The sequence below is a fragment of the Camelina sativa genome, chromosome 16 (genome assembly GCF_030686135.1).
Source record: "Camelina sativa cultivar CO46 ecotype springtype chromosome 16, ASM3068613v1".
NCBI lineage: Eukaryota > Viridiplantae > Streptophyta > Magnoliopsida > Brassicales > Brassicaceae > Camelina > Camelina sativa.
Genome location: NC_141895.1, coordinates 2,064,467 through 2,510,000, shown reverse-complemented (window position 1 = coordinate 2,510,000; position 445,534 = coordinate 2,064,467). Strand labels below are relative to the sequence as shown.

Sequence of the window (445,534 nt, the reverse complement as noted above, 5' to 3'; positions counted from 1 at the left end):
AATGGTTGTGATATGCACAAAAACGATCGTCTTGATGATAGTACGTATAAATAACGGAGGCAGTATGCTGCAGGAAAGGAAAACAAGTAAGCGACGGAAGAATATACACCCCCACACACCCACACAAAAGGTAACTGAATTTCCAGAACAGATGTTTCGAACCAAAGTTCAGTGGTAGTGAACACGAGATTTTAGGTCCAGTTCTTGCAAGATATTCCCTTTAATTATGTTTTACAACCCAGCAATGATTACTACTAGGAAACAAAACGTCAATCATGTGCTCTAGTGAGATCCTATGAAATATGAATACAAAAAATCAACAAACATACAATTGGCTTGAATTCTTTTTTTTTTTAAATGCAAAATTATGACCAAAATATGATTCTTATTCCACACATCAAAAGGCCATAATTTATTCATTTACACCAACTTACAGAAATTAGATGATAATTATTCAATCAAAGTCAACAAGATCCAAAAGGTATCCTTGTCTTTAGATTATTAGATACATTGATTTTCCATAAGGAAATCAACCAGAAATTTATTGTAGGCCAGGCATATATATGGGTAACCCAGATCAAAAAAATTACGCAAATCTTCATAGAAACCAGATCAAAAATGAATTAAACTAATGGAATGTTTCACATGATGAGTGCAAACGGCCAACTAAAAAAATGATACAAGAGCTTCCACAAGTGGACCAAATATATTTCCGGAGTATTTCTGGCCACAGAATTGCGAACAAGTAATTCACTTTCCAATGAAAATGGAAACAGTCATTGCCTTAGATTCACTCTCAGTTGTGAAACAGATCCTGCAGATCAGATTTGTTAAGACTAAAATATTACATCACTATAAGTCAACTAAGGGAACTAGACCCTACATTGACTTAATCGGTTTTTCTTTTGCATTAGCTAAATTGCTCAACAGCAGGTATTTGATATAGTGGTATGATTATAACTTCAGTGACAACTTACAAAAGTCTGTGCTCTAAGTGACGGTGAAAGATTGGATTCTAGATCTAGAAGTTTATGCTTGATTTTCACATATGAGCTTCATAAAGAACACCTATCCAAGAATAATAAACAAGATAAGTGTTCTTCTACATTTGAATATAATTTCTCAACCGAGAGGTCACAGGTCCAAAGGGAAACAAAACGTAGCACAAGTTCCTACATTATAAATGAACAATCCACCATTTCTACAAATGAAACTGATATTTGTTGTAGGATGTACTGATAACATGGAAATACCTCACTGCTCACAATTGAACATACTGCAGAAATGACTTTGGAAACAAAGAGCAGACAAAAGGTAACTTTACAAATATCAGTAATACAGACTGACCTGGACATGACCAAACAGATACACCTCTAGCAATCGTCCTTTTTCACAAGATTCATGTAAATTTGCTACAAGATCTCCAAGGAAGGCGGATGCAAGAATTCAGCGCCTTCAACTTTCCATATAAACTAGTAGCCTGGTTCTGCATTCACTGGTACAGGGAATCAGTTATATGGGTATCATTCCCTTATTGTCTTTTTGTTGGACTTATAGTAAATGTGAACGTCTAGGATAACACTATTGAGCAAAATATGTCTGCCTACCATTTTGGAGTACTTCAAGTTAGGTTTCTGTTCAATGAAAGCCGGTGGTCGTTGATAAACCACTGTTGCAGCTCTTATCAAGATTCTGGAAGTTAAACCCCATATAACATAATCGTTATCTCCTGTTTTGTAATCAAAGAAGTGGAACAAAAGTTTTTCCCCCATCCACTCAATCTCCTCGGATCTCCGGTTCTCATCCTGTGTAAGATATATTTCAACCAAAAATGCTTCAGAGTAAAATAAAAACTGCAACTATAAAGCCTCCTTGATAAAAAGAAACAAGAATAACCTTCAGAAACATTTCAAAGGGTGCATCAAACACGGCTTCCACTTCTGTAGGACTTGGCCTTGGATTGAACGCTTTTTTGTCCCATAATATTCCTACCACAGGAGTTACTCTAAGCAGATGCTGCATAGGAAAATGAAGCACAGATAAGCAAAACACTTCATAAGCTTAAATTATGTTTGGTATATGGCAGTAACAATATGGAATAGAGCCTAAACCAACAATCAAACATAACTCTGTGTCCGCAGAAAACACAGCTCCCAGATCTTAAAATGAGACAAAGGAGGATAGTGAGCGCTTTTTTATACCTGAGACAGAAATGGTTCGAGGAAGGCAACAACATCAACAAGAGAAGGGTCTAATCCAATCTCTTCCTCTGCTTCTCTGGTTGCAGTGACCCCATCATCCTTATCATGCTCTTCTGCTTTACCACCTGGTAAAGAAACTTCTCCTACAACAAATAAAAAAAAACACCATTCATCAACAATAGTATCATTATCATTATCCCATATTTATTCCGTTCCTATACTTAATGATAGTAGAATTATCATTAAGCACTTCTGGCTTTTCAAACCATTAACCCTGTAGGTCTGAACAATTAGATAAAATGGCTTCAAAGACGACAACTTTAAATGATCCCCTCATAATAAAAGAAGATCCCAATCAACTTGATTTTGAGACTCAGAAAACCAAATTCGAAAAGCAAAGTACAAACCCGAGTGAGTAGACAATGTGGAAGACCTCTTAGTGAGGATCACACGCAAATCACCGTCGTCTCCTTCAAAGAGACAAATCAAGACAGCCGCTTTCTTCAGGGTGAGCCTCACCGGAGCCATAAGTTCCTGAAACCCAACGTGGGATACCAATTTCCTGGTGCTCTCCTCGTCGAACGGTGAAGAAAGCGGCGGTTTGTATAGACGCAGCTGCTGCGCCAAGGCTAAGAGTCTGGGAGATCCGAGTTTAAAGCTTGTCGCCGTTAGCGACGTGGCCGATGTTGCCGACTTCATGATATTGCAGAGAATTCCAGCTGTCGCAGAAGCCAAAGGCAGACCAGACCACCAATGGAACTTCAAAATTGAACCTTTTTTACCCTAATGACTTCAAAATTGAACCTTTTTACCCTAATGACTTCAAAATTGAACCTTTGAATTAACCCTAAAATTAGATTTAAGGTTGGTTTAGATTAGTAACTTTTTGCCCTTGCCCCTGATTACTGGTTTTATGTATTTATTCGGTTAGACGGTAACAAAATGGTAGTGCCAAGAAATATGTTTCGAGTTGTGGCACCAACCGGATTCAAGGTGGTTCAAAATTTGAGTTGCATAACCTAGAAAAAGTTACAAACTTACAATGGAACTAGTGTACACTAAAATTTAAGATTGATTGAAAAATGAAAAGGAAATAAATTCAAGACTTAGCCTAGGCATGTCAATCCAATCATGGTTGGAACGCGCAGATCCGCGCATATTTTGTTACTCCAGTCTGGTTGATCGGCTTTTCTTATGGCATAGTATAATAAATTGTTTTGGGACTTTTTATAGAACAAACAGATGCATGTATTAAACAAACAAGAACCACCATTGTAGTCTACATTAACAAATATACATATATTTACATCACACCACAGACAAAACATAAGACCCAATAAATATACCCTCAATCTTCAAGTGTACGAGTATACTTTTTTAGACGCAGACAAAGTTAACTTCGCTTCACGCACCGGGAAATGACAATCTCCGTGGTTTCACTGTGTTTTTAGCTCCCAAGGATGAAGCTTTGGCTGGAACTGATGATAATGACATTACTCTCTTTGCCGGTGAATTTGAGTTAGTCTCACTTTTGCAAAATGTCTTTGAGCTCTTCGGTTTCTTAGGAGTCACTGTATATCTTACTTCCCAAGGCCGAGCTGATATCCAACGCTCTTTCCAGCTCCAACCCCAATTAGTGGTTCCCAGTTCATAACTCCCCAGCCACTGAGTCTTACCATCGGCTTTCCACTGTTATAAAGGCCATAGATTAAAAAGTTTTCTTCTCACATCCAAAGCAGCAAACAAGAAAGAACCTGTTTTTAAAATATACCTGATGAGAGAAGGCATATGCTAAAGCCCTTTCCCGCTTGATCGTTGCTTCTTCCCTTTGAAGTATCCTCTCCAAGATTTCATCTTTTGTCTCTGACCCACCATTCCACTCAACCTGCATCATTTGTATCACTTCTAAGTTCATTTGTTTACAGATGATAAAAACTCAGCCTGAGCTTTAAACAGCTCAAGAAGAGTTTGAGGGGAAACAAGATGTGTCTCTGGAACTAAGATAGAAAAGCTTACTTCAACATCATGAAGCTTTGCCTCAAGCTTTTGCTGATGCTCTAATCTCTTATTCTTAAGTCGCCATTCGGTAACCATGCAAACTCGGCGAGCCTTTATCTCTGACTGTATTTTACTCCATGAGTGAAGATACCTCAATGTGACCACCGCTTGGTTCTTCACAGAGTGCTTCTCAGTAGATAACTTTGCTCTTGCAATTCCCTTTAGACGCCGTAAGCTTTTTCTAGCCTGTGCAAAGCAAAAGACCACAGCACAAGATCCCTTAAAATTTCCAATGTAAAATGTAAAAATCATGAAAATAAATTTGGAAACCAAACAACTCAATGAACCTTATAGGCTTTAAAAGCAGTCTGAATCCGAGTTGCAGCCCAATCCTCAGTACGAGTAACTAGTGATGAAGAAAGAGTACCCTTCTTCTTGGACGCTTTAGGTTTAACAAACCCCTGTGTCACAGAGTACATCTTTAATAGAAACACAACTTAGTATTTTGTTTCATGCCAATGTGAAGAAGAAATAAAACATACCTTCTCGTTCTTGATGCTCCTTTGTTTACCCCTCTTCAATCTAATTATAGCCTTAATCAAATTCCCAGAAGCCATCTCAGAGTCTGTTTCGTTTATCACCAAAACAGCTTTGTATGTATAAAGCAAATGCCTGCTCTAAACCTGAGATGGATGAGAAAATATTCTGGTTAACAAAATAGCTAAATAGTAAAGGATCAACTACTCCAACTAAACTCTTGACTACAAGTCTACTCATAACACAACCAAAATCATATGTACCCAATAGAAAAGTATATTCAATTAGAGAGGAGGGAGGATTAAATGAAGTAAGTTGTTGATAGCTAACCTTAAATCTTTAGGTGAATTGAAAAAACCAACGCTATATAAAAAATCGAAAAAGGTTCAAACTTTACAAAACCCAATACTAGAAGTGAGCAAGAATAAACATTAAACTGAACAAGATTAGTAGTAACCCTACAAAATTAATCGGCAAATACAAACCACAAAAATTGTTCTATTGTTCAGATCCAATCTACAACCATTGAAATCAACAAAACAAAACAAAAGAGTTCCATTTTTTCAACTAAGGAAGGAACTAAAGATAGAGACAAAAACCTGAGTTCGGGACCACAGGTTCTTGAAAGAAAAGCTATGTGAAGGAAACTGGCTTTGGCGACGACACAAAGATGAACAAAGAACAAACGCAGAAGACTAAAAAGCAGAGAGACAGGAAAACAGAACGGAGATTTGTTCTCTGTGTGTGTGTGTGCCTGTAGTGAGGAAGAAGTAAAGACTATAAAAGAGACATCATTACTGCGTCGTGACTCGTGGAGGAGACTGGAAAATAAATATTAGGCTGTAATCACATTTTTAAAATTTTATCTGTAAATCATAATCAGTCATTGTTTAATCAAATTGTCACAGTGTTACACACCAAACAGTTTAATGTAAAATAAAAAAAAATTAAAAAAAAAAACATATCTAAGATTTGTCAGATTCGACTCCTTTTTTCTTTTTATATCACGTTGGTCTACCGTCTGTTTAAAGATACGAAGAGTTAGTAATTATCACGAACTAGTTATTTACTTTTCTTATAAGAAAGATGTATGTCATAATTATATACCACCCATCAGAATTTTTCGGGACTCATTTATACTCCTCTAAATTTAGAAGTTGAAAAGTAGTTTGAGGCTTTGAGCAACAACAAGAAAAAAAAAAGTTGAAAAATAGTGAAATATTAATTACGAGATTGGAAAATTTAAACCACTTTCGTTTATTTTTATTTTTATTTTCCTTTAAATGATTCTCCATAATGTATAATTAAATATCAACTATGACAGTTTAACCAATCTGATTATGTTTAAAGTTTTGATTTGAGGTTTGAGGCCACACGACCGATGGCTAATGTGTTTAAGAATTATAATTGTTTTGATGACTATCTATGCATGGATTACTAATTGCGATTGGATAATTTAACCAACCTTGTTAAAAAATATTACCAATTAAAATATTTTTATCTCTTAAACTGATAATGTTTTGAATTAAGCGGTCGAGAACATCAAACCAAATTTCAAATGTTTCTTCTAATCTTTATCTACTGTGTGTCAAATGTATATTCGAACATAGCGACAGAATAACAATGTACATTGTGTATGGTTGTTTATGTGGTGGCTATATAACTAGCTTTAAATAAACATTTGAAAAAAAAAACTCCATATACACAAATCCAAACGAAATAATTAAGATTTTATTAAAACTGTATAGCAAATATTTTTGGCTTTTTCATAAGAATTATTATTTCGATTTAAGTTTGTTGAGGTGGTATTTGGATATTAGTGGATATTATATCTGTTATCAAATGGTTTCTCGAAGTGGTTGGTCTATAATGATGAGCAAAAAAAGCAATGGCTTAAGCAGAATCATTTGACTTCGGCAGAGGGCCTGAGGGGTCCGAAGTTTCCCAAATCGATATTGCACCTACCTTTCACTCATTTTTGATCCATCTACCACAGACAAGAATCAAAATTAATGAATCTTTTAAGAGGAAAATTTTTCCCAATAGTTAAGCTAAAATTTATGTGGATTCAGCAGCTGAGCCACCTCATCTGTGGTTTGTACCTAATTTCTAGTGAATGAAATAATCAGACAGTAAACGGGAAGATCTCGAAAAGTAGTTGACGCTAGGATACATGTTTTGAGGTTAGGTCATTGTATACGCCTATACGGAGTACTATACTTAATTCATGAGTAGTATATGGAGTAAAAAGAAATCTCAAAACAATTAAGTATTATTTATGAATGGAAAGAATAGTATATATTGCTATTTACTACTTCCTCCGGTTTTTTTACTTGTCGTTCTAGAGCTTTGCACACAAATTAAGAAAATAGATCAATGTTCTATTATACATCTTTTTTATTACATTTTCTAATTTTTTTATCGGTCAAAGCATTAAAATAGTTGAGATAAAATTGATATTTTTACCAAACATATGCATTGGAAACTTAAAATGACAAGTATTGGAAAACAAAATTTTTACTCTAGAATAACAAAAAAAAACGAGAGAGAGTAATTTTTAACCAATTTATTTAAGGCCTATGTAATATACTAATCTAGTCCAGGCAACACTTAGACTATTGAATACTTGTTTCAGTTTTGGATCATTCGGTCAAGATCTAGGGGTGTTTTGGTCCGACTACGACTCAATGTGTCAAGATCTAGTCATCTAGGGATGTAGCATAATTACTAATCCCGCTGACTATGTGATCAAGACTAGGATCAAGTATACATCTTTAACTTTGGAGGTTTTTGAATACCTTTTAAAGGAAACAAAAAAAAAAAGATAATTATGAGTTTTAACGGTGTTTTACATGGATTGGTAGTCACGGCTGCAGTTTTGTTCTTTTTCGTCATGTCATTTGAGATTTTAAAGGGTATACAAAAAACAAAAATATTACAAAAAGAACAAAACTTACAAGTTTCCCAACTTAAGCTCTTTAAAAACTATAATCAATTACTCCCTCCCGTTTAAATTTAATTGTCGTTCTAGGATTTAATTTTTGTTTCATAATAATTATCGTTTTAGTTTTTCAATGCAGATGTTTGATGAATATTCCTGCTGTTTTAAAGTTTTAACCAATCAAAAAATTATGAAATATATTAATAAAGTGCAAAAACATTTTTTTAATACATTTCTTAATTTCTGTGCAAAAATCTTAAACGACAAATTAAAAAGAATAAGAGGGAGTAAATATATAAACGAAAATCTATATAGCCAGCAGTATGGTAAATAAATTATGTTGCCAAAGATAATTAATTAAGTAACAGAGTGTTGTTTTAGGCTTCAGATCTTACATTCTTATCATCAACTTTTAAAAATATATGAAGCAAAAAACTCCATACAAAACAAAACGCAAAACATCTTTGAGAATGAAAAAAAAAAAGTCCAAGAGCTTTACAATTACTGTTAATTCGACTTTACTACTCTCATTCATGATTTTTTTTAATCAATACAAAAGTTTCTCAAATCAAATATGAGGCAGAAACTTCATTTACAACAAATTAACCCGAAAGAAAGTTCCACACGTACAATATAGGGTCCATATAAATAGTTTTGCAGCTATTATAGATTTTGTATAATCTTTATGTCTTTTCAGACATATAGACAGTTAATTCAATCGACAATGACCCCGTTCGTATCCTTATCCATTTAGCAAATTTTTCTTCGACTTCTATGCTTGATTATTGATTTAGTATACAAAAAAAATTCATATAACCCCACAAGCAGCAAACATAAATTTATAAACTAATCCCATTTGTGGTGTACCGATTCAAATCAAGCCTGTTCTTTAATTCAACTGATATAATGATAATGTTTCTCTATTCTCCAAGTTCATTAGTGGTGAACGTATTTCAACTCTTAATCCAAATATATTCAAACGGAATGTCAACTCTCGATGATCTATATATAAAACTGCAGATATAAATGTATAATCCTATATTAACTCTTGAGAACCATTTTGGTAGGCTTTATACATAGAGATCAAAGAGATGGGTTTCAACGATCCTTCACTAAACGCAATCATCCTTTGGTTTGCTGCCGTAACGTCTCTCGTAACTATCTCCGTTATCTTCGCCCTTCTCGTTCTTTGTTTACTCAAACGCCGTAGGTTTGATGTATCACCGGAAGAAGAGAACGAGTACCACGGAAGAAGAGAGCCACCGTGCCAAGGTCTTAGTGCTTCCGTGATTGCCGCCTTTCCCACCTTTTCTTACAAACCGGATAATAGTGATCCCGAGAGCAACAATCAGGAGATCGAATGTCCGGTTTGCTTAGGATTAATTCCCAAGAATGTTGTGATTAAGGTTTTACCAAATTGTATGCACATGTTTGATGAGGAATGTATAGGTAAGTGGCTTGAATCACACGCAACTTGTCCTGTGTGTCGTAGACTGGCTCAGCCGACGGCTAGCTCTGGTGATAAGGTCTTAGAAAGTATAGTATAGTTGATGGGTATATATGCCAATGTATATTTTTTAATTGTTTTTTTTGCTAATTGTAATATTATTTCAGATTGATGTGAAATGTACAAATGATATAACTTAACATGCGGCTTTGGGTCATATACTCATACTACATAGATTTGAGATGCTCGATCAAATGAGAAGTCAAACTTTATATATTTTAGATTCAAGTATGGTTCATTGTCCATAATATTTATTTTGGTTGATTTTCTGGTGTAAGTATACATATATAATAGTTCCACTTTCTTGTAGAGACGCTAGAGTATAGAACGGGTTTTGAGAATTATAGAAAAGTTGCAGAAGTTGCACGTTTTTTATATGAACAAAAAGCTCTCTTATTAAACAACTTTAGAAAATCTATCAAAACTAAAGTTCTCACACAATTGCTCTCACAAAGCTAACTCTCAAATTCTCTTATGTTTGCCATAACTCGGCAAGCATATATATAAGACAAAAACCAAACCAATTCCTAATAGGATAACAACAAAGTCTAGATAATTCCTAGAAGCCTTATCTTCTTCCTAATCATAACTCGATTAGAACTAGGATTCCTTTCTTCTTTAAGCATTTCTCAAGCTTAAACCAACAATCTCCCATTTAAGCTTGACTTCACTCTTCACATCACTCAAACCAATAAGTTCCCTCATCTCTTTGAATTTGATCCTTCCAAGGGCCTTTGTCAAAATATCTGCCTTCTGCTCACTTCCAGGAACATGCTCTACTTCTATTCTTCCATTCTCGACACACTTCCTTATGAAGTGAAAACGCCTGTGTATGTGCTTGCTTCGCCCGTGAAACACTGGATTTTTCATCAATGCAATCACAGATTGATTATCTAGCCTTATCAAAACCTTTTGGCAAGGATCACCAGTGATCTCACACAGCAACTCTTGCAGCCAAATAGCCTGTTTTGCTGCTTCTGTTCTGGCCATGAACTCGGCTTCACAGGAGGACAGAGCTACGACGTCTTGCTTCTGTGAACACCAAGTTATTGGACTTTCCCCTAAATAGAAGATGTGACCAGAGGTACTTTTACCATCGTTTGGATCAACATTGTGACTACAATCACTGGATCCTATCAATCTTGGTATCTCTGTTCTGCCGAATGTTAAAACCAAGATTTATTTTTCCCTTCAAATAACGTAAACAATGCTTCATAGCAGCTCCATGTGATTCTCTAGGACTCTGCATGTAACGACTCAGAACTCCCACTGCAAAAGATAAATCAGGTCGAGTATGAAGCAAATAACGAAGACATCCTACATTTCTCCTATACCCGGTTGCATCAATCTCCTTCTCATTCTCAGCTTTGGACAGTTTTAGACCAATTTCCATCGGTGTATGCACTAGATTGCAATCTCTCATCCCTGCTTCTTCAAGTATTCTCTGCGCATAACGGGCATGATTCAATGTTATTCCATGTTGATGATGTGTCACCTCAATTCCCAAATAATATGTTAGTTTGCCTAGATCACTCATCTCGAAATTTGATGACACCAATGTTCATTGATCGCCGTCAAACTTGTTCCTGTCACAAAGAGATCATCGACGTACACACCAATAATCAAAAGATGCTCTCCAAGTTTTTTCCGATACACTGAAGGCTCCTTTGTGCACTTAACAAACCGTAGACCCAACAAGATCGTGTTTAACTTGTTGTTCCAAGCTCTAGGTGCTTGTGGCAGTCCATACAATGCTTTGTTTAATTTGTAAACCTTTTCTTCACTTCCAATCTTTTGAAAACCTTTTGGCTGTGAGACATAGATTGTTTCCTTAAGTTCACCATGTAAAAAGGCTGTTTTAACATCAAGGTGATGTATCCCCCAACCATGTGCTGCTGCAAGATCAACAAGTAGTCTAATTGTCTCAATCCTAGCTACTGGAGCAAAAACCTCCTCAAAGTCAACTCCATATTGTTGCACATATCCCTTAGCAACAATTCTTGCCTTGTGTTTGTTAATACTACCATCTGAGTTCCTCTTTAGCTTAAAGACCCACTTAAGTCCTATAGGTTTAGCTCCAACAGGTAAGTCAACAAGATCCCATGTCTGCAATCTTTCAATAGAACCAACCTCTTCTTCACAAGCTTGTGTCCACTCTTTAGAATCTTTTGCTTCTAGGAAATTTCTTGGTTCATTGTTTAAACTCAACAGCAGCATCTCTCCTTCCTCTTCTGCTAACAACACATAATCCTCAAGATACTTAGGAGTATGCTTCTCTCTCTGAGATCTTCTCAACATGACCGGTGACATATTTGCAGGTAAACATTCTTGGTCTTGGTCTTTTATTTCTTCATTGTCTTTTATGTTCTCACCATCTTCTAACATTCTGTCGTATACATCATTCTGCTCTGTCTCAGTTCCCCTGTTGTCTTCGTGTAAGCCATGGTTTCCAAAACCATCATCCATGATTTTAAAACTATCACTGCTGTTTGACATCGTATCATCAATCCTCCAGTCCCAACCTTTGGTTTCGTCGAAAATAACATCTCTACTAACAATAACCTTTTTCGTGTGAGGATCAAACATCTTGTAAGCCTTCGAGCTAGGCTCTGTTCCTAGATGAACGAGTATGCGAGTCCTGTCATCCAGATTTCTCAAACACGAAGAATCCACCTTTGCGTATCTGATGCTACCAAAAACTCGAATGTGATCAACATTAGGTATCTTGTCTCTGAAAAGTTCATATGGTGTTCTGTCTTTAAGTGACTGTGTTGTTACTCTGTTCAGAAGGTAAGTTGAATGTCTCAAAGCTTCACCCCACATGTAGTTTGGCATACCCATGTGCTTCAAAATACTTCTTGACATCTCCATTAAAGTTCTATTCCTCCTCTCCACTACACCGTTCTGTTGTGGTGTATATGGTGTTGTATGGTGCCTTTGAATGCCATTCTCTTCACAAAAAGAACTAAATTCGAAGGATACAAACTCTCCTCCTCTGTCTGTTCTTAGAGTTTGTATCTTGCTCTCAGTTTCCTTCTCTATCATCATCTTGAAGTTTTTAAACTTCTGAAACGCATCTCCCTTCTCCTTTAACAGGACTGTCCACATGTAGTGTGAGTAATCATCTATGAGAACAAAGATGTATCGATTTTTAGCACTTGTACTTGGTGAAATTGGACCGCAGAGATCACCGTGTATAAGCCCAAGCTTTTTTGTTGCCCGATAAGTGGTTGCCTGTGGAAAAACTCGCCGTGTTTGTTTGCCCAATAAACACGAACTGCAAAGCTTTTTCTCAAGTGTAGTGCTTGGAGCTCCATGAACTAACCTTTTCGCGTTCATAGAGTTCAAAGTGTCGAAATTCACATGACCCATCCTTGCATGCCACTTACTTGCCTCGCTTACATCAGTTATATATAGACATATGTTATCTTTCAGACCCATTCTAATCTTCTATAGTCTGTTTGGTGACCTCACTGCTTTGACAAGTAATTTTCCTCCACGATATCTCATTGTTAGAAGTCCTTCTCGTAGTCTAATATCACATCCAGCCTTTGTAGCTTGACCAAGACTAACTATGTTACTCTTCAATCCAGGTATGTAGTAAACGTCAGTCATCTTTCTTTCATCTCCATTAAGGTCAACAAACGCTATAGTCCCTTTGCCTTTGATATCAATGCGAGAGTCGTCTCCAAATCTGACCTTTCCTGTGACAGTTAAATCCAATGAATCAAAATATCGTCTATCTCTGGTCATGTGGTTGCTAGCCCCATTATCGAGATACCAAACATTATCTCTATCTGTGTTTGTCTCAAATTTGCTTGGAATACAACGTTTTTCATTCATGAAAACGACTTCATGCATCAAGAGTTCATCTGCGTTTTCTGTATCTTTTTCAACTTCTTGTGCTTCCTGCAATTTGAGTAATCGGTTTGGACAACTTCTTGCATAGTGACCCATCTTTTCACATCTAAAGCATGTAATCTGTGAAGCATATCGTCCTCCATTGCGTCCTCTTCCTCTTCCTCGGTAAGAAAATCTTCCTCCTCTGCCTCTTCCTCTGTAGCTCCCATTGTATTCATATTGATTCTGGTTAGAGTAACTAGTTTGGTTGGTATCAGCATTAGCGCTTGCATACATTAACTTGTTTGCATTAGTTTGGTTGGTAGCAGCAGTGCTTGTATACATTAACTTGCTTTGTTCTTCCTGTGGTTCTTCATCATCAAAAATCCTCTCCTCATAAGCCTTAAGCCGTCCAACAATATCCACAAAGCTTGTTGTATTCAAATCAAGTACTTGTTCCAAAGAGGCAACAATATGAATATATTTTCTTCGAGGAAGAGTCTTAAGAAACTTCTTAACCAATTTAGATTCTTCAATTACTGCTCCTAGTGCAGCTGATTTGGAAGAGATCTCAGATATCCTTCCAGAAAATTCATCAACAGTTTATGTATCCTTCATCTTTAATCTGTCAAACTCAGTCATCAAAGTTTGCAACCTAGCTTCTCGAACCCACTCAACTCCAACATGTCTGTTCTTGATTGCTAGCCATATTTTCTTAGTTGTATCAAGCTCCTCTACTTGTAGAATGAGTGCCTCAGGGATTGATTGAAACAATAACGCAATGGCCATGTCATTCTTTTCTTCATCTATGGTCTCTGCGTCAATTGCTTCCCAAGCCTTATTAACCCTAAGAACAAACTACATTCTCATTGTCCAAACTGTGTAGTTTGTGGCAGTTAGCATCGGACATGAGATCGAGGAAGATCCTCCTCCCTCTGTTGGTTTTGCTACCACGATTGCACTCTCGATTTCTGCCATTAGTTTTCTTTATGAGGCTCTGATACCAAATATAGAAAAGTTGCAGAAGTTGCAGGTTTTTTATATGAACAAAAGATCAAAATAAGAATAACTCTCTTATTAAACAACTTTAGAAAATCTCTCAAAACTAAAGTTCTCACACAATTGCTCTCACAAAGCTCAAGTCGAATTCTCAAACTCTCTTATGTTTGCCATAACTCGGCAAGCATATATATAAGAAAAAAACCAAACATATTCCTAATAGGATAACAACAAAGTCTAACTAACTCCTAGACAGACCTTATCTTCTTCCTAATCATAACTTGATTAGGACTAGGATTCCTTTCTTCTTTAAACCTTTCTCAAGCTTAAACAACAAGAGTATATCAATCAAATTTGTTATTAGACAGTCTTTGGTCTTCAAAAACCTATGCAAATAAATACTATTGTTGATCCTAGGTGGCTTAATTAAAAGACTAATTTCGTGGGAATTGTTATCTCTTTAGTCTTTAAAATCAACACAAAAGTTTATACTCTTTATGAATCAGAAGGTCTCGAAGTAGAAGGAAAGTTAGGTGGCTTAATTAAAAGACTAATTTCGTGGGAATTGTTATCTCTTTAGTCTTTAAAATCAAGACAAAAGTTTATACTCCTTAAGTTAATGAAGCCCTTGGTGCTTTACGGTTTGAAGCTCGAGATCCAAACTTAACGGAACAGTACGTTGGAAGCTTATGTACGACTCATTAACTAGCAAGTAGCAACTACTCGCACTATGTCAGGCGTGTGGAGTCTTGTAGACTTGAAGTTTAGGTTCTTGTACTTGTATAAAAGAGAGATCACACATTTGGGAAACATGAAAAATAGAAAGTTTTGTATTTTTCGGAGAGATGTAGAACCTGAAAAGATGTGATTGGATTTGTATCTACACTGTAATGAGTTATTAATAAATAAGTGTTGAAAAAAAAGCCATTAACAGGTCTTATATATGTATTGTCGAATCCCTATAACGGTTGAACCTGCATGCATGCCAACACCAAAATTTCAGATGATTTGTTACTAAAGTTAATAATTTATTTATTTTGGGCTTATTAACATCAATCACAGCGGTCGAACGCTGTCATCGAAAAGATAAGGATAGACCAATGTAATGTTCTCTAAAATCGAAATGATACACAAAATCACTGTCGATAATAATATAGTATCATATAAGTATAGATTTCCGAAAATGTCGAGCACGTGATTTACGTTGGATCGTAGGGTACAGGCCATTACAGGTAGGAGCCTAATTTGATACAGATGACGCAAAGATATACATGATGCAACATCATTATTGTGATGTACTGGTTTTTACATATTCAAAACCAAACTAAAAAGTGAAAATTAACACACACACATTCGGATAGTTAAATTAATTGTTTTTCCTTATACTGTTACGAAGGATTTGTAATGGGCCTGGTACAACTAGGGGATATGCGGGATGTAACTGGTATAACTAAGAGATATCTGGTATAATTAAGAGGGCGGTAGGTACAACTAGGATGTTTAATTTTTTAAAAAAAAATTGTTAGAGGGGTAGTTTTGTCCTTTCATTAAAGAAGGGGTAGTGAGAATAAGTGGGGTAGTGCAGAAAATAATTTCTCATATAGGAGTATAGGGGCACAAGAGAATTATGTCAATATAAATATGAAAAGACAATCACATTATCAAATAGAGAAAACTAACTCTATGCTACAAATCTACTATCTATATATGATGCAACACTTAACACTAAACCCAAGAAAAAAAGCTATATATGAGTGAACATATTGCATAAAGGTTATTTGAAAACATAGAAATCACCCAAATTAAACATTCTAACAGAAATAAAGAGTAAAAGACAAGAAACCTATTGACTAATAATATTTCACAAGTGGGTTTTACATTGTGGACAGCTTTTGTTTATGGGACCATTATATAATCTTCAATTTGATCAAAAATAAATGAATATCCCCCAAATTTCCTATTAATCATTAATGTTCTCTGATCCTCGCCAGCTTCTTGAATTAGAAAATAAAATTTCCACTTATAAAATTTTCATATAGGCCCTTCTTCTTATTATAAATTAACAATACATATATATGATTCACTTTTTCCTAAAAGAAAACTTTCATTGAGTAAAATTGTTGAACTAAGAAATAAAGAGATCGATATGTGAATCTTCAGTAACTATTAGGGTTATCAAACAATTATGCACATTTCTTCATGAAAGCGAAACTTCAAAAAAAATGGTTATAAAGTTACAATATTAAAGTAATTTCTAGGTGGAAGAGAATCACAATATTTTTTCCAGAGAGAAAATCACGGAAACCAATGTAGATTCTCTATCTCCTCTCCTCCAGGTAGTTCATTTCACAGAAAGATCTAAAGAAAGCTAATAACATGGAGATTTTTTTTAGTTTTCTTTAAAATTTTCCCACGACTTTTCTCACTGCGCAAGAAGAGCCTATTTCTTCTCTCCTGATCTTACTTTTTCTATCTATCACTCCCATTTCATTTCTGAAAAAAAAAAATGTGTAGTAACAACAACGCAAGAGGTGGAAGCTATGGAGAGTTACAATTACATGAAGATGATGATGAGTACTCTGGTTCTTGTCGGAAGAAACAGAAGAAAAATGTAAAAGTACGGCGAAGAGGACCTGGTGTAGCCGAACTAGAGAAGATCCGTCTTCAAGAAGAGCATAAATCTCCACTTTCTTCTTCTCCTTCTTTATTACTACAAAACATGGATCATCATCATCACACTCTCTTTGCTCCGTCTTCCTATGATTTAGTGATGAGTCCTCCAAAGTTTGCTTTGCCGGAGAAACTGCCGTCTTTACCGGTTTTTCCTTTATCGTACGGGTCTTTGGTTCCTCCGGCGCCGGTTTTTCAGAGGAAGCAGCAACATTCTCTAACGGTATGAAGAGAGAATGATTAATTATGAATTTTATGACTAATCTTTTTCTTTAATTATAACATTTTTTATTATTAAATTTAAATGTAATGATTTTTGCAGATGAATCTCCCGAATCCACCTCTAGGACAAGGGAGTTTTTATCAATTCATAGAGCCCCCTTCAAACCAAATCAACTCTGTCTCTCAGTTTCTTGAGGAACAAAATAAAAAGGTACTATGTTTTATTATTTCCATAAACTATATAATAAAACGTAACGTTTTCTAATGTGTTTTTGATTTGTTTCTTTGATATTTTTCTATAGATGGTCAATGCGAAGAAGAAGAGGCCATGGCATTTTCTTTCTGACATCACGGAACCTAGCGTTGGACCAACCACAACAACAATTTTAAGGTTTCTTTGTTTGTTTTTTTTTTTTTTTTTGTTTTTTTGGCTCGGCTCATTTTCTTGATGTATCAAAAACCTAATCTTGAATGTGTAACGTATGTTTAAGGGACGCGATACAAAACCGGTCGCTGGGTATAAGTCCGGTTCAAGACTCCGGTACAACAATTAGCAATCCCATCGCCATTGATTCACCTAATTCTTCCATTCCAAGCTTTCCACGTCATTACCCGAGGTTTATCCCACTTGGCTTACAGGTAACTAAAATAGAGATTTTTCCTATTATAATTTTTGTTATAATCTCTTAATTTGAATGAAGTTGCTTACACCGGTTCATCAAATCATCTTGGTTTTAGTACGAACAACAACAACAACAACAAAAAGACTTTGATGATAAGGATATGCAATGGAGAAGTAATAAGCTCTATAGCTTCATACCCTCTGGAGATCGGAGCAATGCTGACCGAAAACGACAACCCTGTGACCAGTATGATGAATCAGCCGCTGATCATGGAATCGATCTCAGCCTTAAGTTATAGTGACTTTAGAAACAACTTTAGTCTTATGTATCTTTGGATATATCAGTTAACTTCCCCGCAACTCTATTAGTTTGTGATTCATGGACGAACCAAGACTTGTTGACAAGAAGGTTTGGTTGTAACACTGAAAAGTCTTAGTAAAATCTTTCACTTGAGTTCCTAATAAAAACTACTATTGTCGCTAACAGAACATGATTTACAATACAGAAACAGAACAAAACCAATTGTTTCTTGAAATCTTGGTTTAGCTGTCTATGCAAGTGGATATGAAGCTCAGACATCACCATGATCTAAGATCTAATTATGGCTTAAGAAAAAACAGGAATCCAAACCTAAATAGCGGTTCATATAATGTCAAAAACAGAGTTTAATCAAAGGAACATGGCCTTTATTAAGCTCTCATCCACAATAAGATAACGGAAAAACACTAATGAAATTGATAAGACTTTTAAGTCTGATTATAGCTAAAAGGTGAAAGCTTAGCTTTGACCCCTAAGGTGAAAATGGATATAGATAAGGACAAGAGAAAAGATATACATGGCAAAGGCCAATACACAGATCCAGAATGGATAAGTAGATCTCACATAAGCCGGTAAGCCAATCGCCATTCCAATTACCACAACAAGAAGAGCTTCTATTGAGTAGTCCCATTTCAGTCCTTTCGTGTATACAATCGCTAATGTTATCGACATTCCCATCAGATTGTTCATTGTAACATCTCTGTAGATCTGCATACAGAACCCCACAAACAAAAAGCGCTTAAAGATATAGTTTTAAATCAATGTAATGTGGTAATGAAAATGTAGTATAAAGTAAACTAACCTCAGAGAACTTTTCAGATGCGATTCTTGCTTTGTCTTTCTTTCGACAGAAGTGTGCAGATAAAGTGTTCTTTAAGTTTCTAACCAAAGGGATTACTGCAAATACGGAGTAGAAAGAAGGAACTCCAGCTGAATACGATAAGAGTCCAATGTTTACCATAAATGGTTTAGCAAGAAAGACGACAATTAGCATCCCACCGATGACTTTAATCACAGCTCTTAAGGTTCTCAGGGAGAGGAACTTAGCAACAAGACTTTTCTTTGGCATTTCCAGCTTTAAAACTCCAGCTTCCTCGCCCTGCGACAGATTCGCGACATGCACGGAATCGGAGGCTGTTCTGTAAATGCATGTATTGTTCCCTCTTGGAGTGTCTTGGTTATCAAATTTGTATTGATTCAGTAGTTTCATTACCCCCTCTTCGAATTCGTTCTCGTCTAATTCGCCGTTTTTGTCCTTGTCGAACTCCGCAAGTAAAGTGCTTGCAAATTCATTGATGTCACATTTCATCTTTCCAAAAACTCCAAACTCTACGGTCAAGTCTTTAAGCTCCGAGATTTGAATCTTTCATCTTTGTTCCTATCGATTTTATCGAACAGACTAGAGAAAAAACAGTAAACTTGCAATGTAAGAAAGCAGAAAACAGAGCAAACTGAAATAGTTCTTGATTAAGACAAAAACAGAATTGAACCTTTTCAAGCTTTCTTTACTTAGTTGTCCATCTCTAATAAGTGTTCGAGGAGAAAAGCTCTGCAAATGCTTATGAACTTCAGACATGAGCTCAAACTTGGCGTGATCTAAACTCTTCTTTTGGTCTGCCGTATCAAAATACTGCAAGTTTCCCACAAAAGGTTATGAGTGTGACAACAAAGCAAACCAGTTGCAAGCGTTATAGGCATTACTTCTTGTTTCAGAGAGCTCATACCGAGTAAACAAAGTAGATAATGGTTGAAGAACATGAGATTATGAGTGTGATAAACATAATGATGTCACTCCAAGGTTGTGCATCAAATAAATCAGGCAATGTCACCAAGAGAAATGGAATTAGAGTCAGTAGCATAATCCCTGCAGGTTTCTTGTTCTTAGGATCCGCCTCTACGCTTGCTTCTGCAGAGAGCAAGAAACCGCAAAATCAAACAGACTTCACACATAATAAAGAAAAGAGAATGAATCTGCAAGTCTTTTAAACATACCAACAACACTTTTCAATATCTTCATCCTGTAAAATCCTCTTCTTGGATTCTTTGTGTCCTGTATATATATATTAAAAGATCATATTTATTAAAATAAGAACTTGTTATTAAACTCTTATACTAAACAGATTTGAACAAATGAATCTTTTCTTACCGAGGTTGTTCTTTTGATGGATGATTCTCTTCTGATTGACGGATCTGGATTAGGACTGGTCAAACCAAAGACAACACAAGCTCCCCATTGCATTGTCAGAGCAAAAATTGTGTGTCCTATTGTAACTCCTACGTTGTTTCCCACAATCATGAGAGCACCTTCGTGTGTCGCTGCTAGTCCTGGTGCTGAGATAAAAAAAATCAAGAAGTAAGTTAAGATTGTCAAAGTTTATATTTTCAACTCATTTCTTATTGGGAAGGATCCTTACATATCATAAGGGCAATTCTTGGGAACATTGTAAGGAGAGGGAAGACAATACCGCCATAGAACCCGACCTCAAAGATTACAAAGAGTTTTGATCTTCCTTCAGACAAGAAATAGTCACCAATAATCAAGAGACACCCAAAGGAGAAAACTTGGAAGATATAACCTCCAATATTGTCTGCACATGGAAGGAACCCGTAGACATGAGTGCAAGCTGCCTTGGGGACGTTTTTTGGAGGATCGAGCGTTAGAAACTTGTGATCCGAGGTGTCATGGATGCCATCAGAGATCAAAATCGAGTTATTCGGAGGGACAGGACTTAAGACACGAGAGCTCACACCAGATATGATTAGAGCTAAAGAGGAAATGAAAAAGAAGAAGGTTAATGGGCAATGTGGGTGGATAGGCCTCCTCTTGAATGAGAATGTTTGCATGTGAGCTGTTTCACTGTGAAAACGAAAAAAGAACTAAAATCTTTGTGGAAGTTTTCTACTCAAAGAGTGTTGTTATGTGACTGAGGTTGAAGAGAGAAGAGAAAAGAAGAAGAGTATCAATTTCAGAAATGTCTTACAATTTTTTTTTGCTGCTTATATATATATAATCGAGATCTACAAAACCATTTTAATATTTTATACTTGACCCAATATGGGTAATTAAAAATCATTATTTACGTATGAATTTAATACTTTTAATTGATCAGGAAAAGGTTAGTTTATTATAATATTTTAAAAAATCTCAATTACAAAAAAAAAAAAAACTACTTCAAAAGCATTTGATGGTTCATGGACTATTCGAATGCAAAAATCTACAATATTTGACAAAAAATTGAAGAACAACGTGCAATCACATTTCTCCATGCACCAATGGCCACGATCACGTGAGTTTGAGTATATCACTATTTAAAAGCTATAAAAACAGGTTTTATTTGTTTTACATATGTAATCAATGGTATAATACTTAGCAATATGTCAATATACTATAATATATTACATTTTTGACCAAGTGGATGTAATCGCCAGATCCACCGTATTCGACAATAATCAAAAATTCAAAATCTTACTACAAATTAAGAACCAAATGTCCTCTCTTTTTTTTTATTGCAATTTTTTGATAGATGTTATATATTTCTATAATATTTTTACACAGAAAATCCTATATTCAGCCGAATAGCCAACCTAAACTTAACAACAAATTTCCAATTGATTACAAACGAATATAGATCAAAAAGTTAGTATCCTAGATTCCAAATTGAATAGAGTAGTCAAGTAGAGTACATATACCACAAAAAATTTATACTCCCTCTGTTTAAATTTAATTGTTGTTTTAGGATTTAATTTTTATTTTATAATAATTGTCGTTTTAGATTTTCGCAGATGTTTGATGAATATTCCTGCTATTTTAAAATTTTAACCAATTAAAAAAATTATGAAATATATTACTAAAGTGCAAAAAAGGAAAACTTAATACTTTTCTTGATTTCTGTGCAAAAATCTTAATCCACAATTAAAAAGAATCAGAGGGAATAATATCTTATCAGCCTTTCACTTTAAAACACCCAAAGAGCTTTGTCTTCATAATTATTTTATCTCTTATGATCTATCCATTTTTTTTTTCTCATCAGTCATCACAATACTTTCATAAAGACATCAAATTTGGTAGTTCCAACATTAGGTTAATTAAATTCAAAATTGTGGAATTTCTGACATTATTGATGGGCTTTTTTTTGGGTTCAACTATGGGTTAATTTAATATATATGGATAAGTTTTACGTGAACATGAACAGCTGTTGTTATACAGTTGTCCTCTGCTCTATTATATGTGTTGGGAAACACAATGTGACTTATTTATTCATCAAAACTTTCATATTTGGAGAAGAACCAATTTGACGCCTAAATTTAAATACACTTCTTTAAATTTAAATACTCGAAGGAAGTGTAAATTTCGAGTACATATTATTATTATGAAAGAATACTAGTACATAAATAGTATTCTCTTTGTCTTTTAAAGATTAATGTTTAGAATTTTTTACACATTTTAATAAAACAATGATTATTGAGTTTAAATATATATTTTTTTTTAACTAAAGATATATTATTTAATTTTAAACTAATAACAATTCAAAATTTTGAATATTTTCAATGATTATTCTTGAAGTTTACAAAACATCAATCTTTGTGGGATAAAAGAATATTCCAAAACATCAATCTTTATGAGACGGAAAGAGTAATTTATTACTACGAGTAGGTCCTTGTTCGTTTCAATTACTAGAATAGTACATAATTGTTAGGAAAAGTCATATAACCACCTTTATAATCTTCGAATTACATAAGTGCCATTGTGAATTATTTTTTGGTTTAAAGAAACTTAAATATATATAAAACCAAAAAACAAATATAAACCTAATTCTTTTTTCTCTCGAGCTCTAGCCGCCGGAAAAAAATGTAGATTTGAGGCCGGATCGCGGTGGCTGACCTAACACCGATTCCGACCTTCCCTTCTCAGGCCAGAAGCTTTTGCTTCTCTTTTTTCTTGTTTGTTGCGGCTTTGATTGGAGATTTGAGAATGAGACATGGGGTTGCGGTGGTTCGATTCCGACATGAGGAAGGTTTGAGTGGTGTTTTGGACTGGTGGATTTTTCTCTCGCCGAGGCATGGCTTTTGATGAGAAGCAGGGTTCTCGAATTAGGTAGTGGTGGTGGTATCTGCTTTAAGAGTTGGCGGTGGAGGTCTCTTTCTGTTGCGTTTCTTTTCAAACGGATTTCACCAATACCCTCAAAACGACAACAGAGATCAGCCTTTCCGTCAGCCGCATTTTGATAATTATTTTGGCCAACAACAACAGAACATGATCGTTGATCAGAATAATAACGCTCCTCCGCCGTTTCCATCTAGTCCTTGCGGTGGCAGCTTAAGGAAGAGACGGTCTCAATCAGCTACAGGTTATCTCCAATTTAATTTTTTTTTCTCCTTCATATCGAACAAAAGGTGTAAACTTTGGTGATTCATCGTTAAACTTGCTTTTGGTACTTTTCTTGGTTTGTTCGAGGTTTTGATTGTTTGAATCCTTGTTTGTATACATGAAGATACTGCTGATGGTAGTATTGCCAAGTTATATGTTGCGCCGGTCTCAAAGACAACAACTGAATATGATGTGAGTGTCTTGGCTTACTCTTTTATGGTTTTATGAAATGTCTCCTTTGAGATTGTGATTCTGTGTGCAAGTAAATTGACGTGTGACAATCTGTGTGTCTTAATTGTTTTATATTCTTTGACATCTGAACTCGTTAATTGTTTTCAGGAAGAGGCTCTTCCAGATGATAAATGATCTCCCAACCATTTTTGAGGTTGACAACCACAACAGTAGCAGAAGCAAATCTAGCGGTGCCAAGGTAGAAGCTTCTGTTTACTTCATTCTTTTTTTTTCTCTCTCTCTCACAGTCTAGCTAATAATCTATGTTGGGTTGGGTTCTTATCTTTATTTACTCCTTTTGTTATCTCATGCAGCCTCGCCACTCTGAATCTCACACTAAGGCTTCAAAGATGTCCCCACCACCAAAAGAAGAAGATGAGAGTGGAGATGAGGAGGAAGATGACGAACAAGATGCGGTTTGGCCTATTGGGAATTAGAGTTTACAAACAAAAATAAAATCCTAGACAAAACTCTAATTCCCTTCTCTTTAGCCTATTGGGAAATCCACTTAAAAACTTCAAGGTTCACATTATTTCTCAATTTATACTTAGTACAAATTCCCCTGACTCTTCGTTAAGGTTATTTTTGTCTTTTCACCATTTAGAGTACTTCATTTAACCTACAAAATACTTGTAAAACGATGACCTAAATCTACGTTTAATCAATAACTCTACCACCACACGAAACAATGAGTCTACGAATCTTATTCTATTTTAGTAACTCTAATAGTCTACGAATGAGGCTAACATAATTTAAAAACTCTATTGTCAGCAATAACTCTATCAAAAATACTAACTCTACGGTCACTATTTATTAGTCTGCCATATAACTCAATTCTACCTCTTATTCTACCACCATTACAATTAAGTCTATCGACTATCTCTATTTCACCCATAACTCTAAGAATCTTTTTTTATTTACTCTACCACCACTAAATTTAAGTCTATGACTGCGACTTACTCTACCGTATAACTCTAAGGGTTTTACTAACTCTACCATAACTATTTATATCTATGTCGCTTAAATCTACTAGATTTTGACTCTATCATTTAATTATATCTCTACCGCCACTATACTTCAATCTACCGCATAACTCTCAGAAATTCCATAAATCTATTCATTAACTCTACCAAACTCAGCTAACTCTACCGTCACTATAATGGTAGACTTATGGATTGATGGGACATTTTTCCTCCAAACACAGCTCCTTTTTAATACTCTCTTTCCTATGTGGCTTTTAATTACGATAACATGTTTTGTAATTCTTTACGATAACATGTTTTGTAATTCTTTTTTTCTTAACATATTTTTCTAAAGGCGATTTTGCCATTTAGAACCAAACCTTCTTACCCCATTCTAGTAATAAACTACTATTTATGACCTACTCTAGTAAAGCTCCCTATTACTATTGGACTGATGTTAGAATGCAAGTTGTTATATTATTACATTAGTAAAAAGGAAATAATATCATCACGATACTAAGATACTGCTGCCGGATCACGTCAAAAATATAATAAAGATAGTGCTGCCGGATCAAACTTACACACTAGAATATGATATTATCAGTGAAATTTGCAAGGGACGGTCAGTTTATTGGCCCAATAAGATTGAATCTTCCGAGTGAAATTTGCCAATACCACTTGCTCTCAAAACAACCAATATTATACTTTGTGTTCTTCTAAATCAGCGAAGAACATATGATAAGTTTCTTCTATATAATATATAACAATGATAACATTCGTGAAAGAAAATACACCGACTAATTTAGTTAAGTTGTTTCTACAAAAACATACGAATTTTCGACACACTTTCAAAAAGTAATATAAAATTCTAAAATTGTGTTCATAATTAATAAATAAAGAAAATAGATTCATATGGGAATTCACACTTGAAGGAAACAAAGTTGTTTTCATAGGTTTTATTGGAGAAGAAGAATCAACAACAATGTCTCCAAAGACGAGCTTTCACACATACAACACATAGAGCACATACATCACAACCAAACAGAACAACTGAAATGTGCAAGAACTACGAAAGACACCGATGATCTATACGTTCGTATGGTATTATATTGTGTGGTTTATATGGTTTGAATTTGTATGGTTTATATGTATTAATCTTATTCTATACGTTTAAATAACCTTATAGACAACAGTATTAGTCATATAATATAAACTGATAGGATCATGTTTAAACCGTCCTTAAACAACAGTATTAGTCATATAATATAAATTTTGTAATGACTTTTGAATCTTTGATAAAGCAAATTAACCAAATTATTAAGATGATGAATGGTAAGTTTTTAAAACATGTTCTTTTGTAATAAATCTAATGTAAGTAAACTAAGTAAGAGCGTTGATGAGCCTTTAACCATTCACTTGGACAAGAAACAGTGCGCTTACCGGAGAAGACTTGGAACATGAGACATTGCCAACTCCAAAAACGTGCTACAAGAAGTAATCCCTCTCCTATGTATGTGAGGGCTAAAATATTATATTTATATACTTAATTAATTAAGGTCTTAAGGTCATCATTAATGCTCGAATTTTGTTCTGACACAATGAAATTAAATTACTAAAAGAGATTCTAATTCAAATTTCTCCATCCATAATGAACAGAGAAAAACACACAAAGGGTCTATTCTGATATGAGAAGTCTACCATGTATCGAAACCAAAACTTGTCCTGACAAAGACAAATACAAATAAACGGAAGGAGAAACACAGTTACGGAATCCTCTCACGGAAGCTTATTATTACCAGTGACCTCTTCCTTGTCCTCTTCCTCGACCACCTCCACGTCTTCCCCAATTTCGGTTCCCGCCTCTACCAGCACCATACGATGATATTCCCTCAAAGGCCTTGTTCACAAGCTGGCTCTGCATAGCACCACCTGAACCACGTCCCTTCTTTGCTGAGACATTGTTACCACTTCCATTGTTGCTATTAGCAGGCCGCTTTCCTCTGTATATTATTGCAAAGGTAAAACAAATTACAAACAGATATACAAGACAACAGAAAGTTGGGGAAAGAGTAGACGTAGCAACAAACCCGATTGTTGTTTTTGTTGTTGTTGAGGCTAACGGCTTTGTTGCTTCTTTCCAAGAAAGGTTGAGATTAGTGTCTCCGATAAAAGGAGGCACTTTTGCATGCAATGGCTGTTTCATACCAAAAATTTCTCCAAGTTTAAGTTATGCTATCAAATCACATACTTCCAAACAAAAGAAAAAACAAGGGGAAAGACAAGATGTTGTGATATTCACCTTTGTCATCGCCAATATGTTATTACAGGTCCTAAGTCCAGTTGTAGTATTCTGCTTCTTTGTTTTCTGAAAAAAAAAAAATACAAAGGTGCATTAGTCCTGAAAGCAAATAACACTGGTTAAAAAGAAGGGAGTTCCAGGTTAATGTACTTACAATGCTCGCCTTCTCTTCATCTGTCTTAGCAGCCGACATGGCTTTGTTGTGCTCAGTCATTCCCTGAGTCAATTTCTTCATTGTTGCCTTGGTCAGATCCTCAACAACGGTCAATCTGCACCAATGGTTGGCAAATCACAAAAACAAAAACTTTAGGATATCATCAAAAACTACCAGGAACTCTTCTACCTCTTCTTAAGCCTAGACTACCAAAACAAATTTCTCTAAATAACGACGGTATACTGAAGTTTCAACGTGCAAATTTTGGATGTCATATCAAAGAATTAATAGTACCTCTCAGTGAAGTCTTTGTTCAACTCTGAGAAGTCCTCCCCCAATCTGTCTGACGGTTGGCCAGTCACAATCTTGTACCCGCACAAGCTGTTTGTAGCATTTGGAACCTATATATTTTCAACATAATTAAATAAGTAAAGCAAGGAAGAAAGAAAAAGAACGGGATAAAATCACAAATAAGGTTATTGGTTACCTTGTGGGCAAGGTGATGAAACGCATACAACAAACACTCCACGTATGTGAAGTTCATTTCCTCTCCAGTCTTTCTGGCAGGCATGTATATCTGAAAACAAAGAGTGTGACAATCTTCATAATATTGCATGTAAAGCATTTACATTCAAACGTGCACTTATACAATATAAGCAAGAATGACCACAAACTAATTCTCAAAGGAATCATGACACACTGGCACTTAAAAGAAGTACCTTTAAAAGCTGAACGATGGAAGGAAGCAGTTGTCTTGCTTCCTGAGCAGTTGTGTATGGAGAAATATCAGCAAGAGCTTTGAGCAAATCAAGTTTCCTCTCTTCCGGGAGCTAGTTAAGAAAAAAGAACTTGGAGTTAATATGGTGGCCACGAAGGCTCCTTTTTTGGAGTGATACAGATATTGACATGAAAAGGCAAAAGAGAAACAAGCACAAATACCTACAGATATGGATTAACTAAACGTTACAAGAAACTAGCCTTCATACCATTAGTGCCACAAACTATTCTTAACTATGTCTAAGAGAGTAGATAACACATGCCTAAAAGAGCACACAGGGATCATATGCTGATATAAACACAAGTATGAAATAAGAAAGCAAAGAAATACACGATACCTTGTCAAAAACAGGCATGATATGTTGGTTCAAATAGCTAAGAAACCTGCTGCTGGGAGCACCTCTCTGTTCAGAGGAGAACGAAGTTAGTAAGATAACCATTCAAGTTTATAGAATAGGACTCTATCCAGCTACTAGCAATACTTATTCCAAGTCCGTACCGCAAAAAAGGGAAGAGCCAGTTGCAGGCATGATATCAACCTGTCAATATGGTCTGTGTCTGAAACCTGCGAAAACCAATATTTATAATCAGGAATAATACCATAGTGCAAGGATATTCTCATATAAATTTGGATGTCCAACTTATACTTCGAACTATTATACTCACCAAATGGGATACTGGAAAATCTAATATAGAGTGTTTTCATGGTAATCAGAGCAGACACAATCAACTTTCTATAACTCACTATGGTCATACTATCATTTTAGCAATTTTGTGTGTTTCGTTGCATTCAAAGCAGGACCAAAGAATATACTGAAGTTCAAGGGAAAATAACATCACTCAAGAGAAACAATGCAGCCAGTGGTATATCTTTCTAAGTTTTTAGTCAACAAGATGGAGTACGTACAAAGGATGAATATATACTACTGCCACAGAACATTTCAAACTGAATAGTGATATGCAACTAAAAAGACCATCGATACACAGCGGGATAAATAGTAGTATCATTTTAAACAATCAAGAAATGTAGGTTCATCTTCAGGATGATGCAAGTTGCAACACAACCAACTAACACCAGATTGAACGATGCAATACAACACACTTACTTCAAATTGTGCATTTAAATCCGCCTGTCCTTCGATAATTTCCACAAGTTCTTGCATTCTTTCTTGAGGAGCTTTGCCACCAAATATACTCAAAGTTGTCAGGAAATCCATAAACATTTTAAACTCTCCTCCAGTTACATCTTCTAGGCTCTGCGAAATCCATATAAAGTCAAGAATAAATGACAAAGAAGAAGAGGCAGATGAAAAAAAAAACAAAAGGAACTGCATACACACAAGATAACGGTCTTACCTGTTTGATCAAATCTGTTATATGTCTTTCCATCTCCTCTTGAGGTTTCAAGAGCTCCCCTTTAATAGGAAACACCTACATAATAAATTAAGATAAAAAGATATACAATGAAAATAGGCTCTTATGGTATTACAAACCTCTAAAATGATTGATACCTCTAGTATAATAGATATCCATACCATTATCACATTTTCATATCACTTCCTCTGTTATTGTTACGGGAACTTCTTTCAAATCATAAACAGTGTCAAGGGGGAGACATGACTAAACATGTACACCTTGAAAGTTGAAACTGAACCAAGATATATCTACTTTACTGGTCTAAATCATGTCTACTTGACTGGTCTAAGCAGAGTTTGTACACCATATCTACTTTACTGGTCTAAATCTACAAGAGAAAAATCCCACTAGGTCTAACTTGGTGGAAACAATGAGATATAAATATCAAAAGAATAAGTCATGCAATGCTATCCTGGGAACCTTGCATATAGGAAAAGCCATTGATATATTGTTACCTTTTCTCTGATGAAACTCAAGACCTTTTCACGGATTTGATCATCAGTAGTTGGAGTAACCCCAGCATGCGTAAATAACGCAGTCGAAGATGCTGTAACAAAAGAGACAAAAAAATTAGCAAAACACAAGAGAATTGCAGAGTCAATAGCAAACTACAACCTATAGCAAGTAATTTATTCACTCAAACCTACGCCTGATCATGATCAACTGAGTAAATTTTTTTAAACAGAACCAGTGCTTTCATACAGAACAACAATAACACTACCTTTTGGATCTTGTCGTATCAATGACATCAGAGCCTTATGCACAGCATCACGCTCCACAGGTTCCTCTTCAAAATCATAAAACCTCCCAAGTCAGATGAGAAAAAGAAAAAACAACGCAAATAGGTATATACACCAGTAACAAAAATCTCAAGAGTTACCAGTATTCAAAAGTTGCACAAGAACATCAACAATCTTAGATATAATATCTGGTGTATCCTTACAGAACAGCGGGAGCCCGCGGATAGCTTGAACACGCACCTACACACAAAAAAAGAAACACATGTTTAACTCAAACCAAAAGGACAGTTTCCACAAGAAAGCAAAACTAAAAAAAATCGTGCATAGACAAGTAAAACATTCTCTTGGATAGCCACAGAAGTACTAAGCATGTGTTGTTTCAGGATAAATCCCATCTGTAAGGAGACAAGGGTACATACCCCAAGATCTCCATCATCGATGCAGTCCATATGCGCATCGAAAGCCTCAGTAGAGAGACTAGGGAAGAACTTGAAATAGCGTGGAATTAGCTGCGAGGCAAGCTGCTTCGCCTTCATACTAGTCTTGGACATCTTGATAATCCCTTCATAATCCTCAACGTTCTGCTAAAACGAGAAACGAAATCAAGCAAAGCAATTAAATAAATTAAACCTAGAGAAGCCTAAATTCGAATCAATCTTCCAGACTAACCTAATTTCATAATCCGGGGAAGAAACAGGGGGAATACTCAATTTCAATTAAATTCAAACCCTAGATGGAAAAATTGAGACGAACCTGAGACTTGTCCTTGGAGGCATTGAGGCGCTCACTGAACTCATAGAGCTTCTCGATTTGCTGAACTTCTTCCGACTGGTTCTCTGACATTACGGAGGAAGCTGAAGAGCGAGAATAAAAAAAAACTGAAGCAGATGAGTATATAATAAACACATAGTTGAAAAAGCAATACAGATGTAACCAAGTCTCTGTAAACAGGGGAAAAGGCGGGAGAAAGATGAAGATGAAGAGCGTACATGGTGTGGGGTTTTGGAAGAAGACTGTAGAAAGGTTTGAGATAGTTCCCGAGTGTTGTTTGTTTCACGAGGCCGATGACCTTCCCCTTTCTTTAGCTTGAAGAAGACGAGCGAGAGCTTAATTAATTAATTATATGTGTCGTCGATGTTGGGCCTAATACCTAAAACGCTGTCGTTTCATATTTATAAAACTTGAGAAATGCAACACGAATTTATCGATTCTTTCAAATTCACCCCCGATGTTTTTTATTTGTTGATATAATCCACCTGAAGAATAAACATCATCACTTTTGCGATTTGAAAAAGGAATCCTTTTACTCAAAATTTGTTTATTCAAGAACAAAATCTCTAAAACCTGATATTTGCCATCATCACAAGAGAAGTATCTCAAGCCAAACTAGTTTTGTTATGAGTAATAATAGTCTTATTACCTTACAAAAGCATACAAGGAGTGTTTCAAGAACTCAACAAATCAGAGAAGTTTTATTTCTCCTGATTTAGGCAAAAAAATCACAGAACAGGCATATCTAGAGCTTGTAGCACATCTTTGAACTCGAAGTCATGAGTATGCTTATTGAAACGTTCGAGCAGCTTGTAGCGAGAGTCGTTCAAGTAAAAAGACTGAGCTGTCTCCATGATCCATTTCGCCTCTTCGTCAGTGAGTTTGCTTGTGAAGACAACATCTCCTCGGATAAACACCAAGTCCTTTGTCTCTGAAAGCTCGGTGTAGAAGGTGGTAGTCAGGTAAGGAGCCGCTTGAGTTCCTCTTGCTTTGTAGTCTTCGAGACCAGTGAAAATCATGTGAGGTGCTTGAACTGCCACAATAAAATCGACCGTTTATATAATAAGATCACAAACCAAAGAGCTCTTCGTTTTCCTAGGAAATTAACCCACTCACATCATGGTACGTCTAGCAAAAATCAGCCTCACATACCCTCAGTAAAAAGCTGTTCTTGAGATCAGTAGGTTACTAACTTTTGTCCTGAATAAGTAAAAGAATGTTCATTGCTAATCATACTACTTCAAGCGAACTCCCTGATAAAAGCTACCACAAACCTTGAGCTAACAATGTCATGTAAAGTATGTAACCAAATTCATATTAATTTCTCATTATGACACCAAAAGGAGGACTAAATGTTACATCTAGCAAGATTCAGCCTCACATACCGAAACAATAAACAGTTCTTGAGATCAGGGGGTTTGCTAATTTCTAAATGCTAATCTCACTAACTTAACTGAACTCCCTGATAAAAGCGGATATCACAAACCTTGAGCAAACAATGTTTTATGTAACCATTTTTTTCAAATAATTTTCACAACAAGAAATGATAAAATAAGATAATGGAGGATTAGAGTTTGAACCTTGAGCAAACATAGTAATGTAACCATTGCCTCTCCACACTGGAATAACAAAGTATCGGCTGCAATTGCAACATCAAATAGAAGAAGATCAAAATCAAGATTTTATGTTAACAAGAACAAGGACAATCATATTGTTATTACCATTCGGATGCTCGTTGCTCCAACAATCGATAAAGTTGAGCTTTCATCGTTATCCCAATATGACCTCGTCCCAAGTGATACTGACAAAAAAAAATAAAACTGTAGTAAGATCCAACGAAATGCAATTCAAAGATACAAAACACACATCAAAGGACCAATTTTAGATTACATCGTCCCAGATGGAAGTGAGTTCTTCGGGAGATTTAGTCTTGGCTCTCGCCAAATCCATGATTGAATCCAAAGGTTTCGGCTGCAAAGGAGTAAACCCAGATGCGAATTGCGAATTTCTGACTGAACCAAGCGAAGCCCATTTTATGTGATTTCCAGGTAAAGCTTCTGCGACCCTACTTCCTCCGGCATCTCGTTGCCATGAAGATGAACGCGAAGTGAAAATTTGTCTATACGAAGAAGATGAAGAGAGCTTAGTATCTTTAGCCAGACTCGAAATAGAACCAAGGATTCTTCTCAATTTCATGGTGTATGATTACGGTGAGATTCAAAGAAATGATGAAGATGAGTTTTCTCAGAGGAATATTGTCGAACACGTTGTATGCAAAATAGATCTAATCCACAAAAACTTACAGAAGTCCACTGTTTGGGAATCTCAATTTCATTGTTTTAGAACCCTAAACGGGAAACGTCGTCGGTTCGTGAATTCCGTGGGTTAACTTCAGTTCGACCGGAAAAACTGGTTTAAGTAGTTTCGCTTTTTTTCTGAACCGAAAATAATGCGCTGGTTTTTTAGACTCCCGAGTAAGACCAATTAAAGACCTAAAACCGAAGTAGTACAAACTCAACTTGAGTTCCAAAACAAAATCAATGGATTAGCCCTTCAACTTGATAAACACTTGAGTCAGGTGCGTACTAACATAATGGCTTGTCAGATGATTCACATAGCAATTGATGCAGTATTGTCAGTATAATCTTATGTAGTAAAAAATAATAAGTACGATGTTGCACGATTTTAAAAATCTACTAGCTAGCTAGCTTCAGTGTACAAAAACAAAAAATGATCCAATCACAATGTTGTTTAGTCAAAGCAAAGCAAGAATCTTTGCCACATTGTATTTGCTATAATTTCGTTCGCCCGTGACTGATTGGAATCTTCTCTCTTAACATGGTCATGTGTATATATCAATCTCTACTCGCACAATAGTTTTAACTTTTAAATGGATATATGCCAGTCTTATTTTTCAGTCTTATTAATTTAGTTTTATTTAAGCACTAGTTGATATTGATTCAGAAAATTTATAATAGATAGAGCGAACATCTTCTTCTTTTCTTTGTTTTTTTGTTGAAAATCGAAAATCGAACGATCATCTTGAATGCAAACATGCATCGATACAAACACTAAAATTTTGATAGTGAGTTCACTTCTGTTATCCTTACCAAATACAGGTATTATATACAACACATAAATTAAAACAATACAAAAACAATTTAATTAAGAGATGTTAATTAGTTAGATCAGAGCCTACGAGGTAATCACGGGACAACACCTAATATTTAAAATACTACTATTTACATATTTATGTTTTTTCCATCTCATTTAACAAATTACAGGATCGCATTCAGTGGAACACATTATCACGCGTTCAACTCAAAAGATATATCGAGAAGGTTATTTTCTTTTTGTCGGCAAAGATCTATAATGGTAAATATGCCATGATTGCTTCCACATTTTTGAGTGAATTACACAGAGAAAAAAAAAAAAAAAATCAACTTGTTTGTCACTTATAAGAGATTTGACTTAGGTTGTTTCTGTTGTGACTATGTAAACACTACAAAAAACTGTAAACTATTTATTAGTTTGTCCAGACTCACAGTATCTCACAACCCCACCATGCATGTCCTATCTCTTTTTTTATCCGCAATATTCTTTTTTCTCTTCCTCACATCAACCATTTCGATTGCCCCCACAACCTCTCAACCTCCGGCATTGCGGCAAATCCACCACAGAGACCTCTCCGTCGATTACTACTCCAAGAAATGTCCTCAGCTCGAAAATCTCGTCGGTTCCATCACTTCTCAGCGGTTCAAAGAAGTTCCCATATCAGCTCCGGCCACCATTCGCCTCTTCTTCCACGACTGCTTCGTTGAGGTCAATTTTTTTAACCAAAAATCTTGCATTCGTTTTCTTAGGCACGATAGCAGAACTTGCATTTTTAGCATTACTAAACTGGCACGTTCAAATTTCAATGCATCATCTCACTGTACCGCAGTAGTTAATTGGAAAGTCAAACCACTAATACGGAACATAATCCCGACAATATGTTTCACGGGTTCGGTATCAACCGTAGCGCAGATTAGCAAACAGCAGTCAGGATTCGGCGCATTGTAAGTAATAAACTCAACAGTTTTTTTTGGTCAACTAAAAAACTCAACAGTATTTTTTGGTTACACCATGTGCTATTAGGTTAACAAATAACAATACACATCTCTCATGCATGCAAATTAAACTAGTAACTGATTATGAACTACGACGACTGATGATCAAGAGATAAATTGAAATTGAATTTTTGAAGGGCTGTGATGGGTCAATATTGATAGAAACAAAGAAAGGAAGCAAGAAATTGGCAGAAAGAGACGCTTATGAGAATAAGGAATTGAGAGAAGAAGGATTTGAGAGTATCAACAAGGCAAAGGCATTAGTTGAGTATCATTGCCCTTCTCTCGTCTCTTGTTCTGATATCCTCGCCATCGCCGCTCGAGATTTCATCCACCTGGTATAAATCCCAACTTTAATCCTACTATAATAATATTATTTTGTGTTCATATACTTCGGTACTTAACAGATTTTTGTTGTCCTAGAATCGGTTCAAATGTATCTCAAATTTCAACCAAACCGGAAGGCTATAACAATGCTGTATTTGTCCACTGTTCAAATCGGTTTTGACAAAATTATCAAAAACCGAGTTTAAAAACATAATTAAGTGGAATAAACCAACTCGTATTGTGTCCACTCGGATGGTTAATGTATAGGAATCTCTAACGTATATCGACGTGTTATTTGACTAATGTTTTGTTTTGGTTCCAAATAGGCAGGTGGGCCTTACTATCAAGTGAAAAAAGGAAGATGGGACGGCAAAAGATCAACGGCCACGAACGTCCCTCCAAACATACCTCGATCAAACTCAACCGTTGATCAACTCATCAAGCTCTTCGCGTTCAAAGGACTAACTGTAGAGGAACTTGTTGTCCTTTCCGGGTCTCACACCATCGGCTTTGCCCATTGTAAAAATTTCGTTGGTCGTCTCTACAACTTCAAAGGCACAAAACGACCCGACCCCACTCTCGACCCGAGATTACTCAAGGAGCTCCGTATGTCGTGTCCTTTTTATGGCGGAAGCACCGGCGTCGTCCTCCCGCTCGACGCTACAACTCCGTTTGTGTTTGTCAATGGATATTTCACAGGACTAGGAAGTAAGATGGCCCTTCTCGAGTCCGATCAAGCCATTTTCCTTGACCCTAGGACGAAGCCCATTGCACTTGAGATGGCTAGAGATAAGCAGAGGTTTCTCAAGGCGTATGGAGAGGCTATGGATAAAATGGGTTCCATTGGTGTCAAGAGAGGGAAGAAACATGGGGAAATACGAACAGATTGTCGAGTCTTTTTATAGATTTTATAGTATTTAACTTTATTGTTTTGTGTGACAGTGTGAGGGTTTTTGTCTTGATCTTGATGTGTTTTGTCCTGTGTATTTTCTTGATTGTTTTGTTCATAGAATAAGGTTTTTTTTCTAGAAAGCATCACTGAACTCATTGAGGGTTGCCTTATTTTTATAAAATTTGATTTAGGCTCTTACTGCATATATACGTTACTGGTGGTTGATATTACATGAGAAGGGTCATAATCACTTACAAGATTTGCTTAGAAACCATTTATAAGCCAGAATTGTTGTTTATGAATCTGTCAAATGGTGCTACCTAGTTGATCCAATCATTTTCAGTATAATCAACAAATAAACAAGCAATGATATAAATGTGTTACTCTAATATCAAATTTTTGTTGCAAATTTGCAATCACAATAGAAGACGATTAGATTAAAATTTCAAAACCCCTCAAAAGAAAACAATATAAAACACTTTACAACTTTATCGTCATATATCCTGTTTGTAATTTTGACATCTCTCCAAGTGTCAGTCGTTTCTTTTTTATTTCTTCTGGACTTCCAAGAATGTAATATACATTGCAAGTGTGTATCAAGTCAAGTTCTTCACATCGAAAGAGCCGCATATAGAAGCTGGTTCCAAGTATCCGGTAAGCCAGGAAGGCACCAGTGACTGCAATCCGTTCCTCCATCACCTCCATATGTAGACGGATGAGCATCTTTTCTCAGTTGAGACAGAGTTGTAATGTCTAGTAAGTAAACGGGCGTTCTCATCGAGCTCAACACTCGAGACACAATGCTTGCGGCAGGAAGTGAACCACCTGGGTATGTTGATCCGGTCAGCGGTTGCATTTGCCCGTTGCAAGTCTTCCTTGGCTCGTTCCATTCCCTTCCCCTATTAATTACTCAAAGAAATATCTTACCTTCAAAAACCGCAGTTTAAAACCTCATATATATGTATACTCGTGTGATGAACTTACATGTAGTGAGTGGGAGAAATGCCTTGAAAGAAAACTCGGGTTTGCGAAATATCAACATTTTGATCAACCCATTGGCCCCAAGTTGTGAGTCCTTTGTTGAAAGCATCAAGACGGTCCATGTCTCTCGTCAATGAAGACCCATCTCTTATAAAATCCCACCTGTAAAAACAAAACCAATAGAAGAATAAAAAAATGAGTTTGGTTAACTAAGCCATGTCTTCATCACAAATTAGACTATACTGTATATAAAATGATTGATTTAAGTGTAAGAATATGGTACGGACCCTTGGGACTGTACTCCTTTATGAGTCCACCAGTGCCAAGAATTGAAGACGAGAAGGTCCATGTTTTTCCAAGCATCAGCCCCATCGTCGATGGTTCCAAGGTTTAACACACGCCCGACAGTTTCTTTGGAGATGTCCACTAGGTATGGTGTTCGGTATAGGTATAATGTGACGTCGTATTCCTGTTTTTAGTATCCAAATAAAAAGGATTGAGAAAATTCTTAGTCTTTAAATAAATAGTACAGTATTTTATTAGGGAAAAATGCTACAAAAATTTGAGCAACAGTTTGTTTCAAAATCTTATTTGATTATGAAGAAATTACTTGTTTAGACGATTATTATTTTCTCAGTAAAACCTGAATAACAGAGGTATCTTTTAAAAGAAAGTTACGAAATAATGGGTCTTTCAAGATAACATGTTCTGTAGACGAGACGACGACGCCAAAGAAAAAAAGAATACAGAAAACAAGTTGGAATGGTTTATTGGTTGTCATCAGCTGTCAGGTCTCCTACTTCCATTTCCTGCAATGTTCTCTTCTTTTTGTTTCTTCCCTATGTATTTTATTGTTATATTTCCATTGATTTTATGATAGTTAATTTATTTATTAAGTAAGAAATAAACAATGAGAAGAGAGAAATTGCCAAAAACCCAAGTCAAAGTCTGAAACAAAGGCAAAATGATGTACGGTGGAGAAAAAAAAATATTGGAGGTCACATCTTTTCCATATCGGCTGATATTGACACTTTGGTTTCATGGTTTGATATACCTGTTTTTCGTCCATGGTTATATTCTATTATATTGAAATTAAAGAGATTTTTCTTTCCTCAAAGAAACTTTTTCTAAAGATGATTGATAATTAGCACTTTAACAACAAGAAAAAATTTGGTGGATAATAAGTTTTAGTAGGAAAAAAAAGTTTTAGTAGAAAAAGAGAGTTGTGAAATTAACAATGTATATGAAAAATTTGCCAAAAAAGCAAAGTTTTATATTATATGTCGGCACCTATTTACCAATGGAAGTTAATCAGAACTGCTTGATACTATATAATATCATTGTCGTGCTTCTAAAGATATCTATATAGGTTGATAAAGAAAAGATAAATATATGAAGAACTCCAAAATATTTTTTTAGGAAATATTGAATATATAGAAATCTCTTAATATCTTTTTTGATAAATATTGTAAGAAAAAAAATCAAAAAACAAAAACTTTTTATATCTCTTTTTGTATAAGAAAAAAAATAAACAATTGTTTGTTTATGAAACTTTTACTTTTTGAAATCCATAATTTTGAGTGGCGTATCAATTCTTTTTCCACTTAAATAAGTAAAGAAAAAGAAAGGCTATGATCAGGCAGACAAAATCATAATACCTTGGATGTCAAGCATTTTCACAAAACGACTTTACATTGAAAATCAAAAGCAAAGTTCAACAAAGCTTCCTTTTAGAATAGCCCGTGACCAACTCGATTTCCACAAAATGACAAGTCTCCTCGTGATGGTGAATTATTAGATTTTGTTGTTATCTAAAGACGCATGTTAAATTATAATAAGGAAAAAAATGAAAGAGGAGGGAGAAGAGAGAGACACAGACCTGGAAAGTGAGAGACGAGAGTGGGGCACGCTTGAGAAATGTGGACTTCGTGTCTGGAACCGACGAATGTATCATACATGCCAACGATTCCCACATGTTTAGACTCAGTGAGTCACCCACGAACATCACTCGCTTCCCTCTCCATCTCCTTAGAAACGCTGTCCCATCAAACCTTCATTTTATACATTTTACATACATACATACATAACCATCATTAAAATCATCTTCATGTTAAAATGTACGTATGCTAGACGTTCATGTTACATACCTTGGGACGGTGCATGAATCAGGCTGCCAAGAGTACTTGAGGAACTGTTTGTCTGGTCGATCAAACTTGAGACAGTCGAACTCGCCGTCGATGAAAGGACACGTGGAAGAATTGTAGAAAGGGTAAGAAGGATCGAAAACCCATTTTCCTTGGAACAAGTTACAACCACTTGTCTGCTTCCTTCCTTTCATCACCTCTTTTCCTCCGCCTCCCACGGCAGCGGCGGCCAAGGCCGTTCTGCTGCGTTGGCTCACATTCGGTTTCTTGTTGGAAGCCATGGCCTGGTCGGCTTCCGAGAAGATTGTGAGTATGAGAAGTGGAAGAAGAAGGAAAAGAGAGATGAGTTTGAAACCCATCTTGCAAAGAGGAAAATGTGGGTTCTTTTTTTTTTTTTTTTTTTTTTTTTGAATAGGCTATGTGATGGATTCGAGTTTATATATACACACGTACATACGTATACGTGTATGTATTTGTAGTTTTGTACATTGATAAAGTAGTGTGAAGAGATTCTTGGGTGGAGATACTCTTGGCCTTATATGGATTTTTTTTTAAACTAATAATAACCAATCAATATTAATTAAGTAAGGAATTTTACGAATATTTAGGCTGTCCATCCGTTAATTTAGCTACTCATTGGTTCACTTATGTTACTGGTCGTTAAATGAGTTGTGTACTTGTGTCTGCTAGAATTTTTCCACAAATGATTTTCTTACCACATATCCATATATTCAGTCAATATTACGATTTATAGCCTATATATATAGTTGTTCTTTACATGGTTCTTGTAATACTGATTGGTTTGTGGCTTTTATGGTACTATTAGATCGGGCATTTTGTGCGTTGACAATGGGCAACAAGACGGTATTTTTTTGGTTTACGCACCCTTGCGATTGTTTTCCATTGTTTCCCCCAAAAAAAAAAAAAAATGTCGAAAATATTTGGGTCAAAGATTCATAAAAAATGTTTTATATCCTCAATCTTTATACGCTATATATATCATATATGTGTACATGCATGGCGTTTAAATTCCTAAACGGAATTGTGAGAGAAAACGCTCTGTTGAGAGGTGTTCCACTAAACTGGTTTTGGTCAAAATGGAGGGGTTTCTTATCACTAAAAGATAACAAAAATGCAGGACTGTTAGCAGTAAACAAACACATGTAATGATGAAACGTAGTGAGAAAAAACTCGTCGCTAAAACAGTTTGTGACATAATTATTCCATGTATGACTGGAGTTGATCATGAACCAAATGAGTGTCCAACGTATGAAAAGTCAAGAAGATGTAAACGTCAAGGTGTTATTTCAGCTTGAAGTGTTCGAATGGCGTAAGTAATCAAATTTCCCATACATAGCAATAGCATGCCTTGTGGTTGTGGATCTTTTCTGCTTGTGATGGTTTTGAACATGAACATTTTTAACTAGAAACAACAACTATATTTAATTCTATAACAAAAATAGTATTTCGAAAATACATTATTTCTTATATTTTAAAAAATGAAAATGCAAAGAAAATAAAATTGGAGTTTCTTGGGAATATGCAGCTTATGTGACCTGTAACGTGCGTTAAGAATCGAACCGCCAACCAAAGGATAAAGAATTGAAGGAAAATAAGAACTTTTTTTTTTTTTGAAACTAGAAAATAAGAACTTAATTAGTTGGGTATATATTAGTATTGATTATTGCCACACTTTAATTTGATGTCACACTAATTCTGGTAATGACTATATTGAAAGCAAAAAAAAGTATCCTTCAAGTCATCCACATTATCATTTTAGGTGTGTTTTCGTGGGGCTCCCGTGAATGAATCAATGGTGTTAGTGGGACATTCTGTTGCTATACTTGTCACAAGGGACATCTTAAATCATTTCCAATCAATTTTTCACATGCTTCTACGCCATTTGTTCATTTCGATTTTTTAAACCAAGTGTGTATATAATTTTCAAGAAAAAAAAAATTGTTTATAATATATGATCACAGACAGCACTATAGACAGGTAACCTTGGCTATATAAGCCAATTCATCTTGTTTTGTTGATTAGTGTTTTTAAAATAGTGAGGAATTTAGGAATATTTTTACAGGAGTATACTCACATGTAAGGATGGAGAAATATGTCACATGTAAGGATTGAGTATTATGTCACATTTCTTTTGATTTTTACATTAAAAATTATTCGTATGTATATCAGACGAAAATAAATATAATGATTTTCTTATTTTTTTGGACCAAAAATAAATATAATGATTAGATTATGAAACTTTAACGACTTAAAGCAATAAAACACACATGATCAAAAATGTAACTAAATGTTGATTTATAATAGTGAAAATATGACTCATATGGTATATATATGATTTTCCAGAAAAAGGTGTATATATATATATATTTAATTTAGACGAATTATAATATTTGGACTGGTTTTATACTAAATATGGTGGTTTGTAATTTTTTGTGTAACTTTTCTGCATGTGAAATCGATCAAAATTAATTTGTAGCTGATTTTAATCCAATTAAATTATGTTGGTCATTGTTATTGTTATATAGTATTACGAGATGAGGACCCGCCCGATGTGCGGGTTTAAAGTTTTATAAATTAAATTAAATTTAATAAAAATATATTAAAATTTGCTGTACGTTATTTCTAAATTTTATTTTTATTATAATACACTGATTTATATCCATTTACAAATCTTTTATTTGTGTTACTATTAAAAGTGTATTTTTTACACCTAAATATATTTTATATTACAAATATATTCTTTATCATCAGTTAGAAAATGTCTGTATGAACACATTAAGCCTACTATTTTACTTTCACTTTTGCGTAGTTTTTTAATTACTAAAATTGTTGGCTCAAAAAACATTTTGAATAAAAATATATTACATAATATACTAATCAATGATGTATCATCATAATAATGTATGACCACCGTGGAGAAAACCTCGGCTCCACCCTCATCTTTTATGGAGAGAACCTTGCGTCCAACCTCCTCTACCGTGGAGAGAACCTTGGCTCCGCCTTCCTCTCTTAGGGAGATAACATTGCGTCCAACCTCTTCCACCTTCCTCCTTTGGGGAGATAATCTTGCGTCCAACCTTCTCCACTATAGAGAGAACTTCGGCTCTACCCTTCTTATGTGTGGAGAGAACATGTTCACGTCTTTTTGCTATCTCAAAATGGCTTGCTCCGACAACCAATGAAAGTAAAAACATTTTTCTAACGTCACAAAATCTTTTGATAGTAACTAATGTTAAATTTCCCAATGTATTCTTAGAAGTATCTTTCACACACCATGATATAGGCTCTGTCTCTGTAACGCCTCAACCTCCACCTTGCTTAGTGAGCCCATGTCCACTCTCAGTCCATGGGCCCACCTTTCTAAGTGGGTCCTACATCTATTTCCGGTCCGTGGACCCATCCATATTCGATGGCCGGTTTGTTACGTCTGGGAGGCTTTAAAAACTTATTTACCGATCCTACAAATCAACAAATGATATTTTCCTGTGTTTTGTTCTCACTTGCACAATTTTGAAAATCACTTCCAGGAAGGTCACCATCATGAAGTTCTCTCAGGACCTTTGACCAGAAAAATAAGTGTATTTTGGTGACATATGTGGCCAAAATTAATTCTTTTAAACCTTTCCGCAAACCAAGGGGTCACAGTCTTTGAGCTCCTATGGATCTATCAACAACGATTTATGTTTTTCTAATCTATCGATCTATGTTTGTTGTAAGCTTATGTTTGATTAGCCTATTTTATCAATCCATTAGGTTGATGAGCTTCTAATTGTTATCTCCCTTTGAGACTGAATGAATAATGGTAACAATTATGTTTGCAAAAAAAAGAAGGGTTTATGACCAACCATTGAAAAATTAGAAGAAAATTAATTTGACGTACATAATTAAAGAAACAATAGAAAATTATAAGCACAGTAATATATGAATCGCAAATAATTCAAAGATAAAATATAAATTAAATAAAACAATCTAAAATATAGTATTAGGAAAAGAAGACGCATATATTTTTTTTTTTTGATCAACATATTAATCTTACCTGTTGTCTACTGAAAAAGTAAAAAGTTGGAGAAAAATTTTGGTTTAAAAAATAAGAAAAAATTATCTTCCCATTAAAAAAGATTTTCCAATTAAACAAAGTTGAAAGCAGTGTTTTTGAATAAATTATTTATGTATGAAACGATCTATGTTTATATATACAAAATTTAAAATTAATAATTAACTCTATATTTTCTTTAATCCATTTTTATATTTTTTGTAGAATTAATAACTTAAAATTAAAAATAAGTAAATTATATTATAATTTTGAATTTTATGATATATATATATATAATTTATTTATAATTATTTAAAAAAAATTGTATTTATAATAAATTCTGTATTTTTTGATAATTATCTTTTTACATTATTAATATTTTTTGAAACAAAATATTTTATTTTTGTTGTAATTAAATTTCTTCTTTAAAATATTAACTTTTACACTTGTCAAAATCTGAGATTGATAACTTCACAAATGTCAAAATCTTGTTAATGACTAACTTTCAAAACCCAACTTTATATAATAAGATATTGATAAAATTATTATTTCTTTTTTATTGATTATTAACATTCCCATCCAAGAATGATAGGAAGATAAAATTCTAATATATATATATATATATATATATATATATTGTCCTCTTTCCTTCAAATAAAATACATGTCTTACAAGTTACATTAACGCCATGCAAGAAGACGTAAGCAGAACAATACAAATTTTAACATTTAACAAACAATAGAAAAATACAAATATGTGGCACAAAAGATGCGATGTGGACTCAAACCGCACCTCAACCAAAATTTAATAATCAGGGAACTATATAATATACCCATTTCTTATACTTTCCATTTGAATTGTGCCAATGTATAAAATAAAATATGTAAAACAAAATTCACTTACGCAACCGGATAAAAAGCATACTGTGCTACACCACACATGCCTTGAGGCCAAGCAACGCCTCTTCGGATTCTTATGTAACCTTCTTCTCCCCAAGTTTCACCCCAAGAGTTCTTAGCCAGCCAGTACTTGGTTCCGTCCTCGCTTGTTCCATACCCAACAAATGTAACCGCGTGATTCGAGTTAGTTCCACAAGGCCCGTCGTATACTCCTCCGGAGTAATGCATGAACCCATCCCCATTAGCGTCCATCGACACAGAGACTGGTTGCCTCGATACGGCCTCGAGCAAGGCCTGCTCGTTGTTGCTAGGAACGGATTGGAATCCGCTGATGCTTGCAGCGGGTCTTGCATTGGACTGACAACTCCCATCTGATCCTTGATAAGAGTAGTCGTTCTCCGCCGCGATGCCTCGGTTTTGGATTATATAGTTGAAAGCGTCCGACATTATCCCACCGTCGCAGCCTCGGTCAAACTCTCTGTCGCAGTCTAGAAGCTGTTGTTCGGACAGAGATACAAGGTTTCCGCCGGCGATCTTAGTCACACCTTCCACTGCTGCTACAGCCGAAAACGCCCAGCAACATCCTGTACATATGTACAGTTGATAAGTTGGATGCTTTCATAATATTAATTATACAAGACAACATATAGTGAAAAATTCATCAATAAACCCTAGTTACTATAATCCTACAACTAACTTGGAAATCAAGTTTTCGTCTTTGGATTGCACTTGTTTCTAGATATTATACATGTTAAATTGTTATGCTTACTCAAAAGAAACAAAAACAAACATTTTAACCATATATATTTTGAAAATTCTTAAATTAAAAATGTAAATTAACTTGACAAGATGAAAAAATTTTACGTTTGCATTTTGCACTTTATGTTTAAAATTTCCAAATGATGTTTGATAAAGTATAAAGTTTTAAAAAACTCAACAGAAAATATCTGATTACTTAAATATGCAAATGCAAATATTTCGTTCGAAACATTCAGACGTAAGTAGAAACGTTAGTATAGTGTGATAGATAACCGTTGGTAGTGTATTATTCTGAAAAAATGCATTACCGCATTGGCCTTGGTATTTGACAGGAGTGACAGCTCCTTCAGCTCTCCAGTCCTTGCTCTCGACTACCATGTCACTGACGTTCCAAGACCTAGACGACATGGTTTTGTCGACCACCCTGGATGGGGACACTTCAGTTAGGTCATTTAGTCCGGTATGTATAGCTAGGAACTCTTCGTTGGTCCAATCCGCGAATTCATTGACACCAAGCTTGTAGCTTTTGTTCCCTTTTTTGTTGAAGTCCTCAATGAACTTCACGTTCTTCTTAAATACATCGCGTCTCATCTGTTTCTCGAGCTCATCACGGTATACACGAGCAAATCGAGCCATCCATCGCTCATGTTTATCAACCAACGACGTAGCTTGAAAGGTGACAGTACGAGACGTAGCTTGAGAGATTCTGAAACTCGTGATAAGAATGGTCAAAGCAGTGACCAAGAACATGATCATTGATGCCATTTTGGTTTTGGGGAATAGAGGAAAAGAATTGTTTTTTTTTTCGGGCTTATGATTATGGTGTTGTAGTGTAGTGATGAAGTGAGGATAGAAGGAAACGTATTTATAGAGTTAGGATTGAACAATGAGATCCAATCGCAGAAAAGCAAATGCAAGTTGACTTGAATCCATTTGGGGTGATGTTGATATTTTGCATTACTTGCGCCGTGATATTTGGAAGAAAAAGCTTCCCTATTTGTATGTAATATTTTAACTTCCGTATTTGTATTTTGGGTTCATTTAAGGTTTTGGTTTCTTTGGTTCTATATATGCGAAACGGAAACCTCTTGCTCAAGTGGTTAAACAAAGAACTTATAATGACGACGTAAACCTTTCCCTCCGCTCTTTTTAGTTTCTAAATGAAGACGGAATCTTCTTTCACCCACTTGGAGTCCTCCCTTTTGCTTGTGCTCTGAGCAAGTTCCACAATATAATGTATTTTGTTTTCCAATTTAAAATAGATAAGATACTTTCCATTATAGATATATAGTATTTCTTCTTTAATATATTACAAAACTATAGATTTCTTCCATGCATGGCTCTTCCGAACCAAAGCCAAAAGAGCTATATAAAGAACGATTTCGTTCTACTATCGGAACACGAATTAATGATCTTTTAAAAGAAATTTCAACAAATAAGCTATTTACCCCATGCATTTTATAGTATACTTCTGTTTTGTTATCATTCCATGCGATATTACGTACGTACACCTTATATGAATTCCCTTTTTGTTTTTTTAGGATCGTCGTAGTCTATAACTATAATTTCGTGTCTAAAAATAGAATCGTTTATGTTAAAGGATAAGAGTAGTACACTTTTTTTTTTCTTTTTTTTCTAGCGTGTACTTTACATATTTTTGTAATAAATTCTGTTAGGAAGTTGTTTTGTTTGTCATATCCGCAACGAAGGAGCAATGGAGCATGGGCTCAAATGGATGTCTCTCTACTTGACTTATACGAGTGACGTATGACCAAAAATATATATTACATAAATATTGAATACAAGAATAAAATAAGGCCACTTAAGAAGTTTTTAATAATCATAATATTGTAAGTAACTGCCATTATCTTTTTCAACTAGATTTTTTTTTATATTGAATTATAAAGAGTTCAATACATATACATTATCTAAGAGGATCAAAAGGCTTACAATTTTATCTAATACAATAGCCAACTTATAAACTCAAGGAATACCTTCTAAGTGAACATTACCATTGTGTCATTTTATCTAATAGAACAGCCAACTTACATTGGTGTTGAATTAAAATTATCACCAAGATCTAGACGAAATATTTGTGCAGGACTTTTCAATGGATCTATTTTTTTTGGGTGAAATACTATCTATATAGGTACGTCTAAAGGATCTTTTTTTCAATGGATTTCTCCTCTCTATTGCATTGTGTGTTTTAAGACCAACATTCCAATTATCGGATTCTATTCTAAGAAATCAGATCAGGGGAACATAACATCAATCCACATCAAAGAAAGGATCATAGTTTCACGAAGTAAAATGCAAACGTTACAAAATACATTAAAGAGTAAAGCCAAACCAAAACTATATCTCAAATTGTCAGCAACTCTGAGGATGCATTCTCTTTAAATCACATTAGCTACGTCGGCCACAAGTTCGATCCTTTGCAAACAAAGCTCCATTTCAATTGCCTTGATCTTCTTCCACTTTTCCTCGAGCCCTCTCTTCTTTGGTCCATCGTCAACTTTATCCCAAGCCGCAATCACAGTGGATTCATCTAACCCCAAAGATGCCTTGTAAAAAGATGCTATCTCTCTACCGGAGGATTCACATGTGCTTACAACATTTACGTCGCAATGCAAATTGATCTCCTTGAGCTTTCCTCCAAGCTTCTTCCTTGGTTTGCAAGCAAGAACACTTTTTCCCTCTCCAAGGCACTTTATCAGATTCTTTCTAGACGTTTTCTTCAATCTTCGTAGATGCAAATTCAAGAATGGCTTGAAGCAAATCTAGTTGATCCCTTTAGCTAAATAACCACGGAAACATTTTCTGCTTACGCTTTTCACATTCACATGATCAGTCATCATCTCTTCTGAAACATTGTACAAGTACTGTTAGTCTCGGCAACAGTATCAAACTCAACAATATGCAGTGTTAGTCTCATATAATTAAATTACACACACATAAACAAAGGATACACGGAAGAGCTCTACAAACCTGGTTTCTTATCTGAGGCTTAATACCAATACTCAGTTGTTGTGACTTGTGGAATGCTTTTTCTGTGGGTGGTTATGAGTTTAACTCCAGATGTATCAGATATATATATATGATGTAGTCGAAAGGTTATGTTAAAGACTTCTCCATCGATTCATATTCCTACTAGTGTAATTAATTTGAGGTAATTCAATGTACCAAGAGTCCAAGATGCTCTCGTAAATTACAAAAGAAGTTATTGCGATTAATACATTCGAACGTGAGCTGTTTTAATAATTAGTACAGTACTTATGTCAGTTATAAGTAAAACATGTTAAAAAACCATTCTTTAGGGAAGAAATCTTGTTCTTCTAACAACACTCTGTTTACGGTACTTGTTCCATCACACAACATATGATCCAACTCCGAGAGAACGAGAGGCCTTTGTCTTTACTAAGCTAAGAATATGATCATTGACCATTCATAACCTTTTATATCAAGTCATAAAAGGATCAAAAAAATAAACAATACCAACAACTTCTTAGTTTCAATTCCGTAGATGAAGAAACTAGCTCTGGCCTAAAGAATCACTATTTACACCACCAAACTGGCTAGTGTGTTTGTCAGAGTGCTCGGGCTAAACAAGATACCGTGCTTCGGGTCAACAACACTCTCCACAACTCTCTGCAACAGAGAAGAAGCAACACTGAGTGTTTGTTTGTTGTGCACATAAACTTGGAAAGAAGTTAAGGAGAGAGATACTAACAACATCGTTGATCCCTTGTTCAGACAATTGTTTGAGATCCACCACTATTTCTTTATCTTTCGGGACCAAGAGTGTGTTGATGTAATATGCAGGCTGCACAAACAAATAATGTTTTGGATCTCTGTGTACGTCTAATAAAGAAGAAATCAAGAATGTGTGAAATGAGAGAAAACACTCACGAGATTCTTGAGCCGGATCTTAGGATCTCCAGGAGTCCTATTGAGAGCGTCAGCAATAGCAGTCACAAAGCAGGAAGCAGTGAAGCCGCTTGTTTCTCGGTCTTGACTACCGTTCAACAGAAGTACCTGTGACCAAGAGAAAACATCAGATTGAAGTTTCCACCAGTAGTCTTCTTGATTAGCTTTGGCGTACCTTACGACATGACCTGGAAGAGATAATCTCTCCACACCAAGCAGAACCTGCAGAATAGAAGAAGACATGTCTATAACAGTAATCACTAATTTATAATTCCGCCATCTTTACAGGTTCTTACCAGTGATGGACAAATGGAAGTGAATAAGGATCCCATAGCGTAAACGATACAGTCCACGCTTCTCAACTGCTCCAAGAAAGTTGGGTTAACTGGTGGGAAGACCTATTTAATGGAAATAACACCATATATTTGCAATGTCAAATCTACCAGAGAAAACAATGAAATGAAATAGAGAACTTATAAGATAGAGCTTCTTTCAGGGAACCAGAATCAGTAGAGATAACATTTTTTTCTAGAGTAGTTAACCTCATGAAGCAGATTATTGCCTTCACTTGACATGTAAAACACTCTCTTTATCTTCGATGGAAGAGCTGAAGTAGAACAATGCCTCTACTAGAAATATAGAAAGACAATGTAAGAAACAAAATAACACCTTGTCAACAGTTTTAGTGATCATCATACAAGTTTAATGTAATATATAAAAAGAACACCTTGTCAACAGTCTGCGGAGTCCCATTGGTCGGGTGAGAGATTTCATTCTGTCCGCGTATAATAGTCCCATCCTACAATTAATGTCAAAACAGTAAGCTTGCAATCAAATTAGCCACCTGACTTTTGCAAAGTGATGCTTTAGTTGCGATACTGACACTCAATATACCATTATTTGTCATGTTTGGGATTCTAGAAACTAACTGCTGGAATTCAAACAGAGATCAAGCTTCATACCTGTAGTTCACATCCTAGTGTAAGCCTATCATTGGTTGATATCACTGGGAGGACCAAACTGTTACAAGGGATCTCTGAAACGCGTGAAAACAGAAAAATCGCAGCATCTAAAGACTGGAAAAATATCCTTGCTCCAGCAAAGAAGAAGTTCCCAATGCTATAACAAGGATACAATTGAAAGTAAGTTACTAAACAGGAGAACAAAATTATAAACATTTAAAGCTGAAGAAAAGATCTTCGATACCTTCCATTGCTGAAGCAAAATCTCTCATTAGGTCGTCTAAGTATCTGTGTCATAATCAACATGTCAAGTAAGAAAATGACCGAATATAAAGGTGAAGAAAGAATTAAGAAGTTGGAAATGATCAAACATGAAACCAAGAAAGTATCAGTTAACATTACCTCATTCTGAAAGTATATCAAGAAAGCGCGGATTGTTTCACTATAGGGTCTTGATACACCATCCCATAGTGGATGATCACCTTCCACAATATCGTACCTGTCAAGGTTCCAACTCAGCCAACTGTATATTACACAATACCCTCCACCATTGCATTGACTAAGAGCCTAGCCAATTAAATGAGAAAACAAGGAAGATGAAGACTAACTACAAAGGAAATAGGCCTGAACAATGAAAACATCATTCACAAGACACTTTTGGAGTCTGCAGGACTTCTCACTGTTTATCAATTCCCAAATTTATACGTTCTTTCTTAACTAACTTCTGTGTGTACTATTTTATAAAACGTAATGGAAAGAGATTCTCGATTGTAACACGAGCTTAGAGCCAAGACCTGAAAAGTGTAGTTGAAAGAGTAGGGCTACACCTATGTGGATAAAGAAAGCAGAGTGGTTGGCTAAATTACCAATCTTTCTTGGCCTTATGTGCATCAATAGGTAAACGATGGCCGAGCAACCGCCTAACAGCAAGTGCTTCTGAAGTACTTTCATCAGACAGCCTCAAACACCTCGAACGTATGTCACCAACCGCTGGTCCACCTATAACAATGCACATAATAACATCCTTAAACGATTGTAAATCTTAAGCTAAAACATATAATACCATAAAACTTACCGAGAACACAAACAATCTCAGCTGTACTTCCTCCATCATCAGAGACAGGAAGAACATGAGCGACTCGGGTTGTTATCTTCTTCAACTCTTCCACCACACCGTTAAATCCAGTTCCACCTTCATCCCAACAACACACAAAAAAAAGTAACTAAAACAATTTAAATGTATTGCCAAATGTAAGACAATGATAAAGCTTTGCACTTTACAGCAAACAGAATTAAAAACAAATGTCTCACCTCAAGAACGTTACTTGGCATCAGATAACCAAATTCACAGTAATTGGTCAAAATCTAAACCCATATTGACGATCTTTACACTAAAAAAATTCGCAACTTTAAGGAGACCCACAAAGCTAGGAAGGTAAAGAAAGTGGAACCTGAGAAGACGAGGAGAGAAGGCGACTCCACGGTGGAGGAGGAGCAGCATTCAGCCGGAACAGAGGCAGCCATGAGAGAAGTTGAATTGAAGTAATGGGGTTTGCTGCGGAAGAGAGAAAGAGATGGAACCTTGTAATGGACGAGACCCCCAAAATAGCAAATCTCCGCCATTACCGAACTACTGAAACAGAATCACACATCTCTCCACCTTTTTGTCGATTTTTCAAAGCGTATGATTTGTTGTTTCTCAATTTGGCAGTAACCCAAATCTTAAAGTACTACAAAACAAAATATTAATATTTACGGCAGTGGTTTTTTTTTTTTTTTTTCCTTTTTTTTAGTTTGGTTTTCTTCCTGGTTCGGTCCAATAAATCAAAACTAGTGTTAAATTTGTTATAACGAGAGGTTTAGGGATGAGATAAACCATTATAAAAATGTAATCCCAAATGCACATATGAGATGTTGTCTCGTTAAAACTCTTACGAGGAAAAATGTAGTTTCTCTACATCCATACAATAATATAATCATTTATAACACTCTCTCTTGGATGATCATTATAAAAATGTAGTCCCAAATGCGCATATGAGATGTTGCCTCGTTAAAAACTTTATCAGGAAAATCCAGTGGAAAAAACCATGGTTAACGGAAAAAGAGTGCAGTGCGCTTTTACTCCCCCTCTTGAACACATCACTTGAAATCTTCAAAATGTCGCAATCCAATATGAAGTAACTTCTTGAAGTAGTGGTTGAAAACGCCTTGGTAAATGATTCGCCAATTCTTCACTTGAAAAAATGTATAGGACATGTATATCACCGTACATCACTATTCTTCTGTAGGCTATTGGTCTCTGAAATGACTCATCTTGATCATTATCTTCGTCTCTCACGATCTAATCAATGTATGTCCGAGACTTTGAAGATGATAGTCTTTCACCATTGGAATCATAATATTCCTCTCAAGACGTTTCTCTTTTGTGTGTTCTTTGTTGTCTCGTTAAAAACCTTTCATTCAAAAACCCAATGGGATAAAAACCATGAGAAGGGAAAAAGAGTACAACTACGCACATAACCATATTGCTCCCCCTGAAAGCATCCTGAAATCTTCAAGTTATGCATTGTGATCATATATATAAGCTTTTCTAAACTGTAATAAACAAAGCTTTATTTTACAAACTCATATGATCATCATATATTCTCTCATGTCATTGAACTTCAAATCATTGCACCCATTTCAGATAGAAGATTCTTTTTCATTTATTTGAACTTCAAACTCAAATCTTCTTTTACATGCAATCTTCCAACAATCATCTTATACATAAGAGTTATTCATACTTCCTCTGTAAAGTTGTCTCTTTCAACTCTTCTTCTTAGTATGGTACTACAAGAACCACTTGTTAGTGCAGAAGAGACAAGAGACATATAATTTTTCTTTTAATGAGGTTCAGCAAAAGGCTTACTTCCTCAAACTTTGTTGAAAATACTTCTTGAACACAATTACAATTAGTGTTCAATCTCGGATTTACACAACCCTAAGATATTCACTTAGCTTGTTCCCGATTTATTTTCAACCCACTATGAGATCCCTAAGATCAACAACAATGATCTACAAACAGGATTCTCTCATAGAGATAAACTCTCACCCTTTTCTCTCCAAAGGTGTCAAAAGGCATCAAGACTTTTTCTTGCTTTTACAATATTCTTGAGAACTACAAAGTATTGCTTCTAGCAATATATTTATTTTAAGAGATATCTCTTATAGTTTGAAAACCATCTAAATAGACTAAACCAAGTCTTGCCTTATTTTCAAACTCATAAGAGATCTACATAGTTGCTTCCACCATATGAAAGTACATTTCTCATAATAAATATCAAGTATTTATGAGAATCATTGTACTACTTCATGTACTTTATTTCTCATAAAGATCCCCTTATGTCCCACTCATTTTACACTTTCAAGTGTAAAGACTACAAATCCAAATATTACTCTTTAAGAGACTTCAACTATTTCATAGTTACTTCTTCAATGATTAACCAATCATTCTTTGTGTACACTTTTCAATAAAACTTTCTATTAGCCGCGGTTTATGATCCTCGATTTTCATCCATAACATAATCAACTGCAACACTGCATGCAAACATATTTACGACGTTGATTTGCCTTTTGGTTCCTTTTCATTCAAGATATGACTCAACTTGTTGAGATTTCCATTCATTATGATTCTCAGGTACCTGAATCTCTCTCTTACTCATGTCTACATCTCTTCTAGAGATTTTTCATAACTCGTTGCTTCCTCGGTGCCATATTAAATTATGCTCCTTTTCTTTTCCGAGGATGCTTATATTTGGAACCATAAGTCTATCACACTTCATGAGATCTTTAGACTTACTAGCAGTTGATCTTATCCTTCTAAGACATTAATTGGAGCACAGCTGGTATATGAGAATTTTCACTGAAGGTCAGAAAATGGCTCTTGCATGCCTTTAGCATATTTGCAAACTTTGCCAATAAATGATCTTTTCAATTTCTAGCGCACATTTCTTAGTACGAGGATCAAGATAATTTCTTCCAATATATTTCTTTACCAGCTGTTTATTCTCTCCCCCTCATGTTGGAAAGACTGACTCACTGAAACAACAGTCTCTGCATCTCAAGATATTCAACATATTTCCAACATCTTTCAAATCTCATTTTAGTCACTGTGGTGGAGCAACTCAATATGTATAACAAATTTAGATGGGATATATATGGTTTCTGACCTAAACCAATTGTAATGGGGAGTACTCATGATAATTAATTGGCCCGATGCAAATTTATTGACATATAGAGTCATTTTTGTCAATCACATAGTCTGGTTTCACCATCATTGTCAATTAACCAAATACTTTTGCAAACTCAAATATATGGTGGATGATCAGTTCACAATATCTCTTTGTATACGTACCAGAAAATTGACATATAATCGGCTTGCTTTGTAAAGCAGCACACATTAACACTAGGAAAACTCTTAGGTTCTCTAATGAATCTTTTCAGAAATTTCTGATTATTCTTTCGCATCACTACTGAACCGGAATGGCTTAACTGGTCATGCCAAACAATGAGAATTTCATAAAGCATTTTATCTCTAGATAATGCATGTAATCTCAAAAAGACTTATGTTGTCTTGGGTAATAATACTTATGATTTCAAAGTATTTTTCCTTCCTTATTGTCTCAACATGATTATTTTTCAAATCCTCAAGATTTGCTTTTCCATATGAGTGATTAAACTCATTTTGGGTGTGAACATAATCTTATATATGTTTCATCACCTCTGTATGTGGGATTCATTAATTCTTCCCCTCGAGATGATGACACTTCATGTCTATCAATCTCGATTTGAATCCCACTCTGTAATCAATAATATTCTCAATTTGGGTCATGTATTATATCTTACACCCTTTTGACTTGGAGACTAATTGGGAGACTATAACACATTAATAATAAATTGTGTTCCCATAGACAATATTATATATACTCTTCAAGAGTTTTCAATACATTTTCTACTACTTTTTATAATATTGTAGTAGAATAGTGGAAATTATCTCACAATAGCTTATTGCATCTTCATATATAAATATTTATGAGATAAGTACCTTATGTACTTATTATTCACTTCTAGTGGAGAAACTAGTTGACCACGACTTTCTATATCATTTCCACATCATGACTACTTTGATAGCAAATTTCTTATCATTAGTGTGATCTTTTTCCTTTTTACTTTATAGTATAAAAAAAAATATTCACTTCAAAGAATAAACCAAGTCAATAGGATGTGATTCATGATTATTCATCAACCTTTCATAATTTTACTCAGTCACAAATAACAAAATTTTATATTTAAAAAAATATAATTTCACTATATTGTGTCTACATGACAACAATATTTTGTGACAAGTAATTTATGTATTTTCTAATACCTTCCCCTCAAAAATATTGTTTTCAATTATATGAATTTAATAATAATTGAAATCAAGGTAGTTTGTATATATTATCTTATAGATTTTTAGTCATTTACTTTCATAGATTATTCTAAAGAACTAGTGAATTTTTATGGTCATATAGCATGGCTTGCTGTCTCTTTTTGTTTCGTTACTGGAGGGTTCGTTTGTGGACTTAAACCTCTCCATATAAATGATGCCAAAAAAACATGATCAATAATCATTATTTAGTAATTTGTTACTAAATTTTCAATGTATTCACCAAAGAAGATTGGACTAATTGTAGTTAGATTTAAATTTGTGATTAAACAAATAGAGTAAATCACAAACATTATAAACAACAACATAAATGAATGCTAAATCAATATTAAGCATCATATTCTTTATATATATATATATATATCTATTTGCTTTAAAAAAATAATAATATTTTTTTTTCTTTTTTTCTTTTTACTAAAGATTTTATAAAATCTAAAGAGTTTTATCAAAGAATATAATTAAATTATTATAATTATTTAATAATAATAAATTATATTTTTATAAATTATTGTCATAAATAAATACTTATCTCGATGGAAAAATTGAAACCATATGCTCCAGTGGTTTCAAAGGCGGAGACTAAGGCATCGAAGATGACATCGTCAAGGGATCTAAAACGGAGATCATGCCTCCAAGCAACAAACCAGCGCTTCATAAAATCAAACATTAAAGCATTAAGCAATATAATTATATTGGGCATCAATCGGTAATCAAACATGACTATATCAAAAATTCGATCAGTGAAGATATACAAGTCAACACTGAAACTATACACAGTATTATATGAGGTGGCCGTGATTGAACAATAATCAATAAACATGTTTGAGACTCAATAAATATGAGATGGGTTTCTATGACTATCACCAAAACAATTCACGATCATTATAACACTCAGAAATCAACCAATGATTCTCCCATCAATCTCTAACTAATAAATAAATCAATATTCTATACAAGAAATATGTGTTGATCTATTATATAACGAGACAAAAGATAATTAAGCATGTTCGAAATTTTGAAACACGAGTATATCTATTGGTGTATATATCGATTGACTACTAGATATAACCCAAGGCAATGACTTAAAACCAATGATGGACAAAAACGTATTACCAAGCTAAATAATAGAATAATCATGCGTTTAGTTTGAGAATTAAACTCATGAAACCAAACGATAAAGCAACAAGTGATAATAATCAACAATAATATACCCTAACAAACAGATCCCTCTTCACAATAACGACTAATTAAAGCATGATCCACATAACAGTATTAGAGCATGAATCGATCACACGTTTAAGTAAATATAATAAAATTATTAATATGTGATAGAATCTATGAATCAACCGATAGTGGGTATATCAAAAGTATAAGGTTGAATTCTATATACATAAATTATTCATCCCACTTTATAACGAAACATGCAGTCATAAGTGTAAATAATCCATATGTACTTATCTTGTTAGGGGTGGAGGATCGTAGACGTTGTTGGTTAAGGTTTCGACACAAATTTTAAAACTCAGACGGCTAGGGTGACGACGGCTTCTAGGTTCTTTGTTTTAGGTAGCGAGGGTGAGAGCGTGCTGATAATGTGTTATAACAAGAGGTTTAAGGAACTGTTCTCTTGTATTATTACTTTATTACATAGAATATAACATATAGGGATACAATATTAGGTGTAGGGTATACACTAATGAGCCGATAATAGTCCATACAATAATATAATCATTTTTAACAAAATTAGATTTTAGTTGGATTGTGTGGTTTACATGTTTGTTAACTGTATGAACTATATTGAACTTTTGACATTGTTTCAACTTTAAGAGCTAATGAAGTGACATAGTCCATCTGAAAAACGAATGAATACTCCAAAAACTTTATAGAAATATAGTTTTCTACATACACAAAGAGAGATATCATTGAAGCATATAAAATAGAAAACTCAAAATTAAATCACACAAAAATTGCCAAAAAAAAAGAAGAAGATCAGAGCCCTAGTAGTCCCTCGTCACGTAAACCCAATCACTTTCTGCCAAAAGGGTCTCGACCTCACTAAATTCCGTATTATTCCCAATCTCCTCTTCTTGCCTAACATCCACGAATCCTTGTAGTAGTAAAACGTCTGATACGTCATCTTCATAGTCCTGAACCCCTAATGATTCGTTACTTGAATTGCTCATCATTATATGCTTCCACGATATCTCCATCACTTCTTCGACGTCTTCAGAGTGACACTCCCCAACCTCATCATCATCGGATGATTCATCTTCTTCTTCTTCGGAAGACGTGTCAACATTCTTTAAGAGCTGATAATCACCTTTCCACTTCAAACTCGAATCCTAATCACAAAGACAATAACCAAATCAGCTATATATTGGTGAAAATAACTAGATTCCATAATACGAGTATGATAATGTGAAAAAACTGTAGCACAATTAAAATACTTACATTATCTTCTTCATTATGATGATGGTAGCAATCAGGGATATAGTTCGTCGCGGAGGCCCCCAAATTAAGCTCCGACATGTTTTCGGAAGATTTAGAAGTTGTAGTATCATCTTCATCATCCCATAATTCACCATCTTCTTCGGAAAACGTGTCAAAATCTTCTTTATCTCCATCATCATTATCTGCTTCTGCTGAGGAGTACATGTGACGAATCATCTTTAACATCTTATCGTAGTCATGGTTCCTCGTCAAACTCGATTCCTTATCATAAAGATTCAGTCAGATAGAGACAATAAACACACTAGCAAATGATTAAAAAATACTAAATTCCGTTCTGCAAAACGGTGATTTACTATTTTAATGAGCGTGGATATGAATATGTGAAAAAACTGCTTTAAACTTACATTATCTTCTTCTGAAATCTGCTTTAAACCGTAGACTCATCTTCTTCTTCTTCTTCTTCTTTTTCACCATCACCATCACCGTTTTGTACTTGAATGAAGCTCTCTGAAATTTTCAAAGCTGCCAATGAAATCAATATGATACTTGTCAGTCAAGAAACCATAAAAGTACTCATGTTGTAGCTCTACTTTAATTGGAACGTCCAATAAAAGTATGTAATATTTATACAATATAATACATACCACGCATAGCCCAATGTTGGCTTGGCTTCTCTTCGACCTCAGCAAAGCACATAGACCAGCAGTCTTGAACCGGTACACTTTCTTTGACCTCAGCGACAGGATCTTGAGAGGAGTTTTCTACACCAGATTCACCACTTTTTGGCTGTCCGGTCAAGTCTTGGATAGGCTGGTCGTCAACTCTGGTCAACTCTGTCCAGAGTTCAATACCCTGCAAATATATAGAAAGCAAAACCGAATCGAATTAAAGTTTTGACAATCTCTCAAACTATTTTTGGAGAGATCTAAGTATCCAACCATCATCAATTATGAATAGTACTTCTGGTTTCTTTAATGGATTAGACCGTGCTTATGTTTCATACAATATACGATGGGACTAATAAGCTAGATAACTCGGACTATGTTGATTCCATGTAAACGAATATGAAAAGGCAAGAAAAAACTATAAATAACTCTTCTCTTGACTATTTAGGTTTAGCTAATGTATAGCTCACAATGTGTAGACAGAACCATATATAAACTCATTAATGTTTAGGGCATTAATTAAACATCGTATAAAGACCAAATTAACTAGGAGAAGAACAATACTGACCTTCTGTATCGTTTCGTCAATCTTGGTAAACGCCAATCCGATTCCATCCATAAACTTATCAACCCATTGGCTATCTTCAACGCCTCCCATCTTCTTCCGTCTAAACTGATTGGGTACCGAATGAACCCTGTGTGAGAGAGAGTTTCAAAAATTCAGTCCCCTATAATTCTTAAATATTAGTTAGCAAAAACAAAGTTTCTCCTTGATTTTATATTGTAAGCGACGAAAAAAGAGGAGTGGATCGTGGAAACCCTAATAAGAACGAGAACTACGATCGAATGTGTCTGAATTTTTTTTGTAAGATCACTAAGAGAAAACTTACGATTGAAAAACGAAACCACAAACGCGAGGAAGTTCTTCTAATTAAGGAAGATTTGATTTGGAGAAACTGGAGTCGGGAGAGACAGGCCCGGCTCATACCTAGGGCGAGAGGGGCGGTGGCCAGGGGACCAATTTGTTTTAAAAAAAAAAACTTGCAATGGGGTCCAAAAAAAAAAAGGGAAAAACAAAATTTATGTTGAAAAGGGTCCGAAAAAAACTATAAGCGTAGAGACAAAAAAAAATTACTGAGACGGGATGGGGAGAGATAGAGAAGAGGTTAAACAAGAGTTGGGTTTATTATAACTTGTTTTCTTTTCCTTTTTTTTTTAGAGATCACGATTTCTATAACACATAGGATTTGGACGTTTTTTTTTTCTTTTTTTTTTTTCCTTTTTTCGGTTGCACACATTGGAATAGGATTTGTCAATATAACATTAAGTATATTTTAATAACAATGAAAAAATAATAAATTTGTATGATAAAATTAAACAAAGAATAAATAAATTTAACCCAAAAAAATTAAGCGAATAGTAAAATTGGTTATTTCTCTTACACTGAGTAATTTGTGACAAAATATAATATATATATATATATATATATGTATGATGTATATAGAGAGAATAATACAAATCAGAAGCGCAAAGATTCTCCAAAGTCCAAACCAAGTTCAAGTTAAAAATAAAATTCGCATTAAGGAAAATTCTAAAGGAAATTTCACATTTCAACCATTATTAATGATGTGAAAGAGAGACTGAGCTCAAATATGAACCATGTGCGGATGTGCCCATAACCGTTTGATGTTAAAGTGAAGCGGTGAATACCATCAGCTCAACTTTAACCAAAAACAAGGATGTGTTACTGTATGTATTTGACAAGCGAGCAATTATTGTATGAATGATACTCTGAAACTAAACTCGACTACTAGGCTACTAGCAATCCTCTTAACTCATATAGTCACAATATTTTTGTGCTTCCTAATACTCTCTACCCTCCAAATAATAGGATCAAAAGTGAAAATTGAAGGCCATATTATGAATGAGAGAGGTTAATTTGCGACGATATTCAAAGCTCCAGTTACTAAACTAGTGGAGAAAGCTATATATAACTAAGAATCCAAACGATTTGAACACAGACAAGATGAGGGTGTGAGTACTATAAAGGAGAAACAAAACTCTCCTTCTGAAACAGAGACTTTCAGAACCAATAGAGTGGATCAAACAAAGCTCAAGCCCAATAACATTAAATCAGTCAAGCCCAACAACATCAGTATGTTACAACGGTCATCTACAGACAATGAGAAGGACGTCGCTGAGCAATCTGACATTGCAGAGTAATCTTCGTACCTCCAACCGGTTGCAAGAGCAGAGGATATAAGCGGTCCCAAGGCTCTGCAGATAGAGACAAAGAACGCATTCAATGCTCTCAGTCTCCTCTCTGGAGACGAGATGTGTCAATGAGAACTAGGTTTAGCAATGTCTTAATCCTTGTATAAATAGATGATATGAAACATTGTAAAACATTAAGAGAGAACAAATAGAAATAAGAATTATCTTTCTTCAAATCTCTATATGATATCAGAGCCATGGCTTTGTCCACTGAGATCTATTCCCAACTTTTTTTAAACATTACAAATTGTGTGACTGTAAAACTCACCGAAAGAACCTATTTACTTTGGAAGGCTCAGTTCGAGTCATTCCTTTGTGGTCAGGGGCTCATGAGGTTCATCAATGGTTCCACTCCGAGACCGGCTGCTAATAGCACTCCGAACCAGGCCTATCAAGCGTGGGTTCGGTCAGATCAAGTCGTCAGAGCTTAGCTTCTAGGGTCGTTGTCAGAAGATATCCTGTCCAAAGTTATCTCTGCATTGACATCCCAAGAGGTATGGAACTTTCTCGCTGCTCACTTTAATAAGGTCTCCTCGGCTAGACTGTTTGGTTTACAACGAAAGCTGCAAAACACTGCAAAGAAAGATATGCCTATGGTCGACTACTTAAAATAACTTAAGAGTGTTTGTGATCAGCTAGCTTCTGTTGGTAGTCCAATTAGTGAGAGAATGAAAATTTTTGCTGCTTTAAATGGATTGAGTAGAGAGTACGAACCTATCAAAACATCCATTGAAGGAATGCTAAACGGTACTCCAACACCAATTCTAGATGATGTGATACCACGTCTCACTGCCTATAATGATCGTTTGCTGAGCTACACTGAAGAAACAAGCATCTCAACCCACCTGGCGTTTAACGCTCAACACTTTGGCGGCTCTCACTACAACAACAGGGGTAGAGGAAACAGATCCAGAGGCAGAGGAGGATACTCCACTAGGGGTAGAGGATTTCACCAGCAGATATCAGCTTCCTCTGGATCTTCGTGTCATTCTGGAGACAACATACCAGTTTGTCAAATATGTAGCAAAACATGGCATGTAGCATCCAAGTGCTGCCACCGGTTTGATAACACTTACCAACCTGATATTCCTGCAACCTTAGTTGCCTTACGCATCACTGACGTGACAGATCAGGCAGGTCATGAATGGGTTGTGGACAGTGGAGCTACGACTCATGTAGCCGGGTCACAAGGTCATCTGCAGAACTCTCGTCAATATGAAGGTAATGACACCATTATGCTTGGGGATGGGAACTTCTTGCCTATCACTCATACTGGCTCAGCTTCTTTGGCGACAACATCATGTAACTTGCCTCTTAAAGATGTTTTAGTGGTACCTGGTATTGCCAAATCTTTGCTATCTGTTTCTAAGCTTATAAAAGATTATCCTTGCTCCATTGAATTTGATGATGTTGAGGTTCTTGTTAAGGACAAGGCTACGAAGAAGCTCCTCACAACCGGTCCTGAACGCAAGGGGTTATACACGCTCAAGAATAAACTTGTTCAAGCTTTCTACTCATCTAGGCAGCAGGCAGCTTCATATGAGGTGTGGCATAGACGTCTTGTACTTGCTAATAACAAAATTTTGGAGCAGTTAGTTAAAAGTAAAGCTATTGTCATCAATAAGAGTACCAAGGAGATATGTGAGGGATGTAACATTGGGAAAAGTAGTCATCTTCCTTTTTCAGATTCTCAGTTTGTTGCAACTAGGCCATTAGAAAGGATACATTTTGATCTTTGGGGTCCCTCTCCAGTCACTTCCGGTCAGGGTTTCAAATACTATGTAATATTCATAGACAATTGGTCTAGGTTTTGTTGGTTCAACCCTTTGAAAAATAAATCAGACTTTTATTCCACCTTCTGCAATTTTCAGAATCTTGTTGAAAACCAGTTTGCCTGCAAAATATCAAAGTTCAGTGTGATGGTGGTGGAGAATTCACCTGTAAAATGTTCCTCACTCATCTAAGTAAATGTGGGATACAACAACTTATCTCATGTCCTTATACTCCTCAGCAAAATGGTTTTGCTGAGAGAAAACATAGGCATATCACTGAGCTTGGTTTAGCAATGATGTTCTGCAGCAAAATCCCTCAAAAATTCTGGGTAGAAGCCTTCTTTACCTCAAACTTCCTGAGCAACATCCTCCTAACCACTGCTATGTCTGGAAATCAAAGTCCACATGAAAAACTTCACAAAACTCCACCAGCATACACAGCACTGAGGACATTTGGCTGCTCTTGCTTTCCTACACTCTGTGACTATGTTGCACATGAGTTTGATCCGCGATCCCTTTGGTGTGTATTCTTGTGATATAACATCAGATACAAAGGTTATCGATGCTTGTATCCACCAACAGAAAGGATTTATATAAGCAGACATGTTTTCTTTGATGAAAGCTCGTTTCCATTCTCCGATGTGTATCAACACCTTCACACTGCTGGTAAGACGACTCTGTTGCAGGCTTGGCAACAAAGCTTTCAGTATTCTCCATCTTCACCAGATTCATCGACACCTCCGGCTCAACCTGAAAAAACACAAAACCTATTCACTGAAGATGATTTCCCACCTATGCAATCCGTTTCTTAGTCTGTTGGTCAATTGAGTCTGCCAGCTTGTTCTACCAGCTCTAGGGAAGTCTCTACAGTTGCACAAGAGTGTATTGATCCTATCTCTATTGGTGATAACACCCATGCTTCCCATAATTCTCCTCAACAAAATGCAGAAACCGAGCTTTCAAACACTATAGATCATACAATGTCCCAAACTGGTAAAACAATATATGAATGTCTTTGGCTGCAAATAGGTGTTCAGAACGAAACTTCATGCTGATGGCTCGCTAGACAGACTAAGAGCCAGACTAGTGGTTTGAGGATTTTACCAAGAAGAAGGAGTGGACTACTTTGAAACCTATTGCCCTGTTGTCTGAACTGCTACAATATGTCTGGTCCTTCACGCTACTACGATGTTGCAGTGGAATTTGAAGCAGTTAGATGTTAGAAACGCTTTCCTACATGGTGATCTAACCGAAGATGTATATGCTACAACCAACAGGTTTTATAGACAAGACTAAGCCGGATCATGTTTGGAAACTTCACAAATCGCTCTATGGACTAAAACAGTCACCAAGAGCTTGGCATGATAAGTTTAGTACTTTCCTATTGGAGTTTTGTTTCTATTGCAGCATACCAGATCCATCTCTGTTTGTCTATGAGATAGGTTCAGATATGATCCTATTGCTGCTCTATGTGGATGAGATGGTGATCACTGGGAACAATTCTATACTCCTCACCAACCGACTGGACAACATGAACAGAGAATTCAGAATGAAGGATCTAGGCAAACTTCACTATTTTCTGGGCATACAGGCTACCTTCCATGACAAAGGACTGTTCCTCTCTCAACAAAAAAATGCAGAGGATCTTCTCCAAGTTGCTGGAATGTTTGATTGTGCCCCAATGCCTACTCCACTGCCAGAACAGCTTAACCAGGTGCCTCACCAGAAGAGACCTTTCTCCAATCCTACATACTTCAGAAGCTTGGCTGGTAAGTTACAGTACCTCACCTTGAAGAGACCTGACATTCAGTTCACTGTGAACTTTGTCTGCCAAAAGATGTATGCTCCTACAATGTCCGATTTTCAATTACTCAAACAGATCCTTCGCTATGTAAAAGGGACTGCTTCTATAGGACTAAATTTCAACAAAGACACTGACTTCACGCTGCGGGCTTATAGTGATAACAGTCATGTTAATTGCCAAGATACCAGATGCTCCATTGTCGGTTTCTGCACCTTCCTTGGCAAAAACATTATCTTGTGGTCTTCAAAACGACAGCAGACTATTTCCAAAACCTCGACTAAAGCCAAATACCGAGCTCTGTCTGATACAACTTCTGAACTGGTCTGGATAAATAACATGCTCAAAGACTTACGCATTTCCCAGCCTGATCCTCCTGAACTCTATGGCGACAATCTTTCCTCCATCTATCTTGCGGCTAATCCAGTTTTTCACAGTCGAACAAAGAATTTTGAGACGCACTACCATTATGTCCGCGAACGAGTTGCTTTAGGAGCTTTGGTTGTCAAACACGTTCCTGCCAATCAACAACTGGCTGACATTTTCACAAAGTCGCTTCCAACTGCTCCGTTTACCTCGTTACAGTACAAACTTGGTGTGGATACACAACCCACACTAAGTTTTCGGGGCAGTATAAAGGAGAAACAAAACTCTCCTTCTGAAACAGAGACTTCCATAACCAAGAGAGGGGATCAAACAAAGCTCAAGCCCAATAACATTCAATCGGTCAAGCCCAACAAAATCAATATGTTACAATGGCCATCTACAGACAATGAGAAGGACTTCGCTGAGCAATCTAACATTGCCGAGGAATCTCCGTACCTCCAACTTGTTGCAAGAGCAGAGGATATAAGCGGTCCCAAAGCTCTGCAGATAGAGACAATGAACACATTCAATGCTCTCAGTCTCCTCTCTGGAGACGACATGTGTCAATGAGAACTAGGTTTAGCAATGTCTCAATCCTTGTATAAATAGATGATATGAAACATTGTAAAACCTTAAGAGAGAACAAATAGAAATAAGAATTATCTTTCTTCAAATCTCTATAAGTACTTTTTCTAAACTCATCTCCACTTTTTCTTAGACAAGAACAAATGCATTGAGGAGGAGAACAAGTGTTTATCACTTTTGGAAGTCCCCACTTTTTATGACATTGAAACAAAAAAAATATGTATCATGTTTGCATTGCTCAATTAGTTGAATTTTAACTGAAATTTTTTTTACTTGGTAAAAAAAATCATATTTGTTAGTTGCTAACCTACTAGGATACTCAAATTTACCATAAGAAAGCCACCCATTCATAATATAAAAAATCTTCTTATAACCAAGACTTATCAATATATACATTTTTGAAAACATTTATGAAATAAATCCTGAAGTTCATACCTAATTACAAGGAATACCATTGGCATTAAATTTTACAATTATTTTTTATTTTAAATAATATTAAATTTGGAATCTAATTGAAGAAGATTTTCTTCTGTTCAAATTTCCAAAAGTATTGGACCAACTCCCATTAGCATTAAATATTTTATATTTAAGTAATCCATTTTCTAAAAAAACTGTACTAAACATTAAACACAATTGATTTACCGTAGACAATAATAACAGCCGAGATTTCCGATTAAACTTCATGTAGACAATAAAAATTATACACTACATATAAACGACTACATGTAAACAATAAAAATTATACACTACATAATATATTGATGTAAAACTATAGTAGATTTAAAAAATACAAAAGATATCATTTACATATATAGTTAATATAATAAATAAATTTTATTTTAACTTTCTAAACAAAAAAAGTATAACACCACGGGTGAATATCTAGTTATAGCATATAGCCGACGAAAAAATAATGGATGTTGAACCGTATGGCGAGGGAACGACACCTGAATGCGTACGACTAAACCCTGGCCCCCAGAGAAGAAATGAGTATTCCATTATTCACATTGTAATATTCAGAATTGATTGTTTGTATCTACATACTACAATCTCAGTTGCAGAAATAGTATTCCTTGGGCAGGTGGCTGGATCTCATATGTGCGAATTTACAATTTTACCACCCCATTATATTGTACGATGCTCGTATGGTCAGTCAATGTCGTAAAAATCTCTGCTGGCCAGTATCCCACCAGTATGTTGTTGGACCCTAAACTTAGCCACCAGTTTCCATATTTCTGATCCTGTAATTATTTATCAATTCGTTAAAAAATCAAGTGAGAAACTAACCTTCCATACGTGGATAGTAATCTCAAACTGGTTTCCCCAAAAGGAAAAATAGGAGTAATGGATCCTCCCATACAGTACTACTAGTCGTTTGGATAAAATCCAGGCATCAGAAGTTATAGCATCCAGTTTGTATGCATTACTCTATAAAATTAACATTTTTGCTACTGTCATGCAAAAACTATTTCAAACTATTATAAAATTAACATTTTTGCTATTATCATGCAAAAACATTTTTGCCATTTTGAAACAGCCAATTTTTATCTAATAAAAAGAGCAGCTACATTTCAAATTCTCCAAAAAAAAAAGTCAAAGTTTTTTATTTGGTTAAATGTCAAAATTTATATTGATTTAAAACATAAGTGTGATAAGAGTAGAAGATAATATCAAAGTTATTTTGCAATTTGGATCCTAAGATTATAGTTCAAATTCAAGTATACTGAAATTAGAAACGGCTTGGTTTCAGTAAAAATTAAGCAAAACTTAAATAAAAATTAAGCAAAACATAAGTAAAAGTTAAGCAAAACAAATGACTGAATAAAGGAAATTAGAAATTGAAACGTTCAAATCTGAAAAATTAAAAGCAAATTTGTAACGACGAAAAAAACTGAGTGGGTTTTCTAGAGAGTCCACTATACAGTTATGTTTTAAGTAGTCTCTTTTGTTCAAAAAAAAAAACTAGTCTTTTATTTAAAGTTCTTTATAGTATTACTCATTATAAAGTAGGTATAATATTAATAACTGCCAAAAATAAAAATAAAATAATAGGTTTAGTAATAGTATTAAAGTGAGTCTAAAGTATTGAACTTAAAATTCAGATTAATAATGATAAATGAATATAATTTCAGATTATTAATAATTATTATTTATGATTTGCGTAAAACACACAACTCATATTATATGAGTTAAAGTTGATGGTGAATTAAAAAAAAAAAAAAAGTCAAACTCACCGTCTAAAACAGGAATAATCTAGGCTTGTTGTCTTTATACAACTTCCGCAGACCTACATATTTGAATAATTATTTGTATTACTCGTTTATAATGACATAAAATATATTTATTGCTTAAATTAAAATTTAGAAAACTAATATGAAACGATAATATCAGATGTATATATATACCCCTTTTAAAATTATCTGCCAACCCATTTCAACAGTATTAAGATCACCACTTTTGTATTGTCCGGACTCAATCCAAATCTGCCATGTAGACATTTCTTCTGCTCTTTTTTCTATTGTCGGATCCCAAACATTCACTACCGCTTTTCTTCCGTATAACTTAAGTGTGGTGTGCGAAGTACTCATGATCGCATACTGTAATAATCAAACATATATACAGAGTAATCAATAAGAATGGTACATCTTTTTCAAAAAAAAGAAAGAAGGGTACATTAGAGATGCTTTCTGATCAGTCTAGGTATATAACTTATATTAGTTAGAAGATAAAAATAATCTAGTCTCTTGTAAAACTATCTCACTTTCTGTGTTATAAGAAACACAGAGATAGAAAGACATACCAATCAAGTTAGTAAAATATTAAATGATTAGTAAATACACGTAGATAGAGTAGTATAATCAGTTTAAAATGTCGTTTTGTTTGGTTTGGTCGACTCATTTTTTTGTCACAAGTCAGAACATCAGTTTAGTTACTTACATGGCCATTGATGGGTTACTGGGCTAGTAAACCAAAGAGATCGGCGTTAAATAGATACATTAATGGTGATCGGTGAATATATATTGCAAGCGATCTTAAGAATCAAAAAGAATAGTTAAGATGATATTATTTGTTTAGATAGTTAATAAGTTATTAAGGAGGTTTATGATAGGAATAAAATCGATTTTTGGAATTGAATATATTGGCGAAAATGTAAATGTCAGCCAATCAAATGTGTTTCAAAATTATTACCTCATGTCCGGTGTGGTAACTACTTGTGTCGGCGAGTTGCATCCCTTCCGGACGTTTGGCGATGCAGATGCTGTTATAAGCTTCCCATGTTTGTCTTTTGCCTTTTTGAGTCGTTTCGATCGCTTTATGAATTTCTGATGGCACTTCAGTATTTTTTAAAATAAATAATGTTAGCTCTGATAAATAAAAAATGTATAAACGTGGAAATATAAATTATATTGATTATCGATGATAAATTAAAGTATTTTTAAAAACAAGAAAATTATAATACCTGAAACTTATGATTTTCAAACGCTGGTTGCTTCATTTTGTCGAAGCAATTGACATACTCGCCATCTGAACTCTGATATATAGAAAGATTGATAAAATCAGTAAGTTGGACAAATAAAATTAAAAAGAACAAGTAAAAAAAAATGACAAACATATATTTGTTTTTTTTTTTGACAATCAAACATATATTTGTTTTTTTTTTTGGACAAAATGACAACATATATCCCTTCGGTTTTACTAAGTTTAAATATTCAGAATGGGCTTGCCGAACTAGTCATTTTCTTACGGGCTCGTTTTACACCGGGCCTAAGCTGGTGTTTTTAGCCTGATTGCTGTACTTAGTCTACCTCACATATTTTATTTTTATTTTAATCTTGCATCGGAAAACAAAACCGTAATAATAATTATAATTCCATCAAATGTGTGTTTACTGTATTAAGATAAGAAAACCATTCGAAGAAAATTATAATAATTCAAAATTAAACAAGATTGATTTTGACAATTGGGTTTCGAAAAAAACTATCATAGTCTTTAAAGAAAAATAAAATAAAAAAAGGCTAGTAAAGTGATGTGACCATGGTTAGAGCTAACTAAGAGAAGTTTGTAGCTAAGTTTAACCTCGATAACTTGTAGCTGAATTTGAATTCGAGAAGTTTGTAGCTGAAAAACTATTGCTTGTATTTGAAGGACCAATGACTTGAACAAAGACTAAGCAGCTAAGAAATGCACTTAATAGGCTAATTCAAAATCTTATCGCTAAAAAGAGCATGAAACATTATATTGGAAATAATGTCTATCAACCTAGCCCACTTTGAGCCTAATTCAAGTCCAAGAAATTCCAAAATAATCACTTTATTTTATGGTCAAATAGGAGTAACGAAAATAGAGTTCAATAGTCACTTTGGAGCAAGGGAGAACACCAAAACTTGTATTCTCATTCAACTATCTATCTTTATTGTTTGTAGTCTTCAAGAATAATTAATATCTAGCTTTGTTTTCAAGTTTTTTTTCCTTTATAAACTCATGTAAGAGCAATGAAATAAACAACCAACTTTTTATCAAAACATTTTCTTTTGTGAGAGTGATTCTCTTCTCTTATTTGTGAATAAAATTGATTGCTTGGTGTGATACCAACAATCAAAACCGACTGCTTTGTGCGATTCCAACAGTCAACAAACCGATCTTCTTGGTGCGAGGCTGAGAGATCCGATCTTCTTGATGCGAGACTGAGAGATCCGATCTTCTTGGTGCGAGACTGAGAGGATCAAAACCGGTATATCAAGAGTATTTCCTCAACTCTTGTGTGACCATTCGTTCCACCATCCTTATTCTTGAGGCTTCATCGTTATTAGAATCAAAGTGTCTCTATCAACTAACTCGAAGGTGTCGATTCCTTGGAAAAATCATATCGAGTGGTATCAGAGTACACCCTTGAGTTTGGCATTCTATCATTATATCATTTTATCATCCTCTTTCCATCATTTTCTATCTTTTCATCTTCTTTCTATCTTTCATCTTCTATCTTTCCATCTTCATCTATTTAATTTTGCATTCATCTCTATTCATAAAAAACATGTTCTATTCAAAAAAAAAGAGAAGAATCTATTCTAGTTTATTCTATTTCGGTCTATCTATTTCTATAGTATATTTTTTTCATTCTATTTCTTGTCCATTTTGGTATCCTATTGAGTTTGAATCGATTGAGGTTGCTTTGGAGAAAACACATTGGGTTTGATTAGTTTCCGTTCTTTTAGAACCTTTAAGAATCACTATAACACACTTTAAGGGTTGAGAGTAAACACTTGTGAGTGAAACACTTGAGAGTAAACACTTGTGAGGATTTTTTTTTTGTGAGTTTGACCATCTTGCAGGGTTTAAATATGGCTGACGGAGAAATGACGACCGTGAAGTAGAACAACATGAGAGAATTCTAAATATCCAAATGGAGGCATTGTTGGGAGAAATGCGGAGGATAATGAGGGTTGAGATGGATGTGATAAATGAGAGGATGGAACGAGTGCAAGAAGAGGTGCAACAAAGGAACCACAAAATTGTTTAATCAACCGAGAGGAGTAGGAGAGCAGTTAAGAACGCCAAGAGATGAAGGAGCTGAAGAATACTACTATCATAGTGGAAACTCATCTCAAGGAGGCCAAAGGAGACGCGGGAAGCCAGAGAAAGAAACAATAGAGAAGAATGATTCAGATGTCTACTTGGAGTGGGAGAAGAAGGTAGAACAATTTTTAAATTTTTAGCACTATTCTGAGATCAATAAGGTGCAAATGGTGGCTGTTGATTTTACTGAGTATGCGCTCAGCTGGTGGGATCAGTTGGTGACTTCACGAAGACGTAATGGTGAATATCCGATGGAGACTTGGGCCGAGATGAAGGCTATAATGAGGAGAAGGTTCATTCTTGGTCATTACCATTGCGATCAGCATCAAAATGTAAGGAGACTGATTCAGGAAAGTCGAAGTGTGGAGGATTATTATCAAGAGATGCAGATTCTTTTGATAAGAGCTGATGTGGTTGAGGACCGAGAAGCGAATATGGTTAGATTCATGAGTGGGTTGAACCGAGATGTCTAGGATAGGCTTGAGATGGAGCATTATGTGGAGATTGAAGATATGTTACATAAAGCAATCTTGGTGGAGAAACAAATTAAGAGGAGAAGTACTACACGGATAACTTATGAGGCTGGTTCATCTAATCCAAAACCAAGTTACCAGAAGGGAGAAAAGTCAGTTGCTCTCCCAAAGGTTGAAGCTTGGATGATGGAAAGGTCGAATAAAAAAATGAAGAGACGGTTTCTGACTCACTAAAATAACTTGAAAAAATTCCAACAAAAAGCGAGATATTGGTGGCAAGGAGATCACTTAGTGTTCAGACTGTGATTGAGGAGCATGAGCAAAGAGAAAATCTGTTTCATAAAAGGTGTCATGTTTGAGATAAGGTGTGTTGTATCATAATTGATGGTGGGAATTGTACTAAACTGGCGAGTGAGACAATGGTTAAGAAATTTGGGCTAACTATGAAGAAACATCCAAGGCCATATAAGCTACAATGGCTTAATGATGATGATGGTGAGATGAAGGTTGTGCGATGTTCTACCTATGGAAGCTAGTCATATTCTTCTGGGAAGACCATGACAATTTGACCGAAGAATAAGCCACGATGGTTTCACCAACCGTTATTCTTTTGAGTTCACAAGCAAAAAGATCATCTTAGTTCCGTTGACTTCTCATGAAGTTTATCAAGATCAATTGATATTCAAACAAAAGAAGGAAACAAACACCATGAGCGACCCCATAAACACAATTCACCAAAAAGAAAGCAAGAGTTTGAGAAAAACCAATCAAAGACTTGTGAGAGAAAACTTGTGAAGTATTCAAATTTATTTGTGAGAAAATGAGAAGTTAAGAAAACTTTATTTTCAAAACAACCTTTGATTATGTTTGTTATTTTTCATGAGTTATTCTGACCTTACATCGGTATTACCGAGTGAAATAACTTTTTTTTTGGAGGATTTTGAAAACGTGATCCCGAAAGATAACCCAAAAAAGTTTACCACATATTCAAAGTACTGAACACTAAATATATTTTGTTACTGCATCACTTCCAAACCGATCAGCTTATAAAATTAATTAATTCGGTGGAGATATTGGAATTTCGAAAGCCATATAATTAAGAATATCATGAAAGAAAACGTTTATGTTTCTTTTAAACTGATTTTCTGATCAAATTAAATGTAGAACAAAAAAAGCATCTTTATCTCTCATTAGTGAACAAGACTCTTTGGGAGAGGTCTATATTTAATATTTTATGTTATAGCATAAAATCTTGTTACACATGGGATTCTAACCCAAATATTATAAGCCCCGCTAGTAAATATTAATATTAATTAGCTAATTAAGAGTGAAGAGATGAGTTGTTTAATAAGAATTCTCATCAGCTTGTATGGAGAGAGTAGTAAAATAGAGTAAGTACTAATTTAGATTCCACTGATTGACAAATGGCAAATTAATTAACGTGACAGCCTGTATGTACCCAATAGCAACCAAATTCACCACGTTCTTTCTACGGGTTTATAGGAAAACCACTCAACCCCAAAACCAAAACAAACCAACAAAAAAAAAACTAATAATCATCAGCACGATTGACCGTCGGAGTAGCACCGGAGCCTTTTCATAGGAAAATCATGCCGGAAACCACCGTGAGCTGCGGCTGCGGCATGCTGCCATTCCTCAACGAGCAGTCCATTAATAAGCTCGACCTGGTGGACACCATTACTATCCCCAAGCATACCGACCATGACACGGCCTGGTGGTTTGGACTTCCGACGACCGGCACCGACAGGAACATTCCGGAGTGCACCACCGGCGGTCCAGTAACGGTGGCAGCCTTTACAAAAGTGTCGAGGCTGGTTAACGTTATAGTTGTTGAAGTAACAGAACTTTGTCTCCATGCTCTTGCATCTTGGACACGGTATGATCTTGTCCGGACGCTTCTCCGCCGTCAGATCCGATGACGTTGATGATGATCTAACGGCTGTTGTAGCCTCCGACTCTGGAGGTTGTTTGATCTCTTGTTCCTTTTTCAACGTCTGAGTGTTGTTGAATGCAATGGTTTTGCCAAAGAGTTTAATCCCCTGAGAATCTTGAGTGGCCATGAAGAGAGTGGAAAGATTAGCTTATCAAAAGTATGTTGCAGGTAAGAAATAGGAGAAGACGTCTTTTTATAGGAAGATGATAGTATAACTTTTTAGCAAATATGGAGAAAGAAAAGGAGATGAAAAGCGACTGAAGTAGTGGGAGATTAAATAAAATATTTTGCTGGATAAAGTTGAAAAGCATATAGTATTAGGCGCATTCATCGCTTTATTTTATTTTACTTTTGGGTCTAGAATTCACATCTACACGTAAAACACGAATACCAGTGCAGATCAAGCTACAAAACTTTCTTTAAAAAGCTAGTATTTATTTGGAAAAAAAAAATAGAGGGATTGGTAAGTAAAGTAGTTTACTGTAAAACCATCATCGAGTCCGTAAAGTAGTATAGAGCGCAGAAGTCTTATCAACACGTTTTCCCTTTTTTGTCCACTTTGCTCCTATTAAAACGAATATAAAATTACAATTATTACGTAACAATGTTTAGACTAGTGGATGCTTGAACGTGATCCAACTTAAAGTAATCTCAGTTTATTTGAAAGAGATTCTATATCCATGATCCATCTATTCACATCCCTTATATATTAATATTATATATTAATAAAAAAGCATTTTGTGAAAATACTGATTTGAAGGAAAGCATTTTGTAAAAATCGTCGATTTGAAGATTTAATTACCATTAACCATTTCAAGATAAATATATTTACAAAAATATTTGATTTATGAAATGTATCATTAAAATATATAAGGAAATCTTTATTTTCTTATTATTTACATAAATGTATTATTAGAATATATAAGGTAATGTTTCTTTATATTAGTTTTTTAAAATAAAAGACTTCGTCAACTATTAAAAAGTATATATATAGTTAAAAATTTAATTATCATTTTCATAACATATTTAATAATTTAAAGTAAATTATATTTCATAAATTATTAAAAAACTTATTCATCTATTTAACTTTTTGAAATACAAAACTTATTCTCCGATTTTTAAAAATTTGATGACTATTCAAGTACTCTATCTGTTTCACAATAAGTGTCATTTTGACACATTTCATACAAATTAAAAAAATATTAAAATATACATATATGCCCTTATTTAATAAATGTTTAATGGGTTAATTTAGTCATAGATTAAGGATAAAACTAGAAAATCTAATGAAAAATATGCATTGAAAATATAAAATAGTACATTGAAAATGTAAAATGACACTTTTGTGAAACAAAAATAAAATTCTAAAATGACACTCTTTATGAAACAAAATGAGTATATATTAAAAATTAATTATTACAATAATCTTAAAAATAAATAACATTATCACAATTATCACAATAATTAACATTATATTCCACATTTCACGGGTGAAATATATTTTTACACAAAATAATTAAATGTAAATTTGAATAAAAAAAATTATGTGTAAAATTATTATTATGGCACCTTAAATTCCAAATAATAATTTTAATTGTAATAATTTTATTGAGTCTATTTATCCCGTATGTAGTGTGGGTTATTACCTAGTTTTCATAGATTATCAACTAAGTTAGAATTTCTGCCTTAACGAAAATATAGTTGATCCTAGTTTTTGTTAGCTACATGTATTTTTTCCTTCAATATACAAGCTTTCATCAGAAACAAAAAAGGCAGTAAATAACAAAAGTGTTATAAAGCGAAGCAAATATATGTGTTGGTAAGACTTTTGCATTAATAATTTACGGATTTGATAATGAATTCACAGTGCACGAGTTACGAGTTCCACTTTACTAACACTTTAACAATAATCTATTATTATTAGGTTTGAAGATGAAATTAAATGTGCAACTCTCTAGACACCTAGGAGTCTTGCCCCATATATATTTTCTTTTCAAAAACTGGATGAACTTGTGTGTATGTAGTAGTATACTTTGTCTCATACTGTATATACTAATATTTTAATTATTTTTATAATTTTGAGACCGTTGGATTGAATTATCCTCCTATCTTTACAGTTGATGAACTTTTTTATTTACTTGAATTAATTCTGTTTGTTGAACAGAAAGAAAAAAACAAAAGTATTAGTTCTGTTTAAGATGTGATCTTAAAAGACAAAGCCGTCAAAAAAGAAAAAGCTTGGTAATAAGTCAGTGTTGCGTAGGAAAAAGAGAAGAAAAGAAGAGTGTGAGCTTTTGAGACTCAGACATCGTTTATTCATAAAACATCTTTTCACCCTTTTTCTTGTGGATCCCATTCAAGGTATAGCCTCCTCATAAGTCATAATTCATAACTACTCTCTTTGGTTTTAAATTTATACACCATTGTAGTGGCCAGATTGAAAAACTATGGTACATGTTTAGATGAACCGGTTTATAACGAATCAGATTGTCAATAACTGGATCAATACAGATTTGGTCATGAACCTAGCTAGTATGATCCGGTCCGTTAGTCAAGTCAAGTTGATTCATATATATACTTTAATGCGTTAATATTTGATTGAAAGAGGGAGTGTCTTGAATGGAAATTGCTTTGAGAACAAAAAAAAAAAAGATAGAGTTAAGCAAAAACACTTTTTCTGAAAATATGCCACTTTCAATTAACCTAATTCCATTATTCGGTTTGACGTATATGCATAAAATTTAAAACTAAAGAAAGTAGAAAAAGAAAAAGGAAAAAAGAGAACATTGATCGACATTCATCTTTTTCTTTCTTTGAGTTTGATTTCATATTCATCTTCCCTTTAAAAACTGTGGTATGATTTTTCATTGGTATCTTTTTAGTCATAAAAGAACAAACTTTTACATACAGTATGGAAAGGAAAAGAAAAGATAGGCTTATTAAAAAAAAAAAAAAAAAGAGAGATATCCTTTTGGTTTTGAGCTTTAAGGAAATTGATGTTTTTTTCTTTTCAATTTACCAAATATCTTATAGTACTAAATAACATTCACTAAATGAAGGAATAAGAACAACATCAGTGTTCTGCTAATCAAAGCCAATTCACACTGTCCATCACGGTTCACTCTAATTTTCATTTTCTCTATGATTCAGTCAAATATATACCTTTAGTCTTTGCTATTCTCTTTCGTTTAAAAAATTAGTTTTTAGCATAAAGTTATGAAAATTAACTTTTATAAAAAAATGAATATATATGTATTGAAATAATTCTAGGTTATAAAGAAAAGAAAAAAAAATTATGGTATTTTCTTTGATAAAGGAATTCTTTAGTCACAAGACTCACAACTCACAAGGAAAAATAAAAGTGGCAAGAAGAAATAAAAGAAAAAGATACCAACTACTTTTTGTGCCTTCTCTTGTTTACTGATTAGGGTCTATAATTTAGAGATCGGACACATACATTTTATGATTTTGGTCTTGGAAGTGGCTAGTTCAGATACTAGTTATCGGTTTTGTTGAGCTGCCTTTATCAATTCCCGAGCTGCTTTGGTTTATAATCTTTAGATACTCTTATCTCATGGCCGATTGAATTGGTTCAAATTGGTTTATGTTTTTCCACATGGCTTTGTGCTTAATATATTCTCATCCCGACTGAATTGGTTCAAATCGGTTTATTTTTAAAACGGGATTTTTTTTTTGGACAGAATATTTCTTTCTTCTCTAGAGAGTGTCGAATCAAGTTTACAACAACTTAAAAACTCAAATTAAAGAACACAAAGCGAGCTTCACGGCTTAGGGTTTCGAGTACACTTACTTGTATAATGATTCCAAGATCCTATATTACGTATGACAACTAACGCTTTTTTACGTATAATAAAATACTCTCGTTAAAGAAAAGAAGAATTAATTAAAGTCCTTTTGATTCCGATTTACTTCAACAAACAATAACATAAGTCACCAACTGATTCCATCTTATATAGTTATAAAATTATATTTATTCAGAACCTATATATCTCTCTTTGTTGAAGATAAAAATACAAACGCACGACAAAATCGACCTAGATATCTACTACACATTAAACATATAAGAAGGAATGAATATGGTGAAACGCAACTAGTATATCACGTGTCGCTATCGCTCCATGAATCGCTTTCGTCATCTCCATCATCACTTGCTACAGCCTGAGACAACAGCTAGATATGTTAATGCCTTTTAACGACAGGAATGGATTGTACTTGGAAACTGAAACAGAGGATCATAATTTCAACCTGTCTGATAGAGTTTGCCTTCTCTAGAATCACGCTAATATTGGTGTTCATCGTAGCTTCCGATGATGCTGTCTTTGTCGTGACCACGCGTCTCAGGTTAAATTGCTGTTATGATTCAAAAAAAGATGTTGTTGTTGGTTACAAAAAAAAAATACAATTTATTTGAAGTGCTAAAGTTCTTGTTACGAAAAAGACTCACTTTTGTTCGGATTTGATGCAAGAAGTCTCCAGCTTCTGTCTCTTTTGCGTTGCCATGGCTTTGCTTATGGTCTCTCACTTTGTTCTTAAGATGTACCTATCATTCACCACATAAAACTTCTTATGTCGAGAAAAGACAAAAAAAACATGGAAAAAAAGAGTAGAGAAGTTGATTCTTTATACCTTGATTTCTGGTTTAGGATTAGAAACAGTGACAATGTTAGGTTCCTCTTTCTTGACTGCATGTAAAGACTTGTTGTTCTGTTCGAACGCGCGCATAAGAGCGTCCTTTAGAGACGGCTTGTTGTTATCCTCGAATCTCTCTGAGGATGGTATCTTTGAAACCATCCATTGTAAAGGTGGGAGAGGCGGTGGTAATGGCTCAGCTGGATTTTGGAGGTACGAGACATTTCCAACTAAACAACCATTTGCTGTTTCAATCTTTGTAGATGGTGCTGAGAGAGAAGAATCTTCAGGATTGGTTCTGTGAAAAGAATCATAGAGCTCTTGTTGGTTCTTGCTTTCACGGATTTCTTCTGATTCTTCTTCCCACTGCTGCTCAGACAACGACACAGAGCGATTGTCATTGTCGCTATTATCTGAAATGTAAGAAGATGATCTACAAAAAGTGTCCTTGTCTGAATCAGAATCAGGAAGTGAAGTAGCAGTAGTCTCTGGCACTAACTGAAACGAAGAAAATGTGTAATCATCTGGAAATTTCAGCTCCAGTTCGGAACTAGGTAAGGTTTCTGAGGATTTGAAAGATATCTTCATGTGATCAAGTGGAGGAGATGAAGTAAACCAATCAAAATGAGCCTTGTAATCTTCTCTCAAGGGTTCTTGGAAGTTTTCAGTATCAGTCTCTTCAACAATTTCTGGAATAGCTTCGGCTACAATCTTCGGTTTAGATGGTTGCAGTCCCAGTAGATTTCCATTAGTCCATGTTTTAATGGATTCTGTGTCACAAGAACTCTCAGCTTCTTCTGATTCTTGATGTTCTTGGATACCACTAATATCATACAAGGGATTTGAGAAGCCATTGGAATAACTATGAGTGCCACTGCTTATTTCCGAAGCCGCCCATGGATCTTGATGAATCAGTTCTTGAGATTTACTTACCGGTGATGATAAATGTAGCTCTGTTGCAGCAGCACATATGGACTCATCATCACTAAAGATGTTAGTAATCTTCTCTGTTTCTTGCTCACACACAATTTTATCTAATCTTTCTTCTGTAATCTCATTGGAAATGTTCTTCTGCACCTTTTCAGTGGTTTGATACGCTTGATCATTGTCAGATTCCGAATCAATGGTGTAAAGTGCATCAACAAAATCATCCCCTTCACTTTCAGTTTCATCTTCACTGTCCATTTCCATTCCCCTATCTTGGACTGCTTCAAACTCTGTATGGTCTTGTAGTCTTGATATCAGTTCAGCATCTACCGTTGTATGTTCTTTCAGTCTTGATACCGGCTCAGCATCAAAGACAGAGTTGGTCTCCATTAGTTCAGGAGCTTCATCTGTTGCACATTGCAGAACATTGCATTCCTCCACTATCTCAGCTTTCTCATGCCAACTAACGGTAGACGAACCACGAGCTGCTAAATCTTGAGAAGGACTATCATTTGTATCTTCACTTTCACTTTCAGAAAGAAGTACTGAAGCAATGGTCCGGGAACCAGGTGTAAACCTTGAAGAAGAAGAAGATACACCCTTCAATTTATCTCCACCGCTTCTGTTATCGAAAGATAAAGAACGATGATCTTGCAAGTCGGATTTTGATTCTATTTCCATCGTTGAGACTGTTTTAGAGCAAGAGGTTCGTCCACTGAAGCTTAAAGAAGTAATTGTCGTCCTGAAAATCATATGAAAATTTCATGTTTTTGAGTCATATATGAAACATATCTCAATAATGTCAAACCAAAATGTATTACCTGTCACTCTGGTTAGCTATAGAGGCAAGACTTGAAATATCTCGATTCCGTTGTAATGATTTTTTCTTCTGTTGTTTCATGTAGATAAGTTAAAGACACAGAATAATAACCATAAAGAAGAAGAGACTATGGTTGAACTTTATATAAAACAGACCTTAATTTCTGGAAGTTTAGAAACTCTTGATGCTCTTTTGAAATGAGTAGGATCAGAGTATCGCTTCAAACAAGACCCTGGTCCATTTATATCAAACCTGACGAAAACCGCAAAGAATCAGGATCACATTTTCAACCAGTCTAAAACGTAACCAGAGAAAAAAAAAAGAGTGAAGTGTACATACTTGTCTAACAAGTGCAACCGAGGAGGCTCCCGGCAATCTTCATATGGAGCCATTATAAACGGTGGCAAGTCGTCATATATAAAGTGATTTTGCACATTTGGTATACGAGGATGCCACTCTAGGCCTGAAACAGCATGTGAAAACTCAATTGATTAACTGTACTTAGACTGATTCACTATATCAAATAGTATCTTACTTCTTTTCTTATTAATAACTTAAATGGTTACTACTAAAATATCACTTTTTATTTAATACAGATCCAAAAGAAAGAGAGTTCATAGCTTTCTTCACCATGTGATGATCCAAGCTACTATCATATCCTCATCAAATTTTCTAAACCCACTAAAGAGTATTTTAGGCTTAGAAGTAAGTGCAAAAAGGCATGTGAGCTAGGGCCTACACTAAACTCAGAGGATATAATTTAGTTTAAAGAACCCAAAAGATGTGAATCTAGACAATAAAAAAGGTTGACAAGAGAAACAAGACAAAAGAAAACCTCCAGTATATGCAAAATGAATGTGGTTCGTTTGTGCAAGCACTTTCTTGTGGATAGAAGGAACTGTAGCTTCTATTTGCTTTAGTCTCATCTTCAATTTATTGCTTCTTGATGCTGTAATCATAACCTCCTCTTGTATTCCATGAAATATCTCAGCTGCAAACCTGAAACTCATGACAAGTAAGAACCATAAACTAAGCAAATGAATAAGACTAGACATAGCAAAACTGAGGATTTTACAGAGGATCTAAGAAACATAATAAGATCCCTAACCCCATAATATTACACATTTTCACTTAGCTCAAATTATCACTATAACAATTAAACAAAAGACAAAACATTTATAAGTAACACAGTTATCAAAGAAATTGAAAAAAAAAAAAAAAAGAGTTGGGGTTGACTTAAAAGTACTTACTCGGTGAGATCACCAAGTTGACGCAAGATCCCAACAAGTCCAGAAACGGAGACGCCATCAAGAACTGCTTTAGGGTCTTCAGGGTCGACGTTTCTGTGAAGCTCCGGTTGACCTAAACCGTGGACGTTCCTAACTTGGAGCCTAACAAGCGGCATTTTAGTTTGCTCTGTTCTTGAGAAACATTCAGGAGAAAAAAATGATCAAAATGGGTTTGAAGGATAAGAGACAAAGATTGAGTTGTTTATTTTTGTGTGGGTGTCTGGTGAGAGATTGTGGCAGCTTAACCGCCGAAAAGAGAGAGAGAGAGAGAGGGAAAAATTTGGAGGTTACAAAAAGGAATTTGGGGTGTAAAGTGAAAGAGAGACTAGGAGGAAGTCGGAAGACATTGCCAACACCGCAAGCTATTCCCTTTACAATATCATTATAACAGAGAATATAAAAACAGAAAGTGCAAAGACAAAAGGACGAAAAGGGGGCTTGCAGCAAAAAGAAAGGTACCCATAACCTACTGTGTCATATGGAAAAGATATTTTATTTCAAATTATGATTCATATTGGTTTTGAACCCAAAAAAAAAAATGATCCAAATTTGGTCATCCCGGAACTAAAATTTTCTTACTATAATTCATTTTTGTAAATTGTGACAAAAAATAGTTAATATTTATGTTGGATATGGTTTTTTGATAACCAATAAACTAGTGAATAAGGTTATGTTAAAATCGTTTTGATGACATTAGTACTTGATACAGTTTAAAGATGTTCAGAAAATTATAATAGATCTATGCTCCTTCTTCACAAAAATTGGACTCACCTTACCAGTATTTTACCAATTGTGAAAATATAGACTCGGTTTTCTATTCTGGAATGAGCGACTATCATTTTTTTCGTGGTAAAAAAATCAAAATGGTAGTCTTCCAGTAGCACAATTCTCAAACAAACAAAAAAAAAAATCTAGTAGACAACCTCATCAACTCGTTCTTACGAGCATATATTTGAAGAAGTAATTATATACACAATTGGAGTAAAGTTTAGATCAATGAATGAGAATTTGAAAAGTTCTACAATATAGAAATGAAGTTACAGTTTAGATAGCTTTAAAGTTTGGATCATTGAATGGGAATTTGAAAACTTCTATCATATAGAAATGGGGTTACTGTTTAGATAGCTTTAAAGTTTGGATCATTGAATGAGAATTTGGTCGTTTGTTAGGAAATAGACTTGTTGAGTTGGCTCCATATTTATTAGAAGAACAAAACTCCCATAAATGGGGCACCAATGCAGACACTCGTACACATCTATGACTATATCTTTGTTTTTTTTTTTTTTTTTTTTTTTGGGTTAATAAACTATACTAATATAGTATGTGACACGATTCAAAGCTTCTAATACTGATTTTTTTGTTTTCCTTTTAACAATGAATCTAGTCAAGTGCAATTAATTTTTTGTTTCTTATTTTAGACGATAAACTTCTTCTAAAATGTAGAGGTAGACCGTAGACACATGACAAAAAACAATTGTAGAGCTAGCCTTTTGCATCCTCAATTGATACCTTGTTAGTGCGGGATTTAGCACCCCCGACATATCGAACTAAACCAGAAAGACAATTTGGTTATTTAACTGGGAATCCGGTTAAAAACTCAGTTAGGTCATTTAAGCCCACTTCGGGTAGAAGAAGCCCAACCTCGAGGGTGAAGAACCGACTTCCACTTCGTCCGGCGACCGATCTAAGAGATAGAGTAACTTTCCTTATTTTAGTTCGTCTGATAAGGAAAGTTAATATATTATGCGATCTATAAATATGTATAAAGAGGGAAAGACTTCTCCATTGTAAATCATCCATTATTGAATACAGTTATTGAGTTCTCTTCTTGTTCTTAGCAATAGAAACCCTAATTCTTCAAAGATCAATTCCCTTTCTTCTAATATCAAAGCTTAGATTGGTTTTCTAGAGAGTTTACTTTACTGAATTTGTTTTCCCCTATAAACAAATTCATTGTGGAAATCCAGTTTCTACAATTGGCGCCGTCTGTGGGGACCGCAAATCGTCTCTAAAAGTTACTCTCTAAGAAAAAAATCTCATCCGAAAAAGTTCTCTGAAAAGTCCACGATAATGTCTTCACCCATCACCGAAGTCACCAGCGCGAACCGTACCACCTCCAACACGCCCGAGGTCACGGGCATCGCACCTGCTCAAGACAACGTTGCAACACAGAGCGGTGTATCAACCAGGCCGGCTACCGCCGTGTATGTTCGCCGCCCCGTCAACGAATCGAGGAACCTGACCGATGTCTCCTCCAAACTCCCAGTTGAGGCCAGATCTGAAGGGGAGACCAGCCAGGAAGCAGGACGAACAACCCCCGGACGAGGAAGATGCACGCGCCACGGAGCAGTGGCTCCGCGCACAAAACGGGAACCCCCCTGTTCGCACCACGACAGCGATCCAAAATCCGCAAGTCGTCTCCATGGAAGATTTCAAGATCCTGTTCGGCACCATGACGAAAGAGATCTAGATGATCTCCGAAACTAACCGCAGGGTCGACGCCGTCATAACTCAGACAACCCCATCACAAATCTCTGCTGGACAATCACCCATACTCGGCACTGACGGTCTCACTCGTCGTCTCGATTTCTCGGACGTACAATACGAGCGGAGGAATCCTCCCCCTGAGACGACATCGAGTATTCGACCAACAAACCCAGACTCACGTATGCACGAGAGTTCGGCCGCCCCGGTCGCCCGCTTCACGAACGCGGGGTCTTGCCTCGAAATCGAAGAAATCAAGACGCAGATCAGCGGTATGAACACGCTTCTTCATCGGGCTATTAGCACAGCTCCAGAAATCGACAGGATTGTCGAAGTGACCCGACAATCCCCTTTTACTCAACGGATCTTGCGGGCCGCCATCCCAAACGTCAAGCTGAAACTCCCAACCTACCTGGGCGACAAAGACCCCGTCTAATTCATGACGTCCTTCATGGCAACCATGACAAAGGCACGATTCACCGAAGAATAGAGGGATGTTGGTTGTTGTCAGCTATTCGTCGATAGCCTCTCCGGCCCTGCCTTGGTGTGGTTCACAAGGCTCGAACCGAGTTCAATCGATAACTTCGACCAGTTATCTACGACTTTTCTTAAGTATTATCGAATTCTCATTGAACGAGGCGTGACAAGCTCAGACCTTTGGGAGATGACCCAGGAATCCGGCGAATCCATCGGCAGTTTCCTGAGCAGATTCAAGGAAAAGCTAATGCGCGTCACCGTCCCAGAGGATGCCGCAATGGCAGCCTTCAGAAAGGGGTTGATTCCCGGGTCGCCATTATGAAAGGATCTTAACATACGGGAGCCCAAGGACCTCGATGACGCGCTACATCGAGCCTCCAGATTCGCACTCGACGAAGACAAAGACGCCCAGTTAGCCGCAAAGATAATCGGACAACCGTCGCACCCCCTAAGGCTAAAAGCCGGGACGAGCACCGCGAACCTCGCAAGCATCACGACCCCCAAGACCGAAAAAGGTGTCGTTCACGCGGTCTCCGAAGTGGAGGACCAAAACAAACAGCCATCCAACCCAAAGGAGCTGTACTGCGATTTCCACATGATCGCCGGCCACTCCACACACGAATGCGTCCATCTGAATAATTTCCTGTACGGAAAGTATATTTCCGGCGAAGTCGAAGCCACCTTTCAGCCAAAAAGCATTCGTGGAGGCAGAGGTCGCCGAGGGGTTGGCGTGGTGGACGATCTAATGGCGGTTGTGGCGCAGGAGGAGGATGAGGCTACAACGGTCCAACCAACGGAGTTCAACAGCCGGCTAACCAAGTGCTGGCAAACCATCAAGAGGAGATGCCCCAGGCGGACGAGCTGCCTGGCCCACCCAAGCGGAAGAGAGGGCAAAATCCCGAGCGGGCCAATTCTCCTATCCGAGGACGAATAACCATGATACTTAGCCCACCAGAGGACTGCGCCGACTCTATCCGCGCACTAAAGAAGAGGGCGCGTCAAGTTTGCAGCCTTCAAGCAGCCCCGAGCGAACCTCCACTCTGCTCGGACCCCATATCGTTTATTTCGGAACACGCCAAGGGAATCCAACACCCCCATTCGGACCCTTTAGTCATCGAAATCTCTATGAGCGATTTCGATGTCGAACGAGTTTTGGTCAACACGGGAAGTACCATCAATGTAATATGCTGGCAAACGCTAGAAAAAATGGGTGTCACGCCGGAACAACTGAAACCCGAGTCTCGAACATTGACGGGCTATGATGGGGTCGCCAAACTTTCAATGGGCGATGTAAAGCTGCAAGTGCGAGCCGGCGGATTGTCCCGGAAGACCAAGTTCGCAGTCATCGATGCGCCTCCAGTCTACAACGCCATTTTGGGGGTACCGTGGATATACGCGATGCAGGCCGTACCATCGACCTACACCTCTGCCTCAAATTCCCAACCACCACAGGAATTTGCACACTTTATGGTGACCAGAGGGTAGCCCGAACTTGCTCTGTTATCAAGAAGAAGCAGAGAAAGACTGAGGACGCGTAACAACTACAGAGCGGAGACCATCTTACCGGTCCCCATAAGCTGGAGAGAGATCGCCTCAAGTCTCCGGAGTGTCGAATCTTACAGGTGAATATTGATCCCTCCGATCCCTCACGAACTGTTGGCATCGGTGCCGAACTGGAAGAGCACATAAAGTCAAAGCTGATCGCTTTTCTGCAATCTCGGTCTTCCACATTCGCCTGGTCGACAATGGACATGATCGGAATAGACCCCGATGTTATCTGCCACAAGCTCAACGTCGATCCTACATTCAAACCAGTAAGGCAGAAATGACGACGCCTGGGTCCAGATCGGGCCAAAGCAGTGCAGGATGAGGTCGAGCGGCTGCTCACAGCTGACCAAATAATGGAGGTCCAGTACCCTGACTGGCTGGCCAATCCAGTCGTGGTCACAAACAAGAACGGTAAATGGAGGGTATGCGTGGATTTCACCGATGTCAACAAAGCATGCCCCAAGGATAGCTTTCTTTTGCCACATATAGACCGTCTCGTCGAAGCCACAGCCGGAAACCAACTGCTCTCGTTCATGGATGCTTTCTCAGGTTACAACCAGATCGCCATGAGTTCGACTGACCGCGAAAAAACGGCATTCATTACAGATAGGGGGACCTATTGTTATAAGGTCATGCCGTTCGGACTAAAGAACGCTGGAGCAACCTACCAACGGCTGGTAAACATGATGTTCACTAGTTTGCTTGGAAAAACCATGGAAGTCTACATCAACGATATGCTGGTCAAATCTTTGATTGCAGAGCAGCACATCGAGCATCTCGCCGAGTGTTTCGATATCTTGGATCATTTCCAGATGAAACTGAATCCAACGAAGTGTACATTCGGAGTTACTTCAGCCGAATTCTTGGGGTATATCGTCACTGAGCGGGGGATAGAAGCAAACCCTAAACAAATCGAAGCCATATTGGGACTACCGTCGCCGACCAACAAGGGAGAAGTGCAACGTCTGACCGGCTGCATCGCAGCTTTAAATCGCTTCATCGCTCGATCAACAGACAAATGCTTCCCTTTCTACCAAGTCCTCCGCGGAAATAAGGATTTTCACTGGGACGAGGAATGCGAGGTCGCCTTCCGGCAATTAAAGGAGTACTTGACTTGCCACCCAGTATTAGTCAAAGCAGAAGACGTCGAAATACTGTACCTCTACGTCTCGGTCTCCAGTTCGGCTGTCAGCGGCGTGTTGGTTCGAGACGACCGCGGGGATCAAAAACCTATCTTCTATACGAGTAAAGCACTCAACGACGCGGAGTCACGATACCCCACGCTGGAGAAGCTCGCACTCGCAGTGATCATTGCCGCACGGAAGCTCCGATCCTATTTCCAGTCACATTCCGTCGTCGTGTTAACCGATCAGCCACTCCGAACTGTCCTCCATAGCCCCCTCCAATCTGGACGCATGGCGAAATGGGCAGTCGACTTCATCACCGAGCTATCTCCTGACCTCGACGACCCCACTCCTAGGGAAGAGCATTGGACAATGTTCGTCGATGGTTCGTCGACGAATGAAGGATTCAGAGTGGGACTCATTCTCCGGTCCCCCACCGATGAAGTTCTCGAGCAAGCATTAAAACTCAACTTCAGAGCGTCAAATAACGAAACGGATTACGAGGCCGTCCTTGCGGGGCTTCGGTTAGCACGAGGACTCAGAGTGACACATTTGCAAGTCTTCTGTGACTCCCAGCTCGTAGTCAGCCAATTCAGTGGAGAGTTCGACGCCAAAAATAAGCGAATGGGGGCGTATCGGCAGTTGGTCCAAACACTGTCCGGGGAATTCACATCTTTTTCTCTGACAAAGGTCCCATGGAACGAAAATGCGTCAGCCGACGCCCTCGCAGCCCTGGCAAACAGCTCCGACCCTGATTTACGGTGCACCATCCCGATCGAATGCATCTACGCTCCCAGCATCGACCCCGACAATCAGATAGCAGTAATCAACGACGACTCAGTTCCGATGGAGGTCAACGAGCCAGTAGAGGATCTGACGGACGTCACAAAGCCTCCGGACGACTGGTAAATTGAGATCAAACTCTATATCTCCGAAGGCGTCGTCCCACCAGACCGATGGGCAGCCCGACGCTTAAAGGCTCAAAGTGCCAGATACATCCTCTTGGACGGGGAATTATTCCGCCGAAGCGCGTCAGTAGTGTTCCTTACCTGCGTCATTCGGGACGAGGCCGAGCGAATCATGATGGTGGTGCACGAAGACGAGGGTGGCAACCATTCTGGCGGACGCGCACTCGCCCTCAAAATAAAAAAAGATGGACACTATTGGCCAACCATGATGGCCGACCATGATGGCCGACTGCGAAGCCTTCGCGGCAAAGTGCGAAGCCTGTCAGCGCCATGGACCAATGCGGCACATCCCGCCCGAACTGCTGAACACCGTGACAGATCCATATCCTTTCATGCGCTGGGCCATGGACGCTATAGGTCCTCTGCCGGCGTCAAAATCCAAGAAATACGTTTTGGTGTTGACCGATTTTTTCACCAAATAGGTCGAAGCAGAGTCCTTCACAAGGATCCAATCCTTGGACGTAACCAATTTCATATGGAAGAACATCATATGTCGGCACGGACTTCCATACGAGATTGTCACCGATAACGGCACACAATTCACCTCGATGATCACCAGGCGTTTCCTGACGAAGTGGCAAATCCACCTCAGCACTTCGACTCCCCGATATCCGCAAGGAAATGGACAAGCTGAGGCCACTAATAAGTCGATCGTCGACGGACTAAAAAAAAGACTTGGTCGAAGGAAGGGGGCGTGGGCAGACCACCTTGATGGCGTATTGTGGTCCTATAGAACAACCCCGCAGCGGAGTACGGGACAATCCCCTTTTTTCCTTGCACATGGTCTCGAGGCACTCGCCCCTGCCGAAGCAGGAGTCCCGACACTCCGACGTACCATGATGGTCGGCAATCCCGAACTTAACAACAGGATGCTGATTGACCACAACGATCTTGCCGAAGAGCTGCGCGATCAAGCCATAGTCCGAGTGCAGCACTACCAAGATGCAGTGGCTCGGTATTATAACAAGACTGTTCGTCAGCGGCGTTTCAACGAAGGTGATCTGGTTCTACGGGAAGTTTTTCAGAACACCAAGGAAGTCAACGCCGGTAAACTCGGCGCTCGATGGGGGGGTCCATACCTCGTATCCAGGGCAGTTCGCCCAAGCGTCTACGAACTTGTAACCATGGCCGGAGAACGGATCGAACTAAACCAGAAAGACAATTTGGTTATTTAACTGGGAATCCGGTTAAGAACTCAGTTAGGTCATTTAAGCCCACTTCGGGTAGAAGAAGCTCAGCCTCGAGGGTGAAGAATCGACTTCCACTTCGCCCGGCGGCCGATCTAAGAGATAGAGTAACTTTCCTTATTTCAGTTCGTCTGATAAGGAAAGTTAATATATTATGCGATCTATGAATATGTATAAAGAGGGAAAGACTTCTCCATTGTAAATCATCCATTATTGAATACAGTTATTGAGTTCTCTTCTTGTTCTTAGCAATAGAAACCCTAATCTTCAAAGATCAATTCTCTTTCTTCTAATATCAAAGCTTAAATTGGTTTTCTAGAGAGTTTATTTTACTGATTTTTTTTTCTCCTATAAACAAATTCATTGTGGAAATCCAGTTTCTACATACCTCGACTATAGTGTGGGTGTGCGCGCGTGTGAGTACAGTATAGATATGTATTCATATATCTTACACGTTGAGACTTATACACATACATGTGGATGTGTGACCTACTCCCACGTTTTGAGATATACACACAATAAATCATGCACAAGCATATTTAGATCTGTGCTTCTAGAGTAGTTAAGGATCTAAAACTCTCATTAACCAAAGCAACTTATTAACTCGATCTCTTTTGTCGTTTTAAAATTTTAATACTATATTATTAGTGATACTAATAAATGGAAATACATTTATAACTACTCAATTCACACTATTAGAAGTAATCAATTCTATGGTCCTTGGTAGGTATAGTATTAATGAATAAGTAATGCGATTAGATCCATGCACGACTTTTTGCTAGTCGTCTATTTATGGAGATGCTACCTAATCATAAAACTAATCACATCTCATTTGTCATTTAATATTACTTCTGTCCTTTAATATTTGTTTAACCAAATTGGGATTGTGCGGTTGTAATCTTTTTTTTTTTTTGGGGTCAAAATGCGGTTGTAATCTTTGACGCAGTTTCTATGAGCAATATTACACTGTTATTCTTAGTTCCATCATATCAGTAAAAAGTATACAAACCTTTCAAAATAAATGGCGATTGATAACATGATGTTTAAATATTTGTTACTAAAACTAATTTCATTATCATAATATTGTTTCTAACAACCTCGATCGATATGTACTTTGATTAAAGATGAAATCATCCAATTGTAGTATTGTACACTAGCATCATGCATATATGTCACACACTTTAGCATTTTTTTATATCTTCCAGGGGAAAATTGTCATAGGATCTCTAGACTCTAAATAACGACATATATATATATATATTAATCATTTGCATAAATATAAAACAATAATTGTGCAATGACCCATCGATAGCATCATCAATGCTTTGTTTTGAGATGAAACGTGGCATATACAGTACGGTGTCGGATTAAGACATGATACCGTCATGCCGTAATCATGTCCTAACTCTTGACATCGCTGTATCATATGACATTAAATTTTTCTTATTTTTCGAAATCGTCAATATAATTTTAATTGATTGTATAGATCTATGGCAGGTTGATACCCATCAGTTTTCTAATAAGATAATTTTTTGTTCATTTAAATAAAATCCAACTCATTGACTTTGCAATTGGCAGATAGTTTATTCACGATTAAAAAAAATATTATTTATCTGAAGCAGTTATATATCGAAAAATCTACTAGTCTTTCGTAAAACCTTAATATGTACTACCCTAGATTTTTTTTCTTTGTTAAAATATCAAACTAAAAATAGCTATAAGAGAGTACATGACCCATGACCCATGACCCATCCATAATCAGGCTTATTACAATTAAATTCGGAGCCCTACCTTCTTGCTGATGGACACTGACACACTCTTAATTAGCATGGTTCTGGATAACGTTCTAGTTACAATCCATTTCTCGTTTTACGCCAAAACACTTCTAAAAACCTACGATTCCAAAAACCAATTTACATATTTAAAGCCCATAGATAATAATAAGAAACTACTACATCCGACGAGATTTAGAGCCATGTAACGCAGATTATACAGAGTTACAGAGTAATGTAGCTTGCTGCTAGCTATAATTTTTGTTCAATACAGTTAGAATCGAGTTATCACTATGGTCGAGGTCTATTCAACACAAAAATGGATCGTAAGAAACCAGCAAGAAGCTAAAACTGAAATCATAGTGGTCATAATGTAAAGTGTTTTATGGATTTCATACTAGGATTAGTAGTATATTACATCAACTTATTACGTCATCACAATTAGATAACAAGAAACTCTCTAAAGGCCAAAAAAACCCAACCCTTTTACCTTTGATCCATTGTTAACCCCCTAAAAGCCCATATAAGATGTTGTTTCGGCCCTTCCCAACAACCCGATTAACTAACCGGGTTGACCCGGAATGTTTGGGTGACATATACATAACCCGGAAGAAGCGTATCTTCTTCTTGTTCTGTTAATTTCTTTACCTCTGAAGAAAAAAAAAAAAAAATTAGGGTTACGAATTTACGAATAAGCAAACATGGAAGAGATCACCGATGGAGTAAACAACATGAACTTGGCGACTGATTCCCAGAAAAAAAACCGGATTCAGGTTTCCAACACCAAGAAACCATTGTTCTTCTACGTCAATCTCGCCAAGGTCCACACTTTATATGTCCTCCTTTAGCTTTTGAAAATTTCCTGGTCTCTAAAGATCTGTTTCGATTAAGAGTATGTTATTGTGTGTCAATCCAACCCCCAAAGGCTCAACCTTTATATGAATCTCTATGTTATATGATCTTGTAGTACAACCCCAAAGGCTCAACCTTTATATGAATCTCTATGTTATATGATCTTGTAGTACAACCCCAAAGGCTCAACCTTTTTATACACATGAACTTGGTGTGTTTATGTGTAAAATTGATATTTTCACAGATTGGTGTTTTAACTGAGTGTTTATTGTTTTTGGATTTTGTTCAGAGGTATATGCAGCAGTACAATGATGTTGAACTATCTGCCCTTGGGATGGGTATGTATCTTCTTCATCCCTATTCTTCTGTATACTATTAGGACTGTAATGTGTATTTGAGCTGCTCTTAAGTAGTCTCTGATTCTTGGTTTATTTACCTCATAGTACTAATTAAGATTATCTTCTAACATGAAACATGTAGCCATTGCAACCGTTGTTACTGTTGCTGAAATTCTGAAGAACAATGGTCTTGCTGTTGAGAAGAGTAAGTGATCTTTTTATTCTGTCTGAATTAGTACATTCTCTAATAATGGCGATTGAGCTTTGTTTTGGAAAATAATGGTTTCTTTCTTATATATATAGAGATCATGACTACAACTGTGGATATTAAGGATGACTCAAGGGGACGTCCTGTCCAGAAAGCTAAGGTAGTTTTTATTTTATTTAAGAGCAAACTCGTTCATGCATATTCCAATCTGTTCTGAAATTATGATTTATTCGATTTCGGTTTCTTTGGTATGGCAGATTGAAATAACGCTTGTGAAGTCAGACAAGTTTGATGAACTAATGGCTGAAGCCAAAGAAGAGAAAGAAGCTGCAGAAGCTCAGGTGCAGAGCTGATAATCCTAGTAATATTTTTGGTTTTCATGATCTTTTATCTCATCTTGATGCTTATTTACTAATTAAAAGCGCTTTATTTCATTAATTTTTGGCTTCTATGTTTGATGGTTTGTTGTATCTGTTAGCTATATTGATCATATGAAGATATAGCAAAACCGTATATGGTCTCGCTCTTCACATAAAACATCCGGGCCATCTGTTTTTTCTTCTACTTTCTTTTTGTTTATCCTCGTCCTTATTCAAATTTGGATTAGAAAAAGATGACATAGTGATATGACTCCTAATAATGTACATATCACTAATAAAAGTGATCTTTGTCACATAATATATTTCTAGAATTGGTTGAGACGCTATGTTAAGTAGAAGTTTTAAAAGTTTACACAGTTGGGGGGGATCTAATACATTCGCACAAGCCTCTCGTGACAATATTTGTTGCTTTTCTGTTTTTTTTTTCTTCTTCAATTCCCATGTTCGTCTCCGTCATCTTTACGGCACAGAAATGTACACAAAACCAAAAACTTACTCTATCTTCTCTCTCTCTCTCTCTTTCACATGCCTTTGTTCTTACTCTTTCTCAAGACTCGAAGTCACGTCCTTTTCTCCTCTCGCTCATCACACTCTCTCTCGGTGCAGAGAACAACTCCGACGCTCCTCCCTCCACATCTCTTTCCGGTTAGTTAATTTCACTTAGTTCCTAAATTGCTTCAAAGATTGTCACAATCTTCTAAAAATCTTGCACATAATTCCTTATCCAATGACTTGAATCACGGGTTTGAAAGTTTAGCGGCGCAACTATATTTTTTGAATTTAATTGAAAGTTTCTTGTAAAGTTAATTACTTTTTGTATGTTTCCCATCCTCTTCAGATTTGTCGTTGGGGTTCATGTGTGTCAGCGTATATAATTAAATTAATTACTTAAGTTTGTCAACTACTACTTAAGGAATCTAGGTAGCTCCGACGTATTTATTAATGAGTCTCTGATATATTTCAGATCTGTTTTGGAGAACTGTGAGCCATCATTAACTAGTGTCAGTCCATCTCTGAAACTTCTCTAACGGCTTTGGTTAGTTCTAATGGCGGAGAACAAACTTAACTTCGATGCACCTCTTCTTTCTACAAGGAGGATGAAGAAATCAGCAGTGTCTGTGCGTAGAAACATGCCAAAGCAGCTCCATGATGTTGACTCCAAGACAAGTGAATCTCTTTCTGTTTCAGTTCTTGTCCAAGAAGACATGGGCTTAGATCAGGTTTCGGAATCTTCCTCTGTTCCTCTCAAATCTCCCTTGGAGAGTTTAGAGTGTAAACATGTAGAAGAAGAAGAGAGTGAAGATGATGATGATGATGTCTTCTCTGATGCCCTTGATACATTGTCTTTAAAGCATAGCATAAATGGTGTTGGTGAGGGAGCGAAACCGCCAATGATGCCGTCTGAGGATCCTCAACCTCGGGCTTTCATGTTGGATCGGTTCTTACCTGCCGCGAAATCCATGACCGTGGAGCAACCACCTCAATATGCTTGGAAGCGACAACCATTGCCTCTCATGTCTGAACCAATGAGACAAATTAGAGATATAGTACCAGCGGAGAATCATGCAACTCCTAAGAGGTATGAGTCTGTGGTTTCTCCATCTTATTATCAGGGAATAGATTATGATGAAGATAGCGAGGAGGATTCAGATGATGATGAAGTTTCTGAGTATCTTTCTAAGAGAGGCTGTGGGATGATGTCACCACAAGTGTGCTTTAAAAACTCACTTGGTATGCTGAGCTCAGTGCATGGTCTTAAGGAGAAACCTTACTCCAGCCATGATCAAGTGAAATCAAGCAAGGTCGCTCAGCTCAAGTCTCGGTTCCAATCTGTGAAAAAGGTTCCTTCTCAAGCCCCCCTTTCCTTTTCACTTTTTTTAGTATTGTAGGGATCTGGTCAAACGCTCACTAAATATCAATCAAACTCTTGTAATGTTTTCAGCTCGCTCTTGATTATAAGCATAAGTTGGGAAATATAGCTCAATCTCCAGTACATCCAAGTGTTGGGAAGAAGTTTAACTTTGGATCTGAACAACTTGAATCGAACCTGAGTGCTACAAGTAGAACATCTTCTCCATACAGGCAAACTGGCTGTATGTCACCGTATCGCAGTGTAGGAAACAGCTCCCCTCTTCACCCTGCTGGTTTCCCTGGAACTCGTAAGGAAGCAGAGATTATGAGAGCTAACAGGTTGAACAAGCATATAAGAAACATAGCCAAGTCTCAGGAACTACTCTATCCAAAAAGTACAAGACAAGACTGTTCTACAAAATCTGTCATGGAGAAGACATTATATGTTGACACAGAGAATTCTCCAAAGACCAGCAATGATCATGGTAACTCAAATGTCAAGAACTTGCCAGAAACAATTTCAGAGGAACCAGAAATGGAGGGAAAGAAACCGAAAGCCATTCTCGAGCTTCAGGCTGTAGAAACTCTTAGTGTTAGCAGTGCAATCAAGATGGGGAAGGCAGATGAGTTGGAAAAGAACAACAGTAGCTGTGATCTGTCTCCACTTGCTCCGCCACCACCCAAAAAGCCTTCTGATTCTTGGCTTCTCAGTAATCTGCCTTCATTAACCTCAAAGATCCCTTCACGGAGATATCTGTTTCATTCCAAAAAGAAGAACATGGAAGAAAACTCCACAAGTGTTACAAAGTGGGAAACTATAGTCAAGACTTCTTATACGCACAGAGATCATATACGCTATTCTGAAGTAAGCATCTAAAGTTTTCTTTGGGAGATAAAGAAACACAATATAGGCGATAACGCTAATCAGGCTTTGATCTTCACTATATCTTTTGCAGGAACTGGTTGCTCGTTCATCTTGTCAATCTACAACTTAACGGTTTTGAAGCTTCCCAAGATCTGACCCCTTGGAATGGATCATCAGGTTGAATTTGATTACAACTTCATAGGCGTAAGAAACCGAGTTTCTTTTGTGACCCGTTGAACCCTTAACTCGTAATCCCTCAGATTGATTTACATGTGTAGCTATACTTCCATATCTCTGTTGCTTACTTAGCTAATAAGACGAACATTTGTTCCCAGTAAATGCTATGTTCATATTTCTATCATATAACTGTTCTGTTCTGAGCGTTTTCAAAAGTTTCCATTCAGGTGCTTCAACTACAGGACAGCAAAGTCTACAGGTAACATTTACACATTTCAGTTTATCATATACAGTCTCTCTGAGATGAAGCATAGAAATGAGTAATCTTAGGATGAACAAGACAGTGTTGTAGGGGAAGGCCGAGAAAGAATTATCATTAAGCTTGTCTCTTTGTTAGAGATACATGTACAAACATATTAGCAATAAACGAAAAACTAGCCTTTGTAATCGCCAGCAAAAACCGTCCAACTGCCTTAGATCGCACTACTCTAAATTTCTTTTCTTCTCTGATCTTCCTATATCACTCCCATTACAACTCTCTCATCACTTTCATATATATATACACAAACAAATCCAATTAAATGGTATAGTAACAAAGAACGTTATTAGTCTCGTTCTATGATGATACCTTCTCTTGTTATGTCTTCTTCTCTCGACCTTCCTGTTTTTTTTTTTTTTTTTAACTTTGTCACTGTTAAATTTCAGGTGGCAAACACATTGCTTCTTCAACTTCATCTGCTTTGTAATGCATCAGTTTCTCCAGCTGTGGTCTAAGTTCCTTGTTGCAAAACTCCTCATACTCTTCTATATTCCCTCCTTTCTTCTTCACCTCAACCACCACTAGAGATGGTGTCAGCTCAAAGATCTCAATTTTAATAGTCAAAGGTCCTTTGGCACCTTCTCTACAACCTTCTAACCTCACGCTCCAATCCTTCTTCCTCATCGTAAAGTTCACTGTTCTCGCAATCTCTTCCAATTTCGATATGATCTTTGTCACAGGAGCAGCGGATACAAACCTTGCCCCTTGTCCACCTTCTTCAAACAAACCAGAAAGATCAAATCCGGTATAGAACGATATGATGTCAAATGCGTTTAGACTCGCGGGTCTCGGCATTGAATCAACTCTGTTAATATCAAATTCTGCGTCTCCTTCTGAAGCAGTCGATGATCGTCCTGATGACAATGATGATGAATCGTCTCTATCATTGTCCTCATCCTCCCTACATAACTTATCGTTTTCGATGTAGAATTTGACATGTTTGAACCCTTTCTTGAACCATCTATGCTTCATGATCTCAGGTATTGTGATTCTTGTATTCGGATTCGTGTCTAGCATCCTGGTCACAAGCCTTGCAAGCTCAGGAGAAAACCATTTAGGACACTTAAACTGCCCTTTGTATATCTTCTTGTACATAATCAATATGTTCTTGTCATCAAACGGAAGGTAACCAGCCATCAACACAAACAAGATTACTCCGCAAGCCCAAATATCGGCTTTGGCAGCGTCGTAACCTTTCCTTGTCAAAACCTCGGGAGCCAAATAAGCCGGCGTCCCACAAAACGTTTGACAGATTCCGTCTTGCCTGAGCTGCTCCGAGACAACGCTTAGCCCAAAGTCAGAGACTTTAACGTTCCCCTTATCGTCCAAAAGCAGATTCTCAAGCTTCAGATCGCGGTGGTAAACACCGCGGCTGTGGCAGAAAGCAACAGATGATATCAACTGCTGGAAATATCTTCGGGCAGTTCCTTCTCTAAGCCGTCCTCTGGCCACCGTATTGTAAAGCTCTCCGCCTCGTACGTACTCCATCACGATGTATATCTTTGTCTTCGTAGCCATGACCTCAAGGAGGTGGACAATGTAAGGGTGGCGGACACGTCGAAGGATGGAGATCTCCCGTTTTATATGACCTGCCATTCCACTCTTCACGATCTTCTCCTTGTCAATGACTTTGATGGCCACATACTCGCCGGATTTAATGTTCCGTGCTAAATAAACTTTAGCGAAGCTTCCGTGGCCTAGAAGCTTTCCTAGCTCGTACTTATCCATGAGAATAGAGCCTTGAGTGGTCCGTGGACTCTTCGGGCTCTCTGGAGTACTAATCTCTTTGCTCGTGTCTTTAGTAACGATTCGACCAAGAAGACCCGCCATGAATTGTAGCGGCGTCGGGCCGGTGATAGCCATCGGTGTAGACAAGACTTGAGCCATCGGTGGGCTAAGACTTTTCTTTTGCGCTATGTTTGTTGATTCCGACACGATTTAAACAGAAACAAAAAAAAACGAACCAAAACAAGAGAACGAAACGGACGAAAATAAAAAATGGTGGGGGGGGGGGGGGGGGGGGGGGGGGGGTTGTGTTTGTTTTGGTTGTAATGTTGTCTTAACTTGGCCTTTTCGTGTTCGTTTTATAACAGTTTTCGAGTTGAGATTTTTACTTTATTTTATGTTCGATAAGCTGAAAAGTCATCTGATTAAGTATTGTTTTAAATACTAGTATATTGCTTATTTGATGTTGATGTGTTATCCTAATCCATTTATTTTTGCCAGCAGAATAACACGTTGGACGGGTTTTATCCATACGCAAAGTCAATTTTATTTTATAATACATATATTTTCCTTAAGGGACAGATATTAGGGTTGACTTATCAAACCACCCAGTGAGGTTGATCGATAAGCAGATCATGATTCGTGAAGATGTCGTCACACTCTCACACATTTGTTTATAATCTCTCTTAGTAGGTTTATCTCATAAGTCATAAGTGAGTATAATAGTCTTGAGAAGAAGATGTAGAGTTGGTATTTGTGGGAACCACGTCACGTGTTAATGCTGAGTCGGTGCTTACTGTAATTTGAGGACTTCACGTAGCCGACCTTAAACCAAAAGCTTCAAAGACACTCGAAAGAGCGATCATATTCATACTTCCAAACGGACCAAACCCGGTTTTCCACATAATAACTATTTATGTTTGGATTTCGAGTTGGCTAATCTTGAATGCAATATTCTCTCGTCCGTAAAACTTTATTCTAAAATTATATAATTTGGATTACAATTTGGCTAATCTTGAGTGCATAACTAAACTACCGTCAACCTTAATTTATTTCTCTGTTTATATAATATGTATTTTTAATTTGGATTTCGAGGAATAATTATGTAGTGTATTAATTATAAAAATATAAGAAATGCTATTCGTCACTTAATTGTATGTGTAAAACACTTATTTATCTCTTCGTAGCTTTCATAGGAGAATTTTTCATGTCACATAAATTGTTCTTCTGGTAAATAAAGAAAAAGTCAACTGATCCAGTTAACTGATTCAATAATACGAATTAAACTAATCAACCTTTTTATGTTGCATATCTATTTTGTTTCTGTTATTAAGTTATACTCGAAATGTATCCCAAAATAGCTTATGAATGCAAGCACGACGAAATTTTATCCTGTTTCGTATCTTTATTTAAAGTATTTAAATGGTCAAGAAATACATAAACTAATGAAAAACCATAACTTTATAAGAAGAATGTAAAGATCGATGTGAAACCACGTAAAAATATTACAATTGTATGGATAATGTTTATCATTATGTAATATATGTATAAATAATCTAAAAAGGAAGTATTCAAAGTTCGTAAGAAATGATTGTGTAAGAATCCAAAAGCAGAATGTGTAAATGAAAACTTAAGTTCCTTTGTTGTTGGTCAAGAATGGTATCCTTTAGAGAGCAGGTCAATGAATTGTTTGAGTCACTGCACAAACACAATGATCTGTATCCGAGTCAGGATTAGAAATTGCGTACATTATACATTGAACATGATCTACTAGTTAAATACCAAATTACATACATGAAACCATATGCATAAATTTTTAAAAGCCATATATCTAACTTATCATACACAAAGAAAAGGGGAGTATCATAAAACTTATTATGATAATATATTATGTGTGATGATAGCTGATAACATAAAAAAGATGGAAGGATGTTCATCCAACAACCGTGATTTGTTAGGACCCGATCTAGAAAACTTGAACAGAGTATGGTTATCTTAAATTTATAAGCATGCAATAATGTTCGGCCAAAAAATATTGATGTGGTTGCAGATGATAAATTTGATAAGGTCCTTCGTTTGAAAAGATTGACACGAGTTTCAAATGCACAAGTCACAAGTGTGTGATAGGAAGTAAATAATACAGAAACCCAGACTTCTTGATGCATGCATTTTGAGGTTCCAACATATATATTGATCCAAGTGACTTCTCATCCTTCATCTTTATTGGTGTATAAATTGTAGAAGCTGGTATGAAGAGTGATAGGGAAATGTTGGAGCAAGAAAGCTCCACTTTGTTTCTTCTGGTGCTCAACCTGGGACGGTTCTCACCATTCTAAAGCCTAGCTAGCATACCCATCCGTGGTGTGGAAGAATAATTACTTCCATAGAGGAAAATATGATGGATTTTGGAAATATGACAATTTTTGCAGGATAGGGTGACATGAAGAATCCTGAATCCCCTCCCAGCTACTACTTCAGATTTTTTTTTTTTATCTTCGATCCGGTATAACGCATGCAGCTGTTAACCAGATGCCATTGGTGATTCTCGATACACAGCCTTGGCGTAAGTCTTATTTTCTTCGTCACGGTTTTACAAGTTAAACCACTTAAAGAGTGAATGACAAGTTATCTCAAAGCTGTGGCTTGTCTATGGCACTTAATTGCAATCGTTCTTTGTGTGTTTACATACACCCTAGCACTTCTCTAATCCTATCCTTCATGATATAAAAAAAATAAGCTAAAGAATAAGTTTCTGTGTTATTCCATTGGATGTTGTATTACAATCCTTTATACAAGAGAAGAAGATCGCAAAATATCTAATTACAATTAATATACAATCGCCATCGTATCACGTTAAGTGTTCACGAAGATTGAAACTTGATGCGCAAGTTACGGAGTTAATTCCATCGAATCCGCTAATACCCCTGCAAGTTGGAGCGTGCAGGTCCTGTATGCCCATCTTGAAACGGAACTGCATGAACTCATGTGTACCCAAAGGCTTTGTGAAGATATCGGCCAGCTGCAAGTGACTAGACACGTGAAGCACGCGAATGTTTCTCCATACAACTTCATCTCGTACAAAGTGACAGTCCACTTCCACATGTTTTGTGCGCTCATGGAAAACGGGATTGTGAGCAATGTGTATCGCGGCCTGACTGTCACAATGGACTAGCATTGAAGCTTCGTGTGAGACCCCTAGAAACTGAAAATCCGCTTTAGCCAAATCAGTTCTTGAGTCAAGTGTGCCATCGCTCGGTACTCTGCCTCTGCAGATGAGCGACTTACAGTCTTCTGCTTCTTCGTTTTCCAGGATATAGGAGACCCACCCAATTGTATGAAATACCCAGTAACCGAACGACGCGTTAGAGGGCAGCTGGAGTAGTCGCTGTCACACCATCCGGTGAGCTGAGATGGTGTGTCCGATCGTAGGAAGATGCCCTGACCTGGGTTATTCTTCAAGTAACGAACCACACAGAGTGCAGCTTCCCAATGATCTTCGCGTGGGTGTTGCATAAACTGTGCGAGGAAGTGGACACAATAGGCCAAATCAGGTCTAGTAACAGCCAAGTAGATGAGGCGACCAATGAGACGGCGATACTGGGCCGGTTGTTGGAGAAGAGGTGAGGTCGAGACAGCAAGCTGATGAGTCGATTCAAGTGGAAACGCAGCGGGCCTCGCACCAAGTAAGCCGATGTTGGAGATGATATCAAGGGCATACTTACGCTGACTAAGATACTTGCCAGAGGAACTTCTGGCCACTTCAATACCCATGAAGTACTTCAAGGGTCCCAAATCCTTCATGTGGAAGCAAGAGGATAGATAGGCCTTGAATGTTTTCATAATTTGCCCAGTACTACCAGTAATAATCAGATCATCCACATAAATTAAAACATGAATCTGATTGCCCTTGGTATCCAGTGTAAACAGCGAGTAATCAGACAAACTCTGTTCTAAGCCATATTCTTTCAAAGCAGTGGTCAACTTGGCAAACCAACATCGGGGACTCTGTTTCAAACCGTGAATGGACTTTCGTAGACGACATACCTTTGTCGGACTTGAGGCTTTGAACCCCGGTGGCAACCGCATATAGATTTCTTCATCGAGATCTCCGTGAAGAAACGCATGATGAACATCCATTTGATGAATGTCCCACTTACGTTTGACAGTCGTATCCAAGAACAATCGTACGGTACCCATTTTTTCGACTGATGCAAACATTTTGTTGTAGTCGATACCTTCAACTTGTTTGTTGCCAAGTGCGACTAATCTGGCTTTGTGTCGTTCTAGAGTTCCATCCGACCGATATTTAAGCGTATCAACCCACTTACATCCAATTGCCTTCTTCCCTATGGGCAAATCTTCAATCATGAAAGAGCGATTGCGTTCGTGACCCTCAATCTCAGTTGACATGGTCTTGTTCCACCATTCATCTGTCGAAGCTTGTTGGAATGATTGGGCACCACATCAGACGTAATTGCAGCTAAAAAAGCCTTATGTTGTGGAGAAAATCATTCACAATCAACATAATTAGCCACCGGGTAGTGAGAGGTCGAGGCATCGGTTGAAGTTGTGGAATTGTAACTTGTATTGACCACAAAATCTTTGAGTTTGACCGATCTTGTTTTCTGTCGATGACCTCGACCGAGCCGTTCTGGCTCCATAGGAACCGAAGCCACAACCGATGGCTGTGTTTTCGTAGCTGGTACGTCGGTGTGCCGGCGTGTGTCCTGATGTATCGTCGCCATCGTGTCACGATGATCACAAGAAGGGAAAGGCAAAGGAGATGGATTTGGTAAAGGTCCAATAAAAGTTGGGTTTGGCACAGGCCCAATAACCGGTGGGTTTGGCACATGCCCAATAACAGGTGGGTCATAAGTGACAGGACCAACTAAATTAGGAGCTTGTGAACGGCCCACCTGATTTGCATCCTCTTCCTTGTGAAACAGAGAAGTTAAGTACGGCGACATATCCACTTCCTCCTCTGGTTCGTCGGCATGAACAAAGGCATATGGGAACTCTGTTTCACTGAACACAACATCGCGTGAAACAAAGAACTGGGCTTTTTCAAGATCGTATAACCGCCAACCTTTTTTCCCATACGGGTAACCCATGAAAACACACCTACGGCTCCGAGACGCAAACTTGTCACCCTTGTGAGACTGATCATGAGCATAACACAGACTGCCAAAGACTCGGAGATGTGCGTAGGAAGGTTTGGCTTTGTACAAGCGCTCATAAGGAGTAGAACCCTGAAGAACGGAGCTTGGTGTCCTGTTTATTAAATAACCGCCGTGAGAACACATTCACCCCAAAACTCCATGGGTAGGTTAGCTCGAAACCGTAAAGCTCGAGCAATTTTTAGTATATGCCGATGTTTCCTCTCAGCTCGCCCGTTCTGTTGCGGAGTACCAACACAAGACGTTTCATGTATTATGCCAAGAGATTTGAAGAAGTCACGCAAACAAACAAATTCAGACCCATTATCACTATGTATCTTTTGAACCGGTGTGTTGAACTGTCGTGTTGTCATTGCTAAGAAATTCTGTAGTTGAGTTGGAGCCTCTGATTTATCATTCAACAAGTGTATCCACACACCTCTCGAGTAATCATCGACGATAGTGAGAAAGAATCGTGCACCAGAATAAGTGGGAGTCCTATACGGTCCCCATAAGTCGCAATGAATCAATTCGAAAATCTTTGTCGTTTTATTCTCACTAATCGGAAAACTCAACCGTGTTTGTTTAGCGCGGAGACATGTATCACACGCTTTATTCAAAAAAGTAGAAGAATTATTAAGAGAAACACCAGGCAGTAGACCCACGACTTTAGCAACTGGATGACCCATGCGATTGTGCCAGAGCTCAAAGGACTTCTCATCTCTTATAACAACGGATGCAGCATACTCCAAGCTTCTAAAGTGAAAGGTCCCTCCCAAACGCTTACCAACTCCTGTCACCGTCCTCAAAGCACGGTCTTGAACAACAAGGAAATGATCAGCCAACTGGACAACACATTGGTTCTCATCCATCAACTGACTCAACGAAATCAACTCAGACTGAAATTCCTCAACATAATAGACAGATCATAGAAGCAAGTTTGGACATAGCCTAACAGAACCTTCTTTCACCAAAATACGTTCTCTATCATCAGCTAACACAACCCCAACCGGTGCCATATCTCTAACATCCGTTAAGATATCTAGACGACTTGTTAAGTGATGGGAGGCACCCGTATCAAGAATCCAAAAAGGAAGAAAACACGTACTCGTTAATTTTTCAGACTCATTGGGTTTGCCGGCATTGAGAAGGTTTTTAATGGCCCTCCACTGAGCATCGCTGACTTCCACTTTGTCATGATCATTATCCGTAACAACATAGTTAGCATTCGCAGAGCTGGTAGGAGTGGCAACCTGAACAGCATTGGCAAACGTCATAGCACGTCCACGTCCCATACTTCCATGGGAACCTCCACATCCACGACCTTGACTTGGTGATGCACGAGTACGTGGTCGATTCCCCCACCACTTCGGATACCCAATGATGCCGTAACAACTCTTGCTTGAGTGAACAATACGGTTAAAATGCGTACACACGACATGCTTGTCATGTTCGTCTCGACGAACACTTTGTACTGCTTGAACAGCGAAGGCACTGACCTCAGTTGTTTCCTCACGACTATTGGCGTCGTTTCGCAACAAATATTCTTCCTGACGAACAATATTGTAAACCTCCTCCAAAGGTTGGATCGGAATTCGTGAGACTAAGCTCGAGCGTACCGTTCGGTAAAGGGTATCATCACGTCCAAACAAAAACTGATGTACCTTATCTTCTTCACGGTCTCTTTCTTGAAGCGTGCCAAGATCGCACTCACACTTACAAAGGCGAAGAGGACGATAGCTTACCATGCTGTCCCAAATACGAGTTAATTTTCCAAAGTAAGCCTCAATAGTGAGACCCCTTTGTTTACAGCCCGCAAGATCCGCCTTGATTTGTTGAACCCTTGGTCCATTGGTCACCGAAAACCTCTTCTTCAAGTGGTCCCACAGGTCCTTCGCAACATCTCGATGAGAGATGTTAGAGCGCAGAACTGGATCGATGGACATCTTGATCCATGACACAAGCAACGCCTGGATTGTCCACCAGTCTTCAAGGTCCGGAGAGCCTTCATCGGGTCGTGGGATTACACCGTTGAGAAACCCAAATTTCTTTTGTGAGTAGAGGGCTGTCTTCATACCACAAGACCATTCATCGTAGTTCGTACCCTGAGTAAGGGATGCGAAATCACCACTCCAGGATTGTCAGCCGCCGTTAAATCGTACAGAGATAATGGTACGTCGGACCTCCGTCGTTGTTATCGTCGAAGTCGTTGTCGCTGTCGGGTTTGGGTTCAGGGTCGAGTTCATTGGTGGAGTTGATCCATCGTTGGTGGTTGTCATTGTTGAGATCGATAAGTTTCAAAGAATGAAAAGAAAAGGCAATATTATCTTTTCCTCTGAAACCATAAAGAATAAGTTTACGTGTTATTACATTCGATGTTGTATTACAATCCTTTATACAAGAGAAGGAGATCACAAAATATCTAATTACAATTAATATACAATCGCCATCGTATCTTGTTCACGAAAATTGAAACTTGATGCGCAAGTTACGGAGTTAATTCCACCGAATCCGCTAATATAAGCTTGAATGAACCAATCTGTTTTAGGTTCTGGATCTAAAAAACACCTTAAACCCAAACTTGTGAACTTATAAGCCTTTTACTATTCCTTCCCCGGTCCCTTCCCGATATGAGACATTTAGTGATATCTTATCACAAGGTTGTGTTACATTTGAATAACAGAAGCAACAACCAAGCCGAGGAGCAGAGGGAAAAAAATATCTAGAGAGAGAGCAAATCAGTCCCCTTTATACTCAATCTATCACAGCCATGCAATGTCACCGTTTTGGATCTTGTAGCAGTCAACAGGTGAAAGAGACTAGAGAGACCGTATATGTCTTGTTAACTAAAAAGCATTTGTGAATGTTGTAGTATTATTTATGTCTTAAATCCAAATGACCCATTTTGGGGACCTTCTTTGGGTCGCACGTGGGCTGTCCCAGTTTTATTTTAGATACTCTTTTTACTTCTGCACTGTTTTGGACCCATCTCCTGCTGACTCATGGCTCCATGTTATTTTATTTATTTGTTTTTCCTAATGTCTTTATTATTCTTCAAAACCCAAGATATTTTTTTTTATAAAAATAAAAAGTTCAAAGTGAAATATAAAGAAAGTAAAGCAAAAGAAATGTTAATTGATTGGTTCATTTTTTCTTTTCTCAAAAACACGTCATTTTCATACAATCATCATAACGTTTTCTTTTTATCTTTTTAACTTCCGGTTTGTTTTCATCATGGTCAAGTCTTCTTTAATCCACATCCATCAAGTGTACATCCTAACCTTCTTTTTTTCGGTGACTTTTGCATATTTGAGAATGATTCATACACGGATTGGTGGGAGGGAAACAAATATACCAATTGGTTTAACACATGAAATTGAATTGATTATTGCGAAGCTTAAACACACAAACCTGAATAAAGAAAGTCATTGTTATTATCTCTATTAGTGCCATATATAGTGTGCAAATACTAAGTGTGTAATTTTTACACTTTTGATTTGTAAATAAGAAAAAATCTAATGATAAAAACATATTTTTCTGATAAATCAAACAGAACACTTGGCTACTAGTATGATTCCTTCCTCATTTGTTTTTGTGCCCTTTAATTAAAGACTAAACTAAATTCAAGACGCTTGAAGGAAGAGAACGACATGCACTGCAGGAAACGTAACTAATGCATTAAAAGAGTCTGTGACTTCTGATGTGTAAAGTTGGGAAAAAGCATTTTCTTACCAGCAAAACAGTGTAACGGTAGTATTCTGTTTTTGGCAGTTCCTTAAGGGGCATTTCCGGTACCTAACTTATATTTCTAACGGTCCTTTTTCTCTCAACCTTTCACTATCCCTATTTCATATGTATATAAATGTAATAAGTCACCATCTCCACCACTACCAAAAAGCTCTCTTCTAACTCAGCTGCAACTTCGAAAAAGAGTAGCTTTTTTCACTTTGCCTTGTCTCTTTCTTTTTTTTTCTCTTTCACACAACTTTTCTTTTTTTTTTTTTTTTTTTTTTAAAAACAACTCAGTTCTTGTTTTCTCAGTCATTCCTCTTGATTCAATCAGATCCTTTTAGTTTTCCTGATTCTTTAGCTGATTCATGAGCTGATAAGAAGAAGATTGTTGTTTTGAGTGTTGTTGACCCAGAAAGAAAAAAAGATAGACTTTTGAAATAAATTACTACTCTAAAATCATGGATCCAATAAAGCCAGAGGAGATAAGCCACCCACCAATGGATCAGCTTCAGGGTTTAGAGTATTGCATTGACTCAAACCCTCCATGGGGTACGACCCTTGATTGAAACCATTTGTCTGTAATCGAATTGATTGCCTTTTCACTTTACTGATGTTGATGTTGTTGCAGGAGAAGCCATAGCTTTAGGTTTCGAGCATTACATTTTGGCTTTAGGAACTGCGGTTATGATTCCTTCAGTTCTTGTTCCTATGATGGGTGGAGATGATGTGAGCCATTATTGTCTCTTAATCCAAAGTTATATCTCTGTGTGTGTTTTGCTTATCTGACTGAGGATTTTGATGTTCCTTCCATTGATTAGGGTGATAAAGTCAGAGTTGTTCAGACACTACTGTTCCTTCAAGGTGTTAACACTCTTCTTCAAACTTTATTTGGAACTCGTCTTCCAACTGTGATCGGAGGCTCTTATGCATTCATGGTTCCCATCATTTCAATCATCAAAGACTCTTCTTTGACCCGTATCGAAGATCCACAGTTGGTATGTTTGTTCTTACTCTTGGAATAGTTTTCTGAAGATCCTCACTTCCATACTAACTTGAATGTTTAATCTAAGTAGAGATTTCTAAGTACAATGAGAGCGGTACAAGGCGCAATCATAGTTGCATCCAGTGTTCAAATCATCCTTGGTTTCAGCCAGATGTGGGCTATCTGTGCAAGGTATATATATACAAAGAACACAGTGCTTGTTATCACATAAAGGTTCAGACTTTAATGATTTTTTTCCATCTTACATTATTGCAGATTCTTTAGTCCTGTTGGTATGGTTCCTGTGATTGCATTAACAGGTTTTGGACTCTTCAACATTGGATTCCCAGTGGTACATTACTGAGACTACTCTCTTTAAAGATTCAAGCAAAGCGTCGCTTTCGATTTTTAGTTAATAGTGTTTGTGTTTGCAGGTTGGTAATTGTGTTGAGATAGGAGTCCCTATGCTTATCCTCTTTGTTATCTTCTCTCAGGTTATTTTCTTATGGTATCTAATTCCAATACATTCCCAAATATGTTTCAGTTAACTGATATTATAATCTCTATGTTCTTGTGCAGTATTTAAAGAACTTTCAGTTCAGGCAATTCCCTGTAGTGGAGAGATTTGCTCTTCTTATAGCGCTTGTCGTGGTGTGGGCTTACGCGCATCTTTTGACAGCGAGTGGAGCTTACAAACACCGACCACACCAGACACAAGTAAACTGCAGAACCGATATGTCTAACCTCATTTCCTCTGCTCCTTGGTTAGTTAACATTCTCTAGGATGTGTATGAATAACAAAAAAAAAGACATTCAATAGTTGATAGTGTTTCATATAATTTATGCTTCTCTTGGTATGTTTTAGGATCAAGATTCCTTATCCACTTCAATGGGGAGCACCTAGCTTTGATGCTGGTCATGCTTTTGCTATGATGGCCGCTGTTTTTGTCTCACTCATTGAGGTAATGTACCTCTGAATCAAGATTAGTACTCTAGTCACGTACACAACATACATTAAGTATCTCTTTTGAATATGAATGTCCTAAAAGAAGAATCTTTTTGAATTGTGATTAGTCAACTGGAGCTTTCAAAGCTGCTGCACGACTGGCGAGTGCCACGCCTCCTCCACCTCATGTTCTTAGCCGTGGAATTGGCTGGCAAGGCATTGGAATTCTCTTAAACGGTTTATTTGGAACGCTAAGCGGTTCAAGTGTCTCTGTGTAAGTAAAAGTGTGAATGTTTTCAAACCATTTTGAACCAATTAGTGTGAATGTGTTAATCTCATCATGGCTTTCTTGATTCCTTACAAATTCTGCAGAGAGAACATTGGTTTACTAGGAAGCACCCGAGTTGGAAGCCGCAGAGTGATCCAAATCTCAGCGGGGTTTATGATATTCTTCTCAATGCTAGGCAAATTCGGGGCATTGTTCGCTTCAATACCTTTCACAATATTTGCAGCCGTGTACTGTGTCTTGTTTGGTCTTGTTGCTTCCGTTGGTCTCTCTTTTCTGCAGTTCACAAACATGAACTCCCTGAGGAATCTCTTCATCGTCGGTGTGTCTCTCTTCTTGGGACTATCGATCCCTGAATACTTCAGAGACTTCACCATGAAAGCATTACATGGTCCAGCTCACACCAATGCTGGTTGGTTCAATGATTTCTTGAACACAATCTTCTCGTCTTCACCTATGGTCGCGTTGATGGTGGCAGTGTTCTTGGACAACACTCTGGATTATAAAGAGACAGCGAGAGACAGAGGCTTGCCTTGGTGGGCTAAGTTCAGAACTTTTAAAGGAGATAGCAGGAATGAGGAGTTCTACACTCTCCCTTTCAACCTCAACCGTTTCTTCCCTCCTTCATAGAAAGTTTACCTTTTTTGTTTTGACTCAGAATTGTTATTTGTTGTTTGTCTGTGTGTGACTTATCATCACCCAATTTTATCTAATCTATAAGAATCATTCATTTTTTTATTTAATGGAATCACAACCACTTCATTAGGATCAGCATCAAAAGATTTATATGACTGATTCAGTTTTTTTTGTAGTAAACAAACTCAGTTTTTCTTTTTCTTTCCATTTATGGTGAATTGACCAATAAATTAAACTACTAATATAGTCAATTTAGTATAATGATATTGATAATTTTGCATTTGTTGCTAATTTATATATTTAAAGTATGATGAATTTTATAGTGTGATTTTTTCACATTTAATGAAAAATGATTATAATAAATCCTGATGTCAGTTAATTACTAGATTTTCTAATTATTTATTAGGGATTTTAAAGTTCAAAATTAATAAAGTTTAAAGATTGTGGAAGCTATCGTATAAAAAAACTACATGTATAGATGACAGATTTATAAGCTTGCAAATAAGCAAATTTGAGGTTTTGAGAAAAAGACTTTAATCTTTTAATAATATTTTACAAGATATACTTTTATTAAAAAAATGTAAGGACTAAAACAAGTGTTTGTAAATACAATCTAGCATAATAAAAAGGGAAATATATGATTGGTTTCATATACAAATTAGTAAATTTAGAAAATACCATATGCATATCCATATAGTTTACTAAGTTTAGGGATTTCTTTTGAGGAAAATTATAATTAAAAAGGTTTAAAAGCATTATTTTTGGCTAAGATATGTATATATGAGCTTTAGTCTTCAAACTCCTCCGTAATTTCATTTCCTCAAAATCAATTTTAGTTATATTTTCATGGAGGTGAGAAGAATGGTTAAATAAATCCAAATATGTTGATAACAATAACAAAAAAACTAACAAATACGGATGTTTTTAATGGGTCGTTTGAATTTACCAAAAAAAAGTGTCAAAAACCTATTAAAAAAAATGAAAACTACAATGCCTCCAAATGGTATTGAAGTGGAAGTCCTTGATAATAATGTCCAATCATATATGGTTACCCTTCACAAATACTAAAGAGTTTATTGTCTTATGAATGGATGAAATAATATCGTAAAACAAAAAGATATCAAATCAAGCGATCTCATCGAGTTATATTGGGATGGTACCAAATTTATTTTGATTGTAGAGTGAGTTTTCTTTTCTAAATTATCTCTCATCAGTTTTTACCTTTTTAATAAATCGATTGAACTAATTTTTTGGGTTGAATATTGGTATTTTTGATGGGTTTTATGTGTTTCATAACTAAAATAGTAGCAAGTCAATTTGCATTATAATGTAAATAATAGATAAGTTAATATCGCTCTACTTTATATTATCATAAAGGTGTTATACAAAAATATGTTATTGTAGAGTAGTTATACATCATACTCATTTTTTTTCTTGTAGAAAACTAGATATATTAGTAGCTGATTAGATTTATAACTAAAGTTTTAAATGGTGACCGTAGCTCAAGTGTTGCATAAGCTGAAAAAAAATAATTAATTGTATTGCGAATAGTAATGAGTCAAATCAATTAATTATATTACGAATTTGGTTCATAATAATCAAATCAACTTTTATATATATTATTTATTTATGATGACAGCCACCAAATATTCAAATTCATATTTCTATATTTCAATTTTTTCTTAACTACAAATATTAAGTCTAAGATCATATTTTTTTTATCTAAATTTATTAATTTTATAGTTAAACTTATTAATTTTCTTAAAAAAAATATTTCAAAAGTTATTTATATATATATATACAAATATAGAAAATATAGTTTTTAATTTAAGTAGGTCTTAATTTGATTGGTTTATTATTTGTTTCACATAAAAAATATATCTTAACTTCTTATTTCTATTTATTAAAATGGGACAATTTGTCAACATTAGTGAATTTTCATTATTTTGGATACAAAAATGTCAATGGCTAAATGATTGAGATAAACTTTCTTTATTCAATAAATCTGATTTATTTTAGAGAAAATGGACTTAATGACTAAGAGTCAAAACTACAAAAAGGAGTATAGACTTTAACGGGACAAACCGACAAAGATTATCGTCATTTTTTTTCCATTTTTTGGATGACATACTATTTTTCTTTATAACATGTTAATTTTTTTTTTTGTGAAATGACACATCATGTGTCACACATGATTGGTGTATGATCCCACATTATTTGTTAATTCTTCTGCAAAAAAAAAAACAGCCTTATTTATGTTTTTGGCAATTTTGAAGCAATTATTATTCATCTACCTTTTTTTTTAGCACCAATTAATATACTTAATTAACCATTTATCAATTCACCAAACAAAAAAATTAACCATTTATCAATATACTACCTATTCCTAAACAATAATAATTTTCTTTTGTAAAACTATGGTCAATAAATATATAAATGTTAACTTAAATAGGGAATTTTTATTGAATTGGTTTGAATTATAGTTGATACAAGTTGTTCTCATCTTCACCAAACATTATTCTGTTACCCAAAGAAAGGTGCTTTCATATTAAAATTTCACACAAATTAGTTTTAGCTTTACTGCCTAAAGTGGAACACAGAGTTTTATAGAAAGACAAAATTGAAACGTAAAGTGATTTTTAAAGTAAACTGAAAAAAAAAAAAAAAAAAAAAGGAACCTTTTGCAATCTAGAGAGAGCAGAGCAGAGCTGATTAAAATATTTTGCAAATAACTGTAGCCACGAGCTAGCATACGTTTCTCAGAGCCATGATGATTAAAAAAAAAGCTGATTGATTTCTCCAGTTGCTTAAAGATCTGAGGCCTAAAGCTGAAAAAGAAACCCTTTTTTTTTTCTTTTTTTTTGAGATTTGTTTGTTCCCACAGATTCTCTGACGCTACCTAAACCTTAAAGTTTGCCGCTTTATCTGTTGCTGTTGCAAGATAGCTCTTTTGAGGTGGATCTGGATTCTGGGTAAGGTTTGGTTTTTATGTCTTTTACAACTTTGTTTACCAGTAGGGTTTCAAGAAGAATTAAAATTCGTTGTGTTGGAGCATTTACAGGGTTTTCAATTTTTAGGAATGTTGTTGTCTTTGTTGGCTCTTTGTCTGACTAAGAGGGGTTTTTATGGATCTTGGACTTTTGTAGGAACTTGAATCTAAAGCCCTCCTCTTTTGTGGTATATATGAATTAAAAATGGACCCGAGAAGTTGTTCGAAATCGATCAGTGTTTGTGAGAATTCGAGTGATGTTGTGCTTGAGGGTGGTGTTAAGGGTCAGACCAGTGACTCTGTCTCAAAAAAGGTTTTGATTGAAGAAGAAAATGATTCAAGAATGGCCAAAGATGGTGTTAGCTGCAGTAGTAGTAGTAACATTTCCTCAGCTCAGGCTGTTCATGAGGGGGTTGCGGATAACGTTAGTGTGGTAAGCTGCAACGAGGCAGAGAGTGATACTTCAAAAGCAAAGGCGAAGGAGTTCCACACGGTTGATTTGAGTGGTGAAGGAGAAAGAATCTGCAGGATTTGTCATTTTGGTTCTGATCAATCACCTGTGGTGGCTACTGGTGATAATAAGTCAGTAAGTCAGGACTTGATTGAGATTGGTTGCAAATGCAAAAACGAGCTTGGCCTTGCACATTTGCATTGCGCAGAAGCTTGGTTCAAGTTAAGAGGGAACAGGTAATGAATTCAATTTTCCTCAAGTGTTATTAGCTTAGCAAGCGTATGAGAATTTGATGCATGAACTGGACTAATGTACAAGAGATCCAAATCTTGGTGTTTTGTTGTGTTCTTGGCAGTGTATGTGAAATATGCGGCTGCACAGCGAAGAACATTACAGTAAGGTTGATGGAGGATTGGAGCGGCGAAAGGGACAATACATTGGATGAGAGAAGAAGACGTGGAAGAGGACAATCTTGCTGCATCTTCATGCTTTTCCTGCTCTCTATCCTTTTGCTTCATTGGTTTTTCAAAAAGTTTAGTGGTTACTACCAAAATAAGTGAATAAGTATATATATGTTGGTAATTTTATTAGTTGGTTCTGACTTCTTAGACTATATGGAAAAGAGATGATAGAATCCAAATTCTTAGATTAAACTCTGAGTAGCAGATGGACAATTTAGAGTTTAATAGAAACAACACCATTTTGCATCTACCTCTTGAGAGAAAGGGCAACTTCGTACACCTCGTACATATAATCCCCCCACATATGGCCTCTTTCTGCTCTTCACATGTCATTTTGGTTCTGATCAACCATGTGATTGATAATACATAAATACAGGCCCACATACTAACATAGACCACCTCATAATTGCCATAATTAATCTATCTTCATCATATTTGTTTGGTCCACGCCATAAAACATTCGTCGTTTTTGTGAAGGAAAAAAAAAGGAAATAAGAAATTATAGTTTCACAATGCAAGATGTAAAATCGTTAGTCAAAAACATGATTTACATTCACAGGAAAAAAAAAAAAAAATCAAAAGAACAGTGCGAAAAGAAGATTGTTGTAGTACCATTATAAGAATCTTGGTCGACGATGATTGTGCTATTCTCCGAGAACAGTTTGCAAACCCGGGGATAGTTGTAGAGAGCATGCATGCATCTCATCACGTGGCTCACGCGTTCTCGTATTTATTTTTTGTTTTTTACTAGGATTGAAGACACGAGAAGGATAAAATGAGGGGAATTAATTAAAGACATTATAACATTCAAACTAATTAATGCCTTGTACTTTTGAGAGACTCACCAACATATATCTCGCATGGTAGTTTTCAGATCCCAAGATTGGTCGAGGATTCGATCCATAAAACCTGATAACCAAGAAAAGTAAACATAACTTGCCTAGAGATTATATTGGTTTTGCATGGGATGAATTGCGGGGCAAATCTCCTTTGGCAGATAAGTATTTTACTTGCATCATCCCTAGCAATAGCCATCTGCCATAGGAGTATTCGCCCAGTAATCCAACCATACATTATCTCTTTGTCTTCACAAACATGCATCTTCTATACTATATAATATATATGTTTCCTGATTTTTCACATTGCATCTTAAGTTATTATAAGTTGGACAAACAAAAAGTACATATATATAGTTCGTTGATGAAGGTGTTTCTATTATTCTATATAGCCAATGTATATAGAACAGCATATTCTCTGGCACATACCATGCATGTTTCATAGAGCATATTCATATGTGTCTAGTATAATCCTAAAGACCCCTCTTCATGCGGTCCTCATGCTTCTGATCTCATGAATTAACATTTTTTTACTTTTCTTGATTTGCCAGGCTTTTTTCCAGTCATGCGAATACTTTGCCGGTAAATGGTATACCAGGTTTTATAGTTCATGTTTTGATAGGAAATTGTTCCGTAGGATATGCTCTTTACATTAATGTTATAAATACATTACAAACTTTGAATTTTTTTTTTTACTTTGAAGTCATCAAGTGAGAGAGAACGACATAGATTATTTCTTGGTAGAAAGAATTACAGGGCGAATCCTCTATTGGCAGGGGAAAATAGATGACTGTTATATGTTCTCATCTATTCCTCTGCCAAAGGAGATTTGCCTCGCAATTCTTCTCCACTGTTATTTATTTTTCCATTGTCTATATAATATTTTTCATTTGATATAGCGTTATTTGACGCTCATGCTCATATTTTTACGGTTTACTATTTTAAAGATTTTATTCGATTCACTCTTTAGAACCAACTCTTTTATTTTGTTTTGACCTTAGCTCTCTAATAGAGGCTTTAATTCACACACTTACGCAAAGAATGCTTCAAAATTCATTTATGAGAATCCGAGAACCAAGTTTAATACTCAAGTTAGAAAAGTTTAGCAGTAAACGAGTTTTCATCATAAAAAAACTAACATGTTAGGTTTATATTAACGAAATGGTTTTAGGATTCTTAGCTCCGAAGTTCGAACAATACACTTGGCCATATTTCCTCATTGGCGACATCTATCTCGTGGGTTAATATAAACTATACTATCTAAAGCCAAAATTATCTTATGTGCTTTGTCAAATAGCTAATGATCAAGTACAATAGCATGTAAACTAATGTTTGCTGTGGTTGGATATACTTGTTGAATATGCTGTCAGTACCTGAAGCATATGACTCTGACCTTTGGCCTTTTCAAGAATTCAAGCTAAAACGTCAAATCTCAAAAGGTGCTATACAAGAATATGATATATACATGCATGACTTTTAAAATAATGTGTTCGAATTTTATATTTTACAGACTAATGGGCTAGTTTAAATTAATAAGGCTCTCTATATCTAGTTAAGTTGACTATTTTCATTTAGTGTGACAATATTCTTAATCTTCTCTAAAAGTTTAATTATTATTATGAATAAGAGAAAAATGTAACTGTAAAACTAAACAATATAAAAATGGCAATATACAAATGACCACGTAGAGGTTGCTCGCAAAAGGTACGGTTGTGGACCGTAGCGGTTGCACTGACATGCGTTTGACACTAATTAATTATAGACCGTGCTTTCAGTCTTGTACTGTTTTCATTATATTTTAGATCGCTCTAACTAATTCAAAAGTTCATTTGCTCAAGTGTTTGCAATGGATGATGATGGCAAGATTAACTGAATAGCTTAGAAGAAAGAGGTAAAAAGGAACATAAATAAGGAAAAGTTATAAGTAAGAAGAAAAAGAGTAAGTTTTTCCTCATCCTAGCTAGTTGCCTTTTTTTTTCCTTAATTACTCCTATCTAGCAAAATAGAAAGTAAGTAACCTTAACATTACAACAACAACAAAAAAAAAAAAAGACGAATAAAACTTTATGAGTTTTTTTTGTCAAAATAAAAACCTGGAGAGGACAATACCATGGATCTTCCATTTTTAGAGTATAACCTTTACAAGTTGTCATTGTCGAACTTTTTGGCAAGTCAAAAGTTTAATTCTTGAAGTAAATCATCTTTTGCACACAAAAATAAAGAAGAAGTTAATTATCTTAAACCATTAATAGCTGTTTAAATACTAGTATTATTTAGTTATAATAATCAGGTAAAGTAGAACAAAACTTTCTACCAAAAAAAAAAAAAAAGTAGAACAAAAACTCGGTGAGACTCGAATATAAGATCACTCAAGATGACCGTAAAATCTCGGGGGCATAGAGGATTATTCCTTAGGAGATTAAATTATACGTACGTAGGGGATAGATTTTATTCTAGCTAAAGGATAGTGCCATTGAATATGCTTATTGCAGTGTTGTATATAAACACACAACACCAACATTTATTTTAGTAGAGAGAGAGAGAGAGACAGATGAAAAAGAGACAGAGAGAAGGTGAAAATGCATTACAGGGCAAGATCACCATTGGCAGAAATCTATTACTTCATTCTTGCATATGCATAAATGTTTGTGGTGAGCTCTCTGCCAAAGGAGATTTGCCCGGTAATTCTCTTGCACCAACGTTTTACATATCTTTTTTTTTTTTATTGTTTTCGTTATTTCTTTTTGGATAATTGGAGTCGATGTGTACAGCTAATAGAAATCGACTCCTAACTTTTAAAAGAAAACCTTTGCATTATAACAATTGGGTTTTGTTATATTTCAAAGAGGATGTATTAGAAAAGATAATCACAATATTATATCTGTGTCGCCATCATGAGTATATGGTAGTGGATGTATGAAGGTATGAAGGTACGTTGACAAAAACATTGGTTATGTAATTAAATTCAACATTTTGTCTACTTAAATTAGAGGGTTTATTGGTTCAAGATTTGAATAGAGTTTTAAACACTTAATTATTAAATCAATAAAAATGTGGTGTTATTCAATTAAAATAAATTAGAAGAATCTATGATTGTTAATGAGTTTAGATTATTGGTTCATAATTTTATACACTTTCTTCAAAAAAAACAGAAATTGTTTGGTTCATTGTTTAATTAAAGACATGGCCCATGACCGTGGTAGATTCGTCTCTTTTAATATGTCTAATAGAAACCATACGAGAATTACTGAATTAGATTAAGCTTTGTCTCACCATTGTTTTGTTAATTAGGAGGATTTTAGTAGTTAAGGTTCAAGAAACTATTTTGTCCAAAAAAAAAAAAAGGTTCAAGAAATTATTAATTTGGTTCGAATTGAAATAGTTGAACTTGGTAATTATTAATAGTTGAAATTATTAATGTGGTTAGAATTTGGTATACCGGAATAGATCTGCTGAGTGAACCAGAGAGAGAAGTTAAGTCGGTCAAATAAAAGAAAGGGCAAAATGGGAATATCAAAATATATGTTTTCGTATACAGTAAAATCTCTATAAATTAATACTCTATAAATTAATAATCACTATAAATTAATAAATTTTGCTAATCCCAAGTCGAACCAGTGTAAAAATTAACAATATTCGATAAGATAATAAGATAATAATTTTTTTGAAATTTCAATGTAAAATATGGTCCCAATAATATCATAAATTAATAATCATGTAAATTTATATATATATATATATATATATATATATATATACTGATATAATAGTGCATGTTTCTCCTAAAACTCATTTCTATAGAACAATTGTAATGTTGTATTTTCAAACTATAATGATATCTCTAAAATATTTTATAACATGTCATACAAATAATTAAATTTTAAAGTTTTAATTTTTAGATATGCATCATTTACAATTTGATAATTAGACAGATTATTAAAATATGAGAATTGATATTATTATTATTCATAAATTTGAATTTATGTATGTCATGTGTATAAGTCAATTTGTTTATAGTATTTGTAATTTATTGTCAATAATGCTTTATAAATATTACAAGTTCAATTCCTAAACCATAAAATTTATAACATCCGAAAGTTTAATCTTATGTTGCTATAATTATTCCAATTCATAATTTAAAAAAAAATAAACAATTAAAAATATATCTATAAATTAATAATTATTAATTTACACTATAAAATAATAATTATTAATTTATAGATAAATTAATATCACTATAAATTAATAAAAGTTTTGGTCCCAACATTATTAATTTATAGAGGTTTTTGATACTACAAGAAGGTTTTGATACTACAACACTGCATTGGTGTAAAGCGGGACAAATTAACGATTTTTGATACTACAAGAAGTTGCGAAAAAATCCAAAAAAGCTCTCACTTTTCGATTCTTTAAGTTTTTTTTAGGGCTCTTCTGAGATATCGAGGTTTGTAGATTTGGGTATTTCTCCTAATCGGAACCCTAGTTTTTGTAATTGAACCCAGTAACCCACACCATGTCCGATGATGATCACTACGAAGACGAAGATTATAGCTTTGACGATGATTCAGAGATCGAAGAGGAGGAGGAGGAGGAAGAATATGAGCCCAGAAGTAGCCGCAAAGGAAGCTCAGGGAAGAAAAGGGGAAGATCAAATTCAGATTCCGATGGTCGTCGTCAGGGTGGGAAAAAAAAGAAGTCTTCGGGTTCCGCGTTCATAGACTGGGAGGTCGAGGTCGATGACGACATCGAAGACGACGATGGTGATATAGTTCCAGAGGACAATGGTAAGTAATTCTTCTTGAACTTTTGGGGACTTTACGAAAATTGAATTCGAAGATCATCCTATTGTTTTTGGCTCTTAATTCCTTAATTAGGTTTCATTGTAAGTGGTGAAACTGAACTTCCCACTGAGGAGGAGGAGGAGGATGATGATCATAGGCAATTTTACCAACAGAGGTTTCATCCTGATCAAGAAGAAGAAGAAGAAGATGTGGAGGAGTTCGAGAAGAGATATATGGAAAGGCTTACTAGTATGCATGCAGAGAATGATGTTGAGCTTGAAGAGGTTAACGACGTTGATCAGCAAGCGCTTTTGCCATCAGTTCGTGACCCAAAATTGTGGCTTGTCAAATGTGCGGTATGACTTCATTTTTTCTTCTCTGTTTTCACTTTGATTCTCTTTCTTTTAATCATTGATTATATAGATCGTACGTGCAATATACAGATTGGTCGTGAGAGAGAAGTTGCTGTTTGTCTTATGCAAAAAAGCATAGATGTAGAATCTGAGTTCAAGATCAAATCTGCTATTGCTCTTGATCATCTTCAGAACTACATTTATATTGAAGCGGATAAGGAAGCTCACGTGAAAGAGGTATTCGATGGTTTCTCCCTGTTGCATATATTATCTTATTCTTTGATGTTCTGACTAGTGTTTTCTGATGTTTATGTTGTTTCTTTTCATCGTGGTGTATAGGCTATCAAGGGCATGCGAAATATTTTTGCTAATCATAAGATTTTACTTGTCCCCATAAAAGAAATGACTGATGTTCTTGCTGTCGAAAGTAAAGCAATCGATCTATCCCGGGGTACGTGGGTTAGATTGAAACTCGGGATTTATAAGGGTGATCTAGCTCAGGTACCATCCATTTTTTATGTGTTTTTTTTTTAAGTTTCAAGACTTCTCTCAACTTTGCTGAAATGTAAGTTTGGTACAGGTGGTTGATGTTGATAATGTTCGTAAGAGGGTCACAGTCAAGTTGATCCCTAGAATTGATCTGCAGGCTCTAGCCAATAAGCTGGTATAGAACCTTTTTAATACTTCATTGTATAGAAACATACTTGTTACGTTTAAACTCTGTCTGTTAAAATGAGCTTCTTAACTATAAGAGTTTTTGGGAACATCTTACTTTGGTATATGTAGGAGGGAGGAGAGAATGTCAAGAAGAAAGCTTTTGCTCCACCTCCACGTTTCATGAACATTGATGAGGCAAGGTACTGTTCCAGCCTTCTAGTGAAAGTGTGAAACTATTCCTTGCTTTTTATTTACTGTGCTTTTTTGTTATGAGTTATGAATTTATCAATATTTGTAACGTGAATTTAGGGAACTTCATATACGTGTTGAGCACCGGCGTGATCCAATGACTGGTGACTACTTTGAAAATATCGATGGTATGCTTTTCAAAGATGGGTTTCTCTACAAGAAAGTATCAACAAAGTCGATTGTTGCTCAGAATATTACACCAACCGTTGATGAACTTGAAAGATTCAAGAGATCAAGGGAAAATGGGGAGGTGGAAAAGTTTAGTGTATGTGTTCGTGAACGCGCCTCACGCGCCTAGAAATTTCTCTCTCAAACTACGCGAACCCTTTCTTTCTCCCTCCACCTACGCCGATCTCGGCGTTGGCCCCCTCCGGCCACCATGGCCAAAAAGAAGCCCAAAAAATCCCCTCTTCGCAGTACCCCCACTAGTGCTGCCCCTTCGAGTGTTTCCCTCCCGCAAACAGGCCGCTTGAGACGAAGAAATCAACTGGCGCAGTTCCCGAAGCACCCAGATCTGAGAAGTTACCTGAGCTCACCTCGACTTCGGCTAACGTAGTGACTCCCGAACCCAACGATTCTCCTGCTCACGTAGTGGAGAATGTCGTCAACCCCAGAAACTCAACTGCCCAAACCATTGCTATCAGCTCCCCAAGGAACCCTGATATCAATATGAGCACAAGTAGCGGCCATACTTTGCCTGCACAAACTCAGTCTAAGGCGACTCAGATGCACCCCCAGGAACCAGCTAATAAGACCACGCCAACTGCAGTCTCGCCGTGGAAGAACCTCGTCAACGGCAACACTATCAAACTAGAGAAAAAAGGTACTCCTTTCACTCTTGAATCAGGGGAAGCTTGTGTAACTATCCCAAATTCAGTGATTGAGAAGAACAAGAAAGCTTGGGATAGTTTCATCCTTGGGCAATTCTATGAAGACCCCCCCTCAAGAGGTGCGGTGCAAGCCATTGTTAATGGAATCTGGAGCCGCCAACGAAAGGACATTTCGGTATCCAAGATGGAAGGAAACTCTTTCCTTTTCAGAGTTCCTTGCCCTAATACTCGAAGACGCATCCTGAGCCAAAGCCTATGGCAAATTGACGGCCAGTCAATGTTTGTGGCTAAATGGTCTCCGGAAGTTCAAACTACAAAACCGGAGTTATCAATGGTACCGGTTTGGCTAGAGTTTGTTGGTGTTCCCCTCCAATTCTTCAACCGCGAGGGGCTTGAGCACATCGCTGGTCTAGTTGGTCACCCTGTCTGCTTACATCCACATACAGAAAACCTGATCAATGTGGAGGTGGCTAAAGTTTACACGGTTATTGATCCACGGAAGCCCCTTCCTGAGGCAGTCAATGCCCGCTTTGAATCCGGCCTGATAAAACGTATTCAAGTCTCTAGCCCGTGGTTGCCCTCCCTATGTTCTCATTGTAACAAGGTAGGCCACACGGTCTCTCGATGCTCTAAAGCGCCTGCTACATGCTCCTCATGCGGCTCAGTAAAACATTTTACAACTGACTGCCCGAGAGTTAAAACGGATAAACGCCAAGGGAAACAACCTATTGTAAGTCAGCTACCCACTATTGGCGCCCCTCTTTCTTTACCTCCCACACAAGGCCAAACAAAAGCCACCAAACCCATCCCCCCCACCGGATTCCACCTCCTCTGAAATAATTCCTCTGTCAAATGAAGACCAACACAAACGTGGAACACCACCTTTGCCTACTCATTCCCCTGTCAGAACCTCCCCTTCTCGTGCTATGGACTTTGACGAGGGGAAGCTCTGCATCGACTTAAGGGACAACCTGTTCTCCCACCTATCACCCAAAAATGACAACACTTCTGAAGATACCTCAGGTTCTAGCTCTGACAACATCTCCGAGGAAGACGATAACCCGGAAGTTGAAGAGGATCGGTTCCTTAAGGTCATATCAAAGCGAATGGAGAGAAAGAAAATGCGTAAAGCTCGGGCTGGAGGTCCCGTCAACCTCTAAACCGCATATCCCTTTATGGATATTTTTTGTTGGAATGTAAAAGGTCTAAACGACCCTGTAAAGCGGAGAAGCCTTCGGAAATGGTTGAAAGTACATCAACCTCTTTTTGGTGGGATTATAGAAACCCAAGTCAACCCGGTAAATACGCAAGCTATAGTATCCTGCGTTTGTCCTGGTTGGTATTTTGAAAATAATAATGAGTTTTCAGATCTTGGCAAGATATAGATAGTATGGCATCCCTCTGTTCAAGTATCAATACTTCGGAAATCTCTCCAGATGATCACTTGTCAGGTGAAATTACCTTTTGTTCATCAACACTTAGTTGTCTCTATTGTCTATGCATCTTCCACCAGCCAAGCTTCAAGAAAGGATCTGTGGGCGGAGATTGTAGACATTGCTGAAACTCCTACCATTTCAAGCAACCCCTGGACTGTTCTAGGTGACTTCAATCAAACGTTGTTGGCCCATGAACACTCTTCACAAGGCACAAACCTGATGTCCTCTGGTATGCGAGATCTGGAACAGTGTCTAATAAATTCCTCGCTGGCGGACCTTCCATACTGTGGTAATACCTTCACGTGGACAAACAAACATACCATCGGATTGGTAGCTAAAAAGTTGGATCGTATTGTTGTAAATGGTGAGTGGATCGGAAACTTCCCATCTTCTTTAGCTGTTTTTGCTGAACCTGCTTTCTCAGACCACACCCTGTGCTGCTTATACATTGATTGCCAAGCCCCAACGAGGAAGAAGCCTTTCAAATTTCTGGCTCTGCTCAATCACAACCCGGATTTTGCTCCTTTAATAAAGCTCTGGTGGGATGCATTAACTTTCGAAGGAACCAAAATGTTCACAATCGCCAAAAAGCTGAAGTTTCTGAAGTCTGTGATCAAAGATTTCAGCAAAGCTAATTACTCAGGGATAGAGAAAAGGGTACATGAGGCGTATGCACATCTCATTTGTTGCCAACAGGAGTTACTGCAAGCGCCCTCAACTACTCTAATGTTGCAGGAGAAAGAAGCTTTCAAAGTTAGGTGTGGTCTGGCAAGAGCTGAGGAATCATATCTCAAACAAAAATCTCGCATCTGCTGGTTAGAGGAAGGGGACAAGAACTCCAGATTCTTCCACCGTGCTATCATCACAAGGCAGGGTTTCAATGAAATCATTCTCCTCCTTGACAACAACGACCAGGTGGTGGACTCGAAACAAGGCATTCAAACCCTTGTGGTAGACTTCTATAAAAACCTGCTCGGGGAGCGATCACAAAACAATGTCGCTTCTGCTTTAGAGATTGCTGCTCTAATCCCTCAACGATGCTCTTCAACTGCCAAACAAGCTCTCATCTCTCCGGTTACGCCTGAGGAAATACGAAGAGTGGTCTTTGCATTACCAAGGAACAAAGCCCCAGGTTTAGACGGCTACTGTGCTGAATTCTTCACAGCTCACTGGGAAACAGTCGGACCTGCCGTGACAGAGGCAGTTCTTGAATTTTTCACCTCAGGGAAGATGCTTAAGCAGTTAAACGCCACAATCCTGACACTGATCCCTAAGGTTCCAAATGCTCAGAAGGTCACTCAGTTTCGACCCATTGCCTGTTGTAACACCCTATACAAAGTCATCTCGAAACTCCTTGCCAACCGACTCAAAAAGGTGCTTCCTGATCTTATCTCAAACAACCAAACTGCTTTCATTCAGGGGCGTTTACTTGTTGAGAATGTCCTTCTGGCCACTGAGTTAGTGCAAGGCCTCAATCAAAAGAACATATCGTCTCGAGGTATGCTTAAGGTGGACCTAATGAAGGCCTTTGATTCAGTTCACTGGGAATATATATTGAACACACTCAGAGCAATGGAGTTTCCCTCCCAGTTTATCTCCTTGATACACCAATGTATAACAACAACAAGCTTCTCGGCCTGTATCAATGGAGAATTGTGCGGATATTTTCAAGGAGCCAAAGGATTGCGTCAAGGGAACCCCCTCTCACCCTACCTGTTTGTTCTGGCTATGGAAGGGCTCACTCAATTGCTACAGAGAGACTTCAGTTCACAGCAGATAGGCTTCCACCCAGAGGCCATCAACCCTCCCATCTCGCACTTAGCCTTCGCAGACGATATCATGATTTTTTTCGATGGCAAAGTCAACTCTCTCACTAATGTTGCGGCAGCCCTCGAGGAGTTCTCCAATTATTCCGGTCTCAAAATGAACCTGACCAAGACTGACCTATATGTCGCAGGAGTGAACCAAGTTGAAGCCTCTCAGATGGCTGCTCTAGGCTTCAACATCGGTTCACTTCCCATTCGCTACCTTGGGCTTCCTTTAATGCACAGGAAACTGAGATTAGCGGAGTATAGGCCTGTACTTCAAAGCCTCACTAACCGGTTTTCCTCCTGGACTTCCCGTGCTCTATCTTATGTCGGTAGACTTCAGCTTATAGCTTCAGTAATCTATGGCACCATCAATTTTTGGATGTCAGCACTTATACTCCCAAAGGGTTGCATCAAGAAAATTGATTCCCTCTGCACAAACTTTCTATGGAATGGGGACGTATCTAAGAAGGGCTCAGCAAAGGTGGCTTGGCAAAATGTTTGTCTCCCAAAGGATGAAGGTGGCTTGGGTCTCAGATCTTTAACTCACTGGAACAAAACTCTGATCCTCAAGCTTATCTGGCGGTTGTTCACGGCGAGAGACTCCCTATGGGCTCTTTGAATGCGCAATAACAAAATAAAAGACGGCTGCTTTTGGAGTTTGGATATAAAGAATTAGAGCTCCTTCACTCTGATAGCTATGCTCAGGCTTCGACACTTTGCGGGCAACTTCTTGAAAGCCAAACTTGGTGATGGTCAACAAATAAGCTTCTGGTTTGATCATTGGACCCCTTTTGGACCCCTAATTGAATTCATGGGAACCACAGGACCCTATCAAACCGGAATCCCTCTTCAAGGGAAAGTTGCCACTGCAGCGTCTGATTCAGGCTGGGCCCTGAGACCAGCAAGATCACCCCAAGCAGAGACTCTTCAAATTTACCTTTCATCAGTGCTATCGCCTTCACTTTCCACAACCCCGGATACTTTCATTTAGCGAGTTGGAACAGAGGATCTAGCAACTTTCTCCACCTCCAAGACTTGGGACACTCTCAGGCCTCGAGCAATTTCCCCAGGATGGACAAATCAGGTTTGGTACAAAGGAGCTATTTCTAGGCATGCTTTCCTCTTCAGGTTGATGCAACAAGACAGACTTTCCACAAGATCACGTTTGCTGCGATGGGGTTTACAGATTGACCCTAATTGTTATATATGTGGTCTTGCTTTGGAGACTCGTGACCACCTTTTCCTAAGATGCCATTTCAGTGAAACGCTTTGGACAACTGTCAATCGTCGTCTCGGGTACAGACCTTTCACGTTCCACACTTGGGAAGCCTTCTCGGTTTGGTTGGATCTTAAAGATAGCACTGCTCCACGATGCCTCCGAAGGTTGACTGCACAGGCCACTCTTTATGCAATCTGGTTAGAGCGAAACAACAGATATCACAACAACTCCTCCACTGATGCTCAGACCATCTTCAAGCACCTGATAGACAAATTTGAGATGCCATCCTAGCAAAACAGAGCAGACGAAAATTCAAGAATCTTCTCCTCGTATGGTTGAAATATGGCTAGACTAACCTACTCATATCTTTGTCTCTGATCACTCCTTCTTTGTTTTTATTTTTTTGGGCAAAGGATGATGACTGTATAAAGCTTTTGTAACTTCACCAAACTTTCGGTTTATTGAAATTCACATATTTTCAAAAAAAAAAAGAAAAAAAAAGGGAAAATGGGGAGATTGACTTTGTTGATCTGTCAACTTTATTTGCAAATAGAAAGAAGGGTCATTTCATGAAAGGTGATGCGGTTATCGTTATCAAGGGTGATCTAAAAAACTTAAAGGGTTGGATTGAGAAAGTAGATGAAGAGAATGTTCTTATCAGAACAATGATGAAAGGTCTTCCTGGTAAGTTTCCCAAACTCTTCATATTCTCATGAACAATCTATATGCTGCTCATATATTGCAGCAAGTATAAAAGACTATTATTGTTGCAGAATCCTCTTGCTGTGAATGAGAGAGAGCTTTGCAAGTACTTTGAACCTGGAAATTTTGTGAAAGTTGTGTCTGGCATTAATAAAGAAGCAACTGGCATGGTTGTCAAAGTTGATCAGCATATGCTTATCATTCTGTCTGACACAACCAAAGAACATGTAAGGCAGTTTTTTGTTTAAGTTGTGCGTTAATTTTTGACAAGGGTAATATAACGTATGAAGATTATATTTATATATGTAGTAGATTCGTGTCTTCGCTGATCATGTCGTCAAGAGTGTAGAAGTGACTAATGGTGTCACAAAAATTGGATATCATGAACTTCATAATCTTGTGCTTCTAAGGTAAGTTGAATCCCCAACCTGCAGCTCTAGTTAAGTGATACCATTTTTATGTGTATGAGAGCTTTATATTACATAATGCAGTGACTTGAGCTTTGGAGTAATCATAAAACTTGATAGTGAAGCTATCCAGGTAATAACTTACCAATTTCATGTCGATACAATCGCCACTAGTCCGCATGTCAATTCTATAATGTTTTTTGTTTATTTCAAGATTTTTGTAGTAACTCTGTTTTGGTTTATTCCAGATTCTCAAAGGGGTTCCTGACAGGCCGGAGGTCTCTATTGTCAAAGCCAGCGAAATAAAATACAAAGTTACGAAGAAAATAAATGCGCAAGACCGTTACAAAAGGTCATCACAGTGAAAGATGTAGTCAGGGTCATTGAGGGTCCTAACAAAGTGAGTTCCTTTGCAGTCTGGTCGTCTTTGGGTTAACAAACTCCTTTAATTATCATTTTAATAGTCTTATACCAATTTATATACTTGTAATAGGGTAAACAAGGTCCAGTGGAGAAAATCTACAAAGGAGTGTTGTTTATACATGACCGGCATAACCTTGAACACACTGGATTTATCTGCACTAAAAGCTCATCTTGTGTTCTTTTTGATGGATCATGTTCCGGCGCAGACAGAGTTGTAAGCCTAGCTCTTTTAGCAGGTTCGGCTATCGTTTTTTTTATATTCAGCAAAAGCTTCATTATTTTTTTGTTACTGTTCTACTCTAGGCTGAGTCCTTCTCAAGATTAGGCAATTTCAAGACACCAGCACCGGTTCCGCCATCTCCAAGAAGATTTCAATGGGCAGACATGGGATATAACCGTATGTCAGATTTCTTCATATTATTTTGGTTTATATCTTTACTCTTGACTGGTCCATTGCTTTTTAAATGTTAAAAGGAGACTTAGATTCCGCTATGTATGACTTTTGTACTATAACTTTGGGTAGATCAGTGATATAGTTTGGAAATAGATAATAGTTTAAAACGGTTGTGCATAATGCTTTTTTTATTGCAGTTGGAGCTGGAGCTGGAGGGAGACATCAGGGTGAAAGAAGGGGAAGAGATGACGATCGCTTGGTGGGTACGTATGTGAAAATTCGTCTGGGGCCTTTCAAGGGATATAGGGGGCGTGTAGTTGAAGTAAATAAAAATACAGTGCGTGTGGAAATCGAGGCAAAGATTGTGACAGGCAAGCTCCACTGTTTTCACTTCTCTTCACAGCTGGTTGTTGCATGTTGAATGAATTCTGACTTTCCTTGTGTGTACAGTTGAGCGGGAAGCGATATTGGATATAACTAATAATGTAGCCAGACCCTCTCAGTATAATATTGGAAGCCAAACTCCTCTACATCCTTCCCGGACTCCACTTCGTCCTTGTATGACCCCGATGCGGGACTATGGAGGTTTGTTACCTTAGTTAATTATTTCAGAGTTTCAAGATCCATCATTAAATTGACATTCTAAGCTGATAAGTTTATGTAAAACTTCAGCTACACCGATCCATGATGGAATGAGGACACCTATGCGTGGTAGAGCTTGGAATCCTTACATGCCTATGAGTCCTCATAGTTACGTTTGTTCTACAGAGAACATGGCTATTGTATTATTCCCATAAATACTTAATCTATTGAGCATGTGTATCAAAATGAATTGTTATGTTTCAGGGATAACTGGGAAGATGGGAATCTGGGATCATGGGGAACAAGTTCACAGTATCATGTAATAATCCATCTCTGACATAGCTTTTACGGAGATTATTACTAGTTGAAATTCTTTTAATCCTTGACCAACTGTGCCTTTAAGTTGCTGTAGGACATTAATCTTACTAGCTTGATGATAACTAGTAGGAGTAGGATACTTTGTCAAAGCATTGATATAAGCATAAAAGGCCTCTGAGAGATTGGAGTAAGACAAAACCTGTGAGATAGGATGAACTGTAGATTCTTGTAAAGAGTTACACTGATAATCTTGAAGATAACCCGGAGGTCGTGAAACTCGTTTTCTTGGAATTGTCTCAACAACCTCAGTCACTGATTCCCCCTCACTAACTGATTTCCCCTCACTTACAGTGCCAGAAGACTATCCTCTAGTACCAACACTTGTACTTAAATGGGGAAAGAACCGTGTGGCATCATTGGTAGGTTGTGTGTTCTGAAAAGGGAAGATATCTTCAAAGAATTTCACATTCCTGGAGATAAAAACAACATTGCTCTCGATATCCATCAGTTTGTAACCTTTATAACCTGCTGGATATCCCAAAAACACGCAAGCTCTGGCTCTATCTTCAAATTTTGTTCTCTGTTTCGGAGAAGTGCTCGCGTAACATAGACAACCGAAGGTTCTCAAATCGGTGTACTCTGGTGTCTTACTTGTGAGCTTCTCATACGGTGTTTTGTTTTCCAATAATGGAGAAGGAGTTCTGTTGATAAGAAACACGACAATCAAAATACAATCGCCCCACAACGATAAAGGAAGATTGGATTGGAAAAGAAGAGCACGAGCGACATTCAAAATGTGTTGGTGCTTCCTTTCAACGACGAAGTTCTGCTCTGGAGTTTCTGGACAAGAATGGTAAGCTACAATTCCTTTGCTGCGATAAAGATCAGCAAACTTTAGCTCCGGAGCATTATCCGACCTTACACTGCGAACCTTCTTATCAAACTGAGTCTCCACCATTTGTAGAAATCAGGAAATACTTTCAACACATCACTCTTCAATTTGGGCAAGTAAATCCAAGTTACTCTGCTATGATCATCCACTATTGTCAAAAAACATTTAAACCCTTCCACTGTTTTTTCTGAAAACATTCCCCAAATATCGATATGTAACAGATTAAAAAGTGCAAAACAATAATTGTTTCTATTAGAATATGGCAATTTCTTCTGTTTTGCTCTTTGACAAATATCACAATGTATAACCCCTTTATTCCTTTGTTTAGAAATGCCAAGAACGTCTGTAATCATATCAATCCGAGAAAAAGAAGTGTGACAAAGTCTCTTATGCCAAACAGCAGAATCTATTACAACATTCAAACTACAAGAAGATAGTTGTCTTGAATCTGTAGGATCTTCAAAATCCAACAAGTAAAGATTAGCAATCCTTCTACCTCTTCCAATCGTCAATCCTTTGATAGGATCCTGTATCAAGCAAGAACTAGGATCAAAGATAACACGAGAACAAGGGTCTGTAGTCAGCGAACTTATACTGAGAAGATTCAGCCTGAATTCCGGTATATACAGAACATTCCTCAAACTGATAGAACCATTGATCACCACTGTACCAATACCAGCTACCATAACTAAACTTCCATTGGGAAGATTAACATGCTGACGAATAGACATATCAAGATCATCAAATAAACTCCTATCAGGACTGACATGATGAGTGGCACCAGAATCAAGAGGTTGACTGAGGAACAAGGTGGGAGTTGAAATACGCAATGAAGTTCTGCAACTGGTCTTTAGACAAGTTCCCAATTAAACTCTCTAAACCATCAGATTTCTTGTCAGTAGGGCCAATCGTAGCAGAAAATTGGGTTGTAACAGCAGGAGACAGATTAGACGATTGAGAAGACTGAGAAGATGCAAATTGTTGCTTCCTAGGCTTCCATCCAGGTGGATAACCGTGTAACTTGTAGCAACGATCCACAACGTGGCCAGTAAAGCCACAATGAGAGCAAATCGGTTTATCCTTCTTATGAGACTGATATGCAGCATTAACAGATCCAACAGAGGTGGGAGGAACAGTGACATTCATCACTCCAGGATGTGGCACAACATTCCCAACCTGAAAAGCAGCTGGTACAACACTGACACCAAATTGTCTCTGACTATCATCTTGATCTAAGATGTTGTAAACTTCAGCAATATCAGGTAGAGGCTTCTTCATGATGATTTGACCCCAGATGATAGAGTAAGACTTGTTTAAACCAGCCAAAAACTTGATGAGCCGTCCTCTATCAACCTTCGCCTGAAAATTGCGTTTGCTCACACAGTTGAAAGAACGACAACACAAACATGATTCAGTAGGTTCACTGCCTATTGTGCAGATCTTTCCATATCATAGTAGCATCATCAAAGTTCAAAATACTACCATATATCTGCTTAGAAACAGCATTCAACATCCATGATTTGACCATACTGTTGCATCTAGACCAGATCCGAAAGATAGGATTACCTAGGACGAGGAAGAGAACCATCGATGAAAGCGAGTTTGTTCATTACATCAAGAGCAATCTTCATCGCAGAGCACCAGTGGTTGTAGTTCGTACCATCAAGACGATCCGCAACAAGAGAGAGGCCAGGATGATCAGCGTTGTGAAGGAAAAACGGTGAGTGTGGACTATCCACAATATCGATCTCAGAAACGGAGGTGATTGGAACACCTAGAGCTGGATCTACCATAATCGAAGAGAGAGAGCTCATCGGAGCTTTCGATTTTGATGCAGAACTCCCAGCACCGGTGGATTTACCCAGACGACGAGTAATTTTCCGGATTGGAACTCCCACATCGACACAAACAAGCACACAACAAATCACCAACAATAAAATGATCAGAATAGAGAGAAAACAAAATCTGAGCTAAGCATATAGCTCTGAAACCATGTTAGTTGAGTGGAACGAACAAAATCAATGAAGATGGTAGAGAAGAGAGGAAGAAGATAAGAATGGAAAATGATTATGTTATTCATAGTTAATATGTGATACAAAGGTTATATACAAGTAAAGCTTATCCGGTACTAACCGGTTATTTACATAACCATGATTAAACCATCATATATCTAATAGGAACTAAAAGAACAGTTTCAGAAATGTGTACCCATGGCCAATAATCTTCATTGGAGATGCTAGAAGTGCCACGTTTTTTCTCAGGTAAACTACTGTTTTACAGATTGCAAGATGCACATCTTAGATAACCATGTGCGCAGATTTGAACCCGAATCCAATGCTCGTCCTAAGCATGTGGATGGGGTTTTGGCTGACATGATACCCTCTGGGATTGGAAGCCTGTTGATGCGGCAAAGGCAGCAAATCTGATCAAGGATAGAATTAAGAGCATGGAAGAGTTTGTTTATGTTAATGGATGGTGTAGTGATTGGCCTGTGACAGAGGATGCAGAGCGAGAAAACATACTCAAAAGAGTTTGCTGAGGTTCTTTTATCTTCTTGCCCCAAGGAGAATAAAACTCTTTCATGTACCCTTTGGGAGTGGTTGATGAATTACACATAAGAGAATCTAGAACTATCTACATGTCTTGGGTGGTATCTTGATAAATGTAGCTTCTTTAGGATCAGAGGGTACAGCTAGGCTAGATGACAGTCTCGATGTCAAGATTATGAACCTGGAGGTATTAACCAAGTTAGTTCATTTATAGTACAGTAACCCATAGTCTCATGTCTCATTAGTATTGTCTCTATATTCTTAAAAGGACAATACTTGGTGTGAACATTTTGTATGGCAAGTAATACTAAATATAAACAAAATATTTACTTCAAATTAAAATCAGAAAAAAAAACAAAATAATTAGAAAAAACAGAATCTATATTATTTTGTTTGACGTCCCCTCTTTTATTAGTATTTAGATTAGGGATTTTGTATTTATCTATTTCTTTTATTTATCATCTTAGTCCTAACACAATATTAGAAGTTTGAAAAATATGTGGGAATCCTTTTGTTATGAAAATCATTAAAATATATTAATTTAGTTGAACTCAAATCGATACATATAATCTCGTTTAATTATAAAATCTAAATCTTAATTCTTCTTTATAAACCCAAAACGACATATAAAATCATTTTGATATTTTCCTTTGTAAACCTAAAAGACATATAAATTTATTTAATATTATAAAATCTAAACCATAATTCTCATTTCTAAACTCAAATCTCTATTTATAAACCTAAAAACCGACATAAACTCTCATTTAACAGTATCTAAACCCTGAATTCTCATTTGTAAACCCAAACTGACGTATAATGTTGTTTAATTAAAAATTGAAATCATAGTACTTTTATATAAATTCAAAGTGATATTTAAACTCATTTAATAAAAAATATACTGTATATTTTTGTTTACTTATTTTGTTTTATTTTTGTGATTTTAATTTTGATTTATTTTTAAATATAATATTATATGGCATCTTTTCATTGGTTTATCAAAGAGGAGGTGAACAAATGAGTTATTTATGTATTTTTATATATAATATTACTTGGCATTTTTCATTATTTTTAAAGTATTTTTCTTCTTGAAATTTTCTTTAACTCTTTGCAACATTTTATCTACTAATATTAAACATGTAGAGAATTATTTATGTAATTGCGCTCTCTTTATCTATCTTACTATCCTCCACATATACATATATCCAAAAGAAATAAAAATTAAGACCACATCAAAAAGAAGATCATTAGCCTTCTTATTACTATCATAACTCTTGAAGCTCAATTTCCCTTGTTGACTTGTGTTCTTATAAATCCACTGAAATTTATGAGGATGTGATGCCTAAGGGTGATAAGATCGTCTCTTGGATTCTTGACTATCCAAAAATCGATCGGGATATCTCAAATAGTAAAGGGTTACACAATTGTGAGATATGATTAGCAGTTTTGAGTATAGTATGGTGCATGGTAAGGAAATAAGGAAAGCTATTATGATAAGAAACACAATATGCTAATCTATGAGAAGAGGTTGGGTGAGTTGAAACCATTTGTGACAGAGAAAGCACTAAGAATCGGAGAATGCTAATCAGCAGAGAAAATATGCGCCAACGCTTTAAGTGAAGTATGAGGAGAAGGTATTAAAACAAGATGATTATACCAAATGTTTCTTAAATGTTGTAAGAAATATTCTTCAAAGAAAAAACTCTCCAAGATTTGAATTAGTAGCGGAAGATATGGAGTGTATTTATATCCAGAAGATATGGACTGTATGTATGGAGTGAATATTTTAACTGAATTTAACTAATTTTTTAAAAAAATAAACTTTAAACTAATGAAAAACTGACATGTGTTAAATAAGTCTTGAGAAATTCTCAAGAGTTCTCAAACGAGAATCGGTACTCAAATGTCTCTTCTACTTTTTTTTTTTTCTTTTCTAAACTGTTGAGAATCCTTGTGAAAACCTCCTACTGAACATGCTCTAATGAATCATGTTGTTTTGCTGTTGCTCTTTTTTGAGATAAATAAAGTGAGTTATGTTTTTTGAGATAAGACCACGGTTGTTTAGATAACTTGTGTATCTCTCAATGAATCGACGCAGATCTAAAGCCCATTTGAGCGCCTTACAAAACAAAAACTCGGCCCAAATCTGCGTTGAATAAAAGAACATAAAGCTGACGTGGCGAACACTGATTCGTTATACTATCGTGTCGAGCGTATTTTTTCTCGCGTCGCCACGATTTGGCAATAACCCTGCAGAAAATAAAAAATGGGAAATGGATTATAAGGTGACCTTCGTCTTTAGTTGACCATCAAAACTAGAACGCTCTTTCTCCGTAGGAAAGGGGAAAGCCAAACAAAACAAAACAAAAAAAAAAAAAAAAAAAAATTATCCATCCATCGAAGCCCATTGGTTTCGGAGCTGATCGGTCTCTGTTTTCTTTCTACTCTACATATCGTAAGCTTCCTCCTCCTTCTTTTATCTTCTTCTATTTTCCCTCAATTGCTTTCTCCCCGGAATGTTTTCGTTTCTCCAATCGTGATTTCTTGTGAGTCGTCGCTTCGCATCTGTGTCTTCTTTTTCTTAAATCAGATCTGTAGTTGATTTTATCGATCGGTGTTCTTAGATCTGTTTCCCCCTGTTTTAGTATCGAATTTATATGTATGGATCGGAGAAGCTCTGATAGATCTGGTTTTTAGATCGACCGAGTCAAATGATTGACTCGGTTTACGTAATTGTTCAGATTCATTGATTTTGAGCTAGTTAGCCTAGCTGCGAAAACTTTGATTTGTGAATTCTACAGCTAGATTGTGAATCTGTGGTGCATGCGTTTCGATTTGTGTGTTTTAGAAGCTTACTAGGTTTGTGATTTGTACAGAAGCATAGAAACTTGATCGGGTACTAGAATGGGAGGAGGATTTAGAGTTTTGCATTTGGTGAGGCCATTTTTGGCTTTCTTGCCTGAGGTTCAGAGTGCTGACAGGAAGGTGCCATTCAGAGAGAAGGTTATCTACACTGTCATCTCTCTCTTCATCTTTCTTGTCTGCAGTCAGCTCCCACTCTATGGAATCCATTCCACGACCGGTGCGGATCCCTTCTACTGGATGCGTGTCATTCTTGCTTCCAACCGTGGAACTGTCATGGAACTCGGTATTACTCCTATTGTCACGTCTGGACTCGTGATGCAACTCTTGGCTGGTTCCAAGATTATTGAGGTTGACAACAATGTTCGTGAGGATCGTGCCCTCTTGTAAGTGTTTTTTGTTTCTTCATTATGAATTATGGGACATTACATTACATGTTTAGTCGAACTGTTTCTTATGTCTGGTTTGAGTTGACCCTGTCGTTACTATAGTTCTTATTCTGTGTTTGTACTTATTTTATAGGAATGGTGCTCAGAAACTTCTTGGTATTCTGATTGCCATCGGTGAGGCTGTTGCATATGTTCTTTCTGGAATGTATGGTCCCGTTGGACAGCTTGGTGTTGGAAATGCCATTCTCATCATCCTCCAGCTTTTCTTTGCTGGAATCATTGTTATCTGCCTTGATGAGCTCCTTCAGAAGGGATATGGTCTCGGCTCAGGAATCTCCCTTTTCATTGCCACTAACATCTGGTAGGTCAACTTCTCTTCCTCACTTTTAAAAACCATTCCTTGCTGTTTTGGATTCCTAGGACAAGATCCTTTTCGGTAAATTCGATTCATAATAGTTTATATTGATGATATGCAGTGAAAGCATTATCTGGAAGGCATTTAGCCCAACTACCATCAACACCGGGCGTGGAGCTGAGTTTGAAGGTGCTGTTATTGCACTGTTCCATATGTTGATAACCAAGTCCAACAAGGTTGCGGCTCTCCGTCAAGCTTTCTACCGGCAAAACCTTCCGAATGTTACCAACTTGCTTGCCACAGTCTTGATCTTCCTGATTGTGATCTACTTCCAAGGTTTCCGCGTGGTTTTGCCTGTGAGATCAAAGAATGCCCGTGGACAACAGGGTTCTTACCCAATCAAGCTGTTCTACACCTCTAACATGCCCATCATCCTCCAATCCGCTCTTGTCTCAAATCTTTACTTCATCTCTCAGGTACAGTACAGACATTCTTTCGACTTCACTGCATGAGATTTTATCTTTACAAACAACAATATGTTGACATTGAATTTTCCTCGTGGTCAACAGCTTCTCTACAGGAAGTTCAGCGGAAATTTCTTTGTAAACCTTTTGGGACAGTGGAAAGAATCTGAGTACAGTGGACAATCTATTCCAGTTAGTGGTCTGGCTTACCTCATCACAGCTCCAGCAAGGTAATGCAGTGTCTTTCAATATTCAATATAGTCGATCAAAGTGGTATGCATCAGCCAGTTTGACTAATATATGTTACTATGATGTTTGCAGCTTCTCGGATATGGCGGCTCACCCGTTCCATGCACTGTTCTACATTGTGTTCATGCTCACTGCTTGTGCTCTTTTCTCAAAGACATGGATTGAAGTCTCTGGATCTTCTGCTAGGGATGTAGCTAAGCAGCTCAAGGTAATAAAATCGTAACAGCTCTCTACATAAACCTGAATGTTTGCATGGTGTTGGATATCTGACTCAGAAAATTATGTTTATCACAGGAACAACAAATGGTGATGCCAGGACACAGAGAGTCAAACTTACAGAAGGAACTGAACAGGTATATCCCAACAGCTGCGGCTTTTGGAGGAGTGTGTATCGGTGCACTCACTGTTCTGGCTGATTTCATGGGAGCCATTGGGTCGGGAACTGGAATTCTGTTGGCTGTCACCATCATATACCAGTATTTCGAGACCTTTGAAAAGGAAAAGGCCAGTGAGCTCGGCTTCTTCGGGTTCTAAGTTAGCTTAAAGAAGGTGTAAAACTTTGCTGAGGCAAAAAGCAGAGCAGAAGAGGCTTTTTAGCTTCTGTGCGCACCTCAAACAGACAATTTGTGGTGGCACTTGGGGTTAGACTACTGTTTTTTTGTTGTTTAAATGAAATTTTCTCTTTAGTCGTTTACGTTTTTTTTTTTTTGTTACTTTTTACAAGTTAAAAGAACTTATGTGATAGACGCTTTTCTAATGTAATGTTTCTAGGAATTTCACTCTTGACCAAATAAACAATTTTACATTCTTGAATTCAAAAGCAATTTATTATCTCATCGTACCAAACCAACCAATGTGAAATGTTTTGTCGGAGCCATGCGTTGTACCACTAAAAACCAACTCTTGTTATTTCATACAACAGATGACATGAATAGCGTATGAGAACACAGACAAAATCTCCAAGTTGTAATTGATCTCAACTACCAGCCTAATGCAGAGAATGGTCAGTGTGACTAAATAGTATGATCCGTTACAATGTTACATACTTGCACTTTAATTTCAGCATTCATAACAACGAATACATTTTTTTTTTTTCAGCTTTCTGCCAAACGCGTTTTAAGCAGCTTCTTCTTCTTCTACCTAAATATATGAGACCTTAGGCTTGTTTGATTTGGGCAAAAAGAAGACGAGCTACAACTGGTTTTTGTAGCCATCTCCATCATCAACATGGCCACAGAGGCGATATTTACATCCTTACGACTAAGGAGCTCGCCGTCACTGGAAGCATTTTTGACAACAACCGTTGATCTCTCCGACGTCTCTCTCGTTCGAACACTAGCTTCAGTTTCAGCAGAGCTCATCTCGTGCTTCCGCAGCGTACGTTTCTCTTTCCAACGCAGAAACGCACGTTCCCTACTTCGGAAGATTGAGGTCTTACTCGTCTTGTTCGAATACCTCGCCGACGACACTGTTCGTTGATCGCAACGAGGAACTGCTACGGCAAAGATTATATTCTTTCCTTGAAGGATTTGAGAACGGCGAAATACCTAATACGGATGAACTGAGATCCTTCTTCGTTGAGAAATTAGGGATCAAGGATCCCAAACGTTGCAGAGATGAAATCGAGTTTTTAGAAGAGCAGATTTCGAATCACGACTGTGATGATTTGGAGCCTTCAAGGTCTGTGATTAACGGGTTTGTAGCTATCACACGGTATTGCATGTATTCGTTGTTTGGGTTTGAAGATGGGTTGGATTGGAGTATCATCGAGAACTCCAAGAAACTGAGGAAATGTTTAGTTGCGGAGGAGATCGTGGACACGTTTACAACACTACCAAAGGATTTTGTATGCTCCATCTCTCTTAGTTTGATGAAAGATCCTGTGATTGTTTCCACTGGACAAACTTATGATCGGAGCTCAATCGTTAGGTGGTTTAAAGAAGGTCACTCTACTTGTCCCAAAACAGGACAAAAGATTGTGGACTCTTCTTGTGTTGTTCCTAACCGAGCTTTGAGAGACTTGATAACACGTTGGTGCGCTGCAACGGAGTTTGGAGAGTCACCCGACGAGGAGTCTCCTGCTTGGGTTATGCAAACGAGAGCTTCAATGAAAGCAACTAAAGCCACTGTATTGATTCTCATACAACATCTAGCTGGTGAGTCAGAGTTAGCTCAGGTAGTGGCGGCAAGAGAGATCCGTCTTCTAAGCAAAATAGTAAGGGAAAGAGGTGAACTGATCGCAGAAGCAGGTGCAATCCCACATTTGGTTAGGCTTCTTAAATCCCAAAACGCTGTTACGCAAGAGCAGTCGGTTACAGCAATGCTTAATTTGTCTGTATGCGAATGCGAGTTAAACAAGAGCCTGGTCATGGAGGAAAATGATTGCCTTGAGTCTATTGTGAGTGTTCTCGCCTCGGGTCTTACTTTGGAAGCTCGAGGGAACGCAGCAGCCACATTGTACTGTCTTTCTACAGTACATGAATATAAGAAACGGATCGCAAACGCTGTTGGCTGCATCGAATCACTTGTATTGCTGTCTCAAAATGGAAAGCCGAGAGGGAGAAAAGATGCTATCAACGCTTTAAGTGGTATATGGAGAGATCCAGATAATCACAGTAAGATGATAAACTCGGTAGGAGTGTTAGCTCTAGTGAAAGCTTTGGCGGATAAGGATGAGGCTGTGGCGGAGAGAGCGGTGGTAGTGTTGGCTGTAGTAGCGAATAATTCTTTAGGCGCAGAGACTATAGGAAGAGAGGAATCAGCTGTGGCGGGGCTCATTGAATTGATGAGATGTGGAACACCAAGGGGGAAAGAAAATGCGGTTGCTACCTTGTTACATCTCTGCGTAAACGGTGGAGCAGTTGTGGTGGAGAAGGTGGTGAGAGCACCGGATCTTACTGGTTTGACCCAAAACGTTTTGCGCACGGGTACAGACCGAGGTAGGCGGAATGCGACTTCACTCCTTGGTTTGTTTCTTAACGGGTGCGAAAACACAGCAATGATGCGGTCTGGTAATAGAGAAGGGGGTTTTGAAACCCATGTCTCCCTACCACCCATTTCTGTTCCCGTATCTGTCTTGTGATCTTGTTATATAAATAAATATATATGTACATAATAAACCTTGGAAAAATAGTGTTTAAGGGTTCAATGAAGAAATATAAGAAGAGTTCTATTGTTTTCACTTCACTCTTTCAGGTTTAACCACATGAGAATTGAAACCAATCAACCATAAAAAGTTGAAAACTACTAGAACAGAGAGTTAATACAATGTGAACAATGCAGAGGCAAAGGCTTTTAATGACACAGGAACTGTTGCTTCTTTCTTTGTTTTTTAGTTGCACGGATCCTAATTTGAATTTGCTTGTTCCCTAAGTTAACAAAAGAAGATAAATACACTCATATCTACTGTATTGAGTCACCTTAACTCTGGTACAATTTTTAGTTTTCTTTTATTTAAGACATTGTCTCCAGTGAGATTCACACCTTTCATAGTCAAATTTTGTAAGTTAACCCCATTGGAATCGAAACCACAACAAAATAGTTGAAACCTACTTAAATGGAAAGCAAAGTACTATATACAAGGTGGAGCACAGAGGCAAAGCTTTAAGAGACATGAACTGGTGCTTTTTTCTTTGGTCTTAAGTTGAATTGATCCAAATTAGAGTTTTCCCTAAGTTAACAGATGATAAATACACTCACAATGACTTGATGAAGATCCATCCTTTATCTGCTTCAGCCTACACAATAATAACCGATAACCTATTTAACTGGTTATCAGCTTTTATAGCTATGGCTACATGATCAGTAACCAAACGATGAGCCTGAGACAACCAAAACCACCCTAGTAAGAGTTTTTCCAGTGCTGTTGCTGCTGCTGGGCTTGCTTTGAGGGCTGACCTTGCGAGCCACCTTCTCTAGGGTTTTGCTGTTGGTGCTCTATTGATATTCCGGTTTGTGACTGATAGTAGTTCGGGTAACCGAGCAATCCATACTGCTGCTGCTCTTGTTGTTGAGCTTGGCGAACCTGCTGACTTTGTTGTTGTGCTTGAAGGTTATAGTACGTGTTGCCCGCGACGCCCGACATGGTTTGAGAGCCAGGTCCATGAAGCCACATAGGTAAAATTTCGTTCTGAGTTAACACAATTTCACGTTTAATGTCAAAACAAGGATCTTTTGCAAGTGTCAAAATGAGAAACAATTACCTGTTGTTGATGCTGCTGCTGCTGTTGCTGTTGCTGCTGCTGCTGTTGTTGTTGTAGCTGCTGTTGTTGCTGCTGCTGAAGTGACAATAGATAGTTGTTTTGTTTGTACTGTAGACTCAGGACGTCTTCATAACTAAGTGTTGCCCCAGAAGGAGCGGCCTGTTGTTGTTGGTTAAGAAGGAAGTTTCCAGTTTCAACATTGCTCGAGTTCCCAAACATATAGGTAGAGGAGGAAGCAGGGGTAGTAGTTGTTGACTGAGGCAAATTACTGGCGGAAGTGTTGTTTTTATACTGTGGAAGCAAAGCAGCTAGTGACGGGTGTTATGAGTTGTTACCAGCATATGCTTGCTGAAAAGCCGATGGGATGTATGGGTAGCTCTGAGGTATCATAGGATAACCGATCATGTTGGCATAGTGAGTCAGAGGCAATGTGGGCTGAGAATACGGATTCATTGCGATCTGTTGAGGAAGCGCTGGTCCACCTCTGAGTGCCTGCATGCAAGAAAATACAACCAATTACATGGAAATAAACAAACCTTCATAACTTTGCACAAGAAAGACACTACATAATATAATTGAACGAAATTGATATCCTTATTTGCAAGTATTACTGCTTTGCATCAAGCGGACAAGAAAGTGGTCATGGGTACGATTAACAAGGGATCCCTACTTTCTTCTCACCGAGTTCACAACAAAATCCAAAAGAAACCAAAGATATATTATTCGATTAAAAAAACATTCCAGTCTACAGGTAAAAGGATCACCTCTGGCATGGAAATGCTTTGGCCACCTAGTGAGGTATCGTTGCTTCTTGACGGCACAGACTGTAGGCCTGAGAAAGGGGAATACTGATGTTCAAGCTCCCTGGCACTCTGTGCTGTCTGTGCCAATAGAGTGTTTGGAATTGAGTTTGTATACCCTTGCTGAAACCAAATTGTTGAAATAGTGATGTCAACTAAGAATTATAAGGATATTACTAGCATCAGACAAAACTACGTTTTCGATGAAAATTTGAACACCAAACCATACAAATACGTTAATATGATATAATATAAGGTTCTCTTAAAAGCTACGAGAGGAAACCATTAGCTGCAAAACCTTGTGCACTTGGGATGTAGCTTACCATCACATTTGTTAATGAAGCAAGATTATGCATCTGATTAGTCATGCTTGTCTGTGCAGCATCAAATGCAGTATCCAGCTGCTGCTTCACATTTTCATATGCATACTCTGGACCCGGCTGGGCAAACGAGTACTGGTTCTCCTGGTGAGCAGTTTCAGGGTTTTCTGGCAACAAAACCTCTTGCTTAGATTCTGAGGAATCATCATAATTGTTGGCAGAAGACGCATGGACCATATGTCCATTGGACATGGTTCCTAGATGTTCATCTCCATAGAACTCGGTATTTCTGTGGACAAGACGATCGATGGTTAGTATAAAGGAAATGGTCCCAGAAACTATTTGGAAAAGGAAAATCAGAAATAAGGGCATACCTAGCATCATCACGTTCAATCTGTGGAGCTACACTAGAAGCCTCTTCTAAGCTGTTGCTCAGAGGCCTTGATCCAAAGCCTCCAAAACTTCCAAAGCTTAACTGTGAGCACTCTTCTGTATGGATTAGCAGATGATCTGGAATCACGACAGCAGGTCTATCCTCATCATGAGAGGTGTATTGATCATGGTTCTCTATGCTCAAGTCTTGAAGGTTGGCAACAACAGGCGAAATTTCGTCTTCATCTGCAAAAGAATATAGACACAGTGAATAAGACAACATCAAGAGCAAACAAATATAGTCTCTCGTCAACCTTAATGTTAAATCTGACACCAAAAGAATAGGCAAGATCCTTTTACTACCCCCGACACCTAAAATGATCAAGTTGCAGAGACACATGGTTATTCATGACACACATCCAATGAGGTGTGAAATATCATCAAAAGAAAAATCACACAAGCATCTGCCAAAGTATGTGCAATTATGATAAGAATACAGCATTCCTTTTATAGACATGTTGTATAAAATACTTACCTTTCTGGTGCTCAGCAGGGTTGTTCTGCGTTTGGTATCTGTGCGGATTATCATCATACTCAGATGAAACTACAGAGTCATCTACCTCAGCTCCACCAGCTACAGTGTCAGGTTGCACATGATCTCTTCCAAGATTCCCAAAGAGACCATTTTCTGCTGAATGTGTGTCTTCCAACTGGCCCTTCGGATGTTGATCTCTTCTACTGGATTGTAAATCTGCTGCACCATTGCATATCTCTTCAGTTGGTGCCACTGATACAAAAGAAGTGCTAGCAGCCACTGGCTTCTCCATTGAGGGCCATTCATCTTTCAGAGGTACATACTGATTTGCAGCAATTTCATGCTCCTGAATTACCTCAGAACGCATATCGACATTTTTCTGAGAGTTTATTGTCTGGCTATGAGGCCTACCCATCTTCACAATGTCAGCCATAGACAGCTGACCTGAAGCTCCAAACCATGCTGTTTGATGTCCAGTAACAGAATGTAATGATGATAATTCACCCCCCGAGGTAACAGTTGGCGTTTTACTGTCTTTAGCAACAAAATCACTGCAGAATATATATAACATACATGAGCAACCTGGGACAAAAATGTACAGATGAACAAAACTATAATTCTCAAAGATGCAGAACTAGGTACAAGATTATGGAAAACTAAATTATGGAAAAGTGAAAAATATGGCAAAGTAAAGGTCTTGACACCTTTTCACTAGAGGTACAAGATTTTGTCATAAATACTCTATATACTAGTACAACATTCTTACTTTGTTAAAAAATATATTCTATCAAATCAAACATCAACTGTACATGGAAGATTGCTTAGCATCAGCACAATACTCGAGATGATACCCTAAGATTATTCTGTACATCTACCACTGAGCCATAAGCCACCTAAAAACTTCTTCAGGCCACTCAGAGTCGGAATTAATTAAGGCTCAATTTATTAGTGTAGCCACTCTGCAGTAGTTGGTCTGAAAGCCTATTAACTAAATCCTGCAACTCAATCTTTCATATATGGCCATATGGGTCGATAAGTCCACAATCAATTATTCATTTAGGGCAGGCTACTGACTTGTCCGGTTGCATTCAACTTGTAAGAAAAAAAAAGGAACACAGGATAGTATCAGAATCCATTAGATCAGTAGAAGAAAGTTTTTTCCATAAACACACAGTTGCTAATCCTAATCAGATTCATTGCTTAGTGCCTCAACTCTCAAGGCCCTCAACTATGAGGTTTGCTGTGCCACAAGCTAAGTCTACTGCAGAGGAGTATCTGCCATCTGGTGCTGCTTGTTTTCAGAGGCCATTTCTCTGCCAAATATGAAGGAGGGAACAAGAAAACTCGCATCTCTGCAGAGAAATAGTATCCTTCTTAAGACAAGAAGCTACAGAATACTGTTGCGGCACTAAACAAAAAGAAAAAATCTGATTATAATCTGCATATAGACTTATTTGTGTGTGTGTTTTTCGGACAGTCCTAAGGTATATTCTTCTCATGGTTTATTATTATTGGATTTTGATACTACCCTATGCTCTTAATTTATGCAATGTCATGGTTTCTTTCCTTCAGACAGGGTCGCTTTCTGCATCATGCAGCTATGCAGACAAGAAAGATGATGAAATGATCATTCAAAGGGAAACCTGTGTGGTATCTGATGGTGGCTCGATATGCCAGATGTAGAAGAATAAGAACCTGCATAAGACTGCATACCGCTCTCCCTCTTGTTAGTAGTTTTTACTTGGACGCTTCCTGACTCTGAACAAATAGAAACATGAAAACAGGGATGCACAGCTAGTATTAAGTAAGTTTTACTGATGTTGTACTCTAAAGCCAAAAAAAAGTCATGTATATATATACCACTAGAGGTGAAAGGGGTAGCTCCACTCCGTCCAGTATAACGATCAGAACCACCTCTACTACCACGGTTGTAATTGTTATTATAGCCTCGTGACCGGGAATCTTGTATATCCCTAATCTGAAAAGCAAGTAAACATATAAAGTCTTCAACATTACAATAAAATGAAATAAATAACTACCCTAAAACCAAAACAATAGCTAGGATCAAGTATTCTGGGAGTGAGCATGACGCTTAAAAACAGAGGTGCAAACTGTTTTTTTTTTTCAAATATGAAATGCCAACACAGGACTGGACACCTGTTTCTTCTTTTCTTGTTTGCTCGTCACCTCGTGAAAAGGATCTGAATAGTGAAAAGAATAAGAAACAGAATCATGAAAAAAGACATTAGCTTATGAGTTCAATGAGGAGGACTAAATGCTGGAAAGACAGAAACTTTCGTGTGTGTTTTTATTTAGTTATAAACCCCTAAGACAGAATCATGGAAAAAGACATTAGCATATTAGCCCAATTGACCCTAAACTAGCTCAGAGACCTTGGGAGAGGAGGCGAGTGACGGCTTCGTTAGGGTCCATGTTACAGTCCTTGAGCACAGCATAGATCTCAGCGTCAGGGCAGTTTACAATTTCTTTCAAACTTTGAACCATCTTCTTCGACCCAGACGGGATATCAGAAATCCCGTTTGAGCTTTTCCTGACTCCGACACTGCTCCTACCACCATCATCGCCGACGATGATCTTGTTGCCGCTCATTTTCTCCGTCGTGAGCTCAATCACTCTCTCTCTCTCTCTCTCTCTCTCTCTCTCCCTAATTAGATCTGAAGAAGAAAAACGAAACCGCTCCTCTTGTTTGTCTTCACTGTTTGCGAAAATAATAAAAATGAGAAGACGACCAAAGAGGAGACAAGACGAAGATGACATGACCATCAAAGTACTAAAAAGGTTTTAAGCAGAAACGAAACAACATAAGTTTTTTTTTGTTTTTTTAACTCGTAAATCGTTATAAAACTTTTTTACTCACTGTCATTCGCATTCAATATTATCGGGGGATTTGAGAAATTGTTTTGATGGAAAGGGGTATATGAGATTTTGGTCCTAAACTAACTAATCTCACATCTTCTTAGCCTATGAGAACCAAAGAACTGCTTTTGTCTTACTCTTAGCCTATGATTACAGATTACTGGTTAGAATCTTGATCACATCTTCTCCATACCCATTCGAGATCACCTCATCGTAAAACCTCTAGTTTGTGTGTAGGATGAAAGAAACTTAACAATGTGGTCTTGTGACAAAAAAAAAAAAAAACAATGTGGTCCGTGCACCAACTCATTTCACTATCCCTGAGTAGAAAACTCATTTTCTCTGATATAATTGATTTTTTTTTTTACTATTTTTGAAATTGATGGATAGTTTTTGTTTTTTTTTTGTATATATATATTATCAAATATGGATGTGAAGCTTTTTTGTAAGAAGCATGGGCCTCATCATCAATCAAATCAACAAGACAAAGAGGCCCATGATAAATTAAACGGCGTCGTTTTATTTGATGTGAAACCCTAAACTCAAAGCATGTATATAAAATGGTGAGGAGGCTTCACATCAAACCTTAAAATCACTTGCGTCCATAAGATGTACATGTACCTTTTCCCCAGTTTAAGGTTTTTTCCTCCGTACTTCTGTCTCAATATCGTCATTGGTCTGCTTTAGTCTTTTGTCCTTTTTATTGCTAGTATGTTGGACGGAAAAAGTGATGATATGTAATTGTCGCCCCAGTCTTATTTGCATCCATTACGATGGATGCAATATGGTGATTGACTTCATAATCTGATTTTTTGAATTTCCTCCACACCAATCTTTCTCGTTTTTTCCCCTCTAGTATATAGTCACATCATTTTCTTAATTAACAAAGAAGAGAAGAGGAATGAGGATAATTATCCAAAGTCTATAAATCTGAACCATAGTGTTGAATCAATGACATGCACTACCATCTGACCTCTTCTTAACCCAACTTATTAAATCTCCATCTTTGAGGTAATATTGCATATATAATGCCTTTGGTATCTGATGTCCAAAGTTATAAATGTAGTTGGACATTTCGTAATTCAGGGCATAAATTGAACTTTAAAAACAGGTTTTGCGACACTGGTAGCTTAATCGTAATAAGCTAACTGTCACTGTACCCCTGTTTATATATCCCATCCCAAATCTTTGGTTTTACTCTTTTAAGTTGGTGCCTTATTTGATTAGAATTTACAAGTCAGTATCATTATCAGGAATCTTATTTCTAAGTAATATCCTGTCTTAATGGTAGTTGTATAAAGATCATTTTGCACAAACACCTCATGGTCGTCAATACGAATAATCAAGATTGAGCAAGCAAAAAAAAAAAAAAGGAACTCTGACAAGACGCAAGATGGACCAAAAATAACCTATCATTGTCAACATGATTATCGTGAACCTGGCTCCTATAAAAACCAAGAAGCAGATGAACAAAGGTAGTGCAAACTCTAATAATAGCTCATCTTAGTTATAATAAACTTTGACAAAACAAGCTAACAATTAAAGAGCATGATTGATCGGAAATGCAGAAAATTAAAAATACCAAAGTTGGTGAAACTTAAATAAGTCGTTATGAGTCTTATGAGCATCACAAACTCCATTTATAAAATCATTTAACTAAATTTTAGATTTTAAAGGTTGAAATTAGAATAAGCAAAAAAAAAAAAAAAGGTAAATATAAGATTTAAAAAAGAAACGGGTCCTAATTGTAAAAGTCAGGAAAGAGAGAAAAAAAACACCCCAAAGATCCGAGGGACCTAATTGCAAAATTAGAAAACAGAGACCTTAAACCCTACTCAATTCGGCGCGACGGCCTTCTTTAGTCACACTAGTCTTTGTCTCCGTACTTGTGGGGGGAGCAGTTTTTGTAATTAAGATTCTCGCTCGGGTAGGAGTGATATGGAGATCGATTTGGGAGCTAACGCGTTCGGTATCGACTTCCATCCATCGCAAAATCTAGTGGCTGCTGGTCTCATCGATGGCCACTTGCATCTGTAAAAGCCCCTTTTCTTTTCCTCTTCCTTCGTTTTTCCAGTTCACAAGAATCATCAGAGAGACTAATTATGTAAAAATCTCCAACCTTTCTCTTTTGCAGATACCGATACGACTCAGATTCTTCACTCGTCAGGTATTTTAAAAAAGCTCTTCTTTTTATCTGCAAAGTTTGTCTCTTTCGTTGAGGGTATTCGTTGAATTTGTGTTTCGTAATCTAGGGAACGTAAAGTTCGTGCACATAAGGAGTCTTGCAGAGCTGTTCGTTTCATTGATGATGGCCAAAGTTTGTTTCTTTAAACTTCGATCGAACTATTTGAGCTCATATCTTAGCAATGCTTGAGTTCTGCTTTAAATTACATGTTTCTTTTTTTTTGGGGGGGGGGGGGGTGTTTTAGGAGTTGTCACTGCTTCAGCTGATTGCTCCATTCTAGCTACTGATGTGGAGACTGGTACTAGTGTTGCACATCTTGAGAATGCTCACGAGTATGTAACTAATTCCCCTTTCGTTTCTTATTTTGGATACAATTTTAGCTGACTGGTAATTGAGAATTTTTCGCATTGGTCTTGTAGGGATGCTATTAATACTTTGATTAATGTTACTGAGACAACTATCGCTTCAGGAGATGATAATGGCTGCGTTAAGGTCTGTTACATTCCCTTTTCGTCTTTATTCCAACTACTCTGATGGTCTCTCTGTAATTTTTTGTGAGAGAGGAATTAGTATTTGTGGTCCTTAGCATTTTAGTTGTGTGTGTGTGTCTTCTGCCTCAAGAGCTTTGTATTCTCTGTCTAAAGTTTTTTGCCCAATTCATTTGGGACATTTTCTATTTTGGAGTGAAATTATGTGCTTGTGTTGTAAATCATAACTTACGATAATGTATAATCATCTCCTCAGGTTTGGGATACGAGACAGCGCTCTTGCTCTCATGAGTTTAATGCACATGAGGATTACATTTCTGACATGACTTTTGCATCTGATTCAATGAAACTAGTGGCAACAAGGTTTGGATTTTTTGTAGTCATCTGATTCAGTTGATAGCTAGTGTCTTTTGATATAAGACTTTTCTGCTTATATCATTTATTTTTGTTTCTTTGACACCGTTTAGTGGAGATGGGACTCTGTCTGTCTGTAATCTCAGAACTAGTAAGCTCCAATCTCAGTCTGAATTTTCTGAAGACGAACTACTTTCTGTTGTGATAATGAAGGTAATTCCAGTATATTCCTGTGTAATTTATTCACTAATATATCTATCAAACAGAAAAGTATTTGTAGCCAGGATGCGTCATCCCAAGCTCTTCTCTCTCCATACCGTTTCCACTTATCTAATGTATGTGTTATCGTTTGCTTCTTACCTGATTGATTTCAGAATGGCCGTAAAGTTATCAGTGGAACTCAGAATGGTAATCTCTTGTTGTATTCATGGGGATTTTTCAAGGATTGCAGGTAACTCATATATCTCTGACAGTACCTATGTTAAAGGTTTTAAGGCATTGGAAAATTTTAAATAAGAGAGTATTGACACCTAACTGTCTGAAACGTTTGTTTTAACTACAGCGATCGGTTTGTTGATCTATCTCCAAATTCAGTTGATACTCTATTAAAGGTGAGATGCTGATACACTTTATTAAAGCACATGGTTACTGTAGCATTAGGAGCCCTTTTACTGATGGAAGCCTTGTGGATTTATGCTGTAGCTTGATGAGGACAGAGTTATAACTGGATGTGATAATGGAATACTTAGGTAAATTGTGATAATGGAATCCATGGGAGAGAGGTCTTATCTTCACTTTACTCAATCAAGTTTTATATACATTTTTTTCTGTAGCCTCGTTGGAATACTGCCCAACAGAATCATACAGCCTATTGGGGCTCACGACTTCCCTATTGAAGATCTCGGTATTTAGAATTCTATTCTCTCTGTCTAAGAACATTTTATCTTTTTTTGACTATTGTACTCGGTCTTGAACGAACCTCTAATTTTTTTTTCTGTTAAAATCTCTCTTGCAGCTCTCTCACATGATAACAAGTTTCTCGGTAGCACAGCTCATGATAGTATGCTGAAGGTATCAATTTTATCATCTCTAAACTCAAGCCCTTACAGTTATGATTTACATGTTTTGTGTTTTTGGTGATATAGTTGTGGAACCTAGAGGAGATTCTAGAAGGTTCTAATGGGAACTCGGGGAACGCATCTGGAGCTGCAGGACACAGTGACAGTGACAACGATGGGATGGACCTTGACAACGATCCTTCCAAGTCTTCCAAAGGTAAACTAAAGAGAAACCTACTGAACTTTTTGGAACATCTTAAACATTTCCTTGAGATGATAACTATAACATGATCTGATCTCGAGTTTTTCTTGCTTTACAGGCACCAAGAGGAAAACAAAAAGTAAATCGACTACTCTGGACTCTACAAATAATTTCTTCGCAGACTTGTAGATTTTGTTTCAGAGAAGTTTGGATAGTATATCAGTTTCATACTTGAATTGTCTACTTGGTTCTGACAGTTTTGTTAACCGACTACATCTTTTCTCAGAATCTCTTTACTATTACTAGGACTCAGACCTGTCATGCGAGAAATATTTTAGAAAAAAGTAAATAAAATTTAAAATATAAAATTATATATTATAAAAATTATTTGAACGTAACAGAATAGTTTGAATATATAAACATTAAACATAAACTTTTACTAAAAACACAATCATCAAAATGAAAACTTATAACAAAAAATAGTATGTAAAATAGACTCAACCTTGCAAAAAACATTGTTTAAAGTTTAATAAATATATAAGATATTTTATGAAGAATTATGATAAAGACCTATAATTAAAAAATTATTATAACAAAGTGATTTTAACTGAGAATATTGAACTAATGATTGTAATGAGTAAATATAATTTTCTATTAAATAATTATAATTAAAATATATTTAATAGTGAGTGAAATTGTATCAACGAAAAATTAAAATTAAAATACACAACTTTTAAAAACAAAATAAAATAAATGAAAATAGTTTTAAGAGAAATTTACGATAAACATATGCAACTGTAAATTCTATATTAAGTTTATTAAATTTCTTTATTGCTATAATCATTTCTAAAATTTGATTTAGATTATAGAATAACGTTGAATATTAGATATTAATATCCAAATTATTTAGATTCAACAAAAAACGTAAAATTTGTTTCAACAAACAATGATTTGTTAGTTATTGATGAAAAGACAAATATATAAAAAGTTCAAAAGATATGAGTATTTAAATAGACACACCTATTAGAACGAAAAATTGTGATAAAAAATATGAATAAAATATTGTGAAAAGACATAATTCTACAATGAACAGATACAACTGTTTGAGTTTTAAGAAAAACAAATAAAAACAATTTTTTTACAAAAGAAATACTATGAGAAATTGCAACTGTTGTTTGCATTTATTCAAACTGTTATTATTATTTTTAAATATTAAACTATTTTTTAAAGAAAAGTTATGATAAATAGACGCAAATGTAAACTCTTTATTAAGTTGTATTAAATTTCTCTATTGCTGTAACTATTTCTAAAATTTTAGTTAGATTATAAAATAACGTTGAATATTAGATATTAATATTCAATTATGTAGAAGCAACATAAAATGGAAAATTTTGTTTCAAGGAATTTGTTAGTTACTAATGAAGAGACAAATATAAAGAGAGTTCAAAAGATATGATTATTTAAATAGATACACCTATTAGAATGAAAAGTTGTGATGAAAAATATAAATAAAATATAGTGAAAAGACACAACTCTACAATGAACAGATACAACAATTTCAATTTAAAAAATAAAAATAAAATAAAAATAAAAACAAAAAATTTACCAAAAGGGACTACAAAAAATCGCAACTGTTGTGTCAGCACTGGATTGTATTTATACCTAATAACCCATATAAACTGTTTTTAAATAGAATACATATTTATTACCATATTGAAAAGTCAAATTCAAAAACTCACTATATACTCCATCGAACTCTTGGAAAAAAAACTCGAGGTATTTTCATTAAATTTTTATATTTAAAATTAACTAAAAGTTGTAAATTAGATTTATCATTCCAAAAATCTTTTATTAAATCCAAAATTGGAGGAATTTTTTTACTTTTAAAAGAATGAATGCTAGAGAATAATTTAGAAAGCTGTAAAAACCGTTTAGATTAAAAGTTTATATTATTTTGTGTCATGACAAAAAAATGAAAACAGTTCAAACAGACAGATATATATATATATATTTTAAAAGATATGAATATTCAAATAAACACAACTCTACAATGAACAGTTGCAACTTTATAAAAAACCGTTATAATGAACAATCACAACTTTTTGTAAAACACACATTTTAATTTTTTACAGATTTTTTTGGAAAATTATTCAAAAGCTACAATAGAAAAAAACACAACTTTTGGTAACATTTATTCGGATTGTTGTTATATTCATCATTCCAAAAGTCTTTTGTTAAATCAAGAATTGGAGTAATTTCTTGAGTTTAAAAAAAATGAATGCTAGAAAGTAATTTAAAAAAAAATATAAACCGTTGAGATTGAAATTTTAGTTGATTTTGTGTCATGGTAAAAAAAATGAAAACAGTTCAAACTGACAAATATATATAGATTTCAAAAGATACGAATGTTCCAATATTCACAATTCTACAGTGAACAGTTGTAACTTTTCATAAATAACTGTTTTAATGATCCATCACGACTTTTCGAAAAATATCCAAAAGGTACGATTGAAAAAACATAATTGTTAATCGCTTTTTTTCGGATTGTTATTATATATAGATTACTAGTATTTATTCATCACTGTAAGATTATGAAACTCCATAGAGAATTCTATTTATGAGGCAATCCTTATATAGTTTATTCTAACAATCACCAAGTCATACTTAATATCATATATAAGGTCTAAGAAGAAAGTGACAGCAAAACATTATTTTCTTTCATGAGAACAGAGCAAAAGTTATCTTCAATATATCTTTGGAGGTAATTGTTAAGCGATCTTACTATGTTCTAGAGTTTTTATGTATACAACTTTTCTCAATGCCAATGGATACAAATATTAAACTATCAAAAGGAACAATTAATTTGAACCATCACAGCTCCACCCAAGATGATATGACTAAGACCAGAGCAAGCGAATACAATAGAATCAACTGTGGAATCTGCATTACACAAATCCAACTGCATCAACAAATTGGGTCAATTCAATAGTAGGAAACTCCTCCTCCTCGGCCTCGGAAACTAGAGAAGATGGTCAAGGAAAAACAAAACCATATAATTAAGTAAGAATAATCTTACGTAAACAAACATGTAGCATGCAGATTTAATAGTATACTTAGTATCCACAACCAAACCAATATTGAGAAAATTTATTATTAAAATTGAAATTACAATGTTTCGGAAAATAATAAGCTTTAAAGAATAGTGATTAAACTCTGGAAATAACAAAGAGGAAGCGCACTAGTACGATACAGTAATTCGTAAGCAATTTCATAAGACTTGGTTTTGAGATCTAGTGTTAGCAATAGAAACCCAGTTAGAAGTTCACAAAACAATAACTTGTCCTTGTCCACAACTCCTAGTGGTGTGACCGTGTGAGTGAGAATCTGTGCTTCCCTAACCAAGAGGAAGTTATATTGAGATCTATGGAATATATCTCCGTCCATGTCCCCGGTCTGAATCAAACGACCATATCACTTGGTTGGGCCACATTTTTCCGGATACGCACAAACCATCATCAAGGTTGCACATGACCAACTCTCTATTAGAGTGGTGGTGGTGATAGTGAAACCACAAATTAAAGAATCGGGTAGGGGGATGCAGGGACAACGTACCTCCAAGCATTGGTGGTAAAATCAAAAACTTCACAAAAAGTAGTGTTGTTATCATCGTTGTAAAGGCCGCCAAATTCAGCAGAATTATATAAGCAAACTGGCTTGAATGTGCCATTGATTTTGTCTTTACCGAATCCAAGATTATCCCATGGAGTTGAACAGACCTTGTCTTCATGATCTTTGAGTAGTTGATAGGTAGAGAGAGGGAAAGTTCGATGCCATCGAGTGGTGGGATTGGCAACAATATTTGGAACATTGACATTGTAGAGGCATATCATACCGTCAAAGCTAATCTTGCAAACTTTGTACAAGGCTTTTTTTGCCCAAGGAGTAGGGATTAACAGAAAGTGATGACCCCAATACCAACATTCTCATACCTTCATACACTGTATCAAAAAGATATGATTCATCACATACGGATACGAAAAAAACATCTGGATTACCTGATTGCCTACGATTCATCAGTTGTCTTTCTTGGAAAGCACGACATTGGATTTTGGATTTCCATTGTTTCAATATAGACTTGAATTTGAGCAAGGATTTCACATCAAGTCTCTTGAGACTATTCTCCACAACATCATTGGGTAGCAAGTCCATATTATCTCTTGTCTTTGAATCTGAATTATGAAGAGGAGGGATTCAATATATCCTTGATTTATACACAGAATCATCATCCTAATCCAAATAGTAAACCGGGAAAAAAAAACCGAATTGTTGTTTTTTTTTTGACAATCTTTTTTTTTTTTTGACAATCAACCGAATTGTTGTTTAGACTAAATATATTTTAACTCGTGTTAGGGATAAATTATTTAATTTGTAACTAAACAATTTAGATTGTAAGTTGTATTTGTTTGTTAATTTTTTTTGTTTGAGATTGTATAATTGTATTTTGATTTGTTAACTTTAAGATTTAAACTTTATTTTTTTATATTAATTTAATCAACTTAATTATATCTATTATTCTAATATTAATAGTGTTAATAAAATAATGAAATGATGTTTTATCCCTGTAGCATTGACTTAACGATATTTTTAACTTTTAAAAAGTTGAAAATTCTTTAAAATAAAGAACCAAAGAAAACCAAATAAAATTTATAACTTTGAATGTATGATAATTTGATCTCTGCTCATTCGTATTTCGGAATCATTTTGGATTCTTTTATAGTATGACTATAAACCATTGCTCTATTTTTCCAAGTAATGTGAGACATTCTATGCATATGTTTTATATTCTTCATTGAAATGTGGGACATTGTATGCATATTTTTCTATTCTTGGATTGAGTAATATATGTCCATTTAAAATAACTTGAATCACATCATATGCAAAATCAATCACAAATTTTATTAAGTAAATTTATAATAGAGTAATTCAAAATAATTTAAATATAAGATCAAATAAAAATGAAAGGAGAATCATATATTTCTGTTTGAATTAGGTAGAGAGATTTATAGAAATTGGATAAATTTTGAAAATATTTTTTTCTAAAGATCGTCCATGTAATATAACTGAGAGGATAGATTCATTGTAGATGTATTTCGAATGTTGATATAGATATCAAAATTTTGGTTTGCTACAGGTTCAGTTTTGGCTGGTTCGTTTTTTATAGATTAGTATTTTTTAATAGATATTGGTTAACTCATTTCAGGTACACAAAATTCAGGTTCCGTTTGGGTTTTGTTCGGCTAATCCGGTATAGAATTTTTAAAACCGTTTTCGATCCTTATAAATTTTGACTTCGGATAATTGAATTACGGTTTTGTTTGGATTGGTTTGATAACTGAATTCTGGTTTTGTCTTGTTTTGAATGGAGTTTGCAAAAACAGTACAAAAAGAATAGCTGCTTCGAGTTAGATCTTTCTCTTTTATTTCAGTTGAGTTAGAAAACGATGCAACAAATCTGAATGAATTATAAATTCGTACAAATTTCACATCTTTAACGCAATAAGAAGCTCACAAACTATTTGAGTCAACTCTCTTTTTGTCAAAACAAGTCGGTAAAGATTCATCGCCACTATCTGACTCTGTTGTTTCTTGTAGGCCTTTATAGTGTATAAGATCACTTTGCTACGTTAAGTTGTCCATATTATATTGGTAACAATTTGGATCATATACGATAAGAGTCTAAGAGATTGCAAAATTTCAGAAGAACAGAAGAAAACTATCTTGTATAACGATCTTATGTTCTAGAGTTTTACGTATGCAGACTGAAAACTATATTCAAGTGATCCTTTAATTCTTTCTGAAAAGTTTAAGCGATTGCAGATTTGATTGTCTCAGTTTCTGCAGGACGCCACCATGACTTTTGAATGGAAAGCAAGCCTTCATTATCTTTGGACTGCGTCATTTTAACTTTCCATTTCATGGATTTCACCATTTTCTCAACTTCTCCTAATGTTTCCATGTCGTCTCTAATGATGAAAGTTCCCTGTGGCCTAAGAATTCGATCAATTTCAGCCATTACCGACACCAAACTGCACCTGTAATGCAAACGAAGAAAAGGGTTTGATTCATCAAATCATATCAGATCATCAAGCTCTGCATTGGAGAGAGAATAAAAAGAATCGGTGATGCTATCTACCTCTTCCTCAGGGTAGAGAAAAGATGATCGGCATGGAGAAGGTCATAAGTTCTGGGATAAGTGTTGAATGATTCACACCAGTCATGATAGATTCCAAATAAACCACGTTCATATATGATCGGCAGTGTATCTGGCGCGTCTACAGGAACCACGTTCATCACCCATAGTTTCAGATCCTTCAATGCAGCAGCAAATCCTCCATAGACTGCTCTCATGTCCATCACATTTCTCACATTCGACCAATCGATTTCCATGCCACTAAGGTATGACTTTGAGACAATAGTTTTCCATTTCTCTTGGTCCGCTGTGAAATCCTCTTGTGCAGGTTTTCCATAAACACCTTCCTTTGAATCCAACCACTCAGGTGCAGTCTCGAGCCTTTCTGGCCACATGTTTGGCCACACCGCTCCTCGCTTCGATGAATCTTCTGTCACTTTATGCATACATGCCTCAAGTGGAACATTCCTAAACCATAAATTCAACATATGAACATCAGATTGCATTGATTTAGTAATAGTAAATTTACGCAGGATTTAGGTCACTATACCAGGCTGCATTCTGATCATCGGAATCCTTGCAGAGAGGTGGCTCATTTTTAGGTCTTTTGTTGTAACATTTATTTGAAGTTGGCTTTTGGTATATGGCAGCACCAACTTCATTCAATTTGTCTTTCTTAATTGTCACCAGCTTCCAGCACATAGCCTTTGTGAGCTCCGACATTGCTACAACACAAAGAAGGCCTCTCCAAAGTTAGAAATCACTCTTCAAAAGCATATTTTGAGGCAAAAGGCAAACACAGAAGAAAGATCAAATTTCTAACCTTTCCATATACCAGAATCTTCCTCGTTCTTCCTATAGACTGGAGTTGCTGACCAGACAAAGAAACCACCCGGCCTTAAAGCACGATTCAATTCCAAAAGGAGTTTACCACCTTCATTTCAAACAACAACAAAAAGTAAGGGAAAAAGTACAAAAGTAACGCAAAAGAATACAATGGGACACACTTTTACCTTCAATATGCCAAGGGACCCTACAACGAGCACAATGGATAAGGTCAAAAACAGAACCAGGAAAGGGTAATCTTTTGGTTCCCATAACATTTAACATTGCAGGAATACCACGTTCCAGCGCGAATTGAACTTGCGCCTCATGCTCATCCTTGGGAGCAAATGACAAAGCAAGCACGTCTCTTTCAAAAAGGTAACCCCCAAAGCTAGCAACTCCACACCCAACATCCAATATAACACGAGTTCTATTTCCCCAAGCAATAGGAGGATGTGACTGCAACAATATAATTAATTCAATACTTATCATGCTTAGTAATGAGAAGCTTATTGTAGCCATTATTAAAATTTACCTGTTGGATGAAATCAATGTAGTGAAGGGCACCGTTCTTAAACTGAGTACCCCCACCAGGGAACGTGAGATGTTCACCACTCATCTTCACCCAATTTTGATGTCCCTTGATCTCTGCAAGCTTGGTGTGGGGAACATTGTTGTACCAGATCTGCGATTACATAACAAATAGCTGTCAAGATAGATCCTCTAAAGGACCGCAAGCAGTTTTTCTCTAAATATTGATAAAGTCTTCTTGTTAATTCTGGCGCAGTCCTATTGTATTTGTAACTAGCCTAGGGGTGGAGCAGGGAATTCTAGCTTTTCCAGCTCAGCAACAGACCCTACATCCGTCTGTTAGTAGCTAAAGGTTTAAAGGAGAGCTGGTGGAATTTGTTAGAGGATACTGAAATTGCGTAGGATCTTAGTTTCAGCATTGGTTAAGAGTAAGAGATTTCTCTCGTTAAGCAAGTCTCTTATATGGTGTCGTTCTTTGGTGAGAATTGAATAAAGAAGCAGTTTACCCTTTCCCTACTCTTTGGCCACTTGATGGACCGCTTGTATCCATCAGGAAGAGTCACAAGACAATGAGGAGATTCCGTAGGACAATGACGCTCACGGTGTTCATAATGCATTGTAGTTTGAAGCTTCTTGATAACTTGCCAGTTGTCAAGGCAAGGGATGTAGTCTGGCCCAGCAGTCACATTGCAAGTTTTCCATCCATAGCTACTTTGGTCCTTAGATATCGAGGACTCCTGCACTTTCTTCTCGTTCTGTGACTCAACCAATTGGGTCGACCAAGCTCCATCTCTAGTACTCGACTCTTTTGTAATTTCAGCCTGGTCACCAGCTGGAAAGACGTCCTTGTTACTCTTCTCCGTGCTGATTTCTTCAGTTTCACTAGCATTCTCTTCTGGTTTTTCTTCAGACTTTTCTTCGTTTCCATTACCATCCTCAGATTTGTTTTCTTCCGTGCTCTCTTCCAGTTGCGTTTTCTCTTTCTGACTTGCTTCATCACTTTCGGATTCTACTTCTTTTACATTCTTCTTCTCCTTCTCCACATCTCCATCACCATTGCTGTCATCAGACTCCTTTTTTTCCTCGACTGCCTCAGTTGTCTCGCCAGAGCTCTCATCGACCTGGTTCCCCTCAGCAGATTTCTCTATCTCATTCTTCACTTCGTTGTTCTCAGTCACAGCATGTTTTTCCTCGTTCTTTTCATCAGAAAAGTTCTTCTGATCACGATCGCCTTCTTCTTTCTTCAAGTCATTCTTAGTAACAGGTTCCACATCCTTTGCAGTTTCACTTGAGGAATAGTCAACAGAATCAGCCGGGGCAGACCACGAAGACGTGAACATCCACGCCCCAACTAAACATAAGGAAATAACCAGAACAATAGTAACGGTTAAACCATAGCTTGATGATTTCTTCCCGTCTACACGGGAATACTTCCCCATCGCCATGTTCCTCGAGCCAATGCAACCCCTTACTCACACTAACCTGAAAACCAATCACAAAGCAAAAGTTAACAACGGCGCAAATAAACCAAAAACAAATAAGTAAAACACGATGCAGCCATTCATTCTCTCACAATAGATCAAACAATGCATTCATACTCATATGTTCATTAGCTTTTAGGCTCAAAAGTTTCTAAACTTGTCACAGAGGACAAGATAACTCTGCATATATATGACAAACAAAGTAAGAAACACATAGTCGTCACAGATCTAGATGACCAAACTAAAACATACCTCGGATCTTAACACTCAATGAAAAGTTAAAAACTTTTAAACAAGGATCCAATCAAATTTAACTTATTTAACACCAAAACAAACCATAATTCAGTACAAACATCATCTAATAACAAGTAAAACAGATTCAATGAGCAGCGGCGAATCATACATTAAAGCAGTCCCCAGAAGCAATGAGGCTTACTGGGAAAAAAGATTGAGAGGCAAATCTTACCAGAGGAAATTATGGGTTGAGTCTAAGATCCTCAAAGATTGCAACTTTGTGAACAAGGAAAGTAGGATATTCCGGGATCGGATCTAGTAGAAGGAGCTAGTGGGTTTGATTCGAGTGAGCGCAAGCTTACGGGCCTTAAAAACGCCAAAAAATCCCGTTGTAAAAAAAAAAAAAAAAAGGAAGCTTTTTTAAATAAACAATTAATTTTTCGTGTTTACGAAGATTTTATTTATTTATTTTCTCTGCCGCCGCGTCGATCACCGACACTGACAGATCTGAAAACACACAAAATGTCAGCGGCTTCGTTAAACGTCGCTGTCTTAAAGTAAACAGCTAACGGACTCATACGGCCCATTCTTTCGTCTCAAAAAGGCCGTATCTGGTAAGCCCATTAATGTGCTGTTGAAACTTGAATGAATACTCGAAGTTGAACATCATCACTCTTTGATATAAAGAAACGAGAAAGAAGAAAAAAAAAAAAGGAATTGTGTTCAGTTCTCATGAATCTAAAAAAATTCCAAAACATGAACACAAGATTTTTTGTTCTTGTTTGTACGTTGCTAAAATAAACCAGTCATATAATTCATCTGGCAAAGACTCTAATGCTTGAATGTACAGAGAAGAGAATCTACGACCCATGAATCATGTCTTTGTTGGCTGTTCTTTTGAGCTTTTTCTGCTGCCCACTGTTTGCTGATTTTTCCTCCTCCTGCTCTTCATCATCACACCAAAGATATTGATGACACCAAAAGAAAGATTAAGAGGACACATAAGTGAAAAAAAGTCATGGACTTATCCCTAGAGAAGAATGGAGAGAACACTTAAACAGCATCGAGGTAGCTATCTCGAGTAAACCAAACAAAGAATCAGACACTAGAATCCTACAGTACTAATGTGCTATATATATATATATCACTGGTAGCCCAATTAGTGTTGTTTCTAGATAACTTGAATATTTTCTAACCAATTTTAAACACTTGAAAGCAAGAACATGACCAGAAAAAGTAGGAAAATGCTTCTGAAGAAGTGATTAACCGTTTAAGTGCTAATATAGAAAATGATTAAAACTCTTAAGAAGTTGTACTCCTCTCTACCTACGGAGCCATCCCCTAACCAAAATTCTCGCTCAAGTCAACGAACCCTCTCACTTATCTTACTAGGAATCTAGGATGTTCAGATGCTCAGAGTCTTCAGTTAAGCAGTTTTAGAGAATTTTAGCTATAAAAGAAACAGCTTCTCAGAATCCTAAACAGGCTAAAGTAAGAGTCTTAGACTAACCTGAAATTATCTTTCAGATCCTGTCATCACATCAAACAAACCGCAGCAACTCAACCATGAGGTTCGAACAACTGGTGGACCAGAAGGCATTAGACTCTGCATATTTCATAATATCCAAATGATTCAGGAAACTGAAAGATAAGCTCAAGTAGAGGAGGAAAGAACGAAAAAGGTACCCTTTCTTCCGAACATTCTGGCACTTCAGATTCTTTCCCTCTCTTGATTTCTTTGCTTGTCTCCGCAGCAGATCCTGGATTGTTGTTACCTTCTTTCGCTTCTTTTCGTCTACGCTTCTCTTCGGTTTCACCAGACTTCTGTTGGACAGAATCGGAGTCTGTCGAGCTCTCAACTTGCTCATTTTTGTCAGCCATCACAACCACAGGCTTGTCCGAATCAACAGCAGGTGCAATTTCCAAAGTTGAAGTACCACCAGCCTCTTGAGAAGCTAGTTTTCTGGAAGTGTGAGTAAAATTTTCAGGAAAGGAATTGGGTGGTTTGTCCACACAATTCTCCTGATGATCCGTTCCTCTTCCAACTGCAGTAAAGTCTTCACCTTTCACTCCTTCTGCCCGAGTAACGTCTGTTTTATCTTTAACAGTGACTTTCCCCAGACCAGATGATGAAGGAGGTGAAGGAGATGGGTCTCTTGCCCCAAATTCATCATTTCCCTGATAACCAGGAGAACTCAGATTGCCATCACTTTCTCTCTCATCTTGGCTTCCATGTTCATCATGTCCAGAAATGTTCCCTTAACATATAAAAAGATCAAAGAAACTGCTAAAGGCGCAATAAAACACTCTCTTGGGAACATTACTGGAAAAAGATAGAAAACATCGCAAGAATCAAGAAGCAAAACACAGACGAGACAACTAAATACGAACCATCTATATTAACATTTTCGAAGTACATTTATGTTCCCTTTTACTAAATACAAAACTATGTTCCCTTTTAGTTTTGTTTATTTAAAAAGTTATTTATAACATTAACCCCTAAAAAATTTCATAACTAACATTACTTCAGATTTTGTTTCCTAAATATTTTACATTTCATTCCAACTAAAAAACAACATTAATCAATATGGAAATGGAAACTATCATACATTTAACCACACATTCTGTTGTGTTTTGAAAATATCTGAATCATTCGCAAACAAAGAAAGCAACAATTTGATTCCCATTTTGTGTCCTAAAACCTGTGAGCTTTGGTTCTTAACGTAAGAAAAACTTCGATTAACATTTATTTAAATATCATAATTAACATATATAAACCTAATAAAATTTTTAATTATTACGAATATGTAAAATTAAAAAAGTCTAAAATACTATATAATGTAGTTATATAGTAGATGAGTTATAAAGAGGAAATGTTGGAATTAATAAAATATTGTTAAATTTATGTTCACACGGGTTAAATCCTCACTTAATTATTTATCAATACTACTAATATTAGAATATTTGACATAAAATTAACTTGATTTAACTAAGACCTCTTCAATATATATCTCTATTATATTCTCTAAAATAGAGTAACTCAAAAATAGAGCATTGTTTTACTCCAATGTATTACTCTATTTTCAACTCTAAAATAGAGGTAGTGTAAAAAGATAGAGGTGAGAATAGAGTTGCTCTATATATAGAGCAATCCTACATTTTTCTCTATTTTAGAGTAAAATATAGAGTAGGCTATAGATATTTGACTCTAAAATAGAGTAAGGTTAGAGATGCTCTAAGATTGTATAAAATAATTAAATCATTAGGAAAAGTGTGACTCAATCACAACGTATAAATTACTGATTATGTATTTAGATCCCTTACTTTTTGTTACAATAATTAAAAATCAAAATAGAATATCAAACACTAAACAAAACAAACTAAATATAACAAACAAATGGTCATGAAGTGTGTTGCGGGTTAAAAAACAATATAAATATTTAGCCGCACAACAATCGGAAAATCTATATATACATTTTGCAAGTATATTTAGCAAATAAATCCTGAACTTGCCACCTATTTACAAGACTGCCATTGTATTAACTTTTTTGATTTACCGATTTTGATTACCAAAAATACATTAAAATCGGAAATAATTAAAATCTGATAAATATGGTAACGAATTTAATGTTTATGACGATAACAAAAACCACATTTATAGGGATATTTCTATTTTTTTTTAATAAAAGAATATATTAATTGCTTACAAAAAATTTTCTATCAATCCTGATTTGCAATCTCGAATAAAAATCTAATAAGGAGAATATTCCATATCCTATTGTTTACACGTTAAGTAATTAGTTTGTAGAGATTTGTTTAGTCATAAATTTAGGAGGATCCACACTCATTCCATCTCCCATATATATGATGTTTGCAAACATTCCACCGGAAATATATATGCTGATGATGCAGGGCGTGGTAGGTATGTTGGTGGATACCATGGTGGCGGTGGTCATGGAGGAGGCGCTGTAATGGATTTATCACTGGTGAATCGGCTGATGTTGAATGACCACAAAAGACTTATGAGGGTTGTAGCGGGACATGCGTGGGTAAGTTTTCTTTTTGTTTTGTTCACTATTTTGGTTGGTTGTCTAACTTCTAATGTTTTGTGGTTTTTTTTGGTTACTTGAAGATGTTAGTAAATGATCTACAACATGAGGAGTGGTCATGAAAATTGGGGTACTATTGAAGATGGGATTCTTCCGTAAGCAAGACACTGCAAAAAAATAGTGAAGGAAAGAATGATCTTAAGAATAAGAGATTATTGGAGTAACCTGTAATATACATAAATTAACTATAAATATTGTTGAATTAATAGTAACCTTATAATCATATATGATTTTCATTATTAATCATATTCACATTTTTTATATATATTTTATCATGATAATAGAATTTTCACAATTATATATTATTATTATTATGATAGTTTTTAATATTTGACCACCATCGCATTTGCGGGTGGATCATTCACACCAATTTTCAGTTACTAGATTAATCATTCAAAACAATTGATACCATTAGGAGGTTAGGAGCAAAACCACCTGTTTCTGCAAACTTTTGCAATTAGAACCACAACTAAGTCGTTTAAACAAATCTATCATAGTATAACAACCTAACATATTTATCTGAAAATTTTAAAATACAAATATTATCTTGCGGTGTACCGCGGGTTAAATCCTAGTTTAATATTATTCTATTTACAAAACTTCCAATATTTAACAAATAGATACAATATAAAATATAAATTATATGTCCGCGGTGTACCGTGGGTTAAAATCTAGTATTGATTTGATGTAAAGTCACAAACTTTGGAGCAATAATTAACCCGAGATTAGCTAAATATCAATACATGTGCAGATTCTTCATAAAAATCCTCAAAAGATTCGCTATAAAGTAGGATCAAAGCATCATTTCACTTCGTCTTGTGTAATATGAAAAGTTTCAGAGCCATTCGAAAAGACAAAGGTAGAAACTTTACCTAACACCAAATCTGTTTAAGAGAGAAGATACAAAAATTTCCCTAAACCCCAACTAAACCAACCAAAAGTAATATCGATCCCAACAACTAAAAATCCTGAATTAAAAGCAAAACAGTAACCAAGAGAGTACCTACCATGACCATTGAAGCCTTTGTTGTTGGCACCAGCTCCAATGGATTCTTGTTCCTCTTGCTGCTTCTTCTTCAAGGCCTTTCTTTTCTTCGACCCAGGAGGCATGATGATCACTGGAAACAAGAAAAGAAAGAACAAAAAATGGAAGAAAGGTTTGGTATTGGTTCGTTCTCACTCTAAAGATTTTTCTCGAGCTTTCGATTAGTCCGAGTGGGTTGTTGGGTTGTGTGATTGTAGGGTGGAGTTGAGGTTTCTTCTTTTTGTTTGTATGTGTTGGGGAAAATCAAATGTCACACTAATAGTCAAAAGAGGCACAAGATAAGGCGGAGCCCATTTATTAAACGTGTGTGTGTGTCGGTCCGGCTCCAAATCTACTTACTACGTACGGTTCGTTTGGTAGTATTCTTTTACAATTAAGGAATATAAAACTAGTTTGAAAATATGCATCTTGATCACTTTCTAATTAGCTCACAATTTTGTTCATATTTATTGTATTTATGAGAATTGCCCTATGTTTTGATAGATACATTTTATTTGGGTAAACAAGGTTTTGTACATGTATAGAGACACCTTTGACAATAACATTTTACAATAGAGTTGGGAAAATGCAAAAGTAAAAAAAGCAAAAACAATAAAACACACAAAATAAAAGTAAATGATAATTTGAAAGTTTTGCAACAAGCACACCGAATCTACTATGTGTTTGATCTTTTATTAGTACTTTATTACGATCAGCAGCAGAGTCGGAGACATCGATCACATAATGCATCATCATCTCTTGTTCATGTGTTTCCTCTTTTTGTTTTAGCTCATGCTCCACCTGAAAAAAGATCGATCAACCAGAGATTATTAAAATCAATCACATGTTGTGAAGTGAAGAACAAACCTATACGAAGTTTTTGAATACAAATTTACGTTGTGTGTTGTCATCATATTCATGGTATTCTCATGCTCCATCCGTGACTTCTCTTTCATCGCTATTATTAACTCTGCTTCTGCAAGGTTATTAGATTCTTCCATCTTCGTTTCTTTCTCCATCATGAATTTATCATTTTCTTCCTGAGAACCCAAATGATTTTCCAATCTTTTAAATTCTATTAACAATTACAATAGTTTGGTACGGACAACGTGAACGTGTATGAGTATAGTAAATCTATATATACTAATGTAAAATATATTTAAAACTATGAAAATTATTTAAGAAAATAAAAAACTATTTAAATATATATATATATCTTTTAGTGTTCATCGTCGTATGATCAGCTGAAGGCAAAGCATACGAGAGACCACTTCATCGTCGTAAATCATATTTCACCTTAATCTGGTGAGCATACGATTTCCCAGTGTTTTGGTTTTGAATAGCTGCAACATGGTCTAGAAGCTTGACTACAAGAACTACGTTTATAACGGAGGGCAAATCCTGATCAGCCATATTCTGATCACCAGAAATTCCTGCATGCACGTACCGATATGTTGAACATATATAAGAAAAAGTTATATATATCCTTTGAAAAGAAGAATGAAGAAATTGGAAGAAATTAAATTGGTAGACTGTATATCAAAAGAAAAACTCACGAGCTTTCTTATCCTTTTGTTTGTAAAAGAACAAAAGAAGGATGGATGAACAAGTTAATCTACAAAACAATCGTATATACAAGTGAATAACATAAGAAGAAGGAATGCACAAGTTAATCGACGTAACAAAGCATATTATATATAAGTAAAATGAGCTCTCTCTTTCTCCATCTATAGTTTCACCTTGTCACTAATGTTTTAGAAAAATAACAATAAAAAATTAGCATTAAAATACTTTCTTAATTAAAATCCATTTTAACTTAGAAGAGAGATCAATTTAATTATTTTCTCATCATTCAGCAAAACAAAACAACTGATTAACGAAAAGTATAAAGAGGATGATATTGGAAACATATGAAACAAAGAAACACCATTTTATGAGATATAGATAACATTTCAATTCTAAAAAAAAAAAAGGACACAAAATTAAATAAAACTAGTGGTATTTGTATATGTGACACTAGAGTTAATTTATCTTTGTGAAAGTGAGATTGATTTGCGCACTAAATTGAGTAGAAGTAGAAACGGTAAACGAAACAGAAAAGCCAAGACGACTCTTTGGGGATTGACTTTGGTAGTTCTTAGCCTGTTAGTCTACCAAGCGACATCGCCATCTGATCCCCATCCTTTCAATTTCCATGCGACATCGCTTTTGATGGTCTTAAACAATTATTGTACTGTAGTTTGGACAAATCACATGACATGATTATGGTCTATTGATAAGTATGATGTTAAACATAATCGTAATAACTTTTGTAACATAACAGTCGGAAACTCGGAATAACGGATTTGTTCTGAAATATCTGTTGAAGTGACTCATTAATTTAGAATAGTTATACTATAATATATGTTGTGGAAATGCATGTGATGTGATGATGTCCTCTAAATAGATCGAGGATATTAAACTACACATCAAAAGCATTGCTAATATTATACGTTCATTAATTCCCTACATTTGTATAGCAGTGTACAATACAAATAGCATGAGTTATCATATATATTGTATCATATTAAGAAAGATACATTCCTATCAAAACCCTCAAATTTATGGAGAAGTATACACTCTGTGATGATGGCATAATTCGTTGCAATGAAAATGCCTCTGAAAAAAAATCCAAATTTTAAAAATGGATGAACTAAGTTACACATATTGCCATGTATCTCTTAGTAATTAATAATATTCAGCCTCTAAAACTTAACGTATGTGATTAAATAAATGACGAATACACAACATCCAATATATTATTATTAATAATATTGTCATGAATGTTTTTTTTTTGGTAGAAATATTGTCATGAATGTTACATAGCCGGTTTATATAACGTATTGATTTTTACACGTTTTTTAATCACAACCATACACAAACACTAGAAGATGTCGACCTAAAACCAATTACTAGCTAGTCATATCATTATATATATTCTACAATATGTAAGTTTTATTATATAAAATTAGAGAAAACGTATATCACAACCTGACCAATATTAAGTTATTAACATTGTCTTTCAATTTCAGGTTTCATCTAACAACAACTTGTTCATATCATTCACTGTTTTGTATCCAAACTAAATAAAATCCGTCAATGGAATTGTGGAAATTTTCGTGTTGATTCCTCACATAATTGCTGCATAACTAACCAAATTAGTTATTTAAAATTTATCCATGTAGTATTGGGGATAATTTGAAGGAAACTATACAAAGAAAATTTGAATGGCTATTTGTTTTTCTGTGCACCAAAACACAAAATGGCTATTAAAGATAGTTATTTTCAAAAACTAAAACCAGAAAGTACAACCCTTCAACTACAAATACTGTACTTTTAAATAGACTGTAGTGTAGACTAGTCCGGCCTAAGAAATCCAAAATATATGATGAACACAGATTGAGACCTATGAGACATTGAGACCTATGTTGTCTAGAATCGGCCGAGTAGGACAGACTCGAACCTAGGATGAACACAGATTGACATTTCATCAGGCTGATGCGATGTGTTGTATAAAGTCAACTTTTAACGTGGCATGATCCCTATCGTCCGTTGAGAATCACACCAAGTTACATATGTTAGATTAGATCTATGTGAGATCTTTAAATCTAATCTCATCTTACATAGGCAAGCTACGGTAATATGTGCATTTGGTGTTTTGACTTTTAAGACTTGGCTTCTTGAGGAAATAAAAATGGCCAAAAAAATCTAACATTAAGTAGAGAAGACTTAGACAGCTGAGAGAAAGACAAAGTCTTCACAATCTCTAATTTAGAATCATGGTGTACCACAAACTAAGTGACTCTTTTAACACAACAAAACGTGAAACCCACCTGGGACATACAAACTACAAATGACATGGTTACAAAAGACAAGCCAACACAATCCCAGAGACACATACATTAGCCCAAACCTTTTTGTCTCGGCCTATTTTATTTTTCTTTTAGTTCTCTCTGCTTTTGCTACAGACAGAGCAAAAACTAACCGAAGAGATGCGAGGAGCTGAGTCGTTGGTTACCTTAAACCACAAGATTCTCCGGCCATGTAGGAAACTCCTAATCAGAATCAGCAAGAGCTGTCCTCGACGCCATAACCGGCATTTGAAACTCAAGAAAGCATCTCCTTCTTCTTCAGCTTCTTCAGGGAACAAGGTCACCAAAGTGGTGGCTTTGTTCTTCCTCTCCTTCCATAAAAAGAAGCAGAAGAAAGAGAAGATGAAGCGGCTTAACGAACTCAGGAGCTTCTCGCACGCAGTCAGTGACCAGAAGAAGGTCCCAAACAAAGAATCAAACAAGAAAGTTTTCCCATCAAGACTCACAATGTCATGGCTTGGTCAAGGCAAGGGTAACAACAACAACACACAGGAAGTCCCTCAAGATCACGATGCACGTAGTAGAGACAGCACAAGCGCATTCATTCCTTGATATTTCTATGCTCTATCAAGTCTCAATGTACATTGACATTGAGAGATCCTACACTAAGATATTTTATATTACGCGAGATACTTCTCTAGCAATATCAATCTGTGTGTTTGCATATTGTGGTCATTGAAAAGGTTAAAACAAGATTGATGCATATGATGAATTTTGTAGTAATGGGGTTAATTAAATATAATATTAGAATCATCAACAAAAGGATTGCAATTTCAAGAATCCAAATAATATTGGAAACAGAAAGAAGATAGACATTGAATCTTTATACATCTATCCTAAAAGCACGGACCAAGTTGCTTCATTCCCTAAACCCCCAATCTTAGGCAAATCAATTCACCCATTGGGTTGATACAAAGTTTGGAGTAAGAAGCCAGGTAACTATCCTCCAACCATTTCTTGGCAGCATCTCCATTGTATCAGGACCTAAAAGAACAGAGACAATTAAATAGCAATTAAAAAAATTGAAAAGCTTCTACTCTCACAAGGAACAAGACCATAATAAATTCAAGAAAATTTTATGTTGAAGCTCTAAAGTTATTTAAGTTATAAAGACCCACATTGCGGAAAGAAGAAACTAAAAAAATGAAGAGTAGCAGAGCAAATCTTACTCATTGGAAAAGAAAAATCTGGAACGGTGTTGTAGGAGCAGCTGGAAAGAAGTGAAGCCATGGGCCGTGGTTACACAGTATTAGCGGTAGGAGAAGGACAAGGTTGTTAAACCCTAAGAGAGAGAGAGAGTTAACTTAAGAGTGTCTTTAAGTAAAGTAATGATCTTTGTTGAACGCGTGCTTACAGTTCTGTGCATAGAGCACAATTACCAATGTATGTGAGACAGAGACAGAGACAGAGAGAGACTTTTGTGTTTTGGTTTCGAATTCGAAGATCCCCTCTTTTGTTCTTCTGAGAAAAACAATATGGGTTCCTTAGTGGGCTTAGCTATCTCTTACTGGGCCTTATTAAAAAACCTTGAAGAAAAAGGTAATGTCTCCTTGTGACCATAATAATGACGTTAACTAAAAAGGTCCAAATCAAACTAGGGTTTCCCGTAATGTGTTTAAATAAATTACCTGTTGTAGACTTCTAGTAATACAAATATTAAGATAGTTAGTAATTTTTGTATTTTAGTGAATAACTACTAGTGTAAATTAGATTATAAATTTTTGATAAAGTTAACAGATATGTTGTACATTTCTCACCTTGATTTGATAGATGTCACAGGCAACAAATTCTGCTCTATCTGTCTCTCACAAAGTCACAATCAATGACAAGTTGACAACAGAACAGCTGTTTTATGGTTCGGCTAGCTTTTGTCCACATTTGCACTACGATTAAATCCAACTCAAAATATTTTCAATCACATTTTCATAATTCCAACCAAGTACAAAATAAACACTTGCAAGCATTGCATTATAAAATCCTAACACATTAGCAATTATTGTTATTTTTCTCAAAATTAACCACAAATTTCTTATGTTTTCCTATTACAATTTAGGGAAAATTTAAAGAATATGAAAAAAATAGGAACGAAGGGGATAAATAAATCTTTGTTTCACATTTTCCCCACCTTTACTTAAAATAAAACCAACACGGGAAAACTGGAATTATTCCGTAATATAGTATGCAAAAAAAAAAAAAAAAAAAATCGAGAAAAGATGATAGAAAATGGCAAACCGGTAACGATTCAAGCCTCCAAAAAACCGGTTAACCTAAGAACCGAATTACGAACCCGGCTCAGATCTCTTCCCTTAAGAGTCCTTCCATTACCTGAACAAACGGAAAACGCCATTTGTCCTCCTCCTTGGATCCTCCGTCCGACCATAATATGCGGCGGCACTATCTCTTCTCCATCGTCAAAATGTTCCTCCTCTTTCTCAACGTACCTACGAAACATGTTCTCCGGAATATTCACCGGGAGAGAGCTCGATAAGGCCTTGTCCTCCGTCGTCTTCTTCTTGATACGTCTTGTCTTAGCTTGTTCCACTGATCTCCATAGGAACCGAACAGAAGATTCTTGTTTTCTTCATCTAGTTGGTGAACAGAGCTGAAACCATTGGAGAATAGTACCTCAGATTCATCGTACTCCTCCGCCATTTGAGGAGGTTTTTGTTGGTAATGTTATATTGGATAAATATCTCGATATTATGTAGGTTTTGGATAGAAGAGACTCGAAATGATCTTAGTCCTCTATACATAAAATGGTAGGGTTTTATATTGTGTATAGGGAAGAGAAGAAGAAGGAAACGTAGAGAGTCACAAGAAGAAGAATTTAAGAGTTTGCTTTTGGGGTTTTGTGTTGTGTGTTTTATTGAGATCAGATGAGGTCATGCAGAAACTTATTTAACATGGGGCACAAAATAATTAATAAAATAATTAATTAAAATATAATAATAATATTATTATTAAAAAATCCAAAACAAAAAAAATAAAATATTAAAAAATTGTCATAACAAAAACATACGAAGAAGTCCTACAAAACTATTCTACGATCTTCCATATCTTGAAATCTTTTTATTACTACCTCATTTGTCACTTTATCTAAGTGCTCTTTTTCAATAAAACAAACCATACAATCATTTAAAAACTGATCACCCATTCGGTTTCGCAAGGTAGTCTTCACAATTTTCATCGCAGAAAAGCATCTCTCGACTGTAGCAGTGGCAACAAGTAAAGTCAAAACCAACTTCAAAAGTCGATAAACAAGAGGATGCGAAAGATGTTTTTTTTGTGTCCATCATTACACGTGCAAGATCTCCAAGACTCTCCAAATTAGCAAACCTTTTATCTTCACGGATATTATCAATGTAAATACCAAGTTGATGCTCAAGAGATATCCGCTCCACAGAACTAAAAATCTTCTGGATAAAACTCAGATAACCTCACAAGTTTCGACTGGTCAAACTCGTGGAAGGAACCAAAAGGGCTCAAAGACGCAGTGCAACTAAGCAATTCAGTGTTTACCTCGTCAAAACGATCATTAAACTCTTGAATTTGCATATCCAATACAGTGTAAAGACATTCCACCTGATAATGATGCAAGTTTGTCATGTTGGTTCTCCGTCTTGGCTTCTTTGGATCAACAAATTCTTCTTCCATGATGATCAACTCAGTGTTATGACTCTCACAAAAAGAATTAACTTTTTCAACCAAAGAATCCCATCCATTATCCCTGAGATTGTACAATTGTTGTTTGGTAGATTTCACCAGAGACATAGCATTCAAAATGTCTTGATCTTTCCTTTGCAGAGCCACCGATAGAGTATTTGTGATCCCGAGAAGAAGTAACATCAACTGTAAGTAAAACACAAAATCAAAGGTGTGCAAATATTTGATGAGACCATTAGCTTGCCTTCTTTTGACACCATCACTCCCTTCGCTCTGGACATACTCCAATACTTTCACAATAGAAGGGAATAAATCAACTAATCGTACTAAGGTATTGTAGTGAGAACCCCATCGAGTATTACCAGGGCTTTGAAATGAAAGCTCCTGATTCAGTCCCTTTCCTGTCTTAATTTCACCTTGACTAATTCCTTCTTCGATGATCCTTCGTTGGTCTTCTCGAACCATATCTTTCCTCTTACAAGATGCTCCAACCACATTTAGCAAAACCGAAATCATATCAAAAAAATCACCAACTTCAAAATGTTTTTTAGCAACTGCCACGACGACCAATTGAAGCTGGTGAGCAAAACAGTGTACATAATATGCAGTACTATTTTCTCTTAAAATCAAAGATCTCAACCCATTAAACTCACCTTTCATGTTACTTGCTCCATCGTAACCTTGTCCCCTTAATTTTTTCATACTCAACCCCCGCTTTGCAAACAATGAATCAACAGCACATTTCAGAGTTCCAGAAGATGTATCTTGAACATGAATAAGACCAATAAATCTTTCTTTTACTATCCCATCTTTATCAACGAAGCGAAAAACCACTGCCACTTGCTCATTAGTAGAAACATCTGCAGACTCATCCACCAACAAGCAAAATACATCGTGATTAACTTCTTGAATAATAGATTCAATAACTTCCTCTGCAAAGCAATGCACTAGATCAGTCTGAATTTTGTGAGACACCATCTGATTATTTTTGGGAGCTCATTTTGATCTGCAGTATATTCCACAAGCTCTATGGAATAGAGCAATGCACTAGATCAGTCTGAATTTTGTGAGACACCAACACAACCTTCCTTACAAGCTCATTTTGATCTGCAGTATATTCCACAAGCTCTATGAATTTTCCCCTATTAGCTGATTCTACTGACTCATCATGACCTCAAAAAGGTAATCCTTGCCGTAATAAATATCTACAAACATCAATTGAAGCATTCAATCTGATTCTGTATTCATTTTTTGCAGCATCATCATGCTTATAAAAAGCATGAACAATTGATTGACCTTGTCTCATCAAATTATCAGCCATTTTCAATGCATTATTGTGAAAACTATTCACTTCTCCCACATGAACACTCAATCTCTTTGGATTTTTCCATGTATCAAATCCCCTTGTTACAAATTCATCACTTCCACCTTTATTTTCTGTGTAATCTCTAAACAAGTAGCAAACCAAACAAAAAGCCTTGTCTGTCTTCACACTATATTCCAGCCAATCACCATAAAGATCAAACCAAATTGGATTGAATCGTCTCAATTTATCTCCGGTTAGTGTTCTAGGAAATTTGTGACCACGAGGTTGATAAGGACCCTTAACTAAATATTTGCGTCTTACCTCATCTCTTTGGTTAGGGTGATATTCCACAATTCGTTTCCTATCTGCAGGGTCTACGGGTAAATTCTCCAAATCATCATGAGAATGAGATGTACTTGTTGGTTTTTTTGGAAAATATTTTTCCATAGATCACCTAATAAAAAACATAGCATGAATTCATCAATATATATTTAAAGCAATTGAATGAGACTATCAATTTATCTAGAATAAGAAGAAAATCAATAGACAAGTTTATATGCTATAACACGTAAATAGAATTTTGTCCAACGACAAGTTTTGCATCAATTACTTACTGTTGTTTATATGCTGTTTGATAAAAAATAACCGAAGACAAAAATAATACTGGAACCAATCAAAAATAGAAGCAGAAGACTTTTCTCTCTCTATGGTGCAGTTGTATTGCTGTCGATGAACTCATAAAAACTAGGTATAAATCCCAATCAAAAAAAGTTTATAGACTTTAAGTTTTAGACTTTTAGTTAGTTGGGCTTGAATCATTAGCAGTTTTAAAATAGTTGGGCTTAACCTGTATTATAGAAAGGGCTTCCGTTAGACTTAGCATGTGGCACAATAATTAAGTGCTATTATTTTCTGAACTATGATAACTAAATCCCATGTAATTTTTTTTTGTTTTTTAGGATTTAGCATGTGGCACGTGTCACACATACTAAAGCGTACATCCGCCCCTGTGCATATCATGATCATGGATTCATCGCATTGAGTGCGGACCCCGCTTTCTTTCTATATCTGTACACTTTTGCACTTTGATTATTAATTCATTAAATTAAAAAAAAAAAGTTTATAAAGCAAAATACTTTATGATATGTGTTGGAGTTCTCTTATCCTTTTATGTGTCTGTGATAATATTGCAGACTGGGGAGCCCGATTGGATCGTCCCTTTTCTTTTTCTGTCACTGTACAATTATTCTAATTTTGTGAATGTTCAAAAATCGATTATATGTTAATATATACTGTATGTTATAGCTTATAGGACCAGCAAGAAATATCAAGAACCAAATCGACGTTTTTATTAGTCCCTGTTTAAAGAAATTATATGACTCTTAAATCGACGTTTATCTTATTTTCGTTGTTGACTTGTTGTAAGAAAAAATGATGAATTTTTTGAATCAAGTCATTAGTTTGTAGTTTGTACTGATTTAAGTTCAAATCAACGATTGATTTTTTTTTTCAAATGACATGAAAACACGTGAATTTGTCATATTTCGTAACTTGTGTCTCATGACTTTTTCTCATCCATTGTATACAAATAATGTTATGCTCCTCTTTTTTTTTTTGAAAAATATTTTATTATATAAATAAGTAAATTCAGTGAATACAGCGAAAATACTCTGTATGATCGTGGTAATATTGCGGACTTTCAGTCTTACCAGAACCTGATCAAGATTCAAGAATCAAGAATCAAGAGCCTGATTTTTCGATTTTGCAAAAACATACTAACACTGGAAACTTGACTGGACCAAGACAGACTTGTCAAATAATGTATGCTACTTTTGCTTTCTATGTGACAAGTAACTGCAGTTTGGCACACAAAACTACATGGTCGAGGAAACAACAGTTTATAAAGAAAACCAAATTACCATGCAATACATAAGTATTATAAAAACAAAACACTAAAATCTATTTTATAAAGAAAAACAACAGTTTGTTATATAGTCGATCGTGATTTGAAATTGTGGATAGAAGAAAACAAGTATGTAATCATCTAGTTACTTTTGCTCTCTTTCACAATTTTAATACTATGTGATAAGTTGGAATCTTCTACACTAATTAAAATACTGATAACTTGGTTAAATTTCTAAGTAAGCTAAAATATGGGGAAGTTGGGAAAACAACACATTTTGTGTGTTTTACTGGAAAGGGAATCTAAACGTCTGCGTGTACAGACGCATCAGGGCTCCGTTGCTTTCGGCCCACGCATACTCTTTTTAATATTTTTGGTATTGTATTTTAACGTTAGTGGGTACTAGAATCTAAATCCATTTATTAAACATTAAAACAAAAATAACATTTAGTTCTATAATCCCATGAACTCATTTCTGATGATTCAATTTTGTCTTTTTATACCTTTTTCAACGAGAAAATATAATCTAGTTTTTTTTAATATTAATTATATTCAAAAAAAAAATATCGCATCATATAGTAAAACAATATTTTAGCTGGAAAAAAACTGTCTATAAATCAGAACCGAGAGGAAAGCCAGGCTTGTAAGCCATGTTCATAGCGCCTGTCACAGTGTCACCCATGAGGAGAAGAGACAAGAATGATCCCTCATTTGTCTATCCACCAGTGTAATTATCCTTGTTGCTGCATTCGGTAGGTGTTTATGGTGTCTGGAATTTTTTTTCACGCCAAATGTTGTAGGTTGCTGTTTGGAAGAGATAGTGGACCATGAATGTATCTAGGTGATCTCGCCATTCGCCACTAATCAAGAGTAATAGTGTTTGCCAATTCGTTGAAAACTTGTCGTTAAAGATGATTCTCGTTGTGGTGCCCTAAATCTTTGTTCCAAAGTTGGAGGAGAAGAAAAGGTGGTCTCTGTATCCAGAGCATTGTCGCATAGCACAGATATCCCTGAAGCACCAATGTTCCAGTGGAGCATTTGATCACCTGGTAATGATCTCTTTTTATTAAAATAGAAGAGGTTCAAATTGTTGACGAAAAAACATGAATGAAGTTCAAAAAATGAATTTTCACAATTTATGAAGCCTTAAACGAAGTACAATTTATACCAAAATATATAGTAAGACACTGAAATTGAATTATGCGTATATATTTTTAAAAAGGTTATCCGTGTACTTGTGTGTTTGTTGGTGTTGTAAAGACGCATCAGGCTAGGGAACGAATCCGTTGCTTACAATTTGGTTTAATTCAACACGTACGTAAGTACACATGGAAATATAGATAAGTAAGACACTAAGGCTAATTTATATATTTAGTTTCGCAAATAATTGGCTTCGGCCATTGAATTTCGTGTGTTTAAGCAACGTACGTATGCTTGGATAATATCCAATAGCATCAACTTCAAGTGTTAGTGTACCAATTCCAAATTTCATCCGATCCCAATCAAATGCTAGGCGGATGCTAGATATATTGTACCTTGCATATATTATTGAAATTAAAAAGTAGTTTCGTTTTCTGCATTTGGCAAATAATATTAAGAGATAATTAGTTAAGTTATTTGATTGTGTGTTGCTGCGGAAAGATTTGCCTATCAAGTTTATAGTTGTCAGCGATTTGCGAAGACTTATACGAAGCAACTACAGGTCTCGTTTTTATAATCACATTACAAATTTACAATATGATGGAGGAAAGACTAGTCACGTACGAAAGTGTAATTATATCTAACAAAAAAAAGTCACGTTTAAACTCATGTATACAATTACAAATTGATTATATAATGCATACTTTATCCATTAATTGGTCTCTCCTCTATACAGCTACTTGTATAAAATAATTGAATAATGGAGGACTTCCTCGTTTCACATGGTGGGCATTTCAGATTTGGTTTTATGTTAACCCATATTCGATTCAGTACCCTGGTTTAGAAAAGCGAAACCAATGAACAATGATACAATGTTTTATTATGGGTTTCTGATATTGGTTAAATTTGGTTTAGTCTAGTTGGAGAGTTGGAGTGGCGCAAACTCCAATCAGAATTCGGTTTGTTTTCACCGTTGGTCTAACCAAACCAAGAATGCCCACGATTATACAACAATTTAAATTTAAAGCTGACTTTACTTTCATTTTAAGACATTGTTTGCTCATTTTGATCGACGCTAGCGCAGATAGAGAGTTATAGAGAAGGAGAGAAAAAGAGAGATAGATGGAGTTTGCAAATACGAAATGGGTGGCTGCGGCAGCGAGTATATGGATACAAAGCTTTACCGGAGCAATCTACACCTTTGGAATCTATTCCTCTCTTCTCAAAACATCTCAATCTTAATTATGACCAGTCTACCCTTGACACCGTCTCCGTTTGCAAAGACATCGGAGCAAACGTAGGCATCCTCTCCGGACTCTTCTACACCGCGGTTGCAAGCAGCAAAAGCGGTAGTGGTCGCTTCTTTGGTGGACCAAGGTTGGTTATATTCGTGGGGGTAGCTGGTGCAATGGTTTGTGGGATACGGATGGCTGCGTCAGGAGTGATCGAAAAGCCTCCGGTGGCTATGATGTGTTTGTTCATGTTCTTCTCCGGCCACTGTCAGACTTTCTTTAATACGGCTATTGTGGTCATGGTCTAAGTATATATCTAAATAAAATTAGAAATAGTAGTAGGTATATAAAAATGATGATGTCTACGACTGGTGTTATCTAGTGAAAATCAGTTTTGATGTACGCTTGTAGACCAAAAGTTAAGATAAATCGGTAGATTAATTACAAATTAATATGTATACTTCCTATTATATATGTACGTACATATTTCTCATCACAAACATATATATATGAATCATAGACTATGATAATATATATGTTTTTTTTTTTTTTTGAAAACAAAAGATTAGCTCATAGGAGCCAATAATAATATATATGTCGGTATCTGTAATTAACTAATTCAGTTAAATAGAAAATAAAAATACGAGGAATTAATTATAATTTTAAGTTTTTAATCACAAATACAGGGGTCCATATAGCTTTCAGAATTAAAAGTTTCCACTGAGTAGAATTAATGTTTATTTGAAAAGGGAAACTATAGATTTTAGTTATGTTTATTTCCAGAAAATTAAATTGAACGACAATTTTTTTAGTTAAACGACGATATTGTATCAAAAATTTAATATTTAACGTATACACTTTTTACAATTGACACTTGTAGACTGTAGTAATTAATTTATTTAAACCAGAAAAAAAAATACTTTATTTCGGGGAGTAAAAAAATTAGCTAGTATCTAAAGTGTGCCGTACCACTCGTAGCAATCAAAATTAATACTTTTTTTTTTTTGGTGCTGTCCAGAAAATATGTTAGATAAAAAATTAACTTTATATATATTTTTTTATTTTTCTCAGACCAGACCCAACCCATCTCCTACAACCATCTGTCTCGGTGGGTGTTCTTTGATCCTCTCTCTCTCTCCCACAAACCTAAAAATCTCGGGCATTCGATCTCAAGGGGGTAAGGGATCGAGAGAGAAGAGAAGATTCATTCGATTCGTGATGACGATCGTAGCTACGCTTTTCGAATCAACCAAGCATAATAATAAATGCTATGCTCCAAGCTTCATCGCTTTCAATCTCTGTCTCGCTTTTATCGATGCCGCACTTGCTTTCATTGCATTCCTTCAGGTTTCTGATTTCTTCTTAGGTTTCGTTTTCTCTTTGAACAGTTTTTTTTTTTAAATTTCTGAATGCTAGATTGTGTGTCTGTTAAGACATTGTGCTGTGAATTTCGTCTTTTTTTTTAAGATTCGATTAGATTTGATTTGAGACTTTTATTGGTTCTTGGTGTTGAATTTGATGAGTTGGTTGTTTTTAGTCTTATAGAAAGCTGTGTGTGGTTGACTATTGAGTTTTAGGTCAACTCTATGAATAACTTACAGAGCTCAAGTGTGTTGTTTGTGTACAATGAGACATTTGATTCAAGGAATCCGAGATATGATTTTAGTATTAGAAAGTACTGTAGAATCTTTTCTTTTCAAAAGTGTTAAACGAGTGTAGATTAAGTTTATTTTGGTGGCTCTCCTATGTAGTTTTAGACATTGAAATACTTGAGAAAAAAAAAAAAAAAGTCTTATTCTCTTCTTCTGTTTTCGTTGGGTTGGGCTTATAAGATTTTATCTTGTCTGCCTCCTGCTTTCAGTTATCTCGATTTCACAGGCGGAATAAACAAGTTGGATGGACACGGCAAAAAGTATTTCTTCTTCTCAGCTTTCTGTTTCTTATCAATCCAAGTTTAGGTTCTATGTTTGTTTTTTTATTTATTCTAATTTTCATGGTGTGTATCTGACATATCCATCAATGTAAATTACAGGTGCTTCATCTTATGATTGGCTCTTCAAACACAGGTAAATCCTCTGAGGCATTTGTTATTTAGGAACATAGATTACTTGGGGAAAGTTGTAGCTCATGAGTAAGGTCACAACTCTTATCCATGGGCAGGTTCTGTCATTTATTTCGTGGCTGCGATTGTAGCGACTTGCACAAGGTGGCATCATTGGTCCAACGCATTAGGTTTTCTACTTATGGGTAAAACTTCCATTCCCTAGACTAGTTAAGGTTTGTTTATGTTTCTTAGTTACTTCTATAGGTTTGTCCCTGATGAATTGAATTGTACTATTGCAGCCTTTCCCAAAATTCTGTTTCTGGCAACTTTTCTTCTGCTTCTCTCTTTCTGGTACGTATGTTCTCTCAATACTCTGATTCTATTGTGTAGTAGTATCTCATTATTTTATCTGAATAATGATCTGAGATAAGACAATGATGCTTCTTAATGTTTATAGGGTAGATGTTTGCCATCAGGGAAATGGAGAGGAGGATGATGATGATGATGAAGAAAATAGCATCCAGCAAGTTTTACTTGAAAAAAGCAAGAGCAAGCCAGGTTCTTCGAATGCAAGTGATCGTAGAAAGTGTTGCTCTTTTCATGGCATTCATGTTGGCACCCGGCAGAAGTTTGTTGTTGCGGTAAAGGATACTTCCGGTTTATGCATGAACCATTAGCCATTTCATTTCTGTGCTCTTTACAAATTTTTTTTTATCTTTTTTGCTAGGCGGTTGTTCTTGTGTTCATCTTAATGATATCATTTGCAATACTTATCTGGATTGCTTCCGGAAAGAATCCTATCAATGCTTCAGTGTTGGCTCAGGTTTGTGGTATTTCTCTACACAGTGATATTCCCTCTTTATCATAAAAGTTCTTTTCCTCGTGAAATAGAAGAGACTCTGGTTATTACTTTTTCTGGTGTTCTGACAAATTCACTTGTGGTGTAGGTGTATGTTGATATTTTTGCTGCAATAATCATAATTACGGGAGGAGGAATATGCTTCTATGGTAAGTAATTGCATCAGTTCTTTTCTGGTTTCAGCTATTCGAATTTTTCTTGTAGCATTTCGTTAAGATGCTTTGGTCATTGGTCAACAGGCTTATTGCTATGATCTTTTATTCAATTGATTTTTCCATAATGAGACCATTAAACTTGACCAAGCAGCCTTAATACAAAATCTTTTATGTACTTTTTAGGCCTGCGTCTGCTCTTTAATCTAAGGAAGGTGCGGTCTGAACAGGTTTTATCGGAGATGCGAAAGGTACCTAATGATTCTTATTGGCTCATGAAGTTTTTTTTTTTTTTTTTATTTCCTTGCACTTTTGAGTCAAATCCTTATACTGAAAGTGCATTTTAACCATTTTTTAGGTATCGGGTTTAGCAGGCGTTTCAGTTGTTTGCTTCACCGTTAGCTCTTTAATCGCTCTTTTCACACACATTCCGGTAAAACATGATTTCCCAAAGTATATTTGTAATCCGAAACCTAACCTTCCTCGATATGCTTAACCAAAATATATTTTGACTGATCTCAGCTCTTCTATCATTGGAACCCAAGCAAATTACACGGCATCAAAGCATTGGTTCTTCTGATCATATACTATTTTATAGGTGAAAGATTTTTTTTCTTTCAGTTGTGGTCCTAAAGACCTCAAATGTAGTATATTATTATTACTGATAAGAAGGCTTTTTGACAGGTTCCACAGTACCATTGGCTTTCGTTCTATGGGTTTTGCGGGAGTTACCTCCTCAAAACATGGTGAGTAGACAAGAAGAACCTAGAAGAATTACTTATGTCAACTATGAAACTGCAAGGCAGCCTCCCCAGCACTGGGCCTCAACAACAGTGTCGAAAAATCAGGTACACAAGTCTCTTGTTAATCATCCACATTAGGAAGTCATTAGCGTCATATATATATATATATTAGGGGTGGGAACATAAACCGCAATATTTATCTATAGCTAACTAACTCTTTTAAGCTAACAACAACTGAAACCGATTGCTTACGCATTGTTGAGAGCATTTAAGAAAGATTTGGAAAAAAACCGTGGTCTGAAAGTGAATACATAGTTGAAACACTTAAAGGAAAAACCTCAAGTTAGATAGTGACGATGAGGTTGTTTAGGAGTAGATCTACTTGTCGAGCATAATAAATTGTTTAGGGAGGTCACTTAACATGTTTTTTATGGTTGGGGACATACACACAATGGTGTAGGTTTCTAAGGCAAGTCCTATATGAAGCAGAGAAATCATTATATTATTAAGTTGTTGGCCAGAAGCGAAAATCCGCCAATTCTCTTCTCTAGTCACCGGGGAAAAAGCTGCGGAGTGGTTCGTAGTCACAGGAATGTGGTGGTGTGTTGTGCTGAAGTGAATGAAAGTGGGAAACAAGCTCGTGTTCTTTCTTCTCTCTGTGTCGCCTTGGAAGGATAAAAAAAAAAAAAAAGTGTTCATAAGATAGAAATGGAAGCTATGTAAATATAAAGAATTTTTTTGATTGCAGTTTTCTAGTTCTAGGTGCATCTATCATATGTGTTGAGAGAGTTCTTCTTCATCAGACAGACTTGTGGGATATAAAATGTGTTCTCACTTCTCAGGAAGATATCAATGTCTTCCTTCCTAAACAGCGTCGTTTAACTGCATTCTTATTATAATTGTTTACAAAAACGGCGTCGCATCCTTCTTACTTCTGAATATCATCATCAGCGTTGAGATCAATTGCTGTTCAAACATCAAACGACGCGTATTGAGAAATCGTCGATCGCACTAATACGGTGTCGTATTGCTTCCTATTTCGAAAATTTATATAGCGCGAGACTCTTTGGTCAACGTAGCGCCATGTTTTTTAATTTGGATCACGAAACGGCGACGTGTTTGGGATGTTATTGTGAAATTGATGGATCTGGTAAACAAAAGGGAAATTTGAGATTACTCTAATAAAAAAATTCCGTTGAACAAAAAAAAAAAAAGGAAAATAATAAAACCCTGAAAAAAAGAAGAAGAAATTAGAAAATCCTTAAAAGAGCCGTTTGTGAACTTTTTGGGATATTTGTGTTGTGTGTTTTCGTCTTCCACTGTCACCTTCCTCGCTAAGCAAAAGACTAAGAGAGAGAGAGAGAGAGAGAGAGAGAAAAAAGCAAAAAGCGAGAGAAAGAAAAAAAAGAAAGATGAAAAAAGCTTAGACGGAGGAAGGAGCAAAAGCAGATAGATATATAAATATAGAATAAACCAATCTCTCGAAGGAAAGAAACCCTTTTTCGCCTTCTTTTATCAATCTCTCTTTTTTTGCTTTCCTAGAAAGTGTGTGTTGTGTGGTGGGTATATAAAGGCAGGAGATCAAATATGATAATCAATTACTTTGATTTCACGAAGACGAAGACGAAGCATCAATTATTATTGGAGGAGGAGGAGACGGTGGTAGTAATTGTTGTAGTTTCGATTCACGGCGGCTATGGAAGCTAGTTCGAGTGGAACTGCGGAGTTGCCGCGTTCTCTTTCACGGAGAGCTCCGTCTCGTGCCACTACTATGATGATTGATAGACCCAATGAAGATGCTAGCGCTATGGATAGCGAGCTTGTTCCTTCCTCTCTTGCTTCTATTGCTCCCATTCTTCGTGTTGCTAATGAAATCGAAAAGGATAATCCCCGAGTTGCTTATCTCTGTAAGTCTTTTTTTAATTCTTATTTGCTTACAGAGAATTAAGTCTCTGTTTGCTTTATAATGTTTCTATTATAAAGATAGATGCAGAGTTCTTAACATAACTGAGTATGGTTTTTTACTGCATCAGGCCGGTTTCATGCTTTTGAGAAGGCTCATAGGATGGATGCTACATCTAGTGGACGAGGTGTTCGTCAGTTCAAGACCTATCTGTTACATAGACTGGAGAAGGTATACACTTGCTTGGTGTAATCTTAAGTGGTAAACAAGATTTCCCCTTCTACTTGATCCTTCCATTTGTGCTCATGTATTCTATTTTTTTAGGAAGAAGAGGAAACAAAGCCTCAGCTGGCCAAGAACGATCCTAGAGAAATTCAGGCATATTACCAGAACTTCTATGAGAAATATATCAAAGAAGGAGAAACTTCAAGAAAACCGTGAGGCCTCTTTCCTACATCCTTCTGGCAAAAATTCAATAAGCGGTACTCTTTATGTTTCGATCTTTTGTTTTGTTTTTTTTGGCTCAAGGGAGGAGATGGCTAGGCTTTACCAAATTGCCTCGGTGTTGTATGATGTACTGAAGACTGTTGTACCTTCTCCAAAAGTGGATTACGAGGTTCGATTGATATGAGTATTTCAATTCCTGTAATAGTAGTTTGATTTGATTTGATTTGATTTGATTCCTGTTTCCTTCTTTTGTTATTATAGACCCGTAGATATGCTGAAGAAGTTGAAAGGAAAAGGGATAGATATGAGCACTACAATATTCTTCCTTTATATGCTGTTGGAACTAAACCTGCAATTGTGGAACTTCCTGAGGTGCGTTTTATTTCAGGATTTCTAAGTTAATATGCTAGAGAAATATTTACACTTGCTATTTTTCGTGTCATGTTATGTGCTGTGGCAAAATAGGTCAAGGCTGCATTCAGTGCTGTTCGTAATGTGCGCAATCTTCCTCGACGAAGAGTTCACTTGCCATCTAATGCTCCCAGTGAAATGCGCAAGGCTAGAACCAAACTTAATGACATACTTGAATGGCTTGCTTCTGAGTTCGGCTTTCAGGTAATCTGTCTTTATCTACTTTTATTTTCAGGTAACTCCTATTGTGGTTATCATGATTTGCTAGGCTCATGTAGTGTTTGCGTTTTTGTGACCCTTCTAAAACAAGTAAATTTTGTATCATACTTAGTTACTTACTAACACTATTCTGTAGACTGGTATATTGAGAAGCATACCACTAGCTTTTACAGTGTCCAAAATTAAATACAAGAGATAATCATGTCAACTCTGAGTAATCACATGAATCAAGTCTGACGTTGAGTGTCGCATGGTTAAGTTTCTTTCAGCAAATCTTCATATGGTTAGGCAATATTTACTTAGTTTTTCTTGCAATTCTTTTCTGCACCTTCTTTCTTATGCAAAGCGCTGTATATTCATTGTTGTTTCACTTCATTTGGTGATTAAAGAGAGGGAACGTGGCTAATCAGAGGGAGCACATAATACTGCTTCTTGCTAATGCTGATATTCGAAAGAGAAATGATGAAGAATATGATGAGGTGGGCATTGTTGTATGAAAGCTCTCGATATTTCTCCTACACATCTTCTTGTTACCCCTTATCGTTAGTAATGCTGTAAGTTTCTTGCAGTTGAAACCTAGCACAGTCACTGAGTTGATGGACAAAACTTTTAAAAGTTATTGCTCATGGTGTAAATATTTGCACTGTAAGTCTAATCTCAGGTATGTTATATTTTGATCGAGATTATGTGATAAGTACCAATATTTTTATTTTTGCATTATCTTCTTTTCTTTGGGGTCACATATCTGATGTTGGATGCTTCATCTTGATTCTTCAAAGGTTTCCGGACGTTTGTGATGAACAGCAGCTGCAGCTTATCTATATTTCCCTGTACCTTTTAATATGGGGTGAAGCCTCAAATGTTAGATTTATGCCCGAATGTATCTGCTATATTTTCCATAATGTAAGTTCTCTCAGTTCTAGAATTAAATGTGCATACTTTCCATAACTTTCTTCAGGTTCTGAAATCTGAGTAGTCTGAAATTCTTTTCTTGTCTGTGTTTTTTTGTTATTCTTAAGATGGCAAATGACGTCTATGGAATTCTGTTTAGCAATGTTGAAGCTGTAAGTGGTGAGACATATGAAACAGAAGAAGTTATTGATGAAGAATCGTTTTTGAGAAATGTTATAACTCCAATCTATCAGGTCATACGCAAGGTAAGTATATCAAGGTCATTAATGTTGTATTTTCTTATCAACAACTGTACAGTGTACACTGTATTTTGACTGAAAATGATTGTACTTACCTTGAAGGAAGCCAGAAGGAACAAGGGGGGCACAGCAAGCCATTCACAATGGAGAAATTATGATGATTTGAATGAATACTTTTGGTGACTGTCTTCACTATATTATTGACACATGCCTACTTGATCTAGTTTCTGACTGCCGCCATCTTTTTTTATTTAAAGGTCTAGGAAATGCTTCAAGATACGATGGCCTCTTGACCTTAAAGCAGACTTTTTCCTAAACTCTGACGAGATAACCCCACAGAACGAGGTATATTTAATTGGCTTCTGTAGCTGTAATCTTGGTTAAATTTAGTAAGGTACAAGACTTTGTAGTTGTTGATCACAGTCCTTCAAGGTGTTCCTTAAGTTGTAGTTCATATCAAGTTAGCGTAAAAAAATCCCAAAGTATGATAGATGAACAGATTGATCTCTCTGTAAGCCGTCCTGTTCAGAAACATGATCGTGTAGGTCTAAGTATTGCAGAGGCTGAATCAAGTCACTTACGGGAAAAGCAAGCCTAAGACCAACTTTGTTGAAGTCCGTACATTCTGGCACCTCTTCAGAGACTTTGATCGAATGTGGATATTTCTTGTCATGGCTTTTCAGGTAAATTTAGTGTTTTAAATGGATTGTGTTAGTTCTGAAAATTAAATAAGTTATATAATCAGACTTATTCTTATCATTTGTAGGCTATGGTAATAGTTGGATGGCATGGTTCTGGGTCCCTAGGCGATATCTTTGACAAAGATGTATTCAAAACGGTGTTAACTATTTTTATTACTTCGGCGTATCTGACTCTTTTACAAGGTTGTGATTCCTTTGTAATTTCTTGTTTATTAATTGACAAGTTTTTCTTATTCAATATCTAATTGTAATGGTGTTCCGTTTCCTCTTTTTCCCTCATGATTCTTTATATAGCTGCACTGGATATTATCCTTAATTTCAATGCCTGGAAGAATTTCAAGTTCTCCCAGATATTGCGGTACCTGCTGAAGTTCGCGGTAGCAGCTATGTGGGCAGTGCTACTTCCAATTGCTTACTCGAAGTCTGTCCAACGCCCAACTGGACTTGTAAAGTTCTTTAGCACTTGGACTGGGGACTGGAAGGATCAGTCTTTTTATACGTACGCTGTTTCATTTTATGTAATACCAAACATACTGGCAGCTGTGTTTTTCCTCGTTCCACCATTTCGGAGAGTCATGGAGTGTTCAGACATGCGAATTATCAAGGTTATAATGTGGTGGGCTCAGGCAAGTATTAAACTTTACTTGTCGTTCTTAAGTATACTGATATTCACTTTTTTTTTTCTTTTTCTTTTTGTGATCTTTGTTTTTTATGCTTTTCCATCTTGTAGCCAAAACTATATGTTGGAAGAGGTATGCATGAGGACATGTTCTCTCTCTTCAAGTGAGTAATTACCACATTTTCCACCATTATCTAACTTCATGGGTATTTCTTTTGAACTCTTATATACTAGCCTGTTCTCATATTGCCCAACTTAAAATGGTCAGGTATACCTCCTTCTGGATTATGCTACTGATCAGCAAGCTTGCTTTCAACTATTATGTGGAGGTCTGGTTTTTTGCCTTTATCTTACTTTCTTTAACTCACTTAGAGTTACTCCAATGTAGGCTATCTAGATACATAGTCTCTTCTGAAATGGAGTCTTCCTACTGTGGTTTTACTAAGCATTGATGACTATTATTTTATCTTGCAAACAGATACTACCCCTTATTACGCCAACAAAGATGATCATGAATTTTCACATTAAAAAGTACCAGTGGCATGAATTTTTCCCCCACGGTAAATTTTCAAGTTACCATCCTTTTTTGTTTGCAATCACATTTGGTTACACTTGCCTTTTCTAATTTATTATTTTATATAGCAAATAACAATATTGGAGTGGTTATTGCTATATGGGCTCCAATTGTACTGGTAAGTAGAAATCAAAGAGCTCCCAAGAAGAAAACAGATTTTGTTATATTATAGGTTACATATTTGCGTGTGTTATATTGTGAATAGGTTTACCTCATGGATACTCAAATATGGTATGCCATTTTTTCTACTTTGTTTGGAGGTATACATGGGGCCTTCAGTCATTTGGGAGAAGTAAGTGATTTTGTACCCTCAAATACCAAAAGAATAAACACTGTTGTTTACTGTGAAACCTAGTAGATGGGATTACCCTTTATGGAACTTCAAATGTAACTTTTTTTGGATATAGTGATTGTTACTTCTTGACACGTTTGGGTTTTCATAGATACGGACTCTTGGGATGTTGCGGTCTAGGTTTGAGTCAATACCAATCGCCTTCAGCCAAACCCTCATGCCATCAGAAGATGGAAAACATGCGGTACTGTGTTTTTTTATAGTTCAGTGTACTCAAATATCTCAGATTTATAAATAAGTACTTTGATAATTGTAGAAGAATAATGGATCACACTTTTCACTTCCCCTGTTTTGTCATTGATTGATTCTCACTGTGGAATACAGGATGACTTTGTGAACCAGAACAACATCAAAAATTTCTCCCAGGTGTGGAACGAGTTCATTTACTCTATGAGAAGCGAGGATAAGATCAGTGACAGGTAGGAGGACTCTCTTATTTTAGAAAACACTCTTGTCATTGTTATCCTGTTGTTCATTTTAGCAAAGCATATATGTCTAGTGACGTTTTATCTGTGATGTAACTCAGAGATAGGGATTTGCTGCTTGTACCATCTTCTTCGGGTGATGTGTCTTTAATCCAGTGGCCACCTTTCTTGCTTGCCAGTAAGGTAATAAATTGTTGGTGTTTTTGGAGGACTTCTTTCCATTCTAGAAGCAAATAATGATTCATTGGTCAAAATGCGTAATTTCCATCAAGGTCTAAAAAGTTCTATCACTGGATTATCTCATTCCCTTACTGAACCAGGCTGAATACGCATATGTGATTGTTTTAATCAGCACGGTTCATATTTTTCAAACTCCCTTCCAGCCATATATGCCAGTTCTTAGAAATTTGAACTCACCAAATTTGTTGACAGTAACTTAATGTTTTTAAACAATGTAGATTCCTATCGCTGTGAAAATGGCAAAAGATTTCAAGGGAAAAGAGGATGCTGAACTGTTTAGAAAGATTAAAAGCGATAGCTACATGAATTTTGCTGTTATTGAGAGTTATGAGACACTGAAGAAAATAATTTATGCTCTACTGGAAGATGAAGCAGATAGAAGGTATACCAGCTTCATGCTCTTTTTTTCACTGGTAAAATATACCTATCATATTATGCATTTTGAGCCCTGTTTCATAAACCATTTATTTTTTCTCTTTGAATTAGGGTCATGAATCAGGTGTTCTTAGAAGTGGACATGAGCATACAACAACAGAGATTCATATATGAATTCCGGATGAGTGGATTGCCGCTCCTTAATGATAAGCTGGAGAAGTTTCTAAGTATATTGGTAATATCAAAATATGTAGTCAACTCATAAAGTACATAAGGCCTTATACAGGAACTAATGTTTAAAACCTTTTTTGTGTGCTTACGTTCTTAATGTAAACAGTTAAGTGACTATGAAGACCAGGGTACATACAAGTCTCAGTTAATTAATGTCTTCCAGGATGTTATCGAAATAATCACTCAAGATCTCTTGGTTAATGGGCATGAGTAAGTATAGCAGATCCCTTCAGCAGATAGGAGATGCCTTATATTCCTAAAAACATATGTCATCAGAAGTAGTGTCTGACTTCCTCTCATGTATTCTTGTTGTAGAATTCTTGAAAGGGCTCGTGTTCAGTCTCCTGACATCAAAAATGAAAAAAAGGAACAGAGGTTTGAGAAAATTAACATTCACCTCGTACGGGATAGATGCTGGCGGGAAAAGGTAACTCTTCATGCGAATAATTTTGTGTGTAATTCATCTTGCTTGACGTCTGACTCTTGTTTGTAGGTTATTCGGCTTCATTTGCTCTTGTCGGTCAAAGAATCTGCAATAAATGTTCCTCAAAACTTGGACGCCCGCCGCCGTATTACTTTCTTTGCTAATTCTCTGTTCATGAATATGCCTAATGCTCCAAAAATACGAGATATGCTATCTTTCAGGTGAAGTACCAATCCTTTTGTCTTTATTTGATGGGTTTAGTGGTTTTACCCTTGACTACGTACTGGATATTAGTCACCTGATGAAGTCCTTGTGATTTGTTTACAATATCTTTTATTTACCAGTTTATGTTTATAGTCAACCTTTTTGTATCTGAGTTATACCCCTTTTATTCATGTTCAGTGTTTTAACTCCTTATTACAAAGAAGATGTTCTATATTCAGAGGAGGACCTTAACAAAGAAAATGAAGATGGGATCTCCATACTGTTCTACCTACAAAAGATTTATCCTGGTACGTTCTTGATTCTTATCAGGACCAGCGGTATTTTCTTATACATACATTCAAGTTTGCTGAGTTGATCTTTACGTGAACTAGATGAGTGGACCAATTTCTTGGATCGCGTAAATAATCCTAAGCTTACTGAGAAAGACAAGTCAGAGTTCCTTCGAGAGTGGGTATCCTACAGAGGTCAGACGCTAGCCAGAACAGGTAAAAATGATTACAGTGAAAATCATAATTGTTCATGGATATTACCTTGTCTTTATGCATATTCATCTGTGTTTCGCTGATTATGTCTGCCAGTTAGGGGTATGATGTACTATAGGCAGGCACTGGAGCTTCAATGCTACCAGGAAGTTGCAGGGGAACAAGGTTTGTAATTTTTGAGCCAGTAACTTGAATGCTTCTTTCAATGCTTTTGGAACCAAAACCTGAGATTCTTAGTTTACTATCTCTACTTCTTGCAGCCGAGTTTAGTGTCTTTCGGGCCATGGCATCCAATGATGATAATCAGAAGGCTTTCCTGGAACGTGCCAAAGCTCTTGCAGATCTGAAGTTCACTTATGTTGTTTCTTGTCAGGTCTACGGAAATCAGAAAAAGTCCAGTGACACCCACAACCGTAGTTGCTACACGAATATTCTGCAGCTCATGCTGAAGTAAGTTAAATTTAGATAGATTTTGATGAAATATCATGATATATTTGTCTAACGTTGTCATTTTTTATAGGTATCCATCATTACGGGTTGCTTATGTAGATGAGAGGGAGGAGACAGCAGATGCAAAATCTCCAAAGGTCTTTTACTCTGTACTCCTAAAAGGAGGCGACAAGTTTGATGAGGTACAAGGATTTCCCGGCAATTTGGTTGACTTTACTAGAGGGGATGCATGTACTCTATAATGATTTTACTGATCAAACTATGCTTAGATTGTACCTCAATTCCTAATAAATTTGATTCTCCGCTTTTTTTATCAGTGTTGTTTTCCATTATGCAGATTAGATTTCTATACATTTCATCATTCGTAACGTGAATGGTCTTTCATTATTAGGAAATTTACCGCATCAAGCTTCCTGGTCCTCCAGCTGAGATAGGTGAAGGAAAACCTGAAAATCAAAATCATGCTATCATATTTACACGTGGTGAAGCACTACAAACTATAGATATGAATCAAGTATGTATTTTTCTTCATTCTCATAAGTCACAACCATAAATCGAATGTCACGTCCTCATGGTTAGTCTCCGTGCAGGACAATTACTTTGAAGAAGCTTTCAAACTAAGAAATGTGTTGGAGGAATTCAATAAGGAGCGTGTTGGCAGACGTAAGCCAACGATTTTGGGTCTCCGAGAACATATATTTACTGGAAGGTACACCCACCTTGCAAGATATCAGTTTATAAACATTTCAAATGAAAGAAGTATTATAATTTTATTTCTGCTTTAGAAATAAGATTGACTAGCAACTAAGTATTGGCATATTCTTACTTTTTTCCCTCTCTTGGTATAGTGTTTCGTCATTGGCTTGGTTCATGTCCAATCAGGAGAGTAGTTTTGTGACCATTGGCCAAAGAATTTTGGCAAACCCTCTGAGGTATTTTTCTTCACAACTTAAACTTTTTCATCTACTAACTCTTGATTTACTTAGTTGTATCCTTCTTGACTTGCTTGTTTAACTCGTTTCTTCTTTATGGGTGCAGGGTCCGTTTCCATTATGGCCATCCTGACATATTTGACAGAATCTTTCACATAACAAGGGGCGGTGTGAGCAAAGCTTCCAAAGTAATAAATTTGAGTGAGGATATATTCGGAGGTAATGGCTTCTTTGTTCTCTACATGTTAATAATTCTGCGTTGATAGTTCGTTCGAAGCAAAACTAAAGCAGCTGTTAATTTGTTTGTCAATGTATATAGGCTTCAATTCAACTCTCCGTGGGGGATATGTTACACATCACGAGTATATCCAAGTTGGAAAGGGACGGGATGTGGGATTGAACCCAATCTCAATTTTTGAAGCTAAAGTAGCAAATGGTAACGGGGAACAAACGTTAAGCCGTGATGTTTACCGTTTGGGGCATCGGTTTGACTTTTACAGGATGCTCTCATTCTATTTTACGACCATTGGATTCTATTTTAGTAGCATGGTATGCTCCATTTTTTTTATCTCAAGTTTGCTTATTTTCTTTTTATGAGTTTAATTGATATTGGTATATATATGTTATACTTTATGCATCCCACTTTCTACTTAAGTGATCAACATGGCTAAAGGTTATGACTTGTGCTTTTTTCAGCTCACAGTGCTTACTGTATATGCATTCCTGTATGGACGTATGTACATGGTTATGAGTGGATTGGAGAAAGAGATTATGCGACTCGCAACGCCAAATCAACTTGCGGCTCTTGAGCAGGCTCTGGCTACTCAGTCCATATTTCAGCTAGGTTTCTTGATGGTGCTACCGATGGTAATGGAAATTGGCTTGGAACACGGATTTCGCACTGCTATTGTCGACTTTTTTATAATGCAGCTGCAGCTAGCCTCTGTATTCTTTACATTCCAGCTTGGGACAAAATCACATTATTACGGGAGAACAATTTTACATGGTGGTTCCAAATATAGACCGACAGGGCGTGGATTTGTTGTTTTCCATGCGAAATTTGCGGAAAACTACAGGTTATACTCGAGAAGTCACTTTGTGAAGGGATTAGAGCTGCTTGCATTGCTATCTGTTTATCAAGTCTATGGGAGTTCATACCGGAGTTCAAGCCTTTATCTGTATATCACAGTCTCGATGTGGTTCATGGTTGGCTCGTGGTTGTTCGCACCGTTTATATTTAACCCTTCAGGTTTTGAGTGGCAAAAGACGGTTGACGATTGGACTGATTGGAAACGGTGGCTTGGAGATCGTGGTGGTATAGGCATCCCGGTTGAAAAGAGTTGGGAATCGTGGTGGAATTTAGAGCAAGAACACCTCAAACATACAAATATTAGAGGGAGAGTTATGGAAATCGCACTTGCTCTCCGCTTTTTCATATATCAATACGGAATTGTTTACCAGCTCAATATCTCTCAGAACAGCAAGAGCTTTTTGGTAAAAATGTTCATCACTTTTCTTGCAACTTTCGGTTTTTAATGTCAGATTATGGGTCTGTGATCCTATAACCTCAAATCTCTTTCTTACTTCCTCTTTGTAGGTTTATGGGCTCTCTTGGGTGGTCTTGCTCACATCATTACTTGTTCTAAAGGTTTCACAAATCCTTCATTCTTTACACATATGATCATGAATCGCTCATATAACCTTTACTCACTTGAGTTTGATCCTTTCTGAATGTCAGATGGTATCTATGGGCAGACGAAGATTTGGTACGGATTTTCAGCTAATGTTCAGGATTCTGAAAGCACTTCTCTTCCTCGGCTTCTTGTCAGTCATGACTATATTATTTGTAGTGTGCCAACTCAAACTCACCGATCTCTTTGCTTCCATTCTTGCTTTTCTTCCAACCGGGTGGGCGATTCTTCTGGTAAATAATAGCCATCAAACCCCCCCTTCAGAATCATACTATCCACACTTGCATCATGTTCTTTAAACAACGATTGGTTTTTATATTTATTTTTCAGATTGGGCAAGTACTGAGGTCGCCAATCAAAGCCTTAGGGATTTGGGACTCGGTGAAAGAGTTAGGAAGAGCATATGAAAAGATAATGGGACTTGTAATCTTTGCACCAATCGCTGTTCTGTCTTGGTTCCCTATCGTTTCCGAGTTCCAAGCTCGTCTGCTTTTCAATCAAGCGTTTAGCAGAGGCCTTCAGATCTCCATGATCCTTGCTGGTCGGAAAGACAAAGCAACTTCGTCGCACAAGTAACCATGAATATTCTCTGTTTCCTGGTTTCTTGTGGCTTAAGCAATATCCTTTTTTTCATAGAACGGTGTCGTTTATAGTAGTTGAGTAGTTTGTCTATATTAAGTTGAGTTATACTTATAGGGATGATAGTAGTTTCGTTGGGGTTGGACACCTCACACACTCATCACACTCATGTGTTGTTATCACGATGATTTTGACATATGCTCTTTAATTATAGCTCAATTGATTTCTTTTGGTTGTTGATTTAATATTACAATAATTGCGGGAAAAGTCGATGAAAAAAATATTTTAATTAGACCCTAAATTCTTGAATGCACATCACCATGAAAATTTCATGATTCGTTTTGACTTGTTTATGGATATGATTATAATAGTAATTAATACATCTTCTTCTTCTAGTTATTATTGCTCGACACACCAATTTAATGTCCGAGGCATATATGATGAAACTTCAATTTCTTTATTCTTTGGCTTTGTCTTGCATGTGATAAAAGATTGTATTGTATAAAGAGATAAAAACAAAATAATAAAAATAATGCTACACTTAGCCAGGAAAAAGGGGATCCATTGAAAAGCAATTCTATAAAAAAAAAACAAACAAAAAAAAAATCATAAAGCAGACAATGTGCTCTAAGTGTGAGTTAATTTTTTTTTTAACTGAGCCCTCCTAAGTAAAAAAAATCAAACTTAAAATCGAGAAAATATCTTTATTACAATATTAGAAACTTATTAGACTCCAATAAAGAGTATTTTCTTGTTTTTTTAAGATCAAATTAGTTTCTATATTGAAGTCAAACAAGAAGTTTATTGAACTGAGCAAATGAGAAGATAAGACCAAAATTTACAAAGCCTGCATCTAAGAATTCTCTCTTTTGTACTTTCCCTAGCTGATCTCTCTATCCACTTCAGTTTTTTTCTACAATTTTAATTTCTTTTCAACCTTCTAAATAATTTTTTTTTTTTTTGGCAATAGAAAAATAGTTGTTGTAATTATTATTTATATGATGATCCAGCTATAAATGACACAGTTGCCAAAGTTCACCATCTTTGCTTTCCCTTCACTGCTCTCTCTCACTGCTCTCTCTCTCTCTTCTCTTTCTTGATATTGTTTTCCTCAAATTGCAAATCAAAGCTTTCTTTCCAGCTTTAGAACACACACACTCTCTCTCTCTCACTCTCTCACCAACAAATCTCACCCAACTTTTTTTTTCTTCCCTCTTTTAACCCTTGCAGCTCCACTACTAAAATCCTAAAATCTACAAACCCTAACTCTCTCTCTTGAATCCTCCTTACATACATTATTCAATAGTTGAGAGTAAAAAGTTTCAATCTTTCTTCTGATTCCTTGTTGGAATTTACCTAAAACCGAGTTCTTCTCCTTTCTTTCTGGGGTTTTATTTGGTGGGCTGGAGAGAAACTTCAATTGCAATTTTCAATCATTAATTAAGCAGCATATATGCTAATTGCCTTGTCTTCTTTATTTCACTTTCTCTTTGGTTTGCTTCAAAATCAAAGCAAAGCGGAAACCTTTGTGCCGAAGATAGATAATAAATCGAAAAGGCAAGAACTTTAGTCGCCAACATTCTAAGGTAACATTCATGGAACTCAACTCACAAAAAAAAAGAACTGCTTTTTTTTTTCTTTTCCCGGTAGCATTTATATGATTCTTCTGTGATAATGTCTCTTGCTTCAATCGTAAGTGATTCCTTTCCAATGAGGTTTCCCTTTTTTTTTTTTTGTTTATTGTCTTCAAGTTTTGTTTTGGTGACAAATGTTGGGAAAGTTAATGCACATAACTTGTTTGTTGATATGCCGCAATTTATTGCTGAAATTGCGCGTGCTTTTTTTGAATCCTGTTTCTTCTTCTTCTACTATGTTGTGTCAGCTTTTTTTGGTCGAACTGGTTAATGTAAACTTCTGAGTCGGCAGCTTTACTTACCAATTTTTAGATTCTTTCATTTGTCCAAGAATCCTTTTTTTTTTTTTTTAGAAGAAGAAGGAAAAAAAACTCTTCCTTTTTGCTTGTAAGATTTGTGAAAGTCAGAGATGTCTTCTTCTTAGTCCTCTTGATGTATGTATGAATAGGTTTTTAAAAGTTGATTGTTTTCTTGTTTACTAGGTGGGAATTGTGAAGTTGTGAGCAAAGGGGAAGACAAATTGTGACCGTATATACAGAGGAAACCAAAGATATGTCTTCTGAGAGTTCTTTGAGTGCTGGAATGTCTAAGAAAGTCTCGTTTTTAGGTTTGACGGGTATGAAACTGTGGGTATTGATTTGTTTGGTAGTTTGCACATTTGTAGTTTTGGTTCTCTGTATCCTCTCTCTATGGATTGCATTCCGACGAAAATCACGGAGATCATCTCACAAGCTGTTACCTTTCAGTCAAATACCACACGTGGCCAAAGATATCAGGGTTGATGATAGAGTTGGTGGGTTTCAAAATCATAATGAAGATTTGGGTTTCACAACTGCTGACAAATCTAGTGACAGAAACTCGGGAAAGATGATGTCTTACTTGGGAAGAACCAAGTCTAGTGATAATGATAGTATAAGTCAATGTAGCTCTGTGCATCATCATGAAAGAGCTTGTAGTTCTCACTCCGGTGAAGAAGGAAGCTTTGGAAACGCTTGGAGACAAGCTTCCCTTTCGCAGGGTGGACTTGTAACAGCATCTCCTTTGGTTGGTTTGCCAGAGATATCTCATCTTGGTTGGGGACACTGGTTTACTCTTCGGGATCTTCAGCTAGCCACCAACCGTTTTTCTCCTGAAAATGTAATCGGTGAGGGTGGTTATGGAGTAGTTTATAAGGGTAGACTCATTAACGGTAATGATGTTGCTGTAAAGAAGCTTCTCAACAATCTGTAAGTTTTTGTTTGGGGTTGTTAAAGCTTTGTGAACCCTGTATTGGATTCCTTTTTACTTGTTTAGTAATCGTTTCAGAATTTTGTCTCTAGGGGACAGGCTGAGAAGGAGTTCCGGGTTGAAGTTGAGGCTATTGGTCATGTACGGCACAAGAACCTTGTAAGGCTTCTAGGATATTGCATAGAGGGTGTTAATAGGTGAGTCTTGCTTGCTTCTTATCAGCCTGAATATGCTACTAATCATTAATTACAGCCAAATGAATAACCGTTAATGCTCTGAGTACTGAGTAGAACTACGCCCTTGAACCAATTTTTATTTGGACGTATTGCAGGATGCTTGTTTATGAGTATGTGAATAGTGGTAACTTAGAACAATGGTTACATGGAGCCTTGGGGAAAGATAGTACTCTCACTTGGGAGGCCCGCATGAAGATTCTTGTCGGTACTGCACAAGCGTAAGTTGCTTAAACTGTCGACTGTTGTTGGGCCTCTTACTTGAAGTTTAAATTATAACTTATTGATATGAATTGACATGCTCTGCACTACAATTCACAGGCTAGCCTATTTGCATGAAGCAATAGAACCAAAAGTAGTCCACAGAGACATTAAAGCAAGCAATATCCTGATTGATGATGACTTCAGTGCAAAGCTTTCCGATTTTGGGTTAGCTAAGCTCTTAGACTCGGGTGAGAGTCACATTACAACTAGAGTCATGGGAACCTTTGGGTAAGTCTGAAATATGTACCCTCTTTATCGATGATGGGTTTATTTTTCATCTATTAAACCTCATGTGTATCTGCTTCAGCTATGTAGCACCCGAATATGCCAATACAGGTCTATTGAATGAGAAGAGCGACATTTATAGCTTTGGTGTCCTACTTCTAGAAACTATAACTGGAAGAGATCCAGTTGACTATGAACGTCCAGCTAATGAGGTAAGCTAATATGTCTGCGTTGTCAATGTATCCAGGAGTTATGAATATGTTAATTTGGTGTTGAAACATGCTTTCTTGTTGGCAGGTGAATCTGGTTGAATGGCTAAAGATGATGGTTGGAACAAGAAGAGCTGAAGAAGTTGCTGATCCAAGAATTGAGCCCAAACCCGCTACACGTGCTCTGAAACGTGCACTTCTTGTTGCCCTGAGATGTGTGGATCCCGAAGCAGAGAAACGACCTAAAATGAGCCAGGTTGTGCGGATGCTTGAATCCGATGAGCACCCTTTTCGTGAGGTATGTATACTTAGTTCACCGCTTTTAGACGAATTCTATGGAAATATTCAACTTTGTCATACTGTAACAAGTGATGGTTCAGTTCTACAGCAATATTTATGTGTTTTGTACATATATCAATAAACTAGTATGTTTTTTTGCAGGAGCGAAGGAACAGAAGGAGTAGAACGGCGAGTATGGATATTGTCGAGACCACAGAGGAATCAGCTGACACAAGCAAACGGCCTGGTCACTCAGAGAACCACACTACAGAACCTGAGAAGACTCGTGTATAGAAATTATGTCGCAGACCCAGTGAAAAACTCAGCTAAGTAACTTCACACCCTCAAATGCTCTACTAATTGATGATGCATGAGTTTTTTTATGCTTGTCAAGAAACAAAACAAATCGGGTTAAAGAAGACTTCTATCCCAGTTCAGATCAAAAGAGCTGTTCCAGTTATTTCTAACATCCCTCCAGGTATCTAATGATGCAATCTTGGGAGCCAATATTTTTATGATTGAGGAGCATTTGTCTCTTGATCTCTGTGATTTTTGGTTCTTCTACAGTCTTAGCCAGAGTACATTTGTTGTTGTACTATGAATTGAATTAATATGTCATCCTCTCTCTCTTGATTGGGACATGTATATAATCATGTTGTGAGTCTTGTGACAGATGTGAGAGCATTACTGTTTTTGCAAGAAAGAAACGAAGAGGCCCTTCTTTATCGTAGCTTTTGATGTATAAATTATTGTGTTATCATATTTTTATTCAAGAATATATGAAACAATTACAGTTTTTTTTTTTTCTAAGATCGCCTATTACATTCTCCATACTTTAGCGTGAGTCAGCCGAGTTGTAGTGAGACCAATACTCTTTCACAAGCTTCCCAAACAAAGAGTTTTCATCCTTCATCAACTTCATTGGTTCATCATACTCCACAATTCGCCCTAGAATTCAATCAAAACCCATCAAATATCTTATCAAACAGATTCTGAGAAAGAAATTAAGATGATGCAAATACAACCAACACTTACCGTCGCTTATGGAGAGAACCATTGTACAATCCATAACGGTAGGGATACGGTGAGCAACTGTAATGACGGTACAATCTGCAAATTCATGCCGGATTGTTTTCTGAAGTATCAAATCTGTTGCATTATCTATTGATGCTGTGGCTTCGTCGAGGACTAATACTCTGCTTCTTCTCAATACTGCTCTCCCCAAACAGAACAACTGTCTCTGTCCCATGCTCCAGTTTGATCCATCTTCCACAACTATCAAAACAATAACCCAACTTTGAGCCGCACAAAACATCTACCTAAACAGAACAACTGTCTCTTTAAATGAAACTCAGATTTGTTACCTAATGAATCTAAGCCGTTTTCTTTTTCTTGAACCACCTCTCTTAGTTGACACTTTCCAAGAACCTGCATTTGAAAAATGGTCTTCTTTTTTGGGGCAAGTTCTTCATAAGATCCATAGTTTTTAAAATTGTTTATTAAGTTAGACATACCTCCCAAATCTCAGCATCTGAATGCTGACACAAAGGATCCATATTAAATCTCACTGTTCCATTGAACAGAGTTGGATCTTGAGGTATAATCCCAAATCTTGATCTCAGATCATGAACTCCGATTCTGGAGATGTCAATACCGTCGACAACGATCTTTCCTCCAACAGGTTCAACAAGTCTGAACAGAGCACTGATCAGAGTTGTCTTTCCGCTACCAGTACGACCAACAATTCCAATCTTGTGCCCTCCTTCAAATGTGCAGCTGATTCCTTTTAATACCAATGGTGATTCTCGTCTGTATCTTATCTGTATATATGAACATTATAAGATTAGCAAACTCTCATTTTCTCGACCAGGTAGTGAAACTGTGTGTTAATCAAACTTACCTGCAAATCAGAGATTTCGACTTGGCCTGTGACCGGCCAATTAACCGGTGGTCGAGTCTCTTCTATTACTTCAGGAGCCTCAGGTGTTAAATTTGTGTACTGCTTAAGCCTCTCAACCGAAATGATCCAGTTAGCTAAGTAGCACTGGTTCTGTACGGAGTAAACAAGTCCCATATTCAATGACAAACCGTAAGATAGCGCCATACCGATGAACCCTGCCACAAGAAATAAACACCATCAGTGAATCACATCTCAAGGAACTTCTATTTTCAGTGATGATGACTCACCAGAGCTAAATGTTCCTGTAGGAAGCAACACCATGCAGAAAGCAGTGGAAGCAAGAACAATAGCGCTGACGGTTTCAAGCCGCTGGATCAGCCATTCATTAGCTGCAAAGCTGTGAAAGAAAGGACTAGCATTTGTATCGATGAGTGTGAGACTTTTCTTGAAAAACCTCTCTTCTTCATCAAATGCCCTTATTGTTATTGCTCCTGCTACTGATTCTGCTAAATGATTCGCCACATAAGATCTTGTCGTGCCATTGATCCGCATCAACTCTTTCGCTGTTTGGAAGTAGTACTTCTGTAAACCGATCGAACGAAAAGAAAAACAAAAAATCCTGTTGGTTTGTTTTCAAGAAACATACAAGATCTATTAAGAGTAGTTCAAGAAAAAGAATCTGACCTGTAAACGAAATGCTAGATAAACCATGGGAACAGACACGAACAAGACTTGCCAAGTAACAATAGCTAACACTCCAAGACTACAACCTGTGTTTACTGTAGATGCAACCACAAAGATCAGACCGAAAGGCACGTCAAGATCTACAATGCTCAAGTCAGATGAGACCTGCAAATCCCAAGAAATTACAGTTAACGAAGTTGAATCTACCAGACAATAAACAGAATTATTCATCAAGTTCATTAGCATTTACCCTGCTAAGAATCCTTCCAAGAGGTGTAGAGTCATAAAATGACATAGGAGCTCTAAAAAGAGAGTTAAGAAGCTGAGAAAACAAAGAAGCTGATGACTTCATGCACATAATCACGACACAGATAGATCTAACCATCAAGCAGAGAACTGAGCACAACCCAATCAACAAGTAGACCAAGATCAACTTCAAAGTGCTAACTTGGGGGTTATCTACGTTTGCAGCCATCCAAGAGTTCTGAAGAATCTGTCCGACTGCAAATGTGACCTGAGATAAGCTCGCGATGAAGAAGAATATGTAACCTTTGTTCTGATTCATGTACTGTATGTACGGTCTCAACCCCGTGTCTCCCTTCTCTCGCTCTTCCTGTTTGATCAAACGACTCGGTTTCAAGACCTTGGATTGAGAAGAAAGAACTCTGTTGATTTCCTTCACCGGTTTGCTAGGGCTGTCTACTGTCAACACTCTTTCGGAACCAGCTGTTTCTCTGTGAGCGTTCACTAGATCTTGAAAGTCTCCGCTTCTAGCTAGGAGTTCTTGGTATGTATCGGCTTCAATGATTTCTCCATCTGACATTAACTAGAGAAAGAAAGAAGTACAATAAGGCTTATGAAACATAACAACAACCAACGAATCAATTCTGATTTCAAGATCAAGTTACCAAGACAGAATCAAAAGCAGGCAAGAAATCAACTTGATGTGTAACCAATAACACAGCTTTTCCCGCGAGAGCGTCCATAACATATTCCTGAAAAATCACGCTCATTTAGCTTAAGTGTTTCCAAGAAAATGACAATGAGAAGATTCTATATAGTAAATAATTACTTGGAACAAACTCGAAGCAGTGTGTGCATCAACGGCACTGAATGGATCATCAAGAAGATATATATCTGCATCTTGGTAAAGTGCACGAGCGAGTTGAATCCTCTGTTTCTGTCCTCCACTTAAATTTACACCTCTTTCACCAATCTCAGTCTGGTCTCCATCAGGTAAGAGCTCAAGATCTTTGTCTAGGCTAGACTTTTGAATTGTCTAACGGTAACGTTGTTCATCCAAGACGCCTCCAAAGAGGATGTTATCTCTTATTGTCCCTGTTTGGATCCAGGCTGTTTGTGAAACATAGGCGATGGTACCATAAAAATCAATCTGTTTGGATGATTCAAATCAAGATCAGAAACATAGTTTTCAAATATATAAATTTGTTAAAATCCAAAGCTAAGAGGAGAGATGGAACAATTGGCTTACCGTTCCTGAGACACATGGAGTTTCACCAAGAATAGCAGCTAAAAGTGTTGACTTGCCTGAGCCAACTTCACCACAAACAGCCACTTTCTCCCCAAACTTAACCTCAAGACTCACATTTCTCAAGTTTGGTTTTGTTGAACCTTTCTCCTCCCAGGAAAAGCTCGCAGATTTAATAACAATAGCGTTCTGCTCACCTTCTGATTTCTGCTTTCTCCGAGTCTCCCCACCTTGAAGCTCAGGAGCTTCTAGAAATGTTGCAATGCGACTGAAGGCAACTTTAGCCTGAATAGTCACTCCGATAACATCAGGGATCATTCTTACTGGATCTTGTACCAGACGCAGCGTTGCCACAAAAGTGAAAACGTTACTTGCTCTCAGTGGAATGTTTAGGAAATAGCAAGTTGCAAAAGTTGCAGCAGAGACAAAGACCGGTGATGACCAGAACAGAACCGCATTGTAAGCCTTTCTCATCTGAACCGCCTTCAAAGATTTCAACTCTGTGTTCCTTAGCTTCTCAATAACCTTCTTGAAATGTGACTCCCAAGCGTAGAGCTTTAAGACCTTCATGTTGACAAGAGACTCATTGCAGGCCTTGAGCCGCTCATCCTGAGAGGTCATGAGTTCGCTTTGGAACTTGTTCTGAAGTTTGGCGATGGGAGCATTGCATAGAACAGTAAGTATTATAACAGCTAGGGCTGAAAACGTAGCAACTCCCACAGAGTGAAAGAGAATCCCAAGCGCGATTAGTAGCTGAAAGCTTGTTGTCCAAAGCTGGTGAAACCAATATGGAAACTCCCCAATTCTGTAAGCATCAACAGTTGCGTAGTTCATAATCTCGCTTCCCGAATGGATCAGTCTTGAAGAGTTATTCAATCTCAGCTGTTTCTTGTTTATAGCTGCAGTTAGTAGAGACCTCACTCGTAAACCAACAAGCCTACATCTGAAGTACCATTGTCTCTGTGACAAAGACTCTATCATCTTTGAGAAGAACAGCAACACAGCCAAGACAAGCCCTTCATACCTAAAGCTTGCATTGCCTTCAGCAACCAAAATGAAAGCATTTAGAAGCAAAGGACCCGCTGAAACAGCAACGATCTTCATAAAAGCAAAGCAACCAGAGATCAAAAGCTCTTTCGAGACACAACTAACAGTCACTTTCAAGATCGAAGGCCGACGACAAGAACTCCCTAATCTTCTCTTCTGCTCATTGAGATTCTCCTCAAACAAGGAATAACACGTCTCAGCACGCTCGTCATTGCGAAGCTCGGGTATATCTTCTTCCTCCAAGTCCTTCACATTGCCTCTCTTTATCAGAGAATTCAACCACCAGAATGATAACTTACTAAACAACCCAGCTTTAGCAAACTGGCTGACCCGGTGATCAAAATCGGATTTTTCATTGTAACCATTTGAATGATCACCAACACTAAGAGGCTCATACAAACTACTCTCACCACACTCTTCAAATCTATAGCCTTTGTAAGCACTCAAGAGTAATAAAACTGAACCAGGGAGTAATAAAACATCAAGAATCGTCCTAATCGACACTTCCTCTCCAGAAAGAGCATTGTTCACAGCCAAACAACTCGAGACCAAAGCATAGAAGAAGGAGAAAATAGATAACAACCTCAATGAAGACTTTCGAATCTTTGTTCCTCTGACGCAAACGACTAGGTTGATTAACAACCATGTAAACCCTTGAATCAGAACCACCAGCCAGAAGATTAAGGGCTTATCGTGATTCTCTCGTAAAACCCAAATCGCTAAAATGAAATCAAGAGATCCGATGATGACGTTGAAAAAAGGAGACACGATTCGTAGAAAATGGAATCTATAATTATGTTTGGGTGATTCCTTGAGAAACAAGGAAATACAGAGAGTTAGGGCTGAGAGTGTGACACCGAAACATATCTGCAGAAGTCGAAGACTGCAGTTTGATGATGTCTGGTGATGATTCTCACAGAACCAAGTCCAAAAATTTTCTATCATTTTTTTTTTGGTTTCTCCTCTTCGTAAAGAAAAAAACCAAAAAAAAAATCAGGAAATATTTTCGTACTCACTTCCCCTTTTTTCCCGTCTAATTTCTCTGGACATGCAAACAAGAATGAAGATTGAACAAAAGAAAAAAATTATGTAAGAGCGGGAAACGAAAGATCGATTCGAGAGAGAAGAAGAAGAAGAAGAAGATGAAGAAATTGGTTAGTCTCGTCTCTATGAAAATGTAAAACACGAAAGAAAAATGGAAGAAGTAATCAACTTCTCTGCCTTCTCAGAACTCGAATTTATCTTTTAAGGGAAAAAATAAATTATTTTGTTTGGATTCTCTTAACCGCATTATTACATTAGTTTGATTTCTCTAATTATTTTGGAGGTTTTATCGCTTTACCCTATTTACTGAAAAGTAGGAGGTTTCACTTTCACACATTTCCAAGGATAATATATTTATATTTATTATTAATATTTTAATATGGTATATTCCCCCTCATTAAATTTGTAGATTTCATTTTACTTTCACTTAATTATCACTCCTCTACTAGTCATCTAATATGTACATACAAAAAGAAAAGACAAAATAAACTCTGAAAAGAGTACACACCACATGACTCATATTAATGTATTCGTATCAGCTTTTATCAAAAATAATTACCTGTTGGTGCACACAAAAAAAAAAAAAAAATTGACTGTTATTTCGTATCAAACATATAAATAAATTAATATTAGTATTTTGGTAGAAGCGTGAATGTGTGATTAAATATTCTGAATAATAATTAGATTTCTCTTCTTTGTTTCCTTTTAATAGCGTGAATGTGTCCTACATATACTATTAGGTCAAAAAAAAAAAAAAAATCAGAAGACTTTTACATTCGACAAGTTATGAGATGCAAAAACATTACCGCTTTAGTCTTGTAGAGATGACTCCTTTGCTCACAAGATAATTCATATCTCATTGAGAACTAGCCTAGCTCAGCTATATACGTGAGTTCATATAATCTATCAACTCAATTTAGATAGCTGACATGATTTTCAAGACATAGTTCCAAAACCATTTTTATCCCAAAACCCAACATGAGTTATAGTGGGTTGGGGCAGTATATTGAGAATATGAAAATGTGATTGGTTTACTCTTCAATATAATAAAATGGTGCGGTTATATAAATTTGGGATTGGCGAAATGTATTTATTACTATGACATGATTGGCGATATGTTCTTGTTGGCATATCAATTCGCATATACTATTGATAAAATGAAGGTATAGAATACCAAAGCAACAATACAAAAAGAAAATATTATGCAATGGGATATAATATACTTTATATGTATCTTTCTGGTAAATTTTGATATTATAAATGTTAAATTTTGATTTTATAACACGTGACAGTGGGACAGCGACACCCACGGGAGTCGGATCCAAATCGAACTTAAACTTGTTCACAAAATACTACTTATTTCGGACCCTTGTTTAAAGAAGCTACTAACCTTATGTCGTTTTTGCCAACCATTGCTTTTCGTTGGTGGCTGCTTCTTTTTAGAGATAATATGCAAAAACATACATTTTTTAAACTTAATTTGAAAATTCATACATTCACTACGTACAATTAGAAAAATCCACCTAAATCACTGTTCAGCTATTTCTATAGCTAATTTCTGCTATTTAAAATTCTATTTAATTATATTTCATGCCATTACTCATTTTTCTCTCTTTTTTTTATTTTTTTAAATAATTATTAATATAATATTTTTTTAGAAAACTTCTTAGATACAAAAAAATTTTATATTTTTTTTCTTTATAATTGGATATAAATTTTGTTTAATATTTTTTTAATATATTATATACATCTTTGTATCTATATACTTTTTTAAATGTACAGATGTTTGTACACACTATTATGTGTACAAATGTTTGTACATATTATTAAGTGTACAAATGTTTGTACATATTATTAAGTGTACAAATGTTTGTATACATTATTAAGTGTACATATGAAGTTTGTTTAATTTTTAGAGTTTCAAATGTCTGTACATATGCTTGTACTGCAATGTTTTTATACAAATTGCATATGTAAAGTTAATAATGTGTACATACATTTGTACACATAATAATGTGTATAGACATCTGTACACATACTAAGATGTACGGATACAAAAGATTTATATAATATATTTAAAATTATTAAATAAAATTCATATCATATTGTAAAGAAAAAAAACTGTATTTTTTGTATCTAAGAAGTTTTCTAAAAATATATTATATTAACAATTATTTGAATAATTATAATTAGTGGGAAAAAAGTTTTATTTCTTACATACACACATACCCATTTTTGTAATTTTCTCACCAAACATATGCCCCACCATTTCTCCATATCTCACAAACTCTCTATTACACAATACCCTATTTTTCCAATTTTAAATAGTGAATGTATTAGTTTCCCAATTAAGATTAAAAAATGTACTAATTTATTAACAAACCCTTGTTTTTATGATGTCTCGAAGAGACTCCGTAATGAAAAAGAACATTTACTTTTAGTTATGATATATTAGGTGAAGTGGTAATGAGGGAAAAATTAGGTGAAGTGGTAAATTTTGACTCTAGTTTGTTTTTGTTTAGTTTTGAAATATTAGTGGCCAAGATAAAACAAAATTTATATCACAAGGTCGAATAATTCTTAGTTAAATAACAAAAAGGTTTGATTTTCTATATACACGTGGCCCAGTGACATTGTACTGTAGACTATTTTAGAGATCAAATTCTAGATTTGGTGGAAAAAAAAATGAGATCACCGATTCACTTGTGGGTTTCCAAATTAGCGTATGTTTTATTTTAAAATATACTAGTAGGAATAATAAAAGTTACGAAAAGAAAAGGAGTTATATTTCCATGTAAAGTTATATAATCTCATTATTAATGTATTCACCACTGGCCGGCCAGTTCATTACAACTTTGTATTATTTAAACCTGTGAGATCTTAAAAAGGACGCATTCACAATATAGATTAAAAGAAAAAAACAGAGGCTCATCACGTGAACAAATAAAGAACTCAATAAGCCAGACAATAATTCCTCGGTAGTCCTATACTCCTATGTAAAGTATGTATATCTGTGGCAATAATAAGTAATAAATTATTGAATCACCTGGTCAACCTAAAGTAACGAAGAGAGTCATCACAAATTCGTATAACTAAGTAGAACTTTGGTCATCTAGCAAAATTTGGTACTCTTAGATCACACTTTTTTTTTTATCCTTTTTAAAATGTTATTTGATGTCTATTCTCCTTATTTTAACTACACTAGGGTTATAAAACCGTTATATATGTGTCGTGTAGATATCCTGGTTGTTGTCCTTTGTCGATAAAATGTGTCGTGTATATTTTCGTCATGGCTCACGTCGACGTCGTTCATTTTGGCTTTTGAATGTATCGTTTTTTGTCTGCACTCTTCTTGTCCTACTACGTAGTATTCAAATTCCTCTCCGTCTCTAATATATTTAAAAACTCAACATAATATTTTTATATTTTGTCTGGTTGAAAACTTTGACGTTTTCAAGAGGTCTGAACTTTGAAGAGAGAGAGAGAGAGAGGATAAAACCAAAGGAACATATGACAAAAATTCGTCAATTATTGATCAATAATATCATTTGTGTTTTTGTAACACCTTCGCATGTGCACGTATTGTTTGATCTAAGGTCAGATCATCAAACTAAAACCAGCTAGAATCTTATAAATACGTTAAAATTCGACGAATCTTTTTTAAACAACGTAAAAAAGCTCTAGCTAGTTCGATTTATTATTATTTTCAGTTAGAAATAAATTGAACGGTTTGCAATTTTGCACTACTATATAGTATATCACAAGAAAGGGAAAAAAAAAAAAAGCAGCGGACGAGAGGATTTTGAGCTTTTGTTTTTCCATGAAAGTGTACTTTGCTTTCTACAACGCAAAATGACAAATGTCTGGTTACCACTATTTTTCAAAAAGTTACTAAGAACGTTACTCAAAACGAAAGATTAACAATTACTCAAAAAGTTACTCAAAAAAATAAAAAGAATTATTTTTATTACAGATTTTCTTTTTTCATTTATTTTTTAATATGTGATCCACTAAATAAGTGACATTTGTGTCATTTCTTATGAGTATCGATTTTCAAATTGTTCTAGGTAGAATCGTTACTCCTACTTTTTTCTTCTCTCTCATCTTTTTATTATTTTTTTTATTAAGAGTATTTGTATGAGTAATCGCCAGTAATGATGCTCTAATTTCTTTGGCTGTTCTCTCTTACAGCGTCATTTGCTACGTCACTTTTTTCGACTCCACTATTATATATCCCTCCTCTTTTGGAAAATTTGCTTTTTCTTTTCTTGTGTGTTGTTTGATGTTTGTTGTCTTCAGATTTATTTTTATTTGTATATAGTCTTCTTTTCTTTTGTTGTTAAAAAGGCTTTCAATTAAAAAAAAATGCAGAAGAAAGATTAACAATTACATGCCAAGCCCAAGTTTCTGACGTGAAAAAACCAACAAAACATAAATCAACAAATTAGTTTAAGATTGATTTCAAGAGCAAATTTTGTTCTTTTTATATATAATTCGTCGACTAATGATTTTGCTGAAACAGCAAATATCGTTTTACCCTTTTGCTTTTTGTGGTCATGTTCGTTGTAAATCTTTTGTTCAATCTATATTATTTTTGTTTACAAGAGTTGTTGGGTCAACTTTTCGAATTTGATTAAAGATCAATTACCTTATAGGCCCAAAGAAACGGGCTCAGAGACCCATTTCTACTGATTCTTATGAGAACCGGGTTAAATCATCTTAACCGGTTTAATCCAAGAACTGCTGAATTGTTCATCGTCTCCTCCCCTCTCTCTCTCTCTCTCAAGACTTGCGAATTCTGTGATCGGATCCAATTGTCAACTTCTTGGGGGGGTTTCGAAAACCCTAATCTCATCATTCTCATGGAAGCTACTAAAAAAGCGAAACCAAGTTGTGGGGATGCGATAAGCAATTTACCAGACGATCTTCTCTGCCTAATCTTATCTTCCCTTTCGACAAAGGAGGCTGCTTTAACATCGCTTCTCTCAAAGCGCTGGTCTTATCTGCTTCTATCAATACCTATCCTCGATTTCGACGATTCCGTGTTTCTGAATCCACAAAAGGGTCGACAAAAAAATGTTTTTTTCGAGGCTTTCGTGGATAGGTTACTGTCTCTACGTGTCGAGACTTCATCCCCTGTTCAAAGAGTCTCTCTCAAGTGTCATCAAGGAGGTGATGCACCAGATTGTATAACCAAGTGGATACTAACAACTGTAAGGGATCTTGGTGTCTTGGATCTTTCTCTACGCATTGATTTTGGAATCTTTCAATTGCCGTTTAATGTCTTTAGGAGCAAGACTTTGGTAAACCTTAGAATCGGAACAAAGATCCGTCTTGCTCAGTTTCCTTCAGATGTTGTTTCTCCAACGCTTCATTCCCTTGTTCTTGATTTAGTTGAGTTTCGTGATGATGATAAGGATGGGTTTAAACAGATGCTGTTAGCTTTTCCTTCGCTACAAAGCCTGCGGATTCATGAATCGGACATGTGGAAGTTTTGGAATGGGTCTGCTTCTTCTACTCGAACGCTCAATAGTCTTGTATATAGAAGGGATTCTGATTTCTGTGCTCCTAAACCTTGTGTTTCGTTTGATTGTCCGAGTCTTGTTTACTTAGAGTATACTGATGTGGTTGCGGATAAGTATGAAAATCTGAAATTGGACAGCCTTGTTGAAGCTAAGATTGATTTTCAATTGACAGCTTCTCAAATCATGCGCAAACCAAATAGCATTGGTTTTGTTTCTGGTGATGTCACAACCTTTTTCAAGGCGATCAGAAATGTCAAGATCCTCTGCTTATCTCCGGATGCTTTAGAGGTCAGTCCTCTTGCTTTTTAATGTGGCTGTGGGTCAGTAAACAATACAAAAGATTTGATTTTTGGTTGTGTGTTGTAGGCGCTCTATTACCGCGGTGAAATGATACCGGTGTTCAACAATTTGCTTTCTTTATCTCTGGGAAGCAATAAACCTCATGGTTCAACATTCATCTTCTGGAAACTGCTTCCATCTCTGCTCAACAACTCTACTAATCTAGAAACTCTCATCATCAAGGTATTATGCAAAAGAAGATAAATGTATGCTAACTCTGTATCTACAATGATATTTTATCCAACGTGTTTTTGGCAGGGTCTAGTGCACTATGTTGCTGAAGGATGGGAAAATTTGAGTCCAATGGCCCGTGTCTGCTTTTCCTGGGACGATGTGTCTGCTTCTTTGTCATCATCTGCAATGAAGGTTTTAGAGATCACAAGGTATAAAGGAACTTGTCAAGAAGTTAATAAAATGAAGCATTTGTTGGGGAAATTATCGCGTCTTCAAATGGTTAAGGTTCATCATCATAAAGCAGTAAATGACGAAGAAAAAAGTCGCCTCATGAAAGATCTTTTGCTTCTTCCCAAAGCTTCCAAATGCAAGATCCAATTCATGAAGGAAACTGTTTGAATTTAGTTGTCTGTATATAAATATAGCTGGTGGACAAATCTTAGTAATCGTTACTTTTATCCAAGTGTATGGTCTCGACATTTATATTTTACATGTCTTTTTGACTGTTATCGTGATACGAATGTAACGAGAGCTACATTACTAGTGGGATACCTTAAACCCTACATATTTAAATAACAAAATTACTGGGAAAATTCTGCAAATAAAATCTCCTCCTTAAATCAAAATTGACAAAACTTGCCACGCTCTCGTCTGCAATTGCAAAGCCCTAAATTTTTTAATTCTCCCGCCATATAATAGTTTCTGAATTCGGCTCTTCGAATCTCTCAATCGTCGTCGGATTCGATAAAGTAAGTTTCCGTAATCATTCTTCTTCTCTGATCTTGTAGATTAGTAGTGTGTGATTGTGGAACCATACGATTTGAGATTGCCAAAATTGAAATCTGGAATCTTTTCTTTTTTGGTGTTCTGTTGCGCAGGCTCTTAAAAGTATCGATCTTTCAGGGTGCAATCATGGATTCTGTTTCCAAAGATGTGATCAACGATTTGCCGGACGAACTTCTTTGCCATATTCTGTCGTTCCTCACTACGAAAGAAGCAGCTTCAACCTCGATTCTCTCGAGAAGATGGCGTAACCTACTTGCGTTTGTTCCAAACCTTGAGTTTGATGACTCGGTCTTTCTGCATCCTGATAAAAGGGTTAAGAATCCTCTATATGAGGCTGGTTTGTTTGGTTTCGTGTACGTGGTTAACAACAAAAGGTTGAAGCTTTCTACAAGCTTTGTGGATTTCGTGGATAGGATCTTGGATTTACAAGGCAATTCTGCTCTAGACAACTTCTCTTTAAAGGTGGCAGATCATCATGACCCTGTTGATCAAGATAGTGTCATTCCTTGGATTCACAAGGTCTTGGTACGTGGTTTATCGGATCTTCGTCTAGTCGTGGATTTGAAGGATTGGAGATCTCGGCTTCCTAAAAAGATCTTCTTGAGCGAGACACTGGTTAAGCTGACTCTTCAGATTAGAGATGGCCCTTCCATTAATGTGAAAAATGTTCATCTTCCAAAGCTTAAGACTCTCTATCTCAAGTCAGTTCTGTTTGATGATAGGGAACTTGGGTTTTGCAAGCTTCTTTCTGGTTGTTACATCCTTGAAGAACTTGTTCTCGATCATATCTGGTCGTGTTTTTGGGATTCTTGCTCTGTTTCTGTCTCCACTCTCAAGAGGCTGACGAGTTGTTGCGAGAACATGAAAATTTGCGATGTCCACGATGACAATCAATATAGTGTGTCTTTTGATACTCCAAATGTTGTCTACTTGGAATATGCTGAAGCCATAGCCACCACGTATCCAAAAGTGAATTTTGCTTCGCTTGTTGAAGCCAAAATCGATATTTGGATGACAGATGATCAGATAGAAGCGGTAGGTTTCGGAGACAATGAGGAAAACTTTATGGTTGGCAATGCAGCAGCTTTTCTAGTTGGTATCAGCAATGTTCGAGTCCTCTACCTATCTTCCGACTCTCTCGAGGTGTGTATTATTCAGTTCTCATCTTTCTCATTCTTTATAAGGATTTGACCCTATGATGTGTACGGAGTGATGATAACTTAGCTGATAATGAGATGGTGGTTTTGGTTTCAGGTACTCACGTATTGTTGCAAACCAATAACAGTATTCAACAACCTGACTCATTTAACTATCGAGAGTAACCCAAAAGTTGGTTTGAAACCATTACCAAAGCTGCTCAAGAATTCTCCAAAACTCGAAACTCTCGTCTTCCAAGTATGAGCTCAAAACACTTTAAAGCATCGTGCAAACACACACAATGACGAATGCAACTTAACGTTGAAACCTATCCTTTTTATGTTTCAGGACCTCCTTCACATAGATATAGAGGCGGAGGAGCACGTTGCTATATCATCAATTTCGGTGAAAGTGCTAAAGATATTCATCAGTGATGCTGAAAAAATAGAAAAGAAAATAGAGAAGGTCAAGCACTTTTTGGAGACAATGCCAAATGTTCAACAACTGGTTTTATACTATGGAGTGAAAGTGTCATCGCAACTTCAGATGCTTAGTAGGTTAGCTTCACCAAAGTGCAAGATCCACCTTATCCCTAGTAACCTCTGAGCGTATCATATAGGTATTGATGAAATGAGGGAGGTCCTCTTCTTTAGGAGAACATATATAGTTTCTGACTTTGTGGTTATATCAAAACCATCTATGGATGTGTCTACAAGTTCTTCATATACACTTGCTGAAAGATATATACTCTTACCTAGACTAGTACAGGTTCTTCCTTCTTTCGTTTTAGCATCAAAGTTTTTAAATACATGTTTTAGTTTTGGCCGACAATGATGACTTTCGTATTTTACTTGTTTCAGTTTTTTTCCTCTGTATTGCTAATTAGTTCTAGTGCAAGGGAAAAACAAAACAAAAACAAAAGACCTACCTTGCCATAAGTAATCTCACCAGTCATTTTCTTCTACGGGAACTATGATGAGATCACAAATCTTGATAAATGACTTGCTTTTATTCAGCATATGTTTCATAATGAAATCATTTGGAGTGCTTCCAAGTGAAAACAAAACCTTGTTTACCCAAATAAAAATCAAACATACGCATATAATAATAATAAATTAACCATTAAGATGATGAGTCAACAACAGTTGTCAAAAACTTTTGTAAGTAAATTACTCCATTGTTTAATCTAAATAATGGGATTCAAGAACTCACTCTTTTTTCTTCCCTCTTGCCTACCAAGAAGACAGTCGCCGAAACCCTAAATCTCTACAACAGTTGAGTGATTTTGGTAGGCTTTGCTTTATTTTATCTCCAAGTACGTTTCAAAATATTCTTTGGATTCTTCTGTTTAAATTTGCTATTAAAATGGAGCTCTCGTGTTTTTGGTTTTCAGGTTGTCACTCACTCAGTATTGTTGTTGAAAATATGAATCGCGGTGGTCCTAGAGATGTAATCAGCGGTTTACCAGAAGCTCTTTGTTGCCACATATTATCTTTCCTTCCCACTAAAGAAGCTGCTTCTACTTCGGTTCTCTCCAAAAAATGGCGGTGTCTCTTTGCTAATGTCCCTAACCTTGATTTCGATGACTCTGTCTATGTGAATCCTAGGGAAGAGAGAAAATTTCCAACTAGTCCTAGAGAAGTCATGAGATTGTTTGATGAAAGAAAGAATAAGGTTTCTACAAGTTTTATGGACTTTGTGGATAGAGCATTGTCATTGCAAGGCAATTCTCCACTACACAAGTTCTCTCTAAAGGTCACTGATGGTGTTGATCCACTCCGTATCAATTCTTGGATAAACAATGTGTTAGAACGCGGTGTGTCCGATCTTGATCTAGACATTGATTTGGAATCAGAATTTCTGCTTACTTCCAAGATCTTCTTGAGCAAGACACTGGTTAAGATGAAATTAAATTTTGGATATAGCCCCACCTTGAGTGTTGGAGATGTTCATCTCCCAAAGCTTAAGACTCTATATCTTAACGTCGAGTCTGAAGAGCATGGTTTTGGGCTTACTAAGCTTCTTTCTGGCTGTCACATGCTTGAGGATTTAGTTTTGGAAGAGATATCTAGGTGTATATGGGATTATGCCTCTGTTTCTGTCTCTACTCTCAAGAGACTAACGTGTTGCTGGGAAGATGGAGATTATGATAATGCAAAGAGTGTGTCCTTGGATACTCCGAATCTTGTCTACTTGAAGATTACTGATACTGTTGCGGACAAGTATCCAAAAGTGAATTTTAATTCTCTTGTTGAAGCCCATATCGATCTGCGGATGTCAGAAGAGCAGATGGGTTTGACAGATTTTTTAGAGGAGGCAACTTTTGCAGATTTACAGATACATTACTCTGAGGGTTATGGGGAAAATGATTTGATTGGCAATGCAACAGAGTTTATAATATGAATATGCAATGTGAAGATCCTTTCTTTGTCTGCCAACACTCTTCGGGTTAGTATTTCATTCTTTCTTCTAGTCTTTTAAATTTATGCTACTTAGAAGAAGACAAACAACCTCGAATCTTTTTAACATTTTTGAGTTAGTGATTGCAGTGGAGTGATGATGATCTAGTTGATATGGTTTTGTTTTCAGGTACTTACTTACAGTTGTGAAGCGATACCTCTATTCAGCAACCTGACTCATTTAACTATCGAGAGTAATCCAGAAGTAGGATGGCAGTCATTACCGGCCTTGCTCAAGAATTCCCCAAATCTGGAAACGCTTGTCTTCCAAGTGTAAAAACAAACTCTTTAAAAGCATCTGTTCACTTGACTCCTTTTTCAAAGTTTTGAGATGTTTCCACTATGTTTCAGGGACTCGTCCATAAAGCCATGGATAGTTGTGGAGAGGTGTGCTTGTGCAAACCTTGTGATGAGGAGGGGATTCCTAGTTGCCTATCTTCAAGTCCGGTGAAGGTTCTAAAGGTACTGAAATTTGGTGAAATTGGTCTTTACTATGATGGCATAGAGATAAGGCAGATCAAGTATTTCTTGGAGACAATGCCAAATCTTGAACAGATGATATTGTACTACGATACACCAGTTGATGAAGATGTGATTGAAGTTTCAAGTCGACTTAAGAGACTAGTTTCTAAAGTAGCGTCATCCAAGTGCATAGTTCAAGTAATCTCTGACAACCTCAGCTTGTCATCCACCTTGTCGACAAATGGGCTCCTCTTCGTTAGGAGTCCCCTTTATCCGGTTTAAAGAGTATCCTCCTTTTATCTCAGAGAAGAATAACGTAGCTTTGGGAGTACCCTAGCTTTTAGTTGCTAATCTGATCTTCTCTTGTTTCGGCTTATTTTGTTCTAAATAAATGTGTTTTGTTTTAGGATTTGTCCTTTTTGGCTGACAATGTTGACTTCATGTTTTATTTGTTGCAGTTCGTATGTTATGTTAACAGTTCTTTGGAAAGAAATGTAAACATGTGACCTAGCTTTGTCAATTGTCATTGTAGTGGATAATGACAATTGTCCTTAACTAATTTTGTGTAAAGTTCGCTGTGATTCAGCTTGTGTCGATCGTTGGATTTTCAATGTGTTGGATCGTGGTGTTCTAGATCTTGATCTTAACATCTCTTCGGAATGTGATTATAAGCTGCCTTCAAAGGTCTTCACGAGCAAGACATGGTTAGGCTGAAACTAGGACTGAAAGTAGGACTAGGAGGTGAAGGTGAGTTGATCATTGATGTGCAAGAAGTTCTTCTTCCGAAGCTTTAAGACTTTGTATCTTCATGGTTTCGTTTTGTTTGAAGATAGTGATGTTGCGTGTGCCAAGATTATTTCTGGTTGTCAAGTGCTTGAGGAGTTAGTTATGATTGATTTGATGTGGGGACTTTTGGACTTTTGCTCTGTCTCTAACCCAACCCTCAAGAGCGCAACAATTTGTCGCGAGGTAATTGATCAGAATCCGCTGAGTGTATCATTTGATACTCCAAGTCTTGTATACTTGGAATTTACTGATGTTGTTGCGGTCAAGTATCCAAAAGTGAATTTGGATTCGCTTGTTGAAGCCTGGCTCGGTCTTCGACTGACACCTTATCAAAGCATTAAGGCAAGAGATTTCAGTAGATGATGTGGAAGAAGAAATGGTGGAAATGCAACTGATTTTATTATGGGAATTAGCAATGTTAAGATCCTGTACTTATCATCCAACACTCTTGTGGTTTGCATATCAATCCCATCTTTATCTTCATATTATTGTTTCTCCGAAAGTAAACGAAGGCAAACAACCTTGACTTAAGATTCCTTTGTTCAGTTTGGTAATTTGCAAGAATTAAACTAGTTACTGTGGCCTATTTTCGGACCATGTTTAGTTCCATCATGTATATTGAGTTAATTATTGCAAGTTGATTTCATTTTTGTTGCAGGTGCTTAATTTCTGCTGCAAAACGATACCGGTCTTCAACAATTGGACTTAACTATAGAGACTGACAGAAATGTCGAATGGGGATCATTGCCAAATCTACTCGAGAATTGTCCAAATCTCGAAACCATTGTCTTCAAAGTACCAGCACATATCCTTTTCCTTCATCAGCTGCCACATTATTTTCATACACATGTAAATTCTAAAAACTATTTCCTTTATTCTACTTCAGGGACTTCATTACAGAGATACAAATCAATGTTGGGATGAGGGATACCACTTCAAAGACGCAGACAAATGTTTTGAAGAGGATGCGGACATGTGTGTCTGCAAACCTTGGGAATGGACTCCTATTGGTCTATCATCAAGTCCGGTGAAGATTCTAGAGGTATTGAAATTTGGAGAAATCTTTAGGTACAAAGATGACATGGATAGGCAGACGGAGGTGATTAAGTACTTCTTGGAGACAATGCCAAATCTTGAACAAGTGTGACATTATACTTTTATACTCCATTTGATAATGATCTGAGTATACTATCAACAGAACTTCAGGCTCTTCAAAAAGTAGCCGCACCCAAATGCAATATCCAAGTTATCTCTGATAATATCAGCTTCTCATCTACTGTGCACTCTTCCTCATCAACAGGTAGACCCGTCTTCTTTACTAAAGGTTTTCCGGTTTAAAGATCATATTGTTTCATCCAGGAGAAGTTTAGCGAAGCTTTGGTTGCTAGTTTTAGCTTAAACAACAGTGGCATGTGAGTTGTTTGGTCTCTGTTCTGTTAATTTGTGCCAAGCTTTCATTAGGTTCGTAGGTTACATGTGTTTATCCGTATGCCTCCATGTTGTATACTTTATTCCAAGCATAGCTTCTCTTGAATTTTGTCGTTTTTTTAATGACTTGTGTTGATTGCTTCGTCTTTGGCTCAAACTTCTTAATAGTATGCATTTTCGACTTGGTAACAAGCTATCCCTGTGCCCCATGTCCCTATATTGCTTACGTATAAGTAATACTCGAGTATATCAGAGAGTAGTATTTTGGCATTCCATTAGTAACCAAAATGGATTTTGTTATATTAATCATTAATGACATCATCGGGACTCACCCATCCCGCCCCTATACTACTAATTACTACTTCACTCCCGATGACGATTGCATGGACCGGACCCTTCCACTTCCCTCTAGCATTTAACCTCGAATCCGAGGTACTGGAAGTTCTCAGTTCTCAGTTCTCAGATTCCCGGGTAAGTTTCATAGTATTGCTATTTTTGTGCTTTTGGAATGTCTTATTTGGTTTTTCTTTAAATTTGTTTTTGTGGGTTCTTGTTTGAATTGAAACCCCTTGACTGTACAAAAACACTATAACCCTTGCGACTGGTTTGCCACTGATAACATTGTATTTGTTGTCTTTTGAGTCTAGCTTCTAAAAAGCATCTGATTAAGTTAACTTATACACAATTTTTTTTAACATCATCTTCTAGGTCTTAGCTACTGACGTGTCTCAATGACGTCGGGAAAGATGGATATTGGTTTCAAAGATCTAGTCAGTAGTCTACCAGACGCTCTTCTCTGCCATGTTTTGTCCTTCCTTTCCACAAGAGATGCTGCTTTGACTTCAGTTCTCTCCAAAAGGTGGAGGTATCTGTTGGCTTTTGTACCGAATCTGGATTTTGATAACTCCATCTATGACAATCTTGAAATGGGTAGAAGAAAAAGGCTACAGATGCGTCAAAGTTTTAAGGTTTTTGTTGATAGAATAATGGCTTTGCAAGGGAATGCTCCGTTAAACAAATTCTCTCTAATTTGTGAAACTGATAATGATCCATCTAGTGTTGATGGTTGGATAACCAATGCGTTGGAGCGTGGTGTTGTAGATCTTGATCTATACATCTCTCCAGACTATGGTTATCCCCTACCTTCAAAGGTCTTGATCAGCAAGACATTGGTAAGGCTGAAAGTAGAAGGTACAGACTATTTCACCCCTGATGTGGGAGAGTTTTTTCTTCCAAAGCTCAAGACTTTGTATCTTGATGATGTTACATTCGAGGATAGTGGTGTTGCCTTTTCAAAGCTAATTTCTGGCTGTCATTTGCTAGAGGAGTTAGTCATGATTGGTGTGATATGGGATTCTTGGGATTCTTTCTCTGTGTCTAGCCCAACCCTCAAAAGACTAAAACTCTGTTGTGATTACATTGAAGAGAATCCAAAGGGTGTTTCATTTGATACTCCAAGTCTTGTCTACTTTGAATTTACTAATACTGTTGCGATCAAGTATCCAAAAGTGAATTTTGACTCGCTTGTTGAAGCTAGTGTCGATCTTCGAACCAAACTGTATCACCTAAATGCAAGATCCAAGTAATCTCTGATAACATCAGCTTCTCATCTACTGTGCACTCTTCCTCCTCTAAAAGTGGACTCTTCTTCCTTAAAAACACCTTTCCAGTTTAAAGGTTGTTCCTCCTTCCATCGCAGAGAAGAATAGCAAAGCTTTGGTTTGGTTTGTTAAGTTTTAGCTTAAAACAACAATAACTGGTGGTATGTAGTTTGGTCTCGGTTCTGTTATTCTATGCCTTGTGTGCCCTTTCGTTAGATTACATGTTTAATGTTTTTATCGTATGAGTCCAAGTTGTAAACTCCCAAGGTATCTAAAAAGTCTTTCTGAATTTTTCATATGCCTTCATTTACCAATTTAATCACTTTAATCAGGATGTTGGTGAGACTAATCATAGCCCATTAAGATAAAGACATAAACTCAGGCCCATATTTTGTAACAATCGTAGCCCGTTAGCAAAAAGATTAATGAATTAGTGATTCATTGGCCAAAAGTAATAAAAATTAGAGAAAATTGTCACTTATCATCAGCATCGGGACTCACCCGTCCCGCCACAGTACTACGACTCACTCTCGGGTCTCGGCGACGGTTCCAAAAAGTGTAAAACCTAATCTGCTCGTCCAGTGTTACCTCTACGGCTCTACCATTCAACATCTGATTCTGAATCCTTACTGCTGGCTTTTATTTCCGAGTAAGTTCCCAATTTCTTCTTCCTGTCACCTGTGCCTTCTTCGCTTTCTCAAAATTAGTTGTGTGTTAGCTTCTGAATAATCATCGTCCAGGTGAAATATATGATGAATCCGAAAAAGATGGACATTGGTTCCAAAGATTTGATCAGCAGTCTACCAGACGCTCTTCTTTGTCATGTCTTGTCCTTCCTTCCCACAACAGAGGCGGCTTCCACATCGGTTCTCGCAAAAAGGTGGAGGTATCTGTTGGCTTTTGTACCTAATCTTGATCTTGATAACACCATCTATGACGAGCGTCCCAAAATGGGTAGACGAAAAAGGCTAGAGATGCGTAAAAGTTTCAAGCTTTTTGTGGATAGAGTGTTGGCTTTGCAAGGGACAGCTCCTTTAAAAAAGTTCTCTCTCAAGTGTAAAATTGGTTCTGATCCGTCTCGTGTCAATGGTTGGGTACTCAATGTGTTGGAGCGTGGTGTCCAAGAGCTTGATCTATTTATAGTTTCGGAATATGAGTATCCGTTGCCTCCAAAGGTCTTGATGAGCAAGACGTTGGTTTCTCTGAAACTAGCAGGTACAGATGAGTTCACCATTGAGGTTGGTGAGGTTTCTCTTCCAAAGCTTAAGACTTTGCATTTTAATGATGTTTCGTTTTGTCACGCTCTTGAGGAGTTAGTTATGATTAAAATGATGTGGGATTACTGGGAATATTACTCTGTCTCCAACCCATCCCTCAAGAGGGTAACGATTGATTGCCAGAACATTGATGAGAATCCAAAGAGTGTATCATTCAACACTCCAAATCTTGTCTATTTAGAGTTTACTGATGCTGTTGCGGCCAAGTATCCAGAAGCGAATTTTGATTCGCTTGTCGAAGCTAGCGTAGGCATTCGAATGACAGATGATCAGGTCTGGGACGCAAGAGATTTAGTAAATAGTCATCGTGGTTATAAAAGATGCAAGGGCGGGAATGCAGCCGGTTTTTTCAAGGGAATATGCAATGTAAAATCCTTTACTTATCATCCGAGGCTCTTGAGGTTTGCATATGAATCTCATCTTTATCTTCATATTTGTATTGCTTTAATTAAACCTCTGAATGAAGCCTATTTTCGAACCAGTAGTTCCATTAGGTATATTCGAGTTGATGATTCCAAATGAATTGAATACTGATGATCTTTTCTTTCTTTCTTTCAGGTCCTTACTTTTTGCTGTAAAAAGGCAATACCAGTCTTCAACAACCTGATTCATTTAACAATTGAAACTGACCAAATGGTGGACTGGGAATCATTACCGAAACTACTTGAGAACTCTCCAAATCTAGAAACCCTCGTCTTCAAAGTAACAATCACATATCCTTTTCTTGCATCAGCTGACACATTTCTTTTCAAACACACTTCTAGAAAAAATCATTTACTTTGTTATATATACTTCAGAGACTCCATTACGGAGATTTAAATCAATGTTTTGACACGGATTACCGCTTCAAGGACACAAACGAATGTTTTAGCGATCAAGGTGACACGTGTCAGTGCAAACCATGGTACGGCACTCCACTTTGGCTATCATCAAGTCCAGTAAAGATACTGAAGGTACTGAAGTTTGGAGAAATAACTAATTACAAAGATGACATGGATAGGCAGACGGATCTTATCAAGCACTTTTTGGAGGCAATGCCAAATCTTGAACAAGTGATATTATACTATGCCACTCCATTTGATGATGATCTGGAAATTGTATCAACCGACCTTCAGATGCTTAAAAAAGTAGCCTCAACCAAAAACTTTTCTTCTAGGCAAGACAAATCCCATCGTTCACGCATATCACTAACACGCGAAATATGCATTCTCCATTTTTTTTTAGCCACACTTGTAATGCTTTTTGAGAGATTGATCATCAATAGGCATAGGCTTCCCACAAGAACCCGCAAGGCGGCGAGCATCTTTCTTTTGCGCAGGGTCTTTAATGTACTTACACACACATGGTCCTGGCGTAATCAGTGTATCACAACATCTTCTCTACGTGGCTTTATCATTAGATGCGATGGTTAAGCATAAACGAAGTGATTCTTTGCAATAAGCGCGCGTCGGATCCGGGAATGATGTCAAGAGTAGGAGCAAGACGATGGACATCAATGGAATGATCTTCAGTTTTCTAGACCAATTAATTAATTAATTAGATGTATGTCGTCAAATCTGTTGTATGTTTCTAGCTAGGTCTTTATATAGAAAATTGGATCAGAAGCATGTGGCTGTACTGAGAAGTAGGAATCAATTCCCAAAAGATGAAAGGAGGAGGTCGATCCTATTTTATAAAGCAAATAATTAACATTCAAAACAAACTAGAGACCAATATACAAAACCGATTGAATAGGAAGTGAAGTGAGGATGGCTTTTTTTGATATGTTGTAATTATTTCCTAGTGCAAAATACATGCATCTTGTTTTGCTAAGCAATTAAACGTGATTGAACGTCATGCCACACAAAAAAAAAAAAAAAAAAAGAACTAGAAATTGAACTAAAAAAAGCTCCGAGTGTTCGGCCAAACCATATATAATCCCTTTATGTAGGCTCAAGTTAGTGACATTTATATATGTGATTGCTAGAGGAGAAAAAAACAAAAAAAAAAACAAGCACCAATGTTCTTGAATTGGCTCGCCTAAAATCTCTAAAGAAGCAAAGGCAAATCGAAAACCTATTAGATATAAAAACTGTCGAAGCGACAAAAGAAAAAAAGATCAATTCATGATCTATTGCTAAAGCCAACACTTTTCATCATCTGAAGAAACTCCTTGTAATTGACTCTACCATCTCCATCTTCATCCACTTGCATAATCATCTCTTTACAACACTTTAGGGTTCTACCTTGCTTGAGCCCCAAGGAAGCCATCACAGACTTCAACTCCTTAACAGTGATAAACCCATCACCGTCTTGATCAAACACGTTGAACGCGTCCCTCATGTCCTCTTCCTCTTTTTCCTCCACAATCGAACCGTAAAGAGACTCAAACTCGTTTATGTCTACGCACCCATCTCCATTTGCATCCATCTTCTGGATCATTTGGATCAGATCTTTGTCAGGCATAAAGATTCCTAGATTCTCTAGAGAATCGTTTAGTTCTTCCTTTGTGATCCGTCCGTCTCCGTTCTTGTCGAACATCTGAAACACTCGTTTTAGATCCACCAGATCTGTTCTCCCAGGAGATTCAGTTTCCAACTGAGACGGTGGAGGTGGGTTCTTGTCGTCGATGTACCAAGAAGGAGGGAAGAGAACTCGGAGCTTCTTGGGGACTAAACAAAGAAGAAAGGAGTGAAAGAGGTTGTAGAGAAGAAAGACTGATCTCACCATAATTCTTGGTTTTGTTGAGAACAGAGATGGGGCAGAGAAAGCTTTGATAGTTTGATTTACAGAGGAACTTGAAATGATTATATATTATAGAGGAAGAGAGATGGGGAGTTGGGGACGTAATTAATTATTGATTAGAGAAAAAATTAATAATCTAAATATTTTTTTTTGGTACAACGTACGGTTGGATGGATCATGGATCCATTAATTAACCAAGACGTTACCTCTTTACCTTTGGAGTTTGTTTTTAGAAAAAACAAAAAGTTGAATAATGCAAGACTGTAATAAAGTTCAAAGTCTAGGAGTAATTAATACTTATATTAACACTAAAGAGCACGACTCTAAACTCAAGTCTTTCTGAATAAAATACAAACACTAGTTACTGACTTTTTCATTACCATTTTACCTAGTTTTTTTTGTGTCGCTCTACTTTACAATTTTTATTGCTGTCGAGAGAAAAGTTAAAAGTGTAGATTTAGGAGGAGAGATTTACATATAGTATGAAAGTGTAAGAACTAATAATCTGAACAACTAAATAATAGTTTCTCTTAAACTCCTTTTTCGATTAATAGAAAATCTATTTACAAGTTTGTTCTAAACAATTTTCTTATCTCTCAAAATTCTTTAAACAAATCTTACGCTTTCTCTAAGTTCTTAGCTCTTATATTTTCTCTAAAACTAAAACTTAATAGATAGGTTAACTTTCTCTTGTTTGTGCTAAAGCTCATCCTTACCTTAGCATTCTATTTATAGAACTAGGTTTATTCCTTATTCTAATTCTAATGAGAATTGGGCAATTTCTTTTTTCCTTTTAGTTTAGGAAATTCTCCTTTTTCTTCATGTTTACATTCCTATTGTAAACATGAAACTCTTCAATCTTCTAGAAGTTTCATGTGCCTTCCAATCCTTTGTAAAACTTATGGCTTGTTAATCGCCGACATAAACCACCTGGTGCTCTGTTCTTGTATCAGTACTCTGTTCTTCTGAAGTAGTTCATCCTTTTGAACAAACGTTGCATCTTCAATCTCCCCCTTTTTTTAACTTTGTGCTTCACAAGCATCTGCTTATCAAAACTCATGAACACACTCATAATAACTTCAAGACTTCCTCTTTAAAAGTTGCAAACGAAAAGTCATGCTTGCAAAATACACAAAATGAAATCAAAATAGTTATGCTACAAGCTTGTAGAAATAAAAGCTAGTTCCTTTTGAACTTTCAATCCGTTGTACTGCTCCCCCAGAATCTCTGAACTTTACCGCTCCCCCAGAAACTCTGAATCTCTGAATTCTTCTCCCCATGCTTGTGAACACAATAGTAAAAAAACACACTCAAAGCATCTTGGATAAAGGATGACTCTGAATCAACCTTTGAACAACATTAGTGAGTCTTCGGAGTGCTTAAGCAGTATCGACCAAAGCTCCATATGAACTCTCCTCATCTACTTGACCAAACTGTGGCACACGAATGCTACCCAACTGAATTACCTCAGAAGTCGAAGAAGAACCCTCCTCTGTTTGTCTTCGAATCGGTGTAGAGTCTTTATTCTCATAAAGCAAATTGTACTTATCCGCATAAGCACGCCCAGTTCTCACATCTTTAGTGTAAAACTCAACAGCCACTTCTTTTTCTGCAACTGACCACGCAAGCGGACCTTCTTGAAACTTAAGTGTTTCGAAAATTGTTCTAGGAAATATGATACACCGAGTAGCATCATTCCAGCTCATATCCATAATTTGATCATAAACGAGTTGTCCTAGATCAAACCGAATTCCTTGAACAATCTTATACACAATTTGAACACGTTTGACTGAAGCATGATTCCTATGAACTGAAGGAACCAAATTGTCACCCGCCAACATCAAAAGAGCTGCAACTTCTCCAGGTAGATCCCTAACTTTCAATTGCTTCCAAGGCAACCTGTCTCGACCACTCAGAACTTCAGCAAGTTCATCTTTACTCAGCTTATCTATAGCTGCATCGGCTTCCTTCTCAACTTGAGACAATTATTCAAGATTAAACGCCTCATTAATCATGTTAGGACAAAACTCATACCAGTGACCTCTAACAAACACTTGAATTCCATCCCTAGCTTTCTCTTTTGGCAAATTAGCAAGAAACTCACAAACCACCTCTTTGACATACACAGACAGATCTTGTTTCGAGTAATGCAACCCTAGATCCATAACTTTACCAATAATCCCAAATTCATCCGGTTGAGAAAAATCCATTTGTCTTTCTTTTGTAAATTTCCTTGAATAGAATTGAGAATACCTTGCTTGAGCAGCTTTTGAAACAAACACATTAGACCGAAAATCTCCCTTTGCACGAACACTCTTGCTACCCGATCCTGAAGATTTCGACCGCTTAGTCTTAGGAGTAGACCCTTGCTCCAACGTTCTCCATTTTACTGTGTGACTCTCAAGTTGCTCTTGCACAAAGATTTCCTCAAATCCGAACTCTTCAGCATCTGAAGCAATCCCTTTATCCTTATCTTCACCCAGAACCTCTTCATCCTCATCGACAGAGATTTCGTCATCGTTAATAGCTTGTGCCGATTTCTCCCTTGAGGATTCTTCATCTCTCACCGAAAAGGATTGATCGTCCTCATCACCACTCGATTCATCGACCAGATGACGTCGATGAGAAACACCATCATTTCGAGTTATCTTTGATTTCCTTCCCCCTTTCACCAACCCTTGTCGAGTCGCTCTCACCATCCTTTCTTTGTTGTTTTTTTTTCTCTTAGCCGCCGATACACCCAAAGCTATTAACCAAAAGATTTATTATTTTCCGATACAACCGAAGCCATCACCCATCATATCTTAAAACTAAAATATTAAAACCCAATCACCCCAAAAATTAAACCAGTTTAAATAAAATATTGATTCACTCAATCTTGAAACCAAAAATTTCCTTGTACTTGTTCTTGACCAGCTCCAATAAGAATCACATCTCACACACGCCAAGTGAATTTCTCAAAGTTGAGAATCGATTAAAATCTAATGCCTTCGTGAATATATATGCTAGTTGATCTTCAATATCAACATGTTCAATCAGAACTTGCTTTTTCTCAACCAGTTCTCTGATAAAGTGATGTCTCACATCAATGTGCTTGGTTCTTGAGTGTTGGACTGGATTCTTAGAAATATCAATAGCACTTTTGTTATCACAATACACTTGTAATATTCTTGAATCCATCCCATAATCTGCTTACATCTGCTTCATCCATAATAATTGAATACAACAACTCCCCATTGCTATATATTCTGATTCAGCCGTAGATATAGGCAATGAATTCTGTTTCTTACTTAACCATGCAATGAGATTATTTCCCAGAAAAAAACATCCTCCACTAGTACTTTTCCGATCAGTCACACTCCCTGCATAATCAGCATCACAATATCCAACTAAACCCTGATTCGAACCTTTAGAATACCAAATCCCAAAATCAATAGTTCCTTTCACTTCTAGGTGTAATTGTTTTGGATTCGACTGATATCTAGCACACATTCCAACACTGAAACTTAAATCAGGTCTACTAGCAGTGAGATATAACAAACTACCAATCATCCCTCTGTATTGCTTAACATCCACTTCCTTTCCATCAACATCTTTTGACAATTTCAGTGAAGTGCTCATAGGTATCTTGGCTTCTTTACACTTATCCATCTGAAATTTCTTAAGAAGCTGCCTAACATAAGTACTTTGTGAAATAGAAATTCTTTGATCAGACTGAGTAATCTGCAATCCAAGAAAGTATTTGAGTTTTCTAACCATACTCATTTCAAACTCTTGTGTCATACTACCCACAAAACCATCCACCAACTTCTTAGATGTACTACAAAAAATAATGTCATCAACATAAATTTGAACCATCATGATATCATCATTTTGTTCTAAGACAAACAAGGTCTTGTCAACACTTCCTCGAGTATAACCCTTCTCCATAAGAAAACTAGTTAGCCTTTCATACCAAGCCCTTGGAGCTTGTTTTAACCCATAAAGAGCTTTCTTTAATTTATAAACATAATATGGTTTAATTGGATCCTCAAACCCCTTGGGTTGTTCAACATACACTTCCTCCTGCAAAATCCCATTCAAGAAAGCACTTTTGACACCCATCTGAAATACTTTGAAGTTTAGAATGCAAGCCATCCCTAGAAACAGTCTAATCGACTCAAGTCTTGTTACTGGTGCAAAAGTTTCTTCGAAATCCACTCCTTCAATCTGTGTATACCCTTGTGCTACCAATCTAGCCTTATTGCGAACTACAACACCACTTTCATCAATCTTATTCTTAAAAATCCATTTGGTACCAATAATATTTACATCTATTGGTCTCCGAACTAGCTCCCATACATCATTACGCTCAAACTGTTCAAGTTCTTCTTCCATGGGAATAATCCAAAAATCATCTTGAACAGCTTCTACATGATTCTTTGGTTCAATCATTGACACAAAACACTCATAAAACACTGTCTCTAGAGTTGTCAAGTAACTTGTCATCTTTTTGAAGTCTATTTTAACTCCTCTAGTCTTCATCTTTTCATTCAAATCTCCAATGACATCAGATGCTGAGTGATTTTTATGAACAAGTTGAAACACTTCTGGCTGTGAAACAGAAGCTTCTACTTCAGACTCATCTTTACGTTTTCCCATAGTAGTTACTCGTTCTGTGTCACTATCTGAACCATCATTGTTTCCCACTGAACCAGACCTATCATCAAACACTACATTCACTGATTCCATAATAAGACCAGTATGTTTGTTATACACCCTGAATGTTGTACTACTCTCTGCATATCCAAGAAACATGCCCTCATCACTTCTGGAATCAAATTTCCCAAGATAATCCTTGTCATTTAAAATATAACATTTGCAATCAAAAACATGGAAGTAGCTCAGGTTTGGTGTTTTGCCTTTCCACAGCTCATAAGGTGTCTTAGTTGTATTTCTTCGCACATATACCTTGTTAATTATGTAACAAGCGGTATTTAAAGCTTCAGCCCAGAACTTCTTAGGAACCTGATTTCCATGAATCATTGCGCTGGCCATTTCTTGAAGAGTTCTATTCTTCCTTTTTACAACTTCGTTCTGTTGTGGAGTTCTTGGTGCTGAATACTGATGTGCAATCCCATGTTGATCACAAAAATCCTTCATAGCCTCATTTTGAAATTCTCCACCATGATCACTCCTTATCTTTTTGATCCCTCCTCGCTCATTAAGTAATTGTAAGGCTAGAATTTTGAAACTGTCTACAGTATCAGACTTCTCTCGAATAAATCGAACCCAGGTGTACCTGGAATAGTCATCAACCAACACAAACACATATTTCTTTCCAGCTATACTTTCAACCTGCATTGGTCCCATTAAATCCATGTGAATCAGATCCAGAACTGATTTTGACTGAACATCTGGAAACTTTTTGTGCTGAATTTTGACATGTTTTCCATGGTTACACGGTCCACACACCATATTGTCTTCCCCTTTTAGCTTTGGTACCCCTCGCACTATCTCTTTATTCACAAGTGTAGTAAGATTCCTTGTATTCATATGCCCAAGTCGCTGATGCCAGAGATCAATGCTAGCCTTAGCACTGTAACACTTGATTGGCTCTTTCTCCCACATGTAGCAATTGTTTCCAGACCTTACTCCATTTAACTTGACATTTCCTGTTTCATCCAAAGCTTTGCAATCAACTTTTGTGAACAGCACCGACAATCCTTCATCACAAAGTTGACTAATACTTATCAAATTAGCTATCAGCCCCTGAACTAGATAGACATTCACAAGTTATGGAAGTTCAGCATCACACGTTGTACCCTTGCCTTGTATAAAACCATGACTCCCATCTCCAAAAGTTACTGTACCTCCTTTTAGTTTCTTGATATTTTGTAGATTGTTCTTGGTTCCAGTCATATGCCTTGAGCACCCACTATCAAAGAACCAAGGCTCTGAGTCATTTTGTTCCTCAGTAATCATGGCCATACTAAATCTGAATCCTAATTCAGAAACCTCATTTAATTCCGGTTGATATAGATCAGTTTTCTTTATCCATACTTGTCTTCTAACTCCATTCCAGAAAAATCTTCCTTGACGCTTTAGAGCACACACTTTTTCCCAAAACTTGTAACAATATCGTTTGTAGTGCCCAATCTTCCCACAAAAATAGCATCCCAAAAACTCTTTAGAGACATTGGTAGTTGTTTCTTTCTCAGAATTAATCATTACAGCAGACACAAACTTGGTTAACTGTGGTTTTGCTCCTCTGTTATTTGTAAATCCCAGTCCTTTATGAGTTTTCTCAGTTCTTCCATAGCTCAAGATCTTATCAAGTTGCTTTGTGCCTACAAACATATGAATCTTCTTATGCTGCTGATCCAACTCCGATTGCAATTATGTGGTTTTTTCTTTCTCTTTACACAACTCCTCTTCAAGTTTGTTTGCTTTTGCAGGTAAAAGCAACTTTTCTCTTATCAACTCCAGCGAACCTTTAGCAATCTTTTTCTCATCCTCCAATTCATTCTGCAAAGATATGACCAGTGTCTCAAGTCGAAGTTTTTCTTTTATCAATCCTTGATTCTCTTTTCCTAGAGCAATAAGTGTGTCTCGCACTTCTTTGTAACTCCGAACAATGTCAAGAATCTCCTCTCCTTCTGATTCTGAATCAGTCACTTCTTCCCCGTTCTCAAATTCAGTGATTCCCACCATCGCCACCAAATTTAAGAGCTCTTCTTCGCTGCTGCTGTCATCATCTTAATCATCCTCAATAATAATCATAGATTTTTCCTTCTTATTTTTCGAATTATTTATACACATATCATGTGTATGTCCAGTACCTTTGCAGGTTGTGCACTTGGCCTCTCGTAGCTTGCTCGTTGGACATTCTCGAATAAAATGTCCATATCCTTTACATTCATGGCATTACAAATCAGCCTTTCTGTCTTTACTTGTCTTCTTGAATGAACCAGTCTTCTTTTGGCCTTGACCTTGTTCTACCATTCTCAAAGCACGATCAAACCTTCGTACTAGTAAACCTACAACATCCTCCTCTCCTTGATCAGTTGTATCTTTGCTTACTGCTAAAGTTATCCCTTTTGGTTTCTTAATTCCATTCAGCTCCATCTCATATGCTTGTAACATTCCAACCACTTCACCATAGGTAAGGCTGTCTAAGTCATGTGATACAGTTAAGGCTGTCTTATATCCTATGAACCTTGATGGAAGACAGCTTAGAAACTTTTTGACTAATTTCTGGTCTTTATAGGTTTTACCTAAGGTTAAGGCCTTTTGTGTTAGAGCACTCAACTCAGAACTGAAATCTGAGATTGATTCATGATCCTCCATCCTTAGATTCTCAAATCTCGATGCTAACATATCTTTTCTTGAGCTCTGCACTTTGGTGCCTTCATAATGAATCTGAAGGATATCCCATGCCTCTTTTGCTGTTTCGCACCCCTGAATCAAATCTAACTGTTTTCTCCTAACACTGCAATGAATAGCGCTTAGTGCTCTTGAGTTATATTTTGATTTCTTCTGTTCTTCATCAGTCCATTCTGACTCAGGTTTGGGTATTCACTTGCCTGATTCATCTTTGATTGTAGGCTCCTCCCACTTTTCTAGCACAGTTTTCCAAGCAAGACGATCAATACCTCCTATTATGGATTTGATTCTTGACTTCCAAAATCCATAGTTCCCATCATCCAAGACAACTTTATTGTTGTTGATCAGATCTCCGTAGCTCTCCATCTTGCCCGCAGAATCTCACCCGTAATATTTCGAACAAGTGCCGCTTTGATACCAATTGAAAGTGTAAGAACTAACAATCTGAACAACGAAATAATGGTTTCTCTTAAACTCCTTTTCGATTAATAGAAATCTGTTTACAAGTTTGTTCTAAACAATTTTCTTATCTCTCAAAACTTTTTAAAGAAATCTTACGCTCTCTCTAAGTTCTTAGCTCTTATCTTTTCTCTAAAACTAAAACTTAATAGCTAGGTTAACTTTCTCTTATTTGTGCTAAAGCTCATCCTTGCCTTAGCACCCTATTTATAGAACTAGGTTTATTCCTTATTCTAATTCTAATGAGAATTGGGCAATTTCCTTTTTCCTTTTAGTTTAGAAAATTCTCCTTTTTCTTCATGTTTACATTTCTATTGTAAACATGAAACTTTTCAACCTTCTAGAAGCTTCATGTGCCTTCCAATCCTTTGTAAAACTTCTGGCTTGTTAATCGCCGACATAAACCACCTGGTGCTCTGTTCTTGTATCAGTAGTCTGTTCTTCCGAAGTAGTTCATCCTTTTGAACAAACGTTGCATCTTCATAGTCTACAATCGATAATCAAAAGAGTTAAGAAGATAAATTAGTTTACGTTGTGGTGTAGTTAGGAAAAAAATTAATATACAAAAAGAGAAACTACGAAGTAGGAGAATACGCGTGAAGGGTATTTCACAGATCTTTGATAGGAGAAAAAACGATAAAAAAAATACTAATGTATATAACAAACGCGTTGTTATAATTGTTGATGTTTGTTTCATGTCCCTAAGTTTATTGGTTTGTTTACATTATTAAAACATGTTCTTCACTAACGAGAGATCGATGCCCGTTGCAATATGACCGTTGGTCCTAGTCCTGGGCGTTCGGGTATTCGGTTTGGTTTCGGATATATCTATTCGGTTCCGGTTAGTTTGGATATAGAGGTTTAGTATCCATTCGGTTAATTTACTATTTCGGTTCGGTTTCGGTTATTTTCGGTTTGGTTCCGGATATCCGAAATAGTATAATATAAATTTTTTAAATATTATTTAAATAAAATTTGATTATATTTTAACAAATATATCTAAAAACTTCCTGATATTTGATTTATTTCAAATATTTTGGTATTTTTGTCTAAATATATATGGTTTTTTAGTTTACTTTTTATTACCTTATATAAATTAACACGTAATACAAAGCTAAAACTTCAACGTGGCGCAATGGCCATGTTGCACACTCCAGTTTGTAGAGGTCTCAGGTTCGATTCTTGGCTAAAACGTAATTTTAGTACGTGTTCGGTTTGATTCGGATAACCGAATAGATATCGGTTCGGTTCGGTTAATAACCGATATCCATGGATAATTAAAACACTATCCAATCGGTTATTGTCCACTATCCATACCCGAACCGAAATTTTCCGGTTCGGTTTCAGTTTGGTCCATTCGGTTCGGTTTATTTGCCCAGCACTAGTTGGTCCATCTTTCTTTTCCTTTAAAATGACTCATATGAATATCTCAATCAGCATAAAGGTAACATATTAAAATGAATGAAACAAATGCAGCGGAACAAAATTTGAATATTGACTTAACATAACATAGTGTGATGATACTCTTACATTTTCATTATTTTCTTGTAACTATTAAACCAAAATCCTTTAGTACTTTACTCTTTTTAAAAAAAAATCATATTATATTGCATAATAAGTATTTTTTTTTTTGTTTTACTTTAGTGGATCCATGCTTCGGACGATCTTCGGCGGATCTGTCGGGATTCTGATCAGTGAAATATTTTTTTGGGTTGAAATTGTGCCAATATCCCCAAAAATGCCAATTTGTGTAGATTGTCGACTTGTGCCAAATGCCCAAATGTTATACACCATGCAATAATTAATCAATGCAGCAAAAACCAAAAACGTTAAACAAAAATTTTCGTAAAACTTTGTTGTTCTATTGAGTATTCGATTAATTTAATTTTAAGTACTAAAAGAAAAAGTACTATAAAATAAATAAAAATATATTATCACGGGGTTGTGTGACTGTGTGTAAACCTGTAACCGGCCGGATCCAATTATGACACTACTCGTGTTATGGTTGTCTTCCAGCTCATCCAATTTCCACTACTACTCATGATCCTTAATTTTAAGTTATTCGATTACACTTCCACAGCTAATTAACATTATTGAATAGAGAGGACTAATGAGAAAAATAACACAATGAACTTTACAAATATATTCGAAATTTCGTGTAAAATTTCTCACTCTTTGCTTAGGAGCACCAAAACCTAGATTTTCCATTTGCTTTTGGTTGTCATAAAAAAAGAAGAATAAAAAACTAAATGGGCTTGAAGTAGGCCCATAAATCCATGTAAATCTAAAATAAGAATGTTGAGTTTTTAATTTTGACGACCAGAGAGATTTGATAGAAGAAGAAGACACAAGCTCCTCAAAAGTGGGCTCGTTCTGTCTGCTTCGGTCCCTGCAGATTTCGAAATCGTTTTTTTTTTTTTTTTCCATCTGAAAATTTTCTCACACTTTCTCGGCAAAATTCCCGGAAAAAAGCACTCGATCAGCAGCAGGTAAATAAGTAATACTATCCCACCCCGTTGAAAGCTTCCTCCGCGAATTATTCGCCTGTAGTTTTCCTAAAACAATTTCATGTTCTTTTCGATCTAAATGGGATTTAACTCGATTGTGTCCCCCTGTTAGTGTTTAGGTTTTGATGTTCTGTAACAGGAAGCATTCACTATTTTGTTCAAATTTCTGTCTCTTACAGCTGAAACTGTTTCTTGAAGTATGTTGTTGTAGCTTCTATTCATTGTTCCACTCTTGGGGAATTCTATTCTATTGTTTTATTATTTGCTTGAAATTAGTGACCGTTGGGAATGTAAAGGTCACTCCTTTGGTGTCTTTTCTTTGTGTTTGTGTTCCTAATAAGTAATAAATGTGTTGCTCTTATTGCAAAATAAAAAATAAAAATTGTGTAACGGTAACAGATGGTCAGGAAGGAAGATGTGGATTTCTATTGCGGGTTTTCAAGGAAAGAGCTTCAGAGTTTGTGCAAGAAGTATAATTTGCCTGCCAATAGATCAAGTTCGGATATGGCTGAATCATTAGCTTCTTTTTTCGAGGTATCTCATAGCTTCCCTCTCTTTTTCTTGTGGAAAAGGAAATAAATAAAGTTGTAGCTTTTAGTTAATCTGAAATCCTTAGTATGCATCTTCATGCCTTGTTTTGTATATCATTAATATGGTCACATGTCTTGTTGTTTCTCTTAATGTTGGGCAGCTAATCATGTGTTGTTGTTGTATCTAACAATTGCAGAAAAATGGTTTGAACTCGGTAGGCTTTGGGTTCCCTGGGAATCAACATAGTGTAGCTACGACATCTAGAGCACCAGCGGATAGAACATGGGATGTTAGAAGAGGTTTGGTGTATTTATCTCTGTTGCTTAAAATTTTACTCTTGTCTCATTTATATTATTCCATTTATAAAGTCTGGTTTTATGTTATTGTAGATTCTTATGGTAAAGAATTGGATAAAACTAGAGAGGATTGTGTTCAAGGTGCAGTGCCTAGAAGTCCAGGCTTTTTCCTTGGGGACAATACACCGTATCAGGTTCGATTCACTTTGTTTTTGAGAGTGTCTATTTGCATGAAAGTGAGTATCTATTTGCTTGGATAAGTCTGGAGTAGTTTTCACTTTGTTGGTTTTTCCTTGAAAGACTTAATTAAATGCCTTTATGTAAAGATGTACAAGAGTCATATCGTTATAATGTAGGATAGTTTCTCAAAGAAATTTATTGATATAGGTGCATCAATGTTTTTGTCCTTTATTAACGTTCCTTAATTCTCTGCCACTCTTCTGCTGGCCAACTTCTAACGTCTCTTAAATGTTTCTGCTGAAAATGCAGGAAAGAAATGGAAATGGTGGTTTGATTGATTCTGCATGTGCACCTCCATATATGAGGACATTGAATGAAAAGGGCCCAACAACTAACTCCAAGAGAACAGATTCTCGGCCAGAAGATAGAATGAGAGATGTAGACAGTGGTGATAGTGCTAGTTCGTCTTCGTTTGAGTTTCATGTCAGTTTGGAAGAGGGTATTAGCCTTTCAGTTGATCTAAATTTCAATCCATCAGATTGGATTAATAGCATGAGGGATGAGGTCAATGTATGTGATAGCATGCGTCGAAGAAAACCCCCACATTCTGACCTTGGCATTAATAATGCTACAGAATGTAAGAAACAGAAGACTTCAGGGCAAGACACAGATGGGCGTGTAATGAGAGAATCATCTGTAAGTCCGACAATGAAAGAAAATGCTCATTTACCTTCTGATCATCATTCCAATGGTGAACGGTCTCTAGCGTTATCTTCTATAGAACCATGCAGCAGAATTAAAGAGGGCTCAGACACTTGCAAGGAAAAAAAAGGGATTGACTTGTCCATACCTGATTCTTTAGTACCTGGCCAGATTGTATCATCTTGTGTCGAATCGTATAGCAAAAGCTGCTGTGTAAATCCAGTGGACTTGGACTGTGTCATTCCTCCTGAGAAGAAGTCAACAAGTGATTCTATTATGGTTGCTGCAGAAAAGAATCATCCACCTGGTGATCATCTTATTGAAACTCCGGGGAATCCATCCATGGAAAGTTTTCACAAGGTCGGAAACTCTAGTACTGTTATATGTCCACGGGGAGCTGGTTCTGAACTATCATCATCAGAAGCAGAGGCTTATCATTCAAACCTGCCGTGTTCTCCTCGTAAGACCAATAGATCCTCAACCATCTCTTCTCCAGAGTTCATAATCGATAGAGAGTCCACTAGTTGTTCTGAGTCATTCAAGTTCCGGTGCAATGGAGGCAAAAACTGTCTGCCACCAAATACTGAGGAGCAGGTAGAACATGTCCTTTCTAATCTATTCGCTACAAGCAATAAACACAATAGATGCCTTATCCTATGCCTTGTTTCTCTTCGCAGGAAAAGAGTGAAGTTTTAAGTGAGCAGGCGCGGTCAGAGTGACTTGTATGAAATGAAAGCATCTATTATATTGTATAATATTGTTCAAGTAATAGGAGAATGGCTATATACATGATGTAGAGATAGTCAAGAAATGGCCTTTCCTCTGACCAAGTGGTTTCTTCTGCTGCTTTTTTTATGAGGTATGATTTTGTGCTCTCTCTATAAACATATGAGTGATACAACAAAAAGTAATGAAGCTATATGAAAAGTAATTTTTGGTTGTTGGCTTGCACTTAGGACATCAAGTACATGGAGATTCCATTAAAAACATTGGGTCGATTATTACTGAAGGATTTTGCAGTGAGCCAGTGACCTAGGGAGAAGTCAGTTTTAGGTCAGTATGCAATTCTTTTTGGTTTCGTCTATTTTGTTTGTTTCAAGGCTGTAAACGCAATTCTATGTTGTTATACATATCAAATTCATTCATAGACCAATGTATGAGACTAGCTTATAGACCAATGTTGCATACACCGTGTTGTTGAATAGAAGCAAAGGGTCTGACTGTAAGGAATGAAACATGTTGGAGTAACATCCTCGAAAACATATGATGGTGTTATCATGTATACTCGCCACATAGTTCTAAAGAGAGAAGCTCCTGTTTACACAACATATGAAGAAAATCATGTCTTTTTATACTTCACATTGTTGATTGTTAATAAATGAGGAAATTTTTTAGTGTAAGAATAGACTTTGTGTGTCTCAGTCAGGTCTGCAAAGTAGTAAGTAAAATATGGACCCTTTTCGTTAGCATGTGAGTAGCACGTGACTGGACAGTTCTTATTCTTAGGGTTTGAATGGTAACTGCGGTTAGGGCGGTCAAATCCATCTGCGGTCTGGACCGCTCCATTTTTAAGGCAGATTTCAGACCGTTGCGGACCAACTCTATGTGTATGTAAAAGCGGTCTGCAGTTGGTCTGTTGCGGTCTTATCTCTACTTTATTTGGACCGCGCCATTGCGTACTACATTTGCTGAATGGTAAATAAAAAACGATCCACTCCACACACAGATTTGTCCGTACCAACCGCTGCAACCATTCACACCCTTTTAGAATCTGAACTTGAGGCCCTCAAGTCAACAACTTCAGAATTTTTCAACTTTCAGTAGGAAGAACATATGAATTGAGTCAACTCAAGATTTTCAATTTTGGTCTCTTGTGCGTGTGTTTGAAATCTTGAGCCTAAAGAGGACAAAACATTTCTTTTGAGGGGCACAAGGAGATGAAGAGGAAGAAGACAAAAGAGGATGTTTGTGTCTCGCGTCTCGAGAAACAGAGTTGAACTGAAAAAAAAAAAAAAAAAAAAGTGCATGAAACCTCACAAACCATTTACTATTTTGTTGTATATTTATAAGATTAGAATTGTTCTAGTGTTTTGGTTTGCTCAAAACCAAACACCGACGGCAACGGCGCAAGTAAAAGACACCCCATTAGAAAAAAGGAAGCTTTAGATTCTCTTGTGTTAACTCCAATGTGCATAGAGATGGAAACTTGACATAAAACTTTTTTGGGGTTAGATTGCAGAAATTTGGGAAGATTGGGGAAAATTTCGAATAAATAAAAACGTAAAACGAGAAAGCAAGAAGAAAAAATTTGGTAACATTAACTCTTTATATTAAATGGCGTCACCTACATTTGCCATTATTCAGAAGCAGCAGTTTTGGTCGCATTTAATGCAATCTCAGTACTACATGACTCTCTGTGATAAGCAGCTCCAATGTCTCTCTCTTCTATCTTCTCTCTTCTCTCTGGGTTTCTCAAGATTTTCATGAGCTACTGCTTAATGTATAACTCTAGCTCCCATTTTCACCACTCAATTCCTCTCTCTACACTTCTTTAGTCGGCAAAAAAAAACAAAACAAAAAAAAATAGGAAATTTTTGGAGAAGCTTAGCTTTATTAAAAAGGGTCTTTGAAGATGTTATGATGTTATTACTTTGCGGTCTGAGATCTTGAAAGGGGTAAGTTTCTTTTTGTTTTCCGCTGCAGAAGAACAGAGAGCCAAGAGAGGTCCTTCTTTGACATTGGTTGTCTGAATTTTCCTACTTTGTTTCCTAAATCTTCGGAGTCTGTCTTGCTTCTCGTTCCTTTGTTTCTTCGACACTAATTCAGCTCTCATTGCTAGAAATTTCTTTTCTTTCATATGTTGCATGCCCTTGATTGCAGTCTCGTCCTAAAGATCACAGTTTTGTGGTGACTGGTTTGCTTTTTACCAATCAAGGGTCACACTCTTTAGTCAATCTATGGAATGTCTCAGAAAGTGAACGCAGTAAGTAGCTAAGAAGCGTTTGGGTTGACTTCGAAAAGTAGCTAAGAATGAGAATGTTCGAAAGGAGAGCAAGGGAATGGACTCTCCTTGTAAAGCTTGTGCTTTTCACTAGTATATGGCAGCTTGCTTCAGCTCTTGGTTCAATGTCTCCAATTGCAATTTCCTACGGAGAAGGTGGTTCTGTATTATGTGGTCTGAAATCTGATGGGTCTCATCTTGTGGTTTGCTACGGATCAAACTCAGCGATCCTCTATGGGACTCCTGCTCACTTCCAGTTCATCGGTTTAACGGGTGGAGATGGGTTTATGTGTGGGCTTCTGATGCAATCTTATCAGCCTTACTGTTGGGGAAACAGTGCGTTTATTCAAATGGGAGTTCCTCAACCAATGATCAAAGGAGCTGAATACTTAGAAGTTAGTGCTGGTGATTACCATCTCTGTGGTTTGAGGAAGCCTATAGTGGGAAGAAGACAGAGCAGCAACGTTTCTTCTTCTTCCCTTGTTGATTGTTGGGGATATAATATGACCAGAAACTTTGTCTTTGGTAAGCAGATACATTCTCTCTCGGCTGGCGCCGAGTTCAACTGCGGGCTGTCCTCCAAAGATAAGTCTGTTTTCTGTTGGGGCGACGAGAACAGCAGCCAAGTAATCAGTTTAATCCCAAAGGAAACAAAGTTTCAGAAAATTGCAGCTGGTGGATACCATGTCTGTGGCATTCTTGACGGGTTGAATTCGAGAGTGCTCTGTTGGGGAAAGAGCTTTGAGTTCGAAGAGGAGATCTCAGGGACGTCGACAGGGGAACAGATTCTTAATTTACCACCAAAAGAGCCACTCTTGGCAGTGGTTGGTGGAAAGTTTTATGCTTGTGGAATCAAACGTTATGATCATAGTGCGGTTTGCTGGGGTTTTTTCGTTAATCGGAGTACACCTGCTCCTAAAGGTATAGGCTTTTATGATCTTGCAGCAGGGAATTACTTCACTTGTGGAGTTCTCTCAGGGACTTCTATGTCACCTGTTTGTTGGGGTCTTGGTTTCCCTGCTTCTATCCCTTTAGCTGTCTCACGGGGACTCTGTATAAACACTCCTTGTCCACCAGAAACTCATGAACTCAGTAACCAAGACAACTCGCCTTGCAAAGTGCCTGGCTCTCACATTTGCTTGCCATGTAGTCCGAACTGCCCTACTGAAATGTATCAGAAAAGCGAATGCACGGAGAGATCTGATCAGGTTTGTCTTTATAACTGCTCGAGTTGCTTCTCAACTGAATGCTCTTCAAACTGCTCTTCTGCGTCTACTAGTGGGGGCAAGGCAAGAGGAAAATTCTGGTCACTGCAGCTACCTATTGCAACTGCAGAGATTGGCTTTGCTCTCTTTTTGGTAGCAGTTGTCTCGATAACAGCGGTTTTATACATTCGTTACAGACTGAGGCATTGTAGGTGCTCAGAAAATGATACAAGGTCTTCTAAAGATTCAGCCTTTACGAAAGATAATGGCAAAATCCGTCCTGATCTTGATGAGCTGCAAAAGCGCAGAAGGGCTCGAGTTTTCACTTATGAGGAACTTGAAAAGGCTGCCGATGGATTCAAAGAAGAGTCAATAGTGGGGAAAGGGAGTTTCTCATGTGTGTACAAAGGAGTACTGAGAGATGGAACCACTGTTGCGTTGAAGAAAGCGATAATGTCATCAGACAAACAGAAGAACTCAAATGAGTTTCGCACGGAGCTTGATCTGTTATCAAGACTCAACCATGCTCATCTTCTCAGCCTTCTCGGATACTGCGAAGAAGGTGGAGAAAGGCTTCTGGTTTATGAGTTTATGGCACACGGCTCACTGCACAACCATCTTCATGGAAAGAACAAGGCCTTGAAAGAACAACTAGATTGGGTCAAACGAGTAACGATTGCTGTCCAAGCTGCTAGAGGAATCGAATACTTGCATGGTTACGCCTGCCCTCCAGTGATTCACCGCGATATTAAATCATCAAACATTCTTATAGATGAAGAACACAATGCTCGAGTAGCTGATTTTGGTCTCTCCTTACTTGGTCCTGTTGATAGTGGCTCTCCTTTGGCAGAACTACCAGCAGGAACTCTCGGTTACCTTGATCCCGAGTACTATCGACTGCACTATCTCACAACCAAATCCGATGTCTACAGCTTTGGAGTCCTGCTTCTAGAGATCCTAAGCGGAAGAAAAGCCATAGACATGCACTACGAAGAAGGGAACATAGTAGAGTGGGCGGTTCCTTTGATCAAAGCAGGAGATATAAACGCACTCTTGGACCCGGTCTTGAAACATCCATCTGAAATTGAAGCTTTGAAAAGAATCGTGAGCGTGGCTTGCAAATGCGTGAGGATGAGAGGGAAAGATAGACCGTCGATGGATAAAGTGACAACAGCATTGGAACGAGCGCTTGCACAGCTAATGGGGAACCCGAGCAGCGAGCAGCCAATATTACCAACTGAAGTAGTGCTTGGGAGCAGTAGAATGCACAAGAAGTCATGGAGGATCGGTTCAAAAAGGTCTGGTTCCGAGAACACGGAATTTAGAGGCGGATCATGGATAACTTTCCCAAGTGTGACATCATCGCAGAGGAGGAAATCATCGGCCTCTGAAGAAGATGTAGTGGAGGAGGAGGATGAAGGGAGGAAACAACAAGAAGTCTTGAGGAGTCTTGAGGAAGAGATAGGGCCAGCTTCTCCTGGACAGAGCCTATTCTTGCATCATAATTTCTGAAAAAAAAAAAGTGTTTTCTCAAGTTTTTTAGTAACAATGACACATATATATATATATAAGTTATTTTACTCTGATGTATAATGTGTGTTCCTTAAGGCAGGAATGTAACTAAGAGGCAGAGAGACTCTCTTCAAGGAAGAATGTATGAAATTTTTCTTAACTAATTATTACCAAGTTCTTTTTTGTATAAGTGATCTTCCCTTGAGAGTTGAGACCAAGTCCTCGATAGTGTCTATGTTTGCACTGAACAAAGTTAACAATCAAATACAACAAGTCACTAAAAGGAAAGGAAAAAAATTAAAAAGTGCCCACACGCAGGATCGAACTACGGACCTTCAGTTTACAAGACTGACGCTCTACCACTGAGCTATACGGGCTCTTTGCTTCACGCATTTCGATAAAAATTATTAGTCTTTTCACTTGTGAGAGATAATGCCATTTTACCTTCTCGCAAGAATTCATTATTAAAACTTAAAAGCAAAATATCTTACAAGACCTCAAGAACAGAAGAGACAAAAGCTCAAACCGGTCATACAAATCCGGGCAACGGAGATAGCAGAAACAAAAAAAATACAAATGCTACGATTATGAAATTTTTACTTCTAAAAGCTTCCCCTCATCTATGCTTTTGAAAGACATTATGCCATTTATGATTTATTATTGCCAACAATTAAATAATTACATGGAGAAAAGATAGTTTTATTGAGAGGTTGAAGTTGAACTAGTGTAGGCAGATGAATGTAAATAAACGATACCATATATATATGAACATAAGAATATAAGATTGTAATTTTACATTAAAAAAAAATTGAAAATGATATAAACTTGTGACTCAGAGCGACGACAAATAATATTTTTTTCAAGCACAAAGTGGAAACAAAAGTGGCGCTTTCTTTACTCTCTTTAGCTCCAAACAGAGGGGTTTCTAAATTGGACAGCCATTGCACTCAGCAGAAATCTGACAAGTTGTTCTCTTTCTACCACTTTCTCCCTCTTCGATTCAAGGTGCCGAACCTACAAGCCACAAATCTCAGGGTCATTTTTCACGGATCTCTTCAATAGTTAAAATGTTGTATTTCTTACCTTTACAAACTCTATTTGACTTTCAGCCACTCCAGACTCTGTGATGATCACCAGACATTTGATTTCATGTTCGTTTGCATATTCATACTGTTCTGTAAGACTTGGATCAGGTGTTGGAACAAACTCAGCCTATCAATACATACACGGACATGTTGTTAGATGTAACACAAATTGATTATTATCCAAACAAATCTATGAACAAAACATATTAAAGCTTTCACCTTAATACTTTTTTCCCATAGTTCCGCAACTAGCTCCATGCGTTGGGACAGTAAACCGCCACCTCCTCTTGAACAAACAAGTACACTGGTGCTGACTTCATTTCTGCAAGTTCAATACATATCAGCAAAGGTGTTTCCATTTTAGATCATGAAAGGGATTCAGAAGGAACAACGAACCTAATAGGCCTTAGATCCATAGGAAGATGCTGAAATATTGTCTCCAGTGCAAGACTAACGCCAACAGCGCCAGGGAGATTCATTTTCTGGATTCAATGACAGACAAAAACACAAAACCTTGTTTTACCATTTCACATTGACACCAGTGGATAAGAGGATAAAGATCAATTTCTCTTCTCGGTTTACAGTTCATACACTGAGACCAAACAAGTATCTTTTTTAAGTGAATAAAGAGGCGAAAGCCTTCAAATTTCTTCTTAACATTAGTAATCATAATAAATGCTAGATATCTTAACTTCTCAAATATGAAAATATGTGGAAAGAACTTACATATTCACGATCACACACTTCCTGCACCAAAAAATCATAACGACCACCAACAGCAAGTAAAACGCCATCATTAGATGTCCCAGAGCTATTTTCTTTGGTTAAGAAAACCTAGCAAAAATTTGTATGGAGTTCAGAGATATTAAAATCACCATAGCAAATTATATTGTAAAAAAGGATGATATCAAACTGCATGCTACAACAGTCTACTGATAAACAGGGTTTCACCATTCAAGAGCTAATTGTATGAGAATAAATTTCGAACTTTTTAATTCCTCTTTTATGAAGAACTCTAATCAGAATCAACAACAAGCTAACATCAACTAATCATTTATAAAGAACAATCTATTCGCCTGTTTCCCGAATAAGCATACCGATCACTATAAGCAACACATTCAGCTATTAAACATCCAAAAACCTAACAAAGACCCAAAGAATCCCCACATTCACTTGTACCTGAAAAAACAAATTCCGGTGATAACTTTCAGTAGGTGGCATCAGAACATCAATATGAACATGCTCTTCTATCCTCCAGACTCTCAGGTAGGTTAAGAGGTTTGACAACTCATCTAGTGCTTTACGTGTAGGTCTATCTGCAGCAAAATGAAACCAATAACAATCTGGTTCAAAAGTTTAGGGAAAGAGAAGGTTAGATCGTACCAGCACGCAGCGCCCCTCTTAAACGAGGAAGTGCTTGATCTGCAGCTCCACAAAACCTTGAAGCAACCGTCTGCAGTCTATTGACAACAGCTTCAGGTAACTTCAACTCCTGTTAAGCAGGAGATTCCGAGTAAGACATAGAAGACTATACTATTAATATGTGATATGTGGCAAGTTACTATAATTGCCAACCACGCATAGGTTATTGTGTAGCCTCAAACCTGCAGAAGTTGACGTCTTATGAAAACCCATTTTAACTTCCGCTCAGATGACTGAGGACGCAAGGATCCCATCATGGAAAGAAGCTTCAATTGGAAAACACGAAAAAGATTTTGGACAAGATACTGAAAAAAAACAATTGATACAATGACCCATATCCTTGAAGGCTTGAACTAACAATAACCATACCTCTGCAACCTTTCGTCTATGCTCTGCCTTAATTCCTGCCCAGGACCAAATCGCATCCAGCAAATCTCCATGATTCAAATGAATGTCACAAGATCCGCGATGAAATATGTGGGTTGTGATGTCCACTATCACCTGAAAAGTTGGTGGATTAAAACGGTGCAGGAGATGCAAACTCTCTAGCAAAATGCATAAGGCAGGAGAATAAGCAAATAATTGTTCATTTTACACGTTAGTTTCCCAGAAGCACCATCATAACACTCACTACATTTCCTCCAAAAGTTGGCAGTGTGACTTATAAACCATGTAATGATCATTAACTCAATATATAAAAGTAGAAGATTCATTTCATTTATATCGTGAATAAAATGATAACCTTGAGGACTTCTGCCTCCGTCAGGGACGGTGTGCCTCCAACAATGTCAAAGTCCGCCTATTGGCAATCAAAACATTTATGAGCACATCCTCTTTTTGACAGAGAAAATAAATGGTAAAATAAACAGCCAGTTTATCTTACACTATATTGGCCAGCATTTATCTTAGCAGAAAGTGTGAGCACAATACCTGAAGACATGGATTTGGTGGAGAATGGCCAATTGCTCTCCTGTAGACATGAGATATTTCATATCGCTTGAATGAGGATTTCTGCATTGCAAAATTGACGGGTGCCAAATTAGCTAAATAAAGCACTATGACTATGACTTGCGCAAAATCCAAATCATTTCAAACTTTATTTAAATGATGTGACAGTACGCTTTAACTGTAATTAGCATTACATAGTCTCTTAAAAATTATAGTATTCTTAATTAAAATATCCTGGATCTGTTCCTTCAAAATTAGACCTAACTACCAACTGACTCTAAAACTCACTAGAGAAAATCTCAAATAGAAAGTCGTACCAATTATATGAGCACTTTTCTGTTTAACATACCAGAAACAGAAGAACGATAAGCGTAAGAAAAACCGCACCTGATTTACGTTAATCCAGTGCACAAAAGGCAGTCGTAGCTCATAGCATAGTTCAAGCATATCTCCTCCATTGGTCAAAAGTTTTACAGTTTTCCTTTAGAGGGAAGATAAAAGTTAGATCAAAATCTAGTTTGAATGACAGATAATGGATAGCACCAAGTAAACAAGTATACCTGCTAAACTGAGGACAATCACCAAGTAAACGCATTGGGATGACCTCCAGATGCTTCGCACAATGCTGCCTAAAGACTTCCTTTGTGATTTCAACAACATAATCACGAAGCTCTGTATCCATCTCTGTGTATTGAACATAACTATCATCTGCACACAGTCTCGATCTACTAGACTGATGGAATTTCGTCTCTAATACTTCTTCATCAAATATCACATTTACTACTCTATCATAGACACTTGAATCTTCAGAAGTTTGCATTATTCTTAATATATCTGAAATTCAAAAAAAAGAAACGGGTTACTTGATGTCAGGTGAAAAAGACCGAAAAAAAAGGATATGATTTTGAGAAAGAATCAACATGTCATCAAAATAAAAGTGAACATATCCACTACTAACACCAACTCGAGTAATTTGTATGCTTTAGCCTTTAGGAGCGAGTGACCTAAACAGACAGACATCCAATTGACGATTTTTTTTTCAGCGAAATGGAGACAATACAAAACTATTGATTGTTTAGCCATAGTAGAAAAACATCACAGATCAGATGAAAATCCCAAACAACAAAGAACGTTCATTTGATATCGACTCAAATAGAGAACTGAAATGAACTTACTATCCAGTAACTCAGATTCCATTCTGGGAGGAAATGCATGCTGAAGAAGTTCTGTCGCAGAGGGGCGATCAGATGGACTTGGAGACATTAAACGCCGCAGTAGAGAAGCCTGTTCGGGAAATTCATTTACCCATTTGAGAGGTAGTTCCCCTTTCAGCTTCAGATTAGTTAAAGTAATGTGTCTCTCCATGGCGGTTCCAAAAGGGTGCCAAAGTTCGAAGAACACAACCCCTAAGCTATACATGTCGGCCTACAATTTAAAAACATCATTCAGAAACACAGACATAAGAAGAAATAATAAAAACCTTAGGACCAGAAGAAAAAGTAAATACAAACATTTTATGGATAAGACTCAGCCAAGGCACCAACAGCTACTAACCTTTTCATCAATCTTAGGCCAACCTTGCTCAATTTCAGGTGCTGTGTAAAAGTAAGTACCGGCTTGACCAGTACTATCAACCCCACTTCCAGCCACATCCATAGAGACACCCCCATCTTGATCCAACTGTTCCAGCTTCAGGAACTTTGCTGATAAGGTAAGAAAATGCATGCATCATCGTTTCTTTTCTCCATTCCACAGGTCGAATAATCACAGTATAATGAGATGACTAGGTTGATTCTTTTATTCAAAGACTTGAACAACATAGTAAACTTTTGAAGGATAAAACGCAAAAAATCCAGCATGACAAGGAACCTACCTTCGTTACATTATTAAAGAGCTTTAAGTCTAACACAGAGAAGCATGTGGACAACAGACATACCAAGAAATTAAGCAAAGAATAGCATTAGGTAGGGAAGCATACCAAGACCAAAATCCCCAATTTTGATATCATTTCGGGCGTCAAAGAAAATATTGTTCGGTGTAAAGTCACGATGAATTATTCCTTGTCCATGGATATGAGCTAAGCCTTCTACAATTTGGCGACTTAAATGCCACGCAAAATCTTTGTCGAAGTGATTATATGATTCAAAGACCTGGCGGAGAGTCCTTGAACATTGTATGAACAGAAAAAGTAAGAAGAGAAAACAAGAAAGCAACCAAAGCTAGACTACAGAAATACTAAAAGGTAATAAAAACGAGATGAAATGCACTGATCCGCAATTTTATAGAAACATCGGACATTTTAGATCATTTTACTTTGCATATATATTTCTTCGACCACTAATATATGTAAATAAGTAAGCGTAAGAAAGTGAGGAACTTAGAAATAACTCAGCTCACAATGTCAAAAATCAACATATTTAAGTAAAACCAATGATTTATCTAAGTTTCAAAAGCTCAGGATATGGGCGGGGTGAAATTATAAGAGTTTAGGTTGGGCTTATAAACTCTTTACCTTGGACAATACTCCATTTGAATATATAGATAAGTTGACTCAAGCTTATTGTCCTGCTCAGGAATTTCAGTTGACACTGCACCCGAGTAACTGAACATTGAACTCCCTGCAGTTTTTGATCCCCAATTTGCGCCACCATAAGGATCAGCAACTCCTGTTTCGAACCAGGCCTATTTTCGTGAAAAATTAATATCGTTAACAAATAGAGCATAGGCAAAAAGAATAGCACTAAGCAGCGGAAATTTTATGACAACAAGATGTACACGTGGTGGTATCCAATATCAAGGTATCTCACTGAATATAGTCATTACTCAGTACAAAATTCAGATGAGCAAAAAAGACCTTTACCTGATAGTAACGTACAACATGCTGATGCTGCAAACGGGAAAGTGTTGCTACTTCTCTGAGTACCTCATAATGAGCACATGTAGAAACAATTTTAGCATCATACTCATGAACCAATAGATATCAAGGATAATGTGAACAGTCTTTTCACTTACCGCTGTATCCGATTGTTGACAGGTATCTCTTTGTCCTTCAGTCGAATTTTCTTCATTGCATATTGTCTTCCATCCAGTTTATTTTTGCACAAGACAACGCGGCCAAACCCACCTTGGCCTGCGAACAAAGAGTTTCAGCAAAGAGAAGGAAAACTACTTCCTCTAAACAAACTGCAGAGAATATGCTAAGAAGGTGGACAATTTGCTGCAGAAGTTGAGACGCATCTAAATAACTAATGAATAACATCTTGCAAACCCTTGTGCAAAGACACTGCTGAATTTGATCAAGTTCACACAGGGAATTAACGTCATATCATTCATATATATAACCTTTAAAACTAGAAAGAGAAAGAAAAGCATAATAGAGAATATACCAAGGGGTTTCAACTCTTCAAAGTCATTGAGATACCGTGAACTGGGGAGTGAGGCCTTTGGCTCGCCAGAATCAGAAGGTGGCTCCCAAAACTGAGGAACTCTGGTTGAGGCCTTAAAAGATAAAATTAATCAGATGCATTACTTGAAACTCAAATAAAGAATTTATAACGATGAAGTGGCCAAGGGATACGCACCATGTTTTGATTGAATACATGTTCAAAGGCTCTATTAAAGTCTGGAGATGATTTGGAAGCTAAATCCAACACTTCTTCAGACAATATCTGAAATGGTTAAAAAAATACTACTATTTAACAGGGTTTTCGGGGAAAAAAAATGAAGATTTCCCTTAATAGATAGAAAAAAATATTGAAAATTTATATTATCCAAAAGACTTACACCAAGCTGATGCAGTTCATCAGTTATATGAGGCAATGCATCAGCCAAAGGTCCTCTGGAAGTGCAAGCTACTCGAAGTAAATGGACCATCAACAGATCTTTCTTGCTAATTTGGGGCACTTGATCTTGAGCTAAGGAATCAGAGGACCATGACCCCAGCGACTCACTTTCAGAGTTACTGCTGTCATCTTCAGTTGTATCACCTTCAGCTGTATCATCTTGAAGATTTGATTCCTGCTAAGAGAAACAATCAATGCAAACAACAACAGCATTAAGCAACCAAAAGTGGACGCATACTTGACAGGAGGTATATGACTCTTCTTTCTTAATTCTTGCTTTGTTGGTCAAGATACGCCAGTTATCTTGAACTGTATTTATGATGACTAAACCAAAAGAAAACGTGCAGAGCTCCCCATTCACATAATTCTAATTATATTATATCTGGAGAGTGTCTCATATTTAAGGGACCAGTAATTGATTTGTTGTGCTCACTCATCAGTCACCATACACAGAATTATGCAGAGGCCCAATATCTTAAAAAGGAAAAAGAGGGATTGAGATAAAGTAGATAGACCTCCCCTCACCTTCTTCTGATTTTGGAAAATTCCAGATTCCACATCGTCACTAGATTTACTTGACTCAAAAGAAGAGATGCTTGTATCATCAACATTATCCTCTTGAACAGTATTTAGTTTGGCAATGGGAGCAGGCAGTGCAACTTCTTCTTTAGCATGGTCTTCAAATCGCTTCAGATTCTTGTCCGGCTTCTCATGCAAAATTCTTGAAGCATCTAGTGGGTGGGATTTTACTGAAGATACTATTCCCCTATTCTCATCTGGAGTCAGACTCCAATTTCTAGCATCTTCCAAGCCACTAAATAGGTCTATAAAACCATAAACAAAAGGTCCACCAGAACACGATTTTGCTTTATTTGAAAGCATAGGTTGCTCAATGAACTGAGCGCTTCGATGTGCAGTCAAGGATGGAACCTTCAGAAAGACATAATAACACTGAATTTACAAGAAGAACAACCAATGCAAACATATACGAGAAGCAATAAATTTTCTTTTGACCAGCAGTTAAGGATACCGTCGATAGATCGAATACATAACCATGGCATAAACAGTCATTTGGGTGAATATACTTACCGATTCCTCATCATGACTTTCTGGAAGTATTTCTGATAAAAACTCTTGAGCAGCCTCCACCAAGTTGAATATCATAACCCGACCTTCACGAGCATTGGAATTTGCCTGCATAATATATAACTCTTTGAGTACCTCGTGTCAGCACAGAGCATTTCTGATTAGAAATAGAAAAATGATTCCCATCTCATAACCTGGTCCTCGAGAAGAGATAAAAGCTTCTCAGCATCAGCTATTGTCAACCCTTGTTCTGGAGTAATCTGCAGCTTCGGGGATTTGTAAGGATATCCTGGTAAGCATCTACAAGGAAAAATTAGTTAGAAGGGGGATAAATTCAGAAAAGATCGGCATATTTTACTGTTGTTGTCATAGATTCAGAAAGAAGATACTCACCTCACTAAAAGCATAGCAGAGATGTCAATGTCCTCATATCCCATATCTTTCGAGTAAGGCCTGCTCGAATTACAAGAGCTCGGTGGATAAGACGCATTTCTTCAGGCATAAATTTAAAAAACATCACAGCAGAGCTAATCGGTAAGAAGAAAACCTGAGTTTAATAACTATTTGCGGAGGCGATCCCGAACCTGAAACAATTTTGCAGTCCTCTTGAAATATTGCAGTGCTGAAAACATAAAAAACGATCCTTCTTTTTGTTAAAATTCATATAGAGGTTCATTCTTGTCCATATTTTTAAAAGAGAAAGAAATGACTAGCTCCAGTCCTAATTTTACACAGGTATTAAGTAAAAGTACACATCTTTAACAACATTTACAAAAAAATATTGCTATTGTTTTCCCCTGTAACACCTGAACAATCAAAATATCAAATCCCATAGTTCAAAAAATAGGTATCTGTTGTCAGCTGTCTAGTGTCACACAAAATCCAATCATAGCACATCTCTAAAGCTCATGGCAACTTCTATCAAAAATCAAAACATAAACACACAAATCTCCAAAAACCCTAAATCCCACATTACCCTGGATAACTCGTTTCATAAAAGAAAATGAAGAGTTAACAAAACTTACAGAGCAGTGATCTCCTCAGAGAGAAGTTCATTATCTTCATCATCATTAGATCCATGGTCTTTGAGCTGACCCCTTCTTCCGCTACCTCCGCGTTTCTTCTTTTTCTTCGAACTGCGACCCATTTATTTCCTCAGGCCCAACACACGCCCTAAATCAATCAAAACACCTTCTCCTCCGATCGTCGGAATCACCAATACCAAAACCAAAACTCCTTTAAAAAAAAAAAATCCTCTTCTTCGTCTCTCTCTCTCTCTAAACTCCCGCCAAGCAATCTCGATCTAGGAATTTCGAAAAGAAAAAAAAAAGGAATTGCGGCGGTGACTGTGGCGGCACTAAGAAAAAAGGGTTGTTTATATATATTCTTCAATAACCAAAACAAGCCGTCGACTGCGCTCTTCAAAGATGGCGCCATCAGAGTTCTCTTTTCTATGTTGATCCTTCCTTCCTGTCCAGCACAACCCCTCCAAAACGGCATCGTTTTCAAATCATAGGATAATTCGCCCATGAACCTAAAACCCATTAACGGCCCATTATATGTAGATGTTTACAAAATTGTGACGTGGAAAATAACAGATTTATGACCATATTATTGACTGCTTTTTTAACCAGTATTTGACCAATTTCTATACATTTTCTTTTCCCATTTTAATATCAAAAAATAAACTAAAAATGTATTTACAATATTAGAAGACTTTCTTTCATGAACGATAACGAGATAAATGACGTAGACATCAAATCTTTTAGTTTAATATAATTATTGATGCATTACTAGAAATCGTTTTTTTTTTTTCTGGCAAATTAAAATGGAAAATAAAGTAAACAGGGAAAAAAAAAAGAGAATCAGACCTGACCCAAAAGTGACCAATCAGAATCGACCCCGCTTACTACTTCCTGATCCTCCACAGTCCACACCTTATCTCTCTCACTTCTTCTTTAAAACTCTCCAACTTCGCTCTCTCTCTATCTTCTCTCTGACGTGACTTCTCTCTCTTCCTCCCTTCAATGGCGACCACAAACTCTCTCCACCACTCTTCTTACACGCACCAACCCCACAATCTCCCTTCCCAATCTCATTTCGTACCTACTTCTCTCTCCCTCAAACAACCCACTTCCGCCGCAACATTCTCACTTATCTGCTCTGCTTCTTCCTCCTCCTCCTCCGTGGCCGTCTCCGCCGTTTCTACCACAAACGCCTCCGCCACGACCGCCGAATCCGCGACCATATTCGACGTTTTGGAGAACCACCTCGTCAGTCAAAACTTCCGACAAGCCGACGAGGAGACTCGGAGATTACTCATTCAGATAGCAGGAGAAGCCGCCGTGAAGCGCGGCTACGTTTTCTTCTCCGAGGTGAAATCAATCTCGACCGAAGATCTCAAAGCTATAGACAATCTATGGATGAAACACAGCGACGGGAGATTCGGTTACAGCGTGCAGCGCAAAATCTGGTTGAAAGTGAAGAAAGATTTCACAAGATTCTTCGTTAAAGTTGAGTGGATGAAGCTTCTTGATACAGAGGTTGTTCAATACGGTTACAGAGCGTTTCCTGACGAATTCAAGTGGGAGCTTAACGATGAAACGCCTTTAGGACACTTACCGCTCACTAACGCGTTGAGAGGTACGCAGCTTCTCAAATGCGTTTTAAGCCATCCCGCTTTTGCGACTGCTGATGATGATAACAGTGGAGAGACAGAACAAGAGCTTAACAGAGGTGTCGCCGTGGCTAAGGAACAACAGACTGAGACACCAGCAGGAGGAGACAAAAGACTGTTTAAAACAAACTACACCTTCTAATTAATGGTCTTTCTCCTTTTATTTTTATTTTATTGATTTGCTGATATTGTCAAAAGTATAAACGAATCTCTGTAATCATATATCATCAATTAAAATTGGGTTTCTCTTCGATGGCGGTATCATTGTGATTATGTATGTAAGAACAAAGTCAGACCATTACTAGTTAACACCAAAAACGAAAACAAGTCTGTGTCTTGGTTGATTAATGTGTATTTTATTCATTCACAAGTTCTGCAGATCTTCAGACCATGAAACTAATGCAGTTATTCTTATACAGATCAAAATCTGAAGCAACTTTGAATCCCCAGCTGTTCATAAAGGCCTTTTTTCGTGTTGTTGTCCTCTTTGCAGATTTGGTGAAGAGAGAGAGAGAGAGAGACTGTGGATGAATACAAAGTAGGCATTTTGGCTCTGTTCAAGAAAGCTGCACCTCATATAATGATCAGTGTGTGACTAATATCTAAAGAATACGTTGCTGCTTCTGTAGCCTTGTAGTTAATTCTCAATGTAGGCCACACACACGTTACACTTGATGTGGACAGATGCTTTTTTCTCTCGGTCTGTGGTATTCAATGAATAAACGTTTTAGTCATCTGCGTGTATATCTATCAAGAATATGTTTTCTTTCACCATGAGAAAAATACATGATCAGGGTTTCAAATTGCATTCTAAAACCGCTACAAGAGGCGGAAAAAAAATTATGGTACACTTCTTGGCACTGACTAGTTTCTAGGCACATGGGCAGAGTCGTCGGGTGTGTTGGTGTGAACCGTCACAGGACAGCATTGATTCTGTCCGGGTATACAAACACGCGCCTGAATACTGCAAACCACATTACATATGGAATCACTCAGTTTATGATCAAGATTCAAAAGTTGAGTCAGGAGAAGCCGATGTAAATGAAATGAAATATTTCACTGAGGATTCAGGCACTTAAAGAAGCGCGCATAAGAGAGGATAAAAGATGAAATACCAAATCTCTGGGCGCATCTTCGACAACTTCAGCAGGTTGGTCACCCCCGGCACTTGCTAAACACGACCCTTTGCAGGTCATGTATCTTTTCATACTAGGCAAACAAATAATAAGGGAAAGAACCATATGAATACCAAATTGCGATATATAACTCTCTGAAACATGACTTGATGGTTTGGTTTAAGAGATTGACTCTGGTAAATGAGTTGCTTAAAAAGAAACTTACACGTCACATTGGTTTAGAAGTGAGAGTTTATTCATCACACACAATTGTCCACGTGACTTGCAAACTGCATCGCATGAATCTCCTTGACTGTTAAACCAAATCCAATAAAGAGTCAAGGGATATGGTCTCCACGAAAGCGTATACAATTCAAACGGGTAAGAAAGTGAAGGGTGTTTTTTTACCTTCCCACGATAACGTCAATGCCAAGTAGTCTGGTTTCAACTTGTGTGAGATTAGCCCCTGTTTTAAGTTATGTTATTTGATGAAAGTGATAGGGTAGTTGAAAGAAAAAGTAGGGTATCGAAGCTCACCTGAAGCATTTGATGTCAGAGAAAAACAATGGTGAAACTCGCTGTGGTAAGCATTTTCATGAACCTAGAAGTTTCGGGAATAAAAGAAATTACATGAAGTCTCGCTCTTTATTGCTCTATAGGTTCATTATACTTTCATGAACATTCCATCAGTCTCAAATAGAACTTCTCTTACAACACAAAATTGCTCAACTTCATGACATATAATCTCAAAAAACTTCACCAAGAAAAAATCCCTATTAACAGAAACAAAAACAGTAAATGGCTTACCACACTCTCAGAATTATGTCGGCACCTCCCAGAACAAAAATCAAACACAGTCTTGTAAGTCCCTGCCAATGAAGAAATAGACGTTAAACTGAAATTTTCATAGGCAAAGTCAAGGAAAAATGATCATCTTGCAAATGCAAATACATTTAAGCTGCCGTAAAATGACAATTTTACCTGCTGTAGCTGGCTTTGCAACTTTTACTTTAACCACCTGCGCAAGAATCGTCTGCAGAAGATATACTCAATGTGAGTTAAAACAAACAAAAAGATGAAGCAAGAAGAGAGAGACAAAAACCAAAGGTTCCATGGAAATAGATATACGCGAGACGGATTCAAGCAGCAAGAAACGCAAAATTCATAAGATTTGCAGCATTGTGAAAGGAGGTTGCATCCACTTCAAGCCAAACCCACAAACCAAAGAAGTCTGATTAAGAACACACTAAGTCTTTAAAAAAAAAGATAAGTCTTGTTTAGGATTCATCAAATTGACTCACTGACAAGAGAATCTTTCTCCTTTCCAAGGACAACAACGGGTTCGAGATTCCAAAGACAGAGCATCGCACACATTGCCTACAGGTTCCAACAACAACCATTCATCGTAACAAAACAAAAACAAAAACTTTTTCACCACCAAATCTATGTTGAAAGAGACTAAATGTAGTAAAGATGGATCTATGAAGGAGTGAATTGGATAGGAATTTGCTGACCTTCATCATCTGAGATCAAGTATCTTCCTTGGACAGTTGTTCTGCAACTCCTCTGTTCTAAAAATCCGATATCCTTCCTGCAAATCCATCCAAATCTAAAGGAAATTAATCAAAGAGAGGACAAAACAGGGATACGCAAAAACATAGGAACAAAGCTATCACCCAAAAAAACAGTAATCACCTAATTGCATAAACTCTCAGCGGAAATAAGAAACCCATGAGATGTAGAAGAGCGAGGAACAGACTAAACCCAGATGTGGACATTCTTCTTGTCGGAGAAAAGAACGAATCTTTCGACCAAATTACGATGCTTCCCACTTCGACAACTTAACTTCCCAACAGCCTTCGATTCGATGTATTGAATTTGCAAATTGATTTGTTTTTTTTTTGGCTCAGTTCAGATCAAACTAATTTGTTGTCTTTAAATTGGGGAATCCGCGAGACAAAACCCGGTTTTGGTTTTTTCCGGTTAACGAGAAAGCAATGCGTTGTTGAGTCTTATTCAATCGTTGGTTCTGCAAAATCATTGTTGAGAAAGCTTCTTTGACTATCAAAAAAGAAGTGAAAAAAGAGAATTCAAGATTGTTTTGATATATATGAAAAACATGTTCATATGATTCATAACGAAGCAGTACATACGAAAATTAAAAATCAAATTTTGTTCCAAGTGTGATTTTGGGTCGTCACTCGTCAGTCACATTGCTGCCACAGTAATCTTGCTCTTCCTCCATGCCCAATAGTTAGCTCTTATAGGATCTACACGACCAAGAATAGTACACACCAAATATGCCAAGTTGGTATCTGGTTCTTCATTAGCTAGAGCTCTCACTGAGTCTCTATGCTCATTCGTTGGTCTTAATCCGTCGCAAAGAAGATCCAAAAGGGTGCTAAGAGCGAATCCATGGAAGCAATCCGTGCGAGAGAGAACATTCAAACAGACTGAGGAAACACTTGGATCACTAATCCAGGATTCTTTGTCGTCTTTGTAAAGACCTTTCAGGTATCGCCATGAGCTCTCGTTTGCGGGATTGGCTAAAATGGCTTTGATTATGTAGCTTACTTCAGATTCCCTCATAGCTTCTAAGCCTCCCAACAAAGGAGATTGAGTAATGACGTAGTACCTCTGCCAGGTTAAGGGGAACGAAGTTATTTAAAAGAGTGACTGAATCTATAGATTTGGGAAACAGAATCTAGTGTATGTATCAACAATCATATTTACCTGATTCCATGCGGAATTGTTAAAGACGTCAGCTTCAAGGAGCTCGTGACAGTAATCAAGCTCATCTTCCCATCCTCCTAATGCACGTAGTGCCCACTGTAGATTGTTTCCAAACATCAAGCAAAAAGATATGTATAACACCAACAAGTGAATGCTTTAACAAGGTAATTGAGATCACAAACCTGTCTATGTGACCAAGCATGATAATGTTTGGCATCAAGTGATAGTACTCGCCGAGTACAGTCAAGTTCTCTCCCTGCAACCTCAGGACCCAGTTTCTCAGCAACCCATCGCCGATGATGCCTAGAGAAAAGAAAATATTAGCGCAGAACCATGGATCATCATCACACTCAAAAGCACAGAACCAAGGGTCAACTTTTCTTAAGCAGCAGATATGTGGCACTATATGACCTTCACAATGTGTAAAAAAGAAGGAACTTTGATCTAAAATATACAGAACATCCACGATAGAGCATAATTAAGAAAATGGCTGACTCGGCATACACAAAACAGACTCCAAACTTTGACAACAACTTCTTTATAAAAAAACCTTCCTCCACAGTCTATGAAAACGTAGGCTGCTATCTCATAAATCAAACATATACAGTTCTTGGTTCGAAATTGTTCCTCATCAGTCAACTACTTCAGGGTATAGAGACAAACGAGGGATAAAAAGGTATAAACTTTACCACAATTGGTAGTTCTTAGAGTTATCCTCAGCAATGCGTTCGATGAACTCGAGTTCTTGATACAAGTCGTGATTAAGCGCCTCAAGTACCAGGCGCCTAAAATGCCACACCTTAAAAAGGGGAAAATTGTCGTCAGGGGAGAACAAGAACAGGACTAATTAAAGACTTAGATCCATCAAATTTCAAAACCATAAGAGTTCAGTTCAGTTACTACTAATGCTCCAATCAAATTCCAACTTGAGATTAGGGCTCAGAAGCACCCAACAAAGCATAGAAGAAACTTAAAAAAAATTAAAAAAAAAATAAAAAAAAAAATAAAAACTGAAAAAAGAATTGATTAACTGTGTAGTTCCCGGAGTTTAAGCGGAGCGTTTCTTCAGTGAGTCGAAGTGCGCGAGGAGATCGCTCGTCGGAGAAGTAGATCGCACGGAAGTAATCCATAGTCTCGCGGAACTCATCCTTATAGGCGATCGGCACCACCGGATTCGGACCATCGTCCTGAGTCAACCGGACCACATCTGACCACTCCGACCGCTGGCTTAGTGGCACGGTCTCGTCGAAATCCATGTTACCCGGTCTCGTCTCGTTCCAAAGTCCGAAACCCGAAAGAATCAATCAATTATAACAAGTCGTCGAAACCGCCGTGTAAGTAATTTTTTAGAAGAATTTAAATGGGCCGTTTAGCCCAAACCACATGATATAACAGTATTTTCTTTTTTGTACTGTTTTAAAAAAATGGAAAGAAAAAAAAATGCCAAAAACAAGACGTACTATATGAGCTTAGTAGTAGATAGACGATACAAGGTAGTATAATATTTAAGAGGAGCAAAGAAAAATAAATAAAGACATGGGTAGTCTTCTTGGTTGTATGATCTTCATTTCGCCACGCTTCGGTCAAATTATTTCTCACACGTTCCATCGAAACCAACTGTGTTCAAAAGGAATTTTGATGTTATTATAATAAAATTCAACTATATATAAATATATATATATATATATATATATCGGTACTTAAAAAGAATATGTAGATGATGTACAAAAACATGCAATAGAGAATATCTCACTTTTTCATGTGCAATAAGCTGATAATTCCGAGATGTTTGAGCTGTTCGCTCGTGTAGCTTGTTCAGTTTCAAATAGTGTATAGCATCTGCAAGACAATGCACGCAAAACACAGCATGTTCTAAATGGATTCAAATATGTGGTCATAATTAAAAAAGGAAAAAATTAATTTGTACCGTCGTACCATCTTTGTTATTTTGCCGGCTATGTTCTTTTGCTTTCTCAAGATTTATGCGAGCCCTCTCCAGGCAATATTTCTCCCATTGTTTAAGAAACTCAAGACGCTTGAGGTCGAGGAAAAAGAGAGAGAGAGAACGTTAATAAAACCAAATTATATTAAATTCATAGCTAGTGGGAAAAAAATCAATTCGACACTAAAATAAAAACAGGTGAGGAAAAGATCAAGATAGTATAAATAGATTTTGTTCATTAAAAAAAAAATTGACCCCTATAAGAGTAATTCCCTAGCTCCGCCACTGATCAGGATGACACTGTTGGTTTGAAGACTAATTAAAAAGTGTATGCCCTAATTATACCTACAAGTTAACAAAGGGTTCTCAATGAAGTCCAAAAAAGTAAGCTAAAACCATGTGATACCTTGTTTACCAAGACTATTGCTTTGTTGGAGCTCATAAATATTTTTGTTGGGTTTACCGGATAGCCAAGTCACGATCGTCATACAGGCGACAGAGAAACCACACTCCGATTTCCTCTGCCAAAAAGCCAAACAATAAAATCTGGTAACAAATTAAAATATAAACTTTACTTAAAAATTGGTGACCCGATCGAGCCAAAAAAAAAAAAAAAAAAATCAGGTCTCGATGCAACTATACACATGAATATACTTGGATACTTGAATTTGAATATACTTGGATACCTAATCTAAAGTATCAACATACGATTACGTCTAAATATAGGGAAATTTTATACAATAAACGGGACGGGGATACTTTGCGTTTTGTCAACTTACTTTAAGGTGGAATTAAATAAGCTGTGATCGATCCCAATCCGAGGTCGAGAGAGGCACAAACCAGATGGAAGCTAAAGGCACACGATCATTATATCAGCTATGTCGGAGACGTACAAAGAGGAATATTGGACAACAAAGGGGTTGAATTGAACCCTAATAAACGGGATGGATGGCTTTTTCGAATCCGGCTATATCGGAGTACTAATTAATAACAAAACTCAAAAGGTGTTTCGGGCCGATCATTTGTAGCATGTGGCCGTGATTTGATCTTGGCTGGATCCAGTTATAATATTTTTAATCTAATTAAAATGAAATTTCATAAAATAAAGTTTGATGAAAGATAAAACGTCGTTTCAATTCGAAGACTAAGTTTTTCCCTTTATAATCCAAAACAAGCAATCCGTATTTCGATAGTCAGTTCTTATTTTTACGTGCCGTAACGCTTCTATGAGAGTTCGAGTGAAAAAAAAAAAAAAGTTCTTGTCTCAACAAATAAACAAAACACATGACATTAATATTCTCAATCTATATAGATGAACAGAGAAGAACAAAAGTTAAGCATATTGGTGGGTAAATCCAAAACTGAAATTTGTAAATTATCTGTGTAATTAGAGACCAATCTAATATACATGCATGAGCTAGATAGATACAAAATAGGCTAATATTAAAAGGAGCAAACAAAAATAAATAAATACGTGGGTAGTCTTCTTGGCTGTGTGATCTTTAGCATGCAACTCTTCAACCGCTTCGTTTTTGAGACGTGATATCAAAATCAACTGTCAAGCAAAAAAGGATACGTGATATTATATAGATTATTATCCAATCTGTGGCTTAAAAGTATTAAAAAAAATGTTTTAGTGGAAAACATTAAGTAATCTCACTTTGTCTTGTACAGTCAGCTGTAAATTCCGACAATATTGAGCTCCACCCTCTTGTTTCACCTTGAGATTCAAACAGTGTATGGCAACTGCACGCAACACAAACACATATATATATCTTGTACTTATAAAATCAATCAATGTGGTTATAAAAAGCAAAAGATTTGGTCGTACGGCGTTCGGAATTTCTCCGGCGATGATTTTCTGCTTGTTCAAGACATTTGGCAACCCTCTCCAGGTAAACTTTCTCCCATTGTTTAAGATTCTCGAGGGCCTTGAGGTGAATTTGATAAAAGATACAACGAGAGAAAGAAAGAGATAACAATAAAACCAAATTGTTATAATTAGATATTGTACATTGAAAATATAAAACTACGGTAAAAAACAGATCAGGGAGTACACAAACGAAGGGTAGTCAATAAAACTACGGTCAAAAACAGCCCAAAACATATATGATACCTTGTTTAGGTTGTCGATTTGTTTTTGGAGCTCATACAACTCATTCGTCGGGTTCCCGGCTAGCCAAGGCACGATCATTATTCCGCCAGCGACGAAGAGACCAAAATCCAAAAAGAAAGTTCTAATATCATGACAAAATTCAAAACTTTATAACCAAAATCGGTAGATCAGCAGACCACAATTAGGGCATCAACGCAAAGATATATACATAATAAACTTGAGATTCCTAATCTAAAAAAACATAAGAAATAATGGTTTAATCTAAAATAAAAAGGGATAAATTAGGTTAGAAAATCTGTTTTAATGAAGAAAGGTTTTCGTTTTAAAACTACATAAAAACCATGTAAAATTGGTAGTAGTTTTTTTGTGTATTTCTTACTCTAATTAGATTACCGTCTACTAATTTCTGAAATAATCGAGCTGTGTGTGATCTGAGATCGAGCCGAGGGAACAAACCAGACGCAAGTTAGCTAAAAGGCACGCACGCACTATCTGCAGATCGGACAAATTAAATTAACAAAGGAGATTGAATTGAATCTTTTAATATATATACGAGAGGGTAGTGCCTTTTCTTATAATATATATCGAATTTTAGGGTAATGGTTAGTGTTTGGAGTTTAATTATCTACTAGGAACGTTTTTTATAAAATATTATATTATAGTTAAAAAATTGTTATATTTTGTTTAAAAACTTATTTTGTTTGAGACATACAATATTTATTTTTAATATTGCAATTGTTTTGTAAATTTACATATATCTTTTTGAATACTAATCATTTAAAATATTTTAGTATTTATTTGTTTGATGTGTGTATTACAGTTTTATATTGTTTGTTTGTTGAATTTGCATCATTATTCTATGAAATATTTTAAACTAGTAATTATAATATTATAATAATGAGCAAATAAAATTTATTAATTTATCAGCTATTTTTTTTTTGTTTTACCAACCCACCGATGTGAAATATTAAATCACACATTTTTTCTTCACACGCATTAAACTTTTTATCTTCGTCAAAAAAAAAAATTAAAATCACAACACATGCAGAAAAATCTACATATTTTTAATCATATGCATTATATGATTATTCAAAAAAAAATAAAATAAAAGAAATTTGATAAGGAGAATCATAACTAAAAATCTTTCAAATATAGTTATGAAAACAATCGTATTGTCTTTATTGCAGTGGCCAATGGTAAATCCTTAATGCACAAGACACCATCACACCCAAGATCGAGTCCCGCTCCCTACGAATGTAGATATTTGGCTAATGAGCCGGCCAGTTGTGGCCCAATGGTTGACAAAAAAAAAAAAACAATCGTATTGTGTAGTTAGATATAAAATCTTAGTTTTTTAAATTCTACTTGCTTTATAATTTTTTAAAATTAGTTAGTAATTTCCGTTCATAATTAATTAGAGAGAAAAAATAATTTTCTTTTTAAAACTACTAATTATGTAAAATAAAATATTATTCTAATAGTTAAACTATATTTTTACCATTATTACAAAAATTAAATATTTTCTTTTTATTACTAATGACATGACAATGTAATTTTTTACACTTTATAAGATTAATTCGTATTTGTACTTTTTAATTAATATAGTAGAATTGTATATTGATATAAAATCAACTGGTTATATAGTTTTATAAGTCGTTTGTCATATAATCTTAAAAAAACATTTTTTTTAGATGCTTAAACATCCCCAAACGCATTGTCTGATGTGGCTATGGAGGCTGTATATATATATATATATTTGTGAACAAACAAAGGAAGAAAATTTTTTGACTGAATAATACTTTTATTAAATCTTAATCGATTAGAGAGGAATACTAGAGACTCCTACTTTATACTACTAAGAGAACTTCTAATCTTCACTCTTCAAGTGAAGCGCTACAAACAGCCTCCAAATTCCATTTCTAGCTAGTCAACATTCCAAGGATCTCACTTATGTAAAGTCCATCACCCATATATTTCAATTATGGCATGACTATCATGAGCGAATTAATGTAGCAAATGATCCAACAAACCCACCCCAAAGCACATATCAGAGTGCAAGAGTTCCAAAACTCCAATTGTTGCAAAACCACGGCTCCACAAAGATATTATGAATAAATATATCCATAAAAAAAGAAACACCATAACAAGGCTATCAAAATTAAACTCTTCTCTTTTCGCGTCTTCTTGGGGGAATACATAAGTGGAAACGTCATGTTACTGATCGAGATTTGGAGGGACGTTGGCTTTGGGAAGTAGCAAAACAAACCCACGACAAAAATACCAAAAATAGTGTTGATTACCATAAAAAATTTGGACCATGCGGCTTTTGGTTCAGCCCAATGTCATGCTTCATATGTATTGAAAATGACATTTTCCCAAGGCCACAAATTAATCAAAAAAATTATGGCCATATATATTTTTAGTTAGATTATATATTTAGCTTGAAAATGTGTTTGGAATTTTTATTTTAAAAAATCCATGATATTTTGTTTTTTATTAATGTTTTTATTTTATTTTTCTTAATTTTTTATTTATATTAATATAGTATTATATAATGTATTAAATGTTTAAAATAAAAATGAAAAACCATATGAAACTTGAGAACTTGTATTTAAAATTTATACGAAAATTTCTTTTTAATGAACTAAAAAAATGTTAATATAAAAATAAAAAGAGATGGTATAATATTTGAGAGTCTATTTTACGTAAAAATATTTTACTATGTTTTGTTTATATTTTGCACATGTTTTGCTTATTTTTTAACTATATTAATCTAATAAACTGCAGCTGAACTGCACATGTTTTGCTTATTTAAGCTCTGATTGGGAACATGATTTATTCAAGTTGAGTTTCAGAGAATATAATAATTCGATGTAATTTGCGGTAAAAATTATATGGTAAAAATAGCAGTTTGATTTAATGGATCGTTGTAAAAATATGATTTACTAATCTTATCAAAATTATTGACTGGTGACATTTTTGTGGTAGATGTTGCAGTATGTATTATTTGATTATAATTATTAAAAATATTAGTGAATATATTTCACAAAATTATAAAATTAAAATAAATAAATAAATAATTTTATAATACACAAAGTTAACTAAACTTCTTTGTTACATTGCAAATTAAAAAATTAACTACATGCATGCCATAATATTTACAATCTTATCATATTTAGGTCTATGCCTATTTTCATTTCAAATGATAATAAAAAATAATAATTTGGAAAATATAAAAGAACTAATTAAAAAGGTTTTTAAATAAAAGAAAAACAGTAAAATTTATTTTTATTGATATATGAATTAAATAAAAACAAAAATAATAAATTTTTGTATTAGATAACTGAGTTTTCTTTTTTTTTTTTGATTAAAAAAATAGATTACTCAACTTACTACATCTTAACTCATGAAAATTTTCATGATGTTGAATAATGTTTTGAGTTGACAATTTGACAGAGGATATAACTCAAAATTGTAAGTCAACCATAACAATTATAACTCAAATTCAACTTTAAATTTTTTAGTTTTGTTGTTGATTGGTAATTTTTTTTGAATAATCTATGATTTAGTCCATAACTCAATGTTACCAAATCAATCAAAGCCTAAAAAGCCTAAAAGAGGATGGCTTTTCCAAATCCATATTGAATGGGTTTCGGGCCTGCCTGGCCCAATAAGTATCAAGCTGCCTGGCCTTTGACACGATCTTGGCTAGATCCGGTTATCCCGTCAATAGTTTGGTAAAACTGCATAATCCCCCCCGCGTCAGTTCAATCCCTAAGTCAATTGTTTCTCCCGTCAATAGTTTGGCAATCACTTGAATGATTTTTGGTTTCTAAAATCACCAATTCGCGTAGTCTGAATACATCGATCGATGGAGGTTTGTTCATATCTTTTTTTAAGACAGTTGCTAATAATATATCTAATATAGATCTAAACCCGTTCTTAATACTGTTGATTGGATCTACCTTCAGAACAACAGAAGAAATAGAGATAAGAAGATCAGAGAAGAGAAGAAGCTTCGATTCGAGTCATCCTGAGGTCTGGTTTTTTCTCAAACTCATTTCCCGACAAGCTCGACGACACTTACCGGTAACTGTAAGCAAAAGCAAAACCCTTTAAAAGTAAGGATTCATTGTCAATTAAGGAGAGTCTAGTCTATGGCTCATCTTCTGTACTAGAATTGTGATCTAATTAATGTATACTCCAAATCTGAAGCTAGTTTCTTTAGCTTTCCATTATCTGATAGCCTAGCATATGTCATGGAACACACATCTCAGCTACATACAATTACCTTCGTTCATTAGGTATCTGTATTCTTTTCTTTTGGTGATTGATTATGGGATTTTCAACTGCAGTTCTATTAGTGTCAAAATGTTGACAGAAACCACAAAAGTCATCCATGTATATTTCAGCATTTTTCAATTAAAGCGAGACTAATCTATCTCAAAGCTTCGATGCTAGATTTGTGCTATGGTCTACTCTCATATATGTAGCTAGCTTTTTTTACTTTTCATTGCCTGATAGCTTAGCATATGCCACAGAAACGCATCTCAGCTACCCTTTTGTGCCGCTCATTAGATGTGGATGTCACAGAGTTATTTTCTGCTGAATTTAAACTGTTCAAGTTCGTAAACCAGGGACATCCACTTGTTATGTTTCGTTTTGGTATCCTTAAGTCTAATTCAGTTGTTGACATGTTGTGAGGTCTATTGTCAGAGGTTTTGGCTTTATGGCACTGCATGTCATGCGGTCATATCATGTATCTAAACTTTTTTGATCCTGTATTCTGTTGCAGAACGCATGAACATTTTTTCCTCTGTGTTTATGGTGTGATATTTCTTGGAACACTAGCAACTGCCTGCCAAATAAAAAGGTATGTGCATTTTACTTTGAAAGCAACACAAAGGAAAGTTATAGGTGTAAGCTTTCCATAATAGAGTCATGTAAGCTACATGCCGTAATAGCTTTCTAAACTCCTGTCAGATCATCCTGCATTGTCTTAGAAATTTTACTGCCAAGGGGATGCCTTCTAAACTGGTTCTTTTGCTCCAGAAGCCGTTGCTCTTGAACCATGCTTTTCCTGTCAAATATGAGTAAGTCTCTCCCTCTCTCTTGGCAATGAAAGGAAGAATTAAGAACCTTACTTCTTCTTCTTCTAAAAAGAAGTTGTCTCTGCTCGTGTAGCCTTGTAACCTGGTTTGTTTGCTCCTGAACCACGCTTTTCCTGTCACATAGGTAATAAGTCTACCTCTCTCTCTTTCTCTCTCTCTTGGCAATGAATGGAGAGATTAAAAATATACTTCTTCTTGTAAGTAATTTTGCAGCCAAGGGGATGGAATTGTCTCTGCTCGTGAAGCCTTGTTAAGTAGTTCTTTTGTCGCATTTGCTCCAGAAGCCGTGGAAACCTTGGGAACTGATTTTTTTCCTCCTGAATTTGCTCCTGAACCACGCTTTTCCTGCTACATAAGATAGTAAGTCTCTCTCTCCCTCTCTCTCTCTCTCCAATGAAAGCAAATTAAGATATTACTTCTTCTTCTTGTAAGAAATTTTCCGGCGGGGTTGGAATTGTCTTTTCCAGCGGGGATGGAATTGTCTCTGCTCGTGAAGCCTTGTAAAGTGCCTAGAATATCCATCAGCTCATGGACACTTTGACTGTAAGAAAGATATGAAATTAGATATGTTTTTAGATAGAGATATCTTATTCTTATATAGACACAACTTACAGTGTTTTTAAAGCATATTCCATAGTTTTTATCCCCTCCGTTAATGCTGTAACTGTGTCAAGTGCCATAATAGCATTCTGAATGTTTATGAGCTGCGCGTTAAGGTTATCAATCTGTTTTACCAATTCATCTTGTTGAACTGTAAACCTAGCTTTGAGCCTTAAAGCAAGTAGCGCAATTGTCTTATTCTTGCGTTTAGCGGCGGCAAGAGCTTTCTCCTGATGGGCTGCTATTTTGTTTTCGATTTCTGTCAGCCTGATATTATGTCTCGATATTGTACCCTCAATTTTAGTCTTAGTTTTTTCCAAAGCTGCTGCTACTGGATTTTTCTTCTTTTTGACTGTTTCTTTAAGCTTTTTGATCTTCTTTTTCACCCAGTCCATCTCTGCTAACATAGAAAAAAAGTTGCAAGAGGGATGACAATTTGCAGGGAAAGTGAAAAACTCAGTCTGCAGTCGTAAATCTAAGATGGTTTGTCATAGAATCTTGAAAATATGGCAAAACCAAGAAAAGATGACCAACCAATGTGCATGCAACTATGAAATCGAATAGAAGAAGAATCAACAAATGACAAACCAAATATAAATCGATCTATGAACCAGAAATACGAAACACAAACCAAATAAATCGATCTCTCAACCATTGCACGGTTTTAAGCGATACAGATCCAATAAAACACAAATTATAAACCAATTAAATCGATCTCTGAACCAAGCGATACAGATCCAAGAAACCCCAATTACAAACCAAATAAATCGATCTCTAAACCATCGCAGGGTTTTAAACGATACAGATCCAAGAAAGACCAATTTCGAACCAAATAATCGAATCGATCTCTCAAGTCTGAACCATCATCCCACGGTTTTAAGCGATACAGAAAGAAAAAAATGACAAACCAAAAAAAATCGATCTCTGAGCTTCGATCGAACCTGTCGTAGTTGTCAAAGAACCTTTTCTCTCTGAAACCCTTCCGCCGGGGCAACTACGCCGACCTCCGCCTCAATCGCAGCTTTCTCTCTGGGTCCACCTTCCGCCGGCGCAAGCTCGGAGTGAATTGGTACGAAGAAATGGATCCGCCGGGGCAAAAGGGAGAAGACGATAGCAGTTAGAAAGGTTTTTAGTCAGTCTGTTGTTATAACAGACTTAAAATATCTGCGCCTTGGATCTCTTGGAGATATATATATATATAAGCTGGTTCGTATTCCGGTTTGTTCCGGTTTATTATTCGAGTCTTTTCTTGTTGAGAAAGCTTCTCTGTGAATCATATCCAAAGGTGATAAATAATCATTCGTCTTATTGAAAAGGTGATGAGTGTAGTGCCTTTTCTTGTTGTATATATTGAATTTAGGACGTTGTCGTTTATAAATCGTTAATGTTTGGAGTTTTATAATCTAAGCTAATATATTGGTTATATAACTTACTTTGTAAGTCGTCAGATAAGCTTAATTTTTAGATGCTTAAACATCCCCAATGGCATTGTCCAATGTGGTGGCTATATGGAGGCAGTGCTTGTGATAATAGTTACTAAACAGAGGAGTTGCTTGTGAAGAAAGAGTTAATGGTTCTGCGACGATTGAATCTTTGTGTTAGTACAACCCTGAACTGCATTTGCTGATACTCATTACTCTCTTTTGGTTACCCATCTGGTTGAAGACAATAAAATTACAGGTATTGTAACTCCTTAAATGGACTGAAGCATTTGTTTGGTCCAACAGCTGGAGGACGCAAGGTCTAGCTAGTCTCACTAGCATAAGCTTCAGTCCTTACCAACAAAACAAACCAAACCGAGAGTGTCATCTGTCAGATTTGGGTGTAGTATATAAATCACATCATTGAGAACAACAACCAATCTAGTCCGTCTATGATTAAATGTTACAGCTTCTCCCCAAGTTTGGAATTTTACAGAGAGAACGGGTCAACGCAAATAGTCAATAACTTAACTTAATTGGCATAGATTGTTATAGATTCTAAGAAATTTCATCAACACAAACAAACACCACTCATAATTTATCTATCTCTGGGAAACAACATTATGAGATAAACAGGTACACGTACATAGATAAGAGCTACAGTCTACAGAAACAAAGTTAAAAGAAGAAGAAGAATTTGTGTGGTCAGAGCTCCATCTTGCAATGCTTCAATCTCTCTTTTTTTGAGTTTGAGACTTTCCATCAGAACCAACTGTTTCGACAAAATGGTAACAGTAAAAAAAAAAAAAAGTACAGTTTAGTCCCTTGAGTGTACCCAAACAAAGAAGACCTTAACGGTTAGCTCTCCGACGTCTCCTTTTTTCATACGTGCTGAAGTAGTTACATGAAAACTAGTAGACGTAAATAAAACATAATTTTGTTACAGCAATTAAGGCATTAAGCAAAAGATTTAGTTGCGAATAACCCCGCAAATTTGTTTGCTTCCTCAGGCTCTGCGGCAGCTAAGCTTCATCCAGATAACATTTCTCAGGTTTTGCAATGACATACATTTCTCAGCAATTAAGGCATTAAGCAAAAGTCAAATAAAAGTCAACTCAAAAACTGGATCTTGAAAACAGAGAGAATCAAGAACTTTGTAATCATTAAAAATCAGCCAAACTAAGGCATTAAAATTACCAATTCAATTTTGGCTTTTAGTTTTTTTACACACAAGAAAAATGTGTTTTTTACACACAAGAAAAACGTGTTAAATAATTAATTCTCATTCTTGGGTGTAAAAAAAAAATTAAAAAGATAAAAGAAAATTAGGGTCATTCTTAAATAATTTCTAGACTAATACAGTAGTAGTAACTGTAATACTTCTATTTCTTTCCCCACAAACCAAGTGTAAAATTAATAAATGGTGTTAAGGCTAATCTGTTTAAAAATCTTCAATTAATTAAGAAAACGTTGTTGTGAAATCAAAGCAAAAAAAAAGAGAGAAAGAGAGAGAGAAAGAGGTCGTGTGTTAGAAGATAACAACAACGATCGAGACGAGACGACCCACTGATTCAATCTCCTCTGCATATTCCCCCTTGGCATCTTTTTTTTCTTCTCTTAACCAAGCTGAGGACTCTCATCAGTAGATCTTTCTTCTAATTTCTACAATTCAGAGCTAGGGATTACTGATTTGGATTTTTATTGCTCTGGAGCTCGACTTCCTGAGATCTGTGTTCCGTGGCTGGAGGGTATGTTTTGTTAAGCTGATCCTTTAGGTATCTTAAATTGAGGTTAGTTGGATCGATCTGCTTTCATAATTTTTGCAATTAACCGACAAGTCTTCTAATGGCGGCTTTAGTTTAGATGCACTACCCATGTTTGGGTTTTTTTTTTTTTTTTTAATTTTATTTGAGATCTATTTTTCGCTCATTGTTCTTTTTATTGAATTGTGATTTTACTCAGCTATTGAGATCTGATTGTGGGTTTTAGATTTGGATGATGCTATTGAATCTCTCTGTTTTAAGAAGTTCTTATCTCTCTCTGTTTGATGATTGCCTTTTTGCTTCTTAAAGTTGATATCTTCTTGCCATTTAATTAGTTTGGAACGCTCTACTCACGAGTTGTTGTTGTTGTTTATCAGGCTTGACTCAGTCTAGAGATTGTCAAATTGAGAAAGACAAATGAAGAACGGTATAGCTGAGTGCAGTGTATGTCATTCAAAATTGCTCCCTCCCGGTAGTAAAACCATTTCCAGGGCTTATGATGATCACAAGATTAGGGTTTCCTCAAAACAACGTGTCCTCAATGTCCTTTTGGTTGTAGGTGATTGCATGCTTGTTGGTCTACAGGTAAATCATCTCGGTTCTTTTTTTTTTTTTTAGCTCTTTAGTTACAAATACGAGAGCTGCATTTCATAGCTTTCATCATGGACCACCTGCTTTTTAACATTTTTTTTTTCATCATATGACTATTGAATCCTAGTGGAACAACCATATTCATATCAGCGTTGTTCTTTTTCCTCTCAGCTCATCATTTTTTTGTGTAAATCACTTAAAAGTTACATTCTTTTCCTTTTTTCAGCCTGTCTTGGTGTACATGTCTAAGGTGGATGGGAAGTTCAACTTCAGTCCTATTAGCGTCAACTTCTTGACAGAGATCGCTAAAGTTATTTTTGCGATTGTCATGCTTTTACTCCAGGTATGTTTCTGAACTAACTTTTAATTCCGATTCTTTATTTGGGACATTTAGGTTATAGTAAAGAATTTAGGACTAGTGGCTAGATGTTTCTTCAGCAATAGACGGTGAAATTAAAGTACTAGAAAGTAGAAGTTCATAGTGTTGATTAACTAGTAACGTGAATGTGATATAGTCCCAATTAGTTCTGTGCATAAAGACACTTTCTTGATTTTCGAATTATTATCTATTGCTTGAGTCTCTTGCTTCTTTTTTCTAAGCACCGTGGACGATCTTTAATATTTACGTCTTTGTGTTCAAATTGTAGGCCAGAAACCAAAAAGTTGGAGAGAAGCCTCTTCTATCCATTTCTACATTTGTCCAGGTATCTCTTCTTTGTCAATTTAAGGGAGTGTAATGTTTTGCAAAGCTGCTGTACTAGATTTTTTGGTTTGGCATATTCTCAAATCTGAAGCTCGCAATGTGATCTTTCATTACATGATGGCTTGTCATATGTCATACAAACATGTCAAGCAAACATGATGGCTTGTCATATGTCATACAAACATGTCTCATCTACGTATCACCTTCTTTTTACTACAGTCATTAGGTTTTCTAGACTTTAGTAATTTGGTGATTCAATGAGTTACATGTTGGTATTTAGTAATTGGTGATATGAAGAGGTACATGTTGGAATGTCAATGCACAATTGTGTGAAATGTGGATTTTACAGACCAGTAGATAGATATCATTTTTTTTTTCTTAGAGCTATTTTGCATTGACATGAGACTTTTTTGCAGGCAGCTCGAAATAATGTGCTTCTTGCCGTTCCAGCCCTATTGTATGCAATTAATAACTATCTGAAGTTCACAATGCAGGTATAGCCACTTGTTCTTTTTAATTTGGCATCCTTAATCTGATTAAGGTATTGAAATGTAGTGAGGTCTATAGTCAAAAGTTTTGGCTTTATAGCAAGAGCATATCATGTTTTCTATGTACTCTATCTTTCCACGTCAGACACTGCTTAAGTGCACCCTAACCAGATAATGGAATTACCATTTTGAAAGATAAGTTTGTACACCTCTCTTTTCCGCCATATCTTCTTCTTCCTTTAGATCTGGTGGTCATTGCGTTACCTTTCATGGTTCCTTTTGGTAATAGATTATATGAGTCGGCCAGCTGTTTACGTCATAGTTTGCAGTAGATTTGTTTACTGTCCTTTTCGGCTTGTACTAGTACTATTTGTCTTTTCATTTTTCCTGTATTTTAATTTCTCACGTTAATGAAAGTTTCTACTTTGCCAGCTATATTTCAATCCTGCTACTGTGAAGATGCTTAGCAACCTAAAGGTTCTGGTCATTGCTGTTCTATTAAAGATGATAATGAAGCGGCGGTTTTCTATCATACAGGTAGTTATGTTTATTTATAGATTATATGTATGACCGATTTTCAGTACAGACAATATTATCGTGGAAGTTTTTGTGTAACTTTCCTTTCATAGTTACATCTTATTCTTGATTGGATTTTGTATGTTTCCATATTTGTATTGCTAAAGGTGTTATCCTTAATTTTTGTTATAGTGGGAGGCACTTGCTCTGTTGCTGATAGGGATTAGTGTCAATCAACTACGTTCTCTTCCTGAAGGTGCTACAGCCATTGGAATTCCTCTTGCTACGGGTGCATACGTCTGTACTGTCATCTTTGTAAGTATGTTTTTCATATACTTCTTTTTGTTCAATGTTAAGGCATTGTAGTGATTCCATTTCACATAATCTGACTTCTTGTACTTCCCCATTGATGCATTACGAAAAAGCTGTAATTCATCCTTGAGGCTAATTTGCAAATTTACATGCAGGTTACTGTCCCGTCAATGGCATCTGTCTTCAATGAGTATGCTCTAAAGAGTCAGTATGACACAAGTATTTACCTTCAGGTTAGATAGTTCTGATGCACCTTTGTCATCTTGCATCAGGGAAATGATATGTTGTGTGTTGTTAATGGAATGGAATTATCCACTTTTCAGTTGTCTAAATAAACCAGATGCTCTTTTGAATCAAAGAGCCTTGGGTTGTTGAACTCTTTGTTCTGTTCTCTGGTCTACTTAGCTCTGTTATAACTAATGTTCCTCATCTTAGGGTATATAACTCATATTCTTGGTCATGTCAAATTCTAGAATCATGGTCTTCTACGTCTGTGTTGTCTTCTTCTTTTGACCTTTTGTATATGTCGTCTCATTGAACGTTTTTTTTTTCTGTTGCAGAATTTATTTCTCTATGGTTATGGTGCCATATTCAACTTTCTTGGAATACTAGGAACTGTTATATATAAAGGTATGTACATTTTAAAAATGGCATGGAAGAAAATTATATGACACCATAAGAGCTTTTGAAAAACATGTAAGGTATTTAAAACTTAGGATGCATTGCTGAGAAATTTATCATGATCTTGACAGGTCCTGGCAGCTTTGACATCCTACAAGGACATTCTAGGGCTACCATGTTTTTGATACTGAACAATGCAGCACAAGGGATTTTATCCTCCTTTTTCTTCAAATATGCAGGTTATACTGACTAAGCTTTGTTTGATTCATTTAATCTATGAACTAGTTTGCTTGAGTCTAGATGCCTTTCTAACATAGCTGGAGATTGTTTGTTATATATACTCAAGAATTCAATGGTATGTTTCTTACAGCAAGATTGTTATGGTGGATATTTACCTCTCTTCATCTTTGATGCTTTCAGATACAATCTTGAAGAAATATTCATCGACAGTTGCCACAATATTTACGGGCATAGCATCTGCAGCGCTCTTTGGGCATGTTATAACCATGAACTTTCTTCTTGGAATTTCAATCGTTTTCATTTCAATGCACCAGGTAAACCCATATGAACAGTTTCCTTAGTGAATAAATTCAACTCGAGAAATTTTTTTCTGTCTAATTTATATTTTGTCTCAAATATGCATAGTTCTTTTCACCACTGGCTAAAGTGAAAGACGAGCAACAACAGAACGGGAACCTAGAACTAAGCAATGCAAAGGATACTCACAGGTTTGTGTCACTATACATACTTCTTTATTGTTAACTGTGTTTACCAGTTCTTCTTTAGACAATTTTCTTAAGCAAAATGTTTTGTAACAGATACATGAGCAGTATTTTACACTTTGTAACTTCTTTCCTTCTCTGTTATCTCCTTCAGGGCTAATGACTCATTCATCAACATGGCCGCAGGGGCAAATGAAGAGGTGAAAAATATATTTGTAAAACCAGTTCTTGCATTTTTCCCAACTTTAGTCGATATCAATGTATATTATTGTCTTTTTATCTCTGTATCTGTTCAGGCTAGTCACCGCGGTGAATCAGACGACAGAACCCCGCTTCTTCCCAGATGAAAAGTTTCTTAAAAGTAGGTAACAGTTTACTCCAAACTTCATTATATGACCTTTCAAGCTCCCAAAGATGATCATCTAGATACATTCGTACCAAAGCAACCTACCTAGGTTTCAGAAGATACAAATATGGAGAATCATGTACTTTTGCACTCTAGAAGGAACCTAGGTTTCAGAAAATACGAATTACTCCAGTAGTTACTACCTGAATGTTATTAAAATGGAGAATCATCTGCTTTCGCACTTGTTCCTGCAGGATTTTTGTTCTGAAGAATTCTTATGGTGGAGAATATTCTAGAAATTGGGGGTTTACCAGTCGCATACTAGCAGCAGAGGATACAGTGTAGCAAACTTCGCGAAACCAACTCTTACTTCTCTCAAGAGTCGGTTTAAAGTTCGTTGAAGAAACCTCTCTCAAGTCTGAAGCTATATTGTTTTAAACGATAGAGTGAACAAACTTGGTAAGTGATATATGTATTTTCGATATATAATATTGTATTCTTTGGTTTTTGCAAAATATCAGGTCACTTTTTTGCTCTTGTTTTTCTTGTTATACAATTACTCTCACAACTGGGTTCCTTTAACGTCTTATATAGAAGCATAGTTTTCAGCCTGTGAGGTTGGTTTAGTTGAACCTGCCAAGATTTCTTAAATTTGTTGTATCAATAACTAACATTGCAAGATCTGTGTGATGAATATTCCTTTCAAAACTGTGTCTGAAAACTTTATAAATTAGTATGAAAAGAAATTATATTGAATACAAAGGAAAAAAAACCCCAAAACAAACAAACCAGATACAGTATAGAATAATTTTGTATGAATAGACAGACTCCACCAAACATTTGAAAAGACACCAAATCACACTACTCCTCACCTTAATAAAACATATACATCCCAACTGTAGAAAAGACTCTCTTGAAGAACACATTTATATGGTATGACAACAATTGAAACACAGACCAATCAAGTTTCCTGGACTGGAGCAGCTGCTGTCGTTGATGACCTCAACAATGGCTGAAGAGCTTTTACCACAATGCTCATGTTCGGCCTAAACTCTGATTCATATTGCACACACAACGCTGCTACTGCCGCGAGCTGCAGCGCAAGAATAAGGAGATAACAATATTTCATGGTTAGCTTTGAAAGTGGTTTCACAGATTAGAGATTAAACTGTCAAAAAGATGAAGCTTTTACCTTTGCAACAGCTTTAGGAGGATACTCTCCTTTCAGTTTTGGATCAACACATTGCTTCACTTTGTCTTCGCTGAGCCTCGGAGTAGCCTGAAGTTACATGGCAAATGCCAAGAACAATCAGTAAATTCGAAAATAAGATTATCCTCAGAGTCTATTAGAGAAAAAAGGTGATAGGACATACCCAAGTGACAAGACTTTGTTGACCACGAGGCATTGTATGATCAACGGGTTTTCTACCGGTCAAGAGCTCCAAAAGCACTACACCAAAACTATAAACATCACTCTTCTGTGTCAGTTGACCAGTCATCGCATACCTGCAACAGCAAAAATGTAACGTTACAATCTTTCACTTCCTATAGAAAATAGTGTGATCAATTGTTGTTTTAGAAGCATTCATTACTCTGGTGCATGGTAACCGAAGGTTCCCAAAACTCTGGTAGAATGAAGACGAGCAGCCATATCAGGAGATTGATTCGATAGATTAAAATCAGCGATCTTGGCTTTAAAGTCTTCAAAGAGAAGCACATTGCTAGATCGAATATCTCTGTGTATTACAGCAGGTTGAACTTTCTCATGTAAATACTCAAGTCCTCTAGCTGCATCAACTGCGATTCTGACCCGTTGTATCCAATCAAGTGTTGGACCTGGTTGTGCTCCTTGGACTCCTTTTCTCCCATGTAAGATGTCGTGTAAAGATCCCATTGTGGCAAACTCATACGCAAGAATGCGGAAGTTCCCTTCAACACAATAGCCGAAGAGCTCAACAAAGTTATCGTGCTTCAGCTTCGAAACCCTGGAGACCTGAGTCAAGAACTCAACGTTTGATTCAGGTTCTGCTGAATTATCAAGCTTCTTCACCGCCACAGCCTTGCCATCTTTCAAGGTTGCATAGTAGGCTCTTCCGTATGATCCTTCACCAATCAATGCCTTTGATCCAAAGTTATCAGTCTTTTCTTTCAGCTCATCCAATGACAATGCAGGCACATCAATAGATGGAGGCTCCTTCAAAGCATCAGGCTTCACAGCAGCCGGTGTTTTTCTGTTGTGATTCCCTTCAATATAACAAAACCAAAATTTGAATATCCCAAGGAATAATTTGAAATTGCATACAATAATATCTGCTACTAGCAAGAAATGATTACAACAAACCATTTTAAGAGCAAAGAGCAGTACCATAATCATGATTGTGCTTAGGGATTCTGAGGTGTTCATTTTCAGGAGAATGGTAAGGTTCTTCAACGTGGCAAGCACAGCACAACCACCTACGCATCTTTTCTCTCTTGCCTATATAGAGATCGTCTACGGCTCTTGGTTTATCCAGCCTAACAAAGTGGGCTGGTGAGCGATCGTTCGCCTGCAATAATATCATCATCATTACAACTCGAATGAGTCAATCAATTCAACTCTCACAAAGATTTCTAATTTTATGTCACCAATAACAACAAAAAAATATATATATCAACCAATCAATACAGAGCCAAAGTTAAGTTTCCTCAAATCAACAAGAACAGATTCCAAAATTTGAGATTCACCCTAAAGCTAAGACCTTTACAAAAACCCAATAACGTTTAAACGCCAGAATTTGAAAACTTTAAGAGATAGATTCGAAAAAAAGACCAAAGCTTTGAGGATATATTCAATGGCTTACCACCAGACCACGACGATTATAATCAGAATCCATAGGATACATAACCCAAAAAGACGGATCGAATCAATTAAAGAAATTAGGCAGAAAATGAGAAGGAAGATACGAAAAAGGGTCGACGAGCTTGTTGTTGGAGAGATTTGGGAAACCCAAAGAACTCGAAACCCTCTAAAGAACTAAAAGATATTTAAAAAAATACAGAGATAGGAAAAACAGAAACAGCAAAGACAAAGGTGTCAAAAAGCAAAGAGAGACAGAGAGGTTTGCTCAAGAATAGACAAAAAAAAAAAAACCCAAATTTAGAGATTATAATAAATAAATTAAAGAGAGGAGAATATAATTTACCTGTAAAGTCTATCTCCTTCTCTCTCTCTCTCTGTCTTAATGAGTAGCTGCTATCTAATGAAGCTAAGCTTAAGCAAAGGTTTGGTTTTTATTGTTGTGTTTTTTTTTTTTTTTTGGTTTAAGAGATTTTTAGAGAGAAAGAAAAAAAACAGACGTGGGGAATTGAAATTGTTTTGACAGAAAAGCTTTAGAGCAAAGACAGAGATGATGGATGACTCGTATATAAATGGAGGAGCCAGAGAAGCAAAAACGCGCTTTAGAGGAAAAATCTTTGTTGGATGAATATACTTAAGTCAGTCATTCGACAAAAAAAAAATGATATTTTAATGCTTTCTCTGTAGCTTTGCTTTATGTCAACATCATTTTTTACGTTAGTCATGTTTACTAATTGTATTTTTTCTTCTTCTAACTAAAAACATTCTATTCCCTTAGGTTTTTTTCTTCTAACTTTATTTTGCGCGTCTTTTACGTTTTTGAGACTTCTTCATATATATATGGTCGGTTCTGTCGGCTTTGTTCGACCTTAATCTGAAAATATTCCTGTATATATATCTGTTAGTTTAAAACTTCAAATCCGTTGCTTTGTAAACGATGAAAAGTGTTATCTGCAACTGATTTAATGATGATATTCAACGAGAAACATTAAATGTTGAAGAAGATTCTTGTAATATTAAAGTAGTCCAAAACTATACAAACTGACTTAAAAAAAAATATTTCAAAGTAGAAATAGTTGAATCATAATTTCGACTGAATCTTCTATTTTCTATTTCTTTTATAAATTACAAAGTTTAAACTATTGGACTTAACGATAGATGGATATATATATATATATATGGTCACTCAAATTACAAATTTAAATGAAAACATTTTTTTTGATGGCTAACGCAAATGCTAAAAACCAAACATTTTCATTATTTTCAAAAAAAAAAAAAAAAAAATGGTCAGTTTGGCGTCTAAAAATATCCAATTTTAATTTTTTAATATAATAATATCTCCATGTTTAATACTCCATTAGTTAATTTACGTCTGAGGCTTTTAAATTCGTGTAGAGGCTAACAAAGCCCGATATAAAGCCCATCAAGATTGAAGAAAAAAATACTACGAGTTTATTATTTCTACTTTCCCACGCGTTTCACGTTATGTCTTTTTTGTTTGGCTTTAGTAGATTGTGGAGGACCTCTCGAGTCGAGTCTCTTCTTCAGGACTCTCACTCTTTGTTTATCTTTTTCTCATAACTCAAAAAGTCAAAACAATCATCATCTGTATCAGATAAATCCAATTCTTCTGATACAGACAGAGAGACACTTCGTTGTCTTCTCGAAAAGCTCCCCATCTCCATTGATTTATATATCTTCTTCCCGAATTCTCAAATAATGAGTATTGCTAATTAATGCCAAATACATTTGTAGGCCAAGTGGTATTATTATCTCCTCCTTGCTTTAGTTGATGTGGAGGGCAACTTTCTCGGTGAGTATCCTCACTGAAAGATTTCTTCTTTACCTCATGTTGTCTCTGTTGCCCTTAATGTTGCTCAAGCTTTGCCCAGCCGAGGCTGCAGAAAAAGTAATCTGTCATTTGACTCTTTTGTGGTGAGTATTAGTACAATGATGAGATTTTGAATCATAACTCCATTGCTTTGGTTTTACAGTGGTAAAGGCTTATCAGAACACATACATGACGAGTGTCATGCTACTGGACTGCTGGGCGATCCCTTGCGTTTTGGTCTTGACTTGGGTTTTCCTGAAAACAAAATACAGATTGATGAAGAGCAGTGGTGTGGTTATCTGTATTGTTGGTGTTGTCATGGTAGTCTTCTCAGACGTCCATGCAGGGGATCGAGAGCTGGTAACGGTTTTATATCCGATTCATTAGTTCTCTTTCTCTTGTTTTCTTACAATGCCTTCACTCTTCCCAAGCCTGCAAGTTAACATATTGTCCTGAGAAACTGAATTTAAGCATATTATGGTGGCTTTCAGGTGGAAATAATCCTGTCAAAGGAGATTTTCTTGTTATAGCTGGAGCAACCTTGTATGCTGTCAGTAATGTCAGCTAGGTAAGCAAGTCCCTAGTCACATACTACAAACACTTTAAGATATCGCCATTGATGAAATTAACTGTACTTGTAAAGTTGTAATTCTAGTCTCCATGTTCCTCTGTTATAGGAGTTCCTAGTGAAGAATGCTGACAGAGTTGAACTCATGTCCTTTGTGGGCCTTTTTGGCGCAATAATATATTGTGCCGTTCAGATGTATCCTTCAAACAACTTTTATGGTTCTTAAACTTATATACTTTCAAAGAGGATATCCCTTGACTTGTCCATAGAAGCATATTTGAACGTGATGCACTCAAAGCTATTCAGTGGTCAACTGGGGCTGTAAGTTTACTGCAACATTAGAGATATCCAATTTCCTTTCAATCTCTGTAAACTAAAGACTTTTTCTTTTAGCAGTACCAACTTAAAAGTTTCTACGCTTTTGTGGTTTCAGGTTTTGCCTTTCCTTGGAATTGCACTGGGGGTGTTTCTCTTCTACTCGTTACTCACAGTCTTACTCAAGGTATCAGACAAAACTAAAACCACGCAATGACCTCCTTCACTCTCTGAATTCATGTCAATTTGTCCGTTTATTTCCATGCCTCTGATACGTATAACATTTTTTTAAAAAATATGGTCTTCTCAGGCGAATGGTTCAGCAATGTTCACCCTCTCGTTACTCACATCAGACATGTGGGCGGTTTTGATCCGCATTTTCGCTTACCATGAGAAGGTTAGCTCACTTTGTATATTGAACATCATATGACACACTTACATTTCTGTCAGCAGAAAACCAGTGTATGTGATCATGTTGGCTATATATGCTAGGTCGATTGGCTCTATTACTTGGCATTTGCTACGACAGCTGTTGGACTAATCATATATTCAATGTACAGTCTTTTTCTCATCTTTCTTCAACTCCAAGATCTGTTCTGCTCTCCGGAGATCATCAGTATTCTTCACACCCCTCGTTGATGCTCTCATTTCTCAGGAAGGAGAAAGATCAGGAGGAACAAAGAGATGGAGAAGTGGTAAGTGAGCAGAGGAAGAAGGTGTTCTATGCAGAGGATGGTGAATCACTTCGAGGCAGCCTTATAGGTGCTCCCACCTGAACCCAAAGCCTGAGTTTTATAGTTGTTGTCTATGTCATTGGCTGTAAAGAGAAAGAAACTTGTAGGTGGAGAGAGAAGATAGTAATATATAACAATTGGTAACTGTAAAAAAAGGCCTTATTTGATCTAAATTTAATTGTAAACACAAAATAAGATATAGGAGTTACTTCAAATGTATCAACTTCTAGGCTATTTATTTAACTTACTACTAAGATGTTCTACTATAGTCATATGCACTGGCTATTCTACAAACGGTGCATCTCCACAGAGCTCTATCATGGTCACTTGAAAGCTCATCATTGTATTTGTATACAAACGTCATGTAGTTGCCGACAGATCCATCTTAAAGCAATTATGCGTTGTAAAATCAATGATTGGTTAAACTCCATGTTTGTTGTAGAATATATATATAAAAATTAAAGACTCCCCATGACTTTTCTCTCTCCTCTGCAGCTAGAGTTTGGTTTCACGGGATAATTGTGGGATTGAAGGAAGAAATCAGTAATGGTGTGTTTCAATTTCAATGAAATGAAGACAAAGAAGACTTTGATTGGACTTGGATTAGGACAGATCATCTCCCTTCTCTCTACTTTTATTGCGTTTTCAGCGTCTGAGATCACCAGAAAAGGTTTCACCTATTTTTTAAAACCCATCTTTTCTTTAATACCTTTTTCATATATACACATATTTGAAACCTTTTATAGGTATTAATGCTTCAACATCACAGTCGTTCTTGGGTTATCTTTCACTTGCAATCGTCTATGGAGGCATCATGCTGTATCGAAGACCCGCAATTAAAGTCAGTATTGATGATCTTCTCTTCTTGAAAATTTAGATTTCACTCTGTAGTTATTGCTTCTTCCTCTTGGGTGGATTTATGATCTTTGGAGTGTGAGTTTTGTATATTTTATAGGGAAACAACAAAACTATAATCTAATGTTCTCTAACTAGAAAGCGTTGCTAACGTCTTCAATGCACAAATGGTTGTAGGCGAAGTGGTATAACTATTTACTCCTTGCTTTTGTTGATGTTGAGGCAAACTTTCTCGGTGAGAAAAAAAAAAAAAAACTCTTCTTTTGTCCCATTCTTTGGCTTGAGCGTTTTCATGACAATGTAACTTCGTTACAGTGGTGAAGGCTTATCAGTACACATCAATGACGAGCGTCATGCTACTGGACTGCTGGGCGATCCCTTGCGTTTTGGTCTTGACTTGGGTTTTCCTGAATACAAAATACAGACTGATGAAGATCAGTGGTGTGGTTATCTGTATTGTTGGTGTTGTCATGGTAGTCTTCTCAGACGTCCATGCAGGGGATCGAGCTGGTAATGGTGTAAATCATTAGTTCTCTTTCCCTGTTCTCATTTACCATGGCTTCAAGCCTGCAAGTAAACACTCACATATTGGCCCAAGAAAAACTTGACTCAAGCATATATATGGTGGCTTTTAGGTGGAAGTAATCCTGTTAAAGGAGATCTTCTTGTTTTGGCTGGAGCAACCTTGTATGCTGTCTGTAATGTCAGTGAGGTACGAACGTCTCTAATCCACATACTTAAAAAGAAATTATGTTATTATATCGCTAAAACGCTACTTTCAAAAATGTAGTACCAAATTTTAGTGTACTTGTAATTCCTTATTTCTCTTTTATAGGAGTTCCTTGTGAAGAATGCAGACATGATTGAGCTATTGGCCTTTTTGGGAATTTTTGGCGCAATTGTAGGTGCCGTACAGATGTATCCTTCAAACAACAAGACCAATACTTTTTGTGTTTCATAAACCTATATGAATATGTTTCATAAACGTATTTGAATATTTTCCTTGACTTGGCCATAGAAGCATATTGGAACGTGGTGTGCTCAAAGCGACTCACTGGTCAACTGAGGCGGTAAGCATGCTGCCACACTTGCGATATTTATTTCTTTTCTAAAACTCATTTTATACCTTAAATTTTGTGGTTCCAGATTTTACTTTACCTTGGACTCGCACTTGCGTTATTTCTCTTTTATTCATTAGTCGCAGTCTTAATTCAGGTATGACACAAAACTGAAACCATATGATCAAACACTCTCTTTTCCATGCCTATGTCTCTGAATATATAACCACTTTTTGAACATGATCTTCTCAGACCTATGGTGCAACAATGTTCAACCTCTCGTTGCTCACATCAGACATGTGGGCGGTTTTGATCCGCATTTTCGCTTACCATGAGAAGGTTAGCTCACTTTGTATATTGAACATCATATGACACACTTACATTTCTGTCAGCAGAAAACCAGTGTATGTGATCATGTTGGCTATATATGCTAGGTCGATTGGCTCTATTACTTGGCATTTGCTACGACAGCTGTTGGACTAATCATATATTCAATGTACAGTCTTTTGACATCTTTCTTCAACTCCAAGATCTGTTCTGCTCTCCAATATCTGTTACCCATTTCTTGATATTCGCATTTCTCAGGAAGGAGAAAGATCAGGAGGAGCAAAGAGATGGAGAAGGGGTAAGTGAGCAGAGGAAGGAGTTCGATGCAGAGGATGGTGAATCACTTCGAGACAGCCTTATAGGTGCTCCCACCTGAACCCAAAGCCTGAGTTTTGTTGTTGTTGTATATGTCATTGGCTGTAAAGATAAAGAAACTTGTACGTGGAGGAGAGACAAGTTAGTAGTCATTTATAACAATTGGTGACTGTAAAAAAAGGCTTTGTTTGATCTTAATTCACCTGTAAACACAAAAATAAGATATAGTAGTTACTTAAAAATGTATTAACTTGTAGGCTATTTATTTAACTTCCTACTAAATTGTAAGATGTTCTATTATGGTCACATACCCTGGTTATTCTACAAACAGTGCATCTCCACAGAGCTCTATTATGGTCAATTGGCCATGTAGTTGCCGACAGATTTATCTTAATCCAATAATGCGTTGCAAATTCAATGATTGGTTACGAGTCTTACAACGACAAAACTAATTAAAGACTCCCCATGACTTTTCTCTCTCCTCTGCAGCTAGAGTTTGGTTTCACGGGATAATTGTGGGATTGAAGGAAGAAACCAGTAATGGTGTGTTTCAGTCTCAATGAGATGAAGACGAAGAAGACTCTGATTGGACTTGGATTAGGACAGATCATCTCGCTTCTCTCTACATTTCTTTCGTTTGCAGCGTCTGAGATCACCAGAAAAGGTTTTACCTTTTTCTATAAAACCCATATTTTCATTAATACATTTCATATATACACAAAGTTGAAACCTTTATAGGTATTAATGCTCCAACATCGCAGTCGTTCATGGGTTATCTTTCACTTGCTATCGTCTATGGAGGTATCATGCTGTATCGAAGACCCGCAATTAAAGTCAGTAATGTATTGATGATCTTTTCTTCTTGGAAACTTTACATTTCACTGTTGCTTCCTCTTGGGTGAATTAATGATCTTTCGAGTGTGAGTTTTGTATATTTTATACGGAAACAACAAATTGTAATGAGAGTGTTTGTTTGAAAGGGTTCATATTGAGTGCCAAAACAGAGTAGTCTTATATAATGTTCTCTAACTAGCAAATGTTGCTAACATCTTCAATCCACAAATTGTTGTAGGCGAAGTGGTATAACTATTTACTCCTTGCTTTTGTTGATGTTGAGGCAAACTTTCTCGGTGAGAAAAGAAAAAAAAAACTCTTCTTTTGTCCCATTCTTTGGCTTGAGCTCTCATCCTGCGTTTTCATGACAATGTAAATTCGTTACAGTGGTGAAGGCTTATCAATACACATCAATGACGAGCGTCATGCTACTGGACTGCTGGGCGATCCCTTGCGTTTTGGTCTTGACTTGGGTTTTCCTGAAAACAAAATACAGACTGATGAAGATCAGTGGTGTGGTTATCTGTATTGTTGGTGTTGTCATGGCAGTCTTCTCAGACGTCCATGCAGGGGATCGAGCTGGTAATGGTTTAGTTCTCTTTCCCTTTTTTCATCTACCATGTCTTCAAGCCTGCAAGTAAATACTCACATATTGGCCCAAGAAACTTGATTCAAGGATATATATATATATATGGTGGCTTTTAGGTGGAAGTAATCCTGTTAAAGGAGATCTTCTTGTTTTAGCTGGAACAACCTTGTCTGCTGCCTGTAATGTCAGTGAGGTAAGAAAGTCTCTAATCACATACTTTTTTTTTGATGTTATGGTACTTTCAAAAAATACCAAAATTTAGTGTACTTGAATTCTACTCACCTTGTTTCTCTTTTATAGGAGTTCCTTGTGAATAATACAGACATGATTGAGGTATTGGCCTTTTTGGGAATTTTTGGCACAATTGTTACTGCCGTACAGATGTATCCTTCAAACAACAAGACCGATACTTTTTATGTTTCTTAAACATAAACGAATATTCCTTGACTTGGCCATAGAAGCATATTGGAACGTGGTGTGCTCAAAGCGACTCACTGGTCAACTGAGACGGTAAGCATGCTGCCACACTTGCGATACCCATTTCCGTTTTAATCTCTGCAAACCAAAGGATTATTTTCTTAAAATCCTTTTTGTAATTTTTGTGGTTCCAGATTTTACTTTACCTTGGACTAGCACTTGCGTTATTTCTCTTTTATTCATTAGTCGCAGTCTTAATTCAGGTATGAGACAAAACTGAAACCATATGATCAAACACTCTCATTTCCATGCCAATGTCTCTGAATATATAACCATATTTTGAACATGACCTTCTCAGACCAATGGGGCAACAATGTTCAACCTCTCGTTGCTCACATCAGACATGTGGGCTGTTTTGATCCGCACTTTTGGTTACCGCGAGAAGGTCTGCTTGTTTTTTGCATCAAACATCAAGAAAACTCTCTTACATTTTCTGTCCGCAGAAACCAGCTGATGAGATAAAATGGTTATGCATGTATGTTAAATGTCAGGTTGATTGGCTCTACTTCTTGGCATTTCCTACTACAGCTATTGGACTGATCATATACTCAATGTACAGTCTTGTTTAGTCTTTCTTCAAGAACAATATTTGTTCTGCACCCATTAATTGTTTATACCCCTTTGTTGATATTTTCAGGAAAGAGAAAGATGAAGAGGAACAAAGAATGTTTCTCGATGAGGAAGATGGTGAGTCACTTCGCAGCAGCCTTATAGTTGCTTCCACCTGAAACATAACTCTGTACCGATAGCTAATCAAAGCGACAAAGCCTCAGGGTTTTATTTATCTATGCCATTGGCTTTGACATATAAGATTATTTTTTTCCGAAGCAGAAACTTTTGGGGGCAGACAAGCTTGTATAGTTCTCTCCCAAATTTGGTAATTGTAAAGAAAAATATGGCTTTGAATATTATAATATATTTGATGCAGATTAGTTTGAGTGCTAAAATATGATGTTTCAAATGGTGTTTGTTTCCATTGAGACACACCGTAATTTCACACCGGAGAATCTCTGCTTCTTCTAACAAGGAGAGTTTAAAAGAAGAGAGCAAATGGTGATGGGTCCCTATTTTATGGAGATTAGGACCAAAAAGACTTTGATTGGTCTTGGTTTGGGACAGCTTCGCTCACTTCTTTCTACTTCTAATGGTTTTACATCTTCTGAGCTCGCCAGAAAAGGTTCAAGATTCTCTTCATTTTTTGGTTTATGCTTTGAGGATTTATTACCATTACCCCCCAGCAGCTTTCATGATGTTTCAATTTCAATGGGAATAAGACGAAGAATACTCTAATTGGACTTTTTTGGGACAGATCCTCTAGCTTCACTCTACTTATATCAGCTTTACTGCGTCTGAGTTCGCCAGAAAAGGTTTCACCTTTTTTCCAAATTCCAAGCCAACCCATTTTTTTTTTAAAACATTGATTGACTTTACGCAAATTTGAAACCTTTTATATGGATTAATGCTCCAACATCACAGTCTTTTCTGGGTTATGTGTTACTGGCTATCGTCTATCGAAGATCCACAATGCAAGTCAGTATTTTGAAGTTTCTTTCACTCTGTGTTATACTGTTTTCCTCTTGTCTTGGGTAATCAGTGATCATTGGAGTGTCTTGTGTGAGTTTTTGTCTAGTTTATAAGGAAAACATAAACTGTAGTGAGAATGAGCATTGAAAGTCAAGTGGTATTCGTCTAACCAACGAGTAACGAGTATTGCTATTGCCAAATATATTTGTAGGCCAAGTGGTCTTATTGTGGGATCTCCTCCTTGCTTTAGTTGTTCTTAATTTAATTGTAAACACAAAAATAAGATATAGGAGTTCCTTCAAATGTATTCTAGGCTTTCCTCCTTGCTTTTAGTTGTTCTTAACTTACTACTAGAATGTAAGATGTTCTATTGTGGTCATATGGTTGCATACACATACACGTACCTTGCTTTAGTTGTTCAAATTTATCAAAAATAAGATATACTGATATAGGATCTCCTCCTTGCTTTAGTTGTTCTTAACTTACTACTAGAATGTAAGATGTTCTACTGTGGTCACATACACTGGTTATTCTACAAACAGTGCATCTCCTCCACAGAACTCTATAATGGTCACTTGAAAGCTCATCATTGTATACAAACGTCATGTAGTTGCCGACAAATCCATTAAAGTCAATGATTTATTACGACGACAAAACTCATTAAAGTCTCCCCATGACTTTTCTCTCTCCTCTGCAGTTAAAGTTTGGTTTCACGGGATTGTTGGATTGAAGGAAGAAACCAGTTATGGTGTGTTTCAGTTTCAATGAGATGAATGCGAAGAAGACTCTGATTGGACTTGGATTAGGACAGATCATCTCGCTTCTCTCTACATTTCTTTCGTTTGCAGCGTCTGAGGTTACCAGAAAAGGTTTCACCATTTTTTTTTTCTTTTCTTTAATACATTTCATATATATACAAAAATTTGAAAACTTTTATATTATAGGGATAAATGCTCCAACAACACAGTCGTTCATGGGTTATCTTTCACTTGCAATCGTCTATGGAGGTATCATGCTGTATCGAAGACCCGGAATTAAAGTCAGTAATGTATTCTGATGATCTTCTCTTCTTGGAAACTTTAGATTCAATGTTTGCTTCTTCCTCTTGGGTGTGAATTAATGATCTTTCGAGTGTGAGTTTTGTATATTTTATATGAAATTTAATGAGAGTTTGTACTTCAAGGTTTTAATATTGAGTACCAAAACAGAGTAATCTTATAACTAGCAAATATTGCTAACATCTTCAATCCACAAATTGTTGTAGGTGAAGTGGTATCACTGTTTACTCCTTGCTTTTGTTGATGTGGAGGGAAACTTTCTCGGTGAGAAAAAAAATCTTCTTTTGTTTCTGATCCTGCATTTTCATGACAATGTTATTTCGTTACAGTGGTGAAGGCTTATCAGTACACATCACTGACAAGTGTCATGCTACTGGACTGCTGGGCGATCCCTTGCGTTATGGTCTTGACTTGGGTTTTCTTGAAAACAAAATACAGAATGATGAAGATCAGTGGCGTTGTCATCTGTTTTCTTGGTGTTGTCATGGTAGTCTTCTCAGACGTCCATGCAGGGGATCGAGCTGGTAATGGTCCCTTTTTTCATTTACAATGGCTTCAAGCCTGCAAGTTAAAAACTCACATATTGGCCCAAGAAACTTGATTCAAGCAAATGTATATGGTGGCTTTTAGGTGGAAGTAATCCTGTTAAAGGAGATCTTCTTGTTTTAGCTGGAACAACCTTGTCTGCTGCCTGTGATGTCGGTGAGGTAACAAAGTCTCTAATCACATACTTAAAAAGAAGAAGTTATGTTATTATATCTCGAAACGATACTTTAAAAAAGTTAGTGTACTTGAATTCCTTGTTTCTCTTTTGTAGGAGTTCTTTGTGAAGAATGGAGACATGATTGAACTATTAGCCTTTTTGGGAACTTTTGGCACAATTGTTGCTGCGGTACAGATGTATCCTTCAGACAACAAGACCAATACTTCTTTATGTTTTTTAAACCTATATGAATATTCCTTGACTTGGCCATAGAAGCATATTGGAACGTGGTGTGCTCAAAGAGATTCACTGGTCAACTGAGACGGTAAGCATGCTGCCACACTTGCGATACCCATTTCCGTTTTAATCTCTGCAAACCAAAGGATTATTTTCTTAAAATCCTTTTTGTAATTTTTGTGGTTCCAGATTTTACTTTACCTTGGAGTCGCTCTTGCGTTATTTCTCCTTTATTCATTAGTCGCAGTCTTAATTCAGGTATGAGACAAAACTGAAACCATATGATCAAACACTCTCATTTCCATGACAGTGTCTCTGAATATATATATATATATATAACCATCTTTTGAACATGATCTTCTCAGACCAATGGAGCAACAATGTTCAACCTCTCGTATCTCACATCAGACATGTGGGCTGTTTTGATCCGCACTTTTGGTTACCACGAGAAGGTCTGCTCATATTTTTTGTATCAAACATCAAGAAAACTCTTTTACATTTTCTGTCTGTAGAAACCAGCTGATGAGATCAAAATGGTTATGTATGTATGTTAAACGTCAGGTTGATTGGCTCTATTTCTTGGCATTTGCTACTACAGCTATTGGACTGATCATATACTCAATGTACAGTCTTGTTTAGTCTTTCTTCAAGAACAATATTTGTTCTGCACCCGTGGTATACAATACATGGAGAGCAGTATTCTTCACCCTTTAATTGTTTATACCCCTTTGTTGATATTTTCAGGAAAGAGAAAGATGAAGAGGAACAAAGAATGTTTCTCGATGAGGAGGATGGTGAGTCACTTCGCACCAGACTTATAGTTGCTTCCACCTGAAACCTAACTCTGTGCCTATAGCTAATCAAAGCCCTCAGGTTTTTATGTATCTATGTCATTGGCTGTGACAAACTATTTGGGTGGAGACAAGTTTGTATATTTCTCTCCCAAAATTTGGTAATTGTAAAGAAAATTATGGCTTTAAGTATTTGATGCAGATTAATAGACTAATAGTAATATGATGTTTCAAATGGTCTTTGTTTGTCACCAGTTGACTTGTAAAGATATAAATACTATATATCACCTATAACATTGTATAAATAAATTACTATCTCAATCCCAAGAAGGCAAAAACTGTTCCAATTAAACTGAGAATAAAATAAGGCAACAGCTCACAAAGGAGACACAGCACTCATCATTGAATGTAGAATTTAAAAGTCTCCTCCCTACGCTCTCTCCTCTCTGATCCATTACATTCACCGTAATTTCAAATCGCAGAAACCTCTGCTTCTACCAAGGAGGGTTAAAAGAAGAGAGAGAAAAATGGTGATGGGTGCCAATTTCAAGGAGATTAGGACCAAGAAGACTTTCATTGGTCTTGGTTTGGGACAGCTCCTCTCACTTCTTTCTACTTCTAATGGTTTTACATCTTCTGAGCTCGCCAGGAAAGGTTCAAGATTCTTCAGTTTTAAGCTTATGCTTTGAGGATCTATTACCATTACCCCTGCAACTTTCATGATCTGTTTGAGAACTTGTGAATAGGGATCAATGTTCCAACATCACAAACATTCCTAAATTATGTGTTACTGGCAGTCATCTATGGAGGTATTATGCTGTATCGAAGACCCGAAATTAAGGTCAGTATTGTATATCTCTTCTTGAAAACATTGGTCTCTAACTCTGTGTTGAGTTCCAAAAGCAATGTGTGCCAAACAAAAGTGTCTATATATAGTCTAACTAGCAAGTATTGCTAACATATTATATGCGAAATTGTAGGTGAAATGGTATTACTATTTCCTCGCTTTAGTTGATGTGGAGGCGAATTTTCTTGGTGAGTGTTCTAGCTGATAAAGCTCTTCTTATGTCAAGTTTTTCTGGCTTTTAACCCTTGACAAGTACTCTGTAATTATTCTTCTTTGTGATGACTATGACTATGAAACTAGGAAATAAAAAATCCATTGCTTTGCTTTTACAGTGGTGAAGGCTTATCAGTACACATCATTGACAAGTGTCATGCTACTGGACTGCTGGGCGATCCCTTGCGTTTTGGTCTTGACTTGGGTTTTCCTGAAAACAAAATACAGATTGATGAAGATCAGTGGTGTGGTTATCTGTATTGTTGGTGTTGTTATGGTAGTTTTCTCTGATGTTCATGCAGGGGATCGAGCTGGTAATGGTTTTGAAACTGATTCTTGAGTCAGTCTTCTTAACTGCAGGTTCATCGATTATAGCATTTTAATGATGGTAATTTCAGGAGGAAGTAATCCTATCAAAGGAGACTTTCTTGTCATAGCTGGGGCAACCTTATATGCTGTCAGTAATGCCACTGAGGTAAGCAAGTCCACAAACAAGAAGATGTTGTTATATCGCGCAAATGTAAATTTATTGTTCCTTGGTTATAGGAGGAGACACAGTTGAGTTGATGACCTTTATGGGATTTTTTGGTGCCATTATTAGTGCCATTCAGATGTATCCTTTAGACCACAAGACTAAGAGTATTCTGTTTCTTAGACTCATCTCAAGAAAATTCATAATTCAGCTGTGGTTATTCCTTGACTTGTCCATAGAAGCATATTTGAACGTAGTGAGCTCACAGCTATTCACTGGTCAACTGGAGCTGTAAGTTTCTTGCTATATCCCTTAGCCTTCCAATTTCTGCAAACCAAATTTTTTTGCCGTTTCAGGTTTATCCTTTCCTTAGATTTGCACTCACAGCGTTTCTGTTCTACTCATTAGTCCCGGTCTTACTCAAGGTATGAGACAAAGTTGAAACCATATGATTAAAATCTCCAGCATCACTCTTTGATTTGCATGCCTATGTCTCTGAGACTGTAACATTTTTTGCAATGGGACTTTTCAGACTAATGGTTCAACAATGTTCAACCTCTCGTTGCTCACGGCAGACATGTGGTTAGTTTTGATACGCATTTTCGCATACCATGAGAAGGTTATAGCTTACCTTATATTATAAGGAAACTTTTACGTTTTCTGTCCGTAGAAACCAGCTGATGAGATCCATGGTCATGTATGTATGTTAATGTCAGGTGGATTGGCTATACTTCTTGACATTTGCTACTACAGCTATAGGACTGATCATATACTCAATGTATAGCCTTTTCTAATCTTTCTTCAAGCTAGTACAATATCTGTTCTGCACACATGCCTTCATCAAGTACAATAAACAAACCATCAATGGACTTATTCTTCACCATTTTTTCCTATTTTCAATCTTTCTCAGTAAGGAGAAAGATCTTGAGGAACACAACAGAAGTGGAGAAGCGATTGACGAGGAGGCTGAGTGGAAAAAGTTGGTCGACGAGGATGGTGATCCGGGATCCTAACCACAGCGGATTTTCTCTATGTCATCGACTGTGAGATTAATAGATTATTGCTTCCAGAAAAAACAAAGGAACTTACGAGTAGAGAAAAGTTACAAATTTATCTGTAACCAATCTGTAACAATTTGGTACAACAAAGAGAAAAAGGGATTTATTTGATCTTAATTGTAAAAACGAATGAAGATTTACCTCGTGAGAACAACATTGGACGTATTCTAGAAGTTACTTCAATTGTATCAACTTCTCTTTATTCTTGGTTTAATTTATTTTACTCACTACTACAACGTAAGAGGCTACATCTCCACACAGCTCTAGTACGGTGATTTGAAAGCTCATCGTTATGTACACAAACGTCAGAGCAAAGAACTCGTGCAAGTACCAGACATATCCAGTGGCTAAACAGCTCCTTCTCTGTTTACTCGTTTCTTGGTTTCGTGACTATAATCAGTACCGGGTTTTTAACGATATGCATCATTCAAACTCTCGTCATGAGACTTCAGCTTCCTTCTGCGCGAGCGAGGGAACAGTAGCTGGTGGATCTTCTTCTCTGCTGCCATTTCTGTTGTAGCCTATCACAAACAATGATGAGAGAAGTATTAGCATATCAATTTCTTTATAATTCTGTTTCTTGTTGCAAAAAGGTGCATCTTTGTTTGATGTTTTAGTCTGAGAATCCTCTCACCCTGGTTTTGAAAGGGAAACGGTGAGTTTGGACTTGTGCACCTGCGAAAACTCTCACGTCCATACCAAGACTATCAACACTGATCAGGTTAGCTTCCTGCATGAGATAACCGCAAAGTAGCAGACTGGGTTAGAAAATGTGGTAGCTAAGTTAGAGATTAGTCGTATTGCAGATTATAGTTAGAGACTTGGATACAATACCTCTGCATGAAGACCCTTCTTTTTGCAGAGAGCTTTCAGGGCAATGCTGGAGTTACTTCCCCTGTTGTTGAAGCGCTCTATGATTGCAGAAGTAGAGTGCACTAAGATATCTGGTTCGGCATCTTGAAAATCTTGCAAACTTATATAAGACTGAAAATAGTCAAAGAATCTAGACATCAACGAACAGTGTGAGACCGTGGGAAAATAAAATGAAACACTGACAGGTCGCATGTAAGTCTATGATCGCAAAGCAGCTATATATATTATATGCTACCAATATTTTGAAAAGCTTTTTTCTTCATCCAAATGACCTGAAAATTATTCAAGGGAAAATGGGAAAGAGAAACAGACCAAGGCAAAAACATACCTCTGCTCCATAGAGGGAGAGAAACTCTATTCCCACAATCTCTAATCTATATAGACTTGAACTCATATCGCTATCATCACGTCTTAAACTACTGCTTGGGTTATCATCACCTGAAGATATATCCAAAGGGAGAGAATTGAAGATGTGAAATAGAACTACTCACAAGCACAAAATCAACAACAGCTTTTTGAGGTCAAGAAAATGTGAAAGGACCTTGAACCTCCCAGCTATAGCTATCTCTATCTTCCGAAGTAAATAATCTTCTTATATCGGATTCCTCGTCAAGGAAAGCGGGCCTAAGGCATCCGAGTATGGATACACCATTAGACGGATAGTCCATTTTCCGGTCATAGTCCATGCTAATGGCCTGCATGATTGCAAAGACAAGAGATACCAACTCAGCGACATAGTCAATGCAATGCAAGACCAGTATGTATCAAATATAATGCAATACCAGAGGGTTCGGTTCGGTAACTGTTGCAACGATCCAAATTTATAGACATAATCAAGTGAGCGAACTCTTTTAAATATGTCATTTTAAAAGGTTTTTTTCATCATGCTATTGCAGATTGTATAGATATATAACCTTGGACAGGTGTTTGGCAAAATAAATAGGATGAACTGCGTTGGAGGTATCAGGCATTCCCCAATCGACCGGAATATCTCTAGCTTCAGAATCCATAATCTACTCAAATTCAAAAGTAGATCAGAAAAGACAGTTGTTAATAAGACAAGAGACTTTACATGTTTTGCAAGAAAACTAAGAGAGTGCAAATAGCTTCAACCTACCTCAAAATAATGGTCATCAAAAATAATTTGGTCAAGATTACCAATGTCCGAAATGTTATATTCCTCATGGATCCGTGTGTTTTCGTATCGTGGGACATCCATTCCAAAAAAGGCTTTCTACAAGTATGTGATGTAAACTCCAATCAATAGGTGTTGGACGTTGTGCTTCTACCAAACTAATAAATGTTATCAATTCTGTACATATACGTGACATTCTAGTTGATCAATGACACGCTTACCACTGGATTACTAGCTCCAGGATCTTCTAAGATGTTCTCATCATCAGGAATTTCGAAAAAGATATCTAAACAGGAAAAGACAAAGAAGCTGGTGACAAAGAAAGTGAATGAAAGATATCAAAAATATCGAGTGGTAAATTTAAGACTAACCTCCATACTCATCAATGACATACTTAAATTCGGACCATGAAGTATGATCGTGTGGTTCACAATGAATAGCTCCAGGAAATACCAGTACAGCACTGCTGTTAGCCTACAAGTAAACAAGGGAAACCATGATCTTCATATGCAAACTCAAAATAGCAAAACCCCACATTCTTCTATTTAATATGAAAAACCTCGACAGTAGTCCTTGCTACTTCAGCAGGAGAGAGTTTTGTCTCCTGCACTCTTTTGGACGGCTTCAAATCTTCTAGAGGATGATAGCCGTAGAAAGATGAATCAGGAACCGAATCAGAATAATCAGCAGCAACAGAAACTTTTGTGAGGCCAAGGTCATGGCCACCGGATGAAACATGAAATGCTGATCCAAAAAAAGGAATCTTGCATCTGGAACTGAATAGGTGAAAACACAATAACAATCAGGAAGATGATAATAAGATTCAATAAAAAAAACACATTAGAGATAAATCAGATAATCAACAAAATTGGCCATCTGCACAGACATCAATAGACATACATATACATATACGTGTTACTAAAACTAATACCTTAAAACAGAGAGATTCGCAGAGCAACATCTATCAAAAACACGACTTCTTGTGCTGTCGTTTCTTTTGTAAGGCATGGAGGAAGAGAACTCATCCGCGTAAGGTTGATGGCAATGAGATGGACCTCCTAATGAAGAAGACACACAAAGAATGTTCAATGCCGCCACCAAATTTACAGAAATTAAAAACAGATGGAAATTTCAAAAAGAAGAGAACTTTGAAGTGTTAAATGATCAGATTTAAAGATCTCTAATTAATGACATTAACATCTGATTTCCCCAACAACAAACAAAACAAAACAAAAAAAAAACAAAACTTGACACAGAAATAAAAATTCCCAGGTCTTCTTCTTCTTGTTAAATTCAAAGCAGAGAAGGCTAAACGCCAAAAAAAAAGTCAAGGATTAAGGGAAATAATAAAAAGATTTGAAGAAAACAATTAGAGAAGCCAGAGATTAACCCCAGAAAACGAATTCACGATCGAGCTCTCAAGAACCAATCAAAAAAGAAAAGAAAAAAGAAACGAGTTTTGCATCAATCAGAGCCAAAAGGAATGCTTTTTAGCCTTTAATGAGAAGAAGGGTTAATTTAATTCGTCTCTCTCTCTCTCAGCCATGCACTGTATCTTCTACAACCAACTTCAGATTAGTCAATGAACAACAAAAGAGGAAACCAGAAGGAAGAGAGAGAGATCTCAAAAATTGGTGAAGTTACGTACCGAGAGAGAAAGAAGAAGCAGCAGCCGCGATCACCATGATTTATACACACAAAACAGAGGACCGGATCGGAGAAGCTGAAATCTCAGCCGCCGTGAAATGTCTGTCAATCGTAAGTACTCGTCGTACGCCGTAATATTCGCCGTCTTCGTGGCCGTCGTCGCTGATCACGTTTTTGTTTGGTCGTCTTTTCTTATGTTTACTGTCGCATCTCTCTCTCTCTCTCTCTTCTAATATTAAAATTTTTGCCAGACTTCAGAAAACTTTCAGCCTTTTTATTATTATTATTTTATTGTTTTGTTTTGTTTCCTTTTTTGTCGTAATGGCAATTTTGATGATTTTTCTATTTTTCTTTTTTATCTATTTGGGTCAGATCATGGGAAAGGTTGTTGTGGTTGGTATTTTTCTTATGTTTGTTTTATGGAAATCTCATATTTCGTTATCTTTTTTTCTATCTCAGAAAATAAAGAATAATTCTTTTTCTGTAATGAATAAAAATGATAAATGGATGGATATTCTTTTGATTCTTTTATTTAATGCTCATGATAAACTCACATACGACCAATTGTGAGTGTGACTTCTGTTGTGTGTGTATGTCACATCAGTTTAGTACGGTTTAGCTGGTTTTGTTTGGTATTCTCTGGTTTAGTAAACCTGGACGAATGAATATGAATGGTTCAACTAGATTTCGTTGGCGATAACGGTACCAACTTTTTCCAAGTCTCTCTCTCTCTATTCTTTTTCCTTTGAAGACGTTGGCAACTACTAACCACCATCTAGAATCATGAAAATTCTTCCGAGGACTTATACATTCGTGGGAAACAAAATGGTTTAACTAGATTCTTTAACAATCATATCATACATATTATAGATTATGTTCTATTTTCTTTTGTAACAGTTTTGTTCTTGTTTATCGAAAACAAATCCACAGTTTTACAAGTACATAGTTTGGTACTAGTTTTCTTTTCTTTTTTTTCAGATATTTTGCACTTTTCTTTTGGCTTTTCATAATCTCTCTGTTTCACGTTACCAAACCAACTAGTATAAACTATTGAAAGACTTGTTTTATTGTTACGTGAGTGGAAAATGTATTACAGAAAAGATGTATAATACCAAAAAATACATATGTATATTAGCGTAACCCGAGTGAAGGTTTGTGCCTATCTCTCTCTCTCTCTCTCTCTCTTTACCCATTACAAATTTCCTAACAAAAACTCAAATCGGTCGAGAATTATTTTTTTTTTTCTTTTGTAAAAACAGCCGAGGTATTAATCCAATAATATGACTGACCCAACCCCCAAACTTACCTGAACCGACCAAAAAATTTACAAATCCAGGTCCAATGATTGAGTTCTGTTCTTGGATCTTTTTTTACTATCGTGATGAATTGAATGAGGGTAACTGTGATTGGCTCGTATCTTACCGGTGGTAACCTCCTCCATAAGGTTGCTGCTGCTGAGGGTTGTAACCGCCTTGACCCATCATCGGATTGTAGGCACCGGTCATGCCTTGTGGTGGACCAGGAGGAGCCATGCCCATTCCTTGTTGTGGTTGCATGGGATAGCCTTGACCGTATCCGCCCATGTTCATCCCCATTCCCATGGGATAGTTTTGGTTTCCCATGGGCTGGTTGTGGTTCATTCCCATGGAATGGTTTTGATTCATGCCCATGGGGTAGTTTTGGTTCATGCCCATCGGAAAGTGTTGGTTCATGCCCATGGGGTGGTTTTGTTGTATTCCCATCGGATGGTTTTGGTTCATACCTCCGTAGCCACCAGCATTCATCCCCGTCGGCATGCTTGAGCCTACCATTGAATTCGTCGGAGGTCTCATAGCACCTGCACCTGCACGGCCTAATCCAGTACCAGATCCCATGGCTTTACCCATGTTGATAGTTGATGTTACTTGCTGTTGTGCGGTAGTTGGTTTCTCTAGTCGTTTCTCTTTCCTGTTGATCGCCTCAAAGTCCACTCCTATATCTGCCAATGGATTTGTTTTGGCTGCACAGTAAACAAACGACGTTAGAAATTTCGTAAACGCTTTATGAATTAGGAGACTGCATATTACAAGACTTACGTCCAGAAATGTTGAAGTTAACCAGCCCTCTGCTTAATGTGTCAGCCCAGATTGTTGATTTTGGCTCAAACTTTTTCTGACTTTGAGGAACAATCTCAATTGCTCCTGTTAAAGGTGTGAGAGATGGTTGAGATGCTGAAGTCTCCAAGGAACTTAGTCCAGCTGGCGCAAACATATCTCCAACGACATTGTTACTATTCCCGTGCGCTGCAACAGGTCCAGATTGAGTTCGTTGTGGTATATGGGACGGGACACCATGAGCTTGTTGTGTCACACCATGAGCTTGTTGTGTCACACCATGAGCTTGTTGTGTCATGAAGTTTCCACCATCAAACTGACCAGCTGGTGCATTTGGTGTAGTAGGGTAAGGAGTTTGCGAGCTTGCTGAGGGGGCAGAACCAGGTTGGTGCGTATCTCCGACGACATTGTTATTATTCCAGTACGCCGCAACAGGTCCAGATTGAGTTCGATGTGGTACATGAGAAGGGGCACCATGAACTTGCTGTGTCACATCATAAGGTTGCTGTGTCATAAAGTTTCTACCATCAAACTGACCAGCTGGTGCATTGGGTGTAGTAGGGTAAGGAGTTTGCGCGCTTGATGAGGGGGCAGAACCAGGTTGGTGCATATCTCCAACAACATTGTTATTATTCCCGTATGCCGCAACAGGTCCAGATTGAGTTCGATGTGGTACATGAGAAGGGGCACCATTAACTTTCTGTGTCACATCATAAGGTTGCTGTGTCATAAAGTTTCCATCATCAAACTGACCAGCTGGTGCATTGGATGTAGTAGCGTAAGGAGTTTGCGAGCTTGATGAGGTGGCAGAACCTAGTTGGTGAGGAAAACTCTCACTTGTTGGGTGTGGAGATAAACCAGGAGTATACTGTGGAGGTTGAGAATTTGCTGAACCTGCATAGCCTGGCTGTTGCGTGAAGCCTCCATTGTTGAATTGCATACCTTCAGGATGATTTTGCGAATGGGAAACCATGCTATAGTGTTGTGAAGCTTGACTAAACGGAGTTTGTCCTGGCATGTTTGGATCTGTAAGTGCCGCCTGATGATGATAACTTTCATAGGAGTTACCGTTGGGAGGAAATTGAGATGCTGGCACTGTTGAATTTGGTTGTGGAGACAGAGAAACTGGCGGTCCAGATGGCGGGAGAATGCCAGCAAGAATATCGATTTCGCTCTCCGATGTATCAAACTGCTCTTGAGGTAAGACAGATGAGTTCGGTGGAGGTTGCATATTTTGAACGCCAGGTTCATGATTGGGTACAGCTGTAAATGCTTCCCCAAAACCAAAACTATGCCCATTGTCAGGATTTGAAGTTGGTGGTGTGGGCTGGAAAGGCGCTCCAAAACTCTGATGTTGGCTTGGGTCAGTGTCAGCAGAAGTGATGGCTTTGAAAGGAGATTCACCAAATGGATCATCAAAAGACTGCACAAAGGGCAAAGGATAAAGACAGCATCCAGTAGGGTTTCCAGCTGAACCCAGTAACATACCCAAGATAAATACCATTAAATAAACGTCAAACATAACTGGTTAGGCCCAGTATACCTGAGTTGATGACTGAGAAGTAGAAAACGATGGAGCTGGACCAGTGTTTGGTTGTCCATTGTTATCAACAGAAGTGGAATCAGATGTTACAATAGCCAAGGGGTTCGGTGAAAATACATCTGAAAGAGAGCCAAGCAAATCCATTTCAGCATTATTTGGGGCAGGCATGGCAGAAGTAGAAACCACTGTGGGTGGGCTAGGTGCAGGAGCCGAAGCACCAGCTGTAGGTACACATGCTGCTGGAGAAAACATGAAGTTATGTTATACAATGACAACACTCAGATCAGAACACAATCCCATACGTCCCAATAACGTACTTTAAGTCTATAACATTTCTAAATATCATTTATCAGTGACAGTGAATTCTTATGCTGCTAAGGAGTGTTAACTAGGAAATTACAAACATGGAGAACTCTGTACCTGAAATTGAACCTCGTGGATCAAATTCATCAAAAGACTCAACATGCTGAGGAGGTGATCCGTTAACAAAACCAGCAGTTTTGTTGTCCACCCTGCTGTTTTCAGCAGAAGGCGAAGCTGCAGCTGCAGGAGGAGCAACTTGTGGTGTCTCTCCACCATCCCTTGAACCAAGAAATTTTACAATGCATCATCATCTGAAATCAGAACAGGTAAAGAAAGGTACTTCTCAATTTTCAGTGAAGAGAATTGTCACCTTTCACTGTATACAGGGCTCCGTGATTCAATGACAGCTTCTTCATAACTAGGTGGGGCAGCACCAATATTTTGTTCAGAAAACTTCCTCTCCATCCCCCCTCTATCAAATTCCAAAAGTAAGAGATAAGCACTGACATTTTTTTTCCACACTGCCAAATACAATTAGAAAAACCATCCAAAATTAGTACGTATCTGGAAATTACCTCCCATCTTGAAAATGATCATCAGCTCGTGCACCACTGTCCCTACAGGATGAAGAGAAATGTTTCATCAAATTTCTGGTATGGTGCTCAGAACGAGATTTTTAACATCAAGGACATCTAAGCTACTACACATCCAGGTATTGTTAGATTGATCACCTAAAAGAATTCCCTAGTTCTTCGGTTCAAAAGAGGGGGATCAAAAATTTAAATCAACATACCTTGATGACGATTGGCCATCATCCTCAATAGGTCGTTCCCTGTCTGAGCTCCTACCTCTTGATCCATGGTATTCATCATCCCTGTTACTATCTCTTCCATCTCGGTCTTCAGAGTCTTTAGAATAACGATCTCCATCACGACTATTTCTATCATCATCCCTGTAACCATATTCTCTCTCTCTCCCATAACTACTTCGTTCTTCATCTCTGTCTCCATATCGGCCTTCGTAATCATATTTGTCTCCATATCCTCCTGACGGCTTATGCATCCCACCTACTGTTGAGTTATGATACCTATTGTACGAAAATGTCAGGTTTTGGGAAATGTGTTGCCTCTCTGAGGAAAGGTTTTTTAAGAAACAGACGCTCATAATGCTGAAGGATTGCATATTCATGAATTTGCTACGCAGCATAGATAGCAATTATGATCCTTCCTAGGCATCAATTTTAATCAAAAAATGTGCTTAAATTTGACCCATTGGAGAAACAAGAAGCAGACGTACTTTTCTCTGTTAGCAGCAGCCTTCTCTCTGACCTCCGCTACTCTTTCTTTGTCATTTACCAACGCCACAAGGCTCTGCGCCTTCTTCCTGACATTGCTACCTTGATCTTTACCGCTGGAATCAATATACTGAAAACTGGATAATATCTGACACATAAAAAAGGGATAAACTTCATCAGTAAGAATACCAACAGCTGAGATACCAAAAAAATATCTTGCTGAATACATCCAAAATAAATGACTACTATGTATGTAGTCATTACCGAAATTTGATATGCACGTTCTTTAATCTCTTCTATGACACGTTCCGATCCATGGCCTACCAAGTACTCCAAGACCGTCAATGCCTGGAGAGTAGAGAAGAAATAACCCAGTAGAGATTAGTTTCATTCACCACCAAAGCACTATAAGTATATCAAAAACAAAGCTAGGCCTACATATTTCTTTTACCTTATAGACATGCCGCCAATTTTTTCCAGTGTCACTAAGACGTTTCCATAGCACTCCCATGGTCAGCTGGTATTCATGGCTGCATGAGAAATAAAAAAAAAACATATATAATTCATCCATAAGATGATAATATTACAGAAAAGGAGAACATGACAAAGGTACTTGTAATTACTAATTTCTCGAAGCATGCGCAATGTCCGCAAGAAGTGATCCATGCGGACCCCAAGACTCATTGCTGGTAGCATCTAGAACCTGAACAAGAAACAGAAGTGCAAATATGAGAGTCAAACGAAGTGAAGCATATATGGAAAATCTCATATAAAATTCCCTAATAGAAGCCGGCAAGGAGTGCAAACCAAAGATAAGCTTCTCTAGTTATATAATCCAACCTTGACAAAACTTAAATTTTAAAAATTGACAGACTCAATCATGAAAGGCTAAAAACAGCAAGGTTTACCTTTTGTTCAATTCCAGGTACTTTAAGCACTTTCTTGTTGACACCTCTCTTGCTACAAAGCAATTGGATGAAAGAATTTATAAGGCATCATCGAATAAGAAAAACAAATAGTCCACACATGGATTAACAAGATGAATTCAAAGTAGTCCAATCCTTACAGGTCTCTGACAGTTTGACCAAATGCTTTCTTCATATCCAATAGTGAAGCAGTTCTTTTTTATATAGGGAATGCGCTAACTGCACTTTATAAACCTGTTCACAATGTAAAAGAGCTCTCAGTGTCAAAATGAAGCATCAATCACCAAAAATGGTAAAAGAATGAGCCATCTGAAAACAAAATTCGTGTAGTTTGAAACTGGATAGAATTGGAAAACATGAACTCACAAGAAGAAATCAGCAATATCACACATTCCAATATGTAGGAGACCACAAAACATGAGTATAAAAGAAAGCTTAATAAACAATGAACTAAATTAAGCAACCTTTAACACATAAACATACAGAAATCACAAAAATAAAATCAGCATAACGATGTGATCAATAAAGTCATCCTAATATGATCAACCTAATATGTACATCATATCTTAAGGCTATAGAAAGAAAAGATCCACCGCGAAACAAACAAACAAACAAAAAATCTTCAAATTGAACACCCACCGACAAATGATCAAAAAAGTCAAAACAAATTCTGGGTGCGGAATACATTTCGGATTCAAATGGGGAAGAAGGAACAACATTGAGAAAAATGCAGCTTCTAAACATCATGATTTGAAATTTTTTTTGATTGCGTGATTCGGAGATTTTTGCGATCGATCAAACGAAACAAATGACAAAAATTGAGCTGAAGTTATCTAAGAACGATAAACTCAGATCTACAAGGAAATCAAAACACAATAACCGTAAAACATGAATCTGATTATCTCACGACGAACAAACAAAAATCAATCGAACCTGCTGGCTGGGAAAGGGGAAAAATGGATCGCGGATCTGTGTGAGGAATCGAGAGAGAGAGATGGGGGGAGAGGAAGAAACGGGAAGGAACAAGAGAAAAGCTTGTGCGAGATGGGTTTCTCAATTCATCATCCATCAATCATCCATCATAGTCATAGCAGCCCAAAATTTGGGAAGCAGAGATTAAAGGATAAATAAATAAAGACAGCCCATTTAACACGCAGAAATTTCAGGGATTTTTTAAATATCGTTCATTCCTTTTTTTAACATCATGAGATTTGAGAAGAGAAGAAGAGTTATTTACTTTTTAATTTTTGGGTTTAGTGAATTTAATTACTTTGATTAGAACGATTGAATCTGTATGTATATATGTATACTTTCTTCATTGTATTATACGATATAAAACGATTTATACATACATGCACTTTCTTCCCTGTCTCAATTTTATAAGTTCACTAGATATTCATCCGCGGTGTACCGCGAGACTATTTTTTTTATAAAGTATTTTGTTAGTAGTATAGAATTCTACGTGTATTAAAAGTAGGAATGTTATATCGACTGCTAATACTTAACTATGTAGATTTTGTTCATATATTTATAGAAAAATAGATGTTATAGTCATAAAATATGAAAAACCAATAAACTAATTGACATATGGTTCAACCGGTACGACTAATTGACTTATGGTTCAACCGGTTCGACTAATTGACCCGTGGTTCAACCAGTCCGACTAGTTGACCCAGCAACCCGAAAGACTTCCGGTTCACCTTCCGGTCTGGTTTTAAAAACATTGTCGTTTATTGATTAGGCCGATTGTTTAGGAAATGTATGTATTGAGAAAATATTGTTTTGCAAAATTGGAAACTTAATATTAATTAAAGTAATTATAAACTTAATACTTAATGTTAAATGGAGTGATTCCGATTGTTTTGGAAATTTTTTCAGGATAGGAAATCTTGTTTCTAAATATCAATACTTAATATTAATTAATTAAATAAAAACAAATTAATAATTAATACTAATGGCATGCTTGTAAATATGTTGCAACTCCAAGGATTTATTTGCTATGTCTCCAAAAATGTATATATAGATTAACCCGCGGATTTATTTGCTAATTAATACACCGCGGGCTATTTTATATATATATAAAAAAAATTGTTTTATAGATTAACTTCTTATATAACTAATGTTTAATTTGTATTTTTTAAACATCGACAGGATTCCTGGTCCCGTGTGCTTCCTCTCGAAATTCTGGTCATCGAACTTGGCCCCATAGATCGACTCGCCGCCAGTTTTGTTCCCGGCTGTGAAGTCTCCTCCAGTTTATGATTAAATTTCCTCCCTGGCACATGAAATTAGTCATACGATAGTTAGTTATAGTTAGCTTAACAAAAACAAAAAGTAAACGAAAATTAAAAAAAAAACAGAGTGAAAGTGAGAGATAACCCGATTGCAGTCGAAAATGGTTTTTATAGACTTGCAGAAACATAAATTTCGGAGTGAATAATTTGATTTTTGACTTAAACTTTTAATTTATTGCTAAAAATTTTTAGATCACAATATTAACAAAAGAAACTAATAGAGATATATTAGGAAACAATATTTATAAATTCAAAATAATCTAAAATCGAATATCTTAAACCCAATTGGTAATAAATTAGATATTATACGATAATGATTAAATATTGATAATTTTGGTAAGTAAAGTTACTAAATAATAGGAGCGAAATTAGTAATAAAGATTGATTCGAATAATAAATAATTAAATATCGTAATTAAAAGGTTGGTAATCGGATACTAAAAATAAGGAAAGTAGGATCTTCGTCACTCTATTCTTGATCCGAATCTATTATTCCTAAACCGATTAATATTAGTTTCTTAAACCGATTAATTAATAATTAATACAATGACAGTGTTGTAAATAAGTTAGAACTTCAGTAATTTTTTCATAAATGTTTCTGAAAATGTATATATAGATGGTTTCTTTGTTGCATTATATACTCTGCACAATTATATCAAATCTTATGCAATCAAAAGCAAGGTTTTCCACTAGTTGCTAGTTTTTTTTTTTTTTTTGACAGTAGAGTACAAGATTGGCTCAAAGGAGCCAATACGAAGGAACATTGTTTACATAGGTAACTAGGTGCAGAACAGTGCAAACACGTCGCGCCAGATTATCCGCTTTACCATTCTGAGAGCGAGGGACATAGACTAGGGAGAAGGAGACAAACTCCTCTCTATCCGCCTGGATGTCTTCCAAGTAAGGTGTAAAAGCTGGCCACTCGGAAGGCGAAGACACCATCTTCACTAAGTCAGAGCAGTCGGTGAAGAAAACGACAGATTAATTATCCGCCCCAATCATGCATCGCATATCCCAGATAAGGGCTTCAACCTCGGCATGAAGAGGAGAGAGACTGCAGCGAAGATTGGCAGCACCCATAGTGGGGGCATCGCCCCAAGGCGACGTGCAAAACCATCCTCTTCCCGCAAAAAGATCTGTTGCTTTCCACGAACCATCAACATAACAAACATATCTTGAGAAAGACCTAGAAACCCCAAAACTCACCCTCCCACAGGGGACCGTCGTACCGGCAATAGCCGGTGTTAAGACCATATCATCCGTCTGAGCTAGAGCCCATGCTTTTGCCTCATCCTCCGCTAACCGCAAGATGGCTAGGGAATTGGAGTCCAGATTACTAAAAAGTTTATCATTCCGGGCCTTCCAAATATACCACAAAATCCATGGAAAATATTCCTAATTTTGAACATTTGGGAATCTCCAGAAAAGAAAATCCATATTTGTGAAAATTGAGGCCGAGGGGAAGACACCTTGAGCCGTCGGAAACTGCGACAAGGCCCAAACCTGGCAAGCTGGCGGACATTCAAAGAGGGTATGATTAATCGTCTCCTCCCCAATACCACAAAGCCCACAGGTAGCATCACAACTCAAACCACGTTTCCGTAGATTAGCTGTAACCGCCACACAACCCGAAAGCACTTGCCACATGAAGTGCCGAAGTTTTGGAGGACACTGAATTTTCCACACAAAGGCTTGAACGGGCACCAAAGTCGGTCCAAAAATCTTCGGACCGACAGAAGCTATCAAGTTAGAGCGAAGAGTGTGATACCCTGATTTAACCGAGTATTTAACAGACTTAGTAAAATGCCATCCCAGCAAATCCGGTTTATCTGGTTGTCGTAGTGGTAAAGCAGATATTATAGCCACATCTTCCGGCACAAACGTAGCCGTAAGTTGGACCATATCCCAGGAATTGGAACTCCTGTTAATAAGATTTGTAACACGGAGCATAGGATCAAAAGGTAACCCCGTACTCAGTGCTGGTCTCGGGGTTTGAGCAGGGATCCATGGGTAAGTCCATACAGAGATGGTCGCACCAGATCCTACCCATTTAATAAGTCCTTTATTAACCAGAGAGCGATCATAAACTATACTTCGCCACCCATAAGATGGCGAATAAGATTTAATTGGATCCAATGGATCAGAATGTCGATAGTAACGTCCTTTAAATACCCGTGCAAAAAGTGAATCTAGAACGATGATTAAACGCCAAAGCTGCTTTGCCAGCAAAGCGGTGTTATAATCATCCAGACACCGAAAACCTATACCCCCTGCATCTTTAGCATGACACAGTTTATCCCACGCCACCCAATGTAACCCGCTGGACTGTGCAGATGAGCTCCACCAGAAATTAGAAATCACAATCGTCAATTTCCGCGTAACCTTCTTAGGCAACCGAAAACATGACATGACAAAAGTAGGCACCGTTGTAGCAACAGATTTAATCATTATCTCTTTTCCGCCCTTTGATAACAGTCTAGCCGGCCATCCACTTGCACTTGTTTGCAATTTGTCCTGAACAAACGAAAAAAAATTCGTCTTAATCCCACCCAAACTTTCCGAAATCCTTAAGTAAAATCTCATACCACCCAAATTTGTGATCCCCAAAAGCCCTTTTAAAACTTCTCCCAAATTATTATCCACAGTATGACCTAGTTGCTAGTTTTTATGTGGATAAAAATATTAGGCTGAATATTTTCATAAATAAACTCATACTAATCAATTTTAAACCGAGGACTTTTAAAACCGAGGACTCTCAGTAGTAGATGGGCCAAATTTATCTAACAGCCCAAGCCCATAAAAACACGTGTTGAGTTTCTCTATTGACTAAATTAAAAAAATGACCTTGGGCATCAATCCCCTGTTTCGTGTTGGTCCTCCGTCTTCCGTGTATCTATCTACCTCAACTTATTGTTATTACACGAACACGAACAACAGAAAGAGAGAGAGAGAGAGAACCCTAGATTCTTCTATTAAACTTCCTTCCAAGTTTTATCACTCTCTTCTTCTTCCCCCAACGAAATACGAATCCCAACATCGTTCAAAAAAAGATAATTATCTGATTGATTAGTAATTCGATCGATTAATCGGCTGCCATGGTTGGTTTCTTCTCTTCCTTTTTTGTTCTTTTTTTTTTTTGTTTCTTCTCTTCCCTTTTTTTTTTTTTTTTTCTATCTTGCCCCTTTGATCTCTTGAGTGGTTGTCTTCTGATAAAATGATTGATTTTAGCATCATTTGTTAGATTATTTTGTCGTTGATTTGTATGAATTCGAGAGATTGATTGGTTCTGTGAATTGGTCACCCAATTCTTATTCAGCTGATTTGCTTCATTTGGAGATACTCTTGACATATTTTGTGATTCATATTCTTAAATTTAGGATTTCTATTGCTGCAAGCTTTTTTCCTCGTTGTACGATTGATTGGAATCTGTTATCATTTCTTTTGTTCTCATGTATTAGATTTGATCAATCAGGAATAGATGTCTGAATGTATTAAAGTATATTGGCGATGTATCGAATCCGTTTTTTTTTTTTTTTTTTGCATATAGTAGTAGTGGCTTAAGGCATTTGCTTTGATGAACGTTAAGCAGGCTTGACTTTGGTCCTTTTGTTTTCAAATTATTTCCTCATCCTTGCTGATCTTAATTCTAATATTCTCATTTCTTGCTTTCACAGGCTGGGAGAATACTTGCAAATTTGATTGTGATGGGTTCTGGGATCATTGGTCGTGCTGTCTTTCAAGCCTATCGTCAAGCACTTGCAAGTGAGTTCCTACACTTTCTTTTATATTACCTTTTTAACATCATTTTTGATTGCTTTTCATGAAGGCTTGCTCTGTTTAGGAAGATCTGTTTTTTTTTTCAATTGCTAGAATGGTCAGAAGTTTCATGTTCATGGTGACTAGTGATTCTGGTCACTCCTGTATATGTTCTTACAATTATGAGTACGGTTTATATGTTTCAGAATTCAATTTCTCTCTTTCACACTCGAGTATTATTGAATTTGTACATAAGATAAAGGTCATCATGTATCTATACGAAGGGACGCCTATCTTACCCGAGAATCTTTTCTTTTGCAGATGCGTCTAAAACTGGCGTTGCGCAAGAAGCAATGCAGAATGCAGTACGTAAAGCAGGAAAAGCCATCAATGAGCAAGAGGCTAGGCAAATTCTTGGTGTGACTGAGCAGACCTCTTGGGAAGAAATATTGCAGGTAAACATTTCTCTTTCATCACAGAGAATGATTTTCTCGATCTGATTCTGATTTGATTTGAATGCAGAAATATGACAAACTGTTTGAGAATAACGCTAAAGCTGGGAGCTTTTACCTTCAATCGAAAGTTCTTCGAGCTAAAGAATGTCTAGAAGTTGTGCACAGGAGCAAAGGCAACGGTACACCTAGTTAAGAGCTTATATCTTCTTCCTTTTTTTTACAGATTCAGAACACTTGCTCTTAATGTAAAATTAAGACGATTTCATGGTTCTTTGAGATGATGTGAAACTTATAAAACGGCCATAGTTTTTGTTTTTTTACCTATTAATTTAGTAATAACTAAGACATGCTTGCTCTGGTCAATTGATCAGTGTCAAAGAACCTCTTAAAAGTTGAAACTAGAATGGATTGTTCTATGTGTGTATGTTGTATCCTTCTCTCCTGAGAGAAGATCTGTTTAAAGGCACTGTCTGTAATGTATAATATATAATAAGATTACTTCATTACTGTATTTGAGTGGCTGAGTGTGAGAAATCTGAATCTCGCAAGTGTGACTTGATCATGGTTTGGCTATATATCCCGGAACTCAACAGACTTATTAAAGTTTAAGTCGAGTTTGGTCTGAAACAGTTTTAGGGCCGACCGAGTTCTGAATTTATAGAACTTTTAGTTGAGACTGAAGGTGTAGTCTCTTAAATTTTGCATTTAGACCGAAGTAAATCTATACAAAATAAATTCCTATGCACAACAAAGAACTTACGACCCAATTTTGGCAATCTGAGTTGACGAAGCTAAGATGAAAACGTGAAAGGAGATGAGTAGGCCTATTGAAGTAGAAGCGAAGTGGTTCGTCTTGAGAGAATCGTTGTCGTTGAGTGAAGTATGACCGATCCCATCAGTTATCTCGTCTCAAATTATTAAAAGGTTAAAAGATTTAAAAGAAAAAAAAAATTGAATGAGAGTAGACAGACGATACGATGCCCTGGTATAGTAACTTGATTATACCGTGGAGGAGAAGAAATATGTACTCAATCCTTTTACCAAAAAGATCTCCAAAATCTGAAGACTTGACAACACAGCACTCAGAAAAAATATCCAGCATTGGAACTCACCCATCCCACAGGCTACAGTTGCCAAAAATCCTAATTTTCAACTTTCACTTCACTTTGGCTATATATACCTCTGAATCCGGTTTGTTCGGAAGTACATAAAAACTCAACAGTTGTGTGGTTCTGGTGATCTCTGCTTCAAGCTCAAGTAAGCTTCTCCTCTTCTCACGGCGTGTCTCGTTTAAAATTTTAGACAGGAACATTTGTTTTGGTGTTTCTCTCTTTGTCAAGAATCTAAACTGAAACTTAAAGATCGTGTAGAAGTAGAACTTGCAACCGGTTTTGATATTGGTAGTGCTGGATCTTTTTTGTTATCCTTTTTGTTGTAATTCTTACTCAAGCTCATTTTCTCTGTTCAGATTGCAAGTGGTGTGGTCTGTATTCGAAATAAGATGAATCTTGATTTCGACGACTCAAAGTGTATGCACTCTGGAGTGAGAAGACAGGAGAGGGATAAGATTCTTAGACATTTTACAAAGCGCGTGTACGTTGGCTTTGTATAATAATGGTCCCTTGAACCGATTCGCACTCAAGTGTTTTGATGATGTTGGACCAGCTCATGTCATTGGTTGGATAACCAATGTGTTGAAACGTCGTGTATCAGAACTTGTTCTGGATATCTCTTCGTGTTGGGAGTGGCCTATGTCTGCAGCTATTGTTAGATGCGATACAATGGTTCATGATTTTTGGGTATCTTGCTCTGTATCTAGCACAAGCCTCAAGAGGCTAACGTTTCGTTTTAACCAAATGTTCTTTGAGAATCACAAGAGTGTGTCTTTTGATACTCCTAATATCCTATACTTGGAGTATTCTGATGTTATAGCGGACAAGTATCCTAAAGCGAATTTTGATTCGCTTCCACCCACAACACTCAGAGACGCTCTTCTCTAATGGCGGCGACGAGACCGAAGAAGGGAGCATCCACTCTTCTTTCATCGAGATAAGTAATTTTGTGAGAGAGAGAGATAAAGAGCCGTGTTTGTAAGGGCGACAGACGAGACCATAGAAGAGATAGATAGAGAGAGTTGTGTTTGTAAGGGCGACGCGTATAAGACAATGATGGTCTTCCCCTAATCAATCAATTACATGTTCCTTGTCACAGAGTGAGATGGATTTGCTTTATAAAATTTTCTCTTTTTTTCTTGCTAACAATTTATTTAGATGTGTGTGTGGGATAGAGACTCAGACTTTCTTCTCGATGTTGCTTCTTTAGACTGACAATATCTAAATAAGGGTTTATTTTCTTCGCAGGGTTTGAAGATGGTGATGATGATGATGTATTATGACCCAACATGCAGCACTAGTGTAAAATCCTTTTCTTTGTATTCTTTTGATTGATGGGTTTGTTTCTTTTGAAAAAGGTTTGAAGATTTATCCACGAAGAGTCTCGTTGATGGTAATTTAACTCTTGCTTATGCCTAACTTAATTCAAAAAAATCAATCAAACATTGGAATTAGAAAACAAAATTTGTTTAGCTTTTTCTTTGTGATGCATCGTCAAACATATGAAAACACTTTTTCTAATTTTGACTCGACCTTTTACAATTTTGAACACTTTTAATACCAGAATACTATTAATGAAGTCTTTAATTTTAACTAAATCTCAATATCAACTTTTGTACAAAAATTTTAAAAAATTAAGGAGAAGTTTGTATTTGCATAAAAATATTATGGTATTAAATTTTTAAAATATAAATAGCATTGTCTTTGCTACATTTCAGTTTAGGATTTTAAAATTTATTTGAAGAGAAAATAGATGCACCCATTAAATTTATTTCGACAATATTTATTGCGAAAGTTCTGAAACTTTAGGTATTTAAAAAAATATAAAAAAGATACTTTTAGATGAATATCCATAAATAAATACTATAGCTTATTTAACTCCGTTTAGATTTGTTTTTTTGATATTGTCGAAACGACAACAAGATTGACCAATAGATATGACAAAATTTTAGATTTTTTTTTTTTAAGTTAATACTACAGGCAGCATATGTAATACGCAAAATATACAGGGAATATCTGAAAGAAATACAAAACGATAGGGATCATATATGTAAATAAACTGATAACATAAAAACGTAATTTTTCTTCGCTTATTCTCTCTCTGCAGCGCCTCCCATTACACTCTTTTCGCGGCCACTCCTCTCTCTGCGTCTCGAGCCTCCGGACTCCGGAGCAGTTGAAGAATTCGTCTTTTCCATCTCCTTCTAAGGTAATTCAGATTCTCGATTTCTTCATATTCGCATATTGTTGTTCTTTGCTACTCGAATCGTAATTAAGAGTGTTTAGGGTTTTTGATAATCGTGTTTGTAGATGGCGAGCAATGTTATCATGTTCGAGGATATCTTCGTGGTCGATAAGCTAGACCCTGATGGCAAAAAGTTCGATAAAGGTATTTACTTTTTTTTTTGTTTTGTTTTGAATAACCTCCTCAGTCACGATCTGTAATGCTTGTTATGGCTTAAATTGAGTTTCTGATATGTGAATCGTAGTTTTGTTTTATGTTTGAAAGAAATCGAAATCCAAGTTTCTTTGGAAAAAACCTCAACTTTATTAGTTTTTAAAGCCTCCCTTAAGTTTTTTTTTTGTTCTGTCTTCAAATTGATTGTGTCCCTGTGTGTGTGTTGTTTTGTGGTGACAGTTACGCGTGTGGAAGCTAGGAGCCACAACTTGGAAATGTTTATGCATTTAGATGTTAACACTGAGGTTTATCCACTGGCTGTTGGTGATAAGTTCACTCTCGCTATGGCTCCCACTCTCAATCTCGATGGCACTCCTGATACCGGATATTTTACTCCGGTAATGATCTCTACTACTTTTTGTATCTTGATCTTTCTTTTTTTGTATGTTAGTGTAACATTTAAGTTAGATCAGGTAGCCTATTGGATTCTGTTTGGTTAGGCACTAAACAAGTTACACAATAATAAGAATGATTTAATTAAACACATAGGTATGGAAAAATTGAAGCAACAACTAAACCAAAAATCTCAGTCTCACTTATTGTTATTGCCTGACTTGCCGGATTGTTGGAAAACATCATAGAGTCTTGGCGTCAACGTACGATTAAGCTTCATCTCTCCTTCGGGGAATGGATGAGTTGTTGTTTGCATACAATGCAAGCCTCAGGAAAATAAACCAGTTCCGAGGATCGATGCAGAGGTCAACAAGAACAAGATCGCATATGTTAGGCTATTCTTTGTTAAAGATTGTATTCTAGTTTAGTGATATTTGAAAGGGGCTATTCTAAGGATATTTTCTTCTTTTTTCATTCTTCAACAGCTAAAAGCAAGATGATGCAAATTCAAAACAGGTGAGAGCCAATTATATTGCTTTAAAATCAGCAAGCTCTGCACTCCATAGCTCCAGCTTTTGCCTCCACCACAAACAAGTTTACACAACATCTGCCATAAATTTTAAGGTAAATACCCACCATCCATCATAGATTATCATCACTTTAGAACAGACTCATAATAGCTTAATGAATCTGTTTTATCAGTTGAAGCACTCAGCGTCGGTTTGAGGAGAGTTACACTTGCATGAGCTAATCATAATCTTAATAAGATAAGTCAAGAAAACCGATAGGTATGCCAATTTTTCCCTACATATCTGATTGTTACTCCTTACTTTTCTCTTTCATGCCACTCCTAATTACAGTAACATTGATGAAAAAGTGTCTTTTCTTTTTCAATTGAATTTCCTGATTGTTTTTGAATGCCATCTCAGTGTCTGCTCTCCCTAATTGCTAATTGCATTTTTTTTTCTCTTTGGTTTTCTTATGGAAGTTAAAGTAGGTACGAATTAAGAAGAGGATCTGCTTTTTATGAGTCTGCATTTTCTCAACGAACTGAAGGGAAGATTGCAAGCTAAGTACAACCGGCTGGTGGAGGGTTTAGCATTAAGAGGGACTTATCTAAGTACGTTTGTCAGGATGTGATCGATGGCTTTGAAAGACACACTACGAATTCATTGGGCACATATTCTAATTATATGAACTTGACGCAACAAATATTTTTTTTTTCTTCTTTTCCAGGATGTGATCGATGGCATTTTATAGGCCCAAGGTATTCTAATTATACGGCTGAAGGTTTTGTTTCACTTTATCCATCACTATATTTTTAAGGTCCAACTGCTTTTAATCATTCTTACTCTTTGCAGGATAAAAGAGTCGCTTTAGAACCATATCTTCTTCACAAAGCAAAATGATGGAAAATCAAGACAGGAGCCGATTATTGTTTCAAAATCAGCAAGCTCTTCACTCCATAGCTGCAGATTTGCCTACACCACAAACAAGTCACATCACATCTGCCATAGGTAAAAGCTAGACAGGTGAGGCAAATTGTTACAAAATCAGCATGATTCACTCCATATCTCACTGCAACCGAAACTCTGTCCTCCTCATCAATCCAAACCCAGCGACTATGCTCCACAAGACAAGACAAGGTCTTGTTAATAACCAATTATAAAGCTCGACCTTTGAAAAATCAGTGAACAAGAAGGCAGTGCATCTAGTTTCACTAAGGTCTAAGGTATATTTGTACTTCAAAATAGAAAACTAAACTAAACCAGTCCGTTCTGTCATTTGATGCAGGTTTTTTGCAGGTTTGACTCTCATCTGCATTATACGATGGGAAAAAATCCTCTTCTTAACTATGTAAGTAATCTCCAAATCCTCTGTATTTCTTTATTTTGTTCTGTTTCGAGTTTATTTTTTTCTCAACCAATAATATTCAATGGAGCCTATTGGAAATTATGCTAGAATTGTGGATCAACAACCAACAACTCTAATCCACAAGACAAGACGGTCTTGTATGCCTTTCAGTCACTAAGCACACTCCAGAGGAGAACATAAAGGTGCGTTGTGCTTCACGGTTGCTTGTATAACTTTTCTGTTAGGCTTTCTCAGCTCTTGTTATCTCTTTGTTCAGGTTTACGTTTGAACTGCTGAATTGATGTAGAAGTTTCAAATAAGCACCAGAGACTTGTCCTTGCCTCATGCCAACAAGTGCCTTCCACAGGTAATAAACAATTTTAACTCTCTGATTCAACTCTCTGTTTAAAAGGTCCAACTACTTCCTTTAATCATTCTTAACATTGCTTGCAGGATAAAAGACCCGTTTTGGAACCATTTCTTCTTCACAAATCAAGACTCCGGTAAAAAAAAGTTCAGAGAATCCATGCCAGAGGTCAACAACGACAAGGCCGCAGATGCCCAGGTTCTTTATCACTCTTTATTCTAGTTTAGTTTTATATGAAAGGGGCTATTCTAATTCTGTTTTTATTTTCTTCAACAGTAAAAGCTAGATGATGCACAATCAAGACAGGTGAGCCGGTTATTGCCAGAATTCAAGGTAAATACCCACCATCCATCAAAGATTATCATCACTCTAGAACAAACTCATAATAGCTTAATGAATCTGTTTTATCAATTGAATTTCCTGATTGTTTCTGAATGGCATCTGAGTGTCTGCTCACTCTAATTGCTAATTCCATTTTTCTCTTTGGTTTTCTGATGGAATATTAAGGAAGATTGCAAACTAAATATAGTCTGGTTGAGGGTTTAGCACCAAGAAGGGACTTATCTGGTGAATATGTTGTCAGGAAGGTGATGTTTTGGTTTGGTTGACAACACACAACCAATTTATTGGGCACATTTTCTAATTCTATGAAGTTGACGCAACAAATTTGTTTTCTGCAGGAAGTGATCAATATGGCTTGCAAACTCTGGACCTCCCCAATGATATTCCATTATCATTGAGCCTTATGACGAGAGGCATAATATCGTTTCAAAGATGTCAACGACACGAAACTGCATCTGTCCTATGGTTCTAACTCGGGGAAGGTGTGCATGCAGTGTAGAAACAAAATCCTGAACACTTAATTACACCTTATTGTTTAATCTTATATGTATTTACATTACTGGTTTTCTTTCTTTTTCAGTGATCTGCTTCCTGCTTCCTGCTAGCCAAATTTGACATGAGAAGTGATTCTGGTGTTGTCCGGAAGTACAGAAAGCTTTTGGAAGAGATGGTATCTTTTTTTTCCTAACGGGGTTACCTGCTTCTTTGTTAGTTGGTAATCAATCATACATGGATAGCGTCATTGCTACATACATGGACTGAAACTGGAATTCAGAAGGTAAGGTATTTTTCTTCGCTTTACCTTATCAGTATTATTTTCACAGTTTTGTATGAAATAATTTTTTTCTTCTAAATCTATGAACCGCTTTGATTTTGTTTCTTTTACAGAGTTGGTGGCTGGCGTGTGATCGGAAACGATTATCATGTGAATATTCTGCTTTTATAAATTACTACTAGTCCGTCCTTCATTAATCTCCCAAAACTAACCGACCTCCCTCGCTATATAAATATGGGTTTCATCTCCTCCACCAAAAAGTTCAAAACACACACAATTCAGAGACTTTGCGATTCCTCTCTCTCTCTCTCTCTGAACATTCTCAGATCTTTTTCTTGAAGAAGGAAGCTCATGGCTCGTACGAAGCAAACCGCGAGAAAATCACATGGAGGAAGCAGCTCGCCACCAAGGTTCGTTTATTCTTTTTAGTTTTGGTATTTGTAAAATTTGAATATCTAGGGTTTCGAATTTAGCTGTAACTGATTGTGTGTAACCTAACCTAACCTTAATTTAGGCGGCGAGGAAATCTGCGCCGACCACCGGTGGAGTCAAGAAGCCTCACCGTTACCGTCCTGGAACCGTCGCTCTTCGGTAACAAAACTTTCACGATTTCTTCTTCTCTTATCTCAAATCACAATCTTTGTCTGAAATCGATGGTTTTGTGTGTTTGTGGAAATCAATCAATCAAATAAACAGTGAGATTCGTAAGTACCAGAAGAGCACAGAGTTGTTGATCCGTAAACTTCCGTTTCAGCGTCTTGTTCGTGAAATCGCCTAAGATTTCAAGGTATTTAATTAGATCGAAAACCCTAGAATATGTATTCGTGATTCCTAAATTGATCCTAATAGAAGTTGTATGTAGACAGATCTGAGATTCCAGAGTCACGCTGTGTTAGCACTTCAAGAAGCTGCGGAGGCGTATTTGGTGGGTTTGTTTGAAGACACCAATCTTTGTGCCATTCACGCCATTACGGCTTAAAACAAAATTAAAAGCCCAAGCGGTGCGTTTTTCATCAAAAGGCCAAAACGTAGCGTTTTGTAGACACCACCAACCTAACTGTTTTTAATCAAGAAGAATGTTCCAAGAAAAAAATGAAGCAGTTTCTTATTTTCTTCACTCTCCCGTCTTCTGGATTAAATTCCAAACTCGTGATCTCATCATCTTCTTCGTTGAGTTTTTTGTTTCGCTAGGGTTATAATTCGAAGAAGATGGATCGGATCAGCGGTCTACCAGATGAACTTATCATGCTAATTTTGAGTTTTCTTGATGCAAAGGATGCTGCGTCTTTGGTTACCTCAAGGAGGTTTAGGAATCTCTATACCATCATACCAGATCTTGAGTTCGATGACACATCTAAGTTTCAGGGGAATTTCACGGATTTCATGAGTGAAGCGTTGGCTGCTCGGCTGAAAACTACAACGCGCATAAGGAGATTCTCTTTGAAATCTAAAAGGGGTCTTGATCCAGATCGTATCAACCCCTGGCTACGTGATGTGTTGAATCATCGTGGTGTCATGGATCTTGAAATGGGCATATATGGTGATAATGGATATACGTTGCCTTTGGAGATCTTCACTTGCAAGACACTCAAGAACCTGAAACTTGGGAGGGAAATCGTTATCAGTCTTGTCCCTGAGAATGCTTTGCTACCAAGCCTTGAGACCCTCGTTTTTGATGACTGCGTTCGCTTCTGTAATCCTGTTGATTGTGCGTTCAAGGCGTTTCTTTCGGCTTGCCCTGTGCTTAAGGAACTAACCGTTGATGGTATGTGCTGGGAAACTTGGGAATGGTCTGGCATCGTGTCTAGTCAGAGTCTTCAAAGACTTACTATTGGTCGTGAGCTGGTAGATTTTGAAGGGCCAAAGCCACAGTACATTACTTTTGATACTCCAAGTCTTGCCTACTTAGAGTACGGTGATTTTGTCCCGGATGGGTATACAACTGTTAGTTTCGGGTCCCTTGTGGAAGCTAAGCTCAATCTTCTTGTGATGGTAAATCGCCGATGGCATGGACGGTTTGCAAATGACGGCGATGTCTTGTCTAGCAATGCAACAAATCTGATTCAAGGGATAAGAAATGTTCAGATCCTGAAATTATCATCTCCGTATACTTTTGAGGTAAGTGTGTTATTTTTGTAGTTTGAGGTGTAATTACAGTTTTGAGACAACAATAGAAGATGAATATGTGAATCAAGAGCGTGCATCTTAAGTTCCATAACATGTTGCAAACGTGTTTCCTGAGGCTTTGTTCCAACACTTAATTAGTTGATTTGATTTGATTTTCAGACGCTTTACTTCTTCCGTGATGCAATTCCAGTATTAGAGAAGCTACATCATCTAACTATGATAAATGATGATATGGGTTTCTGTTGGAGGTTTCTTCCCTTTTTGCTAAACAAGGCTCCGAATCTGAAGACCCTTGTTATCGAGGTATGATAATAATCATGTATTTTGGACAAACCATTATTTCAAAAACATCCTTGTGTATATTCTCAACCTATTTGCTGCAGGGTGGAGTGCACTGTCTTGAACCTGAAGATGCTGAAGAACCTGACTTTGCAGAAGAAGCTGACAATGTTGAAGAAGAACCTGACTGTGTGTGCGAGTGTTTGTCGGGATATACTTGTCTATTGACATGTTCAGTAGAGGTCTTGGAGATAACTTTATGGTTTGGCGGGACGACTGGTGAGTTGCAGCAAGTAAAACATTTCTTAGGAAAGTTGCCACGTCTGGAGCTGCTGAAAGTTCGTACTTGGAGAAGAATAAGCGATAGTGACAAGTTAAGAATCCACATGGATCTTCATATGTTTCCGAGAGCTTCATCCAACTGCAGGGTCCAGCTCAGTTTTGTTTGAAAATTACACAAACGTTGGTCCTCCTAGTTGCTTAAGTCTGTTGGAACATGAATCGGTTTGTGCACATTCTTGGTCACTTTATCTTCAGTCTGATTCTATCTAGTTTCTAGGCATGATATGTGATTTGTAACTCAGTGTGCTTCGATGGGCTCTTAGTTTATGTCTCAGATGATCATGTGAACTTCAGTCCCACGTGAGAAAGATTTAATCAAAAGGCGGATGAGTTTTTTTAGTGGATGTTTTAGGATTGTACTTTCTAAAAAGCAAATGTCGAACGCAATTGGGACTATCTCGAGTTTGAAATAGATTTGCGCTGTCGTTTATACATAAATATATTTAGGTTTAGTAAGAGACAAGAAAACGACTTGGTAATCAATCAAAAAAATATAAAAAGGCTTCGTAGATTTGGTAATCAATCACAGCGCAGATGCAATAGACAACGACTTGGTAATCAATCACAGCGCAGATGCAATAGATTTGCGCTGTCGTTTCATCTCTTTTGATTCTTGTCACTGTGGGTTTCAATGATGTCAACGACACGAAACTGCATCTGCCCTATGGTTCTAACTCGGAGAAGGTATGCATGCATTTTAGAAAACAAATCCTGAACACTTAATTTCTAAATTACTTTATCGTTTAATCTTATATGTATTTACATTACTGGTTTTCTTTCTTTTTCAGTGATCTGCTTCCTGCCAGCCAAATTTGACATGAGAAGTGATCCTGGTGTCGCGAGGAAGTACAGAAAGCTTTTTGAAGAGATGGTATCTTTTTTTCGTTATGGGGTTGTCAGCTTCTTTGTTAGTTGGTAATCATACATGGATGGCGCCATTGCTACAGGTCTTCTTCTTCGCTTTACCTTATCAGTATTATTTCACAGTTTTGCATAAATTATTTTTCTTCTTCTAAATCTATGAACCACTTTGATTTTGTTTCTTTTACAGAGTTGGTGGTGTGTGATCGGAAACGATTATCATGTGAATATTCTGCTTTCCAATAATCCGGCAAGTCAGGGAATAACAATAAGTGAGACTGAGATTTTTGGTTTTGTTGTTGCTTCAGTTTTTCCATCACTCTGTCTTCAAAAGGTCCAACTGATTTTAATCATTCTTATTGTTTTGCAGGATAAAAGAGCCGTTTTAGAACCATGTCTTCTTCACAAAGCAAGCCTCAGGAAAATAACATGTTCCGAGGATGCAGAGGTCAACAACAAAGACCGCAAATGCCCAGGTTCTATATCATTCTTTGTTGAAGATTGTATTATAGTTAAGTGATCCATGTAAGACTATTCTAATGCATTTCTTCTTCATACTTCAGCAGCAAAAATCAAGAATACAAGACAGGTCAGCCCATTATAATGTTTCAAAAAAAATCAGCAAGCTTTCACTCTATAGCATTAGAATATGCATACTGTTTCAAAAATCAGCAAGCTCTTTACTCTATAGCTCCAGCGTTTGCGTCCACCACAAACAAGCCACATCTACCGGAATTCAAGGTAGATACTCCCCATCCATCATAAGATTATTATCACTTTAGAACTGACTCATAATAGCTGTGAATCTGTTTTATTAATTGAAGCACTCTGCGTCAGTGGTAGGAGAGTTACACTTGTAGGAGCTTCATAATCTTAATAAGATAAATCATAGTATTTATTGGGCCTGAAAAGGGGTTACTTCAGCTTCATAAAGGTCTCAAAGTCTTTGCAAATCTGAGACTTGCTAAGGTAACCATCCTCAGCCTAATCTCAGAATTTCTTGGTAGCCTGAACTTTGTTTCTTGTGTGAACTTCGACTTTTTGCTTTTTTATATAGTTAATGGATGCTTCCACCTTGAAGAGAGAGGTAGCAGAAGGTGTTGATCTAATGGTTGTAATAGAGCTTACATGAGGTCAGTTGAATTAGTTTATTAAAGTGATCGCAATTGTTATCTTTCTCGCTCTGTAGTGGGACAGTATCTTTAAATATGATGTTTCTTGGTAACAGGTACTTATTTTGGAGAGCCAAGGGGGAATGGGCTAAAGACCAATGAAAATGGCGACCAGACGAGAGAGCAAACATTGCCTTTACAGGACGTGTGAGTTTGTGTCCTTTGATTTGATTCTAATTCTTATCAGATAAATCGTCTTAAAGTTTGTATTTTTGTTTTTTTGATTGATGGGTTTCTTTCTTTTGAAACAGATTGTCAAGATTTATCTCTGAGGAGTCTCTTTGATGGTAATTTGGAAAGAGTGAAAAGAAGATTCAGAACAACAAAACGCAATTGGGCAATCTGATTCTTTTAGTCTTTGACAGTCCCCCTCCCCGAATCCAATCAGTTACGTCTTCCTTGTCACAAAGTGAGTTACTTGACTTTTATTTATTGTAATAATATATTTAGATGTGTCTGATAAAGACTGAAACTTTGGTTTTGTTGTTGTTGTAGGTGTGATAGTTTGGTGGACTTGAGAGGGATGACTGGATTTACTCTTAGAAACCTCATTGCTTGATGCAGATGAGGTATGGATATACTTTTGTTTGTAACTATAACTCTCTGGTCAGTCTGGTGGTTATGTTTTTGGCTTATGGATGATGTTTTTTTCATTAAGGATGGGAGTGCAGCTGCATAAAATGGTTTAGCTGGGCTACTCCATGGTTTGGCTTATCAGGTAATCCCTCTATTTCTCTCCTAAATGAATATTCTATTGTTCAAAACTACAAGTGAGAGTTACAAGAATGACATGTATAAACTGCAAAACTTATGATGTTCAACAAAGAATTTTGAAATCTTAGTCTGTTGTAGGAAGTTTTGGAGTGGATCAAATCAGTTGTCGAGGGATGTGGAGAAATCAGAGGAAACAGCTAAAAGATTATGTCTGGACAACGTTAAACAGTGGCAAAGTTAACCAAATTCTGCTCTGCTTAGCCTTCATAAAAGCTTACATGCTCTGAAATGAAAACTGAGAGAAATAGGCCGTTTGTAATATGTGTTGCATGCTAATACGGCAGGCCATAACTTGAATGAAGATTGGGATTATGTTTTGATTTTTGGCTTTGCCTGTGAATGTTGCAATGGAAGTTTAAAATTTAAACTTTAAATAAACATTTTATATTGCAGGTTGTTCCAGGATATGGCCATGGTGTTTTGGTTAAAACGGATCCAAGATATGTGTGCCAAAGAGAGTTTACCTGATGATCCTCTTTTTCAGCTGGTAACGTTTTTACCCTTAATATTTTGATCATGCTTTTTAATTTTTACTGGCTCACAAATTATAGGTCTCAAAGATTTTTGAAGTGGTGCCTCCTATTCTAATTGAGCTGGGAAAGAATTTTAATGTTGCTGGACATGTATTTGACGTCTGGTTAATGTAGGAGTTTCTCAATAGCATTCTTGTTTCTGATTCTTCTTAGGTTGATTACTTTGCGCGTGTTGCATGTAATATTGCTAAGCAAAGGTGCGGTAAACTTTGTTATGTTGACAAGGCTACTATCTCGGAGGTAAATTCTTGATAACTGCATAAGATGAGATAGATCCAGAATCCATGTTTTTCCTGAAATTTCTTTGGGTGCAGGGATCAATGTTATGGAGGAAAAGAGTCAAAGCAAAGGCTTCACAGTATCCTTTCCGGACGAGACCATCTCAGCTGCAAAAGAATTCTTGGAGCCATTGGAGGGTATGTCTTCTCTCTTGTCTCAACTTATGTTGTTGGCTCTAAATTTTTTTTGGGAAATACAGGTTCTCATAGATTCTTGTTTGGTATAATTTAAGGTACAAATGGGATAACAATGAAACAGCTTCATGGAGGTCTCAAAGTCTTTGCAAATTGTGTAAATACTTGCAATGTGTTAATTGTTTCATATAACTGTCTGACCTCCAAGACTTAGCCATCTCAAAGCCATTCTTGGCAGTTGGCATTGCCATAGCCCCCAATTGTCATATCAATCTCAGCCTGTGAGTTCATCACAAATGGCCCGTGCTGAACCACAGGCTCGCCGATCGGTTCCCCTGCAATCAACAAGAACCCCAACGGCCTAGAGCTTGATATATTCCTCACGCTAACTTCATCCCCTGTTCCGAATACCACAACATTGTCTGCTTCTACTGTGGAAGAGTCCGAGGAGCTAAACACGCCTGCATCGCCTTCTATAACGTAGAAGCAAACTCACTTGGTGATGCCCTGTCTAATAACAGCAACATCAACTTCATTCTCATAGTTTGCATATATCTTCTTAATGACCTGTTTCGGTGACATTGTGATAACGATGATGATCAAACTTTCTTATTGTTCGTATCTTTTGCCTCTGTTAGTTTAAATAGAGGATGTGATACTTTTTTTTTCTCTTGGCGTGCGTACATAATTATATATATACTTACGATCAATACAAGAAAACTTAGCTTTTGTATTGAAGGAGAGATTGACACATTAGAAAAAATCTCTAACCAATTAAATTATAACAATAGTACAACTCATCTTTTATAACCAATCAAATTATAACTATTAATACTCATCTATAATTTTGCTTACCTATCAAATAACATTCTAATAATCTGAAATTTATCGAAAAGGTCTCCAAAATCTCAACAACCCGAAATCTGATTTCTCAATTCTCTCTTCACCGTGTCTCAAGAACTCGCCACCGCTGATTTCTCAATTCTCTCTTCACCGTGTCTCAAGAACTCGCCACCGCTCTGTAGTAATACGATGTGTGAATCAATTGGTGTTCTTGATACAATTTGCAATCCACTCTTGCTCAAGTTTCGCTTGAAATTTCAGAACCATGTGAAGCATATTAGTACGAGGTAGAGATCAGGAAGAGTATATTCCTTATATTTATGAGTTTCGATTTCGTCTGGAAGTGATGAATCTGTCGAATTAGGTTAAGTTGAGATATTTTAAGGTTTCTCTATTTTTTTTTTCTTTTTTTCGGCTGTTGGGTGAAGATAGATCATCAAATTGGATATGGTGTTGAAGTGACTGGGTTATCTCCATCTGTTACCGAGAAATATCTTATTGATTTCTTCTCTTTCTCTGGTACAATCCAATATATAGATATTGTCAGGTAAACAAACCTTACTTCTAGACAAAATTGGTATTTTGTGCATATTTTGGATTCACAAGATTAAATCTGCTATGTTGTTAACAAAACTAGGTCAGGTGAGCAAGCTTGCACTGCTTATGTGATGTTCAGGGATTCTTATTCTCAAGAAATTGTTGTTTTACTCAGTGTAAGTATTGTTTCAATTTTATTCACTTTTTTTCTTTCTTTTTGTGTGTCTCTTGAGCCTGAATAACTCGGTTCGTTGGAATTCTCGCTTTCTTCAGGGGACAACAATATTGGATCAGCGTGTTTGCATTACTTGTTGGGGACAACATCACAAAGAGTTCTATTTCTGGAATGCGACTCTGCGGGGTTTTGAAGATGAATCATACTCAAATGTATGAATCTTTTCTTTTACACATTTCTCAGTTTTGATCTTTTTGGGTTTTGTTAAATAGTAGAATCTTACACTCACTGGTTTCAGGTTTGGTCTCATTTCTAAAGCTCATTCATTCTTCAATCATGTAGCCTCATGCTCAACGAGGCAAGTTCAACGCTGGAGAAGCAGTGACTAAAGCTCAAGAAGTGGTGAAAACAATGTTTGCCACAGGATTCGTGCTAGGCAAAGACGCTTTAAGCAAAGCTAAAACCGTTGACGAATCCCACGGTGTATCAGCTGCGGTGATGGCTAGAGTTTCCCAATTAGAGCAGAGGATTGGTCTCACTGACAAAATCTTTACCGGACTTGAAGCTGTAAGAATGACCGAGCAAAGGTAATGTGTAGAGAACATAATTTGTATTCGATTTGGTGTGTCACATTCTGTTTTCAAGGAACTGAGTGTTATCTATTTAGTGGTCACCTTTCATTGACAAAAAAAGTTGGATAGTAACGCAAGTGTGTTTCCATAGACATTTAACTATGTTTTTAAGTTTTATGTCTTTTTTTGCTCCAGATTTTTTTGGGAGGCGGTTAGGACCACATCTTCGTTACTCGGTTTATCCTTTTCCTTCTTCAAGTATGTTCTGAAGCTGGATCGGAGTTCCCGAGGATCACCAAATCTGTGGTCAACAAGGTATTTACTCATTTTCTTAAGATGAATCTTTGTTCTTTTTGTCGTATATATCTCATCGGAAAATTTATCCATGGCCGCCGGCCCGCTGCAACCGAGAAGCTCCCGCAGCTCAAATACGCCGTTGATGGACTTACTGAGATGAGGTTTTGTGTTGTCGATTCTGGATCTTCATTGTTTGATTGTGGCTTGTTTCCTTTTTGTTTTAGTGCGAATGAAAAGAGTGGATTCATCAACCTCGTGTCACGTTATCTCAGGTTTGTCCTTCAATCGCCTACTTCCGTATTTTATATCTTTGTATGCTGTCTTCAATGACTTTATGATTTAATATATGTTAAGAAATACTATATAAAACCTACTTTTATTTGGTATTAACCTTGATAAGTCCGTGAGTTAAATTTTTTAACTTAAAATGTTTCTTTTCTGATTTAAAACTATTCCATGCATGAGCTTTTAGGTAATTTTTTATTGTTCTTGTTTCATGCAGGCTAAGCATAGATTAATTCCTTATGTTCCAATGTTAGTGCCGCCAAGGAGATGGAAAGGATATGCTTTCAAACTTCTTTCTTCTTTGGTTCTTAATACTTACGATTCATATTTTTTAATTGAGAACCTCATGCCCACACATTGTTTTATATAGACATGTGTGTTTGTAGCACTTATGTGTACAAGTACTGCCACATTTTCTTCATATATGACAAGTGTGGTTACTTCTTTTTATTTACTATATTATGTGTACTCTTTACTCTTGGATCCAAAAACCAGGAAGATGCACTAATAGATATTAATTATTTGCAAGACAGCTCATAAAGTATTATATTAATATTTATATTCTGGAATTGAACTTTGAGTAGGCATTGGATACAAGATTATATAAAATTTCAAATAACTTAATAGTAAATTCTAATTCCAAACAATTTATATTATATTTTTGATTTCAAAAAATACAAAACAAAAATCTTATTAAAAAAAAAAATTCAAAAACAACCCGCGGCGTAGCGCGGGTACTAACCTAGTTGAGACTAAAATTGTTATGATTCTAAAAAGCAAAGACAAAAAAAAGTAGAAATAATTCCGAAAATCTAGGAAGTTAAAGAGAAATTACTTTAAATACCACTAAAATTTTTTTTTTCTCCAAAATACAACATTTAAGTTTTTTCCCAAAAATATCTCAAAAGTTTTTTTTTCAAAATTACCACAAATACAAAAAAATGATTTTTAAAGATGTACTATTTTTTTTATGTTTGGGTTGACACATTTAGTTTTAGGCTTTTAGGGTATAATTTTTAAGGGGTAGAGTTTAGTATTTAGAATTTAACAATTAATTTTTAGTACTAGAACTTTAGTAGAATTATGTGATATTTTTGGGAAAAAAAACTAAATTTGTGATATTTTTGGAAAAAAAATATTTTAGTGGTATTTATAACAATTGCCTGAAATTAAATGCTGTTGCAACTATCTATACTCTATACGATTTTCGTTTCTATAATTGTTTGTTTGTAATGCATATTACCAATTTTTCATAAATGTTAACTTTCTATATTATTGCTATGATTTTACTGGCCTTGATCTAAAAAAGTAAAGACAAAAAAATACATATAATTCCGAAATTCTAGGAAATTAATAAAATGATGCTGTGAGTAGTTTATACGAATTTCGTTTCCAAAATTGTTGTATGTAACGCATTTTACCAATTTTTCATAAACGTTAATTAACTTTCTATAGGTTTGTCGAAAATTAAAAGATGGAATTTTTCTATATTTTTTTAAAAAAATCACCAAAAGGCAAAAGCTGTCAATGGATTGGATTAGTAAGAGGGGGTATTAAACTTGATATTCTTAGGATTTGGTAGGATTTTAAAATTTTAGATTCTGAAAGATTTTAGGAGATTTGATTGTGTTTTAGAGTTATTCTATTAAAAAAAGGAAAATAAAATGTGATTGTATGATATTCTATTAGATTCTATGAGATTTTAGTAAACTTTGAATGATTTTAAAAATATTTTATAACACAAAAAAAAAACTTTATACCATAATGTAACGCAGAATTTGCCCTAAGTACGTGGTTTGTTGGCCATTAGATTCGATCGATTGCAGGAGGAGAAGTTACAATGATTCGATCGATTACGGTTTTGAGAGAGAGAAAGAGACGATGCATCAGTTGTTGGTTTTGTTGTGATAACTGGTTTTTTTTTTTTTTTTTTTAAAAAAATCCTCAACAATTCCACCTTATAGCTATGATTTTGATACTCATATTTTATAACTAAAAAACAAACAAAAGTCTTGTAGAATCATTCAAAAGAACATTTTTTAAAAATTTTGTGATATTTTGAATAACAGTAGATTTTAAATAAGTTTTGTAAATCATTAATTGAATAACAAAAGATTGTAAAATATTTTAAATGATTTTACATAGATTCCAAGTTGAATAATATAAGATTTTAGAAGATTATTAAAAATCATCAATTGAATAACAAGTCATTTTTAGAATACTCTAAAATCTTCTAAAATACAAGTTTAATACCTCTCTCTAAGATTACGGTTAATAAAAATTCATTGTTCATATAAAATTGAAAATTAGTAAGATTCATAATTTTTGTAAGTAAAATCCCTAAAAGTAACACGTCGTATATTCTAAACTCTTCAATATGTTTTCTTCATAATTGTTAAGTAAACTTTTTCTTTTTTATTTATTTTAAATTTACAAAAGTACAGTATCAATATTAAAATTGTATTAGGTAAGAACAAAAAATTGCAAAAAGAAACATACCAACTGAACGACGACGTTTAGGAGTCCTCACTCATCTATAATCAGGGAGTTCTCTCGTCCCGCCACAATCCCAATTTCAGAAAAACCCTAATTCCCCTCTACCACCTACTACCAAGTAGCAACATTTGTGTAGTTTTGATGGACTCTGCGCTAAAAACCAAGTAAAAGGTTCCTCATTTCTTCTTTTTTACTCTTTTGATTCTGTCGAATTTTAATTGTTTCTTCTGGCAATTTGTATCTGTGTGTGTGTGTTTAATTAAAGACAAAGACTTTTGAAACTGGTTTGCAATTTGAGATTTACGAAAGAGCGTATTTGGAACAAAGTAAAGTTTCCTGTACTCTCTCTAGTGTCGAGTTTGAACTTTTTTTTCTAGCAATTTTGATTTTCTGAAAGACAAAGACTTTGAAACTGGTTTTGCAATTTGAGATTTTGAGGAAGGCGTATATTTGGAATGAAGCTTCTTGATTTCGATGATTTTATATTTTTTGTAGGTGTTGTAACTCTTTGTTGAGATAGATCTAATATCTGTCACTATGAAATCGAAAGAGACGGACTTTGGTCCCAGTAGAGATATAATAAGTGATCTACCAGAAGCTCTGATTTGCCACATTTTGTCATTCCTTCCCATTGAAGACTCTGCTTTGACTTCAGTTCTCTCCAAAAAGTGGCGTTATCTCTTTGCTTTCAGACCAAATCTTGATTTCGATGACTCCGTATATCTAAAACATGGGTTCGAGTACAGCATTAGCCGGATGATTCGCTTGAGTTTTATAGATTTCGTGAATAGAGTTTTGGAGTTGCAAGGGGATTCTACTGTCAACAGGTTCTCTCTTATGTTTGGACATGGCGTTGTTCGTTCGGAATCTGTCATTGAATGGATATTAAACGTGCTGCGACGTGGGGTTAACGATCTTGATTTACGCGTTAGTCTGCATGAGGGCCGTCTGCCTTCAAAGATCTTCGAGAGCAAGTCACTGGTTAGACTGAGTATAGAATCTGGAAATGTTTACGGCATTGATTTGGAACATGTTTCTCTTCCGAAGCTTAAGACTCTCTACCTTACTAGAGTTTTGTTAGGAAACACTGAAGATTGTTTTCACAAGCTTACATCTGGTTGTCATGTCCTCGAGGAATTAGTTCTCATTAGAGTTTACTCCGATTTGTGGAACCGCTCTCTGTCTTCCAATTCACTCAAGAGACTAACGCTACATCCTTGTGGTGAAGAATATGACCATAATCCAGATACTATTTCGTTTGATACACCAAATCTTGTTTATTTTGACTACTCTGATCATATTGCACGCAAGTATCCAAAAGTGGACTTTGGTTCCCTTGTTGAAGCTACCATCGATCTTGGAATGACACGTCATCAGCATGCACATGCAAACTATGGAAATTTGGTCGGCAATGCATCAGATTTTCTTAAGGGAATCTGCAATGTTCAGATCCTTTACTTGTCTGCCAGCACTCTTGCGGTATGTTTGTTAGCTCAGCATCGATAAATAAATGTTTGTTTTGGGTTAATGATTGGATATAGATGAAGAATGATGATATGGTTGCTGTTTCAGGTTCTTACTTTCTGCTGTAAACCAGTGCCGGTATTCAGCAACTTGATTCATTTAACTGTGGAGACCCATAATAATGTAGGATGGGAATCACTGCCAACTCTACTCAAGAACTGCCCCAATCTAGAAACTCTTGTATTCGACGTAACCAACGCATATCCTTTTAACTGCATCTTTAAACTCAATTTTCAAACAAACTAGATTTTTCTTGATGTTGTTTACTCTTGTGTTTCAGCGACTCCACCACAAATATACAATCAAATGCGGGGATGTTGACGGGTGCCTATGCAAATTTTCAGGGGAGGTTCCTACTTGCTTATCTTCAAGTCCAGTGAAGGCTTTAAAGGTACTGAGATATGGTGAATTTGGTATAGAGAATCAGATAGAGCTGATCAAGCACTTCCTAGAGACAATGCCACGTCTTGAACAACTGACAGTACATTACGATACATCGATAGATGATGATCTGATGAAAGTTTTAAGCCAACTTAACAACTTTGCAAGAGAAGCTTCACCAAACTGCGAGATCCATGTAATCTCTGATCACCTCGTCAACTAAAACAAGATCCATCTCTTCTTTCTGCCTTTTGTTCTTTAGTTATTGTGGCTTGTGTTCGGTCGGATTATTTATCGTTTTGATTGGGAATACTCGATTATCTTTTTTTTTTTGCTTGTTTCGGTTCTTAGCTTGAGTAGCTAATTAATTTGTCATACAAGCCCACTACAAAGAGAAAATAAGTCTTATTAGTAATTTTCTGAAACAGAGCATTCTTCTTTTATTCCAAAATTAAAGAACGCACACACACACACACAAAAAGAACACGTGGACACCGATAAGCAGACGTGGAAACCCCAAAACCCTCCGATTTCGTCACCGCCACGTCACAGTTAAGTAAAACAAACTGACCAAGGATTGCAAAAAAAACCCTAATCTTTCTCTTCCGCTTCCCCTCTCGCTATCAATCTTCAGAGTTGTTGATTTTAATCTCGTAGCCAAGTGAGGTTCACGATTTCTTCTAATGATGATTTTGTGATTCCTTAATTAGCGTCGAATTAATTTTAATGTTTATCTAGCAAATTTTGCTTTTATGGGGTTTGTCTCTGTTCGATTCGTATACTTTATTTGTTAGTCAAGCATATGTGAAACCCTTTGACTTACTCTTTTTTTTTTTTTTTTAATCAGGTTTGTCACTATGAATTCAACAAAGATGGATATAGATATAATCAGTGATCAACCAGAAGCTCTGATTTGCCACATATTGTCGTTTCTTACCACAAAGGAAGCTGCTTTGACTTCACTTCTCTCCCAAAAGTGGCGCTATCTCTTTGCTTACAGACCAAATCTTGATTTCGATGACTCCGAGAGGAATGAGGTTCATAGGGGTTTTATGGATTTCGTGGATAGAGTATTGGGTCTGCAGGGTAACTCTACAATAGATAGATTCTCTCTCAAGTGTGATAGAACGTGGGGTTATCCATTTCGCGTGTCTAGTTGGATATCAAATGTGATAGAACGTGGGGTATCGGATCTTGATTTACGCGGTGCTTTGGTTTCGAATCATTCCATGCCTTCAAGTGTCTTTGTGAGCAAGTCACTTGTTAGGCTGAGAATAGAAACTCTATATGATTTCGTCATTGATTTGGCACATGTTTTTCTTTCCAAGCTGAAGACTCTCCATCTCATGTATGTTGTGTTTGGAGATGTTGACAGTTGCCTCGTCAAGCTTATCTCAGGCTGTCATGTCCTTGAGGAGTTAGTTATGATTAATCTACATTGGGATGGTTACTGGAGCCGCTCTGTGTCTTCCAAAACTCTGAAGAGGCTAACGGTACGCAGTGTAGCAGGGGATGCAGGTCCTTATCGTATATCATTTGATACTACGCCGAATCTTGTCTACTTTGAATACGATGATTATGTTGCGGAAAAGTATGAAACAATGAATTTCGACTCACTTGTTGAAGCTAGAATCGGTCTTCTAATGACAAGTCGTCAGATTGCACATGCAAGCTATGGAGATTTGGTCTTTAATGCAACAAATCTATTTATGGGGATAAGCAATGTTCAGGTCCTTCACTTATGTTCCGACACTCTAGAGGTTTGTGTCTTAATCCCATTTTTGAGGTTTGTTTTTTTAATCATCTTTCGGTTGCCTAGAAATCTAAGGAAGACAAACAACCAACCAACCTAGTAATCTGAATACCCTTTGTTTTAGTTTGTGTGTTACATATATTTTAGTTGATTTGGTTTTGTTTCATCAGGTACTTACTTTCTGTTGTGAACCAATACCGGTTTTTAAAAACCTGATTCAGTTAACTGTTACGACTCACGAAGACTTGGGATGGGAATCATTGCCGGCTCTACTAAAGAACTGTCCGAAACTAGAAACCCTCGTCTTTGAAGTACCAAACACATATCCTTTTTACTGCATCTGCTAACAGAATTTTTCAAACAAAACTAAGATTATAAAAGTATTTTTTTTCATCTATAATTTAGGGACTCTATCACAGAAACACAATTAAATGTAAGGATGCTGACGGGTGTCTATGCAAATCTTCAGAGGTGGACATTCGTAGTTGCCTATCATCAAGTCCGGTGAAGGTTTTGAAGATACTCGATTTTGGCTATCTTCCTTGTTACAGTGAAGAAAATGAAACGAGGAAGGTGCAGGTCATGTATTTCCTGGAGACAATGCCGAATCTTGAACAAATGATACTGTACCACCATTCTCTAATTGATGAAGATTTGAAAAGCCAACTTGAGAGGGTAGTTCCTAGAGGAGCTTCATCCAAGTGCAGAATCCAATTAATTAATAATGGATAACGACATCTCACCAACTTATCTTTACTCTTTGTTTAGCTTTTAGCACAAAAGCATCTATGTTCTGTTATTGGTCCCTCATAGCTCTTTCAGCTTCTTGACATGCGTTTTTCCCTTCTTTTTTTTTTCGTGTGTTGTATACTATATATACTTCGTGTTTTCCGGTTTTCAAGTTGTTTAATTAACATAGCTTTTGTTCTAGTTCGTAGTCGAAAATTATTTAGCGTCTCTGTTATGTAATATTTTCAGATATATGCATTTTCACTTTTCTTTCTGTGTTGTATACACTTCATGTTCTTTCTCAACGCAAATAATTATTAAGATGTGATTTTTTTTATCCATTTATTAGGTTTTTCAACAAAGACTAACGTGCAACCCGTAGTCTTGATTTTTCCGTTGCTGTTGTTGTTGTTGTTGCTGTTGTTGTTATATTTGGCTTCTGTGAAACCTATAATATTTGGCTTCAATAAAACCTATATTAGGTAAAGGACTACTAGAAGGAAGAGGTTTTGTTTTTAAAATCATATCTTTCGGTTACCTAGAAATTTAAGGAAGACAAATAACCAACCAACCAACCTAGTAATCTGAATTAATACCTTTTGTTTTAGGTTTGTGTTACATATATTTAGATGATTTGGTTTTTGTTTCATTCAGGTGCTTACTTTCTGCTGTGAACCAATACCGGTTTTTAAAAACCTGATTCAGTTAACTGTTAGGACTCACGGGGACTTGGGATGGGAATCATTGCCGGCTCTACTCAAGAACTGTCCGAAACTAGAAACCCTCTCGTCTTTGAAGTACCAAACACATATCCTTTTTACTGCATCTCTGCTAACATAATTTTTCAAACAAAACTAGACTTTACAAGTTCTTCTCATCTATATATATAAAATGTAGGGACTCTATCACAAAAGCACAATTAAATGTGAAGACGCTAATGGAGTGAGAGGGTTAGAATTAATATTAATCTGGTGTAAGATAAGTGAAATGGAATTGTTAATCTCCTTTCAAAACTCGAACTATAAATGTATAATTCTAATACTAAATAACCAAGTTTGTTAGACCATCATTAGTGGTGGTTGCTTCCTCCCAAATTTCTTTAATAAAAACTAATAAAAAATACAAACAGGAGAGAAGGAGAAGAACCGTTGCTAAAATTACTAGGAGAAAAATCGTTATTCAGTATTTTTTAACACATGTCAATTTCTTACTAGTCATATATTAAATATTAATTTTTTTTTCTATGTTTTCTCTAGTAACAACGATGCTCTTAAATGCTAATAGTAAATTAGTAAACCATAAAAAAATTTAATATTATTATATATAAGAATAAAACGGTTGATAAGTCTTTCAATTCTTCTTAAATTTGTTCTTCTAGTAACATAAAAGAAAGAGATGAGCAAAAAAAAAAAAACTTTAAGCCCAAACGGCCCACTAATATTTTTTACACAAAGTTCCGATCGAAGAAGTAAATAAAAAAGGCAATCCTAATTTCCTTTTTCTATTTGGCAGTTCTATAAATACTCTCGGACGCTCCACCAGTCTCCTGGAGAAATCAAAATCAGTTCAGAGAGAGTGAGTGAGTGAGAGAGAGGGAGAGCGCGAGAGAGAGATCTCGATTCTAACGGCGGCGAGGGAGAGAGAGAGAGAGAGACCGTTCGATCCTAATGGCGGCGAGAGAGAAAGAGACCGTTCGATCCTAACGGCGGCGAGAGAGAGAGAGAGCAAGCGGACCTGAAGAACAAGTCAGAGGAGGTATCGTTTCGTGTTTCAATTTAAATTTTCGTGTGAATGTTTATTTTTTGATTTTGGAAATTTCTAGGGTTTGTTTCTTTTTTTTTTGGGTGAAACTGAAACAGGTGTTTTGTGTTCGTGGACGAGGACTGACGATGATTTGATTCGACTCAGCACAAACACGGTCGCCGGCGGGCGTGCGTGTTCGGTGACTCAAACTGATCGATTACAAAACAAAAAGGTCTTTTGTCTTCTCGGCGTTGTTCTTCTTGTTATAGTTTTTTTTCTTTTCTTCTTCTTTCTTTTTTTTTTAATGTGTTGATTCTTTTCACTGCAGGGTTAGGGTTGATAACGTAGCTAGCACTACCAGAGGTATCTTTCTAAACCCTATCGATTTTGCTTTTTTTTTTTTTATTCTCCTATTATAATTACAGAGGTGGTGTCGATGTTTTGCTTTTGAAATAAGAGTAGTTCCTTCTTGTATTATATGGGGATCTTAACTAACTAATGGGTTTGTTCCTTTCTTTCTTTTGCCTGGTGAAACGACGATACAGGTTTGTGTCTGTGGCTGTGTGTTCCGGAGGGGACTTATCTGGTAAGCAGGTACATTGTGTTTTATTTATTTCTTCTTCTTTTGTTTTTTTATTCAACCGTGTAACAAGAATCTCAGGTTTAGGTTTCGTTTTGCAGGTTTGCTTAAAAAGCTTGAAGCTGTATAAGGTTTGAAAAAACATGTTCCACTATTCACTAAGGCTGGTTGTTATAATTCAGACTTAAAAGAAAATATATTAAGGAAGCTTCTTCTAATTCTCTATTTTTGTGCAGATTGGAGATATGCTATGGGTTTGAAGAATGAAGAAGGTTCAGAACCGAAAAGGTAAAACATCAAACTGATTCAATTTTATAAACTGTAATGCACTTTCAGATACTCGAAGAGCACGACCTCTTAAGAGAGCTAAATGGTGTCATAAAGCAGGTACATTGTGTTTTCTTTGTTTCTTGTTTTTCTTTCTATCAACAGTGTAACAAGAATCTCAGGTTTATGTTTCGTTTTGCAGGTTTTCATAAAGTGGATGTGTTTGAAAGGCGTGAAGCTAAGTGTAAGGTATGAAAAAAACATTTTGCAGTAAAATTGTTTTTTTTTTTTGAGCTCTTCACAGTAAAGTTTTTGAGTTATGTTTGGTTAGGCTGAAGGGAAAGAAGAAGGAGAAAATGATGAAGAAGTTGAAGAATCAGAGGGAGAAGAATCTGATTACAGAGGTTATTATCAGGTTCCACTTATTGTCCACATTAATTGTAACATTGTGATTCTTCTTCTCAAGTTTCTTTAAAACTTTGTTCTTCTTAAATGTTTGTTTTTGTAGAATCAAGACTTCAATGATGATGGTGACAGACGATTATAATCAGGCAGATGATGGAGGGATAATAAGGGGATATTAAATAGTGGGTTTCTTTCTTTCTTTGGGCTGAAACAGGTGTGTGTTCGTGTTTTCCAACCAAGACGATGATTTGAAGGAAGAAGAAGGTTCATAGCAAAGCAATCAGATGATGCTCTTCTCGGAGCTGTTGGATGGTATGTGGTGTACTCGGAACTTTCATTCTAATTTTTTGTCTTGACCATACCATATTTGTATTTTGGATTCATCTGAAGTTAGGATTTTTGTTGCAGGTTCGTGCGGCTCTTGAAGTGTTTGTCAATTTTAAGACCGATAACAGTGTTACCACAAGTGACGAGAGAGTAAACAGGCCTGAACAAGTCAGAGGTATTCTCTCGTTTTCTTCTAAACCTATGAATCTATTTGATTTTCGTTTTTGCTTTTAAAATAAGAGTTTCACTTTTGTATTATATGGGAATATTAAATAGTTCTGCTATTATAATTACAGAGGTGGTATCGATGTTTTGCTTTTGAAATAAGAGTTTCGTTCTTGTATTATATGGGGATCTTAATTAACTAATGTGTTTGTTCCTTTCTTCTTTTGCCTGGTGAAATGGCGATACAGGTTTGCGTATGTGGCTGTGTGTTCCAAACCAGGACGATGAATCATATTTTCTCAAGGACGTACGAAAGCATCAAGGTTTATCACTCATAGGGAGGGGACTTATCTTGTAAGTATGTTGTTGTCAGGACGTTTATCTGTGGTTTGGTTGAGCTTTCATGATGCGTCTCTGGAGACTGGAGGTCTAGCACTTTGAGCCCAATTGATCTTTATCTATCCTCGTCTTCTTAGCTTCTATCATGTTGTTAGTCGAAAATTTAAAATGCCAATGACAAGAGACTGCTTCTGCCCAGGTATGAAGTTTAGAACACTTAATTATCTTATTGTCTAATACTTATATCTTTTTTACAATATTGGTTGTCTTTCTTTTTCAGTGATATTGGTTCCAATTCTTACATGACAAGTGATCCTGGTGTTGTGACTTGTAAGGAACTACACTTACTACTTTTGGTAGAGAGAAGAAGCTCAACCGTCAAGTCAGGCAAGTCAGACTCGTTACTCACAAATCACAATCACTCAAAACATTCGTTTCAGTTCCCCATCCATATGTGAGACTGAGATTTCTTTTCTTTTTTGGTTTTGTTTTTCCTGCTTGTGCTTCTCTAGATGATGGAGATATTATTAGGGATGATGCTGAACTCGTGGACCCAAATGATGGTAGAATCCTCTTCACTATAAGTCATCTCAAATTCCTCTGCTTTGGGAAGCAAAGGTGCGGTAAACTTTGTTCAGTTGACAAGGCTACTACTATCTTGGAGGTAAATTCTTGATAACTGCCGGAGGTTCTCCCAATTGCCTAAAATGTGCCTCTTGTTCTCTTTCTTTTAATGGTGTTGCTGTTTAATTTCATTTGCGAGAACTTACTGTTTTCTTTTGGGTGAGACGAAACAGGTCTTTGTATTCATGTTCCAGCCAGGACGGACGATGCTTTCTTGACTCAGAACACGAAAACGGTTGCCGGCGTGTTCTTACAGTAAAACAACATCAAACTGATCGATTAAAAGGTAATCTAGGTCTTACTCTTGTCGTCGCTGTTCCTGTTGTTATAGTTTTTTATTTTATATATATATATAAATGTGTTGATTCCCATAATTTTGGTTCAGCAAAGGCGAAAAGAGAGCAAAAACAAGTCAGGGACTCAGGGGTATCTTTCTAAACTTGAGAGCAACATCTTTCCAACCAGTACGATGACCACAAAACGGTCGCCGGCGTGTTCTTACAACACTAACAACATCAAACTGATTGAATTGAAAGGTATATATAGGTCTCTTTGTCTTGTCCGCTTCCTCGAATTTGTTTTCACTTAGGCTTGTTGTTTTAACGAAGCTTATATGCAGATCGGAGATATGCTATGGTTTGAAGAATGAAGAAAGATTCTGAACAAAACAAAAACAAAACCTTCGCCTTGCGGTAACAACGTGAATCTGAGATTTCTCTTTTCTTTTTCTTTTGTGTGTTATATATCTTATCACCTTCTCTTTCTCTACTCTCAGGATCCAAGCATTCTTGATGAATAATATCTGGTGGAAGTTTATGTTTTCGTGTCTTTGCAAGTGATGGATGTTCAGAGGTCACATGACGTTTCTTCTTCAACTCTCATCTGATTTGACGAGAAACTCCACAACAATAAAAAAAAAGGTATACATTCTTGATGTTTACTGTGTGTTTCTTCATCTGAGTCTTTTGCTTTCGTAAATATGACTTTTGTATTGTATATGGGATCTTAATTAATGGGTTTGTTTATTCGGAGATTCTGTGAAACATCTCTCCACATAAAACAACTCATCACCGGAGGAGAGAAGAAGCTCAGTCGTCGACGCAAAGACTCCATTGCTTTTCCCAACAATTCAGGCAAGTCGTTCCATTACTCAACAAAATCACTCAATACATTCGCTTCAGTAGTTCCCCATCCATAAGTGAGACTGAGACTTTTTTAGTTTTCTTGTTTGCTGCTTCTCTAGATGATGGTGATATATGGGGGTTCACTCTTTCTTCCTATTAGGGATGATTCTGCATTATATGGGGGTTCACTCTTCTTGTTCTGTAAGTCATCTCAAAATCCTCTGCTTTTTGACAAGGCACCAGAACTGACTCAAGCCAAAGGCAGTAATCAGAAAATTGCATAAAGGTATTTGACATTCTTAATAACCATTCTGATACCCCAAATGTGGTCTCACGTTCCTCTTGTTATTGTTTATTTTAATGTGTTGATTCCTTTCACTGCAGGGTTATGTTTTTGAATGGTTATAGTCGGTGAGTTAATTCATGTCAAGGTTATTCTGCTTCTATTTTTGGTTAGTTAACTAAATGCTATAGAGGTTTTACTATGAGTCCTCTATAGAAATTCAAAGAAAGTGATCAAATTTTGTATTTTGAACTGCAGGGGAAAAATTGCTCAAGGTATCGATTTTGATGTCTTATGGAAGACTGGTTGTAATGTCCGGAGTACCTCTCCAGTATAGATTAATCAAGTAAGTTCTACTCTACTCAAATGAACATATATCCTTTCAGTTTCCAGTTTGTTGCTGCTGCTTGTGCTTCTCCATATGGGTTCACTCTTTAAGTAATCTCAAAATCCTCTGTTTTTTTTCAAAATTAAGAATTGCGTTGATTCTAGCAATCTTCCAGTTTAAGAAGTTTTATCTTTTATTTGTGCAGCTTAATTCGGTTCCTAGAATCAGACCAAGGAGATTATTCAAGGTAGAGACCAAGTGCAACTTCCATGAAGAAGAAGAATAAGAGAAGAAGAAAATTCCGTTCAAGGTTTTGTTTCAACATATCCATCACTCTTTGTTTGAAAGGTCCAATTGCTTTTAATCATTCTTATTGTTTCCAGGAAAATAATTCTGCGGATGCAGAGGACAACAACAACAAGACATGGTTCTATAACGGTTCAAATCAACTTCACAAAGCAAGCCTCAGGAAAATAACAAGTTCTGAGGATGCAGAGGACAACAATAAGACTGCTTGTGATGTGCTTCACGGTTGCTTTGTTATAACAATTTTAAGACGCGAACGGACTCTATAACTTGTGGGACACTCGCAAGGAAAATATACTACAATTAAAATTTGATGATCTAATTAGAACAAAAGGCCAAATTAAGAAGAAGAAGCTTTAAAATTGCGAGATGAGATCCAACTCCAAGTAACCAAATATATCTCCTCAGCTTGTACGATGTCGTTTCAGAGCTGAGACTTCTGTTTTGAACCATCGTCCCCGAACAACATTGCAAACCTCACAAACTTTTGGGTTTTGGCCAAAAAGACTTTTCCTTTTTTCTCCCGATTAGACGAAAGACGTGTTGGGAATAGTCCACTTCGGGAGAAGGGGTGCTCTCCTATCTTTTGATTAGGAAAGCGTTGCAAAATTCCAGTCTTTCCACGCTCCTCTCGCAATCAACCTCTGAGAAGTTGTCAGATTTGAAGGATTTTGATGGGCTCTGTGCTCAGATACTCAATAGTGAGTCTCGTCGACATTGACACACTTATTTGCAGCTGACAATGCCCTTTTATTTTTAGTTAAGCTTCTGAAGTTCATATCTCTCTCTCGAAATCATCATGTCATTTGCCTGATTTTAGAAACCCAGTGATTTTGTTTTTGTTTCCCGTTTTCTTCTGATTTTGATTCTATTGTTCTTCTTAACCTTCCGACATGTGACGAGAAAGTTGAACTTGTTGTGTTTTTGAGTCAAGCAAGCATCTGATTTTTTTCAGGTCTGTAACTGTTTGAGATCTGTCACTTTGTAGGGCACCCGACAAAGATGGATATATGTTGCAAAGATATAATCAGCAATCTACCAGAAGCTCTGATTTGTCACATATTGTCGTTTCTCACCACAAAGGAAGCAGCTTTGACTTCACTTCTCTCCCAAAAGTGGCGCTATCTCTTTGCTTACAGACCAAATCTTGATTTCGATGACTCTATATTATATCGTGAACATGAAGTGCCTATCCTAGAATTGGATGAGAAACACAGAGTGTTTATGGATTTCGTAGATAGAGTGCTTGGTTTGCAGGGTAATTCTACTATTAAAAGCTTCTCTCTTCAGTGTCAAGATGGTGTTTATCCAGATTGTGTCACTCGTTGGATAACTAGTGTCATGGAACGTGGAGTATCAGATCTTGATTTACGCGTTACTCTGAATTGGCACGATGATTCGATGCCTGCAAGTGTCCTTGTGAGCAACTCACTGGTTAGGTTGAGAGTGGAATCTGGAAATGGTGTTATCATTCATGTGGGAGATGTTTTTCTTCCAAAGCTTAAGACTCTCTATCTTGATTTAGTTTTGTTAACATATTGTGGTTTCGATAATGCCCTTGGGAAGCTTATCTCATCTTGTCCTGTGCTTGAGGAACTAGTCATGATCAATCTATGCTGGCAAGGTTATTGGAGGCGCCCTTTCTCTTCAAAAACCCTCAAGAGTCTAACTTTCTACTGTCAAGTGATTGATAATAACCCGTTTACTGTTACATTTGATACGCCGAATCTCGTCTACTTGGAATACTCAGATCATATTGCGGACGAGTATAAAAAGGTGAATTTTGATTCACTTGTTGAAGCTAGTATCGGTCTTCAAATGACAAGTGTTCAGTATGCACATGCAACCAACGGGTATATGGTCGCTAATGCAACAGATCTTATTATGGGGATAAGCAATGTTAGGATCCTTCACTTATTTGACAGCACTCTTAAGGTTTGTATCGTAATCGTATCCTCCTAATTTTTGAATGTCAGTTTGCTGTCTTCTTACTAGCAACCTGTAATTTAAATACCCTTGTTTCAGTTAGTGTTTCATGATGGCTTGCAAATGAAGTTGATTTGGTTTTTGTTTCAGGTTCTTACTTTCTGCTGTGAACAAATACCCATATTCAAGAACCTGAATCATTTAAGTATTATGACTCACTGGGAAGTGGGATGGGAATCATTGCCGGCTCTACTCAAGAATTGTCCAAATCTTGAAACCCTCGTCTTTGAAGTAAGAGTACCATTACAAATCCTTTTACTGCATTTGCTAACATATACCTTCAAACAAATTTAAAACTTTGTAGTTGTTTCCTCTATGATCAGGGACTCCATCACAAAAGTACAATTAGATGTGAGGACGTTGACGGGTGCCTATGCAAATCTTCTGAGAACAGTCCCACTTGCTTATCATCAAGCCCCGTAAAGATTCTAAAGATATTGAATTTTGGTGAGATTTGTGATTGCTATGGTGATGACATGGAGAAGCAGATGGAGCAAGTAGAGTATTTCCTGGAGAAAATGCCGAATCTTGAACAAATGATATTGTACTATAGTACACCGATCAATGAAGATGTGGAAAGCCAACTTCAGAGGCTAGTAGCTTCAGCCAAGGCCAGTGTCCAAGTCCAACTAATCTCTGAATAACTTCAGCGTATCTACTAATCTTCCTTTCCTTGTAACGTAAATGGGAGATTATCCTCTTTTTTTAATCTCGGAGAAGATCAACAAAGCTTTTATTCTATTTTGTTCGAGTTCTGTTATGTGTTTGTATATACTTCATGTTTTCTCAAGACTTCCAAGATATTAATTATCAAAGCTATTGTTCTAGTTTGGTGTCTGTTTTGTTATACTCTGTCGGCTTCTTAATATGCATATTCACTTTTTTATGATACACAATGTTTTCTTCAGCTTCCAAGTTGTTGATTTGCGTCACTATGATACGCATCTATAAAATTTAAGATGTGGTAATTAACTAACTAAGTTACATCTCTTCCAAAGCTTACGATTATCCCCATCTTAATTTTGTTGAGATTGAAAACAGTATGTTTGCAAAGCTTCCTTCTGGATGTGACGAGGTCGAGGAATTAGTTCTGATTAATTTGATGTGGGACTCTAAGTGCACCTTGCTCTGTGTCTACCACCAACCCTCAAGAGACTAAAGTTTTGCTCTATGTCTACCACTTCGCTCCGTTAATTGTTGCTCAGAAATTTAAAAAGAACAACCAAAACAATTTCAATTTGATATCAACTTTCTCAAACAGAGCCATCATTATATTGCTCCTAACATTGATTCATCTCTTGAATGTGAAATAAAGAAAACAAACCCCAAAAATTCAAATGGTTTTTGTTAACACTTTTCACTGTGACCTAACACTTGGCCATTTCAAACCCGTTCTTAGCATTCTGATAATCGTTAAAAGCCAAATCGATCTCCGCCTGTGAGTTCATCACAAACGGACCACACTGAACCACAGGCTCACCTATTGGTTCCCCTGCAATCAACAGAAACCTCAACGACCTCGATGTTGACTTGTTCCACACGCTAACTAAACCCCCTGGTCCAAACACTACAACATGATGCGCGGATATAGCGGAAGAGTTCAAAGAACCGAACACACCCTCGTCGCCTTCTATAATGTAGGCGAAAGTGGTCCATGATTCTGGAACGGTCTGGTGGGTTTGAGATCCTGGCTTGAGGGTAAAGTCAAGGAACATAGTTGGTGTTCTTGTGTAGACTGGAGTTTTGATTCCCATGGAGTCTCCGGCTATGACTTTGACCTCAACTCCGTTTTCTTCTGCTCGCGGGATGTCAAAACTCGATACCTCTTTATATTTTGGTTCGATCCTGTCAAAGATCAAAGAAGAGAGAGATTCAAATACTGTGAACTCTTTTTGAGATGATAGTAAAGAAAACTTCTTTTACATTTTGTCAGTGGAAGGGAGATTGATCCAAAGCTGTAAACCATTGTTGACTTCTTCTTCCGGGAACTCGGAGTGAATGATTCCTCTTCCTGCTGTCATCCACTGTCATATCAAAGAATTAAAATTGAGTGAAGCCAGTCTCAGAGAGGATTCTATGTTTTTCTTTGGGTTTTCTGTTTCTTGTTATTACCTGAACATCTCCGGCTTGGATTGTACCTTTATGACCTTTGGGATCTTTGTGAATGATTCCTCCCTGTAGCATGTATGTAACACTCTCAAAACCTGCACCACAGTTGACCAATTATACATTAGGGACAACATTTCAAAACATATATAATCGTGTGTAAGAGAAGGTATATGTTATATTGACCTCTGTGAGGATGATCTGGGAATCCAGCTGAGAGTGAAACTGATAAAGAAACAGAGAAAAACAGAGCAAGCTTTGGATTAGCCTATAACATAATAAGAGAATCACACTTTCAGATTTGAGGAAGGAAGGAACTTACAGGAAAAATCAACTAGCAACACGAACGGGTCCAATAACTTGTGGTCAATCCTGAATCAACCCAAAAAAAGAAAAATATATATGAGACTTGAAGGTGAAGCCGTTTCTCGAATCACTTTCTTGAGAAAACAAAAAAAAAAAAAAAAAAAAAAAGAAGAAGAAGAAGAAAACTAACTCTGTGATGCCGTTTCTAACGACAGCGCTTTCACCTTCCTTCTCAAGCTTTGCTAGAACTTTCATGATCACAAGTCTCGGTACCCTACTGTTGTCGGAAGGAACAGGCATGGCGATGATGATTCTGTTACTGACCTTCTCCTCTTATTAAAATCTTTTTTGGTTGTTAATGGAGGAAGTGAGAGTTCTTTGTATTTTGGGTTAGTGGCGTGTGTGTGTGTATAAATAATATATATAGCAAGAGAGCAATGCAGAGGATCTACTGCAACTGGAGAAGTTGTAGGTGTAAGTGTGGACCAAACGTGATTATTGGTCAATAATTTGATTACATTACGGATTGATTCATAGCCTGATTAGATTACGTATAGACGTTATATTAAAAAAATTTAAGGATGCTAAAAGTTTCCGTTTGTTGTTTAATCTTTAAGAGACGTTGGCAAATCAAAAACATAATTGCGTTCACACCATATAAGGAGATTCTCATGCCACGTATACGCATAGGCCTAGAAATCTTGACAAGTGAAAAAAACAAGTGCATGTACGTAGTAGACATGGATGTAAATATACAACACATAATTTTAAGTCATACGAGTGTATCGTATGCTTGCAGATTTTATATTTTAATATTCGCTTCGATATTCAAATTAATTCAGATTTTCGAAATCTAAAGAGAATCCCCTAATAATTAAAATTAATATGATCGCAATATTTTCCTTTCCTAAACAAAAATTAAATGATAAGAGTAATAATTGGCAGAAATAGCATCTTCATCTTGGTCTGTTTCATAATTCATATCATGTAGCCATGATTTGGCCATTACTATTTTTAATGAGATATAATAAAAGTAGAACAAATTTCTTCATCTCTCTATCTTATGACGAACGGAAGGCCTTCAAAAATATTTTTAAGCCGACGGCCTTGTAAAATAGTTGTTATCCATCTGGTTATTCATGTTCCTTTGCAAGTCAACTGGGGTGTTGACACCAAAATTCTAAACTATGTTGCGGAATAACGACGATTCTATTCACATCTTATTTGTGAAATTAGTTTCTTTTATATATCGGTTTAGATCCATATCGTAAAAGAAATGTTCATAACAAGGAAACGAAAATGACTATACTACCATAAACTTATAAATGTGAAATCTCATTATCATATTCATAATCATATCGATCTATATATATAGTTAGTTTATATATAACTCATGATGTCTTTAACTCTCGAGTGCCGACAATGTTTGAACCACTATTAAATGTATCTTCATTGGGTGTTCACACTATACCTCTAATTATTTACTATATAAGTACTATAAGACAATGTTTGTCAAACCTAACTTTTTGATTAATTAAAGGCTTTTCTGTTCGCTGTCGTGCTACGTTCAATAATAATAAAATGGCTGCTTAAGCAGCTAATAAAGACAATTTTAATATTCTTCATTAACCAGGCTATATATTAATTGTATATACGACAACAAAATATTACTGTTGAATGTTAAAGTATAACAATTCACCAACCACATGTTGCAGTTGTTGTATATAAAAATACGGCTGATGATTTTGATGTCCGCACCTAGTATGAACGTCCGCGTTTTCATCAAGGGGGATACGAAACAATAAATTCCAAGATTCATGCATATATTAGAATGAGGCGAAAGATCTTTTGAGTTTCTCCATGTTGATCTCTAGGCTACTTGTGGTTTCTAATAGGAGATAGAAATGGCAAAAGATCTGGCAAGATTATAGGGTTTGAAAAAATATTGGGGGCGTCTTGTGTTCATATTGAAACCACTCAAAAGAACAAAACTTTTGGATATTTTAGAAAGAAAAAAATGGTCTTTCTAAAAACAAGCAATAATATACTACTACTCAAAACGGTTGATATGGCCATGAGTTTTAGTGGCTATATATATATTGACAATTTGTAGTCCGTAGGTGTTCATGAATCATGATAACATATTTGATTATATTGTGGCTAATCAGTGAATAAGAAAATAGTTTGTGAATATTTGTTGATTCTGTTTGTGTACTTTGTGTGGAAAGGTGAGAACAAAAGAAGATTTCACTTTTTAGTTTAATAGAAAGTTCCAAATTCCAAAACTTTTAGAAGCTCTTTTGATGGTGCTTCCACCATTTCCTACGGCTGTGGGGTTCTTCTATCCCCCCCCCCCCCCCCCCCCCACCAGTCTATTACAGGCACTCATTATCTCAACAATACACACACGCATTAAGAAAGAAATATATACATATCTATATAGAGAGGGTAAGATGTGTATATGTAAAGAAGATGTGAACATAGTTTTTTATTCATTTGACTTTTATTTAACATTTCTGTAAATCCAAATGGCTTCAAAGGTCCACCATTTCCACTTGTTTCTCTTGTTTTGGCCTAAGTACACTAACCCAACATTGTTTTTGGTTTCTCACCAATGTGGTTCGTGATTTACTTAACTTTTTGAGACGAAAAAGAGAAGTCATTCATTCACACCATTTAGAGAATGCAGCATCACAAGAAAGATCCTGTGAATTGGAACCAGTTTGAGAGAGCAACAGGACTTTTATTTAGTTTCTTCTCCACTCAATTAAGAAGAGAACAAGATAACAATGATTTTTCTATGGCAAGTTAAGTCTCATGTTAGTTTCTTCTCTACTCAAACATTTTAACGCACCAAAAGAAAGAAACTCAAACTACAACTCAAGTTTCTCACAACAAAAGCATAAAACATACAAGGATGGGATATTTTTAAGCAGCAAAGTACAAACAATAGAAATAAGAGAATCTTGATATATTGTTTAGTAACTACAGATACTTGTAGCCAGGACACACATCCATATATAGCTTCCAAAGGGTATATGAGACATGACCGCATTATTGATTCCACAAAACCAGTAAGGTTCTTCTATAGGTGCAATCCATATTTCATCGACAAGGAAATGGGCAAAGTGGATGACAAGCTAAGGTTTTCAGAGATTACTTGAATCTTGCACTTGAGTGAAGCTACTGCAGGAACCATCTGAAGTTGGCTTGACACTTCAACTAGATCATTCTCGGATTTATTGTAGTATATTATCAGTAGTTCAAGATTTGGCATTTTCTCCAAGAAATTCTTTATCTGCTCTATCTCTTTCTCCATATCGTCACCATCATTGGTTTCTCCAAATTTCAATATCTTTAGAAGCTTCACCGGACTTGATGATAAGCAAGATGGACTATTCTCCAAACCTTGGCACAAGCACACATCCCCACATCTATCTGTTGCTTTGTGAAGGAGTCCCTACAACATAGAAGAAACATCTCAAACTTTAATGTAAAATTAGTAAACAGAGTTACTTTCAAGGGTTTGATTTGCTCACTTGGAAGATAAGGGTTTCAAGATTTGGACAATTCTTAAGCAGATTTGGCAGTGATTCCCATCCTAGTTCCGGATGACTCTCAATAGTTAGATGAGTCAAATTGTTGAATACAGGTATTGCTTGACAGCAAAAATTAAGTGTCTAAAACAAAACAAAAGATTAGCACTCATTTTCATATACTAATTAACGAAAAACCTCGAGTAATGTTTAGATTTACATACCTCAAGAGTGTCACAAGATAAGTAAAGGGTCTTCACATTGCATATTCCCATAACAAGATTCATTGCATTGCCAACCATCTCTGTTTCCTCATCAACATCTGATACATATCTCACATTTGCTTTTTGATCATTCGTCATACGAATACAGATACTAGCTTCAACTAGCGAATCAAAATTCACTTTTGGATACTTTAGCGCAATATTATCAGAATATTCAAAGTAGACAACATTTGGAGTATCAAATGATACACTCTTTGGATTTCCGGGATAGTGTGCACAACAAAGCGTTAGTCTCTTGAGGATTTTGGAAGACACAGAGCAAGAATCCCAATGATCCGAAGCAAGATTAAGCAAACTTAATTCCTCAAGCAGTGGACAACCAGAAAGAAGCTTTGCAAACCCAATCTCACTCTCTTCAAACACAACTGAATCTAGATTTAGTGTCTTAAGCTTTGGAAGACAAACATTTCTCAGTTTAATTCTGGGACCATCTTTAGGTCCTATTTTCAGCCTAACCAGTGTCTTACTCGCAAAAACCTTTGATGGCAGCCAATAAACCAATGAGGGAGAGACATGTAGAGCAAGATCTGACACACCATGTCTCAAAGCATTTAATATCCAAGGGAAGACGTCTTCATCCTCAATGCCATCTCCACATTTTAGAGAGAACTTGTAGATATGATCTTTCCCTCGCAATTTTAATACTCTATCCACAAAATCTATAAAACTCGTCTGGTCTTGCGTTTCAATCTCGGGATGCAGAGAGGAAAAGACATCAAAATCAAGATTTGGTACAAGAGCAAACAGATACCGCCATCTTTTTGAGAGAAGTGATGTCAAAGCAGCTTCTTTAGTAGACAGATTTGACAAGATTTGGCAAAGAAGATTGTCTGGTAAACAATTGATTACATCTTTGGAACTATCATCCATGCTTCTTTCTAAGACAGATCAGCACTTACAAAACCACAGATCAGCACTTACAAAACCTAAACAACACATCCAGCAAGAAGATTTCAGAAGCTGAACTCAAGATACAATAATACACGGTCCTAACTCCAAACCAGTTTCAAGGTCTAATCCTTACACAATCGAGGAAATAAACACGAACCAGTCATAAAAAGAAAGAGAAAACCCAGATCTTATAGGATGAACATAAGGTCAAAAGCAGAGATTAGAAAACTTACTTTTGTTAGAGTGTCAAAGCAGAGCCCATCAAAATCACCCATACAGCTTCAAACAGACGGTGAGGGTTCATAAGGTATTAAACAATGTCTGGACCAAAAGAGATGCAGCAACTTGGTACTATTAAACAATGTCTTGGAAACATGAAGGAGCAAGTAAAGTCTATCCGTCATTTAATTATTGGTCTACCTTGTTAATTAATAATTTTATCTGATATAGACATATATAGTATTAGCCAAGTCGTATGATCTTGTTAAGGACCAGTAGAAAAATCTAAAGATATATATGCGTTCACACCACAGAATAAGCCACGTGCAAGCATGTTTGGAAGTTGGAACAAACAGTTTTAACACCACAGAATAAGGGGGAAACAAACATCACATAAAGTTTTAACATTCTCAGTTTCAAAAAAGACAAGAGCTAGAGAGTGCAAAAGTACAAAAAGACAGAAACAGAGGAAATCTTTAATTGCTTTGAGTTTAGATCAAAGCCTAGTTGAACCAGTAATCTTCGTCTTCTGGGGAAGAACAATACATAAGCATGGGATCTTTTATCTCGGTAGGAGGAGGAGACTCAGGCCAGCGATGTTCTTCTTCGGGAGGAAGAGCAGACCATTTCGTTGTTAAGAAAGAAGGAACAGTGCATGACAAACTAAGATTCTCAGAGACTACCTGGATCTTGCACTTTGGTGAAGCTACTTTAGGAACCTTCTGAAGCTTCTTGGATAAGTTTAACACAGCAGGGTCATACGACGTATTGTAGTACACAATCAACTGTTCAAGACGCGGCATTTTCTCCAAGAAATACCTAATCTGCAGTATTTCTGACCCGTCTTCTTCATCGTTGTCATCAAACAGAAAAATCTTTAGCACCTTCACCGGAGAAGATGAAAGGCAAGAAGGATGCTTCGGACGTTTACAACAGCACACGTTCCCACATGCCTTGTTATACTTGTGGATAAGACGCTGAAGAAGTAGTTTCATAGTTAAGTTGTATTTGTTTTCATGTGACTGATAAACAAAGATATGCTTTAATGGGTTTGGTTCTATACCTTTAAAACAAGGGTTTCGAGATTTGGACAATTCTTGAGTAGACCTGGCAGTGAATCCCATCCAACTTCCGAGTGACTCTCAATCGTTAACTGAATCAGGTTGTTGAATACCGGGATTGGCTCACAGCAGAAAGTAAGTACCTGAAACCAAAAAATGAATCAAGAACTATCTCATCACTCACTTGTGATCATCATCAACTCGAGATAAACCAACCAATGGGATTGAAAAATACAAACCTCAATAGCTTTGGCAGATAAGTAAAGGATCTGAACACTGCTAATTCCCTTGAAAAAATCTGTTGCATTAACGGTCATCTGTCTTCCCTCATCATCTTCCGGGAAATAGTCGTCTTCTGAAACGTTTGCATCTGCACTCTGATCATCAGTCAGTCGAAGACCGATATGAGCTTCAACAAGCGAACTAAAGTTCACTTTAGGATACTGTCCCGCAACAGCGTCAGAGTACTCTAGGTAAACAAGATTTGGAGTAACAAACGACACGCTCTTTGGATTCTCATCAGTGTACTCCTCCTCACGGAAAAACGTCAGCGTCTTGAGAGATTTGAGAGACACAGTGCAAAACTTCCAATACTCCCACCCTATATTCATCAGAACTAGTTCCTCGAGCACAGGACAGCCAGAGAGAAGCTTAACAAACCCAAAACCACGCTCTTCAACCACAACAGAATCAAGATAGAGAGTCTTAAGCTTTGGAAGAAAAACATCTTTCCTATCAATGGTGAGACAGAGATCCTCTCCTGGTCCTAATTTCAGCTTAACCAGCGTCTTACTCACAAAGATCTCGCAAGGCAAGGTATACTCCAAGAGGCTTAGATCAAGATCTGATACACCGCGTCCCAACACATTTAATATCCAACCAGTGACACGATCAAGATCAATATCAAAATTACTACAGTCTAGAGAGAATCTGTTCACGGTAAGATTCCCTTGCAAAGCCAACACTCTGTCCACAAACCCCATAAAACTTGTACTGATTTCAGCATCGCTTCTTCCTACATCGTTCTCATAGTCGGAGTCATCAAAATCAAGATTTGTTACAAACGCGAACAAGTAACGCCATTTCTTCGAGAGAACAGATGTTGAAGCTGCTTCTTTCGTTGGAAGGAAAGACAAGATGTGGGAGATTAGAGGGTTTGGTAGATTGCTGATCAAATCCATCTTTTGTTTTTTTAACAACACTTGCAACCTAATAATACAGTTGGAGGAGGAAACAGGATTGTCAGAGCGGAAACTCGAAACCTAACAAAATATGACAATTTCTCAAACTAGAAAAGCAGTTCCAAGTTCTTGTCTTTTTTTACACACACACAACTCCTAACCGGAAACAAAGAAAGCTAACTGAAGGCAGACACTGAGTGAGTGAGAACAAGTATCATCAGATGAAGAAGAAATGAGGAAACTTACTTGAACCCATAAAAATCGCCAGAGTCGGAGGTTTTGTGTGTGGAAACAGAGCCGCAAAATGAAAATTAGGGTTTTTTTGTCAATTTTGGCCGTCAGTGAGATCGGTAGGCGATGTGGCGGGATGGTGTGAATTCCAATGCTGGAACCACTAAACGACGGCGTTTTTAGTGAATCACCAAGAATTGCTTTCTAATTTTGGTTGCTTCTTAAAGTAAAATTATTATACAAGTCAATCCTGAATTTACTCCTAATTTTCTGCTATTATTATTATCATAAACTACTCTGAGATGATGAAGAAGAAGACGAGTCCACTAGTCGATGAGGAAGAGTGCACAGTAGATGAGTAGGCTGATGTTATCAGAGATTACTTGCAGCAATTAGTGATGCTCTAAGTAGAGAGCAAGCTGTAACAGAGTATCGATTGGTTAAGAAAGAAAGATTCACAGTTTCGATCTTAACACACAATATGATGGAGAATAAGAAAGGACCAATCTATTGATTCCCTCTACTAATATAATATGATTTAAATGTATCGGCTTTATCCAAGTCAAGAAGAAATTTTGAGAGAGAGAGAGAACGACGCAAACAGTAAATAAGCAGCAACAACTTGGCATATTATAGATTATTATAGGAAATAATTCATCAAACCATTCATACATTATTGATCTATGGATTGGGGGGTTAGTATAAAACAAAAAAAAAGATAGAAAAAGATTATATAAAAAAAGAGATTGAAAAGTTAAAAGAACAAAAACAAGATAGCCTTCTTCTAGTCTTTTGGGCGGTGAAAAACTCTGCATCCTGCAGTGCTTCAATCTGTTTTTTAAGGAGTCTTTGGACGTACTCCACCTGTGTAAAAAAAAGAAACAAAAAGGAGGTGATTGATAAGATAGCCAAACAAGCACACTCAGAATCCATTTAACGAGAAACATATATATGTGGAAAAAAAAAAAAAAAAAAATTATATATAAAAATGCTCTCACTTCATATCGAAGAACCATCATCCAACCGGCATGGTATCTAATACCAAGACGAGCTCTGTCCTTAGCTGACAAAAGAACTGAAGTAGTTTTACATGAAAGAATGAATTGAATGAAAAAAAATCAGTAGATGAGGTATAGTAGTAGATCAAACATTGCTACACAGCTTTGTACAGAGCAAGTAAAATAAAGATGGGGTCGTACACATTTTTGTGGATTCCAACACGGATTTGCCAAGTGCCTCAAGCTCTCTGGATGTGTCTGCAGCCATGTCCAGGTAGTATTTCTCATCTTTCGCATGATCTTCAATCGACTGAGAGAAATGACCGACCGTAGTGTACCATTATTGAGAAAGGCAGACACAATATACTAACCAGTATAAAAAGACTTTGCTCTAAAAAAAATTGGATTTTCAAATAGCCATATATGTATATATATACTAGTAGTTATTCCGTGTTATGCACGGATTTAGTTTACATTGTTTTTTTATATATTTTTTTTGTAATTTTGGAGATCGTGAGTTAAGATAATATAAATTAAATAAAAATATTATTAATATTTGAAATATGAGGATTAGTAAAATGTGTATTTTTCTATTTATAAGAGAAATTGTAGTTAAAAGCATATGGAAAATTTATTATATAATTGGATAATAAATACACTAATCTTTATATCAATTAAGTAAGTGTAATTTATACCTTCTCCGGTTTTTTACTTGTCAGTTTAAGGTTTTCTCACACTTATTAAAAAAACTATTAAATTGTCTGTTTTACCCTATATTAATATATTTTATAAATATTTAATTGGTCAAAACTTTAAAACAGCAGGGAGAAAACTGGAATATTCACCAATTTTTTTATTTGAAAACCTAAATCAAACAACTAAATTAAAACAGAGAGAATATTTCATTGTTATAGGAATCACATAAACTTTGTGAGAGTTATAGATATGCAATCATTACATATTAATATATTTTCTTATATATGTAATATTTCTAAATACTATTGTTTATCACTCATTGTATTACTATAAATAATAAATTACAAAAATGAGAGTTAGTACAACATATGAGATTGATGTGATAGAATAGAAAGGTTAATAAAAAATTTTGTCAGGTTTATAAAAATACATTATTGTGAATTAATAACTAAAATTTTCTATTGTTTTCAATATATATTCAAGAGTTATATATTATAAATATAGATCTATGAACGGGCATCTTAGCTAATCAAATCATGAATTCAAATATATATATATATATATTCACTTCTCTCTTTAAACAGAAATATATACAATTATCTTTTTATCAAAAAAATATATTCAATTCTCATTTAGTTATTTAGATATTATATAGTAAAATATACTTTAGTTTAATTTAAATGGATTGAAAATGAAATAAAATAATGTAATATCAAGATCATGTGAATTATTTGTATTAAAGTGTGGTGATAAAATAACCAATTATTACTCGATATTATCCTATACAACCAAAATATATATATTATAAACTTATATCCTTAAACTATTTAATCATCGATTATTTGTTAAGCGAAAATTTTATTATGTAAATTCAATTGAATAAATTTGTTACACTAAAAATTAAAAGAAAAAAATAACACTTTTGAAAGAAGAGAGCAATAAATGATAATCTTTTGGAGCTTTCCAAAAGATAACTTTACTTTATTATTAGACGATATAATATAGTAAGGTTTCTTTCAACTCTTACTCTAAAAATCTGACTTTAAAAGGTTTTTATACGGGTTTTAAAAGGTTTTTAAATACCTTGTAAACGAATTTACAAGGTTTTTAAAAACGTTTACAAGGTTTTTAAAATGTATAAATTTAAAAAATTTGGCGGGAAAAATTATTTTTTGGCAGGAAATTTTTTCGATTTTGGCGGGAAAATTTTTCATTTTTGGCGGGAAATTTTTTTGATTTTGGTGATTGTACATTCTTGTCGTCATTCAAAGAAAGAGTATTTTGGTTATTTTGTACATAAATAGGGGTAGTTTTAGAAATGGTCAACATAAAGGGGTATTTTTAAAAAGGGACATGGAAAATGGGGTATTTTTGAAAATGCCCCTTTTATATTAAAATTCTTTTAAAAATCACATATACCTGAATTTTTTTTCTTTTATAAATATTTTAAAATGAGTGCATAAATCATCAAAATATGAAAATAGTTAAAATAATTTACATTTTTGGAAAAAATATTCAAGACTTAGTAAGATAATATTTTTTCTAAAGTTAGGAACTTCCCAAAAATGGATGATCCGAACAACAATACTATTGTTACCGGTGTTTTGTTGTTCGTTGGATATTGAATCGAGGATGCATTTGTATGGTAATAGGTTGTTTTTAGAAAACTAAACTTTATAGAATGTTTGAGCCTTTAAGAAGAAGAAGGGATTGAAATCAAATATTAATGAGAATAAATTCGCAAGTGTTTCAAAATAATAAGTTAAAAATGAGAAGTAATATAAACAAAAATGAAAATTGAAGAAATAGTAGGTATAAGGCAATGCATAAAATGATGGTATTATTTCAAATAAAAAAATAACTGATTATGTTCATAATTTATTCTGAAATTCCTAATATAAAAACTTATAAATTTTATGTTATTCCAAAATACTATGACGTTTGAAATAATAAGTGTGAATCAAACAATATAATTAAAGAATTAGATCAAAAACATCTTAAAATCTTACGTAATTTTCCAGAAAGTAAGCTCAAATTTTTAATTTTATATAAACAAATTTTAAAAGATTTAAACTAATTTACTTTAATAATACCTACCCATTATTTTACTTAAATTTGATTCTGTTTGTGCCGTGAAAATTATATAAGATTCAAACACAGAAATTAAACCCAAGAATTCAAACTTATAAATTTAATTTAATGTTGGTATAAATTTAATTTAATTTAATTAAACACAAACTGATATAAGTTAGCTTTAGATTCTTGGAGGCTGCATATGTTTTTGATTAAAAATGGGATGAAGGAAATGTAGACTGTTTTTTTTTTTATTTTATGGCCTTGTAATTAATTAGATCCAAACCAAAAAAAATACAGGTATTAAAAATATAATAAGCTAAGTGTCATCTCTTTAGTACAAGTTGAGAAAAAATTTCTCGTATCATATAAGATATTATATTTTAAATTTCAATAAAAAAAAATACAATACCGACATAGTATGAAACAACATTATTGTACCTTGTTTAATAAGTCTATAACTTTTTGAAGATCTCTAATCTGCTTCTTGGGATTGCCCGAGTTGAAGAAACCCGTTCCTCTCCGACCATAACTAATTTTGCATCCAACCAACCAAAGAAAGAACAAAAAAAAAATCAAAACTTTGACCCAATCAAATCAATCAATCGGTCTGAAAAAAAAAATTTAGGGTTTTTATATGGTTCCATGTCTATATATAACTAGACAAATCCAAAGACCAAAGTAAATCACAAAACCCTTGCATATGCTGCAGCAATTTAGATCTGTGCCTGGTTGGGAGTGATCGGAAAGAAGGTAGAAGAAAAGGTCTTCTTATCTCCTCCATCGGTTATACTTTCCTCCTACTAAATGATGAAAGAAACAGAGAGAGAGAGAGATTCTTATCATACTAAAAAAAAAAAAAGAACTTCTAATTTGCTTCCCCAAAATGTAAATATATATATATATATATATATATATATATATATATATTCTTTTAACAAATCGTATATTACCATTACCATTACGGCATATATAAACCTATTTATTAAATTACTCTTATTCAACTTGAGCCTAATTAAATAAAGGGATTATATATGATTCGGCCAAACACTCGGAGCTTTTTTTTTTTAAGTTCAATTTCTAGTTTTTTTTTTTTTTTTTTGGCATGACGTTCAATCACGTTGAATTGCTTAGCAAATTAAGATGCATGTATTTTGCACTAGGAAATTAAATAATTACTATATTTAAAAGAAAAATCCATCATCCCTTCCTATATATGCAATTGTTTTTTTTCGAACTAATCTCTAATCTGTTTTGAATATAAATTAATTGCGTTGTAAAAATAGAATAAACAATTGAACACCCTCCTTTTTTTTTTTTAATCTTTTGGGGGCATACTTCTCAGTACAGCCACATGCTTCTGATTCCAATTTTCTATATAAGTAAAGACCTAGCTCGAAAACATACAACATATTTGCAAAACATATTTGACGACATACTAATTAATTAATTAGTCTAGAAAATGAAGATCATTCCATTGATGTCCATCGCCTTGGTTCTACTCTTGACATCATTCCCGGATCCGACGCGCGCTTATTGCAAAGAATCACTTCGTTTATGCTTAACCATCGCATCTAATGATAAAGCCACGTAGAGAAGATGTTGTGATACACTGATTACGCCAGGACCATGTGTATGTAAGTACATTAAAGACCCTGCGCAAAAGAAAGATGCTCGCCGCCTTGCGGGTTCTTGTGGGAAGCCTATGCCTATTGATGATCAATCTCTCAAGAAGCATTACAAGTGTGGCTAAAACTACGAAACCCACAACAAGCGATCCTCGTCAAACGTTGTTTATTGGGTATTTATTCCTTGTCTCTTTGTAAGCGTTTTTAAGTTGTTGTTCCAACTCTTCTTCTTTCTTTATGAAACCATCTCTCCCACTTTTCACACTTTTCCCCCCTTGCTTTTTAGGTAATTAATTAGGATTTTTCACTCTTTCTGGTCCTTTGTACTTTCTTCTATACATCTAAAGAAACGAAATAAACTAGAGAAAACGTCATGTGGTGGACTATTATTCTCTTCGGATTTCACTTCACCCCTACAAAAAAAAACATGGCCAAAATGGATGGTCTAAAGAGGAGAATATAACAGGTCTCCAGAACTCCCAGATATATTCTCGTATTTGTGTTGGTCCAACGTTATCAATGGTCCTACGCAAAATTTAAATATTTGTCCTTATACTATTATTATTATTATTATACTAAAAAGAAAAGAAAAAGAACTTCCAATTTGCTTCCCCAAAATGTATACATATTCTTTTAACAAATCGTATATTACCATTATCATTACCACATATAAACCTATTAATTAATTAATTAAATTACGGGAAAATTCCTTAAAAAAAATCACATTTTATTTTTATTTAAACGTTTAATATCTAATACTTTTTGGTTAGAATAAAAATACCCGATCTATTAAATTGGTATCAAATAAAACCTCCTCCTCTTTTTTTTTTCTTTGGGGGGATCGTTTCCTACTTCTCAGCCCCATGCTTTTCAGTGCTGACTCCAATTTTCTATATAAAGACCTAGATGGAAACATACAACAGATTTGGAGACATTGTACTAATTAATTAATTTAATAAGTTCAGAAAATGAAGATCATCCCATTGACGTCCATCGCCTTGGTCCTAGTCTTGACATCATTCCCAGATCCGACGCGCGCTTATTGCAAAGAAGCACTTCGTTTATGCATGGAAACCATCACGAATCGTGCTAGCGCCACGTGGAGTAAATGTTGTGATAGACTGACAACGCCAGGACCATGTATGTGTAAGTACATTAAAGACCCTGCGCAAAAGAAAGATGCTCGCCGCCTTGCGGGTTCTTGTGGGCGCTCTATGCCTATTACTGATCAATCTCTCAAGAAGCATTACAAGTGTGGCTAAAACTACGAAACCCACAACAAGCGATCGTCGTCAAACGCTGTATAATGGGTATTTTATTCATTGTCTCTTTGTAAGCTTTTAGTTGTTGTTCGAACCCTCTCTGCCAATTTTCACTTTTTCCCTTGCTTTTTAGGTAATTACGACTTTTCACTCTTTTTGGTCCTTTGTACTTCCTCCTATATATATATATATATATATATATCTAAAGAAACGAAATTAAGTATTCTAAACTAGAGAAAACGGCATGTGGTGGACTATATTCTCCTCAGATTTCAAATAATTCACTCTCACTAAAAACATGGCGAAAATGGTCTCAAGAAGGAAAAAACAATAACAGGTCTCGAGAACTCCCAGATATTCTCGTGTTTGTGTTGGTCCAACGTTGTCAATATAATGTCCCTATACTCAAGATTCAAATTGAGTTTCCAGGTTTTAAAATGTTATTTAATTCATAAACGAAAGAAACTTGAGAATTCAAATAATAATCATAATTACCAAACAAAATGATTGATTTAATTTTCGGACCCATATCTCATCATTTTAATAACAATTTAGTCCCCAAAAAAAAAAAACTTTTAATGGTCCATAAAATTGTAAACTATAGTTCACGGCTTATGTTATGGACATGTTCTAGTTAGCCGAAATAATTATTTATCGAACTAAAATAAAAAATAATTGTGTTACTAGTACTACTAAGGATCTTGATAGAGCCTATATTGTTTAATTAGTTCGATAATTCGATTTCTAGAAAGAAAGAAAAAAATATAATATTAAAATTACCAAGTACAAATTTCTTTTCTGAAACATAGATAATTGGAAAAAAAAAACTACTGGTAATTAATATCTAAGAAACGTTTGTAAATTTAAAACAAAAATATGAAAGCCATTGAGGCAAAATGAATTTCACTTTTTTAAAATGATGTGGTAGATCATAGATGATGTGAATGTGATCGACAATTAACACGACATGGCAATCGACTGTGAGTGTATGTTTTAAGTAACCTAAAAATGATACTTAAGGTATAAATCAGCACATATACAGAAATTGTATATTTACAGTCGCCTCGTCCATTGCAAGCTGATTTGATTATTTTGCTTCGGTTTTGTGTTCTTGAATAGATTTTTAGGGTTCTTTACATATCAGTCCCTTTTCAAAAGGTACATCCCTCACTCCTTAGGGTATTGTATGTATTTTGAAGCTCTTAAAATCTGATCCGTTTACCGTTGATGATGATGCGGACAGTGTGAGGAGCTCTAGACGGGATTCACAGATTGAATCTGCTACTTCTGATCATTCAGAAGCGGGCCAGCTAAAGCGGTTGAGTAGAGGGCTAGAGAAAGGGTGGATCGTAGCGAGGAGGGGCTCTCGGTTGAGGGACCCGAGCGGTAGAGCCCTTGTAGTTCACTAAGGTGCTATTGAGCTTTAGTTGCTATTCCCCTTGTGTACAATATACAGATCACTGGTTTTGACCAGCAGGAAAGATCTTCAAGAAAAAAACTGATTTTAATACAGAGGATCTTGATAGAATGTAAAAAGCAAAGCCTTCACTTTATGTACACTAAGCTTGATTCCTTTTTTGTCTGCAATCTCCTGAAATCGTTCCTTGAGAACTCTCTGCGCTTTATTCATTTTGAACATGTCAGTGCAGTCAGTCTCAAAAACCACACGCAATGCATCATCATAGATGATCTTCCGCTTGTTACTCGGGTCTTGGAGGTTGTTCTTCCTGATATAAGCTCACAATTGCCTCACAATCTGAAACCAAAAAGACAAATTTTGCAAACATATAATAAAACAACAACCCAATTGCTTAATACACAATTAAATTGACACATTTTCATAAACGTGAAAGGAAGACAATGACAACAAACCTCAGTTCTGAGAACAGCAGGTTCACTAACAACGACTTGAAGTTCTGGAGAAACCCTACAGACTTTGTAGTGTATCTAAACGGAATGGTTTGACTTTCCGTAGACAGCTTTTGATCTATTTTCATTAAGTCCAGTGTTCACATACCCAGATGAATGAATCATTGCACAAACTAGATGATCTCTAAGACCTTAAAACTTAGTTAAAAAAAAAAAAAAAAAAAAAAACCGTCGAGTTAAATAAGGATTGGATTCTTGATTGAGAGATCGTCTAAGAAGAAGAGAAGAACCCTGCAATGTATAACAGTTGAGTTAAATAAATACTAAGAAGAAACACAAAAATCAAAACCTCATATGAACATCACTTGAAACTAATGGAATGATGCTACCATATGAACATCACTTGAAACCATATCCCAGCATGTGTGAAAGTTTGCAGCATAACCAAAAGAACCATCTAATGGAACGATGCTACCATCCTTGTACATCCTGCAGTGTTAATTCATGAAACTACAGGTCACAAAAACACAAAGCAGAGACATGAACTACAAACCTGGCACAGCCGCAAGATGAGACAAGTCTTTTGACAGCGCCTTGCTCTTTGCTCTTTTCTACATGGAATTACAACTTTCACAAGAAAATAAGAAACGTCAAAGTATGTTCTCAACAAGCTAACAGTTGTCGGTTAAAGAATAACACACACACCAATATGTAAGAGATATGTGTGTTTTAGTACTAGTGTACTACATGCTGCAAGTTGGGGAAAGTAGTAAGTCGTACCTTTCAACCTGCAGCTTCATGGAGATATTATGTAGTCATGATTCATCTCATCTAATCTATCTGACTGATAAAAAAAAAAAAAAAAAAAATCTCAAAAGAATAGAGAACAAGCCACAGGATAACAGAGGCCGGAGAACCCAGATCTGCAGACATACGGCGAGTGACGGGTCTAAAGTTCGTGGCAGGAGCAGTAGCAGGAGCAGGAGACGGAGAGGCTTTCTCGGAAGTAGTCTCGGAAGTAATAACAACATCTTTGGGTTGCTCCTTGAGAGAGAAGAAGTGACACTAGGATTCGCGAATTTGAGTGAAGAAGATGGCTGTTGTCGAGAAGATCTGGAGACGATCTTGGTACAATCGGCAAGCGCTCGCCGGTGAATCGATTGATCTCTATGGATTTGAGGTTAGCCGGTTCCGTCGAGAGAGAAGAGAGAGAAGAGAGAGAAGAAATTTTGGAAGAAGAAATTGGGAAAAAAAAAGTTATTTATTTATTATCCAACCAAAACGTGTGACACGTAGCGTGTCTTATTGGTTGCTTCCCGTTGCTTCCTTTTAAGAAACGATTCTCTGAGAGTAAGCCATATTTTTCAGTTTTTGATTTATTTTTGGGCGGGTTGAGCAACCCACAGAGTAACTCCACTAGACATGCCCTAACACTACACAATGCCTATGCATTGTCCGATCAAAATCAATGTCCATTGCAAGAAGAAACAAAACTTTCTTTTAAGGCAATTGCAAGCTCTTTTGTTTTCGACAAGATAAATCTTTATTAAAGAGAGAAGATGGGGAATAAAGAAGAGAAGATCTATCTCCTAAATCAAACTGCTGAAGAATGAACAAGGGAAAACCAGAGACCAAAAGACTATACTTGGTGGTTCTGTTGATGATCTCTCTGTTCCAGATTCCTCACATTGTCTACTATGTGTTGGATTCTCTTAGAAAGGCGTTCGTTGTGCTGTTCGATCTGTTCAAATAGCATCTCCAGATGCCTTTTGTATGTAGCCGCTCTCTTTTTCTCTGCAGCTAGCTGCTGCATCAATTCCTGGATTTTGTCGTGTTCATTCTGCAAATGAGGAGATCAAATTTTTAGAAAGTCTTTTGAATTACCAAATTAGATAGAAGCAAAGTCAAGAATCAAACCACCACATGAATATGCCATATAGCAACTAGTCAGTAGTACCACAGAAGCATATTAACCGGCTAAACAAGTAACACCAATAAGGATTTCAAATGATATTATAGCTGAATAAAAAAATCTATACTTTCACTTCCACCAAAAGATTTGTGATCATTCCTGAAATAAAGAATGTCGATCAGCGAAAAGAGCAACAACTAACCGGATATTGATCATAAATGCAACCTCTTCGAACTCTCCCAGGCATCAAAGGATGATTATGCTCCTTGACAAACTTAGTGATAACCCATTTACCAGAGTTTTCTTTTCTAATCAAGATCATCGCTCTACATCCAACTCTTGTTTCCGCTCTTTGTCTAATAACCTTATCCCGCTTGCTAGGCAACCTGTAGCCTTCCTTGTTACAGACAAGTTGCCTCCCTATGGGAGATCCATCATGCCTTGACCGTGACAGTTTACTAACACGGATGACGAATCCTACTTTTGTAGCATACGCGTTATAAAACCCATGAGCAGCAGCTTCAGATTCAAACTCCTGCCCAACATAAGGCTCATCCCCTTGATTATCTGCCATATCTGCAACTGCTAGAGGAAGAGAATCAGGATTCACCTTCTCATCTTGCTCAAGCATTGCTTGACCTTGACCAGAATTGTCACCCATTTCATTATTATGGTTGTCATCATCATCTTGCTCAATCATTGCTTGACCAGAGCTTTCACCCATCTCATTATGATTCTCAACCGTGGTAGTAACCTCAAGCTCAACAGGAATCCCCATCATCATCCCAGCAGCTACACCATTGTCAATCCTGAAGTCCACTGCAATTCAAAAGACAAAAGATTTACAAAGATACACATCAACTATTGCACACTGATCATATAACTACCAAGAAGAGCCTCTCCTGTTACTAAATGTTTTCCATTGAATAGAACAAAGCTCAAATACAAGTGCTTTCAAAAATCAATACAAAAACAAAGCTTTAAACAAAACCCTTGTTTGGAATGAGTCTGAGGATGAATCAAAGATTCACACCTTCCCATAGATTCAAGATTCATCTTCAAATCGGGTTTTTTTTTAGATGTCCAACTTCTCAGTCTCATTCTCTCGCAGAGACTAAAACGGCTTAAATCGATAAATCGAAAATCCGAAATAATGGTTGAAAGGAATAAAAAAAAGAAACAAATCTTACTGTCAAAAAAGTATTATTCCGGCGGATGTAGGTCGGAGACGACGATCGGATTAGGTTTTCGATTTGGGGGACAGAGAAGGTGGCGGTTCAGGGTATGGATTGCAGTAACCAATGACGTGGCGAGAGATGATTGGGTCAATATCGGAAAGAAGTCAACTCACCGTTCATCTAAGCTTTGGGTTTATCGACTCTATGCTTCCTCCAGTGCGCTTCTCCTCGTATGATAATTCCTCTATTTTTTTTTTTTTTTTTTTGCCTTCCCTTTTTTTTACAGCGTCATTCTCGCCGACCGACGCACCCGTTAGACCGGTGTGTCCATTACTTTTTAATAAATGTTATAGTCGACCCCTTTTATTATCTTTATTTACAAAACTCATCCTTTTACTTAATAAATTCTTTAATTTCTAAGCCTTTAGTTATTTCTCGTCTGAACCAGGCCAGTTCAGCCGGTTGAATTGTCAGATAAATTGATGGTATTAAACTTTCTTTCAAATTCAATCGACAACATGATGATAACCAACTAATGATTGTTTACTACTGTATATGACAACCAACTAAATTAGGACTCAAGTTATTTAGCCACCATTTTAATCATTACTTACTGACTATGACATTTTGAATAGCAAAACAAAAAAAAAACTTAGCTTTTGTGCAAACTCTGAAAGATCATTTAATTTTATATATACGAACCCAAAATTGATCACATGTTGATAAATTACGAGATGTGTTATATAAAGCTTGGTTATTAGCTACATATTTAGGTGAATGATTTTAAAATTTTTTTTGCGTACATCTACTGGAATATGAACAGTATGTATCCCTTGGAAAGTACCATGGATATATACACCTTATGAGCAAATGTTTTTGTCGTAATATATCTGAAGATGATATCACAACTCGAGATATAAAGATTATAGATCAGTCATTCCTTAGTTATTTTTACATACGAAACAAAAAAAAATGTAAAAACATATAGAACTGTATATATCAGTAACTATCTATCTTAATTTGTTTTATTTAGCATTTATCAAAAAGCGACTTTTTTTTTTTTTTTATAGATAAACACACAAAATAAATAAAATACTTGGCAAATAGGTCAAAGCTACTTTCGTTTTTTTTAAATCACACATTAAAAATTTTCAATTTACATAGATTTTTACATGAGACAATAATATCCGTGGATGGTGATGAAAATTATCTTTACAAATGAAATACTCAGAAATAGAAGAAGATTAACATATTTATCCAAGAACGGATAAACCCTTAGAAATTGATTTTTTGTACACTTTTTATCAGTTAGGAAGTTGTAAGTTTCAAAAATCATTGAATGAAAATTTAAAAGTTTGATCCCTACCATTTTTTTTTTTTAAGTTTGATGAATTACTATTGGTTGATAGTTATGAAAATGTTATTATAAATAAATTATGCATTTATACTTAAATATTATATAATTTTCTTAATTCAAAGGGAATACGAAGTTCTAACAAATCCCACATTAATACAATTTTGGTTTTAGCATATCTGCATGAGAAAATATATCCATGAATGATATTTATCGAAAATGAAAGTTATCCTAGCAAACAAAATAATCGAAGTCAAAAGAGGATTAATATCTTTTTCATTTTATTTTATTTAATCTAACAACGGATAAGTCCCCAGTTATTATTTAACCTTGTGAAATACGTCACGTAGGTTCCATGAACAAGCAAAAAATTTGGTCAAAAGCAATATCCACTAAATCACTCTAAATCTCACTATAAGATGTTTAGAGAATGATTTTTGTTTATAATATAGGGTGTTTTCAACATTCTATGCAACTTTTAGATTAATGTTATATTTTATATTATGCAGTTTTGTTTATGATTGATTAAAATTTTTAAAATAATTATTTCTTAATTTGTGTGTATTAACTAAAACATTCTATATTTTGAAACGAAGGGAGTAACATACTATTTGTAAATTTGTAACCAACCAATAAATACGATAAAACAATATATGTTACCAAACACACAATTGTGAGTTGTGTTATAAAGCTTGATTATTAATTAATTAGCTATATTTTTAGGTGAATGATTTTTTAATTTATTTGCTTACATCTACTATAATATGAACAATATGTATCCCTCACAAAGTAAAAACTTTATTAGTTACAATCATTAGAACATATCTACAAAATGTAGGTCATGGATACATATATATATCTTATGAGTTATGAACAAATGTTTTTGTCGTAATATATCAAGATGAATCCGCAACTCTTGATTTAAAGATTATATATTTACATACGAAAAAGAAAATGTAAAAACATATAGAAATGTATATATCAGTAACTATGTTTTTCATTTTCCTTATTTAGCATTTATCAAAAAGCGATTTTTAAAAAAAAGTTTTTAATATATAGAATTATAAACCATATGAAGGGAACATGTAGGTCTGAGCATAAAAACCGTACTTGAATACCCAATTCGAAATCCGACCCAAAAAACTGGGTTCGGGTTTGGTGGGTGTTTAGCTATAAAATTTTACTGGGTTCTATTTTCCAATAACCGTGAGTTCGGTTAGGATCGGATAATACCTCCCATCAAGCCCGAATATATAAATATATTTAAAAATATTTATAATATTTAACATTAATATAATTCAATTATCCAAAATTATAATTATAAAATATTTCAATTAGTTTCATAGCTAAATATCAAAAATAATCAAAATATTAAAAATTATTTGTTATATAAGTCAAAATTTAGCTAAATTTATTGAAATTTCATTATTTTTTTATTAAAAATTTTGGTATTCAATAGTTTGGGTACTAATTGGGTTCCAAAATTTTGTAATCCGACTCAATCTGAATCCGATAGTACCCAAATCAAATCGAATCCAAATTTTAAAAATATTCAATAGTTTCTATTTTTCTAACCCCGTTTATCCGAATCCGAACGGGTAATACTCGAACCTGAACGGGTTACCGGAATTCTCAGGCATGGAATAAAACGTCAAGGAGAAATTTTGTTAATTAATGATAAACACACAAAACAAAACAAAACTTAGGAAATAGGTCGAAACTAATTTCGTTATGAAAAATTCTATAGAAAAAAAATCACACATTAAAAATTATCAATTCAGTAGATTTTTACATGAGATAATAATATCCGTGTACGATGATGAAATAAAGTTATCCTTACAAATGAAATAATCAGAATTAGAAGAAAATTAACATATTTATCCAAGAACGGATAAGCCTCTAGTAATTAATTAACCTTGGGCAATACGAAAAGATTACAGCAAATCCCAATATTAAAAAAGATATCGATTTTAGAAGATCTGCATGACAAAATGTAACCGTGAGTGGTATTTATGGAAAATGAAAGGTATCCAAACAAGCAAAATAATCGGAGTCAAAAGAGCATTAATATGTTCTTCATTTCATTTTATTTTATCTAACACCGATAAGTCCCTAATTCTTATTATTAAACCTTGTGAAATAGGTCAAGTAGGTTGCTTGCAAAAAAATCTGGTCAAAAGCACAGATCACTAATCACTCTAAATCTCACAAAATCATAACATACTATTTGTAACCAATCAATTAAATACAATAAAACAATATATGTTACCAAACACAGTTTATGTCCCGATCCGATACGATATTATATCAAATCTTTATTTGGATAATTCTATAAAATTAGAGATTTTTATTTATTAAAAAGTCTGGTGGATTTGACTAATCCAGTCACCCTAATAACTGACTCTATATTAAACCCTTCATCCTCTAATACCTCTCTCACCATTATATCCACAATCTAATCTCTCTCTCGATCTCTCTATCTTTGTTCCAATCTTTTATCGTCAGATCAAAACACTCCGACTACAAATGGCTGCTTCCAATGGTGAGAAAAGCTTGATCGTGAGCTTCGGTGAAATGCTCATTGATTTTGTCCCAACCGTCTCCGGCGTATCCCTCGCCGAGGCTCCTGGCTTCATCAAAGCCCCTGGTGGTGCACCTGCCAACGTTGCCATCGCCATTTCCCGTCTCGGCGGTCGTGCTGCTTTCGTCGGAAAGCTAGGTGACGACGAGTTCGGTCACATGCTTGCCGGAATCTTGAAACAGAACGGCGTCGCTGCCGAAGGTATCAACTTCGACACCGGAGCCAGGACTGCACTCGCTTTCGTGACGCTAAGATCTGACGGAGAACGTGAGTTCATGTTCTACCGGAACCCTAGTGCTGATATGCTCCTCCGCCCCGACGAGCTCAATCTTGATCTCATCAGATCTGTACGTTATTTTCTTTGCTTTTAATTTATTACTATTAAATATTAATTAATATATGACACGTAGGCTAAATATTTATTGGTCTTTCACATTTAATTTAGCGGACGGTGCTATATCGTTACCGTAACGGTTGATTGGTATGCGTAACGTAGATGTGAAGTTAGGTCAATGAAATGATCTGACTTGTTTTTGTTATACAGGCTAAGGTGTTCCACTATGGATCAATAAGTTTGATCGTTGAGCCATGTAGATCTGCTCACCTGAAGGCCATGGAGGTGGCTAAAGAAGCTGGTGCCTTGCTCTCTTATGATCCCAACTTGAGGCTTCCTTTGTGGCCTTCGAAGGAGGAGGCTCAGAAGCAGATTCTTAGCATCTGGGACAAAGCTGAAGTGATCAAAGTCAGCGATGAAGAGCTTATGTTTTTGACTGGATCTGATAAGGTTGATGATGAGACTGCTTTGTCTCTGTGGCACTCTAATTTGAAACTTCTCTTGGTTACTCTAGGTGACAAGGGTTGTAGATACTACACCAAGGTAAATTGTTTTGGAAGAGCACATTTATTCTTATGGATCTAATTTTAACCTTTTTTGTTACTCAAGTTGTGTTCTTGTCTCTGTTTTGATTACAGAGCTTCCGTGGATCTGTTGATCCTTTCCATGTGAACGCAGTGGATACAACTGGTGCTGGTGATGCATATGTTGGTGCCTTGCTTTGCAAGATCGTTGATGACCGTGCTGTGCTCGAGGTAAAATACCAAATAATTTATATCATTATTGTTATGCAGTTTCGGCATATTTGCCAAGATTCCTGACTGTGTGTTCCTTCTGTCTTGACAGGACGAACCTCGTTTGAGAGAAGTGCTAAGGTTTGCAAATGCTTGCGGAGCCATCACTACAACAAAGAAAGGAGCAATACCTGCTCTCCCTACAGAGGCTGAAGTTCAGAGCCTCCTGAAAGGAAACTGACTTACAAATAGTCTGAAGTTTTTGGATTTCACGTTTTAGTGTTTTCTGGCTTTGGCTTTTTCCTTTTTGTTTTTCTTATGCTTTTGGCTCTGTGTTCTTGTAGAACTGACCAGAGAACCGTTCTATTCTGTTTATGAAACTCATTTTGCTCCACATTCATGGGTTTTTTATTAAAAAATCTTTTGGATCACTTAATTGAATAAACAACTCTTTACCAAGTTTAAGTGAGAAAATCTTAAAGAACAATTGCTTGAGGATAACATTCAGAAACTTGCAAATCCAGTGATCTCCAAATGTGTTTGCATTCTTCCCACCTCGAACTCATCCTCTCCAGAAATGTTTCAGCCCACACTTCCTTGCAACCTTCCGTACTCAGATCATATGGCACCGAAAAACTGCAAGCATCACAATTAGTTATTTTCACAGATATGTTGTTGCTTAGGCAGCAAAGTCACATTCGTATTCTGAAGTTCTTACCTTGTTAGCTCTTCAAACTGAGAGTCCTTCTCGGTGGTCCCGTTCCTGGAAGATCTTTGAGTTAGTAGACATCACAACATTAAACTAGAGTTACAAATATACAATAGCCAACCTGCATACTAGAACTTTGTATATGCGGAGGGATTTGGTGGATAGGTTATAGATTGCTTCTTCTATGTGATCTGTGCCGAATAGATACACAACAGGATAGTCCAGCAGCCATCTGCAAATATCGATTGAACATTATTAAGCTTAATGGCGTGATCAACTAAGATTATCTGATGGCGGTGGAAATGGATGTGAAACTTACCCGTTTAAGGTTGGGATTGTAACTTTAGTGTCATGTAAACAACAACTAAGATCAATGAATAAAGAAGACTGAGAAGAGTTGGCCTCATCAAGTGCTGTGATGGTATCAGTATTGCTGTCATCTAAAGGAAACGTAGAAGAGAATAGCTTCTGAATCAATCTAAGCTGCATCCCTAGATTGCTTTCCTTGCTTTGTTTTACCATCTTGACACAAACAAAAGCAAAGACAAGATAAATTCAACATGAAAAGAGTAACCACTAAAACAAAACATACAAGCTTTTATAAAAGGAACAACCTTTGGAGGATCTTGTTCCAAGTCGACAAAGAACAATTCGGGTTCTGAATTCAAGCTGGAACTTACAAACTTGGGTAGTCTTCTTACATTTATCAGGTAAATCATATCCTCAATAACCATAACCTTCAGATCTTTGAAAACAGGTAAACCCTAGAAAAGTGCCAAGACATAGTCAGGAATCAAGTCAAACTACAGACATACTCAAGTACTAATGTACTTGTCAAGTACTACTTGAAGAGGGAATAGAGTCTAAACCTCTTGAACAAGCTCAAGAAGGGAAAGCAAGCGATCCTGTAGCTCAGGCATCTTTCCACCATAGTCAATCATCACAACTGGTCTCATTCCCGTGCACAATGCCAGAACATCTGCCCCCAGAAAAAAAAAACCTTTAAGCATCGGTTACAGATTCATTAAAGCATATGGCAAACTGAGATCATAATAGAGTCGAGTGTTGGTATTTGAACGATCTAAGATGCTAAAGTTCAAACTTTATGATGATTTATCTCCAACAGGGAGTGGAATGTGATAATCAAGCTTCAATCGTATACAAAATGAGATCTAAAGAATCAAACTTTTATCCTTCCTAAGGAAACTGGAAAGTGCAGAAACTCAGAGAAAGTAATCCAGAATCCCTAAATTGAATCATAAGCTTCCAACAGTCGCAGAACAAGAGGAAAGAAAAAAGTGAGAGCGGAAGAAGGAAACCTAGTTCGAGGCGGCGTTTGGAAGCGGTCTTGATTCGCCATTTGATCTGAGTGAGACAAGATCTCAGAAACTGAAGCAGTTCCTCGGAGCTTGGAACCTCCATCTACGCAAAAGAATATACTAAAAACAAAAACTTTCTCTTCTTCTTCTCTACCGAGAAGAATCACTTTCACCTCACTCAAAGTAGCTCGGGACGCTACAGAAAAGTTTTTTTAAACAGACCCTGAACTTTCATGTTTTCGTATAAAACACCCCGTATTTCAAAATAAAACTTACTTATTATAATAAAAACACGTGTCTTAATTTCATTGGATAAGTGATGAAAGAAGAAGAAGAACCTATGGGTCACACACGTGCGAACAAGAGCGCGTCACACGACCTTTCTCTCGTTATTTGTTTACTCACACCTCTTGGATCTCTCCCTCTATGTATGTTTATGTGGTGACGAATTCTTCACTTTACGCAATTCACCGGAACTTCGCGCCGACGAACTGTTCAAATCAACCGGAGAAAGCAAGAAAACGATAGATCTATCTATTTGCTCCTTCACAGTTGCTTTCAGGTCTGCGTTTATGTTTCCTTCTTACTAATTGCTGATTGATCTTTCTTGTTACAATTTCTTTCCGAGTTTTCGTCTGTGTTTATCTTCGATTTTGTCCGGTTCACATAATGGAGTTTTCTCGCGATTTCTTGTCGAATAATTGCGTTTCCCATGGCCGGAATCTGGATTATGTGCGCATGTTTAGTCACGGATGAAATCGGAAAACCCTAGATTAGTAATGTAGTATATTCTGGTTTGCTTAGTGAACTCTGTGAATAAAGAGAAGAAGTTGTTATGATTTCGATCAATAGATAGAAAGAAAATATATAAATTCATGGTTGAGTTACATTGGGGCAAACGTTTGATGGTTTTGGACTTGTTAAGGGACTTTGTAATCAGTCTAGTTTACTAACGGTAAGCTCTTTGTGTTGGTTTTGTTTAAATTGCCAGAGATGTATAATAACATGGGACCTCAGCCTGGGATGCCAATGCATCAGGGAATTCCTCAGCCTGGGATGCCAATGCATCCGGCTATTCCTCAGCCTAGCCCCTTTGGTAATCCTTTCTCTGGACCTGGCTCTGGACTTATCAGGAGTGGTTTGGGTGCTTATGGGGAGAAGATTTTCGGATCGAGCTCTGAGTATGTGCAGAGCAACGTAAGTTACTCCTTTTCTCTCTTTGATTTTCTTCTATGCGCAGGGCGTTTCGTTTGTTTTAACCGGTTGATATATAAACAGATAAGTCGTTACTTCTCCGATCCCCAATACTATTTTCAAGTGAATGACCAATATGTGAGGAACAAGTTGAAGATTGTTCTATTTCCATTCCTTCACAGGGTAAGACTCAACCTTTTTTATAATAGCTTTTTTTTTTTTTTTTGCTTTGTATTTGGGATTATTCTCATATATGAGTTTTGCTGCAACCGCAGGGACACTGGACTAGAATTTCAGAACCAGTTGGGGGTAGACTTTCATACAAGCCTCCGATATACGATATAAATGCACCAGACTTATACATTCCGCTTATGGCATTTGGAACCTACGTTGTTCTTGCTGGTTTGTCACTAGGACTCTATGGGAAGTAAGTTCTTTATTTATTTTGTATCTATTTCTGTTTATGTCTTTTAGATTGCATTTGTTCAACCTTTTGATCCTTGTGGTGAATCTTTATTTGGTAGGTTTTCTCCAGAAGCTCTGAATTGGCTTTTTGTGAAAGGAATGGTTGGCTGGTTTTTGCAAGTCATGCTGCTGAAGATATCATTGCTTTCACTGGGTAGCGGAGAAGCACCCCTCTTGGATATTGTGGCATATGCAGGCTATACTTTCACAGGCCTTTGTCTAGCTGTTCTTGGCAAGATAATCTGGGGATATTCTTACTATGTTTTGATTCCATGGACCTGCTTATGCACCGGGGTGTTCTTAGTAAAGACAATGAAGCGAGTTCTCTTTGCGGAAGCTAGGAGTTATGACTCAAGCAGGCATCACTACCTCTTGATCTTTGTAGCTTTAGCCCAGTTCCCTCTTTTGATCTGGCTTGGTAACATTAGTATGAATTGGCTCTTTTGAAATGCATTACGTTTACGTGGTTGGGGATTTGGAATGTCCTCCTGATGGAGATATGGTAGTTGAGGTTTTTTTTGGTGTAGACTTCTCTGTATGTCAAACATCAATATGGTGAAAGAAAAAGTTTTATCTCAAATACACATCTCTCTTTTTTGTCTTCTTTTTTTGAATGTCATTTTTCATATACTACATCTCTACCATGATGAGAATCGAACAAGTACATGAACTTTGCTTTTTGGTAATTATGCTTTCTAATACAAACTGTCTGCCATTCGCATGATCTCTACTCCAACCTCCCCAGCATAGCATTGGTGCATTGCGATTTTGGCTTTTGTGGTCCTTGGCAGATTGGAACGTTCTTTGGACATTGCAGACAGTTATTGGAAAGGTTTCCTCTGATCTGTTTGGAAATCTTTTGAAACTCCTCAGGAAGTGAACCTGAGAGGTAGTTGTTCTCCAAGTATAAGCTTCTCCATGAATTCTCCAGTCTTTTCCCATAAATCCTAGGAATATCACCAGAGAACATGTTGCTCCGTAGATTGATATCCTTAAGGTTTTCATACGTTGCCAGGTTCAGCGGAAGGTGACCCTGTAAATGGTTTCCTTCAGCATCAAGCATGCGCAGGCGTGATCCTGTAACCTTAATAACCTCTATGGATATGAACTGGTTAAAAGACACATTGATGCGTGAAATATCAGGGAACGTTAGGATTTCATGGCCAACTGTGCCTGAGAATCTGTTCTGGCTCACGTCTAATGACACAAGCTGTTTCAGCCTATGCAAGGGCGATATACGTCCAGCAAGGCTGTTGAAACAGAGTGATAGAGTTCTAAGACTTGGGGGAAGCTTAGGAAGCATTCCATAAAGATGATTGTTACCGAGTTCTAATACTTGTAGCTTCCACAAGCCGTTGAGCGCAGGTATTTTTCCATCGAGATGGTTGTTTGATAGGATCAGGTGAGTCAAACTTCTCAAGGCTGAGATCCTTGGAGGGATTTCACCGGCGATACTGTTTGTGGACAAGTCTACGGTTTTGAGCTCCTTGAGCCGCGTGATTTCTGGGGATATGTCTCCGGTGAAGAAATTTTCAGCGAGAGAGAGTTTGGTGAGTTTCCTGAGTTGGAACACTGATTCTGGAACTGGACCGCGGAATCTGTTCTTGTTGAGGCTAAGGACTGTGAGCTCAGTTAGGTTTCCTATTTCATCAGAGAGGAAACCGTCATAACCGTCATCATCAAGGTCGATCTCTGTAACTCGGCTCGTCGTGTTCTCCAGAGGGAAAGAACACATAACTCCCAAGAACGTCCCTGAGCCTTCACAAGGGTCTTCAGAGAAGTCCCATGTGCTGAGGTAAGAGGATGGAGAGATGGAACTTGGATCAACGCTGCGTATTATAGCCTCTAGAGCTTGAATATCTGAACGAAGAGTGGCTGAAAAAACTGATGAAGGGACAATGAGTGAAAGAACTAGTAAGAACAAGGACATGGTGAGTAGTAAGGAAGAAGAAGAATAAGAAAAAGATGGTTGTGTTTTGGCAGCCATTGCTATGGTTCTTCTTTAACAGGAAGGAGGGAACCATTTCTTTTTAAGTGAGTAGTCTTGTAAGAAGAAGACGGTGGTGCATGTTGAACCTAATTGGGATCTAACACGCTTCAAAGGTTTTTTGGTATGTTATTGGTGAGAGGATTCACATCTTTGTAGTTTATAGCATCATCATAATAAAATCATACATCAAACCAAATATCGACCGACTCACGTAATTGACACAAGACCATAAAAATTTAAATAACGCTTCGCTTCTTATTTTTTTTTTTTTTGGTGTGTGTGTGTTTCCAATAGTTTAAATGGGAATTTTAAATTTCTCAATTTAAATCCAATATACAAAAACTCAAATCGGAAAAATGTATACAATAGTATGAAATTCAATTAATCTTTCTGATTAATTGTATGTTAAAAATAAATAGAACAAAAAAATTCATTAATAACGAATGGTTATTATTTGTTTACGAAGTTTTCTGAAAAATCAAAGTTTTGTTAAATTCACTTGACAGACAAGTGTCAGATTGAAATTTGGAAAGTTAATTTAGAATTCAACTATTTTTAGAAAAACAAGAAGAAATCTGGAGGTGATCATTGGAGCAATTATCTAAAAAAAGACAACTGAAACATTCCACCAAAATTTAAATTTAGTAATTCACTATATATAGAAGTTCGATTTTACATATATATAAGTCGACTATTCAATCAAAGATTTCAAAAAAAGAAAAAAGAAAAAAGAAAAAACAAGAAACCATTTAAACAACTTAATAAGCAAAGATGGCCATCGAAAAGAGAACCATGATTGCCTCCTTCGTCATCGTACTGATGATGGTAACGATGATCGTGACCAATGTTGAGGCCCGGAATCATGTCAAAATCAAGCCTCCAGCAAACCCCAAGTTTTACTTTTTCTAAATTGATGGCTCATAAAATGTTTACAAGAAATAAAGGGTTGCTTCAACGAGGAGCTAGCTTCAAGCATTGGTGTTAAACTAATGTTTATGTTTTTCATATATTTCACTTTCATCCTCTTATTTGTTTAGTTACGGATGGAGTTATTTGAATAAAATATTGTAACAAAAAAAAAAAAAAAGAATATTCATATGTGAATGAAATTATTCTAGTTTTCATATTTCAGTGACAAATATTGTTTCTAGAAATTGATAACATTGTTCATATATTAATACTATTACTAAAATTGTGTTATCCTTATATTAATACTATTACTAAAATTGTGTTATCGAGTTATCTTGTGTTTCGAGTTTCATTGTAACTTGATGATTGATGTCAAACAACAACGTGAGACTTACTAACACTGACATACAATTACATAGTTTCCAGATTTTGGTCAGAACACGTCGCCAAATTTTTAATGATGATAGTAGTTTCAGTATAGTGATGAAACGATCGTAGTTTTGATATCGTCATTGTCGGTCATCATATCGATAGAGACAGCGAAACCAAACATACGTACTATAAGCTTATTCTGTTTTTAAGTAGAAGACGAACACCCTTTACCAAAAACGTAGAAGACGAACATTAATCTATAATCCAAATGATCTATACCATCTTTCTGATTCCAATTTGACTTAAACACAACCAAATAAGAAGTAAACTGATTTGATTAACTTTAAAACTATTAATAATGGATTGGTCTCGGATTACAAGCATTTTTAAATACTATAATACTGTATGTTTCGGTAAAAAAAAAAAAAAAAAAACTCTTGAAAGATAGAATCAAAACTTAACATAATAGCACCATTTGACCCAACAAAAAAAAAACATAACCTAGCATCAATATGTTATATATTATCAAATTATGGGTGGCAAGAGTAAGTAAGTAATGTTATAGAATCATTTTTAAACTAAGGTTCATCTAAAAAATAAAAAGAGAGTAAAATTCGAGAGTGAATTATGCAAAACTTTGGTCAACGTGATTTTATATAACTGGACTGATAATTTATGGTGTTAGGCCCAGTTCCATTACCACTTTAGGCCCAGTTCCATAAAGTCAAACCGACGAAGACCAAAAAAATTTGGCTTCTCTGAAGGTTTTGTGTTTGTGTGATACGATCTGATTGATAAAAAAAAAAAAAAAAAAAAGAAGAAAAATTCTCAGGAAACAGCACGAAGAATCGATAGAATCCAATTCTCGAAGAAGAAAGATCTCTCTTTTTATCCTTCTGGAGAATACTTATTAGTTTGGTCTGTGGGTTTAGCTGTAAAGGTTACTGCTTTGAGCTTTACTGCCCCCCCAAATTAAAAAAAGCTTAAACTTTTATTCAGATCTGTGTCTGTACTGCTCGCATTGCTTCAAGCTCATTGTTGATTCTGTGGATTTGAAAGAGTGAGAATTTGGGTTTAGATTCTTTAAGTATGGGGAGGCCTTTGTTTTATGATATCATTGAGAAACCAGCAACAAGCTGCATCGTCACGATATGCAGTGTGATTTGGTTTGTGATTCAGAAGAAGAGTATTGGCTACTCTCAAGTTGGATTGAGTTACGAGACTGCAGTTGAAGGCCACTACTGGAGGATGATCACCTCTGCTTTATCACATATTAGTGTTTTGCATCTTGTGTTTAACATGAGTGCTCTCTGGAGTCTTGGTGTTGTGGAGCAGCTTGGTCATATTGGTCTTGGAACGGCTTATTACCTTCATTACACTCTTGTTCTTGTTGTGTTCTCTGGTGTTTTGGTTATTGGGATCTATCATTTGTTGATTGCTAGGTTCAAGATTGATTATTTCCGGAGAGTGACAGCTGTTGGGTACTCTTGTGTTGTCTTTGGTTGGATGACCATTCTCTCTGTGAAGCAACCTTCTTCAAAGCTGGATCTTTTTGGTCTTTTGTCTCTTCCCATTAGCTTCGCGCCTTTCGAGTCACTCATTTTCACTTCCATCATCGTACCACAAGCTAGTTTTCTGGGACATTTGTCAGGCATCCTTGTTGGCTACGCCATTTCGTGGGGTCTGATTGGCGGGATGAACAACTACTGGGCTCTTACTATGCTTGGTTGGATCATTGTGGTTTTTGTTTTCAGTTTGAAGAAATCGGGTGCTTATGATATCAGTTTTCTAGAGATCGAATCGCTTAGTGATGCTTCTTTACCTTCAGTGCGGTTTATTGGAAACGGCCGGACCTTGCAAGCCAGTGCTGTCCCTCTTAGTGGAGTGGAAGTTGTCTGAATTCAGTTTATGTTCAATATTGAATGTGGGAACAAAGTTCTTTTCATCGAGGTAGTAGGATGAAGACCGAGAGTTGGTAACCAAGCTTGTTTCTGCAGTTCCAACCGAATGACCCGATATTTAACAGATACTTAAGGCTTGCTTGAACTGTTTGTGGGAAATGCTTCCGGATAATGTGGTGATTGGAGAAGGATTACACGTCTAATCAAGCTAGTGGTGTTTAGACATCATTACAGATGAATATGACAGTCAATTATTTTGTCATGTGATTGATGTATAGTTGCGTAAGTGTCCTGTGTCTTACCTAAAGATTCCATCCACTAGACATGTTTCCTCATTTGTGACCTTCACATTTATTTCAATATGAAAGCATTCCACCAAACAGTCTTGTATTACTCGTTTTTCTTTGATATATTGGAGGGCTAATTGGTGAAATAAGCACAATAATACATGGTATCTGTTTTATCATCTACACTCTTTCAATTTCACAAGGTAATTAGATGAATTTTTCTGCAGGTCTCTTGGACTAGAGCAGTGTCTTATTTTGTAACCAATTTCCATCTTCTATCATTTCCTTGTTTAATATTCCAAAAAGAAGGTAAGGGAAGGGTAGAACAATCACCGATTCACAGTTTCAAATTTTTAGCTATGAGAAGTTGTAGGTTGGATGATTATTTCGAAGCTCTATCTCAAAAATAGAGTCATGTCAATTGTATTTGGTATCAGAGTGATCTGACTTAGATCAACTTTTGACCAGTTCTTTGTCTCCATTATACCTACTTTCAACCCAAATTCTATTCACAGAGTTTGCATTTCTCCACAACTATAATGTTCTACGTTGCTTATATAATCTGTACATTGATCAGGTGAATCTGATCTTACTTTCTGGTCCACCCTCTGAGCACTTTAAAAATGGAGAAGAAAGGCCAGAATGGTGGTACATATGACTCATTGTTGACTCATCATCCGATTCTCTGTATCATTGCTTTATCTGTAATTTTTATAGCGATCGACCCCTTTCACATAAGTCCAATTGGGGGTCGTGAGTTCAAACCTGTGAAGCACGAGGTTGCTCCATACAAGCAAGTCATGGAAAGATGGCCAAGAGACAACCTTAGTCGACTGGGTAATCATGGGAAACTGGAGTTTGTGGACCAAGTCTTTGGTCCAGAGTCATTAGAGTTTGATAGTTTAGGTCGTGGTCCATACACAGGGTTGGCTGATGGAAGAGTGGTTAGATGGATGGGTGAAGCAATTGGATGGGAGACATTTTCCGTGGTAACATCGAAATGGTATAAGATTGTATATATACTCATCACTTCTTTTTGTGTGCAGAGAGTTTTGTTTCAGGTTTTCTTATTGATGGTTTGTGTTCATGAGAATTAGGTCAGAGAAAGCTTGTGTGAGAGGTGTGGATTCAACAACAAATAAGCAATGGAAACACGAGAAGCTGTGTGGGAGACCTCTTGGCCTGAGATTTGATAAAGAAACAGGAAATTTGTATATTGCAGACGCTTACTATGGTCTTCTTATGGTTGGTCCTGAAGGAGGGATCGCTACACCTTTAGCTACTCATGTGGAAGGAAAGCCTATACTATTTGCTAATGACCTTGACGTCCATAGAAATGGCTCTATCTTCTTCACTGACACCAGCAAAAGATATGACAGAGCGTAAGCAAAAAATCTGCTATTCTTGCTTTGTAGATCAATTCCCACCTTTAATCACTTAATTGTATGATATGAGAATTGAACTTGTACTTTTTGTAGGAATCATTTCTTTATATTACTGGAAGGAGAATCAACAGGAAGGCTTCTAAGATATGATCCACCTACCAAAACAACACACGTTCTGCTGGATGGTTTGGCTTTTCCCAATGGAATTCAGCTCTCTAAAGATCAGTCTTTCCTTCTCTTCACGGAAACAACCAATTGCAGGTATAACCATATAGATAGATGACCCTTAACATCAAACTCAAGGATAGACTCCATATTTATTGTTTCTCTGCCTCAGCTTTGTGTTTATATTGATGTATCATTTCTCTTTTATCAATATGTATATAACAGATTGGTGAAATACTGGCTGGAAGGTCCAAAGACGGGTGACGTCGAGGTGGTGGCAGATCTCCCGGGATTCCCAGACAATGTAAGAATAAACGAAAAGGGTCAGTTTTGGGTTGCAATAGACTGTTGCAGAACACCGGCACAAGAAGTTCTAACAAACAACCCTTGGATAAAAAGCATCTACTTCCGGTTGCCAATACCGATGAAGCTGCTGGCGAAAACGATGGGGATGAGAATGTACACTGTGATATCAAGATTCGACGAGGAAGGTAAGGTCTTGGAGGTGCTCGAGGATAGACAAGGCAAGGTAATGAAGCTTGTGAGTGAAGTGAGGGAAGTTCAAGGGAAGCTTTGGATTGGAACAGTGGCTCATAACCACATTGCCACTTTGCCTTACCCTTTAACAATGAATCAATGAAGAACTTTGTTGTTGTAGTTTCCTAGCTTTTGGTGTTTCTTTATATCCTCTTGATTTAAAAATTCATGAGGATAGGGAAACAATATAAACAAGTTGATGATTGAACTAAATCATCTCTCTGTAACTAATTTATCTTCGTTTTGATTCGAGTTCCATTGGACTGATTCGTCTTTTGTTCATTACATTCTCTTTCTTCAGTCTCATTTTGTTTTGTATTTTTATCATTTGAAATACGAAATATAAGAATTCTTATTACCCAATAAGAATCTAGAATCACACAATTTGTACAGCCTAGAAACGGTAGAATGCAAACAAATAATATAAACACAGATTTTTTTTTTTGTTTGCCAAAACGATAAAAGTTGGTTGATCATAGCGATGCCCCGTGTGTTATCGTCTGGTTCGGAAAGAAGCTCTATGCGACGTCATCCTTCGTCAACACACTTTCTCCATTCCAACATAACAGTAACGGCATGTCCAAAACTAAAACCCACCTGTCGATTATGATTGAGGTTGTAAAGATCATTTTCATTGAGATTTATACTGTATATAGCAAGACAAGTCTGTCGACACACACAGAGAACTTGTGTACAGTTCAATCTTGTAATTTTCACACGGTTTCTATAAAGAGATGCAGCGTGATAAGCTTCAGATATCACACATACTAAACAGTTTCGCCAGATAATTTGTTCACGAAGACAAAACGTAGCAGGAGACATCACAGCACAAGAACCTAATACCCAGCTAAACTCAGCACGGCGCGCATATGCAAGACGAGTAGAAAACAGAAATCACTTTATCACATGCCAAAGAGCAAGAATAGTGAATATTACCATGGGGGCATGTGGAGCTAGTCTCCAGGGCCTTGTCCAGTCGAAGCATTTGATGGCAGTTGCTGAATCTGTTGAAGAAGGTTAGCCGCAAACTGTAGAGTAGACTGATATCGCTGCTTCTTATCGACCTCACCATCTGATGTACCTTGTCCAGTTCCAGGGAGAAATGACTGAAGCTGCTGCTGTGCTTGGCTAGACGGATCCAAGTTTGTCATGTTCGCTAGTGGAGGCATCTCAGCTTGAGACTGGGAACGATTTGCCTTGAGCCCTTGATTATTTGTTAGCCCTTGATTATTTGTCAGACCATGATAATTACCTTGCTCATAATCCTGATAACCGTGCACACCAGGGTTCTCAGCTATAGGGGCCGGCATGTAGGTTTGATGAAGCATGGGAGCTTCAGGCTGGTATTGCTGTCTCATGGGTCGAGATACAGCTTGATGTGACCCTTGAGAGTAGATTGCATAATTTTTCGATGGAGGAATATGTAACGGAGCTTGCGGAGGTGTACTAACAAATGGTGCTTGATACTGCATACCACCATGGACCATCCCACTGGAATGGCTCTGTGTGCTTGACACCGGAAGATAATGCATCGGAGGAGGAGGTAGTTGCCCCACCGGATTGTATTGACTGCCTAATTGTTGGAATGATAGATTTAATCGGTCAGAAACCATTGGTTGATCACGATTCCAATCTTTCGATGGAGCTTCTCCATTGGACAGTTCAACGGATTGGTGACTTTCAAAGGCAGTAGGTTGAGAACTTGTAGGGAGCAAGGAGGCCAGAGTGGCTAAAAGCTCAGGTGTTAGGCTAACCCCGGATTGAGGCATTGCAGTGTTAGGTACAGAAAATGGCTCGCTAGAAGGACCAAGCATTGATTTTGGGGGAGGCTTTGATTCTTCCTGCATACCTCTGTTGTAATCAAACACAGCTCGATCTTCCCTAGCAGCATACAAACCGTGATGGGAATTGGCAGGTGAACTCTGAGATTTATCTATATACGATTGAGAAATGGGATGAGATTCTTGTCTATATGATGCTACAGCAGGAACCTGTGGTGGGGGCAACTTGAGAACAACACCATATAACCGTTCTGGGCCCGACACTTTGAGCACATCAGTTAAGAAATCCGATGGAGGAACCAAAAATAAAGTGGTTCCATCGTCTAATTTTGCGACACCTGCTCGGTTCTTTGAACCAAGGTAGCGGAGAAATTCAGTAAAAGACGCGAAATCATCTTCGCTGTCTGGTAAGAAGAAAACTATTTCAAATCCAATGGCTTCAGTGTAATGTTTGGCAAGCATATCCAAACCCGTTCTTGCTGAACAATTGACGGTCTCAGGGCTATTAACCATTCGAAAAACCGAGAATCAGCAATCAAAGAGCAGTATTATCAATGAGGCGAATCAACACTACTACATCCAGTTTGAGATCAAAAAGAAGACAATACACAGATTACCTAAAATATCATATCTAAAAGAATGAACAGATAGATAACTTCTCATCAACGAACTACATAACTTCCTACAGAAAAACAGAAAGGCGAAAAGGTTACTCACATTTCTGCTTCAATCCCCTTTCCGATAGGTACACAACGAGCATGACAAACAGGAGTTCCACCTTTGGCAATGATTCCTCTCCATATGAAATCAGTATCAGGAAAGCCACGACCACGCCTCGCAGCAACTGAACCACGCCCATATGACCTGTTGAACGTAGTGACACGATCATCTACACCCATCGAAGGAAAAGCATCCACTGATCCATCTCTACGGGTTCTTTTGGGTTCTCTTTCCAACTGAGCAGGGTCATATCCTTCCCAAGAACCAAGGTTTGATCTAACGGGTAGCCTTGTATTTGGTGCAGGAGAGGGGAGTATTCCAGCGCCAGTTGGAGATGGCCTTCCCCAGCTTCCTTTCGTACCAACCACACCACTATGTGAACGTTCAACGCTTCCTCGAAAGGGCCTCATAGGGCCAAGAATCCCGCTAGAATGTGGTGAAGACGTGAATGGAGGATCATTGACGAACATCTCAGGCCTTGATTGTTTGGCACCAGAATGACAACCAGTATCATCTCCTCGTCCAAGGGGAATGTCATCGTTTGTGTACATAATTGTAATTCTTGGATTGTTGAATAACCTTCCCTGTAGTCCTTCCTTAGCACAGCGGGCTTCGTCAACGCTCCTAAACTCCACAAGCGAAAAATGCCTTGATGGGTAACTAATACATCTCTCAATCTCACCAAAGAGTATCATACTGTTGTGTAGCATCTGTTCGTCAATCTGTACAGAAGGAGGGTATCCAATCCGCAATACATTACTTGGTTGGCCGCTTCCTTTACCATCTCCAAATGAGTGAGGGTACTGTTAAGCATATTACAATCAAACCTTAGAAACTTGGCGAGAACAAGGGTTTGTCGTAAACTCTTACAATAATGAAACGTAAAGCCTATAAAAAGTAAACATATCACCAACAAAAAAAGAAATCTAACCTGTTGTTTAGCACTCAAACTGCCATCCCTGCCATCACTAGAGCCAGGCCATGGTTCCTAAAGAGAGAGAAAAGTGTTACATGGTTTCGAAATGCAAAAGAATCAAATAGATTCTGCAATGATGCACAAGAAAGTTTCTAGCCACGGAAGTCATATCAAACTCATGAAACTTAAAGCACTCGTTTGCAATTTCTGACAAAAGGAATACTAAAGCAAATTCATACGTTAGTATTTAACTAAGACGACAAATGGATGCTTACTTTCCGTGGCCCTTGTGATCGAAGAAAATCAACTCGCAAATAGCTGCCACCCATTCTCTTTCCGTTCATGCTCTTAGCCTGTATGGCATCGTCAATGTCATAAAAGTCAATAAAGGCTGTCTTGCGTTCCAAAAGAAACCTGAAATCTTCGATTTTCCCAAATTTCATGAACTCTGCCTCCAGGTCATCCTTTGAAACACTTGGGCTGATTCCCCCCACCCAAAGACTCTTACAAGGCTTTGCCTGCAAACAGTTAAGTTCCATGAGAGCCAATACGGTATATCGTAAAGTTGAGATGCATACGTAGCTGTCACGAAGAGAACTCTTTACATATAAAAACACTAAAGAAAAAATCACACTTGAGTTAGAAATCCACAAGAACACAAAACACAGAACCATTGTCGTCAATTCATATCAGCTGCTAACCTAAACACAAAACGATACTTCAGAAGAACCATTCCGTAATTACAAGGAGAATCACGTCCTCCTCAAAATCGGCAACACCTTAGTTGATCATTCCACATTATGCTCGCGTTTAAATATACAAGCATCTAACACTCAGCTGAGATTGGAGCAAAAAGCAAAGATGCTGACATATCATTCAAATTGGTGAAATAAAAAACCATCCACCATGCGGGTATAACCTCAAGATTATATCTCTGATGGCTAAACGTGTTACGAGGATTGTATTATCATGCAAATGCCATCACTTGCGTTGATTATCTGCACCTTCTCCAACTCCCCAGTCATAACTTGAGATCTAGAGTAGCATAGCTTAGGATACTGAGTGATACCTATCACTGGAGCTCGATTTGCGAATTTAGAATGCGAACATTCGTGTCAAGAGTTGTGGGTACAAAAGAGCTGCAAAAACTCAATTTTGCTACTATTTTTTGGGTTCATACTCAACTTTGAGAGATTGACATATAGCAAACTGTATCTGGAACGAGCCTCCTGAAATCACAGATCCCTGAAACCGCTTTCATGACATTGACATGATCAAGAACCTGAACAGAGTGATTTATGTCGACGTCGCTGATCCAAAGACCAGTTAGAGAGAGACCAAAGAACCGCAAGCAGCCATTATGGAATCAATATGGCTGCAGCTCAATATGGATATGAGTTTACGGTGGAAGACGAGTTTGATACACATTTGCTTTCTTGTTCGTGATTCGTAGTGTGTGATTTCTCATGAAGCAACCCAACTGAACGCGTTGAGAAAGTTAATTGGAGTAGCGGGCCACAACTCACAAACCATGAATCTGGGTTCAAAATTTGATAGGGCACATATGCACTAAACACGACTAGATGTAACAATTTCACTACTAAGACAAAAGCATCAAGATGAGTGTAATCTTAAGAGTATGATGAATCCCCAAAATCGATCTAAAACCATAAACAAACGGTAAAAGAAGCTAAGGAAGAAGAAACTAAAACAGAAACCTAAGAAAACGCAGAGATGAGAACGAACCGGTCGAGCGAATTCGATCTTAATCTGACTCCCATTCAAATAAGAACCTTGAAGCGCTTCCTTGGCCGCCACAGCTTCTTCAACACGCCTGTAGTATAGAAACGCGAAGCTACGGGATGAGTATACCATGATTCTGTCGATCTCACCAAACCTTGCAAACAAATCGACTACATCGGATTCCGTAGTCTCTGCCGTCAAACTACCAACCCATAGATTGTTCGATTGAAACCCAGATCCGTCTGGCTCTCGTCCTCTCCAAGGCTTCATCACTGGAGCCATCACCACACCCACACCACTCTTTCTTCTTCTTCTTCTTCTTCCACTCACCGTTGAATTGGAATCCCCGTAAATGTCTTGAAGGTGTTGGAAGGTTGAAGATAACCCAACCAAAGAGGCAAAGCAAAAATTAACGACTGCAATTTCTCCGAAACGACGACGTTCGTTGTCTACTTCACCAACGACTTGCAAAACGACAGCGTTTTAACGGAAAGTTTTACTAATTTGTTTCGAGATTTCAAGTATGATTAGTTTCGTTGTTAACAACAACTCACGGCCAAAGCCACATAGATATAACTGATGTGCGTGCTTAATTCTCATACGCACACAACTCTGAGATCTTTCGAGATCTATATATTACTAATCGGATAGCAAAATACAAATCCATTCTCTCATAATAGTATTCAAACAAAGAAACTCAAGGAAAGTCTGATTCATAGTAATTCAAAAGACAGAGAGCAGAGAGAAAAACAAAATCTTCTAAAGACAAAGGGGTATATAAAAAACTTCCGACACAGTTGGGAACCATCATGACAGATACTGAGATATTCAAAGGTCTTGAACACTCAAACCTGAAATCAAGTAACAGACAAATTCAACTCAGATAAAATGAAATTTCCAACAAAAAAATCACATTACTGATAGAAGAACCAGAAAAAACTTAAGGGAGGCAAAATTCTAATAGTATTGTGATTAACATGTGTGTAATTAAGGCTTTACTAAAATTACCTAAATCCTATTAGGCTTCAAATACCAAAAATCCAACAACTATCATGATACTAAAACATTCAAGAGATAGAAGTTCTAAAAACTTGAGTATCCATCCATACGCAACAAACTCTAACAATTTTATGATATAGCTAGAGAAAGAGATGAGATAAAATTACCCGGAGGAAGAGACTGCTTCAACTTATCAGCCTTCTCTTGGTCGAAGACACATAGTGTGTAGAGGTACCTTGAGCACCTGACTTTGAACTTAACAATGTCCTTGCTTCTCTTAATCTTCACAGACCTAGCATCCTTCCTTCTCGCTGTCAAAAGGAAGTCCTTGATTTCGTGGATTTGCTTCGGCTGCACACATCCAAAATCAAAAAACAATCCCACTTTCATTTCAATACAAATTCATAGACCCAAAATGACTCAGCAACAACAACTCACAACAATACTTTAAGAAAATGTTTGTGCATGAAGAAACTTAAAACCAATCGATCAGTAACGAGAACGAACACTTAATCTACTTAATCTACTACAAAACTTAAAAAATCCTAGTGACGAACGAGAAGAAACAATCAAAATTCAAAAGACTAACTCCGCAAAGGATTCGATTACAAAATAACGTTAAAGAACTACGAAGACAGTGATATCAAAAACGGAGATGATATGAAATCAAACAGATAAATCTTCTACAGCCTCACGGAATAATGAAAAGAACTGATAGAGAGAGAGACGACGACGAATTTTTTACCATTGTCGGATCTGATTTTGGTGGCTGCAACTTTTTTCTTCTTCTACTCAGCAAAAAGGAAGAACCCCAGCGTCGGGAACTAATAGAGTAACCCTAAATATGAAGAAAACCCTAGAGTGTCATATATGCGAATTTCCAAATATACCCTTTAGATAGGCCCAGTAATCCGACAATATCGCTATTGGGTTTTTAGTGGCCCAACCCAAGTAGTTTTTTTTTTGTCTTTCGAGCAGACAGAAGTAGAAAAAGGGGTTTGTATTTGGAAAAAAACATTAAGCGCCACTGATTGGGGGTTTTCCCGCGCCACTAAAAAAAAAAAAGAAAACTCTTAGTCTTCCTCAAAAAGCCCTAACCTAGTTCTCGCTTTCTCGCTGTCTCTGCAGTTTTGTATTCCAAAATTGATTTGGTTTCTCTGATTTATATATATAAATATTACTTTCGATTCGATAAACCCTTGTCTCACAAATCGTGTCAGTCTCCATACCTCTGGCTTGTTTAGGGCTACTGCTTAATTTTAGTGGGTAGTTTGGAATCGGGTTGCTAAGAAGGGGGGAATCAAATGTTTTATTCACAGACGTTATTGGCTCGAAAGGGTCCGTTGGGTACGGTGTGGTGTGCCGCTCACGTGCAAAACCGTCTTAAGAAGCCTCAGTACACCGCCATCAACATCCCCAAAACTGTTGGTTCGTCTCTCCTCCCTTCTATTTTCTTGCTTTTCTTTTTCCAAAGTTCGTTTTTTTTTTTTTTTAATCCCCTCTGATTGTATCCAATTCGAAATTTCACTAATTCTATAGTTTTGATTGCTTTGACATGGGCATTCACCAAAGTTTATATTTTTACCCATTCTAGTGGTTGAAATCCTCACAATTTCGCCTGAGTAGTTGCTGTTTTGATTAAAGTTTTTGACTTTTCTCTGCTTTTGATTGGTTATACGATCTTAAGATTGTTGATTAATTGTGTTGGTCTATGCAGATAGTATAATGTTTCCAGAGGTACCATTGGCATTGAGAACGTCAAGTCACCTTCTCCTTGGGGTTGTGCGTATATATTCAAAGAAAGTTGAGTATCTTTACAATGACTGGAGTCACCTTAATACTTGGGTTGCTAAAGCTTTCGTCTCTACTCAAGTTGACTTGCCCGAAGATGCCAGACAAGCCCCGCCTGAGTCTGTGACTTTGCCTCAAGCACTAAATTTGGACGAGTTCGACTTGGGAGATAACACTATCGACATGTATTCACTTTTTTTCTTCTTCATGTTTGATCTGTTATAAAGCTTTACTAGAGTTTGACTTGGAAAGATAACATTTTTGTTTTCTTGTCCAATCATAGGGATATCGATAATCATACCCGGAGTGAGGAAGATATCACTCTCACAGGTACCTTTTACTTGTTGTTTTTTTCTTGGTTGTAGATGCAGCTTACCATGATTTAGAGGTGTTTCTGATGCTGATCCTGATGCTTCTTTTGCAGATCAAATTCCTACTGGCGTTGATCCTTATGTTGCTGTCACATTCGACGAGGTGAGATTACCCTCTTGCTTCTTATCACTTTGAATTTGATTCTGACCACTGCTTTTCATGTCTCCGGGAACGTGTTATTGAATGAAAGTTTAAGTGTTCTTCTTGCAGGACATCATCTCAGAATCTATGCTGATGGATTTCGAGTGAGTCTCTTCATAGAGTTTTGATTTCCTCTACTACACCTTGCACTTACTCTTCTTTGACTGTTCAATGATATGCTTCTAATGTGGTTACTTTCTTTTAACGATTTGAGCAGCCAACCCACAGAACCTATGAGTGGGCATATTGGAGAAACTGATGTTGAAATGGCTTCTGAGGCAAGATCAGAAAATGAGCCAAGAGACTCCAATTATGCTCCAGATATAGGAACCTATAGTCCTCGCAACGCCACAGAGGAATTCCCTGAAGTTCAGGATCCTCCTAGACAAAGTAACTTGGCAGAAGAGCTCAATCCCACTACTGAGAGAAGCGATGCCAATTCTCCTAGAAGTATTCCAGAGATTGAGATAAGGCGTGATGCTGCACACGAATTAAGCCCTGCGTCCCATCCATCATTTGCTGCAGAACAACAGAATGTCAGAATTGAACACACTGAGTCTTTAGATGATTCTTTGAAAGACAAGGACCCCACTATCCCTAGTATTGATGAAGAAATCTCAAATCTTAGAAGGGATTCTGCATTTGAGCTTCGCTCGGAGTCTCCAAGTTTTGCTGGTTCTGAAGAAGAACGTGCAGATTTTGGTGAGTAAACAACATAGTCTTATATTTTTAACCATTACATTCTCTACATTATTATTGGTTTTAAACACTTTTTTTATATGTTAGTGCATCCATCACCTCAATTGGTGCTTCAGCCTACTCCTCCTCCCCCACCACAAAGAAGGCCAAGGAAGAGGAAGCTCTTTGATAAGGTCACAGTATTAACCAACAGGTAATAACTTTTCCGTTGCTTCATGTGACTTTGATTATTTCATTACCTTTTTTGTATGTACTGATCAAAGAATACGTACAGGATTATAAAACAAAGGCTCGAGGATCCTAGTGATACACTTCGTGAGAAAAATAAAATGCCTTCATCTAAAGTAAATGTCTGGAGACTGAATAATCAGTTGAAGAAGGATCGAACATTTAGTGATCCCTTACTTACTGGTAAGTTTCAATTGTTTCTTCATTTTCGTCACTTTCGCCTTCTTTTGTCCTTTGTTTTTGAAAAAAAGATGATTGCCTGTGTATCTGCAGGCTTCTCAGATGTTTTACGCAGTGTCTTTGAAAAGGACTATGTAGCTTCAAAGCCATATCTTGCTGTTTCTAATGAAAATGTTCCAGAACGTTCACCTGTATCATCTCCTATTCGAGAAGCTGAAACCGAAATTAATCCAGTCTCTCCAATGCCAGAATCTGTGGTTCCTGATTCTACGAATCCAGACAATACAGTTCAGCTGTCTCCAGCTCAGCAAACTGAAGATGTCCAAGACTCTGCAGGCCCTCCACCTGCGCATGCAGAGTCTGTAGCAACAGAAGCACAATCTCCTCAGACATTTAATAATAATGATGACATGGGATTTGAACATTTAAGGGATGGTGGTTTCCCTGTGCACATGCCGTCACCGCCTCCAAGATCTTCACCTTCTAGAACTGATGACTTCAGCACTCAGCATGGAACTTGGGAGACAAGATCTTATAGAACAGAGCCTTCAACTTCCGCAAATCCAGAGGATATGCCTGAACTAAGAAACTTGGGGCTTTCACCTGTTTCTGAAATGACTGACGAGGTTTGTTTTCACGTTTTTGCGTGTTGATGTTTTTACCATTCTTGGTGCTTCACTAACTTTGATAGCAATACTATTTGTCTGTGCCGTACAGGAGCTTTCTTTCTTGGAGATAGGTGGGAATACCCCCTTAGTATCACCGGCTAGTCAAGATTCTGATGGTTTGACAGGGAGAACAAGGTATATAGATTCCAAAAGCCATGTAGATTTGTAAGAGCCAACTGTTTCTATAATTGCTTATAACATTCATTGAACTTTGCAGAGCCTTGGTTCAGTATCTTAAACAACGTTCTTCAAGTAGTCCCACTTCAAGCCATCCTTCGGGAGATCTAAGTTTGAGCGAGATTTTGGCAGGAAAGACAAGGAAGCTAGCTGCTCGAATGTTCTTCGAGACTTTGGTGAGTGATTCTTGATACATTTGTTTTTAATTCTTTGTATCTCTCTGCACTGCCATTAGTTTAGATGGGTTGTTTTCGAATGACAGGTATTGAAGTCTAGAGGACTTATAGATATGCAACAAGACAAACCCTACGGCGATATTGCTTTGAAGTTGATGCCTGCCCTTTTTTCAAAGGTTCAAACATGAATAAACAATGCTCCTTAGATTTATTTATGTAGAAGTTAGATCCTGGTTAGACGAGGAAGTTACTTCATTCTTAGATCCTGGTTTATTTACATTTTTGTTTAAGTAAAGCTTTACTCGAGAAAATATGTGTGAAGGTCTAAAATCCATCATTAGTCAATACAGTAATTCATATAACTTAAATTCAATGTTGTAAAAAGAAAAGCTTGTCATTCTCTATAATTTTGGAAATGAATTAGTAGCATGGGTTGAGACGGAACTAATCATGGAGATAGAGTCGCTCAGAAAGTCTATCCACTCCCAACTTTTGTTTCATAGAGAAAGTCCTTGAACCCAATTGAATCAAATATATAGATCACCCAAATAATCGGGTACTTGGAGCAGCATCTCTCAATGAAACCATCACGAGTACCATCTGTTAGTTTATAGCTTCCCCACAAAACGCAAAGAGAAGCAGGGGGGAAAGCATGTACCATGTAAAGAATGCAAACAACTACCAGTGGTGTCACTTTTCTCTGTTCGTGTTGAATAGGTCATTGCTAAAGACCCGAGTTAACAAGCCTCTGATGGACATTGGACCGTCATCGTTATGAGAATATTATATCAAAACGAAAATCTAAAAAAACTGTCGGAAAGGAGTATATGCATAGATAACCCCGTGGATCTTTAAATAGCACAACCTTCTTTCAAATCTAAGAGATGACCTACCTGTTCTTAACTTGTTTTTGTTTTGTATATCTTAGTAAGACTATTGAATCTAGAAAGAAAATTAACAGTTATAGGTGGAATCTATCTTAGTCATCAATTCTCTAAGGGACAGGACTACTTGATGTATGGGCCTTTTGGTTTGTCTCGATGAAGTTGATCATACTACTAAATTACTAAATTTGATGTAGAAACTGTTTATTAGTTTGAATGCTTTTTTTTTGGTTTTGTTTATACTTTATGTCAATAGAAAGAAACTAATTGAAAATTGGGTGGTGACCCCAACGTACACACAGGTGGCAAACTACTGAACTAACAATCTCTTATATATTCTCAATTTAGTTTTGAATACTAAATTTTCAAATTTTTGTATTAAATGTAATTAATGTAACAAAGTTAGGGAAATAAAAGGTTACGTACTCATCAATCTATCATTTGATGTTAGAAAGCGACCAACATCGATACAAGTTGACATTCCCTGAAAAATGAATTACAGTGGAAATCTTCTCCTTTGGACGTAAACATGATTACTTTAGCTTTCCTGCGATTGAATATTATGACTTATATTTTTATTTATTCTTGTGCAAACGATTGACACATAAAGAACACTATTTCCTTTATACAAAAGAAGTAAATGGTACACCTGTTCTGAACATGACATCATATGAATATACTTCCTTCTTTTAGTCTCAAGTCTCAACAATGAACATAGACAAAATATATATCTCTTTTTTTTTTCGTCGACATTATACATTTTTCTGTAGCCAAACGATTCGATAACGTAGATATAAGACAGCTAGTCAACTAAATATTGTGATTGAAATGGTCCACCGTTCCAGCCTTATCTTGTGTTATGGAATTTAGAACAACTACATATAGTTACTTCGTTTACATTCATGTATATAAATATATACGGCACGTACATTTGATTCGATTTAAACAAACTAGTTGCCGCCGAGGCAAAAGTAAAGAGATGATATTCTAATCCTACACCACATAATAATGCAAAGAAATTTAAATCACACTAAGAAAGTTGATAAAAACTAACACTAATCACACTTAAGAAAACGAAGAATATAATAGTAGTTTTTCTTTTTGTTTGTCACGGTCGGATAAAATACTAATTGAAAACATAAAAAAAGTTTCACAGCAAATAGGAGAACAAGCACATTTCTACAATTAAGGTACGTGGGTCGTGGGTAGCTTTGTATATCGTTGAAGATTCCACGTATGGAGCTCAGGAATCTTAAAAGAGAATCCGAATCTAGAAAGACAAAACGGACGGTCAGGATTCTCTCTATATCGACTTTAGGAATCTGTTTTAAGGAGAATAACATATTAACATGTAACGACAAGAAGAAGTGGAATCATTCGTGACATAAGCGCCCATATTTTAATATTTTAATGTATAGTTTTAAAATACGTTAGGGCAGAGTGCCAGAATAATTTGGTGTATAGTTATTATATAAATGCCCCTGGCAACACATACTTTGTCATCTCGAAGCATCTATGTATAATATATGTATGTATGTATTAATATTTCACGTAATCCTCTTTAAATAAGTTCTAAACCACACTAACCTCGATAAAAGGTTCAATGAATAAGTCAGTTTTTATAAAATTAGCGTGTTCTCATTTTTTGGGTGAAGAAGATTTTTCTACCGATCGCGCCGTTTTAAGTATTGATCGATAATACTGACTGTAGCACCTCCATCTCCATGCATGAATCATATGTGTAGCCGTGTAGCTAGGATGTGTTAGGAGATAAACCATAAGAAAATTACTTAACGGAGAAATTGTTTTGAACTTTTTATTTTTAAAAAAGCTTTTTATCCGTATGTATATATGTTTTGAGTTGAAGGTTATAAATTAGTTTGATGTTTGTTATTGCTTTTATAATGTATACTCAGATTTGGTACTGTGCATTATTGATGGGTAACAATTTAGAATATGTCTTAAATATTTAAGGATAAAGAAGAAATTAAAGATTACGACACTATATGGATACGATCACGTATTTGTGCACAAGATTTGATGATATCCAATTTTCTTTTCAACGACGAGAACAAAATTCTTGTGCTGATATTTTAGCAAAATCAGTGATTATTAGTTATCAACCATATGCCTTTGAATCACAATTGTCCATCCTTTTTATACTCTGAATGCCTGAATCTCTGATGTAAACACAGATTTTAACTTTGGTTTTTAATAAAGTCATGTTGGAAGGAAAAAAAAATGAAGAAGAAATTAAAGAGTAAGAAGACGGCCGGGGGAGTCTCGATTAAGATCAATACTAGTATTATACTCCCATTTGCAATGAACAATTATTATTTGTATTGAAGTAGTAGTTTTGGTCGTCTACTAGCTATTCTTAAATCTCTGCCGACAGACGCTCCAATACAATGGGAGATCCAAAGCAATTTTTTTAATGAGTATTGTATAAATGTGGTCCATTTACTTTTCTTAAAACAAAAGCACCGTTTAACCCCAAAAAAAAAGAACTGGCTTGGGTTCAAGGATAATCCTTGCTTATTACAAGTAGTGTGCAGAATAATTAAATTGCATCAACCAAAAGTACATACATTAAAAAATAAAAATGATCTAAGCAGACCACAAAAATAAGGAGTAATTGAAAGTGTGGTGTTTTCGTTACCCTCACAACAGCACATAAACATAATAATTGGAAATGATCATATTTGGTCCTCCCATTTGCTATGGTGTTGAACAATTCTTATTTATCTGCCGACAGACACTCCTATACTATGGGAGATATATAGATCTACGTCAAATCTTAGACTGACTATTAATTAAAAACAAAACTGTATAAAATTGACCGGTAACCTGATTTATTAAAATTGAATTACAGTAAGTGTTATAATATACTGTAAATTGCAGTAAAAATTATGTGGTAAAAACGGCAGTTTGATTTAGTAAATTTGCTGTAAAAATATGAGTTAGTTTTAAAAAAAATAACTGACGGGTAACATTTATAATGTATCAAAACTAAATTAAATATAATTTTTTTTAATAATGACATTTATAAATTTAATAAATAAAATGTTACTTTAAAAATAAAAATAGTTAACATGTATATTTGGTAATAGTTTTAGGCACCCATATATGTTTTAACAAAAATATATATAAATATATATATATATATATATTTCAGTTTTGTGGAAAATATATATATATATATATATATATTTCAGTTTTGTTTGAAATAGTCAAGATTAAAAATGAAAATCGTTGACAAGATTAAAAATGAAAAAAAAATTGTTTTAAAAAAATAAACAAATCGTGGGAAGTAATTAAAAATGTAAAGGAAAATTAAAAAGCTTCTAACTCAACTCTAATGCATGAAATTTTCCATGATGTTGAATAATCTGTTGAATTAACAATTTTACAAAGAGCATAACTCAAAGTTGTAAATCAACTACAACATATTGTAATTCAACTTCAACTTAAAAAAATATATATATATTCATGATTGGTAACATTTTTTGAGTTATCTATAAATAAAGTCTTATCTTAATGGTAACTCATGTTACCAATCAGAGCCAAAATGACTTAGGTTTATCGATTTAGAATGATGCTGATTCTTGCTTATGACACAGTCGGTAATGTTAAAAATAATTAAATTGAATAAACAAACTAAATGCAAAAAAACCAAAAAAAGAATGACATAAGCAGTAAAGAAAAATAGTACTCGAGAAACATATATATACTGTTGGTCATTAAGCTCACAAGTAGCATAGCAAAACTGTTAAAGATCGTTTTAGTGACACAATTGTAACAATTAATGGCAACAAATTATGAATTGTAACTATTTTTGTCCAAATATAACCGTTTTTTTTTGTCATTTAAAAATTGGCAAGAAATGGAGTTTTGTTTCTATAAAGAAAGAGTAGAAAGTGACAGCTCTCTAATAAGAGTGTCGCGCGTCAGAAGATTACGCAATTTTTATGCCTTCCGGATCTATGCTAATCTCCACGTGTCATTTTCTTCTTCACTGTCGATTCAGTTATCCTTTCCTTAATCTATTTTTAATTGGGCTAGAGTTTTCAATATATTTTTTTTTAAATAATAATAATATAAAACCTACTAATATATCTACGGTTTTAAAGTATTCTGAAATATCTATGTATGATTAACAAGCACTATGATTCTATGAAAGATTGTGTGCCCTAGTTTTGAGTTTCACAATGAAAAATAAATACGTTATAACAAAAAAACCATCTAGTAAGACTATCTAACATCGAGTTTTTGTCTTTGCTTTTTTTTTTTTTATGTACTAAAAAGTCAATATCAATTTCCTCAAAAGTTATTATTTTATTATTCATCAATATTGATTTTTCCAGTTACAGGCTTTAAATCATGCACAACACAAAATATTTTATTAAAAAGTCACTTTTTTAAGGAAAAAAAAAAGAGAGAAGAAAATCCAATAATAAATCACTTTAACTTTTCTCATTACGTCATCCGTGGTGGTGGGGACGATTAGGACGCATCGTTTATTTTTATTTTTACGGCTCAGTGTACTCACGCCACGCACGTCAAAACCAGAGTATAAAATAAAATATTATACTAAATCGCGTTTTAAAATCACGATTCCAAGAAAGAAGAAAAAAAAAAAACATTTTTCACCATCCCATCTTTAAAAACTAAAACAAAAAAGCTCAAGAGTCTCTCCTCCATTAATGGAACCGTTTCTCTCTCTCTCTCTTTAGTGCTTGCTTGCTTGCTGATGTTAGCTCCCACGAGCTTCAGAGTAAGCTTCTACCGCAATTCCCTCTAACTGAACCAAATCGGCTTTTACTATTTTAGTATTTTTTTTTCCCCCATACTACAAAGTTTCCTCTTTTATCATTACTCTGTGTGGCTTCAACTCTCTCTGCTCCCACAATACAATACACCCACTCAAGTTTCAACCTTTCTACACTTTCTTATATCTTCTTGCTCCAGGTTCGGTTCTAACACTCAGAATTTGCTTCCTTGTCTTGTGGGGTTTGTTTACTTTTTGCAATTCAAGGACCTGGAAATATTTTGAGTTCCTCTTATATGTGCAAAGTTGTTAGGTGTTTAGGATGTTCCACAATGGGATTTGGGAAATATATAATATATATATATATATATATATATATTTGTCCTTGCGGTGAAGTTTGTCCTGTTTCGTAATCTGGTGTTTGTTGATTTCTTCCATGTGTAGGAAACTAGGAATGGTTGCTGTTGATAAACATTGAATCTGCTGCGTGAGGTTTTTCATTTAAAATATAAAAAAAAAAGTCACTTGCTTTAGCCAATCTAATTTAGTCAATCAAAAAGAGAAATGGAGAATCCATCAAGAGAAAAAGGATTCTGTTTTCCAGATACTCCAGTTGAAGAAATGGAAATGGATGGTTGGATTAAGAGTTTGATATTCGAAGAAGATATGTTAAGCTCCTCATCTTCAACTTCAGAGCTTATGAACTTCGAATCTTTTGCTTCTTGGTGCAACAACATCCCTTCTGCTGCTACAGATATCTTGTTCTCTCAATACGGCTTATCCACCTCTCAGTCTACTACATCTTTTGGAGGCCACTCATACGTTGGCGAGAAACGACCTGTACATGAGATGAGTTCTCAGTTTCATTGCCTGTCTGATACTGAAAAGATTACCGGTAAACGAATCAGAGGTAATAATACTAATCAGACGAGTAGTTTAACCACTGGGGCTGTAGATTACAGTGTTGTTCCAAGGTCGTTGAGTCACACTCTTGATGATAAGATGATCAAGGCATTAAGTTTGTTTATGGAGTTCTCTGGAGAGGGTATTCTGGCGCAGTTTTGGACTCCTATCAAGAAAGGAGATCAGTACATGCTTAGTACTTGTGATCAGGCGTACTTGCTTGACTCGAGGCTATCTGGATACCGTGAAGTCTCGAGGAACTTCACTTTCTCTGCTGAAGCGAATCAATGCTCTTATCCAGGTCTTCCAGGTAGAGTCTTTATCTCTGGAGTTCCTGAGTGGACATCAAACGTGATGTATTACAAAACCGCTGAATATTTAAGGATGAAGCATGCACTAGATAACGATGTCCGTGGTTCCATTGCTATTCCTATCCTTGAAGCATCTGGTTCATCTTGTTGTGCTGTCCTGGAACTTGTGACATGTAGGGAAAAACCCAACTTTGATGTGGAGATGGACTCTGTTTGCCGTGCTCTGCAGGTTAAATCCCCTTCTCTCTCTCGTTCTTCTCTTTTTGTGTGCTTGTTATTGTGGGAATTATGTCTTTTATCTACTCGAATGCAGTGGTTGGTGTTCTTCATTAGTTGACAACTTCTCTAGAATAAATGAGACAGTAATCGTGATGAATTGATTCATGTTTTTGTCTTATTTTGTCAGGCCGTGAACTTACAAACATCAACTATTCCTCGTCGTCAGGTACATTTGAACCAAAAACAAGTCAAAATCAGATTCTTTCTTGTTTTGTTCTTGTGCCTCAATTCCAATACTGTCTTTTGTTTTTCAGTACCTTTCGAGTAATCAAAAAGAAGCTTTGGCTGAAATAAGAGATGTTCTCCGAGCAGTGTGCCATGCACATAGTTTGCCTTTAGCACTAGCTTGGATTCCCTGCAGTTACTCCAAGGGAGCGAACAATGAGTCGGTAAAGGTTTATGGAAAAAATTCAAGGGAAACCTCTCTTCTTTGCATAGAAGAAACAGCATGTTATGTGAATGATATGGAAATGGAAGACTATGTGAATGCATGTTTGGAGCATAATCTGAGAGAAGGGCAAGGAATCGTTGGCAAAGCACTCATATCAAACAAGCCGTCTTTCTCATCTGATGTAAAGACATTTAATATCTGCGAGTACCCTCTTGTTCAACATGCCCGAAAGTTTGGTCTTAATGCTGCAGTTGCCACCAAACTGAGGAGCACATTCACCGGTGACAGTGATTATATACTGGAGTTTTTCTTACCTGTAAGTATGAAGGGAAGCTCAGAACAACAACTTTTGCTGGACAGTCTCTCGAGCACGATGCAGAGACTATGTCGGACTCTGAGAACTGTTTCAGATGCAGAATCAAATGAGGTTATGGAAGTTGGATTTCATGGTGGAGAAACGTCAAATCTCCCACAGGCTACTACTGTATCTGAAGAAAGCTTTCAGACAACATTTCTGGATACTGACGTCAACTCTACTACAAGTATCTTCTCGAACATGTCCTCTGATAAAACCAATGATATAGCAGGCTCTCAGGGAACTCTTCAACAGGTATATGATGTATCTAATTCTTTTATTCTCTACATTTGAATTTGATTATGGCTTGTAGATGTCTTGAATTGGGTTAAAACATGTTTTGTAGGAAATTAGCGGAACAAAAAGATCAGAGAAGAAGAAAAGCAGTACAGAGAAGAATGTGAGCTTAAATGTACTCCAGCATTACTTCTCTGGGAGCTTAAAGGATGCTGCAAAAAGCCTTGGTGGTGAGAACGAGTGTTCATTGCTTGTTTCCCTGACAAGCTATTTAATTGCTGACTTGGATGCTTTTTCTTTTTCTTTCTTTCTGCAGTTTGTCCGACTACACTAAAACGGATTTGTAGACAGCACGGAATCATGAGATGGCCATCTCGCAAGATTAACAAAGTGAATAGATCTCTAAGGAAAATACAGACAGTGCTTGACTCTGTCCAAGGTGTAGAAGGAGGACTGAAGTTTGACTCGGTAACAGGGGAATTTGTAGCAGTTGGCCCTTTTATACAAGAATTTGATACTCAAAAGAGTACTTCTTCTCATCATGAAGATGTATTTGTAAGAAGCCAAAGTGGTATGGATGAAGATGCGTCATTAGAGCCTTTAACAGTTATATCTCATGATGGTGGCGGGGTTAAGTTGGAGGAGAGTGTTGAAACAAACCAAGCAGGACCAGGTAATTATAACTATATATATAAACCGTTTTTGGAGGAGTTGGTAGAATGTGAATAATCTAATAAGCTATAATCATTGTGTTCAGGATCCTTGATGGAGCCATGGACATGGATAAGCAAACAGTCTGGCTTGAACTATAGTGATGATATCGATATAGGAAAAAGGAGTGAAGAGGTAAAGAAGGATAAAGACCTTTGTGTTCGTAGGTGCTTGAGCTCTCTAGCACTTGCAGGTGATGGAACGAATACAAGAACCGAACGCGGTAATGGAATTGTAGAACCAAACCAATCCATATCTAGCAGCATGTCGGATTCGTCAAATAGCTCGGGAGCAGTTTTGCTGGGAAGGTCATCTACTTCCATGGAAAAAAATTGGAACCAAATAAGAACTCATAACAATAGCGGAGAGAGCGGATCAAGTTCAACACTGACAGTAAAAGCCACTTATAGAGACGACACTGTACGTTTCAAGCTTGATCCATATATTGTTGGGTGTTCTCAGCTCTACAGAGAAGTGGCTAAGCGCTTCAAGCTGCAAGAAGGCGCCTTTCGGTTGAAATACTTGGATGATGAAGAAGAATGGGTGATGTTGGTCACAGATTCTGATCTCCACGAATGCTTCGAGTTATTAAACGGTATGAGAAAGTATACAGTGAAGTTTCTGGTCAGTGATTTGCCTAGCACCGCAATGGGAAGTTCCGCAGGCAGCAACGGTTGCCTCGGAACAGGCTCCTAGCATCAGTTTTATTATGCTATATATATGTACACATAATCTCTGTTTGGTCTGCCATTAGAACCCATATAGAAAGAAAGAAAAAAAAAATGAGTGCAGTGGAGTTGAAGAATGTATATAAACAAAGAAAGACAGATATATTTTGGTTTCAAACAAGTTGTATAGAAGTAAAGTCTTTGAATATTTCGAAAGTTCAAAATCACAGAATCCATCAAAGAAGCAGAGTATTCCAGTGGAGTCTACTTAACCAAACCAACCCAACGCTTAAGCTTAATATATCAGCAAACTGCAGCTGCTCCATGTGCAACCGTAGACCCCAATAGTTCAAACTTTTGATTTTTCCTTTTGTATGTAAATATGTTTCCCGGTTCGATGTTGCCAGATTAGTATCCTGGAGTACTCTTTTGTTAATAGGGTAGAAGCATGTGGGTCAATTGACCCTGGTGAAATTTTAAATTTAGTTGAATTTTTAGGAAAAAAATCAAATTGATCCTGATAAAATAGCAAAATTGACCCCTGTAAAAAATTTAATAACACAATTGACCTCTTAAATTATATTTTGATCCTGATGAATTGAATTCCTAGCTCCGCCACTGTTTGTACGTGGTTTGGGTTTTAATTTTCTTAAGGTTTTTAAATTTCCATTTATGGCATGGAATTGTGTATCTAGATATATAATCTCATGCTCTTTGTCCAAAAAAAATTAAAAAAATAAATAAATAATCTCATGCTCATATATGCTTCTCATGAATATTTAGTAAAACAAAATGAACACCCCACGATTCATTCTTACTGCTGATCATGATGTTTGGGAGGCGAATACAAAAACAAAGGAAGTTAGAATACGTCATTCGTCATTTAATTACTCGTGAGTATTTTGCTCTTGCTTTGATCATGATCCTTAATTTGCGTTTAATTTGCGTATTATCTTTCCTTGTGCAACATATATCACGTAAAATCCATGCACGTATAGTAGATATGTTTGTGATCTAATTCGCAAGATACAATGTTTAACTTAAAAACCAAACATCAATATAAATAAATTTCAAGTGTAATGGATTGATCTCACTAAATATAAAGGGAAAAAAACAATAGAAAAAACTGGTACTAAAGAAATCATAATTAGATGGCCAAAGTACTCAATGTCGTCATATTAATTCTACTCGTATTCATGATAACTGGTAAGTTATACATTTCTCACACAATAACTATACTATTAATAGAAATGGACAAATGGTTCATACTTCATAAATATATATAGGGGAGTTATCAAATCGTTAAGAAAATTTAAACTACAAATTTTTTGTATTATTCTAATAATGTAGAGAGCAACGCAGCAGCATCAGCATGTCTCAGTTTCATAGGTGAAGGGCCACCAGGTACGACACTAGCTCCATGTGTAAACGACGCATGTAAAACCACATGTGAAAGCGTCTATCCAACGTCTTGCTCTGGACGCTGCGAGAGTCATCAGGGGGGCGTCCATTGTCACTGTTATGGACCTTATGGTCCATGAGCATGACTCGAGATAACAAAATAATTAGGAATGAGAATATTCAAATGTATAAGGGACGATACAAAATAAGAAAGGAGAATATTCAATTCAATATATATATATATATATATATGTTTCTTTTGTTTGCTCCTTTGTAATTTATAGACATATATATATATATATATATTTTGTTTGCTCCTTTGTAATTTATAGACATATATATATATATATATATATATATATTATCAGGAATCAGGATATATATCGAAGTTTCAATCGGCTTATGAGTTATGACCCTCTTTTTTTAAAACTATCAATGAGATCGACTAACCAATGTCCGGTGATCCATTCATAGTGAGACTTTGATGACTTTTTACAGTTTTGCTAACCAAATTGTAAAATGAGAACCGATGTGTGTTTTCAACTTGTCAAGTAATAATTAAGTAGCTTGAATCTCCTTGATCGGCTTCGGATATCTATTAATTAGGTTTATACATATAACTCTTTGGTGCCGCCTTGTCATCGATAATTAGTTATTCTCTCTTATCTTTTATTTTTTTTAAACCTAAATTGTTGTAATGGCATGATGCATGCTTTCATTTTTCAAAATATGGCATGATCACATGTTTCGGTAAAATGTTTGTGATTGACATTTAAATGGCAGTCCTTATGAACAACAAATACATGTTAGTTTATTTTGACTTTTCAGTTATTTGTCTATTAAGATTGTCAAAAACTAGAACAAGATTAACCAATCGATAATTGCAAACTTTAGTTTTTATTTTTTTTTAGGTTATAGAAAGCATCTCTATTAAAAAGACCCAATTATAATAAATAAAACTACAAGCAGCATATGTAAGACGCAAAATATACATGTAATATATACAAGAAATACAAAACTATATGGATCATATTTGTAAATAAACTGAAAACATAAAAAAAAAATTACTGTCTATCTTTTTTTTTTTGTCTAGGTTTTTATTCTTCTGCAATTTTGATTCTAGGAGATAGATATTCTCTTCATTGTTCCCCTCTGCCACAAACAAAAGAAATATATATTTCAGTATTAATAATAAATTTCTTAAAATTAGATACGATTACTAAAATTTAAAATATTCTTACCAGCATATTTTTTTGTTAGTGTTCATGAAACTTAGACCACTAAAAATATATATTGCGGATTTGAACTTCCAATCTGTTGTCTCTACGACAAAATCCAAAATAAAATTAACATTTAAAATAGTAATAATATAATTATTATAAAAAAGTATACAAGCTGTCAAAACGCTGTCAAAACAAAAATAATAGTAAACCTCATCTACGAGGACTGAAAGCTCGTGGTTGATTTGCGCAACCTCACTTCTTAAGAGAATACAAACCTGGTTTGCTCTGCACTAAAGGAATAGTAGAAAATTCAGAAAATCAATCGGAATTAGAAAACAAAATTTGTTTAGCTCTTTTTTTTGTGATGCGTCTGTCGTTCTTGTCAAATATATGAAAACACTAAATCTAATTTTGAGTCGACCTTTTACAATTTTGAAAACTTTAATACCATAATACATTAATTTTCTTATAATTAAAAGAGAAATACAAATAAAAAATATCCAAAATATCTAGCCTATTTACTAAAATTACCACTGAATTAAGCATTAAGGAGAGTCTTAATTGAAATTCGCCCGGATAATTTGGTCCAAATAAAAATAATAAAATATAATCACAGATCTAATTATAGGTCTGCATATTTTTATTAAACCCGACCCAATTGTATCGGATCTCAGTTTATTGGACTCTGTTTTATGTTTCAATCGTTTGTTGGCCCTTTAATTATTTATTGGACTCTGTTTTTGATACGTACCGGGCTCTTGCAAAACATAACAATCAAATCACCTAAAAATTAGAGATTGTAATTTTCCTAATATCACGTCATTTGCATATTAAATGCCATAAAGTTAGCTACCAATAGCTAACATACATACCAAAAAACTACTCCTTAAATTGTCACTAATATCACATAATAGTTTTTAAAACAACATAAATATAAATTGCAAAATCATAACTAATAACCATATTTACTCTATAATTATCCCTAAATAAAAGCATCTTTCACGATAATTACCAAAAAGCTTCAATTATTAGCAATCATAACTGTATTCTTATGATCAAATCTTCAAAATATTGGATAAATAATTGCCATCCAAGATTTGCACCAAACAAGCCATTTGATACTCTAGGTTTAGCTAATATATTATAAATAGACTAATACTATACCTCATTACTCAACCAAACACCATCTTCATTCCTTCAAGATTAACAGCGCAAGCAGTTACTTTTCTCAATGCTGTCAAGCCGTACAAGACGTCTTGGCGAGTGCAAGTTCCGAGTCCAGCAAACCTGGAAAACATACACAACACAACCAGGTTTGGTGAGACTTTTGACGTGATCCTCGCTGATGAACAAGTAAGTTACAGTCTAATTTATCCAACAACAAACATATGATTTGATATCGTAACTAACCTCGCTAATAACTTCATACTTTCGTAGGGACAAAGATATATACTACTATCAAGAAGAATTGTATTATTAGTTTTCAAAGGCATATGGATCCAGGAGAATGGAGAAGCGTTCAAAACTTTGGACTGACATCAATTGAGACCAGTTGCTTATGTTAACAAAATGGGTTTCTTGACTCAAACCATTGTAACGAAGATCGATCCTCTGTCTGATGACCCCCACCTAACTCTTACTACTTTCAAAGATGTTTTGATTGGGTTTCTTACTTAATGCAAACATGTTAATCGGTAAAGAATCTTCTTATACATCATATTTGATTTTTTTAATAATAGTTTATTAACTTATTCAAAATTCTACTGTGGGACAAGTTGTCAATGTTAGTGAGATAGAAATTGAGGTCAATAAGCCAAGATTGACTTCCAACTACGAGATGAATTGTAAGTTAAATACCACTATTCAAATTAGTGGAATAAATAAAAATTAAAATTCCATATCACACTACTAATTTATAATTACAAAATTACAATAATATATTACATAATTTATACATATTATAATAAAAAAATATAATGTTTATATATTAAACTCTACATACTATAAAATCTTTTAAAAAATATACTGCTATACCATTTTGGCTCTTTAGTCAAACTACACATATAAAAATATATATATATATATTTATACTTAATTAGTACCCAAATTTTAAAAACATAATTATAATTCGCCCTGCGTGTACTGGGGGTTCAAACCTAGTACTCTTAATGAAGTCTTTACTTTTAACTAAGTCTCAATAACATCTTTTGTTAAATATTTTTAAAAATTAAGGAGAAGTTTATATTTGTACAAAGATGAATAGTGTTGTCTTTACTACATTTCAGTTTAGGATTTTAAAATTTAGAGAGGAAATAGATGCACCCATTAGATAGAAGAGCATATTCATTGGAAAAAAGTTATGAAATTTTAGGTATTTAAAAAATTATAAAAAGAGATAATTTAAGATACTTTTGGAATAAATATCGATAAGTAAACACTCTAGCTTATTTAAACTCCGTCTAGATTTGACTTTTGATATTGTTGAAAACTACAACAAGATTGACCAATAGATATGGCAAAATTTTAGATTTTTTTTTAAAGTTATACTATAAACTTCGGGCAGACGGTCTATTTCCCCATGGGAACTATCGTATCGAACCAGATAGAGCCCGTTCTTTACTCTCGGTCTATTTTTCTCCGAAATAAAAGTTCGAAACCAATTTCCCCCCGAGTCGAAAGTTCGAAAGCTATATCTCCCCGATTCTGGATTATAGCGGTATAATGTCTAAACCAGAGACCAAACCATATATGTCCCAAAAATAAACCAATTGTTGAACCAAATTCCTCCACCTACCCCCGTTTATCATAAAACCCAGAATCAAAACCTAAAATCAATTTTCACTTCTTGCATAATCGATTCTTCTTATTGAATTTGCTTCTTCTTCTTGAATTTGCTTCTTCTTTCACGAGTTCGAGTATCACAATGAGTAATGTGTCAACAAATTCCACTGAATCAAGTTTCCGTGCAAGAGGAAGGGTTATCGGTGTGCCAAAGAGATGTTAGTGTGGGGAAGGAATCATGGCTTTGACATCGAAGTCCGATTCGAATCCGTACCGGAGATATTATCGGTGTGGGTTTGCAGTAGCCAATAAGGTAACTGTTTTTTCTAATTTTGTGTATAACATTTGATTTGTTTTTCTAATTTTGTGTATAACATTTGGGTTGTTGCAGCTTAGAAACGATGAACACACATTTAAATGGGTTGATGAAGCTTTTGTCAATGAGATAGATACATTAGATGCAAAGACTGTTGAACTTGAGAAGCAGCTGAAAGATATCAAAACAGAGAGATTTGAGTTGGAAAAGATGGTTTATGAGAAGATGGAGAAGGAGATATTTGAGAAGGTTGAAGATGCTTTGGATGAAGCCAAATCAAGCAATAAGAGAATGATGCTTATCATAGTATTCTTATGTATGATCATGATTGGTCTCAGTAAGCTACTAGGTTGAACAAGAGATTCAGTGTTGTTGTTAGTTTGTTGTTGCTATGAAGACAAATGTTGTTAGTTTGTTTTGCTATTGTGGTAATGAGAATGAGAAGTTAAATTTCAGAATTATGATATTGATCATAGCCGTTCATAAAACATTCACCAAAATACATCACTAGCAAGTTTTAAGAAGAGACAAAAGAAAAAAGACATAGGAAATTACAAGTCTATGTGGTCGAAAATACATTAAGGCAACCACAAAATTAGAACCCTATTTCTACTTAGCTACTTGATTAAGCTTGAGTGAGTGAACCTTCACTTGGTTCCCCTTGACTTGGCTGCAAAAAAAAATTAAAACATTGTAACATTAGTAAACCAAAACAAACTCTATAAACTGAAACCATGAAAATGAAAATACATTCACCTTGGCAAACTCTTTCTTGTGGAACCTAGAATTATGATTCGCTTCTCCACAAATGCCACAATGCATGATTCTTTTCTTCTCCTTTGGTTTCTTCTTAGTTGGCGACTCATTGGCACCCTTCTTCCTCTTTTTGTCAGGCTTTTTCTTCTTACCTTTATCTTGATCTTCATCATCTGGTATACACACATTAGGAGCATTTGTCTCAGGCCAAAACCTTGGACCTCTCTGTGGAACCAGGCCTTCGGTGTAGTTTCTTCTCCACATAGCTGTTCTGAACCATTGACAGACATAGTTCTCGGCTACAAGTGTTTTCTCGATGCTGACTGTATAGGCATGTTCACATGGGATGCCACATATCTGCCACTTCATGCAGGAACAAACCATCTTCTTAAGGCAGACTCTATGTTTATCTAAACCATGATGTACTTCATATCTTCCTTTTGTGCTTGAATAAACCTTCGACTCACACGCATACTTATGCTCTTTAGCTAGAAACAATGCAACATATGGAGTGCAGATCCCTGCAAACAAACAATGCAATCATTATTGTTTAAAACGAGACCTGTGTGAGAAACAATCAAACCACTGATAATACTAAAAATCATTGAAATTACCTGTGTGAGAATAAGATTCTGTAGACCTTCTGGCAATCCTCATCATCGCAAGTCGTCTGATTGTCTCTAGCATAGCAATAAATGGTTTCTCCCTTGCCTTGTTAATGGAGCTGTTAAAAGACTCTGTGGGGTTATTATCAACATCTTCACAATAACTTCCAATCTTGTGGAATGCCCTACACCAGCTTTTTGGATTTGTCCTCATGACATCATTGTATACACCAATATCATAACAGTAGATCCTCTCCAAGTGCCGCTTATAATCCGTCTCATTGTAAGACCAAGCCAAATCCCACAAAAGTGGCTTCATCTGAGTTTTATTTCCATGATGCTTCTTCAAGTTCCCGTAGATGTGTTGTACACACATTCGATGCTCCATCTTTGGTAATTCCAGCTGAACAGCTTTGATCAATCCCTACAAAATAAGAATAATCATTTAAAGGTACCATAAAAAATACACAATCAATATCAGTTACAAACCATGATAATAATAATTTACCTTTTGCCTATCAGAGACCATAATGAAGCCGTCACCATCATTTAGTCCAAGGTCAGTCTTCAGCAACTTCATAAACCAAACCCAATTGTCGGTGTTCTCAACTTTTACAACCCCCCATGCTATTGGATAAATACCATTGTTAGCATCTCTACCTAAAGCTACCAAAAGCTGTCCCTTGACCTTATTCTTTAGGAAGCAACCATCCATTCCTATTAAAGGCCTACAAGTCTCTTTCCATGTTCTTCTTATGTTGTCAAAACAAACATAAAACCTATTGAACATGTCTTTCCCTCCATCATCAGTCACACATTCAACCTCTACATGTGAATCCTTGTTAGATTCTAATATCTCAGCAGCATAATCTCTTAATCTAGCAAACTGTTCATCATACTCCTTATCAATTCAAATTAGTGCCTTCTTTCTAGCCGCCTGACATTGATGCCTAGTGACACTAATCTTCCACCTTTCCTTTATGATTTCTTCCATTTTCATTGGCATGAAGTACTCAGAATTATCTCTAATCTTATCAAGAATTAACCTAGCTATATGTGGAACCTTGAACATCTCACATTCTCCATTAGGGATAAAACTATGCTTATCATTAAACTTTCTAATCCTCCACATGTTATCACTTGGCAGAATTGCGGCATACACCTTCCACTCACACCGTGAACCATCATCTCCATTACAACCAACACACATAAAGCCAATTTTATCTTTATCATACATGTATTGCTTCAAATTGTTTCCAGTTCTGAGAACATAGTCCGTCACTGCTTCTTTGAAAGCAACTCCACTGAAGAATGTCTGCTTATCGTACAAATGCCCATCACCGCGCCTGATATGTGTATGAACTGGCTCTGTACCGTCACCGTTTTCATTGGTATCACTCTCCGGATACACATCTGGCGGTATAGTGGTTCATCGACGAACTCATTCACCAACTGGTCGATGTGAAATTCATCTCTGTCATGTGCTTCTTCATCGAAATCTCCTCCGAAGTCTGCATCTGCTAGGACAATCGCCATTGAAGCTGTTTTCCCAAAGAAATTTAAGCAAAGAATTAAACTTTGATCTAGGGTTCTTCGCAAATTTGGGGATTTTTAGTTTTAGAGATTTTTGGATAGTGAATCGAAGTTTAACGGATCAAAATCGGGTTTATTTTGGGTTTAGTTTTCTTCTAATCGGTTAAGTAAATAGTAAACCGATATATGGGTTAATTGATGAAATAGAATTAAACTGTGGAGATATAGCTTTCGAACTTTCGATTCGGGGAAAATTGGTTTCGAACTTTTATTTCGGGGAAAAATAGACCGAGGGTAAAGAACGGACTCTATCTAGTTCGATACGATAGTTCTCATGGGAAAATAGACCGTCTGCCCTATAAACTTCCCATAAACTATAAAGCAGCTCATGTCTATTAAAAGGACCCAATTTATAATAAATTAAACTACAGGCAGCATATGTAAGACGCAAAATATACAAGGAATATCTAAAAGAATTACAAAACTATAGGGATCATATATGTAAATAAATTGATAACATAAAAACGTAATTTTAAGGTAATTCCCTGCAGCAGCCACTCCTCTCTCTGCGTCTCGAGCCTCCGGACTCCGGAGCAGTTGAAGAATTCGTCTTTTCCATCTCCTTCTAAGGTAATTCAGATTCTCGATTTCTTCATATTCGCATATTGTTGTTCTTTGCTACTCGAATCGTAATTAAGAGTGTTTAGGGTTTTTGATAATCGTGTTTGTAGATGGCGAGCAATGTTATCATGTTCGAGGATATCTTCGTGGTCGATAAGCTAGACCCTGATGGCAAAAAGTTCGATAAAGGTATTTACTTTTTTTTTTGTTTTGTTTTGAATAACCTCCTCAGTCACGATCTGTAATGCTTGTTATGGCTTAAATTGAGTTTCTGATATGTGAATCGTAGTTTTGTTTTATGTTTGAAAGAAATCGAAATCCAAGTTTCTTTGGAAAAAACCTCAACTTTATTAGTTTTTAAAGCCTCCCTTAAGTTTTTTTTTTGTTCTGTCTTCAAATTGATTGTGTCCCTGTGTGTGTGTTGTTTTGTGGTGACAGTTACGCGTGTGGAAGCTAGGAGCCACAACTTGGAAATGTTTATGCATTTAGATGTTAACACTGAGGTTTATCCACTGGCTGTTGGTGATAAGTTCACTCTCGCTATGGCTCCCACTCTCAATCTCGATGGCACTCCTGATACCGGATATTTTACTCCGGTAATGATCTCTACTACTTTTTGTCTGCTTCATCTTTGTGTGTATATTGCATTTACATACTCTATCTTAGGATTTGGTTGGGTCATACATAACCTTTAAATGCTAACTATTCACTGGCTTGATTCAGGAGATAGGAATAAGACTATATATATGAATGAACTTGAGCAAGACTTTAGTGTCTTGAATCTTTGAAAAACAAGAATGTTTGTTCATATGATTTAGTTTCCGTCTCGCTCCATTACAGGGAGCAAAGAAAACACTTGCGGATAAGTATGAATACATTATGCACGGGAAGCTTTACAAGATCTCTGAGCGTGACGGCAAAACTCCAAAAGCGTAAGAATCCCATATACATTTGACCAACATAATCGAACGTTTTTAATCAGTCTTTTCCCAAATAGATCCAGTTTAACTTATAGATCAGCTAACCATCATGTTTTGCTTTCTTTCTTGAAATTATGTGCATGTTTCCAGAGAGCTATATGTTTCGTTCGGCGGGCTCCTGATGTTGCTACAGGGAGATCCGGCTCACATTTCTCACTTTGAACTCGACCAGAGGCTCTTTCTACTCATGAGGAAGCTGTGAGATGCTGTTGTCTGTTTATTATCTGGAAGCTTTCGCGTAAAAACTCAATTAACAGAGTACTTTATCTTTTGTCCAAAAAAAAAAACAGAACTTTATCTTATGTTGAACTTTGCTATTATATAACTTATGCTATGTTTATGAAGCAACTGTTGTACATCAACAATTTGACTGCTCGATCGAAGTATGTTTGTAGCTCCGGTTTATTGACGTTACATATTCATATTTCATTGAAAATAAAAACCAGAACAATATCAAATTAACGGCAAGATTACTTGTCAATAGAAAATCAATAACTGAAATTTTAGGTTTGAATTAGAATTATTTTATATATATATGTCATTTTATGGATTACCCCATTATTCATAAAAAATAGAACTTTAAGTTGTAATAATTGAAAACCAAAATTTTTGGTAGTAACTTTTAATCCTTAAACTAGTAGTGGTAATTATGACAACAAAACTTGAAATAATATTGTTTCAAGTTTAATTTGTAATAGTTTTTCAAGTTACTTTAATGTAGGAATGTGCAAATTGGTTATACATTAGTAGTAAAAAAACAAAATCTAGCTAGCTAGAGCTTCATAGGCAGGCCTAGTAGAGTCATTAGATCGTGTTCTCAATCGTGCAATCTCAACTAGTCCTGGGCACATTAACCAAACCTATACCGATACCGAATCGGTTCTGGTTCTGGTTCGGTTAGGGGAAAATAACCGAATGGATAGTGTTTCAGATCTCCATGAATATCGGTTACTACCCGAACCGATAACCATTCAGTTACCCAAATAAAACCAAACCAATTTTAAAAATATGCATTTGCGGAGATTCGAACACAATACTACCCGAACACAACCACTACACCACATTGATATTCTAACAACTTAATACATTTTGACCTAAATAAGGGCGTAAAAATTAAACTAAAACCCAAAACCAGAAGGAACTAATTCATATATATGTACACCAAATAGCAAAATATTTTCAATAATCAAAATATCCTAAAAGTTTAGACATATATGTTAAAATTTATTTAAATTTTAATAGTTTTTTAAAATTTGTACTATTTCGGATATCCGGAACCGAACCGAAAATAACAGAAATCGAATAGATCATAAACTCCTATATCTGAAATACCTGGAACCGAATGGATATATCCAGAACCATATCGAATATTTGAATGCCCGGGACTAATCTCAACCATCATATCTCCTATATATTAATAAACAAGCACTCTTGAAAAAATGATGATGTGTCGTCGCCAGAGAGCCCAAAACATATTTTAGCAAATAAATCCTATTAATTAATTCTAATTACATCTATGCCATTACAGACTTAAATAAAAATTTATTAAGTAAGTAAACTATTTGTAGTCATTTAATTTGAAACTATATTATATTTCTTAAAAAAACAATTTAATTTCTTTTAAAATTTTAATAATTATTCATGTTTTATTAAATAAATTTCATACAAATTTTTTCACTGCTTTAAAATTATTATTTACTTTTCAATATTTCACGGATGAAACATATTTTTATATAAAATAAACGTAAATTTGAATAAAACAAAAAAAAGAATTATTTACATATTTTATTTTATACAAACAAATATCAAATCCCAAATAATAATTTTATTTGAACTGATTTATCCGCACTATGTGCCGGTTGTTACCGGGTTCAGTTTTAAAAGCCACCTAAATATGCACTTTTTATTCTACATTCTATAACCTCGGTAATTAATAAAAAAAAACAAAAATCACCATAACGTTCTCGGCAATACACCATTGAATTATAGGTTAAAAAACAATAAAATCAATAACTGACATTTTAAGGGTAAAATTAAATATAGAGGCATTTTTAAAAACACTCATTTTTCTATGTAATTTTCCAAAAGTTAATATTCATTTAAAAAACCCTAACGGGTTGGGCGAGGCTTACACATTTCTGATCCAATTACAAAACAGAAAAAAGAAGAGGTTGCCAGATCCTGTGTGATCTCACGGAAAGCAGAAAGAAAAGCAACTTGCTCTTAATAACCCTTGGGGAGAAAGCTAGAATCTTCAGTTCAATCGAAAAAGGAAAAGGTTGAAGCTTTGCTTTTTGTTTTGTTTTTAGTTTTGTAGAACGACACTGTTTAATTGCAATTTTGGGATGTGTGGATTTTCTCTGATCTCTGTTCTCCTACAAGGGAAGGGCTCAAAGTGTTGTTGTTCTTTTGAGCTTCCATCTGTTTATATATAGACATAAGTTTGATGAATTGGGTGTACTTTACTACTAATCGGCTTTCTCGTGTTACTCGAGTACCTTCCCTTAATTCAATTTTTTAAAAAAGGATAACAAGGTTCGAACCTTTAACCTTGTTAAACTTGAGCTTCATCGCGTAGTTGTTGTGTGTGCTCAAATCTTTGTAATTAATGAATAGTACTGGATCTTATGGTTTGTGGAACTTCTCTCTTCTTTGTTATCTCTTTGGGTTATTTTTTATAACATTCAGACAATTTTGGAGCTTTCTGGTGCTATTCGATCTCAGAAAAATCTTCCCTTAATTCAATTCAAAACGGGAAAATGTGTGAACCTTTTAGCTTATGTAACCTTCACTCTGAATCTTCCCTTAAATCTTCACTCTGAGCTGACTTCATGTTTCAGGCACTTACTTTTAAGGAAGAGATTGCTTCTGTCTCTCTATGGATACCAAAAAGCTGGATACTGGCTCCGATGATGCAATCAGCTGGCTCCCTCAAGAGGTTCTGGGCGCCATCTTGTCCTCATTTCCGACCAAACTGGCTGCTTCAACATCTCTTCTCTCGAAAAAGTGGAGGAATGTGTTTGCATTGGTGCATAATCTCGATTTTGATGATTCTGACTTGCTGCAACCGGAAGAGGATGAAGAAGAGAGGGGGGGGGGGGGGGGGTGATGCGGGAGAGCTTCAGGGATTTCGTTGATAGAACACTCGCTTTGCAATGCGGTTCGTCTATCAAGAAATTCTCTCTAAAATGCCACATTCACGACGGTGACAGCAAGTTGGCTCATGTGGTCCGCTGGGTATGTAATGCCTTAGCTCGTGGTGTTTTTCAGATGGATCTAAGTATAAAGACTAGCTTTCAAGTCTTGCTACCTCCTGAGCTCTTCACGAGCAAGACGCTGGTTAAACTGAGACTGGGAACACAAGTTTGTTTTGGAGAAATTCCTCCAAATGTGTCTCTCCCAGCGCTGAAGATTCTCATCCTAGAATCAGTCGTGATTCGACCTGACGATATGTGCTTTGTACTTCTTCCTGGCTGTCCAGTGCTCGAGGAGTTATATGTGTATCACGACGGGTTTGAAGGATGGCCATACCGCATATCGAGTCAGACCATCAAGAGACTATTAGTTCAGTACGACGAATTTGATATTGAATCTATGAGTTTTATGTCAATTGACGCCCCAAATCTACTCTTCCTGCACTACTCCCATTATGCCTTGTCTGATTATCCACAAGTTAACTTGGCTTCTCTAGTCGAAGCTAGGTTAGATATTCAATGTACTAAAACAATCAAGAGGCCGGATCTAACGGGTCTCATTATGGGGATAAGCAACGTGGAGACGCTGCATCTTTCTCCCGATTCTGTTGATGTAAGTCTTCGCAAAATCTTTCTTTGCAATATTTAATGAGCTTGGATATTCTTCAAGTGTGCGTGTGTTTCAGGTGATTTCTCGATGTGTTAGACATGGACTACTTCTACCACTGTTCAACAATCTGGTAAGTTTGTCTTTCGGGAGCAAGAATAAAAGCGGTTGGAAACTGCTGCCATATCTGCTTGAACAGTCTCCGAAGCTTGAAACTGTAATCATCCAGGTATATATATCATTAGCAAAACCCATGAACGAATAGTATATATATAAAGAGAGTCAGAGATAGGGACTTAGTGGTTGATCTTCTTACACATGCTTCTCCAGGGGATGGATAGCTACACAGGCGATGTGACCATGCGTCCCCTCCAAGTGAAGGTGTTGCGCGTTCTTGGTTATGGAGGATCTGCTAAAGAGTTGGAACACTTGAAGAAATTTACTGGGGAGTCTGAATGCCTTGAAGTTGTGCTAGTGGATGCTGCGGAAGCTGTGGTGGAGGATGCCATGTATTGCAAACCAAAAGGGTTCTATTGTTGACGCTTCTTGGATTTTCAGTTTCATCCAAGTGCAAGATCTCATGTTAAAGTATACTCTTGTGTAACATTAAACTTATAAATTGCTTCATGTCGCATTGCTCTTGCAGTGAGCTACTGTTCTGTAACATTAAACTCGTACCCCATAAATTTATTTGCTTCTAACCTGATTTATGCTGGCAGTTGGCAAACTCGAATCGAATGTTGTTTCAAATGGGATTAAGCAAAAATACGTGGAAACAAACAGATTTTTTCTTTTCTTTAATTATACATCTCTTTGTTACTTTACCGGATTCTAAGTGGGACATGAAACTATGTAACAAGAAACTCATAAATTGCATTGCTTTTGAGGAGGATTCTTCTCTCGTTTGTAAATTGTTCAGGAGGATTCTTCTCTTGTTTGTAAATTTTTTGCAGTGGAATTATGATTTTACACTGACTAATTTGACTTGTGTTCTCGAAGTCTTTTCCTAATTCTTAATGATCCTTGAGAGTCATTTAACCTTTAGCTCAACTTTTGAGTCGAGAGCTAATGAGATATTATGCTCCTACATCAGCAAGAAAAAAAAATAGAAACTAGAGAAAGGGATCCAGCTGTTCCTCATTCCTCTTGAGAGCCTGGTTCATATCAACACTCTCGAGTCTGGTTGCAAAGTGTATTGGAGCATCATAGCACTGTAAGGAACAAGGAAAGCGTTAGATACTTAATTAGAAACCGTCAAACTTGTCAGCGTACAGAGGTTTCACAGAATCAGACACAGAGAGAATAATTACAAAGTGCGAAATTAACAAACATCACTGCATTTTCACACATGGCAAAATTATTCTATGTATTCAAGCTGTGATCTTAAGCGGGTGTCAATAAAAGGCATACCTGAGTTACGACACAACAAGAACTCACGAGTCACGCCGCCAGATGCTGATGGAACAGAACCAACAAGCTGAAACAAATTAACATACAGATCAGTTGAAGAGATGGTTCTTCTTCACCATAGTAGTCAATACCAATGGGAAGCACCTAAACAAGAATATGACTAGATTGATACAATGCCAGTATCATCAGATCATGAAGAGTGTAAATAAAAGGCATACCTGAGTTACGACACCACAAGAACTCACGCCGCCAGATGCTGATGGAGCAGAACCAACAATCTGAAACAAATTAACATACAGATCAGTTGAAGAGATGGTTCTTCTTCACCATAATAGTCGATGCCAATGGGAAGCACCTAAACAAGAATATGACTAGACTGATACAATGCATTTTACCAGTACCATCAGATCATGAAGAGTGTCAACAAAAGGCATACCTGAGTTACGATACCACAAGAACTCACGCCAGATGCTGATGGAGCAGAATGAACAAGCTGAAACAAATTAACATACATATCAGTTGAAGAGATGGTTCTTCTTCACCATAGTAGTCAATGCCAATGGGAAGCACCTAAACAAGAATATGACTAGAATGATACAATGCCAATATCATCACATCATGAAGAGTGTAAATAAAGGCATACCTGAGTTACGACACAACAAAAACTCACGCCGCCAAATGCTGTAGAGCAGAACCACCAAGCTGAAACAAATTAACATACAGATCAGTTGAATATACATTTCAGTCAAGTGATCTTTGTAAGATATTAACTAGCTAGCTAGCTAACCTGCTGCAGTTTCCTCCTAGAATTTCCAAGAGCAGGAGCATCGGGTTTAGGATCTTTACGACGTTTTTATCATTAATCTCCGATATCAGGCGTGGCAGGTCATTTTTGAAATTTGCAGGGTCTTTGGGTCTAAACATCAGCGAGTATAGCGAGTCTTGGTAGCCAGGTATGGAAAAATCCGTCAATCTATACTGCCCGATGTCTCGTTGTTTGCCCGATAGATGATACCTGCGACGCCTCATATTGGTATCCGAAGGCAACGAGTCATAGACAAACCACCTTGCGGCCGGCTCAGACATCCACAGCCAGAGTTGTTCAGATTCCACGCCCTCAAGTACATGGTTGAACTACGGCACCAGCCACGGGCGCTGGAGTAAGACGGACCGTGGCAATCTTGGGACGCCGCAATGGTCCCCAACAAGTTTTCCGTCAAGACCTTCCGAGCTATGGTCAGTTGGTCGGCGTCCGTGTATCCACCGATCTCTCTCGGTGTTCAGATCACCCTATCTCAGACTACCAGCTGCTGAGATCTGGACCACTCTTGTAGAGATCTATGCTAAACCAAGTCGTGGACACGTCCGTCAGTTGAAAGATCAACTTAATGTCTTAAACAAAGGTAACAACACTATTGATGAGTATCTACGTAGCCTCACCACCAAGTTTGATACTTTTGCCAGTTTGGAAGCACCGATTCCACATGATGACAAGATTGAGCATATTCTTGATGGTTTGCCAGAAGAATACTGTTCCATTGTTGATCAAGTTGCAAGCAAAGATGTTTCACCGTCTATTGCATATGTGCATGAGCGTCTCCACAATCATGAAGATAAACTTCTCGCCAAAGTTGCTTCTCCTGCTCTTCCAGTCACCGCCAATGTTGTTACTCATCGCAAAAATCATCACCATCGGTTCAACAATGCTGCACGTCACAATACCAAGGTCAGCAACAATAATACTCCTCAGACGTGGCAGCCTAATCACAACAATGCTCAAAAACGTAACTTACGTCCATACCTTGGCAAGTGTCAATTCTGTAATGTTCAAGGTCATTCAGGGAGACGGTGCCCTCAACTACAAAATCGCAACAATGCTTATCCGCTGTCCACTACCAGTCCGTTCACGCCATGGCAGCCTCGTGCCAATCTTGCCATTGGAGGCTCGTATGGTCATGATCCATGTGTCATGGATAGTGGAGCGACACACCACATGACCAACGATCTTGGTAATCTCTCTATTCATCAACCTTACACTGGTGGTGATGATGTGATCATAGGCGATGGTTCTCCTCTTACGATTCAGCAAACTGGTTCCACTTTATTACCCTCTCTTTCCCGAGATATAGATTGCATAAAGTTCTTTATGTTCCTGATCTTCATAAGAACCTCATATCAGTTTATCGTCTTTGTAATGCTAATCAAGTGTCGGTTGCATTTTTCCCTACTCACTTTCAGGTGAAGGATCTTCGTTCGGGGGCACTTCTTCTTCAAGGCAAAACCAAGAATGAGTTGTATGAATGGCCAGTCATGACTCCACCACCTACGGCTCTCTTTGCTTCTTCAAGTCCTAAAACAACGTTAGCTTCGTGACATTCACGACTCGGTCATCCCTCTCCATCTATTTTACATTCGCTTATCTCATCTTTTAATCTCCCTGCTGCTACTTCTTCTTCAACATCTTTATTTTGTTCTGATTGCCACATTAATAAGAGTCACAAAATATCTTTTGCTCAAACCTCTATTGTCTCTACAAAACCACTTCACTATTTGTTCTCTGATGTGTGGACTTCCCCTGTTACAGCTTTTGACAATTCCAAATACTATCTTATCAAAGAGTGTTTCTACACCGATGGCTGCATCACCTAAGCTGCTTCTCTATTCTGGTACTCGTTTAAGTGATCCTTCTCAGTTTCGAATGGTAGTGGGGAGTCTTCAGTATCTTGCTTTCACCAGGCCGGACATCTCCTATGATGTCAACAGACTGTCTCAGTTCATGCATCGATCGACCACTGATCACTGGCAAGCGGCCAAAAGAGTACTTTGTTATCTGTCTGGCACTATAACCCATGGTATTTTCTTACCCTCCAACAATGCTCTTGTTCTTCGTGCATTTTCTGACACAGATTGGGCGGGTGACACAGACGATTACGTTTCCACCAATGCGTATCTTGGAGATCAAGCAGTGTCCTGGTCTTCAAAGAAACAACATGGTGTTGCTCGGTCCTCTATTGAAGCCGAGTATAGAGAGATTGCCAATGCTTCTACAGAGATTCGATGGATTTGTAATCTGTTGAGTGAACTGCGCATTCACATTCCCACCGCTCATGTTGTGTATTGTGACAATATTGGCGCCACCTACTTAAGTGCAAACCCTGTGTTTCATTCATTGCTTTAGACTATCACTTTGTTCGTGGTCAGGTACAGTCTGGTGCTCTGAAGGTCTCACATGTTTCTGCTAAGGATCAACTCGCTGATGCCTTAACCAAACCTCTACCGAGAGCTTCTTTTCTTCATGCTTGTTCCAAGATTGGAGTCACCAAGGTCCCTCTATCTTGAGGGGGTGTGTTGAGAATGTATCACATTTGTATTAAGGGTATTCATGTAAATTAGTAATCCCTAGTTACTCTCTCTCTGTATCTCACTATATATAGCTGTAGTCACTCAATCAATAGTAATTAACATTCTTATGTACATCTTTCTTATCTTTTGCTTTTGCTTTAAACGACGGCACTTAAAAAGATCATTAAAGACTCTCTCTCAACCAGAGTCTTTCAATGAAGAAAATAAACAATCAATATTACACATCAATGTCTGCTGACATGTTTGTAGCTCTGATATGTTGATGATAAACAATCAGAGGCCAATAAACATTAGAAAAAAATTAACAAAAGACAGATAGATAGTTCTGTTTCTTTTCGAAACTAACTCTCACATGTGTGCAACATTCTCTCATCTAACAATATAACATGAAGCCAGCAGAACCAATTTTTCAAAAGAACAATAAAAATGTCAGTTTCTGAAATAGTACACAAATCTTTCTTGGTGAACAAGTGAACTTCTTGGAGTTGCTACTCGTGCTTGTATCCTGACGCCTTCCCGCTTCTCCCGACTATGTAAGGCTCCGGCGAAGTATTATCACTATTTATCTCCAAACCGCGATAAGCACGGCTGAGGAAATACTCGGGTCCTGATTTGGCAGTGGTTTGTTTAGTGAGCAAGTTATGATCATTGCCTTTCAATTGCAATGCTTTCTCTGCAATTTGTACCAGTGCCATTGTCTCTCCTGTGTCTTCTTCTCCATTCTTAGCTTGATCTGCAACAAGGAGCACAATGTTTGTCAACCTCATGGAATGATAATTATGGCTTTTGTCGATTGGAAAACTGTATTGAGCTTCCATTGTACCGTTTGTCTTGTGATCTTCTACGTAACCACCCTGAAAGAAGGAGAACCGTGGCTCCTCTGATTCGCTATGTGCTTCTGATTCTAATTTTACAGAGTTGATCACGTCTTGGAATTGCATTAGGTATGCACCAGTCCATTCACTCCCTCTGTGGAAACAGAAACTCCAAAGACGTCAATTAAGGAACTCGTGGATCGAATACAAAAGCTATAAAGATTTCTGCATTTAGTAATTTCCCTATGTACGTACCTGCTAAAAGCAATCTTGGCTTCGAACGGAGTTATGACAGGGGACATGAACTCTTTGCTATCTAAAAGAGCGGTTTGGGCACATGAGATGTAGATGAATACATCGCACTAAGAGACAAATAGAGGAAAGAAAAGACACCAACTCACTTGACATATCTCACTTGTAATAATTAACAGCTAAAATGACAGGCCGTTGTTTAACTTACCTCGGGGAAGTTTGCGAGTTTGGCCGGATTAGGTCGTCCCATGGCAAGTATGTAAGATTTTTTGCCAGCTGCAGATATGAGTGCTTGCATATGGTGAATCATATGAAGGTAGCCAGCTGCATCCAATGCCATGTGATATTAGACATTCAGTGAAAAACTCATCAACCTTGACATCACAAATGCAAAAGAATGGGAACTTACCAACACCAAGAGTCCCTACCAAAATACCTACAATATTCGCATCCTTGGCTTTTTCCACCAAGTAATATCTGGAAAACATAACTCTGAGTGAGGACAAGAAATGTAAATCCACAGAGATGATAAAGAAAAGATTATAAGAATTGACGAAGTTTGATGTTTTTGTGATGTCTGCTGAGTATACCGTCGCTGAAGTATCCTTCTTTGTTGATAAAATTCCGTCACCAAAGAATCGTCTTCAGCATCATATCTGACTAAGATTAACAAACAAACAAAACATAACCAAGAAAATAAGCTATTCATGGTATGTGTCAATCAATTAGATATTTTGTTTAAGAAAATGGAATGTAGTAAGTAAGTTACTCAAACGTTTGACATAACCAAGAACTAGATCAAGAAATTTCCATGGATGAAGCTGAACTGTCTGAACTGTATATTTATATACCTATGTCACAACCATTGAAGGTCAGTACTACATTGGCGAAAGCTGAACTGTCAGAACCGATCCAGAAAAGTAGATAGTCCTCGATTTTGCTTCCTTCTGGCAAGTCCCAAGTTAGCCCTCCCATTCTATAGTTTCTAGATGAGGATAAGCTATCACAATATGGTCTCGGATGCTCCATGGATTCTCTAGGGTCTTTGGATGGACTAATAAATGAACACAAGACATTGGCTACAGAGAACTTCAACTGATGAGATTCAGTCTTTGATAATCCTAATTCTTCTCGGATATGCGGAATCATATGGGCGTATTCTAGTCCATAAAGAATCTGAAAACACAAAGTTCAAAGATTGAGAAAACAAAACACTTTATCACTAATTCATAATAATAAAGATAAACTAGCCTCACAAACCATAATAGGCTTATCGCTCTGTGACGCATAATCTATCAGATGCTTAACGCAGCTTGAGACGTTCATCGGAGCTTTCCCGAAAACGAAGAATGCTGGAAGAACCGATGTCCTGCAAAAAAAAACATAAACACTCACAGTAAAGACATTGTTTCAACAAGGGAAGGGAAGTCACAGCAATTACACAACAGACTCACGGGCTTAGACATGTTTGACCGTAATGAACAACACAGTCTGCGTCAATATGCAAAGCTCCAACTTCATCAATGCAGCAACTACCGTAAGTTGTGTCCGCCATAACAAAGAACCTGACTTCTCTGTCAGTAAGCAAACGAGTTTTGCTCTTAAGAGCACTCACGACCTTAGTTGATTCCTTTAACAACTCATCCGGAAACTATCAGAAAAGGTAAAAAAGTAAGCTTTTATCATCCCCAGATTCATTAAACTTAACAATTTTAGCAAAGAAACAAAAATAAAAGTTCATTCAGAAACTAGACTCATTCATTAGGTACCTGTAAAGCAATTCTGCTGAAGCTTTTGCTGATAATGAACTCCACAGTACGATTAATCTCATACCTTGATTCAAACTCCAACTCCATAGGTTTAAATCCCAGGAAACTATCAAACCTTCCCGGCCGGACTAACTAAAATCGTCGACTTGGAATTGCGGCTGAGGAAGAAGAAGAAGAAACTGGTGATCTATGAAACGGCGCCGCTTCGTTTGAGCCTTATAAGTGTAATTTAATTAAATAATAGGTCTATCATCGGTTTAGCTGACGTTTAGCTCGGTTTACCAACAAATTATATCCGGCATTGCTACCCAATTTTAAACTCCAAAAATCATATAATTGGGATATAAATCCGATTTAAAAGTTCAAAGCATATAAAGTGTTCTAGAAAAAAAATTATGGTATTTTTGTTATCAGGTATTTATGTCTATCCATTTTCTCAAGTGGTTGAAGTTCCTCGTGGAGTTGAATTATGCGACCATGATCTTGCACTTGGATGGAAGTGAAACACCAAGGAGCCTCCTTAGATCGTTGTATGTTTGCGATATAACGCCACCATCTTCCACAACACCTTGCACAACCTCCACTTGCACCACCTCAAGGCATTCCGATTCACCAATCAATTTCTTCAAGTCTTCCAACTCTTTAGCGGTTCCTCCATAACCAATAACACGCAACACCTTCACCTGGGATGGATGAATGGTCACATTCCCTGTGTAACTATCCAGCCCTTGGAGAAGAAGCATGTGTAAGGGATCAACCACAAAGTCCCTATCTCTGTCTCTCTTTATATTTATACTATTCGTTTCATGGGTTTTGCTAATAATATAAATACCTGGATGATTAGAGTTTCCAGCTTTGGACACTGCTCAAGCAGATATGGCAGCAGTTTCCAACCTCGTTTATTCTTACTCCCAAAAGACAAGCTTACCAGATTGTTGAACGCCGGTAGAAGTATTCCACGTCTAACACATCGAAAAATCACCTGAAACACACACACACACACACACTTAGAGAGAATGTCCAAGCTCTTTACAAAGTTGCAAAGAAAGAAACAAAGTGGCAAACTTACATCAACAGAACCGGGAGAAAGATGCAGGGTCTCCACGTTGCATATCCCTTCAATGAGACTTGATACATCAGGCCTCTCGATTCTTTTAGAATAACGAATATCCAGCTTAGCTTCCACAAGGGAAGCCAAGTTAACTTGTTCGTATACAGCCAAGGCATAATCGGAGTAGTCCAAGGACACAAGACTTGGGGCGTCAAATGAAATAATACTATAGGGACAAACAGGGATGTATCTGCAAGCGAGTTAACAAAACCTACACCCACCAAATAATTCTTCAACTCAGTATACCATGCCCTTGGTGCCTGTTTTAAACCGTATATGGCTTTGCGTAGACGACAAACGTAATCCGGGAAATCAGAGTTGACAAATCCAGGTGGTTGTTCCATATACACTTCATCCTCAAGTGTTCCTTGGAGAAACACGTTGTTCACGTCAAGCTGTTTGATAGGCCATGATTTGGAGACTGCAACATCCAACACCAAACGAATAGTTGTAGACTTGATCACTGGACTGAATGTTTGATCATAATCTCTGCCAAGTTGTTGAGAGTAACCCTTGGCCACGAGTCTTGCTTTACACCTGCCAAGGGAACCATTAGAGAGAAATTTGTTCTTAAACAACCATTTGCACCCAACAACATTAAAGTGAGATTGACGAGGAACGAGATCAAGTGTTTGATTTCGAGCAAAAGCATCAATTTCTGTGGACATGGCTCCTCGCCATTTTCGATCCTTTAGAGCCTGGTTCACTGTTGTTGGTTCAGGGGGGATATGACGAGACAGGGCAACATAGAGATTAAATTTGGTGTTGGGTTTTATGATATTGTTTTTCCTGCGAGTGGTCATAGAGTGTCGGTTAGCCGGAACAGGTTGTGGAATTGGTTCATGGATAGGTCGAGGTTGGGTCGGGATTGTCGGAATCGGATTCGGAGGAGGTGGAGGTGGGTGTGGTACAGTCGAACTTCAATGATGGAGGGAGGGGTTTCACGACCCTCAACTTGATCAATCACGGACTTGTAGTCTTCAGGGAGTCCACCGAAGATGAACTCAAGTTGCTCTTCATGGGCAAGGGGCTTACCGAGGAGAGCAAGTTGATCAAACCTAGTTGTGAGTGACTGCATGTACTCGTCAATAGTCTTATCTCCTTTGGCAGCTTGTTTAATTTGCAGGCGAAGTTGTTGTATGTGACCCCAACTTGGGTTGGCATAAGTTGCAGAGATTGTCTTCCACATCTCGGCTGCAGATTTTGTCTTGGAGACGAGGGGTTGGAGAGCTGGGGAGAGAGTGCCAAAAAGGCCACTGTAGATGAGCTTATCCTGACGTCTCCATGTCGCATATGCAGGATTTGGTGTAGGTGGATCTGTGTTGGGAAGCGTCTGATCGGGAGGGACAGAGGAGCTATCAACATAGCCAGCAAGATTGTATCCATCAAGGAGGGAATGGATCTGAAGGCTCCAGGTTATGTAGTTTGTGGAAGTAAGTTTGGTGATGTTCATCATGTTGATGTTGAGGAGACCTTGAGTGTCAACAGTTTCGGCAATGGCAGCCATCCAGAGAGAGGAGAGACAGAGAACAGATCTGAGAAGAGAAATAATAACGAGAAGGAAAACAGAGGAAACAGAGAGAAGCGGCTGCAAGAAAAAAAAAATTTAGAGGAGTATCGATGTGGCTCTTGATACCATGTAAACTGTGTATCTTGTACTCTATACAGAAGGGATTACATCGAGATATATATACATGAGTGGAGAGAGAGAGGTGCTCTAGAGTTAGCTAAGTATGGAATGTAATATACAAGGAAATGAGATATTGCAGAAGTAATGGTGTGATACTCGCATATCCTTGACATGATACTGTCGTATCCTTAACAGTTATTCTCAATCCTAGAACTAGAATGAAACGCAGCTTATATGACATCATCCACCACAGCTTCCGCAGCCTCCGCTAGCACCACCACTTCGAGGCATTCCGACTCCCCAATAAATTTCTGCACGTTTTCCAACTCTTTAGCGGTTCCTCCATAACCAACAACACGCAACACCTTCACTTGGGACGGAATCATGGTCACATCGCCTGTGTAACTATATATCCCCTGCAGAAGCATCAAGAAGATGCATGTGTAAGGGATCAACCACTTAAGTCCCTATCTCTGTCAGTTAGTTCATGGGTTTTGCTAATTAATGATATTTATATACCTGGATGATTAGAGTTTGAAGCTTTGGAGACTGCTCAAGCAGATATGGCAGCAGTTCCCAACCTTCATTATTCTTACTCCCAAAAGACAAGCTTACCAGATTGTTGAACACCGGTAGAAGTAGTCCATGTCTAACACATCGAGAAATCACCTGAAACACACAGACACACAAACACTTGAAGAATATCCAAGCTCATTAATTACTGTAAAGAAAGAAATTGGGAAAACTTACATCAACAGAATCGGGAGAAAGATGCAGGGTCTCCACGTTGCATATCCCTTCAATGAGACTTGATACATCAGGCCTCTCGATTCTTTTAGAATAACGAATATCCAGCTTAGCTTCCACAAGGGAAGCCAAGTTAACTTGTTCATATACAGCCAAGGCATAATCGGAGTAGTCCAAGGACACAAGACTTGGGGCGTTAAATGACATAATACTATAGGGACCAATTTCAAGCTCACAATCGTAGTGAACTGATAGATAGCTTCTTGATGCTCCGACTCGATATGCAGTATGGCAGCGCTTCGAAGTACTTGTGACGTACGACTAAATCCTCGAGCACTGGACAACCAGGAAGAAGCACATGACACAGATCTTCATATTCAAAAACGACCGAATCCAAGAAGAGACTCCTAAGTGCTGGAAGAGACAAATCTGGAGGGAACTTTCCAAAAGAAATTCGTGTCCCCAGTGTCAGCTTAACCAATGTCCTGCTCATGAAGAACTCATAAGGCAGCAAGATGTCACCATAGGTAGGCTCAATACTAACGTCAAGCTCCACTACACCACGCTCTACGGCATTACGTATCCAGGGGTACATATGATCCATCTCACTGTCGTCGCCAATGTGATATTTTAGAGAGAATTTCTTGAGCGGAGAAGCGCATTGCAAAGCCAGTGTTCTATCGACAAAGTTCCTGAAGCACTCCCGGATCTCGTCCCTCTCTCGCTTACCATCTTCCGGTTGCAGGAAGACAGAATTATCAAAATCGAGATTATGCACCAATGCAAACACATTCCTCCACTTTTTTGAGAGAAGAGATGTTGAAGCAGCCAGTTTGGTCGGAACTCTGGACAAGATGTCGCCTAGAACCTCATGAGGGAGACAGCTGATTGCATCTTCGAAGGCAGTATCCAACTTTTTGGTATCCATAGTGACAGTCAGAAGCAATCTCTTCCTTAATAAGTGCCTGAAACATTGAAGTGAGCTCAGAGTGATCATGCTACTTGAAAAGCTCAAAAAATTGTCTGAATGTTCCTAACCAGAGAGATAATCAGATAACAAAGAATATAAGATCCAATTTACAGAGATTTGAGCACACACAACTACGCGATGAAGCTAAATTAACGAAGTATTAAGAACAAATAACAAGGTTAGAGAAGCTAAAGGTTCAAGCTTACAACAGCTACATCAAAACCAGTCTATCTATTATCTATAAGCTAGAAGAAGCTCAAACGAACAAGAATTTGGGAGGGCTTGTAGTTAATTGCAATCAACAACACGGAAATCATGGAGAACAGAGCTCAGAGAAGATCCACATACCAAAATTGCAATCAACAATGATAAATTAACAAGGTTGCAGAAGCTAAAGGTTTTATACCTACTCCCAAGCAAGTGTTGGAGGACGTCGGAGAACGACGGAGTCTCCGATTCCGTAAATCTACTAAAGTATCCTCTCCCCAATGTTTCGTATATATTAGGAAACCGAACTATCTATCAAACCGGCGAGGATTAGGTTTCGTGTTGATTAAAACCGGTTGAAGTAAATTTATCGATTGAACTGAGCGACACCGTATTATCTTCCACCACCGTCAACTGAACTATCTATCTAACCGGCGAGCACTAAGTTTCCGTGTTGTAAGAAAGGAATATATTATTTCAATTATGAGATGGACCTCAAAATTACACAGTCCAAAATGTCAACCTAATAGAGTTTTGGGCACATATTTGGTTTTGGGTAACATTACGCAGCCCAAAAGTAATACACCTTCATTTCATATTCATAATACATGATCAATATTTTGTATATACGAAAAAGTTAGCAAATATATAAACATAAAGCATTTAAAAAATAGGAAATTCAATCTGAACGTGAAATTTAAACACGACAGAATTGTATTAAACTATCAACATTAGAAAAGCAAACAAAAATATATATCTTTTATCTTATAAAGCACAAGTCATTTGACAAATAGAAATCTGACAAATGATATTTTAACTAAATTTTTTTAAAAAAATGGAAGAAAATAAAGAAAAGCAAATACTTTACGTTGCGTTTTTTTTTCGGTTTCTTTTTTTATTTTCTTTACAAAATGAAACGTGGGTAGTTGTAAAATTATTATTTATAGGGGAAAAAAAAAACAAAATCCTGAAATCCCAAAATTCTCTCTGTATCTTATATAATAATTAATAACTGACGATGAATTGTTGTAATCGAATATGCAGTTTGTAGTTTTCCACAAATTTCTTATCTCTCAGAAGAACATCTAATAAGAGCATCTCCAATAGTATTTTATTTTTTTCTCTATAATAAGGGTAAATTTTACTCCAATGGTCTTTTATTTTCACATCTAAAATAGAAATTGCTATTTTTTCTTCTTTTTAGAGTATCTCTAATGATACTCTATTTTTTTCTCTATAATAGAGATCCTCTATAATAGGGGTGAATTTTACTCCAATGGTCCTCTATTTTCACCTCTAAAATAGAGATTGCTATTTTTTCCTCTATTTATAGAGGAACTCTATTTTTTCTTACAAAAGGTTCTTCTATAAATAGAGGAACTCTATTATAGAAGTGAGAATAGAGGTGAGTTGGAGTAAAACTCACCTCTATTATAAAGATCTCTATTATAGAGGAAAAAATAGGGAAAACCATTGGAGATGGTCTAATTTATCTCTTTCAATTGCTCATAGAAAACATGAAGGTGACAGTACTGACAAATCATGTTTATGTTCAAATTGATTTCTCAATCTGTAAAACAATCTCACACTTTCTGAACCGTGACTAACCATTCCCTCTTTTGTGTGTTACAGGTTAATATATATATATATATATATATATATTATTTGGTGATTAAATCTAATAGTTAAAAGAGAATATTATCAGATCTGCCATATACAGTGACAAACATTATTTCCAATGCCATTATCTCTTCACTCTTCTCCCGCCTGCCACACAACTATATCAAATAACCATTATACCCTTTATCTTTTTTATTCAATATTATTAATTGTTTTTTTTTCAGACATAAATGAATAAAGCTCTCTCTCCTTATGACTCTCGATTTTTTCTCTTTTCATCGATTTTTCATCTTCTTCTTCAATATTAAACTGTCATCTTAATCTCTCACTTCTTTGAGTTCTCTTGCAGTCATGCAGTCAATTCTACTACGGTTGAATCCTCCGACTGATCCGCCTTTGTCCGTCTTGGCCGGCGAAACATCTCAGACGAGTTCTGAAATCCTTCGTCCTCCGTAGTAGGCAAAACCGCTAGGTCCAGTTCCAGAGTTCTTATACTCGAAAATAGACAAGCAAAATCGTAGGTCTGCAGATCGCCAAATCTGGTGGACCAGATCTAGCCGGCCAGGTTTTTGTCCATCCCTATTATGTATTGCCTTCTCTTGATTGGACTTTATCTGTTTGGTCATGTGTTTTATGTCTATTGATAACAATAAAACTTGTCCACACTACATGTATGATGATCCCGTGTCTGGTGGACCAGATCCATCTGACCATGTTTTTGTCTACCAATATTAAATTTGTCCACAAAGCAGGATCCGGTGTCCGGTGGACCAGATCCAGTCTACCAGGTTTTTGTCCACCACTATCATGTCCTTTGTTCTTTTGAGTTTGAGTGTTGGACCATATCCGTTTGGTCATGCGTTTTGTGTCCATTGCTAACAAAAAAAGTGTCCACATTGTAGGTTTGCAAATCCAGTGGACCACATTCATTAGCCAAGGTTTTTGTCCACCACTATTATGTCCTTCGTCTCTTGAGTCCATCACACTATTATGTCCTTCCTGGTGGACCACTTTTTTGTTTAGAACATTAAGTCCATCACACTAACATGTATGTTGTCTATCTCACGTCTAAAGACGTTCATATTGACATTGGTGAACTCTCGGAAGACAACAATGTTACTACACATTGAATGTATGCCTCTATGGACCAGTTTTATCTTTGTTTTGTCCACTAGATTTTCATTTATGGACCACTTACTTTTTTGTCTATCCAAGCATGTTGTCTGTTAAGTTCCTGATGAACCAATTTTTATTCTAAAATCTTAAGTCCATCGAACTCACATGTGTTTTGTCCATCGCGCAGGTCCGAAGACGTTCAACCTAACATTGGTGAACTCTCGGAGGACAACAATGATAGAGAGAAGGTATGTCTCTGTTGGTGGACCACATTATGCTTACTTTTGTTTTTCCAAACCATCTTGTCTATTAACTTCTAGATGGACCAATTTATTTTTAAAAAATATTAAGTCCATCAAACTAACATGTTTGTTGTCTTCTCGCAGACTTAAAATTGATGAATTCTCCGAGGACAACCATATTACTGACCTGGAGAACTCCACCAATTTCAATCTCTTTTATATCTAGATGTCTATAAACAATGATCATTAAAAAAGAAACAGTCACATCATCACTATTTTTGTCAGTCTCAAAATGCTTGCCCAAAAGTTAATAATTTTTTATTTTTATTTTTTTCCATCATAATTTTAAAGGATATTATAGTATTTTGATCATATACCATAAAAACAGCAAATGACATAATTGAGAAGAAAAGAATGAAAATGGCATTTCTCACAAGTTTAATTCTAAAAATGACACTTCTAACAAAATTCCCTAGTTAAAAATAAAATTGTGAATATATTTGGGAAGGGATAAGCAAGCAAAACAAGGATCAACAAGTGCTCTTGAACTATTTTCCATAGGTAAGCAATAACTTCCTTTTAAGCTTTTACAGTTTGTCGCATTTTCATAATAAGATACATGTCTTGATATTGTTGAATTGGAAGACCTACCGTCCAAGTTATTTAAAACTGCAGCCTGAAGATCTTGGGGAATTTAAAAGACTTATGAGGTAGTTTTTTGAACCTTTTAATTTGTATACGCACGGTCGTATATTCGGTTATTGTTTGTGATTTTCCAGTAATCTATATTATTATTTTTAAAATATATTTTGGTTTATGCCCTTCAAGTTTTGCTTATTTAATATGTTTTATTTACAATAATAACCCCTAACAATTTTCCTAAATTAACATTTCGTAGAAACTCAATTAATGGAACTATACCTATTATAAACGAAACGGATATTTCTGACCCGAATCCAATTTGGTTGATTTTGGGTTATTTCGTAATTTTGACCCAACCCGAATTTATTTTGTACTTCTCTTTTACTAATATAGAGATTAACAATTTTCAATTATGAGAATTACAAAAGTTTTAGATAAATATAAGTTCTTTTACCGGGAATAACTTTATCTTGTAAAACGTTGAAAAGAAAAACCGGAACTAACATTTCCAATAGTAATGTATCTGTTTTTTCTATGTTCAAATCAATTAAAGAATTTGGTGAAATACTATGTTGTTTCAAAAAAAGAGTTAATTATGAAAGAAACAATTTTTTTAGTGGCACTTGTGGATTTTACCATTTTGGCTAAAATCTTATGGGTTTGCCAATTTTCAAGATCTTAAAACATAATTTTTATACATTATGTTTGAGGTTTTTTGGTTTCATTTTTTTTGTATGGTTTAGTATTTGTTGTAAAGTATGTATTTTAGTTTTAAAAAATTATAATTGTATAGATTTTAATTTTTAAGTGACCAAAAATGGTAAATTTAAAATACTTTTTTTAAAATAGCAGGTTTAAAATAATTGGAGTGAAAAGTGGAAAATTTCTTAATAATCCCGTTTCGAAAAGTCTATATGTGGTGGTGGTAGTGGTAATAGACGAGTTCTTAAAAGTTAAAAGAATATATTTTGGGGAAGCAAATTGGAAGTTCTTTTTCTTTTCTTTTTAGTATAATACTAATAATAATAGAGGGGTATAGAGCATAGAAATGATACTTTTAATCTCTCTCTCTCTCATTCATCAAATTAGTAGGAGGAAACTATAACCGATGGAGGAGACAAGAAGACCTTTTCTTCTACCTTCTTTCCGATCACTCCCAACCAGGCACATATCTAAATTGCTGCAGCATATGCAAGGGTTTTGTGATTTACTTTGGTCTTTGGATTTGTCTAGTTATATATAGACATGGAACCATATAAAAACCCTAATTTTTTTTTTTCAGACCGATTTATTGATTTGATTGGGTCAAAGTTTTGATTTTTTTTTTGTTCTTTCTTTGGTTGGTTGGATGCAAAATTAGTTATGGTCGGAGAGGAACGGGTTTCTTCAGTATTTTTTTTGGTTTGGACCTAATTAACTACAAGGCCATAAAACCAAAAAAAAAAACAGTCTACATTTCTTTCATCCCTTCTTTAATCAAAAACATATGCAGCTCCCAAGAATCTAAAGCTACCTTATATCAGTTTGTAGTTGGTTTCATCTTAGAACTATACCAACATTAAATTAAATTTATAGGTTTGAATTCTTGGGTTTAATTTCTGTGTTTGAATCTTATATAATTTTCACGGCACAAACAGAATCAAATTTAAGTAAAATAATGGGTAGGTATTATTAAAGTAAATTAGTTTAAATCTTTTAAAATTTGTTTATATAAAATTAAAAATTTGAGCTTACTTTCTGGAAAATTACGTAAGATTTTAAGATGTTTTTGATCTAATTCTTTAATTATATTGTTTGATTCACACTAATTATTTCAAACGTCATAGTATTTTGGAATAACATAAAATTTATAAGTTTTTGTATTAGGAATTTCAGAATAAATTATGAACATAATCAGTTATTTTTTTATTTGAAATAATACCATCATTTTATGCATTGCCTTACACCCACTATTTCTTCAATTTTCATTTTTGTTTATATTACTTCTCATTTTTAACTTATTATTTTGAAACACTTGCGGATTTATTCTCATTAATATTTGATTTCAATCCCTTCTTCTTCTTAAAGGCTCAAACATTCTATAAAGTTTAGTTTTCTAAAAACAACCTATTACCATACAAATGCATCCTCGATTCAATATCCAACGAACAACAAAACACCGGTAACAATAGTATCATTGTTCAGATCATCCATTTTTGGGAAGTTCCTAACTTTAGAAAAAATATTATCTTACTAAGTCTTGAATATTTTTTCCAAAAATGTAAATTATTTTAACTATTTTCATATTTTGATGATTTATGCACTCATTTTAAAATATTTATAAAAGAAAAAAAAATTCAGGTATATGTGATTTTTAAAAGAATTTTAATATAGAAGGAGCATTTTCAAAAATACCCCATTTTCCATGTCCCTTTTTAAAAATACCCCTTCATGTTGACCATTTCTAAAACTACCCCTATTTATGTACAAAATAACCAAAATACCCTTTCTTTGAATGACGACAAGAATGTACAATCACCAAAATCAAAAAAATTTCCCGCCAAAAATGAAAAATTTTCCCGCCAAAATCGAAAAAATTTCCCGCCAAAAAATAATTTTTCCCGCCAAATTTTTTAAATTTATACCTTTTAAAAACCTTGTAAACGTTTTTAAAAACCTTGTAAATTCGTTTACAAGGTGTTTAAAAACCGTATAAAAACCTTTTAAAGTCAGATTTTTAGAGTAAGAGTTGAAAGAAACCTTACTATATTATATCGTCTAATAATAAAGTAAAGTTATCTTTTGGAAAGCTCCAAAAGATTATCATTTATTGTTCTCTTCTTTCAAAAGTGTCATTTTTTTTCTTTTAATTTTTAGTGTAACAAATTTATTCAATTGAATTTACATAATAAAATTTTCACTTAACAAATAATCGATGATTAAATAGTTTAAGGATATAAGTTTATAATATATATATTTGGGTTGTATAGGATAATATCGAGTAATATTGGTTATTTTATCACCACACTTTAATACAAATAATTCACATGATCTTGATATTACATTATTTTATTTCATTTTCAATCCATTTAAATTAAACTAAAGTATATTTTACTATATAATATCTAAATAACTAAATGAGAATTGAATATATTTTTTTGATAAAAAGATAATTGTATATATTTCTGTTTAAAGAGAGAAGTGAATATATATATATATATATATTTGAATTCATGATTTGATTAGCTAAGATGCCCGTTCATAGATCTATATTTATAATATATAACTCTTGAATATATATTGAAAACAATATAAAATTTTAGTTATTAATTCACAATAATGTATTTTTATAAACCTGACAAATTTTTTTATTAACCTTTCTATTCTATCACATCAATCTCATATGTTGTACTAACTCTCATTTTTGTAATTTATTATTTATAGTAATACAATGAGTGATAAACAATAGTATTTAGAAATATTACATATATAAGAAAATATATTAATATGTAATGATTGCATATCTATAACTTTCACAAAGTTTATGTGATTCCTATAACAATGAAATATTCTCTCTGTTTTAATTTAGTTGTTTGATTTAGGTTTTCAAATAAAAAATTTGGTGAATATTCCAGTTTTCTCCCTGCTGTTTTAAAGTTTTGACCAATTAAATATTTATAAAATATATTAATATAGGGTAAAACAGACAATTTAATAGTTTTTTTAATAAGTGTGAGAAAACCTTAAACTGACAAGTAAAAAACCGGAGAAGGTATAAATTACACTTACTTAATTGATATAAAGATTAGTGTATTTATTATCCAATTATATAATAAATTTTCCATATGCTTTTAACTACAATTTCTCTTATAAATAGAAAAATACACATTTTACTAATCCTCATATTTCAAATATTAATAATATTTTTATTTAATTTATATTATCTTAACTCACGATCTCCAAAATTACAAAAAAATATATAAAAAAATAATGTAAACTAAATCTGTGCATAGCACGGAATAACTACTAGTATATATATATATATGGCTATTTGAAAATCCAATTTTTTTTAGAGCAAAGTCTTTTTATACTGGTTAGTATATTGTGTCTGCCTTTCTCAATAATGGTACACTACGGTCGGTCATTTCTCTCAGTCGATTGAAGATCATGCGAAAGATGAGAAATACTACCTGGACATGGCTGCAGACACATCCAGAGAGCTTGAGGCACTTAGCAAATCCGTGTTGGAATCCACAAAAATGTGTACGACCCCATCTTTATTTTACTTGCTCTGTACAAAGCTGTGTAGCAATGTTTGATCTACTACTATACCTCCTCTACTGATTTTTTTTCATTCAATTCATTCTTTCATGTAAAACTACTTCAGTTCTTTTGTCAGCCAAGGACAGAGCTCGTCTTGGTATTAGATACCATGCCGGTTGGATGATGGTTCTTCGATATGAAGTGAGAGCATTTTTATATATAAGTTTTTTTTTTGTTACATATATATGTTTCTCGTTAAATGGATTCTGAGTGTGCTTGTTTGGCTATCTTATCAATCACCTCCTTTCTTCTTTTTACACAGGTGGAGTACGTCCAAAGACGCCTAAAAAAACAGATTGAAGCACTGCAGGATGCAGAGTTCTTCACCGCCCAAAAGACTAGAAGAAGTCTATTTTGTTTCTTCTTTTTAACTTGACCTTTTCTTTTCAGTCTCTTTTTTTCTATCTTTTCTACCCCCACCAATCCGTCGATCAGTTATGTATGAATGGTTTAAGTTAATGAATTATTTCCTATAATCTATAATATGCCAAGTTGTTGCTGCTTATTTAGTTTACTGTTTGCGTCGTTCTCTCTCTCTCTCAAATTTTCTTCTTGACTTGGATAAAGCGGATACATTAATAGCGTTGGAAGACGTTCCAGTCTTGTCTCTGCCCTTTCAGCTTGTCAATGTTCAATTTTTGTTGTTGAAAGACGTTTGGTATTTATGCTCTGTCGATTGACTCACGGGCTTAGACATGTTTGGCCGTAATGAACAACACACTCTGCGTCAATATGCAAAGCTCCAACTTCATCAATGCAGCAACTGGTTCTAATTTTACAGAGTTGATCACGTCTTGGAATTGCATTAGGTATGCACCAGTCCATTCACTCCCTCTGTGGAAACAGAAACTCCAAAAAACGTCGATTAAGGAACTCGTGGATCGAATTCAAAAACTATAAAGATTACTGCATATAATAATTTCCCCTATGTACGTACCTGCTAAAAGCAAGATTGGCTTCGAACGGAGTCATGACAGGGGACATGAACTCTTTGCTATCTAAAAGAGCGGTTTGGGCACATGAGATGTAGATGAAATACATCGCACTAAGAGACAAACACAGGAAAGAAAAGACACCAACTCACTTGACATATCTCACTTGTAATAATTAACAGCTAAAATGACAGGCCGTTGTCTAACTTACCTCGGGGAAGTTTGCGAGTTTGGCCGGATTAGGTCGTCCCATGGCAAGAAAGTACGATTTTTTGCCAGCTGCAGATATGAGTGCTTGCATATGGTGAATCATATGAAGGTAACCAGCTGCATCCAATGCCATGTGATATTAGACATTCAGTGAAAAACTCATCAACCTTGACATCACATATGCATAAGAATGGGAACTTACCAACACCAAGAGTCCCTACCAAAATACCTACAATATTCGCATCCTTGGCTTTTTCCACCAAGTAATATCTGGAAAACATAACTCTGAGTGAGGACTAGAAATACAAATCCACAGAGATGATAAAGAAAAGATTATAAGAATTGACGAATTTTGATATTTTTGTGATGTATGATGTCTGCTTGAAACAAGTGAGTATACCGTCGCATAAGTATCCTTCTTTGTTGATAAAATTCCGTCACCAAAGAATCTTCTTCAGCATCATATCTGACTAAGATTAACAAACAAAACATAGCCAAGAACATAAGCTATTGACGGTCTTTGTCAATCAATTAGATATTTTGTTCAAGAAAATGGACTGTAGTAAGTAAGTTACTCAAACGTTTGACATAACCAAGAACTAGATCAAGAAATTTCCATGGATAAAGCCACATATTCATATACCTATGTCACAACCATTGAAGGTCAGTACTACATTGGCGAAAGCTGAACTGTCAGAACCGATCCAGAAAAGTAGATAGTCCTCGATTTTGCTTCCTTCTGGCAAGTCCCAAGTTAGCCCTCCCAGACTATAGTTTCTAGATGAGGATAAGCTATCACTATATGGTCTCGGATGCTCCATGGACTCTCTAGGGTCTTTGGATTGACTAATAAATGAGCACAAGACATTGGCTACAGAGAACTTCAACTGATGAGATTCGGTCTTTGACAATCCTAATTCTTCTCGGATATGCGGAATCATATGGGCGTATTCTAGTCCATAAAGAATCTGAAAACACAAAGTTCAAAGATTGAGAAAACAAAACACTTTATCACTATTTCTTAATAATAAAGATAAACTAGCTTCACATACCATAATAGGCTTATCGCTCTGTGACGCATAATCTATCAGATGCTTAACGCAGCTTGAGACGTTCATCGAAGCTTTCCCGAAAACGAAGAATGCTGGAAGAACCGATGTCCTGCAAAAAAAACATAAACACTCACAGTAAAGACATTGTTTCAACAAGGGAAGGGAAGTCACAGCAACTACACAACAGGGTAAATTGACTCACGGGCTTAGACATGTTTGACCGTAATGAACAACACAGTCTGCGTCAATATGCAAAGCTCCAACTTCATCAATGCAGCAACTACCGTGATCATCTATGTTTACAATCCCTGAAGGTTTGCAGGTTTTAGCTGATGTTTTCTGGTGTTGGAGATGATGAAGTAGACTTGTCTATATCGCCAAGGCTACTTGAGGAAGAGTGTGATTTGAGATACGATAATGCCACTTCTATCATCACTTCTACTTCTTTCTAGTACTGTGTAAAGTGTCAAAAAAAACAAGTGTATCAGAGAAACCTAAAATGGCGCCTTTTAGTTTATCGATTGAAATAAGGGCACCAAATTGCCCCTGCTTTAATCTTCGATTGCATCAAACACCATTTCTTGAAATGTACACCTATTGATGAAGCCAAAGAGATCATTCCACACAGTGTGAATTGCAAATTTCATACTTCCAGATAAACAGATCTGCAGGTTAGCGAAACCATCAAGAACCTATTCTACCAAACCACCTAGAGAAACACTCATTTTAAGTTTGGAAAAGCCAAACAAATAATTTTAAAGATACCACAATCCCTGTAATTACGTTATACTTAACTTGCCAATATTCTCTTGCAATGACTCACATTCCATGTAGTTACCTTTACATAATACTTGACTATTGTTTAATCTCTAATAATGGGATTAAAAATATCTTACAAAATCATTTAGACTTGACACTGACATCATCAACAAAAAAAAACAATTCCTGAACTGTCTATTTTCTCTTCTCTTCATTGTTCCCCTCTGCCATAAACAAAACAAATATATATATATATATATATATATATCAGTAATAATTAATAAATGTTCTAAAATTAAATAGAATACCTAAAGTTAAATTACTCTTACCAGCATCTTTCTCTGCCGCTGCTTATTGAACTTATACCTCTAAAAAAGTATATCGCATTTTTGAAGCCATAAATCTGTCTTCTCTGTGACAAAATCCAAAATAATATGACATTTAAAATAGAGATAGTATAATTATTATAAAAAGGTCTCAAAAAAAAAAAAAAATGTTTAACCTCTTCCTCCAGGACTTCAACCGCGTGTCTGATTTGCACAAGTTCCTTGGTTAAGAGCTCAATAGTGTGATCATACCTTGCTTGCTCTGCAGGAAAAGGAAAATGATAAGATTCAACAAGGAAAAGGAAAATGATAAGATTCAACAAAGAAAAGGAAAATGAATAAGATTCAAGTATACTTGTGGGGTTATTAGTTCTAGCCCTTCGACGTCTCACTCTACCGATCTTAAGGTTGTATTCTGCCAAAAATCCATTTAACTGGCCAATGCTCCTATCTACCACTGTTATGGCAGCATCAACGTTCCTGCTTGTATCTCCCCGTAAACATTTTCCAAAGCAGCCAGAAATCCTGTGAGAAGAAGAACAAGAGAGTCAGGAAAAAATTTGTAAAAAAAAATGCCAAGAATGAGAAACGAAGAGAACTTTAAAAAATCAATCAAACACAAACACTAAACAACCGCTGATAAGATAAAAAACGCAACGATGATAAAAAACGCAACGATGATAAGATAGAAAAACCTGTGGTATCTAATTCTTGCGTGATTCACGGCCCTCAGACCACTAAACAGAGGCTTTGCAGCTTTGCTCCTTAAAAGGGCAAATTTCTGTAACAGAAAGAATCCAAATTAAGATGATAGTAAATCTATATATGTAAATAAAATATATAAGTAAGACCTAGGTTGCATGGAATCGGAAACGGATATGCGGAAACGAAACGTTTCGGAAATGGGAAACGATTTTTTTTCTAAAATTAAGAAATGAAAACGTTTTGGAAACATATGTGTATATATCTTGATATATATGTATATACATAATAAAACACAAACATAAAACCTATACCAAAAGGAATATCTATAACAACACAAATTTGAAACATAAATATCAAAATAGTTGAATTAAAACACTAATAATATTATATATTCATATATATTATGAATATATATTTTCAAATTATTTTATTTATTAAGTTTTTAAGCTAAAAAAAAGTTTCCCTCGTGTTTCCAATATGGAAACCGAGTTTCCATCGTGTTTCCAAACAGAAATTTTTAGGAATCGTGTTTCTGTGGCTTGTTTCCGTGTTTCCACGAGTTTCTGTTTCCGAAACGTTTCGGAAACGGGAAACGTACCTTAAAAAGAGTTTCCATGCAACATAGAGTAAGACAGTCACCTCAACTTCCAAGAGTCTTATCTCTTGGTTGATCCGCTGACATTCTCCTCTAGTCCGAACAATGTTTTGATCAATAATCTGGATGGTTGTTTCGTTATTAGTTGAAGCTTTTGTTTCTTCAAGTGTATCGATATTGTCCTGATGCACGGATTCCACCCCCTTCAACAGCTTAATATCTGCATTAACCCTTCCCACTGCTCGATCGACGTTCCTTTGTGTATCTCCCCACACAAATCGTTTGAGTCGCTCAGTAGTCATCCTAGGAAGAACAAGAGAAATTTTCAAAAACGAATCCAGAATCAGAAACAACAAACAGAAAAAAGGAGAATCCAAAACCTAGAACGCAAAGCGAAATCGGAAGAAGCCAAATCCTAAAACCTCAGATTCAGTGTTCGAAATCAGAAAACAAAAATGCTAATAGCGAAATCGGAAGAACCTAAATCCTAAAAGCTCAGATTCAGAGTAGAAAATGTTGGAATCAAACCTTGATTAATGCTCAAACTTGAAAGAGAGAAAGGGTAACAAGATTCACAAGAGAAGAAGAAAGAATCAGAAGAGTTCTTAGATTGGAGAAGAAGAAGCGACAAGACTGAGGGACAAGAGGAAGAGAAAACTTTGTTGTTGTTAAGGGATAAAGGCCATTGGGCTATTGTGTTAATCAAGCCCATTAAGTGTTGGGTTTAGTGTTGTTGCAAACACTCAATCACTTCATAATCACTATATATAGCTCTAATCACTCAATCAATAGTAATTAACATTCTCATGTACATCTTTCTTATCTTTTGCTTTTGCTTAAAACGACGACACTTAAAAAAGATCATCAAAGACTCTCTCTCAACCGGAGTCTTTCAATGAAGAAAATAAACAATCAATATTACACATCAATGTCTGATGACATGTTTGTAGCTCTGATATGTTGATGATAAATAATCAGAGGCCAATAAACATTAGAAAAAAATTAACAAAAGACAGATAGATAGTTCTGTTTCTTTTCGAAACTAACTCTCACATGTGTGCAACATTCTCTCATCTAACAATATAACATGAAGCCAGCAGAACCAATTTTTCAAAAGAACAATAAAAATGTCAGTTTCTGAAATAGTACACAAATCTTTCTTGGTGAACAAGTGAACTTCTTGGAGTTGCTACTCGTGCTTGTATCCTGACGACTATGTAAGGCTCCGGCGAAGTATTATCACTATTTATCTCCAAACCGCGATAAGCACGGCTGAGGAAATACTCGGGTCCTGATTTGGCAGTGGTTTGTTTAGTGAGCAAGTTATGATCATTGCCTTTCAATTGCAATGCTTTCTCTGCAATTTGTACCAGTGCCATTGTCTCTCCTGTGTCTTCTTCTCCATTCTTAGCTTGATCTGCAACAAGGAGCACAATGTTTGTCAACCTCATGGAATGATAATTATGGCTTTTGTCGATTGGAAAACTGTATTGAGCTTCCATTGTACCGTTTGTCTTGTGATCTTCTACGTAACCACCCTGAAAGAAGGAGAACCGTGGCTCCTCTGATTCGCTATGTGCTTCTGATTCTAATTTTACAGAGTTGATCACGTCTTGGAATTGCATTAGGTATGCACCAGTCCATTCACTCCCTCTGTGGAAACAGAAACTCCAAAGACGTCAATTAAGGAACTCGTGGATCGAATACAAAAGCTATAAAGATTTCTGCATTTAGTAATTTCCCTATGTACGTACCTGCTAAAAGCAATCTTGGCTTCGAACGGAGTTATGACAGGGGACATGAACTCTTTGCTATCTAAAAGAGCGGTTTGGGCACATGAGATGTAGATGAATACATCGCACTAAGAGACAAATAGAGGAAAGAAAAGACACCAACTCACTTGACATATCTCACTTGTAATAATTAACAGCTAAAATGACAGGCCGTTGTTTAACTTACCTCGGGGAAGTTTGCGAGTTTGGCCGAATTAGGTCGTCCCATGGCAAGAATGTAAGATTTTTTGCCAGCTGCAGATATGAGTGCTTGCATATGGTGAATCATATGAAGGTAGCCAGCTGCATCCAATGCCATGTGATATTAGACATTCAGTGAAAAACTCATCAACCTTGACATCACAAATGCATAAGAATGGGAACTTACCAACACCAAGAGTCCCTACCAAAATACCTACAATATTCGCATCCTTGGCTTTTTCCACCAAGTAATATCTGGAAAACATAACTCTGAGTGAGGACAAGAAATACAAATCCACAGAGATGATAAAGTAAAGATTATAAGAATTGACGAAGTTTGATATTGTTTGTAATATATGATCATTGCCGGCCCTGACCTAAAGCTCATGAAGCAAGGGCTTTAGGCGCCAAATATTTTAAGTATTTAGGGGCATCAAATGTTAAATGTTCCTTTGGTGTAGTGGTTTTTTTTGTTTGATTTTCAGTCACTTGTACTGGGTTCAAACCAGCCCCAAGTTAAATACAACCGATCTTTTTCCCTATTTTGTCTAATCCAAAATATTCTTTTTATCTACATTTCCTTATATTAATTATACTAATGAACTAAATAATAATTAAAACAGCAATTGAACTAGTGAATAAAAAAATCCCCGTCTTTCCTTTTGGGCGTTCCTCTTCTTCTTCCAATATTATTGTCAATCTCTGCTTTCTCCCCCATATATGTTTTCTTTTTCTTCTACAATGCTACGTTTTCTCTGTTTTCTTAAGTTTTTTTCTTTCTTCTTCAAAAAGAAAAAAACTTTGTAAGCAAAACGTCAGTCAAACTTAGCATATGGTGGATTCACAGATTCTCAGACAATTCTTACTTGGAATATTCTAATTTGCTATAATTTAAAACTTAAATGTAATTCAAAGATCAAAGTGATTATACTAAATTTTCTATATAATCTCCGTAGATTGCTCACTACACTAACGATTTGTCTACTTGATGATGTGTTGTTTCGTGGATTGCTTGTGTTTTTGGTGTATTATTTTATACTGAAATTTTATTTTTAAAGTTTAGAAAAAAAATTAGTTGGGATTAAGAAAAAATTAATTGGGATTAAGGGCATCATTTTCCGGTTCTGCTTTAGGCGTCGTAGACCTTCGGGCCGGCCCTGTATATGATGTCTGCTTGAAACAAGTGAGTATACCGTCGCAAACACATTCCTCCACTTTTTTGAGAGAAGAGATGTTGAAGCAGCCAGTTTGGTCGGTTCTCTGGACAAGATGTCGCTTAGAACCTCATGAGGGAGACAGCTGATTGCATCTTCGAAGGCAGTATCCAACTTTTTGGTATCCATAGTGACAGTCAGAAGCAATCTCTTCCTTAAAAGTAAGTGCCTGAAACATGAAGTCAGCTCAGAGAGATTTAACTGCTGGATCAAAGCCATAACGCACCAAACGAAAAAAAAAAATTGGATATTTCCAAAACCTAGCGAGAGTTCAAAAGTGTCTGAATGTTATAGAAATAACCAGAGAGAAGTTCCACAAACCATGAAAGACAGATTTCACAATTACTAGACGATGAAGCAGAATTAATACGAAGTTTCAGAAAAATAATAAGGTTACTAAAGCTAAAGGTTCAAGCTTTAATTTATCCCTTTTCACAAAAAAAAATAACTGAAGCAAAGGAAGATTCGAGCTAGAGTAACACGAGAAAGCCGATTAGTGTCAAACTACTACAATCTACAACAGCCTTATCAAAAACCAGTCTATCTATAGTCTAGTGGAAGCTCAAAAGAACAAGAATTTAAGCGCTTGTAAGAACCCAGAAGAAATCATAAAGGAACAGAGATCATAGACAATTGCAATTAAACAGTGAGGTCCCACGAAACTTTAAAAAAGGGTAAAAGCTTCAACCTTTTCGTTTACCGATTGAATTGAAAGTTCTAGCTTTCTCGCAAGAGGAACTGATATATATATTGATACAGTATACCGAAATCGGCACTAGGGATGTCAAACGGCACTATGGTCTAAACCAGTCCAAATTATAATGGTCCGGTTAGTGGTTACACTCAAAATTGAATTGAAGCGGACATATGGGGTTGAAAAACCAATTTACCAAGGTTTCTTATTTTCAGAAAACTTTTTTTCTTTCTTTTATTTCCTTATTCCTCAAAAATAAAAATTTTCTTTTATTTTCTTTTTCTGAAAAACAAAATAGTGGAATAAAATTTTATAGATATATTTTCCTTCTAAAAATAATAATTTTAACGTGTAGATAAATTAAAAATGTCACATGGTAAAAAATATATAAAAGATGTATCATCATTCCTCGTTAATCATCATACATTGAATGTAAAACAGTACAAATTAGATGTGAATCATGAAACACTGAAAAATCAGTTTTATAAAATTGCAAAAATTCTCGTTTTTGAATAAGAAAAAAACTCCATTAAAACCATAAACACAAACTAGTTATGAAGTATTGAAGTTATGTATATGTATGGACTCACAAATATGAAAATTTTGAACGATTTTGTATCAAAATACCTAAGAATTAGATATGAATTTTAGTAAGAATTTTTAGTATGAATTTATAAGTTAAGCAAGACTTTACAAGCTTCTTGTATAATTATTATGTTTATGCAAGATAGTCCAGTTGGTCATTCCCATATTTGGGTATTTATTTTCCCCAAGGAAACTCTTCAAGTGCTCCAAGTCTTAAGCAGTGTGCCTCGCTAACCACACTTCCACTTGGGATGCACGCATAGTCACATCAGATATATGACCATCCAGACCCTGGAGAGATGCATGTAAATGATCAACAACTATGTTTGTGTCCCTCTCTATCTATAGATAGATTCGTTCATGGGTTAAGCAAAAATGAGATATATGTACCTGGATGGTTAGAGTTTCAAGCATTGGAGACTGCTTAAGCAGATACGGCAGTAGTCTCCAACCTCGTTTATTCTTACTCCCAAAGGTCAAGCTTACCAGATTGTTAAACACCGGTAGTAGTAGTCCATGTTTAACACATCGAGAGATCACCTGAAATACACACACGCACACGAACTTCAAGAATGTCTCAAAGCTTTTTTTTTAAAAGTTAATAGAAAGTCGCAGAACTTACATCGGCAGAATTGGCAGAAAGATGCAGGGTCTTAATGTGGCTTATCCCTGTTAAGAGACCCCATATATTTGGCCTATTGACTTCAGAATGATAACGAAGGTCCAGCCTAGCTTCGACTAGGGACTTCAAGTTAACTTGTGGATAGCTACACAGGGCATAATCGGAGTAGTCCAGGAAGACAAGACTTGGGGCATCAAATGACATTTCAGTGAGAGAGCCAATACCAAAGTCAGAATCGTATTGAACTGTTAGTTTATGGATGGTCCGACTGGATATGCAGTATGGTTGTGCGAAAAAGTCCTTGTGACGTACAAAAAGCTCCTCGAGCACGGGACAACCAGGAAGAAGCACGTAACACAGATCTTCATATTCAAAAAAGATAGCATCGATGAAGAGAGTCTTAAGCGCTGGAAGAGACAAATCTGGAGGAAGCTTTCCTAAACTAATCTTGGTTCCCAGTGAAAGCTTAACGAGCGTCTTGCTCGTGTAGAGCGCATGAGGTAAAAAGATTTCAGCGTGAGGAGCTAAACTAACGTCCAGGTCCACTACGCCACGCTCTAAGACATTACATATCCAGCGGACCACATGATCCATCTCAGCGTCGTCGCCAACGTGATATCTTAGAGAGAATTTCGTGATAGGAGAAGCGCATTGCAAAGCGAGTGTTCTATCGACAAAGTTCCTGAAGCACTCCCGGAGTGTCAAACTTACAACAGCTACATCATCAAAACCATTCTATGTATAAACTAGTGGAAGCTAAAGGCTTTGAGAGCGCTTGTAGGAACCAACCAGAGGAAATCATGGAGAAGAGAGATTAGAGAAGATCCACATCCCAAAATTGCAATTTAACAATGATAAAAAAAAAAAAAAAAAAAAAACACTTTTCCCCGTTTGAAACTTTTGAATTAATGGGGATATTTGAACACTAGGAAGCTCCAAAAAAGGAAAAAACTTTGGGCGCTCTTGTAAGAAGCAATCATGGAGAACAGAGGTCAGAGAAGATCACCCATCCCCAAATAAGTGCAATTAACAATGACGTTTCCACAAAGCAAAAAAATATGTTAAAATAGGGTATAGAAACTAAAGCTTCAACCTTTTTTTAGTTTCCCGATTGCATTGATCGAAGGTTCCTGGCTTTCTCGCAACTAGGTGTGTGGAGGAGCAAAACGATGGAGTCTCCGCCGCATCGGTTAATCTATATATTTTGTATCCCCCACTGTTTTTGACTTTTCCTTTTCCCAGTGTATAATTTTGTTAATTGGTTTAAACCGGTTAAAGTATATTTATCGGTTTAAACCGGTTAAAGTATACAAAGAAGACATGTCTCTGGCTCACCCTTTCAAGTCGTCATTACGCTTTTTTTTACAATCATCGACCAGACCATATTAACTATTCGGGATGTTACACCACTTCCCATATTAACTATTCGGGCATCTGCATCACCATCGGTGTCTACTCGGTTTTAGCCTCTACAGAATCATGGATGTCGGAATCAGAGGCAAGGTCACTGTTGTGATTAGTCTTAACGATAGTAATGAGGTCGGATACTTCTTCTTTATTCTAAAGATGTCTCTTGCTTATCTGATCACAGAGACTGCTGAGATTTGATCTTTAAATGTTTCAAATTGGTCTTTTGTGTGTGTGTGCCTGCGTGTAAGAAGTTTGGGCAATGGGCACGTACAGAACCACACAGAGTTGAGTTATGCTTCTGATTGATAACTAGTGTCGCTATGATTCTTTTGTGTTTTGTACTTGATTACTTGGTCGGAAGGATGAATAAGATAAAGATGTTTTCTCGTCATTCTGTACATGTCTTTTTTTTTGCTGAGATTTGAATCTTACATCTTGCAAAAAGTGATCCTTTGTGTATGTGTCTGTGTGTTAATTTGTAAGAGAGGCACAAAACTAAGATATTTTTAGTGTTTCTGATATTAATACCCTCCAGTGATGGTGTTTTATCATCAGATATCATCACTGTGGAAAGTTATTTAGAAAGGAGGAGGGGAAGGGGGTAGAAATGGTGGGAATAATAATGGGTCTGAAGGCTCATCAGGAGAAGATGGTGGTCTTGCTGGTGTCCCGGATGAGACTCTGCAAGTGGTGTTAGCAACCTTAGGCTTCATTCATCTTTAATGACAACATCACAAGCCCACAAAAGTTATCTATATATATATATATATATAGCTTTGCAGTACATCTACATAATCAATGGAGGAGCTAGGAGTTGTTCCGTATTGCAAGAGATTGCATTAGGTACATTACTGGACGACCCAAGAGTGTTAGGCTGACCCGAATTATGCATGGAAGGTTGGAGTACATTCTTCGAGAGTGTGTGTGTCGAGGAAAAAAAGAGTGTGCGTACAATGAGTACTGCCTAAAGATCAAACGCTCGATCAGTAAATAGAGACGCGTCTTGAGTTCTTGTGTTGATTCAAATTAAGATGGGTTTTGGCTGATTTAAGTAGTTTCCCTTAATTAGACCCTGATGAACCGGCCGTGTTTTGATTTTTGTTTTAGTTTAACTTTCGCCATTGTCAACCCAACAATCAGATTGATCGTAAATATTGATAATTTTCATTAGTATATATTGACTGAAGGCAGAGCATGCATGTAAAGAAGAACACAAAGGAGATGACATATATAAGGTGTTAGTTAGGGAACCGGAACGAGAGTTTGGAAGTAAGAAGAAGCAACAACGCGATCGAGCGTATGCAGCAACCTTGTTAAGGAGGAAATTGCTAGGGTAAGACGTATACAAAGTCGACTCTTGATAATCCCAAATGGTCATCACTCACCACCATCTCCATCTCCTTGGTCAGGAATCGCCAAGGGCGTGAATAGCTGAAATCTCACTTGGTCGAGGTTTGTAACGTTGGGATAAACACAACGAGTGCATCATAAACACAATATGTTACTTCTTGTGCATGCTCCAAATATCGAATCGCCCATTGGGGAACATTAATGATCCTCATCTCCGATACAGAGAGGCGGTCTAGGAGGACGATAAGCTCAGAGAAATAGGGAAGGGAGGACTCAGTGCCGTCATCGTCCTCGTCCTCGTCCTCGTCTGAAGAATAGATTTGGTTTGGGTGGGAGACGACTCTAAAACTCTTCATTGTGAAATACACAAATAAAAAATCTGTATTCATTTGAATATTAATAAAGACTAGGACTCAGACCCTGCACTATGTCAGGGAAATATTTTTTAAAAAAGTAAATAAAATTTAAAATATAAAATTATATATTATAAAATCATTTAAATATAACATAATAGTTTGAATACATAAACTGTTACTAAAAACACAACCATCAAAATGAAACTTATAACAAAAAATATTATGTAGAATAGACTCAACTTTGGAAAATACATTGTTTAAAGTATAATAAATATATAATATATTTTATGAAGAATTATGATAAAGACCTACAATTAAAAAATCATTATAACAAAGTGATCTTAACTGAGAATATGGAACTAATGGTTGTAATGAGTAAATATATTCAACGAAATATTAAAATTAAAATACACAACGTTTAAAAAAATAAAATAAATGAAAATAGTTTTTAGAAAAATTTACGATAAATAGATGCAACTGTAAATTATATATTAAGTTTATTAATTTTTTTTATTGCTATAACCATTTCTAAAATTTTAGTTAGATTATAGAATAATGTTGGATATTAGATATTAATATTCAATTATGTAGATGCAACATAAAATAGAAAATTTTGTTTCAATGAACTTGTTAGTTACTAATGAAGAGACAAATATAAAGAGAGTTCAAAAGACATGACTATTTAAGTAGACACACCTATTAGAATGAACAGTTGTGATGAAAAATATAAAAAAAACTAGGTTTTACCCCGTGGTACACCACGATTCTATTATTTTGTTAATATGATATTGTAATAGTTTTGTGGTGCTTGTGGTCGATGGTGAATTGCATCTATATATATACTGTTAACGGTTGTAGATAGGTTTTGTATACACTCTTGATTCGCAAGTTGAGAATATACATTTTATGATTTGGTTAGTTATGATTTAAGAATGAATGATATGTCATATTCTTATTTTGATTCTCAATTGATATTATTGGATTAATTGTGTACATTTAAAGCTAATAAGAACTTAGCAAATATGTAATTGTTTATTAAACGTAAATTAGATATTTTCTAAGATGTGTTCATCTTGAATTAATTGCTATATTATAGGGATGTGATTACAGAATTTGTGTTATCAATTCTTTTTGTCAAACTCAGCCCAAAAAATTCGGCATGTAAATTAGATATTTCCTAAGATACAATGGGCATTAATTGACATTAATTGGATGCAAATAAGTACGCTATAGATTAAAGACCGGCCCAAAATATTAGGTAATCTTAAGGAGGATCCCGATAATTGAATCGATTATAATTTTAATTAAAAATCTGACCCGAAGTTAGCAAAAAGCCAAAAAGTGATGGCACCATATTGTACTTTAAAAATGTATTTCGAGCTCTATATGTGCATTTACTTGTTTGGTTATAATATCCTAAGAAAAATTTTAAACTATATATCTGTTTATAAAAATTCAAATCACATCATATGCTGAAAAAAATACTAAAATTTTAGTAACTTTATGTATTAAATAGTAATTAAAATAATTAAATATAAGATTAAACAAAAGTGTAAGAAGAATTATATTTTAGTCTAACATATTGATTCAAATTAGGTAGATAGTTTTTAGGAAATTAATATTATCAAATAAGGAAATGATTGTTTTTGGTTGTAAGGATTGTAGAAAATTTAGTTGAGACTTGTTTGGATACAAAGATAAGAGAGGATGACACAAAAATGTACTTCAAAATTTTTAAGATATATATAGTGAAAAGACACAACTCTACAATGAACAGATACAATAGTTTCAATTTTAAAAAAAAAGACAAATAAAAACAAATAATTTACGAAAAGGTAGTACGAAAAATCGCAACTGTTGTGTCTGCACTGGATTATATTTATACATAATAACCCATATAAACTGTTTTTAAATAAAATACATCTTTATTACCATATTGAAAAGTCAAATTCAAAAACTCACTATATACTCCATCTAACTCTTGGAAAGTAAACTCGAGGTATTTTCATTAAATTTTTATATTTAAAATTAACTAAAAGTTGTAAATTAGAGTTATCATTCCAAAAATCTTTTGTTAAATCAAAATTGGAGGAATTTCTTTACTTTTAAAAGAACGAATGCTAGAGAATAATTTAGAAAGCTCTTTAATTGAAATCATTAAATTAAATACATAATTCTAAAACATAACTTTTCTTCTCTTTTGTGATACAAAATCGTTAATCAAACTCTAATGGTGATCGGAGAACAATGAGTCTCCTTAGTTACTCTAATTTATTTTAATTTTAGTTCATAATTGAAATCTCCTTTAGAAACATGTTGGTCTCTTTTTGTTTTTACCACATATATTTTTTATTAGGTCTAACTATTAGGCTTATTGGGAAAAATAAGGCCTTTAATTCTTTTCCAAAAAATATGGCCGGAAACGAATATTTCTTTTTTTAACACATAGCCACGACTCTATACATATTCCCAAGCCAAGTGGTGGAGGACGTCGGAGAACGATGGAGTCCCTGATTCGGTTAATCTCCTAAAGGATCCTCTCCCCAATTCCCAATTCCCAATTCCCAATTCCCAATACTATCGATCAAACCGGCGAGCCTTAGGTTTTCTGTGTTGATTAAAACCGGTTTAAGTAAATTTATAGATTGAGCTGAAACGACATCAAATTATCTTCCACCGTCGTCAAGCAATTTTAAAATTTCCTTAATTTGTAAAATTCTGTACAAAAGTTGTTATTGAGATTTAGTTAAAATTAAAGACTTCATTAAGAGTATTATGGTATTAAAAGTTTTCAAAACTTAAGTCAAAATTGAAAGAAGTGTTTTCAAATGTTTGACAATAACGAACGCATCACAACAAAAGAGCTAAACAATTATCAAAAAAATCTAGGAATCTTTATACATGACAAATATACGATGGAAGTGCAACTTTTTCCTCATTAATTGAGTTCGACTCTCTTGTTCTTCTCACAGAGAATGTCTGGGTTGGTAAATCAGAAAACAAAAGTCACAAACGCTATCAATTTAGCAACAACGATAGATTCAACATAGAATACCTAAAATCTCTTATTCTGAATAATCAAAGGCAAATCCAAAACCTAAAACAACCAGATGAAAATAAATGGGAAGACTTTTTCGAATTTTCTTATTTTACTATCCCATTTCATCTATTTAATTCAAAATTTTATACCACATGAAAATACCGATATAGCCAACGCGCAAAGGCGGCGTGGTCTTTCCCCTAAATCAGTTCCTACACCGCAACGACAACGTTTACAAACCCATCAGTTTAATCATTGCTCATGTTCTTTTTTTTAAACCTTCCTTTTTGTTCTTGGTTTACAAACCCATCAGTCTTGGATATTTTTAAAACTTTTTTTGTTTGTTGTTTAAAAAGCATGGTTTTTTTTTTCATTACAAATAATAAATAATTGGTTTTTCAAAATGTTTATAAAACTAAACACTCGCACATTAAATTCTTTATTAAAATTCTATACAAATTTATGGAAATTTTGTTATTTTTTATTTGTTATTAATTTCATTAGTGCAAAATAGTTATTAGATTTTTAAGAGTAATTTAATTAATAGACTTGGAATTGCGGCTGAAGAAGAAGAAGAA

At 36.3% G+C, this 445,534-nt stretch overlaps 88 protein-coding genes, 4 long non-coding RNA genes, 4 other non-coding genes and 15 pseudogenes across 228 annotated transcripts in view; 57 read left to right on the top strand and 54 right to left on the bottom strand.

Annotated features, from left to right (window-relative positions):
• The window catches only part of LOC104749465 (nudix hydrolase 22, chloroplastic), a 9,765-nt gene extending 6,365 nt beyond the window's left edge, over positions 1 to 3,400 (bottom strand). For 6 of the 22 annotated variants that reach the window (XR_015584464.1, XR_015584456.1, XR_015584458.1 and 3 more), the window contains exons 1-6: positions 2,609 to 3,130; positions 2,202 to 2,344; positions 1,897 to 2,016; positions 1,608 to 1,805; positions 1,348 to 1,495; positions 1 to 67 (exon numbers count right to left, since the gene is read on the bottom strand). The exon at positions 1 to 67 is cut by the window's left edge and continues 16 nt beyond it. Coding sequence is in view for 2 of the 22 variants with exons in the window: in XM_010471108.3 (XP_010469410.1) it covers positions 1,400 to 1,486; positions 1,608 to 1,805; positions 1,897 to 2,016; positions 2,202 to 2,344; positions 2,609 to 2,900 (840 nt within the window). In the remaining 20 variants the exon portion in view is untranslated. Of the gene's footprint in view, positions 815 to 977; positions 1,069 to 1,160; positions 1,496 to 1,607; positions 1,806 to 1,896; positions 2,017 to 2,201; positions 2,345 to 2,608 lie in introns of those variants that run through there. The other 16 variants (XR_015584457.1, XR_015584460.1, XR_015584465.1 and 13 more) reach the window with 7 other exon arrangements.
• A 25-nt stretch (positions 3,401 to 3,425) lies between these two features.
• Positions 3,426 to 5,841, bottom strand: LOC104749463 (protein IQ-DOMAIN 9). 2 transcript variants are annotated; one of them, XM_010471105.3, is made up of 6 exons: positions 5,336 to 5,841; positions 4,742 to 4,882; positions 4,547 to 4,660; positions 4,218 to 4,445; positions 3,973 to 4,086; positions 3,426 to 3,890 (listed from the first exon to the last, which is right to left on the bottom strand). In XM_010471105.3, exons 2-6 carry the CDS (start codon positions 4,814 to 4,816, stop codon positions 3,606 to 3,608), a joined length of 816 nt encoding a protein of 271 aa, XP_010469407.1. In that variant the 5' UTR covers positions 4,817 to 4,882; positions 5,336 to 5,841; the 3' UTR covers positions 3,426 to 3,605. The 2 variants fall into 2 exon arrangements, with proteins under 2 accessions (XP_010469407.1, XP_010469408.1); XM_010471106.3 differs by lacking the exon at positions 5,336 to 5,841 and adding an exon at positions 5,067 to 5,293.
• Positions 5,842 to 8,629: 2,788 nt separating this feature from the next.
• Positions 8,630 to 9,324, top strand: LOC104749462 (RING-H2 finger protein ATL39-like). Its single transcript, XM_010471104.3, has one exon. It carries the CDS (start codon positions 8,769 to 8,771, stop codon positions 9,222 to 9,224), a length of 456 nt encoding a protein of 151 aa, XP_010469406.1. The 5' UTR covers positions 8,630 to 8,768; the 3' UTR covers positions 9,225 to 9,324.
• Positions 9,325 to 12,634: 3,310 nt separating this feature from the next.
• Positions 12,635 to 14,002, bottom strand: LOC147925049 (uncharacterized). The gene is made up of 3 exons (XM_087490787.1): positions 13,976 to 14,002; positions 13,698 to 13,882; positions 12,635 to 13,604 (listed from the first exon to the last, which is right to left on the bottom strand). The coding sequence occupies exons 1-3, from the start codon at positions 14,000 to 14,002 to the stop codon at positions 12,635 to 12,637; spliced, it is 1,182 nt and encodes a 393-aa protein (XP_087346913.1).
• Positions 14,003 to 16,279: 2,277 nt separating this feature from the next.
• LOC104749460 (protein SPEAR2-like) lies at positions 16,280 to 18,018 on the top strand. The gene is made up of 5 exons (XM_010471103.2): positions 16,280 to 16,916; positions 17,016 to 17,126; positions 17,218 to 17,306; positions 17,407 to 17,554; positions 17,654 to 18,018. The coding sequence occupies exons 1-5, from the start codon at positions 16,530 to 16,532 to the stop codon at positions 17,834 to 17,836; spliced, it is 918 nt and encodes a 305-aa protein (XP_010469405.2). The 5' UTR covers positions 16,280 to 16,529; the 3' UTR covers positions 17,837 to 18,018.
• Positions 18,019 to 18,185: 167 nt separating this feature from the next.
• On the bottom strand, positions 18,186 to 20,808 carry LOC104749459 (sodium/calcium exchanger NCL-like; annotated as a pseudogene). The gene is made up of 7 exons (XR_015585315.1): positions 20,271 to 20,808; positions 20,003 to 20,187; positions 19,849 to 19,906; positions 19,581 to 19,762; positions 19,347 to 19,486; positions 18,659 to 19,255; positions 18,186 to 18,564 (listed from the first exon to the last, which is right to left on the bottom strand). The product of XR_015585315.1 is annotated as a sodium/calcium exchanger NCL-like (transcript).
• A 1,814-nt stretch (positions 20,809 to 22,622) lies between these two features.
• LOC104749458 (uncharacterized) lies at positions 22,623 to 24,141 on the top strand. The gene is made up of 4 exons (XR_015583997.1): positions 22,623 to 23,204; positions 23,349 to 23,416; positions 23,564 to 23,654; positions 23,770 to 24,141. It is a non-coding gene; the product is annotated as an uncharacterized LOC104749458 (transcript).
• A 1,859-nt stretch (positions 24,142 to 26,000) lies between these two features.
• On the bottom strand, positions 26,001 to 31,028 carry LOC104749457 (apoptosis inhibitor 5-like protein API5). 2 transcript variants are annotated; one of them, XM_010471102.3, is made up of 17 exons: positions 30,793 to 31,028; positions 30,557 to 30,657; positions 30,223 to 30,384; positions 29,944 to 30,043; positions 29,785 to 29,850; positions 29,519 to 29,610; positions 29,004 to 29,078; positions 28,754 to 28,903; positions 28,147 to 28,212; positions 27,986 to 28,051; positions 27,590 to 27,700; positions 27,358 to 27,447; positions 27,165 to 27,271; positions 26,871 to 26,985; positions 26,717 to 26,782; positions 26,505 to 26,611; positions 26,001 to 26,417 (listed from the first exon to the last, which is right to left on the bottom strand). In XM_010471102.3, exons 2-17 carry the CDS (start codon positions 30,644 to 30,646, stop codon positions 26,210 to 26,212), a joined length of 1,671 nt encoding a protein of 556 aa, XP_010469404.1. In that variant the 5' UTR covers positions 30,647 to 30,657; positions 30,793 to 31,028; the 3' UTR covers positions 26,001 to 26,209. The 2 variants fall into 2 exon arrangements, with proteins under 2 accessions (XP_010469404.1, XP_010469403.1); XM_010471101.3 differs by having other exon boundaries at positions 30,223 to 30,387; positions 30,793 to 30,948.
• A 76-nt stretch (positions 31,029 to 31,104) lies between these two features.
• Positions 31,105 to 33,202, bottom strand: LOC104749456 (uncharacterized). 2 transcript variants are annotated; one of them, XM_010471100.3, is made up of 5 exons: positions 32,878 to 33,202; positions 32,465 to 32,693; positions 32,296 to 32,375; positions 32,155 to 32,213; positions 31,105 to 31,607 (listed from the first exon to the last, which is right to left on the bottom strand). In XM_010471100.3, exons 1-5 carry the CDS (start codon positions 32,907 to 32,909, stop codon positions 31,303 to 31,305), a joined length of 705 nt encoding a protein of 234 aa, XP_010469402.2. In that variant the 5' UTR covers positions 32,910 to 33,202; the 3' UTR covers positions 31,105 to 31,302. The 2 variants fall into 2 exon arrangements, with proteins under 2 accessions (XP_010469402.2, XP_010469401.2); XM_010471099.3 differs by lacking the exon at positions 32,878 to 33,202 and having other exon boundaries at positions 32,465 to 32,871.
• Positions 33,203 to 34,016: 814 nt separating this feature from the next.
• LOC104749455 (peroxidase 19-like) lies at positions 34,017 to 36,098 on the top strand. Its single transcript, XM_010471098.3, has 3 exons — positions 34,017 to 34,396; positions 34,821 to 35,021; positions 35,337 to 36,098. The coding sequence occupies exons 1-3, from the start codon at positions 34,139 to 34,141 to the stop codon at positions 35,913 to 35,915; spliced, it is 1,038 nt and encodes a 345-aa protein (XP_010469400.1). The 5' UTR covers positions 34,017 to 34,138; the 3' UTR covers positions 35,916 to 36,098.
• Positions 36,099 to 36,269: 171 nt separating this feature from the next.
• Positions 36,270 to 39,658, bottom strand: LOC104749454 (protein trichome birefringence-like 37). The gene is made up of 5 exons (XM_010471097.3): positions 39,031 to 39,658; positions 38,763 to 38,934; positions 37,171 to 37,352; positions 36,887 to 37,045; positions 36,270 to 36,801 (listed from the first exon to the last, which is right to left on the bottom strand). The coding sequence occupies exons 1-5, from the start codon at positions 39,384 to 39,386 to the stop codon at positions 36,513 to 36,515; spliced, it is 1,158 nt and encodes a 385-aa protein (XP_010469399.1). The 5' UTR covers positions 39,387 to 39,658; the 3' UTR covers positions 36,270 to 36,512.
• A 3,956-nt stretch (positions 39,659 to 43,614) lies between these two features.
• On the bottom strand, positions 43,615 to 45,598 carry LOC104749453 (senescence-specific cysteine protease SAG39-like). 2 transcript variants are annotated; one of them, XM_087490487.1, is made up of 2 exons: positions 45,048 to 45,598; positions 43,615 to 44,534 (listed from the first exon to the last, which is right to left on the bottom strand). In XM_087490487.1, the coding sequence occupies exons 1-2, from the start codon at positions 45,502 to 45,504 to the stop codon at positions 43,981 to 43,983; spliced, it is 1,011 nt and encodes a 336-aa protein (XP_087346613.1). In that variant the 5' UTR covers positions 45,505 to 45,598; the 3' UTR covers positions 43,615 to 43,980. The 2 variants fall into 2 exon arrangements, with proteins under 2 accessions (XP_087346613.1, XP_010469398.1); XM_010471096.3 differs by having other exon boundaries at positions 43,615 to 44,564; positions 45,048 to 45,577.
• Positions 45,599 to 48,037: 2,439 nt separating this feature from the next.
• Positions 48,038 to 51,345, bottom strand: LOC104753272 (uncharacterized protein YNL011C-like; annotated as a pseudogene). The gene is made up of 13 exons (XR_015583651.1): positions 51,080 to 51,345; positions 50,704 to 50,820; positions 50,495 to 50,627; positions 50,031 to 50,127; positions 49,873 to 49,916; positions 49,629 to 49,785; positions 49,394 to 49,465; positions 49,209 to 49,292; positions 48,963 to 49,064; positions 48,842 to 48,888; positions 48,649 to 48,774; positions 48,470 to 48,562; positions 48,038 to 48,387 (listed from the first exon to the last, which is right to left on the bottom strand). The product of XR_015583651.1 is annotated as an uncharacterized protein YNL011C-like (transcript).
• A 5,718-nt stretch (positions 51,346 to 57,063) lies between these two features.
• LOC104753270 (uncharacterized) lies at positions 57,064 to 58,897 on the bottom strand. The gene is made up of 5 exons (XM_087490786.1): positions 58,777 to 58,897; positions 58,188 to 58,395; positions 57,974 to 58,065; positions 57,544 to 57,804; positions 57,064 to 57,434 (listed from the first exon to the last, which is right to left on the bottom strand). The coding sequence occupies exons 1-5, from the start codon at positions 58,864 to 58,866 to the stop codon at positions 57,090 to 57,092; spliced, it is 996 nt and encodes a 331-aa protein (XP_087346912.1). The 5' UTR covers positions 58,867 to 58,897; the 3' UTR covers positions 57,064 to 57,089.
• Positions 58,898 to 72,440: 13,543 nt separating this feature from the next.
• On the bottom strand, positions 72,441 to 73,249 carry LOC104749452 (cyclic dof factor 4). The gene has a single exon (XM_010471095.3). It carries the CDS (start codon positions 73,132 to 73,134, stop codon positions 72,613 to 72,615), a length of 522 nt encoding a protein of 173 aa, XP_010469397.1. The 5' UTR covers positions 73,135 to 73,249; the 3' UTR covers positions 72,441 to 72,612.
• A 3,658-nt stretch (positions 73,250 to 76,907) lies between these two features.
• LOC104749451 (protein SCAR1-like) lies at positions 76,908 to 81,857 on the bottom strand. 3 transcript variants are annotated; one of them, XM_087492396.1, is made up of 10 exons: positions 81,465 to 81,857; positions 80,655 to 80,820; positions 80,240 to 80,403; positions 79,744 to 79,867; positions 79,560 to 79,656; positions 79,406 to 79,473; positions 77,655 to 79,326; positions 77,473 to 77,568; positions 77,274 to 77,378; positions 76,908 to 77,186 (listed from the first exon to the last, which is right to left on the bottom strand). In XM_087492396.1, the coding sequence occupies exons 2-10, from the start codon at positions 80,807 to 80,809 to the stop codon at positions 77,127 to 77,129; spliced, it is 2,541 nt and encodes an 846-aa protein (XP_087348522.1). In that variant the 5' UTR covers positions 80,810 to 80,820; positions 81,465 to 81,857; the 3' UTR covers positions 76,908 to 77,126. The 3 variants fall into 3 exon arrangements, with proteins under 3 accessions (XP_087348522.1, XP_087348523.1, XP_010469394.1); XM_087492397.1 differs by having other exon boundaries at positions 81,470 to 81,761; XM_010471092.3 differs by lacking the exon at positions 81,465 to 81,857 and having other exon boundaries at positions 80,655 to 81,184.
• A 9,024-nt stretch (positions 81,858 to 90,881) lies between these two features.
• Positions 90,882 to 92,188, top strand: LOC104749450 (uncharacterized protein At2g34160-like). 2 transcript variants are annotated; one of them, XM_087489794.1, is made up of 5 exons: positions 90,882 to 91,074; positions 91,395 to 91,443; positions 91,586 to 91,648; positions 91,747 to 91,811; positions 91,909 to 92,188. In XM_087489794.1, exons 1-5 carry the CDS (start codon positions 90,955 to 90,957, stop codon positions 92,002 to 92,004), a joined length of 393 nt encoding a protein of 130 aa, XP_087345920.1. In that variant the 5' UTR covers positions 90,882 to 90,954; the 3' UTR covers positions 92,005 to 92,188. The 2 variants fall into 2 exon arrangements, with proteins under 2 accessions (XP_087345920.1, XP_087345921.1); XM_087489795.1 differs by having other exon boundaries at positions 90,883 to 91,219; positions 91,276 to 91,443.
• A 202-nt stretch (positions 92,189 to 92,390) lies between these two features.
• On the top strand, positions 92,391 to 95,123 carry LOC104749449 (uncharacterized). The gene is made up of 4 exons (XM_010471089.3): positions 92,391 to 92,676; positions 92,996 to 93,872; positions 93,974 to 94,747; positions 94,839 to 95,123. Exons 2-4 carry the CDS (start codon positions 93,078 to 93,080, stop codon positions 94,875 to 94,877), a joined length of 1,608 nt encoding a protein of 535 aa, XP_010469391.2. The 5' UTR covers positions 92,391 to 92,676; positions 92,996 to 93,077; the 3' UTR covers positions 94,878 to 95,123.
• Positions 95,124 to 95,270: 147 nt separating this feature from the next.
• On the bottom strand, positions 95,271 to 97,373 carry LOC104749448 (CBL-interacting serine/threonine-protein kinase 13). The gene has a single exon (XM_087489793.1). The coding sequence runs from the start codon at positions 97,128 to 97,130 to the stop codon at positions 95,619 to 95,621; it is 1,512 nt and encodes a 503-aa protein (XP_087345919.1). The 5' UTR covers positions 97,131 to 97,373; the 3' UTR covers positions 95,271 to 95,618.
• A 4,103-nt stretch (positions 97,374 to 101,476) lies between these two features.
• LOC104753269 (uncharacterized) lies at positions 101,477 to 105,910 on the bottom strand. Its single transcript, XM_087490785.1, has 6 exons — positions 105,857 to 105,910; positions 104,617 to 104,681; positions 104,287 to 104,459; positions 103,081 to 104,189; positions 102,338 to 103,023; positions 101,477 to 102,239 (listed from the first exon to the last, which is right to left on the bottom strand). Exons 1-6 carry the CDS (start codon positions 105,908 to 105,910, stop codon positions 101,477 to 101,479), a joined length of 2,850 nt encoding a protein of 949 aa, XP_087346911.1.
• On the top strand, positions 105,894 to 108,808 carry LOC104749447 (nucleobase-ascorbate transporter 2-like). The gene is made up of 10 exons (XM_087489792.1): positions 105,894 to 106,405; positions 106,485 to 106,582; positions 106,675 to 106,851; positions 106,930 to 107,030; positions 107,115 to 107,190; positions 107,273 to 107,332; positions 107,418 to 107,602; positions 107,704 to 107,800; positions 107,913 to 108,058; positions 108,157 to 108,808. The coding sequence occupies exons 1-10, from the start codon at positions 106,315 to 106,317 to the stop codon at positions 108,698 to 108,700; spliced, it is 1,575 nt and encodes a 524-aa protein (XP_087345918.1). The 5' UTR covers positions 105,894 to 106,314; the 3' UTR covers positions 108,701 to 108,808.
• Positions 108,809 to 111,185: 2,377 nt separating this feature from the next.
• LOC104749446 (uncharacterized) lies at positions 111,186 to 112,857 on the top strand. Of its 2 annotated transcripts, none has more exons than XM_087490040.1 (3): positions 111,186 to 111,683; positions 111,853 to 112,382; positions 112,502 to 112,857. In XM_087490040.1, the coding sequence occupies exons 2-3, from the start codon at positions 111,901 to 111,903 to the stop codon at positions 112,704 to 112,706; spliced, it is 687 nt and encodes a 228-aa protein (XP_087346166.1). In that variant the 5' UTR covers positions 111,186 to 111,683; positions 111,853 to 111,900; the 3' UTR covers positions 112,707 to 112,857. The 2 variants fall into 2 exon arrangements, with proteins under 2 accessions (XP_087346166.1, XP_010469385.1); XM_010471083.2 differs by having other exon boundaries at positions 111,214 to 111,678.
• Positions 112,858 to 117,753: 4,896 nt separating this feature from the next.
• Positions 117,754 to 126,522, top strand: LOC147925048 (putative transcription elongation factor SPT5 homolog 2). Of its 4 annotated transcripts, XR_015585453.1 has the most exons (13): positions 117,754 to 118,227; positions 118,318 to 118,580; positions 118,668 to 118,814; positions 118,917 to 119,078; positions 119,158 to 119,241; positions 119,364 to 119,434; positions 119,544 to 119,611; positions 125,333 to 125,463; positions 125,553 to 125,708; positions 125,791 to 125,891; positions 125,973 to 126,021; positions 126,137 to 126,288; positions 126,382 to 126,522. XR_015585453.1 is itself a non-coding variant. In XM_087493482.1 (7 exons), the coding sequence occupies exons 1-7, from the start codon at positions 117,957 to 117,959 to the stop codon at positions 119,779 to 119,781; spliced, it is 1,236 nt and encodes a 411-aa protein (XP_087349608.1). In that variant the 5' UTR covers positions 117,754 to 117,956; the 3' UTR covers positions 119,782 to 125,303. The 4 variants fall into 4 exon arrangements, 1 of the variants encoding a protein (XP_087349608.1); XR_015585454.1 differs by lacking the exon at positions 126,382 to 126,522 and having other exon boundaries at positions 125,794 to 125,891; XR_015585452.1 differs by lacking the exon at positions 126,382 to 126,522 and having other exon boundaries at positions 119,544 to 120,306.
• On the top strand, positions 125,419 to 128,122 carry LOC147925047 (putative transcription elongation factor SPT5 homolog 2). The gene is made up of 12 exons (XM_087490784.1): positions 125,419 to 125,429; positions 125,525 to 125,708; positions 125,794 to 125,891; positions 125,973 to 126,021; positions 126,137 to 126,166; positions 126,382 to 126,547; positions 126,637 to 126,708; positions 126,903 to 127,076; positions 127,156 to 127,290; positions 127,378 to 127,455; positions 127,552 to 127,606; positions 127,957 to 128,122. The coding sequence occupies exons 1-12, from the start codon at positions 125,419 to 125,421 to the stop codon at positions 127,994 to 127,996; spliced, it is 1,092 nt and encodes a 363-aa protein (XP_087346910.1). The 3' UTR covers positions 127,997 to 128,122.
• Positions 128,123 to 133,268: 5,146 nt separating this feature from the next.
• LOC147925046 (uncharacterized) lies at positions 133,269 to 136,175 on the top strand. 2 transcript variants are annotated; one of them, XM_087489789.1, is made up of 7 exons: positions 133,269 to 133,498; positions 133,920 to 134,291; positions 134,428 to 134,655; positions 134,771 to 135,125; positions 135,219 to 135,343; positions 135,435 to 135,570; positions 135,657 to 136,175. In XM_087489789.1, exons 2-7 carry the CDS (start codon positions 133,948 to 133,950, stop codon positions 135,894 to 135,896), a joined length of 1,428 nt encoding a protein of 475 aa, XP_087345915.1. In that variant the 5' UTR covers positions 133,269 to 133,498; positions 133,920 to 133,947; the 3' UTR covers positions 135,897 to 136,175. The 2 variants fall into 2 exon arrangements, with proteins under 2 accessions (XP_087345915.1, XP_087345916.1); XM_087489790.1 differs by having other exon boundaries at positions 133,317 to 133,589.
• Positions 136,176 to 136,455: 280 nt separating this feature from the next.
• On the top strand, positions 136,456 to 138,535 carry LOC104753268 (U-box domain-containing protein 17 pseudogene; annotated as a pseudogene). The gene has a single exon (XR_015583413.1). The product of XR_015583413.1 is annotated as a U-box domain-containing protein 17 pseudogene (transcript).
• A 365-nt stretch (positions 138,536 to 138,900) lies between these two features.
• LOC104749442 (uncharacterized) lies at positions 138,901 to 144,570 on the bottom strand (annotated as a pseudogene). The gene is made up of 10 exons (XR_015583412.1): positions 143,985 to 144,570; positions 143,749 to 143,792; positions 143,452 to 143,569; positions 143,235 to 143,349; positions 141,592 to 142,142; positions 141,059 to 141,302; positions 140,688 to 140,973; positions 140,329 to 140,487; positions 139,565 to 140,056; positions 138,901 to 139,491 (listed from the first exon to the last, which is right to left on the bottom strand). The product of XR_015583412.1 is annotated as an uncharacterized LOC104749442 (transcript).
• Positions 144,571 to 145,191: 621 nt separating this feature from the next.
• LOC147925045 (small nucleolar RNA U31b) lies at positions 145,192 to 145,279 on the top strand. Its single transcript, XR_015585590.1, has one exon. It is a non-coding gene; the product is annotated as a small nucleolar RNA U31b (small nucleolar RNA).
• Positions 145,280 to 145,362: 83 nt separating this feature from the next.
• LOC147925044 (small nucleolar RNA Z195/SNORD33/SNORD32 family) lies at positions 145,363 to 145,446 on the top strand. The gene has a single exon (XR_015585587.1). It is a non-coding gene; the product is annotated as a small nucleolar RNA Z195/SNORD33/SNORD32 family (small nucleolar RNA).
• A 769-nt stretch (positions 145,447 to 146,215) lies between these two features.
• On the top strand, positions 146,216 to 149,057 carry LOC104749441 (WD repeat-containing protein 55). The gene is made up of 14 exons (XM_010471076.3): positions 146,216 to 146,501; positions 146,603 to 146,635; positions 146,721 to 146,785; positions 146,898 to 146,985; positions 147,073 to 147,145; positions 147,398 to 147,504; positions 147,609 to 147,708; positions 147,870 to 147,946; positions 148,058 to 148,106; positions 148,198 to 148,244; positions 148,329 to 148,399; positions 148,511 to 148,566; positions 148,641 to 148,770; positions 148,874 to 149,057. Exons 1-14 carry the CDS (start codon positions 146,407 to 146,409, stop codon positions 148,942 to 148,944), a joined length of 1,062 nt encoding a protein of 353 aa, XP_010469378.1. The 5' UTR covers positions 146,216 to 146,406; the 3' UTR covers positions 148,945 to 149,057.
• Positions 149,058 to 151,947: 2,890 nt separating this feature from the next.
• On the bottom strand, positions 151,948 to 152,964 carry LOC109129429 (F-box protein At2g34280 pseudogene; annotated as a pseudogene).
• Positions 152,965 to 154,507: 1,543 nt separating this feature from the next.
• Positions 154,508 to 158,543, bottom strand: LOC104749440 (putative methyltransferase PMT25). Its single transcript, XM_010471075.2, has 8 exons — positions 158,249 to 158,543; positions 156,808 to 157,783; positions 156,306 to 156,455; positions 155,959 to 156,229; positions 155,769 to 155,879; positions 155,496 to 155,670; positions 154,949 to 155,413; positions 154,508 to 154,847 (listed from the first exon to the last, which is right to left on the bottom strand). The coding sequence occupies exons 2-8, from the start codon at positions 157,744 to 157,746 to the stop codon at positions 154,619 to 154,621; spliced, it is 2,340 nt and encodes a 779-aa protein (XP_010469377.1). The 5' UTR covers positions 157,747 to 157,783; positions 158,249 to 158,543; the 3' UTR covers positions 154,508 to 154,618.
• A 130-nt stretch (positions 158,544 to 158,673) lies between these two features.
• LOC104749438 (uncharacterized) lies at positions 158,674 to 163,543 on the bottom strand. 2 transcript variants are annotated; one of them, XM_010471073.3, is made up of 4 exons: positions 163,133 to 163,543; positions 159,703 to 160,274; positions 159,527 to 159,622; positions 158,674 to 158,957 (listed from the first exon to the last, which is right to left on the bottom strand). In XM_010471073.3, exons 1-3 carry the CDS (start codon positions 163,233 to 163,235, stop codon positions 159,533 to 159,535), a joined length of 765 nt encoding a protein of 254 aa, XP_010469375.1. In that variant the 5' UTR covers positions 163,236 to 163,543; the 3' UTR covers positions 158,674 to 158,957; positions 159,527 to 159,532. The 2 variants fall into 2 exon arrangements, with proteins under 2 accessions (XP_010469375.1, XP_010469376.1); XM_010471074.3 differs by having other exon boundaries at positions 158,674 to 158,962; positions 163,133 to 163,434.
• A 99-nt stretch (positions 163,544 to 163,642) lies between these two features.
• LOC104749437 (uncharacterized) lies at positions 163,643 to 164,862 on the bottom strand. The gene is made up of 4 exons (XM_010471072.3): positions 164,706 to 164,862; positions 164,446 to 164,582; positions 164,017 to 164,189; positions 163,643 to 163,950 (listed from the first exon to the last, which is right to left on the bottom strand). The coding sequence occupies exons 2-4, from the start codon at positions 164,560 to 164,562 to the stop codon at positions 163,935 to 163,937; spliced, it is 306 nt and encodes a 101-aa protein (XP_010469374.1). The 5' UTR covers positions 164,563 to 164,582; positions 164,706 to 164,862; the 3' UTR covers positions 163,643 to 163,934.
• A 2,218-nt stretch (positions 164,863 to 167,080) lies between these two features.
• On the top strand, positions 167,081 to 167,777 carry LOC104749436 (uncharacterized). The gene has a single exon (XM_010471070.2). The coding sequence runs from the start codon at positions 167,181 to 167,183 to the stop codon at positions 167,610 to 167,612; it is 432 nt and encodes a 143-aa protein (XP_010469372.1). The 5' UTR covers positions 167,081 to 167,180; the 3' UTR covers positions 167,613 to 167,777.
• Positions 167,778 to 169,156: 1,379 nt separating this feature from the next.
• On the bottom strand, positions 169,157 to 169,908 carry LOC104749435 (protein S40-1 pseudogene; annotated as a pseudogene).
• Positions 169,909 to 170,088: 180 nt separating this feature from the next.
• Positions 170,089 to 170,290, bottom strand: LOC147925043 (uncharacterized). The gene has a single exon (XM_087493464.1). It carries the CDS (start codon positions 170,245 to 170,247, stop codon positions 170,089 to 170,091), a length of 159 nt encoding a protein of 52 aa, XP_087349590.1. The 5' UTR covers positions 170,248 to 170,290.
• Positions 170,291 to 170,376: 86 nt separating this feature from the next.
• On the bottom strand, positions 170,377 to 171,533 carry LOC104753267 (uncharacterized). Its single transcript, XM_010475542.2, has one exon. The coding sequence runs from the start codon at positions 171,423 to 171,425 to the stop codon at positions 170,466 to 170,468; it is 960 nt and encodes a 319-aa protein (XP_010473844.2). The 5' UTR covers positions 171,426 to 171,533; the 3' UTR covers positions 170,377 to 170,465.
• A 217-nt stretch (positions 171,534 to 171,750) lies between these two features.
• On the bottom strand, positions 171,751 to 172,497 carry LOC147925042 (uncharacterized; annotated as a pseudogene).
• A 4,347-nt stretch (positions 172,498 to 176,844) lies between these two features.
• On the top strand, positions 176,845 to 181,014 carry LOC104749434 (tobamovirus multiplication protein 1). Of its 3 annotated transcripts, none has more exons than XM_010471065.3 (13): positions 176,845 to 177,651; positions 178,166 to 178,216; positions 178,337 to 178,370; positions 178,465 to 178,551; positions 178,648 to 178,699; positions 178,806 to 178,989; positions 179,076 to 179,171; positions 179,296 to 179,356; positions 179,546 to 179,610; positions 179,718 to 179,792; positions 179,882 to 179,957; positions 180,044 to 180,207; positions 180,563 to 181,014. In XM_010471065.3, exons 1-13 carry the CDS (start codon positions 177,328 to 177,330, stop codon positions 180,584 to 180,586), a joined length of 1,293 nt encoding a protein of 430 aa, XP_010469367.2. In that variant the 5' UTR covers positions 176,845 to 177,327; the 3' UTR covers positions 180,587 to 181,014. The 3 variants fall into 3 exon arrangements, with proteins under 3 accessions (XP_010469367.2, XP_010469368.2, XP_087349124.1); XM_010471066.3 differs by having other exon boundaries at positions 177,379 to 177,651; positions 178,137 to 178,216; XM_087492998.1 differs by having other exon boundaries at positions 177,438 to 177,669; positions 178,156 to 178,216; positions 180,563 to 180,971.
• A 384-nt stretch (positions 181,015 to 181,398) lies between these two features.
• LOC104753266 (putative callose synthase 6) lies at positions 181,399 to 192,760 on the top strand. Its single transcript, XM_087492395.1, has 42 exons — positions 181,399 to 182,009; positions 182,136 to 182,236; positions 182,330 to 182,442; positions 182,534 to 182,621; positions 182,714 to 182,824; positions 182,918 to 183,067; positions 183,472 to 183,561; positions 183,652 to 183,743; positions 183,862 to 183,985; positions 184,102 to 184,239; positions 184,336 to 184,412; positions 184,491 to 184,578; positions 184,794 to 184,916; positions 185,000 to 185,117; positions 185,229 to 185,560; positions 185,665 to 185,717; positions 185,822 to 185,882; positions 186,032 to 186,113; positions 186,196 to 186,245; positions 186,333 to 186,419; positions 186,571 to 186,663; positions 186,804 to 186,898; positions 187,006 to 187,087; positions 187,363 to 187,526; positions 187,631 to 187,754; positions 187,857 to 187,960; positions 188,066 to 188,177; positions 188,244 to 188,395; positions 188,577 to 188,686; positions 188,771 to 188,884; positions 188,978 to 189,046; positions 189,142 to 189,331; positions 189,402 to 189,513; positions 189,723 to 189,845; positions 189,922 to 190,040; positions 190,180 to 190,263; positions 190,370 to 190,482; positions 190,583 to 190,812; positions 190,960 to 191,757; positions 191,861 to 191,911; positions 192,002 to 192,187; positions 192,285 to 192,760. Exons 1-42 carry the CDS (start codon positions 181,799 to 181,801, stop codon positions 192,528 to 192,530), a joined length of 5,760 nt encoding a protein of 1,919 aa, XP_087348521.1. The 5' UTR covers positions 181,399 to 181,798; the 3' UTR covers positions 192,531 to 192,760.
• Positions 192,761 to 193,323: 563 nt separating this feature from the next.
• Positions 193,324 to 197,407, top strand: LOC104749429 (putative receptor-like protein kinase At2g42960). The gene is made up of 8 exons (XM_010471061.3): positions 193,324 to 194,119; positions 194,650 to 195,393; positions 195,487 to 195,591; positions 195,726 to 195,848; positions 195,949 to 196,119; positions 196,199 to 196,328; positions 196,414 to 196,623; positions 196,767 to 197,407. Exons 2-8 carry the CDS (start codon positions 194,720 to 194,722, stop codon positions 196,896 to 196,898), a joined length of 1,545 nt encoding a protein of 514 aa, XP_010469363.1. The 5' UTR covers positions 193,324 to 194,119; positions 194,650 to 194,719; the 3' UTR covers positions 196,899 to 197,407.
• LOC104749430 (ABC transporter C family member 10-like) lies at positions 197,295 to 200,393 on the bottom strand. Its single transcript, XM_087490717.1, has 10 exons — positions 200,261 to 200,393; positions 200,097 to 200,183; positions 199,439 to 200,014; positions 199,189 to 199,353; positions 198,792 to 199,086; positions 198,505 to 198,719; positions 198,119 to 198,424; positions 197,969 to 198,032; positions 197,640 to 197,879; positions 197,295 to 197,552 (listed from the first exon to the last, which is right to left on the bottom strand). The coding sequence occupies exons 2-10, from the start codon at positions 200,172 to 200,174 to the stop codon at positions 197,440 to 197,442; spliced, it is 2,052 nt and encodes a 683-aa protein (XP_087346843.1). The 5' UTR covers positions 200,175 to 200,183; positions 200,261 to 200,393; the 3' UTR covers positions 197,295 to 197,439.
• Positions 200,394 to 200,443: 50 nt separating this feature from the next.
• Positions 200,444 to 202,943, bottom strand: LOC147925041 (ABC transporter C family member 10-like). Its single transcript, XM_087490716.1, has 2 exons — positions 200,681 to 202,943; positions 200,444 to 200,581 (listed from the first exon to the last, which is right to left on the bottom strand). The coding sequence occupies exons 1-2, from the start codon at positions 202,667 to 202,669 to the stop codon at positions 200,468 to 200,470; spliced, it is 2,103 nt and encodes a 700-aa protein (XP_087346842.1). The 5' UTR covers positions 202,670 to 202,943; the 3' UTR covers positions 200,444 to 200,467.
• Positions 202,944 to 207,456: 4,513 nt separating this feature from the next.
• Positions 207,457 to 209,315, top strand: LOC104749428 (F-box protein At3g59150). 2 transcript variants are annotated; one of them, XM_087493455.1, is made up of 4 exons: positions 207,494 to 208,271; positions 208,466 to 208,581; positions 208,660 to 208,815; positions 208,891 to 209,315. In XM_087493455.1, exons 1-4 carry the CDS (start codon positions 208,241 to 208,243, stop codon positions 209,203 to 209,205), a joined length of 618 nt encoding a protein of 205 aa, XP_087349581.1. In that variant the 5' UTR covers positions 207,494 to 208,240; the 3' UTR covers positions 209,206 to 209,315. The 2 variants fall into 2 exon arrangements, with proteins under 2 accessions (XP_010469362.2, XP_087349581.1); XM_010471060.3 differs by having other exon boundaries at positions 207,457 to 208,581.
• Positions 209,316 to 209,718: 403 nt separating this feature from the next.
• Positions 209,719 to 211,359, top strand: LOC104753265 (putative F-box/LRR-repeat protein At3g59170). The gene is made up of 3 exons (XM_010475540.3): positions 209,719 to 210,735; positions 210,847 to 210,987; positions 211,078 to 211,359. The coding sequence occupies exons 1-3, from the start codon at positions 209,719 to 209,721 to the stop codon at positions 211,333 to 211,335; spliced, it is 1,416 nt and encodes a 471-aa protein (XP_010473842.1). The 3' UTR covers positions 211,336 to 211,359.
• A 553-nt stretch (positions 211,360 to 211,912) lies between these two features.
• Positions 211,913 to 214,209, top strand: LOC104749426 (F-box/LRR-repeat protein At4g14103-like). Of its 2 annotated transcripts, none has more exons than XM_087493452.1 (3): positions 211,913 to 212,017; positions 212,123 to 213,177; positions 213,319 to 213,461. In XM_087493452.1, the coding sequence occupies exon 2, from the start codon at positions 212,155 to 212,157 to the stop codon at positions 213,130 to 213,132; it is 978 nt and encodes a 325-aa protein (XP_087349578.1). In that variant the 5' UTR covers positions 211,913 to 212,017; positions 212,123 to 212,154; the 3' UTR covers positions 213,133 to 213,177; positions 213,319 to 213,461. The 2 variants fall into 2 exon arrangements, with proteins under 2 accessions (XP_087349578.1, XP_087349579.1); XM_087493453.1 differs by lacking the exon at positions 211,913 to 212,017 and adding an exon at positions 213,540 to 214,209 and having other exon boundaries at positions 212,856 to 213,177.
• A 5-nt stretch (positions 214,210 to 214,214) lies between these two features.
• Positions 214,215 to 215,774, top strand: LOC104753264 (F-box/LRR-repeat protein At4g14096 pseudogene; annotated as a pseudogene). Its single transcript, XR_015584056.1, has 3 exons — positions 214,215 to 214,889; positions 215,095 to 215,231; positions 215,323 to 215,774. The product of XR_015584056.1 is annotated as an F-box/LRR-repeat protein At4g14096 pseudogene (transcript).
• A 430-nt stretch (positions 215,775 to 216,204) lies between these two features.
• LOC109125241 (F-box/LRR-repeat protein At3g59190 pseudogene) lies at positions 216,205 to 217,565 on the top strand (annotated as a pseudogene). Its single transcript, XR_015585415.1, has 2 exons — positions 216,205 to 216,335; positions 216,573 to 217,565. The product of XR_015585415.1 is annotated as an F-box/LRR-repeat protein At3g59190 pseudogene (transcript).
• Positions 217,566 to 217,746: 181 nt separating this feature from the next.
• Positions 217,747 to 220,262, bottom strand: LOC147925040 (non-specific lipid-transfer protein 2-like; annotated as a pseudogene).
• Positions 218,215 to 219,886, top strand: LOC104749427 (F-box/LRR-repeat protein At3g59190-like; annotated as a pseudogene). The gene is made up of 2 exons (XR_015585414.1): positions 218,215 to 219,143; positions 219,301 to 219,886. The product of XR_015585414.1 is annotated as an F-box/LRR-repeat protein At3g59190-like (transcript).
• A 375-nt stretch (positions 220,263 to 220,637) lies between the features above and the next one.
• LOC104749425 (calmodulin-like protein 4) lies at positions 220,638 to 221,774 on the bottom strand. Its single transcript, XM_010471059.3, has one exon. The coding sequence runs from the start codon at positions 221,449 to 221,451 to the stop codon at positions 220,846 to 220,848; it is 606 nt and encodes a 201-aa protein (XP_010469361.1). The 5' UTR covers positions 221,452 to 221,774; the 3' UTR covers positions 220,638 to 220,845.
• A 9,816-nt stretch (positions 221,775 to 231,590) lies between these two features.
• On the top strand, positions 231,591 to 234,784 carry LOC104749424 (uncharacterized). The gene is made up of 7 exons (XM_010471057.3): positions 231,591 to 231,779; positions 232,197 to 232,331; positions 232,525 to 232,627; positions 232,718 to 232,818; positions 233,114 to 234,100; positions 234,184 to 234,365; positions 234,463 to 234,784. The coding sequence occupies exons 2-6, from the start codon at positions 232,197 to 232,199 to the stop codon at positions 234,223 to 234,225; spliced, it is 1,368 nt and encodes a 455-aa protein (XP_010469359.1). The 5' UTR covers positions 231,591 to 231,779; the 3' UTR covers positions 234,226 to 234,365; positions 234,463 to 234,784.
• Positions 234,785 to 235,854: 1,070 nt separating this feature from the next.
• Positions 235,855 to 239,411, top strand: LOC104749423 (serine/threonine-protein kinase-like protein ACR4). The gene has a single exon (XM_087491060.1). The coding sequence runs from the start codon at positions 236,537 to 236,539 to the stop codon at positions 239,222 to 239,224; it is 2,688 nt and encodes an 895-aa protein (XP_087347186.1). The 5' UTR covers positions 235,855 to 236,536; the 3' UTR covers positions 239,225 to 239,411.
• Positions 239,412 to 239,529: 118 nt separating this feature from the next.
• On the bottom strand, positions 239,530 to 239,601 carry TRNAT-UGU (transfer RNA threonine (anticodon UGU)). The gene has a single exon. It is a non-coding gene; the product is annotated as a tRNA-Thr (tRNA).
• Positions 239,602 to 239,963: 362 nt separating this feature from the next.
• Positions 239,964 to 249,535, bottom strand: LOC104749421 (eIF-2-alpha kinase GCN2). 6 transcript variants are annotated; one of them, XR_015584251.1, is made up of 28 exons: positions 248,633 to 249,535; positions 248,155 to 248,229; positions 248,001 to 248,060; positions 247,802 to 247,907; positions 247,611 to 247,715; positions 247,047 to 247,451; positions 246,463 to 246,696; positions 246,261 to 246,347; positions 246,066 to 246,177; positions 245,692 to 245,809; positions 245,540 to 245,594; positions 245,192 to 245,361; positions 244,658 to 244,842; positions 244,234 to 244,382; positions 243,855 to 244,104; positions 243,240 to 243,513; positions 243,067 to 243,160; positions 242,662 to 242,742; positions 242,474 to 242,530; positions 242,101 to 242,232; positions 241,914 to 241,997; positions 241,693 to 241,801; positions 241,489 to 241,621; positions 241,036 to 241,143; positions 240,706 to 240,791; positions 240,529 to 240,631; positions 240,308 to 240,436; positions 239,964 to 240,238 (listed from the first exon to the last, which is right to left on the bottom strand). XR_015584251.1 is itself a non-coding variant. In XM_010471053.3 (28 exons), exons 1-28 carry the CDS (start codon positions 248,752 to 248,754, stop codon positions 240,128 to 240,130), a joined length of 3,738 nt encoding a protein of 1,245 aa, XP_010469355.1. In that variant the 5' UTR covers positions 248,755 to 249,535; the 3' UTR covers positions 239,964 to 240,127. The 6 variants fall into 6 exon arrangements, 4 of the variants coding, with proteins under 4 accessions (XP_010469355.1, XP_010469354.1, XP_087347183.1 ...); XR_015584250.1 differs by having other exon boundaries at positions 246,463 to 246,699; positions 248,633 to 249,131; XM_010471053.3 differs by having other exon boundaries at positions 241,489 to 241,625.
• A 17-nt stretch (positions 249,536 to 249,552) lies between these two features.
• LOC104749419 (tetrapyrrole-binding protein, chloroplastic) lies at positions 249,553 to 251,018 on the top strand. Of its 2 annotated transcripts, none has more exons than XM_010471048.3 (2): positions 249,553 to 250,432; positions 250,778 to 251,018. In XM_010471048.3, the coding sequence occupies exon 1, from the start codon at positions 249,635 to 249,637 to the stop codon at positions 250,424 to 250,426; it is 792 nt and encodes a 263-aa protein (XP_010469350.2). In that variant the 5' UTR covers positions 249,553 to 249,634; the 3' UTR covers positions 250,427 to 250,432; positions 250,778 to 251,018. The 2 variants fall into 2 exon arrangements, with proteins under 2 accessions (XP_010469350.2, XP_019094039.2); XM_019238494.2 differs by having other exon boundaries at positions 249,555 to 250,432; positions 250,704 to 251,018.
• On the bottom strand, positions 250,604 to 253,355 carry LOC104749420 (uncharacterized). Of its 2 annotated transcripts, XM_087491061.1 has the most exons (12): positions 253,095 to 253,355; positions 252,914 to 252,990; positions 252,701 to 252,776; positions 252,528 to 252,600; positions 252,381 to 252,432; positions 252,207 to 252,268; positions 251,937 to 252,000; positions 251,808 to 251,865; positions 251,626 to 251,712; positions 251,400 to 251,493; positions 251,150 to 251,248; positions 250,604 to 250,986 (listed from the first exon to the last, which is right to left on the bottom strand). In XM_087491061.1, exons 1-11 carry the CDS (start codon positions 253,175 to 253,177, stop codon positions 251,156 to 251,158), a joined length of 819 nt encoding a protein of 272 aa, XP_087347187.1. In that variant the 5' UTR covers positions 253,178 to 253,355; the 3' UTR covers positions 250,604 to 250,986; positions 251,150 to 251,155. The 2 variants fall into 2 exon arrangements, with proteins under 2 accessions (XP_087347187.1, XP_010469353.1); XM_010471051.3 differs by lacking the exon at positions 250,604 to 250,986 and having other exon boundaries at positions 251,033 to 251,248.
• Positions 253,356 to 253,481: 126 nt separating this feature from the next.
• Positions 253,482 to 255,633, bottom strand: LOC104749418 (protein farnesyltransferase/geranylgeranyltransferase type-1 subunit alpha). Its single transcript, XM_010471047.3, has 5 exons — positions 255,164 to 255,633; positions 254,822 to 254,931; positions 254,315 to 254,435; positions 254,133 to 254,228; positions 253,482 to 254,036 (listed from the first exon to the last, which is right to left on the bottom strand). The coding sequence occupies exons 1-5, from the start codon at positions 255,386 to 255,388 to the stop codon at positions 253,608 to 253,610; spliced, it is 981 nt and encodes a 326-aa protein (XP_010469349.1). The 5' UTR covers positions 255,389 to 255,633; the 3' UTR covers positions 253,482 to 253,607.
• A 256-nt stretch (positions 255,634 to 255,889) lies between these two features.
• LOC147925039 (uncharacterized) lies at positions 255,890 to 258,268 on the bottom strand. Its single transcript, XM_087490780.1, has 7 exons — positions 258,191 to 258,268; positions 257,906 to 258,005; positions 257,735 to 257,820; positions 257,533 to 257,629; positions 256,753 to 256,760; positions 256,538 to 256,620; positions 255,890 to 255,971 (listed from the first exon to the last, which is right to left on the bottom strand). The coding sequence occupies exons 1-7, from the start codon at positions 258,266 to 258,268 to the stop codon at positions 255,890 to 255,892; spliced, it is 534 nt and encodes a 177-aa protein (XP_087346906.1).
• Positions 258,269 to 261,896: 3,628 nt separating this feature from the next.
• On the top strand, positions 261,897 to 264,038 carry LOC104749417 (uncharacterized). 13 transcript variants are annotated; one of them, XR_761369.3, is made up of 7 exons: positions 261,897 to 262,067; positions 262,162 to 262,285; positions 262,986 to 263,063; positions 263,174 to 263,283; positions 263,375 to 263,425; positions 263,515 to 263,661; positions 263,734 to 264,038. It is a non-coding gene; the product is annotated as an uncharacterized LOC104749417 (long non-coding RNA). The 13 variants fall into 13 exon arrangements; XR_015584244.1 differs by having other exon boundaries at positions 261,916 to 262,067; positions 263,243 to 263,283; XR_761370.3 differs by having other exon boundaries at positions 261,916 to 262,067; positions 263,504 to 263,661.
• A 2,650-nt stretch (positions 264,039 to 266,688) lies between these two features.
• On the top strand, positions 266,689 to 271,995 carry LOC104749416 (CMP-sialic acid transporter 3). Of its 8 annotated transcripts, none has more exons than XM_010471044.3 (15): positions 266,689 to 267,112; positions 267,463 to 267,670; positions 267,903 to 268,019; positions 268,324 to 268,380; positions 268,796 to 268,873; positions 269,300 to 269,404; positions 269,576 to 269,698; positions 269,851 to 269,928; positions 270,256 to 270,325; positions 270,448 to 270,555; positions 270,737 to 270,870; positions 270,962 to 271,044; positions 271,193 to 271,238; positions 271,335 to 271,399; positions 271,639 to 271,995. In XM_010471044.3, the coding sequence occupies exons 2-14, from the start codon at positions 267,503 to 267,505 to the stop codon at positions 271,383 to 271,385; spliced, it is 1,218 nt and encodes a 405-aa protein (XP_010469346.2). In that variant the 5' UTR covers positions 266,689 to 267,112; positions 267,463 to 267,502; the 3' UTR covers positions 271,386 to 271,399; positions 271,639 to 271,995. The 8 variants fall into 8 exon arrangements, 4 of the variants coding, with proteins under 4 accessions (XP_010469346.2, XP_010469347.2, XP_087347179.1 ...); XM_010471045.3 differs by having other exon boundaries at positions 266,745 to 267,070; XM_087491053.1 differs by having other exon boundaries at positions 266,745 to 267,070; positions 271,335 to 271,403.
• A 119-nt stretch (positions 271,996 to 272,114) lies between these two features.
• LOC104749415 (protein CYTOSOLIC ABA RECEPTOR KINASE 5) lies at positions 272,115 to 274,865 on the bottom strand. Of its 2 annotated transcripts, none has more exons than XM_010471043.3 (6): positions 274,567 to 274,865; positions 273,750 to 273,930; positions 272,977 to 273,628; positions 272,758 to 272,890; positions 272,577 to 272,663; positions 272,115 to 272,477 (listed from the first exon to the last, which is right to left on the bottom strand). In XM_010471043.3, exons 2-6 carry the CDS (start codon positions 273,844 to 273,846, stop codon positions 272,346 to 272,348), a joined length of 1,101 nt encoding a protein of 366 aa, XP_010469345.1. In that variant the 5' UTR covers positions 273,847 to 273,930; positions 274,567 to 274,865; the 3' UTR covers positions 272,115 to 272,345. The 2 variants fall into 2 exon arrangements, with proteins under 2 accessions (XP_010469345.1, XP_010469344.1); XM_010471042.3 differs by having other exon boundaries at positions 274,225 to 274,607.
• Positions 274,866 to 276,349: 1,484 nt separating this feature from the next.
• Positions 276,350 to 277,887, top strand: LOC104749411 (uncharacterized). 2 transcript variants are annotated; one of them, XM_087491055.1, is made up of 8 exons: positions 276,350 to 276,411; positions 276,543 to 276,619; positions 276,729 to 276,814; positions 276,889 to 276,940; positions 277,053 to 277,121; positions 277,245 to 277,331; positions 277,427 to 277,488; positions 277,590 to 277,887. In XM_087491055.1, exons 3-8 carry the CDS (start codon positions 276,765 to 276,767, stop codon positions 277,708 to 277,710), a joined length of 441 nt encoding a protein of 146 aa, XP_087347181.1. In that variant the 5' UTR covers positions 276,350 to 276,411; positions 276,543 to 276,619; positions 276,729 to 276,764; the 3' UTR covers positions 277,711 to 277,887. The 2 variants fall into 2 exon arrangements, with proteins under 2 accessions (XP_087347181.1, XP_087347180.1); XM_087491054.1 differs by lacking the exon at positions 277,427 to 277,488 and having other exon boundaries at positions 277,495 to 277,887.
• Positions 277,888 to 278,017: 130 nt separating this feature from the next.
• LOC104749412 (uncharacterized) lies at positions 278,018 to 280,826 on the top strand. Of its 2 annotated transcripts, XM_087491034.1 has the most exons (12): positions 278,109 to 278,338; positions 278,415 to 278,509; positions 278,701 to 278,758; positions 278,839 to 279,033; positions 279,159 to 279,235; positions 279,359 to 279,441; positions 279,542 to 279,593; positions 279,670 to 279,738; positions 279,834 to 279,920; positions 280,016 to 280,077; positions 280,167 to 280,270; positions 280,713 to 280,826. In XM_087491034.1, the coding sequence occupies exons 1-12, from the start codon at positions 278,215 to 278,217 to the stop codon at positions 280,784 to 280,786; spliced, it is 1,080 nt and encodes a 359-aa protein (XP_087347160.1). In that variant the 5' UTR covers positions 278,109 to 278,214; the 3' UTR covers positions 280,787 to 280,826. The 2 variants fall into 2 exon arrangements, with proteins under 2 accessions (XP_010469342.2, XP_087347160.1); XM_010471040.3 differs by lacking the exon at positions 280,713 to 280,826 and having other exon boundaries at positions 278,018 to 278,338; positions 280,167 to 280,465.
• On the top strand, positions 280,709 to 283,084 carry LOC104749413 (uncharacterized). Of its 4 annotated transcripts, none has more exons than XM_087491046.1 (12): positions 280,709 to 280,887; positions 280,985 to 281,056; positions 281,296 to 281,353; positions 281,445 to 281,639; positions 281,763 to 281,839; positions 281,947 to 282,029; positions 282,105 to 282,156; positions 282,258 to 282,326; positions 282,422 to 282,508; positions 282,615 to 282,676; positions 282,761 to 282,810; positions 282,955 to 283,070. In XM_087491046.1, exons 2-12 carry the CDS (start codon positions 280,991 to 280,993, stop codon positions 283,002 to 283,004), a joined length of 849 nt encoding a protein of 282 aa, XP_087347172.1. In that variant the 5' UTR covers positions 280,709 to 280,887; positions 280,985 to 280,990; the 3' UTR covers positions 283,005 to 283,070. The 4 variants fall into 4 exon arrangements, with proteins under 4 accessions (XP_087347172.1, XP_087347170.1, XP_087347173.1 ...); XM_087491044.1 differs by having other exon boundaries at positions 280,714 to 280,887; positions 280,962 to 281,056; positions 283,052 to 283,084; XM_087491047.1 differs by having other exon boundaries at positions 280,747 to 280,887; positions 280,985 to 281,065; positions 283,052 to 283,084.
• A 134-nt stretch (positions 283,085 to 283,218) lies between these two features.
• Positions 283,219 to 286,671, top strand: LOC104749414 (uncharacterized). Of its 12 annotated transcripts, XM_019238254.2 has the most exons (13): positions 283,219 to 283,300; positions 283,433 to 283,490; positions 284,345 to 284,516; positions 284,592 to 284,686; positions 284,912 to 284,969; positions 285,035 to 285,229; positions 285,336 to 285,412; positions 285,523 to 285,605; positions 285,682 to 285,733; positions 285,835 to 285,903; positions 286,011 to 286,097; positions 286,207 to 286,268; positions 286,390 to 286,671. In XM_019238254.2, exons 3-13 carry the CDS (start codon positions 284,393 to 284,395, stop codon positions 286,478 to 286,480), a joined length of 993 nt encoding a protein of 330 aa, XP_019093799.1. In that variant the 5' UTR covers positions 283,219 to 283,300; positions 283,433 to 283,490; positions 284,345 to 284,392; the 3' UTR covers positions 286,481 to 286,671. The 12 variants fall into 12 exon arrangements, with proteins under 12 accessions (XP_019093799.1, XP_019093800.1, XP_087347166.1 ...); XM_019238255.2 differs by lacking the exon at positions 286,207 to 286,268; XM_087491040.1 differs by lacking the exons at positions 283,219 to 283,300; positions 283,433 to 283,490 and having other exon boundaries at positions 283,905 to 284,516; positions 284,615 to 284,686; positions 285,144 to 285,229.
• A 144-nt stretch (positions 286,672 to 286,815) lies between these two features.
• LOC104753262 (uncharacterized) lies at positions 286,816 to 289,209 on the top strand. 6 transcript variants are annotated; one of them, XR_015584237.1, is made up of 11 exons: positions 286,816 to 287,090; positions 287,183 to 287,277; positions 287,417 to 287,471; positions 287,616 to 287,810; positions 287,895 to 287,971; positions 288,043 to 288,109; positions 288,208 to 288,259; positions 288,325 to 288,393; positions 288,501 to 288,587; positions 288,685 to 288,746; positions 288,879 to 289,209. XR_015584237.1 is itself a non-coding variant. In XM_087491052.1 (11 exons), the coding sequence occupies exons 1-11, from the start codon at positions 286,964 to 286,966 to the stop codon at positions 288,979 to 288,981; spliced, it is 1,005 nt and encodes a 334-aa protein (XP_087347178.1). In that variant the 5' UTR covers positions 286,820 to 286,963; the 3' UTR covers positions 288,982 to 289,209. The 6 variants fall into 6 exon arrangements, 5 of the variants coding, with proteins under 5 accessions (XP_087347174.1, XP_087347175.1, XP_087347178.1 ...); XM_087491052.1 differs by having other exon boundaries at positions 286,820 to 287,090; positions 287,895 to 287,972; positions 288,028 to 288,109; XM_087491050.1 differs by having other exon boundaries at positions 286,826 to 287,090.
• On the bottom strand, positions 289,061 to 293,067 carry LOC104749410 (uncharacterized protein At3g49140). The gene is made up of 12 exons (XM_087491033.1): positions 292,683 to 293,067; positions 291,966 to 292,092; positions 291,594 to 291,810; positions 291,406 to 291,508; positions 291,256 to 291,320; positions 291,017 to 291,133; positions 290,814 to 290,912; positions 290,441 to 290,594; positions 290,228 to 290,337; positions 289,861 to 290,010; positions 289,661 to 289,756; positions 289,061 to 289,547 (listed from the first exon to the last, which is right to left on the bottom strand). Exons 1-12 carry the CDS (start codon positions 292,717 to 292,719, stop codon positions 289,437 to 289,439), a joined length of 1,386 nt encoding a protein of 461 aa, XP_087347159.1. The 5' UTR covers positions 292,720 to 293,067; the 3' UTR covers positions 289,061 to 289,436.
• Positions 293,068 to 293,729: 662 nt separating this feature from the next.
• LOC104749409 (clathrin interactor EPSIN 3) lies at positions 293,730 to 300,113 on the bottom strand. 2 transcript variants are annotated; one of them, XM_087491031.1, is made up of 14 exons: positions 299,774 to 300,113; positions 298,981 to 299,074; positions 298,823 to 298,874; positions 298,538 to 298,617; positions 298,366 to 298,444; positions 298,179 to 298,262; positions 297,917 to 298,062; positions 297,414 to 297,707; positions 297,196 to 297,237; positions 296,991 to 297,092; positions 296,738 to 296,898; positions 296,318 to 296,556; positions 294,757 to 296,197; positions 293,730 to 294,680 (listed from the first exon to the last, which is right to left on the bottom strand). In XM_087491031.1, the coding sequence occupies exons 2-14, from the start codon at positions 299,013 to 299,015 to the stop codon at positions 294,100 to 294,102; spliced, it is 3,336 nt and encodes a 1,111-aa protein (XP_087347157.1). In that variant the 5' UTR covers positions 299,016 to 299,074; positions 299,774 to 300,113; the 3' UTR covers positions 293,730 to 294,099. The 2 variants fall into 2 exon arrangements, with proteins under 2 accessions (XP_087347157.1, XP_087347158.1); XM_087491032.1 differs by having other exon boundaries at positions 296,318 to 296,553.
• A 3,866-nt stretch (positions 300,114 to 303,979) lies between these two features.
• Positions 303,980 to 305,855, top strand: LOC104749407 (mitochondrial import inner membrane translocase subunit PAM16 like 2). Its single transcript, XM_010471033.3, has 4 exons — positions 303,980 to 304,231; positions 304,808 to 304,895; positions 305,211 to 305,344; positions 305,412 to 305,855. Exons 1-4 carry the CDS (start codon positions 304,229 to 304,231, stop codon positions 305,535 to 305,537), a joined length of 351 nt encoding a protein of 116 aa, XP_010469335.1. The 5' UTR covers positions 303,980 to 304,228; the 3' UTR covers positions 305,538 to 305,855.
• A 2,685-nt stretch (positions 305,856 to 308,540) lies between these two features.
• Positions 308,541 to 310,515, top strand: LOC104749404 (DNA-directed RNA polymerases II, IV and V subunit 8B-like). Its single transcript, XM_010471029.3, has 8 exons — positions 308,541 to 308,665; positions 308,767 to 308,845; positions 309,095 to 309,252; positions 309,496 to 309,636; positions 309,733 to 309,871; positions 309,950 to 310,035; positions 310,236 to 310,367; positions 310,484 to 310,515. The coding sequence occupies exons 2-4, from the start codon at positions 308,767 to 308,769 to the stop codon at positions 309,547 to 309,549; spliced, it is 291 nt and encodes a 96-aa protein (XP_010469331.1). The 5' UTR covers positions 308,541 to 308,665; the 3' UTR covers positions 309,550 to 309,636; positions 309,733 to 309,871; positions 309,950 to 310,035; positions 310,236 to 310,367; positions 310,484 to 310,515.
• A 2,331-nt stretch (positions 310,516 to 312,846) lies between these two features.
• Positions 312,847 to 315,672, top strand: LOC104749406 (F-box/LRR-repeat protein At3g58980). Of its 2 annotated transcripts, none has more exons than XM_087491019.1 (7): positions 312,847 to 312,995; positions 313,100 to 313,176; positions 313,282 to 313,372; positions 313,448 to 313,586; positions 313,777 to 314,703; positions 314,872 to 315,015; positions 315,096 to 315,672. In XM_087491019.1, exons 5-7 carry the CDS (start codon positions 313,795 to 313,797, stop codon positions 315,438 to 315,440), a joined length of 1,398 nt encoding a protein of 465 aa, XP_087347145.1. In that variant the 5' UTR covers positions 312,847 to 312,995; positions 313,100 to 313,176; positions 313,282 to 313,372; positions 313,448 to 313,586; positions 313,777 to 313,794; the 3' UTR covers positions 315,441 to 315,672. The 2 variants fall into 2 exon arrangements, with proteins under 2 accessions (XP_087347145.1, XP_087347146.1); XM_087491020.1 differs by having other exon boundaries at positions 312,934 to 312,995; positions 313,452 to 313,586.
• On the top strand, positions 312,937 to 313,564 carry LOC104749405 (histone H3-like 3; annotated as a pseudogene). The gene is made up of 4 exons (XR_015584054.1): positions 312,937 to 312,995; positions 313,100 to 313,176; positions 313,282 to 313,372; positions 313,448 to 313,564. The product of XR_015584054.1 is annotated as a histone H3-like 3 (transcript).
• A 134-nt stretch (positions 315,673 to 315,806) lies between the features above and the next one.
• Positions 315,807 to 319,756, top strand: LOC109129697 (uncharacterized). Of its 2 annotated transcripts, XM_087491030.1 has the most exons (16): positions 315,807 to 316,017; positions 316,122 to 316,280; positions 316,385 to 316,466; positions 316,565 to 316,670; positions 316,758 to 316,935; positions 317,032 to 317,163; positions 317,252 to 317,327; positions 317,423 to 317,513; positions 317,618 to 317,775; positions 317,862 to 317,935; positions 318,025 to 318,084; positions 318,219 to 318,316; positions 318,534 to 318,627; positions 318,827 to 318,913; positions 318,988 to 319,089; positions 319,185 to 319,756. In XM_087491030.1, the coding sequence occupies exons 13-16, from the start codon at positions 318,547 to 318,549 to the stop codon at positions 319,197 to 319,199; spliced, it is 285 nt and encodes a 94-aa protein (XP_087347156.1). In that variant the 5' UTR covers positions 315,807 to 316,017; positions 316,122 to 316,280; positions 316,385 to 316,466; positions 316,565 to 316,670; positions 316,758 to 316,935; positions 317,032 to 317,163; positions 317,252 to 317,327; positions 317,423 to 317,513; positions 317,618 to 317,775; positions 317,862 to 317,935; positions 318,025 to 318,084; positions 318,219 to 318,316; positions 318,534 to 318,546; the 3' UTR covers positions 319,200 to 319,756. The 2 variants fall into 2 exon arrangements, with proteins under 2 accessions (XP_087347156.1, XP_087347155.1); XM_087491029.1 differs by lacking the exons at positions 315,807 to 316,017; positions 316,122 to 316,280; positions 316,385 to 316,466; ... (3 more) ...; positions 317,252 to 317,327; positions 317,423 to 317,513 and having other exon boundaries at positions 317,638 to 317,775.
• A 187-nt stretch (positions 319,757 to 319,943) lies between these two features.
• On the top strand, positions 319,944 to 322,252 carry LOC104753261 (uncharacterized). Of its 7 annotated transcripts, none has more exons than XM_087491026.1 (8): positions 319,944 to 320,216; positions 320,362 to 320,476; positions 320,567 to 320,642; positions 320,740 to 320,853; positions 320,940 to 321,228; positions 321,409 to 321,528; positions 321,735 to 321,782; positions 322,013 to 322,252. In XM_087491026.1, the coding sequence occupies exons 5-8, from the start codon at positions 321,053 to 321,055 to the stop codon at positions 322,026 to 322,028; spliced, it is 360 nt and encodes a 119-aa protein (XP_087347152.1). In that variant the 5' UTR covers positions 319,944 to 320,216; positions 320,362 to 320,476; positions 320,567 to 320,642; positions 320,740 to 320,853; positions 320,940 to 321,052; the 3' UTR covers positions 322,029 to 322,252. The 7 variants fall into 7 exon arrangements, 6 of the variants coding, with proteins under 6 accessions (XP_087347152.1, XP_087347153.1, XP_087347149.1 ...); XM_087491027.1 differs by having other exon boundaries at positions 319,947 to 320,216; positions 320,358 to 320,476; XR_015584227.1 differs by having other exon boundaries at positions 319,954 to 320,216; positions 320,984 to 321,228; positions 321,628 to 321,782.
• A 2,108-nt stretch (positions 322,253 to 324,360) lies between these two features.
• LOC104753260 (F-box/LRR-repeat protein At3g59250-like) lies at positions 324,361 to 326,612 on the top strand. The gene is made up of 4 exons (XM_087491018.1): positions 324,361 to 324,462; positions 324,787 to 325,770; positions 325,864 to 326,004; positions 326,096 to 326,612. Exons 2-4 carry the CDS (start codon positions 324,829 to 324,831, stop codon positions 326,417 to 326,419), a joined length of 1,407 nt encoding a protein of 468 aa, XP_087347144.1. The 5' UTR covers positions 324,361 to 324,462; positions 324,787 to 324,828; the 3' UTR covers positions 326,420 to 326,612.
• Positions 326,613 to 326,810: 198 nt separating this feature from the next.
• LOC109129581 (putative F-box/FBD/LRR-repeat protein At3g59240) lies at positions 326,811 to 328,879 on the top strand. The gene is made up of 4 exons (XM_087491021.1): positions 326,811 to 326,953; positions 327,044 to 327,956; positions 328,120 to 328,260; positions 328,355 to 328,879. The coding sequence occupies exons 1-4, from the start codon at positions 326,949 to 326,951 to the stop codon at positions 328,679 to 328,681; spliced, it is 1,386 nt and encodes a 461-aa protein (XP_087347147.1). The 5' UTR covers positions 326,811 to 326,948; the 3' UTR covers positions 328,682 to 328,879.
• A 1,303-nt stretch (positions 328,880 to 330,182) lies between these two features.
• LOC104749402 (uncharacterized) lies at positions 330,183 to 335,488 on the top strand. 9 transcript variants are annotated; one of them, XR_015584231.1, is made up of 24 exons: positions 330,183 to 330,433; positions 330,538 to 330,653; positions 330,750 to 330,784; positions 330,967 to 331,015; positions 331,103 to 331,132; positions 331,238 to 331,388; positions 331,471 to 331,517; positions 331,600 to 331,683; positions 331,777 to 331,855; positions 331,888 to 331,985; positions 332,082 to 332,175; positions 332,414 to 332,703; positions 332,785 to 332,891; positions 333,017 to 333,168; positions 333,302 to 333,414; positions 333,514 to 333,664; positions 333,748 to 333,820; positions 333,904 to 334,048; positions 334,161 to 334,261; positions 334,372 to 334,538; positions 334,637 to 334,704; positions 334,794 to 334,881; positions 335,069 to 335,173; positions 335,247 to 335,488. It is a non-coding gene; the product is annotated as an uncharacterized LOC104749402 (long non-coding RNA). The 9 variants fall into 9 exon arrangements; XR_015584235.1 differs by lacking the exon at positions 331,777 to 331,855; XR_015584233.1 differs by having other exon boundaries at positions 331,777 to 331,985; positions 333,519 to 333,664.
• On the top strand, positions 335,464 to 337,982 carry LOC109124899 (putative F-box/FBD/LRR-repeat protein At3g59240). Of its 2 annotated transcripts, none has more exons than XM_010471027.3 (4): positions 335,464 to 335,870; positions 336,158 to 337,104; positions 337,246 to 337,386; positions 337,479 to 337,982. In XM_010471027.3, the coding sequence occupies exons 2-4, from the start codon at positions 336,172 to 336,174 to the stop codon at positions 337,797 to 337,799; spliced, it is 1,395 nt and encodes a 464-aa protein (XP_010469329.1). In that variant the 5' UTR covers positions 335,464 to 335,870; positions 336,158 to 336,171; the 3' UTR covers positions 337,800 to 337,982. The 2 variants fall into 2 exon arrangements, with proteins under 2 accessions (XP_010469329.1, XP_019094120.1); XM_019238575.2 differs by having other exon boundaries at positions 335,528 to 335,928.
• A 381-nt stretch (positions 337,983 to 338,363) lies between these two features.
• LOC104753259 (pirin-1) lies at positions 338,364 to 340,111 on the bottom strand. The gene is made up of 6 exons (XM_087491022.1): positions 339,758 to 340,111; positions 339,584 to 339,633; positions 339,448 to 339,486; positions 339,268 to 339,359; positions 339,079 to 339,179; positions 338,364 to 339,000 (listed from the first exon to the last, which is right to left on the bottom strand). Exons 1-6 carry the CDS (start codon positions 339,865 to 339,867, stop codon positions 338,523 to 338,525), a joined length of 870 nt encoding a protein of 289 aa, XP_087347148.1. The 5' UTR covers positions 339,868 to 340,111; the 3' UTR covers positions 338,364 to 338,522.
• Positions 340,112 to 342,410: 2,299 nt separating this feature from the next.
• LOC104749401 (F-box/LRR-repeat protein At3g59210) lies at positions 342,411 to 344,708 on the bottom strand. 6 transcript variants are annotated; one of them, XM_087491015.1, is made up of 4 exons: positions 344,512 to 344,708; positions 343,328 to 344,313; positions 343,107 to 343,168; positions 342,411 to 343,027 (listed from the first exon to the last, which is right to left on the bottom strand). In XM_087491015.1, the coding sequence occupies exons 2-4, from the start codon at positions 344,255 to 344,257 to the stop codon at positions 342,934 to 342,936; spliced, it is 1,086 nt and encodes a 361-aa protein (XP_087347141.1). In that variant the 5' UTR covers positions 344,258 to 344,313; positions 344,512 to 344,708; the 3' UTR covers positions 342,411 to 342,933. The 6 variants fall into 6 exon arrangements, with proteins under 6 accessions (XP_087347141.1, XP_010469325.1, XP_010469326.1 ...); XM_010471023.3 differs by having other exon boundaries at positions 343,107 to 343,247; positions 344,512 to 344,707; XM_010471024.3 differs by having other exon boundaries at positions 343,107 to 343,247; positions 343,328 to 344,406; positions 344,512 to 344,704.
• Positions 344,709 to 344,813: 105 nt separating this feature from the next.
• On the bottom strand, positions 344,814 to 347,585 carry LOC104749399 (F-box/LRR-repeat protein At3g59200-like). The gene is made up of 4 exons (XM_010471022.3): positions 346,986 to 347,585; positions 345,798 to 346,767; positions 345,561 to 345,701; positions 344,814 to 345,474 (listed from the first exon to the last, which is right to left on the bottom strand). The coding sequence occupies exons 2-4, from the start codon at positions 346,737 to 346,739 to the stop codon at positions 345,001 to 345,003; spliced, it is 1,557 nt and encodes a 518-aa protein (XP_010469324.2). The 5' UTR covers positions 346,740 to 346,767; positions 346,986 to 347,585; the 3' UTR covers positions 344,814 to 345,000.
• LOC104749398 (uncharacterized) lies at positions 347,579 to 351,621 on the bottom strand. 4 transcript variants are annotated; one of them, XM_087491012.1, is made up of 5 exons: positions 351,466 to 351,621; positions 351,179 to 351,269; positions 348,170 to 348,278; positions 347,969 to 348,045; positions 347,579 to 347,834 (listed from the first exon to the last, which is right to left on the bottom strand). In XM_087491012.1, the coding sequence occupies exons 1-5, from the start codon at positions 351,519 to 351,521 to the stop codon at positions 347,700 to 347,702; spliced, it is 468 nt and encodes a 155-aa protein (XP_087347138.1). In that variant the 5' UTR covers positions 351,522 to 351,621; the 3' UTR covers positions 347,579 to 347,699. The 4 variants fall into 4 exon arrangements, with proteins under 4 accessions (XP_087347138.1, XP_087347139.1, XP_087347136.1 ...); XM_087491013.1 differs by having other exon boundaries at positions 347,969 to 348,033; positions 351,466 to 351,612; XM_087491010.1 differs by having other exon boundaries at positions 351,433 to 351,584.
• Positions 351,622 to 352,199: 578 nt separating this feature from the next.
• Positions 352,200 to 352,490, top strand: LOC104753258 (non-specific lipid-transfer protein 2-like; annotated as a pseudogene).
• An 843-nt stretch (positions 352,491 to 353,333) lies between these two features.
• On the top strand, positions 353,334 to 353,627 carry LOC104749397 (uncharacterized). The gene has a single exon (XM_010471016.1). The coding sequence runs from the start codon at positions 353,334 to 353,336 to the stop codon at positions 353,625 to 353,627; it is 294 nt and encodes a 97-aa protein (XP_010469318.1).
• Positions 353,628 to 354,694: 1,067 nt separating this feature from the next.
• On the bottom strand, positions 354,695 to 356,728 carry LOC104749396 (uncharacterized). 4 transcript variants are annotated; one of them, XR_015584224.1, is made up of 6 exons: positions 356,432 to 356,728; positions 356,277 to 356,340; positions 356,050 to 356,123; positions 355,886 to 355,985; positions 355,500 to 355,787; positions 354,695 to 355,383 (listed from the first exon to the last, which is right to left on the bottom strand). It is a non-coding gene; the product is annotated as an uncharacterized LOC104749396 (long non-coding RNA). The 4 variants fall into 4 exon arrangements; XR_015584226.1 differs by having other exon boundaries at positions 356,050 to 356,107; positions 356,432 to 356,727; XR_015584223.1 differs by lacking the exon at positions 356,432 to 356,728 and having other exon boundaries at positions 356,277 to 356,424.
• Positions 356,729 to 356,971: 243 nt separating this feature from the next.
• Positions 356,972 to 358,925, bottom strand: LOC104749395 (uncharacterized). Of its 3 annotated transcripts, none has more exons than XM_087491008.1 (3): positions 358,599 to 358,925; positions 357,611 to 358,227; positions 356,972 to 357,336 (listed from the first exon to the last, which is right to left on the bottom strand). In XM_087491008.1, coding segments are annotated over exons 1-3 (819 nt in total). In that variant the 5' UTR covers positions 358,600 to 358,925; the 3' UTR covers positions 356,972 to 357,135. The 3 variants fall into 3 exon arrangements, with proteins under 3 accessions (XP_087347134.1, XP_087347133.1, XP_087347135.1); XM_087491007.1 differs by having other exon boundaries at positions 358,760 to 358,898; XM_087491009.1 differs by having other exon boundaries at positions 358,442 to 358,632.
• Positions 358,926 to 361,980: 3,055 nt separating this feature from the next.
• Positions 361,981 to 364,048, top strand: LOC104749392 (putative fructokinase-4). Its single transcript, XM_010471009.2, has 4 exons — positions 361,981 to 362,868; positions 363,066 to 363,398; positions 363,494 to 363,610; positions 363,702 to 364,048. The coding sequence occupies exons 1-4, from the start codon at positions 362,467 to 362,469 to the stop codon at positions 363,828 to 363,830; spliced, it is 981 nt and encodes a 326-aa protein (XP_010469311.1). The 5' UTR covers positions 361,981 to 362,466; the 3' UTR covers positions 363,831 to 364,048.
• Positions 363,974 to 365,849, bottom strand: LOC104749394 (uncharacterized). Its single transcript, XM_010471010.3, has 7 exons — positions 365,618 to 365,849; positions 365,168 to 365,277; positions 364,913 to 365,062; positions 364,618 to 364,820; positions 364,420 to 364,530; positions 364,308 to 364,352; positions 363,974 to 364,225 (listed from the first exon to the last, which is right to left on the bottom strand). The coding sequence occupies exons 1-7, from the start codon at positions 365,718 to 365,720 to the stop codon at positions 364,066 to 364,068; spliced, it is 882 nt and encodes a 293-aa protein (XP_010469312.2). The 5' UTR covers positions 365,721 to 365,849; the 3' UTR covers positions 363,974 to 364,065.
• An 82-nt stretch (positions 365,850 to 365,931) lies between these two features.
• LOC104749391 (uncharacterized) lies at positions 365,932 to 367,856 on the top strand. Of its 2 annotated transcripts, none has more exons than XM_087491005.1 (5): positions 365,932 to 366,179; positions 366,609 to 366,814; positions 366,896 to 366,994; positions 367,087 to 367,238; positions 367,336 to 367,856. In XM_087491005.1, the coding sequence occupies exons 2-5, from the start codon at positions 366,611 to 366,613 to the stop codon at positions 367,721 to 367,723; spliced, it is 843 nt and encodes a 280-aa protein (XP_087347131.1). In that variant the 5' UTR covers positions 365,932 to 366,179; positions 366,609 to 366,610; the 3' UTR covers positions 367,724 to 367,856. The 2 variants fall into 2 exon arrangements, with proteins under 2 accessions (XP_087347131.1, XP_087347132.1); XM_087491006.1 differs by having other exon boundaries at positions 365,989 to 366,179; positions 367,398 to 367,489.
• LOC104704211 (uncharacterized) lies at positions 367,830 to 369,263 on the bottom strand. The gene has a single exon (XM_087491004.1). The coding sequence runs from the start codon at positions 369,261 to 369,263 to the stop codon at positions 368,004 to 368,006; it is 1,260 nt and encodes a 419-aa protein (XP_087347130.1). The 3' UTR covers positions 367,830 to 368,003.
• A 2,373-nt stretch (positions 369,264 to 371,636) lies between these two features.
• On the top strand, positions 371,637 to 373,483 carry LOC104749390 (RHOMBOID-like protein 13). The gene is made up of 3 exons (XM_087491003.1): positions 371,637 to 372,730; positions 372,963 to 373,044; positions 373,313 to 373,483. The coding sequence occupies exon 1, from the start codon at positions 371,637 to 371,639 to the stop codon at positions 372,444 to 372,446; it is 810 nt and encodes a 269-aa protein (XP_087347129.1). The 3' UTR covers positions 372,447 to 372,730; positions 372,963 to 373,044; positions 373,313 to 373,483.
• On the top strand, positions 373,359 to 375,104 carry LOC104749389 (protein STRICTOSIDINE SYNTHASE-LIKE 13-like). Its single transcript, XM_010471005.3, has 4 exons — positions 373,359 to 373,738; positions 373,833 to 374,117; positions 374,214 to 374,381; positions 374,511 to 375,104. Exons 1-4 carry the CDS (start codon positions 373,359 to 373,361, stop codon positions 374,923 to 374,925), a joined length of 1,248 nt encoding a protein of 415 aa, XP_010469307.2. The 3' UTR covers positions 374,926 to 375,104.
• A 52-nt stretch (positions 375,105 to 375,156) lies between these two features.
• Positions 375,157 to 380,511, bottom strand: LOC104749388 (flowering time control protein FPA). 3 transcript variants are annotated; one of them, XM_087491000.1, is made up of 6 exons: positions 379,986 to 380,511; positions 378,515 to 378,757; positions 378,255 to 378,311; positions 377,321 to 378,126; positions 375,759 to 377,105; positions 375,157 to 375,419 (listed from the first exon to the last, which is right to left on the bottom strand). In XM_087491000.1, exons 1-5 carry the CDS (start codon positions 380,262 to 380,264, stop codon positions 375,776 to 375,778), a joined length of 2,715 nt encoding a protein of 904 aa, XP_087347126.1. In that variant the 5' UTR covers positions 380,265 to 380,511; the 3' UTR covers positions 375,157 to 375,419; positions 375,759 to 375,775. The 3 variants fall into 3 exon arrangements, with proteins under 3 accessions (XP_087347126.1, XP_087347128.1, XP_087347127.1); XM_087491002.1 differs by lacking the exon at positions 379,986 to 380,511 and adding an exon at positions 378,941 to 379,064; XM_087491001.1 differs by lacking the exon at positions 375,157 to 375,419 and having other exon boundaries at positions 375,433 to 377,105; positions 379,986 to 380,423.
• Positions 380,512 to 380,630: 119 nt separating this feature from the next.
• Positions 380,631 to 381,844, bottom strand: LOC104749387 (large ribosomal subunit protein eL38z/eL38y). The gene is made up of 3 exons (XM_010471003.3): positions 381,727 to 381,844; positions 381,149 to 381,332; positions 380,631 to 380,833 (listed from the first exon to the last, which is right to left on the bottom strand). The coding sequence occupies exons 1-3, from the start codon at positions 381,727 to 381,729 to the stop codon at positions 380,811 to 380,813; spliced, it is 210 nt and encodes a 69-aa protein (XP_010469305.2). The 5' UTR covers positions 381,730 to 381,844; the 3' UTR covers positions 380,631 to 380,810.
• A 156-nt stretch (positions 381,845 to 382,000) lies between these two features.
• On the top strand, positions 382,001 to 385,724 carry LOC104749386 (sister chromatid cohesion 1 protein 3-like). Its single transcript, XM_010471001.3, has 12 exons — positions 382,001 to 382,409; positions 382,699 to 382,957; positions 383,056 to 383,102; positions 383,197 to 383,246; positions 383,355 to 383,389; positions 383,503 to 383,987; positions 384,072 to 384,177; positions 384,259 to 384,395; positions 384,486 to 385,018; positions 385,110 to 385,195; positions 385,278 to 385,413; positions 385,500 to 385,724. The coding sequence occupies exons 1-12, from the start codon at positions 382,286 to 382,288 to the stop codon at positions 385,599 to 385,601; spliced, it is 2,100 nt and encodes a 699-aa protein (XP_010469303.1). The 5' UTR covers positions 382,001 to 382,285; the 3' UTR covers positions 385,602 to 385,724.
• Positions 385,725 to 390,855: 5,131 nt separating this feature from the next.
• LOC104749385 (protein NLP9) lies at positions 390,856 to 395,128 on the top strand. Its single transcript, XM_010471000.3, has 7 exons — positions 390,856 to 391,265; positions 391,510 to 392,508; positions 392,686 to 392,724; positions 392,813 to 393,559; positions 393,651 to 393,771; positions 393,858 to 394,214; positions 394,299 to 395,128. Exons 2-7 carry the CDS (start codon positions 391,630 to 391,632, stop codon positions 394,946 to 394,948), a joined length of 2,793 nt encoding a protein of 930 aa, XP_010469302.2. The 5' UTR covers positions 390,856 to 391,265; positions 391,510 to 391,629; the 3' UTR covers positions 394,949 to 395,128.
• Positions 395,129 to 395,948: 820 nt separating this feature from the next.
• Positions 395,949 to 396,786, top strand: LOC147925038 (uncharacterized). Its single transcript, XR_015585470.1, has 3 exons — positions 395,949 to 396,126; positions 396,271 to 396,630; positions 396,690 to 396,786. It is a non-coding gene; the product is annotated as an uncharacterized LOC147925038 (long non-coding RNA).
• A 4,480-nt stretch (positions 396,787 to 401,266) lies between these two features.
• Positions 401,267 to 402,717, bottom strand: LOC104753256 (uncharacterized). The gene is made up of 4 exons (XM_087490776.1): positions 402,511 to 402,717; positions 402,012 to 402,426; positions 401,398 to 401,918; positions 401,267 to 401,311 (listed from the first exon to the last, which is right to left on the bottom strand). The coding sequence occupies exons 1-4, from the start codon at positions 402,715 to 402,717 to the stop codon at positions 401,267 to 401,269; spliced, it is 1,188 nt and encodes a 395-aa protein (XP_087346902.1).
• Positions 402,718 to 402,763: 46 nt separating this feature from the next.
• LOC147925037 (uncharacterized) lies at positions 402,764 to 403,538 on the bottom strand (annotated as a pseudogene).
• Positions 403,539 to 403,945: 407 nt separating this feature from the next.
• Positions 403,946 to 405,578, top strand: LOC104749380 (DNA-directed RNA polymerases II, IV and V subunit 8B). Its single transcript, XM_010470994.3, has 5 exons — positions 403,946 to 404,165; positions 404,267 to 404,345; positions 404,595 to 404,752; positions 404,997 to 405,088; positions 405,227 to 405,578. Exons 2-5 carry the CDS (start codon positions 404,267 to 404,269, stop codon positions 405,336 to 405,338), a joined length of 441 nt encoding a protein of 146 aa, XP_010469296.1. The 5' UTR covers positions 403,946 to 404,165; the 3' UTR covers positions 405,339 to 405,578.
• Positions 405,579 to 407,247: 1,669 nt separating this feature from the next.
• LOC104749381 (F-box/LRR-repeat protein At3g60040-like) lies at positions 407,248 to 409,643 on the top strand. Of its 2 annotated transcripts, XM_019238173.2 has the most exons (4): positions 407,251 to 407,414; positions 407,977 to 408,943; positions 409,017 to 409,166; positions 409,268 to 409,643. In XM_019238173.2, the coding sequence occupies exons 2-4, from the start codon at positions 408,245 to 408,247 to the stop codon at positions 409,475 to 409,477; spliced, it is 1,059 nt and encodes a 352-aa protein (XP_019093718.1). In that variant the 5' UTR covers positions 407,251 to 407,414; positions 407,977 to 408,244; the 3' UTR covers positions 409,478 to 409,643. The 2 variants fall into 2 exon arrangements, with proteins under 2 accessions (XP_019093717.1, XP_019093718.1); XM_019238172.2 differs by having other exon boundaries at positions 407,248 to 408,943.
• A 197-nt stretch (positions 409,644 to 409,840) lies between these two features.
• On the bottom strand, positions 409,841 to 411,879 carry LOC147925036 (uncharacterized). The gene is made up of 6 exons (XM_087490999.1): positions 411,135 to 411,879; positions 410,991 to 411,049; positions 410,784 to 410,840; positions 410,566 to 410,625; positions 410,348 to 410,414; positions 409,841 to 410,148 (listed from the first exon to the last, which is right to left on the bottom strand). The coding sequence occupies exons 1-5, from the start codon at positions 411,431 to 411,433 to the stop codon at positions 410,371 to 410,373; spliced, it is 519 nt and encodes a 172-aa protein (XP_087347125.1). The 5' UTR covers positions 411,434 to 411,879; the 3' UTR covers positions 409,841 to 410,148; positions 410,348 to 410,370.
• A 2,094-nt stretch (positions 411,880 to 413,973) lies between these two features.
• LOC104749382 (uncharacterized) lies at positions 413,974 to 417,031 on the bottom strand. The gene is made up of 10 exons (XM_019238171.2): positions 416,547 to 417,031; positions 416,232 to 416,428; positions 416,038 to 416,146; positions 415,629 to 415,953; positions 415,368 to 415,437; positions 415,187 to 415,254; positions 414,986 to 415,101; positions 414,781 to 414,887; positions 414,534 to 414,679; positions 413,974 to 414,443 (listed from the first exon to the last, which is right to left on the bottom strand). The coding sequence occupies exons 1-10, from the start codon at positions 416,631 to 416,633 to the stop codon at positions 414,199 to 414,201; spliced, it is 1,470 nt and encodes a 489-aa protein (XP_019093716.2). The 5' UTR covers positions 416,634 to 417,031; the 3' UTR covers positions 413,974 to 414,198.
• On the bottom strand, positions 416,866 to 421,662 carry LOC104753252 (F-box/LRR-repeat protein At3g60040-like; annotated as a pseudogene). Its single transcript, XR_015584222.1, has 5 exons — positions 421,411 to 421,662; positions 420,038 to 420,999; positions 419,807 to 419,956; position 418,606; positions 416,866 to 417,273 (listed from the first exon to the last, which is right to left on the bottom strand). The product of XR_015584222.1 is annotated as an F-box/LRR-repeat protein At3g60040-like (transcript).
• Positions 421,663 to 425,837: 4,175 nt separating this feature from the next.
• On the top strand, positions 425,838 to 429,638 carry LOC147925035 (uncharacterized). The gene is made up of 5 exons (XM_087490998.1): positions 425,838 to 426,028; positions 426,192 to 426,255; positions 428,965 to 429,073; positions 429,210 to 429,274; positions 429,396 to 429,638. The coding sequence occupies exons 1-5, from the start codon at positions 425,940 to 425,942 to the stop codon at positions 429,507 to 429,509; spliced, it is 441 nt and encodes a 146-aa protein (XP_087347124.1). The 5' UTR covers positions 425,838 to 425,939; the 3' UTR covers positions 429,510 to 429,638.
• Positions 429,572 to 431,974, bottom strand: LOC104753251 (uncharacterized). Its single transcript, XM_087490775.1, is given in 11 exon segments — positions 429,572 to 429,967; positions 430,071 to 430,168; positions 430,170 to 430,178; positions 430,277 to 430,392; positions 430,478 to 430,545; positions 430,676 to 430,745; positions 430,919 to 431,243; positions 431,328 to 431,436; positions 431,530 to 431,696; positions 431,741 to 431,781; positions 431,920 to 431,974. Coding segments are annotated over 11 exon segments (1,203 nt in total). The 3' UTR covers positions 429,572 to 429,822.
• Positions 431,975 to 432,099: 125 nt separating this feature from the next.
• Positions 432,100 to 434,407, bottom strand: LOC104749383 (Calcium-binding EF-hand family protein). 2 transcript variants are annotated; one of them, XM_019238176.2, is made up of 7 exons: positions 434,241 to 434,407; positions 433,716 to 434,015; positions 433,108 to 433,193; positions 432,768 to 432,937; positions 432,589 to 432,674; positions 432,416 to 432,498; positions 432,100 to 432,310 (listed from the first exon to the last, which is right to left on the bottom strand). In XM_019238176.2, coding segments are annotated over exons 2-7 (444 nt in total). In that variant the 5' UTR covers positions 433,734 to 434,015; positions 434,241 to 434,407; the 3' UTR covers positions 432,100 to 432,309. The 2 variants fall into 2 exon arrangements, with proteins under 2 accessions (XP_019093721.2, XP_010469299.2); XM_010470997.3 differs by having other exon boundaries at positions 433,757 to 434,015; positions 434,241 to 434,380.
• A 307-nt stretch (positions 434,408 to 434,714) lies between these two features.
• LOC104749384 (uncharacterized) lies at positions 434,715 to 435,962 on the bottom strand. Its single transcript, XM_010470999.3, has 5 exons — positions 435,873 to 435,962; positions 435,672 to 435,787; positions 435,467 to 435,573; positions 435,220 to 435,365; positions 434,715 to 435,129 (listed from the first exon to the last, which is right to left on the bottom strand). Exons 1-5 carry the CDS (start codon positions 435,949 to 435,951, stop codon positions 434,843 to 434,845), a joined length of 735 nt encoding a protein of 244 aa, XP_010469301.3. The 5' UTR covers positions 435,952 to 435,962; the 3' UTR covers positions 434,715 to 434,842.
• Positions 435,963 to 438,204: 2,242 nt separating this feature from the next.
• On the bottom strand, positions 438,205 to 440,024 carry LOC104753249 (F-box/LRR-repeat protein At3g60040). 2 transcript variants are annotated; one of them, XM_019237669.2, is made up of 4 exons: positions 439,894 to 440,024; positions 438,801 to 439,516; positions 438,569 to 438,718; positions 438,205 to 438,469 (listed from the first exon to the last, which is right to left on the bottom strand). In XM_019237669.2, exons 2-4 carry the CDS (start codon positions 439,392 to 439,394, stop codon positions 438,392 to 438,394), a joined length of 822 nt encoding a protein of 273 aa, XP_019093214.2. In that variant the 5' UTR covers positions 439,395 to 439,516; positions 439,894 to 440,024; the 3' UTR covers positions 438,205 to 438,391. The 2 variants fall into 2 exon arrangements, with proteins under 2 accessions (XP_019093214.2, XP_087347123.1); XM_087490997.1 differs by having other exon boundaries at positions 438,801 to 439,482; positions 439,894 to 440,012.
• Positions 440,025 to 445,534: the final 5,510 nt, after the last annotated feature.

Excerpts from the sequence above, each read along its gene's own strand:
- LOC104749381 (XM_019238172.2), top strand. The coding sequence starts at position 408,245 with ATGCGGGAGAGCTTCAGGGATTTCGTTGATAGAACACTCGCTTTGCAA. Across the intron at positions 408,944-409,016 it reads TTTCTCCCGATTCTGTTGAT|GTGATTTCTCGATGTGTTAG; the intron begins GTAAGTCTTCGC and ends CGTGTGTTTCAG. Across the intron at positions 409,167-409,267 it reads TTGAAACTGTAATCATCCAG|GGGATGGATAGCTACACAGG; the intron begins GTATATATATCA and ends ATGCTTCTCCAG.
- LOC147925039 (XM_087490780.1), bottom strand. The coding sequence starts at position 258,268 with ATGATCGTGCCTTGGCTAGCCGGGAACCCGACGAATGAGTTGTATGAG. Across the intron at positions 257,821-257,905 it reads CCGGAGAAATTCCGAACGCC|TTGCCATACACTGTTTGAAT; the intron begins GTACGACCAAAT and ends TGTTGCGTGCAG. Across the intron at positions 255,972-256,537 it reads GATCGTGACTTGGCTATCCG|ATGCTATACACTATTTGAAA; the intron begins GTAAACCCAACA and ends ATTGTCTTGCAG.
- LOC147925046 (XM_087489789.1), top strand. The coding sequence starts at position 133,948 with ATGGGAGGAGGATTTAGAGTTTTGCATTTGGTGAGGCCATTTTTGGCT. Across the intron at positions 134,656-134,770 it reads TTCATTGCCACTAACATCTG|TGAAAGCATTATCTGGAAGG; the intron begins GTAGGTCAACTT and ends GATGATATGCAG. Across the intron at positions 135,344-135,434 it reads CTCATCACAGCTCCAGCAAG|CTTCTCGGATATGGCGGCTC; the intron begins GTAATGCAGTGT and ends TGATGTTTGCAG.
- LOC104749385 (XM_010471000.3), top strand. The coding sequence starts at position 391,630 with ATGGAGAATCCATCAAGAGAAAAAGGATTCTGTTTTCCAGATACTCCA. Across the intron at positions 392,725-392,812 it reads CAACTATTCCTCGTCGTCAG|TACCTTTCGAGTAATCAAAA; the intron begins GTACATTTGAAC and ends TTTGTTTTTCAG. Across the intron at positions 393,560-393,650 it reads CTCAGGGAACTCTTCAACAG|GAAATTAGCGGAACAAAAAG; the intron begins GTATATGATGTA and ends CATGTTTTGTAG.
- LOC104753256 (XM_087490776.1), bottom strand. The coding sequence starts at position 402,717 with ATGGATGGTTGCTTCCTAAAGAATAAGGTCAAGGGACAGCTTTTGGTA. Across the intron at positions 402,427-402,510 it reads TGGTCTCTGATAGGCAAAAG|GGATTGATCAAAGCTGTTCA; the intron begins GTAAATTATTAT and ends CTTATTTTGTAG. Across the intron at positions 401,312-401,397 it reads ACAAGAAAGAGTTTGCCAAG|CCAAGTCAAGGGGAACCAAG; the intron begins GTGAATGTATTT and ends TTTTTTTTGCAG.
- LOC104749399 (XM_010471022.3), bottom strand. The coding sequence starts at position 346,739 with ATGGATTTGATCAGCAATCTACCAAACCCTCTAATCTCCCACATCTTG. Across the intron at positions 345,702-345,797 it reads TATCTGCCAAAGCTATTGAG|GTACTTACTTTCTGCTGTGA; the intron begins GTTTGTATTTTT and ends TTTTGGTTTCAG. Across the intron at positions 345,475-345,560 it reads TCGAAACCCTTGTTTTAAAG|CGTCTTATCCACAAGTATAA; the intron begins GTATAGAACCAA and ends CTACTTCTTCAG.
- LOC104749418 (XM_010471047.3), bottom strand. The coding sequence starts at position 255,388 with ATGGATTTCGACGAGACCGTGCCACTAAGCCAGCGGTCGGAGTGGTCA. Across the intron at positions 254,932-255,163 it reads TAAACTCCGGGAACTACACA|GTGTGGCATTTTAGGCGCCT; the intron begins GTTAATCAATTC and ends CCCCTTTTTAAG. Across the intron at positions 254,229-254,314 it reads ATGCTTGGTCACATAGACAG|TGGGCACTACGTGCATTAGG; the intron begins GTTTGTGATCTC and ends AACAATCTACAG.
- LOC104749424 (XM_010471057.3), top strand. The coding sequence starts at position 232,197 with ATGGTCAGGAAGGAAGATGTGGATTTCTATTGCGGGTTTTCAAGGAAA. Across the intron at positions 232,628-232,717 it reads AACATGGGATGTTAGAAGAG|ATTCTTATGGTAAAGAATTG; the intron begins GTTTGGTGTATT and ends ATGTTATTGTAG. Across the intron at positions 232,819-233,113 it reads GGGACAATACACCGTATCAG|GAAAGAAATGGAAATGGTGG; the intron begins GTTCGATTCACT and ends CTGAAAATGCAG.
- LOC104749451 (XM_087492396.1), bottom strand. The coding sequence starts at position 80,809 with ATGCCGCTTGTTAGGCTCCAAGTTAGGAACGTCCACGGTTTAGGTCAA. Across the intron at positions 80,404-80,654 it reads CAACTTGGTGATCTCACCGA|GTTTGCAGCTGAGATATTTC; the intron begins GTAAGTACTTTT and ends CATGAGTTTCAG. Across the intron at positions 79,657-79,743 it reads CGGTTGCACTTGTTAGACAA|GTTTGATATAAATGGACCAG; the intron begins GTATGTACACTT and ends GGTTTTCGTCAG.
- LOC109129581 (XM_087491021.1), top strand. Across the intron at positions 327,957-328,119 it reads TATGTTCCGACACTCTAGAG|GTACTTACTTTCTGTTGTGA; the intron begins GTTTGTGTCTTA and ends TTGTTTCATCAG. Across the intron at positions 328,261-328,354 it reads TAGAAACCCTCGTCTTTGAA|GGACTCTATCACAGAAACAC; the intron begins GTACCAAACACA and ends TCTATAATTTAG.
- LOC104749390 (XM_087491003.1), top strand. The coding sequence starts at position 371,637 with ATGGGGAGGCCTTTGTTTTATGATATCATTGAGAAACCAGCAACAAGC.
- LOC104749456 (XM_010471099.3), bottom strand. The coding sequence starts at position 32,770 with ATGAAATTGAGAAGAATCCTTGGTTCTATTTCGAGTCTGGCTAAAGAT. Across the intron at positions 32,376-32,464 it reads TCACTTCCATCTGGGACGAT|TATCACTTGGGACGAGGTCA; the intron begins GTAATCTAAAAT and ends TTTTTTTGTCAG. Across the intron at positions 31,608-32,154 it reads CATTACTATGTTTGCTCAAG|TTCAAGCACCTCACATGATT; the intron begins GTTCAAACTCTA and ends TTATTGTGGCAG.
- LOC104749404 (XM_010471029.3), top strand. The coding sequence starts at position 308,767 with ATGGCGAGCAATGTTATCATGTTCGAGGATATCTTCGTGGTCGATAAG. Across the intron at positions 308,846-309,094 it reads TGGCAAAAAGTTCGATAAAG|TTACGCGTGTGGAAGCTAGG; the intron begins GTATTTACTTTT and ends TTGTGGTGACAG. Across the intron at positions 309,253-309,495 it reads ATACCGGATATTTTACTCCG|AGTCTTGGCGTCAACGTACG; the intron begins GTAATGATCTCT and ends AAAACATCATAG.
- LOC104749436 (XM_010471070.2), top strand. The coding sequence starts at position 167,181 with ATGCGAGGAGCTGAGTCGTTGGTTACCTTAAACCACAAGATTCTCCGG.
- LOC104749423 (XM_087491060.1), top strand. The coding sequence starts at position 236,537 with ATGAGAATGTTCGAAAGGAGAGCAAGGGAATGGACTCTCCTTGTAAAG.
- LOC104753266 (XM_087492395.1), top strand. The coding sequence starts at position 181,799 with ATGGAAGCTAGTTCGAGTGGAACTGCGGAGTTGCCGCGTTCTCTTTCA. Across the intron at positions 185,718-185,821 it reads GACATGTTCTCTCTCTTCAA|GTATACCTCCTTCTGGATTA; the intron begins GTGAGTAATTAC and ends TAAAATGGTCAG. Across the intron at positions 187,961-188,065 it reads CTCTTGGTTAATGGGCATGA|AATTCTTGAAAGGGCTCGTG; the intron begins GTAAGTATAGCA and ends TTCTTGTTGTAG.
- LOC104749382 (XM_019238171.2), bottom strand. The coding sequence starts at position 416,633 with ATGGAGTTGGAGTTTGAATCAAGGTATGAGATTAATCGTACTGTGGAG. Across the intron at positions 416,429-416,546 it reads TCAGCAGAATTGCTTTACAG|TTTCCGGATGAGTTGTTAAA; the intron begins GTACCTAATGAA and ends CTTTTCTGATAG. Across the intron at positions 416,147-416,231 it reads GGTCAAACATGTCTAAGCCC|GACATCGGTTCTTCCAGCAT; the intron begins GTGAGTCTGTTG and ends TTTTTTTTGCAG.
- LOC104749446 (XM_087490040.1), top strand. The coding sequence starts at position 111,901 with ATGGACCCGAGAAGTTGTTCGAAATCGATCAGTGTTTGTGAGAATTCG. Across the intron at positions 112,383-112,501 it reads TTCAAGTTAAGAGGGAACAG|TGTATGTGAAATATGCGGCT; the intron begins GTAATGAATTCA and ends TGTTCTTGGCAG.
- LOC104749384 (XM_010470999.3), bottom strand. The coding sequence starts at position 435,951 with ATGTTTTCCAGATATTACTTGGTGGAAAAAGCCAAGGATGCGAATATT. Across the intron at positions 435,788-435,872 it reads GGTAGGGACTCTTGGTGTTG|CTGGCTACCTTCATATGATT; the intron begins GTAAGTTCCCAT and ends CATTGGATGCAG. Across the intron at positions 435,366-435,466 it reads GCCAAGATTGCTTTTAGCAG|AGGGAGTGAATGGACTGGTG; the intron begins GTACGTACATAG and ends CTGTTTCCACAG.
- LOC104749398 (XM_087491010.1), bottom strand. The coding sequence starts at position 351,521 with ATGGAGGAGATAAGAAGACCTTTTCTTCTACCTTCTTTCCGATCACTC. Across the intron at positions 348,279-351,178 it reads TTATAGACTTATTAAACAAG|TCGATTGAAGATCATGCGAA; the intron begins GTACAATAATGT and ends CATTTCTCTCAG. Across the intron at positions 348,046-348,169 it reads GTTGGAATCCACAAAAATGT|TTCTTTTGTCAGCTAAGGAC; the intron begins GTACGACCCCAT and ends AAACTACTTCAG.
- LOC104749383 (XM_010470997.3), bottom strand. The coding sequence starts at position 434,014 with ATGACTACTGAGCGACTCAAACGATTTGTGTGGGGAGATACACAAAGG. Across the intron at positions 433,194-433,756 it reads TAAGACTCTTGGAAGTTGAG|AAATTTGCCCTTTTAAGGAG; the intron begins GTGACTGTCTTA and ends TTTCTGTTACAG. Across the intron at positions 432,675-432,767 it reads TAGAACTAATAACCCCACAA|AGCAAGCAAGGTATGATCAC; the intron begins GTATACTTGAAT and ends CTTTTCCTGCAG.
- LOC104749380 (XM_010470994.3), top strand. The coding sequence starts at position 404,267 with ATGGCGAGCAATGTTATCATGTTCGAGGATATCTTCGTGGTCGATAAG. Across the intron at positions 404,753-404,996 it reads ATACCGGATATTTTACTCCG|GGAGCAAAGAAAACACTTGC; the intron begins GTAATGATCTCT and ends GCTCCATTACAG. Across the intron at positions 405,089-405,226 it reads GACGGCAAAACTCCAAAAGC|AGAGCTATATGTTTCGTTCG; the intron begins GTAAGAATCCCA and ends GCATGTTTCCAG.
- LOC104749429 (XM_010471061.3), top strand. The coding sequence starts at position 194,720 with ATGTCTTCTGAGAGTTCTTTGAGTGCTGGAATGTCTAAGAAAGTCTCG. Across the intron at positions 196,120-196,198 it reads AGAGTCATGGGAACCTTTGG|CTATGTAGCACCCGAATATG; the intron begins GTAAGTCTGAAA and ends TATCTGCTTCAG. Across the intron at positions 196,329-196,413 it reads ATGAACGTCCAGCTAATGAG|GTGAATCTGGTTGAATGGCT; the intron begins GTAAGCTAATAT and ends TCTTGTTGGCAG.
- LOC104749453 (XM_010471096.3), bottom strand. The coding sequence starts at position 45,504 with ATGGCATCAATGATCATGTTCTTGGTCACTGCTTTGACCATTCTTATC. Across the intron at positions 44,565-45,047 it reads CAAATACCAAGGCCAATGCG|GATGTTGCTGGGCGTTTTCG; the intron begins GTAATGCATTTT and ends ACATATGTACAG.
- LOC104749425 (XM_010471059.3), bottom strand. The coding sequence starts at position 221,451 with ATGGTGAGATCAGTCTTTCTTCTCTACAACCTCTTTCACTCCTTTCTT.
- LOC104749455 (XM_010471098.3), top strand. The coding sequence starts at position 34,139 with ATGCATGTCCTATCTCTTTTTTTATCCGCAATATTCTTTTTTCTCTTC. Across the intron at positions 34,397-34,820 it reads TCCACGACTGCTTCGTTGAG|GGCTGTGATGGGTCAATATT; the intron begins GTCAATTTTTTT and ends GAATTTTTGAAG. Across the intron at positions 35,022-35,336 it reads CTCGAGATTTCATCCACCTG|GCAGGTGGGCCTTACTATCA; the intron begins GTATAAATCCCA and ends GGTTCCAAATAG.
- LOC104749430 (XM_087490717.1), bottom strand. The coding sequence starts at position 200,174 with ATGGACGCTCTCGCGGGAAAAGCTGTGTTATTGGTTACACATCAAGTT. Across the intron at positions 199,087-199,188 it reads ATCTAGCATTTCGTTTACAG|AAGTACTACTTCCAAACAGC; the intron begins GTCAGATTCTTT and ends ATCGGTTTACAG. Across the intron at positions 198,720-198,791 it reads TACAGGAACATTTAGCTCTG|GGTTCATCGGTATGGCGCTA; the intron begins GTGAGTCATCAT and ends TTCTTGTGGCAG.
- LOC104749428 (XM_010471060.3), top strand. The coding sequence starts at position 207,466 with ATGAGAACCGGGTTAAATCATCTTAACCGGTTTAATCCAAGAACTGCT. Across the intron at positions 208,582-208,659 it reads TATCTCCGGATGCTTTAGAG|GCGCTCTATTACCGCGGTGA; the intron begins GTCAGTCCTCTT and ends TGTGTGTTGTAG. Across the intron at positions 208,816-208,890 it reads TAGAAACTCTCATCATCAAG|GGTCTAGTGCACTATGTTGC; the intron begins GTATTATGCAAA and ends TGTTTTTGGCAG.
- LOC104749457 (XM_010471101.3), bottom strand. The coding sequence starts at position 30,646 with ATGTCAGAGAACCAGTCGGAAGAAGTTCAGCAAATCGAGAAGCTCTAT. Across the intron at positions 29,851-29,943 it reads TGTGCAACTTTTGAATACTG|AGGAACCTGTGGAGCGTGAT; the intron begins GTAACTCTTGAG and ends ATGATTTTGAAG. Across the intron at positions 27,272-27,357 it reads TTCATCACCTTGCCCACAAG|GTTCCAAATGCTACAAACAG; the intron begins GTAACCAATAAC and ends GAAAATATATAG.
- LOC104749409 (XM_087491031.1), bottom strand. The coding sequence starts at position 299,015 with ATGAAGAAAGCATTTGGTCAAACTGTCAGAGACCT. Across the intron at positions 298,875-298,980 it reads GGTCAAACTGTCAGAGACCT|CAAGAGAGGTGTCAACAAGA; the intron begins GTAAGGATTGGA and ends ATTGCTTTGTAG. Across the intron at positions 296,557-296,737 it reads TCCACGAGGTTCAATTTCAG|CAGCATGTGTACCTACAGCT; the intron begins GTACAGAGTTCT and ends TGTTTTCTCCAG.
- LOC104753270 (XM_087490786.1), bottom strand. The coding sequence starts at position 58,866 with ATGGGAGGCGTTGAAGATAGCCAATGGGTTGATAAGTTTATGGATGGA. Across the intron at positions 57,805-57,973 it reads AAGAAGATGAGTCTACGGTT|GAATCGAGTTTGACGAGGAA; the intron begins TAAAGCAGATTT and ends CTTTATGATAAG. Across the intron at positions 57,435-57,543 it reads ATCATAATGAAGAAGATAAT|GATTCGAGTTTGAAGTGGAA; the intron begins GTAAGTATTTTA and ends CTTTGTGATTAG.
- LOC104749415 (XM_010471042.3), bottom strand. The coding sequence starts at position 274,266 with ATGTATCCTATGGATTCTGATTATAATCGTCGTGGTCTGGTG. Across the intron at positions 273,629-273,749 it reads TAAGCACAATCATGATTATG|GGAATCACAACAGAAAAACA; the intron begins GTACTGCTCTTT and ends GTTATATTGAAG. Across the intron at positions 272,891-272,976 it reads TTCGGTTACCATGCACCAGA|GTATGCGATGACTGGTCAAC; the intron begins GTAATGAATGCT and ends TTGCTGTTGCAG.
- LOC104749421 (XM_010471052.3), bottom strand. The coding sequence starts at position 248,754 with ATGGGTCGCAGTTCGAAGAAAAAGAAGAAACGCGGAGGTAGCGGAAGA. Across the intron at positions 244,843-245,191 it reads CAAATGGAGTATTGTCCAAG|GACTCTCCGCCAGGTCTTTG; the intron begins GTAAAGAGTTTA and ends ACAATGTTCAAG. Across the intron at positions 242,531-242,661 it reads CACCAAATCCATGTCTTCAG|GCGGACTTTGACATTGTTGG; the intron begins GTATTGTGCTCA and ends GATTGCCAATAG.
- LOC104749391 (XM_087491005.1), top strand. The coding sequence starts at position 366,611 with ATGTATAATAACATGGGACCTCAGCCTGGGATGCCAATGCATCAGGGA. Across the intron at positions 366,995-367,086 it reads TATTTCCATTCCTTCACAGG|GGACACTGGACTAGAATTTC; the intron begins GTAAGACTCAAC and ends CTGCAACCGCAG. Across the intron at positions 367,239-367,335 it reads TCACTAGGACTCTATGGGAA|GTTTTCTCCAGAAGCTCTGA; the intron begins GTAAGTTCTTTA and ends TTTATTTGGTAG.
- LOC104749463 (XM_010471105.3), bottom strand. The coding sequence starts at position 4,816 with ATGGCTTCTGGGAATTTGATTAAGGCTATAATTAGATTGAAGAGGGGT. Across the intron at positions 4,661-4,741 it reads GGAGCATCAAGAACGAGAAG|GGGTTTGTTAAACCTAAAGC; the intron begins GTATGTTTTATT and ends TCTGTGACACAG. Across the intron at positions 3,891-3,972 it reads CATATGCCTTCTCTCATCAG|TGGAAAGCCGATGGTAAGAC; the intron begins GTATATTTTAAA and ends CCTTTATAACAG.
- LOC104749462 (XM_010471104.3), top strand. The coding sequence starts at position 8,769 with ATGGGTTTCAACGATCCTTCACTAAACGCAATCATCCTTTGGTTTGCT.
- LOC104749387 (XM_010471003.3), bottom strand. Across the intron at positions 380,834-381,148 it reads GAAGCAGTCTCTTCCTCCGG|GTTTGAGTGTTCAAGACCTT; the intron begins GTAATTTTATCT and ends ACTTGATTTCAG.
- LOC104749441 (XM_010471076.3), top strand. The coding sequence starts at position 146,407 with ATGGAGATCGATTTGGGAGCTAACGCGTTCGGTATCGACTTCCATCCA. Across the intron at positions 146,502-146,602 it reads ATCGATGGCCACTTGCATCT|ATACCGATACGACTCAGATT; the intron begins GTAAAAGCCCCT and ends TCTCTTTTGCAG. Across the intron at positions 148,771-148,873 it reads TCCTTCCAAGTCTTCCAAAG|GCACCAAGAGGAAAACAAAA; the intron begins GTAAACTAAAGA and ends CTTGCTTTACAG.
- LOC104749437 (XM_010471072.3), bottom strand. The coding sequence starts at position 164,562 with ATGGCTGATCAGGATTTGCCCTCCGTTATAAACGTAGTTCTTGTAGTC. Across the intron at positions 164,190-164,445 it reads CGTATGCTCACCAGATTAAG|GAAGAAAATGATAAATTCAT; the intron begins GTGAAATATGAT and ends TTGGGTTCTCAG.
- LOC104749426 (XM_087493452.1), top strand. The coding sequence starts at position 212,155 with ATGAATCGCGGTGGTCCTAGAGATGTAATCAGCGGTTTACCAGAAGCT.
- LOC104753267 (XM_010475542.2), bottom strand. The coding sequence starts at position 171,425 with ATGAAAAAATTAAGGGGACAAGGTTACGATGGAGCAAGTAACATGAAA.
- LOC104749392 (XM_010471009.2), top strand. The coding sequence starts at position 362,467 with ATGGCTGCTTCCAATGGTGAGAAAAGCTTGATCGTGAGCTTCGGTGAA. Across the intron at positions 362,869-363,065 it reads ATCTTGATCTCATCAGATCT|GCTAAGGTGTTCCACTATGG; the intron begins GTACGTTATTTT and ends TTTGTTATACAG. Across the intron at positions 363,611-363,701 it reads ATGACCGTGCTGTGCTCGAG|GACGAACCTCGTTTGAGAGA; the intron begins GTAAAATACCAA and ends CTGTCTTGACAG.
- LOC104749388 (XM_087491000.1), bottom strand. The coding sequence starts at position 380,264 with ATGGCTCCAGTGATGAAGCCTTGGAGAGGACGAGAGCCAGACGGATCT. Across the intron at positions 378,758-379,985 it reads AGATCGAATTCGCTCGACCG|GCAAAGCCTTGTAAGAGTCT; the intron begins GTTCGTTCTCAT and ends AACTGTTTGCAG. Across the intron at positions 378,312-378,514 it reads GATCACAAGGGCCACGGAAA|GAACCATGGCCTGGCTCTAG; the intron begins GTAAGCATCCAT and ends CTCTCTCTTTAG.
- LOC104704211 (XM_087491004.1), bottom strand. The coding sequence starts at position 369,263 with ATGGCTGCCAAAACACAACCATCTTTTTCTTATTCTTCTTCTTCCTTA.
- LOC104753265 (XM_010475540.3), top strand. The coding sequence starts at position 209,719 with ATGGATTCTGTTTCCAAAGATGTGATCAACGATTTGCCGGACGAACTT. Across the intron at positions 210,736-210,846 it reads TATCTTCCGACTCTCTCGAG|GTACTCACGTATTGTTGCAA; the intron begins GTGTGTATTATT and ends TTTTGGTTTCAG. Across the intron at positions 210,988-211,077 it reads TCGAAACTCTCGTCTTCCAA|GACCTCCTTCACATAGATAT; the intron begins GTATGAGCTCAA and ends TTTATGTTTCAG.
- LOC104749440 (XM_010471075.2), bottom strand. The coding sequence starts at position 157,746 with ATGGCGATGGGGAAGTATTCCCGTGTAGACGGGAAGAAATCATCAAGC. Across the intron at positions 156,456-156,807 it reads GGCCAAAGAGTAGGGAAAGG|ATCTGGTACAACAATGTTCC; the intron begins GTAAACTGCTTC and ends ATGTAATCGCAG. Across the intron at positions 156,230-156,305 it reads ACATTGATTTCATCCAACAG|TCACATCCTCCTATTGCTTG; the intron begins GTAAATTTTAAT and ends ATATTGTTGCAG.
- LOC147925047 (XM_087490784.1), top strand. Across the intron at positions 126,167-126,381 it reads GGGTTCCTGACAGGCCGGAG|GGTAAACAAGGTCCAGTGGA; the intron begins GTCTCTATTGTC and ends TACTTGTAATAG. Across the intron at positions 126,548-126,636 it reads AAGCCTAGCTCTTTTAGCAG|GCAATTTCAAGACACCAGCA; the intron begins GTTCGGCTATCG and ends TCTCAAGATTAG.
- LOC104753249 (XM_019237669.2), bottom strand. The coding sequence starts at position 439,394 with ATGGATCATGTGGTCCGCTGGATATGTAATGTCTTAGAGCGTGGCGTA. Across the intron at positions 438,719-438,800 it reads TTTCTGCCAATTCTGCCGAT|GTGATCTCTCGATGTGTTAA; the intron begins GTAAGTTCTGCG and ends TGTGTATTTCAG. Across the intron at positions 438,470-438,568 it reads TTGAAACTCTAACCATCCAG|GGTCTGGATGGTCATATATC; the intron begins GTACATATATCT and ends GCATCTCTCCAG.
- LOC104749414 (XM_019238254.2), top strand. The coding sequence starts at position 284,393 with ATGGTGTGTTTCAGTTTCAATGAGATGAATGCGAAGAAGACTCTGATT. Across the intron at positions 285,230-285,335 it reads CCATGCAGGGGATCGAGCTG|GTGGAAGTAATCCTGTTAAA; the intron begins GTAATGGTCCCT and ends GGTGGCTTTTAG. Across the intron at positions 285,606-285,681 it reads ATTGTTGCTGCGGTACAGAT|AAGCATATTGGAACGTGGTG; the intron begins GTATCCTTCAGA and ends ACTTGGCCATAG.
- LOC104749395 (XM_087491007.1), bottom strand. Across the intron at positions 357,337-357,610 it reads GCATTTATGATCAATATCCG|AATGAACACGACAAAATCCA; the intron begins GTTAGTTGTTGC and ends CCTCATTTGCAG.
- LOC104749386 (XM_010471001.3), top strand. The coding sequence starts at position 382,286 with ATGTTTTATTCACAGACGTTATTGGCTCGAAAGGGTCCGTTGGGTACG. Across the intron at positions 384,178-384,258 it reads GTCACAGTATTAACCAACAG|GATTATAAAACAAAGGCTCG; the intron begins GTAATAACTTTT and ends GAATACGTACAG. Across the intron at positions 385,019-385,109 it reads TTTCTGAAATGACTGACGAG|GAGCTTTCTTTCTTGGAGAT; the intron begins GTTTGTTTTCAC and ends TGTGCCGTACAG.
- LOC104749397 (XM_010471016.1), top strand. The coding sequence starts at position 353,334 with ATGAAGATCATCCCATTGACGTCCATCGCCTTGGTCCTAGTCTTGACA.
- LOC109129697 (XM_087491029.1), top strand. The coding sequence starts at position 318,608 with ATGATCCTCTTTTTCAGCTG. Across the intron at positions 318,628-318,826 it reads ATGATCCTCTTTTTCAGCTG|GTTGATTACTTTGCGCGTGT; the intron begins GTAACGTTTTTA and ends GATTCTTCTTAG. Across the intron at positions 318,914-318,987 it reads ACAAGGCTACTATCTCGGAG|GGATCAATGTTATGGAGGAA; the intron begins GTAAATTCTTGA and ends CTTTGGGTGCAG.
- LOC147925043 (XM_087493464.1), bottom strand. The coding sequence starts at position 170,247 with ATGAAAATTGTGAAGACTACCTTGCGAAACCGAATGGGTGATCAGTTT.
- LOC104749438 (XM_010471073.3), bottom strand. The coding sequence starts at position 163,235 with ATGCCTCCTGGGTCGAAGAAAAGAAAGGCCTTGAAGAAGAAGCAGCAA. Across the intron at positions 160,275-163,132 it reads CAAAGGCTTCAATGGTCATG|GGAACATTTCTGGACATGAT; the intron begins GTAGGTACTCTC and ends TTATATGTTAAG. Across the intron at positions 159,623-159,702 it reads CAGAATGTTCGGAAGAAAGG|AGTCTAATGCCTTCTGGTCC; the intron begins GTACCTTTTTCG and ends TGAAATATGCAG.
- LOC104753259 (XM_087491022.1), bottom strand. The coding sequence starts at position 339,867 with ATGCCTGTTCCTTCCGACAACAGTAGGGTACCGAGACTTGTGATCATG. Across the intron at positions 339,180-339,267 it reads TCCAAGCCGGAGATGTTCAG|TGGATGACAGCAGGAAGAGG; the intron begins GTAATAACAAGA and ends TTGATATGACAG. Across the intron at positions 339,001-339,078 it reads CTCCCTTCCACTGACAAAAT|GATCGAACCAAAATATAAAG; the intron begins GTAAAAGAAGTT and ends GATCTTTGACAG.
- LOC104749401 (XM_010471023.3), bottom strand. The coding sequence starts at position 344,257 with ATGGATGATAGTTCCAAAGATGTAATCAATTGTTTACCAGACAATCTT. Across the intron at positions 343,248-343,327 it reads TATCTTGTGACACTCTTGAG|ACACTTAATTTTTGCTGTCA; the intron begins GTATGTAAATCT and ends GTTTTGTTTTAG. Across the intron at positions 343,028-343,106 it reads TTGAAACCCTTATCTTCCAA|GGACTCCTTCACAAAGCAAC; the intron begins GTGAGCAAATCA and ends TCTATGTTGTAG.
- LOC104749410 (XM_087491033.1), bottom strand. The coding sequence starts at position 292,719 with ATGGTGATCGCGGCTGCTGCTTCTTCTTTCTCTCTCG. Across the intron at positions 290,913-291,016 it reads TTGATGACCATTATTTTGAG|ATTATGGATTCTGAAGCTAG; the intron begins GTAGGTTGAAGC and ends GAATTTGAGTAG. Across the intron at positions 290,338-290,440 it reads CTATAGCTGGGAGGTTCAAG|GTGATGATAACCCAAGCAGT; the intron begins GTCCTTTCACAT and ends ATATATCTTCAG.
- LOC104749452 (XM_010471095.3), bottom strand. The coding sequence starts at position 73,134 with ATGGCCACTCAAGATTCTCAGGGGATTAAACTCTTTGGCAAAACCATT.
- LOC104753262 (XM_087491052.1), top strand. The coding sequence starts at position 286,964 with ATGGTGATGGGTGCCAATTTCAAGGAGATTAGGACCAAGAAGACTTTC. Across the intron at positions 287,472-287,615 it reads TGTGGAGGCGAATTTTCTTG|TGGTGAAGGCTTATCAGTAC; the intron begins GTGAGTGTTCTA and ends TTGCTTTTACAG. Across the intron at positions 287,973-288,027 it reads TGTCAGTAATGCCACTGAGG|GTTCCTTGGTTATAGGAGGA; the intron begins TAAGCAAGTCCA and ends TGTAAATTTATT.
- LOC104749394 (XM_010471010.3), bottom strand. The coding sequence starts at position 365,720 with ATGGAGGTTCCAAGCTCCGAGGAACTGCTTCAGTTTCTGAGATCTTGT. Across the intron at positions 364,821-364,912 it reads TGGAACAAGATCCTCCAAAG|ATGGTAAAACAAAGCAAGGA; the intron begins GTTGTTCCTTTT and ends GTTTGTGTCAAG. Across the intron at positions 364,226-364,307 it reads CAGTTTGAAGAGCTAACAAG|TTTTTCGGTGCCATATGATC; the intron begins GTAAGAACTTCA and ends TGATGCTTGCAG.
- LOC109124899 (XM_010471027.3), top strand. The coding sequence starts at position 336,172 with ATGGATATATGTTGCAAAGATATAATCAGCAATCTACCAGAAGCTCTG. Across the intron at positions 337,105-337,245 it reads TATTTGACAGCACTCTTAAG|GTTCTTACTTTCTGCTGTGA; the intron begins GTTTGTATCGTA and ends TTTTTGTTTCAG. Across the intron at positions 337,387-337,478 it reads TTGAAACCCTCGTCTTTGAA|GGACTCCATCACAAAAGTAC; the intron begins GTAAGAGTACCA and ends CTCTATGATCAG.
- LOC104749460 (XM_010471103.2), top strand. The coding sequence starts at position 16,530 with ATGTGTAGTAACAACAACGCAAGAGGTGGAAGCTATGGAGAGTTACAA. Across the intron at positions 17,127-17,217 it reads TTGAGGAACAAAATAAAAAG|ATGGTCAATGCGAAGAAGAA; the intron begins GTACTATGTTTT and ends ATTTTTCTATAG. Across the intron at positions 17,555-17,653 it reads TTATCCCACTTGGCTTACAG|TACGAACAACAACAACAACA; the intron begins GTAACTAAAATA and ends TCTTGGTTTTAG.
- LOC104749448 (XM_087489793.1), bottom strand. The coding sequence starts at position 97,130 with ATGGCTCAAGTCTTGTCTACACCGATGGCTATCACCGGCCCGACGCCG.
- LOC104749416 (XM_010471044.3), top strand. The coding sequence starts at position 267,503 with ATGAAGAACGGTATAGCTGAGTGCAGTGTATGTCATTCAAAATTGCTC. Across the intron at positions 268,020-268,323 it reads TTGTCATGCTTTTACTCCAG|GCCAGAAACCAAAAAGTTGG; the intron begins GTATGTTTCTGA and ends TTCAAATTGTAG. Across the intron at positions 270,326-270,447 it reads AGGAACTGTTATATATAAAG|GTCCTGGCAGCTTTGACATC; the intron begins GTATGTACATTT and ends TGATCTTGACAG.
- LOC104749419 (XM_010471048.3), top strand. The coding sequence starts at position 249,635 with ATGGCGACCACAAACTCTCTCCACCACTCTTCTTACACGCACCAACCC.
- LOC104749434 (XM_010471065.3), top strand. The coding sequence starts at position 177,328 with ATGTTAGATAAAAAATTAACTTTATATATATTTTTTTATTTTTCTCAG. Across the intron at positions 178,990-179,075 it reads GGCAGAAGTTTGTTGTTGCG|GCGGTTGTTCTTGTGTTCAT; the intron begins GTAAAGGATACT and ends CTTTTTTGCTAG. Across the intron at positions 179,793-179,881 it reads CTCTTTTCACACACATTCCG|CTCTTCTATCATTGGAACCC; the intron begins GTAAAACATGAT and ends GACTGATCTCAG.
- LOC104749406 (XM_087491019.1), top strand. The coding sequence starts at position 313,795 with ATGGATCGGATCAGCGGTCTACCAGATGAACTTATCATGCTAATTTTG. Across the intron at positions 314,704-314,871 it reads CATCTCCGTATACTTTTGAG|ACGCTTTACTTCTTCCGTGA; the intron begins GTAAGTGTGTTA and ends TTTGATTTTCAG. Across the intron at positions 315,016-315,095 it reads TGAAGACCCTTGTTATCGAG|GGTGGAGTGCACTGTCTTGA; the intron begins GTATGATAATAA and ends TATTTGCTGCAG.
- LOC104749450 (XM_087489794.1), top strand. The coding sequence starts at position 90,955 with ATGGAAGAGATCACCGATGGAGTAAACAACATGAACTTGGCGACTGAT. Across the intron at positions 91,075-91,394 it reads TCTACGTCAATCTCGCCAAG|AGGTATATGCAGCAGTACAA; the intron begins GTCCACACTTTA and ends GATTTTGTTCAG. Across the intron at positions 91,444-91,585 it reads ACTATCTGCCCTTGGGATGG|CCATTGCAACCGTTGTTACT; the intron begins GTATGTATCTTC and ends TGAAACATGTAG.
- LOC104749389 (XM_010471005.3), top strand. The coding sequence starts at position 373,359 with ATGGAGAAGAAAGGCCAGAATGGTGGTACATATGACTCATTGTTGACT. Across the intron at positions 374,118-374,213 it reads AGCAAAAGATATGACAGAGC|GAATCATTTCTTTATATTAC; the intron begins GTAAGCAAAAAA and ends TACTTTTTGTAG. Across the intron at positions 374,382-374,510 it reads ACGGAAACAACCAATTGCAG|ATTGGTGAAATACTGGCTGG; the intron begins GTATAACCATAT and ends TGTATATAACAG.
- LOC104749420 (XM_087491061.1), bottom strand. The coding sequence starts at position 253,177 with ATGTCCACATCTGGGTTTAGTCTGTTCCTCGCTCTTCTACATCTCATG. Across the intron at positions 251,494-251,625 it reads CTTCTAAACCAATGTGACGT|TATGAAAAGATACATGACCT; the intron begins GTAAGTTTCTTT and ends TTGTTTGCCTAG. Across the intron at positions 251,249-251,399 it reads AAGATGCGCCCAGAGATTTG|TATTCAGGCGCGTGTTTGTA; the intron begins GTATTTCATCTT and ends TGTGGTTTGCAG.
- LOC104749447 (XM_087489792.1), top strand. The coding sequence starts at position 106,315 with ATGGATCCAATAAAGCCAGAGGAGATAAGCCACCCACCAATGGATCAG. Across the intron at positions 106,583-106,674 it reads CTATGATGGGTGGAGATGAT|GGTGATAAAGTCAGAGTTGT; the intron begins GTGAGCCATTAT and ends TCCATTGATTAG. Across the intron at positions 108,059-108,156 it reads AGCGGTTCAAGTGTCTCTGT|AGAGAACATTGGTTTACTAG; the intron begins GTAAGTAAAAGT and ends CAAATTCTGCAG.
- LOC104749454 (XM_010471097.3), bottom strand. The coding sequence starts at position 39,386 with ATGGGTTTCAAACTCATCTCTCTTTTCCTTCTTCTTCCACTTCTCATA. Across the intron at positions 37,353-38,762 it reads TCTCGTCTCTCACTTTCCAG|GAATACGACGTCACATTATA; the intron begins GTCTGTGTCTCT and ends TACTAAAAACAG. Across the intron at positions 37,046-37,170 it reads AAAGGAGTACAGTCCCAAGG|GTGGGATTTTATAAGAGATG; the intron begins GTCCGTACCATA and ends TTGTTTTTACAG.
- LOC147925035 (XM_087490998.1), top strand. The coding sequence starts at position 425,940 with ATGGAGGAGACAAGAAGACCTTTTCTTCTACCTTCTTTCCGATCACTC. Across the intron at positions 426,029-426,191 it reads TTGCTGCAGCATATGCAAGG|TTATGGTCGGAGAGGAACGG; the intron begins GTTTTGTGATTT and ends ATGCAAAATTAG. Across the intron at positions 429,074-429,209 it reads GTTGGAATCCACAAAAATGT|CCAAGGACAGAGCTCGTCTT; the intron begins GTACGACCCCAT and ends TTCTTTTGTCAG.
- LOC147925041 (XM_087490716.1), bottom strand. The coding sequence starts at position 202,669 with ATGATAGAAAATTTTTGGACTTGGTTCTGTGAGAATCATCACCAGACA. Across the intron at positions 200,582-200,680 it reads CTCCATGTGTCTCAGGAACG|ATTGATTTTTATGGTACCAT; the intron begins GTAAGCCAATTG and ends TCATCCAAACAG.
- LOC104749413 (XM_087491044.1), top strand. The coding sequence starts at position 280,764 with ATGGTGTGTTTCAGTCTCAATGAGATGAAGACGAAGAAGACTCTGATT. Across the intron at positions 281,057-281,295 it reads ATCGAAGACCCGCAATTAAA|GCGAAGTGGTATAACTATTT; the intron begins GTCAGTAATGTA and ends AAATTGTTGTAG. Across the intron at positions 281,640-281,762 it reads CCATGCAGGGGATCGAGCTG|GTGGAAGTAATCCTGTTAAA; the intron begins GTAATGGTTTAG and ends GGTGGCTTTTAG.
- LOC104753269 (XM_087490785.1), bottom strand. The coding sequence starts at position 105,910 with ATGCCCCTTAAGGAACTGCCAAAAACAGAATACTACCGTTACACTGTT. Across the intron at positions 104,682-105,856 it reads ACCGTTACACTGTTTTGCTG|ATCCAGAACCTAAAACAGAT; the intron begins GTAAGAAAATGC and ends GGTGTTTTTTAG. Across the intron at positions 103,024-103,080 it reads TTTTGGTGAAAGAAGGTTCT|TCTGAGTTGATTTCGTTGAG; the intron begins GTTAGGCTATGT and ends GAGGAATTTCAG.
- LOC104749407 (XM_010471033.3), top strand. Across the intron at positions 304,896-305,210 it reads CTATCGTCAAGCACTTGCAA|ATGCGTCTAAAACTGGCGTT; the intron begins GTGAGTTCCTAC and ends TTTCTTTTGCAG. Across the intron at positions 305,345-305,411 it reads CTTGGGAAGAAATATTGCAG|AAATATGACAAACTGTTTGA; the intron begins GTAAACATTTCT and ends ATTTGAATGCAG.
- LOC147925049 (XM_087490787.1), bottom strand. The coding sequence starts at position 14,002 with ATGGCAGAAATCGAGAGTGCAATCGTG. Across the intron at positions 13,883-13,975 it reads AAATCGAGAGTGCAATCGTG|TTTGTTCTTAGGGTTAATAA; the intron begins GTAGCAAAACCA and ends ATGAGAATGTAG. Across the intron at positions 13,605-13,697 it reads AACAGACATGTTGGAGTTGA|GATATCTGAGATCTCTTCCA; the intron begins GTGGGTTCGAGA and ends ATTTTCTGGAAG.
- LOC104749449 (XM_010471089.3), top strand. The coding sequence starts at position 93,078 with ATGGCGGAGAACAAACTTAACTTCGATGCACCTCTTCTTTCTACAAGG. Across the intron at positions 93,873-93,973 it reads GGTTCCAATCTGTGAAAAAG|CTCGCTCTTGATTATAAGCA; the intron begins GTTCCTTCTCAA and ends TAATGTTTTCAG. Across the intron at positions 94,748-94,838 it reads ATCATATACGCTATTCTGAA|GAACTGGTTGCTCGTTCATC; the intron begins GTAAGCATCTAA and ends TATCTTTTGCAG.
- LOC147925036 (XM_087490999.1), bottom strand. The coding sequence starts at position 411,433 with ATGTCTGAGCCGGCCGCAAGGTGGTTTGTCTATGACTCGTTGCCTTCG. Across the intron at positions 411,050-411,134 it reads CTAGGAGGAAACTGCAGCAG|CTTGGTGGTTCTGCTCTACA; the intron begins GTTAGCTAGCTA and ends AATTTGTTTCAG. Across the intron at positions 410,841-410,990 it reads TTTGTTGTGTCGTAACTCAG|CTTGTTCATTCTGCTCCATC; the intron begins GTATGCCTTTAT and ends AATTTGTTTCAG.
- LOC104749412 (XM_087491034.1), top strand. The coding sequence starts at position 278,215 with ATGGTGTGTTTCAATTTCAATGAAATGAAGACAAAGAAGACTTTGATT. Across the intron at positions 278,759-278,838 it reads TGTTGAGGCAAACTTTCTCG|TGGTGAAGGCTTATCAGTAC; the intron begins GTGAGAAAAAAA and ends ACTTCGTTACAG. Across the intron at positions 279,236-279,358 it reads CTGTCTGTAATGTCAGTGAG|GAGTTCCTTGTGAAGAATGC; the intron begins GTACGAACGTCT and ends TCTCTTTTATAG.
- LOC104749411 (XM_087491054.1), top strand. The coding sequence starts at position 276,765 with ATGTCCTTTGTGGGCCTTTTTGGCGCAATAATATATTGTGCCGTTCAG. Across the intron at positions 276,941-277,052 it reads TTCAGTGGTCAACTGGGGCT|GTTTTGCCTTTCCTTGGAAT; the intron begins GTAAGTTTACTG and ends TTGTGGTTTCAG. Across the intron at positions 277,122-277,244 it reads TACTCACAGTCTTACTCAAG|GCGAATGGTTCAGCAATGTT; the intron begins GTATCAGACAAA and ends TGGTCTTCTCAG.
- LOC104753260 (XM_087491018.1), top strand. The coding sequence starts at position 324,829 with ATGAAATCGAAAGAGACGGACTTTGGTCCCAGTAGAGATATAATAAGT. Across the intron at positions 325,771-325,863 it reads TGTCTGCCAGCACTCTTGCG|GTTCTTACTTTCTGCTGTAA; the intron begins GTATGTTTGTTA and ends TTGCTGTTTCAG. Across the intron at positions 326,005-326,095 it reads TAGAAACTCTTGTATTCGAC|CGACTCCACCACAAATATAC; the intron begins GTAACCAACGCA and ends CTTGTGTTTCAG.
- LOC147925048 (XM_087493482.1), top strand. The coding sequence starts at position 117,957 with ATGTCCGATGATGATCACTACGAAGACGAAGATTATAGCTTTGACGAT. Across the intron at positions 119,079-119,157 it reads ATAAGGGTGATCTAGCTCAG|GTGGTTGATGTTGATAATGT; the intron begins GTACCATCCATT and ends AGTTTGGTACAG. Across the intron at positions 119,242-119,363 it reads AGGCTCTAGCCAATAAGCTG|GAGGGAGGAGAGAATGTCAA; the intron begins GTATAGAACCTT and ends TGGTATATGTAG.
- LOC104753261 (XM_087491023.1), top strand. The coding sequence starts at position 320,598 with ATGTTCAGGGATTCTTATTCTCAAGAAATTGTTGTTTTACTCAGT. Across the intron at positions 320,643-320,739 it reads AAATTGTTGTTTTACTCAGT|GGGACAACAATATTGGATCA; the intron begins GTAAGTATTGTT and ends CGCTTTCTTCAG. Across the intron at positions 320,854-320,983 it reads AAGATGAATCATACTCAAAT|CCTCATGCTCAACGAGGCAA; the intron begins GTATGAATCTTT and ends TCAATCATGTAG.